The sequence below is a fragment of the Leptodactylus fuscus genome, chromosome 7 (genome assembly GCF_031893055.1).
Source record: "Leptodactylus fuscus isolate aLepFus1 chromosome 7, aLepFus1.hap2, whole genome shotgun sequence".
Lineage (NCBI taxonomy): Eukaryota > Metazoa > Chordata > Amphibia > Anura > Leptodactylidae > Leptodactylus > Leptodactylus fuscus.
Window position 1 is genome coordinate 60,900,160 of NC_134271.1, and position 549,126 is coordinate 61,449,285.

The 549,126-nt window shown below is 41.4% G+C and overlaps 1 protein-coding gene and 1 long non-coding RNA gene across 4 annotated transcripts; both read right to left on the reverse strand.

Moving 5' to 3' along the window:
• Nucleotides 1–9,203: 9,203 nt before the first annotated feature.
• Nucleotides 9,204–93,609, reverse strand: ZFHX3 (zinc finger homeobox 3). Of its 3 annotated transcripts, none has more exons than XM_075281999.1 (10): nucleotides 93,482–93,609; nucleotides 57,275–60,015; nucleotides 55,929–56,422; nucleotides 40,712–40,946; nucleotides 24,842–24,949; nucleotides 24,550–24,674; nucleotides 24,241–24,441; nucleotides 21,603–21,708; nucleotides 14,176–19,617; nucleotides 9,204–12,386 (listed from the first exon to the last, which is right to left on the reverse strand). In XM_075281999.1, exons 2-10 carry the CDS (start codon nucleotides 59,967–59,969, stop codon nucleotides 10,861–10,863), a joined length of 10,932 nt encoding a protein of 3,643 aa, XP_075138100.1. In that variant the 5' UTR covers nucleotides 59,970–60,015; nucleotides 93,482–93,609; the 3' UTR covers nucleotides 9,204–10,860. The 3 variants fall into 3 exon arrangements, with proteins under 3 accessions (XP_075138100.1, XP_075138098.1, XP_075138099.1); XM_075281997.1 differs by having other exon boundaries at nucleotides 9,205–12,386; nucleotides 55,929–56,425; nucleotides 93,482–93,608; XM_075281998.1 differs by lacking the exon at nucleotides 93,482–93,609 and adding an exon at nucleotides 85,231–85,613 and having other exon boundaries at nucleotides 9,205–12,386; nucleotides 55,929–56,425.
• A 100,451-nt stretch (nucleotides 93,610–194,060) lies between these two features.
• Nucleotides 194,061–483,682, reverse strand: LOC142213621 (uncharacterized). Its single transcript, XR_012717238.1, has 4 exons — nucleotides 483,453–483,682; nucleotides 337,562–337,709; nucleotides 195,892–196,068; nucleotides 194,061–194,130 (listed from the first exon to the last, which is right to left on the reverse strand). It is a non-coding gene; the product is annotated as an uncharacterized LOC142213621 (long non-coding RNA).
• Nucleotides 483,683–549,126: the final 65,444 nt, after the last annotated feature.

The following is a 549,126-nucleotide window of genomic DNA, read 5'->3' on the forward strand; positions in this document are numbered from 1 at the left end:
CCTGCCCATTGAAGAGAAAGGAGTTATGAGTAAGTATGAAGCAGAGAAGTTCCAGCACAAACAGACTGAATTGTGTCCCCCGGGTCCCCAAGAAATGCTCTACAGCTCCACACCCCTGTTCATGGAGGATGGAGCTGTAAAGCTCCTCAACATCCAAGGTGGCAAGAACCACTCCAGTTGGTACTTGGATGCCGTCCAGGTGCCTGAGTACATCCATTGTGTCTCAGACATATGACAGGAGAGCAATGACGAAGGGGTGTAAGATCTGATCAAGGTAAATACTCACCCCGTCTATCAGCCTGTCACTGCCCAAGACAATGGCGCGACCCTTCAGGGGTGAATACACTTTGTGCACCTTGGGGAGGCAGTAAAAAGTGAGGACCTGGGGATGTACAGGACACATAAACTGATGTTCCTTGTTGGAGATAAGGCCATCAGTCCTCTCCTGGTCGAGTATCTGGATAAGTTGGTTAGAATTTGGGAGAGTGGGTCAGAGGGAAGGACCTCATAATTCTTTTTATCATTTAGAATGGTGTCACACATGGAGATATAATTTTCTCAATCCATGATGACCACATTCCCTCAGAGGCTTTGATCATCACAGATTCATCCGATTCTAAGGCTCTGAGAGGAGACAATTGGGCAGAGCTATGATTGCTCCTTTTGGGGCCGGCTGTCTTAGGGCTAGTTCACACGTGAACTGCCCGCGCAGGTTTTGACACCGAGAGAGAAGGCGAGTCACGTCTCTCTCTTGTCAAAACCCGCCTGCCGCGACCATCGCGGTCGCGGCTTTCCCCTCCGCTGTCGGCTCAAATGAATGAGCCGACATAGGAGGGTGCTGCCGGGGGCAGAAGCCCGCCGCTAGCGAAAAAAAAAAGCCCGGCGGTCTACATAGACCACCATTGTAAAGGGGCGGATTTTGAAGCGAAATCCGCTGTCAAAATCCGCCCCTTTGCCCACGTGTGAACTAGCCCTTAGACAAGACCTCTAATTTCTCAACCACCACCTTATCAAATATATCAATGCATTTTGTGTCACAAGGTGGTGGGTTGGTACGATTTCTTGGTCTAAGCTGTGTTAGCTGAAGAGCCTCAGTATGGCCCTGCCCTTCAAGAAACAAACTTTCTAAGGTTCTTAAACCTTCTAGCTCTTCTACCTCAACCCCCAACTCTCCCGGTCTATGACCATTCACTGTTCGCATAAATTTAGACCAACTTGTGTGCACGTAAGACAACATCCTTGACCCATTCAAAATGATTACATTTGTCAGAGAGGGTACAATGGACAGTCTTTTCTCCAAAACTGAGCGCTCATCATCCAATAAAGTCTGTTTCGACAGGTTGATTACCTGCAGGGCATCAGAAATGTCCCTCTTCATTACACTGGGGACAGTTCTGTCTGACCCCTGAAAAGGTATTGTGTAATCTGAGGGGGTTGTGCTAAAAAACCACTGTTATTGGTGGATTGACCAGCGGTTTTATCCCTCCTTTGGTCTTGTTCTCCCCGATTCCCTGAGGTGTAATTCCTAACCTTGAAACGAGCTTGATCTCTAGATCTCGTACTTCTGTCAGTATCCTATGTTTCGTAGTCCAAAGACGATGCGTCACTGGCAGTATTAGGCTTACTTAAGTTCCAATATGCTCTATTTTCCTTAAACTCCTCCCTTTGGAATTGTTGGTGTTTACGTTGTTTATGACTCCTAGTTTCTTTTCTATCTGCTATGAGCTATGTGCTCTTTCTTGCAATACACTACTGTATTATCCATGCTGTTGTAACACATTGAATTTCCCCATGGCGGGACTATTAAAGGATTATCTTATCTTATACTCAACTGTTACAATCAGGTAAACATCTGGAAATAAAACAATAGCATTCTTGGTGTCATATGAAAGTTGAGAATTACAGCTCTAAGTTTTATAATGCCCGAGTTATAACTGTTTGACCATACCCTCCCTCTAGCGTCCCAGAATTATACAACAGACCACCCACCCATACAGTAAGTAGCAGTGTACAGATTTCAGAGAGCAAGAAAAAAACAAGCAGAAAGGGAAATTCATCACTGGATTTCACCAAAAGGAGCCAAAATTAATTAATAAAGTGTATTACATTTATAAATGGCACAAATGCTGCCAGAAAATAAAAAAGTGTACAAAATTATAGGTATGCTTTAAATATGCAGGATGTCTGCCTCAATACAATGATACTGAGACCCATCCACTCTAAACACCAGGGAATGGTATTACAAGCAAATAATTGTACAACTCCAGCTCAGAGTTTATGCATTTGCCTAGGGTGGGATGATGCTTCTAGTTAATGTAAATAAATTGTCAGCCAATTTGAGCATCTCAATACATAAATGATGAGGACATGAAAGTCTACTTGAAAAATATTAGTGGAGACATCGCTGGAACTGATCATGGGCAAGCAGCATATATTAACTGGATCCACGGTTGCCTGATCTCTAAGAAGCATGATGACCAGAGCCCTTATTTACTCCAATGAAAGTATAAGTGGTGGGCTTGGACATGGGTTGTTTAGGCTCGTACATACAGGACTTTATGTTTGTGCAAAAAAAAAGGATTTCCAGGCAGAGAGGCTGCATACGGACACCGGCGGTTACCTAAACCCATTTAAATGAATGGGTTTTAAAGCTGACCGCCGGAAAGTCGTCCCCTGTCCAGTTTCAACGGCGTTTAGGGCGGACAGCGGCAGTAGTGTGAACACCCCCTTTAATAGAACAGACTTGTTTTTATTCCCAGAAACAGCACCACTATTGTCCAAGTACCGGGTCTGGTACTGCAGATCAGCTAGCACTGAACAAGAGCAGTGCTAGTGCAATAAACTGATTTTATAATGTGGAGAATATTAGATAGGCTTCTTTACTGGATATATACACATCTCAACATTGAAATTGCAGCATCACAAATCGAGGAAGCTGCTAATATTTGCAGATAATCCATCTCCAAACTGTGGCATATGGGAAGGGCATAGAAGCCAGTCTGAAAGTAAAGTTTTATAGCTAAATGAAACCTCAAAAATAGGATTAAGTGGTTTGGGAAGCCTCCTGTTCATCAGAAGAGGTGCAAAGAGGCGAGTCTCTGCATCGAAGGACTGTCTGATAGGAAGAATGGTGCATAGCAATTTATTCTATACTACAAGTGAAATTGGACATCCCACCCCAAGCCTAGGGGGCAAACAATGTTGACACAAACCTTCAGAAGGTTGCACGACGTTCAATTACAGGTGTTCCATTTACCTCACACCACTGCTCTCAAAGACTATTATGTAGCAAGATAGCAATGGTGGTTGAGGATCAGTGGTACGACCATTTCTCCAAAATGTCCCAGGTGCCGTTTTCCAACAGGCTACACCATGTTGCTTGTGCTACTGTGAGCAGCCTATGAGGCCTGCAGCAAAAGAACACATCTGGGACATCAATGGTCAGCAACTGTAAAGGGAGCTGCGAGCAACCGGTATTAATGATTCGCATGCCCAAGTACATGCGGCATGGCATAACATTTCTCAGAAAACAATTAACCATCTCAATAATAGCATGCCAAGGCACCTATGGGCATGTATTCTGCATGTGGTACTCATGCTCAATACTAAGTAAATCAAGATGTTTTGAATATTTTGTTTCCATTTTTTATCATTTGCATATCATTAACATGTCAATCAAGCCTGTGATTTCCATAATTCCAAGACTTCCTTGTTGGTGTTGAAACATCAGTGTTGAATAAGGTATATATCATTGAATGAAGCATATCCTTTGGCTGTGCGAGCACCATAGAGCTTTATGTGCGTATTATAAAGAAAACCATATACTTGCTTTGTGGAGAAGGAATGCTTCCAATTCTTTGCACATTTTTGAGATTTATTTTATGCTGCAGCAAGACTGATATGAGCCTCTTGGTTCCTTCACTGACCAATACCCATAGCCAAATGTATTGCACAAATAGCGCATAGCTATAGCAGTTGCTACTGAGCCCTGGAACCTGAGGAGACCCAAAAGGTCTACCTGCCACATAAACTAGAGATATATTTTAAATACCATAAGGATGGGCCCCTATTGAAAATTTTGCACTGGGGCCAGGAACTTCAAGTTATGCCTGTGGGTGTCACCTTTGGAGGAATCGGTTGGATCATTTTGAAGGTATTTATGCAATATAGTAATCAAAGTAGATTCAAAGTGTGCTATTGCTGATGCGTTCACCCTTATCTAGAACCTGTCCAGTTCATCATTCTGCAAAATAACGCAGAGCTAAAACTAAAACTGACCTTCCAGGATCGTAGACCTGCACAAACTGCTGATAACACTGGTGACCTGACCTTTAGAAAAGGTGCAACTACAATCAAAATGTGAGAAAGGGGGGACTATAGGGAGCAGATTATGTGATAGGCAGAGGAGGAGCAGCAAGGAATTCTGAAAGAACAAGGCAGAAACAGGAGGTGGGACTTTCATTAATCTGAGGTCACATGATCGCCCTCAATAGTATCTGCAGGTAATGCAAGAGAGACATCCTGTTTGCCCAGAAACCCATGCTAGATAACAATAGGTCACACTGGGATAACTTATTGAACAGTGGGAAAAGCAGGATAAGGATGCGTAGCCAACCATTATTATTGAAGGGATGGTCTTTCGGATAATATATTTATTAACCACTTCAGTACTGGGCCAATTTCTGGTCCAGGACCAGACACATTTTTTTTTTTTTTTTTTTTTTTGGTATATGCAGGTTTGAGGGCTGTAACATTTTTATCATATGTGTTATTCAACTAATTTCTGCATCTTTTTTCGGTGACACATAGGACTTTATTTTTATGTTGTTTTTATTTTTGCATGTGTTTTAATTTTTTTTATATATCGGAAAATATAAACAATAAAGGAAGAACATTGTGTTTGTTTTTCACTTTTCTTTTTTCATTTGATAACACAAACTGCTACTGAAAAACTTTATAAAATAGTTTTTATTTTGTATGGTGTCATCAGGGGTGGGGCTATAACCTTTAATAACGGTGTTTTATTGGTTTATTATTTTATTTATTTTTAAATTACTTTATTTACTTTTTTTTAACTTTTCTATAGTTTTTTTTCACATTGTGTCCCCATAAGGTCATAATAGACCTTTTTGTATTGGAGACTGATTCCCCTGCAATCGAGCCTGGTACATTTAGCTCTAGTTGCAGGAGGAATACAGCCTCTCGCATGCTGCTTTAAGACTAAAAGAGGTGATCTGGGTCCTGTAGGACCAAGCAGCTCTTGTAAGACACTGAACTTGGTGGATCATGTGACCACGGGGTCAGAGGGTGTCCGCATCATGGTGTCGCCCATAGCTGTGTATACATATAGATGGTATTTGAGTTAGAATTTTGGCATTTCAAGAAAAACACCATATTCATGAAGTAATCTATGACAGATTTCTAAATATGTCTAAAACTATGAACAGGAATCATAAGACAAAGTTCGATAGTACTGATAAATGTGCCCTACTATGCGTGTAAAGGCTGCAAGTGAATCTCTGGTGTGAACAGAATTTAAAGGGGTTTTCCCATCTCACTGTTTCAGAAGTTTGCCTGCTGTCTCTTCTTCTCACTTCCTCTATTTCTCCCCATTCCCCCCAGCTTGCTGAAGGACACTATGAAGTATCACAATATTTATGCAGATCAGATAATCTGCAGATGCTTGATGAGAACAGACTCAGTGTTATCTATGTGCTGAGCTGATGTCTGCAGAGCAATTTGCAGGATCTGTTCCATTGTTGGGAACGTATAACATTTTGATCACCTTTTATTCAATTATTTGAAGAGCTAAAACGACTAACAACAATGGCGACTTGGTGGCAAGTTTGATTTTAATCTCATATGGGAGAAATATTTTTATAGCTGAGGCATTTTTGGATGTGAGGGTACCCGACATGTATTTTATTTTTATATTGAATGGGAAATAGGGGCGATTTAAAGTTTTATACACTTGTTTCCTTTTTTTAAATTAACTTTGATTTTAGACTTCTCCTCCTAGGAATTTCATCCCTAAGAGGTCTGATTGATCCATACCATATACTATAATGCTAATGTATTACTTTGTATTGTAAAATCCTTGCTCTTCTACTAAACGATGTCCATTGAGGTGTGAATAGACCGTGATCTTATTAAAGAGAAAAATACAGAAGTAGAATAGTGAAGGTATGGGTGGGCACTCACCAATCAGTAGACGGCAAATCTTTACTTTGTATAAAAAGTATTTCTTTTATTTAGAACATAGTAAAATAAGTCCTCAGGGAGGGAAAGATAACATAATTGGCAAAGAAAAAAAGGCCTTTTTTTCTTTGCCAATTATGTTATCTTTCCCTCCCTGAGGACTTATTTTACTATGTTCTAAATAAAAGAAATACTTTTTATACAAAGTAAAGATTTGCCGTCTACTGATTGGTGAGTGCCCACCCATACCTTCACTATTCTACTTTTGCTACTGTTTTTTCTAAGGGTTGTGAGCACCACTTTTCGTCAGAAGAAATTCCCAACCCAAGAGATTTCACTCTTCATAGTGGATTATTATTTTTGCCGTTATTTTGGAGCGAGCAGTGCCGTCTACTTTTGTTCTTTGTTTCTGGCTAAAAGAGAAAAATACTCCTAGATGTATCAGACTCCACACAGTCTGTTGTCATTAACAGAACCAGTATCCAGAGAGTGGACATGGACTCTTAACCTCATAGAAGTGAAAAGGGGAGAAAGCGAAGGCCAGATAGTAAGTCACTTTATGTCAAACTTTTTAAAGAGTTAGTTTAAGTACTAAGGATCCTAGACCCAGCAGCGGCTTCTTCTCCCTCCATAGACTTTGGTGTGTGAGCATGACATCCTGTATCCACTCTGGGAGCAAATTTCCAAAGTCAGGTGCAAATGTAAATAAAAGTTAAGTAACTTGGTCAATACTTTCCTTCTCTGTACTGATATTATGTATAAGTGTTATCTGTATGCATGTATCTTCAACCGTCAACTATTGCTCCTAATCCTCCCATCTGCAGGCATGGCGGGGAGATGCCCGTGTCAGACTCCTCAGACAGAAGATTAACTTCCTGCGATATCAGGATCAGGCAATTGAAATCCAAGTTGAAGGACCCCATATACATTAGATGTCTGTTTTTCCTGTCAAAATTGGTGGATCCAGCCAAAAACCATCTAATATGTACCATTTAACTCTCCGCTGAGCTTCCATGATAGCCGACTCTCCAGTCCAGGAGGTATGGGAAAAATATACTTAAAGGGAGTCTGGTCAGTTCCAAAATGTCAGCCAAACCAATAACAGTACTGTGTAGGGGCCTTTAATAGGATTAGAAACATACCACTGTGGCCACAAATCTATGGTGCAGCACAGAAAAAAAATCACCTTCTTATGTACAGGTATATGCAAGCCAGCTGTCAAGTACACTGGGGGCAGAGTCTGATTTGTCAGATCTGCCTACAGACTTCAGAGATGCAGACAGATGCTGAAAATGTCATTCATAGCTGAACGGGAGTAGGCTGTGATTCCAGATATTTCCAAACCACTTGTAACTACCTGTAGGTAAATCTGGGCCTAAAGTCAGGCCCGTCTCCAAAGAACTTTAGGCTTATTTGCATATCCATAAAAAGATAATTGTTTTTGCATTGTTTCATAAGTTTGTAGCCACAAAGAAAGATATGTCTCAAATTTCCCTTTCCACTTATTAGGCTGGTTTCACCTCTTATCCTCAGTCAGATTCTTTGTTTACATAGAGATTCATCTCCATATTCATATCACATACACAACTCTATGGAGAGGGTAGGGGAGGAGAAACATGTATCCGACCAAGGAAAACATCTGCAAGGAGTTTGTATGTCCTTTCCGTGTTCACGTGGGTTTCCTCTGGGTACTCTGGTTTGTTCCCACACTTCAAAGACACACTGAAAGGGAATTGGTATTGTGAGCCTTAAATGGGACAATGCCTGTAAAGTGCTGAGGCATATGATGACACTACATAAAAAGAAATAAATAGATGAAAAGTTCCCTGTCTCACAGAGTGGCACAGTCTCACACTCACAGAGTGGCATTAGCAGTCATTTATATGAATTTTCCAGCAGTCTCTCCTCTCCCTCCCTTCTCCATAGATAAATATTTAAAAAGGAATCAGTGAAAGAGCTAGTTCACACGGGACAAAATGGTCAGGATTTTGACGCGAAATCCGTGTGAAAACCCTGCTCAAAAAACCGCCTCCCATTGAAATCAATGGGAGCTGGTCATTTTCTTTTTCCGCAAGCAGTTTGTTCCCACTCGCAGAAAAAAGAAGTGAGCTGCCCTTTCTTCAGGCGGACTCTCAGCCGCAGATGTTCACCTTGCGACAACACCCTTAGAGCTAGGCCCATTCATTTGGGCCTAATCTGGAGCAGAATGCCATGACGGAATGTGTACACGCGGAGCTCCGTGTGAACTAGACCTAATAAGTGGAAAAATAAGCACTTCATGTAGAAAATAATGAATGCTTTTTGTATGCAAAATTTTTTCCAGCCCTCAAAACAGAAAAATTGTTTTGTTATTTATTATTCATGTTGCAGCTTTCAGGTCCAACCAAAACCTTTCAAATTTTTTTTTTTTATTGTACTGTAGTAGGACTGCATGGCTGGGTTCCCCATGGCTTGTGCTCTACTAAATAATAATAATATCAACACAGTCCAGTTTTTTTTTTTTCTTTGCTGTTGCACTATAATTATAGGGTTGTTTTATACACATCAAACCATAAGACATTTTACTCATTACACTAGTAGATTGTCCGGGTGACCAACTCACATGGTCATCTACAGTATATATAATATAGAATCATGGTGTTATGTTGTCTTTCTATATTCAACCGTTTTCAGTGATGATACTGTTAGGAATGCTATGCTAAAGATTCTGCATTGTTATTAGAAGGGAATATAATAGCAATATATGGGGGTACTATATTATGGTGCCTAGTAGTATGAAGTCAGAGGGACTGTGCACCTCAGCCGTATGTGAGCAGTATCCTTTACAAATATTCACAACATCTACAATTTCTAACTTTTTCAGAACTGTTGATAGATTATAAAATCCATACTATTCAGTGGCAGAGTTCATTTAATGCCTGGTTAGCAGCTGCGGTGTATGCAAAATCCATTTTATTACTTAAACCTTGATTTATTTTTTTTTCTTTGAAACAACCAAACCACAGCGAACCAAGGGAAGCATACTGCAGAGCTGTGCTGAAGACCTGTTGATAAGTTATAGAACTACACACTAATTTCATATGCATAAGAAGTAACCAGACCTTTAATAAAGAGTATTGTCAAGTTTTCCATCCATTGTGCCCTTATATTGTCTGAAATATATGGGGTATAGTTTAGTTCTTTGGAATTCCATACCAAACTCATATATGAACCTTGGATATATTTTACATTTGCAAACACTTGAAGACTCAAACAAAGCCTTCCGGGCCAACACACAAGGGAGGCTTCTCTTTGGATTTTATTTAAAGCATCAGTTTTCATTCAAAAAAAGAAATGTGTGTGCACACGTCTGTGTGTGACAATGTATCTATGCATACATATACACACGCATGTATACATACACATACAAATGGTTAACTTTTTTTTTCACTTTTCTTTTTTCTTTAAAACAGAACAGACCTCTGTCTATTGACATGAAACAGAGTAAACAGGTAACACTGGGGTTGGGAAAAGTGTGCAGATTACAAACACCAAACAACAGGGAATATTACACCTTTACCAGCAAACCCTCTTCCCCCAAATTCTGACATCAGGCTGTGTTGCAAGTAAGCTCATCTGGGGTAAGGGCAGCGCCTGTGACACGCTATATACAGCACTGCTAATGCAGGCTATGAAGAGCTGTGTGTCCCACTGGGAGAAAAATTCAAATAAATTTATTTTTAGCAGTGAAAGATCCCTGCTGGTAAGAGCCAAGTGATCTTAAAAACATATTAAAAAATAACAGTAACAATAACAAGGAAAGGGGTAGAGGGGAAAGTTGTCTTTTGGTTAAAGAGCTAACAGGTTGGTTTACAATGTGGTATGTGGGGCATATTCTGTGACCCCCAACGCACGTCAAAATGAGAAACGCATTTGGACACATAAAAAAAATACACATAGGATCTTATCCATGTCTGAAAACTGTCTTGAATTAATGGCCTCATCTACAAGAAATACAGAAAGTCTGTTCATTATTCTTTAAAGTATATATATTTTTTTTTAGAGCTGTGGTTCCCGGATGTGGAAATTATAAAGCATGAATGCCACCCAACAATTCTTGTCCCATGGGAAGGCGTTTTTTTTTTTTCAACCCAGTCCTGAAATTTCTTTTCTGCCCAGTTAAGTTAGCAATTACTTAAAAAAATCAGTTACTGAACCAAAGAAAAAAAAATAAAAAGAAATAAAATAAAATAAATACATATATACACACATATATATCCCTATCCATATATATGTATATATAAAATTCCAAGACCAGAGTCAGAACACGGTGTGAACATTTGACCTGAGAATAACACAATTCCATTGGTTTCTTCTTAACAAAGCCATTCTAGATGAGCAGAAGGGCTGCTGATCTCCACAAAAAGGGACAAAAAAAAGGGAGTTGGGCCCAGGTCCCTGTGTAACGGCCCAATGTGACACTAGGTAGAGGGAAGAAAACAGGGCAGTGGGTCAGGTGCAGGAATGAAAAAATCCATACTGGGGGAGGGAGGGGTTCCTCTTTTTTGGTTAAAAGCTTTGGAATTTGCAGTATTTTGTTTGTGAAACTGGTTTGTTATTTATCTTTTATTATTTAAAATTCATATTTATTATTATTATTATATCATCGTCCAACTCCGAAGTCTACAGTCGTAAAGAACCCACTCCCACAGCAGTTCGAGAGCCGTCCTCGTGACAGCTGGGGTTCTCAGGAGCGCTTACAGGACTTCCTACCCTGTCAGACTTTTGGCTGAGGTCCGAATCAGATTCCTCAGAGAAACCGTCTGTTGGAAAGGAGGTCGCAACCCCTGAGGTGCTGCACGGACTTGAGGTAACTGTTGAGGATGAGGAAAATGTGGGGTGAGGAGGAGGTTTTCTGGGAGTACTGTGAGACCAAGTCTTTGTGGAGGCATGGGGAGAAGCAGAAGGGGAAGGGGGTGAGAGGCTGGCTTTGGAGTCAGCAGCAGACTGAGAGGTAGATGCGGTGTCAGGATTGGGGAAGCAGGCAGAGTGAGGTAATAAACTAGGGTGCTCTTTGGCATTTCTTGCTGTTCTTTTGATTGTTCTGTGTTTGTGCAAGGGTGACTCCAGATGTTGACGCAGAGCATCGCCCCCACACAGAGTGGCCTCACAGCCTAAGCAGCGGTAGGAGCCGCTACTGTCACCAGTGGGGACGCATGTCACAAACTCTTGCAGGTTCACCACAGATTGGCCAAAGTAGCAGAGGGACTTCACATGGCTAATAGCCGCCTCCTCGCTGCTGAAGCTCAGCTCACACTTCCGGCAGACCAACTTGTACTGCACCTTTGGAACTATAAGTGGGTCCAAGAGACAGTCTGCACCTTGATTTTCAATTTCTGGTTGTTCTTGGGGTTTGTTGGAGTGCGATACCTCAAGGGCTGCAGGATTCTGTTCTTCCATCTTTGGGGAGTCTTTGGCAGGGTCTTTGTCAGAGGGAGAAACAATAGAAGGTGTTGGGGTTTGGCTTGCTTTGGGCTGTTGCTGCTGCAGTCTTTGATGATGATGATGATGATGCTGCTGCTGCTGCTGTTTTTGCTGCTGCATTTGAAGTTGGCGCTGCTGCTGCTGTAGGGCTTCTTGTAAACTTTGCTGGTACTGTTGATATTGTTGAAGCAAAGAACTTGGTGAAAGCCCCATCAAAGCTTGGGAGATTGCTGGGTTGTATGGGAAAAGGCCTTCCATTCCATACATTGGTTGCAGGTAACCACCCGGCAAGGTCCCAGGAATCTGAGTGCTATAGTAGGGAGAAAAACCGGGAACAAAGTAAGGAAGAAACTGACTTGTGAGCAGGGCAGATGGATCTGATGTCAAAGCTGCTTGCAAAGCCTGCAACTGGGATGGATCAACCACATACTCCATGCCTGGCATCGAGCTGGAAGTGGATGCTGGAGTGTCCCCTTTCTCTTTTTTTAGTACAGGTGAGGGATCCCCTTTGCCTTTCACCCTTTCCTTCTCTTTCACCTTCTCACCATCTTTTTCTTTCTGCAACTCTTGAGGTTGGGGAGCAGGTACAGGGAGAGTCTGTGAGGGGATGGAGGGGCTTAATGATTTGGGAGGCTGTTTATTTGGTTGCCCAGAAGTGGGGAGTCCAGGTGAAGGAACTGTGGTGTTGGACACACCCATTACATTGGATTTTGGAGAACTTAAAGCTGAAAAAAGTAAGAGAAATAACAATTACTCAACTGAATAGTTTTCAAGAACAATATTATCTATTAAATTTGCAGACTCCTATGTAAAAGGATCTATAATCTAGGCAACATTTCTAATATTTTGCATCATTGATAGCTTGTGGCTAATAAGCAGATGAAATAATCTTAGTCATTTTACTATATTTATTCCCCTTTATAAAAACAATAATTTGGGCACATCTAACAGTGGCTTGCATTAGGCATAACCCAAGGACAATTAAGGATATGAGATGTTTTTAGCACATGAAGAGGATATGAAACAATGCTAGTATTATCAAACAAGGATTATGAAGCTGCCAAATTCAATGCCGTTGATATGTGGTGCAGATGTGATGCATGGTGCACCCTTTGGTTGAATTCTTTATAGGAGTTTTCTAAATGCTGCTTACTGCAATAGCTCTCATAGGCTATAAGTCAGCTAGCTCCATTGTTCTCTGATCTTCCGTTAAAATAACATTAGTGTAGAGCCAAGCATAAATAAAACTAAACTGTATAACTAAAAACATTACAGGGCTGAAGCAGATATTAAATCAGGAAATGACTGACTGATGATTCAGGAACGCTAAATACTGTTCTCAAAGGGCTGTCGAATTAGGTACAATATAACTGGCTATCAGAATTTGGGTGGTGCCACACAGTGTACCGAATTCAATGACAACTGCACTCACTTTTGGGGCCACAGGTGCTTTACCCTATATGTGACACACTGAATAGTTCCAGGCTATTTCTCATCACTGGCCTTGATAGCAGCAAAACTCCTCATTCAGTAATAAGAAATAGCCTGGAGTCAATAGTGTAACTGCATTCGGTACATAGTATGGCACCACCCTAAGGATGCTATCAGACATGGTGTTTTTACTTGCCTTAGCACATGCAGTTCATGAAACCACACTTGTGTTTGGCATTTTATATCGGTAAAAACAACATGTGACATAGCACCCTAAGGGTCCATTCACACGTCGGGGGGGGGGGGGGGAGATGGTGAGGAATTTGGTGTGGAATTTCAGTGCTGAATAAAAAGCTTCCCATTGACTTCAATGGGTTCCTTTCTCTGCTAGCAGAAAAAGGAACCCATTGAAGGCCTTTTTTTTCGGCGCTGAAATTCAACACCAAATTCCTCACCATTTTCCTCCGTATGAATGGAACCTAAGCGTACAAAAGTCTTCGCTCTTGATTGGTCCATTCATTAAGGTCATAATTTTATCAATATTACACCTGACTGGACCAGCCCTTCAACAGCATTTTATGTAATAATAAAAATAAATAAAAACACCACACATAACAGCATTAATTTGTATCAATTTTTATCGATCATGCCACAAAGAACCAATACATTTCTTTACAATAAGTGAAGCCTATTTCCTTAACAGAGCACATATTTACAGAACACTTACAAAATGGCTGCACATGGCTAATGTGTCTAATATATTATATATTCAACATACTACAAAATTAGAGTTTGGTTTTACAAAATATCTTCAAATAATATACTAAAGCTCTCTAGAACTATGACATGAATAGCAGATTTGGTATTCTCCTAGATAACAAACAGATGGTTTGCTATCTAACATATTCTATAAAGCATTTTTATCAATGTAAGTTTGCTAAAATCTAATTTAAAATTCTAGAAGCCCAAAGTAATAACCTCTTTAGACTAACGAAGAAAAAAAAAAACCTTGACTATGGACTTGTGACTAATAACCTGATATCAGAACACTTTCACGACCAATAGCACTTATTGTGTGCCCACCTGTATTAGCAGGAGTAAATCCTGGCAAAGATGGGCTGTTGATACCAGGTAACAGTACTGGAGGGATACCTTGTAGAGCTGAGTATGGTGTTGGAAGATTGAGTGCTTGTAAGGAAGGGTTATCAAACACACCCTGCTGTTGTGGAGTCAAACCCAGAACCTCATTGGCTTTTTTAATTCGATCTAACTCTTGCTGAGCCATAAGTTGGCGAACAGTGGCTGGATCAAAGTATTCTTTCTCCTTGTCCAACTGGCTACCAATAGCTTCCTTAACTTTGGAGATATGCTGCTGGGAGAAGATATGATCACGCACAGACAGGCGTGCGCTATATTTAATACCACACAAGGTGCACTCTGTTTTGGGTCCCTCATAGTTTGCCTGGTTTATTCCAAAGTGCTTGGCCATACTTAGTTTGGACTTCTTTTCTTTTGCCCTGGCATTTTGAAACCACACTTGGACAACTCTCTTTGGCAGTCCAATATCATTGCCCAGGACTTCACACTCCAACATGGTTGGTGTTCTATAATCGTTAAAACAGGATTTGAGCACTTTCAGCTGAAGATTTGTCATTTGTGTTCGAAACCTCTTTTGACCAGGTCGATCTCCACTCTCCCCTGACTTGCCAGCTGAACCACTTGTACCAGGGCTAGGAGAACAAGGATCTGCAAGACTGGAAGTTTCACTGTAATCAATTATACCTTCATTCTCATACTCTTTGCTGTAGTAGCTTGGAGCAGGACTGACTAATCCAGAAGACATCTGGTCCTCATACTCAGACATTGCCAACATGGAAGATTTTGGCAACCCTTCACTAGTTATAGATGAAGATTTGTTGTCAGCTAATATGCCCGTTGTACTGTCGTTGTCAGCATTTCCTTCATCTCCTGTAGTGGTGTCAGTTATAGCAGTATTCACTGAGGAGCAATCATCATTGTCCAACTTAGTCTGATCAAAGCCTAAATTGACAGATGACATGGATGGGCTCTCAAAATCTTCCATGCCTTCAACTTTAATGGATGATGGGCTGAGCAGTGTCCGAGGAGAAAGATCTATGGATTTACTCACTGGGGAAAGAGAAATACATTGTCCATCATTGCTGCTATGTGGCAAGTTATGAAATACATTACTGTCAAAAAGATCTCCTTTCATCTGCATTCCTCCATCACAATCAACCAGCATTGCTGATAAATTCATGTTATAGCCAGCTCGTTTTGCCTCATGCCAGTGTCGGGATCGTATGTGAGCTTCCAGTGCAGTTTTTGCTTTAAATAAAGCTCTGCAAAATGGGCAACGTCTGTGAGCCTGTGCTGGGCCAACAGCTCTAAACTGGCCCTTTCGCTCCCTTGCTCGTGTGTTCTGAAACCAAACTTGAACCACCCTTTTCTTCAGACCTACTTCATGGGCAATGTGATCCAGCATTTTACGTGTTGGGTTAGAATCTAGCAAATATTTCTGGTACAAAATTTCTAGTTGCTCAGGTGTAATTGTGGTTCTTAATCGCTTGTCCCTTTGAGGCTCATCTCCACCTGTACCACTATCATTCTCCCCTGGACTTGCACTAGCTTTTTCTTCTAGCTTTCTTTTAAGTGAATTCATTGTTGAGGATGGTGTTGAAGGAGAAGTTGCTGAGCTAGTTGGCATTTGAGAAAGCCCCCCGGAAAGCAGTTGTCCTGCTAATAGTGGATTGCTAGGGTCAAAAAGCATAAAGGACATATCCATTGGTCGATCTAAAAACTGAGGATGGATAAACTGATTTTGTGCACTCAGAAAATGGAGCTGTTGATGTTCTTGCCAATGCTCAAAGGAAGGGAAAGCCAGCTTGCACTGATCACATTGATATGGAATTAACTGATGTGGCAAATTGGTCAACTGTTGCGGGGTTGATGAATGAAGGGGCTTCATAGGATGATGAGAGATCTGCACTGCATTTGGACTCGACTGAGTCATAGTACAGTGTGAGGCTTGGGGCTGTGTGGATGGAGATGAGATAGGTGGAAGTTTCTGTGGTGTTGCACTAGCTTTTTGTTCTGATTGATCCTGCTGTGGAGGTTGAGACTGTGTGCTCTGAGGCTGCTGTGGCTCTTGCTTTGGTTGCTGTGGCTGTTCTAGAGTTTGGTTTTGCTGTGTCCTAGGAAATTCGAAAGACTTTGGTTTATCATCATGGGTACAGTCTGATTTTAAACTACACATTGAAGGCTCATCTATGTCCATCAGATGTTGAGGGAAAGGTGTGCTAGTTGTGTTTGTGGAAGTTGAAGCTGCAGTGCTAAAAGATTGATAGGGCATAGGAGTACTACATGATGAGCTTGATGGAGTCAGCAAATCAGTGGCATCCATAGAATCCTCATTTTGGCTGTCATCATGCATGTCTTCATCCTCATCTTTATAACATAGCTTTTTCTGATGTTTAATTAGGTCAAAAATCCTCTGAAACACCAAGCTGCATTTTTTACACTGATAGTTTAAGTTGCTTGTACGGATATACCTGTCATTTGTCAGCTCACGCCTTTCTCCTTCCTTGCCATCAACTTGATTTTCATAGTTCTTTCGCGCTTTTTGACGAGCATTCTGAAACCAGACGACAATAACACGTGTAGGGAGGTTAAGTAGATTGGAAAGCTGTTCAAATTCATCATCTTTAGGATATGCATTGGCATCAAAAAAGTCTTGGAGGACACGAAGCTGGTAGTCTGTGAAACGTGTTCTGGAAGACCTCTTATTTCCCCAGTATTCATGTTTTTGAGGCTCTGGAGATGGAGGCCTTGAATCCATCTTCAGTTCTTCCAAACTAGTAATGGGAGGATTGTTAAAATTATAAGGGGAATCTTTGTTGCGTTGACGCTCCTTGAAAAGGGTGTTTCTAAACCAGTGCTTAATCACTTTTTGGGGTAGTCCAGATTTATCAGCCATTTCTTTAATCTGTTCCTCACTAGGGGAGTTGTTAATATCAAAATATTGCCTTAGAACCCTTAGCTGGTCATCAGTGATCCTGGTCCTTGGCCTTTTGTTCTGCTGCTGCAGGAGACTGGGGTTTAACTGATGCTGATATAACTGGGCCAAGTCTGCAGAAAGAGTGTCTACTGACCCCAACTGTGGTGGCAGCTGAGCTGGCATTGACTGTATGGGCATCGTCTGCATCATGAGTGGTGAAAAAATTGGCAGTTCCATTGGCATTGAAAGTTGAGCTAATGATACCGATGACTGTGCTGGTGAAATGCTAGGTGGTGTGAGAGGAGGAGCAGAGACAGGGACAGTTGGTGTGATAGCTGGCTGTGGAGTTGCTGGAGGTGGTGGTGGTGGAGGAGGCGGTGGAGGGGGTGGGGGTGCCTCTGGTGTTTGGGGTCTCAGTGGATACAACTTTTCATAATGGTCTCTGTATTGCTTTGCAAATTGTTCAAGCTGCTTAAAGGGCAAATAGCGTTGGTGAACATGCTCTTGGTGGCTTTTTAGTATAAGTATATTAGAGAAAAGCTTTCCACATGAGCTGCATTCTAATTTCTCTAAACAATCAGTTTGCTCACTCTTCCCATTCTTTTTCTGTGCTTTCTGTTTGTTTTCATTGTACTGAATTACAAGTTCAAACCCAAAATTTTCAAGCAAGGCTTTGGTGGCATTCCCTCGTGCATCTGAAGCAATACGAGGTGGAAGCAAGAGAGACTCAGAAGAGGAACCAGTTGCAAAGTCTTTCTTTTCTTTACACCTCAAAGAATCAGACACAGATTCACTCATTACTGCCATGTCGTCTGCTCTCTCAGAGAACTCTTTTTCTTTCTTTAGTTCCTTTAAATGATCTTTCACAGGTTTGTTCTTTTGTTCTAATGGTTGTAGAAGAGTGGCATGGGACTCAGACATACACATCTGGCTTTGCTGCTGTTGGAGGAGATGTGAATGGTGAGGGTGAGCTTGTGTAAGTTGTAGTGGAGTTTTAATGTCTTCCAGTAAACCGGTGCTACTTCCCGTCAAAGTTAGTGTACCACTAGTCAGGGGCAAACTGACTTCAGGGTTGAACTGGAAATCTGTACTTGGGATGTAAAAAGGAAACAGTAAATGTTGCTGCTGCTGGAGTTGAAGCAATGTCTCAGTCGTCATTGGAAAATGAGGAAGAAGAGTTGGATTCAACAGCTGAGATTGTAGGATGGCAGCTTGCTGTTGTAGTTCTTGCTGTAAATGGGCTTGCACCTGTGCCTGGGCTTGTGCCAGTGTTTGAGCTTGCTGTTGCTGCTGCTGTTGTTGTTGATGCTGCCGTGAAGCTATCATATCTGCTAATTTTTTGCGATTAACATCTTTATGTTCAGGAGGGCAAGAAACGCTGGCTGCAATTAGACTGGATGTGCAAGGATTGACTACTGGTTCAATAGTAGCTTGACTCATGAAACTGGAGCTTGCTGCAGGTGTAACTGTGGTTGTACAGGTTGAAATGGTGGTGACGCTGCTACTGACAGGGTTTGAGGTTGTTGTGGAGGTTACAGACACACAAGTACTGTTGGCACTGACTCCACTATTACTACCACTTGCTGCTTCTAGTTTTGCTGCACGGGCCTTTGTTTGGTGCAATACAGACCTCATATGAATTTCAAGAGTGGAGCTCTGGCTGTATGCAACATTACAGGTATTACATTTAAATGGTTTGTTATCTGGGCTACTGGTGGGCTCAGGCTGCCCAGTTGTGGATTCTTGTAAAGCTCTTTTAAGTTTGTGCAGATGAGACACAGAATTGTAATGGACCAGTAGAATGTTCTTCTGGGTGAAAGACTCTTTGCATACAGTACACTTATAGGGTCGGGACGGATCCAAAAACTTCTCCATTGTAAAATTTGGGCCCTTACGGAAAGGAAGTGCTCGTTTCGGTTCAGAACCAGAGTCTTCTAGCAAAGAACCAGAATCACTACCTGTGGGACTCTGCTTATCTTCCAGGTCACTCTCATCCTCTTTTTCATCATCTACCAGCATGCTCTGATCATCTGCCATTGAAGCATCTCCCACATTTGTAAGGTCTCCATTTACTAAAAGCCCACTGTACAGCTGCTGAATGTCAGACTCGCTCAGCTCCAGATGGCTGGTTTCCAGATGCTTCTTAAGAGCTTGGAATGTGCGGAAGCTTCTCTGGCAAAGACAGCACATGGTGGCAGCACGGATCACGTGATACTGAGAATGCAACTGAAGTTTTTCAATAGTCTTGAAAGCTAAGCTGCACTGGTTGCAACGATATTTGTAAACGTGGCGATCGGAAACTGGCAATTGAGGGCGCTTGTTGTGAACTTCGTTGAAATGCGTTTGGAGAGCAGCAGAGGTTTTAAACACTTGGTTACATCCTTTCTTCCAACATAAGAACCCAGAATCTTCTCTTGCAGAATTACTGTCACTTGCAGGTGCTTTCTGTTCAGTACTCAGCTCAATCCCATCAGGAACAGCTGCACTCTTAGACACTGCTTCAGCAGGTTCTAAAGAAAAAAAAGAGAACAACAAACTATATAACCACATGCGTATATGTTTGACTTATAACCACCCTCTTCAGGATCCTGTTTAAGCCTGTGGCTCCACTTTGTGTGCTTTTTTACTGCAGATTTTCCTGTGGTTTTTTGAGCCAAAGCTAAGAATGGCTACAAAAGGAATAGGAAATATATAGGAAATAGTTCTACTTCTACCTCCTGGTCAATCCACTTCTGGCTTTGGCTCAAAAACTGCAGCAAACTCTGCAACAACAAAAAAAGCTGCGTTTCTACAACATGGGGCCTCAGCCTACGGCTAAAACCACAGGCTGCAAAAATGCAGCTAAAAAAATGCTGCTGTAAAAAAATGCAGAAGAAATGCTGCAAAAAGGCTTACATTTTTCACTACTTTTCTGCACCATTTCTCATTTTTACCTTCCCCACCCTATATAAGTCTATATGTGAATATGTTGTTTTTTCTGCAGCATTTTTTTCCCACAATGTGTGGACACAAAATCTCATTCACTCTGCAGTTAATGTTAACTGCAGCAGTTTTTTCAGGAACAGCCCAAAACGCTGTGTGGCCCTAGCATTTATTACTTGCCCCCACAGGTAAAATTAATATGCTGTATTATGATTTTATTTAATTTCATCAATATTTAGTTTGCTTGGACTGTTGGGATGAAATATTGGTACAGTAACACAGCTTTTTTTGTTGCAGATTTTACTGCGTTTTTGTGAGCCAAAGCCAAGAATGGTTAGAAGAGAAATGGAAAAAATATAGGAAGTGCTTATAAATCTTGCTTCTGTTCAATCCACCCCTGGTTTTGGCTCATAAAAACCAGAACAAAATATGCAACAACAACATTAAAAAAAAGCTGTGTTTTCGCAATGTGAGGCCTCAACCTAAGGGAGCCTTCTCGTAGAGTTTACGCTCCGCTCATTCAGACATGTAAACACGTGTCAAAGTGACTGCTGTAAAACACTATCCCATAGACTTCAATGTGTGCCGGTCTTACGTGCGTTACACATTGAAATCAATGGGAGGCTTTTAAACCCATTGATTTCAATGTGTAGCGCGCGTAAGTCGGCACCCATTGAAATCAATGGGATCTGTTTTGAAGCGCCTCGCTCTTACACGTGTTTACTAGAGATGAGCGAGTACTGTTCGGATCAGCCGATCCGAACAGCACGCTCCATAGAAATGAATGAATGCACCTGGTACTTCCACTTTGACGGCAGTCGGTCGCTTAACCCCCCGCGTGCCGGCTACGTCCATTCATTTCTATGCGAGCGTGCTGTTCGGATCGGCTGATCCGAACAGTACTCACTCATCTCTAGTGTTTACGTGTCTAAATGAGCTGCGCGTTACTCCGTGGGAGCGGAGCCTTAGGGAGCAGCACACGACCAAGTTTCACCCTTGAAACATGGTCCGAGTGTAGCCATATTTACCAGCTTGAACTTTGTGCTGGGAGCGAGACTCCTAGCAGTATAGTTATCTATGATTCTAGGAGTCCCTGCCTCCCAGCAACATACTGTTCACTACCAATTACACATAAAAATGTGATGCTTTTCTGCCACGGTCTCTTACGCAGCGCTTTTTAGCTTCAGTTCGATACGTGGGGCCTTAGCTTTATAGAGTTTTCAGCAAATCATTCTGAAAACTGTATCAGAGCCCTATATTGACCATAAATGCTAAAAAAAATTCCCAGTGTATAAATTAAACATATTCATAGTGCTCCATTCAACCAAAGGGTGTCTTTATGACCTCTGGTGGGGTAGTATGTATCAACATGCCACACTTTCCTATACAGATGGTGACTGCAAAAAAACATCTTTCTTTAAAATGGTTCCCTATGTGCAACATATACCACTGTATACCTATACGGTAATATATGTTGGAATTATGGGTTAGGAAATCTTACAGAAGTATAATGCTTATGAAAGAATCAGACAAAATGTGAACAGAGCCTAAGATAAAGTTGACTTGCCCTTACCTGAAACCTTTTCTGTATTTTCAGATACAGATGCAGCTTTCTCTCTCTCTGGTGAACTGACTGGTAAGAACATGCTGCTCGGCATGAGCATCTCTGGAGAAGTTACCTACAAAAGAGAAAGAAAATATGAAGTAAAAGAAACCATGCAACCATAAAGCCTCACCCCAAAGAATGTCTCTGAGAGTGTCCCCAGCTGCTCGACAACCCCTCATCACTCAGGAGGTGGCCTGCTTTAATTATCAGTACACACTAAAAGAATAATCTTCTAATTAATATTTTTTTCCTTTCTGCAGAATCTTGACTTTGATCACAAAGAGTGTTTTGTCACAGGCTGTGGGGCAGCCAATTACAGAGATGCACGGGATGCCCCCCCCCCATCTACCAAGCACATATTAACACCCCTAATTAATTCAGACTGCTAAAGATAAACGAGTGTGCCATGTTCCTGAGTGAAAGGAGCAGCCTGTTTCTTAAACTGAGAGATACACATGGGGTGGGACACATTGTGAAGATACAAGAGATTTCTGAAGGATCAGTTATCATTAGAATAGCATCAACACAATGGGGTTAATAATAAAACAGGCTCCAAAACCACATGGACAAAACTCTTCAGAAACATCTTCAAATGTGGTGACAGAATAGATGGCAAGCAAACAGGAAAACATGTCACATGTCAGCATTCAATTGAACAAGTGATATTTTCCAGCCTCTGCAACAGAGGAAATTAAGGATACACATTTTAATTAATCTGATTTTATGGTGATTTATTTGCCATCAATTATTATTTACATATGAGACAAAAGGGTCTGTCTGGTGTAATGGGTGCGCTCGTATATATGTCGTGAGATGCATGTATTACTAGTTCTAATTAATATTGCTTACACCACCTTAACCTATGTTTTGTGCAACGGCATTATCAAACAAGGGGAAACAAAACGTTCTTGTCTGATCTTCTTCTCTGTGAGGACATTACAGGAAGAGGCAAACAGGATCACAAGCACGGACACATTCTCATTTAAAGGCAAGGGGAGGAATATGTGTCCGCTAAATCCCCACACCCGGCGAGAGCAAAGCTGTATGCAGAGTCTCAGAGAATTCCAGCTCCACAAGACAGCTCTATAATTGTTTTCATACACTTTAATTAGAAAACCTTGCCTGGCCTTGAATAATAAGAGAAAGACTTCTGTACTTGAAAGGTTGAAGTCAATCAAGTGTGAATGACGGCAGACGAGGAGGTGAGCGGGAGACGTTGTCTGCTCTCTACTTTAATCATCTTTCCTGATTGGAATTCTGGCAGGTTTTGAGAGGTCTAATGTGCCTGCTACCTTTTCTGGGCCTCACGCCTCCAGCGTCACATATCAGCTGATATTACACAACTGGCAAACAATGCATCTTGCAACCTGTAGTCTATTGAAGCATGAATCAGGACTTAGGTAAGACAGTGTGCCCAGAAAGGTGCCTAGTGCACACAGTGCATACCTGTAAGCAGTTTGTCAGTGTCCAGTGTAAATGATGCCCTGTATATCACACAGCATGGCTTCTGCAATACACAGCTGCTTGACCAGATATGTAAATTGCATCATTAAGGAGCACACTGCACTGCTCTGTGTGCCCACTGATCTCTGACTTGCGGGTCAGCGATGCAACGTGTCAGCTGGCTCTCCACTGGCTGCCCATCACACAGGATAATTACATGCTAATTGTGTGAGGAGGCCCAGCTGACAGAACACGGCCACATTTTCAGAGGCTGTTTACACCACGCTGGGGTCTAAGGGGTGTAAGCTGGACTCTTAGGCCTGCCCTGTAACCCAGCTATTTTTCTTTGCATATTGCAATGAAGGAGGAGAGAGAAGAAAGGGGGGGGGAAGGGCAGCGTGTGGAGCATAGATTGAGAAAAGCGGCTGACAGTGAGGGGAGAGCTAAGGACACAGACAAAGAAAAGAGGAAAGAGGTCAGGAAACAAAGAGAAAAAAACCCCTCTGACTGTCAGCGAGGTCCAACATGCAAATCCCACTTGCAGACAGACTGCATATTTCCATTACAAAGAGCGCAAAGGTTGGAGAGAAAAACTCGTTAGCAAGGGGAGGATATTAAGGTCACTTTGCATTTACACCATCTAATTGGCAAACATGAGCAGAGCAGCTTCCACTTAAGGTCCTAGCAATTGTGTGCAAACGACAGCGGAGACAAAACGAAGGTGAGGAGAGGCCGAAAGCCAAGCCAGAGACAGCATGGTTAAATAAGAGAGCAAGAAATCTGCTGGATGATGTGGTCAGCAAAGCTTGTACTATGTATAGCACCGTGCAGGATTGTAGGTAGTATACTGAATATGGTCAGTGAAGTGAGGTGACCATTTGATATGCTCCGAGTGGACTGAGTGCACAAAAACAGTAATGCAGGATATAGAGCAGAATCAAAGCCATGGTTGCTGTGGTAACAGACTTGACACTGGGCAGGTTGCAGAGAGCTGTCTGAGTTATTATTAGGGACATTACGTGAATGCAAGAAGCACATGCGCACAGCGGTGCCGTAACCATTATCAATGACTTCGGATGTCCTCTCGTTCCTTTTAAAACACTACTTATGTACGTGTAGTGTGGGCAACAAAAGCCTCGACTTTCCAAGATTTGCCACTCACCGTGACAATAAGTTTGTCCACACAGTCGGGTGCCACACTATGCAAATGGGTGAGGTGCAGCTGCAGATGGATCTTGTTGTTTAGCATATCCTGGCAGAGAGGACACCGCAGCATAGGCTGTACTGAGTGTTGGGTCATTGCATGGACTCTTAGTCGGTTCACATCTGAATTGCTGTACTTGCAGTATGGGCACTGGTAGAGCTAAGACAAGAGGAGATAGTTAGTACTGATACAAGAAAAAAAAAAAAAAAAAAAAGATGGCTACCATACAAAGAAATGTGCTCAAAAAGCCATAACCGCTGATGCTACCTGCTCACTTCTCTTCTCTTCGGTACACTTTGGTCGCTTGGCCAAAGGAGGGTCAGTGCTAGTTACTGATGAAACCTTGGCTGGTACGGAGTCTGCAGTATCCTTCTCAGAAGGAACAGAAGAAGCTGGAATGGGAATTATGACAATTAAATAATGATCATATCAGTTCTTAACAGGTCTGGCTTTCCTTGAGATCAAAGAAACTACTCAAGAAAAATGTTATTGTGTTGTGAAGAAGGGAAACAATTAATGCAGAATTCATAGACCTCAATGGGTGGGTCATGCTCTTTACCTGCACCCCTGTTGTGGTCTGTGGCTCCTTCAGGCTCTTGGTCTTTTGGGGCCTCTTCTGGGTCAGCTGCAGCTACACAAGAACCTTCTGCATCCTCAGTAAGATCATCTGCAAAAAAAAAAAAAAGGCATTAAAATGAAAACACACTCGCTATATATAATATGACATCATGTGCTGCAAAGAAAACCTTCAGTCTTTCTTTACATGTAAAAAAAGACAAACATGATTCAGAACTCCTCCTTATGCTCTCACTAAACCAACAGCGACGTCCTGTATCTCAATATTTAATACACTGCATGATCTGATGAGGTGTTGCATTTCCATAATGCAGAATACTTTATTGCAAAGCTCAGCCTGGAAACCAATTTTGAGCAGACATTGTTCTTAACAAGCGCCGTCAAGCCAAAAAAGAAGCGCTATTCACTTCTGAAGTAGAAAGGAACGATGGATAGTGATGCTTCTTTTCAGAGGCTTTAGAAGAGAGCACAGCAGCGCTGCAAATTAACAGGAAAGTGCCTGCTTTATTGTAGTGTTCCTGTGACTGCTCAGCCACTCTGCAGACTGTCACAGTGCAGTTCCTCCTATGGGCTAGAGGTGTCATCCTTACCATAGAGAGGCACAGAACTGAGCTAAAACAACATGCCAAGGAACTTGAGACTTGGAAGAGACTAAATGACTTCCTAGGTCATAATGTCTCGTGTAGAGAAAACACAATGTTCATTCTTGTTGCAGAATGAATTTGTGCACAATCGAAATAAGGGACCTATAAAAACCTGACTTTAGAGGGAGAGGGATTGTGTAGAACTGAGTGCAATAAAGAAATAGAAATAATATTGTACAGTAATATGAAGACTTTCACACAGATACACACGCAATGTTTGGCCTTTAGTAACATTTAAAACACTTGTTTTTCCTGGTGTTTTTCAAGCCCTATAGAGACACCTTTGGGAAAATACTATACACAGATGTATGTATGCATTTTCATATTTTGCTATAGAGTATCTAGTATATAAAAGATGCAGCAAAAGAGACAATGAATTGCCATGTATGAATTAGCCTAATGCAGAAAGACTCAGTGCCAACCCCAACACCTGCTCTTTGTAGAAATATTGTAACATTTCACTTCACTACCAGATATATCAGTATTTACATTACAGTAAGGCTACAACAAATAACTGTGTACACTAGGGAAATTTACATACAAGGCCATGCATTTGTTACATATCCATAGCTAATGTTGCTTATTTAAGAGATTTCATCTTCCTTTCATGGAGAGTAGGTCTATCTACCCCTAGACTTTCTGTAGAAAATGGCTCATCGTATGCAGAGGCAAATTTTGTATGGCAGCTCCTAGCAGAGCGTGAAGCTATTATGTCCTGTCATGGTGAGAATGAATCTCTTACTCCCTCAAACGTACCCGTGTTCAAATCACCATGAGAAATGTAATTTCAATGTCAGTGGGACAATGGCAGACATGCAGAAGAGAGGCCCCTCCTGCAGGGGAGAGGGGCAAAGAGAACCACCCGACATCCTTACAAAACCATTCACATAATAACACGTGTACAAGATCAATACATGTATGCCAGCACGTGTCAATAAAGGCTTGAAAAATAGATCAACTTGAGATTGAAGGTTTTCATCAAGGTGCCAGAAAAAGGCTGTACAGGTCAATATTACCTATATAAAATATAATTGCCAATATTTAGATGACAAATATTTCTCTAATTGTATGCTATTTTATATCATTATTTTTACAGTAAATAATACTGTTATTCTGAAACAGGCATTGACTGTATGTCTGAAAAAATTTGCCAGACATACAGTCAATGCCTAGGAGGAAATACCTGGATAGCCTGAGCCCAAGAGTAGAAAGTCTAGGAATATTTGGTTGTCCTCAAGAATTTAGTTTTCAGTGGATCAGATAAGCAAATAAATAGGCACAGAACATTCTGCTTTTCTATCTAGCTAGATATGGGACTTTATACAGTACTTGTTACACCTACTAGAGACCAATGTAAGAACATAAAAGCCTAACAGATCATTGCTGCATTGGTTGCAAAACTGAGGCAGCAACTGTCTTCCTAATTACATCATGGAAGGCAGATTTGCATATTCTTCCCATAGTTCCTTGCAAAGTGGAGTGCTAAAGGCTTAACAAGTCTCCACACACCTATATGGTGGTCTCTCCCTAAGGAGTGACAATATCCCCCGAACCCTGTCTAAGCCTCTCACCTCTACCAGGTTATAGTCCTCTCTACATCGGGCTGAAGAGATCCAACCAGATTGAAACAGCTGTCCTCGATTGAGAGTCTATATCTGGTAATATTCCCAGCGTCATTGCTAAACAAAGGCCTCTTGGAAGGTCGGGCATGAGGCTAAAGGGAGCAGCCATTATTGGGTTATTTCACTGGAATCCTGTCTTAAGACAGGCTTGCACATTCCAGTGAGCGCCCTCTATTGGTTTGCAACACTGAGGCAGCAACTGTCTTCCTAATTACATCATGGAAGGCAGATTTGCATATTCTTCCCATAGTTCCTTGCAAAGTGGAGTGCTAAAGGCTTAACAAGTCTCCACACACCTATATGGTGGTCTCTCCCTAAGGAGTGACAATATCCCCCGAACCCTGCAGGAATAGACATTTACCTGTCATACAGAGAAACAAGATCACAATGCCTGATAGCAATAGCCAGGGCAAAATGTATAATGCATCATGGAATTTCGGTATCAGTAAAACACAGCAACACCAATTAGAAAAGGAACCGGCAGAACCACTACATAGTGGACAGAGCCTTGGATTGGCTCTATTCACCGTGTAGTTCCTGTTGCTGCTGACAACAGTTGGTCAGTGTGGGCACCGGGTGTTGAACCTGTACTGATCTGATATTGATGACCTATTCTAAGGATAGGTCATCAATATCAAAATCCAGGGAAACTCTTTTATCTTAAAGGGGTTGTCCAGTTTAGAAAATTTATCTTCATATAAAGTAGTAGGGAATTGTGAATTTAAAGAGGGAGGACTCTTTGCTCAGGATAGTTCCCACAATGAAGTACACTTATGTCTTCTTCTTTGAAGGATCTGCCCTGTTCTGCATTACATAGCTATGTCAAAAACCTAAGACTCCCCCCCCACACCATAATAAACGCAGAACAAATGGATTAGTTTTTTTACAGCGATATTCATTGCATTTTTGCGGCACTTTTTTCTCAGGGAAAATTGATATGCTACATTCCTGCACATCGTTTTTTTTCCCTGCAGTTTGTAGATGAGATTAACCAAAATCTCATTTACTTGCTGGTACTATAAAATGCAAAGGTTTTCTGCGTTTTTCTTTTTAGGTGCTTCCTTCATATTTTCCATTCCTTTTCAAGCCACTCCTGACTTTGGTTCAAACAAAAAAACCTCAGCAAAATCTGCCACAAAAAACAGTGTTTCTGCAACATGGGGCCTTTAGCCTTAGGCCGGGGCCTCACATGGCGTAAACGCCACGCCTTGCCAGCAGTGGAAACACCACGCCAGCAGCATTTTACAGTCAGAGCAAAGTGGATGGGATTCTAGCAAATCTAGCAAAACCGCGATGAGGACACATGGTGATTTCCAAAACTAGCATGGTTTCCCCATAGGTGTAATTGAAACAGAAAGTCTAAAGCGCTGTGTTCTGTTGCTGTCATTGTTTTTCCTGCAGCAATTTTTTGTGGCGGAACACCATGTACAGCCTTAACCTTAGGCCCTACAGGAAGTCCTGCAGCAAAAAAGCGCTGTGGAAAAAAAAAAACGCGGCAGCAACGCATCGCAGTTCTTCCTGCAGTGCTTTAAATAGAAAGTTCGCAAAGTTTTCCTCCGCAGACTTTCTGTTACAGTTATACTAATGGGGAAACCACCAGCGTTTCCATAAGTATAATTGACGTGCTGTGATTTCCAAAACCGTGTTGGTTTTGGAAATCGTGGAGTGTCCGCACGGAGTTTTTTTTACCGCAAAGTGGGTATGGGATTTCCTAGAATCCCATCCCCTTTGCCCATACTGTAAAACACCATGATTTTTCCCGTGATGTTTCCACCATGGGCAAATTGCAGCGTTTCCATCCCATGGGGCCCCCGCCTTAAAGTGATTTTTCCACTGTCTACATTTATTCCCTATGGTGAACTGCACCTGGACTTGCCATTACTTCAAGTTACAAGTGCAGGTGCACCACAGAAACTTGCATTAAACTGGTTGTGTTACACACAGATACTACTGCATCTGTAATCAGTGCCTATTTAAAGGGTTTGTCTCCCTGTAGGTACCTGTAATATAGGAGGTGGCTTGTGGTTACTCCTGAGGCTTTTATCTAAGTGGTCCACTGCTTTTTCCCCCTTTATCCCCCATACAGGGATCTGAACTTTGTTGCAGGGGACTACCAGGTTGCTACCTAGAGGAGTAATTCCTGAGCAGATGACAGCTGGTCAGACAGGCTGAGAGACAATGGTATGTAACACCGATGCATCACACAGGAGAGTAACCAGGTAGGGGTAGAGGACAGGTCTGGCGGAGTACATTTGTGCAACTGGAAAGGAAGACATTTTGTGATCAGTTTAGTGACAAGGCTTGGAGGAAGCACAAACTTATTCAAAGCTTACCAGAAAGTAACAACACTAGCCATTGTGGAAACTTTATAGGTAACCAAATGTAAATCTATGTGAACTCAACCAGAGAACGGTCTGAACAACATTTATATAGAATAAGGGGACAGGACAAGGATTGCACTATTGTATATCTGTATCTTCAGCATCGGGTGTAAACCTCGTGAATAGAATCAATCCTTTAAAAAGTTTATAAAATTATTCACTGGCAAATCATTCTCATTTGTGAAGAAAAATATTAAACCCACAAACCCATACAGTTCACAAATTACAAACTGCCGCAATCCCTATGTAGAAATCTAATCTCACAGAAGTAGCGCTGTTGCTAGAGGTCTTGAATCCACATAGGTGAGAATCCTGTGCACCTCTCATACCCACACAGCCCTAAATGTCTAGCTTCCTTGAGCTGTCTCAGACTCTCGATCAATCTGCCACACATATGGTGCATTCAGTGCTGTGTATAATCAATATGCAAATTGCCTTCCGCATTGATCCTGTATTAATTTTCAATTAGGAAGCTCACAAGGGGTCTGACCAGGTCAATACGGGAAGGAGCAGACAAGTTGAGAAGTAGCAGATTCCAGGGGACTCTGCTGAGACCTTATTGAATAGCATCCGCCTCACCACAAATCCCAGTCCAGAGCCTCGATACACTCTAACTCCATAAAAGCTCATATATTCCATCATCTTCAACTATCAGCCTGCAGCACTTGGTAACCAGCAGCCACCCACACTGCTCCGCCTGATGGACAGGACACAAAAGCACCTCGACTTAGTCATGACTGCAGGTAAACAACAACTATATTGTGTCCACACCATAAAAACCAGTCTACCCATCATATCTGCAGGTAGCGGGCCAAAATTTAGAGTTGTCCTTTTCTGGGAAGTTGTTCACAATTCTGGATATTTCCTGCTCATGTGTAAAAGTGGATAAGAAGAAATAACTGCTGCACAGGCATATTTACCACTGAAAGGGTCAAAGAAAGCTGGGGGGTAGAGCTTTACTGACAACGGTTTTTGCTGTCACCCAGCTTTCCTAGAAACAGCAAAACTGAAATTTTAACAACTTGACAAAAGATGGCAATGCAAAGCTTTATATTAACTGGTTATTCATTATTTAATCACATGTGCTTTAATTGAAATAACTGGTCATATTCATAAGAAGATAAAAACATCATCCCTTTCACCACAAGGTTATATTATATATCTATATATACAGTTATATTTACTTGATGATTGGAGGAGCCTGCGCGGTGCATGGCCATAGCTTCCTCTTCACAACCTTATGGCTGCCCACACTCTAACAAATGACCCTTTCAAGGACACAGTGCCCTTGTTTTCAATCCACTCGCTGCCCGCCACCGTTTCACTAGTCTACGCTAAACGGTAAGTGCGCACACCAGCATATGAGCCACTAAGCCTAATTGGTCACCGGATAACAGTAATTAGTGCTCTGCTCATTAATGAGTAAAATCTTTATTGGCTCCATTGATCAGTGGACTTGTTAGCCATTCTCCCAACCAATGGCAGGCGTAACGAGCTGGCTTATTGGCATAGCAATTAATTAAATCAATTTCTAGCCAGCAGCTGCCACTTGTTCCAAGCTTGTTAGGAAACTGTGACAGGGCAAACGTCAAATGTGTGAGAGACAAGCAGAACTCCTGACAATGTAACTGCGTGGCCCATGAAGGCCTGTGCCAAGCTATGCCAGTGTAGCTCCATGTAGCTGTAATCCACATGTTGATTTTTCACCATGGATAATATTCTAAGCATTGCACATGAAGAATGAGGTTTCTCCATTTAGGCAAACACCACAAGGGGACTGAAAATACTTAAGTTAATATTTCTAGAAAAGATACAGACAAATATGGAAAAGAATACCTGAGGACAAACAATCTAACACCAAAGTGTGGCACTTTAATGAAGAAGTCAGCGGCTCCTTCAGCCATCTCTATTTATTTAGCTTGGAACCCAAGAATACAAAGCCCTTGAATGAGGCAGTAATTACAGTTTCTCTTCTAAGTTCTAACTGCAGATCAATGGTACATTTTAAGATGCATTGATTTACAATTAGCATGGCTTCCCCACTTAAGGCTTTAGGAGAAAATTCACTTTTCTGTTCCATACTATGTGATCCGGTAAACGTGGCAAAAGATCTAAGGGGTGATGGTCGTGGGTGCCCTTGCCTGGTGCTCTCACAGTCATCTAATTGGCAGCATACATCAAGTCTGGTCTTACGAGGGTGGAGAGGTCACAGAATGATACAGGAAGGCAAAAATGAAAACGTAAGCAGGCACTGTGGATTACGCATCCTTCATCTCTTTCAAGATGTTACACTATACATAATATTGGTGGGTCCAGCAGTTTTTCAACCTATACAAATACAGTACATAAGAATGGGTTAGCGGACAAGCCCTCTGAGGGCTATGGACACTTCTGACATGGAAAAAAAATGACTTTCATATGTTAGTGGTACCATCAGTTAAATACAGTTACTCTGGGACTAGGGCTGCAATCTTCATCCCTACATGGGAATAAAGAGAGCTGTTAGACACTTAAGGTGGAGGTTTATCTCTGAGAACAAAAAGATTGGGCATGTTAATATCCAACAGCCACTCCTTCCTTCCCCCACCAAATATCTGCTATTGAAGGAAAGTCAGGACATCCCCATACACATCAGATATTTAGCCGGTCCTACGGAAATTATTGGGTTCAGTTGATATTAACCTGACATGTATGGCCAGCTTTAAAATGAATTTTCCACTAAAGACACTTGCAAACAGGGTTAATTCAGTATAGTGTACATGCTTGGCCACCACTCTATTTACGTCTATTGGAATTTTAGGACAGGTATTTTTGGCAGCTCCATAGAAATGAATAGAGCTTTGGTCAAGTGGCACTACAGCTCTATGTCCATGGACCTCTTATGAAGTCTTTATTTCAAGGATGCTGGGAGTCCCAACAGTCGGACCTCCAGTGATCACATGGTTATCACCCATCTGTGGATAGGAGAGACATGTCGTGAGTGAGAAAGCTGCCTTAGCAGTGATGGAAGGGAGAAGGGCAACAGGCAGGACTGACAAAGCTTAGAGCAGTGCTGTTGGATCTATGTCAAGTTCAGGAGGCCATTGAACTATGTAAAGGAGTTATGCTGACTAGAGATGAGCGAGTACTATTCGAAACGGCCGTTTCGAATAGCACGCTTCGACCATACACTTTAGATAGCTATTGGCCCACAGGTATTTGGCCTTACTTCTCATATACATAGCTGCTAGAATAGGCTCAGAAGTGCATGTGTACTAAATATGGAGAGAAGAAGGGCTCTGCCATATACCTCTAGTAGCAGCTTATCTCCCTGAGAACAAAATGATGGGACAGGTAAAGTCTAACCGATTGGTGCTCATCTCCCCTAACATCTGTAATTGGGGGAGAGTCAGAATACCCACATACAGATTACATGGTTGTCAAGGTCCAGCAAAGTCTGCAGTTTTAGTTGATATATATCTAAAGTCTATGGGATGCTGAACACATACTATGCAGCAAAGTAGTAGGAGATTTTTAGACTGTTAAGTTGCTTCGTTTTGCATTTGCATTCCAAGGAATGGTATCCACATCCCACACCTGAGGCTTTGACACTGCACACAGATCACTGTTGACTCAACGTTAAAACAATGCAGTAGGGTTACCTGCATGTACAATCAGACAGAACATAATGGGAGTCGTACATAAAGAGGGTCACTGATTGCTTGAGCTACAAACATCTACATTCCCTCTGTAACTACTCTACATAAAAATCACAATTTATTAAGTACCTGTCCAAAAAGAGAAACCCCATATTATCTAAACTCTCAAAGTGTAAAATTACTGAAAAACTGTGACTGAAAGTAAACACAAATATATATATATATATATATATATATATATATATATATATAAAATCCAGTTGGCATATTAATATCGGAACACACACGTCCTTCAAACAAAAGGATGAGGTGAAAATTCCAAGCGAGTGAATGCACTTTGCTCCGTTTCATAGAAGCAAATGGATTTGGTGCTTTTTATACATTAATCAATCAATATTACTGGCCGTACATGAGCGGCACAGCCAAGATAGGAGTGACCTCCCAGGCAGACAGGACACTTTAATGCTTAGAAGACAGCTCAGAGCTTAGCAACTTTGCGAATATGTTTGTGCCTGATTAGCCCTGGAAGGCAGCGGCTGTGAGCAGTGCACTAAATATGACAAGGTTAGTCGTTTTCAATTTGCGCAGGGAGACGAAATGAGTGACTGGGGGTGGGGGAGAGAATGTGAGGGGAAGGAGGGTGAATGAACTGTCCCACTTGTACATGAAGAGAGTCTGCATTCTTCCAGACTTGAGGAGCTTGTAAGACACAGAGACTAAAATTAAAAAATAGCTTTCACGCGCACAAGGAGAAGGCAGCCATTTTGTAGTCTGATGCAACATTCAGTCCATCACTTCCCTGTGAATGCAGACACAAGTACCTAGAAGTAGATGGTGCCCAGGACTGAAAAGCGAAATGACATAGCTCATCTGATCTGGTGATGTCACTCTCGGTACTTGGCTGTTTTGTTTCAAAAGTCCTTTCAGTGTTGATACATAAACTAGCCAAGTGGGTGGTAACACTGGGTTTCCATAGGGGCGGGGTCTCTTTTCTGTCATGCAGTAGCTAATATACTCTAATGTGCCTAAACAAAGGGTCTGTTCGCTCAGCGGAACTTGGCACTGATTTTGAGATGGATTCTGCCCTAAATCTTTCCCTCATTGTTTTCAATGGATGGCAGAAATTGAAGCAGGACAGAAGAATGAACCATGTATTCAGTAGCAGAAACTTCGGTGCAAGTCACTCAACTGATCCGTGAGCCCGGAAGAGGAAGTGATGGAAGAGCAATTTAAGGCAGAAGTCCACCTCAAATTCTTGTTCAATTTTCACTGTGTGAACATATACTGAAAGGGCCTATAGCTTTGGAACGGCTGATAAGATTTGGATGAACAAAACATCCAAATACACAGGGTGACAAGACCTGGTGGTGTATGTCATTGGGCTTTTCAGATCTGCTGACAGGTCCTCTTTAAAGGGGCAACTTGTTTCCACATCTTTACTATCTTTCCACTTAGGATATGTGAAGCTAATAGAGGACAGTCCCTGTTCTGGATGCCATCCCCTTTCTATTAAAGGGGCTTTATGATTGGGAAAAGTCATTTTTAACCAAGCACATCCTTGCACAGTCTTTAGAAAGGCTATTCCACACCTACCTTTTATATGCAAATCGTCTCAGTGGTCCTTGAATGAGCCCGTTTTTATTCATATGCTAATTAGCCTGTTGGTGCACCCCGGAAGTCTCATCGTGCACCCTCTGCCTATTCTTTCCTATGTAGCCTGTGCTGCTGCTGATGACTTCCTGCTTGCACACACAGATAGGAGAGGATAGAAGAGACGAGTGCTGCTGGGAACTTCCTGTGCTGGCAGGAAGCTAATTAGCATATGAATAAAAACAGACTCATTCAAAAACCACAGAGGCCACATCCACTAGTTCACAAATAATCCCAGTCGATATGTAAGCTGAGAAGAGATATATGATAGACAGTCTCTTTAGCTTAACAGAATGGCGGCCCTAACATGCCATCAATGGCTATTACACAGTACATGCATCCCTGCTCGTAGTGATGAAGGCTTTCTACTTACAGTGCAAGACTCCAAAGATACAACAAGATCACACAAGTATATATAGATATATAGATCATACAGTATCTAACAGGTACAGGATTATTTAAAAAAAAAAAAATCCTGCAAGATGCTTCTTATACAATGAGCTAGTAATTTCTGGAAAAAGTATATTTCTGGCATTAGCTTTTATATATGTTCACATTTGGTGAATAGGCAGTGAATATATGTAGTATATTACAGTACCAAGCAAAGACAGCAGAGGGCCTCTGCACAAGAATATGTATAGGCCCCTTGGAAGTGTATGGGCCTTTGCTCTCCAAAGAGCACATACCCCTTATAGTGCTAGCAGTCTAATGCGATCAGTAACTGTGAGCTATGTAATGCACCAGCTATGCCTTTTACATGCAAACTAAAGGATGGTAGGAATCTGACTTTGGTGGGCAGTCAGTCCTTACTCTCCCTGGGACCCTGTACAACTGCAAAGGTTGTACATAAAGTATGGATCTGCCCCGGTGTACCAGCGAAGGGGATGACATTTTATTAAGTTTGATCCACACGCAGCAGTAAAAATCTGTAGAGGAAACTGACCCGTGTTGTGCATTTTACATCTACATCATATCAATTTATAGTTTTACAGCTGCGGATACACTTTCAACTGCATCTGGAAAATCTGCAGCATATCAGCCTCACATGGATATCCCCTTAGGCTAAGGTCACACAAAGAGAAAATGCTGCTGAGTGTCTGCAGGGGAAATCTGCAGCACTTTCCTCTATAAGTTAACTGAGCAAAAATAACCCAAAGTCAGGTAGTCAGGGGCAGGGAGTGAGGGTGCAGAGGTAGCAGTCCCAAAGGTTCCTCTGCCACACAAAATACACCATTATTCTGAAAGGCACAATGTAAGTAGAGGCTTAAAGATTTTGCGTTGGGGTCCAGTTGTTTCTAGATACGCCTCTGCACATGGTTATTACTGTGGCTCACCTTCAGATCTCTACAGCCCCCCTTCCCCCCATAGCTTTCAACCTTGTATTGGTTGAAATGTGTGGATTTGGCCTACAGCAATAACTGGTATAGTGTAGGTTTTCTACACAGCATGTGGATATAATTTGTTTACATACAATTCACTATGCTGCAACTGTAGTGTATGGGATAGACAACAGCAGATTCATGGAGGCTAACCCCTGCATCGGTTTTGCGCAGTGTGTCCCCAGCCCAAGGTCAGAAGTTTTGTTGGAGAAAATCCAAATGTAGCTTGCAGAAATATATGCTTGCAGGAGAAACAAGCCCTTTCAGATATAATAAAGGAGTTGTCTGTTGCTACAGGAAATATAAACATAAGAAATCAGAACTCCTCTATCCCTGGGTTTCTGCTTTCTGTGGCAGAAGCTTCATTGATCTTTATGCAAATCCCCAGCTGATGTCACTGGTGACATCCCGTTTGTGCGAGGGGACCCGCTGTAGCCAATCACAGGCCTCAGAGGTGACCTCTTTGCAAATGATATATGACCATTGTGAAGTGCAGTTTGTGAAGTGGTGGCCACTGAGGCCAGTGATTGGTTGCAGCAGTCACCTGCCACAAACCATTGGGGACCTGTTTACAGACCCTCAGAACTGCCGTCGCTTGAGATAATGACCTGGGACCTGGGAAAGTAGAGAGGTTATATTTATTGCCCCTGTAAAAAGCAATATTAAATAAAAATAAAATATGAACTGGAAAACCCTGTTAAAGGGAACCTGTCAGGTGGTTTTCCTACAATAAACAAGGCCCGTCACATGCAGGGGGTGTAAAAAATACCATTAACCCCCAAAATGCCACAATAATGCTGTGTATGCAGGCTTTTCACTAATTGCTACTGGCTTTCTAGTAACATCTGGCCACATTGTTTTTCACAAAAAAATTGTCATTTAAATCTAAAACGCAGCAAAATAAACAAAAAAACATTGGCAATTACTGAGAGCCATAGAGTATTTCTTAGTCTCACATATGTATGTAAATATTTGTGGAGGTGCTCAGAACTGTAGATTTGTGAGATCACTAACTTCTTACACCCCTCCTTGGTACCACCTCACGGACTGGTACAAGAATGTGATGACCAAATGAGATAATTATAAATCTTGTTTGTGAGAAATAAATCATACAATGTGCATACAGCTCAGTATAACAAATCGCTAAAAAACAAGGTAAAGGTGATAAAGGTAAGACAGTTTACTAGGTTTCCTTATCACTTACCCTCTGAAATGAGAAAAATGTATATAAATGAAAGAATAATAGAAAACTATATCAATAACGCACCTAACCACAGAGTAACGCTAAACAGTAAGCTGGATATTTGTGTCCCACCCCACCTTGCTCGGTTACCTCGCTCACACAGCCAGGGGCAGATTAAATAGAAGCCAGAATTACCCAGCAAACGCTTTAATAAAAACAAAAATTGAGGAGGATGAAGAGTTTCATATCCTCTTCCAAGTCAGTGTGCTTGGAGCAGGGGAGAGCAAACAAGAAACAGGCTACATGGCATTGCTGACATTCCAGAGCCGGCTCTCCTCCTGTCTGCCTGGAAGCATGAATACTGAAGACTCCTGGTAGCCGCAGACTAACAGGGTGCCAGCCAGGAGAAACAAAGGAAGAGAAGCCACGAGTTCTTACACCAGTAAGGCCATGATCACAAGAATGAGTAGGACTACTGTGTTTTCTTGTGAAAGAAAAGAGGAGAAAACAAATGCTGCCAGATGTTACATGGTCATTTATATGTTAACTGCTATTTGGCGCACAATGAGATTTTTAGGACATGCTTTGTGTTATGTCTCAACATGCTTTATAGTACTTGGGTCCTTGGTTGACTAGGGTCACAGAACTTGTATGTTTTGGTATCCTTCAGGTTCTCAAGTCTCTTCCCACACCTCCCAAAACACATTAGGTAGTAGCACTTTTGCCTTGCAATGCTGGGGACCTGAACTCTAATCCAGCCAAGGACCACATCTAAATAGGGATTGAATGTTCTCCCCAGGCTTGTATCGGTTTTCTCCAGGTTCTTAAGTCTCCTACTCTTCAAAGACATACCAAGAATAAGCGGCCCAAAGGGAAAAACCCGCGGTGGCCAGGCATCACGGTTTTTCCCACAGCACTTTTCACAGAAAGTTCTACTTCAATCATAACTATAGGGAAACCTAGTGGCGTAACTAGGAATGGCGGGGCCCCAAGGTGAACATTTGACAGGAGCCAGGATTGGGAAGTAAATGGGGCCCGTTGCCTGCTGGATTTACTCCAGCAGGTAACGGCCTAACAAAAAAACCAAACCCACAATCTGCAGCAGTAGCGGCTGCCGCCGGGCCCCTTGATGTCCCAGGCCCTGTGGCAGCCACTACCGCTGCTACCCAGGTACTTATGCCCCTGGGGAAATCACTGGAGATTCTGTAGAAATAATTGACATGCTATGATTTCACAAACCAAGACGGTTTTGAAAATCGCAGCGTATTTGCTGCATGTATTTTACCGCAGTGTGGGGATGGGATTTGATATAATCCCATCGACTACACAGTGATTGTAAAATGCCCCATTTTTTTCCTGCAGTGTTTCCGCCACATGGGTCCCGGCCTAACAGACATTTTTTGTCAGCCCAACTTTAAACAATGAGTATAAAAAATAGTATATTGGCCCAGGGGTGTTAACCTAGTGAGCCTCATGAGGTACCAGGACGGTAAGGGAATACAAACAGTGGACACCGATGTGGCTGCTGCTGTATAAACAAATTAATAAAATAAAAAACTTTTGTGGTGTGATAACTCTAAACAAGAAAGTATTTTTAGTATTGCACTCATCTAAAATTGTACTTACATTACATAAAACCTGTTATATTTTAGGGGTTGAGTTATCAGCCTTGCGGAAGCAAGGACCATAGGGCAAGCCTTGTAACCAGTTGTTAGCTAGAAGCAGCACCCTGCATTGAAGAGGCATGTATCTGTATTCTTGTGTTACAGCCTAGTCAAACAATAGGGAACATATTGAGTGTGAAGGAGCTGTATGCACACATGACTGACATGAGATGCTTCACAGAGGGGGCTACAGAAAGCGAGGGCTAAAGGCCCAAATGATGGGGTTAATGAGATACAGACTCTCCGCGTGCATACACACACACACTCACACACACACACTCACACAAAGCGTCAGCTCCATGAAGTCCAAACAGGAGAGAGAGGAGGAGCCCGGGCACTGGGAGACAACTGGTGGAATCAGAGTCTGACAGTAACACTCAACCTCTTCCTGTCCAAACAAAAGCTCCCTTCAAGGAGCAGGCTTTGTGCTCAGTATCCCTTATAGACCCCCACCCTCTCCAGCCCCACACACTCTCAACAGAGACCTGTAACAATGAGGGCAATGTGCAAGAGAAGAGATGCCAAGGACTCGGCAGAGATTAACAGAATCTGCTGAAACAATACATCCACTAAGAAGATTCAGTCTCACTGGAGGAATGTTAGAGGCCAGGCCAGCATCTTTTTTGGCCATGCAAAGAAACTGTAGCCTCTCTCTAAGGGAAGCAATGCAATGAGGCTCAAGAACATAACGTAGTCTTAAAGGGAGACCAAAAGTGACAATTTCCCTGTAAGCAGCTACTGCCGGCTGAAAACAGGGAAACTGTTGTGCTGTTTAGTAGGATGTCCAGAATATTCGCTGTCCCCTTGAATACTACTTTATCTCTCCTCAACAGTGTTGAGAACCTCCAAGAACATTTACATATTGTAGATAAGTGGAAGGGCTCTCTTTGCCTCCTTTGGGTCAGTACGGTCCTAAAGCTAAACTCTGTGTAACACCTAGGAGCTTTCCAGGCGCATACACAAATCATGTTCACGTGAACACAGCTTAATACATGTTCGGTGTATTGGAAAATGCTTTTGCTTCTATCTTCTGAAACTGTGGACCAGAGTTGAAGCTTCAGCTTAAAGGTTGTCTCTTCAGCAAGCACAGGGATACACTTTAGAGGAGACCCAAGTGAGAATAGTAGACTCAGTGTGGCATCCCAGGGGCAGTATGGGTAATATTGTCTGTTCCTCCAGATACTTGTGTAGTCTCATTATTGCAGCAATTAGTTGAAAATGCCCCAAGGGGAAAATGGAGGAAAAGGTTAGTGTGGTTGGAAAATCTGCAGTTACATAAAAAGCAGATGTGTCTTCATAAACACAGGTGTGCAAGCACTTTCCAGTGAGTGCCCACAATTCACTAGTCATGGCAATGGAGGACATCACAAATACAGAGTAAGGGTGAAGACACAAGTCAAGGTTTTGTTGCTTTTTTGGTGCAGATTTTGCTGCAGTTTTTGACCTAAAGCTAGGAGAGGGTACAGTAGGAGAGAGAAGTAAATTCTTCCTTTACATTTGCTTTTGCATCCGCTCCAGGTTTGGGGTTTATGTTCACAGTGCCTGCAATTGGCCACCAATGATAACCTGATTATACAGTATGTGATTAATGGAAGCCTGCACCCTTTGTCTCAAAAAACCTAAAAGATATCTGCACCAAAAAAAACAACATAAACTTAGTATGCGTCTACAGCCTTAAGAGCAAGCACTGACCAGACTCCGTAGGAGGTGAAGATGTCCTGATGGTGAAGATCTGGCCTAGGTCTTCTTCTTCTTCTGGAAGTCCTTTCTGAAGCCTTTGGAGTTTGCGCAGACTCTCACTACGTTGGTGTTTCATAGAACGGACATGTTGAATTAAGTTCAGTTTGGCCTTCGTGGAGTAAGAGCACAGCACGCAGTGGTAGTAGGATGATTCTCCCTCAACGCCACTCTCGTGCTGCTGTAAGTGCTGCAGAGAACAGGGAAACAAAAGTAGTGATTAACTGTAAGACTAGAAAAACACTTATATAGTCTATAGCAAAATACTGAAGAGTCTAACATACACAGCGTATTTCTTTGGTTGTGGCATTTCAGGGGTGTTTGTGACTGTTTTTTCAAAGCAACATGTTCTGGGTATGACTTTTTTGCATATAACAAATGTAAAGTGATATAATAAAAAAAAACAACTATAAATACTTGTTAAAAAAAATGCTGTCAATTCATGTTGTTGTTTTGTTTTTTAAAGTAGAAAAATAGTTCTCAATGTAAACTGCATCATATCCACCACCACTTAGTTTCTAGGAAGGCTGGGTTAAATGAAACAAGGCCACCATTGCAAAAACCCAGAAAGTGTCAAACAAAAGTCCTGAACAGATCTTCTCACTATCCATGCAACATTATAGGAGCAGAAAGTGCGTCACTATAATAGGCAGCCTTTAGGCATGTGGGAAAGCTGGGTGATAATCCTTCTAGGGATTCTAAAAGTAGCCATGTTAGTTGTCACTCAGAAATCAATATACATAAAAAAAACTGCTGAGCAAGAGTCTTAAAGGAGCAGCGCAAGAACACCAAAGATAAAATCCCTATATCATTCTCCACACCCCCAGCCCTGAAATAGGCATAACAGGGTGTAAAAGTGGTGTCTGGAGTGTTCCTTTAACAACTTAAAAAAGGGGAAGATTTCAGAAGTACAAAAAGATGACACTAAGGGGAACAGTAGAAGTCTGCACAATGCAAGAGGCAGAAGCTGCTGAGTACTCTGACACTGTCTATTTAAAGGCTTATCGCTCTAAAAGCAGCTGTTAAACCAAAAATATATGCACCCTGAAAGGAAAAGGATCAGTCCCTGCCAGATTTAAAGGCGGCCATCAGCGCATGTGTCAGCGCATCGATTGCTAGAAAGCTTGTGGGGCCTTTTTTCCCAACAATGGGAAACTTCTAACATCTGGTTCTTCACGCATGGAAAGCAAAATATTGATCAGGTTTAGCTGAAGCACCACTTTAAAACAGAACAGACAGAAGTACATTCTGATGGAAGGCAGCGTATACCCGAGGGATTACAGACAGAAACGCACACAGTTTTGCGTATACTGTCATTACCAAAAACAGCAAGCACTATCATCGTGCCAAATGCCTCAGAATGACCAATATTGTTTTAACAAGCATGCCTTCCACTTTTTCCCCATGTCCACATATTCAGACTTTGCTATCTTCAGGCTATTTTTGTGAGAACATTCAGTTGAATTTGTTCAGATGATTTTTGTGAAAATCTTTAATTAAAAAGCTATTCTAATATCTAGATATGGGTGCAAAATGGTCAAAGAACCGTAAGTTTCCCTTCCTGAGGATTCAAAAAGTTGTGAGACACAATCATACCCCATACAACTTGCTTTGCTCATCAAATTAGGGAGAATAAAGGTAGATTTACACTCCATGATGTTTTATAATATTGCCTGACTTCAGATATTAAATATATACACACATGTATATAGAAACTCACACTCACCACCATCACTACCCCCTATCCCCTCCCAAAAGTACAGAGGCCTCTTTCTCAGTTTCTTTCAGATCTCCACAACCTCAGGTCATAAATCACATAGTCTTCAGCTGGAGAATCCATCTCTTTAATGAAAAAGTTATGTGAAAGCAGCTGTCCTCCCAGTCCTGTTCCAAATAGTCCATAAAAGTCTACGGCTGGTTACATCCTCAGCGGTCCACCACCTGCAGACAAGCCTGGAATTTCCTGGTAAAGTGGGGAGGGCTATGGCCCTGCACATCATTCATTTTGCACTCAAGCAAAAGCTCATATTTCCACGTGACACCTCCCTGTCCATCTAAACAGCACACAGTAAAATGGCTGTGTGGGTTGACCGCAAAAAATATCCAGCCATACATATTCATCTTTAGACTGTAAGCTCATTTGTGCAAGATTTTTCAATAATACTGAATCGTCTCTGCTACATGGTATACACAGGAAATTGCCTGTATTCTCATTCTTTATAATGGGCGGTATAGTTTCCAATCTGTAACTCTCCTGGTTCTGCGAAACAACTCCCAGTATGGATTTCAAGGCACCTGGAGAACATGGAGACCACTGACAAGGATAATCTGTGGCCCAGCAGCAGTGGAACCACTACAAATCCCAGCATAACCTATCCACTAACTGATGCTGGTGTGCAACACAAAGGGCCCGGGCAGCACTTACCTAAAGATGGCATTTTAATAGGGTGCATGTTCCGGATGAGACCGACCACTTTCTCAATGTAATTGTACAAGAAGAGATAGAACAGCACAAAGGTTCTGGGTTTATTTCCAAGTTAGAAGCCAAACAGATCTGCTATGGAGTTCTACTTGTTCTTCTTGTACTAAGTGATGCTTTGCTCTTGTACTGCTGCAGATGTATGTGTGCTGGGACAGTCTTATGCAGCCCATACACAGCTGAATCTGGTGATTTCGATGGTACTGGCTGACCATCTTAGGATGCATTCACACGGAGTAACGCGCTACTCATTCTGACACGTAAACACGTGTCAGAGTGAGCGCTATATAACAGAATCCCATTGACTTCAATGGGTGCCGTCTTATGCGCGCTACACATTAAAATCAATGGGAGGCTTTTTAACCCATTGATTTCAATGTGTAGCGCGCGTAAGCCGGCACCCATTGAAGTCAATGGAATTGCGTTTTACAGCGCTCACTCTGACACGTGTTTACATGTCAGAATGAGCGGCGCGTTACTCCATGTGAACGCAGCCTTATACGTATGGGGATCTCCTGTGATGGCAGAGGCTGGGGGAGATAAGGATCAGGCATTTGGATTTTATTTGCTGGATCCTTTTGTTCTTCTAAAGATAAGCTGCTTTTCCCCCTCTCCCTGTTCAGGACACATGTACCACAGCCAAGTGTGTTGCCAAGCCATGTTTATTAGTATGTCGAGCGACAAATCTGCCAGGCAAATGATTGCTTGGCTGACGGCTATGTTATGTGTAGGCCCAACATTAGTTTAACCACATTCTCCTTACAAAAATCCCAATATAACAAAATGCAAAAGTTACTTTTCTTTATCTGCTCTATTAACATTCAGCAAAATATGCGGACATGACTCATGACATTCTGGTGGGAGGAAGGGAAAGAAGAATACGGATAACGTTATTAATCTACAGGTCTGCACGTCTTAACATGAATGAAGTAAAATAAATATTACAACCACTGATAAAAGAACACTGCCATGGTGGCTACATGGTCTGGTAACCTCAACATACATCCCAAAAAGTTCTATGAATTTTAAGTACATTATCATAGTGTCAGTGGTTATTCACACAACATACTTTTATGGCTGCATGCATTAATGGACCTCACAGTAAAAATACCCCCAGAAAATAATTGATCTATTCACAAGACCGGTCCATGTGACTGATCTATTATATAATAGAACATGTCATCTCTCAGGCCATTTTCAGAGATCCCTCAATAGACTCAAGTTTATTAGTGGCTTTCATGGCTAGCACACTGACCATAAAAATGGCCCCATGTGCATGCCTGTCTATTATCACAGGTCCGTGAGCCTGGATAAGTCATACACCTCTCCTTTTTTTGCAGCCCGGGCTCACTGACAAAAATGAATTGGTCCATGGATGCATTGGCAGCACCCGGATATTATCCATGCGCTGTCCATGCCATTCAGTCACAGACCCGGTACATGAACACAGTCATGTCCATGTGGTCAAAGTAGAAGTTTCAAAAACTTTCTACACACTTTAACGTCTGCAACATTTCTGAAAAACCAACAACTACAAAAAAACACGACAAAATGCTTTAGGTGAATCCATTTTGACAAATAAATGAGATTGCATTCATCTCATTCACACAATGCCTAGAAAGACTTGCAGAAAAGCTGTGTTCTCAATGACATTGAGCTGTAGAATTGTGAGAGATTTCTCTATATAGATAATAGGGGAAGAAAACAGGCAGAGAAAAGCCATCAAGAACTCAACAACATAATGCGGTTTTACTGCATTTTTTCTATAGTGTTTAAGTTGCATTTTGCTATGTGGAGCCTTAGCCTTAGGGTAAATTCACACAGAGTTTTTTTGGTCAAGATTTTGAGGCTAATATCCACCTCAAAATTCTGAACAAAAAGACAGCTCCCGCTGAAATCAATGGGAGCCGGTCAGGTCTTTTTTCCGGGAGCCGTTTTTTTTTTCGGCTCCCGGAAAAAGAAGCGACATGTTCATTCTTCAGGCTGTTTCACCTCGTGATTCGGCCTGAAGACACTCCCTCCTCCGGACTAGGCCCATTCATTGCGGAGTGTGCGACTGGTTGCCGATGCAGTGCACCAGTTACCCGTTTTTCAGTCCAGAACCTGAGGCGGCCTCCGCCTCAGGTTGGGGTCCAAAACACCCCGTGTGAACTTACCCTTAAAGGGTTTTCCTTGTTGATGGCCTATTAGCTCTTCAGGACTGCTGCAGAGTTAGTTGCTATAGAGTGTAGGTAGCCTACAGCAGATGCCTCCATACATTGTATAATGGCTCTGACATTACTGCAGCTCAGCTCCCATAGAAATAAATATGAGATAAGCTCTAACAGATCTAACAACATATGAAGCCATCTGACTTCAGGAGCCCTGAACAGCTGACTATTGCAGGGCCTCGGTTTTAGCCCCCAACAATTCAAATATTCATGAAAGACAACAAAAAACCCCCTGGAAAACCTGTTTATATAAATGTAAGCTCCAGTCATACGTGTTTTCTTAAAGAACTGGGTGACAAGCAACATGGCCACCATTCTAGCTTTCAAAGGAATCGTCATTCAGGTTCTCTTTAATCTAAAATAACAAATTTGAGCCTTTGTGCACAAACATTTCCCTTGCCAGTAAGGCCACTGGGCTTTAGATAAGGCGTCATGCTTTGTAGGTACGTTAGATGATTAAAACAATATATGACTGTTGGTAAAGACCAGAACCACATGCTTGCATCCCCTTTACTCAGGAAAATATGGTTTATATTTTCAGAAAATCTTTAACCCAAAGCACACAAGTCACATAAGCCTGCCAGATGTCTAGGTATTCAGACAATGAATTATTAGCATCTTATTGCGTATTTAGTGTTTTAAGTCCATGCCAAGGTCTGTTATGTAGCTAGATGCAATTGTTTGCAATTATTTGTGGTTTTATTATGATCTCGGTAAAACTGGGGGCACTAGTCTACTCTTTACTTACTGACGTGTTTATGTACCGCACCCATGCATGTATAACAAGGGTTAAGAGAGGTGTCACTCTTTCCTAAATTTCACGTTCCCATACAACTCCATACAAGCAAACTTCTTTCTGCTATATCCTGAGTGCCCACCATTGGAAATATCTGTTAACCCAAGACCCATCAACACAGAAAAGTCACTGGCAGTAAGTGCTGTTTCTTATCAATGCCAGGTTAGAAACAAAAAGCAAGGATGCCGCTCGTATTCACAGTGGTGCATAGGCCTGGGCACCACCAGGAGATCTCTAGAACAGCTGGACACAAAGCTATTCTGTAATTGTAAGTACTAGGACTCTGCTGGGTTACTGGTGTTTAAATGGCAGGGTGGATGAAAGAAATGGAGATGCTGAATGCTGCAAACCGAGGAAAACTGATGGGGATGGCTCCATGGTCTATACAGGAGTTTTCTGGATGTACATGAATAGAGACATCGTATAGCTCACTCATGTACCGTCTGTTTCAATTCTGTATCATTTTTAGGATCTGTTTGCTGTTAATGAATAGAATCATTTCAAATCATTTATAGCACAGACTTTGCTACAGAGTATCCAGACCAAGCAGAAGGACTGGACACCAGACACTGAAGCCAACTCTCAGGACAGAGGAGACATACACAGATATACAATGAAACCAATCTACTACTATTAGTCGCTGCTGAGTCATTTCCACACGGTCATTTCCATTACATCTTCTAACCATCATATGGTAGCTAGAAGTATTGGATTATAACAATTATTTGGGGAAGGTTACATTTCTTGCTTTTTGATGTAAAGGGATAAGTTACTTTAAAAACAGTCTAGAACCAGCAGTTCAACAAAGATGGCTAGACATTATGATGAACACTACCTGCAAAGGATCTCAGATAGGCTCAGTAGAAAATATCTAGTGGGTCTCTCAAGTGAAGCTGAAGCCAAAAACGACTTGCAAAATACAGCCAAAAATACAGCCAAATAAATAACCTCTCCGCCGAAACACAGCAAGCAAAGCAGTCATTATTGACAAAAAGGGCTTCTAGGAGATTAAGTAGGTTTCACTGTAATCCCACCGCAGAGGATCTCGAACAAGTAACCACAGGTCAGCCAGGCCACCACCGTGTAATAAAAACAATGCAGAGGAGCACGTCTATTCCTCAGAGTCCAATAAGATTCAGAGCACAAGCCACCTATCAGATCCTACCCTGATTTAGTAAAATTTATCAGCTATTATGTACATGATGTAATAAATGACCTGGCGCTCTACATAACAGAATAAGAATTGCATAGGCTGCTTTAGGGGCATCAAGAATTTTTTGACTGGGAAAAATAGTTGCACTGGATGTTCCTGGCAAACAATTCCATATTACAGGACAAGATTTACTGAGACCTTTCACCACCTCCACCATCTCCAGCTTTTTGCATCCTTTAATAGGCACCACACCACTAATTCCGGCCCCCAATAGTAGTTGTGGTTCCTCAGATGTTATTTAGGATTTCAACTGTCAAGTGTACAGTGTCAGGCAGGAGAAGACAAGGGTGCGTGGTTCTGATTTCTGCCTCTGACTGTATGTGGGATCGCCCTGACAACAAATCAGAATCAGATATATTAGATTTCAACATGCCTAATCCTTTGTTCTTATATAAGATAGGCTAATACAACCCTATCAATTCTTAAAACAAATGCACACTTAGTTCATCAGACAACCATGTAAGGTATATGGTCAACTTTAATCGAAGTCATAACATCTTGATGGTTTAGAACTAAGGTTCTCAATCCGTGGTGAGTGTAGCTCAGGAGCTAAATGCCATGGCCCTTGCGCTGTCCTCATGCTGTGTTCTTACTAGTTGCAACCCAATGTTTGAAAGACTTGGAGGTAGTTTGAATACATGACTTAGAAACACTGAAAAGCACTGATCTACAAGGTAAAGGAAGCAGTGCAGAGCATTTAAGGCAATGATACTGAAGAGGACCACCTTTTAAATGTGCCTGTTTTTGACAAATACATGGCTTCATATTAAACTTTGAGATCAAACCATGATCACCAAACACTGCCTTTACTGCTCACCCGAAGACCCATGGATAAATGGAACTGTCTCCAAAGACAGCCCTTAGATGTTGGACCCCAAATCTTCACTGACAAAAACACTATCTGGATTCCAACCAATTCTGTGCCATCCGTGCCAGAGACCATGAACTTACAAAGTCACATGAATGTCTTTGTCTAGTTACAGATCTTCCAATCAACTTCCAATCCTTCAAAGCTTACAAGGTTCCCTTCACAATGTACCCAGGGATCCATTTTGTTTCAAATACATTGCTATGTACTAAGAAACAGTACTGTGGGTATTGAAGAATTCTGACATCACACTTAAAGATCAGATGATAAGGTTTTGTGATCTGCTTATACATTCAGCTAAGGAATAATCTAAGACACGTTTCAGGCCCGTCTGTCTCTATGCTTGGGACATTTATTCTTCCTAGAGACGAGAGCTTGGCACATATATCAGAACCAGGTCACCCAGTCGCAGCCCTGGGAACCTGCGGTTCACACTGTGACAATGGTCAATGAGATAATTATTTAAATGTAAAGCAAAAGGACAAGTGGTCAATGAGACGCCATCCACCCTTAATTTTTTTAGCCTCATTAAAAGCCAATATATTTTGACTTTCAGATTAAGAGTCTTCCAGCTTGCTGCACGGTAAATCACGCACATCATAGAGGCAGCAAAATCTGTGGCACTTTAACTTTAAATAATGCAATAATTATTGGATTTCCTTTTTATAACTGAAGTGCTGGAATGTAAACAATGGATATGTAATTGCAGGAAGGGGAATCAATACGGCCAATCGTTTTCAGCCATGTTAATTGTAAATACAATTGCTCCAAGATGTCAGCTTGTTCTTCTCGCTCCCAGAATCACCCTAACGGATGACAGAGTCCAACTTTCCCATTACGGCTGCTCGTTCCTTTAAGAGGTTCTCAATCAGGTCTGATCAATCTGTCAAGATAATGCATGGATTAAGTAAGACTCCTTCAAACACAGCTTCCCAATCAATAGCCAGAACTGACTTAATGAGGAGGGGCCGAAACCCACAGGGAACTTGCACCAGTAGCTGCCTGAGCATGTCTTTGGACTCTTAGTACAGGCTGATAAACAGACCATCTCTTAATGAGCTTGCAGTTTATGCATGCTTCACTAAGCATTAAGCCTCTCCCCTCCCGGGACAGAAAACAAAATAGATTAACACAAAACAATACGGTCCCAAATTAGCTCCATCTTGGATTGCCTTCTTCTCACGTTAATTGTGCTTGGAAGTGAGGATAACATTTATCAATGCCGTGCCAGGTTTCATCCCTTGAGTAAGTGTCTCTCTGTTCTCACTGGTGGGTCTTGCACGCTTTGGAAATTAAGCGCACAACTGCCCTTAGAGAGATTTATTGCCTCTGATAAAATAGATGTTGCCTAAAGCAACTATTGTATCATGAGATGGAGCAGGGAATCGCCGTGCAAGCATGCTTTGCCCAAGAAAACACGGTTTCTGCAGGTAAATGCCAACATTTCTAAGCAGTGAGGTGCAGGCTGAGGCCTAGTCAGAGTTGGAACCTCTGCTCACTGTGGGGACTACGAATAGGGATGTAATCGGCACAGACTGCAATTGGGATAAAAGGATGGCTTTCACACAAAAACAATAGGCCTGTGTTGTCTTAGCAAGTGATGAACAGACCCCCCCCCCCCTTTTAATCCAAACATCATCGGACACAGACACACACACACAAAAAAAAACCTAAGTGAGAGCAGGCGAGAAATGAAAGTGCAACCTTATACAGACATCTGCTACCTCTGCCACCGATTCCGGGAGATTAATTTCCAAGAAGCTTGGATGCACAGAAAGCTTGTAGTGTGAGGGGAGGAGGGTACGAGAGGATGAGGCTGGGGTCACAGCCTTCTCCTTGTCTCTATTGTGTTAGCTTTGATGCATGCTGTTTTCAGGCCTCATAATGCTGAGCCAGGGCCTTGTCCTTAGGAAACGGCAAAGAGGCCTGCATGTTTCCTAGCAACCTCCTGACAGCCAGCTGGCAATATCCCAGCTGGGGCGACTAAGAAATAGGTGATGCTTATGGACAGATAAATAAACAGTAGGCCAAGTCACTGGAGGAAAGCACAAAGGCATGGAGAGGAAACTTCAGAATCCTAAAACCGGGAAAAAGTTAAAAAGAAAATACTACACATCCAAGATCTGGTTTGTCCTATACTCGCTACAAGAATGACCCTGCACTGGTTGGACTGCTTGGGATTATACCCATGACTGACAAACTGCAAGCCTGGACAGGTCTGCAACTACAAAAGTGGCTCAAATATATTAGAAAAGGGATAGGCTCCATTTATCGGCCAAATATTAACCCATTACCTGCATACATTCTACCCTCCTAAAGGACATGATCAAGTAAATAATAAACCCCATTTATTGCAGCCTACTAGGGGATTTAGAGCTAGAGGGATAGAGGGGGTCCCCGTTGAGGATGTTTATAGAATACTTCTTACTGTAGAGGTGTCCTGTCCTATACTGCACAGGCAGGCCACTGAATTGAAACTGTCCTGTGTAATACTTCATTTCCCCTGTGAAGGTGCTGCAGGAAAACGGAAGATTTACTACTAGGTTTCCCCACAGATTACAGGTAATCTCTATATGTCTCAGCAGGGAAACCCTTGCATTAAACAGAAGATCTGATCAATCACTGTACCCTTTTCCATTGCTCAAGGCACTTTCTATACTGGCGAGCATGGCATGTGTGGGGTATGGGAGGGGAAAACTGGTGAGGGGAGAAACTTACTTGAACTACTGTAACTTCTGAAAACTCTTCCCGGCTGCTGCAGTAGGGTTTCACTTTTTGGTACATGCTCTTTCTGAGATGCACTACAATGTTAAGCGGCCTCTGCCTGGTATTTGTGCAACTGATGTATAAAACACCATTCTACTACATTGTACTACATCACAACCATACATAAGAAGCACTACCTAATTTATATAGCTGCATAGATAAATACTGTATGTCATTTATAGCCTATATTGTTGGCTCATTGTAAGGCCTTATTCACAAATCTACATTTGACGTAGTATGCCGCCTGCATTTTTTTGTGGATGGCATATATATCCTTTTATTTGTTTTTTTCCCCGCTAAGGCTTCTAGTCCCCATGCAGACTCAAATGCTAGTGTGGATACAGATGATGCCATGAGTTGTGACAAGTAACCTCCTTTTTCTGCACTAGTATATGTTTTGATACATATACTCTTTATTGTCATAAGTGAATAAAATTAGTTGCTCACAAAAATGCTTACTGTAGACTTTTAGACGGTAGTAGCATGGGTGCTTTTTGCAAGTCTTACAGATGCAATACCAAGACCCCTTAGTTCACACGGGGCAAGAATGGTGCAGAATCCTCCTCAAAATCCGCCTCCTCACAATAGAGGTCTATGTAGACTGCTAGCATTCTTTTTTCAGCTCGCGGTTTGTTCCTGCTGATTCAGCCGCGGCATCTGCCTCGCGACAGCACCCTCTGGACTAGGCCCATTCATTTGGTCCTAATCTGGAGTGGAAAGCCGCGGCGGAATCCCCATGTGAACCAGCCCTTACAAGTCATAAGAAACAGTTAGGGTCGATTCACATGGAGTTTTTGGTGAGCATTTTGATGCTGAATCCACCTCAAAATCAGCCTCTAAAAAAAGCCTCCCAATACTCTATTGAGAGGCTTTTTTTTGGAGGCTGATTTTGAGGCAGATTCAGCGTCAAAATCCTCGCCAAAAAACTCAGTGTGCATTCACCCTTAGGGTCCATTCACATAGAGGAAAATGTTAAGGAATTTGGTGTGGAATTTTCCACGCCGAAAAAAAAAGCCTCCCATTGATTTCAATGGGTTCTACTTGCATTTTTTTTCCAATAGCGGAATTTTCCATACTATGTCTATAATACGCAGACATACAACACAATATGCCACCCATATTACTGCTGTGTAAATGTAAATGTGACTATTGTTATGGAAGAAAAAAATAAATCCCAGGAAAACTAGATGAAATAATCATACCAATAATGGTAATAAAATAAAAACATATTAAATTATTAAATGGCCAAAAAGTTAGTCTTTGGTATTAAGTTTGCCCGCCTCAGGCTAGTTGTTTTTTTTTTCTGGCACAGAGCATTTTCTAGCCATTCTGTGAAAAAAAAAAAAAGCACAGTTGTTAATATCCAGCTCGACACATAAGGCTTGCAAATCTGCAAAAATCTGCTCTTGCTCTTTTTTTTCTCCCTGCAAATGAGAGCAGGAGGCATGTACGAGTGGGAACTAATAAAATCACACCCAAGTTTCCCCGTCTAATTTATCATAAACAGACACGAGCAAAGCAGCTTTGTGCAGGATTAGAAGCTTCATTCTGCAGCGCTGGCGAGGGATGATTACATAGAGGCCAAAAATCTGCATTGTCTCTTTAAGAGACCAAGTCGGTGCAGAAAAAAAAAAAAGAGGAGACAGACAGAGAGAGGAAGAATAAGAAAGAATGAGAGAACCATTGCCTGCGCTCTCCCCCACCAAAAACCCTGAGGCCTCTTGTGTGTGTACTAACCACAAGCCTTTGAGTGCCTCATGTATTTACAAACTGAGGCATGTTCAAATCAAAGGGGATACCACATGACATAATTCACATTAAAATGTCAGCAGGCTGACAATTTATAGAGCCAATCTGCGGAAGGTGAGGAGCAGTAAAGCCTGGGTAATTGTTTAATGCCTACTTAAACCAACGGTGGCTTTGCCTTGGGGAAAAGCGTCACGTGCTGCTGTGAACTGTCAGCCAGCATGTGCCAGGGGGACTGGAGTTGTGCCAGTCCAGAGATAACAGCTTTCACTTGTAGCTGAGCTGGCCCCATTATATGGTGAGAGCCGACACTCCACCTTCCCTACTAGACAAACAGAAGCTCCCCATATGGTTGCAAGCTGCCAGTTCGAGCGCCTGCATTTTGTTAGTTTTATGCAGCCTATCTGTCAGAGCAGTCCCCAAAGGCCTGAGCCTTGTCATTCCCCAGTCTATTGGATATGACAAACATGAAAGAACATTGCCAGAAGAAGAAACAGTGAGCAGACGCAGCTCCATGAGCGCAGCGCTGAAGTGGTTAAGGTGCTATAAAAAGTGCCAGCGGAATAGACACTAGTGCGCTTTGTGAAGTCCTGGCTCGGACCACTGAAACCGGTACCAGTAGTAGCCGGATCAATTTGTGGAATGTGGCACGTTGAGACCTGTGAGGTCTGCATACGTTCAGCGACACCTCCCCCTCCCGTCTACCTCATTAACTGAAACACATTAAAACAAGTGTGCTTTGGGACCAGAAAATGAGACTGTTAAACTAGGCTCCTCTAATCCTCATCTACTGTGGGAAATGAGGTTGCATCAATTATGCTGAATCAACAGATCAACAGTTACTTGCCACCGGTTCCACTATGGGAAATGGACGCACACTAGTCTGTCCGTGCTACTGGAATCAAGCCGAAATCCCACCAGGCAGAGACCAAAGACTAACGCTAGCCATACATTAGGGATTCCAGAGGGCCTCTTCTGAACAACCTGTGTCTCATTCATAGTTGGTCTGTCAAGGATGTCAACAGGATGGACAACAATGCCATTAGTTAAATATGACAATTGATCTCTGCTGTGATAATCTGCTCTGGGCTTCCATTGATGGGGCACAGATTTGGTTTGTCATTAACCATCTGGATCTAGGCCTCGATCAGAAAAGCTTAAAAGTACTTTATCAGTATTCTATACAACCTGAACTTCATACAGTCAGTGCTAAACTGCAAACTGCTATATGCGAGTGTAGATCAGGAGGAGGGCATCATGAAGATCAGCAGAAAATGTCCAAACACAACATGTAGGTATTAATACAGGGAAAATGATCAGACTGGCACAGGGAGTAAACACAATGAAAAGCCTGGAAATTAGACTCATTTATACAGAAAAGCACAAGGCCACATAGGGGGTCTCCTGTGTTCAGAAGAGTGCCCACAATAACTCGTAAGCCCTTGTATTTCCATTTCTACTTATTACATGATTGTCACTAAACATGAACTGTGTCCTAGTAAGTCCTTATCATGCTTATGTTCACATACTCTAAACTTCAGCAATTCTTTGTTTGGGAATTCAGCTTTATTTGTTGTAGATTTTGCTTTTTTTTTTTTCTCGACAAAGCCATGAATGGCTACAAAAGGAATGGGCAATAAATAGGAAGTTCTTATACTTCTGCCCTCTGCGCAATCCACTTCAGGCTGCAACAAAAAAGGCCTTAATCTTATACATTGATCGGGTTATTGCCTTTCCTAATGCAGGGGCAAAGCCCTTAAAACTTGTTGAAGGCGTTTTATCCATTTATTACTAAAATGATTTGTTTGTCTGCAGACATCGCCATTTGCATCAATGTTTGCTCGTCCTCCCCAAAATTGCTCTAACTCCATGTCTAACGTTCTATCTTTACGCAAGGGTAGAAGACTAATCTGAACTCTCTGATCCCTGCTTAGGAAACAAGAAAAGTGACCACAATCTCTGCTAAGGATTTTTTTTTCCGTCTTATTAGCTGGTCAGCTCGGAAAAGGCAAATCGTCTAGGCCATTAGAAGGCTGGATGTTGTCAGAAACCATACAGGGATAAAAGCCAAGTTATTCAATATTCACCTTTAACCAAAACCAGATTGCCACTTCTTTTCTAGCTGTAAATTGTCTGGACTTGTGCCCCCACTGGGAGAAAGGCCACTGATCTGCACTGGTGGGTGCGCTCAGCTTTGTTTCTGGCATGTGGAGGGGTTTTCTGTATCTGACAGTGTAGAAGTTAACTCTGCGCTAACCTGATTATAGATGTGCCAGCCTAATGGATTACATTTGCAAGAGGAAACATAACATGCAATCAATCTCAATCCACCTCAGATGTGAACTCTTGGTCTAAGGACCACTCTCATTCATGGTCTCTTCTCCCTCACAGGAGTGTGGTCAGGGAGTCAGGGGGAATAGGCCGAGGCTGCACTATGTCATTCCCATTAAATAGAGTGTAGGAGAAATGAGAGATATGTTAGTTCGCAGACTGTATGCAATGTGCATGGATGGAAGGTAGGTGGAATAAGCCTGACCAGATTTATGGGGAACTGTACCTGACCGTTCATACTAAAGCCATTATAGAATGATTAGAGAGGAGGGTGAGGCTTTAAGTCCAGTGAAAATCAATAGAAACGTCTGGAGGAATTCTATGGGGCGAGCAAAAGGCTATTTACGGGATTTTCACTGCTTCTATTCTTACAGTACAGAGAGTCGGGAAAGGGAGGTGGGATCTTGCACTGGGACATAACAGGACAATGTATTACAACAATAAAATAATTATAATATATACAGCATATGCAGATTAACCCTCTATTCTGCATCACTGTCCATATTGTACAAAACTGTAAACAGAAATTGATGAATGTGCATTACGTCAATGTAAAATATACAAAAACAGAGTGGTTAAGTGTATAAGGTGTATAGCACTCTTCCACCTAAGCTTTCAGATCTGTATACTGAATACTTCTGTCTATGTATTACAACTAAAAATATCAATCAAAGCACTAAAAATATATTAATATTTGTTATGTCTTAAGCTGATCATTGGTCACTATGGTCATTGCAAGTGCAGCTTAGAATTGGCATTTTACCTTGTACAGCTTGAGGCTGGCCTCGTGTCTGGCGTTCACAGTGTGCAGACGGAGTTTGTCCAGGCTGTTGGTGTAATAGTCACAGGCATTGCACTTGAGATGTACTGGGTTCCCAATGGCAACACATTTCAACCTCCACTCGTTGGCTTTGCCCCCTTCTTTGATATGAGCCACAAGCTGGTACTTCTGAATATGTTTGTCAGTTTTGCAGTGCAGCTGAAAGTTGGCCTTCAGCTGAGTGTTATATCGACATAAATTACACTGGTAACAATCTCCCACCACCGACTTCCATTCTTCCTCAGGCAGACTGCGCTCCGCTCCCATATGGAGACCAAGCATGTCCAGGTTATCCGTAGTGAAGCGGTTACATACTGCACACTGGAAAAGTTTAAGGGAAGGGTCGTTGGTTTGCGTAAAACTCTCACCCAGATTCATGAGTTCTTCTGACACCAGCTGTCCACCTCCCAATCGCATGTCCAATGGGATTTCACCACCTACTTCAACAAAACAAAAACAAAACAAAAAATTGACATAAAACTCAATAAATATCCCTTCTTCGCACATACACCAGCCATAACAGGAAGGAGCAAACCAGACAGGCTAGCTTCTGCTCCCCTCACATCAATGAACCTGTAGAGTCCTTCATTGGACCACATTTAGTATATTCCACCTGAGAACAACTAACAAAAATTGACTGTTCACTTGCTGTTTAATATAGCCCACGTTTTACTGGGAGCCATAGTCACTAGATATTCAATGCTATTCATTTTACCAGTAGTTTTAATATTAGGGCTGACGAGTATATAGATCTGTAATATCTAGCACTTGCACTTTTCAGATGCCCTTTTCATCTTCCCCCAACATTGCCCAAAAACAAAATTACTCCCAGTGTCTTCTAAATAAAACTATAGATCCAAAACCATAAGGTTCCCTTCTGAAGTTCATAAGAGAGATGCTACCATCTGCAGCTAATAAGCATCTCAGCAAGGCTCAAGAAGGGAGACAATGATGTAGAAAAGCCCCAGAGCTCAGCTCTCGACTGTGACTACTGTACATTATCATTCCAAGACTATTAATGTGCAATCTTAGTTAAAGCTCAATGGAATCTCAAGAATATGTCTGACGTGTAAAACAAACAGACCAATGTAGATAAAATCAGATTTTCATCATAAAAGTGAACAGTGTTAAGTGGAGTTCAGGACCACTCTCACAGCAATGTACATACATATCTAGGTTGGCCTGTGTTTATCATATGGCCATACAAGGCACATGCTTAGGGCAGCTGGTTTTCAGATTTTCTTTCCTTATTTTCTGCCTAATTACAGTTATTTGGTTTCATTTCTTACCTACTGTAGGAGCCATCCCTGGCATAGGACTGGTAGGGTCGAGCTGAAACCCTCCCATTATATACTGTGACTCATTAGCTGGGTTGTCCATCTTGAGATTCATGTTTTGTGCTAGGTAGAAATGATAGAGATCTGCTTCGGCGGGAGAGGGTAAACTGCTGATCCCCAAGTGCCTGTTATGTTGAATTTGGGTCATGTTTTGCTGAAGCAGCATCATGTTGTGCATGTGCTTCTCACTGGTCATGTGAATGCGCAGGTTCCTAGCGACATTGGTTTCATAATCACACACTTCACAGCGCCAGGTTGGTTTGGTTTTTGGTTTAGTAGGTGAAGGGGCTCCGCAAGAATTACTAATGTTGGAAGCAGCAGCAGCAGCTGCCGTGGCAGCAGCAACTGCAACTCCGGCAGTGTGGCTGAAAACTTGGTCACTCCCTCCGTTCTGTAGATTCTGCATGTTGTTCAGATGCTTGTCAGACTGCATATGAATACTGAGATTGCCTTTGGTAGTGGTGGAGTAGTTACAGACCTCACAACGGAATGGCTTGTAACCACAGGTATAGCTCTCTCCCCGGGCAAGACGGGGATGAGGTTGCCCAGATTTGCAGTAGCCACAAGAACCACCCGGCTCAGGGTGCTTTTCTTTCATGTGTGCTTCCAGCGTTTGCTGGTATTTGTAATGCCAGTTACACTTTGGACACTTAAGAGTCTTACATGAGTTCCGAGAGTGCATCATAGTCATGTGTCCACCAAGTGAGCGTGATGAGCCCAGTACAGTGTCACACTTTGGACACTCCACCCCACTTCCAGAAGGGCATTCCCCTACGCCAAGATCGCAGGGGTTATCAGCATGCTGGTGGTGGGTGGCAAAGCTTCCATCCTCTCCCTCTGCACTTTCATTTGGTTCAGGTGCTGTGGCATTGTCCCTATTGGCACTTTCATCAACAAAGTCCAATTTCTTCCCTCCCTCCACCATACTGGCATCAACGCCATCACTGTTAAAGCTTAAATGGTTCCTCCTGTTTGCACCATCATAGACAACAAAGGAAGAAGAACATGTAGAAGGTGTACCCCTTGCCATAGGCTGGGACACATTAGGCATTAAATTATAATTAGAAATACTTTGGTTAGTGAGAGCCAGGTCCTTGTTGCCGCTGCTCTCGGCAATCGCCCCAGACTCATCCTGAGGCCTATCCACAAAGTCATCCTCAAGCCCACGTGGAAACAGTGCTTTGCAGTCCTCTCCTTCCTCATCACCTTCCTCCTCCATTTCTTCTTCATCCAACTCCTCCTCATCATCTGCCTCCATCCTTTCTGATATTTCCTCTTGTACTCCCAATGAATGCTTTTCAGGCTCTGCAATTTCAGGTTCCTTGCTAGAGGAAGGTTTGGTAGTACAAGAGCCTGAGGAGCTTAAAGAGACAGAGTTTATGGTGGTGCTAAAAGAGGAGTTTGACAACCCTCCAAGATTAAGCAGGGTATTTTGGGACACAACATTGGGCTGTGTCTGGTCTGCCCCACTGGAAGTAGTGTCATTGTCTTTTAGAAGTGCTAGGCTAGCCTGCAAGGCTTCATCGCCCTCCATTCGAATGCCACTAAATTTCCCATAAAAACTATTACCAGGTCCAGTAGTGTTGGCAGGTGGAACTAAGGGATGCTGAAAACTTTTGTTTTTTGGTTCCAGAAAACTAACAAGAGGTTCCTTATCTTTCCCAATCCCTTGAATGATGGCAGAAATGTTCTTGTTACTAAGAATTTTACGCTCATCCTCACTTAGAGTCATTCTATGGTCATGCACAGCATGGGTCACAAAAGACCGCACATAGCCAAAGGAAAGTTTGCACAAAAAACACATTAGAATGGGTTTCCTCTTACCATACAGTACAAAGCCATCATATTTGGACAGATCTACATTGTTGGGTACATCTTTGGATACACATGAGCTTTTGGCAGAACCATCACTGTTTAGGTAATCCTTGTTGCTTTTGTGGCGCACATCAAAAACACGGAAGCTGTGCAGGACAGGGCTTACGCCCGTAAGGGTTGAGGTATCCAGGAAAGATTTGTCAGAATTCTCAAACCACTTCCTGAAAGACGAGGCTATGTGGAAAGTGTTAATAATTTGGGGGTAAGAAGGGCCCACAGAGGATGTCTCCTCAGACTTCCCTGTTGCATTAGGCAAGTTATTTTTGTAGAGGGAAAGAAGAGCCTCGCTTGGAGTACTGTCACAGGCTTCACCACTTTGGATCAGTTGGCTGACACTCTCCACTATATAAGCAGAACCATCAGGTTGATACACTATTTCACCAGCTAAATTCTCAACGTCACTCTCCTCCTCCCCTTCTTCACTAACATCGCTTTCACTTTCCTCCTTGAGAGCAAGAGATGGGCGAGTACCAGGACAGCGGTGCTCCATATAGTCCTGTAGAATAGGAAAGGAGGATGAACATTCGTTGCAACAGACTGCTCTGCTGGGAGACTGCGAGATGGCACCAGATGGGTTAGCGCTTTCAGAGGCGCATTCATTGAATGAGCCACTCAGACTTTCCAGAGACCCACGGCTTTCCATGTTGGGCTGCTCCATGCTGCCAGATTGGTCAAGGTGGAGGGCACTGTTGAGTTCAGTCCATTTTTGGTTTCGAGAAGCGCTGCATCCATTGTCCTTCCCAGGGATAACAGAAGTGTCACAGCCTTCCATGGCGAGCTCTGCACGTTGAGTTCATTGCACCCAATACAGCTGGGATCTGCAAGGAAAGAAAAAAAAGAAATAATTAATCTGGATGAAGTAATATAAACAGATAATTCAATACAGTATTCAATTCAAGGAATATTTCAAACAAAAAATTAGTAAAATGCTTTACTATAATGATACTAGGATAAAAGACACTACTTTTCTATATGAAGTTTGGCACTAACATTTTCATAATTTATCACAGCTACAGGCTTGACCTTGTTTCAAGTGCCAAATTCACATGCAATTTCCCCACAATGTCAGCCATTGGGTCTTGGTTTGAGTGATTGACAGCTCAGTCCAGTAGCACTGGCAAGGCTATAAGGGCGAGAGGGTTAACAGGCTAATTGCAAAATCAATGCCATAAAAGCTTGGTAAGTTCCAGGAAGCTGTGGGAAGGGGAGGCAGCAAGAGGAGAGAAACACTTTGACTGGGCACTAGGGACTTGTGTATCGATGCAAAACCCGTTGTACTCCCTTGGTCAAGGAGAGAAGAAAAATCTAAAATTAAGCCCCTGTTATCAATATATGAATCCAGTGACCCTCCAGAACCATGTCCTCCACATCTACACAACTTATTGGAAAGGGGACAAGGAAAAACTCCATTATCATCCAGTGCATTCCACATTCAGAAACATGTGGCCTAACATAAGAATTTGTAGTTATGTACCATCCATGTCTAGCAACGCTGCAAATAAGACTGTAGAGCCATCTGCCCGTTCTTTTTACTGCTCTGTTTTCCACCTCTCTTAGCTTTCATCTCTTACTCTGATTGTCAGTCAATAGGAGAGAGGCAGCTCTCACTTAAGGAAGCAGAAGTCAAACTCCACTGGTCGATCAGCACTCTGTCTATAAAACATGTTTTCCCGTAAAATCAATGACCTCCAATCAGAGTGCGGACATTGAAGGCAATGTGTTCCTCCGCTGTGTGTTCTGCTTGAAGCCAGCAAGATACCCTCTTCTAGTGGCTGAAAATCTGACACAGCAGAAAAAGACGACCCACATTTCTCTAACTACCAAATACAGACACCGGCTTAAAAATTCAACTAAAGACTTGTAGTCCTACACTGTAAATCTTAAACTGTAAAAATGGTCCACGTTGGCCATGAATTTGGCCATGAATTAAACAGCTAAAACTGCGCTCTCAACAAGTGGGAATCCTGTGCTCTAATCAAAGTAGTGAACGTCAAATAATCATTACATGGTAATAAAGGCACGAGATGACTTCTGATCCATTCTCATTTATATAAATATCCCCGTCTGAACACATGTGTACCACTCGTGGCAGCGTGCCAATGCTGGGCAGGAAACAATTTTACTAAAAAAAAGAAAAAAAAAACAATAGCGCTAAACAAATGCACAAGGAGGGGGTTGGACCGTGCCACCCTGACATCCTCAGGATTAAATCTTAACAGCAGTACTGTGTAATCTGAAATTGTTAATTAGAACAGTGTTAATTAGGCATACAAGATGCAGGTTGGCAACGCACCAAAAAGGGAAAGAAAAAAAAAAGCTAAAAAAGGGCAATAAAGAAAATGTCACAAAAAGGAAAAGAACACCATTGCTGGAGTCTACTTTTGACACAGTGACATTATTAGAAAAAAAATATACCAGTGACTGAAGATTCTAATATATTTAATCGTCATATTTGATAAACAGATTGCACAAATTCTTCCAGAAAATAAACATGTGTACGTGTGAAACGTGCCTGTGCTCCAATTTTTAGAAGGTGGAACATAAAAGGCTAGTTTTAGATATTCAGAATATAGGCACACTCTAATGTCTATATTTACAGGGTTGTCCAGGATCTGAAAACCTATCCACCAGATAGCTCATCAGTATCAGATCAGCCAGGGTCTGACACCTGGACCTGCACTGATGAGCTGAAACGGCTGCTGGAAGCGTTACATAACTGGAGCTGCAGTTACCCAGCGCCATCGCTACAGTGTACAGAGCTCCATACACTGTATATAGCTACTGCAGCCCCGCATCAATTCACCTGAATAGTAGCAGTGCTGCTTCTGGCCATATACCTTTTGTAGGGCTTCCAGCTCAGTGCGGGGTCCAGGTGTTGGACCCCAATCAATCTGATCAAATATGAGGAACGCCCCCCAAGTTCTCATCTATGGAAGAGCACTGTCAGGAGTAGGGGCACCGGCACCGATAGCTCTTCACTGGGGGCACAGAAAGGGAAAGACGGCCTTCTAGTGGCGTATTACACCGCATGTGCCCCAGGAGGTGAAAGGTCCTCTTTAAAGGGAGCCTATCATTAGCAAACTGCAGTGGAATGTGCAGGAATCATGTTATAGAGCAGGAGGAACTCATCAGATTAATGTATAGCTTTCTAGGAAAAAAGATTTAGTATAACTTGTCATTAATTCATTGAAATCTCTGCTCTTTCTTTGCTATAAAGTCAAGTGGGCGGTCATATTGGTGACTGTTAGCTATCTCTTTATGCACAGTCAAAGTCTGTCAGTCACTGATAGGACCGCCTCCTTGACGTTATAACAATGAGAGAGCTGAGATTGTACATAATAATCGATAAAGGTGGAATTAATCACATTAAAGGGTTATATGTATAATATCCAGCACCCTCCGGGTAGTTTGATAAATGTCACACTTATGCAGGTTTGTATCTGTCTGTTCCTGATGTGGACAGGGGTAGGAGTGACTCCAAGAACAATCTAGGGGTCAATCTGCTGGTGGATGCTGATGGCAAGATGTACGAGATTGGCACTAGGAAAGGATAATTGGCTCAAAAGTATTCTAGGAACCAGTTTGCCATTTGTAAGGAGAATTTCATTCCACAAGAGGAAGTTCCAGATGTAATTGTGACTCTTTGTGAGTGTGCCAGGAAATCTTCTATCACAGGTGGTCAAGGTTTCAAAAAATGTAACTGCAGGGGAAAATGTCTTTCAAGAAAATGTAGCTGCAGGAAGCCTGGGTTACTGGTTAATTCGACAGGCCATGACAGTTTACCATGTCGTAAAAAGTAGGAGGTTGGTTGTTTACAAATGGTGAGAATAAGACTGTTTTTTCATTGAATAAAACGGCCATTTTTATTTAACAAGCACTGATGAAAATCATGTGTGTGTGTGCGAATGTGTATATATATATATATATATATATATATATATATATATATAATTACACGCACACACACACATATGCATACATGATTTTGGTACTTTTAGCATACTTGCAACAACTGGTCTGTGGTAATACAGCAGTACTGTGAACAAGCAAGTTGTAGACTCTGCTTCTTCCAGCACCTCTCCTTCAAGTGTGCACATCACACAGTGGCAGCATCTTGGTAAAAGTTACAAGTGTTTCCTACACAATTTTTTTGCCTTCACTGTGTGTTTTCTTCCCAGCAGGAAAAGACATGAGGTGAGAGGCTGCCATCAACAGATGTCTCTCTTCCTGTTGCTCTGGCAAAGGGTGCCGGAATTGGCACCATGACAATACAAACAAGAGTTGCCCTGTGCATGCTCATTAATGGGGCACAGCACACACACACACAGACACTGAGAATGGCAAAGGCCTTCAAATCTTAATAGGCTCATTAGCATAAACAGCTTTTCTAACAGCAGGAAGCTAAAGGAACTACCATACCAAACAAGACTGCTGGCAGCTCGGTTACAGCCTGGGGATCACCAGCAGAAGCCCATGCCAGCCTGTTTCACACAGGCAGAGCAGAACGGGGCACAGCCCTTTCTGCATTGGCAAGCTGTTTTACTCAGTCATGCACCCTGGAGCTTTGCAAGGCTAGAAAGAAAAAGTCTGGGAGACAGGAGGTGTGTTGCCTCTCTGCCAGGTGCTTAGGCGTTCTGATGTGACAGATAAATCCTGCTATTGATTTAGTCCCTGGCCAGATCGCAGCCTTTTCACAATCCTATTGATTCTTCATTTGTAGAGTTTATCTAGGACCTAGGAGGTCTCTCATGCAAATACAAGACTAGGAACGTATGGACCTCCAACAGTCCCTGCACTGGATGACTTGAAAAGAGCGTCTCAGCTTATTAGTCATTGATTTACATGGACAAGTCAATAAGCCTGATAACCGTTGGGACATTTAAAATCACAATATTCCATGAATACCGAGGCATATTTACTTGAGAAGCCTAGGCATAAAAGAAAGTTTTATAATAAAACTCAATGACTCCTTACTCATACAAAGAAAAAGTGACAGTATACAGGATGTGTTAATAACATGAATAATGATGACCTTCATATGAGACTGAAGGAGAAAGAACGCCAGATAACCAGAAGACACTCGGGCCTATAGTTATAGGAAACCTAAATTAAACAGGGTTCTATAGTGACTGCAGCTCGGATCAGCCGAGATAAAAACGTAAAAGAATAACGCCACAAAAAGACCACAAGGTCTGTCTAGTCTGCCCTTATATTATTACCATTTTATCTTAGGATAGATGTGTTTATCCCAGGCATGCTTGCATTCACGGACTGTAGATGTCCCAGTCAAATCTGCTGGAAATGTATTCCAAGTCTCAGCTACTCTTTCAGTGAAATAATATTTTCTGACATTGTATCTGATCCTTCCCCAACTCTCAAACTGCGCCCCTTTGTACTTGAAAAGCACTTAAACCTTATTTATACCTTAAAGATATTTAAGGTTGCAATCATGCCCCAATTTCCCTTTTTCTCTCATGACTATACAGATTAAGTTCTTTAAGCCTCTCCTGATATGTTTTATGCTCCAAACACTGCACTATTTTGGGGTTTGGCCCACGTGTTTTGGGGTTTGGAATATTTATTAGCTGATCAAATATTGCTTGTCAAAAGGTAAAATATTCCAATTTAAAGGGGTTATCCAGTTTCTAATATTGATGGCCTATCTTTAGAATAGGTCAGCAATATTAGATCTTTGAGGGTACAGCGGATTTTGCTACTGCAGTGCTGCCCTGTGGAAGACTATGGGCCAGCGCTGCAATACCATAACTCACCACTGTAAGTTATATGGAGAATTATGTAAGCATTACAAAGAACCCACACTTTCCCCAAACAGCAGATATACAGGGGTCTCAGCTGTTGGACCCTCGCACACCTAATGTTCCTGACCAGTCGCGTGACTAGGAATGGCGGGGCCCCGAGGCAAACTTTTGACATGCCCGGACATGCCTTGACATGCCTTTTCACATCCCGTCACATGACCCGGGACGCAGGCCGGGGTCATGAGACGTCAGACGACTAGGCCGAAGTCTGCACGGATCGTGGAGAGGTAAGTAAGTAAGTTTTTTATGTTTCTTACCTCTCCCAGTCTGCTAATCATTATACTTGGGGGTCCGAAAAGACCCCTGAGTATAATGATAGCAGCGGTAGCAGCTGTCGCTGGGCCCCTAATGTCCCGGGCCCTGTGGCAGCTGCCTCTGCTGCTATGGTGGTAGTTGCGCCACTGTTCCTGGCCTATCCTAAGGATAGGCCATCAAAACTAGAAACTAGAGAATCCCTTTAAGATGCACAGTCATAAGAAAAACAACTGAATTAATTGATTTTACATATAAAGACATATTAAAGAAAAAAATCTGGTATTATGCAGGTCTTAAAATTAGGCAAGTACAACCACAGATTCCACCATTACATTATTTATCCATCAATAATTATAGCAAAATGAATAAACTTGACTTTATCAGTCTCTCATATTGTTCTACTAGAATTTTGTCCCACTCTCCTTTACTATGTTGCTTCAGTTCTTGTGGGCATTCAATTACATACAGCAATTTACGTTAGGTTGGGTTGAGGCCTGGACTTTGGGCCATTGCTTCACCCAGATTCTGCAGATTTCACCCATGTTGTTCCAGATTTGCAGGTGTGCTTGGGATCATTGTCCTGTTGTATGATCCAGTTTTGGCCAAGATTTAGCTGTTACGTAGATGGCCTGACATTTTGACTCTGGAATACTTTGGTATACAGGAGTGCAAGGGGCTGAAGTCCTCTTGTAAAACAAGTCCAAAACGTCAACCCTTCAACACTGTGCTCGACAGTGGGAGTGAGATGTTTAAGCTTATATGCTGTGCATTATGGCTCATCTACATTTCAGTCTTGTCTGTCCAAAGTACACTGTTCTAGAAATTTTGTTGTTTGTTCAGATGAAGCTTTGCCATGCTGCCATTTTTAGAAAGAAGATACTTTCTCTCGGCAAACCTCCAAACAAGTCATTCTTGCTAACTGAGGTATGTAGAGTTTTACATGCAGCTCTTGTTTTTTTTTAAAAAATATCTTTGTGCACTGCATGGTCTGACCATGGGATGAACATGCTATGATGTCACCCGTCTGGAGTATCTTCTATTTGTGAATAAATTGTTTTAATGTAGAATGATGTACTCAAAGATCACTTCTGATGTCTTTCCTCTTCGGCAATGTGTTAACCTATGTCCAAATACTCCAGACCAGCAAACTGCCAAAACGTCTACTTTTATAGATGTAGTCATACTTACTGATGATTAATTAATCAAGGACATTTGATTAACAACACCTGGCTGCCACTTATCCTCTTAATTTCCAACGGAACAGTAAGGGTGTGCTTAATTTTTCACACACTGTTTTTGCATTTTGGTTTAGTCTTTGTTGTCTAAATAATGACATAATGTCATATGTTGCTGTTTATCTGATGTTGTATTTACCTAACTGGAAGACCTTCTGAGCACCTGATGCATTCTTACTATATTCTGATACATAAAACCATATCATTCAAAGAAGGTGCACTTTGTTTTTTCATGACTGTAAGTAAGGGTGCACTGGAGTACAGTTTCCTGTGCACGTGCTGCAAACATCAAGGATTTATTTTCTTTTCATAGACATTTTGTGATGTTAGAAGGATATGCCCTGCATAAGCCTTCAGATAATATAGACAAGAAGAGTTTTCAACCATTTCTACTTTTTTTGGTGTACTGATATAGAAGCGAACATTGCTTTGCTTATAAAGGGATGTTTAAAGGACGACCTGCTTGACAGATTAGATACGCCACTCAACACCAGAGTCTTGGCCTGGTGTTCCTTTAAGAACATGCGAAGCTGCTTAATTGCACAGAACAACGTGCAGCTTTGGAGTCAGACATCAAGTTAGTGCTGGTATTTAGAGCGTTGACTGGGACTTAAAAAAATGATTTCCAGCAGGAAATAAACTGAAAAGGGATACATGCTGAAAGACTAGTCCGTATATGGGATATAAGGACTGGATGAATATATCCTATGCATTCAATCAAATGCTGTATACTAAGACCACTGACAAAAATATCAGCTTCTTCCATGCTAACAAACCTATCTGATTTGTTAATATGGACCACTGTGATGCCTTGGAAAAGCTACATTCCAAGAACTGAATCTATAAAAGCTACCTTACTCATACCAATAGGCAATCGAAAGGCTTATTTCCCATAAATACTGGTTTAGGCACAAATCTGCCTCTCCTTGAGCAGATGACAGGTACACTTTAGGTACAGATAAGAGCACAAGTTGAAGCAAGAATAGGATTCAGCTTCTTTTGTCTGCAGTATTTGTATTTCATAAGGTCTAAAGAATTTAATCCTCATCCCTTCCCCAAAACCTATCAGTGATGTTTCAGCTTCAGCAAAGACTAAAGACCAATTTTGCTGTAAACTGACCAAAACGCACACAAGTAAATGGACGAGCTACCTCAGTGTATAAAATCTCAACATCCAGGCAGTAGGAAGAACATGGGATTTAACTCATTAAGGTCTAGAATAAAGAAGCTGGGTGGACTGGACTGGCTAGGGTTGGAAGGGTTAACTGCATTGATGGCCGCTGATAATTCCAAGCTTGTTCCTTTATTTCATTTTATCCACTCGTGCTGCTGATAAGCAGGTTTTACCGGAACTGACACGCTTGCAGGCAGCAGAATTCTGACCAGGCTGCAATGAGCTAACAAATTCATTTTCATTGATCAGAAATCAGCAGGGCAGTAAGTGATGGGAAATTCCATTAGACTCAAGCACCTGGTTTCCCATCCTCTCTCTCCTATAGGGAGGGTGAGGAGATGTGGGTGAGTATGAGTGGATCCTGTGTGCTCACTCCAGTCTTTTACCAGAAGTACTCCTAAGTTATCGGAGAGGTCTGCAAGCTGGCAGTTCAGCGCAGTATTTTTAAGTCCATTAGGTAGCACTGATGTTCCTGGAGGTGATGGCAGGGCTGAAGAGGACAGTAAGACCTGATACAGCTTGTTCTGTGGTACGCTGAGCATAAAAGCCTATATAAATACTCAAGATAATAGGACAGGCATCACTGTATGCATGTAACTTGTGGTTCTCCAGGGCAGGTCTCAGAATGATAAATAAATGCTGAAACTTGTAGTTCTACCGCCAATCAAGAAGCTAATTTTCGGCTTTTGATATATTAACAACAGTTGAGGATGACATGTTCCCATCAGCTGGTTACAGTAGCCATGGTTCATTGTCAGGTTCTAGTAGACATACAAGGTGTGACATGATGATGTGTGCTGAAGGGGTTAGCTAAACATGGCCCACAGTGGAGCTGTTAAAGGTAATCAATAGCACTGAGATAATATACCAGCCTCAGCCACAATATTGATTGCTGGGAAGATGATAAAACTGTTTATTAGGATAATTGCAGAGACCCTTAAAAAAAAAAAGTAGGGAAAAAAACCCTGTGCCTTGTCCTGGCAGACAGATGGCAGCAGGACTGTGGGGTACTCTCACTGTCTTGGGGCTGCAGTGTAAGCTGAGAACACACCTGCAGGCGGAGGGGAGGGGTGCTGGTGTTTTGACACGGTTTATTTTCCCTGGTAACACCTGTTTGTATCATTGTCACTGTGATTAGGTTTAATTAGGACTTGGCGCAGGCTCTGCTCGCTCAGCTGGGGCACATCACTGCCTGCCCACAATGAAGGAAACGCCAGCGGCTTCGGCTCTACCCCTCTTACCGCTCACTCTCGAAAACTTCAAAGTAAATCATCAAGTTAAATGCAGATTCCTGAGAAAGAGAGAAAAGAGAGGGAGGGAGAAAGACACCCGAGGCAAAATGCAACCAGCACCCAGCTGCAGAATTCTTGTTGCACGCTACCCAAGAGGAAAGGCTCCACCTCAGATACAGACAATGCCGGAGTCCTGTGGTCAACCCCATGGCCTTTGAAGCTTGAAGCCAACACTATAAGAACCAAGCCATGACTTTTTATTGCTCATAGGAAGGGGGAAAAGCAAAAATAAAATATAAAAGGTGTTGGGAGTTTTTTTCGTAGAAGCTTCCAAATGTAAACAACCTGCATCTGCTTTATAACACACAGATCTGGTTTATTAAGCTGTCATGTACTAGGAGGAAATTATCTTCATGTTATTTCTGCAAAAAATGAGAGCCAACAGAAGAATGCCGCATTCAGCATGACCATAAGCATGGTTCTACTGCCACGTGCTAAGTCTTTGGGGTCAACAGCAATGGTCCTTATCAACCTAGTTGTCTATGAATTGATCAATTTCATACTAGGGAAGAAAGCTGCAGACATAATTCCAGCATTACTCTGTGCAATATAGATAATCTTTCCAAGATAAATTGATCATTATAATCCACAATGGAAAAGATGACTGAACAATAACTATAGATAGTTAATATCAAGCACATGTTCACACTGTAAAAATAGGGCGTGACAGTGACTTTCTAACCACCTAGAGCTGAATCTCATTTGAATATGGTGAAGTCAACTCAGCAGGGGCCATGCGAGGAGCCATTGTTGCTGTATGTGGTCATATATAATGTAATATAGGATATCAGTCACAGTAGTTGCAGTAGGCCACTGAAAACCAGCAATACTCTGTCTAGAAGGAAAGCTTATCCTGATGCTGACCTCTTGCTGAGCCATAGGACCTGGCTGCACATGTTCAGCAGTAGGCAGGATTCTGAAGCCAAGTTTTCACAGGAAAGGGTTTTTCACCTGAGGCCCCTTCAAGATGCTATCATGATGGGAAGAAGCTTCTGTATAAAACCCTGGCTATAAAAGATGGTCTGTCTTGCTGCACAGCTGTATAAACACACCAACCAGCCATAACATTAAAACCATTCATGGCAGAAGTGAATACAATTGATTATTTTGTTACAATAGCACCTCTCAAATGGTGCTGCCCTGCACAGAAACCATGTACCACCTACTGAAACCTTGGTCCAGACCAAGCACAAGCATTCCTGGATTCTTACAACAGGATGATGCCCCCTGCCACCCTACAAAGACCATTCAGGAATGGATTTTAGAAGCATGACAAAGAGTTTAAGGGATTTCCAGCACTAAAAACAATGCAGCTGATCTGTACAGAGCCCGGGTGTCGCACACCCACAGATGACTTACTGATGACATAAATCATTAATATCAAAAATCTATTTGGTACTGGAAAAACCCTTTAAGAAGTTTACAAATCTTAATCTGAGCAATGGACAATCCACCTGGCCCACCTGGCCATTTACAGAACAGAAAACATCTGCTTCTAATGTCTTGGTGCCAGGTACGATCGGACACCTTCAGAGGTCTTGCCGAATCCTTATGTGGCAGAGATGTTTAAGCAGCACAAGAAAGACCTACACAATATTAGGTGGGAGGTTTCTATATTATGACTGATAGGTATGTACTCTCTGAAAAGCAGCCAGTGGCTGAAAGGGTTAACATTAAGTACTATTTCATTGTTCTCATCTCCCAGGAGGAAGAACCCAGGATCTGTAGCACTCAGGCTGAAAAATGCATGAAGGCCACTTCTCCCTAGGAAACGACCAGAGCAGTTTCACTAAATCCTTCTTTGTCTGGACAGTAATTAATATTATAATCCGTAGGTAAGATGCCCTAAACCTCAGGGCAGCGCACAGCTGGGAGACCCTCCCCCTGCCCCAGCAATAGGGCCTTGCCAATTCTCTGTCTCCCCCCACCACTCCCTTATAAACGAGATCAGGTTTCAGCACCCCCCCCCCCCCAATGTCTGCCTCATCCACATGGCTCAGGTCAGTCATTACAGAGACTGAGAGCATGTCACAAAATCACAGAAAGGCGCAGTAATTCAACCTGTGGATTTGTGCTGTTATATAAAAAAAGAGAATGTACATGTAAAAATATTTTGTTTCCACTGCTACAATGACAACTTTCTTCTATAATATCTTTTATAGATAACAGCATTGATGTTTGAAGAACTAGAACATAAAATCTGAGCGGAAATGATAAGACACTTTGCAGCAATTGTCATACAGAAAACATACTTTGTGCCTCTTCAAGTAACCCCCCCCCATCCAGAGATACATTTAGGAACATGTCCTATATATCGTCCTGATTTTATATATATATATATATATATATATATATATATATATATATATACACACATACGATACTGACCAACCTTCAATGTAAGACTTCCTCCATCTGGGAATAAATTTCTGATGCAGAACATAATCATGTAAGAATACTGCCGCCAGTACACTTTTATCGTATATGGTAAAACTAAACAGCGCAGCAGTGGACAAAGGTGTGCAGCAATGGATACAGGCGTGCCCAATAACTTAAAGCAACAACTCCGATGCAAACAGCCATGACCCATATACTTGATGATAAACCACATATAAACAGAAGGCCTACTCTTCGCTATGTTTCTCAGCAGATTACTCTCCCAAGAATGATCAGTTTTATTGAAAAGTAGCAGAAAAAATAAAGTGTTAAACATAAGCAGTTACGGCTTCCTATAGTGATCAAACAGGTACACCTTGCAACGCCACTTTTTGCACAAGTAACGGATGTCAGAAGAAAGCAGCTGCAGGTAAGAGAAAGCTTTTAAAACCGCTGAACAGAAGTGGCATGGTGCCTATTTCTCTGCTAGCCCCGGGCTCTCTGCTGCTTGCCAAGTCTGTCTATGATCTGGGCTACGTCAGTGGCAGGCACCAAGCCAAATACATGCTGGATCTAGAATGTTGGACCCTCAATGGGCCTTTTAGTAAACACCAAAGAAGGCCATCTAAGTCCAGCAGGATGGTGGAAGCCTAGGGACACACAGAGGATTGTGGTTAGCAGCGTTGGTTTTTGTGTTCCGGAGTGTGTACTCTTTGCTCACTCCCCTCTACTACCTGCCCAAACCTGTTCTATAAGCCACACTTTACACTTACTGATTCACATCTGCCCGTGTAGTCACTCCCTCTCCTAAAGGACACGAACTTGGCTGTCGAGTCATCACTGTGTCAGGAAGTGAGGCTTTTCTGGAGAGCTCCCAAGTCATTTCCTAGACAGATACTTCAGCGAGCCTGTATGAACAAACATTCTGCACCAACCCACACAACAATATACATACACACACAGTACAACCGAACAGAGCCAAAGGAAGCCGGGAGGATGACTGTACTCTGCAGATTTGCTTGGTAACTGCTCTGAAATGTACTGCAGTCTTTTTTTTTTCTATGTGTCATCCCTCTCTGTGCTTCAGAAGATCAGGGAGGGAAAAAAATATATACAGCAGCATGACAGGTGAGAAAAGGGTTACTGGCTTCTAGCCCCATCTGATAAATAGAGCTGCATTAAGAAGGCTCTCTCACTTTGAGATATGATGTCACTAACCTTTATTGATCCACAATCAGGGAGCTCAGCTTATCTCTCCTTCTGATATACTAGCCTCCTGCACTCAAGTCTTGTTTAATACACTGCTCAGCCACACACATTCCTCAGCTAGCCATCCTTGTACCATACACGCGTGTGCAACCAATATTTCACAACGGATGATTCGGGATGCACCAAAGACAAGGGCCGATGCAAGGTCATCCAGGTACTTTGACAACAGTCATGAGTGTTTTATGGCTTCTAGAATGGTAAAGGTTATGAAGTTAGCATGAAAACTTTTGAGTCTTCCATAAGGCAGCAAAAAAAAAAAAAAAAAATATCCATGGGAGATCCAACTGTGCTCAGTGAACATCCTGGCCCTCTTGTGTAGACGCCAGTGGGACGCAGCCAGGAGCAGGTACTCGGGGAAGGATCAGGCAGAATACATGAAAGGCGCTGTAGGACAAGTGTAGGAATTATACCTCCCATTGATTTTCGCTCTGGGGTATTAGAAAGAACACAGCATTTACCAAGAGATTTTTTTTTTTTACTCCCCTGAAAGCTGACTGCTGACTTTCAATCCTAAAAGAGACTTAAAAGAGGCTTATCAGCCAAATGATCACTTGAGAGCCCATCACTTCATCCCATGTCAGATAACTTATCCTATTGTTCCACTTGGAGCGGCCGTTTCTGTCACCCAAGTTAAAAAAAAAAAAAATACAAAAAATAAATAAATATGATGGACAATAAAAGCCGCTAAAGTGAGGAAAAGCCTAAAACATGTCCCTCGTCACTCATCTCTGTCCTGTTGTGCTCTGTAGCCCCAGGCTAGAGGTAGCCGCAAGCCTGTAATTGGTGAGGGAAGAGATTAGAAATATCGGCAGCTCCTAAGTAAGACTTTAATTTACTGCTCAATCAATAACTCTAGGGTTCTATTGGCAAACTGTCTACATCTCTATTGACTCACACAATTCCTCGTATCAATTTATCAGAAATCATCAGATATGGCTCAAATTTAATAAATAAATGGAGAACCAGCGGCCCTGCCTGTGTGCAAATGGTCCCTAAGAAGGAGCGAGGCAGAGGATGAAATACACTTTCCACATTTGCATTTGAGTTCCATTTTAGGCTTGCAGGTAAGAGCTGTAAAATGAAGCTTTTGGGACCGTATTATGCATTAGGATGAAATAAAGAAATGTATAAGGAAATAAAACGCAACAAAATATGAGGACAAGCTAGTAAATATAGAACAATGGCATTGGATATCGTTGGGTGGAATAGCAATGTCCCACTCATGCAGACAGCTCTCTCTGCCACCCTGGCATCTGAATCCCTACATCATATCTACAGGTCTGGGCTTAATTGCTGTTTTGCATTTCATTGAGACAAGTATCCAGTACTTACACACTGCCAGACAAAAACAATAATGCTCTAATGAGGAGGTGCGTGCTAATTAGCCCCCACATCTCTCGCACCACATTATTTCATGCTAGTGGGCTCTCTACTTACACAGCTTGACAAAAGTAACAATTGGAGCCCATACACCAATTTTCATTTGGAGACTACATAAGAAAGGGAGTTTGGGGGATGGGATGCAATTATGAACATTAGTTAAATGGTGGGTAAGGCTGGGTTTACACCCTGGGCCCACTTCACCTGGGTGTACAAATCGGATATTGGCTGTATTTCCCACATTGAACACGGAGCCAAGACTGGTGGAGTCCCTGCCTCTTTCTAGGACTACTGTCCCGTACTGAAAATATGATTATTTATTATTATTATTATTATTGTTTATTTATATAGCACCATTAACTTCATGGTGCTTTACATTTGGGCGTTACATACAAAATATACAGGTAGATATAAAACTAACAGTGACCGACTGGCACAGTGGGGTAGAGGTCCCTGCCTGCAAGGGCTTACAATCTATGAATATGTAACGGGAGAGCAGCCCCACAGGGACGAGCATCATAGACACCCTCACCTATTTACTGTCTCTATCCCCTTTTCCTCAGATTGCAAGTCCAATGTGGGTCAGGGCCCTCTATCCCACTTTTGGTATTGGACTTGTGTTGTGTATTTTGTGTATTGTACGTAAACCTTGAAATGTACAGGACCATGGAATTAATGGTTCTCTAAAAATAAATAATAAATATAATAGATAACTATGGTGTTGGAGTCATGGTTCCAGTTCTGTGTTTGATCTAGGATACACAGCCAACATCTGGCCCATGTCTCACAACTGGACTATGCCCGTGTGAAGCCGGCCTTTGTGAAGTTATTTGCACAATACTGTTCTGTTAAAGGAACAAAAGCCCCCACAATTATGACAGTTTTTTATGGAATATAACACTGCAGCATGCTAAGGTATTCTGACTGTCAAACTGCAACTGAAGCCTGACGGAAAAGAGTGCAGGTTTGAACAGAGCCTACGAGTCCTTACTGTTGTAAATGTAAAGTTAGGGTTAACGTCAATGTTAAATCAAAGTAATAAATCTTTGTGTCACTAGTTAAAATCTCACCCCAAAAAAATTTAAAATCCAAAACTTTGATGGGAGCAGCACCCTTTCTTCTTTCTGTGACCAGTTTCAGGACTAACACAGTGCTGCCTGTACAGACTGTAGTGTTCACATGCCTACATTTTGTCCACACCCTGCACACAGACTTGTATACAGAGAGAGGAGTCTCCTGAGTCATATGACTGGAGCACACTTGCACATCTACCAGTACACATCACCTTGTTTCTGTGTATACAGTGCACTTCCCCTTCTGATCCCCCTCCTCCTCCTCCAAATTAAATTCCTCCACTAGGAGCTGTACTTCTGCTCAGTCTCCAGAGGTGACATGCAGTATCTACCTGGAAGCTGATAAAGGCAAATCCCCCTGAAACCCACACTGCAGTCTCTGGGGGGAGCACCATTCCACTGGTGTGAGGTCACTAATCCTCCCCCTGGCAGCTTAGAGACCTCCTTCTTAATGTTGTGTAGAGGAAGCGTGGATAAACATTAACCCCACAGGGAATCTGCAATCCCCTTTCACATTCAAACAGATTAATTGATGGAGTTTGATGGCGGGGAGGGAAAGCTGGGCTGTTTACAATTATTTAACACCCTCGTAAACAAATCAAAGCAAATGCCCTGATTAGCACCAAGTGCCCCAGGGAGGGGCATTACACAACAAACATCTCCAGGGGGCAAACAGATAAGTCAGCAGGTGAATCAGCCAGGGACAGGTAATATGACAAGAAGCTAAACCTTAAACAAAAAATGGTAAAAATAAGAACAGCGGCCTGTGTTCACTGTGTCTCCACTGGCAGTCTGAAATTACCAGACCAGCGGGACGTTCATTGTCTGTCCACATCCTAAAATACAGGGGAGAATTCTGCAACAAACAGGAGGCACGTATGGGGAGAGAAGAAAGTGGAGAGATCAGGAAGTTGAAACAAGACTTTACTCTGTGGGGCAGGCAGAAAACAAAAAAAAAAACTTCCCCCCTTCAAACCACAAACTGAGCACCTCAAGAGGATGCCTTCCGGTCACTATGGAGATGAGGGACAACAGTAACTGTGCTGTCTGTCACCCTGTCACTCATGAGGTCACACTCCTAAACCTAAAGATCATCCCAATACAGATCCATAGCCTTGGTCCTTGGGCGATGCACTACAAGCATCAGAAAATAGCTTCTATATGTTAGACATAGGATGGGACTGACCTTACTTTTAGCCATTTATTGCTTACATTACTTTATACAACCTGCAGCCAGACAAAGCCAACTAAGTGAACATGTGATGGGGAATTTACACCACTTAATCTACATTTTCTTGGCTGAATTTATCATTGTAGAACATAGGGAAGAAAAACAGCTGCCCTACTCCTGGATTAAATTTGCATTCTTGCTTTAGTGGGATTAACTCATAAGCATCTCCTCACTTACTGCAGAGAATAGTTATCAAAGTAACTTTATGTCTGCCCCAGCCCCCGAGCAGAAGGGAAAGAAGACCATCTGCTCTTGGGGTATAGGGGGACAGGAGAAAGCAGAAGTGTAAGACACCTACAGGGCGGAAAGGAGCTGATGTCACGTAAAAGCAGAATGTATTCCGACAACCCACTCCCCTATGGCCTCTATGATTGCCCATAATCCTGTTGCTACAAGAAACAGAGTTAAAAGAAGAAAAGTTTTATGTTCATAAAAGGGAAATTAGAAAAGAATGCAGAAGGACAGGTCTGTGAGGCCTACAAGGCAGCTCTGTGAATGCTGCGGACATCTCTAATCATCTCTATGACTATTCAAGGGAGCCGAGGAGAACTCGTACAATACAAGGGATCCCAAGGATCCTACAATGTGGCCACCAGATCAGAAAAACAGAGAAAACAGATTAAATATCACTCATGTACTGACTCTTCCTTAAAAAAAAAAATACTTGTCTCATGTTTCCTGCCTAACGTTGCATAACGTTGCTAGGCTTATATGTGGCAATCGTCTCTCCCCAGTCAGGTGGGTGTTCACATGGCCATTGCTGAATGCAGGGATCGTGTAAAGAGGCACATGGAGTGGCCACTAAACTATAGGGAATCTCTGTGCCCTTGTTTGGTACGTCAGCTAGGACACTGCTAAATAACATCTCTATAATTTAGCATGTAATGGAGAATGCCACAATGAAAAAAAAAGCAGGCACACAGAGGCATAGTATGGGTCCAGAGTATGGATCTGACTGTATGCATGAGGCCTTAGAATAGGAGGAAGAAAAGCCCTATTGGAGTTTTACTCACATACTGGAGTTTCCCCTCATAGGAACCATGTACACGTCACTTTTCTAATGCTCATGACAATAAGATCAGGACAGTTTTTATGCAGAGAGACACTTAATGGATCTGCTGCATTATTTCCACTATCAGTTAAGCTGACCATACACAATACTTAATACTCACTGCTAGCAAGATCATTTGTTCGTGTTAACCAGTAATATGCCAACCCAACAACCTTATAAGAATTGTCTCTGTACTGTTGTTTCCTGCTTAAATCTTGTATCATGTATGGTCAAAGGGAAGTATTAATAGAAATAAATCTCAGCACAAACAGCAGACTACCAAATACACACACATATACACCGGTGCTGCAAGAGACAAAGGGTATGCATGAATCTATGTGAAGGTGGGAGGGGCACAGTGCCAGTAAAGAGAAGAAATATTTAGAGGACACCAAGATCACAGGAGGGTTGGGAGGGGCGAGGGGGTAGCTGGGACTGTGCCATCATCAGATAAGGAAGTGCAGGTCTGGACCATGCAGCTGGCAGGCAGGATGAACAGCAGCCCCACTCTAACAAGCAGTCATCTCAATAGCAACTTGCTGATATCTGAATCTAGATTAATGACAGATCAGCCAGATAAAGTGGGGACGGTGGAGACATTCCAGTGCTGGCATATGACTGAGCTTCACATGTAAAATGCCATATTTCTAATGAGCATATACACATCTCTTAAAGTGACAACACTAAAAGATTCAAGTAAGATATTCTAGACAGTGCAGCTGTCCAGGCATACTGAGAGATGTAGTTCTGTATGTGAGCCACACATGGGAGAACACCGATATGGCCAAAACCTATTCAGCACACAATAATGTGTATTCACAAGTCATACCACTCACTGTATAAAGTACTGGTGTCATTGCTTTTTACTAGAGACTTCCAATGACATCACCTCAATACTCCTTAAAGAGACAGTGCACCACCAATGGTAATATTTCCATATCCTCTGGCCGTGCACCTTTATATGGTCAGATATTTCATCACTGACTTTGATCATGCAATACGCAGTCCGGGGATATATCGCAAAACCGATTACATCATTGGCCATATTAAAAAACACAAAACCTACCAGCTACCATCAATAATAGGCATATTACTCTATACGCCCTGTATGATAATGCCATATTCGCATTGTTCAGTCAATGTTCAGCAATATTCAATAACCATGTATTGAATGTTTTCTAACCACTTCTAGCTGCAAAGAGGAAGGAGAACATTCCCATAATAAAAATGGAAATAAAAATGAATACATTTAAAAATCCAGAGGTGGTTACATAAGAAGACCCTACCCGGTATATAAATCACAGTCATGACTGAATGACAGCTCAGATCAATTACTTTAGCTTTTTTTAATGCAAGATACTAAGACAGTGCCACCTAATGCCGATTCATGTGCAGTTGGGACTGTAGCTATTGGCTATGGCTTCAAAAACATCCACTTCATAGCTTATAGAGATCTGATTCAGCATATTCCAATAAAACATTGTACTATTCATCTACATACATGTCAGATACATAAAGAGGTATATAATGGCAAGCAGCAGTAATACAAATTCATCTGATCGAGGTTCAGCTACCAAACACGTTTCGAAAATTTGTCAGGAAAACAGCAGGCCTTATAGGCCATCTATGGGAAGCTATACACATTTCTTACCTCCTTTTCCTCTTAAAGAACTACCACCCATAAATTCTACTGTACCCCCCATTCACAAGGCAATAACTATGATATACTGTTCCCACTAAGTAGCTATTTAAAGGTTGGAGAGTTTTAACACACTGTTTTCCAATGGGAAGACTAAGAAGAAATCTTATAGAATAACATTTCAAGATGACGTCTACACAAGATAGAGCAGCTAGATAAAACTGGAATTATTTAATAATATCCTATGTATAATATTCTTTTATTAAAACTACTATGTATGAAAAACCCATCATACTGGTATAATTTGATATGGCCTTCTGAAAAGGAAGTAGATTTACCCTTACAAAATGAGCAGACCCGGATAAGGCTAGGTTTACTTGCGTGCTGGAATTGTAGTCTTGCAAGGTTTACGGAAGTGATGCCCATAATCCTGCTACAAAAGTGTAACTGATATAAAAGCATTTTTGTTAAGTCGAATATATGACTGATGTAAGCCCAAGTACAGGGATTTAATTGCTGGTAAAAGTGTATAGAGCAAGTAATGGCACCCTTTTTATGCATAACAATACCCCGAGTCATATATAAATAAATAAATAAATATATATATATATATATATATATATATATATATATATATATATATATATATATCTCTTGATGAATGTCGCTCAGGTTCTGTTGCTGTGGAAACCAACGCTCCGCTTTTCTAACTGGATATTCTGAGATGAAGAAGGCGGGATTGAAGGGAAGGGGAGGCAAAAAAGAAATATCATTCTGAGATTGGTTGAGGGTTTAGTCACCAGGATGCAAGGTACACCCAGCACCAACACCATCAAAATCAACCCCTAAAGTAACCCTCAGGCTCTACAGTAACATACAAGCAAAACATAAATCTACACCTCTGCCTGCTTAAATGACTCTACATAACCATAAATGCATACTGGCAAAAAAAACCAAAAACAAAAAAACAATGTAATTCTTCTTTATGGAAAAAAATTTATATATGTGTATATATATATATATATATATATATATATATATATATATATATATATATGATTATGTTCACAGTGATTATTATATTCATGATTCACAACAGGGGACTGGTACTGAGAAACCAGTCTGGTACCTGTTTCTTCTTAGACATGGAAGACGAAGGGAGAAGAGCTTATTTATAATGAAAAAAAAAAAAAAAGGTGCGTTGAAGACAGCCTATGTTAAAAAAAATACAGCTGGGGACATAACAGGCCAGAGAACAAAAGATAAACAAATATTCCATGCATCGCTGTGCTCTCATGTATTAGATATAGGATATGATGGGGAAAAATTACAGCTCCCTTGGGGAGCCTAAAAAATACTCCCTTCTCAGAGCCTTGTGGCTGCTGCCAGGACAGTGTTCTAGCACCTGGTACTTATATATATTTTTTATTATTTTTTAGAATAGGTCAACATTAGACACTGCAGTGATGTGCTCATCATTCGCCAGTCTGAACCAAAGGAGGAAAAGGCAGAGGATGGTGGAGTAAGAGGGTTTGGGGTATTACACAGACCAACAAAAAATTCCATTAAACCATGCCACTGCATACTATACATGCAAAAATGTAAATAATTAAAGTATACATTAATATTAACAAAAACAACAATAACCCAATATGTATTTATTTCGGTTAAATACCTTCCCTTCACATAAATTAAACTCAGATGGATTTCTAAAACCAGGGAGCACACATACATCTCCTGATTCCCTGCAGTCACACTGAAAAGCACCTTAGCTCAATTCTCTTTGAACAAAAGGCCAGCAGCAGAGGGGCACGAAGAGGTTACCCTAGGGTTTCTCAGCGAGCCAAAGTGTCAACACACAGAAGCACTTTAAGCCATTGCTGGCTACTGGAATCAGAGAGGATGACAAAAAAAAGAAAAAAAATGATAGTCTGGACCCCCAGCTCCTGGATGCTTTAATCTGCTTACAGAAGCATTGTCATATTGTGCGCTTAGGCCACACAATTTGGAACAGATTTATTGTAGACGAGAAACAAAAAATGAAGAAAAAAAAAACAGCTGCTAAATAAAAAAAAAATAATAAAAAACTTACATGCGTGACAAATTAAAGTGGACATACCAGGTTTCAAAAATCGCAAAACAATTTACAGACTCAATATGGTAAAGAGGAGGGGGGCTTCACTTTCGGTTCTCTCAGCATGACACTATCAGAGTCGGGATTTGCAAATGAATTGAACATTCATTACACAATGTTTTCTTCTCTCTCTCGCTCCTCTTCTTTCCGAAATAAAATGAGGAACTAAAGGAAAGTGTGTGTGTGTGTGGGGGGGGGAGGTAGACAAGTGGCCTCTGAAAGGCTAAATAGAAAAAAATACCCTAAAACCTGTCAAAAATAGTAATAACAAAAACCAAAATACTTAACCATAAGCCATGGAAAGTGAACATCCAGACACACCTACCATACGATCCCACTATACCCTCGAATTTAAACACGAATATGATCTTCGAACAGACTGTCATGCAAATAAAAGGGATTGCAAATACAAAAACACAAAAAAAAAACAAATGCCCACATAAATTATAATATATATATATAGATAGATAGATATATTTTTTTTTATTTTTTTGAAAAAAAAGGACATGAGTCAAAAACCTAAGCAATGGCAGGTTTTCATGTTCAGATACTTAATATTTATTGGTGTTTAAAATCTAAAAGCCCTTGCTTTGTGTTTGACTTAATACTGGGCCAGACAGAGCTTCTAATGAGGCAGCATTACAATCAGCCTGTAATACTGAATTTTTAATGCAGCTTTGGATTCTGTTACATAATAATTTGAAAACAGAAGAGGAAGATGGGTGAAGAGAGCCAATGTCGGCCCACTGACATTTAAAAATATTCAAATTATCACCGCGTTCAATATTAGGGACGTCCACATCTTAGGCAACCGTACATCTCAGTGGGAAATAAGGGGCATTAATAAAATATCGCAAGGCCCCAAAATTCCACAAGACAGTAGAGAAAGGTTCCTCGAAAAAAAAAACAACAAAGCAAAACGGAATATAAATGGTGGTCAGACTGCAACAACACTGATACCAGGCCTTAACTGCGTCCACAGATAAATGACGGCAAACCCACTAGCCCATTATATCAAATCACAGCCATGCCATGATTGGGGCATTAAATACCCAAGTGGTTGAGCAACAGGGGATTGGTAGCGGGAACTTATCAAGCACATGCATCTGACACTGTGAAAGACCCCACAACTGAAAATTCATAACCACGACAATGATTTAGCGATTACAAACATGATAACACATTGTGTAACTGCAAAACCACAGTATCATAGCCAACTTCCCTCCAATATACAGAAAGACAAAGCTGATGTTAATACAAGAATATGACAAAAAAAAAAAAGCAAAAATAAGAGAAATTCTTTCTACAATTAATTTCATATTCATTATGGCACATACCTGAAAAGCTATGAAACCAGAGGAAAAAATTATAAAGAAAAAGGGTTGGGCTCATGTTGAATTATCAGGCAGAAAAAGAGCTTAAAATACTTTCCATTTCTTGTACTAACAAATTACGATTTAAATGTCTTTTTTTTTCCTTCCAAGTTGTAGCAACAGGAATAACTGGTCTGGTGCGATGGGCAGTATATTCAAAACTGCTTTGTAATATGATCTGCAGACCTAACCTTATTTGCCTGAATTCAATAGGGTTTTTGCTGGTTTTGTTTTTAGCTAAGCTTTAGAGCAAATACTTCACAGGCAGGTCGCAATCTGTAACACAAGAGACAGGGACACAGTGAAAAATGGAGAAAGAGAAAAGAAAAAAAAACTGGAGGGAGGAAGGGGCCAGAAAGATTAAAAACCAAAACTAAACCAGAGCAGTTGGTATTCTTTTCTCTTTTTGTTAATGTCGCCTCTTAGCATACGAGCTGACCCCGTTTTGTTGGGCAGCTTCTCTCTCATTGCAGGATTCCCTGCACCTTTCTTCACGGTTTCGAACTTGATGTGACCCTAGGAAGCAATCACCGAGCCTTGGCAACCTTTCCATAGAACGAAGGGGCAAAGAAAAATAAAATACAAAAAAAAATAAAAAATGACATTACAATTAAAAGAAGATATTGAATCCTTGCAGGCAGGCTGACAGGCCTAGCTACGGATACAGACTAACCACATTAAATGGAGCTCAGAGCTATCTTTACAGCTTAAATACAATATAAACATATGAAAGCATATCCAAAAAAATCTAAGCATGAAAAAATAAATTCAACTAAATTCAAAATAAATCGACACAATCCAAAACTAAAAATGCTAATGTATTTAAAAAAATTAGATATTCAGAACATCTGGATGTGACAATCAAAGGCACATAGAAAAGTATCGGAACGTACACAGTCAAGCAACGTACAATGTTGTACTGACAGATTGAAACAAGATGGTCCTGATGGTGGGAGGGATTGGGTCTCACTGACCCATCTGAGGGACCTACGATGTTCAGCTACAGTACCTTTCACCTCAAAGACAAAAAAAAAAAAAAAATATCCAGCTGGTCAATGTCCACATCCCACATCCTTTAGACAGGAGCATAGTAACAAACCATTTCTGAGGATGTATTGATGGAAGGGATAGGTCAACCTTTGACACCAGCAGCATGTAAAGGTGACCTCAACACTAAGGGATGCCAAAAAGAAATTACTAATGACACTTTATATAGTCCAAAAGTCCCAATTACCCCGTCTTATGCATTGACAACATAAAAAAAAAATATATACACATAAATATACATATCTATTTGTGCATATGCGGGTATATACGTTATATAGATTACAATTGAAAGACTGTACGAAGAATAAATATGCACATACTTTCTGGGTGGGAGCGCACACTATCATATAATATCCCCCATATTCCAACCACACAGCAATCCATGTTCACAGTCTGACGTCCGTAAAGAGACATGAGCACCATATGAATCCCAACGCCTAAAGAAGGAAGATGACTGCCCAGTCCACACAGCTGAAAAGTACAGGAAATGAAGGAAAAGGATTTCCTACAAACACTTATTGATTATGGAAATCATCTCTACATTGTGTTTTTCCCAACAGCCAGCAATACATTTTACAATGCACCGAGAACAAGGAAATAAAAAGTTATATCCTGAGAAAATAAAATGGGAGAAGAATTCAATATAACACAACTAGATAGGTCCCCTAGAATGACAAAAGGAATGACAACCTACACTATATGCATCACACATAGGCTCCTAGAGTGATCCTGGGGTGGCTGTATGTAACATAGCACATGAAGCCTCTTATCCATCTAACAGTACACAAGGTGACATCCAGTCACTACTGTCAGTGTACAATCCTCAGACATAAAGACATACAAGTCATTTAGATATATTGCTACATTGTGTCGCATCCTAAGAGGGGACACAAGTGGCAAGAGGATAATGTGGCGTTACCTATCAGATACAATACTGACTATAGACTGAGCACACACTACACCACACTCCACATTGTGTTCCCCAACGCACAATTCCAAGAGAAAGGAGGAGAAAGGAGAAAAAAGGGCCAAAAAAAGTTATTCAGAAATACTGCTCCATTGTGTCAATTCCACAATATGATTCAGGGACAGCAGCGACAAAATGTACTGTATAAGGTACTAGTGTGTAAGTGATGTGCCCCTCATCACTATAGCAGATCCTTAAGAATAAAAGTGTACGTATGACATTCACATACTATACCAGATTAGACAGTCATAAGATATGTATAGAAGTGATGTGCATACACTATAGCAATTCAGAGAGAATTGACACAGTACTAGTGCCTGTGTGATGTGCCCATTATATACATCATCTATAGGAGAATACAGGTTAAAATCTAGCATCTTGTCTGTAGGTATGTATATTGTAGATAGTATGTCTGTAGACATGTGTAGAAGAGGGGAGAGTGCATGTATCCATGTGTATATGTATGAGTAGAGAGCAGGGCTGGCAGGCACAATGACAGAGGAGCCAGTGCTGTAGTGTGGAGTGCACAGTGTACACTGTGACAGACATCCAGCCTGCTGCTACTGCTGAGTGCACATGTACATGGACACAGAGAAGTGTACACAGGACAGGGCATTGTGCACGGGGTGCCCCGGACACTGGAGCTCAGGTCAGTGCTGGAGGTGCCCGGGGGTCCCCTGGCAGAAGGAGGGGGGCAGGGGCACAAGTTGTCACTTACTGGAGCTGGAGCAGCGGGCTCTGGTCCTGGCTGCGCACCGGCGGCGCTGCACGGTTCGGCTCGGCTCTTCTTCTTCTTTGGATTAGTCCGATCCGGCTCTTCCCGGGGTCCCATGAAGCCGCTCGGGCTGAGCCCCGGAGCGGTGCAGGGTGCAGGGCTGTGGGCTGGAGCCGGGGGGGAGAAGCTCCGGACACCAGGAGCCGCGCTCACATCTGATGGTCGCCGAGCGAAAAAAAAACTCTTTGGATCTTTATTCTGCTAATTAGTTTCCTGCAAAAAATGGCTGATTAATTCAGTGCGCATGTGCTTCATTACACAGGCACGACGGGAAGGGCTAATTACCAGCGCCTGGATCAATGAGATTCAGAGGGGAGAGGAGAGGAGAGGGGGGAGAGAGAGGGACAGGGGAGGAGAGGAGAGGGGCTGGGGCTGGGGGGAGTGAGGGACAACAGGGGGCTCAGGGGTGAAGGACAAGAGGGGGCAAGGGGAGACACAGGGGGCAAGTCATGACACTGGGGGGAAGAAGACTTCAGGAATGACTTTGGGGGGGGGGGGGAGTAAAGACTTGGGACAGTGATGACAGGGGATAGCGGACTGGGGGCACAGGTGGGTGATGGGCACAGGTAACAGGATAGTGAGCAGGGAGGGGGGCAGAGGATGAGGCTACGGTAATGGGGCAGGGGAACAGAGAAAGAGTCACACTAAGGGGGGCTGGGGAGTTGTAGGATGTTGGGACAGAGGAGCTGGATATGGGCCAGGGGGCACAGGTGACTGAGGGGCACAAGATCATGTGCAGGGGGAGAAGTCGTGTGCAAGAATGAGTTAGCAAAGGGGCAAAATCCTGACTCTAGGAGGGGCAGGAAGTCAGTCCAGTGCCAGGACAGTGGAGAGGGGTGTAGGGGGCACAGGTGACAGGAGGGGGCACATCACACAGCAGTACTGAGGAGTGAAGGAATGGGGAGGGACTGGGGGGGTAAACGGTGTTCGGATAGTGACAGACTGCAGGATACTGGGCAAGGATGGAGGGCACTGCTACTGATGGGGGAGAGGGGAAGTATTGGGAAGAGACCAGGAGAGGTGCTGGGACAGTGACAGTGGCAGCAGAAGACAGGTGACAGGACAGTGACACGGGGGAGACAGCAGTGACAAGAAAAGTTTGTCCCAGACTGAGGCTCAGCTCTTCAGCATTATATGTATGATGGCGGAGGAGGGAGAAGTAGCACCCTACATGTCAGGGCCGGGGCTCGGGGTCTCCTCATAGGTGTAGTAGTAGACAGTGTATGGAGCCGGTGCTGCTACATGTATGAGGAGGAGGAGAAGTGCTGCCGCTCCCGCCGCTGACAGGGGGACACTCAAGTGCACCGAAAAGTTGGGATCAAGTTGTGGCATCAGTGCAGAGATCACGGGGGAGCAGAGGGCATCTGTGAGGGGGTGGTGGGGAGGGACGGGGAGGGGGGGTGTAGTCAGAAAACTGACCCTGAGGTATTTAGTGTGGTCGGGCTGCCCCCCCCTCCTCCCAGGACAGCAGCCAGCCACCTGCAGTCCGCGCAGCACTCGGGGATGGATGGCAGGCAGTGTGCTCGGGCTGTACACAGCAATGTTTACACTCTCCACCATGCTACATGTTACAAATAGAGAGGAAGGGGAGGCCCCTGCTACTGTCACCCACATGGAGGGCAGGAGTCTCCGGGCAGGTAAGAGAGACATACCCCCCACACCTACCTGGCCCCTGCTCACACCTTACTACACCTAAACATATATATGTGTATACATTTATTACTATTACTCAGTATGCTCAGAATGAAACTTCCCTCACTGCTCTTATACCATCATCTGCCCATGTGAGACATCTAACTACAATCTTTATATGTGTGTGTATACATCTAGCGATATAGGGATAGATTTACTGTCAGCCAAACACATATATACATATATATACACTATACTATAAATATATAATCCACTACACAATATTCTGGTGCTTGATGATGATTGTACAGACATGAAAGTGGCATTAGCTATTTCAATTAATCAATAGGTAGTGTGTGTATATATATATATATATATATATATATATATATACATATAATGCTTGACTATAATCTCCTCTATTATTCCCATTTCTGGATGTCCTTCTGTCAATGTCCATAAGTAATTTGTTTGCACATGTAGAACAGGAGGACAGGAGATTGTTCAGTATTTACTATTATTGTTGTGAAGTGTTTCATGTCTTACAATAGTTAGCAGCTTGGATAATAATCATCTTTACATTAATTATATTTACTTAACCTGTATTTTATAGTTATATATATATATATATATATATATATATATATATATATATATATATGAAATGTAGTGCTATAGATGTGTGTGTTTCTGTGTGTATATATACGTGTAGTTATTAGAGAGACATTTAACGCACCTCTCACATAATACATATATGTTTGAATGTGGGTGTGTATTCTATCTATCTATCTATCTATCTATCTATCTATCTATCTAACTTATATTCTGATATTTATGTTTCAAATTGTCTGTAATATATATGTGTGTGTGTATATATATATATATATATATATATATATATATATATATAAACTATATATATAATTTTGTAATGCTTCTTTCTTTACATACCTCTATCTATCTATCTATCTATCTATCTATCTATCTATCTATCTATCTATCTATCTATCCTATCTATCCATCCATGTATCTGTCAGTCTGTCTCTTTCTCTCAGTGACCTGGACAATAGAGTCTTCAGGTATTTTCGTTGCCTTCAGCTCCGGGCCGGTGAAATCCGTTTATATTCGTTAGATGAAGGCTTTACACATCGAAGTCTGGGGGTATTCGTTGCGTTTGGCTTGTATACAGGGGGGCAGCTGTGTGTTCGTTGTGATCCATCTGTGGGGTCAGGTGGATGTGTGTACCCGGGGCTGGCACAGGATCAGGGGAAAGTTCCACTACATAGAGAATAAAAGTGGGGACATCCCGACCTCCTGTCACCCTCCTGGCGCTGAGGAGGCTCTAATTACACAGCAGTAGAGGCTGCAATAACCTATTTCTATTCTGATATATAGAAATATACCTTCACTGGAGACACTATTATACCTGGCTGTGTATACATTTATATATCTACATATGGATAGATATACGCACAGATGATGTGAAGTACTGTGTTGTATATTAGTTATCGGCATACTGATCCCCCCCTCCCCTGTATTATTTGCACACATATATGTGAGGGTCATGGTAATGTCTACAACTTCTTTCTTGTATGGGGCATCAGCCCGAGTGACAGCAGCAATCCCATTCACCTGCATGGACAATGAAATAACCGGGTAAAGGTATAAGTGCCTGGATTAAAGCAGGGTAGGGGGCAGCAGGAATGAGCAGGACGGGGACACATGAAGGCAGAGCAGGGCAGGCAGGGGAGAGGTCAGCACAGGGCAGGAGACAGCTCTGTCTCTCAGGGGGAAGCCCCATTACACAACAGCTGCTCTCACTACAAGAGGGAAGTAACAGCACCCCCAAATATACTGAGCAGTACCAGGCACCTAGCCACTGACCCCCCAAATCTTGTTCTGTACAGACCACCTGCCCTGCATCACTTTTTAAACTGCTTATAACAGTAGAAGAATACACTTTACTGATGTGTCATATATGATGTAGCCAATCCATGTGTATATGGGGCTTATTTACAGCAGAGAAATATTGGAAGTCATACACTAGTGTTACAATGTTCACAGATACAGTATATATATATATATATATATATATATATACTTCATTAATTTAGCTCACAGGTGAGCAATTGGGCTATTGTACATTAAGAAAAGAATTGTTCTAACACACATAGCTGTAAAAATTTGTCTTTATAGGAAAACGTTAGTGCAAACATATATGGTATGTTAACAATAAATATTATATAAATGAAGATAAAATGTATACATAGAAGATAGGTTCAATGAGTAATATATCTATCTGTCAATCTGTTTGTATTTATCCGTCTATCTATCTATCTATCTATCTATCTATCTATCTATCTATCTATCTATCCCACTTCAGGCAACATTAACCATTTTTTGTGTATACATATATCTTTTCTATGAGGTCAGTTCTATACACCCTATGAAAACGGAGAAAATATATATGTTTGAAATATATTATGCAGATTAATAAGCTAACATATATAATCTATCTATATATATATATATATATATATATATATATATATATATATATGTGAATATATATATATATATATATATATATATATATATATATATATATATATATTATGTGTGTGTGTTATTTTTGAAAAATAATAGATAAGAATATTTATCTGGTGAGTTCCATAGTATGGTAGTTTTCAGCCCTGTTATGTGATATAAAGCTGCGCCATTGCGGACAGACAGTCCAGGTGGTGCCTCTAGTATCATTATATCCTGTGTATATAGCATAATAAGATGGCCCTGCTGCACACACTGCTTGACCTCTGCTCTTTAATACAGGCCCAGTCCTATCATGACACATTCAGAGATTGATACAGCAGTGTTGGACTTCTCTACTTACTAAATACCCTGGCAGTATAAAATATTATTATTACTAGTATTAGCAGTGGGACATTTTGTAATGTGCAGCTGATTTTGCCCTTCAGTTGACTTCTTTGCCCTTATTATAGCAGATAATAGAAGTGCACAGATATATTTGAATTTTCTTAAAAAAAACTACCACCTAGTTTTTGTTTTGAAAAAATATTTCCTGTGCGTAGAAGTTAAACAAAGCAAAATATCAATATTAATAAAAAAAATATATTTATATAGCATGAGAGATATGACTTTATATTATCACTATTAGTAAATCGATTGCTACTGCACCAAGGTCTCTCTCCTCAGAAAATTGGCCAAAATCTAGGAATAATTAGGTGGGCCAGGCAAATACTGCTATGCTATTTCCATACCTAAGACTTAACAAGAGTATTTAGTCTGTGGTGCACTATATAGCTTGTACAGTAGCTTCACCATCAGAGGTGTTTGTGGTGGGCTGCTATAGATAGATCAGTTAAAACCAGTCCATTGTGTACAGCACTGAGTATATAAGGTACAGTCCACCCCTTCTATCTGTAGTAAAGGTATGATCTGCTTCACTGAATGAATGGTCACCGTGGTCATTGTTGTTGCATTGCATTGGTGGTTTCATTGACGATGGATCATACCCTATGTCTGCTAATCTTTTATAGCCTTACCCTATACTTCTTGTATGTGTGAATCTGCTGTGGAGAGTTCAATACACCATCTTCCTTTGGCCTTATGTCCAGATGTATGTCACCCAGTACTGTCTATGGTGCCAGCTGTGCTCTCACTTGAAATGAATACTTGGGAGATGCAAGCTATATCTTCTACTGACTTGTGTTCTCACTTGTGAGATCAGTGTATGTATGGCATTACTATATGATTTTATAAATGCAAAATGTATTACATGCAAACATACAAATTAGGAACATCTATCTATCTTTCTTTCTTTCTTTCTTTCTTTCTTTCTTTCTTTCTTTCTTTCTTTCTTTCTTTCTTTCTTTCTTTCTTTCATGGGACCTATATGTGGTGCCACAGTCTCAAATATTCTGGATTACTAGACTGACATAGCAAAACAGATAAATATACTTCTATGGCTAGTGAAGCGCCAGGAAGACAGCCGGACAGAAAAAAAAGCTAACATACTAATCTAATCTGAACTGTCTGTTCTGACTTTTGAAATATTTTAATATATATATATATATATATATATATATATATATATATATATATCTTTTATTTGAAAATATGAACATATTTTAATATTGAATTCTTGGATATGATAATTAATGACAATCTATACTCATCTCTTCATTGTATGTCTTATTGTTGCCGCTATGGCTATGGAAAATAAGATAAGCCAGATATGAACAGCCGGAGGCATCACCAAGGGTATATAGCAAATGCCCCCTAAAATGATCACATTTAAAATGATCACACTGCGTGATTATTGTGGTTGTGGTAGGTGTTTCCAGTGTATTAATGTGTGTCTATCTATCTATTGCTCATATATATCACTTCTGGCTATTAATAAAAAAAAGGAGCAGCATAAATGCTATAGTAAGTATAAATATACCTTTAGATCTATTTATATTGGTGTATACTAAATTTCGTCATATATGTTGGCAGTAAGCTATACAGAGGGTTCAACAGTTTGCACACTCATAAATATGTTACGGAAGTAAGGCCTTTAAAAAAAAAAACCTGCAGCTGTGTCGAAAAAAAAAATGCACTAACCAAACCAGGCCATAAACCTCTTCATTATAAGCACACACCTGTAGGTTATTAAAAATAGCCTGAGCATGTATAGAGAACATCATTACAATACATGTGTACATATATATATATATATATATATATATATATATATATCTAGTAATAAAAATGCTGTAACATTTAATTGCAAAAAAAACCTACAATAAAAAATTTGCAGCAGTAAATGTATCACTGCACACACTCACACACATACACAAAGGCATATACACACTCAAACAAGAATTTTAATGGCACAATTACACTGGTTATTCCTAAAAGCCTCTCACGCCACAGAGTGAAATAAATAGACGGTGATTTAAATTGCCCCGTATTCCAACATGTTCCTTTTTTTGCTGGTGAGATTTCCAGAGCAGCTTTATGCATTATTCAGATTATAGAAAATAAATAGTGTTGGATGTTGGGTTGTGCTTATTGGAATGTAGGAGTTATGTCTGTGATAGCGCTGGTCAAATGACTTTTTTTTTCTTGGTCGTGTTTTCAGAAAATTAGCTTTGCTGTTCTATTGGGTCAGAACACTTGAACACTGGTAAAGGTATTGTGATTAAATGTGCCTGTTGTCACTCACTGTGCTGGCAGCCATTTTCTGGTAGGAGAAAACATATGTGAGTCTGATGCTGCCTCTGAATTCATGGGGGATTTTGTGAAAGCAGGGAAGCACAGCATACCTTATGTCTTAGTGATACCTTCCATTTCTATATAAGATGTTTGTTTTTTAAAGGGGCATAAAACCTATAGCCTATCTGGTCTACGTTTGCAATACAGGGAGTTTCAATGCATTTTTCCCTTCTCTTAGTCATTTCAAGACAAATGTTGACAAAATATTACAGGCCAGACAAGAAAAATGTCACCTATCTCGAGTTCTGAGAACCCAACCATATATATATATATATATATATATACACACATGTGTGAATGCCATTAGTAGGATCAGCAGAAAATAAGGGGGTGGTATACATCTGTCCTGCATGTGATTTTTTTTTATGTACGTATCTAGAATTTTCAGCTAATTTTAACATAGACCTGTTCAAATGAAAATGCGTTAGAATGTTTGCCACATAGGAGATGACTGTATATGAAATGCAGCAGCTATCGCAATATACCACCACCAACCCTCCCCCCACCAAAAAAAGGACAACACATGCAAGTTTTCAGCAATACCATAGTAGGTTTTGTTAAAATATGGCTGAAAAAAAAATTCATTTTGTGAATGAGAATTCCCAATTCCCCAGGGTTTTACATGTAACATCTGGATGCTGTGTTATTTCTGATACAAAGTAACATCAGCCAAATGCCGCATGAACTCCCCATGTGAATTCATCTCTGTTTAGTTCTGCATTTAAAGAAGTACAAAATAAAAATATTAATCATAAATATTTATACAGCTTTATCCTAAGGGATCTTATGATCACGAATCCCATACGTCCTGACAGCAGTACTGTAACCTGGCTCAAGTCACCATTTATAGATACTGGCAGGTGTGGATCTGAGGTGTACGTAGTAGTTACTATATCTAATGTCAAGATTAACAGCGCCAAAGGAAATAATTTTCTGGAGAGCAACCAAGAGTCAGGATTTTCAGGTTTGGCATGATATCCTTAGCATGTACAACTTTTTTTTTTAAATTTCCACCATACCCGGGGAGTGCCCATTCATAAGGCTGAAAGACCTGAAGGCTGTAGAAAATAAAAAATATACCGTAAAATGTGTGTAAAATAGATGCGAAGAATGAAAATATAAAATAAAAAAAATATAAAAAATCAAAACAAGCCCAAAGGAAAAGCAGGCCTCCTGCGAAATAGCATTATCCATCAGCCTGGCCAGTGTAATCTGCATTATGACATATACACATCACACAGCCACATTACTACCTTGTCAAATTGCACACTCTAGTACTCACCAGCGCCCACCACGTAGTAAACAGCGTTTTCGGCTCGCCACCTCTGTTGATTGCGTGCGGTTAACCCTTTGCTTGATGCTGGACAACGACGTAATATTTAGTTGGGCAGCTGGAAAAAAGAATGTAGAAGTGTCTAGGTATATATTAAGAAAAATGTTTAGGTATTAGTGAAATGATTATTATCAAGAAAAAGCATATTCTTTGTAAATAGTATTATGTGATTGTGTAGAAATAATAGAAATAATAGATCAGATCAATCAGGTATTGGCAGTAATACCTATAAAGATGATGATAATAATTATGCAGCAAGTAATAAATACTAAAAATAATGATACAGGCAGTTAAATGACTGCTAATAATAATAACAACACTGCCAGGTATACTAATAATAATAACTATAATACTGACTGATGGAATACTACTAATAAGGGTGATGAAAATAATACTGCCAATAATACATACTAATTATAATACTATTATTACACACAGTAATACTACTACTACTAATAATTAGAATAATAATAAATAATAGCAGAAATACTAATAATATACTAAGAATGCTGTCAGTAATGCTACTACTGATAATACTTGCAGAAATACTAATAATATACTAAGAATGCTGTCAGTAATGCTACTACTGATAATACTTGCAGAAATACTAATAATATAATGAGAATGATGATGATTATGATGATAATATTGCTAATAGTAAACTTCTATTAATACTGCTATTAATACTAATAACATGACAACACCCAATTATAATGCTGCTGATAATTCTGGTAGTAATACATTGACTACTAATACTACCAGCAGTAATACCATACTACTATACTAAGAATAATATTGTAGTAATAACATTATTGATACCGGAAATAGTGATACTTATAGTAATAATATTACCAGTGATGATATTAACACATGATAATACTGACAGAAATAGTATTTAATATTATTCAGTAGTAATGATCATGATAATAATAATTAGTAATAAAGGTTATGATAATTATATAATTGAGCTTACTGTGAAATGTAAAAAAAAAAAAAAAATAGAAATAAAGATGGGATCATGTGTGTGCTGAAATCTAATAGATGGAAATGCTGTCTGAGTACTGCAGAGAATAGATGTGCTTCTGGAGTCTTTGTCTATGTAAGGGTCTTTCTCCTCTAAATGATGCTATGTGAAAGCCTCTGTATCCTCGGCCCACATGCTCAGACACCAGGAATTCCTCCTCGTTTGTTTACCTGCCAAGCAGCACATGACAGCCTGGAGTTCAGGGTGATATGATGCTCATCTTCCATGCCCCCTCCAGGCTCTCACTTTCACAAACTCACAATACCTGTCACCCTCAAGCACCTTGGCTTCCCTGTTCTGTGTGTGTCTGATGGTAAAGTGATGCATGTGCTGGCAGTGGTGACAGAACACACCTAATTTCTCCTTCATCACCAAAAACCAGGCTACACAGGAAAGCCAAATGTACAGATGCTCGCAGGGGTTTTGTGGTTATGCTTTAATCTATACACTGCTTGTGTGTCATGGTGCCCAAAGCGCTGTGTACGGTGCAGTTGGCACAGGAATCAAAATGCATGTTTGCTCTTTGTAGCAATTTATTTTCAGTATATAGTACTGCTATATTCCATTTATATTTATACATTACTTACACAAGTCACATTGGTGCTCACTAGGGCCAGATTCATAGGCAACCAATAAAGCTATCAGTAAGCAATGTAAAAGAAACACTCATAAACACAGGAGAACATACAATGTGTATATGTTGGACCCACATATAGGACCTGAGTGCTGTATACACCCATGGGGACAGCTTTTGATATGAAAATATTGTGCAATATCTAGCTGCGATAAAATAAGTACTACTGTAAATTGTATGAAGTATCTATTGATCCAATATAAATAATTCAGCTAATTTTACTGTAGTTATTTTTTTCTATCTCTCTGTTCATGTTGGTCATGTGATCTCACGGTGTCCCCTTGAGAATGACTTATCTTTCGGTTCTCTCGAGACGCCACTATCATTGACACCAGGCTTCCTTTATCATGCTAGTGCATGGGCTATAGCACACAGACTCCTATTACTAGGTAGTGCTGATGACTAGACAGGCTCTTCTCACACAGTTATAATGACTGTATATGTATTACTAGGGAGGCTTATAGAGAGAAGGATAACCATACTGTTCTGCAGCATTGTCAGATATTCCTGTCTCTAGTTGCTTATGTGATGCTGTGCTGAGGCGTTATCGGATTGATGGCAGAATCTCAATCTGATCAGAAGCAAACAGGATACCCAACTGCAGGCGAATTAGTGTGATATACAGCAAATAAGTGCAGACCTTGGGTGAGAGGTTTCAATGGGCAGTAAAACAAGCAGCAAAACGACAACTACTAATGGTCATGTTTTTTTCAATGGCTGTCATTATTACATTTGTTATTTTTTGTGTTGTCTGCTATGCAAAAAAGGTAAAAAGTAGTAGGCGTTGCATCAAAGGGTTGTCCACAAGTGGCAATAAAACGGCATGGTTATTGTCACCTTAAAGTTGCCTTACAGGGAGAGAAAGCAATCTCAAAAATTCCCATGCTGTTACCATTTTTCAATTTTCATAAGCTGATTTATATCTCATAGGGAAATACTGAGATAGTTTTAACCACTCCTTTCTTTATGTTGCCATAAAGTCCTATCCTTTACCTGTTATTACCTATTATGTTATTACACTGTATATTACTGTATATGTATCTTATATTGAAGGCCACATTGTATGGCCTAATTGTTTTTGGTCTGGCTGTCCATGGGCGGGCCTTTATAAGACCATGGCCAATGTATTAGTCTTTATCACATTGCACGTAGCCAAGTAAAAGCAGTGATTTGCTCTACATTGTTTTTTGTACATTCTGGTTTTTTTTAACTAAAATTCCAAATTGCCTTAGTTATGGTAAAGTAATCTTTTGTTCTACTAGGAAAATACAATAAACTGTGTATTATCTCTATGATTTCTCTGTACTGTCTTTTTATAAAGAATTAATACATTTCATCATGGATCTATATCAAATACCTCATAACACTGGTGTATGATATCAATAATAATATAAACATGAATATCCGCAACTATCCAGCCAAATTTATCAGTTTTCCTCTTGAGGTGAAAAATGACTGCATTTGATAAGGTGGATCAGAATATGAATTATTTATAGTTGTCATCTCCATAGAGTATGTATTGGTTAAGGCTACAGTAAGAGCTTCCATAATAGAGTATGTATTAGTTGCACATTGCATTGTACGATAAATATGTGGGGCAAACAGTGATCCTGGACTCTAAGATGTATTTATTATAGTGCTTGCAAATATATTTGTTCCCAGACTATGTTAAACTCTATGTCAAACTCTCTGTTAAAATACGGTTAAGCAGGAGCAGTAATAGAATATGTTGACAATGACAACTACTGCAACCAATAATCATGTTTTAATTGCCGCCATTATTAAAAGTGCTGTATTTTATAAGAACGAAATCTGAATAATCATTTAATGCACTTTGCATTGTACTATTAATTTGTAATTGGCTGCTATTCTGAGACTCTGCTATTTAGACCTGCTAGTGTTCTGGCTCCTATATGGACACAGCGTTATGTTGCTTGTTCACATTGTCACCTCCCTGTAGATGTAAATGCTGCCCAACAGTTTTCCATAGCCTTATGCTGTAAAGACTTAGGTATTGTAAAGTGATGTGTAGGAAAATGTATGCATTAAACTCAAGGTATTCATATTTTAGGACATCCTATAGCCTCTCAGTATAAAAGTAGATGTGCATTTGCTTACAACATTTGAACCCCCCCCCCCCACCCCCCTCATTTGAGACTTTCTAGCAGAGCACAAGGGGCTACAGTGGCTTTTCTGCAGTCATAACTCCATATGGTTTCAAAGAAGTCATGTTAGTCATGCTCACTTGTTCTCTCTGCTTGGCTGGCATTGGATCAGTTTTGCTAGGGCATCATACCCCAGCCATATTCTCAAATCAAGATGTTTATCCTAACTATCATTCAGGAGATTTTTTTTTTTCAAATCTTTCTTTTTGTAATATTTCTCATTTTTTTCTGCGTACTGTGATCTGTTCCCATTTTTTTCTTTGTTACAAGGATGGAGGACAGTGGAACGGATATGTAGAACACCAGTGGGAATGCAGCTTATCTGCAGCATGTGTCTCAGTCAAGTTTGGGGGTATAAAAGCATGACAACTGCCCTGAGCGCCACTTTATGTTGCTCAGAGCCATTGTCATTTCCTTTTCCCCATACAGCCATAATCTTAAACTACTGCAATGTGTATGGAAATGAAATCCCTAATTATACCAATTAATAGGTGCCCACGAATATTCAGATCTCAGAACTGGCTGAAAATGTAGGAGGATAATTATCACCAATCCCTTCTTACTGATAAATATTCATCCACTTTTTACATGAGCCTTGGGACCTGCCAAATTCTACCTATATACGTGTGTGTTGTCAAAGAACACTGACTGGAGTGACTGCTCAGCACATGGGTTTAGCAGCCTTATCTGGCAATAAATGGGTGACGTACCTAACAGCTAATGGATTCTAATAGGAAAATATTGTGATTCCTTCTATATTAGAAATCACCCTGTATTCAAGATTACGTTAATTCCTTTAATGTGTATTGGCGATGTCTCAAATACGTACATGTTTTTTTCATGACTATTTTGCATTCATGAGGCAGCCATTTCCATGGATCTCTTATAGACTTGACCTAGACACATCCTATTTTCTTTAAAAACTGTTGACACAGGCCATCAAAAAAAAATAGACATGTGAAGAGTCCCATGAACTGCCATTTTCTATGTGAATAAGGCCTTAGGTTTCCTTTACACATACTTTTATGAAGAACCGCAATGCATTCCCGCTGCAGATGTTCCCGCAGCGCTTTAGTGCAGCGTTTGTGGCCCGTGGGGCCTTAGCCTTAGGAAACTTTTTTTATGCATATTACTTTTACATGTGTTTCCAATCCTTATAGAGAAGCGTATAGTAACACCAATAACAAATACACCATGCCTTAGCACCATACGTTTTGAAAAAAAACACCAGTGAATCAAACAATGTACCAAAGGTCAGGTATTACACCAAATAAGCACTGTGCTATTCCAGAGACAATAACACCAGTGTGCGCGACAGTAATAACAACTATTGTTAACAACAAAAATTTGGGATCTCTATATACCTAAGAAGACTGATTTTCAATGAGAGAGGGGCATAAACTGCTGCCCAACACTTCTATCAGCAGCTTATCTTCCATGAGAAAGGATTGGGCATAATGAAATAAAGCATGTCTGATCCTTCTTTGCCCTTACAATTACTATTAGGGGAAGGTTACCCCCATGCACATGTTCTGCTAAAATCAGTGGGGTTGGCTGATGTTCATTTAATATGTTTGGCAACTTTAGCTATGGTTGTACCAAAAGCCATTGATATACCTATATACCTTGGCTTGCAATTGTTATATTTACCCATAGAAATAGAAATTTATAAAACTTTTGAGTTCCAGCTAACAGTGATAGTGCAGGTTGTTATGTTCCATGGGAGCGTTGTCATCTAGTTCTAGCAGAAAAAGAAAAAATGTATTCGTCATCATATCAGTAACCACAAATGTATTTTTTGTCTTTGGTAAGTTGATCTGGCACCAAACAATTTATTATATTGGTCATATTTTTCTAAAACGTATAAACCCTAGTCTCTTGAATATCATTCCACATGAAACCCAAAATTAAGGCAAAAAGTACCCTCAAGCCATGTCCCAAAACAGTTTCCACCGATTCAGACCAGGCAGAGCAACACTGTGGTCTCAGATTATCATCTTTAATGGTTGGTTAGCAATGAACCGAAATACTAAAAATGATATCCCGGGAGATTCCTCTGATTCAAGAAACTTGCTCCAAAAACAAAGTCTATGAAAACAAAATGTCTTGCCAAAATTCATTACTACACTGTGTACAGTAGTGAACTGTGAGGATGTGTTATTTTAGCCTGCATGCAAATATGTCAATTACACATAAGGAGGAGGAATTCTAGTGGTTTCATTCTGCGTATCTGTCTTTTGTCTCCTCTAGAAAATACTGGGATGATGTCCAGCTATCTAACGCTAAAGGAACCAGTGAGCACCAAGATGTCTTTCTCAAGGTGGCTATACATATAGACGTATCTATAGAAAGAGAGTGAGATGTGATATACATTTCCCCCTCAATTATTTGTGGTTAGCAGTAGGGTCCAGGGCATTTGTATGTTCACATGGGTTTGCTCTGGGTTCTATCAATTTCTAACCTAATACAACAACATGTAAAGACCTCACATACATAGCGGAACATCACATGCTCATTGAGTCCCTGTGGCTCCTTCTATAGAGTTGTTGATACTCAGTATGACTCATATTTTCACAGTATATTAGAGATATTCTCCCCTAAACGCAATGCATCTTTAGTAGAATAGCTCTGTCTTACAGTGTCCAATAGAAAATGTCACATTTATTATTTTCATACCTCCATAGTACATAAGAGATATATGGTGGTCCAATAAACCCCATAATATGGCTGCGTACCTGAAACTGAGCCCAGTTTATATATGAGACCCCAGCATGGACAGGGACTGCTATTACTGCATTCCATTATGAGTAGTATAGGATATATATACTTTATAGGTAAGTAATAATATTAATGCTTTTATTTTATTTACATGTTGCTTTGACACTGAATAAATAAATGTTACAAAAAATCCTTGAGGTGTTGTCTGTTTTTATGTTTGCGGTGTTCCCTGGATGTTGTGTGCTTTTTAAATCGTTCCAGCACATGCACAATAAAATATACAAAAAGTGATGATGTCTATGCAAAGACTGATATGCAAACATGCTCTGAAATTGTATCACCAGTGAAATTTCTTTAGCCAGTATGACCACAACGCTGGAATATAGTGATCTTGCACAAATGTGAAGCTGAAGAATGGGCCCAGGGGTGTAATTATAAACTTCAAAGCCCAGTGGCAAAATGTGAGGCCGCAGACCCCAGGTTTGTTATGGATAATGTCAAAATGTGACATTAGATTAGGCAGACATACTTGGATTAAGTTCATTGTGAAAGATGGCAAGTTAAGTAATTCTTGGGATGAGTTGCAGCCTAGCAGAGATGCATATGAGAAGGGAGCAGCAAGAAGTTAGCATTTTAACCCCTGGGGAACTAATTAGTATTTTCAGGGGTTTTTTGTGGTTTTACAAACACAAGATTTAGACAGGAGTTAAAATAATAGCCCCTGCCTGGGTACAAGGATCAGTGCAGAAGGATCCCTATGCAAAAGCTCACTGTGCAATACATAAATTATAGTCTGTCCAGCAATAATTACAATTATATCTCATTCTAGGAGTCTGTGTACTGTGGTCCAGACTGTACTGTAATAATGAGAATATTTATCTACCTGCTTGTCTGTCTGTCTGTCCCCAGTAGACACAATGGTACACCTCTCTGGTACATGGTTGTATTTTACAATAAAACTCCTTCCGTGTATCCAGCTATGTGCTGGAAACAATTCTTAAAGCTTCTGGACTATTGTTATGATGCCGATATCAGACAGTTACTGCTCATTTGCAGAACGCCTGTGTGACTCTCATGACACTTCCCAAAGTTGAAACTGAATGTCTATTCTCAAATATGGCACGTTATTCTGCTAGTATATACTATAATATAGACAACAACAATAGTCGTATAATATAATTTAAAAGGTATGTCTTAAGGTTTTTGCCAAGTGGTAGCCAGGACCTTAGCCTAAGGCCCCATGTTGTAGAAAAGCAATTTTTTTTTGCTGCAAATTTTGCTGCATTTTTTCAACCAAAGCCAAGAATGGCTACAAAAGGAATGGGAAATACATAGGAAGTACTTACACTTCTACCTTCTGCTCTATCTTCTCCTCACATTGACCAAAAAAAAAAAAAAAAAAAAAAAAAAATATATATATATATATATATATATATATATATATATATATATATATAAAGCTGCGTTTCCACAACGTGGGGCCTCAACCTTACACGCATTTGTGAAAGAATATCTTGTTCTAAAGGGGCTCACTGCATACCAGTATGTACTATAATAGAATGTCACCATTGCAACAAGACAATTTTTTAAATGTTTTCACTTCCACAATGAAATGTGACTACAATTATTGAAAAGTGGAAACATTTAGAAACCACTGCAACTCACAAACTGGCGATCACATAAAGTTACAGAGTGAAGTTGCTGAGTATTGAGGTGCATAGTGTATGAAAATTGCCAACACCCTACTGTAGAGTTACAAATCTCTTGGCATTAACATACTGTATTTTTCGGACTATAAGACGCACTGGACTATAAGACGCACCTAGGTTTTAGTCGGAGGAAAATAGGGGAAAAAAATTTTGAAGCAAAAAAATGGTAAAATATTTAATATATGGGAGTTGTAATTTTGCAACAGTTGCATGGCCACATTGACAGGTGACCCTGCAGCTGTACGGAGATCCATAGAGCGTTGTTTTTTGCGGGGCCAGATGTACTTTTTAGTTATACCATTTTGGGGAATGTCTATTGCTTAGATCACCTTTTATTTAAATCAGAGACAAAACAGTGAAAAAAAAAACAAAACACAGCGGTTTGAAAAATATCAGTAGACTGGGCATTTTCGGACACAGGGATTCCTGTGTATGTGTTTCACAGTAATTTTCTACTTTTATATGTATTCTAGGGAAAGGAGGTGATTTAGTTTTATTTTTTTTAAAGCTTTTTTTTTCTTCACAATTTTATTGCCCCTTCCCCCTAGGTGGCTTGAACCTGCAATCATTTGATTGCAAGTCCCATAGACGGCAATAGAAGTGTATTGCCGTCTATGGGAGATTCTCTACATTACTATTACAGCTGGTCATAGACAAACCGCAATAGTAATATAGCAGTGACAGGCCTGGGAGCCTTCAGTTGGCTCCTGGCTGTCACCAGAACAGGTTGGCTCCTGCGACCTCACCGCCCAGGATCCGGGCTGCAACTTTAAAGGTATGGGGGGTTAAGTTTTAATGCCCGCAGTTAGAATGCATTCTAATTGCGGGCATTAGCTTTAGGCCTCTGCGTATAGCGGAGACCCGGTTGCTATGGTGACTGCTCTGCAGCAGAGCAGCTGCCATTATTCTTACAGACCCGGCATCCCGGCAATAGAACGGCGGATGCCGGGAAGGGGGTTTTAGACGCCAGCACAGGTGCCGGGGCCTGCAGCATTGCCACGCTCCTGTTGCTGCAGGCCCTGGCAACTGTGACGGTGTCTAAAACTCCCTTCCCAGCATCCGCCGTTCCATTGCCGGGTCCACATTCGGACTATAAGACGCACCCTCATTTTCCCCCCAGATTTGGGGGAACAATTGCGTCTTATAGTCCAAAGAATACGGTAAGCACAAAAACTGTGTATCGGGAGCTACATGGTATGCAAGCTTGGCATCACCAAGCACAATGCCAAGTGTTAGGTGGTGTGGTGTAAAGCACGCCACCATTGGATTCTGGAGCAGTGGAAGTATGTCCTGTGGAGTGCCAAATCACACGTCTCTATCTAGTAGCCTGATAGAGAACACTACCTACATACCTGCATTGTGCCAACTGTAAAACAGCATGGGAGGGATAATGCTAGGGGTTGTCCTAGGCCCCTTATTTTCAATCTGAATTCCAGCATGCCAAAACACTTTGGACAATTGTATTCTTTCAACTTTGTGGAAATAGTTTGGGGAAGATCCTTTGCTGTTCCTGCATGACTGTGCCCCAGTGCACAAAGCAAGGTCCATAAAGGCATGGTTTGGTGTGGAAGAACTTGCCTCCCTGTCCTCAGTCCCATAAAACATCTTTGGGATGAACTAAAACTGACATTACAAATCAGGCCCTTTCCTTTACCAGAAGTGTCTGACCTTAAAAGTGATCTTCTGGATTAATGGGTAGGTGTTATTTGTAGGTGTCCCAATACTTTTGTCCATATATATATATATATATATATATATATATATATACACACACACACATACCGATCAGCTCTAATATTAACACTACTTACCGTATTAGTGAGGGGAATAATATTGAATGTCAATGACACTTACTATTGCGTAAACAGTCAGTTCTTGAAACTGATGTGTTGGAAACTACCTCAGTTCCTGACTGAATTATATTTGCATTATGGCTGGGTCCTCTTGATATTTCAGGTATACCTTTTGCCAGTCGAGGCCTTCAATAAGACTGGTGTATGAAATAGTCTTAATAAATCTGCCCCATTATGTTATGGCTGTGACTATATCATTGTCCATATATATTTAGTTACATTTATAACTGGGATACCATGGGAGATTCTAAGCGGAAGTGAAAAGGCACCAGACATTTAACCCATAAAAACTACACTCTAAAAACATGTTTTAATACAAAATGATGTGTAGCAGTGCTGGTCTTGTGTTATGACGCTCAATACAGCATGCTATGTTCTTGAGTGTAAGGGGCTACAAATAAAAGTCTTGGTCCTTGTATTCAAGATATATATATATATATATATATATATATATATATATATATATATATATATATATATGTACAAACTCAGAACTCTAGATTGTAGTTACATTTTCTTTTTTATGTTACAGTGAAATGACAACTGCTATCTCTATCTATCTATCTATCTATCTATCTATCTATCTATCTAGTCTATCGTAAATCCTATTGGGCCTCAGGCTAAAACCCACCACCTGCACAGACTATATAACCCATCTGGGATCTTTGTGGTAGAAGCAGTTGAGACCTGCTGCTCCCGGGAAGGATTCATGGTGCTTTTGGGCACTGAGCCAGAATATGCAACAGAGAGGAAATAATTAATTAAGGACACGCAAAGGCTGCAACAGATTCTTTCCCTTGTGATAAGGTTGAGAGGTAGAAGGTTTACAGAAGGCTGAGAATTGGATAGCGGACATGCCAGTAAAGACTGGGAATCCCACCAAGAGCCATCAAGAGGGTTCATAAACCACTGGGGGAAAAATGTCCCATTAGAGAGTCTATTAAGCTGACATTAGGTGTGAGATCATTACCATGGTCTTGGAGGGAGTGGATTCTGCATGTAAGACATTAGCAATGTAATAGCTACATTTACCACTTATTGCAGTGTGATAAAACACCTCTACGTGTTAAAGTGGTTTCAATCAGAGAATGGCCCGGGTATAGGGATCCGGCACAGGAACACTCAGTCAGTAAAACAGAGTGAAAGTGTGGCAGGGACGACCAGGGAGAACATTGTGTGTACCAAGGGAGTGTTAAGAGGCTTCCAGGAACTGGTAATAAGTGTTTTGTCTTCACCCACTATTTATTAGTTGCTGCAGGCTGTGCAGCCCTTACCTGGGTGTAATAAGCACTGAACAGTAAATCTGGGGATTCAGGCCATAAACAGCTTTTAAGCACTCTCTTGAGCCAATGTGCAGATCAAGGGCATAGAGAACCTGTGATATTGTCAAAATAACCTCAAGTTACATCCTAAAACACTATACCAACCCTACCGTACTGCATATAACATAACAGAATATTGCAGCCAGTACTGTACATGAGGTGCAGATATATTCTTCCCTATATTATATGTGATGCACAGATGAGTATTCACCCCAACTAACCCAACATGTGCTGGCTAGGTTAATGTTTTGATATTTGTATTCTAATACACAGGGCAAGTGTATACAACTTCTAATACACAAACCTCTAAGAAGAAGACTTTCTGGCAGATTATTGATCATGGATTAAGAGTTTATTCTCATTTAGCCTTAAGTGAATAAAAGTCAGATGGGCACAGATTGTAACCCAATGGAGGTTGGCATCAAGGACTCGTGCACACCTGAGAAACTCTTCAACCACAAACTCAGCAGACAATTTTTTTGGACCTTGTCTTAGGGACATTGTCATACTTACACAGGAAAAGATGCCAAGCTGTTGCTAGAAAATATTCTTAACTCCAGGATCATATTTAAACTTTTACCTAAATCTATCTGAAATGTTTTATCCAACACATTGCTTTATTTATCTTGCTCTGTTTGTCAGATACAGCTGAATGCGTCTCCTCAGTGTTTACAGCTTGTTGTCTAGGTTTTTAGCCATCTCTGCTAACTAGTAGCAGTGGCTGGGCTGGTGACATCAGCCCCTATTTCTAGCCACCTCTATTCTCTTCGCTGTGATTGTTAGCTAATGGAGCCGTCTGACAGCTCTGTAAAGTGCATTTAGCTGCAGATCCCTGATAAGGACTTGATCAGTGCCTCTGTCATCTCTGTATGTAAATCTCAAGCACACTGCTAGTCTTGGAGTAGCTGCTGGCCAGAATTGTCCATCACATAAACTAAGCCCTTCCATCATCTTGTCCATGGAAACAGGAAGCGAAGGGAAGAGAGGCCCACAGGTGAAACTCTGAGGTGGAAAAACCCTTTTAAATTTGATATATACTGAAGTACTAAAGAGGACCTGTATGTTGGTGCTTCACGCTGTGCGGTTCCTGTCTTTTTATTTCGCTGTGTACTACTTCTGCTGACGCAGCTGGGCCACCCATCCTTTCTTGCAACTTGTAGGATTAACAAAAACACCGGTAAGCCCTGCCCAACCAATCACAAACAATACCTAAACCTACTCAGCCCTCTGCACTGTGCCTAAGCAACATATGTTCTTGAATATAGTTCCTGCTGGCCTGAATTCTTACTCTACTTCTGATACTCTTCCTAATCTGCTACGGCTACTCAGTGTATAACCTTTTGGATTCCCACAACCTTGGGTCTCTGCTGCATGCTCCTGACCTTTGGATCAGACTTGACCCCTCTTCTGTTTTATTTATCCAGAATTGTTCAGCTATTCCAAAAACATAAGCTACTTTTAGTGTTGTTGCAAATTAGGGTATACTAGCCAAGTGACTTAACACACAATGATATATAGCTCACGCCCCTCATGGAAACCACAGAGATTCCTGCCATTTGGCTAGTATACTCTAATTTGCATCAACACTTAAAGGACTTATATGTTTGGAATGGCTGAACGGATTTGGATAAAACACCAGGGTGATCAGATGATGTAGGTCACTGGGCTTTTCAGACCTGGTGACAAGTTCTATTTAATTTTCCCACTGGCAAAGTCACAAAAAGAGTCCCAGGCCAATAATCTTCCTTCATCAAACTTTACAGTTGTCAATAACTTGGGATCTGCCAAAACTGGAAGTTGCCAACAGGCTTCCAGATAATAAATTATGATTATTTGTATATTTCAGTACTACTTTTCTAGAGACATTACTAAGCATGGATGCCACTACAATTAAAGTAGTAGCACTGGGTACTTAGCATGACTTAGTTAAAAGTACTCCATGTGCTGCTATAGAGAGCTCTGTAAGATGCAATATTACAGTAATATTGTCTCCAATAAATACTGAATATGTGAATATATGTTTCCTCTGGGTACCCCAGTTTCCTCCCACACTCCAAAGACATACTGAGAGGGAATGTAGATTGTGAGCCCTATATATGGGACAGTGACTGTCAATGTCTGTAAAGCGCTGCACAATATGATGGCGCTATATAAGTAAACATAATAAATAAATAATAATAAATTACTATTGCATCTGTTAGAATGTGGCAATCCATTATATTTGTACAAAGAAAATCCACCATATGCTGCTATATCAACTTTAAGCTATACAGGCATAAAAAGGTTTCATACACATGTAGATTATAGGAAGCTATAATAAGTTTGCACTTAGAAATACAATCCACACATACATATCTTATCATTATATTAGCCAACATAGTAATCCTATATACTGTGTGATGTATTCTAGCAAATGTGAATGTATTTGGACCATTCCTTCACCTACAGCCTATAGCTGTAAATACCACACAATAAGCTGCTTCCAGGCCATTATCTATGACATCAAAAGTGCAATAGAGAAAGCAGTAGTGTTCCAAATATTAGTGTCTGGATATCTTAGTGCTCTGGCAACACAAGTGGTCACTGGAATGTTTTATGAGCATAATCCTGGTAACTAGACCTAAATCCAATGCTGGAATTATACATGCACAATATACTATTAAATACTAAATTATAGTTAGTTGAGGCTACAATTATAATTGTAGTATGACTGGAGTTACTCCTCTCTGTGAAATGGAATGGAGCATAACTACTCTGAGATACGTAGCCAGCTATGAATGGACCCAAAGACCTGTTTAGTAATGTAGACTTATCAATACTCTTGGATGACATTTAGTATTTAATTAGAAAAAAAATGTCAATAATATGAAGTGCCTCACAACATCAAAATATACAGGAAATATGTCGCAAAAATATATGGCCAATTTTTATGTATGGGGCTCTACTGTAGCCAGATGTTTCCAATTTCATTTTCTGGTGGATTCCACATAAATGATTACAGCCATGCTGCTTTGCATGTCATATGACAGAAAGCAATGGGGAGAAAATAATGTGTAATAGTATCCCATATAGAACAACAGGGATTCTATACACTTACAAGTAAATGTGCGCAAGTCACCCGTAAGTAGGTGGTGTGCCCAGGTACACCTATCTCACTAGGCCTCAGGAGCTACAAGTTATTCCTCCTCTTTGAAATAAATAGAGTAAATTCTACAAATATTTTGGTTTAACCCTATAATTGACTGCCTTAGATATGTGGGTCATTGATGCATCTAACGCGTTATCATGGTTAGAGATAGTTAGAAATTTGGCTCTTGTTTTATGTGTTACATTTCTGGAAGTATATGCAAGGTGATGTTCCTAGAAAACAATCATGTGTCACTTTTCCTTAGGCAGGTTTCCTGAAATGTGACTCACTATCTACATAACAGCAATAGTTAAGTAAAACAACTATTGGGACATACACAACATTGCTCATGTAATGGCAGCCATAGTAACTTTATTGGGACATTCATGGATTCAGCTTAGGCCCTAAAATCACAAATAGCAAAGCTATTAAACTCAGATGCACCATGGAGGAAGAGTATAGAGCAGTAGCCATCAATGGATGTCATGTTGTGGAGCTGTACAACATCTTTTTACAGTATTCATTTCTGGTGTGTATGAGCGTTTAATGACACATCTGCTTTAGTAAGCACTTGTTTTCCCCATAAAATAATTTTAGAGCATCTTTTAAAGCACTGTATTACATTGTTCCTCTGTTATTCCTTCTGAATACTTATTTATATATATAAAATATATATTATAAAAAATGACAGATGTCACAATAAGAGGATGCAAACAAATATTTGGTATTGTGCTGATCGTACTGACCCACAGCATATCAGAAGTGTGTCATTTTACTGCATAGTGAACACCACAGAAAAAAAAACCATAATAAGATGGTACAATTCCTTTTTTTTGTAATAATTACGCCCCAGTCTGACTTTTTCCAGCTTCTTAGTATACATGCATGGAATAACAACTGGCACGAATATGAAATACAATTTGTCCAGCAAAAAATAAGACCTCATATGGTTCTGTGATGGAAAAATAAAAATGATATGGCTTTTTGGAAGGCAGAGAGTAAAAAACAAACGAAAAGGCAGAATCGGCCTCAAAATCCTGACCAAAAAACCGGCTTAGTTCTTTTAAGCGACATGCTTATTCTGTTATGACACTCCCTCCTCCTGACTAGGCCCATTCATATGGGCCTAATCCAGATCGGAGTACCGTGACTGGATGCCAGTGCACTGAACCAGCATCCAGTCGCAGCTATCCGTATTTTGGACCAGAACCTGAGGCAGCCTCCGTGTCAAATTCCGGTTCAAAATACCCCGTCTGAACCCAGGCTTACTGATACAAGCACTACCACAATGATCACCTGGGCATTTTGCGCAGTTCATAGGTTTCCAAAATGGGCCATGGAATTAAAAAATGAAAAACAACTATTGCACCCATGCTGACCTTTAATGACACTAACACCTATTTTATACAAATCTATATATGCAATGAATATATTGTTTTTTAAGTTTTACATCACACTTTTCATATGTAATCCTCTTGCACTATGCAGTGTCCTTAAAATACATATTCTGGTACAGATATGCAATAGCAGATGTTTAATATCTTTAAAAAAAATCCTTTTTTATATACAAAATGAAGTGACAAGGAAGCATATACAGCATAAGAGACATTCCAATCCAATCCCTCCATCTGTCATCTCACCCTCAACTGTGTGGAAATTAAATGAATCCACATAATGGAAGATTTTCTTCATCACAGCTTACAAGATCTAGCCTGGAAACAAATTAAAATATTCTAGCGTAATTACATTTTTCCCTTTGGTCTGGGTGCTTGTGAGTGAGAGCTTCTGACACATCAGGTATATGGTAGATAATTCCGGTATTTCCATGAGGAATGGAAGATATCATTAAAAATGGTTCATAGGTTCTTAAGCTGCATCTATAGTTATACAGACAATGCAGGGAGGACTGGGACATTTAATCTACAGGCAAATAACGAATACTGATGAAAAGGTTTTCACTAGACATATGGAGGTTTCTACAGACATTAGACTAAATACAGGAAAAACGAGTAACTCTAACAAGTTAGTGTGACGGAGGGCACAGGTTATGGGACAGAAATGATTTTAACAGACACTACAAGTGATAACTGCTGTGAAGTCAAATGGTTGTTTTTTTTTTTGGATGGTTGTCTAGGAGGGTTGTCTGTTCTTGTGGTTGCCAGACATTAATAGACGATCTGTCATGCAAACCCTAAATTAAATAACTTTTAATGAGTGGAGGAAAATATTCCAAAACTGAAAATCAAGTACATGTCTTTCCATGGTGAAGCAAATGACAACCAAAAACTAGCAAAGGACAACTTTTTAGAGTAATCATGTAAGATTGTAGCTTCATTACAAATATTGTAAATTAACCTGCTTGGTTAAATCCCTGGATGATACATGTGACAGTCTTCTTGTATACGTAGAGACATAGGGTGACAGATAATGTGCATTGGCTGCACAAAACCTCCAAAGGAAGGACAGTTGTCAAGAACACGGCAGTTTGTCCTCTAATATCTATTATGTTCTCCTTGGACAAATAGTTTTTGCTTACAAAGAAACAAGAACAAGAACATTTGTATTAAATATAGAGTATATTCTGCCATGCCAGTGTGAACTGGGGGCCCACATGACTCCGTGACCCACCAGTCTGGGCACACGGTGTGTTGTTATAATGGTGCCTCATACTGCATCATAGAAGCAATAATTCTAGATACGAATATATTGGTAATATGATGGCTAATGGAACATACCTATTGTTTTTGTTGGATTCACAAGGAATGCCTTCGTGTGAAACTGTGGGGCCGCATAGATTTATATGGGTGCCATATCACAACTTGGATGGAGCCATAAATTAACCATGTGTATGATAAATTGTAAAATCTGATGTTCCGAGTATCAAAACAGCTGAAGCATAATAGGATAATATATTACCATACCATACTTGGAAAAATTAAAGAAGGGTAGTACAACCAATTACTATGGAAAAATGAAAATAGGTAGTGAGTGCATTCATCTGCTTTCTAGCTGCTTATAATATATGTTGGTGGGGAAAGGAGAACAATATTGAGAAATATCCCCTTCATAACACAGCTTGAAATTGAGTGTATAAAAAAAATTCCATTTGTCATAAGGATTTATACTTGGAAATTTACTGATGACCTTGTGTGCTGGAGTAAGTGTAACAATAGTATATACTGAACAGGCCAGGTGTAACTGCAGCGTATTCTTTGTGCAGTCACCTTATGTGTCAGTATGGGTGTCTTCCGTTCCCTGAATTATAAGACACAGAATATGGTAATAGCATGGTGATCAGCTGTGTTATTGAAGGCCTATAGTTTTCCCACGCTTATATTAGTCCAACCTGAAGTGTGAGTGGCAGAAAGCCAATGCTGGCCACTTCATTATCAAGTGACCTTCGTCCTTTTGGCTAGCTGTAATCCTCTGTGGTGGTGTAACCCAAGTGACCAGGCCTCATTAAAGGTTGTGACCTGCAAGGTCTCAATACAGGGCACGCTGTGTCTTGTTCCCAGGAAAACTCCTTCTGGCTGTCCTTCTGTATTAGCCCAGTGGCCTTTGTTGGTGATGCTTCAAAGTATTTAGAAGCAATGTCATGAAAGGCGTCTAGCCCTCTCTATAAATGAGCTTGACTGTGCACATCTAGCACTTACAGCAGGTAGCTCCAGGCTGTGAGCTATATTGATACTTGTACATGGTTGATAAGCATTGGTATTGATAGCATATACTCAGACCACAAACAGTAGGCCATGAGCTCAGGTCCGCTACAGGTACATTGATCGCCAAGTGCTCTGTATTCAACAGAAAGATCAGTTCCTAAAAGGTTAATCACTTTGTAAAATCTATCAAAGGGTTTAGAGAGGAAATGTTTGTATTGACAGGAAGATCCTGAAGCCTGAGGCAACAAGAGAGCCAGACAAGCAGAGGCTTTTACAGTAGAAGCAGAAATCACTATAGCCGGGGTTCCTGAGCGGAACACACAAATCACCTGAGTCTTCATTCACACCCAACTTACGGAATTAGTTGTCATGGAGATGAAGGTGAATATTTACTGAGTGAGAGGACTAGGTGTGTAACAGGAATACAAGGTGCAAGGGCTGGAGTAGATAGGTATCACACACAAAGTGACAATGCTATTCTTTTCTGCACACCTTGTATATTGCAGCCCAGGCTTCTATACCAGTGATGGATTGCTATGTGAAATGAAGAGTGATAAGGAGCTAATCGGTAAAACAAACATTCATATACCTACATATATACATCAATATATCATTAACAGAGAAGTCGGGGACAAATGAAAATGGAGACTTATGCAACCACTAACAGAGAGTTGTGGAAAGATTACATATCTTCTTAGCCAGTGAGGTCACAATAGTACGTGAAAATTTTATTTTTAAGAAGTCTACCCCTCGAAGTTTATGATAATTCTAAGGTCAATAAAATCATCTTGAAGGCTGAGAAAATTCTTCTCTGACCTAAATAATGTATATTTTGTGCTGAGTGTGAACACAAACGCGCAATATCTGGCTATTGTATTAGGTAACTGCACAAATAAAGAAAACCTAAAACAGCCATGACAATATATTAGTAAAAATTTTTTCCAGGTGACAGCACATGTAGCTGTGAACTGTCTTTAAGCCACACATTGCAGAAACTTACTTAAATAACGCCATCTACTTTGCCTGTACTGTAAAACACCTCTATTTTTCCTACGGCATTTACGACCCGTGGGGCCCCAGCCTAATGCGTTTATTTTAAGCCTAGAGTGACTTGAAAAGGAATGTGGAATATAAAGGAAGCTCTAAGGGCCAGTTCACATGGGGCACACATGGAGGAAAATGGTCAGGATTTTAAGGCGGAATCCACCTCAAAATCCGCCTCCTCACAATAGAGTCCTATGGGAAGCTGCTAGCGTTCTCTTTTCCGCTAGCGATTTTTTCCGCTAGCATAAAAACAAAGCGACATGACCTTTCTTCAGGCGGATTCCGCCTGAAGAAACCAATGGGAGTCTATGGGAGACGGAAAAACCTGAAACTAAAAACGCCTCAAAAAACGCTCCAAAAACTGCCTCATGTCAAAAAACGCTTCCTAATTCTGCGGAGTAATAGTAGTTTATTAAAATGGATGCCAAAACGTAAAGATGACACTAGTGTGAATGCAGTCAGAAAATGGTGTAGATGTAATGTATAAAGCATGTTTTCGTTTTCTCCGGTCCACCTCAGTTTCTGCCCTTCACCACCCACTTTCATAAAATAAATTAATCAGTTTGCAGAATTAGAAATGTGGCATGTCTTAGGTGCAAAAAAGGTGTCTTGCTTCAAAGATATGCCATATTAAGGGGCATGCACAGAAAGGTTCACGGTAAAGACCTTGGCCACTACCGCTCTCCTGAATGATGATACAGGAGGACAATGACCTGGTAACCTGGTATCAGCACTTCCATCAATAGTGATATTGGGTGTGGCATTGCCTGGGGAGTATTCTCTATGTTCACCACTCCTAGGGGTCTCCGCCCTTTCTGTGTGTGTCATCGTTGCACCAGTACCAGAGGAGGAGAACGGAGAAAAGGGAGCAGTAAGTACGGAAAATCATACACTCCGCTATGTGTGGGACTGAGGCAATTTAGTGTGGAAATTGGGGGGGATTATACTGTGTGGAACATACTGCTCTCAGAGGGTAATATAGTGTATGATGGGTGTCTCCTATCACAATACGTACCCCCACCACAATCCACACGATATTTTTCCTGAGATACACCCCCCCAGAACCAACCGCCCTCTAGAAAATCCTGTGTACACCTCTGTCTAGGGAGAGATGAACTTCTACCACAATATGCACATCTCTGTGTTCGCTCACTTTTTCCTCTAGAAAAATGGAGTAAATTCACTCCATACTGTGCAGTAATGTTCAAAAAGCTGAAAAGATTATTTTTTTTTTTTAAAGTGTTATCAATTTCTTCTCTTTTCAGGGTGAATTAATATTTTGATTAACCTGGAAAGAATTACTCCTGTGATCACTGTTGCCCCCTGCTGGGTATTGCACTTTCTATGACCTGCCACTATTCTGAACACATTTCTGAACACATAGGTGGACAGTCTCATATAAGCTTATTATACATTTAGAGAAAAATTCTGCAATCCTACTATACTTTGTATTTAATTTCATTAACATTTCTTTCCAACTTTTGGAAGTTGTCTGCTTACTGTCAATAAATGGCTATATGTTTTGTCAGACATTAGTGTCTGAAAGTCCATCTAGACCTAGTTCCCCTAAAGATGTTACAATGTAACAGTAAAGGCATTATATATTAGATAAATACATCCCTATCACAGTTTTTGAAGGTTTATACCACATACTACAACCTCATTATCAGTATAGACAACAGTGGAGATGTTCACCTCCAGATTTGAAAGGGGTTATCTCAAAAATGAAATTCATATAAATAGTTCCAGATGACTATGAACTGCTGTTTGAGGCTACTTTGCATAGTTTTCACCTTCCAAAAAAATTATCTTTTTCATGTTATTTTTTTTTATCTCTGTGTTCCCCTCAGTGCCACTGCTCATCTGTAATGGGCTGGTGGGGCGTGCCACATTATACTGTTTTCTTCCTACAACTCCCCAAATCTCTTGCATGTGACTTTCATCCTCTCCTGCTCCACCAGTTATTCTCATTCTCCTGATGGTAGCTGTAAATAAAATACCCACTAAGTTCCCTAATGGGTCTCCTTTGCCCTCTGGCAGCTGTAAATACAGTCCCCAGTATGTTCTCAGGTAGTCTCCTTTCCCTTCTGGCAGCACTAAATTTAGCCCCAGTATCTTCCCAACCAGTCTCCTTCAGCCTCTGGCAGCAGTAAGTATAGTACCAGTAAGTTCCCAGTCAGTCTCCTTTCCTGTCTGGCAACCCTGAGTATAAGTAGGTAGAGTATACTAATGTATGGAAAGTAATAATGATGGAGCCTGAAGCAATGAAAGTTACTATTACTTGCTTGTTTATAAGTCAGACTTTGGAGGCAGTTCTCTCAGCTTTTCCTGTGTATTACTCTTTATACAAGTGTATTGGAAAGTTACATACATACAATGTTTATTTAACAAAACAAGGGAACATCGGACATCTTTAACATTTTTACTAGAGTCAGCATTTCCCATATATCATTTGGCTACAATTTCAAGGGCTGACATAAGATGGCTACTTTCTTCTGGAAACAGTGCTGCTCTTTTTCTATAAACTAAGTTTAATATTGTAATTCAGCCCTATTCAAGGGAATGGGACTGAGCAGCAATACCGTACCAAGCCAATGCAAAGAAAAAAAATCATCCTTCATAATCTTTTATAACTTCTTTAAACTTCAAACTTCTTTGAACAATGGCTTTATACTAATTATAGAGCCACTGCATTCATGTTAGCTTGACTTTCCTTGCAGGGAGCACTAATTTCTCACCTTACAGTATATTTATAGGCTGCAACTAGAGTCAGATTGGATACAACAATGTCACCCGGATGCTGCTCTGGGCTCATTGATTTCAGGCCTCCCTGATCTTTAGGGTTGTCTGCCGGTCAGTGTCAAGGTCACAGATCAGGCTGAAGCCACTTGCTAATATAGTGTCAACTAACAAGATGTGTGTAGTGCAGTGACAGTGTCCAACTCTAGCAATCGCTGACCTCACCCTGGGGGAGAAGGGTATCAGCATTATTGGAAAGCTGCCACTTTTGCAGCTGATGGAAGTGTCTGATAACAGCTAAAGACTCTTTGATTGTGTCGACAGAGGCAGCACTGAAGGCAGTTCATTGACTCACCCTGTAGAACAAGAACATTGATGCTTTGGATTTTTTTCACTTGATTAATTCTTCCTAGCCCCACCCATCCTAGTAATATTGCACTTGGGAGTATGACAAACCATCCCTACCTTCCCAGATCTTAGGAATGTCTCTATTTTTTTTTTTTTTTTTTACTATTGACTTCAATGAGGTTCATTTATTCTGATAGTTCACTTATCTAATTCCTATTAGTGGTTGGTAATCAGATCTGTATACAGGGTGATCACCAGTTTGTGGTACTCGGATAGGTTTGCTTACACACACACACACACGTGAAGAACAAGCCTCAGGCCAAGATAGAAGACCAACCCTAGCAAGATGTTTAAATTTTGAGCAAAACTAGACACCTTAAAAGATGAAGTTTAAGAAAGCTTGAATCTAATTTGCCATCTGACATCAAAATGATGTAATAATGATCAGGATTATGGTTTATACCTTGAGGAGGAAATATGAGCTTATACACCTTGTTTCTAATCTGAATCCTTGTGAGCTCATTTAGGCTAATGTGTATCCATTTTGTCTGAATACTTGTAGATTGATTTATGACAATCTTATATCTTCCCCACATAGGAAGGAGTAAATACAAGAGCTCAAGAAGACTTGAACTAAGGTACCTTGATGCCAAAGCTTCTTATAACATTAGCTGTCCCTGAAGTCTCAAAGATAAGGAAGGTTACTGGTATTTTCCAAAGATAAATTAATACATAAGTTTGTACTTGTTCCACGGTTTATTTAAAAGTTATTTCTGAGAGCTCTATAGCCTGTTTCACAGAGTTGTGGTGGGGGTGGGAACAAAAGGTTTTGTATATTGGGTGGATTTGTCACCCAGAATGTGGCTCAGCTGAACTCAACTCATTCAGGCCTAATTTAGGCCAGGAATACACAGACCTTTTCATCAGTCTAAAAACAGCCATGTTATTGAGTGCAGCCATGGGTACTGTTAGGGTAAGTTCACACAGGTTTTTTTGGTCAGGATTTTGAGGCCGTATTCGCCTCAAAATCCTGACCAAAAAGACGTTTCCCATTGAAATCAATGGGGGCCGGTCAGGTCTTTTTTTTCCGTGAGCCGTTTGTTCCAGCTCCCAGAAAAAAGAACGGAATGCTCATTCTTCATGCGAATCGGCCTGAAGACACTCCCTCCTCTTGACTAGGCTCAAACTACCCGTTTTTTGGTCTAGAACCTGAGGTGGCCTCCGCCTCAGGTTCCAGACCAAAAAACCCTGTGTGAACCCAGCCTTAGTTACTTTATCTCTCTTGGTTCTTCCCTTGGTCCTACTTTATCTCAAGTTATAGTTAAAACTAAGAAATATACAAAGAAATATTCTGTTTGTGTCCCAAGAGCTCAAGCATGTCCCCATCTTCACTGCACTGTGTCTGGCTGTTTCAGGAGCCCTCCTGATGTGCCCAGTAGGACAAAAAGATTATTTAAGTCATGCCTCTTTTGCTAAACCCTACCCACTTGCTCTCCAGTGGAAAGTGGAACAGAACAACAGGAAACTGAGGCAGGGAACACAACAGTGAAAAACGTCCATGTGTTGGCTGGCTTTGCAACATCTGTAACATGGCCATTTTGAGAACACATTGGTTTTTTTTGACTGACCATTTTTAACAGCTAATGAAAAACTGACATGATCTATATTTGTCCATTTTCACGAACCCATGGACCCAATAGAAATACATGGATCCATTTTTAACACATGGGAAAATGATTTGACACCCACTTTAAATACTATAAAAATTGATCAGTGGGTTGTGTGAAAAAAGAAACACCAATGAAATAGATTTTTTTTAGTTAAAGTTTTTTTCTACCGAAAATGGATGATGGATGGAAAATGGATGGATCAAGAAGGGAAAAATGAAATGGAAGCAAAACAGATGTATGCCGTTAGATCCATCAAAAATGTTACTGTCATGTGAACAAGACCTAAGGCTATATTCATACAACCGAGGTACAACTGTTTTGTGAATATAACTTTAGACTAGACCTCACGTTCTGGAAAAGTAGCTTTTTTTGCTGCAGATCTCGCTGTGGTTTTCTGATCCAAATTCAGGAGTGGCTACAGTAAGAATGGCAAATATTAAAGAAGCTCTTATAGTTCTCCTTTCTGCTCAATTTACTCCTAGCTTTTGCTTTAAAAAACGCAGCAAAATCTGCAAAAAAATAAGCAGTTTTGCTGCAACATGGAACCTGAGGCAAAATTAGTGGCGTTTTACAGTCAATAGTGAATCCAATCCACAGAAAGAGTGGAAATGCTGCGATTTACAAAACCATTGCAACATGTCAATTACACCTATGGAAACACTACGCTATAGGTATAATGGAAGCAGAAAGTCTGCACAGGAAACCTCTGCGTACTTTCTTTGAAAAGCGATGTTGGTAATGTAATGCATTTCCGCCACGGTTTATCCCGCTGTGCTTTTTTGCTGTGGCCCGCTATGTGGGGCCTTAGCCTTACTTCTTTGTCCTTTACACAATTTCCATAACAATGTGGGTCCACTTACACGGAGTAAACGCGTGCTCATTTTGGCAAAATACACGTGTAAAAATAAGACTCCCATTGACTTCAATGACATTTTTTTACATGTGTAAAAAAACACGTCAAAATACACGTCAGGGTCCATTCACACAAGTAAACATGCGCTCATTTTGGCAAAATACACGTGTAAAGAATACACGTGTAAAAATAAGACTCCCATTGACTTCAATGACGTTTTTTTTACACGTGTAAAAAAAACATGTAAAAAACCACATTTTTTGGCACGTTTTTTTTTACACGTATAAAAAATGTAATTGAAGTCAATGGGAGTCTTATTTTTACACGTGTATTCTTTACACGTGTATTTTGCCAAAGTGAGCATGCGTTTACTCCGTGTGAATGGACCCTGTCTCAAGAAAATGCAGAAAATATTAAAAATAAATTTCATTTTCACACAAAATTTAAATACATGTAAATAAAACCCAAAAATCTTTTTTAAGCATTTTACTATAGTTATTGGTGGCATTTTTTTATTTCACTACATATTTGTAACATGCATTTTTTCCAGTGTTTTCCAATTCCTTTTGAAAGGCCAATACACACACACCATACTCAGAGCAGGCTGCATTTTAAAAAAATTGCCGAAAATGTCACCAAAATGTCACCAAATAAAAACACTATCTACATTTATCAATATATTTTTTTAATGATATCTGAAGTAATTTTGACCTTTGCAATAATCTTTTAAAAATGCCTAGAAGAATAGCACTAACCTGTGCCCATCCAGTGTAAACGGACCCTGAAAGCCCTGTTTCATCCTACTCTGAACGACAAGACAGATTTCTTCCTATTTCTCATGCTCCCAAAGGCATGACTTTTATCTTAAACTGCATTACTCAGTACTTCTAAAGCTACATAAAGTTATTAAGTACTTTTGCTATTGTGTGCTGGCACTGGGCTAGTCTGCATACTTAATGGAAATGTTACTCAAATCAGCGCTGTTTGGAAAGATATTTAAATAGAAAGACCTTCAAGTTTCTGGCAATAAGGTCTTAATTTCCTGTCATACATATTTTAAATGAGGCATCTACAAATGGTCTGGTGTGACTGAGAGAAAGGGTGGGGTGCGCTGATGGGAAACAGAGACCGTCTGCCCAATCCCCATAATTCTGCCAGGCTTGTTCAGACCGATGAGAGGTATCAAGATCCTCACCATTTTCCTGCACTGATTTGAATATGTAAATATTCTCATGTGCTCTCAAAAGCTGATAATATATAGTATTTTGTTCCCTACTTTATCCTGGGAGATTATTTTTTAACCCAAATTATTTTGCATTGTTAATATTTAAATCCACATTAAATCCAGATTAGTGCTGGAGAGATATGACAAGATATTTACACGAAACAAAAAACATCAAATTACTGCAGTCAACTCATTCTGAGAAATCCTTTGTGTGGTGACGGCGTACGCTCAGATGGGTTAAGAGAACGGCACACTATAGCAGTGTCCACACCTCACACCATCACCCTCCCCTGTGCTATGCAACATCCATCACCGGAATTAATAACACAGATAAATCCAAAATAAATCAGGATTAGCGTGAACTGCATCTTGGGGTTTAGGAAAATGAAAGGATAAAGAATTCGGCTGCTTAACACTATCACTGCTGGGTGGTGGGGCTAAATGTGTTAATTCCTGCCAGGTGAAGAGTCTAAAATAATACAATAGCTGTGTCTCTGTATATACCCGCTGCTGGGCATGTTTTCCAGATATTATAGGCAAGTGACCAATAGATAAGTTTGGCAAGGTTTTACAGTGAGTATAGGCCATGAAGATGGGATCAATGAGGGTTCCCAATACAACTGTAATCTACAGAATGATGGGACATGATTGTCAGCTGGAGCTTTTTCACATCATTGTCCTATTCGGTTAGTTTACTTAAAGGGTTTATCTGGGACTTCACAATTGAAGTCCTATTCTTAACCCTTAAGTACTATCATGGTGTCTCTCATAATGATATGTGTATAATAGTGGTGTATGATAGACACCATGATAGTACTTAAGGGTTAAGATAGTAGATAGGTATTGAATTGTAGGAGTCTAACTCTCAGCATCTCCGCTGATCAGCTGTTTAAAGGGGCTGTGGCACTCCAGAGAGCACCACATCCACTGTGCTGTTTACCAGGTGCAGCTCTATTCTTTTAGTGGAAGCTTTAATTGGCTGTAATACCTGGCACAGCTTCTACTAAAAGTACAGTGATGTGCCTGGTATCATGGCATTTGCCTGAGTATCACGGTCTCTTTAAAGAACTGATTGGTGGGGGTGCTGAGACACCACCCAATCTAACATTGCTTGCCTAGCCTCAGGATAGTCCTGAGTAACCCCATAAAATGGGCTATGCTACAGTATCAGGCCCAGTGCCATTGAGAAGAGCCAACCATATTTGATTTTCAAAGTCAATCACAGTTTTTGGTAGGTAGTGAAAAGTGGAAAAAGCTCGAACAGCGGAGAGCAGCATCCTAAAATCATGTGACCTTATTCTCCTCTCTATTCAGCCGCAGCATGAGAAGCACAGTGAGAAGAGGAAAACCTGGAGAACATCTGTAGTAGGGAGAACCTCTATGCTATGAGCAGCTCCTTCTGAGTGGGCATAATGACACATAAAGCTGGGCACAAACTCTGTGACAACCTCTCAGATACGAGTGATGATTCTCCAGCATCTCCAAATCTCTAATAACCTTTCAGACAAGTGATTTTCCTCCAAGTATGTAGAAATTTCTCCACAAAGTATGCAATAACTCTTCAAATTGTTTTCCAACTTTGCGATAATCCCTCAGTCACAGGCAATTGTCCAACAATTATGTAATAACCCCTGAGATATGAGCAATTCTCCTTTATGTATGCCATAACCCTACAGCAATCCTCCACCATATGTGCTACGATTCCTGAGACACAACAATTATCCTTCAAATAAGCAATACCTGCTCTGACTTTAGCAATTTTCCTCCAAGTATGCAATCACTCATCAGATACAGCTAGGTCCTGAAATATATAGACAGTGACGCAAGTTTTTGCCATTTTAACTGTTAACCAAAACCTATTTAATATACAGTTATATAATCAATTAGGTTGAAAAAAAAAAGAAATGTTAGGAGCGGCCATATCAACAGTTTGGTACATACTGGTAAAAAGACAGAACACTGGTGACCTCAGGAACTCAAAAAAGTCCTGGATGACCACAGAAGAGAACAGTAGTGGATGATCGCAGAATCCTTTCCATGGTGAAGAAAAACCCCTTCACAACATCTACCCAAGTGAAGAACCAACAAGATCAGTATCTAAGTCTACCATAAAGTGAAGACTTCACCACAAGGTGCAAACTATCAATCAAAATGGCCTCGAAAACAGATAAGCCATAATAGAGTTTGCCACAAAACATCTACAGAAGCCAGCCCAGTTCTGGAACATCATTCTTTGAACAAATGAAACTGAGATCAACCTGTACCAGATTCATGAGAAGAATATAGTAAGGAGAAGGCTTGGAACAGCTACTCTATAAAACATGGTGGAGGTGTGTTATGGCCTGGGAATGTATTGCTTCCAGTGGTGCTGGGTCACTAGTGTTTAATGATGATGTGACAAAACGCAGAAGCAGCCAGGTGAATTCTGAGTGTACAAGGATATACTTTCTGCTCAGGAGTTTTTTTAATACAAAGAAGTGGTATATTCTGCAATGGCCGAGATCAACAGATCTCAACCTTATTGAGCATGACTTACACTTCCTTAAAGAAGACCTTTTATGTCCCCTGATATTGGCAATATTATATACTGCTAGAAAGCTGACAGTATTAGGAATTCTAGGCTATGGAAGAGTATTGTCATTGGGACGTTTCTCACAGCCCATCAATGAAGCTGAGCTGAAAGGCCCGCCCCTTCTTACAGTGGAGAGATATTGGTATTATAGCCTACTTGTAGAAGAAAATATAATCAGATAATTATACTTGGAAGAGAACTGCCTGTGTCAGCTTTGTGTAGCATCATGCCCATGCATGATCATCTACTCATTGTCTCTGGGCTCTTCCTGCTACAGAGATGATCTTCAGGGTTTCTTCTTCTCACTGTACTTCTCCAGCTGCTGTTGAACAGAGAATAGAGTGAGGTCACATGGTATCAGCCTACCCCTCTCATTGGACAGAGCGATAGCAGGGAAAGTTCAAACCTAGCTGATAGTGAAGGGCTACAAGCATCCAGTTGCTGAAAGAAAGAGGAATTGGATGAAAACCATTCCAGGTGACTACCTCGTGAAGTTGATTGAGAGAATGCCAAGAATGAGCACAACTCTTATCAAAGCAAAGGAGGCTACATTGAGGAATCTAACGTATAAAACGTATTCTGGTTTGTTTAACCCCTTCCTGCGACATACATTTTTCAACATTCAATTTTAGTTTTTTACCCCTCTCCTTCCAAAAGCTTAATTTTTGCAGGACAAATTGTACTTTTTAATGGTACTATTTCATATTCTGTATATTCTGTATGTTGTACTATGAAGCGGGAAAAAAATACAGGATTGGGTGGCACTAGAGACAAACTGTGTTGCATGACTTTCATGGACTTTGTTTTTGTGGCGTTCCCTGTGCAGCAAAAATGATATGCATTATATGATTCACTATGATTACAGAGATATCAAATTTATATAGATTTTTTATTTATGTTTTAATCCCTTAAAAAATGCTAATGTTTTGGGGAAAAGAAACTTCTTGGAGTCACCATATTCTGACACCCATAACTTTTTATATTTCCGTGTATGGGACCGCATATGACGTCTTTTTATGTGAGGTCAAATGTCCTTCTTATTTATTATATTTTGGGGAATGTCTGATGTTTTGATATAGTATAGTATATTAATAATGTTTTGCTTGTATTTTTAGAGGGTCTTGAGCCCCATGGGTTATGATCACTAATAAAATTCACTGCAATGCTAATGAATTATAAAATCCCTATACTTCTATTACAGGATACCTAGCGTAGCGTGTTATAGAAGCAATCTAATAACAATCCTGGAAGCATTCAATAGGATCTTGTTCTGGGGAACAATGATCCATTGCAAAATGGGGGAACCTGCCAGGAAAAAGGTGCCTCAGTCAAGGCCTCAGAAGGGTTAATGCCCTAGATCATGTTTAAACATCCGACATCTGCCGTAATAACGTGGCAAATGTCATATTTTGTATATATACTACTCTAGTTCCAAAGTCTTTTATTGACCCAGTTTCAGCAACAAAATTGGTACTCATATGGCACTCACTGGCTCCAAATGAATGGGGCACAGAGAGAGCATATAAAAAACCCACTTGTTTTCTTCATCTTTTTGGGGAATAACACCAAGCCCTCTGTGAATTTAAAATGTACCTTTCATCTTGATAGTTATGTATAATATGACAGCACGGAAGACATTTTTACAGGTCACATTTTGTAGAACATACAAGAGCTCCAGTAGTGGGGCGACAGCATCTGAATGATTATTAACACGAGGCTCTGCAGTAAAACAAGCCGCTCTGTTACTAATGAGGCCACTGCTCAGCAGCCTTTCATTTTTTTTTTGAAGTTTGCACATTATATTCTTACATTCTCCATATGGACGCAGAAAAAAGGAAAGGGACCGCCCTCTGTCACCAGTCCACATATTTAATCCATGTGCTTATGTCAAACTTAATTACAGCGTGTTGGGGGAAAGAAAATAACAAGTAAGTCCTGCGAGGGCAGAAATAAAAGAGTTGCTGTAATAAGTGTAATTCTGTCAAAGCTGTTAGTTGCAAATGTAAGTCCAAAACACAAGAGATGTAACTGAGGTCTACTGTTCTGTAAAACAATTAGTTAAGAAAGTTGGTACAATTTAAAGTTTATATGTAAAACCATCGTGAAAAGCAGCAGATATTTTCTCCAAGAGAAAAGTCAATGTAGTATCAAATTAAAAAAACAAAAAACAAAATCACATATATGGCTACAGACCTGCACCAATGTAACTTTTTGGTCTTTCAAAAAGAGGTGGGAGATGTGTTCAAGCTACAAGACATCTGAATGTTGCACAGGTCCAAGATGTACCATGGTTAGGAATTTGGGAAAATTAAAATCATTTAAAAGACACTTTTTTAAAACAATCTTTTTGCCCATTAGTAAAGGACCCCCTGAATCATACCAAGGACATGACACAAACCATTTATAGGCTGAAGCCACATAGCGCTTTTTGGCGTATCCTCAAAGTGAATGGGATTCTGTCTAATCCCATCCACACACTGCAGAAATAAATCTGCCGGCATTTTTGTAAATCGCATCTTGTCAATTAAACCTGCGGAAATGCTGGCATTTCCCATACAATAAGTCTGCAGATGGAAATTCTGTGTTTTTTTTCCCGCAGCTTTTTTTTGCTATGTGGGACCTTAAGCCAAAAGGCGTTACTCAGTGATGTAAATTTTAATTGGAAAGCTGTAAAGTAACAATAGAATTCATACTTACCTTACCCATCCTTTGTCAGTCCTGCTCCAATACCTTTCTGTTTCCTAACAGTCTCTGTATGCTGGTCTAAAGTAATGATGTTTCGACACAGACATGTGACTGCTGCAGTCCATCACTAAGGCCTCATTCACATCTGCGTTTGGATTCCCTCCGGGGGTGTCCACATGAGGACCCCCCCCCCCCCCCAAAGGAATACCGAACGCAACTGCAAGCGGTGTGCCAGTGAAAGCACATTGGCCCCATAGACTATAATTGGGTCCGTGTGCTTGCCGCCAGATCTCCGCAGGGATCATGCAGACAGGAAAGTAGTTCACAATCTACTTTCCTGTCCGCATGATTCGTGCAAGCAGCGCGTAGCAAGCACACGGACCCCATTATTATAGTCTATGGGGTCCGTGTGCTTTTACTGCACAGCTCTTGCAGTTGCGTTCGGTATTCCGTTTGGGGGTCCCCATGCAGATTCCCCAAATGGAATAACGGGCGCAGATGTGAACGAAGGGTAAGTTGGCAAGAGTAGCAACTCACTTGATGTGTTAACATCACTGAGGTCATGAGTACAATAGTCACATGCCCATGTAGACATGCCGTTACTAGATCAGAAAGAGCAGAGACTGACAGGGGACTAGGAAGCATCAAAATGAAATTGGCGGGAGATTGGTAAGGTGATTTCTTTTATTATTTTAAAACATTAGTAAGTGGTTTTCACGAGTTATCCCGACTAGTCTACCAAGACCACATACTGTAGTTGTGAAGTTACAAACTTTTATGGAAATCACTTCAGTTGAAACAAATGTTGCCGTCCTTGATAGCTTGTAATGTATATACCTAGCTGTATATGCAGAAATGCTCAGTAATGTTTTACTGTCCCGTGTTTCTTCCATTAGGTTAATGAATTCATCTTTGATGTTCACATGCTCAGATCCCTCCCCTATCTTCCGTCTCTCCTCTCTTCCCAGGCTTACTGCATACAAGTATCTTGTTTGACACAAGCAAGTTTCCAGGGAGAATTTTTCCCATGGCTCCGTCCCTCAGTTCAGTTTAGCTGTTCTGTATTTATAGCAACATGAAGTTCTTAATGGGCCAATTTGTTTTAATTTCCAGTGCTTTTGTGTTTAGCTTGCCCTCAGCTGTGGGCAGCCTTTTCATTGCTTTATTGCCTGGGTGTGTTAGGGAGTGCATGAGGAGGGGGTGCAGTACTTACAGGGATACAAGATGCACAGGGCACAGAGCAGGCTCTGCAAATTTACTGTTCTCTAAAGCTGGTTTTCTCATTGAGAGAGAAAAGGTATGCAGTGAGTGCCTGAGACAAAGACACAGAGACAGGCAGTATGCCAAGCAGGGCCTGCTGCCAAAGCACATATAACCAGGACCAGCTCATAGCAGGCAAATCAGAAACACATGTTGGGGAACACGGGCTACTAGCTATTCACTATTGCTGACACGTCTCCAAAGAAACATTTTCCTCTGGCCTGCCAGTGGCCTGGCAAAGACAGAAGTCTTGGACTTAAAAAACAGGTGCTAAACAGGGATAAAGGGGTGGTCAAATGCACAAATCAATGAACCTATGGTGTGATGGGTTAAGGATTGCTTGTCAGATAAGAAAGCGCTATTACACCCAAACTAAAAAGTTTGTAAAGTATTCCAAAGATATCAGAAACACAAGTTAAAGTTTATGGATGTTCTCCAAGAAATATAACATGGGGTGGACTTCTTAATAGTCTCATGGTGGGATGCTACAATCCAGTTTTATAGGTTGTTCAGCACACCACACTCTTCATGGCAATGCGGTCTAACACTGCTGTAGGAATCTAGGCAACACAACCGACACAATAGCCATTTGTGTGACATCATGACATCCTAGAGACTCTAGAGACTATCGGCCTGATCTACCTAATGGTTGCTTGTATTTTCCACACTTCAAGTAGTCTCAAGCAATCAGTGAACTTGGTCTTAAAAAAAAAAAGCTGAAGGACATGGTGACAAATGTGATGGGAATAGTAAAGGAAAATACATGGAATATATTTAGAAAATGTTTAATATCATTTTTAGCTTTCACAATGCTGGGAAACTAAGAAGCTGTGAGCCTTAGCCGCCCCCCCCTCCTCCCTGAATACAGAATTGTGGAATGCTGACTCCATTGCAGAAGAGAGACGGGGAGGGCCAGATTCCTTAGTAAGTCTTGCTGTACTTTCTTAAATATAATTAGATGCGCCTCATTAGCTCGCACTGAAGGTCCTTTGTACTTTTTTGGAGCTGGGCTTGCTATACGCTCTGACGGCCGCAGTGTGTAGCACCCCTGGCCTGCGGAAGCTGTGCCCTTTCATCTCCCAGTTTTATCCTCTTTCCACGCTTTAACAAAACACTTTGTCATTTCCTTTGTTTTTCACAGGCTCTTTCCAGCTGTGTCACTTGTCTTTGAGTACACACAGCAGCTGTTATATGAAGAACACACCTAACTCAACCTCCTGAGATTTGTGTGGTGCAAATTCAGCACCACTCGCAAAACCTGCACCTTCCTTTCACCTTGTACTTCAGATAGAAGCTGAAAATGTTCCTCTCATTATGGGCACTCAATGATACAGCTATGCCCCCTGTACAAGTATGAAGAAAACAGGAACGTCTTCAAATATTCAATGTTCAGAGAGCACCTGAGAAATGCTGACAGACAGACATAAAGATGATAATAAAGATCTATCTATTATCTATCTATCTATCTATCTATCTATCTATCTATCTATCTATCTATCATTACTCTATCTATCTATCTATCTATCTATCTATCTATCTACCATTACATAGATGGATAAACATATTCATTAAGGTGTTTTTGCCAATGGATATGACCATGAATGCAGGAACTTTCCATGGTCTGGCACTTGTCAGAAACCCAAACAAGATTTCCTCATTACAGACAGGTTATCAGGCAGGGACACTGCATTTATGAGAAGATTACCCAGCCACACTATGGAAATCAGTCCCTGTTGGAGAACCTTTTTAAAGGGGTATTCCCATAACCCTTGTTCACTAAACTGCAGGCTCTGTGCTCTGTTCACTTCCTGGTTTTCTCGGCACATTGATGGGCGGGGTTTCACTTGCTCTGCTATCTGCTATGTTTGCAGTCAGTAATGAGGGATTGGTTGTAAATGCATTACTAGAGATGAGTGAGTACTATTTGAAATAGCCGTTTCGAATAGCACGCACCCATAGGAATGTATGGAAGCGGCCGGCATGCAGACTTTGCTGGCGGCTGCCTGCTTAACCCCCTGAGTGCCAGCTGCATCCATTCATTCCTATGGGTGCGTGCTATTCGGAAAGGGAGTTTCAAATAATACTCGCTCATCTCTATGCATTACCACAATATGACGCTGATGTAGCAGAGCTGGATTTGAGTCAGCTTGCATTACATACAGCATACCTCCCAACCGTCCCGATTTCCGCGGGACATTCACGATTCCGGTGACGTGTCCCAGTTGGAGGGAGGTATGTCCCGATTTCAACTCAGATCTGCGTCCAGAGGACACAGATCTGAGTTGAACACATACGTGGCTAAAGCAAGGAGCTGTCACAGCTCAGCTCCTTGCTTCGCCGCTGCACGCCGCCTACTGGCTGTGTAGACGCAATGTGATGACGTTACATCGCGTCTACAACTGTGTGCAAGAGAGAGAGAGAGGCGCGGAGAGAGTGGCGGGGGAGCGAGGAGAAGGTAAGTGTAATGTGTACACTGAGGTGGAACATGAAACTGGGGGCAGATGAAGGAGAGGACGGCATGACACTGGGGGCAGAGATGTGGAGACATGAATCTGGGGGCAGAGATGGAGGGGACATGAATCTGGGGTCAGAGATGGAGGGGACATGAATCTGGGGGCAGAGATGGAGAGGACATGAATCTGGGGGCAGAGATGGAGGGACATGAATCTGGGGGCAGAGATTGAGGGGGGGACATGAATCTGTGGACAGAGATGGGGGATATGAATCTGGGGGCAGAGATGGGGGACATGAATCTGGGGACAGAGATGGAGGGACATGAAACTGGGGGCAGAGATGGGGGACATGAATCTGGGGGCAGAGATGGAGGGGGGGACATGAACCTGGGGGAAGAGATGGGGGACATGAATCTGGGGGCAGAGATGGAGAGGACATGAATCTGGGGGCAGAGATGGAGGGGACATGAATCTGGGGGCAGAGATGGAGGGGACATGAATCTGGGGACAGAGATGGAGGGGACATGAATCTGGGGGCAGAGATGGGGGACATGAATCTGGGGGCAGAGATGGAGGGAACATGAATCTGGGGGCAGAGATGGAGAGGACATGAATCTGGGGGCAGAGATGGAGGGACATGAATCTGGGGGCAGAGATGGAGAGGGGACATGAATCTGTGGGCAGAGATGGAGAGGGGACATGAATCTGTGGGCAGAGATGGGGGGCATGAATCTGGGGGCAGAGATGGGGGACATGAATCTGGGGACAGAGATGGAGGGACATGAAACTGGGGGCAGAGATGGAGGGGGGACATGAATCTGGGGGCAGAGATGGAGGGGACATGAATCTTGGGGCAGAGATGTGGAGACATGAATCTGGGGGCAGAGATGGAGGGGACATGAATCTGGGGGCAGAGATGAAGGGGACATGAATCTGAGGGCAGAGATGGAGAGGACATGAATCTGGGGGCAGAGATGGAGGGACATGAATCTGGGGACAGAGATGGAGGGGGGACATGAATCTGTGGGCAGAGATGGGGGACATGAATCTGGGGGCAGAGATGGGGGACATGAATCTGGGGCAGAGATGGAGGGGACATGAAACTGGGGGCAGAGATGGAGGGGGGACATGAAACTGGGGGCAGATGAAGGGTGTATATGAAACTGGGGGAGAGATAGAGGGGAGACATATAATTTACGGGAGACTGTAGGAGGATTATACTGGGCTAGGGTCAACACAAAAGTGGGCGGGGCTAAATTTGTTGCGGTGCGCTATGCGCGCCGCACGTTTTGTCCCTCTTTCGGTTCTTCAGAAGTTGGGAGGTATGCATACAGAGGTAACGGACTCCTTATCAGCCAAATTAAATTAAACCAGAATCAGAAGTGCCGGAGCTCTCACCTCCCCCCTCCCCTATCTGAGGAGCTCCGTTATTTGTCAGACATTAACAGCTCAGAGCTGCTCCCAGCACTAAGCCCCCATTTCTCCCCCCCTGAGAGCAGACAGCTACTTCACTTGGGAACTGAGCAGATAAGCCCCATGGCTATAGAAACTGAGTGTAAACAATGAAGTGAATAAATTAAGATAGCGGCCAAACAAAGCAGTATTGATAAAGCAATGTATATAGGAAAAGTCTTAAATACACATGAACTAACAGTATAGATAGGATGCTTTTCATGGGACAACCCCTTTAAGGTTAAGGCCCCAATGTAGCAGGCCGCAGCAAAAAAAAGCATTGTGAGAAAAACTGTGGCGGCAAAGTATTGCAGTTTTTCCCACAACACTTTTCACAGAAAGTCTGCAAAGATTTTCTCTGAAGACTTTCTTCTCCCATTATACCTATAGGGATACCACCAGCCTTTCCGTAGGTGTTATTGACATACAACAATCTCCAAAACTGCAACAGTTTTGGAAATTGCAGTGTGTCTGCTGCGTGTATTTTTCCGTATTTTTCTAGCGAATCCCATCCACCTTGCAGTGACTGTAAAATGCAGCATTTTTTCCATGGTGTTTCCACCAAAACGCTGCGTTAATGCTACGTGTGGCCCTGGCCTTAAACTCTGTTCACATCAAAACCAAATGTTACACTTACCTCCAATAGAAGGCTGCAAGATATGAGTAAACATACACTGGAATAAGTCCCTAATAGGCTCCCAGTGTAAAAAATAAAAACGCATAAGGGCAGGTTCACACCTGCGCCCACGCTTTAGGCAATCCAGCTGGGTTTCCATCTTCTGCCCTGAGAAAATGGACAGGGGACGGAAACCTGGCAGTCAGTTTTCAAACCCATTCAAGTGAATGGGTTTGAAAAGTGAGCGCTTGTGAGCATTTCGTACCTGTCCACGGTGAAACAGTTTTTTTTTTTAACCGGACACAAAGTTGGAAATGCAGGACTTAGTATCCAGTTAAAAAAAAAAAAAAAAAACGGTTTCGCCACGGTCAGGTACAAAACGCTCACGGGCACTCACTTTTCAAACCCATTCACTTGAATGGGATTGAAAACTGACCGCCGGGTTTCCATCCCCTGTCCAGTTTCTCTGGGGAAACCCAGTAGGATTGCCTAAAGCGTGCATGGGCGCAGGTGTGAACCCGCCCTAACATTTTGTATACATTGTAAAATTGTTACTGTCGCTGCCATATAAGCACGTATGGTCATAACCAGCAGTCCCACCAGATGACGTCCCACAACGTCAGCAGCAATCGGAGGCTGGGGGGAAAATCTCATGAAGAATGAAGGGTACCCTGTACCAGTTGGACAAGATTTTATAATTCGTTTCTTGAGCTTTACAGGAAATGGGAAATTTATGGTTAGATCTAAAGGGGGAGAACCACACATCTTGCAGGAAAGTGGTGCCCAGCTCCCTTTCCCAACCTTTAACAAAGGTTGGTAGGGGGTTATCTGGTGAATCAGAGAATAGGCTGTAAATGGCGGAGATTGGATGGGATGGCATAGCCGAGGATTTGAAGAGTTTTTCAAATTGCAGAAGTGATCTGGTGGGACTGCTCTTTTTTGCATCCCTTCTGGCGTGATGTTATATGTGTTACCACTTTTTGTAAACTGTTTTGAAAATTAATAAATCTTTGAATGAAAAAAAAAGACCTGAAAATGGAAAATGTATCTGGCCCTGTATGTATTGTTTAAAGCAAATTTTTACAGAGTTTTTAAATTATTTTTGGTGATGTTGTTTTAAATTCTCTGTTATCTATATTTAAACTAATAAAAATCTTGCATTTCTAACACTTGCTATTAAAGCTTAATATAATTTGTGACTATGTTTCCTGCTGACGCTAGGGTCACACTAGGATTCGGCTCTCTGTCATTTGGGTCTGCAAGGGAACCCAAAAGACAGAGAGCCTGTCCGGTGAAAAAGACTATTACAGTATAATGGGATTCGTTGGGTTTCTGCCGGTTTTATACTGAAACTAGTGGAGAGAAAAGTTCTCCTTGCAGGACTTTCCCCTCCACCAATTTTAGGCAGAATACGCAGTGGAGTTCTCTGATGGAGACTCCAATGCAGATATGAACCTAATCTGAGCTCATGGGCCAAAGACACAATGGTCTGGAGCAGACACTTTTGACTTTTATAAGAGTTTTCTAGATATGCTCTGTAACCTTGCTCTGCAACAGATATCATTGCACAGAGAAGGGAGTGCATAGGCAGTGAAATCACCTATTGCTACTAGTGGATTCTGTGTTTTACCTACCGTACTTATACGTGATAGCTGTGACCATCAGCGTACTGAAAAATGAGGTGACTGCTACAAATCTTCTACAGAAAACTGGAAATCTGCACAATTTTTAGGATAATAACATGGAACATTTTTAAAAACTTTACCAATAATGACTTAATATGTTTCCCATAAAACTAAATTAAAAAAAAGGTCATTTTCTGGTGATACATTTTCTCTAATAGGGTGAATAGAAATGGTACACACCCCTTTAAACAAGGTAACTAGATGTCAATTATGAAATATATGAAATATGGGCTTCATGCTTTGAGTAAGGATTTGTTCAAAATGCATAAGCAGACACCTTTACCCTATGTACTGTATTGCGCACTTTTAATCTTGTGGAATTAAATCTGATTTTGAAAGATTAGAAGAGCTCCATTTGCAGGATTTCATGTGGATGTTTTGATATTTATTGCATCACACGCTGCATCTTCCATGCACATAGCACAAGGCCGGAATATGTGTTGGCACTGACTTTCTTCTTTCTTTACTTGACTTCCCTATACATTATAGACTGTCACTAATGATCCCAGCATATTTTATACTCTGGGTGAGCTGGATTTTCAATACATTTTTCCACAGAATACCTATGTATGGGACTGAAGGAATGGTGTGTGCACCTGTACAATATTCTGCCTATGGTTCTCCATGTACACAAGGCCTAATTTAAACATATACCGAAGACTTCAGGTTTTCTGCAGTGCTTTATCATGCAGCAAATCTATGCTAGTGCTTCACATTGCTACCATGTGCTCCTCTTTATACAACCCTGAGTGTTCTTCAGCAATAAGTTACTTATAAATAGTAATAACAAGTTGACTTAATAAGCAGTTCTTTACGATATATTACTATTACTCAGCATGCCAAAAAAGTTTTGTTTTTTTATAGTTAAAACAGTAAGAAAGTTTTGCAATATCCTGCAGGGCCAGTACTCAGGATAAAAACACTTGTCATAGAGTTTCTCATGGCTTTCCTGTTCCATCACTGAATGATACATAGTTACATAATCATTTATCAGAAAGAAATATAGACGTAACACTTTAACTACATCTTTCTGTCAATTTAGCAAAGAACAGTTACACATTATTTCCCAGATAATAATGATCTTTGCTGTCTATCCTGACCTCACAAATAAATATATGTATTTGAATAAAGCAAAATAAAAAGGGTGTTTTGACTGATATGGTGTCATAACCCACCGTCCTTACTGGAATAGGGTCCAGGCCACTTTCAGTGCCATAAGGTCTCTTCCCTACAACCCTTTTCAAATACCCATTAGGGCATGTCATAAAAAGGAATCTTCCACTCTTTGAGCTATAGTAGAGAGCTAGTATCAAACCGCGGCTCTTACGGATGACTATTCATTTGAGTGAATGACATGTAATGCATCTCGCCTTCAGTACTCGCTACGGGGGAGTTAGGCATCTGACTGCAACTTTCCACAGCACACATCTACCTATCTATATATCTATTTTCCTATCTATACATTTCAATATATTCCATTATTTCGATGTATAGAAATATATTTTTGCATCTAAGTCATATTGTCTACTATGCTATTCCATGCTACCACAAAATGGTATACTGGCTTATACCAGCAAGATAGAAACACCCATCAAATCAATGGAGGCCTGTGGATATGTTTAGTGTAAAATGCCAGTAGTTATGACAAGTTATCACTCCTGTTGCCACCTCAGTTGAGAAAGCTACCCAACACAACCACAACAGGATTGGAAAAGGGCAGTGAGGTTCAGTATCATGTAAATAATGTAAATACATATGATCACAGACATGGTAGCCAGAATGATGGATCACCAACTAACCTGCCCCTGCCGCATAGCCCACTGACCCCTTCCACTTACTTGTTTCTTACTGCAAATGTAAGTTGTCTAATGTCAACTGTCTATTAGGAGTTTTCTGTAGGTTACAACCACATGTCTGCATTTTGCATAACGTTGGTCACACAGCCGTCTGCAATGAAGCAGTTAATAATGCATCACAACAATTTTAAAAGTGCTTCTGACAATGTGCAGTTAATGGGGGGAGACTCCAATGGGATAATGCGGGTTGCTAAAGAGAGATCACAGATTCCATGTAATGTGTGCACCACATGCTCAGCCCATGTGTTCCATGTCATGTGTGAATGAATGTAAAGTCCAGACAGAGGCATCCTTCAGCAAGGCTCAGATTATTCAAACCATCTGCTGATTCCTGGCTGTGAAAATATTCCAAGTTACAAGAGCCAGCACAGTGGAAGACTGGCCCCCGTCTGCTTCCCAGCTCCCTCCTCTCTGTCTGCATTTTATCAAGCTGAAGGTAAGAGCTGGGAGAGGCTGCAATGCTAAAGTTGCAGAAGGCACTGATATGTAGCACTGATGCAGCTCCAGAGATGTGCAAAGAAAGCAAAATCATTACTAGTGACCATGACTAGTGTCCATCCGTGATGTCATAAAGCTATAATATAATACAAATGCAAACTGTACAAGTTCCAGGGTCAATGCCAAATTTGAAACATTTGCCCCAGGAAATATTTGTCTTTAGAAGGGCTCCTACATTTCACTGCTAAGCAAATACTAAATAAAATAAGTTTCCTTGTTCAAAAACTCGACTTGATAGGCACGTGGGAGTGATTCAGCATGTAGAAATGCATGTATTATTCATAGATGCATTTTACATGCATTCATGAGAAGAAAAGTACTATGCAAACCCAACCTAAGACCGCCTCTTTATATAATAATTGCACCTTTCAACACTTGCTATTGGTTGGCTTAATGATAATAATAATAATAATATAGGACAATTCACATACACTTGTATGAGAAGCACACCTTTGTATTCAATTATTGTTATATTGCTCCAAGGCAATAAAATAAAAAATAATAAACTATGCAACTAGTATGGACTATGCAACTACTCCTATATAGACTTATGTATCTGCATGGTTACAGACAACAAGCACGGTGTTGTCTGATCCTATGGGCATATTTCCTTCCCTTAGTCCCCCATGTCTTGCTAAAGTATATTGGTAAACAGAATACAATTGACTGCAGGATCGGACTACACCCGAGTCCTGAAATTACTACAATAGCAAAGTCTGGCCAAATTTTTGAGTTATGAGATACAGTAGGAGAAGCTTCTTTGTAAGCTCATTCAAGCACTGTTCCTTGGTCCTGCCTCAAGCTCCAGGGAATTGATAAACTGCATTGTAATGGCTGCACCATTATTGTGGCTACCTCTATTGCAGTTGATAGGACACGACACACAAACTGTACTCGCTAATTCAACTCAGCCTACAAATGCTCAAAATTCAATTTTACCATGTGTCTGGTCATAAGACCAAAGCAGACAGTGTGCGTATGCTGCCTAAATAATAATAATACTCATGAACTTTGAGCTACTTGATCTCCCCTTTTATTTCCCACTGGTCATCTGCTGTGCTGAGCATGAGAACGGGCTTTTCCTGGCCAATGTGACGTGCAGCAAGGGACTCAGAAAGTGCCATCAGTCCCTCAGCGAATCCGTCTGTGGGAGGGAACATATTAGCATCTCGCAGGCCAGGAATGCTGACCGCTCAGATGCTTAAAAAAGGTTGTGGAAAACCATTAAAAACAAACCAAACCAAAATAACTTCAGCCTTTCCCGAGGCCAGTCTGTGAGAATGCATGTGAAAAAAGCCAGGGAAGGACTGTCTGAGGGAAAATGACACAACTTCTACTACATATGCAGAGCCATACCGAGGTCAGGATCTGAGCGCTCTTTAAATATCATTTATGGACACTGTTTCACTTTATGCAGCCTTATATATCTTCCTTGCCATTTAGTTGACGGGGTGATGCCCTGACGACGTGGGTGGAGAGGTGCAGTCATATTAATGGTATCAGGATCACAATAAGCTTAATGATCCCCAGTCACAGACTTTACCTGTTTTCCATGACAGTTGTAATAAATTAATAAAAGGAATTATAAAAATAGATTATGTTTGGCCATAACTCTTTCACCATATGGTCCTCCCATTTATAGCAATTAGAAATTAAGTTTATAAAAAACCATGAAAGTCAGGATTGTAGCACTTTACAGAACTGATAGGGTGGTCCCACAAAAGACGTTTATCACCTATTGACAGATTATGGTCTTGTTGCATACTCCAAATAAACAGATGACTATGACTTCTCCTTATGTCCCATATAAAAATACATTAATTGATATCCTTATTCCTGACTACTACTGTTGTATATAGTGGGTGGTTCAGATGGTGGTAAAGGATTGACTGTGTTCATGACTAAGATTCAGCACAGTACAACCTCACATTACTGTTTCCCCCATATTAGCTATGCAGGGAAATTATAAGTCTTAAATCATAAATCATAGTTGTCCAAAACCTATGTAATACTACATTTTGTTTACAGGTGATTAGAAATTCGCATTATATATTGAGGGTTGGTTCACATCTACTTTTGTATTCCGTCCGAGGAGAGTCCGCATGGAGACCCCCCAAACGGAATACAAACACAATTGCAAGCGCCGTCCATGGGGTCCATGTGCTTGCCGCGCACTGCCTGCATGAGTCATGCATGCGGGCATTGCGCGGCAAGCACACGGACCCCATTATAGTCTATGGGGTCCATGTGCTTTTACAGCACAGCGCTTGCAATTGCGTTTGTATTCCATTCAGGGTGTCTCCATGTGGACTCTCCCCGGATGGAATACAAAAGTAGATGTGAACAGGGCATAAGGCATATATTAGTAATCTCTAGAGTTCATACACCTGCGCCTGGGTTTCTTTGGGAACAGCATTCTTCGGGTCCACTAAAAAAACAGTTACCCGCGGAACCTGCAGATCCCATAGACCAGACCTGGGCAATGTACGGCCCGTGGGCCATATCCGGCCCCCTGACTGATTCAGTCCGGCCCGCATAGCTTGACTAGGGAGGCGTGTCTTAGTGCTGGCAGGACAGTGCAAGAAGAAGGAGACGTGTGGTGTGTGTCCTAAGGTACTGAGAGGGGGGGGGGGGAGGGGGGTTGTGAGATACAGGGTGGAGAGTGTGTGTCTGTGTCTCAGTAACCTAGAGGCAGAGATGGCGGGGGAATGTTTTACTGGGGCAGAGATGGAACGGGAATGTTATACTGGGGCAGAGATGGAGGGGAATGTTATACTGGGGCAGATATGGAGGGGGAATGTTATAGTGGGGGCAGATATGGAGGGGAATGTTATAGTGGGGGCAGATATGGAGGGGGAATGTTATACTGGGGGCAGAGATGGAGGGGGAATGTTATACTGGGGCAAAGATGGAGGGGGGCATGAAACTGGGGGAGAGATGGAGGGGGAACATGAAATGGGGCAGATGAGGGGGGATATGAAACTGGTAGAGAAATGGAGGGGGACATGAAACTGGGGGTAGATGAAGGGGGCACTGAAACTGGGGGGACATTAAACTGGGGACAACTGGAGGGGGCATTAAACCGTGCAGGTAGCTGGAGGGGGACCTGTCTGACTCTAGTTGCCCCCAGTTTAATATCACCCTCCAGCTACCCCTACGGTTTAATTGTTGCTTCCAGCTGCCCGAGTTTAATGTCCCCCTCTAGTTTCCACCAGTTTAAACTGGAGCACCAGGAGAGGGACTTAATACTGTGGGGCAGTTGGAAGGGAACATTATAATGTGGGGGAATATAATGTACGGGTGACTGTAGGAGGATTATACTTTGTGGGGGCACATGAACAGATGATTGAGAATGGGCGACATAGAAGTGGGTGGAGCTAAATTTGCCACAGCGCGCATGGCCATCTATAATAGTTTCAATTTCTTATGCGGCCCCATGGGAAAATTAATTGCCCACCTCTGCCAAAGACTATAATGGGGTCTACCGTGTTTCTTCTTTCCACCCAAAAAATAAATAGAGAAAAATCCTGCTTGCAGGACTTTTACCTCTGCATTTTTAAGCAGATTCAGTGACAGAAACCCTGAATGGAATCCAGGTGTATGTGTGAATCTAGCCTTATGGTAAGTTTACACAGGTTTTTTCGGTCCGGAACCTGAGACGGAGGCCGCCCAGGTTCCGGACCAAAATACAGGTAGCTGCGACTGGATGCCGGTCCACTGCACCGGCATTCAGTCGCGCACTCCGCTCTGGATTTGTCACGACTTGAAAACTTGTATAAAAATTGTGTGTTTTTCTGGTGGGGTTTGGTTGGGGTTTTTATTCAGTGGTCTGGGGTCTTATGGTTGTTTCCTTGCCATTAGGCCATCTGTTTGGGTATTGAGTATCAGGCTTCAGAATTTACTTGAGGTTCTTTGGATCGAACCTCAGGTGTTGGTTGTTACCATTATCCTATGGGACGATTCTGGGGCCTTTCTTAGGAGGAGGGCTGGCTTCACTACTTGCTGGTTTTCATTGTAACCAACTGGAATTCGTGGCTCTGGGAGGAGTATTGTTTTGTGGAATTACAACTGACTAGGAAGTGGAGTGAGTGTTGCCTTGTGTGTGAGTCTGGTTTGTCCCTCCACACTTCTACTCTACCCTGTCCTTCAGTTTTGTTTGCCTGGCACTATCTGGTTATTTGTGAGGTTTGGGTTCCAGTTTGTTTTGCCCCAGTCCTGTGTTAACCCTTTCCTCACATCTCCACTGTCCCTCTCCTCATTCTCTTGTTGCGTATTGTGTTCTGCTGCGTGTCTGTTGTCCAGCACACCCCATCCTGTTTGTTTTGTCTGCAGCTGCACCTTGGTTTCTGTAGCGGTGACCACCTTAGTATCCCCAGTCCCTAACTCTCTTGTAGCCCTCACCCTATCTATCGGTTAGGCCTTCGTGTTAGAGAGCCAGGAGTTGTCGGGTCCAAGGCTAGCTTGGGAACAGCTGACCACCACCCGCAGGCAGGGCCTAGCTAGCCGCCGTAGCGTCAGGGAAAGTCTCCTTCCCCTGTTCCCTTAGCAGTGCAGTCTGCAGTCCAGATTCTGGGTCTGGGCATAGACACGAACCTAACAGGATTAGGCCCAAATGAATGGGCCTAGTCGGGAGGGAGTGTCTTCAGGCGAATGTTGCGAGGCGAATCCGCTTGAAAGAATGAGGATCTCTCAATGGGAGCCGTATTCGCCTCAAAATCCTGACCGAAAAACTCAGTGTGAACTTAACCTTACCCTGCTATCAATTTTGTCACAAATCTGCAGTGAACATCAATTGCACTTCACATTGCATGCGTTAAAAAATAAATAAATCTGCTGCATGTCATAAAATCTTTGCATTTTTTTTCTGTCAGTTACTTTATATTGAAATAAATGAATATTGTGGATTATGTGGAATGAGAGTGCTATTAGAGTGGGTTCACACTACTGTTTAAGGCCCGTTGTTCTCATCCTGTGACAGACAGCAACGGTCCTTAAACAACAGATGCAGACAGAGACCCCTCTTCCACAATCTTTTCTACTTAGAATAAAAAGACCTTTAGACTTTGTCTTTTGTTACAAAAATAAACAAACATGATGGAAGACGGGGTCTTCCCCACAGGCTCTGTCTGTGTCTGTTACTCTGCTACAGTTAGGGCCCTTTCACATGGAGTTTACGCTCCGCTCATTCAGACACATATACACGAGCGCTTCAAAACACATCCCATTCACTTCAATGGGAGTGCATGTAAAGCCGGCTTTACGTGCGCTCCCATTGAAGTGAATGGGATGTGTTTTGAAGCGCTCGTGTATACTTGTCTGAATGAGCTGAGCGTAAACTCCGTGTGAAGGGGCCTGTAATGTCCCTTGCTCTTAACCTATGACAGATGACTGCAACGGTTCCTGAAAATGGCAGTTTCAACCAAATCTCACTTGAATTGAATTAGATACAATAGAAACTATCAGGTAGCCATAGTTGCTCTTCTGACATCACTATCGTAATAATTCAGATTTCTGCAAATGGCAGAAATACTTACAATGAACATTGTAAGTTCATTCCTTTATGCATGGGGCTAAGTGCTAAAGTGCTGTATACAAATACTGTCAATTGAGGGGATCAACTCATGAAAATAGAAAAACCCTAACCTTGCTGAACCTCTTAGCATTATCATTTTAGGCTTTGTCTACTTACCTGACCTGCATTAGTAGAATAAACTTCACTCAACAATAATTCAATTAAATACTAATTTCCAGCTTCACAAAGTTTATGTATAGTTGTGATTGCTTGTGAAATCCTAGTCTAGCGCTTTTTATTAATGCTGACATTCACATGAACTTCTTTTATCAGTCTTCTGTCTGTTTAAACCTGTTTTACTGTACTTCTCCTTTCCTGGTTTTATTGCTATTTTTTGTATCTAAATACATTACCCATACAAATCCTATTTTTGTTGGGTCATGTTTTGAACATTATGTTATACCTAGAGATGAGCGAACACTAAAATGTTCGAGGTTCGAAATTCGATTCGAACAGCCGCTCACTGTTCGAGTGTTCGAATGGGTTTCGAACCCCATTATAGTCTATGGGGAACATAAACTCGTTAAGGGGGAAACCCAAATTCGTGTCTGGAGGGTCACCAAGTCCACTATGACACCCCAGGAAATGATACCAACACCCTGGAATGACACTGGGACAGCAGGGGAAGCATGTCTGGGGGCATAAAAGTCACTTTATTTCATGGAAATCCCTGTCAGTTTGCGATTTTCGCAAGCTAACTTTTCCCCATAGAAATGCATTGGCCAGTGCTGATTGGCCAGAGTACGGAACTCGACCAATCAGCGCTGGCTCTGCTGGAGGAGGCGGAGTCTAAGATCGCTCCACACCAGTCTCCATTCAGGTCCGACCTTAGACTCCGCCTCCTCCGGCAGAGCCAGCGCTGATTGGCCGAAGGCTGGCCAATGCATTCCTATGCGAATGCAGAGACTTAGCAGTGCTGAGTCAGTTTTGCTCAACTACACATCTGATGCACACTCGGCACTGCTACATCAGATGTAACAATCTGATGTAGCAGAGCCGAGGGTGCACTAGAACCCCTGTGCAAACTCAGTTCACGCTAATAGAATGCATTGGCCAGCGCTGATTGGCCAATGCATTCTATTAGCCCGATGAAGTAGAGCTGAATGTGTGTGCTAAGCACACTCATTCAGCACTGCTTCATGACGCCAATACAATGCATTAGCCAGTGCTGATTGGCCAGAGTACGGAATTCGGCCAATCAGCGCTGGCCAATGCATTCTATTAGCCCGATGAAGTAGAGCTGAATGTGTGTGCTAAGCACACACATTCAGCACTGCTTCATCACGCCAATACAATGCATTAGCCAGTGCTGATTGGCCAGAGTACGGAATTCGGCCAATCAGCGCTGGCTCTGCTGGAGGAGGCGGAGTCTAAGATCGCTCCACACCAGTCTCCATTCAGGTCCGACCTTAGACTCCGCCTCCTCCAGCAGAGCCAGCGCTGATTGGCCGAATTCCGTACTCTGGCCAATCAGCACTGGCTAATGCATTGTATTGGCGTGATGAAGCAGTGCTGAATGTGTGTGCTTAGCACACACATTCAGCTCTACTTCATCGGGCTAATAGAATGCATTGGCCAGCGCTGATTGGCCAGAGTACGGAATTCGGCCAATCAGCGCTGGCTCTGCTGGAGGAGGCGGAGTCTAAGATCGCTCCACACCAGTCTCCATTCAGGTCCGACCTTAGACTCCGCCTCCTCCAGCAGAGCCAGCGCTGATTGGCCGAATTCCGTACTCTGGCCAATCAGCACTGGCTAATGCATTGTATTGGCGTGATGAAGCAGTGCTGAATGTGTGTGCTTAGCACACACATTCAGCTCTACTTCATCGGGCTAATAGAATGCATTGGCCAGCGCTGATTGGCCGAATTCCGTACTCTGGCCAATCAGCACTGGCTAATGCATTGTATTGGCGTGATGAAGCAGTGCTGAATGTGTGTGCTTAGCACACACATTCAGCTCTACTTCATCGGGCTAATAGAATGCATTGGCCAATCAGCGCTGGCCAATGCATTCTATTAGCGTGAACTGAGTTTGCACAGGGGTTCTAGTGCACCCTCGGCTCTGCTACATCAGATTGCTACATCTGATGTAGCAGTGCCGAGTGTGCATCAGATGTGTAGTTGAGCAAAACTGACTCAGCACTGCTAAGTCTCTGCATTCGCATAGGAATGCATTGGCCAGCCTTCAGCCAATCAGCGCTGGCTCTGCCGGAGGAGGCGGAGTCTAAGGTCGGACCTGAATGGAGACTGGTGTGGAGCGATCTTAGACTCCGCCTCCTCCAGCAGAGCCAGCGCTGATTGGTCGAGTTCCGTACTCTGGCCAATCAGCGCTGGCCAATGCATTCTATTAGCCCGATGAAGTAGAGCTGAATGTGTGTGCTTAGCACACACATTCAGCTCTACTTCATCAGGCTAATAGAATACATTGGCCAATCAGCGCTGGCCAATGCATTCTATTAGCTTGATGAAGCAGAGTGTGCACAAGGGTTCAAGCGCACCCTCGGCTCTGATGTAGCAGAGCTGAGGGTGCACAAGGGTTCAAGTGCACCCTCGGCTCTCCTACATCAGAGCCGAGGGTGCGCTTGAACCCTTGTGCAGCCTCGGCTCTGCTACATCAGAGCCGAGGGTGCGCTTGAACCCTTGTGCACACTCTGCTTCATCAAGCTAATAGAATGCATTGGCCAGCACTGATTGGCCAGAGTACGGAATTCGGCCAATCAGCGCTGGCCAATGCATCCCTATGGGAAAAAGTTTATCTCACAAAAATCACAATTACACACCTGATAGAGCCCCAAAAAGTTATTTTTAATAACATTCCCCCCTAAATAAAGGTTATCCCTAGCTATCCCTGCCTGTACAGCTATCCCTGTCTCATAGTCACAAAGTTCACATTCTCATATGACCCGGATTTGAAATCCACTATTCGTCTAAAATGGAGGTCACCTGATTTCGGCAGCCAATGACTTTTTCCAATTTTTTTCAATGCCCCCGGTGTCGTAGTTCCTGTCCCACCTCCCCTGCGCTGTTATTGGTGCAAAAAAGGCGCCAGGGAAGGTGGGAGGGGAATCGAATTTTGGCGCACTTTACCACGCGGTGTTCGATTCGATTCGAATATAGCGAACACCCTGATATCCGATCGAACATGTGTTCGATAGAACACTGTTCGCTCATCTCTAGTTATACCTTGTTTTGTTACTCTATAAAAAGTTCCACTGCAATGTTTTTGTGTTTGTGTATAGGATCTGGATTAGGACTATGAGCCACCCTTCCATTTATTTGAGACCTAGGTGATCACTGAAAACTATATTTAAAAGAAGTGCTGCTTAAAACGTTCCCTTCCCATATTCGGTTGATCACAATCTTTTTTGCCAAACATATGCATGCTTGGCCAAGTTTAGATTGAACATGTATGGGGAAGTCAAGAGAGATATTGTAGCTGATGACTGAACGTTCGACTAACAGCTATATGAATTGTATTTCGGCTTACGCTACCCTTACAATACTTAAAACAATTATGGAAACATACCATCAAGGCCCTTGGCTCACTGGTTGTAAGGGTTCACAGATAGACACCAAACCATGTACATTTTAAGGTATGGCTTTTATTTGTACCATCAGATGATACCCATGGGTAATGGATCTCTTCCATTATAAGAGTTATGGCAGTATAGGATATTTATGTAACTGCTCTGTTATGGAATTCTTATGGTGTTAATAGAAGGTGGTTTACTGTTCTTGGTTCTAATCACTTAGCCAGAGTAGAGAGCAGTGCATCTCTCTCACTGTGGATAACCTGTTCTGACCTGCGTTACACAGAGACAATTGATTTGAATGGACACAAGTAATGCTTAAAGGGCTGTTCCACTTCATATTCTTAACCCCTACAGAGCCTTAAAATCATACAGTATATTCACTTCTCCATTTGGTCGGGGATCCAGCAGAGCTCCCCTGTTCAAGTCTCCCTTGAGCTATACAGTCGATCAGTGGCTAAGTGGCAACACTCCATTTGAACTGGGCATCACTGCTTAGCCAGTGATTGAATTTATTGCTCATGTGTGAGCCAAAGGTCAGGAACTCTCAGCCTGATCCCTGGTCGAATGCAGATGTAAGTATACAGTGTTTGTTATTTTAAGAATCTATAGATCAGTGGTCCTCAAACTTTTTAAACAGTGGGCCGGAGGCAAAGCAGGTCGCACAGAAATCGGGAGCGGTGCCTCCAATAGGTAAAGTGAAGTGCGCTCCATGGCCTGGCCCAAGCTCCCCAGGAGCTTCATTATAAATGCACGCCTGCCTGCGTTGTCGGTGAGGCCAGACAGAAGAGCTTGGCGGGCCGCATGTGGCCCTCGGGCTGCAGTTTGAGGACCCCTGCTATAGATGATAAGAATAAAATCTGAGCACATTTAAAGCCATCTACAGTGACACAGAGCTTTTAGTGCCAGGTCACCCCCACAGGTTCCAGCTGATCACTAAGGGTCCCAGCAGGTGAACAATTCATTCATTGTATATTATCTATCAAGTGACCCTTGTAACCCTTAGATGTCCATACATACATGGCAAGATTGTCATAATACTGTAGGGAGATTTCGAAACCCCCGATATTTATTGTACTACTGTTTTCAAAATTGCTTCCTACCTAGATCAAATGAGTCCTGAGACAATCCCTGATGACAATAAGGAACTTCTAGGGATGTTAACTGTAGATATACTCCCCAGCTGTGCTAATGGCATGAAGTATTTTAGAAGAGCATGCTCACACAGTGCTTTCATTGATATACCAAAAAGCAGCCATGGTGTGGCTGAAAACATAGCTGCCGAGGTTTTGGCCAGATCTGAGCCATGTCACAAGAACGTCTTGGTTGCAACATGACTGGATTCTGTTATCATACCTTAATTTTGATACTTTTAACAAAAGATTAAAAGCTATATATTTTCAGTCAGACTAAACACTTCAGATAAAAAAACATTTTAGGAACAAACCGTAGCATATAATCTACATTATATGACGAACTGGGCCACTGTTCTATTGCCTTTATAGCTGAGACAAAAGTTCAGCCACTTAGAAACTGTAATTGCCCCTATAAAATGAACCCTTGGTTTGGTGCACTTTGTAAAGTAAAACAGAAAATGTCCTAAGCCTCTGTGTTGCTGCGTCTGGATCATCCACTTACACACTGGCTTCCTCAAACTAAACATACCCTTGATTTTTTTTTTCCTCTGCCTTTTCTTATCAAAATTCTGACAGCCCCCAAAATGACATTTCTATGTTCTGATCTTGGTAGAGATAGAGGGATTTTTTTGATTCAGATGATGTATTCTGCAGATCAAGCAGCCAAAGACCAAGGACAGCTCTGAGTCCTAATCCCTTGACCCACACGCCCTCCTCTAACTAGCTATTGACATTGAACGTAAGAAGCACCAGTGCTTAGCTGAGATAATGAGAGCTGCAGGCTAGCAGCTGAGGGATCAGGAAGAGCTAGAGAGAAACATACAGACGGGTTGCTGTTAAGAGCATCAGTCTTGGGTTTGAAAGGTGGCTTTTCACCACCAAACTAAATCTGAAGCCTGGGCACAGGGTCAGGAATGACAAAATCAATACTGCTGAATGATTTGCTTTACCAGTCTGAAGAAACCTGTTACCAACATATTTAACAGTCTACTACTTTATATGATAACTTCACCCAAAAGTGAAATTATAGCTCAAAATAACAAAAATCAGTGCAGGCCTGTCTGCAAAGATTAATATCCTTGTGTCCAATATGTAGCAGGCATCCTTATATAGCTTTGCATTGTGGTAATCTGTACCATGTTTATCAAATGCTGTACAACGTTTGATAAATCTAGTGCATCTTTTAAGCTATTATATGTGTGTAAATGAGGTGTAATGCTACTACTGATCATTATATGGCATATATTTGGCTGTTTTGAGAAGGCTTTCCCTTTACATGATATATTTGCAGTTCTCTCTGAGCTGGTGGATGGAGACTGGCTGCCATGCACTGCACACAGTAAGTAAAGAAGGAATCTGCTCTATAGTTGTCTTATTCTCATTTCAGAAACAGCCTTAGGGCTCGTTCACACGCAGCAAGAGGGGGCGGATTTTGGCGCTGAATCCACGTCAGAATCCGCCCCCTCACAATAGAGGTCTATGTAGACTGGTAGCTTACTTTTTTTCCATGAGCGGTATGTTCCTGCTCACAGAAAAAAGAAGTGAACTGCCCTTTCTTCAGGCGGATTCCGCGACTGATTCAGCCCTGGCATCCGCCTCGTGGCAGCACCCTAGGCCAATTCATTTGGGTTTATTCCGGAGAGGGAAGCCACGACTGTCGGAAGCCGACTGTCGTGGCAGGCGCATTTTGGCCCTATTCTGACGTGGATTCCCACGTCACAATCAGGACCAAAATACGCCATACTGTGTGAACTAGCCCTTAGGCACATGCAGGAGATATATAGAGACATATTTACTAATGTACTGATGTGAATACAGTAAGCTGGTTGTGATAGAAAGCGACTATGTAGCTCCAACATCAGACTTAGGCATCATATTATGTCCTCACCCATTTGAACTCCTGCAGCATCCTCTGGCCGCATTGTACAGCGCCGGAGGCGTGTCCGCTCATGATTACCTGTTCCCGGACTCTTTCTGTGTGGGCATGGTTAGGGTTATCTTTTGTGTGCTTGTGATTGACAGCTTATCTACTAATCAAGCCTGGGGAGGGTTCTGGACTTCCCTGAACTGGTCATCAGCCCACACATGGTTGCTGGCTATTGTGTCTCTGACCTTGATAAGCGTTTTTACTTGCTCTCTTATTGTATTCACTGACCTCTGCTTTTTGGCTATATTGACTACTCTTTTGGATTGCGATTTTGTACTGTTTTGTCTCTCTGGTTTGACCCTTGGCTTGCTGACTCTTTTGTGTTGTCTTGTTTTGTTCCGTAAATCACTTATCTAGAGTAGGGTTTGTCATCTAGTTGTCCCTGTCATTAGGACTGTTGTGGCAGATAGGTAGGGACACAGGGTAGGATAGAGTTTTAGGGCTAACTATCTCTGTCTTCCCTTTCCCTAGCAGCGTTTATTGAGAATTACCTTTGGGTAATTCAAACACATCATTCACACAGCCAAGTTTCACTCTTGAAAGGCAGTCCATGTGTGCGTTTGATTAACTGGCTTGAACACATAACAGGAGAGGGACTCTTAGCATTATAGTTATCTATGCTAGGTATCCCTATCTCCCAGCAAAACTGTACTGTAATCACTATGAAACAGTATTTCACTGTGAGATAGGGACTCCCACCAGTTTAATGTCACCCTCCAGTTGCCCAGTTTAATGTTCCCCACCAGCTGGAGGGTGACATTAAACTGGGACAGTTGGTAGGAGACAGTAAACTGTGGGTGCACTAGGAGAGAAACTTTATGCTGCGGGGTCAATTTGAGGAGAACAATATAATGTGGAGGCATATAATATTAGAGTGATTGTAGGAGTATTATACTGTTTGGGGAGCACAAAGAGAAATGGATGGGAAGTGTATTTAGAAGTGGGTGGAGCTAAATTTGTATATGTATTCTGAAAACACCATCTTGCCATTGTTCTAAGATATGCACAAAATTACCTTGCAGGCAGAAAGAGCCATTTAGTAGGATATTTTAAACTATGGTTCCAGAATAATTTTAAATGGACTTTCTTTTATATGTACATATGTGACATTGTCTGTGTACACAAGTGCATATAACCTTTCATGTTGTTTGCAATGATTACCAAAATAAAAAAATTGTTGCATGTAAAAACTTCTCCTATCTCATAATACTTACCACTCTGTCCGCATCTGTCGCCCTCCAATCTCCCAATAGCTATCCACCACCAGGACTTACCACTTTGCTCATGCACTTCCTTTCAATGATAGCCATACTGTCATCAAGGGAGATTTAAACATCCGCATTGACACAAACCATCCAACCCCAAACCCTAATCTCTCACAACCTCTCTCCACTGGCACTCACAAAGTGGGACACACACAGAATCTGATCTTCACACCAGACCACACTTTCTAACCACAATGTATATTCTCATCCATTTTCTGTTCAACAGCCCCACCAATCCTGAAACTAATACACCCCCACAGGAAACTAAGCCAGCTTGACAATAACACAATAACTATCTGATTCTCTTCTACCACTTTCTGTCATATCTTCACTTCAGGACACAGGCATTTGAGAAAGCACTCAAATAAATATCTCTGGCCGACACCAACTCTCTGCTATCCCAAGTTCCATAGGGCCTAGCAACCATAGCCTGCTACTTCTCCTATCACTATCTTAAACTTAATATGGAGAAAACACTATGTCACCGGTGATGTCCCAAGTCCTTTCCTGTGACCAGCGAAGCTAATAAGTGGTGTACGGTGAGGTACTACTGGTACAAACCTCCCGCATTGTGGTCTGTAAATAAACCATTCTCAAATGTAAAGCGCCATGGAATTAATGGTGCTTTAATAATAATACCAAAACACAAAACTCTTTTTTATTTCTTCTCCTCCTCCTTCCCGTTTTGTTGGGATTGGGTTGGGGATACTTGGGAAATGAGGTATGGTAAAAAAAAGCTATCTAAAATAACCAGCAGGGTCCGGGCCCATTGACTCCTTTGTTTGATAATCCCATGTTCTCCCCGGGTTGCTCGGGGTCTAGATTCCTCTGCTGGGGTAAGTCTGATGTTCACCTTCGACAGGTTGTAGGCGACTCCTCCCTTTTGCTCAGCTTTGTCTGATGCAGTCAGCCCTCCGCCTCTCCTGGTTGGAGTATGGTCAGTTGTCATCCTTTCTCAGAAAGTTCTCTCTCTCATCCCGGCTCTCTACACCCTTGTTAGCGCTGGAGTCCGTCACTGTCTCCTCAATTCCTCCCCGACGTGTGTTGTCTCTTTTGTATGATCTTCTCCGTGCCAATGCTACACCGGGGCTTCCCTCGTATGTGGCCTCGTGGAATGCTGAGTTTCCCTCAGGTCTTCAGCCTGCCGACTGGGAGCTTGGAAAGGAGCTTTACGATCCTTACCAGATAGTATAGATGTCCTGACCTCCTCCATAGGATTTTCCCTGCCGTTTCTGACCAGTGTTGGCGCTGTGGTACCGAGAGGGGCACCATGCTTCATATTTGGTGGGAGTGCACTGTGCTCCGACCATTTTGGGATGCGGTTTTCTCTCTATATTCTAGAGTGTGTGAATGCACAGTTGTGGTTTCGCCTCAACTGGCCCTGCTATCGGTCATTCCTGGTAAGTTGTCCGTCATTAAAAAGCATTTGGGGCATTTTCTCACGGCCGCCAGGGCTGTCATTCTGTGGCATTGGCGCAGCCCTACCCCGCCTACCCTTCTTGAGTTCCTCCAGGAATTCCTCCTTATTCGGAGAATGGAGACCCTGGTTGCAGAGGACTCTCCTAACTCCTCTGGGTTTGAGCAGCTCTGGCGGCCCTGGGTGATTTTCCAGGAGTCCTCTGACTTTTCTTCTTCATTTTCCTGAGTGGGGATCTGGTTGTGTCTCTGATCTTCCTTTGCTCTCTTTTTGTCTTTTTCTTTCCCTTTGGCCATCCCTCTTGTTCTCTTGTCCTGTTTCCCCCCATCTCTTTTGTTCGTATTTGTGGTCTAGATTGTTTGTTTGTCTTTCTAGGGCTTTATCCCCTTGTATGTTTTGCCGTTCATATTGTCTGGCTCTCATGGACGGTTTATATCTTCTTTATTTGTCGCTTCAGCATTGAATGTATTCTATTGAGTTTTATCAGTTGAGGGTACCCCCCTTCGTATGTATATGCTGATTGGGGCCTTCGTGTCCTGTTTCTGCATTTCTTTATTTGTTCTTGTTCTTTTATTATAAAAATTTCAATAAAAAATACATAAATACATAAAATAACCATCAGGGAAATTCATGTGTGTATTTACTTAATGTAACAAACTATTTTGGGGCACTGCCACGCTGAACACAGCATAACCTTTCATAAAAAGTGCATAATTCTCTGAAATGTTGTATTAAGATTTGTAATCTCTTGATGTAAAGACCCAACCCCAACTTTGAAAAACTGGTTCTATTCCCCCAAATTGGCACTATGTATTTGGATATGCTGCAGTCCTCTAGCATTTACTTTTACAACAGCCATCCAAAGGTGAAGAATATTTCAGTACTACAGAGAATATCCTTCCCATATTCTAAAAATAAAAGAAGTGTGGTACAGGAGACTTCAGCTATTGCTTGGTAGTTCACTTTACTAATCGTAGATTTGACAAGGCTTTCAATTTATTTCGAAGTGTTGCTACAAAGGACAGGGAATTGCGATGCATAACTTGCTTTGGCTCTAAGGGGTCAGTTTTTAGCTAAGGGTTTGTTTACAATAGTGTTTGGGGGACTCCATCCCCATTCCCTTGAAATAGGTGGAGAGAAATGTCCTGCAAAAAGGACTTTTCTCTCTGCTGATTTTAGTATTAAATAGGTGGAAACCTGGCTGACCCTGTTATGGCCTTTGGGGTCCGCAGGTTTCCACGGGTAAATGCTTTTTAAGCAGACAGGGTTTCCGTTTTTTAGGTGCCCATGCATGAAATAATAGCACTTAAAGTGACAGGAGATGAGATATATGAAAAACTATATTATCAATATGACAGTATCATAGGACAGTACCATTTTGTGCTCCTCCAAACATGGCATTTTGCTAAGATGTCTGTAGCTATATTCATGAATACCTAAAGCAATAGGTACATCTTAATCCACTAATAAGGGTGCTGTCTGCACACTCCTGGACACGTAAAATATGAAGAAATCAGAAACTGTAAATTGTGAGATTGACAGCGACCACAATATACAATGAAGAAGTTACATGTTTTGTTCCTGCCATGGTTTTAGACAAACTATATTCGGCTTAGTTTTTCCCTCCAGCCTTCATTTAGGAAATTATCTATATCTGTTTTCTTTTCCAGAAGAGGTTACAGCTAGTGACCTTCACACAATGTCTGGCATTTAATTAACAACGTCTCCAATATAACATTCCAGCTTCATCTATAGCTGAAGAGAAAGTAACCTCAGTGGTTGGTGCTTGAACTTGTTTCCTATTAGCCATCAACATCCTGAGTTTTGGTTAAGAATAGTTCATCCCTTCATTGATTTACATGGCAAATGAGACATTTATTCATGATGAGTAAATGGATGATTGGTGAAAGAATGTTCAGGTTTTCCTAGAACCTTCAGTCCGGTATTGACTTCTGCTCTGTCTTCTCAGTTAGGCCAATTTCTCTCCTCATTGCCCCTTGTTTCTTTCCAGCTCTTCACTTCCAATTTCCTGTTCTTTTTTCTTCTGATGGTAGATAATTTCACGGAACATACAGTTGAGGCTTCCTTTTGTCTCTGACAAAACGATCTGTGGTCCTTGGGATTTTCCACCCAACGCTCCCTGACTACTTCACTGGTATTCTATTTCATTATGTATCGATCTTCTCCCCCCTTTGCTATATGTCTGTAATTTACACAAGTCCTTGTAGCCTTCAGCAATTCTAAACACTTAAAACCAACCACCTCACCATCCACTTTTTAGTTGATCCCAAATTCAATAAATAATCAAGTAAACCTAAAACACACAAACCAGGAAAAATCTCTCTACAGAGGTAAATAAAAGCATGAGGGGCACGTCAAGGATTTATTATACAGTTCGCTGCAATTTTTTTGATTGTAAAATGCATTTATATTTCTAATAGAGCTCATTACAAAGTGAGGAAGATGGGGATCTAGACAAAATAACCTGTTTATTATAGCCAATGACAGCCACTCTCATTACTTAACCTTAAACAAACATACTTGGCTTTCAATCGGAAAGGTGGAATAAAACTGGCTACACACTAGACATTTTAGATCACAGGTGTCAAACAGGAGACCCGTGGACCACATCTGTTTTGTGGTCAGTAGCCGAGGGCTGCTGTAATGGTGCAGGTGTACAGGGCCTGTCACCCAGTTTATTCTGTCGGCGGCCAGAAGTTCCCCAGCACTCTATAGCTGTGAAGTGCTGTGGACACTGGCTACAGACAGAATAAACAGCAATAGGGGTCACACTGGACACCCTTGTGACCGGACCCCAAAGCCAGGGGGCCTCAAAGGCTCCAACGCCACACTACTGTCTGCATGTCTAGGGAATTTCATACTTCTTCTTGCAAGATGTAGTACTCAACTACTACTACTACTACTAATAATAATAAATTTTATTTATATAGCGGCAACATATTCCGCAACACCGTACAATTTGTAGGGTTCAAATACAGACAGAAAGATACATAACAAAGAAAGTCAATTCACACAATGGGACTGAGGGCCCTGCTCACAAGAGCTTACAATCTATGAGGTAGAGGGGGTGACACAAGAGGTAGCAGTAGCGCCATTGCTTATACAGCGGTCAGACAATGTTGTAATAGAGGTTACTGACATTACACAAACATAAAACTTTATGAGCCATCACTAGTTGTGTCCTTTAACATGTGGATGGAGCTCGGAGATATAAAGTTAGCCTGAAATGGCATCATATCATGTGGGGTAATGTGGGAGCGGGGACAGAGGAGGGTTAAATTTGGGGGATTCTAATTACAGTACGGAAGGGTTTACATTAGAAACTGTGATAGGCCTGTCTGAAAAGATGTGTCATTAGTTTGCGTTTGAAACTGTAGAAATTGGGAGTTAATCTGATTGTCCGGGGTAGAGCATTCCAGAGAAGTGGTGCAACTCGGGAGAAGTCTTGTGTATGAGCGTGGGAGGTTCTGATAATAGAGGATGTAAGTGTTAGGTCATTGAGTGATTGGAGAACACGGGTTGGGCGGTAGACAGAGATGAGGGAGGAAATGTAGGGAGGTGCAGCATTATGGAGAGCCTTGTGGATGAGGGTGATAACTTTATATTTTATTCTATAATGAATAGGCAGCCAATGTAGCGACTGGCACAGACCAGAGGCATTGCTGTAGCCTCTAGACTGATAGATGAGCCTGGCCGCTGCATTCAGAATAGATTGTAGAGGGGAGAGTTTAGTGAGGGGAAGACTGATTAGTAAGGAGTTACAGTAGTCAAGGTGAGAATGAATCAGAGAGACAATAAGTGTCTTTAATGTATCTCTGGTAAGGAAAGGGCATATTCTGGAGATGTTTTTGAGGTGGGGGTGACATGAGCGTGCGAGTGATTCAATATGAGGGGTGAAGGAAAGGTCTGAATTAAACATAACCCCGAGGCAGCGGGCATGCTGCCTAGGAGTTATAGTAAGGCCTGAGACTACAATGGATATATCAGGGACAGATCTATTAGATGGTGGAAACAGTAGTAGTTCAGTCTTGGAGAGATTTAGTTTCAGATAGAGAGAGGACATGATATTAGAGACAGCAGAAAGACAGTCACTGGTGTTCTATATTAGTACAGGGGTGATGTCACAGAAAGATGTGTATAACTGGGTGTCAACAGCATAAAGATGGTACCGGAAGCCAAATCTGGCGATGGTTTGTCCAATGGGGGCTGTGTAGAGAGAAAAGAGCAGGGGGCCTAGGACCGAACCCTGAGGAACCCCAACAGCAAGGGAAAGAAGGGAAGAAACAGAGCCCGCAAATGATACACTGAAAGTGCGGTCTGAGAGATAAGAGGAGAACCAGGAGAGCGCAGTGTCGTTGAGGCCGACTGAGCGGAGCATAGTGAGGGGAAGTTGATGGTTAACAGTGTCAAAAGCTGCAGAGAGGTCCAGAAGAATAAGAAGAGAGAAGTCACCATTGGATTTAGCCATTAGGAGATCATTGGAGACTTTTTTGAGGGCCATTTCAGTAGAGTGCAGAGCGCGGAAACCAAATTATAAGGGGTCAAGCAGAGAGTTAACAGAGAGATAGTGGAATAAATGAGAATAGACCAAGCATTCCAAGAGTTTAGAGATGAAGGGGAGGTTAGAGACGGGTCGAAAGTTAGCAGCAGAGGACGGGTCCAGAGAGGGTTTTTTCAATAGCGGGGTTATAATAGCATGCTTGAAGGAGGATGGGAAGATTCTAGAAGAGAGACAGAGGTTAAATATTTTAGTAAGGTAAGTCGTGGCAGCAGGCGACAGAGCTTGGAGAAGGTGTGAGGGGAAGGGGTCACTACTGCAGGTCGTAGGCCGAGATGAAGAAAGTAGCTGGGAGACTTACTCATCTGTAACAGGTTCAAAAGATGAGAATGGACAGTCTGAAGTGCAGTTGGTGAGGGGGTCCGCACTATGGTAGGTGTAGGAATCAATGCCACCTGGGGCTTGCCCAGTTATTTCCTGATGGATCTTATCAATTTTATCATAGAAATAGGTGGCCAGGTCATCAGCACTAAAGTCTGTGAATGGCATCTGTACCTTGGGTGTGAGTAAGGAGTGAGAAGTTTCAAAAAGCCTTTTAGGGTTGTTTTAAGCATAAATTTGAAGTGGAGGAAATCTGCAGGTGAACGTGAGCGCCGCTGAAGAAATCGTGTCTGTGGCATGTGCCAGGGTTGCTGCCTCCTATGTGGGACTTTACGAGTGGAGGGGGGAGCCACCTCATCCAATGCATTTTCAAGGGTTTCATTATAGTGACTGGTGGCCAGATTGGGACAGGAGATTGAGGAGATGGGGGATAGAGAGGACTGTAGAGTATCTGAGAGGTGCTGGGTGTCGATAGCACGTAAATTCCTATATGTGTGATGGGTAGGGGTATCTTGTGAAGGGGAGAGAGCACTGATGGTGAGAGATAGAAGATTATGATCAGAGAGTGGCAGAGAAGAGTTAGTAAATTTAGAAACTGTGAGGAGTTGATGGAAGACAAGATCAATCGTGTTTCCATCTACATGTGTGGCGGAAGAAGAACATTGTGAAAGACCAAGAGAAGTGGTTATTGAGAGAAACTGTGAGGCAGCTGAGGAGACAGGGGTGTCAATAGGTATGTTAAAGTCACCCATGATGAGGGTAGGAATTTCACTGGATAAAAAGTGTAGAAGCCAAGTGGTCCAAAAATTGGTAGGGTGAGCCAGGTGGATGGTAAATCACGGCTACATGTAAGGAGAGTGAGCGGAAGAAGTCTGATAGCATGGACTTCAAATGAGGAGAATGTGAGTGAGGGTATCGGTGGAATGGTCTGAAAAATACACTGTGGTGACATTTGTACAGTTCTTTCAATGCCAGTCCAACCCTGTTGTCTCTTATTGTATGGTACCGCTTGTGGGAAAATAATAGAAGAGGTGCATAGTCGTGCACACATCAGAAGAAAATCTGGTGCAAGAAGAAGTGGTAAGTATGAAATCTATGAGAAGTATGACACCTGTGGGTGTCACAACTATTAGCTGTAGGGGAGATAATTAAGATACAATGACCTATATTTGTGTGGGGGGGGGGCACTATTTCCGTCCCATTAATAGAAACCCAAACCCGGCAATGGATCAAGGCAGAGACTATGGACTCATTTTAAATGATGCCATTATTATTCAGGGTGACAACCTCAACAGACCAAGTCATTAATTTATAATACTATTTTAGGCTGCTTCTAACACACTTGAGATCCAACATGTCTGGTTCTTCCTTCCTCACCAAGTATTGGGAGGAATGTGGGTGTCTTTTATTTCACTAACTTTTCAGAAAACTTTTTGACAGAGCATGTGATTCTGGTCCAAAATGTAATGTACTATATTTTTTCTACCTGGAAAACATTCCTATAGTTCCTGACACTAGGTGTTTTCTTTCTTGCCAATCTTCTGCTTGCTCCCTGTTAAGCCATGTTCACATCTGCACCTGTTTGTCCAATGTTCTTGTCCTTTGGGGGACCAGAACAATAGACACCAGGACAGCTAATATAGTGGACACCAACGGTGGACCCCATGATTATAATGGGATCTGTCAGGGGTCGATTCTTTTAAATTGAAACTGCCAAATGAAATAGTCGGACTTTCAGTACTTTTTCATTTGATGATTTTCAATGGTCACAGGCAACGGAATTTCCAAATAGTGACTTGGCACAGATGGTGAAACCAGCCTTAGGGACCATTCACATGTAGGAATTTTGATGCTGATTTGGGGGAGGATCCCGTCTTCAAATCAGTGACAGATTCTGCCTAGATTCTACCTCTCATTGTTTTCAAAGGGAGGCAAAGATCACAGCAGGGCAGTGAAAAAATAAGCGGCCTGCTCGATCTTGCCACAGAGCCGCAGCATTCGTGGCTCCAGACTCCCTGCTGATTAGACCTCCCTAGGCCTTGTCAGCAGCAGAAAGCTGTAAGTGACTGCCAGGCTCCTGGAAGAAGGCTTGGTAGCGTGCCGAAATGCGCGTTGGGCAGGCAAACCTGCACAGCGGGATTTCTCTCACCCAGATAACTACACCATGGGTAAGATATGATGATTATCTATCTACCTCCTGTCACTTGATATAGACTTACCTTCTTTGCATCAGAAGGGTGCAAACTGGTATATTTTTAAAGGGGACTTATTTGCTAAACATCACCCTACAGAGACCACCTTGTGTTTTCCCTACATATAAGTATTGCATTGTATTCCTAGGGACCCACTGCGTATATGTTGGAGACTATCTCCTGTTCCCTTTATATGAATGCTTTATTGTGTTTGTAGGGGATTAACATTTTTATATTCACTGTTTGGTCTCTGACTTTTTTGTATAGATATACCACAGTTGGTTGTACTGTATGTCTGCCCTTATACAATAGTCCTTTTCTGTGGTGATACTTTGGTAAAACCTCAGTCTGTGCAGGGCTGCCCTTTATATACAGTATTTAATGTTAGTTCATTGTGTGAGGTTTTTGTACTTTTTGAAAGTCTTTTATATATTATCTTTAATAAAAATTATATATTTTTATAAATTTGTTGTTTTTCTCAACTCTTTATATGTTGAATGTCTGAGCCATCTGGTTTTTCCAGAATTTCGTCTATTTCATTTGTGCATATGGCTAAGACATGCTTGTCATATGAGGGCTGGATTATTGGGGAGTAAGTTATGTGTTTTTTATGTTTTTTGACTCCCATTCTTGTGCTATGTTTGTGTTATATTTTTCCGAATAGCTGCTTGTGTTATTGCTGATGACTATTATTCCTAGACAACAAGTAGCTTTACCTATTGTGCTCAGATTTCTCTTTTTCTGTGTCAGGGATCTTTTTACTGCATCATAACCAGGATTTGGAGTCCAGTGTCCCTTCATCTCCTATATCATGTTCATTTGTACTTTTCTGAGCTATTTGTTTGCTATTTAACAGTTACTCATACTCTTACAGTTATTCCTACTCCTATTTTAGTTACTCCTACCCAAATTACTTGTTAAGGAGCTAGTAGTAGTCATAATGGATGGGGGAGTATTGTACACGCCCTCTGTCTAAAAAATAGAAAGGCAATCTGTGATAAATGATAAGCAAAAAATTATAAGACTCTGTGTATGAAGGCCTATACAGAAAGAGAATAAATTGCACCTGCAAGACCCTGTAGATGTTTGAAGTTTTCATAAAAATTCTTTAAGGACTTAATTCAAAACGCAATATATGTTTATATAGGGATACAGTGATGGGGTATTTATACTTGTAATGGTAATAGTAATCCACCAGAAATTTCCTTAATATGCACTACTATTCTGTGCATTAAAACCAACAAAGTTTAGACAGTCAATGACATTGAGAATTATCAGATTTTTTTTTTCTTTTGCTACTTCTCAATTTTCTGTGTATTGTTTGCTATGCAAACATCTTTGAAAGGTTAATGCAGTTATAAAAGAAAGGACGACTGTCAAGCTGTGTTGTAAAAAAAAAAAAATCAATGTATATCTTGTAGTTTTATAACATAAGTGATTCTAGCCAAAACTATGCCTGAAACTGAAAGGAATACTACAGTCAGTCTGTTCTGCTCTCTTTTCTCTGCTGAGGTCAGACTAACCGGCTGAACCTTAGCTTTGATTTTAAATTAAGACCACTGGAATGGTCAGAATTACAAAGGGTGACTGAGTGTGCCCCATAATCCTTTGTAAATGTCAATTGCTGTCTAATATTGGTTACCTTTCAATACCAGCTCAACTACAATGTTCTGTGCTAATGAAAAAAAACATTTTGGATAGTTTCAGTCCATATTCATAATATTATTGTGCAGAGGCTGGATTAAAGGCTCTTTGCCTCTTGGCTTCACAAAGGCATCGTAAAAGAAGAGAGCCCTCCAGCATCCTCTTTAATTCCATGCTGGCATGTCTCAGGCTGCCCTTTCACTTATTGCTATTGCTGTCCAATTGTCCGCCTTGTTATAGATTGTGAGTCAAGTAAAGAACACTTCTTCAGAGGAACACACTTGAGACACAGAGCAAACAAGTTCTGCCCAAGTGCAGCTTGAGTCTGAGAGGTGTGCAGGTCTAAATGTCCTATAAACGGCTAAATAGCTGGTGGGACAACAAGTCCCATACTGTACATTCAATCTGTCAATTTTTACCAGTTTATTTACACATTTCTTGATTTATCACTTATCTCTTGCTTCTTAGCCTATAAAATCTTTAAAAAGAATCAGAAAACAATTTGCAAACAGTGTCATCTGAACTTCCTAAATTCATCTCACATGGAAGGCCAATTGGGGTACCAGTTGCCTTTCTTATCAGGTATATGAACAAAATGCAGAGTGCATATCCTTATGTTGTTAAAACTACTTCAGAGTCTTTTCCTTTAATGCCATTTGTAATACCAAACTTGAAGATGTCCTTATTGGACTATGGATTTTGTACATGGAATCCCCTGATCACAGATGTAATTTCTGATGAAAGTTATAGAGATGAGCGAACACTAAAATGTTCGAGGTTCGAAATTCGATTCGAACAGCCGCTCACTGTTCGAGTGTTCGAATGGGTTTCGAACCCCATTATAGTCTATGGGGAACATAAACTCGTTAAGGGTGAAACCCAAATTCGTGTCTGGAGGGTCACCAAGTCCACTATGACACCCCAGGAAATGATACCAACACCCTGGAATGACACTGGGACAGCAGGGGAAGCATGTCTGGGGGCATAAAAGTCACTTTATTTCATGGAAATCCCTGTCAGTTTGCGATTTTCGCAAGCTAACTTTTCCCCATAGAAATGCATTGGCCAGTGCTGATTGGCCAGAGTACGGAACTCGACCAATCAGCGCTGGCTCTGCTGGAGGAGGCGGAGTCTAAGATCGCTCCACACCAGTCTCCATTCAGGTCCGACCTTAGACTCCGCCTCCTCCGGCAGAGCCAGCGCTGATTGGCCGAAGGCTGGCCAATGAATTCCTATGCGAATGCAGAGACTTAGCAGTGCTGAGTCAGTTTTGCTCAACTACACATCTGATGCACACTCGGCACTGCTACATCAGATGTAGCAATCTGATGTAGCAGAGCCGAGGGTGCACTAGAACCCCTGTGCAAACTCAGTTCACGCTAATAGAATGCATTGGCCAGCGCTGATTGGCCAATGCATTCTATTAGCCCGATGAAGTAGAGCTGAATTGTGTGTGTTAAGCACACACATTCAGCACTGCTTCATCACGCCAATACAATGCATTAGCCAGTGCTGATTGGCCAGAGTACGGAATTCGGCCAATCAGCGCTGGCTCTGCTGGAGGAGGCGGAGTCTAAGGTCGGACCTGAATGGAGACTGGTGTGGAGCGATCTTAGACTCCGCCTCCTCCAGCAGAGCCAGCGCTGATTGGCCGAATTCCGTACTCTGGCCAATCAGCGCTGGCCAATGCATTCTATTAGCCCGATGAAGTAGAGCTGAATGTGTGTGCTAAGCACACACATTCAGCACTGCTTCATCACGCCAATACAATGCATTAGCCAGTGCTGATTGGCCAGAGTACGGAATTCGGCCAATCAGCGCTGGCTCTGCTGGAGGAGGCAGAGTCTAAGGTCGGACCTAAATGGAGACTGGTGTGGAGCGATCTTAGACTCCGCCTCCTCCAGCAGAGCCAGCGCTGATTGGCCGAATTCCGTACTCTGGCCAATCAGCGCTGGCCAATGCATTCTATTAGCCCAATGAAGTAGAGCTGAATGTGTGTGCTTAGCACACACATTCAGCTCTGCTTCATCGGGCTAATAGAATGCATTGGCCAATCAGCGCTGGCCAATGCATTCTATTAGCTTGATGAAGCAGAGTGTGCACAAGGGTTCAAGCGCACCCTCGGCTCTGATGTAGCAGAGCCGAGGGTGCACAAGGGTTCAAGTGCACCCTCGGCTCTCCTACATCAGAGCCGAGGGTGCGCTTGAACCCTTGTGCAGCCTCAGCTCTGCTACATCAGAGCCGAGGGTGCGCTTGAACCCTTGTGCACACTCTGCTTCATCAAGCTAATAGAATGCATTGGCCAGCACTGATTGGCCAGAGTACGGAATTCGGCCAATCAGCGCTGGCCAATGCATCCCTATGGGAAAAAGTTTATCTCACAAAAATCACAATTACACACCCGATAGAGCCCCAAAAAGTTATTTTTAATAACATTCCCCCCTAAATAAAGGTTATCCCTAGCTATCCCTGCCTGTACAGCTATCCCTGTCTCATAGTCACAAAGTTCACATTCTCATATGACCCGGATTTGAAATCCACTATTCGTCTAAAATGGAGGTCACCTGATTTCGGCAGCCAATGACTTTTTCCAATTTTTTTCAATGCCCCCAGTGTCGTAGTTCCTGTCCCACCTCCCCTGCGCTGTTATTGGTGCAAAAAAGGCGCCAGGGAAGGTGGGAGGGGAATCGAATTTTGGCGCACTTTACCACGCGGTGTTCGATTCGATTCGAACATGGCGAACACCCTGATATCCGATCGAACATGTGTTCGATAGAACACTGTTCGCTCATCTCTAGAAAGTTACAAGAATTAAGAGACAACACAAGAAACTCCAGGTCAGGGCAAACAGAATCTAAGAATAGAGCAGAACCAGTCTGGGTCAAATCTAAACTAGCAAGAACTGTCACAAATAACAAGGCTCTGGTTAAGTTTGTCAGCTCAGAGTTGTTCAGCCACAGGCTAAGCAGTGATCAGCTGACATAGGTCTGACCTTTTAAGAAGTAAAAGAGCTTACACAAACATATTTGGAGAGTTCTGCAGTAGAAGAATTGAGATAAGGAAGGAGATGTCATCCACACAGGTATGCGCAGCAGCTGGTGTCCTGATATAATATGTTGAATATAATATAGCTACATCATAAAACATGATCCTTGGGCTAATGCCCCATGAAGCAAATTGCACCAAAAAAAAAAAAAAAAAAAAGCAGCAGAAAAAAGGCAACAAAAACACACAGTTTTTTTCAGGGCGTTTTTCATTTAGCTTTTGCTGCTTTTCTTTCGCTATTAAAGGGTCTCTATCACTAGGAAAAGTCATTTTTAACTAATCACATCCTTGCATAGCCTTTAGAAAGTCTATTCCACACCTACCTTTAGTATGTAGATTGCCTCAGTAGTTTCTGAATAAGTCAGTTTTTATTCATATGCTAATTAGACTGTTGCACAATACATCATGCACTCCTCTCCTTGTTGTTTCCTATCTGAGGTTGATGATGATGATGATGACTCAGCTTACTGTTTGCCTCACACACATAGGAGATAATAGAAGAGAGGAGGCTGCTGGGAACTTCCTGTGCTGGCTGGAGTCTCATTAGCATATTAATAAAAACTAACTTATTCAGAAACCACTGAGGTAATTTACATACTAAAGGTAGGTGTGAAATAGCCTTTCTAAAGGCTATGCAAGCATGTGATTAGTTAAAAATGACTTTTCCCAATGATAGAGACCCTTTAAATATATAGAGAAAATGCTTCTGATTCCGCAGGTAGAATTAACATGCTGGCTTTCAAAAACGCAGCTTTTTTTTTTGAACAACTTCATTCACTTTGCTGGTTCTGTAAAACCCAGCGTTTTTTCACCGCATTTGAACTGCAGCAAACCCCCCCCCCCCCAAAAAAAAAAACAAAAAAAAAACAAAACTGCACCCCTCCACCAAATATGCAGCAAAATCTGCAACAGAAAAAGAAGTTTTTTTCAGCAACATGTGGCTTCAGCCTCAAGTCACTTTCACACAGTCAGTATTTTTAAGCCAAAAACAGGCCAGGATCCAAACAGAGACAAATTTAGAAAGTACAATTTTTTCCATTAAAGGAGTTGTCCCATCTCAAGAATCCTATCTATACTGGTAGCTTATGTAAATTGAAGACTTTTCCTAAATCCTACTATTATTATAAATGTGAAAGTTTGTGTTTTTGGATGTTTGTGAGTTTTGATGTTTGTTCCTCAATCACGCAAAAATGACTGAACGGATTTATAGGAACTCCGATTAACACATAGGCTACTTTTTATCCTGGTAAATGACGTCACTACACGACCGCAGTGAAGGAATTTAGGTTCACACAACACTAAAGGACCTGTGATGACGTCATCACAGGTCCTTGAGCCATTCTCAGATAGGATCATGCTAGGCAGTGGGCGGAGCTACATGCTGTTTTGTGGGCGGAGCTATATAGGGTGAAAGATGAACAAAATGGAGTCTCATAGAAGATCAGGAGACTACAGAACATGTAGGCTGTGTGTGGGCAAGAGGACTATATCGGGTGTAGAGTTTCAGTGAGTACTACAGGGAATGTGTTGTTCTGCCTCTGATGGGGGAGAACTTTGGCACATTTCTGCAACAGCCGTTCAGCCCTTTGTAACACAGAAGCTGCTCATAAAGTCACATAACCAAACCCCTGTAATCACAATTGCCCGATGTAGCAGAGTTTAGGCAGTGCTGTAGCACACCTCTATAGGCTCTCCATATGCAAACATGTACATATAGCTGGGTATCCTATCCATATTCAGCGATGTAGCAGAGCTGAGAAGCGGGAGCAGGCTGATCGAACTGTGGCAAATTTCTGCAACATCCATTCAGCCGTTTCCACCACAGAAGCTGCTCAAACACTGACATAAGAACACCCCCTCTAATCCAAACGGCCAGATGTAGCAGAGCTTAGGCAGCGCTGTAGCACAGCTGAGTATGCTCTCCATATGCAGAGATGTACGTACAAATGAGTATGCTGCACATATGCAGCAATGTAGCAGAGCCGAGACTCAGGAGCAGGCTGATCATCCACAATAGCAATTTGCTCAGCGCCAACACCAACCCGCAGACGAAGTCGCAGGCAGATGATAGTACTTTATATTGCTTTCGAAATTCTGCTCTGTTTGCCTGCTATTTACACAGCATTGCTATAACCACGGACCTATAGGACAAGTGACATCACTCATTGCTCTTGCCAGCAGGGCAATCGTTCAGCTAATTGCAGTTTACTGATAAAGCAAAGTCTGTTATTCTGTCATTCTGTACAAGCATCTGCATATTATCTGACCTACATAACTGATCTGTGTCCCGTTCAGCTAGAGGGAGGACAGGGGGAAAAAATACAGGAAGTGAGAAGAGGAGACTGCTGGCAAAGCTGCTGAAACAATGAGGTGGCAAAATGCCTTTAATGTTTCTCTATGTAGGTTTCATTTTTGGCTTGACAATACTGATGCAAAATACTGACCATGTGAAAATGACCTTATAATAGCTTCACACTATTCTTTTTATTGCCATTTTTTGTTTAAAATAAAAGCCATAAAACGCCCGTATTGCTTACTGATTTGATGGCATTTCATGGAGTTTATCAGTATTTTTGCCTTTGGCAGGTTTTGTTTGGTTTACTGTTTTTTGATCATGAAAAGTTGAAACATGTTCCGGGTCTTGCTGAAAAGTCTGTTTCATGACTGTATAAAACTGCATGCATGATTCCCTATCAGTTTTTCAGCTATTAATAATTGCATTATGATTGCAGCACATTTTACATTTGTCTCTGAGGGAGGGAGCAATAAAAAGTAAACTGCTCTCTCCCCTATCCATTACTACTACTACTACTACTACTACTACTACTACTACTACTACTACTACTTGTTCTATATGTAATTCTGCCCAGAGTAACTGTAAAATAGGAAAAAAATTGCTGAGAAAAGTCTGAGAACATAATATAGGACATCCAGAAACAGTGGACTGCAAATATGCAGTTATGATGGAACTAAAAAGATTTCTGATCCCAGCTGCTTGCTGTCTGTGAATAATATCCCATCTGTAATCACACAAGCAGCCACAAGTAGATACAAGTACATAGTGAGATGTGCAGAAATTTCAGTTCAGAAAGCAGTCTGCAGACATGTGTGGAGACTGTTAAGGGAGACAACCCTTCACCTCTACATTCACTGTGTGAAGACAGAACTGTCCCTCCTCCTTCCACTCACCGTAAAGCTCTATTAAGCTTTATATTTATCTATGGACGGGACATCCTTAGTATCAGGGATTGAATATCAAATTGACTAAAAGGGAGACACCTAGTGGCAGGAACTTTAGAGAGGTTTTTCAGGCAGAAAAACTTTGTTTTGAAAAAATACTATAGGGGCAAACAATACCATGAAATGAAAAGAGAAACACCAAAGAAAAATATGATGTATGTAAAGTTATTCATAATATCTGAACAGCTAGAAATATCTGGCCATAACAATTTTAACCATATTTTTCACTGTATTATTCACTAAATTCAATGCACTGTCGTTTTTCCCCTTATGTGCCCCAGGGCTGGAGATATAGATATCATTCATTTTGGCACCGATCTCTACACACCGTCAGAATGGCATTCCTGACAGTGTAGCTTCCTCACAGCTCAGTGTCATTCCTGGGTGGTAAGGAACGCCCCCTCTGACAGTACAGGTCTATGGACGAGTACTGTCAGGAGGGGTGTTCCTCATAGCCCAGTTAAGACTGTTAGGAACACCCTTCTGACGATGGGCAGAGATTGGTGCCGAAACTAATGACACCAATATCTCCAGCCCCGGGGCACATAACTGGAAAACTGACAGTGTGCTGTAGTGGCCAGACTAGGTTTTTGAGATCAGCTCTCATTCACTTGAATGGGAGCTAAGATGCTGTGTCTCAGTTCAGCCACCATACAAAGAATAGGGCTGTCTGTTCCTTGCTTTTTTTTTGGTGACCCTAAAAGTCATAAAGTTTTGTCTGTGCTATGTTTGGCGGCTCTCCCTCTGCAAGTTGTGTATGTCTCTGAACAGACTCGAATCCAAGACTGCAAATCAGTTTCACTTGGAACCATACAAAAATTGGAACGAAAATGTAAATATTATGCACACACATGTTTATGACACAGCCAAGAAAAGACAAGCACTGCCTGTACTATGCAGAAAATACAGACATCTGCACCTGTAGACTACAGCAGGATAGGAGATGACATGTACAAATCTGAATTAAAAGATTCAAAAACGGTTACTTTAGCTGCGGTTACAAATGATTTCCACAATTTATAGGCAAATATTAGGGGCTTGTCTCATTGTTAAATAAAAATTCAGAGGCACCAGTGCTTAAAGTTTAACTCCAACTGCATTACTAAATCGTTTTATTTTTCACTTTATCAGTGCTCGGGATCCTCATCTCTTAGCCTCAGTAAACAGCAGTTGCAGAGAACTGTGTACGACCTGTCCTGCATTACACAGACCACCCTCTGACTTGAATGGATTTCATTTTCTCTGTGGTGGGTGGTGTGGGGGTGTAGGGAAATTTACAATAGTAGTACCTTTTATGATTAGCTTATTGTCAAAAGACCCTTCTAACAAGTAGAGATTGCCCAAACCCCTTTTAAGCAGCTTAACATAACAGTATAACACTTTAAGTTCATACGTTTAGTACTAGAGATGAGCGAGTACTATTCGAAACAGCCGTTTCGAATAGCACGCACTCTTAGTAATGAATCGAAGTGCGTCCATTCATTCTTATGGGTGCGTGCTATTCGAAACGGGAGTTTCGATTGGTACTTGCTCATCTCTATTTAGTACTAAAGACAGGACAAAGCATCATCCTATGACATCAGTAAAACCTTTCCCAAAATGTTTAATCTTCCTGATATTACATGATAACGTCCAGTTACATTCACGAGTCTAAATATATGGTTCGTGCATAAAGCCAAGTAATGTTACGTGCCTAGAACCTAAGGCGGGGTTCACACGGGGATTTTTGGTCTGGATTTTGAGGCAGAATGTGCCTCAAAATCCAGTTTAAAAAACTGCCTCCCATTGAATTCAATGGGTTCCTTTTCTAGAAAGGGCAGGTCGCTTATTTTTTCCATAAGCGGGAACAAACCGCTTAAGGAAAAAAGAAGCGACTTGCCTTTTCTGGAGGCTGATTCTGTGGCTGATTCAACCGTGGATGTCTGCAGCGTAACACTCTCTCCCAACTAGGCCCATTCATTTGGGCCTAATCTGGAGTGGATTGCCGTGACTGGATGCTGGTGCACTGTATGCACTGCAGCAGCATCCAGTCACGGCTAGCCATTTTTTGGACCAGATTCTGAGGCGGCCACCGTGTCTAAATCCAGTCCAAAAATCCCTGCCTCATCCCACATGGGGGCCTACCTGTCTCCACTGTTGGGAGCATCATCCGGAAGTGGCAGGCTTATGGAACTACTGTTAGCCTTCCACAGCCTGGACAGCCTTTGAAAGTTTCCTCTCGTGCCGAGGCCAGGCTTGTCTGAAGTGTCAAGGCTAACCCAAGGACAACAAGGAAGGAGCTCCGGGAAGATCTCATGGCAGTGGGGACATTGGTTTCAGTCAATACCATAAGTAACGTACTCCACCGCAATGGTCTCCATTCCAGACGAGCCCGTAAGGTACCTTTACTTTCAAAGCCTCATGTCAAGGCTCGTCTACAGTTTGCTCATGATCACTTGGAGGACTCTGAGACAGACTGGTTCAAGGTTCTCTGGTCTGATGAGACCAAGATCGAGATCTTTGGTGCCAACCACACACGTGACGTTTGGAGACTGGATGGCACTGCATACGACCCCAAGAATACCATCCCTACAGTCAATGGTGGTGGCAGCATCATGCTGTGGGGCTGCTTCTCAGCCAAGAGGCCTGGCCATCTGGTCCGCATCCATGGGAAGATGGATAGCACGGCCTACCTGGAGATTTTGGCCAAGAACCTCCGCTCCACCATCAAGGATCTCAAGATGGGTCGTCATTTCATCTTCCAACAAGACAACGACCCAAAGCACACAGCCAAGAAAACCAAGGCCTGGTTCAAGAGGGAAAAAATCAAGGTGTTGCAGTGGCCTAGTCAGTCTCCTGACCTTAACCCAATTGAAAACTTGTGGAAGGAGCTCAAGATTAAAGTCCACATGAGACACCCAAAGAACCTAGATAACTTGGAGAAGATCTGCATGGAGGAGTGGGCCAAGATAACTCCAGAGACCTATGCCGGCCTGATCAGGTCTTATAAAAGACGATTATTAGCTGTAATTGCAAACAAGGGTTATTCCACAAAATATTAAACCTAGGGGTTGAATAATAATTAACCCACACTTTTATGTTTAAAATTTATTAAAATTTAACTGAGCAACATAACTTTTTGGTTTGTAAGATTTATGCATCTGTTAATAAATCCTGCTCTTGTTTGAAGTTTGAAGGCTCTAACTTATTTGCATCTTATCAAACCTGCTAAATCTGCAGGGGGTTGAATACTACTTGTAGGCACTGTATATACTGCATAACAAAAGCAATTTTCCTTGGAAGCACTGCATCTAGGAGAGAATAACTCCCTAATGTGGTGCATTAGAGAGTTGTTGAAAATTCTTTTATATGCAAAAACTACATTGAAAAATACATGTAAGGCCGGTTTCAGACAACCATGGCCATGTTCAGTGTACTATCCATATATTTCACGGATATCACACTGACCCGATCTTTTCTATGGGCTGTACATACAACCGTGAATTTCACAGTCCTGTGTGTGGGTTGTCAATCGGGGCCGTAAAATATAGTACAGGTCCTATTTTGCGGCCCTATTTCATTCATTTAATGAAAGGAGCCACGGAAGCACTGCCAGTGCACGGGCAGCACATGGGGGACATCCCCGTGTGCCGCCTGTCCTTTTGATTCACAGCCAGCCGAATGCAGCACGTTCGTGTTCAACCGACCTTGTTCAGACTTGGAATGGGTTATCTGTCTGTGTTTTTTATGTCTCTTTTAAATCAGCAACATATTGCATAACAAATATAAAGAATAGATCAGATATGCAAATACATTTTGTTAAAATAGCACCAGTGTCAATGAAGTCATGCGTTTATGTTCCATACCAAACATTAATAAAACAAATAAATAACAATGTAACACTATAATGTACAAATAAATTACAAATAACCCAATATATTTAGCAAATCTTTAATTTGGACATCTGCAAAGCTCTATATTAAAGTATCCAGGTAGAGTCCACATTAATTTTCTTGTAGTTCCAAATATTGCTTCTTATAATAAGGAAACATAATCTCCATGCATTTATACAAAGCAGAAATTATGATTAAGCCGTGATTGACTGCCGTGAACCTTTGCTTCACATGGCAATTCGGCTGACTGTTCTGAATCATACACCCCACATCTAACTGCCCAGTCCTGACTGATGAGTTAAATGACAGATTAAATACAGTGTCTAGGATTGGTGCGCTGAGATGCAGAGGAGGAGGGTCTATTCCTGCAGTTCCCTCCGACATTTATTTCATTCATAGGAAGCTGCCACAAGTATTCTGAGCCCACTGAGATATTCACAGCTGAATTTACTGATATTTTATGGTACAAGAGATTATTTCTATTAACATTTTATGCTGTAATTAGAGAATGATTCGTGGATTCTAAATTTTTGATCGCTCTTGGACTTGCTGGGACACCATTAAAGTTGATTAACGTTAATTGCAGTGTAGGAAGATATTAACCAAAGTCACTTTAACATCATATAATTGGAGTTTTAAGTCAAGCTGCTGAAAAAAAAAATGAAAAGCACCTTTATGCCTATAGCGAAATTACCTGCTGTGCGTGACGCAAACTGGGTGGAATATCACAGCTCTGTGACACAGGTGGAAGTAGTTCTTAGAAACATTACAGCAGGAGATATACACCAGATTACTGCTCATCCTAGCCACAGTATACTGTACCTCCTGCTGAAAGAAAACAGCTTAAAGAAATACATCGCCTACAGTAAATTTACATATTTATTAGCTATTGACTAAGAACCAGGTCTTTATGCTATTATCTATGAGCCTTCAAATCAGAGCTCTATTCGCAATTTTTATTACAGAGACCCTCCAGTCAGGAGATCGAAAATGAGATGCAAGTAAGTACCTAAAGGGGTTAGGGGCATAACTTGAGGTGGTGCAGAGGGTGCAGTCACATTGGGGCCCAGGAGTCTCTAGGGGGGAGCCCATAATCACTGGCATCAGCATTAAGATTGCAGCTTCCACTAACCCAAGGAGATCAACAGATTACCCTAACCACACTAAGGTTGATTAAACTCCTTAGCACCCGTAATCATCACTATAAAGAATTCGCTGTTGGTATGAGATAGTAAGCCCCAGATAATTGCACCGGGCCCACAAGACTTTAGTTACACCACTGCTACTTCCAAAGACTCTCTGCCCACATCCCAGACTTCATATCTGCAGACGAGAAGAGGAAACTCTACATCCTACTGGGAGAAGAAGAGGCCACTGTGGAGATCGCTGCCCAATATGTGTCCAGCTGTCACCAAACAAGAAGAAGATGAGACCCCATGGACTGTTATACCCAAAACCACCCACCCCACCCCACCTCCCCATATAGCGGCCACCAACTAAGAGGAAGATGAGACTCCATGGACTGTTATACCCAAAATCAACCCCCCCCCCTACCCACCACTCCCCCCCCCCCCGACTCCAACTCCCCCCTACACTTTACTAGCTTTGGCAATGCCAAATATCTTTTCGGACCTGCCAATAAAGCCTGTTTGATTTGAGTGCTTACCTACTATTTATTTTTCTCAGATCTTGATCTTTTGTTGCTCTATAGCTCAACTACTTTAGAGCATAGCTGTGACCACAGTGCCTCTTCTTAGGTAGTCTTAGACACCCCTGCTGTCTCATCATAGGTTTAGGCTACAATTTTTCGTCAACTCAAAGAGGTGTTAGACTGTACACCACTTAATTAAAGAGTGTACAAGTAGGGTCCCAAGCAATATAACATAGTAGAAAACAGACATCTCACTCAATTTTGAAGAGTATAATGACCCATTTAGTTGGTACATGTGACAGTAGCCCACGTAAAGCACACAGATGTTAGAGTCTGAGGAAGGTCACTATTTGACCAAAATGTTGACCTAACTCACTAACCTAACTTTACTGTTCTATGAGGGCTACTCTTACGTGTGACAAATAAACAGATGAATTTTGTCTTTGAAATTGAGAGAGAAGTCTGTTTTGTACTGCTCTTCTTCCAGACATAGTGTTGACTATATTTTTGGGCTCCTAACTGGAGGGTAACAGTAATGGTGAAGTAAACATTTAATGTCAAGGCTATTAAAAGTAAATCTAATAATTACTCCCATCATGCCCTGGGGGAAGGGGGGGCATTTCATGTAGACTAAAGGCCATATTACACAGCCAGATTTTGGGCCTACAGGATATCCGATCAACGAGAAACACATTGATGGGCACTTGTTTGCTCGGTCCAATGCAAACTGAATGGGGGATGAACAATTGCAAACTGGTTGGGAAAGGGGGATTTCATTGTGCTTTCTCCAGTGACATATACAATTTGGCAATTTACTTTCAATGGGTGACAACGACATCTTGAAAAGTACTTTTTTATGAAATATGTTTCTTTTTGGGAGAATGCCACTATCCCACATTGGCTGTTATATCATGTAGGATTTTGAGAGAGGCTGTGGAGTGTGAAGTGACACCTCTGCAACTGTGCATACACAGAGGGCAGACACTAATTAATACATCTAATACATAAGAGAGTGGTGACTACACTAGTAGGAATGCTAAGAAATGCAGAAATGTCCTGAGAAATCAATACACAGAGTAGGAGAAGTAGCACAGTGCAGTCACCCATACAATCAGAATGACAGGTATTGGCATGAGCATGTAGCATGCTAAACAAGAGAAGCAGTACTGTGCAGTAAGCCATGCATGAGAAAGAAGACAGAGCCTGAGAACTGCAGTCATTACCATCATATACACAAGTGGTACCGTGCAGCAGATTAATACAAAATAGCAACTGTCAGGTATAATACTGTTCTGAAAAGTATACAAACCGCTACCTGCACTGACAATTACAGTGGTGTAACAAAATTGATCACAGTAGTTGCAAACGTAACTATGCTCCAGCCCCCAGGAGGACCACTGTGTGCTAAATTACTTTAGCTGCTTGGAAGCTGTAGCTCAGAGATGTTTGATAATGTAGCTCTGGGGTGTGGGTGTACTAGAGGTGAAAATAAAAGTGATATATTATGTCTGCATGCGTAGGCTATGACCATTTTGTCAGGGGTGGATGGTTGAAATCTCTGGTCTGAGGTATAATGGCCAGAAAATATAAGTTACAAACAGTGACAAATACCTATTCTATCTATCTATCTATCTATCTATCTATCTATCTATCTATCTATCTGTCTATCTATCCATCCATCTAATGTCTATCTATCTATCTATCTATCTATCTATCTATTGTCTTTCTATCTATCTATCTATCCATCAAATGTCTATCTATCTATCTATCTATCTATCTATCTATCTATCTATCTATCCATCCATCCAATGCAGACCTGGGCAATGTACGGCCCGCGGGCCACATCGGCCCTCTGACTGCTTCTATCCAACCCACATAGCTAGTGGAAGTTTTTTCAAGGACCTGTGATGATGTCATCACAGCCTATCACCAGGATAGGCTATGACTCGTTAGTGGGCGGAGCCACACGGGACTGTGCGCTTGCTGCAAGCTGCCGGCAATGGAGGCTGCTGGATGATAAAGAGAGAAGAGACAGCATGTGTGAGCAAGAGGGAGGACTAGAGGCAGATGTAGGGGGGCAGTTAAACTGAATTCACATGGAGAGGGGACATTAAACTAGTGGGCAGATAGAGGGTGACATTAAACCGGGGCAGCTGGAGGAGGATATTAAACCATGGGGGGTAGCTGCTCCAGTTTAATGTCCCCTCTTGTGTCTGCTAGTTTATACTGGGGCACCAGGAGAGGGACTTAATACTGTGGGACATTTGGAGGAAAACGTTATAATGAAGGGGGGGGGGGGGTGTATAATGTTAGGGTGACTGTAGGAGGATTTTACTTTGTGGGGCACATGGAAAAATGATTGAGAATGGGTGGAGTCAGCAGAGAAGTGGGTGGAGCTAAATTTGCCGCTGTGCACATGGCCCTCTAGAACCGTTATAATTTCTCATGTGGCCCCATGGGAAAATTAATTGCTCACCCCTGATCTAATGTCTATCTATCTATCTATCTATCTATCTATCTATCTATCTATCTATCTATATTTCGTACAGATACATAACTATTAGGCAACAATGCAAATTTGCAAAAGGGTCCTCCATTTAACATCCACAATGTATATTACAATGATCTTCTCCATACGGGTTGCAAGTGCTACCTATGTACTGCCTATACTTACATCCCTATTTATTCTATACTATCTGTCTATTTGTAGTTTTAAACAAATGAGGATTGCATTTGTTTAAAGGGGTTTACCCGTTAAAGAATTGTATGGCATATCTGCATCTGCATTATATGCTATAAATGTTTGATAGATGTGGGTCCCATGTCTGGCACCTGCACCTATCTCTAAAATTAACCCTTCCAGCCTCTGTGTCCTGCTACTTTTTCACTGAGAAGACTTTCAGCTATGATTTTGCTTTAAAGAAGCTTCTATGGGATTTACAGGAACAACATAGCTTACACAGTTTCTCAAAAGTCTGACCATATTTGCCATAAATGTCTTTTATATGAAAAACAGTTTAAGGGCCTTTGACGTGGACCAATGCACTCTTTAAAGGGGTTATACGGTTTCTAACATAACCCCTTTAATACAATCATTTGATTCCCAAATAGTTTGTATGGCGCTGGCAGCACATTCCCTGTGTCCATGGGGGAATGTACTGCAAATAACTATAATTTTTTTGACTGGCCTTTGCCAACTGATTGCAACTGTGTTTACAACAGGCAATATTTGGGAACAAGGGGTACTTAGATGAATATTTAATGTGTATGGGGGTACCCCAACTATCCCTGACTGCAAATGTCAGAGGAAAAAAAGACAAGAAATTGGATTGTTTATTCCTATGGGAGACATGCCACCACAGGTAGTCTGGCATCGACTTATTCCCCTCTTCTTATTGATAAAACATGCATACTCAGCCGGATTGAGTATGAATTTGTATTGAGAGAAATATGATGTATGGCCACATTAGCATGATGCTTGTATGGTAGCTTGCTGAGTGTTCTGCTTTAGTCTCACCTTTCACTTACATTCTCGCATACTGTGCTAATAATTGTGTTCCAGGAGAAAGGGTGGTTCATACTGTAATAGCATGGATTTATTTAGATCTGACCTCTGAGGTTAATATTTACCCCAGGCAAATATTTAAATGATATTTATGGGCTCTCCTTAGCTTGTCACAAACTGGTTCTGCTTAGTAAACTGACACTAGTAAGGAAGAGGCGTGAACAAGAGGCCACCTCCCAACAATCTCTCACAATGTGCTTGGCTTTGATCTCTCCCCATCTTCTATCATTTGTCTAAATGAGAATCTGAGTAATTGGATCCACAAGCTGGGAAAATGCAAACATCTAACATGTAAAGAAACAAAGGCGTTTTTAATCACGGAATGAAAACAACGCAGGAATTATAGTCTTCATGAATGAGCTGCATGACAAGATCAAACTCTGATGTAAAAAGCAAACAAGGAAACTTTTTTAATCCACCTAACCAATTGTATTTGTCTAGGAACAGGAAGTTTTTTCATTTACAACAGAACAGCCTCATATTAAGGGTCATCCACCTAAAGTGAAAAGACGAAATCCCAGCACTCCCAATCTTGGGCAAAAACAGCACCTTTATTGAAAAATCCTCAAATCCATACAACAAACGGCAGACAAGAACACAGAGTGTCCTCCTCCTGATGCCTTTCTGGCTCAATAGTCCTTACTCATAGACAGTAAGTAAAGGCTAGTGACCCAGAAACGGATCAGGAGGAGGACACTCGGTATGTTCTTGTCTGCCATTGTGGCTATGGACTTCAGGATAATAATAAGGGCGCTGTTTTAACCAGAGTTTGGTGGTTCAGAGGTTTTCTTCTTTTCACTGTGGTTTCTGTTTACCCATACATCCAAGTGGTCAGCTGACTTGTTTTTGTACAGTCATTCACACAAACCTAGCAGTACCTGCAGGGAACAGTTTAAGTGAATGGGGGAGAGCTGCAATGCTAATACCAGACATACTGGCTCAGATTTACTATTGTTGTTAGGCTAGACACTTGCACCCACACAATGTGGCACATTGTATCTTTGGCGCACCTAAGCTACATCCAGTACATCTAACTTGAGCTAACACTTATACAAATTTACCACTTTCTAAACATGGGGACATAACTTCTCAAAAAGAAGGAGCCTGATTTATATGCACAAATAATATGCCAAATCTGTGATGGAAAATTATGTCTCAATGTAAGCCAACTAACAGGTGACATAAACTTAGACTACACAATCTAAAGATAAACCAGATTTATCTTCCAGCATCAGGCACTGTGATAAATCTGGTGCAAGTTTACGTACACTGTCTACTTGTTAGTGTATCTGAGTTAAAGATAGGCAAATCCACTAGAGAACCATAGAGAACAGTTTTCAAGAGTGACTCTTACTCATGCATATGACAGTAGTGTTTTTTACTGTCCACAAACACTGAGCTGCAATACACAAAAAAAAACCATATCAGTATGTTATCTGCAAACAAGGTTCTTCAAAAATACTTGTAGAATCCCCTACACTGTGCTGCAAGAGGACATGCTTCATAATTTACAGTCCTTGGATAGGACACGGACACAAAAAAACGCAGACATGTGACTGGGCCCATAGAAATGCATATGTTCATACTTTGATCCTCAATTGTGGATCCACAATTGCGGAACAGAAGTACAGTTGTGTGAAGGAGTTGTGTGGTATATCCATACTTCTTAGGGACAACCAAATGAAAAGTATATAATACTAAATTTCTCCTATAATAAATTTGCAGGGAAGTAAATGGATGCTACTGGATCTCCCCTCAGGTTATATATATATATATATATATATATATATATATATATATATATATATATATATATATTTACCAGGAGTCCTATCAGCTAGATACCCTGTGATCTTTTTTTTTTTATTATTGAGGGCCCTTATAACAGAACTGAGGATTCCTAAATGGGAAACCATTTTGGTTGTCAACAAGTATTTATTGAAGACTTTTGGGGAAACAAACAAAACATAGCCAAACATTTCGGGAGGTCATGAGATAACAATTCTGTTAAGGCTACCAGGTGAACAGAGCTTTTAAGGTCTTATCAAATTTATCCAGTGTGTCAGACAATATGTGGGACAAATGGTTATTCCTCATACTCCATGAGATTTTGGTGATCATCAAAACTACCAAGAGGGCAGTTACTGATTTTAGCCACCAATAAAATACATTGGATTAATCTGCAATTATGTTTTGTTTTCTCTCCTGCACAGTCAGAAGCAGAGCAAGTCTACAGTAGGATGTATGTGTGAAAGGTGAGTGGGGGCCATGTACCATCTCAAGGGTACAAAGAAGTGTTAATGGATAGTTTAGTAAACAGGGATGCCATCTCCCTCTAATATGTTTTTTTGTATTCCAGGTCCCTGACATATAGTTCTTTATCCTGTAAATTGTGATTGTTTTAGCCCTAGATGGAAGGTGGGATTGCAAATTATGGTCATAAGTGGTATATGGATGGATTTATGTCCACATCTGTGAGTAAAGGAGTCTGACAGCTCCTGCATCTGGGAGAGTACAGGAGAAAAGACTGGAGGCCAAACAGAAGAGCTATAGTATATATACATATAATCATTTCCAGGGGAATGCTAAGACAAGGTGCACTCTCCAGAGACACCATTGCGGACAGATGGAAACTATTTTAGACATGGTTTATCAACTTCCTTGGCTAACACCAATTTTGTCTGAAGTGGCTAACGTTTGATAAACTAGATCGCTGAATAGTATGGAAGTACATACATTGTTACAACACACACACACCATCAAAACTCATAATAAATATCTCTTCTGTTTGGTGATGAATGTCAAAGTTCATGGAAACTTTGGTTTGACATTTGACTAAGCAAATATTAAGCAAACAGTGTCTGCATTTTTGCTGAGGGCAACATATATATAGTTAGTTATACAGCATGCTAAAAGTTTCCAAAGTCTTGATAAACAATTTCTGCATGAATTTGGCTCATGTTTCAGGTCACACATGACTTTTCTTTTTTCTACTGTTAAGAATTGCACCAAATTTACAGAGAGTTGCATGATATATGTGAAATGTGGCACAATTGCTGATAGATGGAGGGTGTTACAAAGTGATGTAAAAGCCAGAATGATCGACTGAAGGTAGAATGACTGACATTGACAAGGAAAAGGTTCAAGCGAGGAGGCTTCCTGCAAAACATTCACACTACAGCTGAGAACTACAACTCCCAGCAGGACCAAATTATTAATATGAGCTATTAAGAGTAGATATTACAGGTAGAGTTGAGCGAGTACTGTTCGGATCAGCCGATCCGAACAGCACGCACGCATTGAAATGAATGGAAGCACCTGGTGCTTCCGGTTTGACGGCAGCCGGCCGCTTAACCCGCCGCGTGCCGGCTGCGTGCATTGATTTCAATGCGTGCGTGCTGTTCGGATCGGCTGATCTGAACAGTACTCGCTCAACTCTAATTACAGGGGTGACAATAAGGAAAAAACTACAACTCCTAGCTTAAATTCATGGTACCAGAAGTTCTGGCAGTGCTTCATTTTCTTACTTTTCTTTTTCATAAATTTTTCCCACACGAATCAATAAATTTATCAATAGGCTTCCTCTACTTTCTTCTCTGCCTAGGGCCTGGAGTACTATTGCAACTTTTTACTGAACTCTGAATTCACATGATCAATGCCCGGCAAAATGGAAAAATGCCGGGCTTGGTGCAAATGAGGCCAAAATGGTGCAAAAGATTAATAATGCAACAAATAGCTTCATGTATCACCTCTTAAAATTGGCTAAATATTAGACAAGATTACTAAATTTGCCATACTGTCTTGTTCAGGACTTGTTCTATGGAAAACTACTAGTTTTCCATAGACTTATGTCAAGTTGCAATGCTTTAATTGGTTGCTGCCTTATGACAGATGCTTGTTGGAACAAACCAATGTAATAGTACATCATAAAGATGTTAATGTATTGTCATGATGACGGGGGGCCTGCTAAAGGCCCCCACGTGACCATCATAAGTAAACGTGCAGACTCTCCCCTTACTTGATTTACTTTCAGTTTCAATTCGGTAAACTATAATACAGTATGCAATGTTAAAGCATATATGTTGAAATAAAAAAAGGCATTACAAATTATCAAACAGTCCCATATAATCCAAGATGATGCAAACAAGAGGCAACAGCAGAGCCTGCAACAACAAGCCCCCTTACAGCATTGATGATAGAAAAATAAAAAATCTATGGCTCTCACAATATAGTGACAATTAAATTATTTTTGGCAAAAAGTTATTTTATTATGCAGAAGTACGATATAAAAAAAGATCGATATGTATTTGATGTATGTGTAATTGTTCTGACTGGCTGAATAAAGTAACATGTTATTTATGATGCTCAGTGCATTTAAAATGTAAAAAAATAATGTCAAAACTGACTTTTTTTTTTTGCAATCCTGCTAAGAAAGAATGAATAAAATTTTATCAATAAGCTGAATGTTTCCCAAAATGTTGCAATAGAAAAGTACAACTTGTTGCACAAAAATTAAGCTCTGATATGTCGACAAAAAATTATGGCTTTTATAATGTGATAACAAAAAAGACTGCATCCTTAAAAGGGTTATCCGGTTTCTAAGATTGATATAGGCCATCAATATTAGATTTGCGTGGGTCCAAAATCTGGTTGGACAAGTTAGTTCTTACTGACAATATATTAGGTGATTGCCTGTATACTTAGACCATATACTGTAAGTAGGAACAAAGTGGTGAAAAGGTGATCCATGGACACTTGTCTGCAGATCCATTCACACACTTGTATAATGGCATTATACACAGCCATAGTACAGTATAACACCTATAGTGGTTTTTAAGGTTATACTGCACATCTTTATGCTTTCATAGAAAGACAAGCAGGGGTCTTTTATGTCAAAATAATTAGGAATATATCAAGAAAAAAATTGGCATCCGAGGTTGTTGTAGACAGGTAGACAAGGTACAAGTAGACAGGTACTCTGCTTTGAAGGCATTATATGGAGGCCATAATATAGATGTAATACTGTGGCATACAGTGATAAAGAGAGGTTCTGCGGTATACCGCAGTGCAGAATCCATATTCATAAAAGCATATGTAGGGTATATATTTGTTATGCACTTTTTTGGTGTATTTGCTTTCCTTTGTAATATAAGAATATATAGGGCATTGTAAGAGCTAAAATATCACTTTCAATAATTTTACCGTACACAAAGATGGATTTCTCCTTTGAGGCATTTACTATAATTGTTTTAACCTGTAGTGAATTATTTCCCATATTTGCAGCCACCCATCTGTATTATATAGGGAAAATAACAACGACCAACAAAGCTGCTATTTCAATTATTATATTTCGTAAAAAATTAGAACTATTTTTCAATTTGTTGATAAGGTGAAATAGTTAGAATACACACTTTTTATGTTCCCCTTCATCTAATGTACTAGATAGCCTGAGATCTGAAGTTCCACATCAACTGTAAAGTCATTTATTCCACATCATCAGCTATGGAGCATGGGTAATCATATATTTGTCCATTTAGCACACATTTATAAGAGGTTGCCTAAGGGAAAATCCATTTTAGTCACCTTGATCAATTTCCACACCAGTAAGGTTTGGCCTATGATCTAGACACAAATGGCTGATAGCCAAATTGGATATCCACAGAGTAGGTTATTTTGGAAATTGCATAGGGTTGTGAAAGCTTTCATTTCTTCAGATATATTTATTTTAAAAGCCCACCCGCTCAACACTATATGATGTGTAATACTGGAAGAATCGTCAATCATTTAAAAAAGACAACATAACACAATGAAAAAGTCAGTCCCTTAATTGTTACAGAACTGAGGCCTAACTGGAACAGACCAATCAGCAAAAATAATTAGTCAAAGTCAACTTTAATGTGGTTTTATTTGTTGTCTATGTTAAATTTCTGCAACAATCTTCCGTATATATGACATATACCAGTGGCACATGACAGATACTCTTGACTTCATTTGTCCCAGTCCTATGAAATAAAATCTGTGACTGAGGCTTCAAACTGATGTGAACAATGCATTAAGCTGCCTATAAACATTAGATAGCAAGAGAGATAAGAATGAAACAGTAACAAATCAACTGTGCCATTCATCCTGCAGAAAATACAGGTCTATGAGGGGATAGGGAAGACAGTTGTATTCCGCTAGTTTCACACCTGCATTGGGATATCCGTTCTTCAAGTCCATTGGGGAAATCCAATCTACTTGCAAAGGCGTTACCTGTGGAAACCTGAAGACCCCATAAACTATTATAGGGTCAGCTGGGTTTCCGCCTTAAACAGTTTTTAAGCAGAATGGTGGACAAAATTCCTGAACGGTCATTGAACGCAGATGTGAACCTAGCTTTAAGCGTATGCCAGCATTAGTGTTTCAGTCTCCCACCATTTTCAGGACCTCTGGTTAGAAGACAGCTTTTGATACAGTTTGGTTTTAAGACCTAAACAAGACAGTTTCCATTTGCTGATAACAGGCAAAGTTATAAAAAATTTATGAGAAATTGAGATACAAAGTATATTAGAAATCTCTATATATTTGCTTAATACAATGAATAAGTTTTATTATATAAGTTATAAGCTTTATTAAAACCCTTTAAGGCTAAGGTCTCATGGGAAAAATCGCAGCAGATACGCATTGTTGTTTTTCCCACAGCATATATATATATATATATATATATATATATATATATATATATATATATATATATATGATGTCAGAGAAAAAAAATTAATTTTATTGGTCTGTCCCTTTTACCCCAACCCACTGAACCATTTTTAACAGATGTTAAATGGACATCAATACATTTTACAGATCTATTGATTTCATTTAGTTCCGTTTGACCATCGAAACTGACAAAGATAGAGCACGTCAGGGTTTTTTTTGACACCTATGATACATTCAGTCAAAAAAAATGTGAATAGACACTTTGAAATCAATGTATTCTAAAATGGCAATGTGATGGCCATTCTTGGGAATAAGGCCTTAGGGTAAGTTCACACATTTTTGCAGGCAGATGCCCCCCAACACTCTCATTCATTTCAATGGAAGTCATGCAGATTTCTTCCTTGAGTTGATTTTTCAGCTAGAGGGAAAAAAATGCATTATGATCTATCTTCCAGCAGTTTCCACCTTGCAAAGCCTATTGAAATGAATGGCTAGCTTTTTTTCCGCTTCCCATTCATTTAAATGGGCTTTGCAAGGCGGAATCCACCTGAAGATAAGTCATGATGCTCTTTTCTTCCTTTAGCTGAAAAATCAGCTACAGTAAAAAAGTTGCTACTGACTCTCATTGAAATGAATGGGAGAGTTAGGAAATGGGAGGGACGAAGCTCGCAGCTTTCCACCTTCATACTTCAAAAGCTAGAAAGCCATGGGTAACACCAGCAGCAGAAATTTACATGTTGTGAGTTTAGCTGCAATATGCGGATGAGATTTTATTATGTAAAGCATAAATAAAATTGTTATTGTCCAACATATCACTAATACCAGGTTAAAATACCAGTTCACTGCAAGCTACAGTAAGGCCTCAAATGGTATGTGGGGCCTGTTATTGTACAACAACATAATGTCATGTGTTTGTATTTTAACATGATCTTTGATAAATCAGTGTCAGTAATAGGTTCTTGCTTTTTAGTATTTATTGTGAGCACTTAATATTGTACTAGGACATCAAACAAGGAACATAACAGAGTAGTACACCACTTGAGGAAACATCCCTTTTGACCATGAGTGCTACCATGGACAGCTCCTCAGTTCCATGAAGATCCTGGCCTGCTTTGTGCAATTCTAATAAAGAGGCAAAAAGACCACCCATCAAGTTTCCAAAATAACATGTACAAATCCATTCATTTTAGTGCCATTTTGGGAGACATCTTTTAATGTAGGCTGATGGACGCTACAGTTGAATTAAGTTACAAACACTGAAGAACCCGTATGAGAAACCAAGTTCATCTCTAAAATATCAGGCAATAAAAGTACTGAACAGCATGACATCTATAAATGGCATATTGATACCCTAGATAAATTGGCACAATAATCATGAACTAACAAGGGCACTTGCAAAAGGTTGCCATGTTGGTGGGCATTCAAGGCCAATAAAATTCTGCCGAGCTGGTTCTTCTGGATTAACTTGGAATGCAGCAGATGTTCACTGACCTTTCAGGAACCATAGACTAGATAGTAAGATTTATTAGGAGAATGTGAAATGTAGACAGGTGCTTGTGAGTGCTGGTTGGACATGTGTATATCCTCTTGGTTTGCTCAGTCAGCCAATGGCACTTGAGGCAGAGAAAAAGAAAGACACGCTCTTAGGACAATATAAAGGCAAGCTGTGACACCACCTATCTACTGTTGAAAGAGAAAGCAATTTAAGACAATGGTAGGCAAAATGGCTCAGGTGAAAAGCAGTAAAGCCTAAAGAGAATGGCCATATCAAGCCATATACAGCATACTGTTTTCCTCATAAAAATCTTCCCTCTGCTCTGTGTGTTGTCCTCCCTCCTCTCGCTTGCAGTACTTCCCTTTGCTTTCACTCTGCCTTGATGTAGTTTTCTCAGAACACTATATACACATTGATCGATGTCTGGAGCTTCCACTCTCCTGCGTTTTTTCGACAAATCCTTTCCCCGTTGTGAGTGGTTTCGCTTGGCGAGCACGATGCACATACTTTTCTCATTTTCCTTCATTTTTTTCCCCTTCGGAATTGTGCTGATGAGGCGTCAGAAGTAAATAAGCATATGCATTTATGCAAATTGCAGAGTAGCGTGAGATAATGAAAACAAAGCTGTGCTGGCTTTCTGCCAAGCAGTGGCACTCAGGGAGCCTCAGGCAAATCTGTGCCTCCTGATTTCTCTGTAGAAGCAGCTGAGAAGAAAGCCAGGACGGGCGCCCCTGACATTCCGGTGCCCATCGCTTGGCAGACGCAGAGAGGCACGATATGAACGTCGCTACCTTGGGAAGAATGGCATTCCCAGGAGTCTATGGTCCTGACACATTCGCCTCCCCTTCCTTGCACGGCTCCTTCATGATTCTCTCCTTGGAATTTACAAACATTTCCCTCAGATCAATAGCTGTATTGATTATTCATTGTGAGCGAGTTCTATGTCTCTGGCCATAGAGCTCTGGCACAGTGTGAGCTGCTGCAGAGCAGGAAGTGGGGGGGGGACCAAGCTGCTGTTCAGGGTGAAGCCAAGACAGCAAAAAGGATCGAGCAAAAGCAGAAGTCAGAAAGGAGAAACAGCAAAATGGGAAGAGAGAGAAATGTCACATACAGCAAACTTGTTCCAGGGTACGTGGAGAGTTGTGTTAACCTTCCACCAGTCGCTGCCACCTCTATGTGCTTGGCTAACTGTTCCACACAGAAGACTATGTTCCAGCATGACTGTATGAGGGATTTCTTGGCTTCTTGCACGGAAAACAGGAAACATGGAAGGACGTGATGAGAGGAGCGACGCGCTGTTGTAGTTCAGTGCCCTGGCAGGCGCATCGCCAACAGAAGTTGGCACTAGCAAGCCCTGTAAGCTAAGAGCAATCGGCTGCGTTTCCAGGGAGAAGGAGCGATGCTTTTGGTTCTATTCTGAACATGAACGAGGCTGTAATTTTCTAACGGATAGAAATCAGCGCGCAGCAGATCGCCTGCTTTGAACACATGGAATTAGCTAATTGTCGGGTTAATTAATGGGATCACCCAAACAGGCTGTGCCACATATGATGGGATATGTGTTGGACAGGTGCCAAAGTCAATAAAATAAGGAGAGAAATCTCAGGAAGACAGCGCTGAGCAATGGGAGAAACACAGAGTGGAATATTCCAGATGAATGGTATCAAACAGGAGAGCGTGTGGTCTGGAAGGCATCAGCCAAAGAAGACATTTACTATGACTACAGAATCTGATGTGATTCATTGGTGATTGGCTGCATATTGTGTTATTCACAACCAAAGGTATCTCCGATAGGCAGGACAGGCCAACTGGAAAGTAACTGTACAAGCCTGCACAGAAAAGCCTTGTCCATCACAGACCATCATCTACTGGCTGCTGTGCTGCAGGCAGATGGCTTCTGATACCACAGTCATGTGCTGCTGCTATAATACCCCTAATATATGTGCAGTGTGTTCTGTGAGTCTGTTTCTATACTGTGCGTTACTCCCAAGCACAAGCTTGCCAGGCTTGATGTCTGCAATTGTGCAGGACAAATCACCCTGTGTATTTTTCTGGGAGGCTTTCTGGAATGGTGTATGGTCTCTATAAGAGACTGTTTTCATATAAAAGTCATTACATAGCTATACATATGATCAATATGGTTCATGTAACATTCATCTTTTGTCTGTGTTTTAGTGGTATGTATATTAATGTATAAATAGACAGTATTATACAATTCCCCTGTAGCATATATACTTTTATATGTCATCTAATACAGACAAGTTTCAAGCCTCCTGGGACAATGTGAATGACTATCATATGATGCATATTTTAAGCTGCACCTCTTTCTATTTTATTTTTTGTAAGATTTAATTAATATGAATATACAGTATTGTACATAAATGCTGCTTTTCCCTATGTCTGTATTGTTGTATATGATTACATGTACATGTCTCTAGCAGTATATACATATGAATCAAGTGTATCTCTGCTACCCTTACCAATACAGTATATACTGCACTTTATAGTATCATAAAAGAGCAACCAAAACTCTAGAAGTATTTAATAAAAATGTAATTCCACTATTGGTGTACATTTTCAGTAGCATATATGTGATGTGTTGGTATGTACACAAGTTGTATATCTTTAGGATATATGTAACTAGCAGTGTGTATATCTTTAGAACGAATTGCATTCAAACACAAACATGTACTGTATTTCACCAGTGATAAGAAAGCATGTATAACAATTATGATAAGATTATGATTAGATATTACACGTCTGGTGCTGCATACATCCAGTAATAGGTAGTATCCTTAATATACTGTATGTGTTCATGGAAGTACATATACCGTAGAATAGGCATGTACATATCAGTAGGTATAGAAGGCTTTATCAAAGGTTGTAGAACAAAATACATTTATCTAATATTATGAAGGTTTCTGGCAAAATGTGGATACTAGATCATACATTTATGTATTTTAACACATATACTTATAGTGCATAAGGCTTTATGGCAGCAGATGTTGGTTGTAGCATAAAGCAGCCATCCAGCAGAATGTATGAATCAAATCCAGTGAAACCACTTTGAGATGATCACCTAAAACTGCAGTAAAAAATGGTCTCTAAGGGGGAGGTCTACTCATTGAAGATGGCCAATATGCGTAATATATAGCGGAACTAAAAGCCTCTCACAGGAAATGTGGTCTGGATAAGGGGCGGTTTCTCAAAGAGACAGTCTCTTAGATAACTTTCACTGTAACTAATTCTATAAATATCCCATCTCTACAGGTATCTAGTTGTATGTCCATATATATATATATATATATATATATATATATATATATATATACACACACATATATACTATGTACATTCCCTGGAGCACATATTTCCATGTTTATAGTTCTATGTTTCAACTACAAACATTACAACATGGATTATATCTTCTGTAGCATGCAATACAATAGCATGTTCACCAGTAAGTCAGTATATATGTGTATGCCTCTACTACCATCTGACCTCTTTGCAATATCAAATATGTAACCTCAATGGCACTTGTACCAACAAGAGAAGTAAACAAAGGCCAGGTGGCACCTACTGGAGAAGCAAGTAAAATTTTGATGCCTCTCTGTAAGATTCTGGCAGTAAAGAGCATATATATAATGGCAAGACACAGGATATGTTCTAGTAACATACATGTCTAGTTGGTCCAAAGGTAAGAGAAAATGATTGCCCAATACAGTTGATTTTGACTGTTTTCCTTGGTAATTTGTTATCATTTGTCCATTTTTTCTTAATGAAACTGTGCCACTTGTGGATGCATACGCTCTTGCCCCATTAGTAACTACTTTATAATTCCAGGCCTAAAATATAATTGTACAAGGTAATAATGGTAATTTCTATCAACACTCAAACATGTCAGAGATCTCTACTTACTTAAAGGGGTTGGCCACTTTCAGACCAATATTGACAAACAAATGTACAATAAAAAGATTTTGGCTTGCTGCCATTCATTCTGTTACTTCTAGTGGATAAAAGTCTGACCATGGTCATGTGATTCACGGTCCATGGTCATGTGATGTACAGTCCATGGTCATGTGATGAGTACACAGGTGCCGCTCGTTATAGTCACAGCACAATAATCAGACATCTGCCTGGTAATCAGCTGTGCACCTGTGCTCATCACATGACTATGGACCATAAATCACATGACCATGGTCAGAGTTTTATCCACTAGAAGTAACAGAATGAATGGCAGCAAGCCGAAATCTAGAAAACCGTGAGGAATTGATACAGAAAGTATATTGGAAAATTGTATATCTTTTTATTGTACATTTGTTTGTCAATATTGATCTGAAAGTGGCCAACCCCTTTAAGTATTTATCAAAGCAAGGTATTGCTGACAGCAGATTGTCAGTTATGGAATTGCAGAGAGTCTACCACCTCCTCCAACATTATCAACAGCTACCACTGCATTACAGAACACTTGTTATACCTTTGTTATATATGTCTGATGCAAATAAGGCATTTGGTGCACTGAGGGTGGGCCTTCAGCTTCCTGGAGCACTGCTCTTTCTCAAGTAGGATGGGAGATATAAATGCAGTAGGAGCATCAGTTCTTAGAGCATGAGGTGGGTAGGTAGGAGTCTGAATGGCAAGTGCTCAAGGACCTTAAGACCCACCACCAGTCCACCTGCCATTTTGTATAAGACTTCAAAGTTGTTATTCTCCAAGTCTACAAAGGTATGTTGTTACTCACTGTAATATGCTCTGTAAAATGGTGCTATGGGAAGAATATGCAAATCTGCCTTCCATGATGTAATTAGGAAGACAGTTGTTGCCTCATTGTTGCAAACCAATAGAGGGCGCTCACTGGAATGTGCAAGCCTGTCTTAAGACAGGATTCCAGTGAAATAACCCAATAATGACTGCTCCCTTTAGCCTCATGCCCGACCTTCCAAGAGGCCTTTGTTTAGCAACGACGCTGGGATTAATACCAGGTATAGTCTCTCAATCGAGGACAGCTGTTTCGATCTGGTTGGATCTCATCAGCCCGATGTAGAGAGGACTATAACCTGGTAGAGGTGAGAGGCTTAGACAGGGTTCGGGGGATATTGTCACTCCTTAGGGAGAGACCACCATATAGGTGTGTGGAGACTTGTTAAGCCTTTAGCACTCCACTTTGCAAGGAACTATGGGAAGAATATGCAAATCTGCCTTCCATGATGTAATTAGGAAGACAGTTGTTGCCTCATTGTTGCAAACCAATAGAGGGTTGCAAACCAGGTCGGGCATGAGGCTAAAGGGAGCAGCCATTATTGGGTTATTTCACTGGAATCCTGTCTTAAGACAGGCTTGCACATTCCAGTGAGCGCCCTCTATTGGTTTGCAACAATGAGGCAACAACTGTCTTCCTAATTACATCATGGAAGGCAGATTTGCATATTCTTCCCATAGTTCCTTGCAAAGTGGAGTGCTAAAGGCCTAACAAGTCTCCACACACCTATATGGTGGTCTCTCCCTAAGGAGTGACAATATCCCCCGAACCCTGTAAAATGGTGGTGACAGTGGAATATGCTGAGGGGAGATAGTAGATTACCTTAAGGCTGGGACCCCACGAGGCGTGAACACCACGGTTTGGAGGGGATGAAAACGCAGTGGAAAAAACTGATGCATTTTACAGTCCTCACAAACTGGGTGGGATTCTAGTGAATCCCATCCACACACTGCAGAAAGGTAAGTGCAGCAGAAACGCTGTGATTTCAAAAACTGTCGTGATTTTGGAAATTGCAGCATGTACAGAAACACTGGTGGTTTCCCTATAGGCATAAATGAAGCAGAAAGTCCACAGAGGAAAACTTTGTAGACTTTTTGTGAAAATCACAGCAGGAAAAATTTTGATGCTGTTTCTCTGAAGTTTTCCCCATAATGCTTTTTCACTGCAGCCTGCTATGTGAGGCCTTAGCCTTAAGGAAGTTTATCAGTTAACCAGGTGAGAAATATATGATTGCTACAGGCCCCACTGTTGGGAGTGTCACCAATACTTAGAACTAGGATCCTTTCACGCTGTTGTTATACTGCTGAGATGGAGCAGTGGCGGTAAGTATGTTGCCTCTTTCTATAAAGTCTATAGGGCTGAGATAAACAGACAATCCACTCTAGTGACCATGGAACTTCTATATAAAAAAACAAACACCTCTTTCAAAAAACCTCCCTTAGCCAAACCATATTTACCATGACTGATTTTCTTTTTCACCATATATCATGCACACCAGACCTCTTCTTTGAGAAGACAAGCCCCCAGATGACCACTTTTCAATGCAATTTTAGTTGGTCATCTCGTAGAGGTTTCACTGTAGTCCTTATCAGGTTGTTTTGTACTCATTTTGAATTAATATAAACGTTGATTTGTAAAGCTGAAAATAAGGCTTTAGCCCAGAGTAGAGATGGGCATCTCTCCTCCAAATTTATATTCATAGTACCTGTTCTATATGCTGATCCATAGATCCAAAGAAGATCTTCTTGCAGGTCACTCTTTTGCAGCTTTCTTACATGCTCAGGTCCCAGTAGTGGTTGTCAATACCCATCTGGAAACCTGTAAAGGAAATGACAACCATCCAAAGAATATTACTACCTAAAACATAAAATTATTATATGCTAGTACATCATAGGTTAGAACAATAGCTAAGGTTTGGTAAATGTTTGTTTGTTTCTCATTTTTCTGTTCTGCAGCGGGAATTTTGTAGGAGGAACTTCCATAGATTGTCATCTTTAAATTTTCTTATCTGTAAGTCATCACTTTGTTATTGCTTACAGCATACCTCTAGAGATGAGCGAACACTGTTCGGATCAGCCGTTCCGAACAGCACGCTCCCATAGAAATGAATGGAAGCACCTGGCACGTACACTTTGCTGGCGGCCGGTCGCCGTGCCAGGTGCTTCCATTCATTTCTATGGGAGCGTGCTGTTCGGAACGGCTGATCCAAACAGTGTTCACTCATCTCTACATACCTCCAATATAAAACCATTGTTCATAAATGAATTCTGCATGTGTATATGTGAATCGTTGTTATCTTATTAAGGTTGTTTCCTTTTCCACTTATCTGTATCCCGCTCACACAGTGGAAGCTATGGAAAGGGACGGAGTAAGCTGTTAATTAATTAATTGCCAGTGGTACAATCTTATCTTGAAACACAGCAGTATCAGAAAAGTTCTCTCTCTTACAGAGTAGCAGAGTGTAACACTTCAGCTATTAGTGTGCCCTTACCTCTTCTCCCTCCCCACTCTATAAACTAAAATGTAAAAAGAACACAGCTTGGCAAATGGAGAAGACATAATTCTTGAATAAGATATATTACAAAGTTATGCTTTAATAAGCTGATAATATTATAATTGGTCATCAGCGGCAAAACAGAAAAATCCCAATATTTCTCTTAGTAAAACAAACATCATTGTCAGCTTATAACTATTGTGCTAATCTCTGACTTACTAGTATACTGACATTTTGGGTACAACAAAATTCTGTAGTTGGGGGCTTAAAAAGTAACAGCTACTTTGGATAAGTGGTGTACTATGGTATATATCTATTGTCACTAGAGCTATGTTTCTGTCACACATACTGTGTAGGTGCTTTCTCTCAGGTAAGATGTATTAGTCCTTGATATACACTGGAGATAACATTCATGTGCTCTGGTGATGTATATCTTCCCTAGATACAAGTCTATTACTGTGCATGAGTAGAGGATACGCTGGACTGTTGCAAACTGGTAAGTGGCATTCTATATTTCTCTTTGTTGTATATAAACATTCTATGCCCTAGTGGTAGATTAGCTTTCAGTTTAGTGTCTAACTCTCCGGTGTTCAGTACATTGTTAATGTCCCCTATGGGTCACATGTGGATCTCTTGTGTAGGCTTGGACTCTCATGGGTTGCGAATATCTGTCATCTGTCTTGTATAGATCCCACAGGTAACACTTGTCTGTTATGCACTGTCAATGTCCCTTGTTTCTCATAAATGACATGAGCAGTATTGTAGTACAACATCTCTGATATATCTATAGTATTGTTTATAGGCCACTGTATGATATACATATAGTCAGTGTTTTCTATCGTTATGGTGATATACAATATATGTTTGTTGTTTTCTATAGGTGTCATGATCATCACAACTTAATAATAAGGTCTATTTAGTACCCTATTACCTGCCTGGACAAGCACCAATCTAGCAAGACCAATGGCAACAAGTAGATACTATTATGACTTTTTACTCTCTGGTTCTATAAAATGTAATCTTCATAAGTGAGTGGACAAAATATGAAATGTACAAGAGAGTGGAGTTAGTGGAATGCAAGAAGAGGAGAACAGTAGTGAAGGAAATTTCAGCTCTTTTCAGTGAGCTGGATCATGTGACTCCGCTCCTTAAAAAGTGCCAACTCTTACAGCTTGCAAATGACCCTCTATTTGCAACTCCCATCGTTCATGATTGTGACATCACTAAAAGACAATGCGGAGAATGGGAACTGTAGCCTGCTACCCAAATTGTTGATGCTAAAAAGAAGAGCACACATCAAGGAACAGGGAGACAACAACTGTATTGTCATACACATTAGGTATCCCTGTGTCTGAAAGTGCCCGGTCTACTGAATATAGGGTATCTGCAGTGCTCAGGAGAACAGAGTGCACTCTGTACACCACCCTATAGAGGGCCCTCTGGATGGCCCGATAGGCCGAGACAGCGCTGTCCATAGCTGGGAATCTGTTCCTTTTGGGACAGAAATACTGATTTAGCAATTAAATCCACATTATGATTAAAAGACTTTATAACTGAGTCGTTCATGATGTTAAGGATGCCGCCCTTTATAGGGTGGTGTACAGAGTGCACTCTGTTCTCCTAATTCCATCCAGGAAAATAGATTTGCATATTTTTGTAAGTATGTAAGTATATGTATGTAACTATGTAAGGTACTATGATTACACTCTGTATACATTGTATGTAAGGTACTATGATTATACTCTGTATACATCGTATGTAAGGTACTATGATTATACTCTGTATACATTGTAAGTAAAGTACTATGATTACACTCTGTATACATTGTATGTAAGGTACTATGATTACACTCTGTATACATTGTATGTAAGGTACTATGATTACACTCTGTATACATTGTATATAAGGTACTATGATTACACTCACCATATGTAAGGTACTATGATCACACTCTGTATACATTGTATGTAAGGTACTATGATTACACTCTGTATGCATTGTATGTAAGGTACTATGATTACACTCTGTATACATTGTATGTAAGGTACTATGATTACACTCTGTATACATTACATGTAAGGTACTATGATTACACTCTGTATACATTGTATGTAAGGTACTATGATTACACTCACCATATGTAAGGTACTATGATTACACTCTGTATGCATTGTATGTAAGGGACTATGATCACACTCTGTATACATTGTATGTAAGGTACTATGATTACACTCTGTATACATTGTATGTAAGGTACTATGATTACACTCTGTATGCATTGTATGTAAGGTACTATGATTACACTCTGTATGCATTGTATGTAAGGTACTATGATTACACTCTGTATGCATTGTATGTAAGGTACTATGTTTACACTCTGTATGCATTGTATGTAAGGTACTATTATCACACTCTGTATGCATTGTATGTAAGGTACTATGATCACACTCTGTATGCATTGTATGTAAGGTACTATGATCACACTCTGTATGCATTGTATGTAAGGTACTATGATCACACTCTGTATGCATTGTATGTAAGGTACTATGATCACACTCTGTATGCATTGTATGTAAGGTACTAAGATCACACTCTGTATGCATTGTATGTAAGGTACTATGATCACACTCTGTATGCATTGTATGTAAGGTACTATGATCACACTCTGTATGCATTGTATGTAAGGTACTATGATCACACTCTGTATGCATTGTATGTAAGGTACTATGATCACACTCTGTATGCATTGTATGTAAGGTACTATGATCACACTCTGTATGCATTGTATGTAAGGTACTAAGATCACACTCTGTATGCATTGTATGTAAGGTACTATGATCACACTCTGTATACATTGTATGTAAGGTACTATGATCACACTCTGTATACATTGTATGTAAGGTACTATGATCACACTCTGTATACATTGTATGTAAGGTACTATGATCCCACTCACAATATGCAAAGTACTATGATCACACTCCTATCCTTTATGTAAAGAACTAGGTTCACACATTGGCCCAAATTTATTATTGTGGTTACAATGAGACACTGGCATAAATGGAGCACAATTACTAGCTTGGGCTTACATTTTAGACCAATGTGGTGACTATGCCACCTTTTTAAGAAAAAGCTGGCATTTTTTTAAATACAGAGCAATGCACCAAAACTTTGTAAGACTTCTGGCTGAAGGTAAGCTAACTAAAAGGTGGTATAAATGTAGACTAGACAGTCTATAGATAGTTCAAGTTTATCATCTATCATCCGCCACTGTGATAAATCTGCCATATTTTCAGACTGCCTAGATTTACACTCTCTAGCTATTAGTAAATCTGGGCCACTGTATACAGTGTATATGTACTATGATATCATTTTGTAAGGCCGACTGCCCAATTTTACATACTGCTGATTTTCAGTAAATAACTTGTGTCTTCTTCATGGATTATTTAGTGTTTCTGATCAAAGTGCAGAAATGTCATTGCAGAAGATCGACAACCAATCAGATAGTGGCAATATAACCTCTGCCCTTTTCTTTTCATGTTGACTGCTATTATCTTCAAGGGAGAGAAACCCCACTGGTCTTCTGCTCTGTACTTGCATTTTATGATCTGGGATGCACTTCATAATAACTGGGGCTGCATAAAACACAGCCATTAATGTCACCAAGTCCCCTCAGAGTTCTGTCAACCAGTTTCCTTCAAGAGAGGACAAGGTAATACACAGAGAGTGCACACAAGCCTCTTCTTACATCCATATCGCACACAAAAGCAAGTGTACAGCACAGGTCCCTCTCCCTGAATAATATCCTGGCCACCTTGTTATCAGCACAGAAAGACCTTTCCCCTCCTTTCCATAGTTGTTGGTTCAAAACAAAAGTGTTTGCACAGGAAACACAGGAGTGGAAACAAAAGTATAATCCAAGTCATAGTCATAATCATAGTAGGTTTGTATATGTTTGTATGAATATACACAAAGTGAACAGAGAATCATTAAAGGTAGAATAGAGATGGAAGGGGATCTGAGGTTCTTCTGCCATGTCTGTTCTCCACGTGATATACCAATTCTGCAGCATTTATTATTAGAGTCGTGTGTAGTACTGTTCCTCTGTTATTTCTCCTAGAAATGAATACTTTGACAACTGGGCCTTGCCAACTGGGGTAGGGGGTGTCCCTACAGTCTGTCACTGACCAATCAGTTCTGCCTGTTCCAGACTATGAAGGGACACACAGCTGTGACAAAGAGAATAGCCAGTTATCAATGTATCCATAAATTTCTATGAGGAAAAACAGATAAATGGTTTAATAAGTCATAAGGTAGAATATTCTAGAAATGTTATATCATTTGGGAACTGAAATATTTAAAGGGCATGCACCCTTTTGGTCTTCTTGACGCTTTGCTGGTGTAGTCATTATTTATACTGCCCCATCCATGTCCAGTCCACTTATGAGAAAATGTCAAGGTCGGCCTAAAAACACCACTTGCAACCATCATAAATTATCCTGTCTGATTGTCATTTACATTGTGTCTGTAAGATATATCACTGGACAAAAAGAATAAAAAGATGTGTAAATGAAAAAAGTGAAGTCCTTGTCTGATACTTGTTATAAAGAAGGGGGGAGCAGAAACTCTTTCTGGCATAACCCATGTGTAATAGATGAGAGGTTTTATTCCTCAGACTGACTGCCTTGGCGGGGAAAAATGCTTTGGTGACTGAGGGCCAGAGATAAAAAAAAAAATAATTCGCAATATGGTTGTTGGAAAGTAGATATTATAACCTACTTCGTATCTCAAAAGCAAGTGAGGTTTAAAGCAGTGGGCTTACAAGAGAAATACAGGATAGCGTCACTGCCCATAATGGTTTAGTACAGTCCAGTTCTCATTTTTAGATGGATTTTCACTTTAATCTCACGATTTCTGAAACACGTTTGGATGAAAATCAATTGGTTAACTCATGTCACACAGATGGCATCTATTATTTTAGTCTCCTACCTTGGCATCAATTTAAGAAAAAGTTGTCCTCTTAACAGGCTGTCACCTAGAAAGTGCAAAAAAGACTGGACTATTTTATAGTGTTAAAAGTGGAATGACAAAATAGATAAAAAGTGCCATAAAAGCTGATACCAATAATACCCGAATAACATGTAAGACTAATAAGAAGACTTCAATAGTTTAATATATGCCACAAAATCTTCTTTGAGTATACTTTTTTAAGCTGGTTAAGGCTGAGGTCCCACGTTGCGGAAACACAGCTTTTTAGGTTGCAGATTTTGTTGCGGTTTTTTGAGCCAAAATCAAGAGTGGCTAAAAAAGGAATGGCAAATATGTAGGAAGCTTCTTATACTTATACTTCTGTTCAATCCACTCCTGGTTTTGGCTCAAAAAACTGCGGCAAATTTTGCAACAAAAAAGGCTGCGTTTTCCGCAACATGGGGCCTCAGGGTAAGTTTGCACTGAGTATTTTGGTCAGGATTTTTAGACCGTATCTGCCTCAAAATCCTGACCAAAAAGACGGCTCCCGTTGAAATCAATGGGAGCCACTCAGGTCTTTTTTCTGGAAGCCGGTTTGTTCTGGCTCCCAGAAAAAGAAGCGAGGTGCTCATTCTTCAGGCTGTTTTGCCTCGCGATTCGGCCTGAAGACACTTCCTCCTCTGGACTAGGCCCATTCATTGGGCCTAATTCAAAGCGGAGTGCACAACTGGATGCCGGTGCACTGCACCGGCTTTCAGTCGCGGCTACCCGGTTTTTGGTCCAGAAGGTTCCGGTACCCTTAGCCTCAAGGACTTTTCCACGCAAATGGATTTTTCATACTGATAGGTCATCAGACCACAGGATAGTTCATCAGTATGTGATCTGTGGATAGTCCAACACCCTGACCACACACAGATCAGCCATTCTAGTAGCCACCAGAGATAAGCAGCTGGTGTATGGGCAAGGAGCATGTGCAAGCTGTTCTTACTCAAGTAGTAACTTTACCTGAATAGGAGCAAACTGCTTCCGCTCCCCATCTACTGCAGTAGGTTTTGGCCCCAGGAGACAGCTGGAACAACTAATGTGTGTGGGGTCCCGATGTGAGACTCCCACAGATCACACATTAATGACATATCCATTTGGGGCCAGAAGACCCCTTTAAGGCTCTGGCTTCACATTGCGAAAGCTCAGCATTTTTGGCTGCTGCATTTTACAGTACCAGCATTTTTTTTCTCTGCATTTTGTTTAGAAAACCACCATAGCAGCTTTTATGGCTGTTTTCCATTTATTTTTTTGAGCTAAAGCCAGAAGGAGATGAATGAGAAATATAAAGGAATAACTTATGTTTAGCCTTCTGCTGCTTCCACTTTTGGCCACGGTTCAAAAAAATTCATTAGAAACTGCAGTAGTGGTTTTTTTTTTCCAAAAACTGCTGTATGTGAAGCAACTCTTATAGTTAGTTGCCTTATAATCGTACTAGACGGTGCAGATAACTACATTTTTAATATAAATATACAGTATATATCAATGATAAATGTACAACATTTGATGTTCGGCAAAACATTTTAGACAACCCCACTAAACGTAATACACAGACATGGTATTAACTCAGGCAGACATTTCCGTCCTGTTCTTTTCTGCCATGGATGTACAAAAAGCACTTGTAGTATGAACACAGCCCTAAGCTACTGATTATCCCATAGACTTTTTTTTTAATAGAAAAATTGCACCAATCTCAACATGTAAAGGCACATATTACTAAAATTTTAGATATGATTGTATAAATTGATGTTTTCTGTGGTTTATGCTCGGCTTTTCACTGACCCACCTGTAACAAATATTTTCATCAGCCATTGAGTTAAAATTGAAATGGAAAATATAACACTGTTCTATAGAGGCAAGAATCGTCTGTGCTGATAACGGAGGATTTCCACCCCCCAGGGCTACAAGGAAAAATTCTTGGAAGTGGAATAGGTCACCAATTTGTCCTATGTGAATCCCCTTCCTAGAGATGAAAGAGAAGAGGGGTAGAGAAATGATTAGCTTCCGAAATGTAAATCTGTAGCAGGATGATCAAACACAGCGGAATAAAATGAAGTTATTTTCCCTGAGAAAACCTATTTTGAGAGATGACTAGAGCATCTCGGTTGCCTGATGGTAGGGGTAGCCAGACACCACAGGTCTTCTCACTACAGGATTATATTCCCTGGATATAAACAACACATAATCCCTTCTTTTAGCAACACTGCAAAATATGAGCATTTTCATACTCTATCATCCATCTCATCACAGACAGATGGAGAAGCATCTGCTATTTCCTGCTTAGTGACACAGAGATTGTTAGTGTGCTTTTAATCTTCACTCTGCAGGTATTCATGGTCTATGATACTGCAGCCCCAAACATCACCCACTGTGATAACCTCAAAGAGTTTACATAATACTTCATGTACCTGGAAGTCACTGATATGGGTTGGGGGTGTCCCATGAAGCAAATGATAAGTGGCTATTGTTATATTCTCTGATGCAAAACCGCAAATGGAATTCAGGTTTACAAAGTTACAGTTAATGTGGGAGATAGTGATGATGATTGTTTACAACCCAGCCCAGGATACAGGCCTAAAATTGGGATTCTTAAGAATTATGCACACAGTCTTAGAGGTACCTGCCCATACTGTACTTCCATTGACATACATTTGTTGCTCCAAAGAGCTTATTTGCATATTGACAATAGAAATACTCAAGAAACAAATTCATAAGGGAAAACAGTTTGATTCAAGTGACCCTAACCAGCGCATCTGCGAGACTGGGTTGATATTCTGGGTTTCTGGTGACAGACTGCTGAGGATTATGGGTGTCCTTAATGCAAAATTTACTCCGCAGCAGGACTCCAAACAAACAGCCCCAAATATAGTGCCAATGTCATGAAGAACAATTTTCAGTGTAACGAAGAAGTAGTCCTGGAAGTGATGATATGGCCCCCACAGAGGCCTGATCTCAACACCATTGAGTCTGTCTGGGACTGCATGAGAGACAGAAGGATTTGAGCAAGTATATGTACTGTACACAGAAGATCTGTGGTTAGTTCTCCAAGATCACTGGAACAACCTCCCTGCAGAGTTCCTTCAAAAACTATGTGTAAGGCCCCGTTCCTACGGGGCACAGGATGGTGTATTTTGGTCCTGATTTTGCTGTTGGAAGCCGCATCAGAATAGGATCAAAAAGCGCTTGCCGCGGCTTCCGACAGTCGCGGCTTCACACTCCGGAGTAGGCCCAAATGAATGGGGCTAGTTCGGAGGGTGTTGCCATGAGGCGGACGCCGTGGCTGAATCAGCCGTGGAATCTGCCTGAAGAAAGGGCAGCTCGCTTCTTTTTTCCGTGATCGGCAACATGCTGCTCATGGAAAAAATTAAGCTAGGAGTCTACATAGACCGCTATTGTTAGGGGACAGAGTCTGACGTGGATTCAGTGCCAAAATCCACCCCCTCTTGCCCCGTGTGAAAGAGCCCTAAGTGTACGTAGAAGAACTGATGCTATTTTGATGGTGAAGGGCGGTCACACCAAATATTGATATGATTTACATTTCTCTTTTATTCAGCCACTTAATGTTGTTAATTGAAAAAGAGTAAACTATTAACACTTCTATTTTTGAAAGCATTCTTAGGGCCCCTTCACACGGAGTAAACGCGCACCGTAAAAAAACGCGGCGTACACGCGCCTTAAACGCGCCACAATGCGCGGCGCGTTTACTCCGTGTGAAGGGGCCCTTAGCTTGAAGCATCTTTTTTCACTTTTGAACAGTACTGTATATAAGCAGGTTCTCAGAGTAAACTACTTATTACACCTGCCCTTATTTCTGAGGTGCTGCTGTAAGATTGCTCACAAGCAGAGCACTCTATTGGGCGACTGGCATTGTATCATGGTGTGATGTTTACTGATGGTGACCGGGCAGAGTGCCTCCATCTGTGAGGATATTTTCTATACAAACACAAAGGTCTGGAGGCCTCTTTCCATCAATAGAGCTTGTTTCTTAATTACAATTGGAAAAAGAGAAAATATAGCCCTCTCGGAGGCCTCTTGTAGGATGCAGCCTGTACAATCTAAACACATACTAATCAGCATTTCCTCCAATGTTGTTGGCAGGTTCTCAAGTAGACCACTCATTCTTTGGAGAAAGAAAAGTGCTCTTTTATTAGACGTAGAAGGCCAAGACAAAGATGCCAAGCAAGTCTGAGCCCTTCAAGAGATCTTCGTACCCTGAATCTATTCTTTCCTTTACTCCTAATCCCTTCACTTGGCTTTGACCGGTAACCTCACGGAAACATCTCTTAAGAACTGCCCATTGAGCTCTGCACTCCAATTGCCTCAGAGCCCAGTGGATATTCCTTCAGATGTCTAACAAGCAACTAACGCAACGAAGGTTTAGAGAGACACAGAAATCAATACTGCAGCTTCCACTGGTCACGCTGAGGGATTAGCCATCCTCAGGAAAGGCACAGGCAGCTGAACAAGGGAATCATGACTTAGAATACCCTCAGAGGTTTAAGGAAGTCACAGACAAGTGTACAGCTTTCACCAGATCTTCTCTGTCCCACTGGAAAAATAGATTTTGCAGAAGGATTTCATTACTGCATGGCGTGTATTTATTTATAAGTGATTCTTGAAAATTAAAATAATTTGCAATAAATGCATTCTAAATGGCCCTGTATACAGACACTCATACAAGCAGCACTACCCCATTTTCTCCATTAAACCATCTATATGGCAGCTATAGCACTATTCATCCAGAGCTTCCGGATTCATTAAAGATAAAACCAAGAAACATGCCTATGATATGCCTGAGCGGAATATAAACAACCCAAGAGCATATATCAGAGACATATATATATATATATATATATATATATATATATATATATATATATATAATATAAGTTTGTTATGTAGACAGCTGAATTTATATTAAGACACCAGTCAAAAGTTAATGGGTGTTAGGCCGGGTTCACACGGGGGGTTTGGACCGGATTTTGACATGGAGGCCACCTCAGAATCCGGTCCAAAAAACGGCTAGCCGCGACTGGATGCTGGTACAGTGCATACAGTGCACCCGCATCCAGTTGCGGCATTCCGCTTCGGATTAGGCCCAAATGAATAGGCCTAGTCGTGAGGGAGTGTCGCAACGCAGACTTCGCTTCTTTTTTTCTGCAAGCGGGAACAAACCGCTCACGAAAAAAAGAACCCATTCATTCAATGGGAGGCAATTTTTTGAGCTGGATTTTGACGCGGATTCCGCGTCAAAATCCAGATCAAAAACCCTAGTGTTAATCCGGCCTTATAGTGACCATTAACAGGAATGTTTTGCCAGAAAATGACCTATTTTTATGATCTAGTTTTATATTAAACATATCTATATTTATGTTTGTGTCTATGGCCCATGGTCCCACTATAGGAAACAGGAAGTCACAGAATACTTTAGGCTTAGGCCTGGTTCACATCAGCATTCGGGATTCCATTCAGGGAGTCCACTTGGGAACCCTCAGAACAGAATACTGAACACATTGAAAAACAGTTAGCTAAGAAACCACACAGACCCCATAGACTTTAATGGGGTCCGTATGTTTTCCGTGCAATGTCCGCACACATCATGTGGAGAGATATGTGCTGTTTGCAGTACTTTTAGGTAATTTCAAGAAGGCACATACCCAGGGGTGAACCATTTGTTTCTGCCGCCTGAGGCAGACATCAGAAAGCCGCCCCCTCTTCCCCCCCCCCCGGAGGAGGGGGCGGGGCTGAGCGGAAGGGGACGGGGCGGGCCGCGTGGAGGGGGCGGGGCCGAGCGGAGCGAGCGTCTTTAGCAGGCAGAGAGCAGGAAGGGAGAGGACCTGCTCTCTGCCTGAGTGTGAGGGGTGGCCGCTGGAGCAGCGCTGCTCCAGCGGCCTCCCCAATCCACCACTCAGTGACAGTGACTCTAAGCCAGTCCGGGACAGCTTGTCGCTTCAGGTCGCCTCATGGGAGGTGCGGCGCTGCACATACCCTTTAAACAGCCCTTAAACTTTCTATCAGTGACAGGACAGCACTTGCTAACTGTATGTAAAACTGCAAACAGCTGAGAAGGATAGGTGTTTAACATACTGTAGTTACTTCTTTAAGCTATATTCACACAAATAGGACATGAACTATATTTTTACGGTCCTTTACAATGGAATTCAAAATCAGGGCGATTTTAACACATTTTTTGGCCCTGTGCAAAGATTTCATAATTGAGCCCCCCATCATCACCACTTAGAAATCGCTTACCTGCACAAATTATAATGCCCCCTCAAGGCCCCACATAGTATAACACCCCTTAGTGGCTCTCACACAGTATAAAGCTTCTCTAGTGGCCTCATACAATATAATGCCTCTTATAATGTCCCCTTCCAGGTTGCCTCCCACATTTTCATATCCCCCTTCAGGTTGCTCCCACAGATTCAAGCCCCCTCAGATTGCTTCCCACAGTGTTTTTCCCCCCAGGTTGCCACCACAGTATCATGTTCCCCCACCCCCAGGTTAGCCCCATAGTGTCACGCCCCCCCCCCAGGTTCCTGTCCCACTCAACTTTCCCCCTCAGTGTCAAACAACTCCCCAGTTTCATGTCCTCCACTGTATGCAGCCTAGAGCGTAACAGGGGAAACATCAGCCATGTCGTTCTCCTGGAAATAATGATCAAGAGCAGAGGAGACAGCCTGAGAAGTCGGAACATCGTGGAGTAGTGACTCATTGAGACGCCACTGCCAGGACTGAGGTCTCAATGTGGGGGATGCCAGCACAGCATGGACCATGGCGTGATCAGCGAAAGTAATAGGGTCAATCGCAGAACCACGAAGCAAGGGGACGTCTGCATGTCTAACGAAGAAGTAGTCCAATCTGGAGTAGACATCACGGGGGTGGGAATAAAAGGAGCAATCCCTAGCATCAGGATGGATCGTGCGTCAGACATCAATCAATTGGTGGGAGTGGAAAATCTGCCGGATGCGGTGAAGGATTCGATCCGGAAGGTATGACAAGCCTCTGGAAACATTGACAGAGGGATCCATGGCCAAATTGAAATCCCCTCCCACCAAAAGGGTGCCATCAGCAAAGTCTGCCAACTTATCAAATATGTTCTCTAGAGTGCTAATTTGGTTGGAGTTGGGAAGGTACAAGTTAGCTAGGGTGAACATGGTGCCAGCCAACTCCCCCTTAACAAACAAAACCTGCCTGATCCATCAGACGAGGCCATCTTGAACTTCCAGGCAACAGTGCGTCCTATCAAGATGCTGACCCCAGTGGACTTGGACTCGGAGAAGCAGCTATGGTATGCATCCGAATATCTGGGGGAAGAGAAGGAAGGAGCAGCACCCTCCCGGAAGTGCGTCTCCTGAACAAAGGCCACGTTCGTCCGTTTACTCCAAAGCAAACGAAGTAGGAAGGATCATTTCTCCGGGGTATTGAGACCATTAGCGTTAATAGAGGAGAACACCAGGGTGTCCATCGCCGGGAGCCAGAGACCCCCTAAGGAGGGGAGAAGAAGAGAGAAGAAAGAAAAAAAAAAAAAAAAGAAGGAGAGGGAAAAAAAGGGTGGAGGAAAAAGAAGAGGGGACGAGGAGGAGAGTAGAGGAAAAAGAGAGATAAGCAGATAAGACCAAAAATAAACAGACAATACAAATAACCCCGGTCTAAGCTATTCCCAGAGCGGGTGACACTTAACAGTGGGGGAAACAGCCACTAAAGCAAGTCTCAGGGGCACGCCGCAGCATACACCCAAAGAGCTGCCAAAACCCTAACTAACGGGGAAGGTGGAACTGTGACCCATCGCCACCCTTTCCCCGAGCAGTAACAAAAGATGGCCACAAGGCCCATCGAAACCATGAAAGAAGGGGAAGGCAATAAAAGAGACCGAACCCCAAAAACCATGGCACAGCCTGGGCAGGCCATAACAAACCTGGAAGACCGCACCACGACTCCCTCCCTCCCCAAACATGAAGGAACACTCTCGGAGCAGCAGGCGGCATACCGTCTACCCTAGAACAGAGGGAGAGAGACGCGGCACGCCTCCACAGGGGGAGGGCGGAACACATCGACGGAGGACACCGCAGACCGAGGTCCACGGAGGCACCCGTCGAGGCACAGAACTTAGAACTCACAGATCAAAATCAATAAAACAACACAATGCCACTCAGGTGAGGGCCCGAGCAGGCTAAGGCACATCAGAGTTCAGAGGTCACAGTCGGAGATAACAATACAGTGTTTCATCAGGAGCTTTCCACAGAATGTTGCTGCTGATGAGGACGGCCAGAGAACGGAGGAGGAGGCAACGGGAAAGCCAACCAGTCTGGTAATGACAGATCTGGGAGCTCAAGGAACTAGGCTAGGGAGGGCGCCTGGTAAGGCGAGTGGAGGATGAACGAGGTCCCATTTTGGTGGATCTGGTCCTCCACTGTATGCATCAAAGAAATAAAACAAACTTTAATGCTCCTTTCCCCATTCTCCAGTTCACTCCTCCATCTGGTCCTGGAGTCTTCAGGGAGCAACTGATGTGATGTAAGTGACATCACTACATTGCACCTTCTGCTTCGAGGAGACCAGGAGCAAAGACAGTGGCCGGGTGGTGAAGCAGGCACAGGACGGCTCCCTCTACTTCATCACTGTCTTCAACACATCTGTGTCTGGAGGACAGCAATGTGTTGGGACAGCCCAAACCCACTGCTCTGGACAGTGGGACATCAAATGCAAGACTGTCCCACTGTCTAAAGAGGGTCCTCACTATCATAGGGCCTGGTGCAAGTGTTACCTCAATGGTTGCCAATGTAACTAAGAAATTGCAAATGAATGTGAAACTAGTCCCACTGCTGCATAAAAGAAGCAAAATCAGGAACATGTGGCATGAGTTATGGGTTTTAAGATTTGGAAAGGACAAGTTGATCCAGAGTTTTTTACTGATTGTCAGATTTGGAGTCAGTAAGGAATTTTTTTCCCTAACATGGGGCAATTGGAATAAGCCTCATCATTTTTTTTCCTTTCTCTGGATCAACACTGTAGGGTTATAGGTTGGATTTGATGGACCTGTGTCTTCATCCAACCTACTATGTTACTAAGTATGCATGTATTGAGGCCGCCTTTGTCTGCAGATAGAGTGAATAGAATGGTGAAGCAGGGATACTTCAGCTTCCTGCTCTACCATTCAGGAAGCTGTTAGTCTGTAGCTCAGTGCAGGCCTGCTGATTCAAGCCAGGTAAAAGAGGAGAGCTGCAAAGACATCAGTAGGTAACTCCTGGGAAGAGAATTATATATACTGGGGGGGGGGGGGGGGGAATTAAGGGGCATTATATACACTTTGGGGCCACTTCAGAAAGCATTATACAGTGGGGGCTGTTGGAGAGAGCATAATACTGTTGTTGGGGGAAATGGGAAGACCATTATACTGAGGTACTGAAGAGCACTACGTAGTGAGGACTATGTAGAGCAATATACTGTGGAGGTGCCACTGCAGAGTGCATTATAAAATCTGTGGGGGTGCTACTAGGGCATTATACTGTGTGTGTGGAGGGGGGGTGACTAGGCAGAGAATTTTACTGTGTGGGGAGTCCCTGGGAGAAGCATTATACGGTTTGGCAATTAAAGATATGTTTTGGCTGCTAGAACATGCAAGATCTCGTGAGATTCGTTCTCTGAAAATGCTGTTGAGTTAACCAGTTTTAAAAACATTGAATAGCCTCTATTTTAGAAGTATACAATAGCAATAATGAGAATAATAGTATTCTGGAGCCAACCTCGTCCACAATAACCCTAAAATCCAGTCAGGATGCGACATTTTATGAATTTGCATACTGAATTCTATACCACTGTTACAAGTGATCCTATGTGTCATTCTGATTCTGCTCAATGTTGCGGGAGACACTGGTGCTATAGGAATTGTTATTAATATTAAACATCATCATCTTTCCCCCTTCAAGCTCTTTACAAGAAGCTGCTTATCTGAGCAATTTAGTGGAGAGGGTTCCTGTGTGAGTTCATGGTTTCCTGCAATCAGGATATGCTAGATAGAAGCCAGGCTTAAAAAGCTCCTTCTCTGCCTGTGCTGAGCTGCCTGACCCCTCCGCCAGAAGCACTCATAAATCTGCCTCACCTGATAGGCGATGGGCTTTTTAGGATCTCTCAGGGTGCTCCCAGCTAGCACTTCCCTGAACTCTGTGCCACAATAAATAACACTACCTGCAATATGTCTTTGGGAGTGTGTCAGCAGCGGCTGTTCTGCCATGAATTCTTATTCTTCCTTGCCCTGGAAGATAGATTCCAGATACAGCACACTGGTGATCTCAGTGTCAGTTCTCTTTACCCCCTTGCCCCAATGGAATGACAAGGGCCACAAATAAAATGATATAAAAAAGAAGTGACACATAAAAATAGCTTCTGAGAAAATGAATGGAACTATACATCGAATAAAAAGATTGAAGACAGTAAATAGACTGTGATATGTACATAGATAAGAGATAATTAAATAGATGTACAGGCAGAATACTGATATATATATATATATATATATATATATATATATATATATAGACTAGAGGGAGGACCCGGCTTTGCACGGGTATATTACATTTTATGTTTGTGTAGTGTCCCCATAAGAATTGTCCAATTTTGCACTGATGTATTTTGTATGTGGTTTGTGTGTATGTCCATAAACGTCATGTAATTATGTGTGTCTCATTTTGAATGTCAGTGAAAAACCTGTGATCAGTTGTTATGGATACCTGGAGTAAAGCTGTATCTAATCCTTCCCCGTGTAGTACTGTGTTTAGACGCAAGTATCTAATCCTTGTGGGTGTGGTACTGTGTGCAGATGCACATATCTAATACTCCGGCAAGTGGTACTGTGTGCAGATGTGTGTATCTAATCCTCCCCTGTGTGGAATTGTGTGAAGAGGCACGTATCTAATCCTCCGGTAAGTGAAACTGTGTGCAGACGTGCATATCTAATCTTATGGCATGTGGTACTATGTGCAGACGCGCGTATCTAATCCTCTGGCGTGTGGTACTGTGTGCAGACAGGTGTATCTAATCCTCTGGCGTGAGGTACTGTGTGCAGATGCACATATCTAATCCTCCCCCGTGTGGTACTGTGTGCTGAGACGCGTATCTATTTATCTGGCATGTGGTACTGTGTGCAGAGGAATGTATCTAATCCTCCAAAGTGTGGTACTGAGTTCAGATGCACGTATCTAATCCTCCCCTGTGTGGTATTGTGTGAAGAGGCGCGTATCTAATCCTACGGCATGTGGAACTGTGTGTAGACGCGCGTATCTAATCCTACAGCATGTGGTACTGTATGCAGACGCCTGTATCTAATCCTATGGTGTGTACAACTGTGTGAAGATGTGCGTATCTAATCGTCTGACATGTGGAACTGTAAGCAGACGCGCGTATCTAATCCTACGGCATGTGGTACTGTGTGCAGACATGCTTATCTAATCCTCTGGTGTGTGGAACTGTGTGCAGATGCGCATATCTAATCCTCCCCTGTGTGGTATTGTGTGATGAGGCGCGTATCTAATCCTACGGCGAGTGGAACTGTGTGTAGATGCGCGTATCTAATCCTACTGCATGTGGTACTGTGTGCAGATGCGCGTATCTAATCCTCTTGCGTGTGGTACTGTGTGTTGAGACGCGTATCTAATTCTCTGGCTTGTGGTACTGTGTGCAGAGGCATGTATCTAATCCTCCAAAGTGTGGTACTGTATGCAGACACATGTATCTAATCCTTCCCTGTGTGGTATTGTGTGAAGAGTCACATATCTAATCCTACAGCGTGTGGAACTGTGTGTAGATGCACGTATCTAATCCTTTGGCGTGTGGTACTGTGTGCAGTTGCGCGTATCTAATTCTTCCCTGTGTGGTACTGTGTGCTGAGACGCGTATCTAATTATCTGGCTTGTGGTACTGTGTGCAGAGGCATGTATCTAATCCTCCAAAGTGTGGTACTGTGTGCAGGCACACGTATCTAATCCTCCCCTGTGTGGTACTGTGTGAAGAGGTGCGTATCTAATCCTACGGCGTGTGGAACTGTGTGTAGACGCGCGTATCTAATCCTATGGCATGTAGTACTGTGTGCAGACGTGTGTATCTAATCCTCCGGTGTGTGGTACTGTGTGCAGATGCGCATATCTAATCCTCCCTGTGTGGTACTGTGTGCTGAGACGCGTGTCTAATTCTCTGGCTTGTGGTACTGTGCAGAGGCATGTATCTAATCCTCCAAAGTGTGGTACTGTATGCAGACACACGTATCTAATCCTCCCGTGTGGTATTGTGTGAAGAGGCGCGTATCTAATCCTACGGCATGTGGAACTGTGTGTAGATGCACGTATCTAATCCTACAGCATGTAGTAGTGTGTGCAGATGCGCCTATCTAATCCTATGGCATGTGGTACTGTGTGCAGATGCACATATCTAATCCTCCCCTGTGTGGTACTGTGTGCAGATGCACATATATAATCCTCTGGCATGTGGTACTGTGTGCAGATGCGCGTATCTAATCCTCCCCCATGTGGTACTGTGTGCTGAGACGTGTATGTAATTCTCTGGCTTGTGGTACTGTGTGCAGAGGCATGTATCTAATCCTCCAAAGTGTGGTACTGTGTGCAGACACACGTATCTAATCCTCCCCTGTGTGGTATTGTGTGAAGAGGCGCGTATCTAATCCTACGGCATGTGGAACTGTGTGTAGATGCATGTATCTAATCCTACGGCATGTGGTACTGTGTGCAGATGTGCATATCTTATGCTCTGGTGTGTGGAACTGTGTGCAGACGCATGTATCCAATCCCCCGGCGTGTGGTACTTTGTGCAGATGCGTCTATCTAATCCTTCGGCATGTGGAACTGTGTGCAGAAGCGCGTATTTAATCCTCTGGTTTGTGGGACTGTGTGCAGACGCGTGTATCTAATCCTCTGGTGTGTGAAACTGTGTGCTGATCTGTGTATCTAATCCTCTGGTGCGTGTATCTCAGTTTGGATATCAGTGTTGGGTTGTGTATGTGGAGTGACCGTGTGTATTGCAGTTGGAATATGAGTGAAAGACTTGCAGGTTTGTATTGGCTAAAGGGGGGGGGCATTGTGTTTGGAATGCTGTATCTCAGCAACGGTACGTCCGAGCGAGTTGGAATCTTGTCTTAAACCTTCCCGGATACCTGAAGTATCTCTGTACCAAATTTGGTGAAGATCGGTCCAGTCGTTTGGTTCGCATTAGAGAACAGACAGACAGACAGACAGACGGACAGACGGACAGACAGACAGAAATTCATTTTTATAATATAGGGAGATAGATAGATAGATAGATAGATAGACAGATAGCTAGATAAAATATAGATGATTTAAATATATAGGAGATTTTTTGGGCTAAATTTTGAAAGGATATACCAGTAATCTTGTGTCAATGGGAGCTGCCCATTGGGAAACGACCACATTAACCAAGGGTAAAACCGTGCACCTATGGCAGCAGGGGACTCTTTCAGCCATACTGGACCCAGCAGAACAGGAATGGATGGGGTCAATAGGATCATGGGTGGGGTTATTGTCATGGGTTAACACAAAAAAATTGCAGCAGTGTGCTGGCATGTTCTTTATGTTCCCTGAAAGTGGTACTTCAAGGGTGATAAGTCATCTTTCAGCATCTGGCTGTAGCATTTTATATCATAAATAAAAATAATTAAAAAAAATATGCAAATGTTGCAAAAATGCTGTGCTTTTCAGCCAAAGCTCCGTGCTATTATACTACTTCATGCCATCACCAATATGCAATCTGCAGGCCAAGTTAAAGTGATAGCAGAACTGGTGTGGACACACGCACCTTACTACTGTACCTACAGTACTTTGTCTTCTGGAGGTGGCTTATGCCATAAAGCAGAGTGAAACTGGAGGTGATTTACAAGGTCGCTGACAGATGCGAGTATTGATCGGGTATTAAAGTGTCTTGTGATTAATACAGCCTTCTAAGTAATTAGTGCGGAAGATCTCTTATAACTCACCGGGTTTAAATAATGTATCTGTGAACACAGAAGCACCTTGTCAATCACGCTGGCTGCAGCCAAACATCATATCACCTGATAACTCATTTGGAAACTGGGCTCCATGCCTGCTGAATACCTTTTCACAAACAGCAGCTCTCTCTTCTAATTGCCTTGGGTGACCTAAATTTAGAGCCCAGCAATCAGCAGGGGTGGAATGCCGGAGGGAGAATTAGAGCTCGAGACTTTGATAGAGGCCACGAGAAGAGCGATGACATTCCTGCTACAGGAAGATGCAGGGAGACAATGGTACAAAAACACAAGAAGCATCATCAGGAATCTAAGGTTAACCAACACTAATCAGAGGGCAAGGAATGAATGGACTGAAGTTACCGCCTTTCAGCAATTCAAAGCCTGTTTATTCAAAATGTGTATTAAAAAGGCCTTGAATATGAATACGCCATTAGGATGGAATGAACATGTAATGCTTTTAATAATCATACCTGTCCTTCATCTTTACACCTAAAACCATCCATCAACAGAAGCATGTTTGCTACTAAAAGGAAGCCATAATGTTGATGAACTACATGTTCCAGCATGAATCAGCTAAGAGAAGACAAAGTGATACCTTGCCCTGACAACCTTCACTTTGCCTCATCGTAGATGTAACAAATGAAGACATATGTACAATATATAGACTGTTATCACATAGGAAATGATTCATTGTACCGCTATTATATACATGCTTAGTCAATGACGGGCATGCTGAAAAACATTTCCTCACAATAAAAAACACTAAACAAAAAAACACACCAGTACATAAAATGTTGGTTACTATTACAAGTTATATTGCTTCCCAGCGTTTCCAGATACAAGAATTCTAAACTTGCTCAGTGATGTAGTGAAATATCCAATATTGCAGTCAGAGGCATAACTTATCGCTTCTGGGCACCATTGCAAAATTTGTAATGGGTCCCCTATCTACCTTGTGCGTTTTAATATACTAGCATATTTTTATGTGGCAAAGAGACTGCTCCCTTCTGTACCCCCTATAGCTATGCCCCTCATGGCAGCATAAGTGTACCTGTAAAGATAAAGACACAGCTAACTTGAAGCTCATAGGCCCCTGTGCAAAATCTTCAATATCACACATAATTTAATGTAATGGATTCCTCATATGAGGCAGAAGGACTTTTTAGTCTTCCTTAGGATAAGTTCACACGTGGCATGAATTCTCCACAGCAGATTTCGCCACAAATCTCTGGCCAACTAACAGAAAAAAAATGATACTGTAGACTGTGCCTCAAATCTCACTTCTACTGCATTGAAAGAAAAAATCCAATAGATTGGATATGCTTGGAGATTGCTTATGTACGGGGAAAATGTCCACGGCATGTAGAAAGTGCTTGTAAAATCTAATTCACTTTCCTTGTACTATGATCCAACACCAACTTTACCTGCATAAATAGTCAGCAACCACATCCAATGGCAATGGACGTGGCCACAACTGTTGCACTCCTTAAGGCAACTATATCATATGTTATGCTTTCCACAGTTTTAGGCTGGGGCCCCACGGGACGGAAACGCCACAATTTGCCGTGGAAAAAATCACGGCATTTTACAGTACAGGCACAGTGGATGGGATTCTAGCGAATCCAATGCCCACTTTGAGGTAAAAATCGCCATGTGGACACGCCGCAATTACCAAAACCAGTTTTGCCCATAGGTATAATTGCAACAGAAAGTCAGTGGAGGCAAACTCTGTGAACTTTCTGTTTAAAGCTTTGCGGGAAGAATTGCGATGCGTTCCCGCCACAGTTTTTCCCGCTGCGCTTTATTGCTCTAGGACGACCTGTGGGGCCTTAGGCTTAGGGGCAGTTTTTCATTTAGATTTTTGAGCCAAAGCCAGAAGAAGATTCCAAGGAATGGGAACCATAAAAGGACAAACTTACATTTCTCCTTCTTGCTACATCCACTTCTGATTTTGGCTTTGAAAACTGTAGTAGTATTTTTACAAAAAGAAAAAATACCATGTAGGAAACTTCCCTTGTTACAACATGGAAGAACAGGAAATGAAAACACCTCATACACAAGGGCAACCCCCTGATTTTTATGAAACATGTTTGTGACATGTTCCTTATATTGAGTTATCATTAACCATTATAATTATACAATCTCCAACAGATTTTTTTTTTACCAATGTTTTAGATACAACAGACATACTGATTTTCGATCATCAATTCTAGCCATATTTTGTGTAAAATCCTTACATCTGTGGCCAGCTGAAGACATTTTAAAGACATGATGGTCCTGCATGCTATACGGTCTTATTGATTTCAAGATGGCACAATTAACTCAGACTCTATAAAAGTAACGTGTTAGACCTTGGCTGTCGGTTCAGTTCGTGTCTTTAAGACATGATGCTCAGCACCTTTATTAAAAGAGTCGTTTAAAAATCTACAAAGTGATTACTGGGATCTAAGAGGCCAGAGACATTACAGGCTCCAGCAAATGCCTGCCTGTCTACCTGTTAATGTATTTAGTCACCTACCTCAGGCTCGCACCTCCTCCATCTGCTATCCAGTTGCTATAAGTTTATTTATTGGGTCTATTTCAGCCAGAGATTTCACTTAAATATTCATCATTTAGCTCTCTGGGTAAATCGTATTTAATCAGCACAAGAGAGAAAATAGCATAATTATAGATGCCGGATGCCATTACAGTGAGAGAAATGAAACCTGGTCTGAGACGTCCAGCCGAGCTTTTGATGAGGAGTAGATTGCATTACCAGCGGGGTTACTGTGAGGTTATTGGCCAACGGGCTGACTGCACCTTGTAGTGTCTGTGACCCCAATGAGCCGTAAGAGGATAGAAAGGGCTAAGCAACAAAACCTCCTCCCTTAGCTGCTCATGATGAATCTTTCATTGTACTGTGGACATGATTAATGTCAGCGTAATCAAGCCACATTAATGCGCAGAGATGCAATGATCTATGTAAATAAACATGCTCCAATAAGCCCCGACCCACACGCTAGTCAGACAGAAAAATGGCAACCTAAATAATAGCTGAGGTGGCAAAGGCTAGTCGTCCATTCGGAAAAATATGTCCTGTCTGGATAAGGGAAGTTGTAGGCTCAAAGAATCCCACAAATCTTAGGCTTGTGGACAGGATCTAAAGGCTTGTGCCCAGGGTGGCAGAGTGACATGGGGCAACCTGCTTTTTTCACCCTCTGCTTAGCCTGTTTCATACTATATTATGAGACTGTAAAGCAGTGAATAATTGAAAGGTGCAAATGGGAAGACAGCAGAAGAGGAGGGACTTGAGCGGCACAAAGTAAGTGGTTTATTGGGGGCAAAAAATGTCAACTTGAAAGTGCACACAGTGCAACTACCAAGGAACTCACATAATGAAACAAGCTAATATGCTATAAATATTAATATTCTGAATGTGGCCCCCTGTGACTTTTCCTCCAGGTCCCAGTAGCTGTAGCAGACCATTATCACTAACCACTGTCTGCAAAATGATATTTCTGTATATGTAAGAAATAAGGAAGCAAAAACATTATTCCAGAGAGAGTGGCAGTATTACCTTCCAAAAGTCTAACCAACAATTTTACATAACAATGATCTTTACAGGTATTTTAGCATTTATTACTATCATGTATCAGAATGTGTTACAATTTTAATGGATCCCACTGAAATTTCTCATAAGTTGGCAGAGAGATAGAGACAATTTGTGGGTTTGTTAAACATCTGCAGACCATCACATTATGTTGCATTAACCGATGACAATAATGTGATATAACATGATGCTATATCCTCCGACTTCTGGGACAATTCTAAGGGAGTGATCATACTACTGTTATTAATGTCCGTTGCTGTCTTCAGCCATAGGATGATAGCAACGGACAGTAAACTGTTGCAGAGAATGGTCACAGACTGATTCTATGTCCATTCCCATTGACCCTAATGTAAACAACATGATGAACGCTATCTTCCTTCATGTTTGTTAACTTTTGTAACAGAATATAAAGTTGTACATGCAGCACTTTATTTTGCATTACAAAGGTAAACAAACATGATGGAAGATAGCTTCTGTTATGTTGTTTACATTAGTGTCTGTGACCATTCTCTGCAACAGTTTAATGTCCGCTGCTGTCATCCTATGATGGAAGATGGTAGTATTGAACACCCTCTAAAGATGCTGCACTGATTTACTGTTGAATGTACTTCTAAGATTTCTCACCAGAATGGTGCTGGCCAGCCTCCAAGCTATGCAGGTCACAGATGCCTCTTTCACTTGGATAGGTGCCTACATGGCACATGGCAAGTAAAAAAAAGTAAAGGTGATGTAGTACTAAATCATTACTATGGCCACTTCATTGTTAGAATTGGTAAGGGTCCTCACTGATTATAAAGTGCTAATATATCCTAGTGATAAGGCATCACTTTAAGGCTGAGGTCGCATGTTGCAGAAACGATGCTTTTTTTGTGCAGATTTTGCTGAGTTTTTTTGAGCAAAAGCCAGAAGTGGAAGATAAGAGATAAGATAAGATAAGATAATCCTTTAATAGTCCCACATTGGGGAAATTTCAGGGATGAGCAGAAAGTAGAAGTATAGATCCTTCCTTTATACTTCCCATTCCTTTTGTAACCATTCGTGGTATTGGTTCAAAAAATACACAACAAAATCAGGAAAATAAAGGCTACCAATGAACTGTGCTATTTATTTCACAGTACTAGTTTTGTGCTTTAAGTTTACTTCTGTACAAAACTAATGAGCTATTACTTACAGCACCAATGCAGCAGTCCATTGGGAGGAAGGCCAGGAGTAGTAGTTGCTGTTGTCACAATGAAAAGGATTTCTACTAGATACTCCAGGGCTCCCCTGAGGCTGGTGCAGTGCTAGGGAGTCCATCAGGGTGCCTGATGGTGGTAGTACTGTTCTCCTGGGGCACGTTCTAGTGATAGGCCTTCTTGAGCTTGATTGGAGCTGGAGCACATGTGATGGTTTGTACAGAAATGAGGCTCAAAAGACAGGACTGCAAACAAAGTAACTCATATTTTACTGATGAAGAAAAGGGTATAACCAGCAGCTCCTTCCAGATGCTGGTGGTACAGAATTTAAGAGCATCCTCTAAGGCTGGAACTGAGCGTCAAGAGGGTATGTCCTTGTGGCAGCGCCGCACCTCCCATGAGGCGACCTGAAGCGACCGCTCCAGGCGGAGCTATGCCAGGGCCCCGGGGAGGGCGGCATTTTTGCTTACTTAAGCCAGTCCAGGACAAGCTGTCCTGGACTGGCTTAGCGTCACCGAGCGGTGGATTGGGGAGGCCCTGTGGACGCAGCGCTGCTCCAGCGGCCTCCCCTCACGCAGAGAGCAGGTCCTCTCCCTGCCTGCTCTCTGCCTGCTAACGCTGCTCCGCCGCGCCCCCTTCGCTCTGCCCCGCCCCCTCTCCCGGGGGGGGGGGGGCTTTCTGTCGTCAGCCTCAGGCAGCAAAAAAGGTAGGTTCGCACCTTGTGGCAGCCTGTATGTCCCTTGCTATTGAAATTTTCTTCTTAAACAGTGTTCTGGAACTCTCTAAATCCAAAAGATGGTTGCAATACCCTTGCTACTGAGTGCCAGATACAAATAATATTGCCCTGACCTATGACTATCAAACAGCATCATAGCTATGAGGTCCATATAACATTACCCTTACAATCTTCTCTCGCACACAAAGAAGAGAATAAACTAAGACTGTCTAAGTACTACATAGTATTGTACGAGGCCATTTTCTCGTGGCCTGTGGGTATGCGCAGTCAACTAGAAGGTACAAGCCGCCGCCGGAAGAAGACCTCGCTGCAGAAGAAGATGGAAGTGGCACTGGAGAGTTCTTTGGCAGCATTGGGGCCGCCGTCCAGTGCTGCGAAAGAACTCATTTACATACCGAGAAAAAACAGGATTTTAGGAGAAAGGTGGCGCAGAGAAGAAAACGAAAGGAGGGAGAAGAATAGCCTTTCTTAAGGCTATTCTGACATTTTAGTTAGAAAAAAAAAATGATTGAATGATAGGATCCCTTTAATATAGCATTTCTGTATTAGGGCGGGTTAACACCTGTGCCCGGTCTCCGCTTTCTGGGTTTCCATCTTCTGTCCAAGAAACTGGACAGGAGACGGACAGCCAGCAGTCAGTGTCCACCCGTGAGCATCTTCTGGTCTCCGTTTTTTTTAACCGGACATAAATTCCTGCATGTCCAACTTTGTATCCAGTTAAAAAAACGGTTTCACTGAGGAAAGGCAGAAGACGCTCACGGGTGGAATTCAAGTGAATGCGTTTGAAAACTAACTGCAGGTTTCCGTCTCCTGTCCAGTTTTTCGGGCAGAAGACGGAAACCTGCAAAGCGGAGACCGGGCACAAGTTTGAACCGGCCCTCAAAATGGCATTACATTTCTGTATTAATGTATCTAAGTTATAATTTTGGCAATGTTTTAGATAATGGACATAATTCTTGTGGATAAGGTTTAGTTTATTCCCCTATCGTCTTCCAATTGATCATTTCTATCTCCTGACTTCACAACATCACATAGGCTGTTTTTAAGCTGCTTGAGGTTACTCCTTCCTGGAACTCTAGATCAGTCTTCTCACATTTCTCCTACTTCCTACTCCTAGCACAGGAGGAAGAAAATAACTGTCTCCTCCCCATCCCTAACCAAAGGTTCCTAAAGTCAATGATCATGCCAATTGCTCAGCTGTAAGCTGTGCTTTAATGGTTTGCTCAGTTAAAAGTACCGTATTTTTCGGACTATAAGACGCACCTAGGTTTTAGAGGAGGAAAATAGGGAAAAAAAATTTTGAAGCAAAAACTGGTAAAATATTTAATATATGGGAGTTGTAGTTTTGCAACAGCTGCAAGGCCACATTGACAGGTGACCCTGCAGCTGTACGGGGACGCATAGAGCGTTTTTTTTTGCGGGGCCAGCTGTAATTTTTAGTTATACCATTTTGGGGGATATCTATTGCTTAGATCACCTTGTATTGAAAAAAAAACAGGAGGTGATTTAGAACTTTTATTTATTTCATATTTTTAAAGCTTTTTTTTTTTTTACTATTTTATTCCCACCCGGGGGCTTGAACCTGCGGTCACTTGATCGCAAGTCCCATAGACGGCAATACAACTGTATTGCCGTCTATGGGACATTCTGTGTATTAGTATTACGGCTGGTCATAGAGACCAGCCGCAATACTAATATAGCCGTGACAGGCCGGGGAGCCTCATTAGGCTCCCGGCTGTCACCCGAACAGGTCGGCTCCTGCGATATCACCGCGCAGGAGCCGGCCTGCAACTTTACAGGTACGGGGCCGGTGGGGACCAGCCCCGGGGGAGAAGGGGCCACAGATACTGACCCGGCATCCGCTGTACTAGAGAGGCGGATGCCGGGGAGGGATAGACGCCGGGGCCTGAGACATCGCTACGATCCTCTGCCTGCATAAAGCCAGCGGCGGGGGCACGGAGGAGCGGAATAGCATCACTCCTCCCGCTGCTGGCTTCATGCAGGGCAGAGGATCGTAGCGATGTCTCAGGCCCCGGCACCTGTAATGGCGTCTATCACTTGCCGGCTTCCGTCTCTCTATTACAGCAGATGCCAGGCGCCACCTTCAGACTATAAGACGCACCCTTCTTTTTCCCAAAAATTTTGGGGAAAAAAAGTGCGTCTTATAGTCCGAAAAATTTGCTAAAATTTGAAAGTCAAAAGAGGTACAATGTAAAATAAATGCAGGTTATCCTACTGTTTTAGAAGGATCAATGGTAAGTGCCATGTGTAACATGGTTGGCTTCTACAACAGAAATGTCAGACTAAATGTAGTATTTCTTTGGGGCATTGTGGCTGCCTATATTGTGGGGGCACAGTAGATACCACTACTCAGGTTCAGCCAGAGCCAGAAGAAGAGGAATCATACAAACTGGACTCACATTTGTGTGGCTTTTCCTACAAACGGAAATTAATCTCAGATATTAGCTTTGGCAATGGACATTTTCCTTGTTTTCCTTTGATGGGATTCAAACCAATCTCCTGCATAATATATACTGAGGGACTAGCGACCATGAAAATGAGTTTGTGTGTGGGTGGCTATTTTCTGTCCTGACTATCAATGAACATATGTGATGTGCTCTACATGCTGTTGGATGACTGAATTCTCATGTAATGCCCAGTGACTGTGACTGGTTAAATCCCTCAATTAATGCATCTAATAGGAGACAACAAACCCTTGAGGTCGTAAAAGTGTGATCAGTGGGGTCTCCCACTTATTGAATTCTGAATTATTGAATACTGCGAAGTGATATTAATATGAAAAGATCCATGCTGTATAAAGGGGGTTCTTCAAATTAGAAAAAGAGAATTTAAAATAGCAAGATACCCTATTCAGGATTTTCATCTCTTGGCCCTGTATAGAACGATTACAAAAAGCATCTCTTACGCTAGGTTCACATCTGCGTTTGGGTTTCAATCCAGGGGGCAACTTGGGAAATGGAAACCTAATCTGTGTAAAAAAGTGGTTGCAGGACTTTTCATTTTTAAAGTGGAATAGGGAACAGAATCCCTGAGTGGGGAACATGTGCAGGTATGAACCTAGCCTTAGGCCTAGTTCACATCTGCATTGGTGAACCATTCAGGGACGTCCGCATGGGCCCCCCCCCCCCGAACGGACTACCGAACCATTGGCAAGTGGTGTGCAGTGAAAGCACATGGACCCCATAGACCAGACCTGGGCAATGTATGGCCCGCGGATCACATCTGGCCCTCTGACTGCTTCTGTCCGGCCCGCATAGCTTGTGGAAGTTTTTTTCAAGGACCTGTGATGACGTCATCACAGCCTATAACCAGGATAGGCTATGACTCATTAGTGGGTGGAGCCACACGGGACTGTGTGCTTTCTGCAAGCTGACGGCAATGGAGGCTGCTGGATGATAAAGAGAGAAGAGACAGTATGTGTGAGCAAGAGGGGGGGAACTAGGGGCAGATGTAGGGGGGCAGTTAAACTGAATGCACATGGAGGGGGGGACATTAACTAGGGGGCAGATGGAGGGTGACATTAAACTGAGGCAGCTGGAGGAGGATATTAAACCATGGGGGGTACCTGGAGGGGGACATATTTGCCTCTAGTTGCCCTAAGTTTAATGTCCCCCTCCAACTATGCCCACAGTTTAATGTCCCCCTCCAACTGACACTTTGTGATCAGTTTCCTATAAAGGGACCCTTCCAAGAAAAAAGTATTGTCCGAAATAATTAACCCTTCAGGGTTATAGCAGAAATAATGCATCCATGACATGACAGATACAAGGGATTGCATCATAATGCAACTATTGCAACAGTTAAAGAAGACGGCTAAAATTATGCGCAACCACTGCAAAAGGATAGTTGCGCAAACTGAAATACACGTAAATACCATGTCACAAGATAAAATGTCTCTGTCTAGCCGCCCTACATGTGGTCAGTAATGGATCACATTAGCCATAATTTCTTATGCATGTTGCTGCCACTGACAAATTGTTACGTGTTCGACTTGATACGGTACATTTTTATCTTCTACCTTCTAGAACCAGAAAGATGAAGAGAAAAAAAGAAATATCTGGCGACGGCCTCTGCCTCGTCTCCCCATCTCGCCACTGACAATTAAGAAACCTCAAAGTAATTTTTGAAAATGTCACCATCTCATTTAGCAAGAGGCTAAATAATATATGAGGCATAATCAGCGTCCTGTGTTGCCGCTACAGCTATGCAGTGTCATTAGTAAACCCACACTATAATATCCCAGTGTCACAGTTTAATTATAACATGTAATTAGTTTCCTCACTGGATGGCGCAGTCACCTCCCCTGAGCTAAACAAAAGGTAAAGAAGTCATCGACCCCCAGACATCAATCAACTTACTGAAGGCCAAACAGAGTTAACATCGTATTCTGGCCAACACATATAAAGATCTAGGGTAATGACTTGTCATATCAGTTGCTATAAAACCTCACAACATGTGATACTACTACAGCAGCTGAAGTCTCTTTTAGGGTACATTCACACAGTGCAGCTAAATCTGCATCAAAAGGGCACTGAAAAAAAACTAAATGCAGTTCTGATGCATTTTGTGGTTCAGCAGGATAAGTCCAGGGTCACTTCACTTTAAACAGCTCCAACTCCAGGGACTAGAAGCATGTTTTTGGCTTTAAAAAAGACCAAGATCATGCCTGCAGTCCACATAAATTTAGAGATATCACTGGTTAAAGTGAAGCTGTAAATGCTTGCACTTCACTTTAACCAATATGCAAGAGAACACCTGCTGCTGACAGTGCAGGGAGAGAAGAAAATTATTTCTTTATTTTCCTGGCCCTGTCAGCTCGATAACCCCAGAGGAGGGGATACCAGGGACTTTTGTTAATGATATTACTCCCCATTATCAATCAGAAAGCATACTTGCCATTTTACCCCTTATATACTGCAGTCAATGCTGACTGCAGCACCTAAGTCGTTTTATAGAAATAAAGCAAAAATAGACTTTTCCCCCCTTGCTAATGCAAAAAATATAAAAAACCCCACACAATTGGCATCACCATATCAATAACAACCCCTAAAATAAAATTAATATGTTATTTATTCTACATGATAAATGTCATAAACCCTAAGGGCTAGTTCACACGTAAAAACCTCCTGGCTTATTTTGGTTTTTTGACCTTGAGGCGTTTTTTGGAGCTTTTTCTGGAGCAGTTTTTGGTAAAAACTGCTTTAGAAAACGCCAGGCGGTTTTCCCCTCCCCTAAAGTGAATGGACTGTATAAAAAACGCTAGGCGTTTTTTGCCTCCCATTCACTTCTATTGCTTTCCTCAGGCAGAATCCACCTGAAGAAAGGTCATCTCACTTCTTTTTTCTGCTAGCAGAAAAAACTGCTAGCAGAAAAAAAAGCTAGCAGTCTCCATAGTCCACCATTGTATGGAGGCAGAGTTTGAGGTGAAATCTGCTGTCAAAATCTGCCTCATTGCCTCCGTGTGAACTAGCCCTAAGGCCAGTGGCTCCCCGTGGCGTAAACAGAGTGTTTTACAGCTATTCTAGCAAATCCCATCCACAGATGCAGAAAAATACATTCAGTGGACACTCTGCGAGTTATAAAACCGCTTTGGTTTTGGAAATCGTAGCATGTCAATTTTACTTCCGGAAAGACCAGCGGTTTCCCTATAGGTATAACTGAAGCAGAAAGTCCACAGAAGAAATCTCTGCGAACCATCTATTAAAAGTGTTGTGTTAAAAACTATGAAACATTGCTGCCGTGCTTTTTCTTAGGGCGCTTTTTTGCTACAGCCCACTATATGGGGCCTTAGCGTCAGGGGAACTTTCAGATCACAATCTCCTGATTAAGTCAGGGACCTAGCAGTCGGGTCCCCAGCGATCGGACACTTATCCCTGTCCTGTGGATACGGAATAAGTGTCCATAACAGCACAACCTCTTTAACTGCACCAGTCCACATAGTGTAAAAGTGCCCTGAGGAGTAAGAATCTCCTTTAGGTTAGGGTTGCATATTGCAAATCACAAACAAGTTACACAAATAAAAACATTTATTTTACTTGTCTGTGAGTTCCTGTTGCATGACAATTTTACAACTGCAATCTAGCTCTAAAAAATAGTGATTCATAGACTTTCACATGATTTTCACTGCAGTCTATGATTGCAAAATTGTATGTGCAATCTGAAATCGAAGACTGTTGGAATCTTTACAACATGATGTTTTCAAATGACGTTATTCACATTTCCGTTTTTTTTTTTTTTACAGACTATTTTTCATGACCATCATAAAAAAACTTGACATGCTCTATGTCCATTTTAAATCTAGCCATATGAATAGACCCATAGGCATTAATGGGTTTTAAAGTGGCTGTGTTATATCTGTTCAAAGCTGTTCACAGCTGGGGTTTTTTTTTTTACTGTCAAGTGAGTAAGCCATTAGGTTTGTGAAAATTCACTGCCATGTGAATAAAGTCTAAGACTACTTAGCACTCACCTTAACACTAGGGCCCCTCCAAACTGCTCATCAATGGGGATGCCAACAATTGGTTCACAATTTAATCATATACTACTGGATTACTGTCTGAAAGATTGGATATTGTGACATATCCTGCCACCTTTTGTGCTGCCCACATCCCCTTTGTATGGCCATGCCCTATTGTGAAACATACTGCTCTTAAATGAAAGTTTGGGTGCCAAAACTGTGTCCAATGATGTAGCATCTTGAGGCCATGTACATGCGAGATGGAAGGTTTGCTTAATTATGTCTAGATGTACTAGGGACCCAAGAACTGGGAGGGGACGTGACTTACAGCATCTTCTAGCCCGATGCACTTATTCCCTACAGCAGTAATGGCCATTCTATGGCACACATGGTCAACTTCATAAGCTGGAGACACCCTGGTAGTGTTACAGAACAGTAAAGGCTTCCAACTGCACTCTAGTCACTGATGAATATCATACCTTGTAATGCCCTGTCAAGTGGCTGAATGCATGTCCCTAGAACTGCACTATACTGTAGGTTTTGATAATATTATTGTACAGAAAAAGAACTAGAGGAAGGTCAAGCTGTGGAACATAAAGCTTTATCCTCTCTAGTATCTGATCTCGCAGCAACTCAAGTGCATTATGAAATGCATGCGCCCCTAGTAGCACAACTTTACGTTCTTCCGCTCCTTAAGTCCTGATTCACACACAGTATACTGCAGTATTTTCATTGGCATGTTTAACAGCTGGTTGGTCAAAAACACTGCAACTAGATGTTACTTTAAAGTTTATGGAAAATTAATGAAACAGTTACATACATAGGGGCAGATTTACTAACACTGTCTAACAGTTAGTGTAAAACAAGGCTAGACAGTATTAAAATATACCAGATTTATCAAAATGGTGATGTATCTTTAGACTGTCTCATTCTAAACCACCTATTTGCTAAATTTACTGCAGAATATGTGCCACAATTTTGGTTCATAATTAGAGATGAGCGAACAGTGTTCTATCGAACACATGTTCGATCGGATATCAGGGTGTTCGCCATGTTCGAATCGAATCGAACACCACGTGGTAAAGTGCGCCAAAATTCGATTCCCCTCCCACCTTCCCTGGCGCCTTTTTTGCACCAATAACAGCGCAGGGGAGGTGGGACAGGAACTACGACACCGGGGGCATTGAAAAAAATTGGAAAAAGTCATTGGCTGCCGAAATCAGGTGACCTCCATTTTAGACGAATAGTGGATTTCAAATCCGGGTCATATGAGAATGTGAACTTTGTGACTATGAGACAGGGATAGCTGTACAGGCAGGGATAGCTAGGGATAACCTTTATTTAGGGGGGAATGTTATTAAAAATAACTTTTTGGGGCTCTATCGGGTGTGTAATTGTGATTTTTGTGAGATAAACTTTTTCCCATAGGGATGCATTGGCCAGCGCTGATTGGCCGAATTCCGTACTCTGGCCAATCAGTGCTGGCCAATGCATTCTATTAGCTTGATGAAGCAGAGTGTGCACAAGGGTTCAAGCGCACCCTCGGCTCTGATGTAGCAGAGCCGAGGCTGCACAAGGGTTCAAGCGCACCCTCGGCTCTGATGTAGGAGAGCCGAGGGTGCACTTGAACCCTTGTGCACCCTCAGCTCTGCTACATCAGAGCCGAGGGTGCGCTTGAACCCTTGTGCACACTCTGCTTCATCAAGCTAATAGAATGCATTGGCCAGCGCTGATTGGCCAATGTATTCTATTAGCCTGATGAAGTAGAGCTGAATGTGTGTGCTAAGCACACACATTCAGCTCTACTTCATCGGGCTAATAGAATGCATTGGCCAGCGCTGATTGGCCAGAGTACGGAACTCGACCAATCAGCGCTGGCTCTGCTGGAGGTGGCGGAGTCTAAGATCGCTCCACACCAGTCTCCATTCAGGTCCGACCTTAGACTCCGCCTCCTCCGGCAGAGCCAGCGCTGATTGGCCGAAGGCTGGCCAATGCATTCCTATGCGAATGCAGAGACTTAGCAGTGCTGAGTCAGTTTTGCTCAACTACACATCTGATGCACACTCGGCACTGCTACATCAGATGTAGCAATCTGATGTAGCAGAGCCGAGGGTGCACTAAAACCCCTGTGCAAACTCAGTTCACGCTAATAGAATGCATTGGCCAGCGCTGATTGGCCAATGCATTCTATTAGCCTGATGAAGTAGAGCTGAATGTGTGTGCTAAGCACACACATTCAGCACTGCTTCATCACGCCAATACAATGCATTAGCCAGTGCTGATTGGCCAGAGTACGGAATTCGGCCAATCAGCGCTGGCTCTGCTGGAGGAGGCGGAGTCTAAGGTCGGACCTGAATGGAGACTGGTGTGGAGCGATCTTAGACTCCGCCTCCTCCAGCAGAGCCAGCGCTGATTGGTCGAGTTCCGTACTCTGGCCAATCAGCGCTGGCCAATGCATTCTATTAGCCCGATGAAGTAGAGCTGAATGTGTGTGCTTAGCACACACATTCAGCTCTACTTCATCAGGCTAATAGAATACATTGGCCAATCAGCGCTGGCCAATGCATTCTATTAGCTTGATGAAGCAGAGTGTGCACAAGGGTTCAAGCGCACCCTCGGCTCTGATGTAGCAGAGCTGAGGGTGCACAAGGGTTCAAGTGCACCCTCGGCTCTCCTACATCAGAGCCGAGGGTGCGCTTGAACCCTTGTGCAGCCTCGGCTCTGCTACATCAGAGCCGAGGGTGCGCTTGAACCCTTGTGCACACTCTGCTTCATCAAGCTAATAGAATGCATTGGCCAGCACTGATTGGCCAGAGTACGGAATTCGGCCAATCAGCGCTGGCCAATGCATTCTATTAGCCCGATGAAGTAGAGCTGAATGTGTGTGCTAAGAACACACATTCAGCACTGCTTCATCACGCCAATACAATGCATTAGCCAGTGCTGATTGGCCAGAGTACGGAATTCGGCCAATCAGCGCTGGCTCTGCTGGAGGAGGCGGAGTCTAAGATCGCTCCACACCAGTCTCCATTCAGGTCCGACCTTAGACTCCGCCTCCTCCAGCAGAGCCAGCGCTGATTGGCCGAATTCCGTACTCTGGCCAATCAGCACTGGCTAATGCATTGTATTGGCGTGATGAAGCAGTGCTGAATGTGTGTGCTTAGCACACACATTCAGCTCTACTTCATCGGGCTAATAGAATGCATTGGCCAGCGCTGATTGGCCGAATTCCGTACTCTGGCCAATCAGCACTGGCTAATGCATTGTATTGGCGTGATGAAGCAGTGCTGAATGAGTGTGCTTAGCACACACATTCAGCTCTACTTCATCGGGCTAATAGAATGCATTGGCCAATCAGCGCTGGCCAATGCATTCTATTAGCGTGAACTGAGTTTGCACAGGGGTTCTAGTGCACCCTCGGCTCTGCTACATCAGATTGCTACATCTGATGTAGCAGTGCCGAGTGTGCATCAGATGTGTAGTTGAGCAAAACTGACTCAGCACTGCTAAGTCTGCATTCGCATAGGAATGCATTGGCCAGCCTTCGGCCAATCAGCGCTGGCTCTGCCGGAGGAGGCGGAGTCTAAGGTCGGACCTGAATGGAGACTGGTGTGGAGCGATCTTAGACTCCGCCTCCTCCAGCAGAGCCAGCGCTGATTGGTCGAGTTCCGTACTCTGGCCAATCAGCACTGGCCAATGCATTTCTATGGGGAAAAGTTAGCTTGCGAAAATCGCAAACTGACAGGGATTTCCATGAAATAAAGTGACTTTTATGCCCCCAGACATGCTTCCCCTGCTGTCCCAGTGTCATTCCAGGGTGTTGGTATCATTTCCTGGGGTGTCATAGTGGACTTGGTGACCCTCCAGACACGAATTTGGGTTTCCCCCTTAACGAGTTTATGTTCCCCATAGACTATAATGGGGTTCGAAACCCATTCGAACACTCGAACAGTGAGCGGCTGTTCGAATCGAATTTCGAACCTCGAACATTTTAGTGTTCGCTCATCTCTATTCATAATATTTCATATTAAATAGGAAAAGTGATTTTTAAATAAGCATATACTTGCATAGCCTTTAGAAAGGCTATTCCACACATACCTTTTGTATATAAATCCCCTCAGTTGTTTATGAATGAGCCTGCTTTTATTCATATGCTGATTAACTAGCAAGGAGCAGCGGAAGTCTCAGTGAGCACTGTCTGCTGTGTGTGAGAGCCGGGAGGCTGATGAGTCATCAGCAGGAGCAACAAACAGCCTCCCTGCTCTCACACACAGCAGACAGTGCTCACTGAGATTTCCGCTGCTCCTTGCTAGCTAATCAGCATATGAATAAAAGCAGGCTCATTCATAAACAACTGAGGGGATTTACATACAAAAGGTATGTGTGGAATAGCCTTTCTAAATGCTATGCAAGTATGTGCTTAGTTAAAAATGATTTTTTTTCCCAATGATAGAATCCCTTTAAGCCATGCCTTACCAAAGCCAAATCCTGTTGGTGAAGGAAATGGAGAAGGTGACTAAAACAATTAAAAAATATAGTTCAGGGCAAATATGCCAGCTTTTTGGCAAAAATTACACCAGAATTCTGGATCATTTTCATTACCCCATAGGACACTTGTTTTTGTATTTTGTGGTATTTCGTGCAAAATATAGTATTCTCTGCATATGGTGTTTTTTTCCTGGATTTTTTATAGGCTTCTTTATAGGACTTGAAAAATATAAGAAAATCCTGTTTTAAATGTTACAAAAGAAAAAACACAAGTAAATTACTTGTAGATACATTATGCAAAGGTATGTTTTTTTGTTTAGTTTTTTAAAAAAAATAAACCTGAAAATAGTCAGTGTGAAGTAGTCCGAGTCAAGTGAGAATCCTTGAGGAGATAGGGAGCTACTGTTGTAATACAGAAATTACCATGATACCATCTATACACAAATGACACCATTCACACAAAAGACTATGTTTAGGTCACAGACTGCACTTGTACCACGTGCATACTGTTGTAACACAGAAGTTACCATGGTACCATCTATACACAAATGATACCATTCACACAAAGACCATATATAGGTCACAAGCTGCACTTGTACCATGTGCCTACTGTTTTGAAAGTATTTTGCCTTTGACAAAAACAGTTAACATAAGAAACTAGAAGTAAAATACAGCAGAATACTCAGTGCAAACAATTCAACCGGTACTAAATTTTATATTTTCTGTTATGTTTTTGGTGCATTTTTTTATCACCCTATATGAATCTATGGGGAAAAATGCAGTGTTTTTGCAGTTAATATTAAATTGTGTTTTCTGCAGCAAAAATAACAATTCTTAATTTTTTTGTTTTTGCATCTTTCACTATATGGTGTAAACGACATGTTAACTTCATTTTGTGGGCCAGTACCATTACAGCATTCCCTAATTTCAAAAGTCTTTTTTACTTTTGCAAAGAGAACTTTTTCATTTTTAAATCGATCAAGCTGTATGCATATTTTTTGCAGATCAAGCTGTAGTTTTCTTGTGTACACTCTTGGGGTGCCCTCAACTTTTTATTCCATTTTTCTGTTGGTTGGTTTATTATGTTTGACATAATTAAGTTATGTGTTAGGATAAAATAGGGATATTCTTTGAGGGGTTTTTTTTTCTTTCTTAACATATTTTTTTATGTTTTCTTTTTTTTTTAGTTCCACTAGGGCGGTTGAACCTGTGATCGCTTGTATAATACCCTTCTGTATTATAGGGTGGCTGCAAGCCTAATAGGCTTCCGTACATGGCAGTGCAGGAGGCCATAGCCAGGCCTCTGGCTTCTATGGCAACCCCTCGGCACACCACAATTGCGTTGTGGAGGGCTGAAGGGCTGGAAGAGGGAACCACTTATTTCTGTCTAACTTCTTTGCATGCTGTGGTTGCTATGGATCATGGAATGTAAAGAGTTAAACTGCAGAGGATCTGATTTATCAATCCCCGACAATATGTGTTTCAGCCGAGCTCCTGCCAGTGATCATACAGATTCACAATCACTATGACTATATATTCATCATGGAGCATCAGATGCCCCATGGTCATAACAAATATAAATATATTTGTCATATAGCTCTAAGCGGTTAAAGTTGTACCTGATTTTTAATCTACCAATAGTATTCCAGATCAGATATCAAGGCAGAAACCTAGGTCATCAGGTTCTCCTTTTAAAGGGCCTGCCGAAGATATTGATGGCCTATGCCATGGTGCAGTGTATGGAGCCATATGCTTTCAGCTCTGTACACTGTGCAGATATTAGCTGATCAGTGAGGGTGCTGGACCCCCACTGATCTGATTCTGATAACTTATCCTAAGAATAGGCCATCAAAACCTGGCTTTAGAAAATCCTTTTAGCTTATAATGTTGTCATCTGGAACCATAAGCTCCACAGGCCAACCATGAAACACCTTGCACTTGTGTATGACTAGCTCAAGGTATTGTGATCTACTAATTTTGTTAGTGATCTACCCGTAGATCTCAGTTGCCTACCTAGGTTCTATGTGCTTTCTACAGGATGTGACTGTTCACATCTGGCCACCTGATGCAGATCCATCAGAAATCACCAGATGAAGGGCCGCAAATGCACACCCAATGGACCACCTTATAGTCAATGGGGTTCCTCAGAATTGATTGTGTCTGGTTTTCTGTTCATCTGGAAACGGAGATGTGACTGTAGCATAACAGGGACATCTGAAGACTTTGAAAGATTCTGGAGTAAACTGCAATACATGAGAGCTGTGTTGTAGTGAGTCTATGCATAGCTCCAGCCTCCTTCTAAAATGAAGGGTTACAATGAGTATCTTACAAACCACAATATTTGTGCAGGAAAGAAGCTAGAGCTAGTACTGAAGCTAAGTATCCTGTAAGGTCAGAGGTAGACTGCTAGGTGCCTTCATCACCACTGCACGCTTGGTAAAACTGACCAGTGTGAACTGAAATCTATGCTGTAAGCAGAATTCCATCCTAAAGTGACCTTGGGTACTGCCGACAAAAGCCAGGGATAAGCATGGAGGAAGATCTTAGTAAGAGTCAGATAGGTAGGGAGATACTGTATGGAGAGAGCAGCCGCCACACTCCCCCTGGAAGCACTTCTGTAAATTTAACAAAAGAAAAAACAGGAGCGATAATAAAAAAAAAAAAAAAATGTCTAGATCCCAGACTGGTGTGCTGCAATCTGGCTGTTTCCATGGAGACATGTCGGCCTGTTCACATGGCAACATACCTGCGGTCCACTATTAAAGTGATGAGATGAGCAAGATAGTGGATGCATATGGATGCTTATAACCCCTTGCCTGCCAGATGATCCGCTGCTGCTTATTATGACCATACAAAAGCTCTGGCCAGAGCGGGCAAACTGCTTTGCCAATCCCACGGAGAAAAAAAGGAGGTTGTATTGCAAATAAATATTAATATCCCTTCCCTGCCACTCTCACTATATAACCTCAATGTACTAGCCAAGACTTGGGACAGGTGGCTGCTGCAAGGCAACCGAAGTGACAAAAATATTATTTGCAACTCAGTATGACGAGGACCATGAACTTGTTAGATTGGTAGATGAGAAATCTGCTCGCTCGCTGCTTAATGATGCCCCTGTGAATGAATCTTGGGATGTGTCAGGTTTGCTGCATGAGGAGATGAGGAGCGCTGAGTATTCTGTGCACGCAATCCTACTCTTGTGAGCTTTACACAATTGCACTGGGACTATTGCACACAGCCTTTTATTTGTCACAATTGTCAACGTGCAAAATATTTATTATCATATCATTGTTTTACTTTCCTATTTTTTTACTGTGTTGGCAAGACTGGTTTCTGCTTGTGTAAAATTATCATCATTCACTTTCCCTAAACAAGCAGTTCCTAAAAGGGCAATTTGCATGCTTCAATAAATTGGACTGGAAGATTAATGGGATTCATATTCATATTCCTAGTTTTTTTGAAATGCAAAATCAATGATAAAAGAAAGAATTTAACAGTGACCATAAGCTTAGGGTTACTTACAATATGTGTGTGTGTGTGCTGGATGTCACTATTCATTGGCTAGTTACTAATAGTTCCATTCTTTACGGGGAACCTGTCTGGTCAATTTGGGACACTAGACCAGGGGTAAGTGGGGGAGGGGGGGAGTAGTCTACCAATCGCCCTTTTATTTAAGTTCTTTACTTAAGTTCTGCAGGTACAGGGCATGCACACTAGATGTGAGATGTATTCCTCTGGCTTCAGTGAAGAACTACACCAGTGCCAGGAGTACAGCAGCAGGGTGACTATAAGGGTAAGTTTACACAGAATTTCTTGGTCAGGGTTTTGAGGCTGTATCCACCTTATCTCGTGATTCGGCCTGAAGAAACTCCCTCCTCCAGACTAGGCCCATTCATTGGGCCTAATCTGGAGCAGAGTGTGCGGTTGGATGCCGTTGCAGTGCACCGACTTTCAGTCGTGGCTACCCGGTTTTTGGATCGGAACCTGAGGCGGCCTCCAAACTTTCCTACTTTTACTGCGGGCACTGATAGATTTACAACAGGGAGATTTGGGACACTAAACCCCCTGGTCCATAAAATCCAGTGGGTGGTTTTATTGTTCCAAACCACCCTGACAAATTCCCTTTAACAGCAAACAACAAAAACTATGTACAGTATAAAGGCTGTCTAATGGGAGTCTACCACCCCCTCCATATTCAACCACTATTTTCTAGAGCACATTACACTGATAAACAACATACCTTTGTTATATATGTCAGGTTTGTAGATTTGGAGAAAATAACCTTAAAGTTTTATGTAAATGAGAGAGTTGGTGCACTAGGGGATGGGCCATGAGTTGTCTGGAAAACTGCACTTACCTCTCAGACCTGTATTATCTCCTGCCTGAGCCACCCCGTATAGTGAGAATCCTCCCACTACTATGACGTAACTTATTCTACTTGAGCATCAAGGACAATGCCCCCCCTAGTGCACCAACTGTCTCATCTGCATAAGACTTCTCCAAACCTACAAAAGTGACATACATAAGAAAGGTATGCTATCAGTGTAATGTGCGTTGTAATATGGTGGTCGCAGTTGAAGATGCTTGGAGGAGGTGGTAGACTCCTTTTAAAGCGATTGCACAGTTTCAGCAAATCAATGTTATTGTTGGTATACTGCTATATAATTTTTCAATAGAATTTCTGTATCAATTCTTCATGGTAGATAAAATTAAGTCCTGGTGATGTGTTGGACTATGAAAGGTCACGTGATGGACACACAGGTGAATAACTTGTTACAAGGCAGATTTATGATTACGTTGCTGTGTCCATCACATGACCATGGGCCACTGCACACAGTATTATGTCTATTAGTGTCCCCTGCACACAGTATTATGTCCCTTAGTGGCCCCTGCACACAGTATTATGTCCCTTGCTGGCCACTGCACACAGTATTATCCCCCATAGTGTCCCCTGCACACAGTATTACCCCCCATAGTGGCCCCTGCACACAGTATCATCCCCCATAGTGGCCCCTGCACACAGTATTATGTCCCTTACTGTCCCCTGCACACAGTATTATACCCCATAGTGGACACCCATAAACAATTATTATACTCTGGGGTCTTTTCAGACCCCAGAGTATAATAATCGGAGACCCAAGGGAATAAAAACATAAAAAATTACTGTTTCTTACCTGTCCCCGGCTCCTACGCTGTCTGCTCCGCTTGCGTCCTTATGAAATTACGTCAGACGTCACATGACCCGGGATGCAGGACGGGTTCATGTGACATCAGAGAGGTCAGAAAGGAGGCCTGGCAGGATCATGGAGAGGTAATTAACACTGTTTGTTATGTTCCCTTACCTCTCCCGATCCGCCGATCATTATACTGCAGACCCCCGAGTATAATGATAGTATTTGTGGGGCCCGTGGTGTCACTTGCCAATCCCAGCCCAGCCAGGATCGGCAAGTGAATAGGGCCCGTAACAACCTATTTAAAAAAAAAAAAAAACGCAGCAGTAGCGGCTGTCACCGGGCCCCCTAATGGCCCAGGCTCTGTGGCAGCTGCCTCCGCTGCCTCTATGGTAGTTACACCCCTGCTTTGTACCTAATTTGTTATGTGTTACAGACACTGTCTTGGGCCTGTTTTGTAAAGGGGAGTAACTTAGCTGTAAATAGACTGGCTAAAAGGAGAGCTAGCTTATGTTGCATCAACATTATGGTAAAATCTCATCATAAAATGTTTTTCCAATGATTTTCTGTTGTTTTCTGCGATAAGATTTCACACAGTAGCAGTTTAACCAATTGCAGATGTTCAGATTAACTCTGCTACATCTGTATATGACATAAACTTATCATACCCTGGCTGTGTTGTGAAAAAGAACTGTCTATATATATTGCTGATAGCTCTCTGCTTCAGCAGCCTCCTCTTCCCCCTACCGTCTCCATAGAGTACTTTTGTAAAGATTTGATCAGTCACAGCAAATGAAACAAATTAGTGAAGAAATAGCCACTTTTCTTATACAAAGCATATTACACAGTTTTTCTTATCTTTGCCTGAACTATGAATTTATGGAAAGTACATAAAAGTTTAGTTAAATATATTAAGTTTTCCAAATTGTACATATCAGTTTCTCCACAATAACATTCTGTCCAAGGAGGCATTTTCAATGAAGCCCAATACACACAAGGAACCACAAGCACAGGCATACATAAGGCACTTAGTACTGATGCCTGGAAGTAAGCTGCCCAAGGTGCTACTATAGTATATCTGTGTAGAAGTAGTGCATGGTTTATTTCCTATTTACAACCAGGTCTACATATTGTCTTAATGTACAGTAAATGACATCTGTAAGGCTTGAGGCATTTCACTAGAAACTGGTGACATCACTGAGGAGTGAGGTATTTGATGTCATGGAATCCTTATATACAGATTTACAGTTCCCCTTCAACGTGTTAGTTCAAGTCTAAATAATATCTTCCTCCATACTGGGCATATGACAGGACTGCCAGGATGTAATTGTAGCTAATATCATTATTGTAACAACAGCATAAACACTAATTCCCCATTCACTCCCTTTACATTACAGGTCCAAGTCCAATGTAAGGCAATTTTTTAACATGTATGGATTCAACATAATGAATAGGAGGACTGAGAGATGTACGTGTTGTGATAGAAATATTATAACACAGGATGAAATAAGGATGCAAATATGATATAAGGATAAGCGAAATTATTTGGACTTGTGACTGTGGTATATTTTTATAATCATTATTTCAGAGCTAACAAAGATGGGCTCTAGTCCTACCATGAGGCTCTAGTCCTACCATGCTCCATGTATACACTCTTCCACAACAAACCACTGGGACCAAAACATACTTCCATTTTTTCCATCAGATCTGCCTACTATTCTAATGTACTAGGTAAGTTATCTGTGTTACTTGGCATTGGCCTCTCAGCTGATCTCCAGAGATGTGACTACATCCAAGGAACCTTTACAAGAAAAATGCCATTGATAAGGCCCATGATCCCTCTTACCAGATGTAACTAGAACATCCCCAATAATATCACCTGTAAAACTGTGAACAGAAGTATGTAAGATGGTTGGGTACTCTTCATGGGCTGAATTGCTTAAATGAAAGAATCTAATAGATAAACTAAGGAGGTCAACACCGATTCTCTGTCTGTATCTGTCTATCTATCTATCTATCTATCTATCTATCTATCTATCTATCTAATCTATCGTGGCTAATTCTTATTCCTTGTGAGTCCGGCCTTAGGAAGCTCCCCAAGATTGCACACATTTGCAACCTGGATTTCTAGATTTCCTACTATATACTGTATTAAATGTTCTACATCTTTGAGTTTTGAATTCAAAAATTTTCCTTGAAAAATGGTAAGAAAGCAAAGCTTTCATATCTGTATGATACATAAAGGCAAACTCTGTTAGTAGATACAAGTTCTTTCTATACCTAGTATACCTAGCCCTATTCTAATATAGAGCATGATGTGACATTTCCTCTCTTTTAGCTGTTTGTCCCCAATTGTCCAGCCTCTGGTTTCCTTTTCCTGCTTTCCCTGACACGTTACATGTCTACCTTTCTTTCTTTTTCAGTTGCCCGATTTTTCTCATATAGACTATATTTTCTAGTTTGACTCAATGATGGAGTTGTTTCTTTGCTTCTTGTGCGCTTAGCCATTTAATTAAAGCGATCCATATTGAATTCATGTCCAGATGCCTTGACCAGCGGAGTCAGACCCTCATTGGCATGCCAGCTGCTCAGTGCTTAGCACGGCTCCTGCATACTAATCAAGCAGCGAGCAGTCATTCATCAGCCCATGATACAGCTCCAGCATCTACAAGCACTTATGACATGTAATTGGTGGTGCATAAGGAAGCCAGGCCACATTAAAAACCCTACAGATAGTCAGAGATAAAAATTAATGACTTTTGCTTTGTGTAATCCAGCATGCGTTGGTGGGAAAAGGGAGGGGGGCTGGGATTAATAAGAGCACAAAGGAACAAAGCCTGACTTGCTGTTGTTTACGAACTAAACAATACAAATTTTCGGCACGGGTGAGTTAGGACCCCTTGCAGATTTAGCATATTTATGCTAAAGAAAAAAAACCGTCTTGATGGGGTCCAGCAGGGCAGCCTGGATTTCTATTATTTTCATTAAGTACAACTGAGATTATTATTATTGTGCTGCGAGCATCTAAACAGAGTAGCTATGAAATTCCTTTCCTAAATGTGCAGAATAATGTGAATTTCACATACAGCTGCAAAGATTCATTTATTAATAATGCTATTTATACCTGTGCTAGTTTCCCCAGAATTCATTAGGGAAATGTACAGGACGAACCTGTACACTGCGAGGACTCTATGGAGGAAATATTTTGTGTGTAAATTTAGCCTGTGTAAGAGAGGAGCACTTAAGGGGCCCCCTGACACTCTGGGCCCTTGAACATAGTGTTCACTACAAAAATATATTTTTATCATGTCTGACTTTTCAGTGGCATACATTTACATAAAAAAAGTATTCAGAAACCTCTGAAAGATGCCTACCCAAACGGCAATGCTTTAAGATTCATGTGGCGTCTCAGATTCAGGCCTACAACGTACAGATTCCTGGAGAGCCCACAAACACCTTTGAATTTCACTTTATATAGACATTAAGGGTGCATGCACACTACGTAACGCCGGGCGTGTATGAGAGCCGTACACGCCAGCATTACGGCAGACTGCCGAACACTTCCCATTCACTTCAATGGGAGCGCTCGTAACAGCGGCATTTACGAGCGCTCCCATTGAAGTGAATGGGAAGTGTTCGGCAGCCCTGCTGTAACGCCGGCGTGTACGGCTCTCATACACGCCCGGCGTTACGTAGTGTGCATGCACCCTAAAGAGGATTTTTCACCTTTCCCAACATGGATGTTTTAGTATATACTTGTATTTCCCAAGGACTATTCAGTTCCTCTATTATTCTTCCAGAATATCTATGAAATAAATGACAACTGGGTTGTAGGCTACATGCTCACAACAGTGAAAAAAAAAAACCGGACATTAAAAATGGATGAAACTGTCAATTTTTAATGATCATTTACTTTGTGTGTCATTTTTTCATCAGTTTTCTGGACGTTTTTAATCTCTGTTTTTGAACAGTTTGTCATTTGGATGCACTTCATTGTCAGTGGTTAGCACTGTAGCCTTGTAGCGCTGGAGTCCTGGGTATAAATCCTGCCAAGGACAAACATCTGCAAGGAGTTTGTATGTTCTCCCTGCATTTGTGTGGATTTCCTCCCATACTCCAAAGATATACTGATAGGGAAAAATGTACATTGTGAGCCCTATATGGGGGTCACAAGCTACATAAAAAAAAAGATATCTTTTTCTTGGCCCAGCCCACGCATCTATTTTTAACTGCCGTCTAATGGCTGAAAATGCATTTTGAGGCTAAGACCTCACGTAGCATCCAGCAAAGAAGGGCTATGGGAGAAACTGTGGCAGTAAGGCAATGTAGTATTTCCCGTAGCACTTTTCACAAAAAGTCTGCATAGGTTTCCTCTGTGGACCTTTTGCTTCAATTACACCTATGGGGAAACTGCCAGTGTTTCTGTAGATGTAACTGACCTGCTCCGATTGCCAAAACTGCAATAGAGGTGAAATTCACTAGAATCCCATTCACTTTGCTGTGACTGTAAACCACCCTGGCCTGACAGATATTAAAAAAAAGGACTGATTCACTTGTATTATTACGTCTGCGAAACCCACAAGAACAGGATGAGCTTAAAAAAAATCTTAAGAATTGTTCTTGAAACAAGCTCCAGGAAACAGCCATTATACATCTGTTTTTCAGGCCTTGTAAATGAGTGTCCTTACACAGTCTGGTAGTCAGTAGTAGTTGGACAGTATTAGATTATGTAGGGGACACCCACTAGTAACACCCAGATGTCTATTCAACAATTTCAAGAAGGTATAAATGGGGCAATACACAGTTCCTAGAAAAGATTCTCCAGAATTGTTAATTTATAGGAGATGCAAGCATTTTCTAAAAGAGCAGAAGAAAAGACAGGATCTCTTTAACCAGCAGAAAAAGTTCACTTACTTGGCAAATACAATGGATGAGAAGAATTAAGCATTTGTGCACAAGGCTTAATCTACTGGCATTAGATATGCCATAATTATTAAGAAGCACAGGCCCTCTTAGTAATTGTGGCACATGTCTGTATGCCAGAAACTGAAATCTACTTTTGCAAGGAGCTGGAGTACGGTAACTATAGTCTGGGCAAAATGCGGCCTCTGCGCCTTCTGTAAAGTACTATATAAAAAAGTTGCATACTAAATGACAGTACCAATGTAGTATATTCTGCTTCTCAGGCAGAGAAGATGCTGCAGATTCAGTGATAGCCTTGTGACTAGAGCAGGTATCCTGCTGTATTACCTCTGACACAAGGCTGACTGGAGAGCAGAGAAGCTGCCCATGCGTTTCCATTTCAGTACCTTTAGTAAGATGGATGCAGGATAGGGTGGAAGGTTCACTTAGTAGGTGGCACCATAATAAGCTTAAAAACAAAGTACATTATAGTTATGTGCTTTATTTAAGTAACAAAAATACTCTTTCAGTATTTTAAGGTGAACTGATATATACTGTAAGCCGATATAAGCTCACTGGGATAATCAAGCTGGGGATCTAGGCACAACAGTGGGATTATTGTTCACCCTAAAATATAGGATATTTTTGATTTTTCCATTAAATATCTCGATGTTGAAGATTTTCTGTTGTCTTCGAAGGAAAAATATGCAAAAGATTACAATGGATGACAGACAAGAAATTTTTATTAGTTTCTATCTCTCAGCTGGCAGAGTCTATTGTACTAATATCCATCAACAACACCTTGTGGAACATGAAAGGTCAGAGTATCCCAGAGCTGCAAGGGTAATTTTCACCTCCCTGCAAAAATAAATCTCTTGTTATTGTGAGAACACTTGTTACATATTGGCACCTGGCGACATTATCACTGAGCAATACACCAATGCATTGGTACCGCAGTCCAGGGGCACATGTTCTCTGTAGTACAAGTCCTGAGTTCTCAGTGTCAAGAGCACCAGGACAGTCATCTGTATGAAACTACACACTTACTACTCTATACACCTACAAAGCATTTGTATGTAGGTATATTATATAGGCACCAGCAAAGTATTTAGTATGGCGTATTATACACGATAACTCAGAAGATACCATGAAAACTTTTACTACAACTATTGTGTAAACTCCAACTCTTCATTCATATACTGAATATCTCTTACTGGCCTTATTTACCAGCCATCTGCCTCCTGCACTAAGAGCCTTACTTCATCTAGAATTCCTCACTTATATCTCTTCCACCATGCAGTTTTTCTGGAATAGCTTGTCAGTCTTTCCATTCATTTAGACCTTTTTATCTACTACTCTTCATGTATCTAAAACTTAGATATGTGTAACCTGGGGTTACTCTACGGGGTACTAGCAATGTTCTCAAGCTGTGCTTTTAATAGGTGCAAAAGGGCCACATTTTCCATTAGGCACTGTATGTTCAGTGCCTACAGCAATGCATAGTGGGGGGTGACGTCAAAGCAAAATAAATTCAATCTTTTATTTTTATTTTTATTTCCCCCAGCCCCTACTTCTCGCCAAACGTCTGATCCAATCTGGCAGATTTTCCGGTCATGACATCAATGCACTCACAGCAGACAGCCTATATACTGCACATTGACCATTATTAGACATACCATAACTTTACATGGGGTCAAAACAGGGGTGAACCTACCCCTTTCGCCGCCCGAGGCGAACTACAGAAAGCCGCCCCCCCCCCCGGAGGGGGCGTGGTGAAGTGAAGGGGGCGTGGCGAGTGAAGGGGCGGGACTTAGCGGAGAGCAGGCACAGAGAGGACCTGCTTGAGCGTGAGGGGAGGCTGCTGGAGCAGCGCTGCTCCAGTGGCCTCCCCAAACCACCGCTTGGTGCTAAGCCAGTCCAGGAAAGCTTGTCCTGGACTGGCTTAGGTAAGCAAAAATGCCGCCCTCCCTGGGGCCCTGGCATAGCGCAGCCTGAAGCGGTCGCTTCAGGTCGCTTCATGGGAGGTGTGGCACTGGGTCAAAATTGTTAAGGGGTTTGTAATTTTATATGGGGCAAACTAGAAGGCTAACATTATATGTAGGGTACTTTAGCATGGGCTCATTTTATTGTGGGGATTTAAAGCCTCTACATATGTATATGAATATTTTTGGTTGGGCAGTTAGTCTGGTACTATGCGTATACAGTTGCAACATTTTATATGGGATTCTTTAGGTGTGGATATCTATCTTCATTGTACAATTTTCCAAGGAGAACTTCAAGAGACACACCATTCTAGTGCTTTTACAGTAAGGAATATTGTGGGTATTATGTATATGACACTATCTAGATCGGGCACTATGAGCTAAGGACTATATATTGTCGAGAATTTGGTGAGGGCATTATATACTGTTGGAAACTTTAGAGGGGGCTGGATGAAGACGACAACAAGTGACTCCAATCAGAGATGCCATGTGTATGCCACTGGACTTGATTCTTGTTCATTCTGCCTGGAACTGATATGTACCATATTCACTTATTTAGTATGCTCTGCAGAGATCCTGTTCGGAAGTGGTATCTGACCATTGTTTGGCAGTATTATTCAGTTGCCAAACAGTAGTATTTTTAATTTGCTGTATGATGGTATACTATATAGCTGTATGTTGGTATAGTTTCATTCATTCTCTATATGGTGGTATGATTCACTCACTCTCTGGTGGTACAATTCAGCCTCTATGTGGTGGCATTATTTGGTCACGGTGTGGAGATATTATTTGATCCTTGTATAGTGGTTTGTAAAGAACAGTGCAGTAACTGTATAGAGACAAAACCTTCATTTTATTAATAGGGGCTATATCATGCTTATTGCCTTGAGCAGTATGTACTGTAATATTTTCCTGGGTGAAGTAAAGAGTATGATCATAGCCTTAGCTATAGTTTGATGTAACTTGCTTGTGGGCACATGACATATAGACATCTAGATCTAGAGTAACTAATATTACTCAGTTCATCTTACGCTGACCACCCATTCCTTCTGCACCACTCTTAATATGTAGTGGGGCACTTTTGTTAGTTTTCTTACATCTAGAGCTAATTTAACATTTATAAAAGGACTATCTATACAGTATAGAAACTAAAAGCACCATTCATGGTATAACCTAGGTATTCAATGGTTCCTATGCTTTTTAAAAATAGTACTAACAGTATGGGGACTGTAGTCTCAAACGTAGAAAACAATCTTAAAAGTTCATATAGTGCCATCAGAAAACTATCGGTTGGGAATAAGCACAAAACATATTGGTTGGCTTAAATAAAAAGATCTGCATTGGTCTTTTGGGGAAGAGTGGTTAGAGAGAAAGTTGACTGCTGCAAGAAGTGCTCTTTATAGCTACAGCTGGAAAATGACCTGTAAACCGTACATAAAACACAGTAGCTTCAAACGTACAATAAGTCTGTGAGAAGAAAAGAACAACCACAAGCATTATGGGTAAGTACGCACAAGGTGGGAAAATGACCAACTTAACGGTAATCAGCCAGTAACAGACTGACACAGACAGAAAGAGAATGAGTGGATATATTTAAAGAGAACAAGCCGACTCAAGTAATGTAATTTAAAAGAGATAAAAGTCTTCTGGTAGGACTGTCCTCTAAAAGGACACATGTCTTCGTTCAAGTGTCAACCCCAATCCTAGAGAGGTCACCCCACTCAGGCTGTAGTCTAATATACTCCCAAATTGTCTCAGTAGATTCTCACACAGATACACAGGGCCGGCAGAATTGTCTTTCATGCTGCAGTATAGCTCCCTAATACAATTACCTGGCAATGAGTCAGCTGAGTGAGGTAACGTATACAAGCTGCTGGTAAGACAGACAGAAAAGCTAGATGGAAGTGAAAGGGGTTTTCCAGGAGTTTTATTTATGTTATATATACTGTAAGGGTGTTGCTTTAGGCCCTGGTTATGCTTGTGTTGTGGTTTCCATTATAAAAGGATAACACAATGAAGTGTTGGGTCTGTCACACGATGGACACTGATGGCATCTGATAGACCTCTCTCACTTACAATGGGTCTGTTGTATTCTGCCAAAACATCCATCTTTGTTAGGGAAAAAACTGCAGTGCTTTTTTTGTGTCATAAGCAAGAAGCCTGCAATCGAGGCTTGAAAAAGGGCCTCTGATGTAGATATGAATAAAGATTTTTTTATCTTTTTTAATGCAATAATAACTTTATTTAGGATAAATGCAGGCTGAAATAGGCCAGGACGACATAAAATAACAAAAAAGGGAAAGACTGAAAGCTTTACATTCAGTATCCTATTAAAATTCTTGAATCCTAACCTTGAGGTGGCTCATTGTAAACAGTTCAGTGAAAGGGGAAATTGAATGAAAGATTCACCCACTTATTCCAAATTCTCTAGAATTTGTCTTCCTTATCTCTATGCTTATACAGACATTGTTTTAAGAGGCAATGTAGTATTAACTGATTGTATCCAGTTTTGAAGCCTAGGGAGGTGAGAGGACATCAAAAATCTGGCTACGGTTTTCCTGACACGGATTAGGTTCTCAGCCAAGAGAACCCTGAGTGATGGGTGCAGTTCCGAGTCTATAAAAAAGTCTTCGGATTACCTGGTACCACCACTCCTATTTTGTCATACAGGAACAGCCTCACTCACTCCCAAAAGCCCCAAAAATGGCACAAAACCATAGTTCATGGAAGAAAGACTCCCCATACCTAATTGGAAGCAGCAGACTCTGGTAGTAGACATAGAAGCCTTGAGTACGATATATACTTCCACCATCTAACTTCTTAATACTAGTTGGCATAGAGAGGGGAAGCTTAGTCCAAATCTGAGTCTTCCATTGAGATAAAGCGAGGAGTGGAAGGACATTGAGCATATAGTAATCTGAGACACATCTAGTAACCCTAACCCCAAGGTAGGAGATTTCCAAGAATATCAGCATTGAGTGGTCCAAACCTGTTCAAGGCCATCCATAAATAGTGTATTCAATGATTCCAAGACGAGGTGTTCGCAAGCATCCGACAGAGATTACAAGTGGTAGATTTGCCTAGAATAATGGCATTCTTGTCCGGAGGAATATTATAATATGGTTAACATGATTAGAGAGGACCTTTGCGAGAATTTTAACATCTACTTGCTAGAGCTGGGCAATTTAGCAAAAAATGAAAATCTAAATTTTTTTAAGTTTATAGGTGATTTTTTATTTTATTCTGGCTATTCTTGTTTTTGTTTAAAAATTAGTTTTTTTTAGTGAGCTGGCACTGGAAGGGTTGGATCTATATGATGCAAGTGACCACAGTAAAGAATTGTCTATCATAGGTGGTGGCAGGACGAGTAAGCATAGATACATGGAACGAAATATCACTGACTAAAAGGGTTGTGGGTAACCTCTCTGATGGAGGGTGCATGATTGCGCTTAAAGGTATTGATGGAGACTATCAAAAGTTATATATATATATATATATATATATATATATATATATATATATATATATATATATATTTATATATAATAAACCTAAGTCAGGGGGAAAAAGAGGGAGAAGTAGTACTCCAGTGTGCATGGGTAATGAGAGCTGATGTCTAAGGAGTTGGGGCCAATATGGAAGTCCTGGAATGCTTGCCCTTTGCGTTTTATCCAGCTGGAGGTAATGTGGGCCCAGTCATTAAGGCAGAGAAACTGCGTGTATCTCCTCCAAACACCTCGAGTAAAAGGCCAGGGGGGAAAAAGAGGGTTGTAGTATATCCGTATTAGGGTGCATTCACACTGAGTATATGACTGACTGATTCTGAACGTTAAAACATGTTCAGAATCATCGCGTACAAAGCAGATCCCATTCATTTCAATGGGAGCCGGCATACGTGCGCTCCCCATTGAAATAAATGGGCTGCTTTTTTCCCTATTGGTTTCAATGTGATACGCGCGTGAATACACCCTTAGGGTGCATGCACACTGAGTAACGCCGGGCGTGTATGAGAGCCGTACACGCCGGCATTACGGCAGACTGCCGAACACTTCCCATTCACTTCAATGGGAGCGCTCGTAACAGCGGCGTTTACGAGCGCTCCCATTGAAGTGAATGGGAAGTGTTCGGCAGCCCTGCTGTAACGCCGGCGTGTACGGCTCTCATACACGCCCGGCGTTACGTAGTGTGCATGCACCCTTAGAGGTGAAATGTGGCTTTGTAATCCATTCGGATAATAGACCCTCCACCACAACTGCAACATATACCGTATTTTTCGGACTATAAGACGCACTTTTTTTCCCCAAAATTTGGGGGGAAAAGAAGGGTGCGTCTTATAGTCTGAATGTGGCGCCTGGCATCCGCTGTAATAGAGAGGCGGAAGCCGGCAAGTGATAGACGCCGGGGCCTGAGACATCGCTGCGCTCCTCTGCCCTGCATGAAGCCAGCAGCGGCAGGGGCGATGCTATTCCGCTCCTCCGTCCCCCCGCCGCTGGCTTCATGCAGGGCAGGGCAGCGATGTCTCAGGCCCCGGCGTCTATCCCTCCCCGGCCTCCGCCTCTCTAGTACAGCGGATGCCGGGTCAGTATCCGTGGCCCCTTCTCCCCCGGGGCCGGTCCCCACCGGCCCCGTACCTGTGAAGTTGCAGGCCAGCTCCTGCGCGGCGATATCGCAGGAGCCGACCTGTTCGGGTGACAGCCGGGAGCCTAATGAGGCTCCCCGGTCTGTCACTGCTGTATTAGTATTGCGGCTGGGTCTATGACCAGCCGCCGTAATACTAATATACAGAATGTCCCATAGACGGCAATACACTTGTATTGCCGTCTATGGGACTTGCGATCAAGTGACCGCAGGTTCAAGCCCCCGGGGGGGAATAAAATAGTAAAAAAAGAAAAAAAAAAAAAAAAAGCTTTAAAAATATGAAATAAATAAAAGTTCTAAATCACCTCCTGTTTTTTTTTTTCAATACAAGGTGATCTAAGCAATAGATATCCCCCAAAATGGTATAACTAAAAAGTACAGCTGGCCCCGCAAAAAAAACGCTCTATGCATCCCCGTACAGCTGCAGGGTCACCTGTCAATGTGGCCTTGCAGCTGTTGCAAAACTACTACTCCCATATATTAAATATTTTACCAGTTTTTGCTTCAAAATTTTTTTTCCCTATTTTCCTCCTCTAAAACCTCGTCTTATAGTCCAGTGCGTCTTATAGTCCGACAAATATGGTAATTGATCACTTTATCATCAGTGCGGGCCATGGACCATGCAGCTCAAATAGGGCTTGTAACGGGGGCTAAGGCCACCAGTGCAAATTCCAGAGTTAGGGTGAATTCACACTACGTAAACGGCAGCTTATTCTGAACGTAAAACACGTTCAGAATCAGCGGCGTATAAAGCAGTTCCCACTCATTTCTATGGGAGCCGGCATACGAGCGCTCCCCATAGAAATGAATGGGCTGCTTTTTTCACTACGAGCACTCCCATTGAAGTGAATGGGAAATGCTCGCGTGTACGGCTAGCTCTGCTCCTTCAGAGCCGTACACGCAAGCACTTCCCATTCACTTCAATGGGAGTGCTCGTAGTGAAAAAAGCAGCCCATTCATTTCTAGAGCGCTCGTACGCCGGCTCCCATAGAAATGAATGGGAACTGCTTTATACGTCGCTGATTCTGAACGTGTTTTACGTTCAGAATAAGCTGGCATATACTCAGTGTGAACCAACCCTTAGGGTCAGTTCACACGTGAACTGCCCGCGCGGGTTTTGACACCGAGAGAGACATGGTGAGCCGCGTCTCTCTCTTGTCAAAACCCGCCTGCCGCGACCATCGCGGTCGCGGCTTTCCTCTCCACTGTCGGCTCAAATGAATGAGCCGACATAGGAGGGAGCTGCCGGGGAGCCGCCTGAAGAAAGGGCATGTCCTTTCTTTTCTCCGCTAGCGGCAGCCCGCCGCTAGCGGGAAAAAAAAGCCCGGTGGTCTACATAGACCACCATTGTAAAGGGGCGGATTTTGAAGCGAAATCCGCTGTCAAAATCCGGCCCTTTGCCTATGTGTGAACTAGCCCTTGGCTAGTTCACACGTAAAAACCTCCTGGCTTATTTTGGTCCTGAAAAAACCGCTTCCTAATTAGGAAACTTTTTTTTTACCTTGCCAAGCTTTTTTTGGAGCTTTTTTTTGTAAAAACCGCTTCCAAAAAAAGCCAGGCTGTTTTCCCCTCCCATAAAGTGAATGGGCTGAAAAAAACGCTAGCGTTTTTTTTCCGCACGGTTTTTTTGAAGAAAGGTCATGTCGCTTCTTTTTTTCTGCTAGCTGAAAAATAACTAGCAGAAAAAAAAAAAGCTAGCAGAAAAAAAAAGCTAGTGGAAAAAAAAAGCTAGCTGTTCACATAGGGCTCCATTGTAAGGGTCAGTTCACACGTGAACTGCCCGCGCGGGTTTTGACACCGAGAGAGCCGCGGTGAACCGCGTCTCTCTCTTGTCAAAACCCGCCTGCCGTGACCATTGCGGTCGCGGCTTTCCCCTCCGCTGTCGGCTCAAATGAATGAGCCGACATAGGAGGGAGCTGCCGAGGGCAGAAGCCGCGCGGCTGAGCCCGCGTGGCTTCCACCTGAAGAAAGGGCATGTCGTTTCTTTTCTCCGCTAGCGGCAGCCCGCCGCTAGCGGAAAAAAAAAGCCCAGTGGTCTGCATAGACCACCATTGTAAAGGGGCGGATTTTAAAGCAAAATCCGCTGTCAAAATCCGCCCCTTTGCCTACGTGTGAACTAGCCCTAAAGGGGCTGATTTTGAAGCGAAATCCGCTGTCAAAAAACTCCCCTTTGCCCACGTGTGAACTAGCCCTTAACCAGTGGGGCGGATGTGTTCACTATGAATGGCACTGAGTTGAGACAACTGAGATATAGATATAATATCTATAAAGATGAAGGACTGAAAGTCCTCCTAGCCTTGTGTGGAAGTAAATCACACATCAGTGTATAAGCGGCTTTTTATAGGCCCAAATAAAGTTAAAAATCTCAATTTGTAGGGTAGTTAGGGAAAGCAGAGGACACCAGAGTTGGGAGGATGCAGAAAAAGTAAAGGATGCGGGGCATTGTTACCATTTTAACTGAGGGGATACTTCCTATTCAAGAAAGAGTAGGGTAGTGATGGCGATGCTATGGCACGCGTGCCAGAGAGGGCACGCAGAGCCCCCTCTGCCGGCACGCGTGTGGTCGCCCGGATCTCTCACTAACGGGGAATCTGGTACAGGATTCCCCGTTAGTGAGCGATCGCTGCCTACAGCTGGTTGTGCAAATCCAGCTGAAAGCTGTCACTGTAGGCCACGCATTACTTGAGACCTACACTTACTACAGAGTATGACCTTTGCACTGGCGCGGGCGTGATGACGTAAGTCATCAGCGTGCGTAGTGAACAGAAGAGAGTATGCCCAGCAGCTCTTCAGGTAAGTATATTTGTGTGTGTACTGTCTGGGGAGGGGGTTACTGTGTACCATTTCATGCTGTGTGGGAGGGGGCTACTGTGGACCATTTCATGCTGTGTGGGAGGGGGCTACTGTGGACCATTTCATGTAGTGTGGGAGGGGGCTACTGTGGACCTTTCATACTGTGTGGGAGGGGGCTACTGTGGACCATTTCATGCAATGTGGGAGGGGGCTACTGTAGACCTTTCATGCTGTGTGGGAGAGGGAACTACTGTGGACCTTTCATGCTGTGTGGGAGGGGGACTACTGTGGACCATTTCATGTAGTGTGGGAGGGGGCTACTGTACACCATTTCATGCTGTGTGGGGAGGGGGCTACTGTGGACCATTTCATGCTGTGTGGGCATGGGGCTGCTGTGGACCATTTCATGCTGTGTGGGGAGGGGGCTACTGTGGACCATTTCACGCTGTGTGGGGAGGGGGCTACTGTGGACCATTTCATGCTGTGTGGGCATGGGGCTACTGTGGACCATTTCATGCTGTGTGGGGAGGGGGCTACTGTGGACCATTTCATGCTGTGTGGGGAGGGGGCTACTGTGGACCATTTCATGCTGTGTGGGGAGGGGGACTACTGTGGAGAATACTGGTATAATCTTGTGTAGGGGCCACTACGGGTCAGATTGTACTGTGTGTGTGGGCCACTGACGGTCAGATTGTACTGTGTGTGTGGGACACTGCAGGGCAGATTGTGCTTGTGTAGGGTCCCCTTACTATTTATATAACACAGTATCTGTTTTATAGCAGACAAACAGATCCTGTGCGATGTAAGTAGTGAACATTAATTGTTCAAAAGTACCAAATGCAGGGACCTTTACATTTCAGTACAAGATCTGTAAAGCCCCAGTCACACGACTGTAACTTGTGGGTCCGTAACTGTCCGTAATTGTGGATCCACACAGTTTAAGGTTAAACTGCCGTGTTGGCACTCCGCGATAATTTTTTGGGTTTTAGGTTGCAGTTTGGGCACTCGGTCTCAAAAAGGTTCACCATCACTGGAGTAGGGCAATGCCAGGCAACTACGTCTTTTAGGAGCTTAGGTATTAACATGGAATAATACCATTTAAAATGTGAATCTAAGGAGTTGCAAAGGTTAACACCTAGGAGAAGAAGATGGAATCCTGTCATGCCGAGTCCGGCCGTGAGTGCCGGTGAGCGTTTTTTTTTAACTGGACACAGAGTACTACATGTCCAACTCTGTGTCCGGTTAAAAATAAAATGCTCACCGGCGCGCACAGCCAGAGATTTTTGAAGCCCATTCAAATGTATGGGTTTGAAAGATGCCGGCAGGTTTCCGTCTTCTGCCCCTGTTTTGTGCAGGAAACAGAAACCTGCAGAACGGAGTCCCGGGTGCAGATGTCAACGAGCCTTTACCTGTCTTCATTCTTCTACTTTTCTACCAGAACCAGTGCAATAGAGCTAGAGTGACTTCGGCTGTATTGCCCAATCGCCAACAGACATGAAGAGTAAAAGAAGCTTGTCTCCCATGCATGTGCAATAGAGCAGGCACTCCGGTCTATTGCGCAGACGCTGCATAAGTCCACAGAAGAAGGAGTCGACAGGACAGAAGAAACTGATCTCCAGGACACAGAAGACAGGTAAGTATGATGGTGGGGGTGTGTGGGGGGGGTGAGTTAGATAGGTAGGGCTAGTAGTCTGTGGGCTAGCTAGGGAAGTAGGGAGGGGGTGGGAGAGGGGGAGTGAGAAGGGGTGCACTTATTGGTTCACTTAAAAAAATGTGTTTTTTTGCCTGTAAAACCCCTTTTAGTCTGAGCCTTGATAATCTTGTATACTTGCAAAGTGTATTAATTAAGTTCGGGAGAGAGACTGGGGGGGGTTGGTGATGGCTAATAGTATATTGTCATGAAAAAGATTGGACTTATATTCACAGTCTCTGACCTTCCCATCCCTGAATATCAGAATGTGAATGGATAGCAATTGCCAGGGGCTCAAACTTTGCGATGTACCCTGAGTACCACTTGCGTTATCCTGTGTAAAGAAGGGAGCGGTGAAAACCAGGGAAGGCTGATGACACAAGCAGTACTCAGGGAACAATGTAAAGGCTTGCGGTGCTCCGTGCTGGATAATTAGCATACCAATAAAATGTGATCTAATTCAAAAACGCCGATGCCGATCAATGAATAAAAGGTCTGCCTGGAATAGCATTTCTAAAGGCTACGCAAAGATATGTTTAGTTAAAATAAAAATGGCTATAGCCAATGATAGACTCCCTTTAACATCAATAAACTTGGCTTGTTTCTTTGGGACATCAATAGCAATGGGACAGGTGTATGACTGTATCTATATGTCTGTAATTAAAGAGGACTTTTCCAACTCCAGTTCTTAGCATCTGTAAATAGGCATCACTTTACTGATTCCAGCGTACTTGGAATTTTTTTCTTTAGCTCACACCATTCCTGAGAAATCAATGCAGTTAGTTTTTGAAAATCACAGCATGTCAATTATACCTGCAGAAAGTCCCCAGAGCAAAACTCTGAAAATGCAACAATAAATGCTGTGGAAAAAAATGTAATGCGTTGCTGACAAGTTTTTTTTGCAGCATTTTTTTCATTGCATTTCACTACATGTGAACTAGGTTTTGAAAACACAGCCTTTTCACTTCAGACTTTCTCCTGCAATGTGTGGATGGGATTAGACAGAATCCCATCCACTTTGCAGGTACTGAAAAACGCAGCAATTTTTGCTGCTGTGCTTTCGCAACGTGGGGCCATGGCCTTAAGCAGTTCTAAAGATGTGCTCATCATACAGAAGCATATGCTTCCATAGCATATAATCACGATGCTGAAGTTGAATATTGTATATAGTAATTTTAGAATTTCATTTCCCTGACAGCCCTAATCTGGTTTAGGAATTTTAGAGTTCTAAAGGCATAGCTGTTGTGTGCCAACATAAGTTAAAAATCAAGGTAATTAAGTGGTAAACAAGTTGTTGGGAAGGTGTCCATATGTTTTTTGTTTATTTTAGAGGGAAAATATAATGCATATTGACCTATTAGACATAATACTTAGGAAAAATCCAGATCAGAATGAAAATGGAACCCTCTAAACAGGGAAAAGGAATGACATAAAAAATTAGTGTCATGCAGGTGCCTTAGCCTCCATGCCACCTACAGTGGGTAAGAGGAAGCAGAAGTTGTATGCCTCAGCCTATCCTGGATTGGGTACATGATCAATTTGAACTCTCTCACAAAGCGAATGGAAGCAGAGTCCAGTATGACTGCAGTAGTCATAATATCAGGAAGAATGTTGGGTTGTTGGCAGTTATACATAAACCCTCTAAACAGAGACAGGGGAGATGTATATTCCTATAGAAAATGCTAGTGAAGATGACAGAACAAGCTAGGAATCTAACTGTTTGTATTCAGGCTGCAAAGGTGTTGTTGCAATTGACTTGACGCTCCCTTTGATGTGGGTATTTGGAGGTACAATAATTATGCAATAATTATGTACAATTAAATTCAGTTTCAGATCTACCTAGCGAAACCCTGTGCAATTGTGTATGTGTTTAATTGGCTGCCGGAAGTTAATTTGCAAGTGAGAATGATGTCATAAACAATAAGAGGTATCAGTCCTTTGTAAATGGCTATAACAAAAAATAGATGAACTGATTTAATGTATTAGGCAGAAATAGTTGCTGGACTTTTTAAGTGTTGTTTTAGACATCAAAGCATTCAACAAGATTATGTAAATAATATTTTATTATTGGTACTGTTACATTTAACTCCCTAAGCGTCTCGCAGATTACACTACCACAAATATACTCTTTGGGGTCCAGCCTCTGAATTCAGTTGACTTTTGTGGACAAAATCCTTAACTTGGCAAGTTTTAATAAAAGAAAGTGAACATTCTAAAAGAAAAAATGCAAGTCAAGCAGACTAATGTTAAATCTGGTGACCGTGGGGCCACACGGTGGCTCAGTGGTTAGCACCGCGGCCTTGCAGCGCTGGAGTCCTAGTATTCAAATCCCACCAAGGGCAAATAATCATCTGTAAGGAGTTTGTATGTTCTCCCAGTGTTTGCATGGATTTCCATCCAAAGACATACTGATAGGGAAAAATGTATTTTGTGAGCTCTATGTGGGGTTCACAATCTATATAAAAATAAATAATAAATAAATCTGGTGACCGTGCTGGCCAAAGAAGTGTTACAATCTGGAAGAAACATTGCTGTACAGGTGGGCATTATCCTGCTGAAAAATGCTAGTTGAAAGCTCAGCCATGAAAGGTAACACATGTGGCCACATGATGCCCTACCCTGCACGGAGCTGTTATCGTCATTATATTACTAGGTGTGACCGACTGTTGTATATGAGGTAGCTCCCCAGATCATCACACCAGCAGTTGAGTTGAGTGTGGTAGATAACTTAGAAATATGCACTTCTGGAGTAATCTACACCAAAAAAGGGGGCATGGTTATATATGATAAACTGTTAACCAGATATTGCTCCACAATTTAAGCCACTGTGGCACATTTTTGTGCTATAATTTTGTCGAAAACTAAGCCAAGTATTAAGTGGTGTAATGTTAGACTAGACAGTCTAAGGCCGGGGCCCCACAGGATACAAACGCCGCGATTTGCCCGCAGCGGAGACAGCGTTGTACAGTGCAGGCAAAGTGGATGGGATTCATGCGAATCCCATCCCCACTTTGCGGAAAAGATCGCAGCGCGGACACATTGCGATTTGCAAAGCCGTTGTGGCTTTGCAAATCGCAGCATGTCAATTATATCTACGGAAACACTAGCGGCTTTCCCATAGATATAATGCTAAGAGAAAGTCCACAGAGGAAAACTCTGTGAACTTTCTCTTAAAAGCGATGTGGAAAGAACAACAATGCGATCACGCAGCGGTTCTTCCCATAGCGCTTTATCACTGTGGATACAGCCTGTGGGGCCTTAGCCTAAAAGTGCACCAGATTGTCAGACAGCATTAGACAGCAAATTTGGTACGCTTGAAAAATGTCTAGTCTAGCTTTGCATGTCTGAAAGTTAGACAGTCTTAGTTTATCTGCCCTAGTGTGTTGGTCCACAGCAAAGAAGCACAGGCACCTCACGAGTGTGAAACAGCAGCCATGAAAAATGGATGTTTTTCACAGTCATTTTGCACCACAGCCATGTGAAAAAAGCCTTAGGCTCCATTTACATCAGTTTTTTTACATCCTTTTATAAGATCCGTTTAATGGATGCAAACAAATGTCCAATGCTTAAAAAATAAATAAATCGTGCATATATAAATATACGAGGGGGGACCCAAATTGCCAGAATGAGGCTGCTGTGCGCGCAGTTTTCGTAGTATGGGATTCTGCAGCTAGTTATTTATTCAACCACGCCTTTTCAGTCAGTGTGCCAAGCGGCGCTGATGCGGAAGGTTTCGTCTACCTGCAGTGAATTTTCTTGCAAGAGCTGTTTTGTCCAGCCATCGTTTTTCTTCATGGAGAAGTTTTATGAGCAGCGCGCGGCTGTGAAGTTTTGCTTTCTGCTCGGGAAAAAAGCATTGGAAACCGTTCAAATGTTGAAGACCGCTTACAAGGATGATGCTATGTGTCAAGCTCAAGTTTACTCGTTGTTCACCCGCTTTAAAAATAGTAAAATGTCAATTGATGATCAACCGCGTTCTGGACGTCCGTCCACTTCCTGAACGGATGAAAGTGTCCAAAAAATCAATGAGCTCATGCGTGATCGATGACGAACCATTGAGGAACTTGAAGAGTTGTCTGGAGTGAGTTGGAGCTCGATTCAGCGCATTTTATCGGAGCATTTGGGCATGTCGCGGGTTGCTGCAAAGTTTGTGGCATGGCTCTTGACTGATCAACAGAAGGAGCGTCGCATAGAAACATGCTGTGCCATGAAAGAACATGCCGAAACCAAACCAGAATTATTTTCTAAAATTATTACGGGAGATAAGTCTGGTGCTATGCTTACGACACGGAAACCAAACAACAATCAAGCCACTGGAAGACCCCATCCTCGCCCCGCGCCAAAAAGGCTCCTCAAGTGAATTCCAATGTGAAGACAATGGTCATTTGTTTTTTTGATGCAAAAGGGATTGTGCACTCGGAATTCGTTCCAACAGGTCAGACCATCAACCAGGTTTTCTACTTGGGGGTTCTCAAGAGGTTGCGCAAAAGTGTGCAGCGAAAAAGGCCCGAAATATGGCAGTCTGGTGATTGATTTTTCCACCACAACAATGCCCCAGCCCACACCGCCATTTCGGTGACCACTTTCATGGCAAGAAACGGCATGGCTGTCTTGCCCCATCCACCCTATTCACCCGATATGGCTCCCAGTGACTATTTTTTATTCCCACGAATGAAGAGAAACCTCAAGGGGAAGCGTTTCGCCGACGTGGAGGAGGTGAAGAGGAAAACGATGGAGGCGCTTGCACACATCAAAGTAGATGAGTTTAAAAAATGTTTTGAACAATGGCAGACAAGATTTGACAAGTGTATTGCCGCTAAAGGAGAGTAATTTGAAGGAGATTGAAGGAATTTTGTACAAAAAAATAAATACACGCTTCAAAAACAACTTTTCTGGAAACTTTGGGGTACCCCCTCGTATATTTATATCGGGAAAGAAAGCTCAGTAGCAGCAATGGTTCGGACCCAACCAGTCAGAGATAGGGACACAATGTCTGGTGCAAACAGGTTTATTTGGAAAAACAGCAAAAAATAAATAAACCTTCACGTCAAGCATAGAATAAGCAAAAAAAGAATACAGCCTTAACTTCAGGCAAAATGGCAAACAAGACCATGCTCGTCTGAGCTCTAAGTAAACAGTATAAAACTAACTGTATGTGCAGACAAAACAAAGTAGCACAGTGCGGACTCACCAAACTCTCAGTATCTCAGGACAGACCCAGGTACCTCCTCTCACTCCCTGGATCTACCCTGAAGTGCAGGCTCTACAGCCCTTTATGCCCCAGTAAAGAGCCCAGGACCCAAACCCAAGGCCCACTCCAGACCCGCACTGGACCACACATAAGTCAGAAACCTGGGACTGATATATCGGGACTCCAACACTCTGTCTGCCACCTTCTCACAATATATATAGTATATCATACTCTTCCGTTCAAACAAAAAACGGACAGAAACGGATCCATTTTTTTGTTACATTAATCTCTAGGTGAACAGATATCCATCCGTTTGCTTCCATTTGTGCATGTTTTTTCACATAGATTAAAAAGATGTAGTGTATTTATTATTTTCATGTTTGATCCATGTGCCATCTGTTAGTCATTGAATGGAGGCTTTATTACGTTTCAGCTTCACCTAACAATGAATCTGCAAGAAACGGGGGAAACATATAATGTCCGTTTTTTTCACAGAACATTAGGCCTCATGCACACAAATTAACTTTTTATCTGCAATTGCGGCTCAAAGTACAGACACAAGCATTTCAATGGGCCCAAACACACAGCCATAGTTTTTGCGGCTGTGTGTCTGAGACAAATTGAAGAGCCGCAAATTAATATGGAGCAGATTCTATATGTCAATGTATGCGTCAGTGTAAACCATGGATGATACTGAGTGTCTTTTGGTCCGTGAAAAAAAAGATATGTGAATGGCTCCATTCACTATAATGGGTCCATCTGCTATCTGTTTTTTTTTTCATGGACAGCATTCTGGCTGAAAAATCAGTAGTGTGAAAGGGCACTTAGTCTGCGTTTCTATGTTCTTAATGGCTATAGATTCTCTGTGTCACCTGGCAGCTAATAGGTTAATCATACGGCTCCAAGAGAAAGACCTATTTAACATACCACTAACATGAGGTCAGCTACGGTCCTAGAAAGGATTAGCCAGTTAGGTTAACAGGGAAACACGATTCACAAGCCGCACACAACTGGGTCACTGATCTAGAAGAAGCTCTAGTGTCACTTTAATATACACAAACATAACCAAAGTGTAACGTGACCTGTCCGCATACTCAAGGTTCCTTTTAAATGCCACTTTATATCTGATCAGGGAAATCAACCTTTATATCTGATTTCTGCCATTCTGGAAAGACAAGGCCAGAAGCTAGTCGTATTTCTCGACATGTATACGGCATGCTGTAATTCGTCATGTAGAATATCTCTTGGCATCAGTACTTGGATTCCCTCCTCACGCCTGGTAAATCGGTCTTCATTTAAAACCCTCTCTCTTAGCCCTAAATGGAAATCAATTCTGCAAGTTTAGCAAATAGTTAATTACTCCACAAAGAGGATTGATCGGCCTTTGATCACCAGAAAGCTCTGTAGTGCTATTAGTCTCTTTCATCTGTGATTAAACCACAGAGAGAAAGAAACAAAAACTAAATTAGGCTTCTCCTGTTATCCTACAAATATTTAATGACGGGATAATCTTCTAGAGGTGTGTTCAGGGATGTACGCTCCCGACAGGAACCAGCTGCTTCTCATCCTGGAACCAGCAATGTTGAAGAGGAATAGATTATTAACACTTTCTAAGTCGTCATGCAAATGACACTGTGGCTCATTCACAAAATGTATTTCTATGTAGCATCACCACACTAAACATTCAGGGCATCTACAAAGCGTACAGTATATAAACTACCATCCAGAGCGGCAGGAGCAGGCACTAACATGGAATGTCATCGCATGCTTCTTAGTTGCTGCAAGCTAACGGAGAAAAATATTTGCTATTTTTAACTCGCCTCAACTTTCATCTATTACCACCAAGTAAAAAAACATAACACTTTGTGCAAGAGTGAAATGCTAAAAATAAATCTTAAAGCCCATGCAAGACAAATATGGAACTAAAGGGACTAAAATAATGGCAGTAGAGACTTACTAGAATTTGCAGGGTGACTCAGCGCTGTCACCTTGAAGTTCTGGATCTTTAAGTATGAATTTGATCAAAGCAACATCTGCATGGAGTTTGTATGTGTTCTACATGCCTGCAACAACCTTCCTCTCCCACCCAACCTTTACCTTCTCCTAGAACAAGCAACAAGGCCCAATTTTCTTTTTTTCCCCTTTAATGCTCATTGTGTAGCTATCTGAAGATTTTATGGGGCAAATTCCATAGATTAGGATATACAGTAATCCTCTGCAAGACTGAAGGTGAAAGGGTTAGACCTTACTTCGCTGATTTTGAAGCAGGCTACATAAATTACTTAAATATCATTAATTGGAAGAATCTCATAACAATTTTATGTGTATGGGGGAAGCTCAAGTGTGACGGTTATTATAGAAAACTTTGTTTTCCATCGTTCTATACCTCCGTGAACATAACCTAATAGGGACATCTTTGGCTGACATACTGTTATTGGGTCATGTGTACACAAATCTGCTGTTTGAATAGCAGTGATTCAAACCCTTGGTCCTTCACTGTAGAATCTTCTCACCAATGGGCTTCAAATTGTTTGGCAATGGCCTTATAACCCTTCCCAAATTGATGAACAGCAATAATTGCTTCTCTAAGATTTTTGCTGATGTCTTTCCTCCTTGTCATTGAATTAACACATGTCTGAATACTCCAGACCAGCAAACTACTAAAAACTTCTTTTAGAGAGGTAATAACATTTACTGATGATCAATTAATCGAGGACATTTGATTAGCAGCACCTGGCAGCTAGTTAACCTTTTAATTCTATGGCTGCAGTAAGGTTGTGCTTAAATTTTCACACCCTGCTTTTGTCCTAATTTTTGCTAAGTAATTACTGACATGGTGTAATCAGGCATTATGTCTTTTATCTGAGGTTGTATTTGCTTACTTTTAAGAACTTCTTGTTTTCTAAAAATAGTTCCTGATACATAAAACCATAGATTTTAGTGAAGGTGTGTAAATATATATATATATATATATATATATATATATATATATATATATGCCGGTTGTGTCGGATATGATGCTCAAACAGTGTGGCACGATGCGGCTTATAGCGCTAGTGTCGCCAGTATATCTGTGCAGTCTGATGTAGACAGGTGTCTCATGAACATGTCAGTCTTGAGTTAAGTGGCTTTGAACGTGGGATGATAATCGGTGCAAGACGCATGGGGCATAGCATTTTGGGGATTACCCGGGAATTTGGGTTTCCGAGGTCAACAGTGTCTGGGGCGGACCTGCAATATTGCAGAGACGACGTTGGCAGCCAAGTAAACCGGCACACCGGTCAACCACAAGTGTTCGATGAACAGACGTCACATCACCTTCGCAGAGTCATACAGGGCTCTCGATGGTCTAATGTGGGTCAAATCACCGCCGATTTGAATGTGGGGCGCCAGGACCCCATTTCCACCAGTACTGTACGCCAAGAACTGCACCGCATAGGCTTCAACAGTCGACGCCCTTTGCTGATGCCATAACACAGAGCTCGAAGACTGGCAAGGGCCCGTGACTATCGTCATTGGACCATGGAACAGTGGCAGCATGTGGCATGGTCTGATGAATCACGTTTCCAGTTGTACAAAGCCGATGGGCGTGTGTGAGTGTGGCATATGCCCCATGAAGCCATGGATCCTGCATGCCAACAGGTATGTGCCCAGGCAGGAGGTGGCTCCGTCATGGTTGGTCTAGAATGTGTTCACATGGTCTCAATTGGGCCCCACTGTCCGGGTGCAGGGATCAATGACCCGTGCTCGATACGCACAACTTATGGCAGACCATCTACACCCCTTTCTGATGTTGGAGTTCCCTGATGGGGATGCTTAATGAACACACCAGTGTCCTCACGACCCTCGATTGGCCTGTCCACTCGCCTGACCTCAACCCCATAGAACATATATGGGATGCTGTGGATACCAGTGTCCGCTCCATGGACCCAGCACCAACTACACAGGACCAATTGTGGGCTGTAGTGCAGATTGCATGGATCAATATCCCTCCAGAACTCTTCCAACAACTCATGGAGTCCACGCCTCACTGTCTTGCTGCAGTTATCCGTGACCGCGGAGGGGGGGACCCGGTATTAAAAGCGCATCCGGTTACCTTCCCATGACTTTTGGCCACTGAGTATATATATATATATATATATATATATATATATATATATATATATATATATATATATATATATACAGTCCTATGAAAAAGTTTGGACACCCCTATTAATCTTAATCATTTTTAGTTCTAAATATTTTGGTGTTTGCAACAGCCATTTCAGTTTGATATATCTAATAACTGATGGACACAGTAATATTTCAGGATTGAAATGAGGTTTATTGTACTAACAGAAAATGCGCAATATGCATTAAACCAAAATTTGACCGGTGCAAAAATATGGGCACCTCAACAGAAAAGTGACATTAATATTTAGTACATCCTCCTTTTGCAAAGATAACAGCCTCTAGTCGCTTCCTGTAGCTTTTAATCAGTTCCTGGATCCTGGATGAAGGTATTTTGGACCATTTCTTTCTACAAAACAATTCAAGTTCAGTTAAGTTTGATGGTCGCCGAACATGGACAGCCCGCTCTCAAATGATCTGAAAACAAAGATTGTTCAACATAGTTGTTCAGGGGAAGGATACAAAACGTTGTCTCAGAGATTTAACCTGTCAGTTTCCACTGTGAGGAACATAGTAAGGAAATGGAAGACCACAGGGACAGTTCTTGTTAAGCCCAGAAGTGGCAGGCCAAGAAAAATATCAGAAAGGCAGAGAAGAAGAATGGTGAGAACAGTCAAGGACAATCCACAGACCACCTCCAAAGAGCTGCAGCATCATCTTGCTGCAGATGGTGTCACTGTACATCGGTCAACTATACAGCGCACTTTGCACAAATAGAAGCTGTATGGGAGAGTGATGAGAAAGAAGCCGTTTCTGCACGTACGCCACAAATAGAGTTGCCTGAGGTATGAAAAAGCACATTTGGACAAGGCAGCTTCATTTTGGAAACAAAAATTGAGTTGTTTGGTTATAAAAAAAAAGGCGTTATGCATGGCGTCCAAAAAGAAACAGCATTCCAAGAAAAACACATGCTACCCACTGTAAAATTTGGTGGAGGTTCCATCATGCTTTGGGGCTGTGTGGCCAATGCCGGCATCGGGAATCTTGTTAAAGTTGAGGGTCGCATGGATTCCACTCAGTATCAGCAGATTCTTGAGAATAATGTTCAAGAATCAGTGACGAAGTTGAAGTTACGCCGGGGATGGATATTTCAGCAAGACAATGATCCAAAACACCGCTCCAAATCCTCAGGCATTCATGCAGAGGAACAATTACAATGTTCTGGAATGGCCATCCCAGTCCCCAGACCTGAATATCATTGAACATCTGTGGGATGATTTGAAGCGGGCTGTCCATGCTCGGCGACCATCTAACTTAACTGAACTTGAATTGTTTGTCCAAAATACCTTTATCCAGGATCCAGGAACTGATTAAAAGCTACAGGAAGCGACTAGAGGCTGTTATCTTTGCAAAAGGAGGATCTACTAAATATTAATGTCACTTTTCTGTTGAGGTGCCCATACTTTTGCACCGGTCAAATTTTGGTTTAACCTCTTAAGGACCAGGCCATTTTTTGGTTTCGCATTTTCGTTTTTCCCTCCTCACATTTCAAGAGCCATAACTTTTTCATTTTTCAGTTCACAGAGTCACATGATGGCTTATTGTTTGCGGGACAAATTGTACTTTGTAATGGCACCATTCAATATGCTGTGCAATGTACTGGGAAGCTGGAAAAAAATTCAGAATGAGGTGCAATTGGAGAAAAAATGCATTTGCGCCATTTTCTTATGGGTTTAATTTTTACAGCGTTCACTATTTGGTACAAATGACATGTTACCTGTGTTCTACGTGTCAGTACGAACGCGGTGATACCAAATTTATATAGTATTTGAAATGTTTTGATACTTTTAAAAAAATGATAAACTTTGCAAAATAGAAAAAAAAAATTTGTGTCATCATGTTCTAACACCTGTAACTTTTTCATATTTCCATGTATGGAGCTGGTTGTGGTGTCTTTTTATGCGGGACAAGATGACGTTTCTATTGATACCATTTGGGGAAAGATCTGATGGTTTGATCACTTTTTATTCAATTTTTTATAAGAGGCAAAGTGTTGAAAAAAACGCTTTTTGGCTGTTTTTATTTTTTTTGCCGCTACGTTGTTCGCAGTACGGGATAAATGTTTTAATATTCTAATAGTTCGGGCATTTTGGAGCGCGGGGATACCTAATATGTTTATGTTTAATGTTCTTTAATTACTTTTATAGCTAATCTAGGGAAAGGGGGGTGATTTGAACTTTTATATTTTTTTTATTTTTTTAATACTTTTAAAAACTTTTTTTTTTCTTCTGTTACATTTATGATCAGACCCCTTAGGTACCTTGAAACCTAGGGGGTCTGATCGCCCATACTATTCACTGCAATACTACAGTATTGCAGTGAATAGCAAAATCGCAGCACTTCTATTAGACGATGCCTCTGGCATCGTCTAATAGATCTTGTGCAGAGACAAGCCTGGAAGCCTTCAATAGGCTTCCGGCTGTCATAGCAACCGATCACCGCCCTCATGTGACGTTCAGGAGGGCGGCGATCGGGGAAACATGGCGGCGCCCATGCCGCCTGCGCTGTTTACACGCTGCGGTCGCGTTTGACCGCAGTGTGTAAAGGGTTAACAGCAGCGATCGGCTCGGGCACCGACCGCTGCTGTTATTGGCAGGTCCTGGCTTTATGATACAGCCAGCATCTGCCGTGTATGGAGCGAGCTCAGCGTGTGAGCTCGCTCCATACATCCCCATGCGACCCATGACGTACAGTTACGTCAAGGGTCGCTAAGGGGTTAATGCATATTGCACATTTTCTGTTAGTACAATAAACCTCATTTCAATCCTGAAATATTACTGTGTCCATCAGTTATTAGATATATCAAACTGAAATGGCTGTTGCAAATACCAAAATATTTAGAACTAAAAATGATTAAGATTAATAGGGGTGCCCAAACTTTTTCATAGGACTGTATATATATATATATATATATATATTTTTTTTTTTTAATTTTTCTTCAAAAATAAGACAGGGCTTAATTTCGGAGTAGGTCTTATTTTTCAGGCACCGCAGTGAATCAGAATTTCTCCAGAAGAAACTTGTAAAATGGTTGACCCTAACTTACATTCACAATTGGTGCAGGGTCAGTGCGTTTTAAACAAACTTACTGGCACTCTACAAACTTACTGCGCTTATATCTCCTCTCCATAATGCTCTCCTTTATGCTTAGGGGGAGGTGCTGTAGTGGAGTGAATGCATCTGTGGGAGTGAGCAGGGGTGGCACCTGATGTCTGGTCATGTAGCTAGCCAAGCATACAGCATAGTAGCAGCCAGGAGGCAGCATTTGGAAGGCAGACTCAGGAGGTGGGGTACTTGTCCAAGATAGTTGGGAGTTACTGTATGTCTATTTTCCATCTCCGTGACGTCACGTCACATAACCTAGCGCTGGAGGCGCTGATTGTAACTAGGGCTTATTTTTGGAGTAGGGCTTATATTTCAAGCCTATTCCAAACACCCTGCAAAATCAAGCTAGGGCTTATTTTCAGTGTAGGGCTTGTTTTTGGAGAAACAGGGTATATATTTTATAGATAGATAGATAGATAGATAGATAGATAGATAGATAGATAGTCAAAGAAAAGCCAACGTGATCAAAGGTGTCCTTTATTTTAAGAAATGGGAACTGTGGAGAATTTCAAAGATGGACATCTAAGAGTACGCTGAACAAGTGAACCAAGAAAATGGTTCACTTGGGAAGTATAGCGGCTGAAGCTTTATTGCTATGGGTTTTGAAGGAATACAAGTATGGCAGGGCACAAGTGGCTTTGTGCCTTGCATACATCAAGCCAATAATATCCCTGGTGACAGGTCACACAGCAGTCGCTGACTGCTGTTCTCAAGTGCAGTTGACCAAAGCAGACCACGCAAAAAGGCTTTCATGATGGAGCCAAATCTGCATATGTGATGAGCAGATGTCAGATAATCTTATAAACTGCAGCTCTTTCCTGCCAGCCCCATTGAGTGTTAAATCTAAACTGACGGGGCCCAAACAAAGTAAAGAAACTTGTCAAACCGGAACCCCAAGAAAGGAGGCACCTCAGCATGCCTCTTCTCTCCTGCACAAAAACATCAAAGACTAAAAGGAATACTTCAGCAGAAAAAACGTCAAACGCCTGTCTTGGAAATGTTTAATCCTCATGTTAAAGATGTCCCCAAAGGGGCTGAGATTCTGATTGCACATAATCTCTTTTGTGTCAATCACATAACTATTGGCAGACCCACTCTCAGTTAGCACTTGAGGTTTTCTTTAACAACAGAATCTGAGATCATTCAGTATATGTTATAACTCTCTCATCCGCCCCTCCAATAAAGTCCATAAATCAACACAGACTGGAGAGAACAGAGTGCTATTGGCAAGTGGCTTATCAATAGGCATCTGGACTGCAATACATAGCATAAATTGCTTAACATAATTGTATGTCTTAGAAAGATAAAGAGATGTTGAATATGGGTGTAATAAAATATATATCTGATGGTGCTAGGAAATTTTGCTGCTTCCCAATCGAAATGTTCTACCTGACATTTCTGAAACTCACTACATCTAGCAAATATCTTCACTTATTATGGTTTTCACAGATAGCACTTTGACAAGGCTGCATACAATGAAGACAGCCATTTTAGGAACTAAACAATTATTGATCTTAACATTTAACTAGTGTCTGTAACATCAATGTGAATCAAGTCAGTTGTTCCACTGATTTTCTCACTGGTGTAAGGATGGGCCCTTGGAGACTAAAACTGTCCGCATATTATTTCCATGCAAAAAAAATGTGCACTTCTCAACAAACATTCCTGATGTGAGATGTGCGCACATAGGCCCGTGTCATCACATATACAGTCCTATGAAAAAGTTTGGGCACCCCTATTAATCTTAATCATTTTTAGTTCTAAATATTTTGGTATTTGCAACAGCCATTTCAGTTTGATATATCTGATAACTGATGGACACAGTAATATTTCAGGATTGAAATGAGGTTTATTGTACTAACAGAAAATGTGCAATATGCATTAAACCAAAATTTGACCGGTGCAAAAGTATGGGCACCTCAACAGAAAAGTGACATTAATATTTAGTAGATCCTCCTTTTGCAAAGATAACAGCCTCTAGTCGCTTCCTGTAGCTTTTAATCAGTTCCTGGATCCTGGATAAAGGTATTTTGGACAAACAATTCAAGTTCAGTTAAGTTAGATGGTCGCCGAGCATGGACAGCCCGCTTCAAATCATCCCACAGATGTTCAATGATATTCAGGTCTGGGGACTGGGATGGCCATTCCAGAACATTGTAATTGTTCCTCTGCATGAATGCCTGAGTTGATTTGGAGCAGTGTTTTGGATCATTGTCTTGCTGAAATATCCATCCCCGGCGTAACTTCAACTTTGTCACTGATTCTTGAACATTATTCTCAAGAATCTGCTGATACTGAGTGGAATCCATGCGACCCTCAACTTTAACAAGATTCCCGATGCCGGCATTGGCCACACAGCCCCAAAGCATGATGGAACCTCCACCAAATTTTACAGTGGGTAGCAAGTGTTTTTCTTGGAATGCTGTTTCTTTTTGGACGCCATGCATAACGCCTTTTTTTATAACCAAACAACTCAATCTTTGTTTCCAAAATGAAGTTGGCTTCTCCAAATGTGCTTTTGCATACCTCAGGTGACTCTGTTTGTGGCGTGCTTGCAGAAACGGCTTGTTTCTCATCACTCTCCCATACAGCTTCTCCTTGTGCAAAGTGCGCTGTATTGTTACCGATGCACAGTGACACCATCTGCAGCAAGATGATGCTGCAGCTCTTTGGAGGTGGTCTGTGGATTGTCCTTGACTGTTCTCACCATTCTTCTTCTCTGCCTTTCTGATATTTTTCTTGGCCTGCCACTTCTGGGCTTAACAAGAACTGTCCCTGTGGTCTTCCATTTCCTTACTATGTTCCTCACAGTGGAAACTGACAGGTTAAATCTCTGAGACAACGTTTTGTATCCTTCCCCTGAACAACTATGTTGAACAATCTTTGTTTTCAGATCATTTGAGAGCGGGCTGCCCATGTTCGGCGACCATCAAACTTAACTGAACTTGAATTGTTTTGTAGAAAGAAATGGTCCAAAATACCTTCATCCAGGATCCAGGAACTGATTAAAAGCTACAGGAAGCAACTAGAGGCTGTTATCTTTGCAAAAGGAGGATGTACTAAATATTAATGTCACTTTTCTGTTGAGGTGCCCATATTTTTGCACCGGTCAAATTTTGGTTTAATGCATATTGCGCATTTTCTGTTAGTACAATAAACCTCATTTCAATCCTGAAATATTACTGTGTCCATCAGTTATTAGATATATCAAACTGAAATGGCTGTTGCAAACACCAAAATATTTAGAACTAAAAATGATTAAGATTAATAGGGGTGCCCAAACTTTTTCATAGGACTGTATTCACTTCACATCTTAAAAAAGGAACAGGTTTTGGTACAAGACAAAGGGCAAGTATACCTAACTTTCTCAGGGAATATTTCCACTTTCCCCTGAGCTGCAGTCTGAGCCTCCTTGATTTAAAAAGATATACAAGAAAGCAAATTTCCTGTACATGGCCCTGTAAATGGCCCTTAGGGTATGTCCCACAGTGGAATTTGGTGCTGATTTTGAAGCAGATTCTGCTTTAATGTTAAGTTCCACCCAGAATCTGCCTCATATTGTTTTCAAACAATAACAATATTAATATAATATAATCATAATGTTAATAATAAGGGTTCTACTTCATCTGCCATGGCTGATTCAGACACAGAAACGCAGCACATTCCACTTCGCTAGTTAGGCACATTCACTTGAGCTGAATCAGCGACTAAAAGCTGGGACATAAAGTGAAGTGGAATCTCAGAATTCTGCCTATTTTTTAATGGTTATATTCTCTATAGTATTATTTATGGATTTATCTCGTGTCTTATCATTGAGTTACTGACTTCAATATTAAAGGGGTTGGCCACATTATTACTAATGTAAACCAATATATGTTAGGGCTAGTTCACACGGGGACATGGACGCTGATTTTGACAGCGGATTTCGCGGCCAAATCAGCGTCCATACAATGTATCCCTATGTGAACTGCTCGCTTTTTTTTTTCTGCTAGCTCGCTAGCAGAAAAAGAAGCGACATGACCTATCTTTCGGGCGGAAGCCGCTCGCGATGAGCCGCGGCTTCCGCCCAGCCGCAGTGCCCTCCATGTCGGCTCATTCATTTGATCAGTTAGGAGTCTCCATCGCAGATTGTGTCAAAAATCAATGTGAAATCAAGTAGGACTTTAAAAAAATCTTTATTTAAAAGGCTTTCAACGCAAAATATTAAAATAGTGAACAGCTGACAGTTGTATTGTCCAAAGCAGCACTGGTAATTCCTTCCCATGACATTGGGGGGGGGGGGGGGGGTCCCGGTCATGGGCACAAAAGGGAAGATGGTGAATAGGGAGAGATAGCAACATGGCATATACCTGGGATAGGTTGTGCCTATCTGGACCCTCTACTGTGCAAAGAGTCTGAAATGGTGAAAGGAATCTAGCAAACATAGCTGTGTTTATTAACAAGTGGAGTAACTGGTGAAGTTGCAGGGAGGGAATGACTAGGGGACAGGGATAGCCCAATCCCTGCAGGACAGGGAAATTGATCCAGAAAATTAAATACACAAACCATGTTTGTGGACTAGTAATGGATGAACACTGGGTCCAGGGTTCTTAGGAGGAAAGCTGGGTTGTGCGCAATAGGCAACAGTAAGTACAGGGAGAGAGATGGGTTGTGTTGAATGTATGACAGCAAATGTAGGCAATCTTGTGTGTGAGATGTGGAGATTATAGAATAGGAGCGGCCAAACCAAGTAAAGATAACCAAGGTCCACCTCTCAAGGTCAGTTTTGAGTCCCTAAGTGAAGAGAAGTTAGCTTGAAATAACTGTGAGGCTATGAGGTTAGGTATGTCCCGAGATACATGAGGGTGAGGTTAAGTGCCTCAGATTAATCCCGTAGTTGAATAGGGAGGCGTATTTTGAAAGTTGTGAGAAAATTGGGGATAGATATACTAGCAGTGGATAGGAGAAAACGGAGGTCATTGAATTTGACACAGATATGGCATAAGAGGGGTTGTAAACTGAGTATGAAGATAGACAGGGAGAGCCCTGCTAGAGGAGTTCATAAGAGAATCCATGGTCATGTTGAGGTTCCTCTTCAGGAAATCTTCAATTTCTATTAAATTAGGGAGTTACATCACACTAAGGTAAATGTAGTGTTTGCCATTTTACCCTAACTCTGATTTACTGAGAACTGTTATGTGATGTCAACTCATCTACTGAAAGTTAAGCATATCAATCTTTATAAAAAAATTACTCCTAATTGGTTAAAACTGCTTTGTGAATGCAGCAAGCTACAAGGATATCTCTATTGTTTTAATTTACTTAGTAACTACTGACTAGATACGTGAATATTAGCTAAATAACTTGGTCCAGGAATGCCTCTTTGTGTGTTACAATAAACAGTTCCATTATAACAAGGCTTGAAATGCACATTTGTGGGGCTAGTATGACCTGAGGTCAGCTTTCTTTCCTTTAAGGGAGAGATTCAAAAATGCCACTGGAAACTGCAGCAGTGGATTGTTCCAGTCTTACAACAGATAGGGGATGGAGGAAGAATTTTTCTGGTGACATGTCATGGAGGACTCATGTAGCATGGCAGCATTTGATTCTGTGGGAATATCTCCACATAAAATAATTTCCTCCATGGAATAATGGGGGGGGAGAGAGAAAATATTCATCTTTCACCTATTTCTCCATAGATGAATGTGAAATAATTGTAAGAAAGAAACACATGTTGCCTTGAAAGGGTAATGAGTAGAGATGAGCGAACAGTGTTCTATCGAACACATGTTCGATCGGATATCAGGGTGTTCGCCATGTTCGAATCGAATCGAACACCGCGTGGTAAAGTGCGCCAAAATTCGATTCCCCTCCCACCTTCCCTGGCGCCTTTTTTGCACCAATAACAGCGCAGGGGAGGTGGGACAGGAACTACGACACCGGGGGCATTGAAAAAAATTGGAAAAAGTCATTGGCTGCCGAAATCAGGTGACCTCCATTTTAGACGAATAGTGGATTTCAAATCCGGGTCATATGAGAATGTGAACTTTGTGACTATGAGACAGGGATAGCTGTACAGGCAGGGATAGCTAGGGATAACCTTTATTTAGGGGGGAATGTTATTAAAAATAACTTTTTGGGGCTCTATCGGGTGTGTAATTGTGATTTTTGTGAGATAAACTTTTTCCCATAGGGATGCATTGGCCAGCGCTGATTGGCCGAATTCCGTACTCTGGCCAATCAGTGCTGGCCAATGCATTCTATTAGCTTGATGAAGCAGAGTGTGCACAAGGGTTCAAGCGCACCCTCGGCTCTGATGTAGCAGAGCCGAGGCTGCACAAGGGTTCAAGCGCACCCTCGGCTCTGATGTAGGAGAGCCGAGGGTGCACTTGAACCCTTGTGCACCCTCGGCTCTGCTACATCAGAGCCGAGGGTGCGCTTGAACCCTTGTGCACACTCTGCTTCATCAAGCTAATAGAATGCATTGGCCAGCGCTGATTGGCCAATGCATTCTATTAGCCCGATGAAGTAGAGCTGAATGTGTGTGCTAAGCACACACATTCAGCTCTACTTCATCGGGCTAATAGAATGCATTGGCCAGCGCTGATTGGCCAGAGTACGGAATTCGGCCAATCAGCGCTGGCTCTGCTGGAGGAGGCGGAGTCTAAGATCGCTCCACACCAGTCTCCATTCAGGTCCGACCTTAGACTCCGCCTCCTCCAGCAGAGCCAGCGCTGATTGGCCGAATTCCGTACTCTGGCCAATCAGCACTGGCTAATGCATTGTATTGGCGTGATGAAGCAGTGCTGAATGTGTGTGCTTAGCACACACATTCAGCTCTACTTCATCGGGCTAATAGAATGCATTGGCCAGCGCTGATTGGCCAGAGTACGGAATTCGGCCAATCAGCGCTGGCTCTGCTGGAGGAGGCGGAGTCTAAGATCGCTCCACACCAGTCTCCATTCAGGTCCGACCTTAGACTCCGCCTCCTCCAGCAGAGCCAGCGCTGATTGGCCGAATTCCGTACTCTGGCCAATCAGCACTGGCTAATGCATTGTATTGGCGTGATGAAGCAGTGCTGAATGTGTGTGCTTAGCACACACATTCAGCTCTACTTCATCGGGCTAATAGAATGCATTGGCCAGCGCTGATTGGCCAGAGTACGGAATTCGGCCAATCAGCGCTGGCTCTGCTGGAGGAGGCGGAGTCTAAGATCGCTCCACACCAGTCTCCATTCAGGTCCGACCTTAGACTCCGCCTCCTCCAGCAGAGCCAGCGCTGATTGGCCGAATTCCGTACTCTGGCCAATCAGCACTGGCTAATGCATTGTATTGGCGTGATGAAGCAGTGCTGAATGTGTGTGCTTAGCACACACATTCAGCTCTACTTCATCGGGCTAATAGAATGCATTGGCCAATCAGCGCTGGCCTATGCATTCTATTAGCGTGAACTGAGTTTGCACAGGGGTTCTAGTGCACCCTCGGCTCTGCTACATCAGATTGCTACATCTGATGTAGCAGTGCCGAGTGTGCATCAGATGTGTAGTTGAGCAAAACTGACTCAGCACTGCTAAGTCTCTGCATTCGCATAGGAATGCATTGGCCAGCCTTCGGCCAATCAGCGCTGGCTCTGCCGGAGGAGGCGGAGTCTAAGGTCGGACCTGAATGGAGACTGGTGTGGAGCGATCTTAGACTCCGCCTCCTCCAGCAGAGCCAGCGCTGATTGGTCGAGTTCCGTACTCTGGCCAATCAGCACTGGCCAATGCATTTCTATGGGGAAAAGTTAGCTTGCGAAAATCGCAAACTGACAGGGATTTCCATGAAATAAAGTGACTTTTATGCCCCCAGACATGCTTCCCCTGCTGTCCCAGTGTCATTCCAGGGTGTTGGTATCATTTCCTGGGGTGTGATAGTGGACTTGGTGACCCTCCAGACACGAATTTGGGTTTCCCCCTTAACGAGTTTATGTTCCCCATAGACTATAATGGGGTTCGAAACCCATTCGAACACTCGAACAGTGAGCGGCTGTTCGAATCGAATTTCGAACCTCGAACATTTTAGTGTTCGCTCATCTCTAGTAATGAGCAATGTGAGCCCCTTTAAGACTGAATATCAGAAGGGTAGGAAACCACAGAAACAGAAAAATTGTCAACCAAAACATTTTGGGGAGGGAGGATTCATCAAGGCTGGCGTACAAATGCCACTTGTGACTATTATAGAGTGTCTGAAACACATCAACCAGATGCTTGAGTTGGGATTATATCAGGGATTGACGTGCTGGTTTGCTGCTTGTATTCATTGTTTTGATGGGTGTTGGAAATAAATCTGAATGGTTTTACTAGTTGATGCTGGACTAGACTTTAATGGAGTGTATTGTGACTATTTTAGTCACAAGTAGCCATCTACAATACCATGCTTCCAGATTGTCGATTAATAATATATCTGAAGTGGAAGTCTGCACAGCTAGCATCTTCAGTAAGAGAGGAAGACCTAACCCTCAAACATAACATTGGCATACCTGATATATAAGCCTTACTGTCCCAGATTATGTATTATTGGCTCAGCTGACCATGAAGATGTATAATGTATGTAAAATGACTGCAATATAAGATAGCTGATACAGCTGGCCCTTTACCTTCCATGATCTCTAAAGCAGAACAAGAAAGCAACATATCTGCTGGCTTATGTACCAGAGCTCTGCTATCCTCTAAAATGGTAGGAAAACAGCTAGAAGAGCTCTCCTGTTAGAAGAATAATCATTTGTACAACAGGATAACTTATGGTGGAGGGATTGGAAAGATCTAGTATGGAAATATCATAACTCTTCAGTCCAGAAGTGTATCCAGTGATAATTGTTATCCAGAGCATTGAGGTTTCCATACCACTGGCATTGTACGTTATCACTATTATCCAAAAAATTATGAAAACAATATTTCTCTTGAATTTTTCTAGACGGTCGACTGCAAATGACAGAATAATGTTCAAATCTTCAACCGTTCCTTCCATGGTTCCAAATTATAATGCACGACAGAGTTTCTAATCATTTTATAGGTTGTAAAGAACTAAAAATGGTCATTTGTTGAATTTACAGAATTAGTAGGTCACATTTACTGAAATAAAAAACTATTTCAATCAAAAACATTTTAACAGGTCAAGTTACATGTAACACAGAACCTCTTCTTTGATATCACCTTCATAATTCTTATATCTATTGAATGTGTGGGTTTTTGGATAGTTTTTGCTAGAATTTATTTGCAGGATGTCAGAATAGCCTCCCCGAGCTGCTGTTTTGTGTATACTGCTTCCAACCCTCATAAATCTACTCCAAAGCTTCTCAATAGGGTTGAGGTCAGGGAAGTATGGTGCAGACATTGAGATATCTCATGTATGGCTAAGATTCCGTCCCCAAATCTGCTTACAAAGTGTGGAGAGAAAAGTCCTGCAAGCCTTTTTTTTTTAGCAGAAACCTGGCAGACCCCATTATAGTCTATGGGGTCCAGGGGTTTCCACTAGTAACCACTTTTTTAACCGGATTAGGTTTCCGTTCGTGGGGTCCCTAAGCAGACCCAGACTGTTATTAGAGAAGGAAATTGTTCCTCAAGAAAAACAGATCTCAGACATGGCTTCCACACAATATTGGTTATTCTGAAACCTTCTACCATTCTAGTTAAAGCATTTAAATATGTATTTGGTCTATCCAACAAAGCATATGCATTTTCCAGAACTGTCATCACAGTAATTTCTCAATTTCAGTCAAATTTGAAGACTTACCTGGTTTATATGGTATATGGTAGATATCCACAAATTTCACCCAAATTCAGTATGGTTGTGGATGTTTTAGGAAAACACCCTGCATAGAAATCTCCTAGAATTTAGTGGCAAAATAAGCTCTCCAGTATTCTGTATGCCGCTTTTAGATGGATGAGGAAAAGGTGCCTAAAGTCCAGCAGTGCTTGTGTAGAAGCTTTACAGTTATGTAGGGTCATGGAACTGGGAGGCCAAACTACTGACGCCAACCTTATTCCTTAATCGTGACAGCCATGGTGAGGCAGAAGCAGTAAAGCTCCTCTAATTCATTAAAAGACGGTGATTGAATTCTTATGAAAATAAATATGTGAACTATACAACTAATTAATTATACAATATCAATAATTGTTTAATGTAATTAAAAATAATTAATCTTTTTAGTTTGAAGCCAAACCTGTGTTCCATGAAGCAAGAGTTGCTGGATTTGTCGCTACACTCATGCTCACATGTTCACATCAACATGTTAATTAACCCCTAAGCAACACAAGACATACCTGTACATCATGGTGTCGCTAAAGACATCAACTGAACCCTCTCCATATCCAGCAGGGACCGGCTGTATTATACACAAGGAAACTGCTGCTAACAGCTCTTATCCCTTTAGATCTCTCAGGCAATTGTGACCGAGGCACCAAAATAGCTGCGGTGCATGTGCCCCACCATATTAGAGACCAAAGTGAGTTCACATGTCTGTAATTGATATTGATGAACTATCCTAAGGATATCAATCCTATTAGCTATAAGAAACCCCTATAATCAATGATAATATTTATAATATTTATTAAGATTTTTGAAGGGTGCTGTTGTTTCCTGCTATTCTTTCAAGCTATTCTGCTACATGGTGTACTGATCCAAGTATTTGAGCGCTCTTAATTATTTGTCCATCCGACTATGAGTTTAGTCAGTAAATTTAACTTACACAATTTGATGAAAATGTGTGTGTACAACCTAATTTTATATTTGGTATACAGTAGGCGTACTGTTGAATTTTTTTGTGTTTGCACTTGTATTGCAGCCATGGCAACATGAACCTACTCTTACAGTTCATTCTGTGTGTTAGTTGCAGTAAAGTTAACTTATAAGCGAGGACGGGAGTACTGTCATTGATGCATATTATTGAGCCAAGGATGTCACTCCCAAAGAGTCATACAAAAATGTTTCATGCATCCCATGAAGATGCATCCCTGGACATAAAGTTGAAGAAGTCTGCTCTCTGCATGTCCGGCTTGGTGTCTGGCCGAAAAAAACGCTTTCCCTGCGGAGAGGCCACAGGTGGTCACCGGCAGTCACCTTTAAAAACCCATTCATGTGATTTGGTTTTAAAGCTGACCGCCGGGTTTCCGTCCCCTGTCCAGTTTTGCCAGGGCTGAGGACAGAAACCCGGCGGAATGGCAAACACTGGACAGGGGCGCAAGTGTGAACAAACTCTTATTGGCTATCTGTCCTCTTAGGCTATGTTCACACATGATGGACACTGCCTTCCGTTATGTTTGTTCACTTTTGTCCATGTAGGACATTTTCTTCTCTCAGAAAAGAAAAAACATGATGGAAGAAAGCTTTAGTCATGTTTATCACATTAGGCTGAGTGCAGACAAACACTTTGACAGAGGAAATTCTATCTGCATCTATTATTTAATGTCCATTGCTCTTATCCAGTACTCCAGTACAGTATCACATTTCTAGACTCAAGTGATGGTGGCCGACAGCTTACTGCATTACCCCACTAGCTGTTGCTAAGTGACTGACCTTATCCCTCACACAATAACAATTACAGATTATATATTCCTGCAAACTGCACTTTCTATTTCCCATATCACAACAGGGACTAAACATAATCTGACATTCAAATGCGTCTTCAATTTTTTTCATACTACTTAATGCTTTCCTATGGGATACAAGGTTGCATGGAATGCTGACCCTAGCCCAAGTAAAAAAAATCCATAATAAAAGTCACCTCTCTTATAAATACAGCAAGTAAGGTCATAATTCAGCAATTTATGTACAGAAGCCAATAGATGAATTATCTTACCATCTCCCCATTCAGTTGTAATTACCTGGATTCCTCCTGTTCTAGTTATCCAGAAGATATCGCTTCAAGGTCTAAGTAAGTAAAATCCATAAAAAAAATGTGAAGAAAAAAAGCTATGAAGAAGTAAGACAACACATGGGAATTAAAGTCCAAAAAGAAGGACAGTTGGGAGTGAAACGCTACCCTTCTCTCCACCTCCTGTCATCTAGACCATCCATTTAGAATTGATTGCAATTATACACCCTATAATTTCCATAACATTTAGAACCCTGACTTTCAGATACATCTACACATATACTGTTCTTAAATCCACTGCAAAAATAGACCAGGGCCCAAGAGAAAAGAAATTTATAGGACTGCAGTCAGTGGATTTGACAAGTCTCATGCTGTTGTTCCACTCTGCTCTTACAGACAGAGCTCGGTTCCCCAAAAGGCACGTTTTAAGGGCATATGATAATGCAATTAAGTAATTGTTATGCAGTCACATAAAACTGTGCATAGCCCATGGTGCAAATCGACGTAAAGACCGGCTGCTAATGACTGTGGCACATCCATCTAAATTAGGAATCATCCAGAAATAGGTGGATAGAAGCATTTTACAGCACACACCGATTTTCAATGTCATTTTTAAAAAGTAAAAAAAAAAAAAAAAAAAAAAAGAAACTGCAACACCAAGAGGTACATCTGAATGGTTACCTTTTACACCCCTATGTTTGAGCTGCAAATACTAAGCTATTTTCATCATTGGGAAATCCATGGTCATTACTAGAATCTACTGAGTCCCTAATACACACCGAGCCAAGAATTAATGTAACTGTTTTTTTTTTTTACTACTTAAGGCTAAAGGCCCACAGGACGTCCCACAGCAAAAAAGCGCTGCGGGAGAAACCGAGATGGCAACACAACCCGTTCCCGCAGCACATTAGACAGAAAGGTTGAGGAGTTTTACTCTGCGGACTTTCTGTTACAATTATACCTATGGAGAAACTGCCAACGTTTCTGTAGGTATAATTGACATGCCACAATTTCCAAAACCGTGCGGTTTATACCGAAAAGTGGCCTCAACCTTAGGCCTTCTACACACAAATGGCACCAATGAAGTTTTCACTGACCTATACATTAAAAATGAATTGCCAGGGCCACAGATGCAGAAAGGTATACAACAGATTGGTATAGGACAGATGTAGGCTCCATAATTTGCAGCTGTTCAATTTGGCCTGGACACACAGCCGCAAAAACAACCGCATCTATGTGTAGGGGCTCATTGAAATATAATAGTCCATAATTTTATCCACAATTGCAGATAATAAGTATGGTCACGTGCAGTACAGTATAGTAACTCCATGTGCCTCACATTAATAACAGTTAACCCTATCATGTCCCACACATTAACCCTTGTGTGCCTCATCTAAGGGATACTGATATGTGAAACATATGGTTGGAAATAATTAGATATCTTTATTACTAAGGTCTTTTATTAGTACCCCCATATGTCTCACATATCTGTAACTCTTATATGGGACACACAGGGGTTAATGTGAGGGACATGATGGGGTTAATTGCTATTAATATGAGGCACATGGAGTTAATAAAACTAAATTAGTAACCCCCAATGCCTGACATTATTAGGAACAGTAACTCCAGCATGTACCTGTGTTTTTTACTTTCACTTTCAGACCAATATTGAGAGACAAATGTTATTGTATGTACAATACAAAGATATATATATATATATATATATATGTATGTAAATAATATATATATATATATATATATATATATATATATATATATACATACTAGAGTATAAGATGACCCGACTATAAGCCGATGCCCCTAATTTTACTACAAAAAAACGGGAAAACTTATTGACTCGAGTATAAGCCAAGGGGGGGAAATGCAGCAGCTACTGGAAATTTTCAAAAATTAAAATGGTCGGCGTTTTTGGGTGCAGTAATTGCTGGGAAAGGGGAGGGGGTGTTTTGGTTGTCTGTCTGCCCCTTCCCTGAGCTTGAGGACTGTTTTTTCTTCCCCCACTTGGAATTCAGCCTGGCTAAATATAGGGTATCTGCAGTGCTCCTATTAACCCCTTCCCGACAGAATAGGAGCACTGCAGATACCCTATATTCAGTAGATCGGGCATTTTCAAACACAGGAATACCTAATGTGTATATGTTTCACAGTAATTTTCTACATTTATATGTATTCTAAGGAAATGAGTGATTTAGAACTTTTTTTTATTCTTTATTATATTTTTTTTAAAGCTTCTTTTTTTCACTGTATTATGGGAGATTCTATATATTACTATAGCGGCTGGTCATAGACACCCCCCCCCCCAAAAAATAAAAAATAAAAAAAATAAAAAAAATTCTTGCTTGACTCGAGTATAAGCCGAGGGGGGCTTTTTGAGCACAAAAACTGTGCTGAAAAATTTGGCTTATACTCGAGTATATACGGTAAACTATTTTCTAATATACTTTATGTATCGCACAGCTCATTACCAGGCAGATGTCTAATTATTGTGCTGCAACTATAAGGAGTTGTGCATCTGTGTGTCATCAAATGACCATGGACTGTATATCACATGACCATGGACTGTATATCACATGAACATGGCCAGAATTGTATCCACTAAAAGTAAGTAGAATGAATTACAGCAAGCAGAGATCTAGAAAACTGCACCTAATATTTGTTCCTTATATCCTGCAAGTTAAGATTTTTGTCTACAGATTTTGTCTCCATGTTTTGTGCCAAATATCTGTCTCCATTTTTGCACCAAAAATTTGTTTCATGGTTAGTCAGAATTTTGGAGCTTCTAGAAACACTCCATATTTATGAGGGTCTGTACAACAGATTTATAAATATGTCTAAAACTACAAATGGTAGTGCAAAGATAGATAGCATTGATAAATGTGCCCCATTGATAGGAAAAGGCAATTTCCAGACAGTATTAGTAAATCTGCCCCAAGGTCCCCATAGGTATATATTTACCTGTGAAATCAGGATACACAGAGTGACCTGGGGGGTCCGATCATATAACCTGAGGTCAGCACTAGGTCAGAACTCAAAGGTCCAAGATGAATAATCACCCAGAGGACGTCAGGTAAGTTTAACTCCATAGACAGGCCCTTTAAGGATAGGCCTTCAGTATTAAAAAAGTGAGTAACCCCTTTAAGCATATTAAGATGCCAGATTCTTTGTTCCCCAAGTGGAAGTAAATATTACCAGAGCTTGTCCCTCTTATGCCAATAAACAAGTACACTCTGCTGATAAAAGGGAAGGCAGCTATCTAAGCTATATGGACCTTTCAGAATAATGATCATAATGCAGATATGTGGCTGCCCCATACAATATATTACTGTAGTACCAGAAATATGAACATACCCTGTCATGAAGCTGCACCAAACCTTTCCCAAAGAAGCCTTAGTAGATTGGTATATTATTACCACATGTACCCTATAAACTAGGGTAGAGGGATAATATCATGGCGCACATTTGGCACAAGGCCCTTTCTTGCCACATTGTGTGAATGTAAATAGAGTGACCCACTCAACAGATTTATTACAGCTCACGCCAGTTACTTGTCGTGAGCTATAATGGAAATCTACGCCATTTCTTAACTGGCGTAGATTTCCATTCTGGTGCAGGGATGTCTGATTTACGAAAAGGCCGGATCCACCTCATTCATCTCTCATTCCCCGTGCCTGTCTTAATAAATTTTCCCCATTGTGTTTAGATGCTATCCTGTGTAAAAAATACCTTTTGCCAAAATGTTTACTCTACAAATATTCACCACCATTCAGTAATCTTTTACCAATAGCTGTTTGATCATTAAAAAAACTGTCTAACAAGACCGGCATCTGATCAATACACATTCAGACTGAATCTGTAATAGTGTCTTATCAAATTAGCAGCTACTGAAACAGCTCTATACGAAAATCAATCTCCTTCTGACCTTAAAACACAGACCAATTTCCACATAGACATTAATATACTTGCTGCATGCACACATGTTTTTACACACTCGTGGGAATGTACGCGCGCCAAAATAAACCGCAAACATATGCTGCCACAAACTTATCAACGCAAGCAAAAAGCATAATAAATAAACGCCATGGAATAGCAGATGTCCATATGACACCCAGATCTTATACAAGCTGTCACAACGTCTAATACCGCTGACAAATTGTAGACATGACAAGTCATAGATCTTTCTAGTGCTGCAAACATGTGTATAGCAATGGAACTGCTATCACTTTACAGTAAGAGACACGACAACAAGAGAGAGACTGATACAGAATTAGAAAAACATTCTCCTTCCAGAAGCAGTGCCAAAGCTGTCTACAGGTTGCATCTGGTATTACAGCTCAGCTCATGTGAAGTGTAATAACCCATATAACCTGTCAGCAGGCATAGCAATGTTTTGGGGGCAGACACCTATAACATGTAGGACCAATGGACATAAGAGAGGCAGGAGCCAAAGTGGCAGTGCTAAAGTAGAGGGACATTTAAAAATTGAGCATAGGATATTATTATTATTATTATTATTATTATTATTATTATTATTATTATTATTATTATTTTACACAGTTTCCTACCCTTTGACAATTTTTGAAAAAAACTTTTTTGTTTCCGATTTTTTAAATTGATTTATTTTAAAAGTATGTTAAAATATCTAATTTTTTTATTCAATACTCTGTATTTTAGTCTATATTCTGATTGGGAAGGCCGCCATCTTGCCTGAGTTTCTTCTCTGCTGTGTTAACAAAATTTAGTGATTTGCTTTATAGAGCCATGGCCATAAGCAGGAATAATTTGCAGTCAACTTATTGAAGTCTATGGAGCTTTCTAGGCATGCTCTGTACAGGATATTGATAAGCAATGGCATCATTTTTGTCTGTAGTAGATGCAATGATGGGTCAATCGATTTATCTATAGAGGCGTTATTTCTTATCGCAATCTTGTCTGTGATGTAAATGAGGTGACTGCTGCAATTTTAAAAAGGACAGAAGGTAATTTTCTGGTGACATATTCCCTTTAAGCATTACACAGTGCTTACTCAAATCAATGATTTCCCTGTGTAATGGAGGACAGGAAAGAGAGAGATGAAGACCCTATACAGAAGATCCCCATCTACTAACAAATCCTTTAAGTTCTAACTAACTTTGAAGTGCCTCCATTGCTAATATGCATTGCATAATAAAGATTAGTACAACATTAAGATGTGCTAGTAATTGAATTTTTCACTAAAATGGTCACAGGGGACAGCTAAGTTATGAAAGCTACAGCCAAGTCCAGGTTAATACCGTAAAAGCTGATTGTCTTATAAGTGAACAAATGGCCTCTAATTTCTCAGAATGAAAAGAACAAAGATATCTATCTGATCATCTCTCGATCTATGATTAGGTAACAGAATTTGCTCAGACAGAGAGATGTCCTCAAGCATTGGAGATATTTTTATTGCTGTTAAATATCTGCTACTCCAATTGAATTTGTGACATCTAGAGTAAGTTCTTGACTCCCCCGAGACAGAACTGATCAACCTACAAGAGGCAAGATCTGAATACTGATACTGGGGAAGAAGAAATCGGGGAAGGACATGTTGAAGACATAGAATGGCAAAGACAAACCAGGGACAAGTTGGAAACAACCAGTTAACACAGAGTAAAGTATGCAAAACATGTTATATATGATGTGCCCTCAAAACTTGGCATTTGTGGAATAAATATGGGCAAATGAAAAGAACTTTTGCAAATATTCATGGCATTTACTAACACGATCAAGGAAATGCATATTAACACAAAGAGGATATAGGTTCCCCACTTATCCTTTGTTGATTTACGCAACACAAATGATTGAAAGAAGAATTACATTCACATCTTGGATGTGTAAATGGATAATAGAGAACAATTATCCTAGTCATACATTAATGCTATGAAGGTGAATTCAATTACTGAATATAGAAGATGATCTTGAAAATACAAGACTTCATGGCAGAACAACAAACAATCTGAGATTTAGAAGTATCATTTCAAGAGGAGGACTTTCTCAAAGAAGCAAAAACTATCTGTAGAACAAGACCAATCTCTACATACTGTATACTGTAAAGGGCTAAAGATGTCCATATATATACATAAATGTTGGCTTCTATTCTTTCTCTGTCAAGCACTGGCTAAAATTTTAGTATGCAGACATCTGCCGAGAATAAGGCTGGATTTTTTTTTGTCTTCCTGTTTCATGAGTCGGTACTGTGAAAACTAAAACAGGCCTATCTGTAAAAAGGATGTGTGATTGTCATTGGATGGAAACGCAGGGTAGTAGCTATCGGGGTAGAAATGGACATTAGTAGTAATGGACATTCTTGTACTTTCCATCTCTGACACATTCCAGGCAACAAATTGTTTTCTGAGTCTGACTTTGCGAGCACCATGGAAGTAACATAGCTCCTTGTATATAGATACCTTAATACATGCAGTCCAGATAATTACTAATTATTGTTAAGTACTAATATAAAAGTTATGAAGTGACCTAGTTCATTACAGAAGTTCACTTAATCGCTTTTAATAATACAAAAGGGATACCTAAATTTCAAGCAACAAATAATGTAAGCATGACACATAAGACAATATCCAACAATGTAAAAGAAAGGGCCTACAGCATCCACTTGTAGAATAAAATGTTAACTTATCCATCTTGACATTTGTAAAGCAATACTTGAGAAAGGCAAAACATTATATTGCAAATATCTGGGCACATAAGTGAGTATTCGGTTACTCAAATGGATGCTACAAACCTTGAGTCACTGAAAGGTGTGGAAAACTTACTAACACGTACCATTTATATTAGATATAGATAAACAAAACACTCATAAATATAAAAACATACACAAGATGTCAATAAGCATTGGGGCTAACTATATCTACATGCCAACTATTCAGGTCTTAATGACTTACTATGATGCTCACAAAAAGAAAAAGACATACACCGAGTATAACTATCTACCTAATAGGTCTGTATAGATGGTTCAGTATTGTGCTGGGATAAAGTGACCGGTTGGCCTCTCACCTGATGGTGCTGTGAGTTGGTCACAACAGCAAATATTAGCCTAGGACAGCCACTCAGGTGAGAAAAGCGGCAGACAGGACCAATGTCAATGGATTCCCAGATGTCAAATCAAAGCATAGAGACTGGGTGAGGTCACACAAGGGAAGAAACTGGACCATCCGCGCTCTTGGAAACTATGGTCCTTGGTCACAGCAGAAATGCTGAATCAAGGTTTCTTTATTTATTAAAAGACACCCCTTTTTCAAGGGCAAATAGTTAACAAAAAAAATAAATAAAAGAAACAAAGCAAAAAACATCTAAAAATCTTAAACCCTTAGGGAAAAAAATAGATACAATGTATAAAAAGTGATGTATAAAAAGTCCACAGATGTGGTCCACAATAAGATCCCTGGAGGCCATGGATTCAACATTGGTGTCAGACCCTGAAACACGTTGTACCTTCTAATATATAAAGAAGCCCCTAAAAATACAAAACGGTAAATAGTGCTTTAATAGTCTTCACATGCACAAATACCCAGAGTCAATTGCTCCACAAATCCCATATGAGAGTCACCTAACAACTATACAGCCTCATAGAAAACTACTATGCATCAACTATCAAATATTCCTCAAGTGTGAATAATAAGGCAGCAGGCATAAATAATCTTCGATCCTCCATGTAATATATCTTTGGCCAAGGATCATTATAAATACCAATAAACATCTGTCTCTAAGTGTTTCATCTCTCCTGAATCCAAGAAGGTGGTATATAAGGAGATTTACAATCAATATGCAGTTATATTATTAACAGCAGTTTTGATAACTAATTAAACTAAAAACTGTAGTTTCTGGGCCCTAATGATGGTCACCAGTACTAGCAGAGCCCACAGATTACATGGGAATATTGGAGGTGGTTTACCCCTGCTGTCTATTATCGTATTATACACACTTAATATCTTACATATACTCAGTGCCTATTGCACCTATGTAATAACTTTGTGTTAAAGTTGAGTATATATTCTTATATACCTATATCTAATAAAAGTTATGTTTGAGTAAGTTTTTCACACCTCTCAGTGACTGAATAGTGTCACTGGTATAAAATGAAAGTTGTTAGGCAGTGGTGCATACTTGTGCTGCTTACTTGCATATTTTGTGAAAATTTTCTATCCGTGAACAGAGAATATAGAAAGTAAATATCTTGGTCAGCCACAAAATCTTAAAATACATTCACATTACTAAGGTCAAAATAGGTGTGAAGATGCTGGGGAGCACGTTTTCATGGATCCCTCACACATTCGAGTGTATTGAGGGATCTGTGAAAACAGACAAAAATTAGAAATGTTACATTTTTTTGATGGCCCCTATCCAAAAGTAATGACTATAAAGTGGCCATATTACAAATGGGTCGTGTGACTATAGGGTAAGACTAGGTTCACTCCTGAACTTGATCTACATTTGGTGTTTTCATCCCCGAACCCGCTTAAAAAAATAGTCTCTGTATTTTTCCAACTTTTTCAGGTAGAAATCCGGCAGACCCTATTTTGTTCTATGGGGTACACCGGGTTACCGCTTTTTAAGCGGGTTAAGTGGAACCGAAGAACAGAAACCCAAGCAGAGGTGTGAACCTAGGGTAAGATCTTATTCACATGACATTAGTGAAAAACAGCCATGTGATGGCCATTTTTTTTTACAGTCGTCACATAGCTATATTAAAACAAAAGAGAGTGAAAGCACAAGCAAAATAAATACATAAATGACTGTGCTCAAATGCCCAAATGGTAATTTGCAAAAAAAAAGGATATGCTCTATCTTAGCGTGTTTTGACAGACACATAAACCCAATAGAAATTAATGCTTCTATTGTTATCTAATGTCCATTAAAAAACGGATTTGTTGGTTAAAAACTGATGCAAAACAGATGTCAAAAAGATGTTCCAGAAAGAAGAAAAGTTTTGATGTAGAAAGCCAGCTTTTGGCAAAGTCAATAAATAAGTCAGAGCAATTGTTGAATATTGTATTTTATATGATGTGTGAAATAAGAAAGTCCTACATGGTCCTAGTTGCGATCTGGAAACAAAAGATCAATCTGTGTATTGTATATCACTCCTCAGTAGGTATGTCTAGCCTACCTTTATGGCCCCAGGCTTGTGATGATCTCAGAAGAGTAGCCCAAGACTAGAAATGAGACATCTATACATTTTCGTAGCCTATATGCTCATGTGTCCTACATACTGTGTATCAGGTGGATTTGTAACATTTGTATAATTTAAGCAGCAATAAACAACAATTACCCAATCAGACCAACTTTGCTGGAGCCATTAAGAGTAAGGATATTAGTGATTAGCTTTCTTGCTCAGTACCCTCCTCTACAGAGAAAAAAAGGAAGACTCGATGAGCTCTCATTTCGTGGTAACGAGCTCCAATTTACCATGATCATTATGTCTGACATTAAAGGTTTGTGAACACTGTCACATGCCCAGCAGCTATTTTTTTTACCTTCTAAAGCCTGAAATAATAAGCTGCAGTCCAGAGATTCAATCCTATCTTTAAATCAGTGAATCAAATGTAAAACATACTACTGCATGATACACAACACAACCAGGGGGCTCTCTACCTTCCAGGAGGTTCTGCAAACTGAGATAATTGTAGAATGATCCCATCCAAAGCCAAATTTTACTCATTATTTTCCAATGGTGGATAAAATATGGACTTCCAGCATGTTAGCAAATTTGCTTAGCTAATATTATCTGGAAAGCCATAACACTATGTTTAAAATGTAATTAATTGCCATTTTAGAAATGGGACTGATATTGTCTGGTGGCGAGACCAGCTTTTCACATTCCCAGTGTGAACAGAAACCACAGCTCTCTGTAGCCCTAGGATTTCCAGCTTTGTAGTGGTACTAATTTGTTTTCCCCATACAATGCAGAACCAAATCATATACAAGGATCTGTCTCACTGTAAATAATGGCTGGCCCGGATGCAGTGCCTGGCTTTTTAGCGGAGCTGCTTAGACTGGAGAAGCTGACTCTGTAATGCATTTTCATAAAGGTGCAAATGGGTTGATGAGTTTATTCCGGGTTACTGGAAGGCTGTAATGCGCTGGAGCATTCATTGGGTCTTCTGCCGCGCTTGGATGGTCAGCAATTGCTCTGTGTCTAACAGCAATCGAATGCTCTCTGCCGTGTCCTAATAAAGGGTCTTGAACTTTTTTTTGCCAGAATTATGGAAAGAAAGAATCTTTGCTACATGGAACAGCATCTCTTGCAGAAACAATTATACAAATGGCAAAAGAAAATGCACACAGTTATTACTCATTATAAAACTGTATTCATTCACATGAATGCTTGACACAGAGGAACCCAGAAGTCGCCTACCACAATTATGTGCGCAGAAGCGAACTTCAATGCGAGCCAATTAACCTACCAGTATGTCTTTTAGGAACTTGAGGTTAGTCCACCTTCCAACTGTACTGAATATATAAAATACACAGAGCTCATAACCTCTCTTAAAGTGCATATGTCACCAGAATGACCTTTGTTAGGGCATCTAGAAGATCCCTAAAGCTTTATTCACACTAGCATCCTAGCATGTATTTATGACAAAGCCATGGCAACTATGGCAGATCTGATGAATCGTGCCAGGGTGTACATCAAATAAAGCATGTCCAATTCTAATGAAAGATAAACAAAACTTCACTGAACAGGACTACGCCTATTTACTACCTTGGGTTATACTGGCATATAGATTGCCATCCAGAGTAGTTATGAAACTGCAATTCTAACTACTCTGGCGCCATTTGCCTTTATTATACGGAATCAGAAGTCCCTAAGACTACTAAAATAAAGGGTGCTACTATAATTTCCATTTATTTAACATTTTAGAGATACATTTCGAAAAACAGCAAGTAAATACATAAATGGTTTCCCAATAAGGCAGTAACATGATGTCCTGTCCTATGAAATCTGAGCTAAGTGGGGAAATATTTTCCCTGGATTCTTCATGTATAATTCTGAACATCTAGATGAATGAATACAAGTAGTCTGCTGCCAGTTTTGAGGTATGTTTATAGGAAACACACCACAAGCAATCTCTCCTCATGTAGCAAAAGAGTGGGTTACCCAAATCTGCTCCATCTGAAACCATGCAAGGTGCACGGACATTACTCTGGCCTTATCTACCGTCTATCTTGTTTGCCTTTTTTCTAAGTCCCTCTTCTTGATTTCAGTGTCTTTGTCTCATATTTCTCTCTCTATCCGCCTTCCATTTCTCTATACAGTGATTCTGACTCTTATAAAAGCACCTTACGCCACCTTCCAGAGCTTGCAGTATGACATCCCTCTTTTAATTAAAAGCAGAGGGGCCTGCATAGGAACCCTTATAAAACCGAGTCTTCTTTGTAGACAAAAAGAGAAATAGCTGGATGGTGAAGCGTTTTTAATCTGTGTCTGAATTGAGGGGAGGACGAAGAATGTGCACGGTGATGGAAAGGCTGAAGGAGCGTCTACAGGAAGAGCTCCCAATTTGTTTCTTTCTCTCTAATTGGTTGTTTGTGTAGAAGAAGACTGAAGAGTAAGGCTAACAGAGCAGGCTAAGATTTCCTTGTCTGATGACTGGGAGAGAAATTGTTAGTAACCAGAGATGGTCCCGCAGGGGTTCATTAAGTCACTGGACTTCGGCATTGTCCTATTTTCACCTATCTTAGATACTAGCAGCATCTGTATCACTGAGGGCTCATAAATGTCCGCTACAGTGTATCTTCCAGGAAATATCTGCATTTATATCACCTCCCTTTCTCTATGCTCATTAGTCCTATAATTAAACCCAATTTATCTGACATAATACTCTTAATTGTGACGGCACAATCAAAGGAAATGGTGACCGTACATTAATATTGTATGTTCTGTACTGGTGGATTGAATATTGGAGCACAATGTAATAAAGCTAAATAGATTGAAATACACAAAGCATTATATAACTTAGCTGTTATCTTTTAGTACGAATATATAAAAGGCAATGCCTGTGGCTGCTACAGAGTCTGCGATGCAGAAAGTCAAGATCCCTCCCTTCCAAATGAGTAGTGTAACTCTAGGACTGCACAGCAATTTTGGCCACAACTCCCTTCACTCAACCAAAGAACACTCATGTTAGTGAATGGAGTCGTGCTGCAGGCGTGATGCTGCCATGACCGTGATTTCAAGTTATAAAAAATGTAAAGCAATGTTTGAATTGAACTTGTGGTCGTAGAACCGTCAAGGGCACAATTCACTACACCTCCCACCAAACGCCTCAATATCAGTCGAAATAGACACTATGCAGAGGTTTGACTTGAACAAAATTTAACACATAGTCAGATCTCCTAAAGGGGTTGTCTCATATTAGTTCATCTGAACATCATAGAAGGGGGTCCCCAACTGTGAACTAGAGTAAAGCACAGTGCTATAACAGCGGTTCCTGTTCTGGAAGACTCAGGCTTCCTTTGTTTTACATTAACAGCCATGCAGCTGAATGGCAGCTATATAATACTGTATAAATTCCAAATTGACAACGCATTTCTCCTGCAGAATCAGATGTTTGCTTCGGCTGCTGTACTTTGTCTCTGAGGAAATAACCGCTTTAGGCTGAGGCTGCACGTTTTTGGCTTTTGCAGGAATGCAGTGTAAGGAAATGCTGTATTTTTACAGTCCCTGCACTGCAAATGAGATTTTATTTAATAACATCCGCACATTGAAAAAAAAAAAAAAAGACCTGCTGCAGAAAATGCAGTATTTACAAGAACATGTACATTTTTGTAAAAAGCAGCATAATACTTGGGCCTGTGAAAACAAAGCAATTACCCAATAGACTTATAAGGAAAGGCAGTGGAAACGCAAGTGTTTTCCATGGGTTTCTCTATCGGATATGAAAAATGTCAGAAAAAACATAGGTGCAAAATGACGGTAAATTTAAAATAATCCCTAAGGCCGGGGCCCCATGTAGCATAAATACCACCATTTTGCTGGGAGGAATATGCAAATCTGTCTCCCAAGATGTAAATAGGGAGACAGTGTGTAACATCTCTGCCTGTTCGGGCCTCTGCGCCACCCTCTGCTCGCGTGCTGCGGCGCAGGAGGCGTGTGCAGTTTGATAATCTGCTTAAAGTTTTTAGTTGCACTGTGTGAACACAGCTCTAGTCCTTAATTGGATTTGCACCACACCCGTCTTCTGCCAAGGTTGCCTCTGTTCATTAAGTGTTTGATTTTGTCTTGCCTGTGATTGACAGCTTTCCTTCCTATCAGGTTCAGGGCGGGTTCTTCCTCCCCTATTTAGTCTTGGCTCACAGTCACACTGGTGCCGGTTATTGCCTCTAGCTTTCTGGTTTTGCTTGCTGTTATATTACTTGTATTCTAATCCTTGACCTCTGGCTTCCCTACTGACAATTCTTTTGGACTCCGATTTGGCACTGCATCGCTCTCCTGTTACCGAACCCTGGCTAGCTGACCTCCCTTTGTTGTTGTTCGTCTTGTCTGCATTTTGTGTTTCACGTATTCAGGGAGAGACTGTCTTCGTGGTTGTCGCCTATTACCTAGGATAGGGTCTGGCAATAGGAAGGGAAAGCGGGGGGCTTCAGCTTAGGGCTCACTGTCCCTTGTGCCCCTCCCTCCAGGGTTCACCAGCAGCTCCTGGGAAATTATCGTCTGCTATTCCCTAACAGAATAACCGGCCAAAAACCTACATCCTTGCTTCCCTACAGATAGCATGGATCCTATCCAGTGCCTTGCAGCAAAGTTGGAGGGATTGACAGGCCTGGTAGCTGAGCTAGCTAAACAGGTTCAGTCACTTACGGAGGCTGCTGCATCATCTCCAGCTGTTTTGGCACCTTATAAGGTCAAGATGTTACTCCCGGACCGTTTCTTGGTGTGAGTCCGCTCTTAAGGCTCACGTGATCGTGTTAAGGAGCTCTGGGTTGGTCACCCAGATCCCCCTACTCTTGAGAAGGCTATGACTTTGGCGGTCCGTATTGACTGTAAGATTCGGGAAAATTTAAAAGAGAGAGTAGGGTCTGTTGCCTCCAAGTTTTTTGTCTCTTCCTCTCTCTCCTCTGAAAGACCTACCTTTCCTCCCATCACTTCTGGTGAGGAACCCATGCAACTGGGAGCTGTGGACGCCAGAACACGACGAGAATATCGTCTCAGGAATAACCTGTGCCTGTACTGTGGTTCCTCTGGTCATGTCATCCGAGACTGCTCTATCAGACCCTTGTCACCTGCGAAAAAACTTCAGTGCCTGAGTGGTAATCAGAAGAACCACTCAGGCAACCAGGTATTTGGGGGAAATAACACTAAGATGTTGTTATCTGTGTCTTTGTCCTCTGGGGACAGATCTGTTTCTGGCAAAGCCCTAGTTGACTCTGGGTCTGCAGCAAATTTTATTAAATATTCAGTTGTTGAATCTTTGGGCATTGAGCTTTTGCCACTTGATACACCTATGTCTGTTACTGGAGCGGATTCTACTCCACTGGCCAGGGGTAAAGTCAGTTTTAAAACCCCCTTGATCTCTTTGCAAGTGGGTTCTACACATTCAGAGGTCATGAGCCTTTTTGTTATGGAGAATCTCTCTGCTGATGTTATTTTAGGGTTCCCCTGGCTGAAGCTCCATAACCCTATTTTGGATTGGGGTAAAAAGGAGTTGGTAAAGTGGGGAGATCAGTGCTCATCCAACTGTATTGCTTTACATTCTGTAGATTGTGTCACTGAGGAGAAGGTCTCAGCTACTAAAAGTTGGGAGCGCCCCTCCGGTATTAAAACCTGGTGGTATCAGAAACACCGGATGAATAAAAAATGTTTGCCTGATTCTCAAGCGTCTGTGGTTCAAGCAGAACCAAAATACAAGGCAGGGAAAACTCAGAATCCCTCTAGAACTGGTTTGTCTGGTGAGGGTCCGGTGGCCCCTCATAAAAGGGGGGGTACTGTAACATCTCTGCCTGTTCGGGCCTCTGCGCCACCCTCTGCTCGCGTCCTGCGGCGCAGGAGGCGTGTGCAGTTTGATAATCTGCTTAAAGTTTTTAGTTGCACTGTGTGAACACGGCTCTAGTCCTTAATTGGATTTGCACCACACCCGTCTTCTGCCAAGGTTGCCTCTGTTCATTAAGTGTTTGATTTTGTCTTGCCTGTGATTGACAGCTTTCCTTCCTATCAGGTTCAGGGCGGGTTCTTCCTCCCCTATTTAGTCTTGGCTCACAGTCACACTGGTGCCGGTTATTGCCTCTAGCTTTCTGGTTTTGCTTGCTGTTATATTACTTGTATTCTAATCCTTGACCTCTGGCTTCCCTACTGACAATTCTTTTGGACTCCGATTTGGCACTGCATCGCTCTCCTGTTACCGAACCCTGGCTAGCTGACCTTCCTTTGTTGTTGTTCGTCTTGTCTGCATTTTGTGTTTCACGTATTCAGGGAGGGACTGTCTTCGTGGTTGTCGCCTATTACCTAGGATAGGGTCTGGCAATAGGAAGGGAAAGCGGGGGGCTTCAGCTTAGGGCTCACTGTCCCTTGTGCCCCTCCCTCCAGGGTTCACCAGCAGCTCCTGGGGAATTATCGTCTGCTATTCCCTAACACAGTGCCACTGTTATGTTGCCCTCTATCTGTCTCCCTATTTACATCTTGGGAGACAGATTTGCATATTCCTCCGATGATCCCTTACAGTGGAGCGACTATGGCTGTATACGTCTCCACACACCTAATAGGTGGTCTCTCCTTAAGGAGTGACATTACCCCATAATCTGGTCTCTCAGCCTCTCACTTCTACCAATTCAGTTCTCTCTACGCTGCGCTGACGAAGTCCACCCAGACTGAAATGGCCGTCTGTAGCTGAGAAACTGACTTGGTAAAAATCCCACATTATGCAGTAAAGGCTTCTGGGAAAGTCGGGCATGATGTTCAGGGTGCTTCCTATAGAGGGCAGCATAACAGAGGCACTATCTCCCTGTTTACATCTTGGGAGACAGATTTGCATATTCTTCCCATGATCTCTTACAGTGGAGCGACTATGGCTGTATAAGTCTCCACACCTAATAGGTGGTCTCTCCTTAAGGAGTTACATTATCCCTATAACCATTTTGCTGCAGAGTTTTACAGTACCCACAAAGTGGATGGGACTCTGGCTAATCCCTTTCACAAATTGAAGAAAGATATCCCCAGCAGACATGGTTTGATTTAAAAAACTGCTGCGTTTTTTTGCAAATCACATTATGTCAATCATACCTATTACAACTATGGCGTTTTCCGTATAGGTATACTTGAAGCAGAAAGTCCATAGAGGAAAACTTTGTGAACTTTCTGTGAAAAGTGCTGCAGGAAAAACCCCAATGTGTTTCCAATGTGTTTTTTTCCACAGTGTTTTTTGGCTACAGCTCACTACCAGGGCCTTAGCCTAAAAAAGTATTTTACATATAAAATAAAGGTATTTTGTATGCAGTTTATCACACCTGAAAACAGTATTGTGTGAAGGAGCCTTTAAGATGCTCCAGAGGTCACATGCAACCTTTTTTCCATTATGAACAGAATGCATTGAGTCCTAACCTAGGATTGCTAGGGAACAATACACACAGTGTAAAAGGTAATATCAATGAATCTATACTCTAAAACTAAAATAGACCTTTAAATAAGAGAGAAAAGTCATAGAGTTATAGTTAAAAGAAACGAGTCCCTTAGGGGTCTGTGCTACAGATAAACGCTATCAGGACTTGTATTTACTATGCATTCACGTGCCCTGTGAGGATCGGATACTCAGGCAATAAAGCAATTAGATAACCAGTACTGTTGTAAATTCAACATGGCGTAGCAGTTTATAAGAGACAATAAGCTGTATGATCCTATAAAGAGTGACATAGATATGTTACAAAAGAGCTTTGTTTGGCTCTTGTGTAAAATGTGCCAAATGGTATTCTGAATGAGGGTCGAAGACCCTTGTGTCTGTAACAAGGAATGCCGGCACTATTAAGTGGAACGTATGATGATGTGGTGTAGCTCCTTTAGATGAAGGGTTAAACATATTAGTGTTCACTAGGTCATGTTTGTATTGAAACGAGCTTGCAACTACCAACAACCAGGGACTGCTCTAATGTGCATTGTGTCTAATTACAGCATTTATCCAAAGATTCTCCATAACCTTGTTAATGAGACATATTACTGAAAGAGTTAATAGCTGGCAGCAATGGCAACAAACATAGAAGCATACAATAACATGTTCTATACATTGATATCGCATCCTTATTGTCACCACATTTTCATTATTAGAAGATTTTTAGGACAATGAAAACAGGGAGATCTACCACTTTGTACTGATTCCTAACCATACAATCCATGCCCATTCCTGGAAGAAAAATTGATACCTTGATACCTGTGTTTTAGCTAAGAATTGTATTTCACATGACATAACAATTTAGAGCTTGCTTTCTTAAAACTCTACTTCTAGAAATGTTTGAAAAAATTGAGTATTACCAGTGCTGACATAGACATAGTGCAAAGTGACACACCCCTATGACAAAGACAAAGGTAATGCCCCGTACTCACTTTAATTCTAATGGGATAACTGAGGAACCAAGAAATGCAGAGCTCTACAAAATGCTCCAGATCTATATTTTTTGAGAAATACAAGTATTTACTAAAAACAGACATGTTGGAAGAGCTACTCCCTTCACTTTAAGGTCTGGGCCCCATGTGGTTTAAATGCTGTGGTTTGGCCGCATTTTACAGTCTCATACAAACATTGCAGAAAAAAACCTTCAGTGGAAACGTTTTTGGAAATCGCAACATATGAATTATATCTACGGAAACGCTGTCAGTTACCCTATAGGTATAATTAAAGCAGAAAGTCCACAGAGAAAAACTCTGCAGATTTTTCTGTTAAAATCACTGTGGGAAAAACTACAGTGCATTTCTGCTGCAATTTTTCCTGTAGTGCTTTTTGGCTGCGGGCCACTATGTGAGCCCCTGGCCTAATGGGATTTTCTGTGATTTATGAATTGATGAACTATCCTTAGTATATCTCATCAATTGAAGATATGCAAGGGGCTCAACACCTATTTGAAGCAGCAGCAGTGCTCCATCAGCACCACCTTCTATTCACTGGTCAAGTGATATCACATAAATCAGTCACATGGTCTGCTCGCTGCTCAGTCCCATTCAAGTGAGCGGACTGAGCTGTGATACCAAGCTCAGCTGTTATACAAATGTATGGCATTGTGCTTGTTAAGTAGTGAAGAGGCTGCAGTGATCACACAAACCAAAAACACAGCTGCTCATTGATGGGTCCTAGGTGTCGGAACCCGATGATCTTCAATTGATGACCTATAATTAAAAAAAGCTACTTTTCCGCAACATGGGGCCTTAGCCAAAGGTGTTTTTTTTTCTATCCTTGCACAAGTTACATTGGTATATTTCCAGTAATAGGACTTGCAGCATCTCCAAAAATCAGTTCTAAACTTTAATGTGGCATTGTAAGGAATGAAACAACCATAAAATCAAGGAGATCCCGTTTTCTTAATGCTCTCATAAACAATGATGGTACCAGTAAAAGGGTTTCCCAACTATATACCAATAGGGCATGTTACAAAACGCTTACCAGTGTTCTAAGAATAGGCTGTTTTGTCTACAGCTGCCAGTGAGGAGCAGCAGCAGCAGATGTGCAGTCACTCTCCATGAAAATGATGGAACTTACTGGTTTTCTGTAAGTCACTAGTTTCCTATAAGTCAAAGTCTGACCTGTTAAACAGCCTAGAGATATAAGCTACACCCAGCCGTAGACAGCACTCTTTGTGAGGTTTTACTCATCTCCATTGCAGTAAGATTCAGTAAGATACAGTATGGAAACCTAATAGAGAGAAAGAGCCTGGAAACTTAAAGATCTTCCGTTGACTGTAATGGAAAGTAATGGTGAACATAAGGCCTACTGTCCACTGGCAGTAAGAAGCATAAATGGGCCATTCTTGTACAGGACCAATTTAATTTATGGAAGCTTTTTAGAACTGAGTAAACATTTCAGCAACCAGAGTAATAGACATGAAGTGTCACTGCTTCTATGGAACTATGTTGCCCAAACACAATATGGTGCTCATAAAATCAATGGCTTTTCTGACCTAGCTTTCAAAATACGGAATTCCCTTTAAATCAGGATCAGTAAAAAGCATGTGTAAAGAACTTTACTAGGGCAGCAGTAGGTGTGCAAGACCTTACCATGGGCCACTATGTTGTTGAGACCTTTTGGCAGTTTGTTTTAGCATCTGCCAAGCACTCTGTACACGTTGTAAAAAACAAGGGGAAATAAAACAAGCTGCATGTTAAGCCGTCTTTGATCTTTCTTACACAAGGACATGTTGCAGAGAGACATGGAGACAGGCAATGGCAGAGGGTTATGTAGGCTATGCTAGACCTTCATTTCAAAGACTCAGCCTGGGGAATAGGAGCACTGCCCTTCCTTTGCCCTGTTCATTTCTTTTTACAGAAAAATGCTTGCTTTTATCAGAAGTGTCTCCCCCAACCCTTTAGAAACTCATGCTCAAGGAGAATACATAGCTAGCTGAAAGGCTGCCTTTCCACCTGAATGAAACTGGACATCACTCTGCAGGAAAAGGGGCTAAGGGCTTGTAAAAGCAGCTCTGTAAGTAAATGCAATGACTTTCTTCTGCTTGGGTGGAAGGATTTGGCCTGGGCAAGGAACGTGGATGCTCTTTCTAAGTTCCCGTAGGCAATGAAGTATTATATTGTCTGTTGGAAATTTTCAGATGGTTGTCAACTGAGGTACTTTATACAGCTGCTTCTATATATACATAGAAAAAAAACTAAATTGGGAAAGAAGATGATCCTGTATCTTCAGTGAAGGAGATAAAACATCTATTTGCCTACCATGTTGTGTACATTCACAGTGTATATATAATAAAGGGGTTGCCCAGGCAATAACATATACTTTTAAATGGTGTAAAGAATGGTGTAAAGAAAATAATACTCAACCCACCACCTCTGCTGCATCTATGTCAATGCTTCCCAAGTTCCCTGGAAATAACCACTAAGGCAATGATTCGCCACTTTAAATATATCTAGACAGGTTTCTAAACAGGAATAGGAGGGTAATGGTTAGTTATGATTTTTTTTTTTTTTACACCATTCTAAGTCCCTTCTAAACCCTCGTTCACATCTGCGTTTGGTAATCCGTTTGGGGAGTCCGCGTGGGAAGCGCTGTGCAGTAAAAGCACACAGACCCCATAGACTATAATGGGGTCCGTGTGCTTGCCGCGAGATCTCTGCACAAGTCATGCGGAGAGGAAAATAGATTGTGAAGTACTTTTCTGTCCACATGTTTCCTGCGGAGATCTCACGGCAAGCACACGGACCCCATTATAGTCAATGGGGATCCGTGTGCTTTTATTACACAGCGCTTGCAAATGCGTTTGGTATTCTTTGCGGAGGGGGGCATCCCATGCAGACTCCCCGAACGGATTACTAAACGCAGATGTGAACGAGGGGTAAGTTAGTTTTATCAGCAAGACAACCCCTTTAATACATTAGCTAATCTGGTTAAGCAAATTACCTAAGCTTTAACAGCTGGAAAAATAAAGACAATCCGAATTAAAAAAGAAAAGGGCCGTGCCTTATTTGTAACAAAACATAGTTCAGAACATGTATCAAACATACATAAGGCTCTGTTCTGAGTTGTGGCTTCTGTCTTAAGCCCTTCAAGACCAAGCCAAAAAGTACCTTCATGACTAGGCCTCATTTTTCATAACTGACATGTGTCACTTTATATGGCCATAACTTTAAGACTAACTTTAACTTACACAAGTGATTTTGAGATTTACATGACACATTGTATTTCATGTCAGTGGTAAACACTGATCAATATTTTTGTATATATTAAAAAAAAAAACAACTGGAAATTTAATGCAAATTTGGAAAAAAATCGCAATTTTTAAAATGTGAGATGCTCTGCTTTTCAAATAGATAGTCATATCAAACAAATACATTAATAAATATAAATTACCATATCTCTACTTTATACCGGCATCATATTTTAATCGTCCCTTAATTTATTTTGGACATTAGAAGGCTTACAAGCGTAACAGCGATTTTCCAAATTTACAAGGAAATTTCCAAAACTAATTTTTTTAGGGACCTCATCAGTTCTAAAGGGAATTATAAAGGCCTATACATTAGAAACTCCCCAGAAATCATCCCATTTTCTAAACTACACCCTCAAATATGTCAAAACAGCATTTGGGAAGGTTGCTAACTCTTTAAGCATTTCACGGGAACAATATGGAGGTTAAATTTAGACATTTCACTTCTGAGACATTTCTGAGTTGTGTTTAGTCTATGTCATCAGAGATATACTCTCCTAAAACTATTAAATGGGCTATCCTGAGTATAAAGCAGTTGTAGATGAGAGTGTACACTGCTACTTGGGCACACTGCTGGGCTCAGAAGGGAAGGAGCACTGCGCTTTTTAGCGTACATATTTGGGGGGATTTTCTGGACACCATGTTGTTTTTTGCAGAGCCCTGGAGGTGCCAATAAACTGGAATTCCCCAGGAATTGATCCCATTTTGTAAGGGCAAATTTAGAGTCTCTAGAAATGGGACATGGAGTCCAAAAACCAACACTCTAAATCAGTAGTCCAAAAGCACATAGCGCTACTTCACATCTGCCTCCTCCTGTGTACCCAAGCAGCAGTTTATGCCCCATGTATGACACTGTTGTACTCAGGATAATGTACTTATCAATGCCAATGTGGGAATAAACTGCTGTTTGGGAACAGCCAGGCAAAGAAGGGAAGGAGTGCTATTTTGGGTTTTGGAGCAGTTTGATTTTTGGACGTCATGCAACTTATGCAGAGGGATTCATCAAGCATTTTTAACCCTTGAGCATTGCATTCATTTAATTTCTAGAAATGAATGCGCAGCTGATAATGAAAAGTGAAAATTGCAATTTTTCCAGAGATATGCCATTTCACTGCCGAATATGTTCTACCCATCCTGTGTCAGTAGAGACACACACTCCAAAATCTGTTAATCAGGTGTCCTGGGCACAACAGCTTTTGGAGCATTTGTCTCTAATAAAATCTGGGCACAACATATTACGCACTGAAATGAAGTATTCCTGGAAAGGTTGCCATTTTCACCTTTGTCCATCAGCTGCAGATTCATTACTGGAACATTAATTAATGCAACAATTGGGGGTTAAACATGCTCACTGTACCCCTGAAACAGTTCCTTCAGGGATGTATTTTTCAAAATGGGATCACGTGTCAGGGGATTTAATTTTACTGGCATTTCACAGTTCTACAAAAGTGTAATGGCATCCAAAAACCATCTAAATCTGCACTCCTTTCCTTCTGTGTTCATCTGTGTCCAAACAGCAGTTTATCCCCACATATGACATTATGTACTTTATCAGTGTCATACATGTGGACATAAACTGCAGTCTGGGCGCACAGCAATGAGCAGGGAAAGAGCGCTATGTAGCTTTTGAAGAGTATATTTAGATGTTTGGCATCTGGATGCCATGTCATGTTTGCAGAGCCTCTAAAGCAGGGGTGGGCAATTAATTATCCCATGGGGCCGCATAAGAAATTAAAACTATTCTAGAGGGTCGCGTTGCGGCAAATTTAGCTCCACCCACTTCTACATTGACTCCGCTCATTCTCAATCATTCCTCCATGTTCCCCCACACAGTATAATCCTCCTACAGTCACCCGTACATTATACGTCCCCACATTATAATGTTCCCTTCCAAATGCCCCACAGGATTTAGTCCCTCTCCTGGTACCCCAGTTTAAACTGGTGGAAACTAGTGGGGACATAAAACTGGAGCAGCTGGAGAGTGACATTAAACAGTGGAGGTAGTTGGAGGGGGGCAATAAATTAATGGCAGCTGGAGCTGGACATAAAACTTGGGGCAACTAGAGGGGGACATGAAACTGGAGCAGCTGGAGGGGGACATTAGCAGTAGGGGTAGTTGGAGGGGAACAATAAATTAATGGCAGTTAAAATGGGACATTAAACTGGAGGCAACTAGAGGGGGACATTAAACTCGGGCAACTAGACGCAGACATTAAACCGTAGGGGTAGCTGGAGAGTGACGTTAAACTGGGGGAAACTAGAGGTAGACAGGTCCCCGTCCAGCTACCTCCACGGTTTAATGCCCCCTCCAGCTGTCCCCAGTTAATGTCCCACCAGTTTAAGTGCCCCCTTCATCTACCCCCATTTTCTTGTCCCCCCTCCATTTCTCCCCCAGATTCATATCCCCTTTCATCTGCCCCATTTCATGTCTCCCCTCTTTCTCTCCCCCCAGTTTCATGTCCCCCCTCCATCTCTGCCCCAGTATAACACGCCCCTTCCATCTCTTCCCCTAGGTTACTGAGAGATACACACAGAGACACACACAGAAACACACACAGAGACACACAAACAAACATACACACAGGCACATACACACACAGGCACACACACACACACGCCCCCCACCCCTGCATCTCACATTCCCCCTCCCTCCCCTCTCAGTACCTTAGGGCACACACCACACATGTCTCCATCTTCTTGCACTGTCCTGCCGGCACTAAGACACGCCCCCCTAATCACGTTACGTCTGACGTCACACTCAGGTCCTCTCAGTACAGTAATACAAGCTTTCCCCGGTCACTCCCTGCTGTTATAAGAGCGGGGATGATCGGGAGAAAACACTAAAGGGACATGCAGGGAGCTGTGCTTTTATCCAACAAGCTATGCGGGCCGGACTGAATCAGTCAGAGGGCCAGATATGGCCTGCGGGCTGTACATTGCCCAGGTCTGCTCTAAAGTATCAGTAAAGTGGAATCCCGAAGGGAGTGACCCCATTTTGAAAACTGCACCCCTCAAAGAATTTATCAAGGGGTGTAGTGAGCAATAGTATCCCAGACATGAATGCACAGTGGATGGTGAAGAGTGAATACGTAAGCAGAGCACATTGGACACACCAAAATCCCTACTTTTCCCCAGTAGCTGCTATGACGGTAGGAGTCACTCTGGGTGTCAATCCTGGTGTATTTTCCCTTTTAAGCTCTAAATCTGGGGTGTACCCTAATATACGCTCAGCTTATACATTCCCTTCCTACCGCAGCCCGTTGTGTTTGAATGATTTGGTAATTTTGTGGGGTTTTGTCTTCACATTGTAGAAGCAACATTTTTTTTTTTCTGGTAATGTAGCCACATGAGGCCTGTTTTTTTACAGTATGAGATGTATTTTGCAATGACATCATTTTTGGGTGCTTATAACTTACGCTAGGTTCACACCTGCGTTCAGGGTCTCCGTTCTATGGTTTCCGTCTTCTGGCATGCACCATAACCATAGACCGGGTTCGGCCGTGAGCGGCGGTGAGCGTTTTAGGCTCTCTGCCGCGAAACCGGATTTTTTTATCCAGACACAGAGTACTGCATGTCCGACTCTGTGTCCGGATTATAAAACCCAGTTTCGCGGCGGAGAGCGCAAAACGCTCACTGCCGCTCACGGCTGGACAGCTTTCTCACCCATTCAAATGAATGGGTGAGAGACTCCTGCAGGTTTCCGTCTCCTGCCTCTGTTTTAGGCAGGAAACGGAAACCTCAAGTACGGAGTGCCGGCGCAGATGTGAACGAGCCCTGATTGACTTAATTTTAATAATTCTTTCTTGGTGGATTAAAAAAACCCCATCAATTCTGGTATTGCTTTTTACCTTTTAATTTTTTTTCTACACAGTGTACAGCATAAGTATCATATTACCTTTATTCTGCGGGTTGATACGTTTACTGTGATACCTAATTTATATTGTTTTTTATGCAATACTAATTCTGCAGAACAAGTGTAACGTCTCTGTCTGTTCTGGTCTCAGCACCACCCTTCGCTCTCATGCTGCAGTTTAGGAGGCATATCCAGTTTGACTCTTTGCTTAGTATTTTTCTTTGAGCAGTGTTCACACTGTGCAATCTCTGTAATTGATTTTCCACCACACCGTCTGCCTTCACCTTCCTTTGCCTCTGCTCCTCTAATAGTTAAGTTTAGCCTTGCCCTGTGATTAACAGCCTATCCGCCTATCAACTCCAGGGCGGGTTCTTCCTATCTATTTAATCTTGGCTCTCATTCACATTGGTGCTTGCTATCACCTTGTGTGTACTGGCTTTTCTCTTGTTGTTTTTTTCTTGTATTCTGATTCTTGACCTCTGACTTTCCCTATAGACTACTCTTTTGGACATTGATTTTGACACTGCATTGCTCGACTGTTACTGACCCCTGGCTAGCTGACCACCCTTGTTCTTGTTTGTCTTCTCCGCGTTTTGTGTGTCACGTATTTAGGAAGAGTTTTGTCGTCCAGTTGTCGCCTATTACCTAGGATAGGACCGGCAAGCAGGAAGGGACAGTGGGGGGTTTCAGACCAGGGCTCACTGTCTCTTGTGCTCCTTCCTCCAGGGTTTCCAGCAGCTACTGGGATATTGCTGTCCTAGCAATTTCCTAACAACAAGAACCCATTTGGGATAAGAAATCAATTATTTTTTATCTCCATCTTCGGAGATGTATATAAAAAAAATTTTCAGTTTGACAGAGTTGATTGAGGGCTTATTTCTCGCAGGACGACCTGTGCTTTTTATTAGTACTTTGGTACTGTTTGGGGGTACATATGACTTTTTGATCACTTTTTATAGAATTTTTTAAGGTGAGATGGCGAAAAATCATTATTTCCTTTGTTTATTTAGTTTTTTTTTTTCATACACTTCACTTCACACGTGCATTGCAGTCTATAGAGGAAGTCAGTCTATGCAGACGCATACGCTGCCTTCCTCACTTCTTGGCAGGATCAACCTGGGGACTACAGGCAATCTGGGGTCATTGGCCAGGCCCCTGGGCTGCAGAAAATACATACTGGCTGTTCTGGGTTGCGAGGGGGACATTTCACATGGCGAAACCCCTTGGATGCCATGGTCATGTTTGACCAAAGCATCCAAGGGGTTAATATCCAAGGTTAAAGATCAGGGTGTTAACTGTCAATTGCAGCTAACACCTGCTCCCACTGCGGGCAGCAGCTATTATCAGGGAAAGTTAGTTACTTGAACAAACTTTCCCTGATATGGCCATTACATGATATATATATATATATATATATATATATATATATATATATATATATATATATACACACACACACATACTGTCAGAGAATGAAGGGTGTGGTCTGGGAAGACAGGTACATTCCAGCCAGGCACCTAAAGGGTGTATGGTAAGGATTCACACCAGGGAGGTCAGCTGACTAATCAGGCCCTAACAACAGTCTGAGTGTGAAGACTAGCAGTGTGGCACAACACAGACAGAGTTGAACTGTCCAGACCGGACCTCCAAAGCAGGAACTGTGCCACCCGTGGTTGTTACCAGTCTCCTGTATAGTCAGGGAAAAGTTTCCTTACGTTTAAGTTAGTTTTCTCAGCCGAGAAGGAGTTTGGTTTTTTGTTTATCCTGTGGCTTTGCAAGAGCGGTGTATGCGCTACATGTGAATAAAGCCTGAACTTGTGTGCAATCCAGGGTCTGTGTCCCTGTTTCCTGCACTGCTACAAGGATCTACCTGAGCGATTCCCCATATATAGTGCTTTGGATGCGGGCATAAGTGCAGTAAGACATACACAAGCTGAAATAGAAAGCCACAGCTATGGAAAAGATTGTGAAACAGCTGGTACTGGCTAGTCAGCAGCAGCAGAGACATGAAGAGGCTAACAGGCTGTTGCAGCAGAGACATGTAGAGGCTAATGCAGTGCAACAAGAGGCTAACAGGCTGTTGCAGCAGACATGCAGAAGCTAATGCAGCGCAACAGGAGACCAACCATCTTTTGGCCAAGCAGATGTCCATGTTGCTCGCTTCTCAGCAAAAGGCTGACCCAGCAAAGCTAGAGCGGGATGCCAGAAAAGAGGTCCGTAAAGCTTTGACCAAGATGACGTCAGAGGACGACGTAGAGGCCTATCTGACTGGGTTTGAAAGAGTGGCCACCCGCGAAAGGCTTCCCACCCGCGAGAGGTGTTGGCTCCTTTCTTAGTTGCTGAGGCCCAGCAAGCTTATTTTGACCTGAGAGAACAGGATGCATGTGATTACCAGCACGTGAAGGCAGAGATCCTGGCCCAACTGGGTGTGGACCAGAATGTCCAGGCTCAAAGAGTCCATGAGTGTACCAGGAATAACAGGAGGTGTTACCACCAAGGTCCCAAATGCACCACCTTGTCCAACTGGTCCGTAAGTGGCTCCAGCCGGAGACATTGACCCCAGCGCAGATTGTGGAGCGGATTGTCGTAGACCGGTACCTGAGGTCTTTACCAAGTAAGATCCAGAGGTGGGTGGGGCATGGAGACCCAAGAAACGCCAATGCATTGGTGGGGTTGGTGGAGCTATATTGCGCTACACAGTTCCTTGGGAAAGGGCGCCCCCAAATCCCACAAACTCCCAAGGCTCCCCAGGATAAGGTAGGGACCCAGGGGAAAAGGACTGTCATCTGCTGGCAGTGCCAGGAGCCGGGCCATATTGCAGCTAATTGTCCCCGTGCCACTGAACCCATGGACTGCAACCTGGGCTGGAGGGTGTCCCTCTATGCTGCACCTTTTTACACTGCTGCCACCCCAGACACTGTTGATTAGCACCACCTGTGCCAGGTGACCGTGGCTGGGTGCTTAGTGATGGCACTACTGGATTCTGGCAGTCGGGTGACCCTTGTTAATGGGAACCATGTCACTGGACGCACAGACGGTGTCCTGTGCATACATGGAGATATAAGGGACTACCCAACCATGATTGTCTTCATCCAGACCTCCTGTGGAGAGAGCCGACAGGTGGTAGGGATTGTTAAAAACTTGCCCCATTACCTCATTCTGGGACGGGACTTTCCCCTATTTTGGACTCTGTGGCGGGAAAAGCAAGGGTCAGAGGATTTAACCCCAAGAACACCACAAGTGTTGTCTGGTCAGGTCCTTGAGCCTGAATCTAATGACCAGGACTCTAGGGTTCCTGCTGTAGGGGTGACCATGTTAAAAGAGGATTGATGATGATAACATGATAACTTTGGTACTGCACAACACCAGGATCGCACTCTGCAAAGGGCCTGGGAAAATGTTAGTGTTATCAATGGTGTGTCTCAGCACCCAGGCGCTGATGAGGTGTTCCCCCGCATAAATGTCAACCAGGAGTTGTTATACCGAGTTGATAGGGTGCGAGGCGAGACCTTAGAACAATTACTGGTACCCCAGCCATATCGCCGGACGGTGCTGGAGTTGGCACATAAACATGTGCTAGGGGGTCACCTAGGTGCCACAAAAACGCTGGACCGCATATTGCAGCGTTTTTATTGGCCAGAGGTATATCATGAGGTTAAAGTGTTTTGTGAAACATGTCCAGAGTATCAGTTGCATGCCCCCATGGCACATTTTCGAAGCCCCCTGGTACCTCTACCCATTATTGAGGTGCCCTTTGAAAGGATTGTCATGGACTTGGTAAGTCCTTTAGTTAAGTCTGCTCGAGGGCATCTGCATATTCTGGTAGTCATGGACTATGCTACCTGATATCCTGAAGCCATCCCTCTACGGCACACGTCAGCAAAGTTGATAGCCAAAGAGTTGTTCGCCGTGTTTTGCCGAGTGGGACTACCCAAGGAGATCCTCACAGCTCAGGGTACCCCATTTATGTCTAAATTCACCAGGGAATTATGTAAACTTTTCAATATCAAACACATCTGTTTACCATCCCCAGACAGACGGGTTGGTAGAACGGTTTAACAAAACCTTAAAAAATATGCTGAAAAAGGTGGTAAGCAAGGATGGAAAAGACTGGGATGTTCTGTTACCCTATTTGATGTTTGCCATCCGTGAGGTACCGCAGCCTTCCACTGGGTTTTCTCCTTTTGAGTTGGATTACGGCAGACATCCTAGGGGTCTCTTGGACATCGCCAAAGAGATGTGGGAGCAAGAACCCACCCCCACATAAGTGTTATTGAACATATTGCTGGTATGCAGGACAGGATAATGGCAGTCATGCTCATGGTTACAGAGCATCTGCAGGAGGCCCAAAAGGCTCAAAGCCGTGTTTACAATAGGTCGGCGAGGGTAAGGACCTTTAAACCCAGTGACCGAATACTTGTACTCATTCCCACAGTGGAGAGTAAGTTTCTTGCCAAATGGCAAGGCCCCTATGAGGTAATGGAAAAGATAGGGGAAGTGAACTACAAGGTTCGTCAGCCAGGTAAGAGAAAACCTGAACAGGTTTATCATGTAAACCTGCTAAAGGCATGGAAAGACAAAGAGAGTCTGCTTAGGGGGTGTTCACACTACTGTCAGTGTCTGACAGGTAGTGTCCGCTCCTAGTGTCCGTTCAAAATCTCGCACGGACATTACGAGCGGACACTAGCTGTGTCCGTGACACTTTTCATTCATTTAAATGGTGATCGGGTGCGTTCTTTTGCACTCCGTGCCTGTCCTTAGCTGTCCGTTTGTAAAGATGTCCGACTTTTCAAGCAGACAGCAAAAAACTACATGGCAGGTTTTGCTGTCCGCTTGAAAAGTGGACATGGGTATGCTGGGTATGCTGATGTAACTGTATGCCTATTTGTTTAACTTTCATGTACACTCTTTACTATTTTTATGCACATTTCTTTCTAGGAGGGTCGAATTAGGGACAGATCCCAACATTAGGGTAAGGTTCCGGATGGGGCGCCGGCCGACTAGGGAGGCGACCCCGTGTTAGGTATTAGGGCTAACTAGTCCCTTCCCTGTTGTTACGTAGTAGTCCAGGGACATTTCACTTTTCCTCTATGCACCTTTGCTAGTTTTACAAGAACGTCCTTATACCGACCCCCTGGATTTAATACACGTCTCCTGGCCATCCACATCCAGTGGGTAAGTTATTACTGGTTTCTTTTTCTTACCTGGGACCGCTGAGTCCACTGTTTTTGTGGTGACCTTCTTTATTTTGGAGATGTTTATTAGCTCTTGGCTAAATGCTACACCTTTTAACATATGATATTTTAATGGCTTTATTAAAGGTTATGTTTTAGGTACTTTTGGTTTTTCTGATTGCTCCTTTTGGATTGATTACATCTCTAATCAAGCATGATATTGTTACTGAGCCCCATGTGAAAGTACGGATGAGGCCGTATCGGGTCCCCGAGGCTTGCCGACAAGTCATTTCAGGGGAGGTGCAGAAAATGTTAAAATTAGGAGTCATTGAGGAGTCCAAAAGTGAATGGGCCAGTCCCATTGCTCTAGTACCCAAACCAGATGGGACATTGCATTTCTGCAATGATTACAGGAAACGAAATGAGGTGTCTAAGTTTGATGCCTACCCCATGCCTCTGGTAGACGAATTTATTGAAAGACTGGGAGGGGACTGATACTTCTCTACACTTGATCTCACTAAGGGATATTGGCAGGTACCCCAAATAAAAGACTGCCTTTATCACCCCCTGAGGGACTTTTTCACTATGTCGTGTTACCGTTCGGGCTCCATGGGGCCCCAGCTACATTCCAACGGTTAATGGACATAGTGTTGAAACCTCATGGAAAATACACCTCAGCGTATCTGGATGATATCATCATTTTCAGCAATGACTGGGAGAGTCATTTTTCTAAGGTACAAGCTGTAGTGGATTCTTTGAGAGCAGCCGGTCTGACTGCCAACTCCAAAAAGTGTGCTTTGGGGATGGAGGAGACACACTATTTGGGGTATGTGATTGGCCGTGGTATAATCAAACCCCAGGTCAACAAGGTCGACGCTATCCGGGAATGGCCTCGACCTCTTAGCACCAAACAAGTTAGGCCATTCCTGGGCATTGTTGGGTATTACAGGCGGTTTATACCCAATTTTGCCACAGTATCTGCTCCCCTGACGTACCTTCTAAAGGGTAAAAGGTCCGTTGTGGTGCAGTGGAATGACCAGGCCGAAACTGCTTTTCAGGCGCTAAAGGTGTCCTTGTGTGGATCTCCTGTCCTAATTACTCCCAAATTTAGGAGGGAATTTGTGGTCCAGACGGACGCATCAGATGTAGGGCTGGGAGCTGTACTGTCTCAGGAGGTGAATGGAGAAGAACATCCGGTCACCTACCTGAGCAGGAAACTCTTGCCAGCAGAAAAGAACTACAGTATAGTGAAGAAGGAGTGTCTGGCCATAAAATGGGCATTAGAGGCCCTGAGGTACTACTTGCTAGGGAGGCAGTTCCACCTAGTGACCGACCACTCACCCCTCACTTGGATGAGCAGGACCAAGGACAAGAATGCCAGGGTGACTAGGTGGTTTTTGTCACTTCAGAACTTCAGGTTCACAGTGGAGCACAAAGCCGGGAAACTGCAGGCCAACGCGGATGCCTTGTCCCGAACGTATTATTTGGTGGCTGGAGTTCGCCCCGAGGGGTCAGAACTGAGGGGAGGGGGGGTATGTGAGAGAGTGAAGGGTGTGGTCTGGGAAGACAGGTACATTCCAGCCAAGCACCTAAAGGGTGTATGGTAAGGATTCAGACCAGAGAGGTCACCTGACTAATCAGGCCCTAATAACAGTCTGAGTGTGAAGACTAGCAGTGTGGCACCACACAGACAGAGTTGAACTGTCCAGACCAGACCTCCAAAGCAGGTACTGTGCACACGTGGTTGTTGCCAAGGTGGAAGACTGGTAGCCAGTCTCCTGTATAGTCAGGGAAAAGCTTCCTTACGTTTAAGTTAGTTTTCTCAGCCGAGAAGGAGTTTGGTTTTTTGTTTTTGTTTATCCTGTGGCTTTGCAAGAGCGGTGTATGCGCTACAAGTGAATAAAGCCTGAACTTGTGTGCAGTCCAGTGTCTGTGTCTCTGTTTCCTGCACTGCTACAAGCATCTACCTGAGCGATTCCCCACAATACATACATCTTAATAAATTAGAATATCATCCAAAAGTTATGGACTGTTGCTCAGTGGTCAAAGGTGTTTTCAGTTTAAAGCAAATTTTGCATTTCATTTGGAAATCAAGGTCCCAGAGTCTGGATGAAGAGCGGAGAGGCCGCTGTACACAATCCAAGCTGCTTGAGGTCTAGTGTGAAGTTTCCGCAGTCAGTGATGGTTTTTGGAGTCATGTCATCTTCTGGTGTAGGTTCATTGTGTTTTATCAAGACGAAAGTCAGCACAGCCATCTACCTGGAAATTCTTGAGCACTTCATGTTTCCCTCTGCCGACAAGCTTTTTGGAGATGGGATTTTCATTTTCCAACAGGACTTGGCACCTGTACACATTGCCAAAAGTACCAATACCAATGATTTAACAACCACAGTATCTCTGTGCTTGATGGCCAGCGAACTTGCCAGACCTTAACCCCATAGAGAATCTATGGGGTATTGTCAAGAGGAAGATGAGAGACACCAGACCCAACAATGCAGATGAGCTGAAGGCTGCTATCAAAGCAACCTGGGCTTCCATAACACTTCTGCAGTGCCACAGGCTGATCGCCTCCATGCCACATTGATGCAGTCATTCATGCAAAATGAGCCTCCACCAAGTATTGAGTGCATTTAGTGTACATACTTTTCATTTGGCCAACATTTCTTTGTTAAACAATTTTTTTTTTTTACAGTTGGTCTGATATAATATTCTATTTTTTCTGAGATAAAGACTTTTGGGGTTTCCTTGGCTTCAAGGCATAATCATCAACAGAAATAAACACTTGAAAAATTTCTCTCTGTAATGCTATGATATGTGTTACACTTTTTCAATTGAATTACCTAAAAAAAATTTTTTTCATGATATTCTACTTTATGGAGATGCACTAATATATATATATATATATATATATATATATATATATATATATATATGGATGACATGCCTGTTTCAAAATAATCATTCTAGGAAATAAGGGATACTTACCTGGACTGCAAAAATATCCGTGGCCAGCATAAAACTAATAGCAGAACATTAGAATATCCGGATCTTACAGTAATACTGACATCACTTTGGTATTGTCCTGAGAGAATCCTTTCTCTTGATGTTATGCTTAAGAAAAAAATCAGGCCAGTTGCATTGAATGTATTGTATTTTATTGACGTCTTCTAGTAATTATTGAACAAGCTCATTTGTCTAGATCAGACCCCTATAGACAAACAGTTTAGTTACCACAGGGCTGGTTCATAGTCATGAGCTGGGGTCACGGAGCAGCTGGCTAGTGTTCAGGACACATCAACCCAAGATCTAGTTCAGAGGATAAATTCAGTATGGCTATTAAGCTGTGCCTGCAATCTGGCCACTTCAATTAATCAAATTTCTTTTCCGTCTCTCTGCATATGCATGTGTTGGCAGAGGAGGAGGTGGGGGGGAGGTGAAGTGGGGAACCCTTTGACCTCCCGATGGAAGTGAACTTGCCTTGACAATGGACCGCCTTAGCAAGAGATAGATGCGGAGAAAAGAGAGGAAGGATAAAGAATAGGCAGGGATCAAAGAGAGAGTAAAAACAGAAACTGGTAGAGAAATCAGAGTCAAGAAGATTTGCTCAGAACCAAGAAAGATGGGTAAAGCAGAGTTAGGAAGGCAAAAAGCTGAACTTCTGCACAAACTACCACTGTGGATATTAGAAAGTGACTGTAATTTCTGAATGTACATAGTATTTACACAGATCCAGACAGACATGTAAGTCATAGAGTGCAAAGTATCTGGTGCATTAAATTCCACTATGTAACAATACTTTCCATCATCTTTTTAAGTCTCACTTTTCTATATTATGTTCCCTCATGTGTGAGTATCTGAATAAAATTTTTTGCTACCAATTATTATTATTAGTATACCCATCTAGCGGAAGAAAGATATTTACACACTGCAGACAATCTATTACCTACATTACTGTGAAACTGTGGCAAAAGACCACCTAATCCCCTAGGCCTAGTGTAGTACTTGTTAGCAAATTTCAGGAAAGGAATCCTCTATTAAAAAAAGACTTTGCTATTACATTTCATTTTTGTTATATTTTTATTTTGCTTCTTTTCATTGCTACACTATATCCTACTGCAACTGAACATCATGGCTACAGCAAAGTTGGGTAATGATAAACCGCACCAGGAGTGACTGCTCCATTGCAAAAAGACAGACAATTGGTTTCTTTGCAACAACGACAAGTTTACCTGCAATGTTGTTCCACATATGTTATGGTACGAACCCATAGCAAAGGCACCACTGAAAAATGCACTGACTTGTGACCATCCAAAAGAGATGAAGAACATGGGAATGATACATTTTGGCACTATGGCACTTGGCTTATGTAAAGTATGACTGTGCAATACATATGCTTCTCTTCTACTGATATACTGCCACACAGTGACTTATTATTTATGTTATAGTGTTCAATAAAATTCATTATTTCTATACTTGTTGGAAATGGCCTTATTTTTGTAGGTCTATGTAAGATATGTAAACGTACTGCATTGCATGTGGAAACAAACATCACCATGTAGGACCAAGTATTGTATATTCTCTTTTCATGTTAACCCCATATGGGCAAGAACACAGTTACAGTTTTTTTCTTTCAATATGTCAATGAGTCTAGTCCTTGCATTTCTTCTATTCCGCAGCATTTTATGTGAAATATAAGATGTACAATACATAAGTGTAATGGCACGATGCTCACTGAAGCTTAGCCAATGGTTCACATGAAAGACTACGATGCCATGTGAAGATGTCAGCACACACAGGAAGACAGAGAGGTCATTTGCCCTTCCAATTTATGTGCATATCTGATTTATACATTTATTTTTTTTATACTTGTCAATCATTTTAAAGCTATGCACTGTCCAGTGCTATTTGCCAGTGTACTGTGTATAGGCAGAATACATATCCGGCCCTGGGGTTCTAATGCCAACAGGCATGATAAGAATTTATCAGCAACTGAATAGGAGTCTTAGCGACAAATGATGAAAAATGTGAAAAATGAGAAATATCACTGGAAGGATGTCCTTCACACTTCTTTTTCCAGCATTTGTCATAGAATTTTTACATGTATTTTAGTAAATTTTTATGCAATGTTTTACTATATCATTATAAACCTTCAGTTAATACTTTACTGCAATGTTTTTAGCCACAAAATGCACATAAAAATACTGCTTTTATTTTACAGGTGAAAGCAACCTAATCTTCTGACTATCAATAAGCCCTTGTTTATGCAACAGATTTGTGCAGAAAAAACCTCTGAGCATCTTATAAGAGCCGTCATCTACGCCCAGGATTATTTGTACTGTGGCTTTGAAAATAAAGGAATAAATAGAAAAAACTCAGACAGTTGCTCTGTGACTCTCAGACAGAACGCAGGTATGAGGACGCTGACCTGAGTATTCCTTGTTGTGCTTTATGCCAATTGAAGTGCTGTACACTTGTCCTCAGACGTGAAAGGCACAATGCACAAGGAAAGAGATACGATTCAGGCAGAGTGATGCTCCCGTGTCTAAATGTGCACGCAGGAGCCTCCTGACACTGAACCGCTCAGAAAGCTTCCTTTGATTGTTTGCTAAGTAAAAAGGGAACAAGTGAACACAGAGGGGCCGCACAAGAGTCCACCACAAGTTGATTTGTTCTCAATGCAGCAGATTGGGCCTGTGATTCCATAATGCAGTCACAGCAAGGCAACTCATTGTCTTGTAAGTGCTATAGATGCAGCTTGCTTCCCTGCCCACGACATCCCCCCTCGTCCTGTTTCACTTGACCTAGAGGTCAGGGGCACACATGCTGGCCTTGAACCCTCCGTCTGTCTCCTCATCGTCTTCTTGCCATATTAATTAACATTCTCCTCAGTCAGGGCAAGTGAACAACCTTCACAGCATTAGTGCTAATTAGGGAAAAGCCAGAGACCCATTCCTGCAACATTACCGGCTCCCGAGGACTGAGTGCTAACAAAGCCAGTCCAGACGGGAGGATGTTGTTATGGAAGTGTCAGTTCTCCGAGCACAGTCCATCACTAGTAATCCCAATACAACCAGATCAATCCAAATGATACAATATGATATACCACAAAGAACGGCAGATCTGCTTTAGAGATGGCCCTAATAGTCTCTCTGGTTTAAAGCACTCCCTGAAAACTTGTGAGCTCTATCAATTTGCTGGTCCAGGAGAACATTCCATCCATTACTTACGGACTTGCAGCGAGGTGTATAAATAATTGATCTCCCCTATCTGCAGCTTGTGTATATATTATTGCAGGTGTCTCTTATCAGGAGGTATATACCTGCCTGCACTAAATATATATAGACGAGACAGAACATTGCTGCAGATATGCTCAAATAAATGGATTTCAGCGGTGAAACATTAACGTCTTCCTCCTCTTCTGTACTAATTGACATTAGAGATAAGATGTGTGCTTTTTCACTGCCTTTATTACAGCATATAACGTGAAATTCTTAATGATTTTATGGAAACTGTTAATCATGCTTTAGTAGATCTAACACAAATGTCACAATGTTGACAATTTGTAGCGATTTAGACTAAAATTGTAATAACTGCATTTACGCTTAAGTGTTGCTGCATACACGGGAGACGGCCATTTTGTGAACTATTCCTTATGAGAATATTGCCTAGAAAATCACTAGGAACGTGAAGAGCTATAGATAAAATGGGATCCATATAACAAACTTACGCTATCTATTTCTAGACCAGGGAATACACAAAGATCACCATAGAACATAGTAGAACGTACAACTGTGTTTTCTAAGATTTTCTCTTTGGGTGAGGCCTACAATGTGTTGGTTTGTGTAAAATATGTGTGATGTCATACCGCTGCTTCTATAAAGCGTTGCATCACAGATATATTCTTACCTAGAAGAGATGCAATACAGTCCCATAGGCTACTATTGGTTCTGCAGTCTCCATGCTAAGATCTGATATCGTAGCAAATCTGCTATAATAATCCACAATAAAATCCTCATTCTATATGCATGTGTACTGCAAACTACAATAGAACTGACATATTGTGGTTTAGAAAATCTGCAGCATGCCCTCCATTCCACATGGATTTTGTCTGCTACATTTGGTTAGGTTTTTAAAACCCCATTCACATGCATTATAAAGTAAACTAATGGGAATCCACTGAAAATCCAAAGAAATCTTCCAGAGCATAGATTCAAGCTAAGGTCTTATTCTCACTTCAATGAATTGAGGACAGCTCATACTCCCAATGACTTCAGTGGGTATATTCAGATAAGAGATATGTCCTACTTTGGTCAGTTTTATGGTCCTTGAAGATCATGGACAGCATACAGATGGCATCTATGCACAAGTTATTTTTCACTGATAGCTGTTTTATACATGAGAGCTCTATAATAAATATATCATGCTGATATATAGACATATCATATTAATAAGATAAGATAAGATAATCCTTTAATAGTCCCACATTGGGGAACTTTCAGAATCACATGGATGCCACTGTATGATACTGACTGATACACACAGCCATGTTCTTGGACAGATAACTCTGATCCTTGGCGATTCAACTGTTTAGATTTTGCAGTCATCAGTGACAAGGGGAAGAGGTTCCCTCTGCAAGCCATTTGTCTTCTAACAACACGATCGTGGGGTGCCAGGGGGTTGCTATGTATGAAAGACTATTAGGCCCAGCCAAAGGCACGTATGAGGCCCTGCCATACAGCCCTGCAGTGTATTATATAAGCAATGAAAAATAATGCCAAACTCATGTCCCCAAGTGGGACTAATAAAAAATGTATGAAAAATGTCTAACAAAATGTTTAACAAATGTAGAAATGTGAAAACAATAATTTAAAAAGCACCAATTTTCCCATCACATATTGTTTTATCATGTTGAAGAAATAAAATAAATAGCTGTTATTCTCTAAAATGTAGTACCCTTATCTTTTTTGTCAAAGAAAATAAAAGGTTACCACCCACTTGGAGAATATACATATAATCTTTCATGGGCCATATCTTTTAAATGGGTGGATGGATTTGAAAATAAAAAAAAACAAATCGATCAGGTGCAGGGTGAAAATGAAATGGCATTTAGTATTTTATACTTGCTGACAAGTCCTCCAGAAGATGCTTTGCAAATGCTGGAAAGTGTGGCCAACACAGAGCAATAAATAACATGCTCCATCTTTGAAAACCACAACAGAAGACACTTTGTACTGCACGTTTGTTTCTGCAGTGTGTGGATGGGATTTGTTTAAAGGGATCCTATCATTGAGAATTAATTTTTTTGTCCCCAACACGTCAGAATAGCCTTAAGAAAGGCTATTCATCTCCTACCTTTAGATGTCTTCTCCGTAGAAATATCAGTTTTCGCCGGTATGCAAATGAGTTCTCTCGCAGCACTGGGGGCGGTCCCCAGCACTCAAACAGCACTGGGGGCGTCCCAAATGCTGCTAGAGAACTCACCAGCGCCGCCTCCATCTTTGTCAGGAATGTCATCTTCCTGTTTCTTTTTCCGGCGCAGGCTTTGAAACTTGTTGGCCGCGGGCAACTGTGTAAGTGGCCATTTTTCTTGTGGCCGCGGGCATGCACAGACGGCTCTGCCCAAGGCCCACAAGTTTCAAAGCCTGCGCCGGAAGAAGACACAGGAAGATGACGTTCCTGATGAAGATGGAGGTGGCGCTGGAGAGTTCTCTGGCAGCATTGGGGACACCGCCAGTGCTGTATGAGCACTGGGGCCTGCCCCCAGTGCTGCAAGAGAACTCATTTGCATACCGGTGAAAACCGGTATTTCTACGGAACGGCAGCGCGGAGAAGACATCTAAAGGTAGGAGATGAATAGCCTTTCTTAAGGCTATTCTGACGTGTTAGGGACAAAAAAAATTCATTCTCAATGATAGGATCCCTTTAACTCCGATCCACCACATTGCTACTGTACATTGCAGTGGGTTAGCTGCCAGCAATTTCATAGAGGTTAACCCACCACAAGTACACAAGATGTGGCCTTAGCCTAAGACTAGCGGGCCACAGGACACCTATATTTCCTGTGGCCCGCTAGTCTTAGGCTCTGCGTATTTACTACTTCAATTATACCTATTGGTAAAACCACCAGCGTTTCCATAGGTATAATTGGCATGCTGCAATTTCCAAAACTGCAACTGATTTGGAAATCGCAGCATGTCCTCTGTACATATTATCCCACAATGTGTGGATGGGATTTGCTAGCTTCTCATCCACTTTGAAGGAACTGTAAAACGATGCAGTGGGGGAGCATATGTTGTATATCACTATGCATCTACTGACCAACTGGAAACAATGTCAGACAACAAAAAATATTTTTTACCTCTGTTTCTGGTAGAAAAATGTGACGAAATCAGTGTGAAAACTACAATCATATTGTTCTGTCTCGCTGGTCCCACTTCTGGCTTTGGTTCAGAGACTGCATCAAAAACTGAAGTGGTAGGAAAAAAAATGATGCATGTGAAACCATCCTTGTTGTCAATGTTGAAGTCCATACTCTATTCAGCTTAACATATAGATATTTTGTGGCTAAAAAGCCTAATTTCACAACTAACCAGATATTAAACAGCTAACAAGTAGGAACATAGAACATTTCTAGCTCTGAACTAGGATTGCAATATTCACTTCTCAGTGTTATGTCATGATTCTCAAGAATCCAAATGTTGCCATTTACGATGTCCAGAACAATCTGAGGACAACAGAAGCAGCACAATGCACATTAGTTTATGGACTGTCTTCATAGACTCCATAGACAGTTAAGTGGTTTACAATCAGATGGGAGTTTACAAATCCAACAGACTAACTGCAAACATTGTTCAAGCGGTAGTAAAACAATGGCACCACTGAATGATATATACAAGAGGATACTAGCACTTCCTTCAAAGGTGTATGATGGAGAGAACTGAAAACAACTCCAGTCACAACTAATATCTACATCAATATGACAAGATTACTAAGAACTTAAAAGTAACTTCACTACCCCCAGGGGATCTGAACGCTTATAGAATATACTGCAATACTGTAAACTCCATTCACCTATGGCAGTGTGCAACAGAACTTCAGTGATGGCAGGTTTGGGAGTCTATCAAAATAAACTGATCTCTGCCCTCAGTTGACATATACATGCCTCGAGACATCTAAAGGGTTAACAGCCACTGTCAGTGCAAACACCAATCACGGCTGTTAGTGGCAGGCGCCGTGACATAATAGTACGTTATGTGTCATTAGGGGGTTAATCTTGTCAAGTGGTTCGTAACTTTACAACCATACCAAATATGTCTACGTTACATGCTATGTTCTGTCATTTAATAAAGTTCATTACTAAAATAGGTTAATTGAAAATTACTTTACTATGTTAAAGTTTTAGTAATTTCCAGTATATATATTGGGCACCCTAATAGCTGCGCTACAGCTTTACACCTTCTTCATACGACTGTACGGTCACATTGATTACTATCGGCTCATACACACAGCCCTTGCTTTTGCAGCTGTGTGTCCGGCCCATAGTGAAGAGCCGTAAATATATGGAGCAAGTCCTATACCTGTCTGTATTTGTGGCTCCATAGATTCAATTCAACATATGGGTCAGTGAAAAGCATGGATGACACATACTGTAGATACCAATCCTTGTGAAGTTTTACTGATCTGTACACTGCCTACCTTACTGACACAAAATGCTGAGTTCGAATATTTCACTCTCCAAGGGTATATATGACAACCCAAGACTATGTCTTATGGGGTCAGAGACAGTAGGCTTACTTCTTGAGGAGATCTAATTTGCATGCTTTTCCCAGGGAGCACTGCCCGCAGGATTCCCTTCATCAGTCTGATCTCCACAAGAAATTCTAGTACTGTCTTGTGAAAGAACTGCCTAAACATATGAGTGCTAGGCAATACACTACTCAACTTAAAACTGAAGTCACATACTATGATATGAAAGACTGCCAGACACTTCTGGGGATGCTTATCTCCAAAGGAAAAAGGACTGGACAGATAAAATCCCACCTGCTACATTTAGAATCAAAGCACTTCAAGTACCTCTGAGGTAGCATCATACAACAGATACAAGTGGCGACCGACAGACCCCACTGACTTTTAATACAGTCCATAGGGGTTCTGTCAAGGTTTCTGCTCTATTGATAGTATGCTACACTATACTTGTCTTCAAAAGTAGCAGAAACCCTCCAGAAAAACCACAGCAAAAAGTCTTGTGCCCTTTGTAACCAGAAACTTGATAAAGGTTGATAATACTTAACTCATAATGATCAATTTTCTATATGAGAAATCCAGCAGATAGCAGCCTGTATACTTACCCTTCTACCTTGTAGCTCTTGTTCAGGACCCAGTGTCAGGACTCAAGCATTTTTTGTGCTGATCTGATTAATTTAGGGGCCTGGTTAGCTTTATTATGGGGGTTTTGAATATATTCAGGTTTAGGGACTGATTTTAATATAGGGGTTTGGGATATTAATATAATATTAATATTCATATTAACTCCTTCTGGACATCTAACAAACATTTAAGCCATAATGTCAGATAGGGAAAAAAGAGAGGGCTCAGGAGCTGACCCTTTCCATATTCTGTGAGTCGCAACTGTATTATACAACTGTCTGTAACAGTCACAAATGGTGATGGCAGTATCTAAGCATTGGAACATCAGCACCATCATATTGGAAATGATAGCCACAGATAGAATGTCAAAAGGGGGCCTGCAATCGGTTACCATCACAGTCAGGAGCCTATCACAGGTTCCTAGGTTTATTATCATACATGTCCTAGTACAGCTTGCCACAGGTAGGCTGTAGTAGAAGTGCAGCAATTGGACCATATACTGCAATATCTGCCCCTCTCACTAGGGGGAGTAAAACATTAAAAAAAAAAAAGTGAAAAGTTTTAAAAAGGAAATTAAGAAAATCAAATCACACATAAAAATTAGACAAAACTACGGTAAATTTCTAGATAAATTTTTAGATTTATGAAGATTGGCCAATGTCCCTACCCCCTTCCTGACCTCACCAAACCCCTTTTTGACGAAGTAGGGCAAAGTTTTGGAAATTCACACTTTTTTTTGCACAATACCACATTCTGTTGTATAACACATTCTAGATCAGTGGTTGTTAACCGTGTTTGAGGTACCGAACCCACCAGTTTCATATGCACATTCACCGAATCCTCCTTTAGTGATAAATCAAATATATATTTTTTCCAAATTCAAGACATAGGTATATGTTTTTTTACTGTTACCCAAAATGAACCGTGCATATGGCCTAGGGTTCGATCAAACCCCGGTTATGAACCACTGCTCTAGATGCTAGATAACAGCCATATAAGGTATAATAAATCTGCCTCATTAGCTATTACATCCATCAAATATTACAGTATTTATCCAAAAGGTCTTTACCCACCTCCACACAGCTATTATGGGTTTCAGAATATGGCATAAAAAAATTATTCTGAAAATTTTTTAAATTTTTATTTGTTTTAAACATAACAGAAACGATATAAATTTGATATCACTATGAATAAAGTAAAAACAAAACCCTAAGAAAATAGTGCAACTTTTTCTCGATTTCATCCCATTCATAATTTGTTCCTCACGTCTCAGTATATTGTATGGAGCCATTAGAAAGCACAATGTGTCGGGCAGAAAACACACTTTTGTATGGTTATGTGAACAGAAAAACATAAAAGTTATGGGGTTTGGAAGGCGGGGAGTCCAAAAACGAAAATTGAAAACTGCCTGTGTCGGAAAGGGGTTAATATAGGAGTCTGATATCAATATGGGGTTCTGGTCTAGTGTCTGATATCAATATATGGGTCACTACATTTCTGGTCATGTCCCTCACATAAGACTATTTTCTGCTGCTGAGGTATTATCCTGTCAAGGCTAATCTCTCAGCACATATGTTCTACTGCTATAGGTGCCCATTATGCACATACACATAGAGGAGCACATACACATATACAGAGGGTAGCTCTCCTCAGTACCTGACAGGGCTTCCATATCTCTCCTCACAGATACCAATCCTGCATATCCCATCATCAGCTCACCTACTAAGTTGTAATGCCTCAGCCGTCTATCAGCCAATCACAGGACTGCAACGCTATTAGTGCTCTGCAAGGAGACGAGCGATTGGCTCAGCTAATCATGTGATCCGGGAAAGGCATTTTGGTCACTGTGAAGAGTTTTTTACTTTACATAGGAAAGAGAGAGAAAGGTGGTAGATAATAGATACAGTGTGAGAGAGAGGGGATAGAGCCAGATACATGGGACACATAGGAAAGAGAGAGAAAGGTGGTAGATACTAGATACAGTATGAGAGAGAGGGGGTACAGCTAGATACATGGGACACATAGGAAAGAGAGAAAGGTGGTAGATAATAGATACAGTATGAGAGAGAGGGGATAGAGCCAGATACATGGGACACATAGGAAAGAGAGAGAAAGGTGGTAGATAATAGATACAGTATGAGAGAGAGGGGGTACAGCTAGATACATGGGACACATAGGAAAGAGAGAGAAAGGTGGTAGATAATAGATACAGTATAAGAGAGAGGGGATAGAGCCAGATACATGGGACACATAGGAAAGAGAGAGAAAGGTGGTAGATAATAGATACAGTATAAGAGAGAGGGGATAGAGCCAGATACATGGGACACATAGGAAAGAGAGAAAGGTGGTAGATAATAGATACAGTATGAGAGAGAGGGGATAGAGCCAGATACATGAGACACATAGGAAAGAGAGAAAGGTGGTAGATAATAGATACAGTATGAGAGAGAGGGGATAGAGCCAGATACATGGGACACATAGGAAAGAGAGAGAAAGGTGGTAGATAATAGATACAGTATGAGAGAGAGGGGGTACAGCTAGATACATGGGACACATAGGAAAGAGAGAGAAAGGTGGTAGATAATAGATACAGTATGAGAGAGAGGGGGTACAGCTAGATACATGGGACACATAGGAAAGAGAGAGAAAGGTGGTAGATAATAGATACAGTATGAGAGAGAGGGGGTACAGCTAGATACATGGGACACATAGGAAAGAGAGAGAAAGGTGGTAGATAATAGATACAGTATAAGAGAGAGGGGATAGAGCCAGATACATGGGACACATAGGAAAGAGAGAGAAAGGTGGTAGATAATAGATACAGTATGAGAGAGAGGGGGTACAGCTAGATACATGGGACACATAGGAAAGAGAGAGAAAGGTGGTAGATAATAGATACAGTATAAGAGAGAGGGGATAGAGCCAGATACATGGGACACATAGGAAAGAGAGAAAGGTGGTAGATAATAGATACAGTATGAGAGAGAGGGGATAGAGCCAGATACATGAGACACATAGGAAAGAGAGAGAAAGGTGGTAGATAATAGATACAGTATGAGAGAGAGGGGATAGAGCCAGATACATGGGACACATAGGAAAGAGAGAGAAAGGTGGTAGATAATAGATACAGTATAAGAGAGAGGGGATAGAGCCAGATACATGGGACACATAGGAAAGAGAGAAAGGTGGTAGATAATAGATACAGTATGAGAGAGAGGGGATAGAGCCAGATACATGGGACACATAGGAAAGAGAGAGAAAGGTGGTAGATAATAGATACAGTATAAGAGAGAGGGGATAGAGCCAGATACATGGGACACATAGGAAAGAGAGAAAGGTGGTAGATAATAGATACAGTATAAGAGAGAGGGGATAGAGCCAGATACATGGGACACATAGGAAAGAGAGAAAGGTGGTAGATAATAGATACAGTATGAGAGAGAGGGGGTACAGCTAGATACATGGGACACATAGGAAAGAGAGAGAAAGGTGGTAGATAATAGATACAGTATGAGAGAGAGGGGATAGAGCCAGATACATGGGACACATAGAAAAGAGAGAGAAAGGTGGTAGATAATAGATACAGTATGAGAGAGAGGAGATAGAGCCAGATACATGGGACACATAGGAAAGAGAGAGAAAGGTGGTAGATAATAGATACAGTATAAGAGAGAGGGGATACAGCTAGATACATGGGACACATAGGAAAGAGAGAGAAAGGTGGTAGATAAATAGAAACAGTATGAGAGAGAGGAGATACAGCCAGATACATGGGACACATAGGAAAGAGAGAGAAAGGTGGTAGATAATAGATACAGTATGAGAGAGAGGGGGTACAGCTAGATACATGGGACACATAGGAAAGAGAGAGAAAGGTGGTAGATAAATAGAAACAGTATGAGAGAGAGGAGATACAGCCAGATACATGGGACACATAGGAAAGAGAGAGAAAGGTGGTAGATAATAGATACAGTATAAGAGAGAGGGGATAGAGCCATATACATGGGACACATAGGAAAGAGAGAGAAAGGTGGTAGATAATAGATACAGTATGAGAGAGAGGGGATACAGCCAGATACATGGGACACATAGGAAAGAGAGAGAAAGGTGGTAGATAATAGATACAGTATAAGTATGAGAGAGAGGGGATACAGCCAGATACATGGGACACATAGGAAAGAGAGAGAAAGGTGGTAGATAATAGATACAGTATAAGTATGAGAGAGAGGGGATACAGCCAGATACATGGGACAAATAGAAAAGAGAGAGAAAGGTGGTAGATAATAGATACAGTATGAGAGAGAGGGGGTACAGCTAGATACATGGGGCACATAGGAAAGAGAGAGAAAGGTGGTAGATAATAGATACAGTATGAGAGAAAGGAGATAGAGCCAGATACATGGGACACATAGGAAAGAGAGAAAGGTGGTAGATAATAGATACAGTATGAGAGAGAGGGGATAGAGCCAGATACATGGGACACATAGGAAAGAGATGGCTAGACAGCTAAATTAAGAGATATATAGCTAGACAGATAGAGTGCAAGGCAATGAATAGATAGGTATCAGATAGACAATGAGCTAAATAGATGGATGGATGGATGGATGGATGGATGGAGAGAGAGAGAGATGATAGAGGACAGATATATACATATGAACAGATAGATAGGTAGATAGAAAAAGATAAGGGAAAGATATATGACAGATACAGATGAATAGACATCTATGAGGTAGGTAGATAGATCGTATCTATTTATGTAATAGATAGATAGATCGAACTATATAGGAACAGACAAATGAGTGATAGATAGATAGATAGATAGATAGATAGATAGATGATAGATAGATAGACTGATGGATAGAAAAAGAGATTTACAGATAAGGAACAAATAGATGACACATATAGATATATAGATAGTTATGAGGAAGAAAGAAAAGGATGTATACAGATCGAGAGCAGACAGAGGAGACAATGGATGGATAGATAAATAGAAACACATTTTTAAATGGCAATTGTGTCAAAAATTGTTGCAAGTGGTATTTTATCTTCACCCTCACCTCGTGCTAGAAATGTATGATGCCTAACGTAGATTTCAGTATAGGCACTATGGGGCAGATTTAAAAGAACCAGCATTATCAATGCCAGTTTTCATAATGCCATTGCTGCTGGAGGAAGCGCCTTATATATGACAAGGTACACGCCTCTTCATAAATGATGCCCTCCATCCACCGGGCATTGCACCAGGAGGGGTAATGTACACTAGCTCATAGCTGCTGTACATTTCCCACTTCATTTATCCCATATTTCTGGCATAAATGTTGTTAAATCTGGCAGGGCTGATGGCCCCACCCCCCACCTGCCTTCAACACTCCTCCTTTTCACGGAAGTGCTGAAGGGGGTCCAAAAGTAAAAATGTCGGAATTTGTTGGAGCCAATTGACCAGAAGAGTGACATACGAAGCATAATAAATATGCCCACAGCATCGGATTTATGACAAGGCATGCAGCTCTGCATCATGAATCCTCCAGTGGAACTGGAATTAACAAACTCTTGATAACCTTGCGCTTTATTTTAAGCTTTGCATAAGAAAAGATAGGATGTACTTAACAGTTTTGTTATATACTATATATCAGACAAGAAAATCTTCCTTTTACACATATACTGAACACTGAGCAAATTTAACACATTTATTTCACGTACTATGACTGACAAATTGATTACTAAACCTAAAGCCCCACGTTGCAGAAAAGCAGTGTTTTTTGTTGCAGATTTTGCTGTGATTTTTTTGAGCCAAAGCCAGGGATGGATTGAGAAGGTAGAAGTATAAGAACTTCCTATATATCTCCCATTCCTTTTATAGCCGGTTTTGGCTTTAGCGCAAAGAACCGCAGTAAAATCTGCAACAAAAAAAGCTGTGTTTCCACAACGTGGGGTCTCAGCATACCACAGCTTTTATAGACAACCATCAACTAAACTCACTTGCAGTCATCTGGTTACTATCTAAAATGTAAAGCCGGCTTTGGGCCATATTGGGGCTTTTACTTGTCACAGCTTTTATCTGGGTTTTGTAGCTGAATTCTTTCTAACAACTTGTCAGGGGACTTTCACTGTCAATATTTTCTTTTTATGTGAGCACAGATCTGTCTTAATGTAGATATGACCACCCCTGCAAAAGGAATACTCTGGGGTTGGGGACTTAATATTGCCTCCATGCCATCTGTGTCACTTGGTCCTTTTTGTGCCAAAGATGTGCCAACACCCTCTTTCTACACCCCTCTTGCCACTTTTCATTAAAGTGGACGGAGTAAGACAGAGACCAAGCAGGCCTTGGTGGTGAAGTCTTGACCTAACATATGACTCATACCTGCAATGTATGCCAGTTCCTGAGTGGCATAGATTTCAATTCTGTCACACAAGAGTTATAAATTGCCCCCACTGTTGTTAAAGAAAGGCATCTCATAGTGGTTTTCTTCAAGCCTCCGAATTGCAAGCTTTGGTACAGCTCTGAGTGAGGGATTGCGATGAATTGGAGTTTGGCTCTAAGATGGATTCCAAGGCCTCTCTACTCCTTGTTGCATTCTGGTACTTGTAGAGCCTTAAGTTGCCTAAGCCTGACCCAAAGTCTCCTGTTTTATTACAACGTACAGTTTATTTGTGCACCTTCTTGTGTTTCCAAGGGGGTTTCCTGTGTCCGCATGTGTTTTATGTTTAGCTTGCTCATAGTAGAGTTTTATGAAATAGAATCACCGCAGCACAAAGTCTACAGAATCAGTCTAATAAAAGAAACACTAATTTGTGCCAAGCTTGAATGGCAGTTTAGAATTTGCACTCTGAAGGCACCTAATTCCTTTGATCCTGTGTTTTCTCCAGAATTGTGAGATATTCTCCAGGGAGAATGCTCTTTTACTGAGCTCTGGATGTTCAAAGCTTATTACGGGAAGCCTTCCTCCTGCTTTTAAATCACCTTCTGTACAGCAGACACCACTGTATGGAACCATAGGTTTAACTCACAAAAAAAAAAAAAAAGAAAAGGGGGCCTTGTTCTGGGGTCAGTACATCATGCTTTAACACAACTGCCAAGCTGACATATAGGGAGCCATTGAAACATCTGGAAATAGTTTGCACCTAGTTTGAGTAAGAAATAGCTGCATGAAATCCATAATTTGGGAGTTTATTGAACAGCCAGGATGAACGTCAACTGTTTGATAAGTTGTTTTCTTGCCCAGAACGGTTCACACATATTTGATGACTCTGGTGTTCTTAGGTTACACCTGTTTGATTATGGCTTAATTTCCAAACTTTCAACGCTGAGTGGAATAGATTTACTAGAAGGCAAGTAATATGTGTTTATGGGGTTATGTGAAGATATGGTTATATAGGAGCTTGCAAATATATAACTTATTACATACACATTTCTTTGTTTTTCCGCCACATAAATGTGATTGCCATGCTGCCCAGTAATCCAGATGTCTCCTGCTTTACTTAGATGTCCTCAATACATCTGCTCTGTTTCTGTGGCAATCTAATCATCTCATATGATAACTGTTCAATTTTGTGTTGTAAGAAAATTCTCAATTGCATAAAGCCACGGCTACTGTGTAGCATGGACCATAATGTCATCTATACCTCCAGTTTTGTATATAGTCTCGGTTGAAATAAGTATTGCCTTCCCTGGAAGCATTGCTTATAAGGGAGAACAGTTCCATCATACAGTACCCTAAAGAGCACCATATGTTGCTATAATGTATAATACAATAAGCCATAGGTCTAAAACCTGTGACTCTACCGCTTTTATAAAACGACAACTAACTGCATGCAGTATGGAAAGTCACATTGTGGACCGCAAGTAGTGGCTAATTATTATCATTGCAATTAGTCTTAGGGTGCATGGAACCCATTGAAGTCAATGGGAGTCTTTTTTTGCAACGCTGATTCTTTACTCGAGTTATTGTGGCAAAATCAGTGCCACAAAACTCCGTGTGAATTCACCCTTACATTGCAAATAACTCAAGGACAGAATTCATTAAGCCTTTAATTCAAATCAGAATTAAATTTATTATGCATAGCACTGTATGAGGCATCCTCCATCTTGTGCCTTATTGCACCAGCTGAAGCACCAAGGTCCATGTGTAAAACCTGGACCAATGTCCTCCTGGTGTCCCTTTCATGATGACTCCTACATCACAATGGTTTCCTGTAAGACACCAGAGCTGATGTGCAATCTCCCCATTGCTATACCAGTTCATATGAATTACATGTCCTCTGTCCTTGAAAATGCACATAATATATGTAATTTTAAACACATTAAACATATACAGTATAATATAGTACATTAGTTCCCAGCCTGCAGTTTTCCAGCCATTGTAAAATCCCAAATTCCAGAATGCACTGTTAGTGCCCCTTCACGCGGAGTTTACTCTCCGCTAATTCAGACACATATACACGAGCGCTTCAAAAGACATCCCATTCACTTCAATGGTAGCGCGTGTAAAGCCGGCTTTACGCCCGCTGCCATTGAAGTGAATGGGATGTGTTTTGAAGCGCTCGTGTATAAGTGTCTGAATGAGCGGAGTGTAAACTCCGTGTGAAGGGGCCCTTAGTTTCTAGCTTTCAGGATATCCTAGGATTTATAGGTTCATGACAATCGATGGGACACAGGTTGAAGACAACAAATAAAGAGAAAAGTAGCAAGATAGGCTGGCACCAAGACAACCACAGGCTGCTGTGCCCTGTGTTCTAATATGTATAATCCAGCATCTGAAATCGCATCATATGTCACTGGCAATTAGAGGGACTTTTTAAGGGCTTATCAGTAGTAGTCGTACAAGAGAAAAGCTTGACTGTTACCATGATGGTGTCGCAGCAGCCTCTGCCAACCAACATCTCAAAGTGATTATCAGCACGTCACATCGTGCCAGAGCAGCCTGCAATTATACAATTACATTGATACAAGCTTTCAGCAAGTGTTTATTTTGCCTGCCAGTCATCGAGCTTACCAGAAAACAAAAGATGGAACCGCCCAATCTGAAGACTTTCTCTTTTCTGTCATTCTATATCTTCCTACATGTTCCTCTGCCTTTCTGCTTCATGTAGAGTTATTGTCTGATCATGAAAAAAGTTTCATTTTTATCACATAAAGGATGGGATCTACATATATATCCTAATTTATAACAATACAAGGTATTCCGCAACCATCCAACTGTATCATGCCAGGATATGTAATATCAGTTGGATCCTGACTCATTAGATTTTTATCTAACTGGTGTTTAAAAATTGGGAAATTGCGTATGATGATATTTCCTGTAACTGCTCCAACCACTGAAGCTGAAATGATAGCAATACAGCAATCAAAAATATTGTTATATTGTTATATAGGAGAACATGGCAGAACACAAAACCAGATGTTTTCCAAAGTGATGTCTCACCTTTAGCGCATCTTGGTTATACAGTAATATGTTTAGTGTCATATAATAATTTGTAATGTTTATTTCATGCACTCTGTATCCGTATATTCATGACCAGTGGCTAGGGGCATAACTTGAGAGGGTGCAGAGGGTGCAGTCGCTCAGGAGCCTTAGGCGGCCCACTGGCATCAGTATTGAGATTGCAGCTTCGATCTGGCCCATAAGCCAAGGAGACCCACAGATTACCCTAACCACACTAAGGTTGATTAAACTCCTTAGCACCCTTAACCATCACTATAAAGAATTCACTGTAGGGATGATGTAGGGGGCCCTGGACAAAAGAATGCATCGGGGCCCACAAGACTTTAGTTTTGTCACTGCCAGTGGCTATAGGCATAAAAGATCAGTCAACAGCAACTTGTAGATATTTTCCACGTAGGAAAGGAGTATATTTCTTGCAGGTCATGCATTTGAAAACATACTGGTAGATTAAAGAGGTTTTCCCACAACCTAGCAAATTTGGATGTATCAGATTGGTTGGGGTCAGACACCTTGACCCCGAGCTAATCTGCTGTTTCCCCACTGAAGCCAAAAAATACCAAAATAGGAAATACCAATTTTGATATATCTTCCCCCCTTGTTGTCACTGAAAGTAAGGAGAAGTTAGAAAATCCATAGCATGTTGGCTCAGGTTTAGAACCATTGCCTTGCAGTGTTGGAGTCTTGGGTTCAAATTAGACCAAAGACAAAATCTACATAGTGTTTACATTCTCCTTGTGTTTGCGTGGATTTCCTCAGGATACCGCCCACACTCCAAAGACATACTGTTAGAGAATTTAGATTGTAAGGCCTGGTTCATATCTGTGTTCAGGCCATTCCGTTCCCCTCTCCACAAACAGCACTTTTCTCTTCGCATTTTTTGTGTGGAAATCACACAGACCCCATTATAGTCTATGAGGTCTGCAGGTTTCCTAAGGTACCCGTTTTTTTTATGTGGATTAGGTTTACGTTCAGAGGGTCCCCAAGTTGTCTCCCTGAAACCCATGCACAGATGTGAACCGGGCCTGAGCCCTACTCATGCCAATAAGTGATGATGTCTATAAAGCCTTGGTGCTTCATGAGAAATAAATAACGTGACTGAGTTATACCATCCTTTAATACGTATGTATCAGTGACAAAAACAGGCAATTACTTAACATGCATGTGAAATACACTTCCTTATCCTGACAATATTACGAGATGCTCAGCAGTTTCACTGGACATGGTGAGAGGTTTACTCAAGATCAGTAGAAGCTGGAGACAACCAATTACAAAATTTAGTCACACTTTTACATTTTCTGCAACAGTAATTCACTTTATGTACAATTATTTTGGCTGATTGAACACTCGTGCTGTAATTCACGTGTAATTACTTCATAGTGAACAAATCCCACCATCTCCTTCCTGCTGTGAACTTCAAACCACAGGTCAAAAATGCAGATGAAACAGATACAATCACCAAATATTCTCCCTGAAATATTAATGAGATTTTAATTTAGAGCTTTTTAAAACACATCTTTCATCAGCGCCTCTTTATTGAATCATTATTTTATTTAAACATTTTTAATCACATTAAAAAAAAAATCTAATGAAGTTTTTGGCCGTGTGCATGATATTGAACAGTGAATTGTCTTCTTGTTAAACGAAAAAAAGGTCCCAAGATTTATTCTGCCCTAATTTAGCTTGATTAAAATGCAGCTAATTTCACATCTGCAACATAGATCGGGAACAGCAATTATGTATACATTTATTTGTTTAGCATTGAGAAGGCTGCACGGCACATAACGGAAGGAAAATTAGATTACAAAGGTTAAAATTATACTGAATAAACCAAAGAAAAGGCATTTAATGTTCCATGACAATGATCTGTATGTTACATCTTATCAATTATTCCAAGCCAAGGTTATAAAACATAAAAAGTGAATAAAAAAAGAAATGGATGAAATGGTGGTAATCTGAGAGCAGAATTTTTCAATGATGAAATAAGTAATTTCAAATATATGATTAAAATGTAAGGTTCACATTTATTTATGGCAAATATTATAAAATTCAGGGAGCTACATGTACACTTATTGACAAAAAAAATAACTCACCCATATAGAAATGTTGGATTGCTACAAAACTCGGCGTGTAGTTATGTCTCAAGCAGATATGTAAATGAGTACATGAGGAAATTTGGTGTCATGGCACCATTATATGCCTTGTCATTGACAGCCAGCCACCATCACTTTCATTTTTGTTTATGTCATGAATGAGAAACCTGGACTGCTAGGGAGTCAAGGATCAGCTTGGGATCTGGCAATCATGGGTAAGTATGAAGTCCTCGTGGTGTGAGATTCAATCCTGCCTTAGCACTGTGGAGTGACACTGCCCCAGCTGCTGGTGTGATGACCTGGGGTGCCACTGCATATAGCAGTCACCCCTAGTAATGATATGAGGGCCATCTTGCAGCTATATCTGTTGTCCAGCTGGCATTTTTCAGCAGGATAATGCTCACTCACACAGTGCAAAGGTTTCCCAGGAATGTCCCTTTTTAGACTGACCTGCCTGGTTGCCGGATTTAAAGTCAATTAAGCATTTACGGGACCAGCCGGGGTACCATTTTTATCAACTTATAAGTGTACAGGATCAACATGTGCCTCAAGATACCATACACAATTTATATGTCTTTATGCTCAACCATATTTTATCTTGTACGCAGGCTAGAGGTGGCCCAACAGTGTACCTCCTTTTAAATGCACAGTTTTCCCCAATAAACTTATCTTTCACTCTAATATTGTTATCACAACAAATCCTTCTTGGTGCCTTTTTTTGTCAATGAGTGTATTTGGTACTTATGTAAGTCTTCATACTAGTTCTAACTTGTATCAAACTGTAGAAATTCATCTATAAATCTCAAAAGTCATATGTAGTTCCATCAGATACTGCATTAATGAGGTATGCCATTTGCATAACACCTAAAGGGTCACAATTTTTTTTTTTATCATGGTTATAATATACATGCTTAAGGTATGGTGAAACACTGGAAAAAAAATGTTCATTGCGACTTCCTATGCAGACTTTCCCTCATTATACCGATATGGAAAACACGAGTATTTCCACAGGTATTGAAAACGTAGTTTTTACACTGCTGATCTTTTTCTGCAAAGTGGGGATGGGATTAGCCAGAATCCCATTCACTTTGCAGGTACTGTAAAATGCAGCATAAAGTGGGGCTTTAGCCTAAGGCTGAGGCCCCACGTTGCGGAGACGCAGCTTTTTTTGTTGCAGATTTTGCTGCGTTTTTTTTAGCCAAAGTCAGGAGTGGATTGAAAGGAAGGTAGAGGTATAAGAACTTTCTAGATATCCCCCACTCCTTTTGTAGCCATCCTTGGCTTTGGCTCAAAAAAAACCCAACAAAATCTGCAACAAAAAAACTGTGTTTCCTCAACGTGTGGCCTCGGCCTAAAAGGTTTAAGCATGTATCCTTAACCTCAGTTGAATGTATGTGTGTCATTTGGTGGCTAGAACTCCCATTAACTTCAATGGAAGCAATGGAGGCAGACAAAGTAAGCACTTGGATATCTTCGGTACTTCCACTGAAGTGAATGAAAAAGCAGGTTTTTCTATCCACCAAGGGACACTTCTACATTTTGCCTGGCAGTGATCAGGGTGATTGCGAAAAGGGAACAAAACATCTCCCATTCCCAGGATCAGAGAGGGTCTGACAACTCTATAGAGGATAAATACTTTTTTCATGGCATAACCCCTTTAAATAACAATATATTCCAGTCTATTCCAATATAGCAGTCTATATCTGTTATACAGGATTCCCCCAGTTCACAATACTATCATTTGTCATGACAATGGAAGCCAGAGCAAGTCTGTTTTGATGCATAATTCACAATAAGTGCAGTTCCCATCCCTGTAGTGACCTGTAAGATTTGGAGCACACTAAGTTTGGCATAGATCCTGTATGAGATCATCATTGGTATTAGCTGCTTAGTAGCTCTTGTATTGCTTTTATTGCTTTAACAAGGCCAATAATAAAGCAGAAGCAATATGTCTAGTCAAATGGAAAATCCCACTTGAATATTCACTAAGCCCCCCCCAAAGTATTGACTCATTTTAATATTGTGAAGCTGTTGTCCAACAATATGACATATTTAACATCTCAGTTTCAAAAACAAACAAGACGCCAAGGATCACATCCAACAGGTTCCTCAGAGGACGTCAACTAATCAAGATTAAGAAAGCAATAAGCAAGTAGAAATATCACAAGACAAAGGGTGGGGGAGATACAGCAGCTTCAGCAAGATTCAGAAATGATGAGGATGATAGGTCAATGACTTCTTTATTTCAATCATTTCTGGTCATCTACGGCATAAAGATGCAGTAAGAAATTGCATTATGTACTTCCTACTGTAGAAGGCTTCTTTACATCGTGTTAGACTTTGTCTTAAGCAGCAAATTATGTTAATCCTGCAGCAAGCAATATTGATTTTTATGCCTACCAATCGATCCTTAATTTGGGTTACATCATCGTCCAAGGCAGTTCCAGACATGATAGGTAATGCTGTGAGGGCCGCTCATTACTGAGCCTCCTATGTCCAGTTTTCCATCTGTTAATGATCATTGGAAATGTAAGGAATGTGTTAATCACTTGTTAGGACGTTGTTATCCAGATGGCTGACCCACCTCAAACCTGGACACTAAGAGCTTCACCTGCTGGTGCATTCATTAGGGACATTCACTGATCTGCTCACCATCATTACAAGTGGTCATCTGCCTGGCTGCAGTCAGCCACCTTCAGCACAAAGCTTTGCTACATAGGAGACAGGATGTTTTTGTTTTGCACAGAATTGATAGAAGAAGCATTCACTCATATAACATGTGTGAGCGCATAGGCCATTAATAATGACGCTACATATACCTCTATTTGTGGCCTGTTAGCCCACTGCATGATCATTCCTGACAACCTGGTATGAACATTAGTAGAACCATCACAGAAATGAGTATGATTTGCTAAATAGTATTTATTATTTTGAATGTTAGTCCCAAGAAAGACAAGCTTTGTAAGGTCATTAAAGGTAGGAAAAAGAGGATTGACAACCGCTCGGGGCTTATTACTGGCTCCGAAAAATCATTGTCAACATTTTAGCTGTTATATAAAAACACAAGAAGTAAGACAAGACATGGGCCGCACATCCCATTCTTAGGCTGGTCTTACACGACTGTAGTTTAAGACAGCAAATGGTCCGCAATTGAGAGTTTTCAATTGCGGACCATTTGCGGACACATTATATTCAATGCGGCCTCTTACACCACCAGATATTTTATCCGTGGTGTGCTGGGCCGCAACTGAGGTCCGCACTTTATAGAACATGTCCGTAATGGTCGTAATTCACAGCACTGCACGGACTCGCCCATAGAACTCTATAGGCGAGTGCGGCAGTTTACGGACATCTGCGGAGTCTATGTTGATGATCAGCAACTAGTGTTGCTGATCAGCAACTTGCGGACCGTAAAACAATTACGATCGTGTAAGACCAGCGTTATACATTGATCTTGTGCTTCTCAGCAAATTCTAGAATACTGAACATGAGGTTCTTAGTATACATATTGATCAAGGTGTATAAGCCCAGTATCCACTTCATGGCAACCTCTTTATAGTGGGTATAAGATTGGGATGTGCGGTCCATGTCTTTTTTTTCTTCTTGAATATTTATGCAATGTATTTCTGTTGTTTCCATTTTTTGGTTTTGCCTTAGTACCAGCACTCCTCCCATTTTGACCAGGTGTTTTGTATTATGAACTTTTTTTGTGATCTGTTCACAGGGTGCGATGCTGTATAGCAGGGGTAGGGAACGTATGGCTCTCCAGCTGTTGCAAAACTACAACTCCCAGCATGCATACTGGCTCTGCTGTTCTGGGAACTCCCATGGAAGTGAATGGAGCATGCTGGGAGTTGTAGTTTCACAGCAGCTGGAGAGCCAAAGGTTCCCTACCCCTGCTGTATAGTGTCTGCCATTGCTGTGGTGTAGTGCCTATGGGGCGATGTGGCCAACAGCCTGGGGGCTTAGCCTTGCAGCTGGGGTGTTACTGCACTGCTGGGTTGCTCTCCCTGTGAGCACTATATTGTGGTGCTGGCAGTCGCTGTTCAGTGCCAAACCCAGTGTAAGGACCCACTCTAAACAGGTCACCGAGAAGTGACTAGTGGGCTTATACATCTGGATCAATCAATATTTATACTAAGAACCTCATGTTCAGTACTATAGAATCTGCTGAGAACCACAAGATTAATATATAAGATTGTGATTTGCAGTTCATGTCTTTTTTTCTTCTTGGATATTTATTTTAGCCACAATTCTAAAAAACTTAGGTAAATATGAACTACACCAAGGATACTAATTATAAGGGTATGTTCACACGGCAGAAACCTCTTCCACCGTGTGACTTCTCCGCGCGGCTAGCCGCAACGGGATGCTGATGCACGGCATCCCGCTCCTCATCAGGCCTGAATGAATGGGCCTAAGCAGGATTGTGTCTCAAGTTGCAAAGGCCGCGGCTGACTCAGGAAGATAGGGCATGTCCCTTCTTTTTCCCACTAGCTGAAAAAAATTGCTAGTGGGAAAAAAAAAGCAAGGGACTACCATTGAAATGAATGGGAGGCCTTTTTGTGGGTGGATTTTGAGGCGGATTCCGCATTAAAATTCATCTACAAAAAACTCAGTGTGAACATACCCTTATACTGCCAATCCTGGAAATGAATATTGACCTTAAAGTGGTTTCTAGTAGAGATGAGCGAACACTAAAATGTTCGAGGTTCGAAATTCGATTCGAACAGCCGCTCACTGTTCGAGTGTTCGAATGGGTTTCGAACCCCATTATAGTCTATGGGGAACATAAACTCGTTAAGGGGGAAACCCAAATTCGTGTCTGGAGGGTCACCAAGTCCACTATGACACCCCAGGAAATGATACCAACACCCTGGAATGACACTGGGACAGCAGGGGAAGCATGTCTGGGGGCATAAAAGTCACTTTATTTCATGGAAATCCCTGTCAGTTTGCGATTTTCGCAAGCTAACTTTTCCCCATAGAAATGCATTGGCCAGTGCTGATTGGCCAGAGTACGGAACTCGACCAATCAGCGCTGGCTCTGCTGGAGGAGGCGGAGTCTAAGATCGCTCCACACCAGTCTCCATTCAGGTCCGACCTTAGACTCCGCCTCCTCCGGCAGAGCCAGCGCTGATTGGCCGAAGGCTGGCCAATGCATTCCTATGCGAATGCAGAGACTTAGCAGTGCTGAGTCAGTTTTGCTCAACTACACATCTGATGCACACTCGGCACTGCTACATCAGATGTAGCAATCTGATGTAGCAGAGCCGAGGGTGCACTAGAACCCCTGTGCAAACTCAGTTCACGCTAATAGAATGCATTGGCCAGCGCTGATTGGCCAATGCATTCTATTAGCCCGATGAAGTAGAGCTGAATGTGTGTGCTAAGCACACTCATTCAGCACTGCTTCATCACGCCAATACAATGCATTAGCCAGTGCTGATTGGCCAGAGTACGGAATTCGGCCAATCAGCGCTGGCCAATGCATTCTATTAGCCCGATGAAGTAGAGCTGAATGTGTGTGCTAAGCACACACATTCAGCACTGCTTCATCACGCCAATACAATGCATTAGCCAGTGCTGATTGGCCAGAGTACGGAATTCGGCCAATCAGCGCTGGCCAATGCATTCTATTAGCCCGATGAAGTAGAGCTGAATGTGTGTGCTAAGCACACACATTCAGCACTGCTTCATCACGCCAATACAATGCATTAGCCAGTGCTGATTGGCCAGAGTACGGAATTCGGCCAATCAGCGCTGGCTCTGCTGGAGGAGGCGGAGTCTAAGATCGCTCCACACCAGTCTCCATTCAGGTCCGACCTTAGACTCCGCCTCCTCCAGCAGAGCCAGCGCTGATTGGCCAGAGTACGGAATTCGGCCAATCAGCACTGGCTAATGCATTGTATTGGCGTGATGAAGCAGTGCTGAATGTGTGTGCTTAGCACACACATTCAGCTCTACTTCATCGGGCTAATAGAATGCATTGGCCAGCGCTGATTGGCCGAATTCCGTACTCTGGCCAATCAGCACTGGCTAATGCATTGTATTGGCGTGATGAAGCAGTGCTGAATGAGTGTGCTTAGCACACACATTCAGCTCTACTTCATCGGGCTAATAGAATGCATTGGCCAATCAGCGCTGGCCAATGCATTCTATTAGCGTGAACTGAGTTTGCACAGGGGTTCTAGTGCACCCTCGGCTCTGCTACATCAGATTGCTACATCTGATGTAGCAGTGCCGAGTGTGCATCAGATGTGTAGTTGAGCAAAACTGACTCAGCACTGCTAAGTCTCTGCATTCGCATAGGAATGCATTGGCCAGCCTTCGGCCAATCAGCGCTGGCTCTGCCGGAGGAGGCGGAGTCTAAGGTCGGACCTGAATGGAGACTGGTGTGGAGCGATCTTAGACTCCGCCTCCTCCAGCAGAGCCAGCGCTGATTGGTCGAGTTCCGTACTCTGGCCAATCAGCGCTGGCCAATGCATTCTATTAGCTTGATGAAGCAGAGTGTGCACAAGGGTTCAAGCGCACCCTCGGCTCTGATGTAGCAGAGCTGAGGGTGCACAAGGGTTCAAGTGCACCCTCGGCTCTCCTACATCAGAGCCGAGGGTGCGCTTGAACCCTTGTGCAGCCTCGGCTCTGCTACATCAGAGCCGAGGGTGCGCTTGAACCCTTGTGCACACTCTGCTTCATCAAGCTAATAGAATGCATTGGCCAGCACTGATTGGCCAGAGTACGGAATTCGGCCAATCAGCGCTGGCCAATGCATCCCTATGGGAAAAAGTTTATCTCACAAAAATCACAATTACACACCCGATAGAGCCCCAAAAAGTTATTTTTAATAACATTCCCCCCTAAATAAAGGTTATCCCTAGCTATCCCTGCCTGTACAGCTATCCCTGTCTCATAGTCACAAAGTTCACATTCTCATATGACCCGGATTTGAAATCCACTATTCGTCTAAAATGGAGGTCACCTGATTTCGGCAGCCAATGACTTTTTCCAATTTTTTTCAATGCCCCCGGTGTCGTAGTTCCTGTCCCACCTCCCCTGCGCTGTTATTGGTGCAAAAAAGGCGCCAGGGAAGGTGGGAGGGGAATCGAATTTTGGCGCACTTTACCACGCGGTGTTCGATTCGATTCGAACATAGCGAACACCCTGATATCCGATCGAACATGTGTTCGATAGAACACTGTTCGCTCATCTCTAGTTTCTAGGAGTCCGATATTAAGCTCCAGTTCCTCTTATCAACTGTGCCATCACATCCACTAGTTACATGGCCCTTCTGCAGCTCAGTCCCACTCAACTGAATGGGAATGAGCTGCAATATCAAACATAGCCAGCCACTATACAATGTATGGAATTGTTCTTGGTAAATAATGACAAACCATGTCAGCAGCGATGGCCATGAGATTTCCTGTTATGATATTTAAGGTGGATCCACTGTGGATCATAACTTTGAGAGGATTTTTTTTCTGACAAGAATTACATTTGAAATATGTAGGAACCTTACAAAGCACGATACATGCCAGTACTTCCAGAATCAGCAGTGCCTGCATATGAAGAGGTTAATGTAAACAGGATGTAAATATTGAACATCCATCATGTCTGTAGCTGTACATTTAATGTATTTACATAAATTCATGGTCAGATCGTGATTAAGGCATTAACATAAAAATGAAATGTGTTAACACTTGAGCAGTCATTTCCTTTGTCCCTCCATCATTAAGTGATCAGTAGGTGCTAAAAATAATATTCCTGTACATATGGAATGCTCTTTTCATGAGGCTTCTGAGCACACATCAGGGTGGGATTGTGGAGCGGGGAATGGCTCTGCGAGCAAGGCTGCACCTGTGTGGGTCCATGTACTTTGATGTTTTCAAGGTGCCAAAATGATCTGGAAAATAATATTTGGCACATGTATTTTTATGGCCATTGCAATTCATATGTTAACAATAAGTACAGAAATAATAGCTGGAAGTGTTGGGGGGCGAGGTGATGGAAATTGTGTAATTTTAGGTATAGCTGTATTTTAATGCAGGTTTGATGTATTTATAGACAGTACTGTGAACACTTCCTATTTGCAGATGCTGCTGATACAGAGAATATTGTAATAAATATATAAACCTGGTAGTGAGCTGCATAATGTTTTAACACAGGATGCTATTTCTGAAATTAAGCATATCTGATATAAATCAGTACATCTAGGGACATTAGAGTTATACTGTATCTGCATTACAGTTTCTACAAGCCAAGAGGTTTATAGGATCAATTGCAGGGCTGAAATTATGTTATGGACATCATTGGTGCGTTGACCACCAACTTTTGTCTTGGATGCAAAAGGACCAATAATAAATAATTAAAAACTCCTTTCAAATGTGTTTAAGATCTGTAACCTACGTATCGGAATCAGATCTGCACAGGGACTGTGTGTCTTCACAAAGGCTTTGTGTTTCATGTCTTCACAGATTTGTCTTAAGGACCATCCATGCCCCTATATTAGGACTACAATGCGTCTGACCATATGACAATCTACTCTTCAAACACATTGCTAAAAAGACTTAAACAGAACTGCTAAATCTCAGCAAAAGCAAAGTTTTCCTTCAAATCATGATCCACTGGACTTGTTGAATCTGTCTCTAGAGAATCACACCGATCCATGCAATACACAAATCACCCATTTATATAGAGTGCCTTGTCATCCTTTATAACCTATGATAGGAATCCTTAAAGCCCTTTTTTAAAAATGCTTTTCTCTTTTTTTGATTTTGGTAAATTAGAAAATAAAAATGCCAACACTTACTTGAAAGCTCTCTAAGAAGTAAGGCCGGTTTGGTCATGAAGGGACAACAACATTGTCACCTTATAATGCGGAAGAATACTTCAGGATTACTGGTTCAATTGTTCACAGTCTATTTGCTTTTATGTAAATTCAAGAGTTTCACATATGGCTCAAATCTAGAGACTGTGAATAATGGTCAAATCAGTATGTAGCTAGAGAATGAAGACATGGGATTATACCTACCACTGGGTTTTGGTGTTGTCACATAGGCATAATCATTCAGTAAGAAGCACTTGACATAATGAGAGTTTAACAACAAAGAAGCCGCGTTTCCACTTCCACCAAGAATTTTATGAAGGACCCAGTATTTATCTAGATGTGATAAATGCTATGCTGTTATATTACGCATTCAAGGTCTTGTTACATACTTTCAACAATTATGTCATCAGTCGTGATATGCACCAGATCAATGGATTTGTTATTATTGACATATGTCACATGCACATGATAACATCAATAAGATCTGTGGTTTGGGGCTGCTACTGATTGGCTCTTTTTCTCTAGAGATTGGTGGCAGTCTATAAAAAAAGGGTACAGGTAGAGGAACACTTTGATGACAAACGCTATACTAAGTAATAGATTATAATACATATATGTCTGTTTTAGACCATGAGAGAACATTGAACAAAGAGAAGGTAGGACAATTCTGCAGTCCACGGGTGAGATTAGAATTTTTAAAAGGGGGGGGGGGGGGGTGAATGGTGGGGAGCTTGGAAGAGGGACAGCATATGTTGAAATAGCTACCTTATCACTAAAGTCACTCCGCCCTTTGGAGCCCCTGCACTGCCTACCAGAGTGTCCCCTGTCCCCATATTAATATTCACCTTATATAAATTATGTCCCCTTATATTAGTATTCCCCTCTAACATCCCCTGATGCCCACCTTATATTAATATTCTTCCCAATGTCTTCCGATTCCTAATGCCCTTTGATACCTTCTATATTATTATTCTGCAATGTCCCATGATTCCCTCTCTAGTGTATCCCTATAGTATTAATCCCCCAATGTCCCAGTTGCCCCATATTAATTTTCCCAAATGTCCTCTGATATTGCTTACATATTATTATACCCCAATGTTCACGGATGACCCCATAAATTACTATTCTCCCCTAATGTGTGAAAAAAAAAACCTATAAAAATAATACTCACTTATCACCACTTGCCTTATGCATGCAGCTACAGCCACATTAGGCCTGTGGCCTACAAGGACCTGAGACCATTGTTAGGATATGAGATTCCTGGTTCATTGGCATTAATACTGCATTGTGCCTCTTGTATCAGGACTCTCATGCCCTGACAGTGAGCCTGTGTCCTAGTAGGCCACATACATCTCCTTTGTGTTCTCAACACCTTGCAAGCTTCCGTAAGTCTATGGCTTCCTGCTGTAAACCAGTGTTTTGAACCATTTTGGAGTACCTCTTCTCCCTAGTTCTGCAAACCAGGAGTATTTTTAACAAAATGGTTGGCCGAACCGAGAAAAATCAATTGTATCCCACCCTTGCCCCAGTCAGCGTGCTTTCTATCTGCTAGCGGAAACAAAAATTAAAATGGTAGGTCCCCTCCATTAGAATGTTCCCTTCACTGGGAAATAAATAAGCGTCCTACTTCATCTTCCTTCTGTTCTGCTGAAGAACTTACAGTACAGGCTTTTTCACTGAACAGCCTTATTCATTTGAGCCTTAATGGTCGGAGCACCCAAAAGTGTCTCTTACACAGTGGCACCAGCGGAGCCCATGGAGGAATTGTGCAGGTTGCGGCTAAGGTGAAGACAATGTTGCAGCTTGGCACTCAGTGTCCGCATCTGACTCACACACTACCCCCTCCTTAGGTTCTTTGTGATCTGCTGCCTGAGGCAAGATGCTTATCTCATGGTATAAGTAGTCCTGTCCCCAGTCTACATATCTTGATGTAAATAAATCTTGTCCAATGATACCTAAACTACAATTGATATCAACATGTTATGTTAAATATTAGTAATATGTCCAGCAGCTCATTTGCTGTGGTGTCACTATTAGAACATTTCCTGCACTGCCTGGACTGTGCTCATGTGACTCAGTATGGTCATAGGGATATTGTGTAGGTCCAAATCTCCATCTACATTATAACTATTATCCTAACTATGGTAGGTTAAAATGATGATTTGGGTGTATGCACTGCCCCGTATATACACAGTCTAAGAAGCTCAGGTCATAAAGTGTCGACACAGATTTTATTCTTGCTGTGATTATTCAAATGATTTTTCTTGTTCTAGAATATTCTACGCATTACTATATTTCACAGGATACCCTTGAAACACCAAAAACAGGCACTACAAAAATGCTGTGAGTAATTAGAAGATTTTCCAATTTATTCTAGCACTAGCCTCTGCCCGTGACTTCGTCTGCGGGTTGTTGGCGTCGATGATCCGCCTATATTCAGCAAATTGCTGCCGTCGATGGTTTGCCTGCTCCGGCATTTCGTCAGCTCTCAAGCTGTCCTGCTGTTGAACTCGTTCCTCACACTGTGCCGGTGATTGTTCCGGCATGTCAGCAACTCGTTGGGACACCATATAATGAGCGAGTTGTTGGTGTTGATGATATGCCTGCTCCAGCGTTTCAACAACTGTGAAGTTGGCCTGCCGCTGAACTTGTTCCTCGCACTGTGCCAATGATTGTTCTGGCATCTCAGCAGCTCGCTGGAAAGCCATATAATGAGTGTGTTGTTGGTGCTGATGATCCGCATAATGAGCGTGTTGTTGGTGCTGATGATCCACATGCTCCAGCGTTTCGGAAGCTCTCAAGCTGGCCTGCCGCTGAACTTTTTTCTTGCACTGTGCCTGTGATTGTTCTGGCATCTCAGCACCTCGCTGGAATATCATATAATGGAAGGCAAGAACCAGAGGTTCAAGATGAAGTGGAAAAACTGCGCTCCCTGGTTGTTGATAGATAGTGACACAAAGACCAATTGTCCACGTATGGATTTATTGAGAAACAAAAGCACGACGCGTTTCGGACCTTCAAGGGTCCTTCTTCAAGTGCAAGAACAAAGCTTGACACGTCAGGCTAGATGCAAAGCTGAGACAGCGAGACGCGTCGTGCTTTTGTTTCTCAATAAATCCATACGTGGACAATTGGTCTTTGTGTCACTATCTATCAACAACCAGGGAGCGCAGTTTTTCCACTTCATCTTGAACCTCTGGTTCTTGCCTTCCACTGTCTTCTCTCCGGGATTCCGGTACATCGTGGATTCTGCTGCCACTCTCACCTGGATTGTTTACTAACTTAAATCCACATTGGGGTTGCGATATCCCACAACCCTTCAGGTGAGAGGCCAACTGGTCTGAATTAATATTAATGAATATTGTCTACCACCATTTTAACAGATCTACTACGCTTAGAGCGCTCGGTGTCTTTTTCCTCTCTTCTCGGAATATCATATAATGAGCATGTTGTTGGTGTTGATGATCCGCCTGCTCCGGCGTTTTGGCACCTATTAAGCTGGCATGCCGATGAACTAGTTCCTCGCGCTGTGCCCGTGATTGTTCTGGCATGTCAGCAGCTTGCTGGGATGCCATATAATGAGTGTGTTGTTGGAGTCAATGATCCCCTTCAGCTGCGCTTGAGGAGAACTGTGTGACTTCTGGCTCCTTCATAGCTCTTGTTGTTTGCAACAAATTTAATTTTCTTTTTCCAGGCATGTTTAAAATTGGCAAAATTTGGCTTAAAGGTGTTTGCCCATGTCCTTTTGTGAGCACTGCAATATGCAAATGTGTATACACACTGAGGGTTAGCGTGTGTTTACACAGAGTGATAACAGCCCTGGCTGAGATAAGCCTGCTGCTAAGTGCTGTGTATATGGACTTAAATTCATAATAGTCATGAAGCCATGTAATTTACCGGAATAAAAAGTAGCCTATATTTTAATCGAGGTTACAATCTATCTAAGTGCCGAATTTCATTCAAATCCGTTCAGCCATTTTTGCGTGATTGAGGAACAAACACATAAAACATCCAAACATACAAACACCCAAATACACAAACATACACACTTTCACATTTATAATATTAGTAGGATTAAAAAAAACTAGAAACATAACATAAAAAAACACTGATATATAATTCACATGGTAGAACCTGTATGTGCAGAGCTGTAAATGCTTCCAGAAGAAAATACTTCTGTATGTACAGAGTCCAATGTAGCAGGCCTAGATTATTTTTTGTGTTGGATTTGTATGGAATCTGACAGAGTAATCCTACATATGCCTCCATATGCAATCAGCGACACATGGGGATATAGAAGAGGGTTTATGATTCTCAATGGTAGACCTGTGACAGGTCTTTACAAAATGAAGGTGTAGTACAGCTGTGTGGCATGTAAGTACAATGTCTAAAACAATGGCACTCATGCAAATATCAATAACGGCTACTGGTCACAACTCTTAGCAAGTCGGAAGCATTTTTTCTTTATAGCAGATACTATAGGGTTAAAACATGAGTGCTATTTCTCTTTTTACATCTCATTCAGTTCTGCTTAGTTCAGCCCCTGACTGCCTGCCTGTCCACCACTTAGAATTTCAAATGAAACTCGTGCAATCCACTGAATCCAAATCAGCTGCAATGAGACCAGAAAATAAACAGGTGATTTTCAATCTCTGTCCTAGAGGGGAAGGAATCTGTTGTCCCTTTTCCTCCGAGATACTCACTGATAAAATGTTTGACGCATGGATCAGATGGTACATATCCATTCTGTTGTGTTGTAAAGTGCAGCGTCTTCAGACAGTATAAGTGTCTATAAATGTCTATGCATACTTTGCCAATGGGTGTTACTTTGCCCTTTCTCTGAAAACAAAATCCTTCTCAGGGCTTGTTCACATCTGCGCCCTGGTCTCCGTTATGCAGGTTTCCGTTTCCTGCATAAAACAGAGCAGGAGACGGAAACCTGCAGGATTCTTTCTCACCCATTCATTTGAATGGGTGAGAAAGCTGTCCGGCGGTGAGCGGCGGTGAGTGTTTTATGCTCTCTGCCGCGAAACCGGGTTTTTTAATCCGGACACAGAGTCGGACATGCAGTACTCTGTGTCCGGATTAAAAAAAACGGTTTCGCGGCGGAGAGCATAAAACGCTCACCGCTGCTCACGGCTGGACCCGGTTTGTGGTTTCCGTCTTCTTGCATGCAGAAGACGGAAACCACAGAACAGAGACCAGAATGCAGGTGTGAACCTAGTGTCACTTGTAAATGAAGAGGAAGTTATTTATGTATATAGGGGGATTTCTGATAGTTGCATTTTAATAAAATTTTGACAACCCCTTCCCATACTAGGGCACTTTTTTTTAATGAGTGCTGATCAGTTAGAAAATGAGCTGATAGTTACTCACCTTGTACCAGGTAAAACAATCATTCCCCTGGTACATACGTTTATTGTTTACTGGATATGACACAGATGGATATGCTGCCAATGAACAATGATTTTTTGTTCCACCAAAAGCAACCAATCACCCAATGAACAAGCAACTTTCATTCATCAGATGATTGGCGGCAATGTTAGGCTGATTATTGGGAATGAGTGCTTGTAAGATGTTCATTTCCGATAATTGCCTGTAAAATTGCCCTGTCTAATAGGATCTTTAGACATCATGCGCAAGCAAACAGCCTTTTACTTTGTGTGCTCAAGGAACACCTCCTTATCTGCAAATTTGGACAATTTACATTGTTTGATATATAATTGCAATGTATAGATTTATTTAACCGATACAATATCAATACATATGTACTGTATATGTATATATATGTGTATACAGTTGAGATCGCCTCTTTGGTCACTTAAGTGTAGAAAAGGTTTCCTATATTACCTTCAATGAAAGTCTGCTGATCTTCAGGCCGTACACGAGGTGCTGACGCAAGTTGAAGAAAGTCTCGCTGAGAACATCTATTTGTCTTATTCGCTTATAGACGTCAGTGGACAGATGAATTGTTGGCTGAAGACACAAGGGACAATTCCTGGAAAAGACCAAAAACGATGCTGTTGACCTTTTTGCAAATAATGTATTATGAAAACCTTGAAATTTAACATTACGTGTACACGTTTTCATTAAGTGTTTGTCCGTGTCACTGTTACATAGAGAATAAGATTTTCTGTTCAGGGAACTCATTTGAAATGTTAATTTTTGCATTTATTTTGGTTGCTCCGTGTTCTGTATAATACCTAAGATAATTTTAAGGTTTACACATAGAGTTGACCTACAAAACTAAGTAAAGCCTGGTTCACATCTACGTTCGGGTTTCCGTTCAGGGAGTCCGCTTGGGGACCCCCCTGAACGGAAACCTATACTCATTAAAAAGCAGTTACCTGGGAATCTTGTAGACCGCACAGAACTATAATGGAGTCTGTGTGGTTTCCGCTCGGTTTCCACACGAAACATGCGGAGAGAAAAGTCCTTCAAGCAGCACTTTTCTCTTTGCATGTTTTATGTGGAAACCGAGCGGAAACCACACAGATCTCTTTATAGTCTACGGAGTCGTCGAGTTTCCTTAGATAACCGCTTTTTAATGCATATAGGTTTCCATTCAAGGGGTCCCCAAGCGGACTTTCTGAATGGAAACCCGAACGCAGATGTGAAATGGACCTAAATGTGTAAAATACAGTAGATAGCATTACTTATGTTGTACTGATACTGAGTAACAGTCTTTATTATACCTTTTTGCAGGTCTAGCTGAATTCTTCCAATATTATTTTATGGCTCAACATCTGATACCTTTTGTTCTGAATTTCCTCACATTAAGGGGATTTCAGTTTTTATACCCAGAACTGTTCAGTACTCTAAGGGGCCATACAAATGATTTTTTCAAGTGGGTGTCTTTAAAATAATAAATGTGACAGTGTGGCTGAGCTGCACACTGCACTTCACCCATTTCTCATAGCTCCTATTACAGCAGGCCAAGCTAAGAGTATGCCTGATGTCTCTAAACACCAAAAGCCACATCCACTACTGTACTGTCCATCCTGTACAGTACAGCAGAATGTGTGAGCAGAAGGTGTGGTAGCCTTGTTCAGGCAGAAAGCCGCCACACCCTGTACCCAGCCGAGTATATAGTTACCATATAATACCACCATACAAGGGTCAATAATACCTTTACATCAGGGCCTCACATTACTAACACATGTTCATTAAATAATACCACAATACTATAACAAACTAATATGTCTACACCAAGACCACATATTGACATGAAATAGTGACTGAATAATACCACCATACTGTTACCAATGCCTCCACAATAGGACCACAGTTAGCTCGATATAGTGTAAGAATAATACAGAACACATAATATCTCTACACCAGGGCCACAGACTACTGCAACATTGTGACTGATCAAATCCTACTATGCTAAGACATACTGTATATTACCACCATTCAATGACAATGACTATATAGTATATACAGTAGTAGTCAACAGTTCAACACAGGGGCTTTGCAGATCATATATATAGTAAGTAGGGTTGAGCCGATCTTGAGATTTGAAGATCGATTTTAAAATCCGATTTCCGATCATTTTCCAGCCGATCTCGATCCTGAAATTTACTCGATCGCCGATTGGAATCCAATCCTTTCCGAACCCGATCCTCAACCCTAGTCAATGCTTCTCTATGGGAAAAGTCACTTTTAGGGTTGAGCCGATCTTGAGATAACCTCCGCTGGAAAAGATCGGGTCGGAATTCCGATCGCGATCGTGAAATTTACTCGATCGCCAATCGAAATCCGATCTTTTCCGATCCCGATCGCTCAACCCTAACAGTAAGTGATTACATCCAGGGACTTACTGGTTGGACTTACATTCTTGAGACCATCATGAAGACATCTTCCAGCTGCAACTGTAGAATTTAATACATTTTGACTGCTCAGTTTTCCAGAATCCTTTCACACCTATAACTATCCTGTACATAAAATTCCCACCCTGCTGCTTCTTTAATTTTACTATCCTTTTGCTCTCCCCAATAACATGACTGCACTTGATCTAGATGTGTCAGTATCTATAATGAAACAAAAGCATACAAAACAATATGTGCCCTGTAGAGCCACAGATGACACCACACAATAGCCTGCAATTGCCTATACAATCACTAGAATTCTCTTATATACTCTACACAGTAACAGTGTATCTGTTGTGTCCTTAATACTAAAGTACACGGATAAAGTTGAAAGTGTTGCAGAATACAAGGGGTGCTTTTAATCATTAACTGCTCCCTTGTGTGTGCCCCTTCAGTAACTTGATGTGCAAAGAAATAGCAGTACCACTGCTTAAAGGGCTTGTCCAAGATCTTACCAAGGATTTACCTAATAGCAGATCAGTTGGTATCAGATGCCCACTAAGATGCAGCATATTGGAACTATACAACGCCATACACAGAGCAGCTTGGGAAGGTACAATTCAATAAATGGACTTCCATATGTAATACACTAACAGGCTTTGTTCCCCAGAGTCAGTGGGTATTTGCTCAGGCCCTCTAAGGCCGGGTTCACACAGAGTATTTTGGTTCGTAATGTGGAACGTAGACGCCGCGGGAGCTTGTTTTCAATGGGAGCCGTATACACGGCGCTATTTTGCGGCCGTGATTTTGCGGCAGCCGCAAAATAGCGCCGCGTATACGGTACTGGCTCCCATTGAAAACAATGGGAGCGTATATGGCCCGCAAAAGCTCCCGCGGCGTCTATGTTCCACATTACGAACCAAAATACTCCTTGTGAACCCGGCCTTATATGGTGCTGTATGGCCACCAATTTAGGACACATGGAGTGCCTACAGCTATATGATATAGAACTGCTAATGCTTCATGTGCTGCCATATATCCTCCTCTGCCATGTGCATAGTAGTCTCGCTGTTTACAGCCATGTACAGTGAATGTTGCAATCTAGTATAGAACCAAGTGAATTAGATTTGCCTGAAGGTGTCTCCTAAAATACAGCCCATTAATAACCAGCAGCCTATGTTAATTCTTTAATCAAGAAAAAGAGAAAAAAAAAACAATCCTTCCTCTGCAAAACCCTACAAAGTCAGGTCAAGGTTTTAAGCTGGACAAATGTAATAGTCTTTTAAAGGCCGAACCTTAGAGTTTGTGCTGCTGAAACCCCTTCACTTTCATTCTATCTTTTAAGTACCTCTGCTTAATAAAAGCCATCAAATATCATTGGGAAATATTACTATTTTTTTAACTGCACTAAAGAATTAAACCAGGAGCAAAAGGGAGAGCGAGAGAGTGAGGGAGAGAGAGTCAGGTTAAGCTCAAAGACACAGAGAGAGAGAAATGGACCAGATTATACAAAATTAAAAAGCAAATTCAAGCGGACAATTTGTGCCGAGTGATTGCAAGCAATTACAGGCCAGCTTTTCTGGGAGGAAGGGTGCATTATTTCAGCTTAAAAGGAGACTTTATTCATTCCTGATCAGCTTCTCCTGCCATTCTCTTTTATTCTTGGCTATCAATTTAAAAATAAATAAATAAATCTTTACATTTTCAACCCCGGCTGAATGAAACCCTCCGGCTAGTGAGTAGGATTTAAACTTCTTGTCCGCTCCTTCTCTGGCCCCTGAAAAACCAATTTGCCTCATAAAAAAGCAAAACACACACACACATACACAGTACAGGGCATGTTTCTTTTAGAGATTTTTTTCTGCAATCACACTGTAATTGTCAGGCAGAGGACAGCTTTGATGTGAGGAATTATTGTGATTATGGTTACTAATGTTGGACTATGGATATCACATCTAGGGTATAGGAGAAATACATCAAGGCAGTATTTCGGAAAATGGCACCTTAAATGTATCCCATGTGTCACCCAGGCAGAAATGCAGGTAATTGCACATTATAGAGAGGTCTTCAAGGTCAATTCATATATGAAACATCCCAGTACCAAAGTCATCTGTATTGGTTTTAATTTTATTTTTAATTTGTTCTGACAACAATGTATATTATTAGCTCTTTAATGTTTATTCAGATTGTGATTTATTCTAAAATTATTATTACTAATTCAGATTGTGAATTGTGCCTGAATGACATATCACAAAGCCCTCAGATTTTCATACTATGATGCTGTGTACCCCTGTGTATCTTTGGTATGACACTATGTTACAGAGGTAATCTCTGTAATAAACAAGTTGGATAGAATATGGCAAAATTGTTTTCTTTTGTTTTTTCACCAACTTATATGAAAAAGAACTTGAGACATGAAGGTGCTGCATTATCCAGTGACTTTCTAAGGGTGGTCTATTACAGCTCTACTACAGCGTACATATGAACTTCACATGTGCTGGAATCTGGATTCCCAGTTGTACAGGATTTTAGAAAAGGTGCCTAGCATGGGCGTAACGAGGGGGTGCATAGGGTGCAGTCGCAGCCGGGCCCAGGAGCCTTAGGGGGCCCATAAGCACTGGCATCAGTATTGAGATTGCAGCTTCCATCTGGCCCATAAACCAAGGAGACCCACAGATTACCCTAACCACACTAAGGTGGATTGAACTCCTTAGCTCCTGTAACCATCACTATCAAGAATTCACTGTAGGGATGAGGTAGTGGGCCCCAGACAAAATATTACACCAGGGCCCACAAGACTATAGTTACGCCACTGGTACCTAGAGACATCACTGTCAAGTTAATGTTTGCTACCTCATTACGCTTTAGTTTCTTTGGGCTATCATCATCCTTGTTGTTGACTTCAGGGAAGAACTATCACTACTACTGTGGACTACTGTTTTCAGGGTTCAGGTATTTTTTATGGAAAAAAATAGCACAGTCTTTTGCAATATTCTTGATGTCAAAAATATCATATTGAAAACCTCATGAAACTTATCATAAGCCTTGGTGTCTGTCAGGATTTATCAGGATTCATCTTAGAAAAAAAAATAGTTCTAGCAGAACTGTCATGGCTCTGTGATGAACAGAATCTATAACTAATGTGAACAGGGCCTATGTATATTAGCAAGAATTGATGACCACGAAGTGGGCAGAAGAATGATTCCATGTGAATGCTCTGTACAGCTCAAGGCATGAAGAGAAATTCAGTCCATGTATAATGCATTGGACTGCGGCACCTGGTGATATGGACCATTCACAATGACATTAATGGCAGGCATTTTGATTTATTTAAGGAAGATAATAGCCATACGATAAGTGTATGTGCATCCAGTTGTTAGTAGCAAGTGTCTTGGTAAGTTCATAGGAGCTATTTTCAATGCAGTTGTAATTTTGTTAAGCAATGTGGAGTGTCACTTTAAGAGACCGTAGAAAAAGTATAGAAGTAAAGTAATAGAAAAAAAAAGAAAAACAATAGTAATGATAGCCGGATTGCTTCATCTCACTTGTTATCACTTAAGGAAACAGAATAGACCCAATGAAAGAATGATTGTCTACATGGAGCAATTTTAGACTCGAGGAATTGGCATTTAGATTTGCTGGACTGCTTTTCCTATAACAGCAATAATAACACAATAAAAATAGATTTCCATAAACATATGCTCAATAGAAAAGAGAGAATGGGGATTATTAGAGGAGGGGAGTCTGAGAAATGCATAACAAAGGATGCAATGATGGCTATCCTTCTGATTTATACACAACTCTAACAAGTTACCCCATACACAATAGTATTCATGTATACAGTAGCCCATGGGAGATGTCTGGATTTGTGGCCCTTTGCTTCTGGTCCAATGTAGATAATAATGTAGAGGGGGGAGCAATTTATGTAACAATTAACCATGAAAGATGGGTTGGTTCAAAAAGCATTTACAGGTTACCATGTCATTGGCGGTCACATAAGAGGGCCACATACCAAAGACCCAACTGAGCACCAGTGCTAAGCATTACCACCAAGTACTTTCTCCCTGCTCCATGTTCATTTCATGACCCTTCAGCCAATTTCCTACCTCCTTGGTTGCTGGTAAGTCTATGCAGGTCCTCTGGGGAGGAGTATCCTGCACGTATGTTTGCCATCCACTAGCAAAGTAGATTGAATGGCTTCATTGTAGCCATCTTTATGATATGCTATTCGTCTCTTACCTTTAGATGTGGTCTCCACTGCGCCGTTCCTTAGAAATACCGTTTTTTACCGATATGCAAATTAGTTCTCTCACAGCGATGGGGGCATCTCCACCGATGCCAGAGAAGTGTCTTCAGCGCCACCTCCTTCTTCTTCCGCAGCGTTATCTTCAATGTCTTCTTCCGGTTTAGGCTCGTAACTTCTAGGCCTCGGGCCTTGAGCAGAGCAGACTGCGCAAGCGCACAGGCCATGGGAAAATGGCCGCTAATAATACTGTGCAAGCGGCTATTTTCCTGTGGCCTGTGCGCCTGCTCAATCTGCTTTGCCCAAGGCCTGAGGCCTAGAAGTTACGAGCAAGCGCCAGAAGAAGACATTGAAGATGACGCTGCGGACGAAGAAGGAGGCGGCGCTGGAGACATTTCTCTGGCAGTGGTGGGGACGCCCCCATCGCTGTCTGAGCGCTGGGGCTCGACTCCATCGCTGCGAGAGAACTCATTTGCATACCGGTAAAAATCGGTATTTCTAAGTAACGGCGCAGCGGAGACCACGTCTAAAGTTAAGAGACGAATAGCCTTTCTAAAGGCTATTCCGACGTCTTATCCACAAAAAAAAGGTTTTAATGGTAGAATCCCTTTAAATTCAATCTAGCTGGAGAATTTTCACCCATTAAATATTTTACCCCTATCTTGAGTCATTGGGGACCAGAAGAAGTAAATCTGCCCCATGATTGCCTGTAAATGAAGTTTTTTTTTGTTCCTTAGGTATTAGTACTGGACAGTAGGATACCACACGACCCCTCTACTCTATGGTGGATGAGATGGCTCTGTGTGGGTCGGTGGCTTCACTCTATACTGAACAAACATGCATCCACTTCATCAGCATTATATCAGATGCTTTCTTATATGAGATCCTGGTCCCATCCTTGAAGATCAGACACCGGAACTATACATTAATGTATTTATCTTTTAACCTGATCGCTGCGAGGTAATAGAAATTAATTTCTAAGCTAATGAAAATACATTTTTTCAGATCTATTAATAAACAAGATTCACATTTATGCATGAACCTACAGATTATTACTGTGTACTATAGGTTGAGTATTGAAATATATTTCAGACATGCAAATTACACAAATACAGATGTTGAAAGTCTGAGTGTCATTTTCCATAGTGCGACATTAGATAACTATGTCTTTATTAGACTTATCAAAATATATCACAATAGTCAACGATGCAGTTGTGCGCATCTGAATGACAAATTCAGCTCTGCTATATCTGTTCCCGTAAAGTATATTTTTTATATGAAGTCTATATTATTGATATCCAACAATTCAGAGTTGCCTCTCAAAGCCCTCATCACGAAATGTATTGTTTCATCTTTTTCTCCTCTGATCTTAGCCAACTCTGTACTGCTGCTTAAGGTGATAGAACAGACCATCTTCTAATATCAGAAGGCAGTGTCCTTTCACCCCTGTTTTCATGCAGGCTTGCACAGAATCCAGGCAATTACACTTAACCCCTTCATAGCTTACGGGACCCTCGAAAACATTACAGAGCAATATAAAAATACTTAAGTCTGCATTGTTGGGCGGGCAGCAGCAGCTTCTGGCACTTGGTGCATTGATCCCTCATCTGACTAAGTCAAATTTGTATATTTTTATTGCATGACAAAATGATGGTGGGCCTCTCTTTGTCTTGATCAGACATTCATTTCTTTAGGAGGTCATTGCAGAGATGAGGTCACAGGGCAAGCAGCCCACCTTCACTTGGTGATATGCAAGGCCCCTCTCTCTACCCACTAATTAGAAATGCAATCTCACAAGGAGTGAGCCTGCCTGCCAATGTCCCTCACTCAAAATGATTTATTAGCAATTTGTACAAATGGAGAAAATGAGATTTCAGATTTCTCTGCCATTTCAGCAATGAGGTGATTGAAAGACAACGAGGTCTGGGTGAATATGTAGATTTCCTGTCCCCAGTGCACGCACTTCAAGAAGCGCTTTGCAGAGATGAACATTTCCCTGGTCCCAATTGTGTGACGAGTTCACGAATAAGATGGCGATGTCACAAGCATTAGTATGTCATTTTGAGAATTAAATCCAAAATGAAATTCAAGATTAACAGACATACCTGGCTCTGATCCTAAACATGTACTGTATTTAGTAATTAGCAAGTCCATTAATACTTTAAGCCTTTTCCCCCATTGGTCACTGTCACATAGAGCCATGATGTATGTCAAAGTCTACTCATTGGATCTGTCTGATCTGGTAAATAAATGGCGTAGGAAAACTGCACCAAAAATTACTACGCCAAAATACTACAAAGATTTAAACATGTCTCATCTGTTTCTGTAATGATGTACTATGATTATATGGAAGGTTTCTGCTAGATTTTTGCATTAACATTTGAACTAATACCACAATGCAAACATTGGGGTCAAAGGGAAATGCTTAATGAAACTTAATCCCAAGACATACCAAGCAAAATAATGGTACACTTATATAATCCTGATACCTAAATATTGTACAATAATTTAACATGGATCCCAGTGGATATAGTGCTATAGTACATCAACACTAGAGGAACTAGAACTTGGAACACCTGAAGATGCCATAATAATGAAACACTGACACCAAAGGAAACTGACATATTGGCTCTCAAGAGTCTAGAACAGGTGTCAGTAACTTTCAATACAGTTGTGAAACTACAACTCCCAACATGCACACTCGCATAGAACTCCCATAGAAGTAAATAGACATGTAGTGCCTAAGGTTGCTGACCTCTGACCTAGAACATGAAATAATAGAACTTGAAGATTGTATAGTAAGGGAGCCTTCACACTACCGTCGGTGTCCGACAGGTAGTGTCCGCTGCTAATGTCCATTCAAAATCTTGCACGGACATTAGCAATGGACACTAGCTGTGTCCATGACATTTTTCATTAATTTAAATGTTTTACACTCCGTGCCTGTCCTTAAGTGTCCTTTCCTAAAGATGTCCGACTTTTCAAGCGGACAGAAAAAACCTACATGTCAGGTTTTGCTGTCCGCTTGAAAAGTCGGACATCTTTAGGGACGGACACTTAAGGACAGGCACGGAGTGTAAAACAACGCTCCTGATCTCCATTTAAATTAATGAAAAATGTCACGGACACAGCTAGTGTTCACTGCTAATGTGCGCACAAGATTTGGAATGGACATTAGCAGCGGACACTACCTGTCGGACATCGGTGGTAGTGTGAACGCTCCCTTATTGAACACTGACAATGGAGGACACAAAACAATCTCACATTAAGATTAGGATATTTATAAAATGCACATTGGCGACTGAATACTGAAGGATGCAGAATAATGGCATATTGGCACTAGGAAATATAGAACAAGCAACATTAGCAGCTGGGTATTCTTGGATAACAGAACGCTGCCAACCAGGGATATAAAACAATGGTGATACTAGACATCTAGAACATTCTATAATAAAGGAACTAAACAATAGCACATTACTTCATACAATCTAATGTAAATAGACACTTTATACAGCCACAGAAGAAGTACATAATAATTATTGAAATACCAAAATAGTGGCATCTCTACTTGAATTAGGGAAGAGTGTCAAAGACAAGACAGAGACACTATGAAATAATAACTACAGCTGTGAATTTACTTATTTATGGTACATACCTGTCCACTTTGGAAATGTATTTTTGTTAGGAGGGTCCCTAAATGATAAAGCTGTTTGCCAGGCATTAGCTGTAATTTGTAGAGTAAGGGCTCATGCACCTATCCTTTCCTTACTTTAGGCTGAGGCCCAGAAAAGCAGCTTTTTTGTTGCAGATTTTGCTGTGTTTTTTTGAGTCAAGCCTGGGGTGGATTAAGCAAAAGGTAGAAGTATAAGAACTTCCTATATATTTCTCATTCCTTTTTAGCCACTCTTGGCTTTGACTCAAAAAACATAGCAAAATCTGCAACAAAAAAAGAAGTTTTCTTGTAACATTGGGCCTTATTCTTATGTATCATTGTTTCTTTACAGATGGAACACTGACCCATTCAGGTCTATGGGACAATACATGTATCAGTTTATGTAATGGAACCATGTGTCTGTTCTATTTTTTAACCATTTCAGGACGGGGCTATATTTCCTGGTTCAGGACTGGACACATTTTTGGATTTTTTTGTATGTGTGGTTTTTAGGTCTATAACATTTTTTGTTTTGGGTTATTCAAATAATTTTTCTGTCTTTTTTGGTGACACAAAAGACATTTTATGTTGCTTTGACTTGTGCATGTGTTTCCTTAATATTTGAGAAAATGTAAAGGAGAAAAGAAAGGGAAATATATCTGTTTATACACATTTGTCATGTTTTTTTTTAATAGCACAAAACACTACTAAATATTTTTTATTTGCCATAATGTCATATGCCCCATTATTGTCGTAATAAACCTTTGTGGCTGTATTTACAATATCTTTGTTTTTTGTGCTGATTACCGCTGTAAGGGGAGGGGGGCTGATGCATTAGCCCCAGTTACAGAGCAGCCTCCTAAGCTATACTCTAGAGTTGATCTTCATGCTCTAGAATCCAGTAGTTCCTCTAGGACCCACACAGTTCTTGGCCCTTAGCGGTCATGTGACTATGTGGCCAGAAGTGAAGTTGCATCATGGTAGCTCCCATAACTGCATACAGCATTCATTGAGAGCTGTGTACATAATGATTAGGGAAGGTAGGTATGTTAATAAACCATCTCTACCTTCCCTATGGAAGTCCATATATATGCGTGTTTCTTCTTGCAGGGTTAAATATGGACCAAATCTAGTTACAGCATGCTCTACTGTTCTTCTTCTTTTTTTTTTACTGAAGTTTAATTTAAGATCATAGGAAAAGAAAAACAGAACTATTATTATACATATATAGCATCATTCTGTAGCACTTTACGGACATTGTCTCATATAGGGCTCACAAGCTACATTTCCTATCAGTATGTCTATGGAGCATGGGAAGAAACCCATGTAAACAAGGAGAGAACATACAACCTCCTTGCAGATGTCTTTGGCAGGATTCAAACCCTGGACTCCTGTGCTGCAAGGCTGCCGTGCTAACCACTGAGCCGCACAGATCAGTGAAAAATGGATCAGTGAAAAATGGACAAATGAAACTTAGACAATAAAACAGATACTCAAATCCATCACGAACAAACAACTAGAACAGATGTGTGCATGTGACTTAAAGGGGTTGTCCTATCTCAAGGATCATATCTATACTGGTAGCTTATTTAAATTGAAGCTTTTTTCTAAATATATTGCTTTAGAAATTCTGCTTTGTTCTCCTGTTATGGGACCTTATTCCTTCTATTGTTTACACAGCGTTGCTATAACCACGGACCTGAGAGATAGGACAAGTGATATCACTTACTCACTGCCTGCAAGACAATCCATTCAGATAATTGCATTTTGCTGATGAAGCCAAGTCTGTTATCTCGCTAAGTAAACACACAGATAACACTGAGCCTGTTCTGTACAAGAATCTGCAGATTATCTTTAGATTGATGTATAGATCTATTAGATTGTTTGTCCCGTTCAGCAGGAGGGAGGGGGAGGGAGAGAAATACAGGAAGTGAGAAGAAGACACTGCATACAGCCTGGCTGAAAGGCAGAGATGGGAGAACTCTTTTAAGCAAAGACTAAATGTCCAGTTTCCTTGCAGCACTACAACTGGAGACATTAAGCATTGCATAGCACCTTTTTAAATCAATAGGCCGCCTATGTAGCACATGGACCTGCTGGGTTGCCCAGCGTCAATTACACTTTTTGTAATCTTTGCTCTGTACAAAAGAAGAGAATCCTGAAAAGTCCCCCCCACCCCAAAAAAAAAAAAAAGCTGTTTAAGCAGAGACATGAAGGCGACATTAGGTATAATTTGCATTTCCTACTGTATAAATCTCTCTAGAGATCTAACAGTTTGTCATCACTCTACCTCCCCTGTCACATATAACTAAATGGCTGATTATTTTTACTTAATTTTTTTCAAAAACTTTCACAAAAAAGTATTTTTGCAGTAACTTTCTTATTAAACCATTGTTTTGGTAAATGCAAATGTAGCAAACAGCTCTTTACTGAGAAATGTTTGGCACATAAGTACCAGTATGAATCATGTCATACTATTTATTGATTCCAATAGATCAACATAGAAAGAATGTTTTGTAGGATGAAATGCACAGAAGAGCCATTTATTGCGATACCAAACAATTCATGTAAGTCTGAGGCCTGGTTCACATCTGCGTTTGGTATTCTGTTTGGGGACTCCGCTGGGGAACGCATTAAAAAGCAGTTAGCAGATAAACCACACGGACCCCATATACTATAATGGGGTCCGTGTGTTTTCCGTGCGGTGTCTGCATGAATCATGCGGAGAGAAAAGTCCCCCAGTGGACTCCCCGAACGGAATACCGAATGCAGATGTGAACCAGGCCTTAGCTTTCCCATACCCTAACCTTTGTTTATCTATACCCTATAATACTGTAGTAAATATAAAACAATACATTCCCATACATTGCTGCTTGTCTTTGTAAAAGAGTATACAAGCAATAGTAGCCACAAATATAACTCCAAAATTTTTTCAAAACTCTAAATTTACCAGTGAACTGTGTTTGTCATTGCTGTTAAGTTCTATATAAGTAACAGGAGCTGAGCTGCAATACCGCACACATAGATAGACATAAAACTGTTTTAAAGAAATCAGGATGGTTTTTTTTTTTATAATTTTGGACAACCCCTTTAAGTAGCTGAATTATTTTTAAGGGAATGACCCAATTGTATGAGGAGCCCACAATATTACTTGTCCTTTACAATTTTAGACAGTCATGATGGATATCCATAATGACAGCAGGCTATGGGACAAAACTCAGCATCAGAGAATCTGACCATGTACCCTTGCCAACAGTAAGAAGTGACTAGGCTGAAGTTACACTCCTCAGTTTCATACCGCTATTATATTTTGCATTAATGGCATTAATCAGACTATGATGTCACAGAACTTGTGCTTGTGAAAGCAGATTCTGCTAATTCCAGTAGGGACAGGAAAATAATATCGCAGTTATAACAGAGAGACTGAGTCTAGTGGAAAGCCCCTGTATCTTGCGTCCTCAGCATCATCTCCATGGAAGTGAAGGGTTACTGAAGGTGTAAGCTTACTTCTTGAAGTGACCTATAGAAAATCTTCCCTGTACTTAAAAAGATATGTGCGGTCGATATAAAGGATCACATAACCTGAAACATAATGTTAATAAAAGTCAACTGTAAAAAATCAAAAAAACAAACAAAACTAACATTCACATAGTATATATGTTCCTGGAGGTTCTCATTAACGGTGGTAAAGAGAGGTAAAGTACTGATCACGCGGCAGACATTTTTCTGGCTCTCTTAACAATAACCCAGGGAGGGGTCACTACAGCTACCCCCTTCGTACCCTGAGATGGCTGATAACAATGGACAATAGATTCCCTTTAAGTGAACAGCACACATAGATCATACAGACTTTAGGTTGGGATCTGTTTAAGTTACTGTAATGAATATTCTTTCAGCAGAATGAGTGGGCCATGAATCTGGCCATCTACAGGAAGATATTTATGATGTTTAAGTGTTAGTTACAGAACTCATCATGAAGGGCTGTAAGAGATGTAGCCTTAAGCCTTGTGGCTGTGCAAATTGTACAGAAGGATCCCCATCTACAGAGAGGTAACTTGAAGCTTCTGGGTTCTAGGGTAAGATCTGTAACGGGGCCTTCACTTACCATGTGCTATCTATAGTGCGGGTGTCTTCTTATATTGTACAGAAGCTTTTGAGCTCCCTCAGGATCCAGGGCTCATATTGTTATTTCTGCATCTCCTATAGCTTTACCCATGACCACCTATCATGTGCCATTTATAATATTGGTTTCTCATTCATCAGGTTCCATGTGATACAGCTATCTTCTGCATCCCATATAGCTGTGCCCTTAGACCTTGTTCCAGTAAAGATTACACAATGATCACAATGTTGGTATCCACTGTTCTTCCATGTGTCTTCTTAAAGCTTTTCTATATGTCCAAGACCCATGTCTACAAAGACATGAACCTACAGCTATCATTGCAGCCACTGGTTTTGAGGAACATGTCAGATGATTAAAATTCTTTTTAAGTTACTGGTTTTAGTCTACTACTGAAAAATCCTCTTCCAACTGCTAAAAACTTTTTTAAAAGAGCCAGATATGTAAGATGTCCGTACACATTAGGGTATCGCCCAAACATTTTGATGGGTTCGGCTAACTACCGTATTTTACGGACTATAAGGCGCACTGGACTATAAGCCGCATTGCCCATGAGCGCCTTATAGTCCGTCTCGGTTCATATATAAGGCGCACCGGACTATAAGCCGCAGTCCGGTGCGCATTATATGTTCTTGAAAGCGGCGGCAGGCAGACTTTGCCAGCGGCCGCTTAACCCCCCGCGTGCCAGCCACTTCTATTGGAAGCGCTCAGCAGGCGAGGAGGGGCTCTATCAGCAAAATCATGCTGATAGAGCCCAACCGTAATGTTGTGAAACTTACCGAGCGGTGCAGGGTGGACGGGCATTCAGGCCTCCTCTTCCTCCGATGTTCCGTCCTCCTCCTCCGCCGCTCGCTGATAATGGCCTGGGCGCATGCGCAGTAGTAGAAGCATTATGATATTGCGCATGCGCCCAGGCCATTAGTTCGCGAGCGCCGGAGGAAGTGGTCAGGACATCGGAGGAAGAGGAGGCCTGAATGCCCGCCCGCCCTGCACCGCTCGGTAAGTTTCACGTTCTGTTTCAGCGTGACAGCAGGGCTGCCGGACACTTCCCATTCATTTCTATGGGAGCCGGCATGCGAGCGCTCCCCATAGAAATGAATGGACTGCTTTTTCCCATTCATTTCTATGGGGAGCGCTCGCATGCCGGCTCCCATAGAAATGAATGGGAAGTGTCTGTCCATTCATTTCTATGGGGAGCGCTCACATGCCGGCTCCCATAGAAATGAATAGGAAGTGTCCGGCAGCCCTGCTGTAACGCCGGCGTGTACTGCTGTGATACACGCCGGCGTTCCGTACTGTGAATGCACCCTTACGGTGCCTTTTATGTATGTATGGAAGCGGCACGCAGACTTTGCCGCCGCTTCCATCCATATATAAGGCGCACCGGACTATAAGCCGCACTTACGATTTCTGAGGAAATCGTAGGTTTTTATGTGCGCCTTATAGTCCGGAAAATACGGTAATGTGCATGGGGGCACCCAGTCTCTGCCCAACCATTCTGTTCTCAGGTAACTAAGCCACTGCCGAAAAAGTCAGGTAGAGTTTTTCACGCTCCCCACTTCAGTACATATGCATTGTTCACATGAGCTGGCGAAATATCTGTTGCAAGAGTCTGGCAAGAAAGCTGCCAGTTGACCACTATCTAAAGTGTATAGCTGGCTTACATGACTTGAAATTTCAGAGGAAAATCTAGCTCTAATGTACTTTTCAGACTCCCATTTAAGAGCAACCTGGTTAAGAAGAGCCTTAAAATATATTTTCTTAGACTTTTCCTTACTGTTACTATAGAATAACTAGTAACGACATAATGATCCCCAGAGTCATGAGAACAGAGGTGAAAGGTTTAGAATCCTATTCCTTCCTCAGTAGTTCAACAAAGAGGCTGTACAGACCACACTACTCCTAGCCTACTATCAGCTGCTCCGTCCGTGGTCCGAAGTCTGGGAGGTGAAATTAGAAATAATGGGAGAAGCTAATCACCCCTAATTATCCAGGAAAAAGTTGCAGGCAGCTGTTTGCCATTCCTAGGATGTATAGTATGTTAATGTCCCCCATAGAAACATCACACTTTCTTTTTTTTTCTTTTTTTTGCGGACACTGAGGGTAACCAAATTAGCCGTTGGCAGCCATAGTAATTGGGAGGAACAGCTCCCATTAGGAGTCCAGCAAATTAGGAAGAATAATGGAGCAAGGGCTTTGTTACGAATAATAATAGTGCAACAAAAAAAGAGTGACCTTTTCTTTTGGCTCTGCAGAGCTGTTAACCAAGCTCACCTGCAATGAGTACTCAAGTCACAGTCAAATATGAGGGCTCTGTGAGGAGCGAGGGCTTCCCCTAAATGACCAGAAAACTAAGAATATCAGTAATGGCCATGGCAAAAAGAGCGCTTTACATGGATAGTGCAAAATTAAAGAAATTATGAATTCTTCATTACTTGTCTCTTGTTATAAACCTTCCTTTACTTTCTGGCCAGAGCAACATCTTTATAAGAGAACTGCAATACTACTATAAAAGGCAATAGAAAATTCCAGTTTTATTGTTAAAAGAAAATGACTTAAGCTCATAGCATGTGTCATGCCCTAGAAACCTCACTGTCTTATGACTGGCTACAGATGGTAAAAAAAATCATATGCCCAGAACACAACTCAACATACTGTAAGGTGTAAAAGAAGCCTAAGGTTGCATTCACACGATGTCTTTTGGCTCGTAATTTGGCATGTCTACGCCTTTTGCGGGCCGTATCGTAAACGCTGTGCTATTTTGCGCAAAATCATGGCCGCAAAATAGCGCCGCGTATACGATCCCGGTTCCCATTGAAATCAATGGGAGCGTATACGGCCCGCAAAAGCTCCCGCGGGGTAGACGTGCCAGATTACGAGCCAGAAGACATCGTGTGAATGCACCCTTAGGCACAGTCACATGGCAGAGCTGAGTACACAAAGCCAATAAGATTGGGGACACGTGGTCAATTGCAGCGGATTAGACTTTGCAAAATTGCCAGTGACTAACATGTAGCAATGTAGAGGATTGGATTTAAATTTACCGTACAAAGTGTTCTGCGCTGCAAAGGTTATGAACTGGGACTAGTCACATGGGAAGCCACAGCAAAAACAAATGGCGGGTGGGTCTTCTTTAGGTTGTCCACTGATCTGACACATGGGTTGTGCATAAAACCCTACTAGCTCCATACCATATGGCTCTAACCACTTTATACACCCCTGTATGGTGCCTCTAGAGGGGAAGTTTGCTCTTGTAATATGTTGTCTCATGGATTACTCTTTTCTGTCATATTCATACGAAATTTATCAAAACATTTGTGTGCAATAAAACTACAGTTTGGTCCCAAAGACTTCTTTGACTACTCAGAAGTTATATGGAGCTGTAATATACAGTTGGGTGCACAAGGCCATAGGGGTTTATCCAGTGGCGTAACTAGGAATGGCGGGGCCCCGTGGCGAACTTTTGACATGCCCCCCCCCAACCGACACCGATGTCGAAGACCTCGACCGGCCCCCTCCTCTGCACTCTATTATGTCCCTTAGTGGCCCCTGAACACAGTATTATGTCCCTTAGTGGCCCCTGCACACAGTATTATGTCCCTTACTGGCCCCTGCACACAGTATCATCCCCAATAGTGTCTCCTGCACACAGTATTATACCCCATAGTGGCCCTTACACACAGTATTATGTCCCTTACTGGCCCCTGCACACAGTATCATCCCCAATAGTGTCCCCTGCACACAGTATTATACCCCATAGTGGACACCAATAAACAATTATTATACTCTGGGGTCTTTTCAGACCCCAGAGTATAATAATTGGAGACCTGGGGGAATAAAAACATAAAAAATTACTGTTTCTTACCTGTCCCTGGCTCCTACGCTGTCTTCTCCACTGCCGTCCTTCTGAAATGACGTCAGACATCACATGACCCGGGACGCAGGCCAGGTTCATGTGACATCAGAGACGTCAGAAAGGACGTCTGGAAGGAGGACTGGCAGGATTGTGGAGAGGTAACAGTGTTTGTTACGTTCCCTTACCTCTCCCGGTCCGCCGATCATTATACATCGGGGGTCTGCAAAGGCCCCCTAATGGCCCGGGTCCTGTGGCAGCCGCCTCTGCTGCCTCTACGGTAGTTACGCCCCTGGGTTTATCTGACATATAATTATATAGTGTGACCACATTTACTGTAACCCAAAGATGCAGTTTTCTTTTTTTCTTTTTTCTTTTTAAATCTTGAAAATACAGATATTGAAGCTCTTTTGTCTGTTCTAGTACCATGTACTACATAACCTATAAAAGGATTATGTAATAAAAAATCTGAATATTAGAATATTTATTGCAATCAATATGAAATTATGCTTTCAAGTATATTGGTAAAGCACTTTATATTGCATTTGATAGACTGTACACACAGTATATAGTACTACTTTTATCATAGAGTGTTTTAAGTTGTGAAATTGTCTTCCTCAACCAACATCTAAATAACTATTTTCTGTAGAAGTCTTTCTATTGTGGAATAGAATTGTTGCTGTTGCAGTCAAGATGCAGTAAAGGGCGTATCATTAGTCAACCCTCTGTGGGTGCCTCATTGTGAATTCATTGAGCTGCCTCCATTGTACATCAATAGACAGCGGAAGAAGTGATCAAAAAAGTGGTGTGATGACTGGCACAAGTACAAGTAGAGGTCATTATTAAAGGGGCTCTATCATTGGGAAAAGTCATTTTTAGATAAGCACATCTTTGCATAGCCTTTAGAAAGGCTATTCCACACCTACCTTTTGTATGTAAATTACCTCAGTAGTGTTTGAATAAGTCTGTTTTTATCCATATGCTAATGAGCTTTCACCGTGCACTGGAAGTGTCACTGTGCACTGTCTGCTCTATGTGTATATATAGCAGAGGCTGCTGTGCTGATGACTCAACTCTGCTATACATACACATAGAGCAGACTGTGATCACAGGCACTTCCGGTGCACGGTCGAAGCTCATTAACATATTAATAAAAATTGACTTATTCAAACACTACTGAGGCGATTTACATACAAAAGGTATGTGTGAAATAGCCTTTCTAAAGGCTATCCAAGGATGTGCATATCTAAAAATGACTTTTCCCAATGATAGAGCCCCTTTAATATAGGAATGGCCTCAGTGCCCTATTGATATGGTGATGGGAATTTCCACACCTTTTTGCAGTAATAAACTTTTTGCACACATACCATTTTAATGCATCAAAAATTGCTTCCATACTGCATGTCTGAAAGGAACCTTATTACTTTGGGGAATGTCCTCATCTGAAGGTTTCATGAGAGGTCTAGTGTGCAGTTGCCCTACTGACCCCCCAAATTAGTACTTCCTAAGGCTAAACCCCCACATTGCGATAACACAGCATTTTATGTTGCAGATTTTGTTGCGGTTTTTTGAGCCAAGGCTAACAATGGTCACAAAAGGAATGGGGCATATATAAGAAGTTCTTATACTTCTATCTTCTGCTCAATCCACTTCTGGCTTTGGCTCAAAAACCTGCAGCAAAATCTGCAATAAAAAAGCTGCGTTTCTGCAGAGTGGGGCTTAGCCTTAAGCTGAGGCCCCACCTTGTGGAAATGCATCTTTTTTGTTGCAGATTTTGTTGCGGTTTGTTGAGCCAAAGCCAAGAATGGCTACCAATGGAATTGAAAATATATAGAAAGCTCTTATACTTCTAACTTCTGCTCAATCTAGTCCTGGATTGGGCTCAAAAAACGCAACAAAATCTGCAACACAAAATAGCTGTGTTTTCGCAACGTGGAACCCCAGCCGTAGGCCAAGGCCTCACATTGTGGAAACGCAGCTTTTTTTGTTGCAGTTTTTGTTGCATTTTTTTGAGCCAAAGCCAAGAATGGCTACAAAAGGAATGGGAAATATATAAAAAGTTCTTATATTTCTACCTTCAGCTCAATCCCCTCCTGGCTTTGGTTCAAAAAAAGCAACAAAATCTGCAACAAAAAAAGCTGCGTTTCCGCAGTGTGGGGCCTTAGCCTTAAAGGGGTTATGCACAGAGAAATTAAGTATACCAGTGTTTTCCCTGCACTGAATAAGCTTTATTACTACTCTATAAAGAGGTTACCTGAAGCCCTGACAATTACCTTTGCAGGATGTAGCAGGGAGCTGGAAATCTCTGCCTGATACCTCCTTTGATTGGCCAACAGAGCACAGGGGTATATATATTTTTTTTCACCTCCCATGGCCTCATTTTAAAATAAAATTTTATCCTGGACAATCCCTTTAAATTATTTTATTTCAGGTGGAGTATGCTCCTATGCTTAATCTTTTTAAGGAAAAACTACTGAATAGGTGGAAAGGAAGAAGCAGCCATGATCAACAGATTTTACCCCGATGGACTTTTTCATTTGGGGAGTTATCAAAGGTAAGTTGTATTGAAGAAAACCATACACTGTTGATAACATGATTCAGTTCATAAAAGAAGCATGCGAAGAAATGAATGCCAATAAAGAACTTTGTGCCCATTTGCTTAAGTGTAAAAAACTAGATTAGAGCAATGTGTAAATAGTGAAGGCCGCCAATCTGAGCATATAAGAGATTATACTTAATTGGTTATTCAATAAAGTATTATTTGTGCTGTATACCTATTGTTACTATATTTTATGTATTATGTATACTGATAAATATATTATATTTATGTTTTATTTAAACTGTATACCTACTTATGTATGTCATGGGTATAGTTATAAATGCCCAGAAATCGGTTGTTCTTCTTATTATAAACACCTATTTTCAATACATAGTTAAAGAGGACCTTTCAACAGATTGGGCACAGGCAGTTCCATATACTGCTGGAAAGCCGACAGTGCGCTGAATTCAGCGCACTATCGGCTTTACCGATCTGTGCCCTGGGTAAAGTGCTATCGGTCCTGGTACCGTAGTGCTTTACAGTCAGAAGGGCGTTCCTGACACTCTGTCAGGAACGTCCTTCTGCCCAGCAGCGCCTATCGTGCTGTACAGTGTGAGTAGGGAGGAACGCCCCCTCCCTCTGCTCACAGTGCTCGTCCATAGACGAGTATTATCAGAAGGGGAGGGGGCGTTCCTCCCCACTCAAATTGTGCAGCACGATAGGCGCTGCTGGGCAGAAGGACGTTCCTGACAGAGTGTCAGGAACGCCTTTCTGACTGTAAAGCCCTATGGTACCGGGACCGATAGCGCTTTACCCAGGGCACAGATCGGTAAAGCCGATAGTGCGCTGAATTCAACGCACTGTTGGCTTTCCAGCAGTATATGGAACTGCCTGTGCCCAATCTGATGAAAGGTCCTATTTAATATTTTTATGTGACTACCTGTAAGAAAAAATCTTGAACTATTTTTAGTACAAACAAAAGGCCAACATTTCTTAGTCTCTGTCGTTCACTTTTGAGCTTTGCTGTGTAGAATGGCACATGGCTAGCACAGTAATATCATCATCTTTACAGGGTGGGGTATTGAATGACAAATGGCAGTTCTATTGTAAAGTTGAAAACATAGATAAGGTAGGATAGCAACAGTATAGCACACAGGTAAGTCTTCATATGAAGTTTTCCTGTAAATCTTTGCCCAGTTGGTTGTATGCCACCTATTTATTGGGACAGTATTAGTCTATGGATACTGTCCTGCCTATTGACTCTTTGATCCTCATTTATTACAGCTGCCATAAATCATGCAATGTCTAAAGAAACAATACAGAAAAAGAAGGAATACAGGAAGAAAACACAAAACATTTAGTGTTTGCCCAAATTCAGGTCTGCTTTTTTCAAGAAACAGTGTTACACCTTCCAAGGGCTATGGTGTCTAGTATAGTAGATCAGCTTAGTTCTAATGAATGGGGATTTGCTACAATACTGGTCACAGCCTTCTAGACACGAATGTTGTTGTTTATGTCAAAAAAGATTTTTTTTTTTTTTTTAATAGCCAGAAACCCCTTTGACAAATAAAAGGTATGGATGACACTAGAGTAGAGAAAGCTACAAACACAAACCTATGGACCCTTTCTCTGATTGATTTTTCAGACAGATCAATAGTGCACCATGCTTTGCTATTGATCCACATGAAAAATCAATGAGAGTGCACTATAGACACATTTCTTTACACCAGTGTCACCCAGTGTTAACCAGGTACCAAGTGCCAATGAGAAGATACTAGACAAGACTGTCTAAATTCTAAGTACACTTGCAACTAGATATATTGTAGTAACTTGCACTATAGAACTAAGTTTTCTTTATTACTAAGATATAAAAAACAGTGTATTGGAATTCTCAAATTAGTATGGTATCTATACAAAACTACAACTTCCATCATGTCCTAACAGCGTGCAATGGCATGCTAGGAGTTGTAGTTTGGCAGCAATGGATAACACAAAGGTTAAAGTGCATTGGATAGGTACCATAGTACCATACTAATTTGAGATCTATAATATACTGGTTTTCACTGTCTGTGTAACCCAGTGAAAAAGAAAACTTGGTTCAGTAGTGTAAGTTACTATAGCATGTATAGTTACAAGTATACATCACTGACCTTAGTGGTGTATATGTATATAGGGTTATTTCAGCTAAAATGGGTCTAACTACTAGTATGCCCACTGGTCGGTAATCCGTTCAAACTGAGTGCCATAGACTTTGCAAGAAGCATGCTTGACTGCTACTGCATTCACATTTTTTCCTAGCTGTAGTCATGCATCCTGGCAGAAAACTAGGAGTTCTCTATTCTTGTGGTCAGTGGATTCCCAATAATACTTGATGAATAGGAATAGGGAAAAAAGGACTCAAAAACCTGCTTTAGGCTAAGGCCCCACGGGCTGGAACCGCCACGCTAAAGTGCTGCAAGAACAACCATGGTGTGAATGCATTGCAGTTCTTCCCGCAGCGCTTTGAACAGAAAGTTTACAGAGTTTTCCTCCTCGGACTTTCTGTTGCAATTATATCTATAGCAAAGTCGCCGGCGTTTCCATCAGCTTTTTCAGTTGCTGATTTTGTTGAGTTTTTTTTGAGCCAAAGCCAAGAATGGTTACAGAAGGAATGGTAAATCTTTAGGAAGCTTTTAGGCCCCGTTCACATGGGGCAAGATGGGGCAGATTTTGGCGCTGAATCCACGTCATAATCTGCCCCATCACAATAGAGGTCTATGTAGACTGCTAGCTTACTTTTTTCCATGAGTGGCATGTTGCCGCTCACAGAAAAAAGAAGCGAGCTTCCCTTTCTTCATGCGGATTCCGCGGCTGATTCCCGGAGTGGGAAGCCGTGATTGTCGGAAGCCGTGACAGTCGCGACAGGCGTATTTTGGTCCTATTCTGACCCCGTTACCCGTGTCAAAATCAGGACCAAAATACGCTCCCTTGCCCCGTGTGAACTAAGCCTTATACTTCTCCCTCCTGCTCAATCCACTCCTGGCTGTGGCTCAAAAATCTGTGACAAAAAAAGATGCATTACCGCACTGTGGGGCCTCAGCCTTAGGCTAAGGCCCCACGTTGCGAAAATGCAGTTTATTTTTGCATATTTTGTAGCGTTTCTTTTGAGCCAAAGCCAAGAGTGGCTACATATGGATTCGGAAATATATAGAAAGCGTTTATACTTCTAACTTCTGTTCAATCTAGTCCTTGCTTTGGCTCATAAAAATGCAACAAAACCTGCAACAAAAAAAGCTGTGTTTCTGCAACGTGGGGCCCCAGCCTCTTTATGGAAGATGATGTTTGCACCTACATAAAAATGAACTGCCAGTTTCTCTTATGAAGACAGCTAACCCAGGTTCGTAGCAGAGACTGTCCACAAAATTATGTATGACAGAAGGTGGTGGGAGGCAAAATACATTAGGTACATAAAAATGGCTGCAGAGTAGAAGTCCTGGATTTTAAATAGACCAATCTATAAGGAATGAAAAAAAAATGTTTACTGATTTTCGGTCATGTGAGGAGCCTTTGGTGTAGATTATATAGAAAAAGAGAAACAGTGAGAGGCGAGCAAAACCCTTTCTATTATTTTGGACATTGAAGATGCACACAGAACAGTCAGAAGATTAAATTAAGTATTATATCCGCTGACCCCATTGCCATGGTAACCGGACAGCAGAAAATATTAATCAAGTCAACCTTTTTCAGAGGAAGGTACTGGAAATAAACCAGATAAATATATATATATATATATATATATATATATATATATCTTTCTATATTTTCATGTATATATTTATATTTCTTTATGGATACTGATATCTCCACTGTGATTCCAAGCTGGATAACAATGAACATCTAAATACTAGGTGTTCCAAATTATTCCAAATTTTAAGGTTATAAGGTCAGAGCACCGGTGAATATTATTTACTAGTTTCATTTGAAACATTGACTCTATTATTGCCATTTTACTGGTACTAACCCACATCTTCTTGTTATTCCAAGTCCCTTCTCTATAGCCACAGTCTCCCCCTGTAAGCAGTTGTATCTTAGGTGTCTCCTTATCATAACATAAAGAGACCTAACAATGACCCAAAGAACTGAAGCCTCTGACACAGATCAGGATACTTGGCATGGTGATCTTTAGACTTATCAAAAGGGTTAAAATATAGCTAAAAACAAAGGACATCAATTAAAAGGAGACAAGAATAACAAAGAAACTCCCATGTTCCGAAGGACAAAGAAGAGCTGAAATGAATGTGTTGTCAGAGCAAAGCGCTGACTTATTTTTTACCATTTCTCTTGGCAGAAAGGTAATATAAATAAAGATAAGTCTGCCTAGTTTCAGGGAAATGTGCAGTTAGTTTACAGCATGGTGCATTGCCGTTCTGCTATAATAATACTTCAAGTTAATGATCCAATTATTTAAAAGAAGTTCCAAAAAATAGGACATGTGCTTCTTATTGCCTTGAGTTAGAAATCCAGCTGCATTTTGCCTTTTCCAAAAAAGATACATTTCACAGAGTTTTTGGAAAATCCATAGCCCATGATCCAATAACTTCAGTCGGAAGTATGTGATCAACGAAACAGTATTGGATCCATAAATTTACCGCTTTGGCAGCGAGACACATGATTGTAACTATGATGTTAATAACTCAAGTTCATCTCTCTTGAAATATCTTCATATGTTCTCACTTTCCCTCACCCTCCCTTCTCCAGACTTACCATCATTTCTGGATAGAGAAGTGATTAACAGGCGCAAGCCTTGGCCGGTTCAGGCCAGCTGTGCCATAGAAATTGTCAGCAATGACCAGGAGCACTCAGAGAAACAATTGAATTTCTAGCACATTGCCATCATGGTTGATATATTCTTTCAAGGTCATTACCCAAGGCTGAGAAGGTCACATGATTAACGAGTGACAGACCCAATGAGACCTCATGTGTGTGAGGGTCCTTCTTTTAATTAGAGAGGGATTGTGAAAAGTGAGGGTTGCAAAAATAAAGTGGGGGCCCTGTTTCCCTAACAGTAAATATATAGGAAGACATCTAAATAAGGGCTTTTGGAACAAATTTGATGTCACCTATATTTATGACGCTATACATATGGAAATGATATCCACTATTAACATTTGCACTCAATGTATTATTACGTTTTTATGCATGTTAAGTATAAATTTAGTTATAAAATACAAAATAAAATATAATTGGTAATGAACCAGCTGTTGTGATAGCTGAATATTCAGAATTTGCTTCTAGTTCTCCACTGAGACGCCCATCGCATCGACCAGGGGAAGCTTATTGAATTTGCCCTGAAAATATGCACATTTATGGACTGTGCAGTGATGTGAGATATGTTATAGACACGTTAAGGTGGACAAACCTAAGGGACTGAAATCCAGTAATTCTAATGCCAATACTGATCCATCTTGACAATGTCGAGTTCCTTTAGCGTCAATATTAGCACAGCGAGTAAAAGAAAAATATACTGTCACCTGGGATAAGAATAATTCAGTGGTGAAGCAGTCACAATTACACATATAGAGATATGCAAAAAATGTTTCAATGAAATGTGATTAAAATATAATAAGTTAGTAATATAGAAAATACAGAAATGTAAAAATAAATCCCCACTATAATACACTGCAAAGAATATCACAGTCCCTAATGGACCTGTATAACATACCACTCAATCCCCACTGACCAATGCACAGTAGATCACCCAGTCTCTAGAGCCCAATTATTAAGAAATAATGTACCCTAGTTTTTATACATGTTTTACGTTGTTCATGATTTAGATACAGTATATGAATGAGGATACAAAAATGTAGTATACTATACTTTTGTGTCTGTCCAAAAAAAATGGACAGCAATGGATGTCTATGTAAATGGATGGCCATCCGTTTTCTTCTGTTTGTGTCACGTTTTTGCATCCATTTTTCAGTATCCATTTAATGGATGTCAAAAACCTGATCTGAATAGAGACTTAGATATTTACAGCAATCCAATTTTTTAAGGACGCAATTCATTTCCGGCAAAGACAAAGCTACCGACATTACTGTCTGAGGCACACAGTACATATTTATGGCAAATTGATTGGCTATACCATGAGCATCTGGGGGCAGAATGGAAGTAAATGAGTATGCCCTGTTGTTTCCATCTCCTATTCAATATAACATTGAGAGACTGAGCATGCATTCCTATGTTTTTAGGATCTTTGGGTATCCCAATGCCTGGACAACCAAACAGTATGACATAAATAACTCAAGTATGTGAAATATTCTTATAGTATAACAAGGTAGATAGTGATGCTGTAGTGAACATATTTAGTATACCAGATCAACAAGGGAATAGGCTTGTTAATTGACAACCCCTTTTATAAGCTACATTCCTTAGGCTAGGGTCACACTACCACTGTTGTCCATCCTGGAGTTTCCGTCCTAAAACCCCAGGGAAACTGGACAGGGGACGGCATGCCAGCGGTCAGCCTTAAAACCCAGGGAAACTGGACAGGGGACGGCATGCCAGCGGTCAGCTTTAAAACTCATTCATTTGAATGGGTTTTTATAGGTAACTGCCGGTGTCCGTATGAAGCCTCTCTGCCTGGAAACCATTTTTTTTGCACGGACACAAAGTCGCAGATTAGATATGTGAGTTGTCCCTTTCTCCACTCCTCCTGGCAGCTCATATTAAGGCCTAAAGCACACATCCAAGTGTGCAGACTGATGGTTCTCTTAGGGGGGCTTCTGATGATCTGCTCCTTCCCGATGAATATAGAACAGGTCCTATCCTGTTCCATGTGAACACATTGGAAGCCCTCATAGAGGTAAGTACATTATGGAATGCACTCAGATGACATTTAGCTGTTACCCGAATGTCATCCAAGTGAATTCTGCTGCAAACATAGGCTTACATCAGATGGCACAATCATGTGATGGGCCAATGGGCATCATTTACCAGTGGGCAACAATGAGCATCCAAACTAAATGCAAAAAAAAAAGATTATACATTTCTGGTTTACCAGTTATACCATAGGTTAAAATGAGAAAAATGATACAAATAACACTGCAGGTAGAATGCAGGTAGAGTAACACCTTGCGCTACACTAGTGAACAGATATTTACAACATGTACAATCAATTGAAAAAGCAGATAATGAAATAATTAAGCTAAATAAATGATACAGAATCTTGGAAAGCTTGATTGTACTGAATAAAACAGATCGAGTAGCACAGAGTGTGACCCTAAAAGCATACGTGAGCAAAGAACTCTCAGGGAATTCACAGGCAGCTGTATATCCGATCTCGGAGACACTTGATTCATGCCAGCTACTCCCAGCGCGTCCTTTTATGTTCCTAGTATTGCACAAATCTCTCCCTGGTGCCCACTCTCTGATGATAGATTTCTATCCTTCTCCAGCCTATTCTTCCCCCAATACTTTTGTGATTATAAACATTGCTGCCATTAGCAGAAACTCTGTACAATATGAGGCACAGAAATCCTTGCACATTTTATAGGGTCTTTTTGAAGAAAATGGTTTAATCACATTGGAAAATGAATAACTGAAACATATTTTCTGCTGTTTGAAAATATTCCAATTTTACATGAAGTAAGAATATAGTTTAGACATAAAATAATGACAGTCATTCATATTAAAGAGCAATTACGTCCCATTAACTACATCATGGCCAGGAGCCAAAAACTGGGACATCCTTGCTGGGTGGTATTTTGCAGCTATGTTTTTGCAGTGCTTTAAATAGAAGTGAAGGGCGATGGGATCTCATACAGAGGACCATTAGCCATCAAAGAGATAAGGGGGTTACTTAGCAAAGATTAAAAAGGAGCTCCCTCCTGGTGCTGGTTAACACTAAAATACCCCTAAGTAACTTAAGGGACTTATTTGCCACCATTTCTTTTCTCTTGGGTTTATTCCTCACATCCTTGTTTGTAGGACCTGCGGAGAAGGGATCCTTACAAGGAATTCTCACTTTCAAAACAAGCCCAAACCTGGTCTAGGTCAAACTTCTCAAGGTGCTCCAAAGCAGCTTCTACTCTGGCCTCTATGGTACATTGAGAAGATACACCAAGGCCTGTGATGTCTGAACTGAGCACTTCAGTTTTACCTTGTGTGCACAACTACAACATGGTCCTTGAATTTCAACCATTAAATAAATGTATAATAATGTAAAGGAAATAAAGTATGCACACAATAAAACACTCATAATGTAGGACAACGGGACAATATATTACATATTTGTATCTACAGTCGGTTGAATCAGCTGGCGGATATGATGACCAAGTTACTGAACTGACTGGCTTCCAAGCTTTTAGAACAGTGTCAAATCTAAAAATATAAGAATCTTATATTGTCCTCAGCAGATTATATTGCATAAACAAGCAGTGATAGCATGCTATTATAGATTCCCTATGTAAGGTGGGAGGTCACATAGGTGTTTGCAACAAATGGTGGACTAGTACACTTTTATGCTCATTATACATGATCTAGGCCCAGGAGGTTCACAGAGACTAAAACAACCATAATATTAAAAAATATAATATGCTTCTTATCTATACATGTATTGTTCTATACATCTACAGGATTGACTGAAATCTATCTCTATCTATCTATCTATCTATCTATCTATCTATCTATCTATCTATCTCTTTGTATCTAAATATTTCTATGCTATCTGCCCTCTCTAATATCATTCTACAATTCTGCAGGATTTAAAATCTATGTATTAACTACGTATCTATTGTATATCTATCTGTGCCTGTCTCTCATATTAATCTTATATGTTAATCTATTAGTTTATCTCATATATTTCAATCAATATATTATTAGTTATTCCCCCATATATGTAACACATATCTATACTTCTATCTTTATGTATTTTATCTATCTATCTATCTATCTATCTATCTATCTATCTCCTATCTATCTATCTATCTATCTATCTATCTATCTATCTATCTATCCATATCTATCTATCTATCTATCTATCTATCTATCTATCTATCTCCTATCTATCTATCTATCTATCTATCTATCTCCTATCTATCTATCTATCTATCTATCTATCTATCTATCTATCTATCTATCTATCCATCCATATCTATCTATCTATCTATCTATCTATCTATCTATCCATCTATCTATCTGCCGGGTTGAGTACAGTCTCTCTCTTATATCTATCTAAACATAATTTGCATTTTATCTAACTATAATACTGTTTTATACATATACATAATTGATTATAGATTTTCAAATCTAGTCTAAATGGATAAAATTAGCATTATGATTATTAGTATATTGTATATAATGTTCTAGATTCTAAATTGACAGAGTAATCTATTTGGAATTTTTCACATATCACTTCAGAATATTTTGTATATCTGTACTAAACACACCAATAATAGCATCACTATCACCTTCCATACAGTCCTGATCTGACAGACACAAGTCCATATAAAAATACCATATGTAAATGTGTAGCAATTTTTTTTTATAAATATATTTGTATAATGTCACTTCAGTATTATTCTTAAGTCAATTAAGTCAGATATTCAGCAATAAGGATTTAGTAAATTTTGGTAAATTTTCCTTAAAATTCCGAACCCAGTAATTATTTTCTTAAATAAATCATTCTTTCATTTAAAGTGCTATCCGCTCCTAACCATCTCATTAACTATTAACAGGAAAAACATTAATTTGAAATAGTTTTCCCACTGGGGGGATTGGCCGGTGCTGCACCTTTCTGCACATTGTTGAATTTGCGATTAGTTGAACATCTAATGGGGAGCTACCAGTGGCCTCACACGCTGGCTAAAATTAACAATGGCTTGTTCTGTTTAATGGAGAGCTTTAAAAACCTAAATTATGTCAGTCTGAGCACAGCACTCTCCTTCTCTATTATCTCCCTCCAGGTCAGCATTCTGCCTATCCATCTTTGTGTTATATTTCTGAGATTGCATCGTGGGCTCCTGCCTTTCGCTGTATTGTCAGGGCACAACAGATCTCCCTGGGATCTGCAAGGCCCTAGTGTGCTGTTTTTGAGTCATAGGTAATTAACACAATGAAAGCGTTTGAGGAAAAGAAAGAGGCCGGAGAGTGTGTGCCGCCTGGATGCTGAGAGTCTTAAGTTCAGATATGCCTGTGTGTGCAATTTTTAAGAAGAGTCTACACTAAAGCGGGTGCTCCGGACTTGACCTCATCTGAAGCCCAGATTTTCATTCTCTCATTTCTGTCTATATCAAATCTCATTGCTTCCTTCCTTCCCAAAACTAGCTCCTAGTGAATGAATAGGTAGAGAGCCCCTCCCTCTCACGTTGTCTGACCATTTCCCTGAGCCATCTCCTACCGTGTAAGATAATAGGCACAAGTGAGAACAATGAGAGTCGAAGAGATTGAACACAAAAGAGAAGAGGCCGTTACTGCAATGCCAGTAATTAAAGAGACTGTTTCAAGGTTGCAGGGGTAAAAGCCATATCGTTTAATATACCCCTGATAATTTGGAACCGCGGAAATGGGAGACATTTACTTGGATCACAATTGTATTCAGATGAATTCTCGCCTTGAAAACAAGAAAGAGGAGAGAAAAAAACAACAAAACAACAATGAAACAATGTCTCGTGTTTGATATGTACGCCCATTACTATAAAGAAAACACACAATGTATCTTGTCATGTTGCCTTTATTAATATAATGGTTTGTAATTAAGGAGATGTGGCACGGAGTGTGCTGAATACTGTCTCATAATTCCCTTAACCCTTGTGATACCATAGGGAACGGCCTTTGTAAATATTATAATAGGAGGCTGGGTGGTTAGGACTGTCTTGGGACCATGGCTTCATGGCTTCTACCTGGGGCATCTCTATAATCTCCCTGTCCACACACATACATTTCTCCCACCTGACATTTTGGAACGCCAGTTGGCCTCCTAAGGAAAGGTCTCTTGTCGGACATGTGTGTGATTGACATAAAGAAATTATAGTGCAGTGCTCAGGGTCAGGTTGAGGTTGCATGGAAGAGGGGAATATGTTGACATGGCCTGAACTATCAGTTATATAGATAAATGCAATAAATGGAAATATTCTATCCATACCATGCTCCAGCTAATGCCCGGCTTCCCATATATGCTTACTATATACTGTATATAGATGGAGTGCTGTGTGAGGACAGAGTTCTCAGACCTTATCATTGTGGTCAGTAGGGCCTAACAGAAATTGTGATGCTTATATATAGTTATATAACAGTTTATAGTTTTATGCTATTCAAGACAGATATTCCATCAATGGTTCCATACGAATTATCAAACCAATTATAATATCCCTCACATTGCTAAATTACTGCAATAAGATCCACAAGGTGCCCTCTTGACATTTCATAATCATAGGTTATTTTTCACCTTGGCAACGTTTGCTTCACTTCTGCTGAAGGCTATATATTTTATATTTAGTTATATATCAAACCTTTTCATGTGTGTAGGCTCCTATCCATTTTACGGTGTAAAGTTTCTGAGTAGCCCAATGGGCTCTCTGCCACATAAGAAGACATCAGTATTACAAATGGCACAGTGCATGTGGCCCAAGAACTTCAAGACATGGCTCTGCAGAACAGCATGGATGTACTATGGATGGAATTCATGCAGCAATGTTTTTATGTACACATTGTTGATATTATGGCATTACATTAACCAGATGGGATTAATAAAATATTATTCTATTCTATGAATTCCAGAGGGAGGCCTCAACCTTATTTATCCATGAGCATGGTATACCTATTGTTAAACAAGGGGAAAAAAGTAACAGCAGAGAGGTTTCTGAGAATTTTACACCTGAAAAAATTGTATCATGGCAGGAACCAAATCAGAATGGCATGTAATAGTCACCTGATCTGTCTCTTCTATCTATGTGTGCAGCTGCAGAAGCTTTATTTAATATAGGCCTTGACTACTTAAAGGGAGTCTGTCAGCAGCAATAAATTATAACTTCATCCCAGTACCTTATAGAGGTGATTTTCTAGTTTCCAAATATGATTCTGTCCTTCAGCTTTGGAGCCCCATTTTCATGTAAATTGCTCTTTTATTCACATGCAATGATGGAAAAGGTGCTTATCTGCGAATCTAGAGCTGAGATCAAAGTCCAAGTGAGCTAAGTGGCCGCAAAGCACTTTTCAGTTACATATGGATAAAGAACAATTTACATGCAAACATTGCTTCCAATAATAACAGAGGCATATTTGGAAATGTTAGAATCGCCTCTACAAGGTACTGGATTAGGTAAATAACAAATGTGTTGCTGACAGACTCCCTTTAGGCTAAGGTCCCACGTTGCAGAAATGCAGTTCTTTTTGTTGCAGATTTTTTTGAGCCAAAGCCAAGAATGGCTGCAGGAAGAATGATATATATATACAGTATATACATATAGATAGATAGATAGATAGATAGATAGATAGATAGATAGATAGAGATATAGATATATAACTTAAACTTCTAACTTCTGCTCAATCCTCTCCTGAATTTGGTTAAAAAAAAAAACACAACAAAATCTGCAACAAAAAGAACACTGCGTTTCTGCCTAAAGCCAGGAATAAAATATAAAAGAAACTTTACTTGACTATGTGTATCTATTTTATTCCCTATCTCTTCTAGTGCCATGGCTCTGGACCTCCCCACCAGGCTTTATTTACTTGGCTGTATTCAATGGCCTATACAGAGTACTTTAACATAAAATAGGTGGCTATAATAAATTTTAGCCCTGACACCTGAAATTTACTAGTATCCTCAAGATGTGTGGGTCTTTAGACAAGTTTTTATATGAAACCTTTTTGTATGAAAAACACATACACTGCATTTGTGAAATAAAACATGTACCCCATGTAGTATACGGTTTTTGAATTGTCCCCCCCTGGGTGACCCTGCAGAATGATATCCTCCATTATATCAGCATTAATAACGCTTACAATGCCTATTCATGTTCCAAAAACTTTTTGCAACAGAAAAAATCCCCACTGCTAAAATTAAAATTTTAATTAGCGGATCTGTTTTTTTTCTGTGAAGAAATTAAAATATTATGAAATGAGAATAATACATGTGTGTAACTTTTCTTCTTTGCTGCGCCTGTGTGGTTCCATTTTGGCCGATTATTGACTGACGTTCGTATTAATCTGCGTGGGGGGTATGTGAACAATAGTAGCACCTTACACCAGTCCCTGAAGCACGCAGCAGTCTCAGCAGTGGAAAATGACAATTTTATGAATCCTAATCAATCAAAGGGCTTATTAACTCAATGTGAAACCAGATTAAAATCTTTAATTAGAAATTGCTCCAATAGGAAAAGCAAATGCGCTTATGGGAAACTGAAAATACCGGATATTAAGGCACTTGTCATTAGCTGTGTAGATATTGGTCTCCCCCTTCCTATTCTTCTTGCATTCTCACCTCGCTGTTGAGTCTCTAAAGAGCGGCTCTGCATAGCGACAAGCGTTAGCTCACAGACTTATTAAAGCAGGCCCTTTGGTAAGGTCCAGTGCACGAGGCTGGGGGTGCAGCGTGCTAAGAGAAGCTGTGCTGATTATTAACGGGGCAGTGTCACACTTCTGTTTCTTATTGTTACTTGGTGTTTTTTGGGGTTGTGCTGTAATCAGATGTGATGCATTGTGGCCTAATGAAAGCAGAGTGCCTGACGCTGGAAGTGTGTGTGATTGGCAGGCCTGCAGATTGCAAGCCGCAGGAAGGGGCTTTGCTTTAAGCAATGGTGTGAGAGAAGGCTGTGGGTGATTTTTTTATGTTGGGTAGACATTTGGGAAATGACCACAGAAAATGTAATCACAGTTGGGGGCGGGAGGGGGGATAAGGAAGCCATCAGGGACAACTATTTGCATGTTTTATTTATTTCTTCAATGTCAGGGTCATTCTATTGTTTGGCCAATCTCTCTTGTCTACCAGATCAGACCTTGGCCGTCCACTCATGCCCCCTCTTCCTACTTTTACCACTCTGCCTTTGTTTAGGGACGACAGCCAAGAAAAATCATAGTGCTAAATAAGAACTCCAGAACCTGCTATGCAACCTGTCTCTTACAATACACAATTTTACAATACACAAATCACTATGTAAATGAACCCATACTACACCTGCAAATAATACTTAAACCTAATCTATCTATATCACATCTACTTCTCTTATATCTATCTATCTATCTATCTATCTATCTATCTATCTATCTATCTATCTATCTCTTGATTGATTTATTTCATATCTATTTTATATCCATCTGTCTCATATATCTCATTCTATCTCTATCTATCTATCTATCTATCTATCTATCTATCTATCTATCTATCTAATATATATATATATATATATATATATATATATATATATATATATATATATATATATTAGCACAAGTGCAAAAAAGGGAGGTGGGTGCAATTCCCTAGGTCTAAGCTACTGTTCCCTTGGTAACAGGCCAGAAAAATGGAAAAGTAAGGTGCAGTGCAAGTCTTTAGGTGATGTTTTTTTTAAGCCTTTGGAGTGCTGCACATTTTACTGGACTATCTATTCATCTATCTATATAGGCATCTATATATATATGTCTGTCAATCCATACATTGTAAAGTAAATAATATGTATCTCATACAAAAATAGAATCAGTCTATTGAATCCAAATCCATACACTATGTATTGGCCCCGGCAGAGGCCTTTTTCTTATGTAAAATACATAAGAATATACGTGGAGTGCAAATTTGACTTCAAGAAATGTATTCCATATTTTCATAAGATTCTGGTATAGGACTACTTTTCTCTTGTTTACAGACCCAAAATAGGGGACAATGTGTCTGCTGTGTATCCTAGGAGAGGCCCCCTGTGTTGTTGTTGTCTGTTCTACTTCAGCTAGATAAATAGAAAAAAAATACATTTTAACTTTTTATATTATGCTAAAATTAATAACACAAGACGGAAACGCTAAGAATGAAAATATCAATATATATTAATGCTGCATATATCCACTGGTAATACCAGGACCAATATAGTGGCTACATGTACAATATATATATATATATATATATATATATATATATATATATTTACAATTTCCTGGTCATCCTGATTGTTGATAAAGTAGAGGCTAGAGTATTGTTGTATAATAAATGCCTGTGCTGCCAGAAGAGAAGTCGGCCATTGAGGTTGAAGCTGTGAGTGACCTAACTACATTCATTTGCTATATAAATACACCAATGTACAGGGAAAAAAAAAAAGAAAAGTGCACACGAGGATAAATTCATTTACAGGAGAGGTCACGGTTTCATTATACCTCTACAGGAATGAATATATATATATATATATATATATATATATATATATATAGATGTACCTGCATGGTAAATATATTATTTAAATGATTATTTAAAAATCAAGAATTGCACAACTGAAATAAAACTATTATACAATTCATATAGATGGAAATGGTATTTTTAACAGCCTAGTATTCCTTAAAATACACCATATATATTTATATGAAATAAAAAATATCTGAAAAAAATGAATAATAAAATTAAAAAATCAATAAATTATCTTCTTGGATTGTGACATTGGTGACTAAACATCACATACATTTGAGGGGACGTGTTTTAGTGACTGAGTGATATAAATATGGGCAGAGTCCTCTTGATCTTTGCAGTAGGTCTTTTCCATCATGTTGCCCATGGTGTGAGAGGATCTATGGGCATTTGTAGTGTGTTGTTATTGTCCCATTTATCGTTATTTTCTTCATGGAAGAGGCAAGAAAGGGCTGAGAGGTGACTGCCTTACTTGTTGTCACAGGACATTGATCCGCCCTTCTCTATTTTGGATTCAGAGGTGAGGGCATGCCTCCCGGGAGCATTTTGCAGCTTGGCTGTGTCACCGTAGAGCTGTATTGAGTTGTGATCTGAGCGAGTGCTCATTGAAGAAAACTGTTATTGGCGTCCACATCATCCTCAGACATCGCCAGTAACACTTAAACAAGTACACTCTGTTAATGTCAAGCCACAGGGGACAGTTTGTGCCTCCTCTGCTGACCATTAGACTCTTTGATAGAGTGGACGATAAACTAGAGTCTACAGACTGGGCTTTGGCCTTAGACCTGTCATGTGGACGCTGACAGCCATGCCCGACAAAGACAGGGGCACTTGTGACCTCTGCAGTGTAGCCTAATTCAATCTCACACCAATCTGCATGAAAGGGAAAAAATACACCAGACGAGGCCCTATTTGCTGAAATACTGCAGCCTACGGAGCCAGGCTATGCGATGAAACAGATTGGAGGGGCTGATTCTGTTTACTAGTGCATGTTGGTATTTAACAACAAAGGCCCCTGCATTTTGCATTGCATCTTTCTATTGATCTTGAGGACATTTCTAACTGGAGAATAATGAGGTTTGTTTAGACAGAAAAACTGGAGTTTCCATTGTTTGGTCAAAGTGTTTTGAACAACAAAAGGTGGTGGCTAGTTAAGACTGGCAATGTGACGAAGCACCATACGAGGAGAAGCTATTCACTCTGCAAGTCTGTTTATTTCTCTCTTTTTTTCTGCTTTAAGACATCAGTCTGTAAGAACTCCTCTGCCCTGTGTTTCCGTAGGGGAGATCAAACAGGATTTCTAAGAGCCTGCAGAACTGGAGAATAGATTCAGCACAGTGTCTAATATATATTTTAATGGCAGTTTTCTGAGAGGCGTTTCATTTGTGTCATTTCTCCTCTAAGAACTGAAAAGCTAAAGAAGGTGGGAGGGAGGGTACGAGAGAGACACGTGGGCTTCACTGCTGAGCAGGATCCTCAAAAAGGAAAAAAAAGACAAATATACAGGCAGTAGAAAATGAATGAGGGGGCTTTGTTCCAACTGATTGAGGTTTCGAAACATACAATGTTACTCATCGTTATATCTTCGATTTAAGCAAATTTCTATGTGTATTTGCCGTTAGACAAGCGGTGAGCGGCATCTGTGTTTCCACAATTTATTGTAACCAAAGGTACGTACTGCCTGATGGAGCACATTTTCCCAGTAATGTTGGACTTATGTTGCATTTATTATAAAATGTGGTCCTCCTCTTGAGGATCAATAAATCCCACATAATAAACATATAAAAAAGCAAAACTGCACATCCAAGAGTCAAATATCTTAATGTGCAAAATGCTGGAGCCCCAGTGATGGGGAAGAACGGTCCAAATTAATTCCAGGCCATCTGTAAGTCATAAGAATTGTAATGAGAAAAATGTCAACATATAGAAGCCCAAATACACTTCTGTGCAGAGGTACAAAGATCACTATTAAATGTATTAAGAAGGGGCACAGATGTTAAAACAGCTGTGAAGCCTTTTGATCAGTCGATGCAAAGAATAACCCTTCTTTCACCATACTCTTATTTCCTCATAGAGCAGAACCTCCTTAATACCTATACACGTAATGTTTGATCAGGTCATTTCACAGCTGCTCCCCTAAAATAAAGAAAAAACATTCCTTGGGGGGAACATGAGGCCAATAAAGAGCATGCCCCCTCCCACCTGAATATAAAGGTTAAGATCTGGAAATGGCTTTTTCTATCTCTCTTAGTATTAAACACATTGGCAATAAACAGTTTCCTGCTGGAACATTGTTAATGTAAGGAATATTGCAAAAATCAGGTCCAAGTTTTTCATAATAAAATATGGGCTCCGGTGACGTCACTTTTTCGAGGTGGTTTACAAGATTCTATATAAGGTATTAGCGATAATGAGATATAATGGACACACCCTGAAGGTGCTGTTAGTGGTATTATAAGTGAATTGTACCAGAAATACAGATTGTTATACTTACTGTACTGCTGAGTAAAACCTTCCGCTTACTAAGTAATGATTATATGAAATTAACGGCCTAAAACTAATGGAAATAAATCTGCGGCTTCTATAAATTTAACATGACTGGCTTAAGTTAAAGGCATCAGGTCATTGGAGAAGGGGTGTTTTAGGCTAAGGCCCCACGCTGCGGAACACAATAAAAATTGCTATGAATAAACTGCAGCAGAAACATGTCACATTTTTTTTACACAGCATTTTTATTGTGTTTTTTGCTGGGTTTTTCACTTTGGTTTTTCTTCCCTTATAACATCTAAACACCAGCGTTTCCACAGGTAAAAATGACAGGCTGCATTTTTGAAAATACAGCTTTTCCACAGCTTTTTTTCTCCAGCAATGAGTGGGATTGGCCAGAATCTCGTTCACATTGCTGGTACTGTAAACACTTTTACTGGGTTTACACAGGTAACATTAGGTAAGTGAACCTGAGATAGGTTAAGGCCTCACAAAGTCACGGCGGCAACGCATCATAGTTCTTCCCGCAGTGTTTTGCACATAAAGTTTGCAGAGGTTTCTATAGGGAAACCGCATAGAAAACTGCAGACCCTATTTTCATTTGTCTTAATGCCTTCCTGTGTGTAGGGCCACATCAGGCTATAGGGTAGTATTTTGTGAGCATTTCAGACTCAAGTAAAGTGGGTTATCCAACTTTTTAAAATTGTTATCCTATCCATAGAATAAGGGCTCCAGGTTTGTGTTGGTCCTTGAATGGCAGAGCCTTGGTACTTTGGAGTGCAACTCTTGTGGCGACAGTGTGTTGCTTTAAAAGTTTCCACAGCAAACACTTGAAATTAGGTGGTTTTGCTTCAGTAACCCCTGTTGGAGCCCACACACAAAGTTTAAAGGGATTATCCAGTTTCTAACATTAATGACTAGAGATGAGCGAACAGTGTTCTATCGAACACATGTTCGATCGGATATCAGGGTGTTCGCTATGTTCGAATCGAATCGAACACCGCGTGGTAAAGTGCGCCAAAATTCGATTCCCCTCCCACCTTCCCTGGCGCCTTTTTTGCACCAATAACAGTGCAGGGGAGGTGGGACAGGAACTACGACACCGGGGGCATTGAAAAAAATTGGAAAAAGTCATTGGCTGCCGAAATCAGGTGACCTCCATTTTAGACGAATAGTGGATTTCAAATCCGGGTCATATGAGAATGTGAACTTTGTGACTATGAGACAGGGATAGCTGTACAGGCAGGGATAGCTAGGGATAACCTTTATTTAGGGGGGAATGTTATTAAAAATAACTTTTTGGGGCTCTATCGGGTGTGTAATTGTGATTTTTGTGAGATAAACTTTTTCCCATAGGGATGCATTGGCCAGCGCTGATTGGCCAGAGTACGGAACTCGACCAATCAGCGCTGGCTCTGCTGGAGGAGGCGGAGTCTAAGATCGCTCCACACCAGTCTCCATTCAGGTCCGACCTTAGACTCCGCCTCCTCCAGCAGAGCCAGCGCTGATTGGCCGAATTCCGTACTCTGGCCAATCAGCACTGGCTAATGCATTGTATTGGCGTGATGAAGCAGTGCTGAATGTGTGTGCTTAGCACACACATTCAGCTCTACTTCATCGGGCTAATAGAATGCATTGGCCAATCAGCGCTGGCCAATGCATTCTATTAGCTTGATGAAGCAGAGTGTGCACAAGGGTTCAAGCGCACCCTCGGCTCTGATGTAGCAGAGCCGAGGCTGCACAAGGGTTCAAGCGCACCCTCGGCTCTGATGTAGCAGAGCCGAGGGTGCACTTGAACCCTTGTGCAGCCTCGGCTCTGCTACATCAGAGCCGAGGGTGCGCTTGAACCCTTGTGCACCCTCGGCTCTGCTACATCAGAGCCGAGGGTGCGCTTGAACCCTTGTGCACACTCTGCTTCATCAAGCTAATAGAATGCATTGGCCAGCGCTGATTGGCCAATGCATTCTATTAGCCCGATGAAGTAGAGCTGAATGTGTGTGCTAAGCACACACATTCAGCACTGCTTCATCACGCCAATACAATGCATTAGCCAGTGCTGATTGGCCAGAGTACGGAATTCGGCCAATCAGCGCTGGCTCTGCTGGAGGAGGCGGAGTCTAAGGTCGGACCTGAATGGAGACTGGTGTGGAGCGATCTTAGACTCCGCCTCCTCCAGCAGAGCCAGTGCTGATTGGTCTAGTTCCGTACTCTGGCCAATCAGCGCTGGCCAATGCATTCTATTAGCCCGATGAAGTAGAGCTGAATGTGTGTGCTTAGCACACACATTCAGCTCTACTTCATCGGGCTAATAGAATGCATTGGCCAATCAGCGCTGGCCAATGCATTCTATTAGCGTGAACTGAGTTTGCACAGGGGTTCTAGTGCACCCTCGGCTCTGCTACATCAGATTGCTACATCTGATGTAGCAGTGCCGAGTGTGCATCAGATGTGTAGTTGAGCAAAACTGACTCAGCACTGCTAAGTCTCTGCATTCGCATAGGAATGCATTGGCCAGCCTTCGGCCAATCAGCGCTGGCTCTGCCGGAGGAGGCGGAGTCTAAGGTCGGACCTGAATGGAGACTGGTGTGGAGCGATCTTAGACTCCGCCTCCTCCAGCAGAGCCAGCGCTGATTGGTCGAGTTCCGTACTCTGGCCAATCAGCACTGGCCAATGCATTTCTATGGGGAAAAGTTAGCTTGCGAAAATCGCAAACTGACAGGGATTTCCATGAAATAAAGTGACTTTTATGCCCCCAGACATGCTTCCCCTGCTGTCCCAGTGTCATTCCAGGGTGTTGGTATCATTTCCTGGGGTGTCATAGTGGACTTGGTGACCCTCCAGACACGAATTTGGGTTTCCCCCTTAACGAGTTTATGTTCCCCATAGACTATAATGGGGTTCGAAACCCATTCGAACACTCGAACATTGAGCGGCTGTTCGAATCGAATTTCGAACCTCGAACATTTTAGTGTTCGCTCATCTCTATTAATGACCTATTTTTGGGATAGGTCATCAATATTAGATCTACAGGGGTCCGAAACCTGGGATCCCAGTAGGTCACTGGTACTCAGACAGTGTGGTTTGCAGTATTGTTTACATACCGCGAGTTGGGCTGCTCACTCACAGTACAAACTGTAGCAGCGAGTGTAGGTATTGCAGTGCTATCCCATTGAAATTTATGCGGCAGCACTGCAGTACCAGTACCAGCACTGCAGTATAATGGTAGTGCTGTGATTGTCCCATACACATGAATGGGACAACGCTGCAGTACGAGCTAAGGCCCGGTTCCCTGTACTCCATAGGAGCGTACTGTGCATGCTTGCATATGCGGCCAGCCACCAAAAACATGGCCGCCCGCATGTGAAGTCGACTCTGCTCGCGCCCCGCGGGCAGAGCCGACTTGCGCATGCGTTTCACTTTGACCCAGCCAGAAGAAGACAGTGAAGATGACGTAGCTGACGAAGATGGAGGTGGCGCTGGAGCGAGTTCTCTCACAGCATTGGGGCCGCTCCCAGTGCTGTCTGAGCGCTGGGGCCTGCCCACAGTGCTGCAAAAGTACTCATTTGCATACTGAGAAGAACCGGGATTGTAGGCGAACGGTGGCATGGAGAAGAAAAGGAAAGGCAGGAGACGAATAGCCTTTCTTAAGGCTATTCCGACGTGGTACTTAGAAAATATGTCATCTGAATGATAGGATCCCTTTAAGGACATAAATGGCTGTCAGTGTGAACAGGATTGTCTCAAGTCAGAACTATGCATGTGCCCAGGATTAAGCTAGAAAGGTATGACAACGTGACTTCTGCAAATTGAAGAGAAGGGCAAATTTATAGCAGGTGCAAAGGTAGCACCTTTACATGAAGGGAATCCACAGTCTTTTTTGCTACATAAGGTAACACTAAATATATGAACCCTGGCAAATATGTTCTCATCATAGGGAACCCTTACAATTAACCCACTATACATGGTGACATCTCTTGTTATTGCTGTCTTATATGAATCTGCCACCGGGTTCTAGGAACTCCAGGGTTGTAAAAGGCTGTATTATTAGTTACCGTCTTATTGGAACCTGCCTTTCCTTCTGACCCATAGAAATACAAATACTATCTAAGGATTTTAAATGGCTGGAAATTCTCCTAATTTGGGTGTTTTCATAATGTGTGATGTTGGTTCTGTGGCCACATCAAATCATGTTGGATTACAGAAGTTTTCTTTTCTTATGTACAAGGGTTGAAGTATTTGATATAATTAAATGTGACAGAAAACTCAGAATCTCTTGTTCACAACGAATATTTAACACCACAGAACACCTTACAGTGATAAACAATATACTTTTGTTATGTTTGTCACTTTTATAGCTTTGTGGTGAAATACTATTTTGAGGTCAAAATGCAAATGAGGCTGTTGGCGCCCTGGGGGTGGGCCTTCAACTCCCTGGAGCATTGTGACCCCTACTATTTCCTGCTTGCATCACCTTCTGCAATGGGAGTTGGTCTTTCCTCCGCTATGACATCACCCATCCAACTCGAGCAGCAATAGCAGTGCTCTCAGGACTGAAGACCCACCCCCAGTGCACCAACTGACTTATTTGCATAACACTTCAAAGTTGTTTATTTGCAAATCTTCAAAAGTGACTTACCCAGTACAGGTGAATATGCTTGGGGAAGGTGGTAGACTCACTTTAAGGAAGACCTTCATGTACTTCATTATAACAGGTGGAGAACAGATGCTCTAAGCTCTTCACATTACTGACCAGATGGGTCAATAATTAACATGACTATGGGAAGTGAGCATGTTTTCTTCTGACCATAGCATATTCATAGCAATATCCCTCAGCTATCCAGTCTCTAGATGGACAGATCTGATTTTCATAGTCAAGTCATATTAGGATTTGGTTTGTTTCACAGAGTACAGGAAAGCTTCATTGTAGACTTCAATAAAAACTTCCAATGCAATAACTAAACACCTATCTACAGTATATATCACATAAATATAACTTAAGTATTAAAAATAATATCAAATAAAATACTATGTATTATAGCCTATCAAAGTCAATAAACACTGAAAAATCAAAGTAATACAAATATGTACAGATATTCATTGCTGCATTACACTATTATTGCCTTATTGTTGTGTGATGGCCTAATCCTGGTAGCAATGTGCAGTAATATTTAGGGTGGCGGTATATACTGCTTCTTAGTAAGGGGGAACCCTCGTTCACGTAAGAGGATAATGGGAAAATGTACATAGATTTCCTTCCTCTTTGCTATATGCGCATATATAATTTAGGCACCCTACTTACACCTCTAAACACAAATACATAACAAAAGGCGATGCAGGAAATACGGTTTCAAGTAATTCAGTAGTACAGTAATTTGAAAATCACAAGTTAAACTCCCTGCTGTGTTTCAAAGAAGTTTCAAAACCCAGTAGGAGTGTATTAAACAGTGAACGGGGGAAAAAAATCATTAGTAGTCACTATTTGATGTGGAAATGTACAAGAGAGCCGGCTGGCGGAAATAATTGAAAGTGGCTGATTTGATATTAATACTTCTAAACTTTCTGACCCTCAATGCCGCATCACACTCCGCACTTTATTAACTCTATAAATAGTTGTTTTATTATTATTACTATTATTTTAATTTATTAAAATGCAGAAAGAGAGTGAGATCTTTTGTCAGATGTAAAGCCACTATGTGAAGAGAAAGGTTAAATAAGCTAATATTGAACTTGTATACCGCTATTATCTGTTGTTTCTTTTAGTGAATCATAATAAAACACTTCTACCTTTATGGCAGTGTTTGACTTTATGCTTATTGTACTCTCTTGGGCTGCTGTACACTGCGTTATTTATTGTATGCTTTGAATAGTAAAAAAAAAAAAATACAAAAACAAAATAGATATTTCTGAGCATTCTTTTCATCTCTTGCTAAAGGTGATATAAGAAGATGCTGGAAGCTGCCACTGTGTGTTTCCAAAGCACAAAAACAGATCAGTTTGTGAGGTCACTCTAAAGATGTGACAGTACACAGTAGCATCTATAATCACAATAAGGTCCACAGTAAGAACATATGGAGTTATACATATGGAGTTCGAAAGCCACTGATAACAGTAGCAATAATTTCACTCCATTGCAATGTACATAGTAAGCTAAGTCATGACTTATTGTATTTGCTGTATGTCTTTAAATTATCCTGATTTGGAAATCTTTGTGGTAAAAGCTGAGAAACACGTTTTTAGAGTACCTTCACCTATTGCATATACCATAAGCAGATCATCTGACCAGCCAGCAACATGACAATTGCTTCTGCTGGAGACGCTGTGCTGTGTAGAACTGAACATAGCAATGTCACTAATGCCGTAACAGATTACCACTAACACTACATGACAGATAGTTGTGTATTGCATGAAGTCTTTTCAGTAATTTTCTATAGCACTCTGGTATCCATACTGTACTGTAATGTAACACTCATATGGAAATGCTGAGTGGTGAACCAGTCGCTTACTGGTCCATAGGGGAACAGGTGAATTCCCTAGTAGGCCCCTGAGCCAGAGTAGACCCACATGTCCCTCACATCCTGCACGAGCAGTGAATGACTCACTGTACACTCAGTGTCCTACATACATCATGTCTATTTATCCATATTATTAATTGGGTAGATTATTTAAGAACTTGCCCAGTTTATTATTATAATATAGAAACTGAGCTGACGTCTACACACAGAAGCAGGCAGACCAGTATCTTCCCTCCTGGTCCCATATTGTCAACATTCTTACAGGGCTCCCAAACACCAAGCATGTTGCTGGTGCCTGAGACTTGCTGGTGTGTGAACAACCATTCCTGGCTCACAGAACTATGAGGGCCCTAGTTTGTGTCAAGGACCAGTCATCAGGCTACTGAGAGGGTTTACAAGACCGAGAGAGTCCAAGGCAAACAAAATCAGTTTTGATGCAGTTTTTGCATCAAATTGGTGTCAAAGTAACATTTGCATATACAGTGGGCCATCAGAATGAATTTTACTGGTGGGCCCAAGGCACCCTGATCCAACACTTTGTTGCACCTTTGGCTGACAATCTGAAGCTCTTTGAGGGGTGCAGTTTTTAAAATGGGGTCATTCTCTAAGGGATTCCACTTTACTGGTACTTTAGAGGCTCTGCAAACATGACTTGGCGTCCAGATAGCAAACATCTGAATCTGTGCTCAAAAAGTCACATAGCTCACCTTCGCTACTATGCTCTGCAGTGTGCCCAAACTGCAATTTAAGCCCACATGTATGAGACTGGTGTACCCAGGATAACGTATGTAATGTCATATGTGGGTATAAACGGCTGTTTGGGCACAAAAGAGAAGGAGCGCTATTTTGGTTTTTGGAGAACAGACTTAGATGGTTTGGTTTATATACACCATGACACTTTTGCAGAACCATGAAATGCCAGTAAAGTGGACATGACCCCATTTTGGAAACTACATCCCTGAAGGAATTTATCCAGCAGTACAATGATCATTTTTAACCCCTAAGTGTTGCATTAATTAATTATCAAGAAATGAATACGCAGCTGATTGTGAGAGGTGAAAATAACAATTTTTCCAGGAATACGTCATTTCAGTGCGTAATATGTTGTGCCCGGCTTTTATCAGAGATAAATGCTTCAAAAGCTTTTGTGCCTGGGATACCCTCTTACCAGTTTTTGTAGTGTGTGTCTCGGCTGACTCAAGTTGAGTACAACATATCGGGCACTGAAATAGCATATCTATGGAAAAATTGCAGTTTTCACTTTTCATTATCATCTGCGCATTCCTACTTGGAAATTAAATTAATGCAACACTCAAAGTTTTAAAATGCTCACTATGCCACTTGATGAATCCCTTGAGGGGTGTAGTGTCCAAAATGGGGTTATGTGTCTACAGGTTCTACTTTACTGCCAATTTAGGGGCTCTTCAAAAGTGGCATAATGTCCAGAAACCAAACAGTGCTCCAAAAACCAAAATAGCGCTTCTTCCCTTCTATGCCCGTCTGTGCTCAAACAACCATTTCTACCCACATATGATATTAAGTACATTATCCGGGGTACATCAGTATCATACATGTGGGCATAAACTTTTGCTTGGGCACACAGCAGGGCGCAGATGTGAAGGAGCGTCATATGTTCCGAAACGCGTCAACCTGGACGCTCCTTTTATCCTGTAATTTGTGAGTCAAATATGGCCATATACAATATGGTATTTTTGTAAACTTTTTTTAATGAAGCAAAAATAAAAATTTGGATTTTACATCATCTTTAACCATTGATTGCTGGATACCTTTCTTGAAAGTTTTTTCTATTGCTGAAGTGCTCCTGGCCGAGGAGTAATTATCCGTGCAATCCACCTACATACTGAGGAATGTAAGTTTTTTTTTAATCCTTTTTGATTTAACTTGGATCAGTGGGCTGTGTTTTCCCTTCTCCCCCTTTCCCCTTTATGTGTTATAACTTCTATCTACCCGGGATAGCCCACTTAATAGTTTTAAGAGTGCATGTCTCTGATGACACAAAGTAGATGCAATGTATTGGGCACCGAAATGGCATATTTCTTTAAACATTTAAATTTTCACATTGTGCATTAATTTTTAGGAAGTACTCTTAGACTCAAAAAGATAATACCCCTTGATACATTTCTTAAGGAGTGTAGTTTCTAAAATGGAGTCACTTTTGAGGGGTTTCCATTGTATTGGTTCTTTAGGTGCTCTGCAAATGCGACATGGCACCTCAACACTATTCCAGCAAAATCTGCCCTCCAAAAATAAATAGTTCTCTTTCCATTTCAAGACCCACCATATTCCCATACAGCAGATTATAACCACATATAGGGTATTGCTGCGTTCAGGAGAAACTTTGGGGGGCTTTTCTCCCTCATCCTCTAAAAATAAAAAAAAATTATGGACTAAATTGACGGTTTATTGGAAAAAAAATTTTTTTTTCGTTTTCGCATCCCAATGTTGATAAAATTTGTGGAAAAGCTGTAGGGTCAAACTGCGCATTGCATCCCTTTTTCTCCTTTAACTTCTTGTGAAAAATTTGGTGAAAAAGTGACATTCTATTAATTTTTCATTTTACACATCATGATGTTAATGAAATCTGTAAAAAGGCTGTTGGGTCAAAATGTTCACTATACCTCTTGATAAATTTTGTGAATGATGTAGTTTACAAAACGGGGTCACTTTTGGAGGGTTACCTTTATACTGGTACTTTAGGGGCTCTGCAAATGAGACATGGCAACAAGAACTATTCCAGTAAAATCTGCTTTTTAAACCCTCAGTGTCACTCCTTACCTTCCATGTGCTGCCGTGGGCAGGTCTAAAATGTAAGGTCTACAATGTAAGCTCACAGATGTTTGACAGTAGCAGTAGTCTTACTCTCCAGTCAAAGAGATCTCCATTTCTATCAAGTAAATCTCGGTTTAGGGTTCCTGCTAAAAATCAATATGGCTACTTCTGCTTACACAAGAGATATTGCTTAAGGAGAACCTTTCATGTCCTCAGGCACATGCGGTTTTATATATCACTGGAAAGCCGACAGCTTTCCCGTTATATGCCCCAGGGGAAGAGATATTGGTTCAATCACCATCAGAAGGGCGGTCCTCTTTAATTTTTCAGACTTCTAAAAGGCAAATTTATTAAAGGTGATGATATTCCATTTGGACAACCCCTTTCAAAAATCAAGTCTCTCCAGGATCAGGCCTATCTAACCCCTTAGCAGTCATGTTAATGCCTGGGTAAGCTTTGTGTACCCATTAATTTCCACCGCAAATGTAGTATTACATGATGTCCATTCAAATTTGTTGACAGCCATGTAATACATGGTTAGGTAGAGTCTACCAGAGCACAGTTTTGGAAATTTGGAAGCCAGTTTCTATGCTGGTTGTTAGGTATCACATAAGAGGACAATTCTACAAAATGCATTAAAGGGGTATTCTCATAACCCTTGTTCACGAACCTGCAGACTCTGTGCTCTGTTCACTTCCTGGTTTTCTCAGCACATTGGTGGACGGGGTTTCACTTGCTCTGCTATCTGCTTTGTTTGCAGTCAGTAATGAGGGATTGATTGTATATGCATTACCACAGTATGAAGCTGATGTAGCAGAGCTGGATTTGAGTCAGCTTGCAATACATACAGAGGTAATGGACTCCTTATCTCAGCCCTTATCAGCCAATTTAAATTAAACCAGAATCAGAAATGCCAGAGCTCTCACCTCCCCCCTCCCCTATTTGAGGAGCTCCGTTACTTGTCAGACATAAACAGCTCCGAGCTGCTGATGAGCACTCAGCCCCTCCCTCCCCCCTGAGAGTAGGGAGCTATGTCACTTGGGAACTGAGCAGATAAGCCAAGTGGCCATAGAAACGAGTGTAAACAATGAGGTGAATAAATTAAGATAGTGGCCAAACAATGCAGTTTTGATAAAGCAATGTATTTAGGAAAAGTCTTAAATCCACATAAACTAGCAGTATAGATAGGATGCTTTTCATGGTACAACCCCTTTAATTATTTTAGGTGGAGAGTAGAGATGAGCGAACAGTGTTCTATCGAACACATGTTCGATTGGATATCAGGCTGTTCGATGTGTTCGATTCGAATCGAACATCACGTGGCAAACTCCAAAAAAATTTGATTCCCCTCCCACCTCCCCTGGCGCTTTTTTTGCACCAATAACAGCGCAGGGGAGGTGGGACAGGAACTACGACACCGGAGGCATTGAAAAAAATCGGAAAAAGTCATTGGCTGCCAAAATCAGGTGACCTCCATTTTAGATGAATAGTGGATTTCAAATCCGGGTCATATGAGAATGTGAACTTTGTGACTATGAGACAGGGATAGCTGTACAGGCAGGGATAGCTAGGGATAACCTTTATTTAGGTAGAAATGTTATTAAAAATAACTTTTTGGGGCTCTATCGGGTGTGTAATTGTGATTTTTGTGAGATAAACTTTTTCCAATAGGAATGCATTGGAAAGCGCTGATTGGCCAGAGTACGGAATTCGACCAATCAGCTTGCTCTGCTGGAGGAGGCGGAGTCTAAGATCGCTCCACACCAGTCTCCATTCAGGTCCGACCTTAGACTCCGCCTCCTCCGGCAGAGCCAGCGCTGATTGACCGAAGGCTGGCCAATGCATTCCTATGGGAATGCAGAGGCTTAGCAGTGTTGAGCCAGTTCTGCTCAATTACACCGTGTGCCGGTCAGCCCATCAGATGTAGCAGAGCCGAGTGTGCATAAGGGTTCTAGTGCACCCTCGGCTCTGCTACATCTGATGTAGCAGAGCCGAGTGTGCATAAGGGTTCTAGTGCACCCTCGGCTCTGCTACATCTGATGTAGCAGAGCCGAGTGTGCATAAGGGTTCTAGTGAACCCTCGGCTCTGCTACATCTGATGGGATGACCGGCACACGGTGTAGTTGAGCAGAACTGGCTCAACACTGCTAAGTCTCTGCATTCCCATAGGAATGCATTGGCCGGCCTTCGGCCAATCAGCGCTGGCTCTGCCAGAGGAGGCGGAGTCTAAGGTCGGACCTGAATGGAGACTGGTGTGGAGCGATCTTAGACTCCGCCTCCTCCAGCAGACCCAGCGCTGATTGGTCGAATTCCGTACTCTGGCCAATCAGCGCTGGCCAATGCATTCTATTAGTCCGATGAAGTAGAGCTGAATGTGTGTGCTTAGCTCAACTACGCCGGTGGAGTAGTTGAGCTAAGCACACACATTCAGCTCTGCTTCATCAGGCTAATAGAATACATTGGCCAATCAGCGCTGGTCAATGCATTCTATTAGCGTGAGCTGAGTGTGCACAGGGGTTCCAGTGCACCCTCGGCTCTGCTACATCTGATGTAGCAGAGCCGAGTGTGCATAAGGGTTCCAGTGCACCCTCGACTCTGCTACATCTGATGTAGCAGAGCCGAGAGTGCATAAGGGTTCCAGTGCACCCTCGGCTCTGCTACATCTGATGTAGCAGAGCCGAGTGTGCATAAGGGTTCTAGTGCACCCTCGGCTCTGCTACATCTGATGGGCTGACCGGCACACGGTGTAGTTGAGCAGAACTGGCTCAACACTGCTAAGTCTCTCCATACCCATAGGAATGCATTGGCCAGCCTTCGGCCAATCAGCGCTGGCTCTGCCGGAGGAGGCGGAGTCTAAGGTCGGACCTGAATGGAGACTGGTGTGGAGCGATCTTAGACTCCGCCTCCTCCAGCAGAGCCAGCGCTGATTGGTCGAATTCCATACTCTGGCCAATCAGCGCTGTCCAATGCATTCCTATGGGAAAAGTTAGCTTGCGAGAATCGCAAGCTGACAGGGATTTCCATGAAATAAAGTGACTTTTATGCCCCCAGACATGCTTCCCCTGCTGTCCCAGTGTCATTCCAGGGTGTTGGTATCATTTTCTGGGGTGTCATAGTGGACTTGGTGACCCTCCAGACACGGATTTGGGTTTCCCCCTTAATGAGTATACAGTGGGGCAAAAAAGTATTTAGTCAGTCACCAATAGTGCAAGTTCCACCACTTAAAAAGATGAGAGGCGTCTGTAATTTACATCATAGGTAGACCTCAACTATGAGAGACAAAATGAGAAAACAAATCCAGAAAATCACTTTGCTGATTTTGTAAGAATTTATTTTCAAATTATGGTGGAAAATAAGTATTTGGTCACCTACAAACAATCAAGATTTCTGGCTCTCACAGACCTGTAACTTCTTCTTTAAGAGTCTCCTCTTTCCTCCACTCATTACCTGTAGTAATGGCACCTGTTTAAACTTGTTATCAGTATAAAAAGACACCTGTGCACACCCTCAAACAGTCAGACTCCAAACTCCACTATGGTGAAGACCAAAGAGCTGTCAAAGGACACCAGAAACAAAATTGTAGCCCTGCACCAGGCTGGGAAGACTGAATGAACTGCAGAGAGCTGGGACCAATGTAACAAAGCCTACCATCAGTAACACACTATGCCGCCAGGGACTCAGATCCTGCAGTGTCAGATGTTTCCCACTGCTTAAGCCAGTACATGTCCGGGCCCGTCTGAAGTTTGCTAGAGAGCATTTGGATGATCCAGAAGAGTATTGGGAGAATGTCCTATGGTCTGATGAAACCAAACTGGAACTGTTTGGTAGAAACACAACTTTTCGTGTTTGGAGGAAAAAGAATACTGAGTTGCATCCATCAAACACCATACCTACTGTAAAGCATAGGGGTGGAAACATCATGCTTTGGGGCTGTTTCTCTGCAAAGGGGCCAGGACGACTGATCCGGGTACATGAAAGAATGAATGGGGCCTTGTATCGTGAGATTTTGAGTGCAAACCTCCTTCCATCAGCAAGGGCATTGAAGATGAAACGTGGCTGGGTCTTTCAACATGACAATGATCCAAAGCACACCACCAGGGCAACGAAGGAGTGGCTTTGTAAGAAGCATTTCAAGGTCCTGGAGTGGCCTAGCCAGTCTCCAGATCTCAACCCTATAGAAAACCTTTGGAGGGAGTTGAAAGTCCGTGTTGCCAAGCGACAGCCCCAAAACATCACTGCTCTAGAGGAGATCTGCATGGAGGAATGGGCCAACATACCAACAACAGTGTGTGCCAACCTTGTGAAGACTTACAGAAAACGTTTGACCTCTGTTATTGCCAACAAAGGATATATAACAAAGTATTGAGATGAAATTTTGTTACTGACCAAATACTTATTTTCCACCATAATTTGAAAATAAATTCTTAGAAAATCAGACAATGTGATTTTCTGGATTTGTTTTCTCATTTTGTCTCTCATAGTTGAGGTCTACCTATGATGTAAATTACAGACGCCTCTCATCTTTTTAAGTGGTGGAACTTGCACTATTGGTGACTGACTAAATACTTTTTTGCCCCACTGTATGTTCCCCATAGACTATAATAGGGTTTGAAACCCGTTCGAACACTCGAACAGTGAGCGGCTGTTCGAATCGAATTTCGAACCTCGAACATTTTAGTGTTCGCTCATCTGTAGTGGAGAGGCTTCTTAGTTTTCAGGTAATACACTTTTTCATTGCAACTTTTAATTTACTTGAGAGATATTTTACATCTTTCTCTAGAATGGAGTAATACTATAGTTTACAAAAAGTATTTTTAAGGAAAGTTGTCTAGACAAGTTATTGCAGGCTATAATAAGGTTTTCCCTACCATTACTATAGGCATCCAGAGTTTGAAACCCTCATACATAATAGCATGCAAATCATATGCTAATGCAAATTCTGTTTGCTCAAATTTTCTATCTTCTGGGTGGAATTAAACAAGTTGTTTTCATCACATAAATTATGAAGGTGCAAAACACAGCATCAATATCCCGCAGAGCACATATATAGGAATATATGTTAGATACTTTTAGTTGCTTAACTCTTAAAATTAGTAACATCTCGGACTTTGTATATTTTAAACACTACAACACTTAAAGAGCAATGTTCTATAGCATAAATTCAACCCCACCAGTTAAAGTGACAATAGAAATTTGATGCTTAGATTTCTTGTTGCTTACCTTCTCACTCTCACAAGAAGATAACATAGCAAGAAATGAATTTGGTGCAAATCACATCACAGTGTCAAACTGGGACCAAGTAATGGTGGCAAACCCAATATGTCCATTGGGGAAAAATATTATAATGGATCCATAATGAAATGGACCAAGTAAAATGTCATCATATTTATTATGGATCCTATAACAATGAAATCCATAACGTAAATGTGTAAACAAAACCTTTTACGGAAATGTGTGATACAGTTTTGTTTCATTTGGCAACTGCTTGCCCCTTGGGGGAAGAGTTAAGACATGGAAAATTAACAGTCCAGTGATCTTGGGAAATCTACTCACTTCAAGTAAAGAACTGGCTCAATTCACAAAAGCACATGTTACATCCCCTCCTATCCTGCTGAAACCTTGGCTGACTGTCAGATTTGGCACAGAAAAGGGCTATATAGGTGAAAAACATTCTCCTGTGGCAAATAACCTAAAATAATACAATATAAATGAGATATAAAAACAACAACAACTTACTGGCACTAACAGAACGCTCCCAGAGAGGTAAGTGGGCTTTCTCACAAAAGTAACCATATTGAAATTTGTTGATGATATATATATATATATATATATATATATATATATATATATATATATATGTTTATCACAGTTAAAATATCCATATTTTCTTAGGTAAATCTACATCTACAAAGGTTCCGCCAGGATGGGAATGATTTCAAACAAAGACTTTTGGACCCACTGATATAAATTTCTTGGAATGTTTCCTTATTGTTAATTTAGTTATTCTACTAAGCTCTTACAATGAGCAAAACTAAAAGAAAAATGGAGACTAAGCAATAATAATAATATAATAATTATAAATTTTATTTATATAGCGCCAACATATTCCGCAGCACTGTACAATTTGTAGGGTTCAAGTACAGACAAAAAGATACATTACAAAGAAATAGTCACTTCACATAATGGGACTGAGGGCCCTGTTCGCAAGAGCTTACAATCTATGAGGTAGCGGGGGTGACACAAGAGGTAGTAGGGACAGCATCGCAGGTAGCATTGCTTGTACAGTGGTCAGACAATTTTGTAATAGAGGATACTGTCATTACACAAACATAAAACTGTATGAGCCGTCACTAGTTGTGTCCTTTAATATACATATGGTGCCTGGACATATAAAGTTAGCCTGAAACGGCTTCATATAATGTGGGGTATTGTGGGAGTGGGAACAGAGGAGGTTCATTTTAGGGATTCTAATTACCGTATGGAAGGGTTTACATTAAGAATTGTGATAGGCCTGTCTGAAAAGATGTGTCTAGTTTGCGCTTGAAGCTGTAGAAATTGGGAGGTAATCTGATTGTGCGGGATAGAGCATTCCAGAGAAGTGGTGCAACTCGGGAGAAGTCTTGTATACAAGCGTGGGAGGTTCTGATAATAGAGTATGTAAGTCTTAGGTTATTGAGTGTATGGAGAGCACGGGCAATGATCTTAAACAGTGGTAACAAGGGTCCAGACTCACAAATTTGTTCAGAACATATAAGATAAGGTGCATGAAGACCCAAATGTCTACAGAAATATATAGGCACTATAGCATTCCATTTGCAGGTAGGTTTATTACTCTAATGAGCTTAAATAGGCAAAAATCACAACAAATCTCAAAAGTACAATACAATTGGGATTGCCTAGTAATAATGAAGACTCTCTAGTTGCCCACAGCCCTAACCAGAAGTTAAACTTCAGGGTGGGTCTTTACTTATAGCTTCACCTCATGCTTTTAAAGGGATTCTATCACTAGAATTCCCTTTTTTAAATGAGTACACGTCAGAATAGCCTCAAGAAAGGCTATTCTTCTCTTACCTTTATTATTCTGATCCGCACCACCTTTCCTGAGAAATTTCTTCTTTCTTCCATGTGAAAATGAGTTTTCAGACAGCTCTTGGAGCATTTCCCTGCGCTCAAACAGCACTGGGGTGTCCCGTGTACTGTCTGAAAACTCTCCAGCGACGCCTCTGCCTTCTTCTCCGGACCGCCTTTTCTCCCGTCTCACCTTCGCCTCTTCATCCAAAAGCACTGACTGCACATGCCCTGTGGGAGAGGCCACAGGAAAATGGCCGATGGACATTTTGGATGAAGAGGTGAGGGTGATGTGGGAGAAGAGGTGGAGAAGAAGACAGAGGTAGTCGCTGTTTGAACAAAGGGGATCGCTCCAAGAGCTGTCTAAAAACTCATTTACATATGGAAAAAAGAAGAAATTTCTCAGGAACGGCGGCGCGGATCAGAATAATAAAAATGCCTTTATGCGATCTAGAACCTTAGCACCTTTGATGCCCTCTCTGTCTTCCTCATTTGTTACATCGCCCCCCCCCCCCCATTAACTGCATTTGTAACTAATGCTAACATTTTATAGAAATATAATAGGAAGGAAATATATGAGGTTATGCATGGTCCATTAAGTGCTAACAATTATAAGAAAGTGGCTTGTTAATTAGCAGGGTAGAACAATAACATTCTGTCAATGAACGTCACTGCTGGTTTGCACATGAAATAATATTTCTGTAACATTAACAAGTATTTATGAGCTTACACAAAGCTAAACGCTTAAAATTGCATGTTCTGTTCATAAATGGTAGCAATGGCTGGCAATCCTCCTTTGCGATAGACTTCCTGTCCTGGCTAACAATCCCATGCTGTGTCTTTCAATAGCCGATAGTCAATAGACTTTCAATAAAGCTCAGCATGATACTGTGCTAGAGAATCAGACTGTCAGGAAGGTAAAAGAATGTTGCCTCCCTTCTACTATTTAAAAATAGCTCAGGAGATGTTAAACAAATTCAGTCTTCAGAGTCCTGAGCAGGTCTGGCTTCTAATTTTGACAAAGATTGGACCTCATACCTGGCTTTCCCATTCATAAAAAATATTCACTCTGAGATACACATTGACTAATGGAAACATCAAATAAACTTCCCAGACGTGTTGTAGACTGAGTTACATAGACCTGATGTACAAATAAAAGGCAGCAGACCTTGTCTTGTACTGAAGGGCATTCTCAGAAGTTTCCTTATATCATTTTATTACCTGAATTGCCCCGTAACAGGTTGTCCAGGCTTATTAAATGGGGTCTGCTCTTATCCATGGGCTGTGTATGGTATTTCAACTAAATGAGGCTGAAATCCAATATCAGAAACACTGGATCTGTAATATCTGTATGCATAAGTGGAAAAGCAGAACACTGTTTAATATCACCAAAAAATTCCTCAATAGGCATGATATATGTCATGGGGAAAAGGAGGTGACCAAAATATAGAAAGAGGTGCTGCTGTCATGCTCTGTCTTCTTGGCCTCTGCCCTGGTGGTTATGCACTGTATCAATGTTGCCAGGAATGTAATGGAGTATAACCATTGGGGCATCCTCTAATGTGAAATACAGCAGAGCATTTGGAACCTACACAGTTGATCCAGAAGAAGGTGAAGAAAAATATCATAAAGGAGAGATATATGTAAAAACTAAATACAAAAAAAGAAATCTCTTTCCACCTCCATCTCCCTACTAGAAAATTGGACAGGACTTTGAATTAATAATGGTTCAGAGGATCTCCCTTCAGATGATCCTCCCAGTAAGAGAGAATTTTCTATTCCCTCTTACTGGTGTATCATAAATATACTGTATATTGTAAGCCGATGGCTGGTCAGGTAATGGAAGGGGTGTAAATCTCACCCAGACTACTCAGGTGGGTGAGATGAGAAAACTCCCGAAAGAATGTTTGTTCTCAGCGGACAACTTTCGTCTGCTGAGCATTTTGGTAAATGCTCAGTATTGGGCTGGATTTTTAGGAATGACAGGTAGGTTGGCAGTGGGACCTGTCATTCCACCCCCCTCCAGTCCACACATTGGGGATGTTACAGCAGCGACTCATCTGTTGAGAGTCTGCTCATCAAGGAGGCTTAAGAAGCCAGCTCCAGCAGCAGACTTGGGCAGAGCTTGGCTGATGAGTGAAAGTGAGAGGTCATATTTTTGGAGCTGTGTCCTGAATGACTCAACTGGCTTTTGATTTCTGTGATTCTAGGTGAGGTAACCTATTCTATGTTTAGTTAGAGCCTAGCCGTGCAGGTATTTTTTTTTGTATTTTTATTTTTTGTTGTTGCTGCACCTTTTTGAGTGAAAATAAACTCTACCTTTGTTTTTGGACTAAAGAATCTGGACTTTGTGTCTATGTCACCCCACCTAGTAACCCCAGACCCTGACAATTGGTTGAGGATGCGGGCATACAGCGGTTGCTAGGGGCAACAACATGTCCACTCCTTGCTGGAGAATTTTTTTTTTTTCTATGTCTTAGGTGAAGGCTGCTGCCGCTATACAGACCCAGACTATGGAGGAGATACTGAAGCATCTTGTACAGTGCAATGTGCAGCAACAACAAACAAATCATTTGCTGATGGAGCAAATTGTGTTCCTTAAAGAGACTGTTGTCACTAGCCCGCAAAGACCTGTGGAGCACAGAGATGAGAAGCGGGCTGTGCAAAGAGCTTTGCAAAAGATGACCCCAGATAATCACGTGGAGGCCTTCCTGACTGTGTTTGAGAGAGTGGCCGAACAGTAGAAACTGCCAGCTGCTGACTGGGCAGACGTCATTGCACACTATTTGACTGGTGAACCCCAGAAGGCCTATTATGAACTCTGCCAGCAAGATGTAGAGAACTATGATAAACTAAAGGTGGAAATTCTTGCTCGGCTGGGGGTAACCACTGCTGTCCATGCCCAGCGGGTACATACCTGGAGTTACCATATGGACAAGCCTGCTAGATTCCAGATGTACGACCTGATTCATCTGGTGAAAAAGTGGCTAGAACCAGACACCTGTACCCCTGCAAAGATGGTGGAGAAGGTGATCCTAGACTGGTTCACCAGAGCTCTTCCTCCCGTGTTGCAGCGCTGAGTTGGACATGAGATGGACCCCAAAGATGCCAACCAGCTCGTCAGCTCGTCAGCCTTCTGGAGAGGTACCTGGCGACTGAGGCGGAACTCCGTGATGACCCTACAGTGTGACCATCCCCCAGGAACACCCGGTGGAGGGCACCTCCTGGTAAGACTGTTCCGTTATTTGAGAGCAGAGAGAAAAGAGCTCGAGATGTGTTTTCTAGGCAGTCCACCAGCCCAAGAAGGGACTCTCTGCTGGAGAAACCAGTACTGGTACAGTGTTGGAGATGCCATGAGCAAGGACATATTGCTGTCCAGTGCCCATTCACCTCTGAGCCAATGGACTGTGATGCTGCTGGGCGTCGATCATTATTTGCAAGACCTGTGTGTGCTGTGGCACCGGGACTAGAGACTGAGCCTCAGGTCTGCCAAGTTGTGGTGAATGGCCATTCTGTCCAGGCGTTACTGGACTCTGGTAGCCTGGTCACTCTGGTACATGCCAGCTTGATAGCTGGGGACTTTATCCCGGACAAACGTATGAGTGTTTGTTGCATCCATGGGTATTTCAAGGACTACCCCATGTCCAAGGTCACAATAGAGACTATAGTAGGATCTGTTTATTATGAAGTGGGTGTTGTAAAAAGACTTATGCATAATGTGATTTTGGGATGTGATTTCCCTTTGTTCTGGGATTTGTGGGGAAAAGGTACAATCACACAGCCAAAGGTGGAAACCCCACCTACGCCCAAAGTGCATGAGGAGAGTGACCCCTTTCCATTACAGGTCCTAGTTGGAGAGGAGGATGATCCCTCTTCCCCAGCCCCTGAGCCTAACATACCTGAATTAGAAGTCTCACGGGATAATTTTGGTACTGCACAATTGAGAGATCCCACTCTTGCTAATGCTCGTGATAATGTGACAGTTGTTAATAATGTGCCTCAGGAACCTGATGCTGACCACCAATTCCTACATTTTTCTATGAATAATGACCTCTTGTATTGGGTTGCAAAAAGTAATGGGGAAATTGTGGAGCAGCTTCTTGTACCAAAGCCATACCGCCGTATGGTACTTGATATGGCCCATAATCATGTCCTTGGGGGACACCTAGGGGCAGAGAAAACACAGGAGAGGATTCTCCAAAGATTTTATTGGCCATGCATGTACAGGGAAGTGAAGGACTACTGTGCATCCTTTCCTACGTGTCAGGTACATGCCCCAACCCCACATTTCCGTAGTCCCTTGATTCCACTGCCCATCATTGAAGTGCCTTTTGAAAGGATTGGTATGGACTTGGTTGGCCCAATAGTCAAGTCAGCTAGAGGTCACCAATATATTCTGGTTGTCTTAGATTACGCTACTCGCTATCCTGAGACGGTTGCCTTGCGTAATACGACATCAAAGAGTATTGCCCGTGAGTTGTTCTACATGTTCTCAAGAACTGGCATACCTAAAGAGATACTGACTGACCAAGGCACGCCCTTCATGTCAAAGGTGATGAAAGAGCTATGTAAGCTGTTTAAAATTACTCACATACGGACCTCTGTGTATCACCCCCAGACAGATGGGTTAGTTGAGCGCTTTAATAAGACTCTTAAGCATATGCTTCATATGCTTAAAAAGGTGGTAGAAAAAGATGGTCGTGACTGGGATTGCCTGTTGCCGTACCTGATGTTCTCTATTAGAGAGGTTCCGCAAGCGTCTACAGGTTTTTCCCCTTTTGAATCAGTTTATGGTAGACACCCCAGGGGCTTACTTGATATAGCCAAAGAAACCTGGGAAACGGAGGCTTCCCCATACCGTAGTGTCATAGAGCTTGTAGCTCAAATGCAGGATCGCATTTCAACAGTCATGCCAATTGTAAACGAACATCTGCAAAGAGCACAAGAGGCCCAAAGCAGAATTTACAATCATTCTGACAGAGTCCAAGAGTTTAACCCAGTGGACAGAGTCCTTATTTTGGTGCCTACTGTAGAGAGCAAGTTCTTAGCAAAATGGCAAGGCCCATATGAAATTGTGGAAAAAGTAGGGCCAGTCAACTATAAGGTTCACCAACCAGGGAAAAGGGAACCTTTTCAAATCTACCATATGAACTTGATTAAGTCCTGGAACCAGTTGGCATCCCTGGTATCCTCAAATACAGAGGTGGGTCATTCGTTGCCATCAATCCCTCCAGTCCGTGTGAATGAGACCCTCTCAGTGCCCCAGCAACAGGAGGCAAGAGGGTTCCTGCAGAAAAATAGATGCAAGTTCTCTGATCTACCAGGGCGTACACACCTGATAGAACACCAAGTAGAGACAGAACCTGGGAGGAAAGTAAACCTCGAACCCTACAGAATACCAGAGGCATGTAGGGAGGTAGTGTCAGCTGAGGTTAAACACATGGAGAAGGTCATCAAAGACTTCCAGAACCCTCTGGACTCGCCATTCACCATAAAAGATATACAGGAAAGAATTGCCCTGCTGAAAGGCAAAAACGCCAGTGGCCCTGATGGCATCCTACCAGAGATGATCAAATACAGCCCTCCAGCAATACATGTGGCACTGGCAAAACTATTCACCCTCGTGCTCAATGCTGGACACTTCCCCGAAGACTGGAACAAAGGCCTCATAACCCCCATCTACAAGAATGGGGACCAATATGACCCCAACAACTACAGAGGGATCTGCGTCAGCAGCACGCTGGGGAAACTGTTCAACAGCATCATCAATAACAGAATCACCTTCCTCACACAACACGGGGTCCTCAGCAAGAGCCAAGCAGGGTTCATGCCAAACCACCGCACCACAGACCATATCTACACCCTGCACAGCCTCATCAAGACGCACGTCCACAACACCAGAAGAGGCAAGATATTCGCCTGCTTCGTAGATTTTAAGAAGGCGTTCGACTCAGTATGGCACCCAGGCCTACTCCTAAAACTCCTAGAGAGTGGAATAGGAGGAAGAACGTACGACGTCATCAAGAGCTTCTACACCGGAAACCAGTGCAGTGTGAATCTGAATAGGAAAAGGACAGCATATTTCCAACAGGCCCGAGGGGTCAGACAAGGCTGTAGCCTGAGCTCAACGCTCTTCAACATCTATATTAATGAACTGGTTACAGCCCTGGAGGCCTCACCAACCCCAGGCCTCACCCTGAACAACCAGGAGGTGAAGTTCCTGCTATACGCCGATGACCTCCTACTCCTGGCCCCCACCGAGAAAGACCTCCAAGAAAGCCTGTCAGTGCTGGAAAAATTCAGCACCACATGGGCCCTACCCATCAACCAGAAGAAGACCAAAGTAATGGTATTTCAGAAGAAGGGCCACAATAAAGCCTCCACCACCCCACAATTCACAGTGAACGGCTCCACACTGGAGAAAACCAACAGGTACACCTACCTGGGGCTGGAGCTCAGCCAATCAGGAAGCTTCAAAGCAGTAATAGAAACCCTGAAAGCAAAAGCCTGCAGAACCTTTTACGCCATCAGAAGACAACTGTACCACCTCAAACCACCGGTGAGGGTCTGGCTGAAGATATTTGACGCAGTCATCTCCCCGATCCTTCTCTATGGCAGCGAGGTTTGGGGCCCAGCCACCTACCAAGACCAGTCAAAGTGGGATTCCAGCCTGGAGTTCTGCAAATACCTGCTCCATGTCCATCGCAACACCTCCAACATGGCCTGCAGGGCAGAGCTAGGCAGACTCCCCCTATGGCTCACCATACAGAAGAGGGCGCTAGCTTTCCAGGCACACATCCAGGGGAACAAGCCTGACTCCTACCACCACCAAGCTTGGCTAAGCCACCTGAGCAAACCAGACACTCACCAACCAAACAACAGCCAACCACCAAACCAAAAACACCAACAGATGATAACCAAGGCTGAAATAAAGGTGACCACAGAGGCAAACAGAGAGCGGTACATTGAAGAATGGGGAAACGAAATAAATAACTCCAAGAAACTCACCGTGTACCAATCCCTACAAAGGGACTACACCATGGCCACCAACCTGGAGAGAATATGCCACCCCAAACACAGACAGACCCTGAGCCGGTACAGACCGAGCACCGACAACCTAGAGATAGAGACGGGGCGATACAGGCAGACGTACAAGCCACGGGAGAACAGACTGTGCCAGCACTGTGACCAGGGGGCCCTAGAAGACGAGACCCACTTCCTGCTACACTGCACCAAATACTCAGCTGTGAGGGCCGTCTACTACCAAAGACTCTCTGCCCACATCCCAGACTTCATATCTGCAGACGAGAAGAGGAAACTCTACATCCTACTGGGAGAAGAAGAGACCACTGTGGAGATCGCTGCCCAATACGTGTCCAGCTGTCACCAAACAAGAGGAAGATGAGACTCCACGGACTGTTATATTCATCCCAATACACCCGCCCCACCCCACCCCCACCCCCCCATATAGCGGTCACCAACGAAGAGGAAGATGAGACTCCATGGACTGTTATACCCCAAAAGGGCATTTCTTGGCATTGCTGGCTCTTACCGAAGGTTTGTGCCAAACTTTGCCTCTATTGCAGATCCTCTCACTGACCTGACGAAAGGTGGGAAGTCAGTGATGATCCACTGGACACCAGAGGCAGAGGAGGCGTTCCAGAGGTTAAAGCAAGCTCTATGCCAGCAGCCAGTGCTGATAGCCCCTGACTTTAGGAAGGAGTTTCTGGTGAAGACAGATGCCTGAAATGCAGGTCTAAGAGTGGTGCTGTCCCAGGTTGTAAATGGTGAGAAGCATCCAGTGATGTACCTGAGCAGGAAGCTGTCCCCCGCTGAGAAAAACTATGTCATTGTGGAAAGGGAATGTTTGGCCATTAAGTTGGCGATGGATGCTCTGATGTATTACCTCATGGGCAGAAAGTTTAAATTGATCACCGACCATGCTCCCATTACATGGATGAAAATCAATAAGGACAGAAATGCCAGGGTTACCCGATGGTTCCTGTCTCTGCAAAATTTTGTGTTTGATGTAAAACACAGGCCAGGGAATTTATTGGGAAACACTGATGCCCTGTTAAGGGTGCATTGTATGATGGCCACAAATGCCCAGCCCTCCATTGTGGAGAAGAGGGGGGGAGGGATATGTAAGCTGATGGCTGGTCAGGTAATGGAGAGGGGATACATCTCACCCAGACTACTCAGGTGGGTGAGATGAGAAAACTCCTGAAGGAATGTTTGTTCTCAGCAGACACCTTTCGTCTGCTGAGCATTTTGGTAAATGCTCAGTATTGGGCTGGATTTTTAGGAATGACAGGTAGGTTGGTAGTGGGACCTGTCATTCCACCCCCCTTCATTCCACACTTAGGGGATGTTCCGGCAGCGACTCAGCTGTTGAGAATCTGCTCATCAAAGAGGCTTAAGAAGCCAGCTCCAGCAGCAGACTTAGGCAGAGCTTGGCTGGAGAGTGAAAGAGAGAGGTCATATTTTTGGAGCTGTGTCTTGAATGACTCAACTGGCTTTTGATTTCTGTGATTGTAGGTGAGGTAACCTATTCTATGTTTAGTTAGGTGCCTAGCCGGGCAGGTATCTATTTTTGTATTGTTTCCTTTTGTTACTGCACTACCTTTTTGAGTGAAAATAAACTCTATCTTTGTTTTTGGACTAAAGAATCTGGACTTTTGTGTCTATGCCACCCCACCTAGCAACCCCAGACCCTAACAATATCTATATCTATACCTCTATCTATCTATCTATCTATCTATCTATCTATCTATCTATCTATCTATCTATCTTTCTATCTATCTGTATGTATGTATGTATGTATATAGATACAAAGTAGATGAGGTTGAATAAAGATACATGTCCATCAAATGCAAACTATAAGTCTACAGTGTTTATCCAGAGAAGGCAAGACAAATTTCTATGATACGGATGTCAATTACCCCATTTCAAGGGGAAAAAAAATTCCTGGCTCCAAATCTCTAGTTAATACCATTTTTCGTCCATGAACCTGGTATGAGAAGGCATAGACTTGTGCCCCAATTTGCACTTTTTTCAGTATTTCTGCAGTAAATTTGACTAAAATGACACTTCTTTAGAGGCCATGTACAGTTTTATAGTCACATTGCGCAAATTTGTCACTTCATTATTTCCAGCAGCTTTTAGCACAGTTTACAACTAAAAATCGCTTTTTTTGTTTGAGGTGGAAAGCGTTAACAGTACACCCAACCATCCCAGGTGTTCACAATTGTGGCTGTAACCTGCTTAATAAGACTATTAACTGGTATTCTGTAAAATATCAGGGATGTTTTGGAAATGAGTCCGAGCATATTTTCCTTCCTGTCCTTTAGTCAGTGTTCTGTATTTCCTATTAAATCCTTTGTAGTGTCAAGTCAGATGATCCCTCCTAGAATGCAAATTTTTCTAATCACGAAACTCTAGTGAGTTGTGCAACTGGTTCACTCTGTCCTTCTGCATAACTCGACACTAGGGTATGTGTAGCAGACAACAGGAGGTTAAATAAGATTTTTTTATTTTGTTCATTGCCAATGTGTTTAGTCTCTTCCTGCCAAGACTCATTTTGCTGCGGCTATCTTGTGCAAGACACATATGGTGCTGAGAAATTGCCATCCAAGAATGCATGTCCCAGCCTGTTGAGACATCATCAAATAAGATTAAAGCGAAGCAAAAATAAAAAAGAGAGAGAGAATTTTCCCCGTTTCTTGTACTTAGTGCATCTGATGAAAGTCACTGAGGTACTTGAATGCTTCTAAAGGTTCTGCAGCTATCCGTTTACTTTGCCTGGTTAAGAACAATCTTTTGTCTGCCTTCTTGAAGTTAGAGGAAATCTAGGCTTTGTAATAAACATGATGCATTCAAATAAAACTATATATTGCCCTACAACACTCATCAGGCAGACAGCAATTCAATGTAATATCAAGGAACACTTCAGCAATTGTCCACCCTGTGTCTGTATCCAAACTTTGGTCTACTGTGCTAACTGAGTTTTCCATGTTGGTAAAACATTGATTACTTATATAATCTGATGTAAGGTCAGCGTAAAACCCTCCTGTGATTAAACCTCACATAGGGTGGTGATAGCAGTCACCAAAGGCATAACATGCAAGAATGATGAAATGTTATCAAAGGTAACAAAAATTGTTAAAATAGAGACTATAGAATTAAGTGAATTTATTCATCTATTGATCAGGCCCTAATAAGGAACAATTTGATGTAAATACACTCATTGATAAAAAAAAATAATTAATAACTCCCCCCAGACAGAAATGTTAGATTGCTGAAAAACTCAGCAAGCATACTGGGTCTTGCCACAAGAAGCCATAAAAGTGCTTCCCCCACTGCTTTACAAAAAACCTCTCTGAGGCTACTTTTGGGTAGTGTACTTCTTTGGTAAGAAATTGTTGACCGGAAGACATTTTGCCCAGTTAGCAGACTTCGAGATGGCTACATCATTGGACTGAGAGAAATAGGATGGTTGTTTTGACATATTGCCCACCATGTAAGCTCTAACCTATTCTGACCTAGCTGTGACAAGGTGTTGGGAACAGTGGTTATGTGAGGGCACAAGCTCATAGTGTATAGGTTACGGATGACCCAGACAGACCACCAGTACAGAGGACTCATTGATCTGTTAATAAGCATGAGCTGTTCCTACAGTTTCCTTGTCTACCATCTAGACACAGGTAGCACCTTCACTACACACCCCTGTCTCTTTAGACGATTTCTAGGTGCTTAGAGGAAGGAAATTTGATTTTACAGAACCCATTACATGTTCTGCCATTAACAACCAGCCATCATTAACTTTACTTGTAGTGGTGTCATGAATGAGAAATCTGGACTGCTACAGACTAGAGCCACACTTCCTTTAGAGATGAATCCAGGTTTTGTTTGAGATCCGAATATAGTCAGACACAAGTATAAAGGCCTTGAGGTAAGCAATTTGAGGTGGAGCAACACACTGCCTTAATATAGACACATTTAAAGAAGAATAAGGTTCTATAGAATGAATCTTGGATCACCATTGGGTTCTATTGTAATCTAAGTTTGGTTCAGAACCACAGTGGTTTTGAGTCTAGCAGACGTAGTATCAACTAGCCTGAATTGAAAGTTACACCTACTAAAGATGTTGTTAATGCTAGATGACTGTAGGATTGTATTAAAGACATTGGATGGCAAATAAAAGTATACATGTTATAAATCAGTTTTTGCACAATGATAAATGGAAAGACCATTATAAATGTGCAAATAGAGTAAATTAGAGTTTATTTCAGGTTAGGTATGTACACATTTGATTGTAAAGTATAAATTCCACCTCAACAAACATAAAAGATTTAAATGGTGAAAGTACTTTATGGCAAGTAAACAGTAATATCCATATCTAAAAATGAATAAAGCAGCCAGTTAGAAAGGGGTAAAGAGTCAATAGTCACTGACAAGTTACTTTGGAAAAGATAGTAACTGTTCTTATTAAATGCACAAGCTAAAAAGAAGTAAATGTCAATTGCTATTGGAGTTAGAATCCCGAGGAGCAGATTGTGTGATTGTTTGGAAAATGTTGCAGATAGAAAGTGTACTTAGCCTCCTCGGATCTGGTTTGAGATCTCCAGCCTTAATTGGAGACCATAAAAAGAAACAATGCATTAGTAGAGGAGATTATCACAGGCTTTAATAAGATGTTGCTGGCTTTTAGATGAGCTGTGGCCCAAAATGAATCAGACCAGGCTGCGAGTGCTTCTTCCTCATAGCCTCAAGCCAGGATTAAATGGAGAACCATCTTAGGGCATTAAAAATTGAGAAAGACTTAAAATAAGGGGCATATACAAAAGTGTTTACATATTAACCCTTTTTTCTATCTAGGGTGGTCAAAGTTCTGATTTAAAACACAAATGATCTCCAGTTACTTGAAAGGCTACTGAGCAGTCATTTAACCTCCACCATCTGTTTGATTCTAGAGTATGCAGGACAGCCTGCCTCGGTGACCCGGGCTCGTTTGACTGCCCTAAGCTGACTGACTCATGACAAATGTTATTGTTTGTGGAGTTTGAGAGATCACAGAAACACCGAGTTAAGTTGGGGTGGGTGGAGGACTCAATAGCCTAGTTAATTCTAGCACCTGGCTTTGTAAGGTCTTACTGCTTGGTGTTTTTTTCCCATTGATATGCTATAATACTGGCAAAAAATGTAAAAAGACAAAAAAAAAGAATTATAATGTAGCAATGGCTGCTGACGGGTCTTTAAATATTCTTTGAATCAATTCCCAAGAACCCTTTGGTGCCAAAATGAGAGCCTCACACAATTAAAATATGTTAAACCACAACCTTTGTCTGTAGCAAACATTTCCAGGGAATGATAGGTGAGCTTTTCGGCAGAGAGAAAAGGAGAATTTTAAGGAGAATCTTAATGATTATTTGCCCATGGCATTTTGCAAATTCGGTTCCTCGACTAGGATCAGATATTCATGAAATGACAAATAAAGGGTCATATCTGCGTAGATCTGAACAAATAGTGATTGAGGATGGACAAAGAGTGACAGCATGTCAGCTCAAATACAAACCAAATAAATTGCACAGAGCAGCAGAGACATGGCCGGAAGGTCAGGCTACATGGTATCTTTCAAGTTGGGTTCTGATTATGGAGATAAGATAACTTTATGCTTCTGAAATATTGTTCTATTAGCCATATCCACATTAATAACTAGAAAAATATCTCAGAAGTGACACTTGAAAGGCCTTGGCCTAAGTGCAAATCCTATACCTGGTGCCACCTTCTAATCGAAAATCATGTAATTTGCTACCACAAATGACACCACCACATAGTATTTATTTGTCTTTCGAGATTATTTTTCAACTATTCTGTTTCCGCTATTGTACAACTTGGGTGACATGTCATCACTATCCACGTAACACCCTTCTATCACAATTTTTTTTGGCAAGAGGGATGTTGAGGGCCTTGGGGCCCCTCTAAGCATATAAGCTTGTAGCTACACACTGAAATCCCAGTAGCAATACTATGCATAATATTCTTGGGTGATAGTGACACAATCCCTTTAAAGAGCATTTCCACTTCAGCATATGTTCTTTTAATAATCTACTCAAATGCTCCAGATAATATATTATAGGACGACCTTTAGAAGCTGAAAGCAAACGCGTAGAAATTAGAAATCCATAAAAGCAAATCCAGTGTATAAAGTTGACCACAATGTAATTATTTGTTGGCACAGCCAACCAACTTTGTGGCACCAATTTCATTTGGTAATATAAAAAGATTTAAACTTCCCTGCCATACTGGAAAAGTTTTATTAATGCTTTTTTACTTTAGATCTAGCTAATAATGTGAATTACATGAGCCGGCCCCATGAATATCCCATGTATGGACAGCCTACAGTATATACAAAGTGTTACTTGAATCATCACATGTTATTTATAGTACAGATGACAGAGGGGACATTGTGCCCATTTTCTCTGCCACATGGAAACAATGTCAATAACACCTTCTGGCTCTGTGTGGTTATGGGGTGTAGGGGTACAGCTCAGTTCTGTAATAGTATAGGGTATCAATGTAGCAAGCACAAGAGATGTGCAGATTATGTTCCAACTTCAGCAGGTTATCCCCTCAGATACCATGATTAATATCACGGCATTATGGCTGTTTAAAAGGGGACCTCTCCCTTCACCACCTGAGCCCCTGCAATGAGATTCTGGTGAAAGAAGACAATCATTGGTCTCATAGATGCCATGTACAAATATGTTATAGGCCTTGTTCTAATACTCATAGGTAATAATGTACTTTTCTTATCATACTCTGGCAGCATCAAACAAATGGGTAGTCTTGCCCCCTGCCTATTAGGACAGTGGTAAAACCATGTGAGTGGCTAAGAAATAAACAATTATAAATTCACATATAAAGCCCCCCTGATACAGTAGCCACATGTCTTTTTCTTTTGTTCTACAGGACCTATATATAATCTCCTATAGAAGTCTATGTTTCACGGATTTACCCGCTCTCCTGATGTGTGCCTTATTGAAGGATATATAGTCATCCTGTTTGTATCATTGAGAGTGATCCTCTGTTGAACCTAGGATTACCAGCCACTCCTAGAACTTTGGGTTTATTGCCAGAAATCAGCCCTTACATATCTTTTAGATGACTGGTATGCAGGACACCACTAGGCACGCTCATTCCAGTAAGTTCCTATAACTTCTTCTGCCTTATATTCTTTTGCTAGTTTCTAAGATGTTCATACCCAGTTTCAGCATCCTGTACATACAGGAGACTCCAGGTCCATGACATACCTACATGCCAGCATTCTTACACAGTTCACTCTGCACCTCTGCCAAACAATTACTCCCTCAGACAGTGAATCCACTTTGGAGGGATACTTTAAGTTGCAAAAAATGTTTCCATCTTGTGTACCTCTTATGTATGTCATATATCAGCTCAAAGTTTATTTGCAGAGTTATTCTGCAGTTCCCCCATCTCGCTATATCTCCTGTTATGTCCCTGTACTGGGATTCTGCAGTTATCTCTGCCCTGCTATGTTTCTGCAGAATGTTCCTACATTTACAAACCGTTTTTTGTATTATAGTTGTCTAGCCAGCATGTCCCTGCCAAAGAAGGAGCAGATCTAAGCACCGGGTGTGAACTACTTGTCTCCAGCTACACCTGATGATACATAAACTGATGTCTGAACCTTAGGATTCCTCTGTCTCTTTTGAGGCCAAATTATTCAGCTGGTTCAGAACCCAGTTTTTCCAGGCATTTTCTGAGGTTATTCCGGCTTAGACAGTACTTCTGAATATTTGGAAGACAGCTCTGGTGACAGAAGCATTGGTTGAAGCTCCTGGACTCAATGGAAATTCTGTGATGGGGCCCCTGCCAAAGTTTTGCCATTAAGAACAGTGGTATACATTTTGTGGCAGAAGAGCCTTTGGGGCCCCCACAGGGAAGGGACCAGTGACTGCTACTGTTGCACCTCCTATAGCTATGCTATAATTAAGCTAGTGCTTATTTTTGTGGAAGGACTTATTTTTGGAGAAACAGTTTAGTAATATTTATGGTTCTGTTATAGCTAGTACTTCAATCTTGGCAGTTTATGAAAGCTCATAATCTCAGCTTTCTTGTGATTCCAAAGCCACAAATTCCAGGTGATATAAAAGTGGACATACAGCCAGGGGCCACTGACGCTCTGTTGTCCAAGGGCCAACACAAACCTGGAGCCAATCCTGCAGTAGTAATTACTTTTGTTGTCTCTACAACTGGTTGAGATGTCCACCCAAGACCAACATGGACATCCAGGCCTCTTCATACCTCAGAACTGAGGACTATTAAGTTAGCATTGTGTCACTGTCAGCCCCAGCTTGACAAATCTGTTTTAGTGTAGTCAGACAATATTCCACCAATATAACCTAATAACCAATATAACCTAATAACCTAAACAAACAAGGTGGCACTACAATCCACTTTTGTTATAAGAATGCAGAATAATCTTCCTTTGGGCATAGAAACAATTTATCGATGGGAATGGATGAATGGATGGATGAATGGGTGGATGGGAATCCACATGGAAACCCGTAAGACAGAAACTCTGTCCACTTAAAAAGCAGATACACGTGGAAACCTATGGACCTGCTGGGACTTTTCTCTCTGCTGGTTATAAGCTGAGCCTCCACCACAAATGTGAATCCAGCCTTACCTGTAATTTTCCTTGACTACAAATACAGCATAACTTTCCCTTTCCATTTTGCTTCATACTTACCCATGTGGTTACTGTCTCAGGGGTGCCTTGCCGGTATGTTCAGGTGTAATTGATAATTGTTAATTGTTTTTCTTCTATGTGGGGGCAAGACTAACCCTTGTTCAAATCACCTTGTGGAACAGTAAAAAAAAAGTTAAAATAAAAAGTGGAACAAGATTACAAAAAAAATGTATAATAAATAAAGAATAAAACAAACCTTTCCCATTTCAAAAAATTAAGTAAACTAAAATTAAACAAAGAAACATATTGTGTTTTATTTTGTGTGTATTAGCCCAAACAATCCAAACATTTTATTGATTATCCCGTACATTGAATTGTTTTAAAAAATTAAATACAATTTAATGTTTTTTGGGCACCTCACCTCTCCCAATAAAAAGTGATCAAAAAGTACGTACCAGAAAATGGTACCAATAAAGGGTCCTCATATAATTCCATCCTCAAAAAAAGATGTTATGATTTAAGCAGTGTAAAAAGTATCAATAGGCTGAGACAGTCTCCAGGAACTAAATACAGTATAACCCCTTTTCAGAAACCAGATAACGGTAGGGGAGCTGCATATAGAACCTAGTCTGTCTATGGTGTTGCCTTATTTAATATTGGTGAACTGACTCTGCTGACAATACTCCAGTCTATGCAGTGAAGCTGAAAAGTCAGCAGTAGAAAGAAAGAAATTTAGGTATGTATTCCAGTGATAACTATTCCAGGATGCTTTAATATAGTCACATAAAAACAAAACAAAATGCAAAAAGAACTTACAAAGCAAAAATATGTTGGTATTAAAACACTAAATTCATCATTATTTTATTTACTAAGTTACTTGATAAAAAAAAAATATATATATTTTATCTAACAGCAATTTGCACGATATTACACATACAATATTTTTTTTTCTCTAGCACACTGAATGTTATTTTTACCAATCAAAGTTGTGTGACGGGGATGCGTTCCTTCGGATAATGTTGTGAACTAGCTCTGATTTCATTAACTGATAATAAAAATTACTCTTCTGCAGTTGACATTTTATTTCAATGTTATCTTTAACCACGGTACTGTGTCACAAAAGAGAGGATCTGGATAATCTCCAGGGACTGTCACACGGAAACCTTGATGTAATTCTGGTGTATTACCACTCAAAGAAATTGCATTCTAAATAAACATGCAAATAAACTGGAGAAATTCTAATTATTAGCATGGTGGAAATAAGGAAGATAAGGATGTATTATTTCTATGTCATTATGCCATTACTTCTTTCATTTGGACATGCTATAGAAAATGGCAATTTATATGACATTCATATTACATGGATCATTCAGGTGAAATTTCAGGATATATAAAGCTTATGTATAGTTATATGTTTTATAATTATGTGTTTAATGCTTAGGCCTCACATTGCTGAATAGATGATTTTTTAGTTGCAGAATATATTGCGCTTTTTTTGAGCCAAAGCTAGATGTGAATTGACCAGAATGGAGAAGTGTAAGTGTGTCCTTTATATTTCATATTCCTTTTATAGCCACTCCTGGGCTTGGCTCAAAAAAAAAGCTGCAAAATCAGCAACTAAAAAGCAGCTTTTCCACAACATGTTACCTTAGACCAAGACAAATTTTTTCTTCCCACCATTGAAGAATAAGTTTATATCACTTACAGGTGTTTTCCCACTATATACCTGTATCTCCCATCCATTTGATAAGGAGATAAGTGTCTTATTTCTGGTGATCTGACTACTGGACCCCCATCGTTTAGGAGAATGGGCCTACAGACATGGTCGCCGATAGGCCAGTATTACTGCTACTGGCGTCAGGGGCCCGGTCAAATTGAAAAATGGGGGTCAGGGCGTCAGGGGCCCGGTTTTGGCCCACCACCGTGTGCCGGCCCCCTGGCGCCCACAGCAGTCATTGTGCCCAGTGAGCAGCGCCGAGCTCCAGCTCCTCGCACAGGTGCAGTACTACCCGTATTGAAGCCAGCGAGCGGGTAGTACTGCAGGCTCGCGCCTCGCACAGGTGCAGTACTACCCATATTGAAGCCGGCGATTGGGAGTACTGCACCTGTGAGAGGAGCTGGAGCTCAGCGCTGCTCACTGGGCATACCTCCCAACCATCTTGATTTCCGCGAGACATTCATGATTTCGGTGACGTGTCCCGCAGTCCCGGTTGGTGGGAGGTATGTCCTGATTTCAACTCAGCTGTCACAGTTCAGCTCCTTGCTTTGCCGCGTCCTCTGGCTACTGGCTGTGTAGATGCGATGTGATGATGTCACATCGTGCCTATAACAGTATTATTGAGACTGCGGAGAGAGCGGTGGGGGAGCGAGGAGAAGGTAAGTGTAATGTGTGTACACATTGAGGTGGAACATGAAACTGGGGGCAGATGAAGGAGAGGGCGGCATGACACTGGGGGCAGAGATGGAGGGACATGAATCTGGGGGCAGAGATGGAGGGGACATGAATCTGGGGACAGAGATGGAGGGACATGAATCTGGGGGCAGAGATGGGGGACATGAATCTGGGGGCAGAGATGGAGGGACATAAACCTGGGGCAGAGATGGAGAGGACATGAATCTGGGGGCAGAGATGGAGGGACATGAATCTGAGGGCAGAGATGGAGGGACATGAATCTGGGGCAGAGATGGAGGGGACATGAATCTGGGGGCAGAGATGGAGGGACATGAATCTGGGGGAAGAGATGGAGGGGACATGAATCTGGGGTCAGAGATGTGGGGACATGAATCGACTCATTGCCTAAAGATGTAGAGAAAAATTTAAATTTAATACATAATTGGTATGTCACAAAATAAAGTAGTTTTAAAATGGCGGGGGGGGGGGGGGGCAGACACTTAGGCTGTATGGGGCCCCAAAATTCCTGATGGCGGCCCTGCCTACAGATGTCCAATGTGAATGTAATGCTGGTACGTATGCTTTGCCAGTGCTTTATTCACCTTTATGGAACTTCTAGCAGTCCCAGAGAAGTGAATAGGGTGGTTGGGCTTGTGTATCAGAGATCCATCCAAATCAGAAAGCAAAGGGCACCTATGGGCCCCCATTCTCATGATCGCTCATTAGTAATCAGATAATTGTTCCCTATGCCATGGATAAAGGATAAATGTCATTAGTGGGAAAACTACTTTGAGCCAAGATTATAGCATTTACATGAAAAAAAAATTGTGAGGCAAAACATTGGATTGTGCATGTGGTTCTTAAAGGAGTCCTCTGGGATTGTTCTATACCCAGAAATAGAAGCATTCTTGTCTATGGGCTGTGTTTGATATTGCAGCTCATCCTATGACTTGGAATGATCTACAATATTAGAAACTCTTCGCTTTGTTTCTGGAAAAAGCTGATTACTCTATAATATGCCCATTTTGGTAATACTGACCTAATGGTAATGTCTAGATTTTCAACATTTTAACTTGTCTAACTTTTTGTTGTTACTTTTTCAAAAGCAAAAAAAACCCTAATTAAAAATAAAGTTTAATAAAAAAAAAAAAGAGCTCCCATCAAAGTTTACACTTTCTAACTATTAGTAAATATGAGCCTTTGACTTCTTGATCTCCGCCCTAGTGCCAAAGTTGGCACCTCAGGCATATATAACTGGCACAGGGCTCTCCTTGGAACAACAGTCAGACGGGAACAGACAATAAGGAGGCAATAAGTGTGAGATGTGATACAATTGCAAAAATGTAATATGGTAGCTAAACACACTAAACTAGACGTCCATTTATTTTAACAAGGCTAGACAGATTTGTATATATGTATTCCACAAAAAGACTGGGTTTTGTGAGGGGCATCCTCTTTTCCCTACAAAGCAGACTTACTGTGACCAGCTTGAATCCTGTGTTTCAGCCAAAAGTCGTATCCACCAGAGAGGGATAATTTTCCTCAAAAAAGTCAGGGATAAATATTTCATTGAAATGTAATTCTAATCAATGAATTAATTGGTTGCGGTTATAGTTTGTCTTATATGACTTTATGGTAGCGGTCTACATCCTTATAATTAATACATAGCACACTGACTACTTCATCTTTGATTTTTTTTGGTTGCCGTTCCCTGTTCTTGTACTTTTAGTCAATGGTCTGACTTTTTTTTTTAAAACTCTTCTTCCATATATTTTCCCATAGTAATTGCTCATCCTGCCCTCAGTGTACACAGCATACACTGAAAAGTGAATTTTTAGTGATCAGTGGGAACTCAATTGTTATTCTGTATAGAAATATAAAAATAAGTAAAAAATGTTTATAAAAAAATGTTAAAACTTAATTTAAAAGATATGTAACTTTATGGAGGTTCATTCTTTGCTGAGAGCATTGTATTGAATGGCCATCAAATCAAGACATTTTATCTTGTTTTTCTAGGTCTTCAGCCTTTCGGAGACCATTGTTATACAGCGCTGCTCTCTTCTTTTTGGACTGGGGTTTGGCTTTGTCTAATTTTGTTTTCTGTCAATTCCACTGGAAGTCAGCATTTTTTTTTTCCACTCTCCTAGAAAAGTGCAGCCAACTGAAACCGTCACAGTGACAGACTATGCACCCATATTAATTGATCAAAATTATGTAATCTGTCACTTTGACACTGTAGCTGAGTCGCATTGAAGCTCTTACTGATGAACTGATGCTTATTTACATGTCTTCCCATTTCACAGTACTATGTTAAATCGTTCTCCCCCTCCATATATTTACATGCCACCAGGCTATTTCAATTCTACCTGTGACCCAGATCCTTAGATTTTCATCAGCACATGAAAGGTACAGTATTTCTTATAATACATACTGTAAATATATCATTACTCAATCACAATATCCACACTAGAACATAAATATAGGTGTCAATGTTCAATGTGTCAATGGTTTATTACAATGTAATAAAATTATATATGTATTAGTAATAGTCTGAGTTTGGCAGTGTCAGATATGTTCATATTGTTACCTAGCAACAGACATTGCAGCGAGTCAGTGACCACCCTGGATAACTATGCTGCTATAAGGGTACTTGCACATGATCACGATTTACAATACATGTTGAAAAAAATGTGCACTGAAATTTGAATACCCACATAGATACACACCAACTGGAGCAGATGTAGGTGCAGGTTTTGAAACCATTTCTTTGAGATCCAAAAAAATTCAATAAATTGACATGTTGTGGATTATAAAATCTGGTCAATTTGTTGTATGAAAACAATCAGTAGTTTATGAATGAAGAATTTCTGATTGGCTTTTATGTCAAAGGATTATGGTGATTTTTTACACTGAAATCATAGCAGAAAATCTGCACATAACACTGATTGTGTGCATGTACCCTGAAAAATGTTCACGAGTTTTTTCCAAACTCTGAGACTACTTGCTCATTGCATGACTTGTAGGCTATACTTTTCTCCTTTCCCTTGCTGTGGTTTCATAGGGTTCAGTCAATAGCATAGCCATTGGGGGGAAGGGGCGGTTAAAGGAGACATCTGCCGAGGATAGCCAGCACCTGTGAGATATTTATGTGCTGTACTATTATGGTGGATGTTGGGTATTTAAATATGGCTGTAAACTCTGGAGCCATAGCCATCAGGTCTTTGATGCATTATATAGCAAAAGACCTGACACTAGTGCCCACGATCAGAGCCTGCACAAATCATGGGCATTATGGCCCAGGGTGTCTCAGTCAAAGCTAACTGAGGCACCATTTTCCCAGCGGCGTATAATCGCTGCCATTTTGTGAAGGATCACCAGCACTTGGAACAATATTCATTGCCATGACAGCTGATAGATTACTAAAGGCTCCCAAGCTTGTCTCGGCATTACTTCTGTTACAGGCTGCTCTATACTGTATTTATATACTGTGCTTCTTCCAGCTGTAATGGTCTGCGCCGTTTGTTGTTGTTCTTTCTCCTAACAAAGGTAGCCACTGGCTTGCCTCCAGTTCACACGATTCAGTTTCTGACACTCCCTGCTCCTGTGTATTCCCTTCTGTGTAGCACCTGCTCCTGAGCCAATCCCTGAAAGCCTCCACATATATAATGTATGACCTCGGCCTGTCTGGACTTTTGACCCTGAACTGCACACTTTGACCCTGTGAGTTATTTATTTGCTTGTTCATGGCTGTCGGCCTGGTCTCTGGTCAGCAGCCACATGTATCAGGACCCCTCCCAAAGGTGTTCGCACATCCACTCCCACTGTAATGTGTATAGCAAGGACGTGGAGTGTACAGATGTACAGTAGATTATAATGAATGCAGGTGGGTAGATTTTTTGGCTGAGGGTAAATAATACATTGCACATATTCTGTAGAATACTATTTTGAACCAATAGAGGGCAAGTTGGCAAATATCACTGCCTGCAATGCAAAAATAAAAAAAAGTTCTGGGTAAATGTTATTTGCCCTCTAATACATTTATTTAGAGGTCTTACTGTTTAATCCATAGAAAAGGGGTAGAATATACATGTATTTTGTTAAATTATTTATTGCCACAAGAGACACCCAGCTCCCTATAAAGCAAGTACAGGAATAAAATTGTTTTGGAGTACCATAAATAAAATAGCTAAGTAAAACATGAAAGGGTACGGCTCGGCTCTGGCGCTAGGGACCAGGCCTCAGGCTTTGACCACATACTTTTTATAGTTTATTCATTTTTCAACCTCATTTATGGGTAAGCTAGATATGATTTAAGACTAACTTCTTCAAAATCCCCTTTGCAAAGATTCACTAAAACTTCTCTCAAATAGCATGTGTTGTATTACTTGGCGTAGCTATGATTCACCTCCATAAGCTTTTTAACTTTCCAAAGTGAATTCCTAATGGAAGCATTGGCTACGCAGTCATGTGCTATAGGCTCTGCAGGGATCTGTAAAGTCCGACCACCTCAGGCCCTGATTGACCTGTCAATAGTCATAGTGAGTAGAGATGAGCGAACAGTGTTCTATCGAACACATGTTCGATCGGATATCAGGGTGTTCGCCATGTTCGAATCGAATCGAACACCACGTGGTAAAGTGCGCCAAAATTCGATTCCCCTCCCACCTTCCCTGGCGCCTTTTTTGCACCAATAACAGCGCAGGGGAGGTGGGACAGGAACTACGACACCGGGGGCATTGAAAAAAAATGGAAAAAGTCATTGGCTGCCGAAATCAGGTGACCTCCATTTTAGACGAATAGTGGATTTCAAATCCGGGTCATATGAGAATGTGAACTTTGTGACTATGAGACAGGGATAGCTGTACAGGCAGGGATAGCTAGGGATAACCTTTATTTAGGGGGGAATGTTATTAAAAATAACTTTTTGGGGCTCTATCGGGTGTGTAATTGTGATTTTTGTGAGATAAACTTTTTCCCATAGGGATGCATTGGCCAGCGCTGATTGGCCGAATTCCGTACTCTGGCCAATCAGTGCTGGCCAATGCATTCTATTAGCTTGATGAAGCAGAGTGTGCACAAGGGTTCAAGCGCACCCTCGGCTCTGATGTAGCAGAGCCGAGGCTGCACAAGGGTTCAAGCGCACCCTCGGCTCTGATGTAGGAGAGCCGAGGGTGCACTTGAACCCTTGTGCACCCTCAGCTCTGCTACATCAGAGCCGAGGGTGCGCTTGAACCCTTGTGCACACTCTGCTTCATCAAGCTAATAGAATGCATTGGCCAGCGCTGATTGGCCAATGTATTCTATTAGCCTGATGAAGTAGAGCTGAATGTGTGTGCTAAGCACACACATTCAGCTCTACTTCATCGGGCTAATAGAATGCATTGGCCAGCGCTGATTGGCCAGAGTACGAAACTCGACCAATCAGCGCTGGCTCTGCTGGAGGAGGCGGAGTCTAAGATAGCTCCACACCAGTCTCCATTCAGGTCCGACCTTAGACTCCGCCTCCTCCGGCAGAGCCAGCGCTGATTGGCCGAAGGCTGGCCAATGCATTCCTATGCGAATGCAGACTTAGCAGTGCTGAGTCAGTTTTGCTCAACTACACATCTGATGCACACTCGGCACTGCTACATCAGATGTAGCAATCAGATGTAGCAATCTGATGTAGCAGAGCCGAGGGTGCACTAGAACCCCTGTGCAAACTCAGTTCACGCTAATAGAATGCATTGGCCAGCGCTGATTGGCCAATGCATTCTATTAGCCCGATGAAGTAGAGCTGAATGTGTGTGCTAAGCACACACATTCAGCACTGCTTCATCACGCCAATACAATGCATTAGCCAGTGCTGATTGGCCAGAGTACGGAATTCGGCCAATCAGCGCTGGCTCTGCTGGAGGAGGCGGAGTCTAAGGTCGGACCTGAATGGAGACTGGTGTGGAGCGATCTTAGACTCCGCCTCCTCCAGCAGAGCCAGCGCTGATTGGTCGAGTTCCGTACTCTGGCCAATCAGCGCTGGCCAATGCATTCTATTAGCCCGATGAAGTAGAGCTGAATGTGTGTGCTTAGCACACACATTCAGCTCTACTTCATCAGGCTAATAGAATACATTGGCCAATCAGCGCTGGCCAATGCATTCTATTAGCTTGATGAAGCAGAGTGTGCACAAGGGTTCAAGCGCACCCTCGGCTCTGATGTAGCAGAGCTGAGGGTGCACAAGGGTTCAAGTGCACCCTCGGCTCTCCTACATCAGAGCCGAGGGTGCGCTTGAACCCTTGTGCAGCCTCAGCTCTGCTACATCAGAGCCGAGGGTGCGCTTGAACCCTTGTGCACACTCTGCTTCATCAAGCTAATAGAATGCATTGGCCAGCGCTGATTGGCCAGAGTACGGAATTCGGCCAATCAGCGCTGGCTCTGCTGGAGGAGGCGGAGTCTAAGATCGCTCCACACCAGTCTCCATTCAGGTCCGACCTTAGACTCCGCCTCCTCCAGCAGAGCCAGCGCTGATTGGCCGAATTCCGTACTCTGGCCAATCAGCACTGGCTAATGCATTGTATTGGCGTGATGAAGCAGTGCTGAATGTGTGTGCTTAGCACACACATTCAGCTCTACTTCATCGGGCTAATAGAATGCATTGGCCAATCAGCGCTGGCCAATGCATTCTATTAGCGTGAACTGAGTTTGCACAGGGGTTCTAGTGCACCCTCGGCTCTGCTACATCAGATTGCTACATCTGATTGCTACATCTGATGTAGCAGTGCCAAGTGTGCATCAGATGTGTAGTTGAGCAAAACTGACTCAGCACTGCTAAGTCTGCATTCGCATAGGAATGCATTGGCCAGCCTTCGGCCAATCAGCGCTGGCTCTGCCGGAGGAGGCGGAGTCTAAGGTCGGACCTGAATGGAGACTGGTGTGGAGCTATCTTAGACTCCGCCTCCTCCAGCAGAGCCAGCGCTGATTGGTCGAGTTTCGTACTCTGGCCAATCAGCACTGGCCAATGCATTTCTATGGGGAAAAGTTAGCTTGCGAAAATCGCAAACTGACAGGGATTTCCATGAAATAAAGTGACTTTTATGCCCCCAGACATGCTTCCCCTGCTGTCCCAGTGTCATTCCAGGGTGTTGGTATCATTTCCTGGGGTGTCATAGTGGACTTGGTGACCCTCCAGACACGAATTTGGGTTTCCCCCTTAACGAGTTTATGTTCCCCATAGACTATAATGGGGTTCGAAACCCATTCGAACACTCGAACAGTGAGCGGCTGTTCGAATCGAATTTCGAACCTCGAACATTTTAGTGTTCGCTCATCTCTAATAGTGAGAAATTTGACAATCTTCATAAACTTTCAGAGTTCCTACGATATCAGGAATTAAAGGGATTGTCTAATCTAGAAAACACACTTTCAGATAACCCTTTACTGAGTTAACAGAAGGTGAGTTCCTTATTTGGGACCTACGTCAATTTGCTGGATGAAACAATGTCTACAGTGTTTCTCTCTCTGGGGGACCTAAGACATTACACAAAAAGAATACAGGTTATAGTAGATGCCATGTAATGCTTTATTACTTCTGTAGTGGCATTGGAGGGAAAGTGAACATCTGCCGTCTGGTTCACTGACACATTACAGCTGATCTGCAGGGGTTCTATCAGCGGGACATCCTGTAATTAACTCATTTTCAAGGGACCCTTCTAACTAAAAATGTACAAAGTAGTAAAACCCTTTAAGTACCCTAGGTGAGCAAAGCTCGGAATTGTTTTTTTGGTTACTGTAGTGATTTCTGTTTTGTCAGGCTGTTAAAAATTAGTTTTATCTGATTGTCTTCTAATATCCCAAAAATTACCCCTGCATTCTCAAAATAAGCAGGGCTAGTGATATGTCATCACATTATGAGACAAGAATAATCCTTTAAAGAGATTCTATCATTAGAATCCGGTTTTAAGCTAAACCCACGTAGGAATAGCCTTAATAAAGGCTACTCTTCCCCTACCTTTAGATGTCTTCTCCACGCTGCCGTTTCTTAGATATCCCGTTTTTCGTCCATATGCTAATTAGTTTTCTTGCAGCATTGCGGGCATCCCCAGTGCTGTGAAAAAACTATCCAGTGCCGCCTTTTTCTTGTTCACCTCCTCCGCCTCTTCTTCCTTGTCCCGACACGTCTTCTTCAAATAGCACCAACTGCGCATGTCCGTCACCATTTTCCTGTGGCTGAATGGGAGAGGCCACAGGAAAATGGCCGACGGACATGCGCAGGGGGCGCAGTCAGCCATTTTCCTGTGTCCAAACAGGAAAAAAGAGGCGGAGGTGGCGAACAAGAACGCAATGCTGGATAGTTTTGCACAGCACAGGGGACACCCCCTTTCTTAAGGCTATTCCGACGTGGGTTCAGATTAAAACGGGATTCTAATGATAGAATCCCTTTAAGAAACAATTGTTTCCCACAGACTTGTCTTTACCGGTCACCACATGGGGAAGGGGGGTTTATACTCATTTAAAAAAAAAGTGTATTTCTTGACATTAAATCTTGAATGTTACGTTTTGGCCGTTCCAAACATTTGGCGGTGTGTTATGTCCTCTAACATCAACTGGAAATATTACTCACCCTGCTCCATGTGGCTTCAGACATGTGAAAACACTTTTTACTGTTGTTTGTGGTTTTAGCCTTGTGAACCTATGCAGTTCATAGAAATGGATCAATGTCTTGAAGGTTACAAGTAAAAAGCATTGTGTTACAAACCCCACAACAAGGTGAATTGGTTAAGTGGTGGCCACGATATTAATTCATCCTAATTGCTGTCTGCCTGAGTCTTAGCCACTTGCTTAAATTCAGGAGGACTCTCAGTCAGGAAAAAAAGCAGATGTCCTGTAAATGAGAAGACCGTTTACTCATAAACATTTCATGTTAACAACTGCTTTGTAAAAGCTTCCAAGCTACAGGCCTGGAGAAGGGGAAGACTTACAGACCTGCATCCTCTCCAGAGAGCTGGTTTTTCTAGTAACCAAAGCACTTCTTCATGTCAAAAGCATTTATTGGGGGGGGGGGCTGAAGTATGCAGCCAGCCGCGTATAAAGAACTACTTACATACTTTTCATTTCCATAACAGATGGAGAAGAAGTCAATGAAAAATGTAAAGCTGTGGCCATAGAAGCAACAGCACACAGACCAGAGGATCTAAGGCCTGAGCTTACACAAGTGGAGATTGCTCTATCACGAGTAGGGGGATGAAAAATCCACAGGGCATAACCTCCTTTTGAACAAATACGTGGTAGTAACTGCATGCTGCCTTTAAACACAAAAAACCCTAATAATATCAAAATACCAAAATCAATTTCCACTTCAGGGTTGGGTGCCGGCCCTTGTGTATTATTGATCAGAGCCCACTGCGGAAAGCAGCAATCAGAATTTAATTGTTTAATGTTGTAATATTGCTCCTAGGTGTGTGTAAGATGTAAGATGGGATGCAAGGAATGAGCACTAGCAAGGAATTACAAAAAGCAACAGAAAAAATGGCTGGTAAATATAATCTAAAGACTTGTAAGCAATATTAATTATGGGCCGGGATGTCTTGCGATTTGGGATTCTCAATGTAGAAGGCTTTATGTCATTTGGAGAATTGATCCTGAGAATTATTAAGCCAAATATTACAAATTGCTGGTTCTTCATAAGTTTGTTGACGGTTCTCATTAATAATGTTTAGCAGAGCTCCTCAGAGTGAACATAGGAGGACAAGATGAATGTCTATGTCCGGGTATAATATAATCACCAGACTTAATGATGCACTTTCATCCTTACTGGCTTGTAGACATTTTTGGAAGAACAATGTAATGTAACAATGTGAAACTTTTGTAAGCTTACATGAAGTCTTAGTCATAGAAATAGTGATGTTTGTGAATTTAGTGTATAGTTATGGTTACTATAATTTTACATGTTTCTTTGCTTGTGGTTGTAATAATCATTCTTCTCGGTGTCTTCATTTTTGCTTCTACTCTAAGGCCTGTATACAGCAGATACACGTACAGGAAGCCTTACCACAGGCACTGTATACTGCTGTACCACAGGCACTATATACTGCTTAACCATAGGCACTGTATACTGCTGTACCACAGGCACTATATACTGCTTAACCACAGGCACTGTATACTGCTGTACCACAGGCCCTGTATACTGCTGTACCACAGGCCCTGTATACTGCTGTACCACAGACCCTGTATACTGCTGTACCACAGGCCCTGTATACTGCTGTACCACAGGCCCTGTATACTGCTGTACCACAGACCCTGTATACTGCTGTACCACAGGCACTGTATACTGCTGTACCACAGGCACTATATACTGCTTAACCACAGGCACTGTATACTGCTGTACCACAGGCCCTGTATACTGCTGTACCACAGGCCCTGTATACTGCTGTACCACAGACCCTGTATACTGCTGTACCACAGGCCCTGTATACTGCTGTACCATAGGCACCATATACTGCTGTACCACAGGCCCTGTATACTGCTGTACCACTGGCACTGTATACTGCTGTACCACTGGCACTATATACTGCTTTACCACAGACACTGTATACCGCTGTACCACAGGCACTGTATGCTGTTGTACTACTAGCACTATATACTGCTTTACCACAGGCACTGTATACTGCTGTACCACAGGCTCTGTATACTGCTGTACCACTGGCACCTTATACTGCTGTACCATAGGCCCTGTATACTGCTGTACCACAGGCACTGTATACTGCTGTACCATAGGCATTGTATACTGCTGTACCACAGGCACTGTATACTTCTGTACTATAGGCACTGTATACTGCTGTACCACAGGCACTATATACTACTGTACCACAGGCACTATATACTGTTGTACCACAGCCAGTATATACTGTTGTACCACTGACACTATATACTGCTTTACCACAGGCACTATATACTACTGTACCACAGGCACTGTATACTGCTGTACCACAGGCCCTGTATACTGCTGTACCACAGACCCTGTATACTTCTGTACTGAAAAAGTGCTGGTATAGCACAAAACAGCTGTTGCTCACTTCTCAGGCGTGCCTCCTCCCTACTATGGTTTTTATGAAATTTTTGTAATAAAGGATTGGATTGTACCACAAGCTCACAGATTGAGTGCCCAGTTTTTTTTCAATCTTCTTCTTACTTGGACTGTATTAGGGCTTCTTGTGCTGTGAGCACCACCATGCTATTATCCTTCATTATAGATTGCATATAACTAGTAGTGCCACCCTTCTCTACATATTTAAAGGGGCTCTATCACTGGGAAAAGTCATTTTTATCTAAACACATGTTTGCATAGGCTTTAGAAAGTCTATTCCACACTTACCTTTTGTATGTAGATTGCCTCAGTGGTTTCTGAATAAGTCCGTTTTTATTAATATGCTAATGAGCCTCCAGCCAGCTCAGGAAGTTCCCAGCAGCCTCCTCTCTCCTATTATCTCCTATATGTGTGAGGCAAACATAAAGCTGAGTCATCAGCAGCAGCAGCAGTCTCCCATAGAAAACAATAGGAGAGGTGTGCACGATCTATCGTGCACCAGTCTAATTAGCATATGAAAAACGGACTTATTCAGAAACCACTGAGGCAATCTACATACTAAAGGTAGGTGTGGAATAGACTTTCTAAAGGCTATGCAAAGGTGTGATTAGTTAAAAATGACTTTTCCTAGTGATAGAGCCCCTTTAATTAGACCCACAGAGTTCCCTAACCACACTAAGGCTGATTAAACTCTTTAGCTCCTGTAACCATCACTATCAGGAATTTGTTGTAGGGATGAAGTAGGGAGCCCAAAAGATTGCACTGGGGCCCATAAGAATTTAGTTACACCACTGATGGCTGAGTCATGTCAATATAGCCTAAGGCCTTATTTGCATGGCAGTGTAAAATGGATATGTGTAATGACTATTTTTATAACATTGAACGTTTATAAGTCTATTCACATGTTCATTTTTTTTGACGGACCATTCCCACAGCTTTTCATGGACACACAGACCTGGTAGAAATCAATGGATTCCTTTTTTCCCCCGTCTATATTATGTCTGTTAAAAATGGATAACTCAGCCATCAAAAGTGGAAGAACGAAATGGATATACAAAAGATGCTTAAATGTCTGGTAGATCATTTAAAAATGTCATATGGAGTATGGAGTATGGTATTGCTATAAACAGTCACCCTGCCATACCCAGTAATTGCCACAGAAGGAATACGAAATATCTAGGAATTATTTATATCGTATATACTCGAGTATAAGCCGACTTTTCCAGCACATTTTTCATGCTGAAAAATCTCTCCTCGGCTTATACACTAGTCAGGGTCCACGGAGCACAGAAAACTGGAAGGACCTGGAAGGGGGAGGTCCTTTAGTGCTACTGCTCTGTGATTGGCTTGTCATGAGGTCCACGTGACTGTGATGTCATCAAAGGTCCTGTAGCCACTGGTATGTAACATCTGCAGATAAGGTTGAGTCTAAATCCTAGTAGCTCCGCCCACACCAGAGTCCGATCACATGGTCATGTCGTCACCAGAAGTCCTTTAGCCCACTAGGATTTAGCATCTACCCTGCAGATGAGTGGCCAGGATTCATTGTGTCTTATGGAAGATGTCTGTTGTATGGAGGAGAGGAAGCTGCAGTAAAGTGAAACACACAGGGACCTTCCTTTAGTTACTCTGCCTGTTTATGTCAGGCATTTGGGGTTATTAATCATGTCCCTCATATTAACCCCTGTGTACCCCATATAAGGCTTACTAATATGTGAGACACATGAGGGTACTAACGAAGGATCTTATATGAAGATACCTAATTATTACCTCCATATGTCCCACATATCAGTAACTCTTATGTGAGGCACACAGGGGGGTTAACATGAGGGACATGATGGGGTTAACTGCTATTACTATGAGGCACATGGAGTTACTAAGCTGTAATGCACATGACCAGACTTTTTATCTGCAATGGTGGATTTCCCCCCCTTGGCTTATTCTCGAGTCAATAAGTTTTCCCAGTTTTTTGTGATAAAATTAGGGGTCTCAGCTTATATTCGGGTCGGCTTATACTCGAGTATATACGGTACTTCTCCATTCTGCTCAATCCATTTCAAGCTTTGGCTCAAAACAAATTAGGCGTGGCCATGTGTACCTGAGCACCTATTTTTGCTTATGGTCTCCATCCAGTGCTGCCACCTATCATATAAATTGAATGGTGTTAATGTGCACTGACCACTGGCACAAGCATGTGCTCAGGTAGGCACAGCCACGCCCCAGGTGCACTCAATAGCTAATTTGCATTTGGATTAAAACTTGAAAAATTGCACTTTGACACAAAAAATGCTTGTGCAAAAATTTGAGAAACCTCCACTAAAGCAACATATAAGTGGTTAAAAGTGAGTTTGGAGGTCGTAGACTCCCTTTAAAGGGTTCTATTTCATAGGCAAACCTTGTTCCCATCATGATGCCCTTCAGTTCACATAAGAGTAAATCCTTCCTTCCTTTTACCCATTAAATATTTGGTATGAACCTTTGGAGTGGCATGAACATCACATTACCCCCTCATTTCAGGTTCCAACCAAACATGGCGGTTGATGGACATGATCGTGACTTTGGGGGTGCTCACCATTTGCCTGTATACGGTTTTAATATCCTTATTTCTGATGATGGCTCGATTCTTAACAGAGCAGCAAAAAAACATGCAAATTGTTTTTTGTCATACAAGAACCTTTTTTTCTGTATTCCAGCTTCCCCTAAGTGTTTAAGGATAAATTGTAACATAAACAAGAAGAGACGCAGAAAACAAAGGAATATTCCTGCTGACTGGGGATTACAGAAGAAAAAATCTGCTTAGTGTTCTCAATCACATGCTTATTATTACGTATTTAATAAACTCTGCTGAGTGTGTATGAAGTCGGTACATGCTTTTATTATTTTTTTCTCTTTTAACCATGATCTGAGACATGATTTCATTTTGCCATCTGCTAGAATGAAAGGCAACTTGTTGTGGTAATTAAGCAGCTAATTAATAAATCAAAATACAAGTGAAGGATCAATCGTAAGGGTGAGATGAGAACAAAGCGGGGAGATAATGGGAGGGATAAATAAAGGCACATGCTGCTTTAATAGTGCTGTGCCTTTAAACCAGTCTTTTGCATGTCATTCAGCTGCAAAATTATGAGCTAAAGTTGCTGATCTGGTTTTTAGGAGAGGAGTTAGTGCTATTTTACATGCTAATTGGCAGCCCACATCCCATACTTTTATTTTATAATATATACTGCCCTTCATAAGGTGTTCTATGTGGAATTAAAGGGATACACACATATTTATAATTATATTGAGTCATTTTGTTGCTATTTCGTTGGATGGATCAGTACGCAGGGACACAAGGAGTCTTAGGTAACTACATTATCTATGATAAAGATGGGTCATGTAGCATCCAGTTACCACCAGTAATAGACATTACATGATAGGAAATAAAACATGAATTATGATTGGTTGATATGAGAAATAAGACCAGGTTTACATGGAGAAAGTGAAGAGGAATTAGAGGCTGTCCACCTCAGATACTACTCCACTTTCTTGCCATGGCTTTCAGCTAGTTGGCCTTAGATAAAATGGGGCTAACTAGCCAAATGTCTCGCTCCACGGGTTCTGCTGCTGAAACACCTACAGAAAGTGGGCAAAATCAAGCAGAACACTTCATTTTTTGCAGCTGATTTTGAGGTAAAGCTCTTTTCATTTTCTGGGAAAATTTTGATACAAGATTTACATAGTCATGAAAAACTGACCTCCAATGTTAATGGAAACAGTAACAAGTCCTTCGCTATTATGGAACCATAGGTGTTACACCATTCAGTGGCTCCATACAGTGCTGTATTTCACTGTAGAGACAATGCTTCTCCACAGCCACAATATTTCTTTATGGATTATGTATAAAATTTGTGAGAAATATATGGCATCAAGGCATCCCTATATAAAATCATTGCACACCACGGTACAATATGGACTCATAACTATCGTTGTAATATAGGAATGTTCATGGGTCCTTAGCTATAGTAGTGGATGGCAGAGTCTAGATAATAGTAGGGGTGACACTTCCTTACAGTACACTGATGACTAATGCCCATAGTATCAATGTAGAAAGAAGAGCAATGGAACCAGGAGAGGACCTGCAAAAGCCAAGAACTGCTACCCATAGTAAGGTCACCGGCTGGTCCTGCACATGTAGAACGTAGTAAAATGGGGAGTATGTATTATGAATTGGTATATTAGAGATCAGTAGTCAAATGTTTAGCAGAAGTGTACAAGTCATTCTGAACCCCAAGGACCTAAACTGCTGGGTTGCACTGTGCAACTTCTGTCTTGAACATTTCTTATTCCTGGTACAATACAATATAAATGATCTCATATGATAACTCCAGATCAGATATAAACCTTTTCTGGTATGTTTGAGAAGCTCAATGAGCGCACTTCTGACTGGTCACTGACTAATATTCATAAATACTATTTAGAACATTACAGGCTTTTAGAGTGATGAAGAATAAAACATATTAAAGGGGTTTTCCCACAAAGTAATTATAGCTTTGCAGTGTAGCGAGAGTTAAAATGTATCTGTCATTTCATTTCAAGGATGAGCTGTTGTGTGTGTATTCATGAGGAGTAACTCTATATTTGGACATTATATGACTTAACGTCTGCAGTCTTTCACAGTTTCCCCCTCTGAATCCTATATCTGAAATTTGTTGTTCTCTCTATGCTGGTGGATGGAGACAAGCTGCTAATAGCAGCCACAGTAATATGCAAGAGAGAGAATTAGTGACCTGTACTGATGTAAGTACCATGCTTTGGTTACCACTGTAAGCTTCTATTTGGCTCCAGCATCAGTCTAAGTTTGTCTTTCTTCTCTTATCTCCTGCACTTCCTGCTCATAACTTTGCCTGAAAGGCAGTATAGCAGAGGCAAGGTGCAACCTGATAAGAGCAGAAAGAGGCTGATAAGATATTTTATAGTGTTTGTTATAATTGCCTGGTGTATACTATTTTGTCTTGTTTCTGATATATTGACTCACTAGTGTCCCCTGTGGCTCCTTTGTTTCTTTGACCCATTGCCAATGGTCTTGTCTGGCTTGGTTTTGCTCAGCTGAATTACAGCTCCGTTCTGAGTGTCATGGAAAAAGCAAGTAATCAACTTGGTACATTTTCCTGGTTGTACAGGAAGATTGTAGAACAGTTGGTGTGTGTCGAAAAATACAAAGACCCCCTACCTAAATCCCAAAAATGGGAGCATTTCATGGGGAAAATGAGGACACCTAATTATTTTTTTTTTTTACAGTAAAAAGCATGTAAGTAGATAAGTACACATTTTTGCAGCAACATGGGTGACAAAGGGGTTGCCGAGGAAATTTTTTTATTTTATATATAGTCCAGAGGAGGTGAAAAAAGTTTTTAAAAAATCTTACTACCTTTCCTGGTACTCCGGTGCCTCCCAGCACAGTTCCTGACGATCCATTGTTGTCCTCTTGCAGAAGTCCGCGCAGCATGTGACCACTGAAGTGAATCAGCAACCTCAGCGAAAGACACGAGATGTCACTACCTGTGACAACCCGGAGTCACTTCCTGATGCTGCTGAGGCCACTGATTGGCCAATCAGTCACTTCAGCAGAAGGGATTCAGGAAGTCACAGTTGTGAGGAGTTTCACTTCAAGAAGACAGCGGAACAGCAGGACCGGACTATGCTGGGAGTACACTAGAGCACCAGATATCTGAACCTACACATTTCACATAACGGAACAGGCAACATATAAGTAAGCTCTGCTGGTAAACCCATTTAAGACCAGGAATGCGCGTGGTATAAATGCCCCCGAAAAAAACTGCGTTTTACAGTCCCTGCAAAGGAATCTAGCAAATCCCATTCACACATTGAGAACAAACACGTGCAGTGGAAATGCTGCGATTTCCAAAACTATCATGGTTTTGTAAATCGCAGCATGTTAATTATACCTTAAAGGGGTTGTCCCATCACAAGGATCCTATCTATACTGCTTGTTAATGTGAATGTAAGACTTTTCCTAAATACATTGCTTCAGCAAAACTGCTTTGTTTGTCCACTATCTTACTTTATTCATTTCTTTGTTGACACATCCCTTGACTTATCTGGTCAAAAGTCAAGTGATGTATCAGCCTGCTCTCAGGGGGGAGGGAGGAGGGGCTAATTGCACGGGAGCGAACCTGGAAGGGGGGGGTAGTTTACACTTTGGGGGAAGGGGTCGCCAATACAGACCCGGCATCCGCTGTAATAGAGAGGCGGATGCTGGGGAGGGTAAGACGCCAGCACAGGTGCCTGCGACATCGCTACGCCCCTGCCCTGCATGAAGCCAGCAGCGGCAGGAGCGATGCTGCTATTCCGGAGGGTGGGCGGAGGAGTGGAATAGCAGCATCGCTCCTACCTCTGCTGGCTTCATGCAGGGCAGGGGCGTAGCGATGTCGCACGCTATGTCGCAGGCTACGCAGGCACCTGTGCTGGCGTCTAACCCTCCCCGGATCCGCCTCTCTATTACAGCGGATGCTGGGTCTGTATTGGCATTGTGAAGGCTGGAGAACTGACTGGTCTCACCATCTATGAGCGCGCACGCACGCAGGGCCAGCGGCATAGAAGCGACGTCATCTCGCCGCTGGCTTTGCATATGTAACCCCGCCCACCAATGACGCAACAAAGCAGGAAGAAAGAAGATTTTACAGCAGCGAAAACTGGTGAGTATGCGACGTGGGAATACCCCTTTAAGGAAATAACAGCGGTTTCCCTATAGGTGTAAAGGAAGCAGAAGGTTTGCAGAGGAAACCTCTGCAGACTTTGTGTGAAAAGTGCTGCGGGGAAAACCGTGATGCGTTGCCGCAGCCCCTTATATGAAGCCTTATCCTAAAGAGATTTGCTACTAAACTAAGTCCGTTCATGAAAAATAATTGTTTTAAAAATAGGCCGGGGCATATATATATATATATATATATATATATATATATATATGTATATATATAAAAAAATAATAATCCTCACCTTTCCAGTGCCACCTAATGCGATCCGGTCCTGCCAGTCCATTGTTGTCTTCTGGCAGAAGTCCCTACTGCACGTGACCGCTGAAACTGTTAAACAGCCTCAACGAAGGGATCTGGGATCAGTTTCACTTCACAAAGGGAGCAACAGGACCAGACTGCATTGGAAGGACAACAGAGCATCAGAACAGGTGAGTATGAATTTTTGAAAAAAAAATTCACCTCTCCCGAGGCCTATTTTAAAAATATTTTTTTTTGCCTGGATGAATGGACTTAGCCTAGTGGGAAAACCCCTTTAAATTTCCAGTAATACTTGCTTCTATGTTGCCTGTTCAGATATCTGGAATGTGTAGGTTATAGGTCAGAATCAAGGGACCATTAACCAAGAGAACCTTCACTTTTGTGGTTTCCTAAAAAATAGCAAAGTGTTAATTTCTCAGCTTGTGAGCAAAGCACAGCTGCCACAAATGAGGAAAAAATGACATTGATTCAAGACTCCAGCTCATGTTCTATGATTTTTTCAGCTGTTCTGTAAATGAGAAAAACACTAGGAAAACATAATTTGTTGTGTGTACAGCCATAGTGCCTTGCAGACGCTCTGTCGCATTCTTTTCAGGAAAGGGAGATCATTCAACGCACTTCCAGTGTAGCATTGAAAGCTGCTCTACTGTAACATTTATAGGAAAGTTCAGCTTCATGAGGCTTACAATAATGATCTATAAAGAGGGGAACTCTTTACAAATCATCTCCTTGCTCCGTACATAAGAATAGAAAAAAAAAGTGTAAGGCCAGAGAATGCATGAACTTGGGGACACACGTGTATTCTCAGACTCTGTCACACACTGTAATTGGTGCCAAAGCTTCACAAAGTAAAGACAAAAGAAAACAGTTGTAAAACTCAATTGTGGAAGATTTTTAGACAAATATGCAGTGTGGGTGTTCAATTAAGAGGTTGCAGGGAAGCCCTTGCAATTTATTAGGGGTATAATCCGAAACGTGCTAGCAAGACTCTCATGGAAATAGACGCATGGTAAGTGATACTTCTCACTACATCCCCTGCATTCCACAAAGAGGAGGTGAAAATCCACCCCAAAAATTTCAACTTCGGTGCCAAGCAGTGCTGTGGGAAATAGGGTTTATTACTATGGAACTTAATTCTCAGCACATCTGCAGGCTGGTATTGAAATGTATGAGGCAACAGGGTGCGGTGAAAGAAGCCGAGCTCTCAAACAGAATCTGTGAATATTTAAGACAGTCCAGTAGATCTGCAGCCTTCTTCAGGTCTAGTGCTGTTATACGCTGGCCCCTACTTATTTATGTATTTATTTACTTGCATAAACCCTTTTTACTCATATCGATTGCCTCACCTTTAGATTCTTCCAGTCAATACTGGATATTTTAGAGAATTCGGAATGAGATAAGAGAGAGAGGTCAGATGACCTCATGTTCAGCTATTAGATCCCAACTTGCCTGGAGCAGGAATTGCAGATGAGAATTTGGTATGGGGACTATAGGAAGAGATCATGGTATAGGAAATTCCATGTAACAGTATAAAGCATCCGATCCACACGTGTATGACAGTAAATAAATGGCAGCTTTCATGAACCACCTACATTTCTCATCTGGTTTCTGATTTTGAGTTTTCATGGTCATAATACATAATATTATATTGTACAAAAACATTTATGGGATTTTCCAGCCTAAAATAAAAAAAATGAGTAATACATTATCAATGCTTCCCTGGTTTACCAATAGCCTTTATTTTCATCAACAATTTCATGTTGCTATACCATGTCATCTTTGGAGTCCAGTGAGCAATGACTGGCAGGGAACCAGGGAAGTGACAGGATATTGATACGGTGAGCATTACTTCTTTTGTTATTATATAACATTTTCCGCAGCCTATAACAAAAATGCCTTTAGCTGATCCTGTGTGTTGTGGTTATGTTAGATGGTTTTGGCCAACTTTGTCAGTATTGTTACCTGTAGGTATAAACCCAAACTTAATGCATTATTTTGAGCCATAGAACAGTTATTCAATGTATGTAACTCTAGGCTGTCACTAGCATGTTGCCATTGCTTGCATTATCAAGGCCAGGATATTCTGTACAGTCATAGCATTATGACTAGAGATGAGCGAACACTGTTTGGATCAGCCGATCCGAACAGCACGCTCCCATAGAAATGAATGGAAGCACCTGGCATGCAGACTTTGCCGGTGGCCGGCCGCTTAACCCCCGCGTGCCGGCCGCTTCCATTCATTTCTATGGGAGTGTGCTGTTCGGAATGGCTGTTCCAAACAGTGTTCACTCATCTCTAATTATGACTAATGTACCAATGATCCTGCATGATTTATATGTAGTGTTAGAACAATAAGATTTTGGCAGTATGCAGACACCAATAGGAGGTGTCTAGATGCCTACTGCATACTATTTATAAATTGATTTCAGTATACAGTAAACTTGTAAGCTCCCTCTAGTGGCAGCCACAGGCACACAATATTTTATCATTTTAGTTCTATCTCTGTTCAAGGATTTGGAGCTCCGAATCTATACAGATAGAAAATAAAATAAAGCTACATGGTGATAGATTGTTAACTTTAAGACTGGATAATACTCATTGACTTGTCCTGACTCTCCTGAACACTGACATTTATGACCAGATCCTGTCTTGATCAACTGTGCCATCCATGTAAAAGCATTGTAAGACAATGTAACCAGCATCCTGAAAGCAGGACCTACCAAGACCTACCACTGTGCACATATGTGCTTGTGTGTATATATGTGTGTGTGTTCACAGTGGGGAGTACTGAGGTCTTTTTGGAGACTATATTTAAAAGCTTATCTAGTTAGTGTGTCCTCCATTAAACAATAGAACATATTTCATTGTTGTACACTTCAGCCCCCCATGTGTTTCATTCTTTGAGTGTATCATTTTCTTTAGTGCATATTATTTACTCTTAATGCATCAATTTGGTATGTAACAGAGAAGGAGCTAATGTGAGCAAATGTGTTGAAATTCCACGACAACATCTGTGACTTCTCTCACATTCCTAGAAATATTTCACAATCTTATTTTATTGTCCCAGCCATAGGAATATTCAAAGCAACTCACTACTGACCTACAGCTATCATTGCAATTTGAGATTTTTTATGTTTTTATTCAATAAACATTGACTCAGAATATTGAAACAATGTATATACCCAGCATGGAAGACCCTTCAACCAAATCATAAGTCTATCCAGCTGCCAAGAACACAGATCTCAAAAAAATTAGCATTCCAAAATAAAGCAAGCATTGCTTTTAATCTTATTAAAACAGTGGCTTGTTTCCCCCCTTTCTTTTATTTCTCCCCTCTTAGTTCTCGGAAAGGAGTTACTGATGCTTTCATTATCATAAATGCTGAAATCAGCTTTTGCTTTGAAGCAAGTTGTTAATATTTGGAAATGGTTGGATTTCCAGAGTCTTCTCTGATTGCAATTCCCTGCAACCCCTTCCCGTTCCAAGGTCACAGGGAGATTCACCTGCCTACTGAGCTGAATGAATTCACTTGGTCAGGGTGCATGTATAATTCAGCATCCTCTTCTTCAGGCCCTTCAATGAAGGTCTCAAAAAGGAAAAAAAAACATATTTTATTACAATAACAAATTGGTTTCAAAGCCATGAATTATGGATGCTGAAATTAGACTTGTCAATGAAATGCGTAGATAAACATACGGTAAATACAGGGGCCAGCTGCTGGCACACTTCATCCTAAAACTTTGTTTTCTGTCAAATTATTTGATTGTCTCAATTTAGTGTTTGAAGGAATAAGCTTCTTTCGGATGAAGCTGCTAATGTTGTGTAGCTTTGTCCAATGTTCCTTGTACAAGGACGTCTATGAAAAGCAGCAGAGTCTGTATGCTTACAAACACTTTGCAGCTCTAGTAACCAGAAAATGATCAACTACAATCCAAGGAATATTTATTTATTGTGTTCATTATTCCTGCAACATTGATTTTTCTTTTTTCCCCCCAGTTAGACTGCTGTAAATATGATTTTATCGTCCTTCCTTTTGTCCTTTCAAAAAGTAATGTGTCATTATTTGCGATTATTAAAACATAGTAATACAAATAAAATTACGTTATACATTAAATTAAATAGAATATTTAATTTAATGTATTTTATTTTAAATTATACGCTTTAAATTGTATCAGAATTTTTTTTTATTTTTATAAATCTAACCAGTGCCACCTGTTTATGTAAATGAATGCAACAAATTAATAGAAAGAATTGTGAAATGTGGAATATGCTATTTCTCAGGTACATGATGCCTTAAATGTAGAAGGATGCTGGATATTATATTAATATTTGAAATTATTTTCTATATTTTTTTTAATATGTTTCATTGTATTATATTATTTTATAATATCTATCATTTGTGTTCAACCCACCTATTCCAAGCTATTTAATATAAAAGCGCTGTGTATTTCTACTGTATTCAAACCTATTTTTTCATCCATATTTTACAAATTTTGTAATATTGTTTTGTATATTTAAATAAAAAGCAGAGAACAAAGATATATTTGTAGTCAATTGCGTGAAAAGCAGATTTTCATAAACATATTTGGAGGCTGCACTGTGGCACAACTGTACAATCTACAATATTTATTAGTGACCCCTGTGTGAGTCTTGTGTGGGTGGTTTGCAAGCTGAGTGTAATAAGAAAGATGTTCTTGTGACTGCAGAAGAGCACCCAGCACAGTCCCGCAGGAGATAGCACAATAGAATTACAGGCAAAGCTGCAGCGAACCCTTTTAAAATGTATTTTTCATACATGTATTTTCATGTGTCTTGCAAAGAGTTAAAACGCTCCTAGAATTGCATTTCCTTCTTTTCTGACCTCACCTATCCAGATAATGCATTTTTCTAATAGATGCCTGATTCGGATTTGCAAAATTCGTTTTGAGTAAAATATACATGTATAATGCTTTCTTTCCGCAGACCTTTTCTCATGTAAAATAAGCATCTTTCTTGGTCAAATGACAATATGTGAAAATGAACTTGAGTGGGATTTTTATGAATAATTAAGATTAAAATGTTTTTTCCTCCTTTTTTCCTGTGCCGTCCATTTTCATGTTTATATTAAAACATTTATATCATGTCAAAAAAGAATTACTTCTGGCAAAGACAAGCTTCTATTAAAAGGAAGAAAAAGAACTTCTGAATTCCCTTCTATTTAAATCATCGAGCAGACCTGTTATGTTTACTGACACACTGTGATGTAAAGTGAAATATTTTATGAACTGGGATGGAATATAAGCTCATTTTTCTTGAGGTTTTGCTTCCATGTAAATATTTTAAAAAGCCACAAGCTTTAACATAAAAATACATTTTTTTAAATAAAAACTATAGATATATATAATGTTTGTGCTCAAATAAATTGTAATTTCAAAATTCAATATTAAAACTTACAAGTTAAAATAAAAAAAATATGGACCAATTAATAAAATATGGAAATGTAGTAATTTATTCAGAATTATCTAAATCTTTATCAGTATTATTTTATTTAATTTAGAATGAATATATATATATATATATATATATATATATATATATATATATATATATATTCTATATGTAAAACAGCACTTGTATAGATTGGTAAAGGTACTTCAGAAAGCAGGTCCCTGGCTATAGATCTCTGTTCACACAGTGAGTGGTCGCTCTATATAAAGGAAACAATTGCCCTTTCTTGAATTAGATGAAAAGCCGGATTCTCGTGTGCTTCAGGCTGATTCATTCCAAATACTAACAAATTGATTTGGAAATAAAACAAAAAGATTAATGGTGTGACCTACTGTACGTACAAGAAGGTAAGGTCAAGAGAATATACAAAACTTCTTTAAATGCCTCAAAATCAGGCGGCTTCTTCTATTTTTATAAGATATTATTGTTCACCTCACACCAACTGCAGATTTTATTTTGTCCTATGATAGAGGGGAAAAAAAAAACCTCTTGGACGAAGTTCGTTTGTCACCAAGTGATGTGTCACGGCTCGAGATATTGAAGAGAAATGCCACTGTGAGCAGACAGACAAGTGCAGGCTGTATTAAATTATAGGATGAGCTAAAGGAAACAAAAGAAACACATATATGTACGAAAGCTCAGGCTAATAACCGATTCCTCTATTATTGTTGTAATTATTACCAATGACTGGACTCCATATCAAATAATGGAATACTGATAAATAGAAATATTTTATTAGATTATAATCAATAGAGATGAGCACATTTTTTTCTGTTGCTTTGTGTTTCACCGGTTCTCCAGATGTTTCAGTATTTGATAGCCATTATGATTCATTAGGTAAATCAATTTGCCATGATCAATGATTTTAGCAAAATAATGGAAACATTTCTCCCATCATATTTTATGGATGGTGAATTGAAAACAGCATGGCACCTCTGTGGAATGTAAATGGGGTATAAATTCTGCCCCTGACAATTATTTTTTGTTTGTTTTTTGCTTTCTGGGTTTTTTCTTTTCTTTGTAACATCTGCCTGTGACCTGGTGAGTGCAGCTGTCATGTATGTCAGTCTGAGAAGTCAGTCGTCACCTTTCCCTATTTAATACAATTGAGCTTGGCAGGGCAACAAGTCTTGTATGTAGTATTGTTACAGTAGAATCACAATGTTGTATTTCTCTATGCAAAGTACAGGTATTATATATATATATATATATATATATATATATATATATATATATATATATATTCACATTTGCATTGTAGAAAGAAAATGAATAAAATGCATGTTAACCCTCTTATTAGCAATTTTGGGGTCTGGTATATTACACTTTATATTTCTTACTCCCCTCAACCTTTTTTTTTCATGATATCCTTTATACTAAGGTTAATATCAAACAAATGTAATACAGCCACAAATAATGACTTGACGGCTGGTCTACTGACCCAAACTAACCGCATCATAGATCCTTATGATGATGTCAGCATGGAGCCTGTACAGAAGCATACAGTGCCATAGGCACTCCATGTGGCACTGTATGGTGCTATCATAAGGCATGTATTATGAGGATATAGAAGCATTATTTTTATTGAAGACATCTCTGTAATATTACATTTATTGGAGCATGGTATGATATTTTCATACAGAATCCCCTTCCCAAAACCCCTCTGTATGATTTTGTATAAATTTGGAGGCATGCTGAAATATAGTAGGACTCCAAAGACTGCCATGTGTACCATATACTGAATATGCGGGCTATGACTAAGGATATCTGTCCTTCTGCCTGTGCTAGTGGATGACATCTTTTTAATGAATGTACAATAAACATGATGGCGTTTTGTTGAAAAGTCAGTCGAGTGCCAGAAATTTATTTTGTATTCCAGTTTGATACAAGTCGCAGTCCTCACACTTGTTACTTTTTCAGTGACTTCTTCCTTACCTGGACTTTCCTACAGTATGGATGTAATATATTTTATATAAGTTTAGCCTTTTGTAATAGATTATGGATATTCTAACATAAGTCCTGCTATTATAATGGTCCCCAAACACAGGACTATATAACTTTCAAATGACCCTTCCTACTTTTTTTTTTAGTATGTCAGATTCTCCCCGTTATATTATTCTCAAGACTAAACTCAATTCACAGTAATATTATGCCTGCATCAGAATTAATATCTGTACATGCCCACGTATTAATCTACGTGGGCATAAGCAGGACAAAGTTATAAGCCGACTGTATTTTTCCTTGAAATATCTGGAATTTTGCAATAAATCAGATTCACCTTCTTGTGGAGCATAAATTGTGAATATTTTATTAGAATAGGATGTGATTACTCAGAATAATACTCAGTTACTTATAAGGGAGTAAGTTACCTTATATTATATATTTTGAAACAATGTTAATAGGCCATTGAGGTTTAGAATGGAGCTGACAGTAAATGAGGCGTATATTGTGTATATTGTTAGCTGTATTTGTGCAATGGCAGACCTACCGAGAAGCTATATTGTAACTCAGTGGCTGTCACTATCTAGACTTGCATTTAATATTGACAAATGTGGTAGCAAGCTGAGTATTGGAGTGGTCAGTACCAAAACTGATTAAGATATTTGGAGAGCCCCCTTGTGAAGAGGTATAACTTGAAAGAAGTCTACATGGGTTTTAGTATTACCTAACCTTTCAATGAATTGGCGAGGATATTTAATTACTATCTAAATTTACTGCAGGGCTCGTACAAGCGTCCCCTCATTGTATTCACAGGGAAGAAAGCTATTTCTGAAGCCGCTTCCAGCTCCTCAGCTATTATGAGAGACTTGAGCACAGCTGTTCCATGGCCACTATTGAAGGAGATAAGATTTAAGAATTAAGGCTCATGAGATGACCATATCTGCATCCTCAGACTATTTTCTACAAGGGTGGAATTTTAATGAAAATTCATAGGCCACCAAACAAATGCATTTTGCGGACAGCAAGCAAAATAAGTAAATAAATAAACAAATAAAATAAAAATGTAAAAAATATATTAAACATGTTTTTAAAATAATAAATCTTCCTTTCAATAGCCGAAAAGTCAAAGTAAAATCTATTTAAAGTCATTTGGTTTGGATTATTGGCCTCATTGATTGTAATGGCTACAACTGGTATTGTTTTGTCTAACTGCATGTGGTTAATATGGAGGATTCAGATTTTGATTCCTTTACCATCCCAAGCACATGAGCATTGAGAAGGTAACAGCAGTCAGTGGCCATATAACAGTGTTTTTCAATTTGTGTATATGTCCCTGTAAACCCTGTTATTTAGCTTAGTGAGCTGTAAAGGTTTATGGGAAGATACTTGTAAAGCACTTTAACTGCCAAATAACAGGCATGTAACGTAGACATTTGAAGAATGTGATTGTTAGTGTTTGATTGTCACACGTCTGTGAATACGGCTCATTGTGAAAAGTATATGTATGTGTGTAACCATAGAGGCGGGCTGAAAGTCCATTTCAGTGATTGCTGACCCTTGTGCCCTGTGTGAATGGTATTAGAGAATGCTAGGATTTCTGCTCTGATTCTACTTCAATATAGGTGGATAAATAACCAAAATATGCAGGTGATAAATGAGGTTGTGAATAACCATTAGCGCACCGCCATCTGTCACAGGTCAGATGTCCAGGAAAACCAATATGAGTATTGAGGTCTTATTGTTTTCTGTGGGTGACATCGCTGTATTTACAGTATTTGCAATATTTTCTATGAATAATTTAATGGTTATGGGCAACATTATTTTTCTTAATTGTATGACCTTCAGAGCTGCGTGCGCACAGAGTCCCTGTAGATCCATACTATGGAGCCATAGTAACTTCAATGTCTTTGGCCACAATGCATGGTATTTAGTAGGGCAAGCCATCATGTATTCTTTACAATAGTGGTCTCCACATATGACTTTTAGAGGCCTTGTGTGTCCTCAGTTTCAGCACCTCCTATAGTTAAAGAGGACCGTTCATGTCCTCGGGCACATGCGGTGTTATATACCGCTAGAAAGCAAACAGTGTACTGAATTCAGTGCACTACTGGCTTTCCCGTTATGTGCTTCGGTGCTGGTAGAGCTATCAGTGCTGATACTGTATCTCTTCACCTTCAGAAGGGCGTTTCTGACAATCTGTGAGTCCATAGCGCTGTACTGTGGTCATGGCTGGGCGATAAGGAACACCCCCTCTGAAAGTACTGCACTATGGACTCTACTGTCAGGAGCGGCGTTCCTCACAGACTGTCAGAAATGCCCTTCTAATAGTGAAGAGCTACAATAACAGCATCGATAGCTCTTCACCAGGGGCACATAATGGGAAAGCCAATAGTGGGCTGAATTTAGCACACTGTCAGCTTTCTAGCGGTATATAATACCGCATGTGCCTGAGGATATGAAAGGTCCCCTTAAAACCTTCTGGCCATAGTCTCTCCATGTATTACAGAGCCACCCTGGCACTTTATTAAATAAATATTCTCCCTTATAAACACATTATCTGGAGCAGAATATATACATAATAGCATATGATGGAACAAGTGATGCCATATGAATGCTACGAAACTATACAAAATCAGATGCACACATATCTACACTACAGCTCCATAGATTTCTATAGGTGCCATATTTCAGCTCTAGGCAGCTTGTTTTTACTTATGATAATACTATTTTCTAGGTATGACTCCTTTTTCCCACCATATTATCTTTTATTATTGTGCTCAGTTTACATAGTAAACAGTGCCATAAAATCACAAAACCCATTTACATTCACATCAGTCTTTGCTAATGTAGATTTTACAAGTATGATGCTCATGAGGGGGACTTTCACTATTTTCATCCACTTATAATATTTTTTTTTTAAGGGATAAATTGGCCAGGGCTTAGCGAGAGGGGAAGGGGTCAATCATGGTCTGACAAATTTATGCTGGAAACTGGCAGAAATTATAGCACAAATCTACACTAGCTAATAGTGGTGTAGATTTGACTTTCTGGCACATGGACTGCCAGAAGATTGTCCAAATTCAGACCTTCTTACTCAAACATACATTTGAGTAAGCCCCCTTGCAGACGACTGTGTGTTAGGTCAATGTGCTATCTGGTATTTTCCCGGATACTAGACTGACCCATTTATTTATATGGGCCCATATACATGACTAAATTACACAGTCATGTGTGCAGGCCGACAGTCTGGGCCACAAAATATAGAACAGGTTCTATTCCTGTCTGATTTTGTGGCTCTGCCTCCGTGGCTCCTATCCATTTCATGAAAGGGGCCTATTCATTGACGGCAGCTGGATAGCACATGGTTGTGTGCAACTGGCTTAAAGCTGGCCTTACACCCTAGATTTTAGACTGCTGAAGTGGTAGATTTTGGATTGTCTGCTGTTGGTCAATCATATATAAACCTATGATGGTCCATCCATACAGCCAACCATCAACAGTAGGTCAAAATTTGTTGTGTTAGATTATTTATTTACCCTTTCTGACATAATATTTTGTGTATGGGATAGACTGACAGACCTGTGGATATTTTTTGTATTGTGGGCATGTGTTTGTAATACCCCCGCCCCTTCACAAAGTGTCCGTCACTTCCAGCTTTTCATGTCTTGGCGTTTTATTGGCACTGAACAACTTTCATCTGTCAATTTTCCAAGTGTGGTGTTGCACGCTAGTCTGAAAAGTAAGAAAATTCAATGGTACCGCATACTCTGGTGATATGTGGTGCTAACAAAATAGGATCCTTCGACCCATGTAAACCATTTGCAAATAAATTTTGTTGCACACACCAATTTAAGGTGAAAAGGATAGGTGATTTATTTTACAATACATTCAACGCCATTGGCACAAACCAAAATATATATATTGGACAATAGGGTAGGCTAGATCAATTGAGTTTTGACATTTCGGTCTTTAGACCTTCATCAGAAGTGATCTAGTGTGGACATGGGATTGGTTAGGTGTCAAGGCGTCTGAAGGCCGTACGTACGACCGACCAACCACTTTAATTTAGGGAGGAGTGATAGTCTAAAATCTAATGTGCATGATCAGCTTAGGACTAAAGTATCAAACACTAAATCTGCCACGTATAGTTTAGAGAGCAGGTAGCGTCATATTAAGTGCTGTCATTATGCAATACTGGAGAAGGGGACTATGGTAACATCTGCATAAAGCTTGTAGTGTCTCTGTCTTTTTGTCAGAATTCCTATGTGCACCAACCAGTTATAATGTCACTTGAACAATACAGCCCTGTTGGGTCTCTGTGTGCTCACATTTAGTGTCTCTGTGAGGCCCTATATTATCCTGTAGGTTCAAAGATTTTAGGAAACAATAGTTTTGCAATATAAAATACAATGGAACATGCCACTTTTTTGTGGATACTCACAAAACCTGAAAAGTGTCATCTGCGTAATCCCTAACTGTGAAGTGTCCTGGCCTCCTTGGAGTAAACAATTCGATGTTCCTCATATCTGCTCTTTCTTCATGGCTTTAGTGTACCCCTAGTTTGATGGTAGAAACAGTGCTCAATTGAGTCTCAACAGAGACTAGAAGTTCAGGACAACCCAGGATACATCAATATTAAACAGTACAAAGAGGACACTTTGCAATGTGGTGCGAGAAAAATAAAATTCTCTTATCCTGGCTTATGTAACTAGTATTACTATAGACATAGGTATGTGTTGACTGGTTTAGACATCACCAGTGCAGCCCATCAGCAGTTTTGACCACTTTAAAAAGGCACATGTAGTATGGGCACAAAGCATGCTATGGATTTCTATTATGGATCTGTGTAATGGAACTACAAAAAACAGCTTAGTAAAGTTTCCTTACTGCCAGTTCCCTATGGCTGCGACTGCATGGCAGTAATGCAGGTGAATAGCTGGAATGCAGACACTTTTTGTTTCCTTATTATGGCTGCAAAGACCAGAACTCCTGTAACTTAACACAATCACATTTAGATGATTATAGAATCCTTGACTCTAAAGGGTTTAATGTAAAATAATAGAATTTCTACTCGTAGCCCCCCACCCCTTCCCAGCGCTCACTGGTCTCCTTCGTTGTTTTACGTACCTTTATTTGTAGCTGTGCCTGATATTGCAGCTCAGTCCTATTCAAGTGAAAGTGGATGAGTTGCAGTAGCGGGTACAGTCCCTTTGCCTTTGACCCTAAATTACCATGCATCACATATAGCAGAAGCTGATGTCAATGAGCACTGTACAATGATGCAATTCCTTGCTGTTAGTTGATTAACATTGAGAAACAGTCAGTCGTTTTAGCTCAAAGAATCCCTTTAAGTCCCACTGGCAGCTAGATCAACTTACTTTAATTGATATATAAAACTGGCTCAGTAAAGCTAATTGATAGCAACACTTCTCCGTAGCAGAAGTCAGATTAGGCTGAGATCAGAGTCTAGGCCGGAGGTGATTCACTTTTACTTCTATTGCCCTTTCTCTCAGACACCTGAGCTGCTATCTAGATTGTTATAGTAATGCTTGTCATGTAATTTGGGTTTGTGCCCCTTCCTGATAATATAACTTACTACAGTAGTGACTTGAGGAGTTCTATTGAACAATTGGTTACATATTTCTATTATATAATTGTATTGCCTACGTATATCTCATTAGACATTGGTCTGCATTAGAGATGAGCGAACACTAAAATGTTCGAGGTTCGAAATTCGATTCGAACAGCCGCTCAATGTTCGTGTGTTCGAACGGGTTTCGAACCCCATTATAGTCTATGGGGAACAGATACTCGTTAAGGGGGAAACCCAAATCCGTGTCTGGAGGGTCACCAAGTCCACTATGACACCCCAGGAAATGATGCCAACACCTCTGGAATGACACTGGGACAGCAGGGGAAGCATGCCTGGGGGCATCTAACACACCAAAGACCCTCTATTACCCCAACATCACTGCCTAACAACTACACACTTTCCACATTCAAAAAAACCTCTATCAAAGTGGGAAAATACCTGGAAACCTTCTTTACTCCCCAAATGGATGGACACAAACCCCAATTTAAGCTCAACAAACAGTAACAACCACCCCTTTAAATCACGTTCCCCATGACAACCACAAATGGAATAGGCAATGGGAATTCCAAAAGCCCTCACCCTTAACTGTCATTTTGAGTGTGTGTGTGTGTGTGTGTGTGTGTGTGTGTGTGTGATGTGGTAAGACCTTCCAAAATTCACTTTTCTAGCCCTTAACATGAGCCCTTCCAAACAAAGTTACATGACCTTAAGCTGAGCTACCAGCAGAGATTGAGGCCCTTGGCATGAGTAGAGCCTTGCACCAGCAGTGTTTTTGGCACTTAGGGTGAGTTGAGCCTTGTACCAGCGTGTGTCCCTTAACATCAGGCGGGCCCTAAGTTCTGCGCTTTGCACAAAAGTTCCACATTAACTAGGCTGAATGGTACAAAGATTAGTAGGCCCGAGAACCAGGAACAGGTCTTGCAATGGCTGTCGGATAACGCTTAAAGCACATTGTCCACCAGCCAGTCAGCCTCTACCTCCTCTTACCCAACAGTCTTGTCCTCCTTCCACCCAAAATTCCCAATCTTCTCAGAACAATAACCCCAACTGTCCCTGCTCCCCAGAGCTGTTCTCCCTTCCTTTGACTGTACCGCAACCTGCCCCTCCATTTCGCGATTCCACGGACCTAACAGACGAGTATCTGTGTCCAGATGCTCAAACACTAGAGTCTCCTCCATTCCATCTCCGGTCGATTTGGTGGCGGATGACCAGCAACCCACCCTCATCGACGACGATGAGACGCAGTTGCTGTCAGGGCAGCCAGTTGACATGCGCATTGTGCAGGAGGAGGAGGCGAGACAGGAGTTGGAAGAGGAGGTGGTGGACGACGAGGACACCGACCCCACCTGGACAAGGCAGATGTCAAGCTGGGAAAGTAGTGTGGATGTTGAGGCAGGTGCAGCACCAAAAAGGGTAGCTAGAGGCAGAGACATGTCCAGAGGCAGAGGTCAGCTGCTTTGCCGAAGCCAGGCCAGACCCGGAATGTCCGAAGATGTTCCCTTTTGTACCCAGCCCAGAAAAACTCCCCCATCGAGGGCACGTTTCTTGAAGGTGTAGAGTTTTTTCAAGGAATGCGCCGAGGACAGATATAGTGTCGTCTACACAATTTGCCTCTCGAAATCGAGTAGGGGCCCTGAGAAGAGCAACCTGTCCACCACTTCAATGCACCGTCATTTGGAATCCAAGCAATGGAATCAGTGGCAGGCAGCAACGGCAGGACAAACGTCGCCCGCCGTTCATGCCACTGCCTCTGCTCACAGTGCTGGCGATGCACTCCAGAGGACGAGCCAGGACATCACTTCATCTGCCTCCGCCACTTTGTTGACTTCTCCCTCATCCTCCCCTGTTTCTGTCTTATCTCCTTCTCCTGCACCATCAAAGGCACCATCAGGCGCTTCTTTACAACAACCCACCATCTCTCAGACATTGGAGCGCCGGCAGAAATACACCGCTAACCACCCACCCACGCAAGCCTAGAACGCCAACATCGCTAAACTGCTGGCCCAGGAGAGGTTGGCGTTCCGGCTTGTTGAAACTCCCGCCTTCCCGGACCTGATGGCAACTGTGGCACCTCACTATGCCGTCCCTAGCCGTCTCAACTTCTCCCGGTGTGGCGTCCCCGCCTTGCACCAGCACGTGTCACTCAACATCAGGTGGGCCCTTAGTTCCGCGCTTTGCTGCAAGGTCCACTTGACCACCGACACTTGGACAAGCGCCTGTGGTCAGGGATGCTGCAGTGCTTATCTTTAATGACAGGCAGGGTGAATGTGGTGGAGTCTGTTCCCCGGGTGCAAACTGGGGTGGCCTATCTCCTCTCCCAGGCCAAAATTCATGGCAGGAGTAGACTGAAACCCTACGACGCTGCAACCTCCACCACAGCTACTAGCGGCAAACGCTAAAACACTGGTGTGGGGAGACGTCAGCAGGCGGTGCTGAAGCTCATCAGCTTGGGGGACAGACAGCACAGTGCCTCCGAGGTCAGGGATGCCATCCTGGCTGAGATGGCATTTTTTTTTCCCTGCTACACCTGGGGCCTGGCATTTTTACGCCTGTGATAATGGCTGGAACCTGGTAGCGGCTCTGGAGCTTGCCAGCCTCCAACACGTTCCATGTTTGGCCCACGTCTAACCTAGTGGTACAAAGTTTTTTAAAAACATACCCAAATGTACCGAAGCTACTGTTGAAAATGCGGCGCTTGTGCGCCCACTTTTGCAAGTGCACAGGAGTCGCTGCTAGCCTAAAAACACTCTAGCAAGGCCTACATCTGTCCAAACACAGGCTGTTGTCCGTCATTCACACACGCTGAAACCCTACAATACCATATCTTGAGCAGGGTGTGTGAGCTGCACAGACCTTTGATGGAGTTCCATCTACAAAACCCAAGGGTTCCTCAAAGTCAGCAACCAAAGTTTCTGCACCATGAGTTTCCAGGGGTGGCAGAGTTATGGCTAGGGGAAGAGGCATGGATAGGGATGATGTCTAGGGGCAAAAGCAGTGTGGATGTGGAGGCAAGCTAAGCAGGAAAAACTGGGGGTACAAGCTAAGGCATGGACTGGGGTGATGTCTAGGGGCAAAAGCAGTGTGGATGTGGAGGCAAGCTAAGCAGGAAAAACTGGGGATACAAGCTAAGGCATGGACTGGGGTGATGTCTAGGGGCAAAAGCAGTGTGGATGTGGAGGCAAGCTAAGCAGGAAAAACTGGGGGTACAAGCTAAGGCATGGACTGGGGTGATGTCTAGGGGCAAAAGCAGTGTGGATGTGGAGGCAAGCTAAGCAGGAAAAACTGGGGGTACAAGCTAAGGCATGGACTGGGGTGATGTCTAGGGGCAAAAGCAGTGTGGATGTGGAGGCAAGCTAAGCAGGAAAAACTGGGGGTACAAGCTAAGGCATGGACTGGGGTGATGTCTAGGGGCAAAAGCAGTGTGGATGTGGAGGCAAGCAAAGCAGGGAAAATGGTGGCTAGAGGCAAAGGGATGTCCATAGGCAGCAAGGGCAAAGATGCAAAACTCTCCCGTTTCAAGAATTTTCCTGACTTGTTTCCCCACAAAACATTCCTGGGAGGAGGGCTGAAACACCACCCTCCTCCTCCTCCGCTGTTAGATTTACCCCAGCTACGAGCTGAAAACGCTGCAACACTGGTGTGGGGAGACGTCAGCAGGCTGGGCTGAAGCTCATCAGCTTGGGAGACGGACAGCACACTGCCTCTGAGGTCAGGGATGCCATCCTGGATGAGATGGCAATTTGTTTATCCCCGCTGCCCCTGGGGCCAGGTTTTTTAGCTTGTTGGAGGGCTCTGGAGCTTGCCAGCCTCCAACACGTTCCATGCCTGGCCCACATGTTCAATGTAGTGGTGCAATGATTTTTAAAAACATACCCCAAATTAGCTGAGCTAAGGGTGAAAGTGCGGCACTTGGACACCCACTTTCCCAAGTCTACAGTACCTGGAGCTAGCCGCAATACACTCCAGCAAGGCCTACATCTGCCTGAAGCACCTACTGTTGTGCGAGGTCACCACACGCTCTAACCCTAGATACCGTATGTTCAGCAGGGTGTGTGAGCAGCAGAGACCTTTGATGGAGTACCAGCTACAAAACCCAAGGGTTCCTCAGAGTCAGCTCCCTCACTTTCTGCACCATGAGTTTCCATGGGTGGCAGACTTATGGCTAGAGGCACAGGCATGGATAGGGGTGATGTGTAGGGGCAAAAGCAGTGTGGATGTGGAGGCAAGCTAAGCAGCAAAAACTGGGGGTACAAGCAGCCGGTGACATCATCACTGACAAGCACAGCTGTCTGTCAGCTGACAGGCTGACTTTCACCAAAATGAACAGACAATGGATAGACTCATCATATACATGTCAGTTACATGACAAATTTAGTGCAATTTGCAAGTCCAAGATGGTTTGGAGATCTGCGGAGAGGAATCTCACCACCTCTTGCGGGTGCCATCATTTGGAAGGCAAGCCCTGGGCTCAGTGGGTGAGAGCAAGCGCAGGATAATCGTCGTTTGGCCTGGCGGCCACTGCCTCTTCCACTGTTGACAGGGCTGGCGCTGCAGTCCAGACCAGGAGCCAGGACACCTCCACATCTGCCTCTGACACTTTGGGGAGTTCACCCTTATCCTCACCTTTTCCTGCCATTTCTCCTTTTGCCCGCGCCATCATGCGCCTCTTCCCAGCAACTCCCCATCTCCCAAGCCTTTCATTTCATGCTAAAGTACAGCGCAACCCACCCACATGCCCAAGGCTTCAACGGCCTCATCTCAAGAAATCTGGCCCAGGAGATGTTGGAATCCCGGCTGGGGGACACTCTGCCCTTTTTGGGCAGAGTGTCTACTGCGCCACCGCACTGTGCCGTCCACACCAGCACTTTCCCCCAAACATGAGGCGGTCCCTAAATTCAGCGCTTAGCCCTAAAGTTCCATGTGACCAGTTACGAATGGACAAGTGCATGCGGACAGGGACGCTACCTTTCAATTTGGGCACAGTGGTTGAATGTAGTTGAGGCGTGGACCGGGTCACAAAATGTGGTGGCCTGACTTGTCTCCCCACACAACATTCCTGGGAGGAGGGCTGAAACACCACCCTCCTCCGCTGTTAAATTGACCCCAGCTACGAGCTGGAAACGCTGCAACACTGGTGTGGGGAGACGTCAGCGGGCCGTGCTGAAGCTCATCAGCTTGGGGGCCAGACAGCACACTGCCTACAAAGTGAGTCATGCCATCCTCGATGAGACGGCAATGTGGTTTTTGCCACTGCACCTGGGCCCAGGCATGTTGTCATGTGTGATAATGGCCGTAACCTGGGATTGGCTCTGTAGCTTGGCAGCCTGCAACATATTCCATGCCTGGGCCACGTTTTTAACTCATTGCTGCTAATCTTTTGAAAAAGGTACCCCAATGTTCCTGAGCTACTGGTGAAAGTGTGGCGCTTGTGCGGATAGTTTTTAAAGTGTATAGTTGCCGCTGCTAGCCTCTATGCACTCCTACAACGCCTGTACCTGCTGGAACAACGGCTGTTGTGCGACGTCTCCACACTGCTGGCACTAAACATATCATGTGTTGAGCAGAGTGTGTGAGCAGCACAGACCTTTGATGTAGTTCCAACTCCAAAACCCTCGGGTTCGTCAAAGTCAACTCCCTCAGTTGCTCAACCATGAGTGGCCATGGGTGGCAGACTTATGTGAAATCCCATCCCATCCATTGCACTGGACACGAAACATTAGCATGCGCTCAGCACAACTTCGGATATGGCAGATGCGTTAAGCAGGGTGCAGGGTACAACACAGACCAGGCCCGAGCACCAGGAACAGGTGTTAGAAATACTGCAGCATCTGCCATTTCCTTCCAATTTTGGGGTTTTGGACCCGCCACCGACTTGTCTGGACCTAAGTGGGGATCATGAGACACAGTTGCCATCAAGGCAAGCTGTGGTCATGTGCGGTTTGCAGTAAGGGGGCAGTGCGCAATTGGAAGAGGAGTTGGTGGATGACGAGGCCACCGACCCCACATGGACAGGGGTGATGTCTAGGGGCTAAAGCAGTGTAGATGTAGAGGGAAGCTAAATCAACAAAAAACCTGGGTAGAAGCAAAGGCATAAACTGGGGTGATGTTTAGGGGTGAAAGCAGAGTAGATGTGGAGGGAAGCTAAGCAGCAAAAACAGTGGGTAGAAGCAAAGGCATGCAAAACTCTACCCTGTTGGAAGACTTATTCCTAGGTCTGGAACACGTTAATGGCCCCCCTGGACAAATTACTGCCACTCAGGGGCCTAGTGTCACCAGGAGGGACAAGTATAGGCGCATGTTGTGGGAATACCTGGCCGACACCAGCTCTGTCCTCTCCGATCCCTCTGTGCTCTACAGCCTAAACTTATTTTCTCATCTTTTTTTCTGAACTGCACATCTCTTGCCTGCTTCCTTTGGGATCTTAGAAATGGTGGTCCACTTCCACAGATGGTAACTTCAATAGACAGTGTAACGGGAGTAGCTGAGGGATCGCTGTCTTAACCACTTTTTGGCACAAAATTAACTTCCAAAGCCAAATATGGTGCAAGTATATGATGCAAGGACACCTACACACCTATCTCTGACACATTGGGGAGTTCACCCTCATGCGCCCTTTTGGCCTGCACCATCATGCGCCTCTTCCCAGCCACTCCACATTTCCCAAGCTTTTCATTGCAGGCAGAAGTACAATACAACCCACCCCCATGCCCAAGCCTGTAACAGCCTCATCGATAAACTGCTGGCCCTGGAGATGTTGGTGTTTGTTTATGCTTCTGGAGACCCAGGCCTTCCGTCAGCAGATGGCAGCTGGGGCACCTCCCTATGCTGGGCCTAGCCGTTACTACTTCTCTTGGTGTGCTGTCTCTGCCTTGCGCCTGCATGTGTCCCATAACATCAGTCGGGCCCAGAGCTCTGCGCTTTGCTGCAAGGTCCACTTGACCACCGACACATGGACAAGCGCCTGTGGTCAGGGATGCTGCAGTGCTTATCTTTAATGACAGGCAGGGTGAATGTGGTGGAGTCTGTTCCCCGGGTGCAAACTGGGGTGGCCTATCTCCTCTCCCAGGCCAAAATTCATGGCAGGAGTAGACTGAAACCCTACGAAGCTGCAACCTCCACCCCAGCTACTAGCGGAAAACACTGTAACACTGGCATGGGGAGATGTCAGTAGGCCGTGCTGAAACTGATCAGCTTGGGGGACAGACAGCACAGTGCCTCCGAGGTCAGGGATGCCATCCTGGCTGAGATGGCATTTTTTTTTCCCTGCTACACCTGGGGCCTGGCATTTTTGCGCCTGTGATAATGGCTGGAACCTGGTAGCAGATCTGGAGCTTGCCAGACTCAAACACGGTCCACGCATGGCCCACGTTTTCCAACTTGTTGGTGCCATGTTTCTTTGAAACCTACACCATTGTGCCTGATATACAGGTCAAAGTGGGGCCATTTTCGTAAGTGAGAACTAGCCTCTGCTAGGCAGAAAACATTCAGAGCACACTCCTCTCATCTTCGCACCGTTGGCTGGCGGAGGAAGACGAGGGGGTTGGAGTGGCATCTGATGTCCCTATCCCACACGAGGCTAGAGGGTGCACTTCAGTGCATCCCATTGCTTCACCACAAATGGTGTGAAGGGGAGTGGAAAATGGAGGAAATGGAGAGTGACCCTTACAGTTGGGGCCAGCAAAGGCATGCCAAGTAACACACTGGCACACATGGCTGACTTCATCTTGGGTTGCTTTTCAACACATATTTCACATCATGAAGAACAAATAATACTGGATTTTTTCAAGCCTCGAACCCCGGTCTAGGTCTAATGTCTGTTCCTTTCTTATATTAGGGGAGAGGGAAAAAAAATTACTTCAGTGATACGTTTAGCGTACATAGACTGACTATTAATGTGTATCCCACTTAGTGTTGTTAGGGTTACACACCGTCACAACCTGGCTAAAGCTTCTATAGCTGTTAATAAAGTCAACATAACTTTACGGTATCCAAAAAGACAGCTGGTACCGACAGAGAGCAAGACAAATGTCACCCAAAGCTGTGAGCTCTGAACACCCACAGTGACTTTGGCGTCATCATCATTATAAGGGAGCGGGTGGTAATAAATAACTTGGCAGTGCCTAAAACCCAAAAAGCTTATACAACTATATTTACATTAAGATACACAAATGAAACTTTTCAGTAGCATGTCATGAGACAAGCTGATAAGCTCTTCCTTTGTGCAGTGCTATTTGAAAGTTAAACGCTGCCTTTATTTTAATTCTGGAGAAGGTGCAGACATTAGATTTAGAACATGTTGTCTTCATTGTCCAAATCCTCTATATAGGTAACGTGTTTTTCGGGCCGAGCTGTCTGGGAACGAGCTGGTGCAGCACTGACAACCTGGGTGAATATGGCAAGAGCCTGAGATGTAGGGTGAATGAATCCCCAAATTATTTGTGGAATTCCCAGTGAGACAATGGCACTGTATACCAGTATTAAAAATTGTGGGTGCACATAACCCCCATATATTCTTTGAATTCCCAGTCAGACAATGGCACTGTATACCAGTATTAAAAATTGTGGGTGCACATAACCCCCATATATTCTTTGAATTCCCAGTGAGACAAAGGAACTGTATAGCAGTATTAAAAATTGTGGGTGCACATAACCCCAATATATTCTTTGAATTCCCAGTCAGACAATGGCACTGTATACCAGTATTAAAAATTGTGGGTGCACATAACCCCCATATATTCTTTGAATTCCCAGTGAGACAAAGGAACTGTATAGCAGTATTAAAAATTGTGGGTGCACGTAACCCCCATATATTCTTTGAATTCCCAGTCAGACAATGGCACTGTATACCAGTAGTAAAAATTGTGGGTGCACATAACCCCAATATATTCTTTGAATTCCCAGTCAGACAATGGCACTGTATACCAGTAGTAAAAATTGTGGGTGCACATAACCCCCATATATTCTTTGAATTCCCAGTGAGACAAAGGAACTGTATAGCAGTATTAAAAATTGTGGGTGCACGTAACCCCCATATATTCTTTGAATTCCCAGTCAGACAATGGCACTGTATACCAGTAGTAAAAATTGTGGGTGCACATAACCCCAATATATTCTTTGAATTCCCAGTCAGACAATGGCACTGTATACCAGTAGTAAAAATTGTGGGTGCACATAACCCCCATATATTCTTTGAATTCCCAGTGAGACAAAGGAACTGTATAGCAGTATTAAAAATTGTGGGTGCACGTAACCCCCATATATTCTTTGAATTCCCAGTCAGACAATGGCACTGTATACCAGTAGTAAAAATTGTGGGTGCACATAACCCCAATATATTCTTTGAATTCCCAGTCAGACAATGGCACTGTATACCAGTATTAAAAATTGTGGGTGCACATAACCCCCATATATTCTTTGAATTCCCAGTCAGACAATGGCACTATATACCAGTAGTAAAAATTGTGGGTGCACATAACCCCAATATATTCTTTGAATTTCCAGTCAGACAATGGCACTGTATACCAGTATTAAAAATTGTGGGTGCACATAACCCCCATATATTCTTTGAATTCCCAGTCAGACAATGGCACTGTATACCAGTATTAAAAATTGTGGGTGCACATAACCCCCATATATTCTTTGAATTCCCAGTCAGACAATGGCACTGTATACCAGTATTAAAAATTGTGGGTGCACATAACCCCCATATATTCTTTGAATTCCCAGTGAGACAAAGGAACTGTATAGCAGTATTAAAAATTGTGGGTGCACGTAACCCCCATATATTCTTTGAATTCCCAGTCAGACAATGGCACTGTATACCAGTAGTAAAAATTGTGGGTGCACATAACCCCCATATATTCTTTGAATTCCCAGTCAGACAATGGCACTATATACCAGTAGTAAAAATTGTGGGTGCACATAACCCCAATATATTCTTTGAATTCCCAGTCAGACAATGGCACTGTATACCAGTAGTAAAAATTGTGGGTGCACATAACCCCCATATATTCTTTGAATTCCCAGTGAGACAAAGGAACTGTATAGCAGTATTAAAAATTGTGGGTGCACGTAACCCCCATATATTCTTTGAATTCCCAGTCAGACAATGGCACTGTATACCAGTATTAAAAATTGTGGGTGCACATAACCCCCATATATTCTTTGAATTCCCAGTCAGACAATGGCACTATATACCAGTAGTAAAAATTGTGGGTGCACATAACCCCAATATATTCTTTGAATTCCCAGTCAGACAATGGCACTGTATACCAGTATTAAAAATTGTGGGTGCACATAACCCCCATATATTCTTTGAATTCCCAGTCAGACAATGGCACTATATACCAGTAGTAAAAATTGTGGGTGCACATAACCCCAATATATTCTTTGAATTCCCAGTCAGACAATGGCACTGTATACCAGTATTAAAAATTGTGGGTGCACATAACCCCCATATATTCTTTGAATTCCCAGTCAGACAATGGCACTGTATACCAGTATTAAAAATTGTGGGTGCACATAACCCCCATATATTCTTTGAATTCCCAGTCAGACAATGGCACTGTATACCAGTATTAAAAATTGTGGGTGCACATAACCCCCATATATTCTTTGAATTCCCAGTGAGACAAAGGAACTGTATAGCAGTATTAAAAATTGTGGGTGCACGTAACCCCCATATATTCTTTGAATTCCCAGTCAGACAATGGCACTGTATACCAGTATTAAAAATTGTGGGTGCACATAACCCCCATATATTCTTTGAATTCCCAGTGAGACAAAGGAACTGTATAGCAGTATTAAAAATTGTGGGTGCACGTAACCCCCATATATTCTTTGAATTCCCAGTCAGACAATGGCACTGTATACCAGTATTAAAAATTGTGGGTGCACGTCACCCCAATATATTCTTTGAATTCCCAGTCAGACAATGGCACTGTATACCAGTATTAAAAATTGTGGGTGCACATAACCCCAATATATTCTTTGAATTCCCAGTCAGACAATGGCACTATATACCAGTATTAAAAATTGTGGGTGCACGTAACCCCCATATATTCTTTGAATTCCCAGTCAGACAATGGCACTGTATACCAGTATTAAAAATTGTGGGTGCACGTCACCCCAATATATTCTTTGAATTCCCAGTCAGACAATGGCACTGTATACCAGTATTAAAAATTGTGGGTGCACATAACCCCCATATATTCTTTGAATTCCCAGTCAGACAATGGCACTGTATACCAGTATTAAAAATTGTGGGTGCACATAACCCCCATATATTCTTTGAATTCCCAGTCAGACAATGGCACTGTATACCAGTATTAAAAATTGTGGGTGCACATAACCCCCATATATTCTTTGAATTCCCAGTCAGACAATGGCACTGTATACCAGTATTAAAAATTGTGGGTGCACATAACCCCCATATATTCTTTGAATTCCCAGTGAGACAAAGGAACTGTATAGCAGTATTAAAAATTGTGGGTGCACGTAACCCCCATATATTCTTTGAATTCCCAGTCAGACAATGGCACTGTATAGCAGTATTAAAAATTGTGGGTGCACGTAACCCCCATATATTCTTTGAATTCCCAGTCAGACAATGGCACTGTATACCAGTATTAAAAATTGTGGGTGCACATAACCCCCATATATTCTTTGAATTCCCAGTGAGACAATGGCACTGTATAGCAGTAGCAAAAATTGTGGGTGCACGTCACCCCAATATATTCTTTGAATTCCCAGTCAGACAATGGCACTATATACCAGTAGCAAAAATTGTGGGTGTATATAGCCCCAATTCTATTGCTAGGGGACTTGCAGGGTATTTCTGAGGTGAAGGTGGGGGGGCACACCGTTGGAACGGGGATTTGGGGTGTATATATGGGGTATACGGGAATACACTGTCAGTGTGTTCCATTCAGGATCCTGGGAAAGCTGGGTTGCGGCGATTGAGCCCGTCAGTGCCACGTTACACTGACAAGCTTCTCCCTGGAATTGAAGTTATATGTAAGCCCAATATATTCTTTGAATTCCCAGTGAGACAATGGCACTATATGGCAGTAGCAAAAATAGTGGGTGTATATAGCCCCAATCCTATTGCTAGGGGACTTGCAGGGTATTTCTGGGGTGAAGGTGGGGGGGCACACCGTTGGAACGGGTATCGGGGGTATATATCGGGTATACGGGAATACACTGACAGTGTATTCCATTCAGGATCCTGGGAAAGCTGGGTTGCGGCGATTGAGCCCGTCAGTGCCACGTTATACTGACAAGCTTCTCCCTGGAATTTAGCTCTTATAAGAGCTGTTGGTTGTCTTCTCCTTCCTATCCTAGCCTGTCCCTGCCTACCCAGAATCTAAGCCCTAGCTAACTGGACGGAAACCTCCGTCCTCGGTGAATTGCAAGCTCAGAATGACGCGAAGCTGGGCGGCGCTGTTCTTTTAAATTAGAGGTCACATGTTTTCGGCAGCCAATGGGTTTTGCCTACTTTTTTCAACGTCACCGGTGTCGTAGTTCCTGTCCCACCTACCCTGTGCTGTTATTGGAGCAAAAAAGGCGCCAGGGAAGGTGGGAGGGGAATCGAGTAATGGCGCACTTTACCACGCGGTGTTCGATTCGATTCGAACATGCCGAACAGCCTAATATCCGATCGAACATGAGTTCGATAGAACACTGTTCGCTCATCTCTAGTCTGCATCCTAGTGTTATTAAGGACCAAAGAAAATATTATTTTTCCTTCCAATCAATGGACCAAATGCCTGTTTGCTGATATTTCCAATTTAATTTAGTTGAAAACCAATCACATTTCCATGGCAGTGGCTTTGGTACATATAATTTAATCAGATAAAGAAAATAGAAGGGGCCCAGATCAATCCACCTCCATCAGGTTGTAAAACAATATTTTCATTTGAGCAAATTCAGAGCAATGAGATCAAGCACTAATGAATGCAGGGTCACTCTGGGTTCCAATCCAGGAAACCAAAGAATGAGTTCAAATATTTACTTCTCAATATATAACCAGACCAACAAGGATTCTGTGTCTCTAGACGACTGCAGAGAAAGACTAGAGCTGTGAAGAACACGGCGTTCTTTAATAGTGAGACATTGTCACAATCACTAAATGCTACAGACATTAGGAGCTGGTTAGACCACTTGAGCAGCAATATGAACTTTCATAGACTTCTGTAAAAAGCAATCTGGAAAGTTCGGTGTCATACAGTGTAAACATAGCTGTTTTATCTGAACATATTCAAGCAATGACCATGAAGATAGCATTCCGGGTATGCAATGTCTAATGATAAATATATATATATATATATATATATATATATATATATATATATATATATATACTGTATCCTGGAAAACATAATAAATTTGTATAAAATGCTAAATCTGTAATGGTGCCCCTACCTACCTTTGTCTTTTAGAATAACAGTGTATTTTATATAACAGAAAGATCTTTGAGGTCCCCTATAGATTCCCCCCAATAGCTATGTCCCTGACGCTATGCACAATGACATTTTATAAGAATAAAGATTAATACCAGACACAGACATAAATGTAACTATGATATAAAAAAATATTGCTGCAAAAAAGATAGGTATCAGGGACATATTTCTAGACTTATGGCCTACCTGGTTCTAAGGCCTGATTCACATCTGCGTTCGGTATTCCATTCAGGGAGTCCGCTTGGGGACCCCCCGAATGGAATACAGAACGCATTGAAAAGCAGTGAGCTTATGAAAGCACACAGACCCCATAGATTTATAAAGGATTCAGTGTGTTTTCCGTGTGCTGTCCGCATGAGTCGTGCAGAAAGAAAAGTAGTTCAAGAAATACTTTCTTCTCCACATGAATTGTGTGGAGACTGCACGAGAAACACACGGACCCATTATAGCCTATGGGGTCCATGTGCTTTCAGTGCTCACCACTTGTCAATGCATTCGGTATTCCATTCGGGGGTCCCCAAGCGGAATCCTCAAACGGAATAACAAACGCAGATATGAATCAGGCCTAAGGGACCAAAGATGACTGCTATGTTTAAAAGTATGAGTAAGTAGCTACCAATAGCCACTACAGTACACTACACCTTATGGCGTATTATATCATGACAAAATATTATGCAAGCTACTACTATTAAATAAATGTCAAAACTTTTGCAACAATTCGAATGCCCTAATGTATTTCGAATAAAAGGAAAGCGATTTTGCAAGTAATTCTGAAAAAAAACCTAATTTCACACACACACACACACACACACACACACACACACACACACACACTATATATATCACTGTGGTAACATGCTACTAACCAACACTATGTGTGGTCAGATCCTGTAGTCATATGACCCCCTCTTCTCCTCTTTTTACTAAGTGACAGATTCTTTAGCACACTATATAAATGGCTACTAAGGTGGACACTTCCACTAATGTTCGATTATCAGTTTTATATCAGTTCTCCATTTTGGTCTATAGGGGGCAGGATTATAGTTATCCCTAAAAGGATTTATATTTGAAAGGCAAATGGATGAATAGGTTTAAATAGTGAAAAGAAAATGGATCCCCACTAATATCCCCACTAAACACCCCCTTTTTCAAGTGATACACGATAAAGCACACAGTCGGACCCTAAACAAAGAACATATACTGTATAAGGGTCCAATTACTTAAAAAATTCATACAACTACATATAATAATATCAAGAACATGATGTTTACAAAACCTAATATAAGAAAGAAATCTCAAAAAGACCATCCTGAACATCCTGAAAAGCTATCTATATATGAGAGTCATTATTCAGGATGGTCTTTTGAGATTTCTTTCTTATATTGGGTTTTGTAAACATCATGTTCTTAATGTTATTTTATGTAGTTTTGGGATTTTTTTAGTGATTGGAACCTTATATGTGTTCTTTGTTTAGGGTCCGACTGTGTGCTTTATCGTGTATCACTTGAAAAAGGGGGTGCACCCCGAAACGCTGACAAAAAGCATCATGTGTGTTGAAATACGTGTATCCAATAAAGGATCGCAATAGAAATATACAAGTCAAGCGCAGTCTGCTTTTTTGGGTCCACTTTTACATTTGGAGGAGTCCCTATTTGGTCCTAGCACCTTTGGTGGACCAAGTGGGTGTAAATGCTACTCCAGTACTGCTACCATTCACTTCAATGGGAGTAGTGCTGCAGTACTATTTACAACCACAACCCAATGTATGGAGCTATGCAGTACCAATGCCTGTTCCAGAGCCCCCATCCCATTTAAACAGCTATACTAGGTGTTGGCTCCGATCAAATACTGACAACCTATCCTAAGGATAGGTCATCATTATTAATGTTCTGGAAAAATCCCTTCCAGGTGTGTTGGAAATACTTTGCAATAGCTGTAAATATATAATATTACTCCAAAATTGTATTCACAATGTTTCAAAATTCTGAGCTGAAATCTACTAACAACCTACGGTATGCACAAAACTTGTCCCAATCATTTGCATTCTGGAAAATGCCAGTACAGTAAGAAGCATAAGTTTGTGACTATCTAATAGAAACCATGAGAACTGTAAATAAATACAAGCTCACTCTTAAAATACTGATCGCAAAAAGAAGGCTAAACAGTCCGAAATAGTCTTCAGTTCACTGAGTTCTGTAGAAATGACCTATAGTGGCGGTTTATACCCCAAATCTAATTATTTTGGGAATATGTTGATATTACAATGAATCTATGTTAATGACATCAATCAACAAAAAATCATTAGAGTGCAAAAATCAATGTAGGCTCTTTATCTATAGATTCACATAAATGCTGCCTCACTTTGGAAAGCCCTTTTTGGAATTGCATTAACACGTAATTCTCTACAAAATTTCTCTGTGTCATTTGATGGTTATTCATTGCACCAACCATATAGTTTTCGAAGTCAATGGTAATGCTGGCAGAATTTTTGGCATAGATAGTTGAAATTGGAGGCCCTATATTTAGACCAGTTGTCAGCATTGTGATCTATTCCATCAATCCAGATTTACTATGGGCTTGAAAATTTGCAAATTAGTGAGTCATAACATTTTGGTCAGCCTTCCCCCCCCCCCCCCCCCCCCGCCTGTCCCACAACAAAATTCATCTATCAAGAAGAGTGACTGTAAGGGGTCATTCACTCTACATTGCATGATACTGGTCTGGGTTAATTTTTGATCAGTACTGTACCTCTCTGCCAATATAATACGTATAATAATACAAGGACATCCACCATTACATACTTGATTCAAACTCAAGGGAAGATAATGAAACGTACAAACCTTCAAGTTGATTTTTATCTGTGTTTTTCGTCTATTTATGTGACAAGCAGATCACATTTTGAGGGTTCTTGTTGTTTTTATTACTAATGTTCTCATCTTCCCGAAAGGAGGACATGTCCTTTAAGATACACCTTATCGGGTAACAGCATTAAGACTCAGATGGATTGGAGACTGTATCTTTTACATGAAATGGACTATGGAGATCAACGAGGTCAATGGTGGAGGCCTTTGTGTGATAGTATCCATCTCATATATATGTATTTTTTCAGAACATAATGATCAGGGTGCAAAGGTACAAGAATATTCGATTGTACAGAAAATGTTAAAAAGTTGTTTTGTATCATATATCCAATAAATGATATATTATTAATGAGTATCCTGAATGTAAAGCTCTAAGATGATGTCTTGATCCTTGTAATCTATGTTCAAGATATAAGAAACCACTTAACATGGTGACATTCATGGTAAACTAGTACAAATGCCCTTGAACAGAAGACATAACTTGATATTATGTAAAAAAATTACTAAACTTTGGTTTGGAAACACAAATTAAATTACTGCAAGAATGGATGAGGATGCCTTCAGGATGTTGTCGTATAGGTGACCTCGTGAAATGTATGCACTAGTCAATGGAGTCTGTGCACAAAGATAGTAATTCTGTGAGTATTACGGATCAGGAGTGAAATATATCTACTATCTAAATACAGCTCTATATTTAGACCCTACAATTTATGCTACTACAGCATGCACTAAGTATATGGTAAGGTGTTGTGTAGAATTTAGATTTTTCTACTTTACTATTATTATATATATTTTATAGTTTCTCCTATTATTATAAAATAGTTTCTGACATTTTATGTTTATAAATCTTTCTCACTGCATACTATCTTTATGAAATAAATATATAGATATTAATCAGCTCTAACTGAATGGTTTGATATCATAAACTCAGACCCGTACATTGCCCTTTTATACATATTAAGATAGAAGACAGTCCAGCTGATGAACGCTCAGCTGTTACCACTGCCGAAAGTGCAGACAGTTCTAGAATTCCTCTGTAGTGCCCACTGTAGGGGAAATATAATATTAATACACACTAGCTGAACATTTACAACATTATTGTGGCAAAACCAGTTGACCATCTTATGTAAATGGTCTTCTCCCCAATGGCTTTTCAACATACAAAAAAAAAACTACTGTGAGTAATACATCTCTAAAATACATGACCCCCTTCACATGCCAGTCAATCAAATGAATGGGTCACCATGTAACCATGGGCTTGGTCCACTAGAGCCACTGCTGGTAGATGGCCCTCACTCTGGACATCCTCTGAATCCCTTGCTTCGGACTCTTAACTGTGATGTCCATGTGAACCATACTGGGATCTACATATTAACTCTCCTCTCTGACCATACAATTTTTCCTTTGCTTTCAAAAATTATCAGCCCGGGCACTTATTTCTAAGCTAAAATTGACAACATCAATCATGAAATTATCTCATGGTTCTCAAGTAGCACAGATTTCCTTCCCTCTGGCACCTCCCTCTTGTTCACTCTCAGCATCTGGCCTAATAATAGAGGAATAGGTTTCTGGATTGAATTCATCGTCCTACCTTGCTACCTGCATTAGTGATGTTATTCCTTCACAGTTAGTCCAGTATCTCTCCTGCCGTCAATACTCACCTACCTTAAACTTTTAACCTCTGTCATCTCCTGAGACACTTATTCTACTCTTAATAATCTACTACCTCTCTTGTAACTCTCTTCTTGACTGTAATAATATGGTCTCTACATTCAACATTCTTCAGAAACTGCCCTGAAGTCTCAACTGATCTTGTGATGGCTAAATCTAATGGTAATTATTTTTTACTGATTCTACTGGATTCCTGCAGCGTTTGACATTATAGACCGCCGACTACTACTCAGTATGCTGTACTATACTGGTTGTGAACTACTGCTCTCTCCTGGTTTTCATCCTACTTTTCTGACCACTTGTTCAGTGTATCATTTGCAGGCTATACTTTTTATATTCTACACCTTGCTGTTGGGATTTCTCAGGGTTCAGTACTAGGTTGTCTCTTTTTACCGATTTACACAACACTTATTGGACAAACCGTCAGCTGATTTCATTTGTAGCACCCTCTGTACAATGATGACACCCAATGATGTGCATTTTCCAATGATATCACCCTTGCAGTACTACAAAAACACCAGTCAGTCTCTAACATCCTAACATCTAATGTCCTGTCTCAATCTGAAACTGAATCTTTAGAAACAACTTCCAGTGTTTCTGCCATCTACTAACATACCTGAACATAATATTTCCATTTCAGTCAAAGAGTTATTTTCAACTCAGACATTTCTTTTGCTCCATATATTCACTTGCATGCTCTACCTTAAAGACATCTTCAAAATCTGCCCTGCCCTTATTGTAGAATCATCAAAAACTCTTATTATTGACCTAATGTATTATTCATTGACTACTGCAACATACAAGTAATCCGACTTCCCTCAATTATATCAGCTTCTCCATTCTACCCTGAAAGTAGAAGCCAGGGTCATCTTCTGTCCAACCCCTACAACGACGCCTCTACCCATTCTCCATAATCTGAATCTCCAACTCTAGTTTCTAAGACTTTTCTTGTGCTGCACTAGTCCTCTGGAATGTGCTATTAGTTTAACTATTGGTTGATGTAAAGTGTCCAGGCTGGTTGCATGTCTGGCACAGGTGAGACCTGTTTGTGCTACCTCTACAGCTATGGGCAAGGTCCACTCCTCACTGCTTCTGTTCAATTTTGATAATATTCTTAGCAAGTAATCAGAACAAGTCCAATATATTTATAACTAGAGATGAGCGAGTAGTGTTCAATCGAGTAGGTGCTCGATCGAATACTACGGTATTCGAAATACTCGTACTCGATCGAACACTACTAGCTGTTCGAAGTCTAAGATTCGATGCAGAACCAGCGTTGATTGGCAGAATGCTATACATTCTGCCAATCAACGCTGGTTCTTCTCTTACTTTTCCTAAGTCTTCTCCACGCTGCGTCCCCGCGTCTTCTTCCGGGTGGAATTCACTCTGCCTTAGGCATCCGGCCTAGGCAGAGCCGACTGCGCATGCACGGCCATGCGCGCGCATACACGCGCATGCGCAGTCGGCTCTGCCTAGGCCGGATGCCTAGGCAGAGTAAATTCCATCCGGAAGAGAACGCGGGGACCCTGCGCCGGGAGAAGACTTCAAGCAGAATCCAGCCCGACCGTCACTCATGGACTTGGTAAATATGATTTTATCGAATGTTGCCTACCCCTGAAATGAGCATTTCCCCCCATAGACTATAATGGGGTTTGAAATCCGTTCGAACAGTCGAACAGTGTGCGGCTGTTCGAATCGGATTTCGAATCTCGGACATTTTATTGTTCGCTCATCTCTATTTATAACTATTTCCTGAATCATGGGGACAGAGGGTATGTTTGTGAATAGTTCAGGGGGTTGTCTCATGGAGATTCATCTTACCTATTGCACCAAATGTAAAAGGTGGAGACAATAACTATCTCTCCAAGTGCCATCTTTGGCAGGACTACTGGGTCCTAATGCCAACCAGCTACAACACTATTCCAGCAGGAAGTTTCCTCTCCTTGCAAGCTGGTGACGTGCTCTGGGGTCCTCATTATAATTTTTTTTATTATTGTTTATTTATATAGCACCATTAATTACATGGTGCTTTACATTTGGGGGTTTACATACAATACACAAAATATACAGGTAGATATAATACTAACAGTGACCGACTGGCACAGTGGGGTAGAGGGCCCTGCCCGCAAGGGCTTACAATCTATGAGGGAAGGGGGGGGTAGAGATAGAAGGAGAGGGGAGACTGTACAGATGGCAGTGCGGTGATATTGGAGGTTGTAGGCCTTCCTGAATAGGTGAGTCTTCAGGGCCTTCTTGAAGCCTGTGATTGTGGGGGTCAGTCTTATGTGTCTTGGTAAGGAGTTCCAGAGTATGGGGTATGCACGGCAGAAATCTTGGAGGCGGTGGTGTGAGCTCTTGCAAGCAGCATCATAACCCCTCTCCTTTGAATTGTGACTTGTTAGCATGTAAAGTCTGACTTTGTTTATACTATTAGGGGTCATTCACATGGAGTAACGCCGGGCGTGTATTACAGCCGTACACGCCGGCGTTACGGCAGACTGCCGAAGACTTCCCATTCACTTCAATAGGAGCGCTCATAAACGCCGCTGTTGCGAGCGCTCCCAATGAAGTGAATGGGAAGTGTTTGGCAGTCTGCTGTAACGCCGGCGTGTACGGCTGTGATAAACACCCGGCGTTACTCCGTGTGAATGCCCCCTTACATATATACTATTTACATATTCGTTTATATGTAACCTGTGAATTGAAAATTGCTGTGGAAAATGTTTCAGCTATATGAATATAGATCATTATCAAATATTTTTATTTTTGGTTGCTGAAACTCTTGTAAAAATCCTTTCCAAAAATTATGTGGCAAAAAAATTATAAAATATATTTTTGAAACTTCTTGTATGTTCCCGGATATAAGTGGAGCTCAGGAGAAGATGCCGGAGTGTATGGAACAAATGAGCAGGACCTCAGGCACACACACACATATGTAAATGCATTTCATGAATGTCAGTCATCAAATGGTACGAGTAAAGATGCACTCCATTAAACATAATGATACAAAGGAGATATATATATATATATATATATATATATATATATATATATATATATATATATATCTTTATTTGTTGTTTTTTGTGTTCTGCTACACATGGGGGCATGTTACAGCTACACATCCAAAGTAAATCATAAATACATATACCAGTCTGGGTAAGAATACAAGGTCAAGAATCGCTCTTGAATTTCATATGAAAAAACTGTAAAGAATTACGAAAATCCCAGACATGAGAGACAAAAAATACAGCAAAGTGCACATTAACTCAACGCAAGAACTTAATGTGTGGCCACGGGCATAGGTCTGACTGAACAGATGGACAGAATAAACCTTCCTGTCCTAGCTATAAGCCTCCAATTTATATGGAATGACGGCACTGATAATATGCAATTATTATAGACAAAAAGAAATATAAGATTAATCAATGAAGTTTGGAGAAGATTATTTCTGATTTCTATTTTTTTGACAAATGTGCAAATCTGATTACCACACAATATCTATCTATCTATCTATCTATCTATCTATCTATCTATCTATCTATCTATCAATCATCTATCTATCTATCTATCTATCTATCTATCTATCTCCTATCTATCTATCTATCTATCTATCTATCTTATCTATCTCAGCCAATACTAATACAAATCTAACCGTACCCACTCAAGGCTGCTAAAATCTGTCACATTCTTTAAAAAAATCCTAATTTCTGTCAAGAACGAAAGACTAATTCGAGACTAGAACATACCATTTGCTATTTATTCTGATTCAGGCCATATATCCAATAATCAATGAAGCAGTTAATAATGCATGAAGTCAATTAACTATTAATTAGTAATTCTTAGCAATCAAGATGTATCATATTACAAAAGACGCCGCTTTATAAGGCATTACATTGATTTTCTGTGATTTGCCTGTTATGCATATTTGTCAACATTTGTTCTTGTATTGCCAAAGTCAATCAATCATGTCTAAAAAACAGATAAAATGTAATAAGCCACAAATTAGCATCTAATTGACATAAAGGACGGCCTTATATTTTGTAAGGTACATTTCCCACATGGTCCTGTCAAGGCTTTCACTGCATTGCCATTGCTTGTGAGAAGTAAGTACAACGTAAAAGAAAAATCTCACGTCTTCTTCCTATGCTAATAAACATAGAGTAACTATAACAATGCAAATTACTTTTACAACACAATCTTATGTTAGTAACAAGAATATTTGTATGACAAAAAACGTACTTTTCACCATTATTCCTAAAAAAGATCTAACAAATATGTCTGCACTTTTTCCCAATACAATGCCACTCTTGTCTATAGACATTAACTGATATCGTAACTTAGTCACGTGCAAGTGATTAAGAAAAGCTTCAATATTTGACACTGTCAAGAAACATCTGAAATGAAGAAATCCAGCTTTTTTGGGGTCAGAATTTATTTTTAATATCTATTGATCGATAAGTGATTTATCATCAGACAAATGTTTTTAAATTATGGCACCTGTGGTTGGTGCGAAAACCCCTCAACTAATCCATCCTTATACTCACAACATCCTTATAGGAAGAGCACTGCGGATGTGTCATTGCTGATTCCTAATCTCGGAAGTTCCCTGCGTCACTGCGGATGTGACATTGCTGATTCCTAATCTCAGACGTTTCCTTTTATGGATTGGGAGGGTACTAGGACTATATTCACCAGGCACTGGATTTCTGCTTCGCTTCTATTAATAAAGGTGAATTGCCAAACAAATATCTTTAGGCTAAGGCCCCATATAGCGGGCCGCAACCAAAAAGCACTGCGGGATAAAATGCGTTGGAAATGCATTGCTGTTTTCACACAAAGTCCGCAGAGTTTTCCTCTGTGGACTTTCTGCTGCAATTATACCTTTACGGAAAATGCCTGCGTTTCTGTAGGTATAATTGACATATTCCATTTTACAAAAACGCAACATTGTTTCAAATTGCAGCAGATCCACTGCAGATATTTTTCTGCAATGTGTGGATTGGTTTGTCCACAATCGTCTTCGCTTTGCAAGTACTGTAAAACACTGTGGTTATTAGTGCAGCAAAGTCATGGCATTTACATTACATGGGGCCCTGGCCTACTGGGAAAAAAAGAGCAATAATAAACAATGAATTTTACAGTACCAGCAGAGTGAATGAGACTCTAGTTAATATCATCCACACATTGAAGAAAAGAGAGCCTCAAAAAAACCTGCTTTTTTAAAAAATGTAGATTGTGAACCCCATGTAGGGCTCACAATGTACATTTTTCCCTAGCAGTATGTCTTTGGAGTATTGGAAGAAATCCACGCAAACACAGGGAGAACATACAAACTCCTTGCAGATGTTGTCCTTGGCAGGATTCAAACCCAGGACTCCAGTGCTGCAACATTGAGCCATCGTGTTGCCCCCAAAAAACTGCTTTTTCAGAAATACATGTGTTTTTGGAAAAATGCAGCATGCCAAATTTAGCTGGAGAATCGCAAGCATTTTCAATATATATTGAATAAGGTAAGAAATAAAACAGAGAATAATGCAATAAAAAAAATGCTGCAGAAAGAAATACAGTAGACCATCCATGGCCGGTGCAATAAATCTCACCTAATCTATTATTTTACCTGAATATCTTTATAAGAAACCTTCTGGCCTTTTGGACAAACCATTTTACAGACATAATTTTGAGGCACTCTAATGTAACTAGAACATGACTCTTTACCCTCTAGCCCCCTATATACAGACATGAGATGCATCTATCTGAGTAGAGACATTATTGTAAAGTGGCAGGGCAAGTCTGTGGCAAATGGAAACGGCGTGAAAACCACTGCGGTAAAAACCTTGCTGCGGACACACAGAAATTTCCAAAACCAATACAATTTTGGAAATCACAGCATGTCAATTATAACTACGGAATTGCCAGTGGTTTCCCCATAGGTATCATTGAAACAGAAAGTCCACAGAGGAAACCAAAGCAAGCTTACTATCTAAAGCACTGCAGGAAGATTCACAATGCGTTGCCATCATGCTTTTTTGCTGTGGGATGCCATGTTGGGCCTTAGCCGCAGATTAAAGCCCCACGTGGAAATGCAGCTTTTTTTTTGTTGCAGATTTTGTTGCAAGTATTTGAGCCAAAGTCAGGAGTGTATTGAGCAAACGGTAGAAATATAAGGATTTCCTATATATTCCCTATTCCTTTTATAGCCATGCAAGAAAATCTGCAACGAAAAATGCTGTGTTTCTACAACATGGGGCCTCAGCCTTATACAAACAAGAATATCTCTAGTGGTGTTTTAGACCATATTCCCAATTCCACATTTCATTTTTTTTTTGTGGACACCATACATATTCATTCATTTCAATGTGTTTATACACATGCCTATGGTCCACAAAAAACAACAGAAGCACTTTTTTTTTTTTCACTGATGGGGGGTTTCCCTATAGGTATAATGGAAGCATAAAGTCTGCAGAGGAAACCTGAGGAGTTGTGTTACTTGAAGGTTTCTTTCACAATCAAAAAGTTAAAGACTTTTCTCTCTTGATAGGTTTCCATTAGATGAATGCAAGAACTTTATATGGTCTGACACTTGACAGAAACTCAGCCGTGATTCATTCGTGCGGGCAGTGCGCGGCAAGCACACGGAGCCCATTATAGACTATGGGCTCCATGTGCTTAGCAAGCAGATCGCTTGCAATTGCGATGATATTCCGTCCGGGGGGGTCTCCATGCGGACTCCTTGCGAATGGAATACAAGCGCTAGTGTGAACCAACCCTTACTCTGGCTGAACTATCTTCTCAGGAACAGAGAAACAGCTAAGGGCTCGTTCACATCTGCGCCCAGGTGTCCGTTCTGCAGGTTTCCGTTTCCTGCATAAAACAGAGCAGGAGACGGAAACCTGCAGGAGTCTCTCACCCATTCATTTGAATGGGTGAGAAAGCTGTCCGGCCGTAAGCGGCGGTGAGCGTTTTGCGCTCTCCGCCGCGAAACCGGGTTTTTTAATCCGGACACAGAGTCGGACATGCAGTACTCTGTGTCCGGATTAAAAAATCCGGTTTCGCGGCGGAGAGCATAAAACGCTCACCGCCGCTCACGGCCGGACCCGGTCTGTGCTTTCCGTTTTCTGGCATGCAGAAGACGGAAACCATAGAACGGAGACCCTGAACGCAGGTGTGAACCTAGCGTAAGAAGAGTACATGCATGAGGAGATAACCCAGGCCCAATAAGGAAATCATGGCTGGGTTTCTGAAAAAGTGCCAAAACCCAGAAATGACCTGCATTCATGATAGTATCCATTGGCTACACTGAAATTTTTAAAAAAAGATCCTTGAAACTGCAAAATTTGTAATTATGTTAAGTTTTAATTGTCTACTAATTTAACCCTTTAAGAGCCCAGATCCCCTTATGGAAATGAATGATACTATATTGGGGTGCATATTACTTTTTGATTGCTTCTATCACATTTATTGGGCGGCAAGGTGAGTAACAAACCCAATTTTGGTATTGTTTTTTCAAAAAACTTATGGAATCTGCATTATAGTTAAATAATGTGACAACTGAATAGACTGGGTTGCTATGGACTGCAATACCAAATATGTATGTTTTGGACACCAAACAGTTTTTGATGAAAAAGTTTTTTGCTTCCTTTAAAAAAACTGTATATTAAAAATGGTATAACATTTTTAAACTCCTCCTAGGATACTTTACCACCAAGGGGCTCAATCACTAATAGTGTACACCACGGTATACTAGATCACAGTAACTCAGATTGCTAAGCAATCTATTGGGTCCTATCTCTAGCAAGGCCTAAGAGGATAACTAAGATGGCAGGCATGGAGGCCTTTGTTATGCCCCTAGTTCAGATAACAACCTTTTGGCCCCTGCAATCACATTTCAGGGAGACAGATGGTTTGGAAGATGCAGATATACACTGCAGACAGTGCTTGCTGTTGCTGAGCCCAGCTGTCAGTTACAGTTGTTTTCTCACTGTCATTGTTCTGGCACAGCTGCATGTACATATGCATCACTTACCCTCACAGATTAGATATATGCACATCATTCTGCTTTAAGGGGTTAATTAAATAGGTTGTCCAAGCTAAAAATTTTAATTAGAAAGCGGGATGTTTACCCTCCTCCCAAAAAAACATACTCACCTGTCCCTGATGCCTCCCAACACAGTCTGGTCCTATTTTCCCCAAAATTCTCACCTGCTGTGACATCCCGTGTCCCAACCCAATCCCAATCAGTGACATCAGCAGCCTAAGGAAGGGATGTGGGGACGTCATGTCTTTCGCTGAGGTCGCTCATTAACCTTAATAGTCATGTGCGGTGGGGACACCCAAGCATAATTAATTTTTTTTCCTTTAGTCTAGACAACCATTCCCGCAGGTGACATTTTTCAGTTTGCATTTTTAACTCCAAACCGCCTACTAAACCAGATAACTTTTTTATTTTTCATAGATCACAGAGCCTATGAGAGCATATGAGAGCTTATTGTTTGTGGGTTAAATTGTTTTTCATAATAGTACCATTTATTATTCTGTACAATGTACTGGGAAGCTAGAAAATTCAGAATGGGGTGGAATAGGAGAAAAAGTGCGTTTGTGTGACTTTCTTACGGGCTTCATTTTAACGGCACATATAAGTATGCATATGGCATCTTTTTTTGTAATGCAATGCATTACAATGTGCATGCATTGCAAAATATTGGCATTTGTATGATAGGCTGCATAGAGCAGTCTGTATTACAAATTGGAGCCTTCAATATGCCCCCAGCTGTCATTGCAACGGATCCTGTTCTGAGCGCAGGTGATCCTACCCAAAATAGCTGCCCATGTCCATGCGCTGCTGGGAAAATAGTGCCTTGGTCAGCTTTGATCAAGGTGCCAGGGACTTTAATGCCCACAATCAGTGAGGGCACTGATCTAGGGCATTAGCGCCAGGTCTCTGCAGTATTATACAGCAGAGACCCAGCGGCTATGTCAGCTCCCATATTTAAATGCCCAACATCCAGCATGTCATTATTTAAAATGTTAGGAAAGGGTTAAGTATGGTTGTGTCCGCCCCATGTTGTTTTCGGCTGCTGCAGAAATGCAGTGGAAAAACAGCATGTAAATTTTTGTATTTTCACTGCTTTTTTTCCACAGCATTTTTTAGCTGTGATTCGCAACATGGGCCTTAGCCTAAAGGCAATACATATCCACATATAAACTCTAGACTAAAGCAACAAGAACCAGATAAATCCAAACCTCACCTCTATTCCAAAGATGATAAGACCAAAATGTGCTTGGCTGTGAAATTAGACAAAAACCAACGAAAGTATTGTCATACCTTCATTCTGTATTATTCAAGACAACCTGCCTTCATTCTGTATTATTATAGAGACCCTTTCTCTATTCTGTGTTATTCTAGAGAAACCATCTTCATTCTGCATTATTCTAGAGAACCCACCTTTATTCTGTATTAATCTAGAACAGGGGACCTCAACCGCCTTTCCGCGGACCAGTACCGGGCCGTGTGGCATGTTGCACCGGTCCGCATACCGGCGGCGAGGAGTCAGCAGCTGCTGTGGTTGACGCTTGGTTGTTGCTCATTGGGATAAGGTGAGCAAAGTGCGGGGTTGAGCCGATACCCGCTGTATGTCCGGGATTCTAGTACTATGCAGGACATGCAGCGGGTCTTGGCTCCACCCCAAACTCGCCTACCAAACTTTAGTCAACTACATTACACGTCACTTGTCCCTGTGTCTTGTACTGTAGCTGTAGTGAGGCTGTAGTGAAGTTAATATAAGCATTAGGAGTGATATCCGTCATCAGTATCCACCTTCATAACAGTGTCTGTCATCAGTAGCCATCTTCATAACCTGCAGTGTCCGTCAGTTTGCACTTTCTCTTGTGTTTTCATATGTACATGATTCTAATCTACACCCCCATGCTTAACCTCCTCCCCAACCACACCCCTTCCCCACCCTCATCCACACCCCTTCCCGCCCCTACCGGGCCATAGAAAAGTTGTCTTGCTGAAACTGGTACCTGGTGGAAAAAAGGTTGGGGACCACTGTTCTAGAAAGCTCACACTCATTCTGTATTATTCTAGAGATCCTTTCTTTATTCTGTGTTATTCCAGAGAACCCACCTTTATTCTATATTATTCTAGAGAACCCATCTTCATTCTGTATTAATGTAGAGAGCATCCACATGTAGGTTTAAACAAATATGTTGTGAATACAGAATTCTAGAGCTCCTTTATCATGCAGAGTTGGCTTGGAACACCATGAGTGACTAGAAATATTTCCAGCTGTCGCTTTGTAGCAGTATGGCCAGTGGACCCAAACAAGGAAAGCTCAGCCATCAACAGCACATTTTCACGTCATCCATGCAGAACATTTCACATCTTGCCATCAATTTTGCATGGATGTCAGACACCTATATGTGTTTAAAGGGAAGCTGTCACATGAAAAATGCAGTACAATCTGTAAGCAGCATGTTACAGAGCAGAAGGAACTGAGCAGGTTGATTTATAGGTTTGCAGTCTAGAGATGAGCGAACAGTGTTCTATCGAACTCATGTTCGATCGGATATTAGGCTGTTCGGCATGTTCGAATCGAATCGAACACCGCGTGGTAAAGTGCGCCATTACTCGATTCCCCTCCCACCTTCCCTGGCGCCTTTTTTGCTCCAATAACAGCGCAGGGTAGGTGGGACAGGAACTACGACACCGGTGACGTTGAAAAAAGTAGGCAAAACCCATTGGCTGCCGAAAACATGTGACCTCTAATTTAAAAGAACAGCGACGCCCAGCTTCACGTCATTCTGAGCTTGCAATTCACCGGGGACGGAGGTTTCCGTCCAGTTAGCTAGGGGTTAGATTCTGGGTAGGCAGGGACAGGCTAGGATAGGAAGGAGAAGACAACCAACAGCTCTTATAAGAGCTAAATTCCAGGGAGAAGCTTGTCAGTGTAACGTGGCACTGACGGGCTCAATCGCCGCAACCCAGCTTTCCCAGGATCCTGAATGGAATACACTGTCAGTGTATTCCCGTATACCCGATATATACCCCCGATACCCGTTCCAACGGTGTGCCCCCCCACCTTCACCCCAGAAATACCCTGCAAGTCCCCTAGCAATAGAATTGGGGCTATATACACCCACTATTTTTGCTACTGCCATATAGTGCCATTGTCTGACTGGGAATTCAAAGAATATATTGGGCTTACATATAACTTCAATTCCAGGGAGAAGCTTGTCAGTGTAACGTGGCACTGATGGGCTCAATCGCCGCAACCCAGCTTTCCCAGGATCCTGAATGGAATACACTGACAGTGTATTCCCGTATACCAGATATATACCCCCGATACCCGTTCCAACGGTGTGCCCCCCCACCTTCACCCCAGAAATACACTGCAAGTCCCCTAGCAATAGAATTGGGGCTATATACACCCACTATTTTTGCTACTGCCATATAGTGCCATTGTCTGACTGGGAATTCAAAGAATATATTGGGGTTATAAATACCCTCATTTCTTGCTACTGGTATATAGTGCCATTGTCTGACTGGGAATTCAAAGAATATATTGGGGTTACAAATACCCTCATTTCTTGCTACTGCCATATAGTGCCAGTTTCTGACTGGTAATTCAAAGAATATATTGGGGTTATAAATACCCTCATTTCTTGCTACTGGTATATAGTGCCATTGTCTGACTGGGAATTCAAAGAATATATTGGGGTTATAAATACCCTCATTTCTTGCTACTGGTATATAGTGCCATTGTCTGACTGGGAATTCAAAGAATATATTGGGGTTACAAATACCCTCATTTCTTGCTACTGCCATATAGTGCCAGTTTCTGACTGGTAATTCAAAGAATATATTGGGGTTACGTGCACCCACAATTTTTGCTACTGGTATATAGTGCCATTGTCTGACTGGGAATTCAAAGAATATATTGGGGTTACAAATACCCTCATTTCTTGCTACTGGTATATAGTGCCATTGTCTGACTGGGAATTCAAAGAATATATTGGGGTTACAAATACCCTCATTTCTTGCTACTGCCATATAGTGCCAGTTTCTGACTGGTAATTCAAAGAATATATTGGGGTTATAAATACCCTCATTTCTTGCTACTGGTATATAGTGCCATTGTCTGACTGGGAATTCAAAGAATATATTGGGGTTATAAATACCCTCATTTCTTGCTACTGGTATATAGTGCCATTGTCTGATTGGGAATTCAAAGAATATATTGGGGTTACGTGCACCCACAATTTTTGCTACTGGTATATAGTGCCATTGTCTGACTGGGAATTCAAAGAATATATTGGGGTTACAAATACCCTCATTTCTTGCTACTGGTATATAGTGCCATTGTCTGACTGGGAATTCAAAGAATATATTGGGGTTACAAATACCCTCATTTCTTGCTACTGCCATATAGTGCCAGTTTCTGACTGGTAATTCAAAGAATATATTGGGGTTACGTGCACCCACAATTTTTGCTACTGGTATATAGTGCCATTGTCTGACTGGGAATTCAAAGAATATATTGGGGTTACAAATACCCTCATTTCTTGCTACTGGTATATAGTGCCATTGTCTGACTGGGAATTCAAGAATATATTGGGGTTACAAATACCCTCATTTCTTGCTACTGCCATATAGTGCCAGTTTCTGACTGGTAATTCAAAGAATATATTGGGGTTATAAATACCCTCATTTCTTGCTACTGGTATATAGTGCCATTGTCTGACTGGGAATTCAAAGAATATATTGGGGTTATAAATACCCTCATTTCTTGCTACTGGTATATAGTGCCATTGTCTGATTGGGAATTCAAAGAATATATTGGGGTTACAAATACCCTCATTTCTTGCTACTGCCATATAGTGCCAGTTTCTGACTGGTAATTCAAAGAATATATTGGGGTTACGTGCACCCACAATTTTTGCTACTGGTATATAGTGCCATTGTCTGACTGGGAATTCAAAGAATATATTGGGGTTACAAATACCCTCAGTTCTTGCTACTGGTATATAGTGCCATTGTCTGACTGGGAATTCAAAGAATATATTGGGGTTACAAATACCCTCATTTCTTGCTACTGGTATATAGTGCCATTGTCTGACTGGGAATTCAAAGAATATATTGGGGTTATAAATACCCTCATTTCTTGCTACTGCCATATAGTGCCAGTTTCTGACTGGTAATTCAAAGAATATATTGGGGTTATAAATACCCTCATTTCTTGCTACTGGTATATAGTGCCATTGTCTGACTGGGAATTCAAAGAATATATTGGGGTTACAAATACCCTCATTTCTTGCTACTGCCATATAGTGCCAGTTTCTGACTGGTAATTCAAAGAATATATTGGGGTTACGTGCACCCACAATTTTTGCTACTGGTATATAGTGCCATTGTCTGACTGGGAATTCAAAGAATATATTGGGGTTACAAATACCCTCATTTCTTGCTACTGGTATATAGTGCCATTGTCTGACTGGGAATTCAAAGAATATATTGGGGTTACAAATACCCTCATTTCTTGCTACTGCCATATAGTGCCAGTTTCTGACTGGTAATTCAAAGAATATATTGGGGTTATAAATACCCTCATTTCTTGCTACTGGTATATAGTGCCATTGTCTGACTGGGAATTCAAAGAATATATTGGGGTTATAAGTACCCTCATTTCTTGCTACTGCCATATAGTGCCAGTTTCTGACTGGTAATTCAAAGAATATATTGGGGTTATAAATACCCTCATTTCTTGCTAATGGTATATAGTGCCATTGTCTGACTGGGAATTCAAAGAATATATTGGGGTTACGTGCACCCACAATTTTTGCTACTGGTATATAGTGCCAATTTCTAACTGGGAATTCAAAATGCGCAAGGCTCCCGGAAAGGGACGTGGACGAGGCCGTGGGCGAGGTCGGGGGAATGGTTCTGGGGAGCAAGGTAGCAGTGAAGCCACAGGGCGTCCCGTGCCTACTCCTGTGGGGCAGCAAGCATTGCGCCACTCCATAGTGCCAGGGTTGCTTGCCACATTAACTAAACTGCAGGGTACAAACCTTAGTAGGCCCGAGAACCAGGAACAGGTCTTGCAATGGCTATCAGAGAACGCTTACAGCACATTGTCCAGCAGCCAGTCAGACTCTGCCTCCTCTCCTCCTATTACCCAACAGTCTTGTCCTCCTTCCTCCCAAAATTCCCAAGCTTCACAGAACAATAACCCCAACTGTCCCTGCTCCCCAGAGCTGTTCTCCGCTCCTTTCATTGTCCCTCAACCTGCCTCTCCACGTCACGATTCCACGAACCTAACAGAGGAGCATCTGTGTCCAGATGCTCAAACACTAGAGTCTCCTCCATCTCCGTTCGATTTGGTTGTGGATGACCAGCAACCCACCCTCATCGACGATGATGTGACGCAGTTGCCGTCAGGGCATCCAGTTGACCGGCGCATTGTGCGGGAGGAGGAGATGAGACAGGAGTTGGAAGAGGAAGTGGTGGATGATGAGGACACTGACCCGACCTGGACAGGGGGGATGTCAAGCGGGGAAAGTAGTGTGGATGTTGAGGCAGGTGCAGCACCAAAAAGGGTAGCTAGAGGCAGAGGTCAGCAGCTTAGGCGAAGCCAGGCCACACCCGGAATCTCCCAAGATGTTCCAGTTCGTACCCAGCCCCGAAAAACTCCCACCTCGAGGGCACGTTTCTCGAAGGTGTGGAGTTTTTTCAAGGAATGCGCCGAGGACAGATATAGTGTTGTCTGCACAATTTGCCTCTCGAAATTGATTAGGGGCTCTGAGAAGAGCAACCTGTCCACCACTTCAATGCGCCGTCATTTGGAATCCAAGCACTGGAATCAGTGGCAGGCAGCAACGGCAGGACAAAGGCCGCCTGCCGTTCACGCCACTGCCACTGCCTCTGCCACTGCCTCTGCCTCTGCCACTGCCACTGCTGACTGTGCTGGCGATGCACTCCAGAGGATGAGCCAGGACACCACTTCATCTGCCTCCGCCACTTTGTTGACTTCTCCCTCATCCTCCCCTGTTCCTGTCTTATCTCCTTCTCCTGCACCATCAAAGGCACCATCAGGCGCTTCTTTACAACAACCCACCATCTCTCAGACATTGGAGCGGCGGCAGAAATACACTGCTAACCACCCACACGCGCAAGCCTTGAACGCCAACATCGCTAAACTGCTGGCCCAGGAGATGTTGGCGTTCCGGCTTGTTGAAACTCCCGCCTTCCTGGACCTGATGGCAACTGCGGCACCTCGCTATGCCGTCCCTAGCCGTCACTACTTCTCCCGGTGTGCCGTCCCCGCCTTGCACCAGCACGTGTTACTCAACATCAGGCGGGCCCTTAGTTCCGCGCTTTGCACAAAGGTCCACTTGACCACCGACGCGTGGACAAGTGCATGCGGACAGGGACGCTACATTTCACTGACGGCACACTGGGTGAATGTAGTTGAGGCTGGGACTGCTTCCCAAACTGGCCCGGTGTACCTCGTCTCCCCGCCTAACATTCCTGGCAGGGACACGAGAAGAACACCCCCCTCCTCCTCCTCCTCTACCGCCTACTCCTCCGCCACCGCCTCCTCCTCCGCCACCGCCTCCTCCTCCGCTGTTAGATTGACCCCAGCTACGAGTTGGAAACGTTGCAGCACTGGCGTTGGTAGACGTCAGCAGGCTGTGCTGAAGCTGATCAGCTTGGGGGACAGACAGCACACTGCCTCCGAGGTGAGGGGTGCCCTCCTCGATGAGACGGCAATATGGTTTGAGCCGCTGCACCTGGGCCCAGGCATGGTCGTTTGTGATAACGGCCGGAACCTGGTAGCAGCTCTGGAGCTTGCCGGACTCCAACATGTTCCATGCCTGGCCCACGTCTTCAACCTAGTGGTGCAACGTTTCCTAAAGAGCTACCCCAATGTTCCAGAGCTACTGGTGAAAGTGCGGCGCATGTGCGCCCACTTTCGCAAGTCGACAGTAGCCGCTGCTAGCTTAAAATCTCTCCAGCAACGCCTGCATGTGCCACAACACCGGCTTTTGTGCGACGTCCCCACACGCTGGAACTCAACGTTTCAGATGTTGAATAGAGTGGTTGAGCAGCAGAGACCTTTGATGGAATACCAGCTACAAAACCCTAGGGTGCCACAAAGTCAGCTGCCTCAGTTTCACATCCATGAGTGGCCATGGATGAGAGACCTTTGTGACATCCTACGGGTCTTTGAGGAGTCCACAAGGAGGGTGAGCTCTGAGGATGCGATGGTGAGCCTTACAATCCCGCTCTTGTGTGTTCTGAGAGAATCCCTGATTGACATCAGGGATAACTCAGATCACACAGAGGAGTTAGGGATAGCATCCGATCCGTCACAGCTGGAGAGTAGGTCCACACATCTGTCCGCTTCACTGCGTTTAATGGAGGAGGAGGAGGAGGAGGAAGAAGAGTTGTCCGATGATGTGATGGTGATACAGGAGGCTTCCGGGCAACTTCGAATCGTCCCATTGTTGCAGCGCGGATGGGTAGACATGGAGGATGAGGAGGAAATGGAGATTGAACTTTCCGGTGGGGCCAGAGGAGTCATGCCAACTAACACTGTGGCAGACATGGCTGAGTTCATGTTGGGGTGCTTTACAACCGACAAGCGTATTGTCAAAATCATGGAGGACAACCAGTACTGGATCTTTGCTATCCTTGACCCCCGGTATAAAAACAACATTTCGTCTTTTATTCCGGTAGAGGGGAGGGCCAATCGCATCAATGCTTGCCACAGGCAATTGGTGCAGAATATGATGGAGATGTTTCCAGCATGTGACGTTGGCGGCAGGGAGGGCAATTCCTCCAGTAGGCAACCAAGTTCTCACCGGTCCACACAAACGAGGGGCACACTGTCTAAGGTCTGGGACACCTTGATGGCACCCCCTCGCCAAAGTGCCGCCACGGAGGGTCCTAGTGTCACCAGGCGTGAGAAGTATAGGCGCATGTTGCGGGAATACCTTTCCGACCACAGCCCTGTCCTCTCCGACCCCTCTGCGCCCTACACGTATTGGGTGTCGAAGTTGGACCTGTGGCTTGAACTTGCCCTATATGCCTTGGAGGTGCTGTCCTGTCCTGCCGCCAGCGTCCTATCTGAGAGGGTGTTCAGTGCAGCCGGTGGCATCATCACTGACAAGCGCACCCGTCTGTCAGCTGAGAGTGCCGACCGTCTCACTTTGATAAAAATGAACCACCACTGGATAGAGCCTTCATTTTTGTGCCCACCTGTGTAAAGCACCCCAACATGAAACTCCATGTCTGTACTCAACCTCTCCAATTCCTCCGCATCCTCATACTCATCCACCATAAGCGTTGCACAATTCTGCTAATACTAGGCTCCCTCCACCCTGATTTCCCCCAACTCTGCTGGTTAGAGGCTCCCTCCACCCTGATTTCCACCAACTCTGCTGGTTAGAGGCTCCCTCCACCCTGCTTTCCCACAACTCTGCTGGTTAGAGGCTCCCTCCACCCTGCTTTCCCACAACTCTGCTGGTTAGAGGCTCCCTCCACCCTGCTTTCCCACAACTCTGCTGGTTAGAGGCTCCCTCCACCCTGATTTCCACCAACTCTGCTGGTTAGAGGCTCCCTCCACCCTGCTTTCCCACAACTCTGCTGGTTAGAGGCTCCCTCCACCCTGATTTCCACCAACTCTGCTGGTTAGAGGCTCCCTCCACCATGAATTGGTCCAAACTGGGCTGTTTAGAGGCTCTCTCCACCATGAATTGGTCCAAACTGGGGTTTTTAGAGGCTCCCTCCACCATGAATTGGTCCAAACTGGGCTGGTTAGAGGCTCCCTCCACCATGAATTTGCCCAAACTGGGCTGTTTAGAGGCTCCCTCCACCATGAATTTGCCCAAACTGGCCTGTTTAGAGCTCCCTCCACCATGAATTGGTCCAAACTGGGGTTTTTAGAGGCTCTCTCCACCATGAATTGGTCCAAACTGGGCTGTTTAGAGGCTCCCTCCATCACGAATTGGTCCAGACTGGGGTTTTTAGAGGCTCCCTCCACCATGAATTGGTCCAAACTGGGCTGTTTAGAGGCTCCCTCCACCATGAATTGGTCCAAACTGGGGTTTTTAGAGACTCCCTCCACCATGAATTGGTCCAAACTGGGGTTTTTAGAGGCTCCCTCCACCATGAATTTGCCCAAACTGAGCTGTTTAGAGGCTCCCTCCACCATGAATTGGTCCAAACTGGGGTTTTTAGAGGCTCCCTCCACCATGAATTGGTCCAAACTGGGGTTTTTTAGAGGTTCCCTCCACCATGAATTTGCCCAAACTGGGCTGTTTAGAGGCTCCCTCCATCATGAATTGGTCCAAACTGGGGTTTTTAGAGGCTCCCTCCACCATGAATTGGTCCAAACTGGGGTTTTTAGAGGCTCCCTCCACCATGAATTGGTCCAAACTGGGGTTTTTAGAGGCTCCCTCCACCATGAATTGGTCCAAACTGGGGTTTTTAGAGGCTCCCTCCACCATGAATTTGCCCAAACTGGGCTGTTTAGAGGCTCCATCCACCATGAATTTGCCCAAACTGGGCTGTTTAGAGGCTCCCTCCACCATGAATTGGTCCAAACTGGGGTTTTTAGAGGCTCCCTCCACCATGAATTGGTCCAAACTGGGGGTTTTTAGAGGCTCCCTCCACCATGAATTTGCTCAAACTGGGCTGTTTAGAGGCTCCCTCCACCATGAATTGGTCCAAACTGGGGTTTTTAGAGGCTCCCTCCACCATGAATTTGCCCAAACTGGGCTGTTTAGAGGCTCCCTCCACCATGAATTTGCCCAAACTGAGCTGTTTAGAGGCTCCCTCCACCATGAATTGGTCCAAACTGGGGTTTTTAGAGGCTCCCTCCACCATGAATTGGTCCAAACTGGGGGTTTTTAGAGGCTCCCTCCACCATGAATTTGCCCAAACTGGGCTGTTTAGAGGCTCCCTCCACCATGAATTTGCCCAAACTGGCCTGTTTAGAGCTCCCTCCACCATGAATTGGTCCAAACTGGGGTTTTTAGAGGCTCTCTCCACCATGAATTGGTCCAAACTGGGCTGTTTAGAGGCTCCCTCCATCACGAATTGGTCCAGACTGGGGTTTTTAGAGGCTCCCTCCACCATGAATTGGTCCAAACTGGGCTGTTTAGAGGCTCCCTCCACCATGAATTGGTCCAAACTGGGGTTTTTAGAGACTCCCTCCACCATGAATTGGTCCAAACTGGGGTTTTTAGAGGCTCCCTCCACCATGAATTTGCCCAAACTGAGCTGTTTAGAGGCTCCCTCCACCATGAATTGGTCCAAACTGGGGTTTTTAGAGGCTCCCTCCACCATGAATTGGTCCAAACTGGGGGGTTTTAGAGGCTCCCTCCACCATGAATTTGCCCAAACTGGGCTGTTTAGAGGCTCCCTCCATCATGAATTGGTCCAAACTGGGGTTTTTAGAGGCTCCCTCCACCATGAATTGGTCCAAACTGGGGTTTTTAGAGGCTCCCTCCACCATGAATTGGTCCAAACTGGGGTTTTTAGAGGCTCCCTCCACCATGAATTGGTCCAAACTGGGGTTTTTAGAGGCTCCCTCCACCATGAATTTGCCCAAACTGGGCTGTTTAGAGGCTCCATCCACCATGAATTTGCCCAAACTGGGCTGTTTAGAGGCTCCCTCCACCATGAATTGGTCCAAACTGGGGTTTTTAGAGGCTCCCTCCACCATGAATTGGTCCAAACTGGGGGTTTTTAGAGGCTCCCTCCACCATGAATTTGCTCAAACTGGGCTGTTTAGAGGCTCCCTCCACCATGACTTGGTCCAAACTGGGGTTTTTAGAGGCTCCCTCCACCATGAATTGGTCCAAACTGGGGGTTTTTAGAGGCTCCCTCCACCATGAATTTGCCCAAACTGGGCTGTTTAGAGGCTCCCTCCACCATGAATTGGTCCAAACTGGGGTTTTTAGAGGCTCCCTCCACCATGAATTGGTCCAAACTGGGGGTTTTTAGAGGCTCCCTCCACCATGAATTTGCCCAAACTGGGCTGTTTAGAGGCTCCCTCCATCATGAATTGGTCCAAACTGGGGTTTTTAGAGGCTCCCTCCACCATGAATTGGTCCAAACTGGGGTTTTTAGAGGCTCCCTCCACCATGAATTGGTCCAAACTGGGGTTTTTAGAGGCTCCCTCCACCATGAATTTGCCCAAACTGGGCTGTTTAGAGGCTCCCTCCACCATGAATTTGCCCAAACTGGGCTGTTTAGAGGCTCCCTCCACCATGAATTGGTCCAAACTGGGGTTTTTAGAGGCTCCCTCCACCATGAATTGGTCCAAACTGGGGTTTTTTAGAGGCTCCCTCCACCATGAATTTGCCCAAACTGGGCTGTTTAGAGGCTCCCTCCACCATGAATTGGTCCAAACTGGGGTTTTTGGAGGCTCCCTCCACCATGAATTGGTCCAAACTGGGGGTTTTTAGAGGCTCCCTCCACCATGAATTTGCCCAAACTGGGCTGTTTAGAGGCTCCCTCCATCATGAATTGGTCCAAACTGGGGTTTTTAGAGGCTCCCTCCACCATGAATTGGTCCAAACTGGGGTTTTTAGAGGCTCCCTCCACCATGAATTGGTCCAAACTGGGGTTTTTAGAGGCTCCCTCCACCATGAATTGGTCCAAACTGGGGTTTTTAGAGGCTCCCTCCACCATGAATTTGCCCAAACTGGGCTGTTTAGAGGCTCCCTCCATCATGAATTGGTCCAAACTGGGGTTTTTAGAGGCTCCCTCCACCATGAATTGGTCCAAACTGGGTTTTTTAGAGGCTCCCTCCACCATGAATTGGTCCAAACTGGGGTTTTTAGAGGCTCCCTCCACCATGAATTGGTCCAAACTGGGGTGTTTAGAGGCTCCCTCCACCATGAATTTGCCCAAACTCTGCTGGTTAGAGGCTCAATCCACCCTGATTTTCAAAACAAATGTTGGTGCCAACCTCAACTTACTACAAGGGCCAAATTCACTGCTGGTGACAAGCTCTCCCCACTGCAAGTGCCAAATACACATGTTTCAAGGTGTTTTCCTACTGTCAGAGATGTGGTATTGAGTGTGTAAAGTGTGTAGTTGTTAGGCTGTGATGTTGGGGTAATAGAGGGTCTTTGGTGTGTTAGATGCCCCCAGACATGCTTCCCCTGCTGTCCCAGTGTCATTCCAGAGGTGTTGGCATCATTTCCTGGGTTGTCATAGTGGACTTGGTGACCCTCCAGACACGGATTTGGGTTTCCCCCTTAACGAGTATCTGTTCCCCATAGACTATAATGGGGTTCGAAACCCGTTCGAACACACAAACATTGAGCGGCTGTTCGAATCGAATTTCGAACCTCGAACATTTTAGTGTTCGCTCATCTCTATTGCAGTCCTATCAGTGACTGACAGCTTTCCTTCTATCACTGTGCATACACAGATAGCAGTCAATCACATCCTTGACTTAATATGGAAAGTGCTGAGATTTCAATGGATAAATGACAAGTTATACTGATTTTTTGTCCCCACAGAATAATATATCAGTCTGCTCTGCTCCTTCTGCTCTACAACATGCTGCCTGGAGATGACATATAATTTTCCATGTGATAGGCTACCTTACACCGGAGTTATTTTTCCATTTATAATGTTGTTATTTCATCTGATTTCATCTGATTTTGCTGTGTTATGGCTCATTTGCAATGAATAGAGGTGTACTGTCCTGGATTGTCCTGGATCCGGAGCCACTAGACATGAATCCTAGACTCATCTCTGTCACATTAAAAAACTATTAAATTGTTCAAGGACACAATTGGAAAAATGAGACTCAGATTTGGGACCCTAAACTACAGAAAGACCAGTGGATTATGGGCCCAAAACTTTACATAGGAATACAGTGAAGAAACCTAATTCACAGGTCCTCTGCCTGAAGGGGAGGTATATAAAAGTGTTCTCTTTGGTGTCCTTTGAATTTTTGAGTCAGGTACTGCCTCCTCAATCTTACTACTAAGTGCAAAATTGTGGGGATTTATTAAGACAGGCATTCTGTAAGCCAGTCTTAAAGGGGTTGTCCAGCCTAAAACTGGTGTAGATGGGTTAGTAAATACCCAGTGTATCAGTTTTTCCAAAAGTTCGCCTTTAAGAGACTAAAGGCCATGTTTTACGTTTTCATTTATTCATCAGAGGTGATTAAATTAGTGTAAATACATTAATAATTGACACATATATTCCCTGTGAGAGAGATTACTTCGGCTCCAGGGAACTTCTTGAGCTTCTTGGGGAATTAAAATTGAAATTAACAAACAAAGTAGGAGAATGTAATGAAAACTGTTTCTGCAGAGGACAAGAATATGGTACCATTCCCATTATCTTACTTACTGAAGTCACTAAGAGATATTATATACCAAAAGTTTATGGAGTATGTTCAATGTGGTCTAGGTATTATTATAGTGCATTATACCATAGCCTTTATCTTGTTAAAATCTGCAATATTAATTAAAAGGAAAATGAAAACTTTAATTTAATATTTATATAAAATGTATATAAAATGTTTCAATTTATTTACCACTTTAATTAAATGAATATAACTAGATAAAGAAAGTGAACCATTCAATTAAATGGCAGATATAGTACTAATGTGTTTTCTATGTGCAGTTAATTTATCTATCTATCTATCTATCTATCTATCTATCTCTATATATCATCTAATCTATCTATCATCTATCTATCTATCTATCTATCTATCTATCTATCTATCTCCTATCTATCTATCTATCTATCTATCATATCTCTATCTATCTATCTATCTATCTATCTATCTATCTATCATATATGTCTGTCTATCTATCTAACTATCTATCTAATTGATTATAAGCACCACTAGGAATTACTATTACACATATGGCCAATTTATGAATAATAATAATAATAATAATAATAATAATGATGATGATAGGTAAATTACAATATAGTGAAACTAAACAACCAGTATATATGGTTTTATATGCAATTAGTAGTTGAAGAAATTCTGAATATTCATATTAATTAATTAATTAATTAAGTAAGTAATTAATTAATCTATTTAAAAATAATAATACCTTTTTTCATATATCCTTATCCTGCTAATATGATTAATCACTATACATTTCTGTATATTAATACAGCTATCACTAGAACATTATTATCAATATTACATATTTTTGTTATTGAATATATTTTAGCTATATCACATGAACACGTCTCATTATATACATTATATTATTTAAGATAAATTAATGCTTGAGCTTGTCTCCCTGAAATGGTTAACTTAACATTAAAGCAAAGGAATAAAATCCATAATAAAGGTGTTATATTTTAAATCAAACATTAAACGCTGATTTATCAAGCTTTTGCTTGTAAGGGATATTATTTGTAAATTTTCTTTATGGGGTACAAAGGGCTGGAAGGGGAGCAGAAACTGCCGATGGCTGAATGGTCACTATGATCATGTAGGGTAAATGATGACTTTACTCCAGATTAACCACAGCAGTATCTCTTTACTCTATGTACTTTGTACTGGGCATTGCAAAGCTGTTCCTATGTATTCCCATTATATGAAACAATTATTATAAACAACATTTTTATAACTTTAAAATGCAGTAGATTTATTTCTAGTCAGTGTCAATGTAAATGTCACAGCCTTTTAATGAAGGAAATTCATGCCAGTAAATTCAACAGGTTCAATGTATAATTATTGACAACTTATGATATTTACTTCTGATATATTTTAAAATATAACAGATTAACACGTATATATTGTTACTTCATAAAAATAAATCAAAATTTAATTTAGAAAAATATTTTAAAATAAAGCAAAAAATAATGAAAAAATTAAAATGTATATTTATATAATTAAAAATACTTAAATTCATATGAAAGATTAAATGATGTGATCAGATTATATTTGACATATAATTAAAAATCATTATACACTAAAAGTATTGTAATTGATTACGCATTTTAATTTAATAATAAAAGTATATATATATATATATATATATATATATATATATATATATATATATATATAGATCACCCTTCCACATGCGCATACAAATGAGTGGTCACTCACCCTTCAGTTGCACCTTCCTAAAATCCTCTTCCTCCTCCCCTTCAGTTTAATAAGGGATATCTGATGGCCTTGCAGCGTTCAGGTGTCACTGTGCTACCTCAAGCAGACACTCCATTGCTCTTGCAGTGGGTCAGCTCAATTCTATAGTATCATTTCTATATGATACACTCATAGCCGTCCACAGTGAAATAGCTGAATCAAGGCTTGGACTGTCAGGCTGACAGCTGGGACAGTTCCTGCTGCGGCTTACTTGTTAATCAATGTATTACACGGATATTTTACAAACATGGAGACTAACCGGCTCAGACCATGGAGAGTAAGATTACGACAATCAGACATTCAAATTAAAAGATTTTTCTAGGTAGGGGGAATCAGCTCAATATTTTTAGCATTTTCTCCCATTACAATACATTTAATTTTTAATTTCCTATCAAAAGGAATTAAGAGATTCATTTTAATCTGCTTAGTCCCATGTACAAGTAATAAAAATGTTTTTCTTTTTTTACAGTTTTTGCCGCATTCAGCTATACAATAAAAAAAAAAAAAATAATACAAGAGAAGATAAAATATTTTTTTTTACTTGGAGTGTATACTTATATATACAGCGTGATAGACAATAGTTATTATTAGAAATATAAAAAAGACACAAAAGCCTGAAAAATCACTGTCATTTTAATGAGTCAATTAATTAATGCTTTGCAGAGAATATCTGCGCATGAAATTTGAAGAGGCGCAATTAAATAGAGACAAATACAAATATTTACATAGCACTCATCAATCTTCTTTAATAGAAGAGATTTTCTGCTCCGGCACATTACTGCAAAAGTGTCACACAGAATTCTTCCTGTCACCGCTAAATGCAGCTCCAGGCAGAATCTTTAAAAAATACTAACATGTACAAAATGCATTTGTGAGGAAGAAGGGCTATGTCATTCAATCTTTACACACGTTACCACCCTATATTATCTGAGCAGGGAGCCGGAAAATATCACTGAAGCATCACTTATTGGGAACACCTCTGGTATGTAAAAGGTTAACTCAATAAAGGCAGAAATATCTAAGAAACATTGTATAAGTAGTCATTTACTTTGAGTTACAAAACTTACCTATCTATATACATATATGTCAATGCATGTATCATATGCCATGTAGATATACTGTACAAGATTATACTGTATTATGATTAATTATTATTGCTATATTTAATGCATTTGTATATTTATCCATACTTATATTCCGTAATTATCCATGTTCATTACACAATTTTAAATAAATTGATCATTACATAAATTTGGTTGCCATTGTATAATTCCCTCTCTAGATTCTAAAACATTATATTTTAACATTATATTTTTTGCTTATTTTTTGGGGAGAGTCACAGACTATACTCCTATTGGGCTAAAACATTTTACTTATTGTAAACTCATTGATTAAGGTACTGAAAACTCAGTATTTGGAAAGACGCTGAATAGGCCTCCATAGAATTTGTGATAGCTCTTAACTCCAAGTTATTCCTGAATATTATATATTGTAATGGTAGCTTTGGCGATGCCGGAGGTCATCTTTCTAATGACGCTGATTTATTAACATTGCCTATGTTTCTACACTTGGATGGACTTTGTTGTCTTCATAAAGTCCACCATTCCACCACCGTCCCAATCTATAATTGGAAACATTTGACTTTATCTACATGGAGGTAGAGCTCTTGGATAAGGGAATGACAGATCCCAACCAGCACTGAAGCTGTTAACGTTCATGTACACTGTCAGGAACCGAGTTATTGCTTGCCATTTAAACAGGTAGTGTGCTCGCTTCCTGGAGAGATTTTGATATTTCTGAGGTACATCATATAATCACTAACAAGGTAAGGAGCTACATACATCAAGGTCTCCTGTGCTGGCATATCATGTTAATTTTGTTCCCTCTCTCGCTCTCAACTCAACACGTGACTGAAAGAGAAAGGTCACATCTTCTGTCGCTTCTGCCTGACGAATTCTCAGAGACGCCGGGCACAGAACTGCAGATAGTTAAAGGCAGCTGAGCAAAGCAATCAGCCATTTTCTGTACGAATCGTAAAAAAAAAAAAAACACCCTCCATCTTGGGCTAAGGCAAGAGATTAGATGTCTAGCAGACTCCCCACACCCAAACCATTTATTACACATTTCTTAGCCTTTTATCCTCATACTGCTATTTTCTTTCTTGCACTAAGGGATATTTTAGCAAAATTAGGAACCAGAGGTCTATGAACGCTGCATAAAGCATAAAGAATTGTTACCGGCTTACAAAGTCCTAACTAGCCAGGCACATTTAGGAAGGAGCAATTGTCAGGACCAAGAAAAAAAACTTGAGATTTATGATTCTACTTATTATTTCACTACACTCTATTTTACATCCTGTTGATACCATATTTAATATAAAAAGAAAGGTTCCTAGGAAACCATTGTAAATTGTATGGCTTAAATCATGTGCTACCAGTCCATATAGGTAATAGCAAATAATCCAGGAAAAAACACTTCATTCATTGGTAGTAAGAAGGTATATATGAATCATATACAGTATATGAAGGGTCAGACTGTCCATACCAAAGTACTAGAGCCCTGTGGTCTCAGTCTCTGACACAATAAGGTGTCCCAAAGGTCAAGCAAAAGCCAACCCCATTGGCAGGTGACTTTAAAGCCAATCATGGGCTATTGGGGTCTATTATTTTAACAATATGTCTTGTGAGTCCAATGATAACTACAAAGATAAAAGGGATCCTATCATTATTATGAAGAAAATGGCTTACACAGTATTTCTTGTGGCCGTCGGGCATGCGCAGTTGGCTTTGCCCTAGGCCTGTGGCCTAGAAGTTTGAACCCTGGACCGGAAGAAGACACATGAAGAGGACGTTCCTGAAGAAGATGGAAGTGGCGCTGGAGAGTTGTCTCGCAGCATTGGGGACGCCCCCAGTGCTACGAGAGAACTCATTTGCATACTGACGAAAACCGGGATTTATACTGAACTGTGGCGCAGAGAAGACATCTAAAGGTAGGAGAAGAATAGCCTTTCTTAAGGCTATTCTGACATGTTAGTGAGAAAAAAATTGAGTTTTAATGATAGCATCCCTTTAATGGCACATGTGTACTTATTGTGCATAGATGAAGGGTGAGACCTTAGTGGTCTCAAGGACAGAAGCATAACTTGAAGTTCCTGGATCCTAAAGAATAATACAGTATCTAATTTGACCCTCTTTCTATGTGCTGTCTATAATACTGGTGCCTTCCTATGTTGCAGAGAGGCCTTTGGGCCCCCTGAGGCTACAGGGCCCTGTAACAATTGATAATTCTGTACCCCTTGCCGTGTAGGCATCTACACATTTTTTAGTTAAAACATTCATGTTTATGGAGGATATTTTGTAAGGCTGTTTTCTGAAACAGGAGAGATTATTAACATATACTCTATCCTATTACATGATAAAAATGAAAAAATTGAGCAATTGTACAGGGATTTAGGGAAATTATCACAGTTTTCTTTGTGATATAACAGTGACATCTTTTTGCACAAACCTGTTTTTGTTAAAAAAATGTCTACTTTTTTGTTGTTCTGCACCAAGCACAGGGTACCTACAAACCACAAACCAATGCCAGATTGATGCCACAAACCAATTATATTTACTATGATTTATATCTTAAATTATAGTACAAAGCTATAGGAGCTTGTAGTTGGCAAAAATGTCCTGTTCTGGTGCATAAACTGATAGACGATTCACCAAATTTATTAACAGGAATGTCTGCTAATATATTTGCCACTGCTTACTTCAGGGCTTCTTAGTTGACTGCAGTCCCAAAATTGTCTGGATGGTACCAACTTTTCCCGAAATGAACACGTTAACCTAAATTTCTGTGCTATGATTGGTTGCTATGGTAACAAAGACAGTTTTTCTTTTTGACAGTTTTCTAAATCTGCTGATCTTACTTGTTAATCAACAGGATCGGCTCTGACTTCCAAAATGAACAACCTAAATCAAGATTCAAGGGGTCTCCACATACTACACATACTGCACCAAAGTCCCTGTCTCAGTAACATCAACACTTAAAGGGGTTGCCCCATTATGGACACCTACTCCCTAACCACAAGACAGGGGATAAGTTTCTGATCATTGAGGGCCTTATTGCTGGGCCCCCCAGTGATCAGGAGGATATAGGACAGAAAGTTCCCTTAAGGCCTCCTTGTGAATGGAGCCCAGTGAACTTAAGTTACCTGCGCCTAATTCACTTCTATGGGGATGCTGAGAATGTAATCTCTGGTAGCTCCTGCAGCCCCATAGTGAATGGACTACCAGTCACGCAAGTGCATTGGGCTGGTGATTGGGCCCCCAGTGATTGGACACTTATCCCCTGTCCTGTGGACAATCCCTTTAAAGTGGTGTACATAGTACAAAGATATATCAGCATAAACAGTGCAATATACAAAACAATACATTATAACAAATAGAAAATTCCAGCGCAATAAACAAATGCACATAACGGTACACGAGAGTACATCAAGCCTATACGAAGTAGACTTTTACATCAAACATCCATCTAAATATGCAGGAGGTGTACACCGCACACACTTTAAAACACAGAACAACGTTTATATTATAATGATATCATTTTTGTGAGCAATAACTGGACTTCATGGCCAGTAGTTTCACCATTGCTTGGTCGGTACCTTGTACATACAGTAGCTTTACCATGGTTGTACTGGGAAAATGATCTGACTATGCCTATCAATTATCACTGCAAATACATATTTACTCTGAAATAAGGAATGCAAAGGATAAATTTATCTATACAATTAACAATATCTAGGTCTAGCAATGGTAATGTTTTCTGATACAGGTGATTTCATATGTATTTAAATAGTTTACCCATTTCTCTACAATGAGCACAAGTGACAGCGTCACCCAGTATAAAAGAACACAGGAAAATATCTTTAGAAATGTGGTCAACCATGGAAGCTTAGGCAAAGCCATGTCTCTGCCTAAGCTCCTCTGTCTGGACGCTCTCTCAACTGGCATCTAAAAATGGAGAAAAACATCCAAAAAGAGTCAAGTGAAAGCTCCCCCTCCTCCTGTAGCTTGTAACGCCCTATATATATAAGGGCCCAAGGCAGCTGCTGTAAGTGTCACTCAGATGTGTGGATGCAGAAAAATACGGACCAGTCCCCTCACAGGATTCAGCCAAAAGAGAAACAGCGCTCACCCGATTATGATGATAAACACTCCTTTATTGACACACAACGCGTTTCTGGCTAAAAAGCCTTTTCTCAAGTGTATATATTTCTTCAATAAAACACATAAAGCATCTCAGTCAAAAAGACAAGCAATGAATTGCGTCATAAAGCAAATCAAAAAACAAATCAAAAACAAAAAGTCAAATGGCATACACAAACCATGTACAATGGCAGTACTCAGAGGGAGCTGTAAACAGATATTGACTATCCCTGTAAAAAATACATATTCATTACTGGGGTTTTTGTCTATTGGCTGTCCATTATATGCATGTGGACATATATCCCCAGTGATGTTTGTTAGGGGTGCATAGGGGATGGTAGGGTAGACTTATAATTCTACAAAGACACTAGGGTGAAAACTGAAAGGATTCATGTCAGTCATAGACCAGGCTATGTGCATAACATAAATTACAAGCCCTGCCAGTTACGTGTTGAAAACAGAAAATAGCAACAATAATATTAATAATATTACTTCGGGGATCGTGCGGCCCGGCGTGTCGGAGCAGTGTTTTCCAACTGCGCATGCGCAGTGGTCTCTTCCCGACATGGCTCTCGGGCCGCACGTGTGAGCCGGAAGCCGGTCTCGGCGCGCAGCTCACACTTCCTCCCATTGAGGCACCAATAGGTATTTCAGTGAGATACCGTCCACGGTGGAGCCATGCTGGTCTTTATTTTTCTACATTATAAATCTGGACATACAATGACTATCCAACACAGACACTATGCTTTCTCTGACTCAAGCTCAGGGAGAGGTCATGGCCATTCATAGGTTCCTACCTCACCAGGTCCATTGCTGCACCATAGACCCATGGCTCGCTAGTTCATTCTCACTCCTTCACTGCTGGTACACATCGGTCTTGGACCTCAGTAGAAAATGTGGTATGGTTTGCTCGCTCTATGACCCATATTTGGTGGCAACAGCTCTGGATGGCAGTCCTCAAGGTTATGATTCTTCCATTTTTGCTGCTATGGTGCGATTCTATTTCTTGTTACTTGGTTAATAAGTGAAAGCGTACCATGTACCATGCAAGTACCACATCTCTATTGAGGGCCTCATGACTCTTTTTCTACTCCACAGTGTGCTTTCCCTTACTTACTGACTCCCGTGTCATTGCATTATCTCTAGCACAACCATCTCTTAGTTTTGTTATGTTGGGTGTTAGCCCCCTTTAGTCTTACTTCTTTAGACATTTGTGTAATGTTTTCAAAAATTAATAAAAATCTTGAATAAGTATGCTGGGGGAAATTTGCTGGTAACATCTAACAGTGTAAACTTACATCCAGTGGTCTAAAGATGCCCCAAATGTATTGGTATCTCATGATATTTTCTTTGAGAACAAAGGGTTGACATGTTGGGTAACTCGTATGTAATGCGTATGGCCACTTTTAGATTACCATAGAGGTCCTGGTCTTGGATCTATAATATGGACAGTATAATGTAAATCTAGTGGTAGCCCAAATGGTAGTTAGCAACATCTTATTTTTTTGAAATACCATTGCCATTTACATCAGGAATGCTTGTCATCAACGAACTAAAATATATTTTGTCTATTGCTTATTTGTCAACACATACACATGTTCATAGTAATAAAATAAAGCCAACAAATCCTTACCGCCTATGTCCAACTTTGAGTGGGTTCCAATGCTAGCAGATATTTGCGCTTCCTCTTTACATCACTCTAAGTGGTTCACTTACTGCCTAGAAATAAATAATAAAACGTAAAAACATGGCAGACTGACAAGCAGAAACATATTTCTTCCTGTCGGTAAGTGTAAGTTATAAACTTGTGATTCCTGTCTGGTTTCACTAGTGACAGACAAGATTCCCAAAGGGTTAGCCCCCACCTCGGATAGAAAGAAAGTATTGATGTTGTAGTGACATATTGGCAGACAACTACATTTGTCAGAAATAATTTAAGGTAATTTCTTTAAAAATGTAGATAATTGGTACAGAGGGAATACATCTCCAGGGTTTAGACAATGTGTGTAGGTGAAGAAACCATAAAGCACATGAGACATAAGGAAAAGAGCCTGAATTCCGATGAGACACCTGTCTGTCCTTTGACCCATTGTGGGTTGCCAAGATCGTATAGAACTAACTGGTTGTTCACAAACATAGGAGGACAAGGAACATCCTTTTTTTGTAAGAAAAGTCTTCACTGTTGTGATATATGGCACAGCTCTTCTAAGTTCTTTAGCCTCTGCTCCCGACTGCCTAGCTAGTCTCAGGGATTTCTATTAGCCGTCTATTAACAATCATGGTAACGTTAGCTAGATAATGGAGAATACAAATTTATATAAAGATGTTTATAACTGTGCCAGAAAGCTAAGCATATTGAATTATACCATGTGCTATACTATTATTACTATATGCTCATGTTCTTTATGGATTTTTTCATCTTCTGAAATGAAAGTTTGATGTCTAAACTCATCCTAATTATGTAACCAAGTTCTAAGTTGGAGATCTGATGTTTGTGCTACAAGATTCATAGTACAAATCGATGAATAATAAAGTCAAAGAAGAAAGGCAATAAAAAGGGGTAAGTAAAGTAAACTTGTCAGTGGGCCATAGCGCAGCTTATCCATAAATAGGGTGATAAATAGGATAATATATAGGGTGATAAATAAGAAAATCTGAATGTGGTAACACCAGCAAGTCCAACAAGTGCTGATATATTTATTAAAAAACTAAAATAAAAATGATGTTTCAATTGTTTTCTACTCTTTGCCGTTTTCTCGTGAGCATATAAAGCAGAGGTCCACAACCCTTCTATGCTTGTATATATGAAGGGAAAAAGTCTTTCAATAATATGGTCAAGTCATAGGGTTCTACCCTGGTCTTCACTGCCAAATATTTAGCTTTGACCCTAGTGCCAATGTTAGTAATGCTATGACATCCCTATTGCTCCCCATACTGACTGCCACCAGCTTAGGAACCAATTGTGTCTCATCGGCCACCGGTTATGGAAAACTGAACAATTGTATGAATAATTTTTTTTTTTTATAAAACCAAAGGGTCTGTCCAACATGCTTTATTATATACTAATATCTGGATGGACCCATGTTTTCATTGCTGTAAGACCTCCGTGTGTCAATTTGTCTTTGATCTGGTGCCTTCAAACAATAATGCTACACATATAAAAATAACTCAAAAACATTTTTCAATATTTCTTCCTCCTTTTTTATTTCGCCAGTGTCATTTTTTTCATTCCAGTGACATAAAATTTTCTTCCCAGCATTTTGTACCATCATTCCATACATGAATGGCTCTCCCCATGCAACTTTCAAACTATCTGACATGCCATAATGTATTTATCTGAGTTGCTGTATATTTTATGCAAATGAAATGATGCAAAATTGTATATGATTTATTCTTTTGATGCAAGACATAAGCTGCTTACGTTTAGATGTCATACTTGTTTAGTCAATTGTCTTGTACACTTCAATGGCAATGGAGGTGTTTTATCCTACATGTAATAATTATTCATTATTTGTACGGATGAAGGTTATTTTTTATTAAAAAAAAAAAAAAACTTCAAATGAAAAATATAAAAAAAATAAAGCTACATTATCTGTGAAAAAAAATCTATATATGTATCTCTAAATCTATAGATGCAGCCTAAAAAGAGAATAATAAAAAACTAAAAGATAAGCTACCTCCACAGCTGACAATACATTGCTTTACTAAGCTAAATGGAAAATGGAAAACTAAATTTGTATAGCCGCCATCAAATAGACTCAGAAATTTACTAAACAATAACCAGCCAGACTTCTCTTTGTTCTCATTCCCACCCCCACTGCAGCAAAAAAATAAATAGCCAACTGCCTTCACGTGTCATCAAAGGCGCACATCTATCACTGCGGTATGGGAAGAGCATGATCCAATTTAGGAGTGGGTCGCAGTATGAAGTCTCTGGTCAGAATGACATCTCTCTGTCTGCACAGGCTGACTCAGGCAGGGAGGGTTAGCTTAAATAGAACCACGTTGTAGTTGTACTATAATTTGCAGGTCGATACAATAGACACAAGGAATAAAAACATCTCTTGCCACTCTCTTTGCTTTTTCACACCATCAAGTATCATTCGGGAAATGCTGTGTGAGAAAACAACAATTAAAAACCATGTGAACACATAAGATTCTGGGCTGAGAGTGAGATTTTAATACTGAAACAATAAGTGCACAACGCAACAATTGACATGTAATACACACTGGTATACGCATACATGTCTTAAGGGCTTGTACCACCCAGAAAAAATAGACAATAAACTTCCAGATCAATTGCCTTTTGAATAATTGAATCTACTGTATTTTTGCCTTAATTTATAAGAAATCTATATTTTACATGTAGACAATGGGATATTTTTTAACCCCGTGAGAAAAGTATATTACTAAGATTGCATTTTAATATACTCCTGCATTCCTGTGACCCTTTAAACCATGTTTCCTGGACTCTAGAAAAATGTTCTTTAAAGTAAAAAAAAATTCTAATAAGCTGGAAGGATTAACTGTTAGTGATGTTACTAGTAATGGGTGTTGGTAAAATCCTTTGGGTTCCTATTAAAAGTATTCTTCCCTTGCCCCCTGCTGGGTGGTTGGGCCACTATGTTGTGTAGGATAGACGTGTAATAGGATTAACAGTAGTTAACAATAAGGAATCTAGTCGAAATAGCAGGATTCAAATATGGAATAGTGTACAGTGTAAGCCCAAGTCACATTTTTAGGAATAGAAATATCATAGATCAAAGCGATGGATGGGACAATTCATCAGAATAGGTGAACTGGAAGAATGGGACTTGTAAGTGATAGTAGGGTTATAAGGGCAAATTATGAGAGAAGAGTTCCTTTAGTTGACAATAGAATGATATTGGAGAAAAGCGAAGTAACCACTTATATTACTGTATTATAGGAGATATTTAAAGAGGTGGTCCCACAAATATTCATTTATTGTGTTAGGTAATAACTTAACTTTTTTTTTTCAGTTGGAATCATTATTACAAAATACCACTTTTTTTAAATATTGCTGTTACATGCAAATGATGTCCTCTAGTGTTATATGGATTTCTTCTTAGAATGTCCAAGTAACGTGTCCATTGCTAGTGGTCACACATGCTCAGTAGCTTGGTCCCACTGCTTGGACGCTCTTGTACATATGCAGTGGAGTGATTTATAATATTGTGAACATCAATGAGATTTATCAGAACACTCAAATAAGCTTCTTCTGACCAGCACAGAACACATCATAACATCATAAAAGGATATGGGTGTCATAAAAGGTAAGCAACATCAATATCTAGGCACAGGACCATTTGGTGCCCATTTAGGTTCAAGTAGGCCTAAGGTTGTGAATGCTGATTTCATAATATATCTTTCTTTATTGTAATTTGTATTGGAATTTTCCAATAAAAGTAAAGAGGAGCAACAAGCTAGACATGTCAACATCAAACTACAGAGCACAACCGATAGGGGATCTACAAAAAAAAATCACAAAATTCTTCATTATGTTTAACAGAGATGACATGGTTGTCAGTCACCCATCTGGCTGCTATAGGCAAATGTAAGAGCAGCCTGGGGGGCATGTTAAGGTGGAGACTTTTCTGGGACCTACAAGACATATGTAATCAGTTTTAATGGTAGTTTAAACAAATGTTCTAGGAATTGTATCAATCCCATATTAAATATGGTAGTGAACCATACAGTTTAGACAGACTGCCACACCCATTTAGATTTTTTTTTTCAGCATCCCAGTGTTGTGCAGAATATGCCCCACAAAATATAAGCCTTTATATAAGAGCTTAAAAGTTTGTGGCTTTTGGATGGTGGGGGAATGGAAAATCACAATGTTCTCAAGGGGATAATAGATACTGCTATATTGATTCAGACACAATTGGTATTTTTCCTCTATCCCCCACCATTTTTGAGCAATCAGTGCTGTTAATTTTGGTGTCTGATATGCTAATTGGACTCTGTACTGCCAAGTGTTTGGTCTCAAGGAGGAACAGACAAAGGGGTGTGCTACTGAACTCTAAAACTGCCCATGTCTGATTGGAGCTCTGAATCACCCCCTGGACTGGTCCTAGCTGAGACACACCTGACCATGGAGACAATAATTAGCATGCACTGATTGCTCAGGAATGGTGGGGGCTAGATGAAAAATGCCAACTGTGCCAGAATCAATGGAACGGTGCCTATTAAAGGATTCACACACACAAACACATACACACACACACACACACACACACACATACACACACGCACACAAAAAAAGTGTATCCTTTGCATTGGTAAGTCTCCAAAAGCGATGCATTTCAGGGCACATTTAATGCAATGCAACAGTTCTTTGTATACATTACTGTGACATACTAACCCTATAAGGCATTTTTCTACCTTTTTATTAAAGGATGCAAAAGGAGCTGAAGTTGGTGGAGGTAGTGAAACATCCTCTTTATACAAAAAGGTGTACCACCGGTTTTGACGTCACAATTGTTATGTAGTCATATCCTGCCAATACCTGAAGTAAACACACTTCTAGATAGGGATGTAGTGCATATCCTATCAAATCGAAAGAAAAGTGGAATGAAAATTAACTGTATTCAGATGTTTAATCTGAAGTTAACTGTAATGTGTGGTAGTGGGGACATCATATTTAGACTGTAGAGCTCCAGAAGGTAACATTTTTTGGGTCAAGACATCTACAATATCAGCGAATCTAAGCAGTGACAGCCGTAACTAAAGTGGGGAAATTGCATTGAAGAATCTTTCTAGAATGAAGGGGTGGATATGAAAGACAAAAGAGAAGGATTAGGTGAGATTAGAGATTGCTTAGTGTCATTCAATTCCCCTAGTGATGCCCAATGCCCCTACAAAAACTTAATGCCAAAACGTCATACCTATAGGGAAACCACTGGTGTTTACGTAGGTATAATTGACATGCTGTGATCTCCAAAAACGCGTCACACGTGTGTGGCCTCACACATAACATAGTTATTGACAGATATTTCTCCTGATGCCACCATACAAATGCACACTAGGTTCAACCAGGCTCTGCATGAGTCCTGAACAAGGAAAGAGAAGACAGCCACTCCCAGATTTTGGTTGAAATTCAATAGTAGATGTTGAGGAAGAGTCAAGAGGGCCCGGTACACATTGGATGGTTGGCCACTTCTGCACAAATCCTTGGGTTGACTTGAAGCACCAGCCTCTACTTCTCTTCAAGAATAGCATCCAACACTCCATTTAGCCACATTCATGTGGGACATTCATTATTGATATTTATATACCAGATGAATTTGAGGCTGTTACAGTAAGTCTCACATACAGTAAGTAACTAGTCAGTGCACTTGGGTCCAAGCAAAGTCACCTGAACATAGATGTTTTTTGCAGATTGTGGATCAGTATTTGTGGACAGTAAAAATCACTATGGTTGTGTACATAAGTCGTGTTCCTAAGGGGAGTGTAGTCCATCCATATTATGATCTGATTAAAATCAGCCTTGGGCAGACAAGTCAAGGCACCTGTCTTCATATATCCCACAAAGCCATAGGAAAAAGACCTGTGCACCACTATTTTTCTGTATTAAAAAGGAGATGTTATCCGCAAGCACAAAACACCAAGCTAAGACCACGATCCGGAGCCAACTAAAGCTGTGACAGTGAATAATGCGGCCGCTTGCAGCTCAGTCATATTGTTCTAATTTAGAGATGGACAAGCCAGCAATAATATCTTTTTGAGGAATAGTTTTTTGGAACACAAATGGAATAGCCTTGTAGGAGAAGTGGAAAGACTAATATGGAGAGAGACCTGAATTTAAATAAGGCTGTGGATTATAGAATTATAGTTTTAGTGTGCCAATTTATCTTGCAGTTACAAGGTTACTGTATTCCTTTTACACAGTTGAGTCTCAAGATATCTGCAAAATGGTCACACGGAAGGCCTGAAAAGGAAATTTGTACAGGCAGTAAAAGATATACACACAGGAAGAAAGTATACCTGCTCCATTGCAAGTTAGTCTATCTATCTATCTATCTATCTATCTATCTATCTATCTATCGTCTATCTAATCAGGACCAATCATATTTTTTCCACACGATTGTTATAATTTTTTTTAATTTTAATATCTGAGAAAATGTAAATAAAAAAGCGGTGACACCTGTCTGTTTTTCACATTTTAAATTTTTCATAATTTTTTCAAAGTGCTAATATTTTAAACAAAGGCCTCACATAGCGGTCTTCAGCAAAAAAGCACTGCAGACTTTCTTCTTCAATTATACCTATAGGGAAACCCTCAGCAATTCTGTAGGTATAATTGACATGAGGCGATTTCCAAAACTGCAATGTTTTTTGAAATCGCAGCATTTCAGCAGTGTGTATATTTCTGCGGTCTATGGATGTGATTCACTAGAATCCCACCCACTTTGCTGTGATTGTAAAATGCTGCGTCGTTTACGCCATGTGGGGCTCTGGCTTAGAGTTTACGCGAGTGCATTTTAGAATAATACACGTGTATAGAATACACGTGTTAAAATAACACTCCCATTGAGTTCAATGAAATCTTTTACACGTGTAAAAAAAAGTGTCAAAAAACGCAATGCGTTTTTCTACACATTTTTTCCACGTGTAAAAAATTTCATAGAAGTCAATGGGAGTGTTATTTTAACACGTGTATTCTATACACGTGTATTATGCTAAAATGCAGTCGCGTAAACTCCGTGTGCACGGCGCCTTAAACAGTTTTTCCTCTCCCTTATGGTTATTTTTATGTAGGTGACACATTATGCAGGTGACATTATTGTGTCGCTAAGGGTGGGTCTGGACCTGTGACATGCGTGTGGTAGTCTCAGTTTTTTTTCCTTCTTAATTTTTTGGCACATTGTACCTCACCACCTATTTTTTTGGGTGATTTCTCCTGTAACTGGGGCTGATACATACTATGTTGTACTCCAGAACTCTTTTGTGGCAGAGGGACCTTGGTGCAACTGCGTCTTCAGCACTCGATATAACTACCCCATACAATCTCTACTACCACCATAGCAATGTCATTAAAAATCTACCCCTTTGGAAACTCAAAGGTTTTGATGTGCTCATTTGGAGGGTCTCTGGTAAGGTATCACTGCACACTTGCTATAGTCAGTTAACTAAACAGAGGCCTGCGCAGACATTTCTGGGTCCGCAGAGACTTCCGGCTGCTTCCATGAATGAAATCCTACCCTCGTCTATTTTCAGCTTAAAACAACAAAATCTGATGACATTAAATGGGAACGGAAGGTAAAACAAACAGGATTTATAAGGACAATTAACGTACAGTATTAAGAGGCCATTGGGCTTTTATGAGACGGAGTGAATCCCTTTCACTAATTTTCCTGTTTTTCGAGCACATAACTTGAATTTGTCTCATATACACACATTTACAGCAGAACAAGGGCATTCAGAGAAGCAGAGAAATCATGAAAATCACGTAAAGATGTTTTACAATCAATACTAACAACATTTTCCAGAAGAGTAAGATTAGTGAGACATATCCACGTTTGTTGGCTGCAAACCACAATAATAGGCAGAATACAAATATAGTAATATGTTTATTTTTCCCTGGCGGTTTAGTACAATATACATATTTTAACACTTTCATGTTCTTGCAGCTTTAAAAAACAGGTATGCTGCTAAAAATGTATCTAATCTAGGACATAGCTGATTTGGCCTGTAAGGATTCACTTCTAACGGGTGCAGTACTCTATATTCTGTCTCTAAGGCTAAATTATAGATATAATTGAGGGGTCTTATGGTCAAGTATCATCAAATGCACAGCACTGTATTCTGTATCCTCGCACGTCATAAAGCTGACATTGGTACTGACATGGTTTACAGTATTCTAACCTGTCAAGGTACTATGCTGCGTTATATAAAAGCTACAGGTCCAGGTCCAAACTGCTGGTAGTCAAAAGAGCATAAAAGAAAAGTGCTATTCAACTGCAAGCAATGCTCAAACAACACATTGACCTCATAGCTTGATGGTCATATTCATGAACAGAGCACTAAACCAGTACAACAGATACAATAAAAGTGTAAAGACACAAGGCTCTAGCACCGCCAGTTTATAAAGAAGGATGCGCTTTATTCATATAGAATGTCCAGGAATAACACGTTTCAGCAATATGTATGAAACTATCTAAAGGATATACTGTATTTGTTGCCGTCACCTATAGCAACCAATCACAGCACAGCTTTCATTTCTTATTGTGCTCTTGAAAAATGAAAGCTGTCCTGTGATTGGTTGAATGGGCAAAAATGAGAATTTTTCTTTCAGGCTAAGGCCCCATGTAGCATCCTGCAGCAAAAAAGTACTGTGGGAAATACCACAGCGCAACCCATCATGGTTTTTCTCGCAGTACTTTTCACACAAAGTCCACAGAGGTTTCCTCTGTGGACTTTCTGCTTCCATGATACCTGTAGGGAAACTGATGCTGTTTCCGTACGTATAATTGACAGGTTACGGTTTCTAAAGCCTTGACAGTTTTGGAAATCGTAGTGAGTGCACTGCTCTTATTTTTCCACAATGTGGGGATGGGATTCACAAAAATCCCAACCACATTGCAGTGACTGTAAAACGCCGCGATTATTTCTGGACATTGTATATGATTCTGATTCATACAATTCGGCAGGGCTAGTATCTGGTGTTTTATCACTATTATACTATACACTATTATAGCAAGCGACTCTTGGTAACGCCTGTGGCTTCTTTGACGTTGAATGTATACATGCTATTATACTTTTTGTGCTATTAGACATAAAAACACCTCTTTGCTACTTGCTTGTAGGGTTACCCTACAGTACTATGCTTTCTCCTCGCCTGCATACAGTATAGGGAACATTTTCAATGGCTCATCTGCTATCCATGATTCCTCCTGAGATCTAGTTATTTTCCATCCCTTCCTCTATTTCTTCCTCTTTGCTTATGGTTCTTTTATTATTTTTGTAAATCCCCACTCCTCTTTTTCTCTCTCTCTATTGCTCTCTGCCTCTCTCATCTTCCTGTATGGAAAAAGCACAAGAGCTGTGTTTTTCTTATACAGCAAACAGGCATGAAATAAGTGGCTGACATATGCCACCGCGGGTCATTCAAGTAAGGCAGGATGTCAGAATTCAAACTGGGCCATCCATCACCAACAGACCAGGAATCAGCCTGAGCAAGACAGCGAGAGCCCAATCTAATGGCTGACCTTCCAAGTAGTGGGATTGCTGACAGGAGGAGAAAGTGATTGGAAAAATATTTCATGCATTGCACTCGGGCTACAATGGAGCTGTGAAAGATTTGCAGATAAATTTATTTTCTTAAAAAAGCCCAGAACCCATGTGTGACCCGGTTTAGCCTTTTGGGTCAGATAACAAGTGGCGTAACGCAGCTCGAGCTGGCTGAGTGAGGAATTTCGGAATTGTAGAATGCTGTCTGCAGCGAGACTACAGCCAACAGCTTTTTCTAATAGACTGGAGGGCGCAGGAATCCAAAGAGGGTTTATATTACACACACAAGTGAGGAAAAGAAATGTTTCTGGCTTGGTGAAAGTAAACATGAAAATACATTGCTGTCAGCAACACCCCAACAACAGATGATTAAACCCTCCGCTCGCAGACAAGCACCATATTTTACTATATTAATCAATGTAATAATGTGATTTTAATTGTCAGCAGCACATGAGCAAGATGACTGACTCTTATAATGGAAGACAAATACTGAATGTGTTCTGTCATACAACTGGAAAATATGCACAAATCAGATTCCTGTCTCCAGGCCCAATGATCACTAGTGCTATATGTTCTTTTACACTCAGCCAGGCATCCCATAGATGTTGTTCAAGAGCAATTACAATCATCGTGTATGCATACAGACCTATTAATCTGAAACATTCATTGTAATTATTCAATAAATGTAAATTATGCCCTAGAATAGACTACAAAGCAAGGGGTCTGGTATGATGCCAGAGCAAGACTACCGCCATCTGCTGTGTACTAGTGGTAGTATAACAACAAGATAAGATAAGATAAGATAAGATATTCCTTTAATAGTCCCACAATGGGGAAATTTCAGTGATACAGTTTCATAGATGTACAGTAGTATATAACAAGAGAGAAAACACATAGAAGCTCATGGCAGATAGAGAAATCCTAGGAATCATAGCAACTAAAACGAAAGAAACACAGACACACTGCAGGATCATTTACTTCTCTGTGTGGAGTGATGTTAATAATACAGCCGAATGTGGTTGGAGGACACGAGGAGGAAGGCACAGCATGTAGATATAACAGGCAGAAAAACATTTTTGCAGAGGTGGGGGACATATGCAGCTATCATGATAACATGTGGCAGTTCCTTTGGTAGATAGTGAGATCTCCTGCTCACAGCTGATAGTTCGGTATCTTGCATCAGCACTATTGTCCATTAACCACAAGAAAATGCCCCAAATGTCCTTCATCACAAGCCCTCCTCCTTCTTCCTCCTTACCACAGTGTTCTACTGCCCCAAGGAAGTCAGAGACCATCCAGGTATACGTGGTGCTGCTCTCTTGCCAAGCTTCCATAACTCCTGGGGTAGGTGGGTGATGGTAGGTTTCAAGGCTGTAACAGAGTCCCACGTGTCCACAGTAATAGAAAGAAATACCAGTCAGCTGTAGCATCTTCACACATCAGCAATAGACTCCAAAAATCATCTCCTTGAACGAAGAAGTCCACACTTCCATGTAGGTTTTCTTCCATGCCGCATGGTGTCCTGGGGGGATGGTAACAGGCACATGTGCTCCATGTGCTCCAGGTCTTCAGTCATTGTCCATGCTTTAACAATAGATACAAAAGGAACAAAAAACTCCACACGGTCTTCCATTCGATTTATAGTTGCTAATTCATAGTGCTAGATTCTTGGTTACAGGATTTTTGAAGATACAGAGAAAAAGAGTGAGAAAGGAAAGATAAGGTTGCTCCAAGCTTGGAGCCCTGTATCGAGGCAGCCACTAAGGGTGCCAGGAAGAGGAACATTGCAAATAAGGAAGGATTTAAAGGGAGTTGTAACAACATAGGAATTGAGCTAATGGGAAAAACCTCTATAAGTTTCTAAGAATTTCATTAAAGTTATTCATACTGATCAACATTTATTGATTTGTATACGTTTTACTTAAGTGTCTAAAATTATAACTTTACATGTTTAATAAAATACTATCATCTGGTATGAATATCCCCAAATATATATTGCATTTAGTTTGCTCTACTGTAACATCTCATATCTGGTTAAACATATATTTACAGCTGATTTAACCTAAGCAGCAATACAACATAAGCTTCCTTTGACTATATGCTGGCTTTAATAATAAGGGCGAGTTCACACCAGCGCTCAATCTCCGCTTTGTGGGTTTCCATCTTCTGCCTGAGAAACTGGACAGGAGACGGAAACCCAGCAGTCAGTGTCCGCCCGTGAGCGTCTTGTGCCTCTCCGCGGTGAAACCGTTTTTTTTTTAACTGGACACAAAGTCTTGCATGTCCAACTTCGTGTCCGGTTAAAAAAACTGGTTTAGCTGTGGACAGGCATAAAACACTCACAGGCTTTTCATGGGTTTGAAAATTGAGTCTCAGTTTCCGTCTCCTGTCCAGTTTCTCGTGCAAAAGACGGAAACCTGCAAAGCAGAGAGCGGGTGCAGGTGTGAACCCACCCTTAGATGTAGACTACAGTCTACTACAAATATTCTGACTATCCATTAAACGCTATTTTGCCCAGTTATTGTCACATGTCCCATATTCACTTTCTAAAGGAATACTGGAATATTATACAATAATTTTACATTTCAGGTGGAATTTTCCTTAAATTATTCCTCCTAAGACTAGATTCACACTTGCCTCAGGCTCTACATCACATTTGAGTTGTCCAGGGAACTTAAATGACAGAGAGCTATCTTCTAAAACAGGGGTTACAGCCGGGTGTTTACAACAGAACAGCCGGGTGTCTGCCATTTTTATACTGAAGCCAAAGGAGAGAAAAGTCCAAATGCAAGGTTTTACCCATAGTGTCTCTGGTTCTGACTGGAAAATCTGCTCCGTTATTCAGTGTTATATTAATTGGTCCACTATCGCCATGTAAGTATTAGGGTCAGTGTAAATGACCGTTTCCTGTGGGCTCATGTACACATTATTTATTGTAAAAGATCGGTTTATCCTCTCTATTTTCTTACATTTCCTTTTCAAGTCAGTGAGACTATGGATCAGTGAAACATAAAATAATGCAAAGCACACAGATGTCTTCCAAGTGCTGGGTGTTCTTCACTGATCTGTTGGCAAGAGGCACAATTGAAAAAAAGGAAAAAGAAAGAAAAATGGATGGAAATATGGACATTAAAAGAGGACACACATCAGAAACAGAGGTAAAACGGAAGTAAAAACAGATACATGGATCACATCTGAAATTAAACAATCATGCTCATGAGCCATAATATTGGTGTCTTCTTATGATCTAGTGAGGCTTTTGGGCTCCCTCAGGCTCCAGGGCATGACAGTTATTCTGTCCCTTTAAAGCTACACCCCTGTAATAAGCAAATGACAAAGTGCCTTCCCAATGTCCCCCAATGATCACCTACTGGCAGTAAATGCTCAATTTCTCTGCAGCGCCACCACAATGGAAATGAAGCATTACACAGTCCTCAATTTAACCAATGGGTTGTGGGCTGAGTTGGATTCCCCTATAATGCTGGCTACATTACAGTTCATCCCTCTAGAAATGGCAACCTGTCAACAACAGCACAGCCTGCATATGCTATGTAGTCATGTCCCTCTACACCAGAGGTGCTCACACTTTTTCAGCGAGTGAGCTACTTTATTAGCTGACCAAGGCAAAAGATCTACTAGGGCGGGGCCGGGGTGGGCCTGTGAGCGGGACCGGGCAGACATGTGGGTGTGTATGTGGGTGGGGTCAGGCATGTGGGCGGGGCTGGTCGGATCGTGAAAGCAGGAGACAGCGGCGTACTGTGGCCACCCAGGGATCCCCGGTGTCTGTTTGTTCACAGCGCAGGCTGAGAGTTATCTCTGGACACTGACAGGCTGGGGCTGTGGCAGCCCCACCTGCCAGTGTCCGGAGATGACTCTCAGCCTGCACTGTGAACAAGCAGACACCGGGGATCCCTGCATCCTGCGATCGACCCATACGTCCTTTGCGATCTACCAGTACAGTCATGGCCAAAAGTTTTGAGAATGACACAAATATTATATTTTCACATGATCTGCTGCCCTCTGGTTTTTATGTGTGTTTGTCAGATGTTTTTATCACATACATAAATATAATTGCAATCATATTGTGAGTAACCAAAGCTTATATTGACAGTTAGAATGAGTTAATGCAGCAAGTCAATATTTGCAGTGTTGACCCTTCTTCTTCAGGACCTCTGCAATTCTCCCTGGCATGCTCTCAATCAACTTCTGGACCAAATCCTGACTGATAGCAGTCCATTCTTGCACAATCAATGCTTGCATTTTGTCAGAATTTGTAGGTTTTTGTTTGTCCACCCATCTCTTGATGATTGACCACAAGTTCTCAATGGGATTAAGATCTGGGGAGTTTCCAGGCCATGGACCCAAAATCTCTATGTTTTGTTCCCTGAGCCATTTAGTTATCACCTTTGTTTTATGGCAAGGTGCTCCATCGTGCTGGAAAAGGCATTGTTGATCGCCAAACTGCTCTTGGACGGTTGGGAGAAGTTGATCTTGGAGGACATTCTGGCACCATTCTTTATTCATGGCTGTGTTTTTAGGCAAGACTGTGAGAGAGCCGATTCCCTTGGCTGAGAAACAACCCCACACATGAATGGTTTCAGGATGCTTTACAGTTGGCATGAGACAAGACTGGTGGTAGCGCTCACCTCGTCTTCTCCGAATAAGCTGTTTTCCAGATGTCCCAAACAATCGAAAAGGGGATTCATCAGAGAAAATGACTTTACCCCAGTCCTCAGCAGTCCACTCCCTGTACCTTTTGCAGAATATCAGTCTGTCCCTGATGTTTTTTCTGGAGAGAAGTGGCTTCTTCGCTGCCCTCCTTGAGACCAGGCCTTGCTCCAAGAGTCTCCGCCTCACAGTGTGTGCAGATGCACTCACACCTGCCTGCTGCCATTCCTGAGCAAGCTCTGCACTGCTGGCAGCCCGATCCCGCAGCTGAAACACTTTTAAGAGACGGTCCTGGTGCTTGTTGGTCTTTCTTGGGCGCCTTGGAGCCTTTTTGCCAACAATGGAACCTCTCTCCTTGAAGTTCTTGATGATGCGATAGATTGTTGACTGAGGTGCAATCTTTCTAGCTGCGATACTCTTCCTTGTTAGGCCATTTTTATGCAGTGCAATGATGACTGCATGTGTTTCTTTAGAGATAACCATGGTTAACAGAAGAGAAACAATGATGCCAAGCACCAGCCTTCTTTTAAAGTGTGCAGTGGTGTCATTCTTACTTAATCATGACAGATTGATCTCTAGCCCTGTCCTCATCAACACCCACACCTGTGTTAATGGAGCAATCACTGAAACAATGTTAGCTGGTCCTTTTAAGGCAAGGCTGCAATGATGTTGAAATGTGTTTTGGGGGATAAAGTTCATTTTCTAGGCAAATATTGACTTTGCAAGTAATTGCTGTTAAGCTGATCACTCTTTATAGCATTCTGGAGTATATGCAAATTGCCATTAGGAAAACTGAAACAGTAGACTTTGTAAAAATTAATATTTGTATCATTCTCAAAACTTTTGGCCATGACTGTAGATCACGATCGACGTATTGGGCACCCCTGCTCTACACCATGTGGACCTACAATGATATTCCCCATAGTTGATGTAAGTCCTTGGGTACCTTTATTTGGCCTCATTCCGGCTGCCTTCTTTGGAACGGCCCTATTGAGCATAGTTTATTTCTCAGTGTTTTAGATTATATGGAACATTACTGTAGTGCTCTTTGACACTTCCTTACGACAAATTACACTGGCAGTTGAGACTATTGTGGGGATAAACTGGTGGACTTGCTCACTGGGAGTCTGGTGGCTGGCATACCGCGTTAGATCCTGAAATACTTTTATGTGATGTTCTAATGGTTTCAATGGTTGGATTTCAAATGAAAGCTGTGACCAACACCCTTCCAAGAAAGAATTCATGATGCAGTGTGTTATTTATAATATAGGAGCCGAAGGGCAATAATTTGTGGGTCTGTGGTTATTGAAGTATTATTGAATACTTTACAGCCAATTCATTTCTTATAAAGTACTGCAAAGTCCAATATAATTTTGCCTATACTGATCTATAACTGATTCACCATCTTTTCCCAATAGTTGTTTGAAAGACAAACATGGAAAAGAGAGATAAATAAATAAAATAATAAAGATATTGACAGCTGGAAATATGCAATCCTATTTGCATTGAAGATGTAACTGGTTCTCCAACTGGTTTTCTATAATTTGAGGTACATCAGTGTGACACGCTCGCTACATATCACACATTAATCAGACATAATTAGCACTCTGGGTGACAATGATTTGATTTCTACCCTAGCAATAAAAGCTTTGGATGTCGGCATATAGATTCGGCATGTAAATTGATCATTTACCTATTGTTACAGTGTATCCCCAAGAGGAAGGATTTAGGACAAACTATGGCTGCAAAAAGCAGGGGGGTAGAAAAACAGGCAAAAAAAACCTTTTGTGAGTTTCTCGGATAAAATAGAGAAATAAATTAATTCAATAAAAGCTTTTAAGGGCTGTAATGAAATGTGCTATTAGAAGAAGAGATGATACTGATGTTTTGTGTTTCCCTTTGTCTACTGTCAAATGGGTTGCAACTGAGAAATACTGAAAAAAGAGAGAATTTTAAAGGGGTCACACTCATAATACCATAATATTGCATTGAGTGTCACACAATCGGTACATCTCAGTAGGACACAAGCTCTAACACTATATATATATATATATATATATATTAATGTGTAAAACAATTTATATATATATTAATGTGTAAAACAATTCAAGTAGTAGTCCTTTCCAAAATAGAAGTTTCATTTTCCATTTAAAGCATACCTCCATTTTCATAATAGAATAGTGCATTTAAATATACGAACCTTCAATATACAGTATATCTTACTAAGGAGATCTGTTTCCTTCACCACTTATTAAAGGGGTTTCCCATCACAAGGATCCTATCTATACTGCTTGTTAATGTGGATTTAAGACTTTTCCTAAATACACTGCTTCAGCAAAACTGCTTTGTTTGTCCACTATCTTACTTTATTCAATTCATTGTTGACACAGCCCTTGACTTATCTGCTCAAAAGTCAAGTGATGTAGCTGCCTGCTCTCAGGGGGGAGGGAGGAGGGGCTAAGTGCAGGGGAGCGAGCCTGTGTTTCTAGCTATTCCTGTGTCTACACCACGTGACCTAGCTCCCTGCTCTCAGATAGGGGCGAGGAGCTGCTTTCATTTCTGAACGTCTTCTGTTCTCCCAGTTATCAGGCTAGCTAATTCAATTGTGTTCATTATGGCAGAGACCAGCAGTCTCTGTATGTAACACAGAATAGAGTTGCTCCTGCCTGTACTTCATAGTCCAATATTGTGCATATAGTGTTGTTTGAGGACCTTTGATGACAGGACCTTTGATGACATCACAGGCCCTTCAGCCACCTCATAGGATCATGCCATGTGGTGGGCGGATCTACTCACTAATTTGGGGGTGGAGCTAAACGGCAGGTTGCACGTGAAACCCCGCCCACCAAATGATAAAAGAAACCAGGAAGAAAGAAGATTTTACAGCAGTGAAGACTGGTGAGTATGCGACGTGGGAATACCCCTTTAAGCTGTTCTCCTGCTCCATATCTTCAATCTAACTGCTTGTTTACGTTATATAAGTCTCCATCTTCAACCTCACACATACAACTCTATGGACTCTATGAAGTAGGGAAGGGATGAGTAGGATTCTCCTGTCAGCTGTTTAATTGATTTGTTTTCTCATTCTGTGTACTAGCAGCCTCTTATCTACAATCTAGCAGAGTTAAAAAGCAAGGAATAGCAAAATATGACAGCAACAATTATTTGGGTGTTTTTATATCCCCCTCCTCTATTCATAGACTAAAATGAAGTAAGGAAGAATATATATTTGTACTGTATTAGCCAGTGGATATGTCATCATTTTTGTTAACCATTAAAAAGGTATCAACTACTGAAGACTCAATCTTTATATTTAAAATGAAGTAAGTAACCACCTGATATAAGTGGAGAAGAAAACATATTTCTTTACTATGATTAAAGAGGTAAGAGATAAGTCTCTTATTTGGATGTATGCATTAACATTTTAAATCTATATCATATCAATATTTGGTGTGACCATCCTTGCCTTCAATTCAGCATCACTTCATTTAGGTGCACTAGTACACAGTTTTTGAAGAAACTCAGCTGAAAGGTTATTCCAAATATCCTGGAGAACTTCTGTGAATGTAGTCTTGTTCAAATCCTTCTGTTTTTTTATGTAATCTCAGACATACTTGATAATGTTGATATCAGGGCTCTGTGGGGACCATATCATCACTTCCAGGACTTCTCCTCCAAAGGGCGTCCATACCAAATATTGATTTGATTTAGATTTTTTCTTTTGTTTGTTCAGTTCAAAAATAACACTTTAACACTATTAAGACTTTTATTTTTGAAAGCATTTATTACTTTGCAGCATTTTTCTACACTTGTCTAAAAAGCTTGCACAGTATATATTTCTATGTGCTAAATAATTTAACCTATATAAATGAACACAAACAAAGTTAGGGTGCGTTCACACGGAGTAACATGCTGTGTGATGTGGCACGTATACGACGTGTGAGACTTTGAACGCCGTATACGCTCCCATTGATTTCAATGGGAGCCTGGATCATATACGCAGCGTTATTTTGCGGCTGTGATTTTGTGGTCGCAAACACACAAACACATCCAAACACACAAACTCACAAACTTTCACATTTATAATATTAATAGGATATAATAATATACTATATATATTTAAAGAAGACCTTTTAAGTCCTCAAAGATTGGCGGTATTATATAATGTATATAATCAAGGTGACATAAAAACTAAGCCTTAGTGAGGTACACAATGTGATATTACAAATAGCTTTCACTTTACCAAGCTACGGTGACATGAAAAACAGGTTTCAATGTGGTCACATCTCTTCAGAACATCACCACGCCCCCTTCATATATCACCATATCTCCTTTGTACACTAAATGTGCTGCCTATAGCCCCTTTTCAGATGTACTGCTACATAAAGTGCCCAAATTACCTATAAAGTGACTGCTGCCTCAACAGCTCCATAGATTTGCCTGTTATTCTGGGAGTTCAAGAGGTCACCCCTTCTTTTGGAAGATTCCCATAGATTCTGGCGGAGTTGGCAAGTATATTGTCAAAGCTGACCAAGGCACCATTTTTCTGGCGGGGCGTGGGCACGACTATTTTTCCAGATTCCGCAAGCTCCGGATCTGGGATCCGGGTGCCATGACAGTAGGGAGTCTTGTGAAGGCTCCCTGGCCTGTCATTCACTGGATTCTATTGCAGGCTACTCTATGTAACCTGCAATAGAAGAGCCATTTTTTTGCAATGCATTCACTCTTTCAGCTAAGTTACTATGACATCACAGGTAAGTTCCATTCAGATACACTACTGTGAAATTACTAGGGAGTTTCAGTTTGGTAAGGGTGCATTCACATGGAGGAAAATGGCACTGAATTTGGTGGGGAATCTGCGTCAGATTCACACTGAAAAAAACCCCATCCCATTGACCTCAATGGGTTCCTTTTTCTGCTAGCGCTGAAAAAGGTATAATACCTTTCCTTTGGTCGCCCTCTGTATTCTTTCTTTTTTTTTTTTTTTTTTTTTTTTATGTAGATTGTGAGCCCCACATAGAGCTCACAATGTACATTTTTTCCTATCAGTATGTCTTTTTTGGAATATGGGATGGAAATCCATGCAAACACGGGGAGAACATACAAACTCCTTGCAGATGGTTTTATGCCCTTGGCAGGATTTGAACACCAGGACTCCAGCGCTGCAAGGCTGCAGTGCTAACCACTGAGCCACCGTGTGGCCCCTTGTATTCTTTCTATTGCAGCCTCTCACTAAGCATTCTGTTGCTAAAAGTCAAGTTATATGATTTTAAAGTCTACCTTAACAAGTTTACCTTAACTAGATAGCTTCATCTAGTCATCTAGTCATGTAGTTGCAACTCTAAATCAAACCCTGTAGACAACAGCAGTTAGGTAGGGTATCAGGCTGATGACTGACGGTGAGGGACATGTCAATCACACCACAGGTGTGATTTACAGCAAAGGCTACTTTTCAGCAAAAGAAATCTTAGTGAGCGGCATCATGATAACAAAGGTCATAAGAGGGGGAGCACCAGATCACTATCAGCCAGAGACTGGATGAGGCCTGAAGAGGATGCATGGGGGGAGCCACATACCCAGGAGAAGTCAGCATAACAGTATATTGTTTTTAATTACCACTCCTGGTGCTGAACAAGATTGTACGCTACTTGTAGCAGCCACTACTCTGCTTGTCTGACCTCTGCTTCTGCCATCAGGACGCTGATGCTGAAGAACACTGCAGCGCCCTCTGGAGGAAGGAGCAGTTGGACTGGACAGGAGTGGGGATTGGTGAGTAAAATATTGTCTGCAACCTGTTGGAATAATACAATAGGTAGCAGCCGATTAAAAAAAATACTGCCCCTCCGTTATGCCAGGAGGCGCCGCCTGAGACTGTTTCCTCAGCTCACCTCATGGCAGGTGCACTCCTAGGAGGCTATCTTGCCCGATCTTCTCCTCTACTCTGTGAACAGCATTTAGTGATATGCTTCTTAAGCAGCAATAGTCTTAAGTCACCTCACTGAGGTCTATGGGAGAGTTTCCTAGGTTTTACTCAGATAAGCTACTGTAAAATCACAAGTGAATTCTAGTCTGGTAAGCTGCTGTGACACAAGTTGGATTCTCTCACTCACAATAGGGTTTCACTCAGGTCAACTACTGTGACATCATAGACAAGATTGAGTCTAGTGAAGAAAATTCTACTCTGGTAAAGTAGTGTGACATTACAAGTAGGTTTCACTTAGGAAAATTTACTTCAGCTACTGGGTCATCACACATGGGATTTACTGAAGTGAACAACTGTAATATCACAAGTAGGCTTCAAACAGTCTGTGACATCACAAATGGGTTGAGAACAGTTAAATGGGTTATCTGGTTTCTAACATTGATGGCCTATCCTTAGATCTGGGGGAGTCTGACACCCGACACAGCACGGGTCGTGTTATTATTTACATACCGCGAGCTGTGGCGGTGAGTGTAGGTGCAGTGCTGTCGCATTGAAATCTATGCACACGTCATATATAAGTGACAGCTAGTTCAATATAGATCACACCTTTACTGAGGAGCCTTCTAGATGTCCCAGGAGAGTTGACAAGTGTGACCAAGGAAAGCATCTGTTACATCACAAGTAGCTCTCACTCTAGTAAGTTTCTTGAAGGGAATGTATTGCATATATTTGTATAACTGGATGGTGAAACATATAAGCTACACAAGACCCCAGAGTATAAAATATTTTGGCAAATTCATAACAATCCCAGCTCATTATAAGCCAGTTCACTCATCCCTAGTAGCGATTCTTACCAATAAAATCTCTGATAGACCATTTGGATCATATGACTCTCCATCAGCAGCAGTATGTGAAGCAAACCGCACAGCTTTGCAACAGGCAATGGAGAGGGTGGATTGACTCACATCTGCAGCAGTGTCAGACAAATGGGTAGGCAGGCAGATGAATGGGCAGGAAAGAGCACAGTGCTGGACAGATGGGCAGGCAGACACATGACAGATAGATGAATGGGCAGGGGAAACAAAATATTGGATGGATGGCGAATAGCAGAATAAAAGGCAGAATACAGTGGTGAAGGCAGAATAAGAGCCAGAGTACTGTTCTAAAAAGCAACTTAAGAAGCAATTTGCGGATCCGCAACACAAATTTCACTCTAAAAATTCATTCCGCAGACATCCGTGCCCAACTGCAAAGTGCATCCACAACGTTTCGTGTGTATCAGTATTATGCGGATCTGCAAAAAATAAAACACACCACAAAACACACATGTTGACATCCGCAATTGTGGATGTAAACTGATGTATGTTCAGTGTATATCCACATAACTGCACGCACCCATAAACTTGTATGGGACAGTCCATGCCGTAAAAACACGGCCATTACGGACATGCAGTTCACTGTCCGGAACACAGTTATGGCACGCCACACCATGGACAAAATCTACGGTGGTGTAAGAGGCCGCATAGAAAACAGTGGGTCCGCAAATGGTCTCAATTTAAAACCCGCAATTGCGGACCATTTGCGGTTTTAAACTACGGTCGTGTAAGACCAGCCTTAGATGAGACAGAACTGATACCGTCAGTAGTACTCTATGAATACTGCTCTAACTACTACAGGAAAAGGACAATAAAGTAGATGCTCTTAGGATTTACTAGCTTAGGAATCGTCTAACTACCCCCTCTTAAAGTGCACCTGCCTAATACGCTAGAAATATTTAAGATTATCAATTCATTACAGTCATTATAAATTCATAAAGGACTGAGAGGGATTCAGAAAAGGAGCAGAAAAAGAATATTTTACAAAAGATTCTGTCCATTAAATATGAAGTACACAGTGAAACTTCAAGACAACACTGCTATCAATTATTTATTAAAGGTCCATCTTACATGGGAGAGATTGTAAAAGCAATGCCCCAAATGCACCTTTACAATTTTTTCAGCATTCCCCCTCCATAATATTAAATCAGAGCTCCAAAGTGACAAGTCCACAAAGCACATACTACGAGTAAACGTATGATCTCACCATCCAGACATGCTTTATAACAGCTGAAACACGCGTCCATATTTATCCCTTGTCTGAGCTCTGATCCAGTCATACTGTGCAGAGCCGGAACATAAACAGAGATCAGACATGACTAAAATGTCAGCATATTTAAGGCTGAAGTTATGTGAAATCTCATTTTCAGAATTGCACTGTAGAATTGGTAAGGAAAAACTGAAGTCAACTGTTAGGAGTGTAAAAGACCTTTAATGTTCTCTATCACAGTATATGTTATACACCATTTGGAAGCTCTTCCCACAGTGCACATTTTGTTGTTTATAGCTACCAATATTACTATACTATCAGAGGAACAGCCTTTACACCCCAGCATCAAGACTAGGTGGTGGAGACCACCCCCTTCACACTACAAGTATATTGTCAGATGGGCATTCCCCTGACAGCGCAGTAATATCCATAGCCAAAACAGCATTAATATCTCTACAATGGGAGAATCTACAAACAGAAGGAACGGTGCAGGGATTTCAGTCTTCTAATGGCATATAACATGGGGTTAGAGGACATAAAGGATCACCAATCCCAATGGGCTGCACATTGACTTTAACAGACTGACCATCACAGTAAAATCACAAAGTAACAGTCAAAATTCTTGAGATCTTTTTTGCAATGTGCATGTATACTTGCAATAGGATTTCTGCTGCTTTTGAAAATAAACCCTCTGTAAAAAAAAAAAAAAAATGATCTGTTTAAAGCTATGAATGCAATGGTTTGTCAGACGTTCATAGTATACAAAATCTAGAACAACCTCCAAAAAGGTTCAACAGATAGAAGTAGAATTGTATTTGATTGTGATCTGGGTAACCATGGTCTATAGATGTCTAAACTCTGGTGTGTAAGTGGCCACAGACCCTTGGAGATGGTTCTTCTGACCAAATGGGCACTGATCTTACTTTATTTTTTAGTTCTTCAGTTTTCATTGCATATCATTTTATTATATTTTTTGTAATTCCCCAAATTTTACCATTTTTCCCATTGACTACTTGTAACATCTCTGCCTGTTCGGGTCAATGCGCTACCCTTGGCTCGCATGCTGCGATGCAGGAGGCGTGTGCAGTTTGATTCCTTGCTTAGAGTTTTTGGTTGCACTGTGTGAACACGGCTCTTGATTTGTAATGGAATTTCCACCACACCCGTCTTCTGTTATTGTTTGACTCTGTTCATGAAGTGGTTAATTCTAATCTTGCCATGTGATTGAGAACCTATCCACCTATCAACTCCAGGGCGGGTTCTTCCTCCCTATTTATTCTTGGCTCACATTCACATTGGTGCTTGCTATTGCCTTGTGCATGCTGGCTTTTCTCTTGCTGTTCATTCTTGTATTCTGATTCTTGACCTCTGGCTTTCCCTATAGACTACTCTTTTGGATATTGATTTTGACACTGCATTGCTCTACTGTTACTGACCCCTGATTAGCTGACCTCCCCTGTTGTTTGTCTTGTCCACGTTTTGTGTGTCACGTATTTAGGAAGGGTTTTGTCATCCAGTTGTTGCCTATTACATAGGATAGGACCAGCAAGCAGGTAGGGACAGTGGGGGGTTTCAGCTTAGGGCTTGCTGTCTCTTGTGCCCCTTCCTCCAGGGTTCATCAGCAGCTACTGGGGAATTGTTGTCCTAGCAATTCCCTAACGCTACTGCTTTATCCTATGTTATGTAACTGTACATATACCTTATCGAATTGAATTCTTCTAACTTACATCTATGTTATGGTCATTAATACTTTATTGTAATATTTTTGTTTTTATGTTCTGTGCCCCTAATTTTTTTCTTGATACTGCAATTTCCCTGTTTCTTTTTTATACATTACAATATATTCCATATATTCCTTTGCTTTCTTTCACCCTCCAACTCTGCTATAACCTCAACTCATTGATCGTACTATTGTAGGGATACCATGTAAACACTTCATCTCTAATAAATACACTGTTTGTGTTGCATATTTACACATTGATCAATACAGCTGCCGATACAGCAATGAGGCCACAGATATTGCCCTGTCGCTAAGTGTTTTCTCAAGTCTAGATAATGCACACATCCTGGTAATGATTTTCCATAGCATTGTAGCATATCCTATCAGTCATTACAAATGGCCAAATGGACTATTTAGGTCAATAGTGTATATGCCTTGTATATGTAGATATAGTATATTGTACATATACTTGTATATGTAGAGAGGCAAAGAAACTTTGAAACTGAGGAAGGCTTGGGTATATGTTGATTACCTGAATTTATCATTTATGAGCTTCAAGTGTTGTAGTGATTTCTCAAGTTTTGCAGGCCTGTCTAGCAAATGTTGCTATGAGATAGATAGATAGATAGATAGATAGATAGATAGATAGATAGATAGATAGATATTCGATAGAGTAATGTAGAGGTTAATGGGCAAATCAATTGTATTTTGCAAGTAGGGAATGTTGATGTTTTTACATCCACCTTCCAAAAATACAACTACGTCTAATTTTTTATATAAAACACATGTAAAAACGATGATCGAGAATGTACCTTTTTTCTTCCACTGTCCCTAAGGATGATTTTGGGACCTTGTGTCAAAACCCCTCACTTTCCAACAATAAATTAATAACGTCTAAAATCTTCCCGGAGCTGACCAACTGTAGCATAAGTAATTCAAGAGGCTGAGAGATGCCAGATAAATTTGATTACTATAAAAGATGGGAATATGTTTGTTTCCTTTGAGATTTCACAAAAAGGGGTCAAAAACAAAACAGCTCGGGAAAAAAAGCGAACAATTTCATTTCACTGCAATTGAAGGCGAAAATTCAAAAGCAATTTCACAGGAACATTTTATCACAATTTTATACACTCATTTCCTGCACATGGGCGTAATCACTAATTTCTGGAGGGGGTGAAAAAATGGTATGGAATAAAATAAATGGGATATGTCAGAAGGAGAGCAAGAAGGAAGACAAAAAATGTAATATAATGGAGGTCAGATATAAACAAAGACAATAATAAAGGAACGTTGGAGGGAAGGCAGGTGAGGAAGGAAGAAAAAAAACAGACATTTTAAGGGAGGCCAGCAGTGGGGAGCTGTTGACAATCCTTTCCTTCATACATAAATACATATATTTTTAAGGCAGAGGGGTTTTATATTTTTTTTCATGCTAAACCTACTGCTGAGACTATGATTTGCTAAAAGCTGCAGCAGACATACTCCAAAGCCCAGCAGGATCCTCCATTTTTCATTTTAACTCCTTTTTTCCTCCCCCCCTGACAGTCCAGATTTCACCCCCTTTAATCACCCATCCTGCATCACAAAAAAGCCAGTCTGATTAGAGTCTCATCAGAGAATATTTTCCTTGCATTCAGGATGGTGGATAGCGGAAGCATCCTCCCCGTCAGGCAGAAAACAACAATTCCAGCCATAGACTGGATATTAGATTGCTGCTACCTGGCCAATGCAAACATTTTGCAGCTTGTGACAAGGGGATTCGTGGTTCTGTCACTTTTATATATTACAGGGGTTTCACACATTGTCAACTTTTCTCCTCATGCGACCACAAGTGCAGATGTACATAATGTGTGTTCGGGTGATTTGTTAGATATAAATGAAGAAAAATGTAACTCAATTTTCAAATCGTCAACCCTTCATTAGGTGACATTTGAAGTATATGGGTAATATAGCCAGAGCTAAGGGCTTTATTATCACTTTAACACCATATAAAGTAAAGAAAACAAAAAACAAAAACAAATATATATATATATATATATATATATATATATATATATATATATATATATAACCTATCACATTAATAGGCCTGTTGATTATATAACAATAATAAAAAAAATCATCATAATAATGCCACACTGCAGCCATAATTAATATACAATGTGTATGCAGGTATGTATTGCTATGCCTGGCAGGACACTGTAAATACATAAACCCGTCATGAGGTGCTCCACTGTTATAAAATATATATCCCATCATGCCACCAGTCAGATTAATTGTAAAGCATGAACAGATAATAATACCAGATATAGTAAAAAAGACAGGTTTTTTTTAATATTTGGGATAGTCCTTGTGATAACAAATGAATTTAATAAAGGAAATATGTTATTCTTTTTCTTTTTTTTTAAACTCCATGTCACAAATTATATTTAAAGACAACGTGTTGTCAGAAAATTACATATTTGTAATCAATTTTATGCTAAACTTTTGGTGAGATTTTAAAGCATTTTCCATATAATATTCTATATTTTTTGAAATTCTAAAAATTCTGCAGTTCTGACTCTGGCCACTGACTTAAATAATATGTTGACACTTCCTGTTTCCTGAAGGAGAATTCTTTGCAGCAGCCACCGCATAGCTATCATGTATTTATAGGTAAGACACAGACTCCTCCTCTGCCCAGGTCACAGAGCATGCCCATTTGAAAACTCTCCCATAGAAATCAATAGGATCTGCTTCAGAACATTGTGTCTATGGGCCATGGTTTATCTCCAGGAGGCTATCTTAGGCTATATAATTAAAAACAACATCACCTTTAACTACAGAAAAAGGAATTACATAATCTTGCTCTTGATGGGTCTAGTTTATAGTGGAAAAACTGCCTTTATAGAGGACTTTTCAAGTCCTCAAGGCACATGCAGTGTAATACACCACTAGAAAGCCAACAGTGTGCTGAATTCAGTGCACTATTGGCTTTCCCATTCTGTGCCCCCAGTGAAGAGCTATCGGTGGCATTACCGTAGCTCTTCAGTGTCAGATGGGCGTTTCTGACAGTCTGTCAAGAACGCCCTTCTTCACAGTAGTATCTATTGCGCTGTACAGTGAGAGGGGACGTTCCTTACCACCCAGCCATGACACTGAGCAGTGAGGAACGCCCCCCTGTACTCGTCTATGGACAAGTACTATCAGGAGGGGAGAGGGGTATTCCTCACCGTTCAGCATTATCACTTGGCAGTAAGGAACGCCCCCTCTCACAGTACAGCGCAATAGATGGCTTTCTAGCGGTGTATTACACTGCATGTGCCCTGAGGACGTGAAAGGTCCTCTTTAAAGATAACTCCCACATTGACCCATCACTGAATCTACTACAGACAATAGATTATGTCACAGTTTATTAACTCCACCTCTCTACGTAGAACGTATTTGTGCCTATGGCCATGAGAGTGCTGTAAAGCATATTACTAAATGCCGCTAACAGAGCAAAGGAGAAGCGCAGGCAAGATGGCAGACCCCATAATCATGCACAGAGAATACAATAAAACATCTGCAATCAGAGAATGAAAACAGACTAAAAGAATGGGACATATTTCCCGATCTGGCTTTCGCAAGTAAATACAAAAACTGGTGCTACATTCTCCTTATGTTGGGTTTGCAGATGTAATATGTGGCTATCAGTGAGCTTAGAGCCATGATAAAGTAGAAACCACAGCGGCAAAACAAATTCTATGTTCAAGAAATCTCCAACTGCTGAATGCTACGTTTCATTTTCTGGGCTACTACCACCAGTATGATACTGGATTTCTCCTTTAAGGTCCACATAGGCTCGCTGCATTATAACTTGGTATATTGTATATATTTGATTCTACTATGTTTAGATGTAGAAACAAACAAAACAAAAAAACAACATACTGTTAAATCGGTGTTTTGCAACACTTTAGTTAAGATTTTTCAGTGTCAACGTGACTGCACGGACTCTAGGGAGGCGGCCATTTTGTCCTCTTGGATAATTAATATTGCAGTAGTTCATATTCTCTTATTAAAGGCAGGGCTGGAAATAGTCCATAGTCCCTTACTTTCCTCTGATCATTAAAAAGGCTATCTCTCTCCATCTCACACATAATGATGTTATGAATATCAAAGTGTTCCCTTTCCATTGGTTTATCATTGGAGATCCCACGACTTATCAATGTGCACCTACCATAATGACCTTCCCACCATCGTTAATTGTTAATCTGACTAATAGATAACCTTTTAAATTATTCCTCCAAATTGGTCCTGTGAGTATTTCTCTTCCAGCTGACATCACACTAATCTGTGAATATAACCTGAGCGTCACACATTCATTATAGTGAGACCACAGATAACTAGTGGAATATCCGGAGGAACATTAGGACAGGTTGCACATCATAGCTCATCTAGTGCGCTGCTTGCTCGGTAGGATTAGACAAACACTGCGTTAGTTTTCTCCAAAGGACAAATTACAGATATACAGAATTATCTCCTCCTGCATTAAAGTAGAATGCTGCCTTACATTTAAAGTCATCTCAGTATATCTTCTAAAAAGGGCATTTACTCTTCTTTACAACCCATCCTGGTAAAAACACAGGACTGTATCAGGATTCTACTGCGATAAGTGGCCTTTGGCGATCTAACTGTGGGCATGCTCCTCACTTGTCATATTAATAAATGACAACCCCAGCAATACTGTGAAATATGAAATGTACAGAATGGCATCATTTGTTCTGTACACTTGATAAAGTTCCCTCTTTATTCTGTAAGTGGCCTGATAATATGGAAACTTAGCCCATTCAGGGTGGTTATCTTGGAGAATATTTAGCAGTCATTTTACGAATTAAAGTGAAATGTTGAGGTATGTCTCTGCACAGACCTAAGTACGAAATAGGCATATAATAATTCCCACCTCAATTCAAGTGCTTCAAATACTTGCTACAATTATGGTGAACATGGAAAAATGTAAGAATTTATAGTAATGACTATAAAAGTGTCAGAAACAGGACTGTATTATACAGTTAAAGAGGACCTTTCAGCACCTCCACCAAGTCCAGCTCTTTGCATCATTTAATAAGCGCTGCTGCACTGATTCCTGCACAGTTGGAATATTTTCTCTAGCTCTCACCGTTCCAGTAGTAAGTCATGTTAGCTTTGTTGCCTGATATGCACAGCACAGTTTACAAATATGCATTTCTTATAAAGGACCACTGCTACATTCTTGTAAAAATATTTCTTTTATCCCCATGCAAATAAGCAGAAAAGGACTATATGGGCTTCACTATCTGCTGCTGCTAACTGCAGTTCAGCTCCTTCCACGAACTGTACTGCACATGATTGATAACGACACACTGCACCGGAAATGAAGGAAGCTGGCTTCAGATGGGGACAATGTGTCATAATCAGACATACTTAGGGTGGAGCTGAGCAGGGGTACTGTGATAAGTTTAGAAGTCACTTTTGTGCTGACCGACTTCTTTTAAGTACCATCCATATGCTGAAACCAACTGCACTGACTTTTTAGAAATGGTGGGAGCTAGAGTAAAAATTCCAAATGTTCTGGAATCAGTGGAGGCACCCCTATCTATAGCTCTTTTTGTTTGTACTTGAACCCTACAAATTGTACAGTGCTGCGGAATATGTTGGCGCTATATAAATAAAATGTATTACTTTTATTACTATTATTTTTATTATTTTTAAGCACTGGAATGGCAACCATAGGGGTTTAGTAAGGTATATAGAGCTTGTTATACTTTACCCATTCTGCCCTTTTCTACACTATTTCATCCTACTTGAAGCCTCTTTAACACTAAGATGTGACAAGTGATTACGACTTCATTGCTATACACTTTGATTAGTAGTTATTCCGTAAACAGTCTTCATCTGGACATGACCAGACTTGTACAATAGCCCATTACCCAAATATTCCAATGCATTCTATACTAAAATAATTGCTTACACTTCTTCAATAAATATGGTTTTATGACTTGTATATGCTTACTTAGAGTGATCCTTATAGATAGGGCAATGCCTTCACCCTTCATGGTTCGCGAGACATATCAATGGAGGCTATTTCTTAAGAAAAAGCAGAATCAGGAGAGCGCACGAACGTTGCATCTTGCCTTTGGCCAGACACTTAAAATGTTAGGTGTAATATGTACAGTATATAAGACAATGACAGGTGAAGGTCAGAATTTGCGCTTCGGTGTATTTTTTTTCTTTTAATAATGTCAACACAAATTAGTTGAGTTTCACTGTGAGATGCGACATGAAGACTGAGCAGATTTGCAATAAACAACACTAGGATGAAGCCTACGTATTAATCTTGCAAGTGGTAAAAACATACAGCTTGCTTTTCTTTGTAACAGCATGTCCAGAAAATCAGCACGCTCACATCAGAAGACGTACCTGGGGAATGCATCTTATTGTTGAGATGACATTTAAAACAATGCACCTGACCTATTTGAGTGTTAACATAAGTAATAGGAAAGTCTTTGTGTTTATTATTTATAGAAGATTCTCTTTAGATTACAACCATGGCCAATTCTTCCATATTGGACTTATTTTGGCAAGTTAGAGCACAGGATCAGAAAGAACAGGGATAAAATCTGGTTCTTAAGGGAATAGGCTTTCCCCGAAATTTCTATTGGACCCTTCTTATGACAAGACAGGCTGCAGAGAGCTAATTCAATTAATGAAACAATTGTCATGTAATTTAGTCATAGGAGTAAGGAGTCTCTTTCTCTATTGTGACATGGAATCCTTGTAAGTTGTAGGAACTCCTCCAGATGACCTGAGGACTGCTGCCACCTGTTGGCCTGGTGATGCTCCAGTGCAATGTCTGTGCCCAACCAACATGATGCTGTGGAGGTCTTACCCCAGAAATCATAAATTGTAGGGTGCTACACAGGAATTAGTCCTCACTGCACCAGAGCACCATGTTTTCATAAGGACCCGGCGGTAGGGGCTATATAAAGGACCCTCCTAAAGAATGTAGGACATGTGCTGACAAGCTGGTTAGTGCCCTGTGATTATTGCTAGAAAGTCTGGAATGTTGATACTGCAACACAGAGCAAGAGGAAGCTGGAACGAAGTTCAGGCAACCTGTTGCTACTCAGTCTGGAAGTTGCTACGTAGAGCCCAACACCAATTTATAGGCCGGGTCCTTGCTATGTCTGCAGCCTCCAATAACTCAGATGTAGAAATGGGCTAGCAACATCTATATACAGTACAGTACAGTATATATAGTATTTATACTAATGCACCAAAGGATAAACCACCACTGCCAGGTTGCTTGGACTGTAGTATTTACCAGCACAGATTTTTATTTATTTTTTTAATTCAAACTTTATTAATTTTTTCAAAGTACAGATTTTTAATTAGGCATTCCTTAAAGGAATTCTGTCACCAGAACTGAGCATATCAATCCAGCCCAGCGGACAGAGTAGGACGCCTCCACTGCTAAGACATTGGCGCTTTCGTCAATATGCAAATAAGTGTTGTCAATATTCCTCATCATTCTTCATGCCCTCATTGCTCCAAAGAGTTGATTTGTATATTGACAAAATAAAACCTACCGTTCTGCATATGCTAGGTTATCACTCCGTTTAACCCCTTAAGCCACATCAATTTTCTGATTTTGTGCTTTGTTTTTTCCCTCTCCACTTTCCAAAAGCTGCACAATCATATGATTGTGAGTCATATGAGGGATTATTTTTTGTGGGACATATTGTACTTCATAGTGATACCCTTTAATTCTCCATTTAGAATGGAGCAGAATTGGAAAAAAAACTACAATTGCACATTTTATTACAGACTTCATTTTTGCGGTGTTTTAACAACTAGAGATGAGCGAACATTGTTGTTCGATCGGATATCAGGCTGTTCGAGATGTTCGATTCCACTCAAACACCAGGTGGCAAACTCACTAAAAATTTGTATCCCCTCCCACCTTCCCTGACGCGTTTTTTGCACCAATAACTGTGCAGGGGAGGTGGGACAGGAACTATGACAACGGAGACATCGAAAAAAAGTCGGAAAAACTAATTGGCTGGCTAATTCAGGTGACCTCCAATTTATACAAATAGTGGATTTAATATCTGGTTCATATGAGACTGTGAACTATGTGACTGTGAGACAGGAATAGATGTACAGGCAGGGTTAGCTAGGAATTACCTTTATTTAGCTGGGAATGTCACTCACACAGCACTTTGGGGCTCTATCTGGTCAGGATCCCTGTCAGCTTGTGATATGCGATATGCCTAATTAAAAATCTCATCTCGCCATACAGAGTACAGCATTTGGCCAATCAACGCTGGTTCTGCCGGAGGAGGCGAAGTCTAAGATCGGTCCACAGCAGTCTCCATTCTGGTCCGAACTTAGACTCCGCCTCCTCACAGACAAGCCTTCAGCAGAACCAACGTTGATTGGCCGGATGCTGTACTCTGTATGGCATTCAGCCAATCAACGCTGGTCAATGCATTCCTATGGGAAAAAGTCAACTCCCGCATATCGCAAGCTAAAAGGGATACCAACGTAATACAGTGACTTGGGCATGTTAGATGCCCCCAGACATGCTTCCCCTGCTGTCCCAGTTGCATTCTAGGGTGTTGGCATCATTTCCTGGGGTGTCATAGTGGACTTGGTGACTCTCCTGAGTCGAATAGTGGTTTCCCCCTTAACGAGTATTTTTTCCCCATAGACTATAATGGGTTTGATATTCGATCGAACGGTCGAGTATTGAGCGGCTACTCGAATCGAATTTCGAACTTCGAACATTTCACTGTTTTGTCGCTCATCTCTATTAACAACTTTACAGAAATTCACAACATTGAAAAATTTTAAACTTTCTTTCCATCGCCACATTGTAATTTTTTTTAATATTTCCATGTACTTTGCAGTATTAAGGCTCTTATTTAGCGAGTCGAGTTGTAGTTTTCATTGATAACATTTTGCAAATTGTATGGTGCTTTGATCACTGTTTGTTCAATTTTTTATGGGAGAGGAAATAACCAGTTTGCAAATCAGTTTGCGTGTTATGATTTTTTTCCCGCTATATTGTTCCTTATGTGGGATAAATATCATTATATTTTTATAGTTCATGTATTTCCAGATGTGTGGATACCTAATTTATTTATGCTAATTATTGTTTATTTTTATGCGTAATCTAGGAAAAGGGGGGGTGGATTTAAACTTTTATATTTTTGTTATACTTTTTAAAACTTTTATTTATTTTTTATCTTTTATTTTTAGACTAGGTACTTGAACTGTAGGGGGTCTGATCATTCATATAATATACGACAATACAACTGCATTGTAGGATATTGTGAAATCCATTCAATTCTATTACACACTGCATACAGCAGCTTGTATTAGAATCTCAGCAATGGTACGCCCCCTGGACGGTTATGATTACTGATCGCCATGCCCCGATGCTATTTAGGTGCCTCAGTCGCAATTGATTGAATCGTCTAAAGGGTTAGTAGTTGCGATTGGTGCAGGCACTGACTATAGCTGTTAGTGGTGGTAACCGCTGCATATGCTGAGCCCTCTCCATACTTCCTTAGTGACACTATGATTTACAGGGGTAAACTATAGCAAAAAATTATTTTCAGTGCCTTAGCCAAGCATCTAAGCACCTGGCCATGACAGTGTGGCATAATTAATTATTACAAATGTGATTATTATTATTATTATTAGCAATAATAGAGATGGGCAAATCTCCCAAGATTCGTGTTGTTTTGGGTGGCTTGGGTCCCTGAACCGTTTTGGGTAGAACAAATTTGGTACGAAGCAGAAGTTAAATTATTATTAGCATAATAGGTGGAGGCCCGGGTGAAGTGTAAAAAATAAAAAGCATTTATACACACGTTACTTCACCTCTTTTGGGCCTCCTCATGGCGTCTGGTGTTTTCTCTTGGTCTCCTAGGTGACATGGACCTGGTGTCACCACTGAGGCCCAATCACAGGCCTCACGATGTAATGCCACTCCTCATGTCCATGTGAATGTTGTGGCCCAATCAAATGCCTCAGTGGTGACCCTGGGTGCATGACGTCACTGAGGAGCGTGTCGGACGCCATGAGACGGCCCAAAAGAGGTGAGTATAAATGTCTGTTTTGGGGTTTTTTCACCTCCCCTGGGCCTCCACCTATTATATTCTGGGGTCTGAAGAGACCTCAGAATATGATAATTTACAGCAATGCATGTCACAATGGCCATTTTAGTTAATCCGAGATGAATCCCAAATTGTTCATTTTTGTTAACCGAACAATTTGGGATATTCAGGTCGAACACAGACCTTACTGAAGCAGTTCGCCCATCTGTTATCAGCAATCATTAATTTACGGCTAGATCAGCTTGTGTCCCTCATCTCTCTATGTCTCATGGAGTAATCACTGTAGTGATTGCTTCATCCTACAGCGACTTTATGAAGGAATGCAGGGACAAAAGCCATAGGAAAACATATTCCATTCCATTCTTTATATCACCTGCCTGGCATCAGCATGTATCTCACACAATGGAGATAAGAGCAGTGATTACTCTTGCATCCTCTATGCATCACAGCATGTAAACTCTTTTGATGACAGTAAAAGAGGAGATTTTATGGGTAGAATGGATTCATGTGGATAGGGCGGTGGGATAAGTGGGAGACACCTTCAGAAAGGAAAACACATTATGGGATAGGAAGAAAGTGGTTATACTAACATACTAGACCAAATCCTTGGGGAAAAAGCTAAAAAACAGAACTGGAAACTATAAGTTAGATCCAAAGTCCCATGGTTCCATACTGCTATAAAAAATAGTCATAAGATTTTTTTGCATTTCATTGTTAACTATACAGTACATGAGAGACATAAAAGAGGGAGAGAAAGTCAGACCGGGAAAAATATGGATAGGAATGTTTTATAGGGGAGTAACTACGGTAGGGAACTAAAATTATATTAAACCCAATAAGAATAATTTGATTATTTATTGTTCATTCTGTGGTTATTGTATTTTAGATTACTTTGCTCAGGTTGAAGGTCCATTGACATATAATAAATTGACAACTTTGGTATTTATTTAATAGGTATTTATTAGTGTAGAGTTTCATGGTGAAGTATAAATAGCAATACAACAAGTAAATCCACTGTGAAAATTGTAACTAAATAGTTTAGAAAACTCCTTTTAAAAAACTCTATTAGGAAGTTGTGAATTAAAGAGGACCTATCACCCCTTCTATCAACTCCAACTCTTTGCATCCCTTAGTAGGCATCGCTCTAATGATTCCAACGCCGTTGGAATTTTTTGTCTGCTCCCACCATTCCTAATCAGTCAATGCTGTTAGTTTCAGCACCCAATATGCTAAGTAGACTCTCTACTATAAGGTAGGGGGTCCTGGGCCCATTTAGATTATTGGATGAAACAAATTACAGTAAATCATTAGGGTCTTTATTCAGTTTATTGTGAGTGGTCCCCTTTAAGACAAATGTATTGTCCAAACAGGGGAAAGACTGTAGAAGCATTCACAAGGAGGAATTTGCAACTGATATTTAGGTGGATTCTGCTTCAAATTCAGCTTCAAATTCCATCCAGAATCTACCTTCCATTACTTTCAATGGGAGACAATGACATACTTTATTTTTTCAGGATACTGACAATAAGGGCCTAGCTAGATCTTCATGTGGATTCAACATCCATGGTGCAAGGCTCAGGCCTATTAGCCCCATTGCATGCAGGCTTCCACAGAAGAAAGCTAGAATAGGGCCAAGATTTGGAGAGGAATCTGTGAAGGTAAACCGCCTTACATTCTTCTCCACATTTGTTCTGTGAACAAATCACTAAACTGCCATTTGTATATAACTCTTTATCAGTAACAAAAAAGTGCAGAAAAAAATGTCCAACAAGTTTCCTTTTGTATGCCATAGAAAATTATATCTAGAAATCATTATTTATATAGTTATCTATGTATTTATGTACAGATGTGACAAATAACAAGATTATGACACAGACATGAATACTGAATGTAAACTATGGTGCATCTGGTATTGTGGTATTGGGAACCCTAGAAACCAGAGAAGAAAGTTACTAAGACTGAAAGGCTTTGGCTCCGGAACGTATGTGGCCATACTTCTCTGGTTACTGTCTAATACCTCATTTCCCATTCAAGAATACTTCTTTTGGCTGTAGTAAGTTACTCCTATATTTATAGCTGATCACCAGGGGTTTCAGCCACCAGACAGCACCCCTTTAAGTCTTCAACTTAATGACAAATCAGACATGATATTTCCAGACAGATTATGACCTTAAATGAAGATTTATTTTACCACTCAGTTTTCTAAAACAACAGGGCTTCGGAAAAAAAATTCATATACAAAAGCTTCTCTGCTGCCACCATCCCCCATTTTGCACCACTGAACCTTCTGTGAGGGTAGAAAGTGGCTGCAAGGTAATGCAATCCATTTTTCTTATTATTTCATTAAGCTGTATCTCACTAAACTTCTTCCCAGATCTCTCGGCCGAACCACATTTGTCTCTCCCTGTGTAAATCATAAATCACTGGCCTAAATTACAATGTAATTATAAATGCCTTTCCTTCTAATGCTGCATGGGACCTTTTACCCTCCTACATAATTCTAAAAAATTGCCCGTCATAATTTTGTTCCCTAGAATAAATAAGGAGAAATATCAGCCTGAATACTACTTATATATAGGATCCAATTAGTATTCACAATACAGCCATGATAGTGATTTAGGGGAGGATAGATAGATAGATAGATAGATAGATAGATAGATAGATAGATAGATAGATATGAGAGAGTAAGGAAAAAATAAGATATAACATAGATTTAATGCATGTGTTTAATATAAATATTATGTTTTTCCCATTATAACAGGAACAAACCAGGCATATAAATATGAGATTGATAAACAGATGATAGATAGATAGATAGATAGATAGATAGATAGATAGATAGATAACCGAAGAGGCAGATAAGATGAAGAAAGTAAATGGTCAAACTCAGGCATAACTTGAAGCTCCTGGCCCCAAGGCAAAATATGGGCCCTCACCTACCATGTGCTATCTATTATGCTGGTGTCTTCTTATGTTACAGAGTCCTCTGCAATTTTAGATGAAATGAACCAATACAAATTCATTGCGGAACCACCTTTAAATACAAGATACACAAAGTAACCAGATATACATTATAATTATAATAAAAGTATCAACCACAATAATAAAAAAACCTAACTGCACTGAAAGAAATCCAACAAGATCTAGATATTAACAAGTGGGGAACTTCTTTAGCAATACAAAAATGATTGATTCCTAAAAAAAAACAAAATTTAAAAAAATATTGGGGTACTGGATACTGGATACTGGTAATGGATATTGGAGTCTTAATGGTCCAGTTAGATATTTACTAGACGGAGTACTACAGGTTGGTTACTAGAGGATACAACAGATTTGCCTTGGTGTATTATGCGAGTATGCCACCCTCAGTCTCTTACCATAGACTCCATTCATGCATATTGGCACAAGTTCAGGTTAAATAGACAGCTGATGTGTTCTTTGTTGTGACAAAGTGAAATGTCTGCTAAAATCAATTTAGGGCTCGTTAATTTCATTGAAATCGCAGCTAACTGCGGTAATTAATCCTGAGTAATTGATCCCAGTTAAAGATCTGTGATGTTTGGTTAATGGGTCTTATCCTTACCGAAAGCAGATGAGAAAAGGGTTTCTCTCCAAATGTCAGGCAGACTCCTCTCTTGGGTATCTGAGACATATTTCTGCCATGAAACATGCAGTCATGGTAATGGGGGTGAAAAAACACAATATTTGTGCAGTACACAAGGTGGATAGAACAGGAAGAGCACATCTATGAAATATATTACTAGGATATGTCATATAGTCCTAGAAAAAATATGTTTTATTATTAGTGTTATTATGCTTGTCATTTTGGTGCAACTCTATATACTTATGTTGTTATATGTTGTGTACATCTCCTTTATTCCTTAATATTCTTCAAGATGCGAATTTCCACTGACTTGAGCATGAAAATTATAATTACTTAAAGGTATAGTAATTTAATGAAAAACCTGGTGGGATATAGGAATAAGCTACAAGAAACATTTTGGATGCCACGTGTATTAAGGCTGCATTCTACCAACCCCCATAAATCCCACCAAAATCTGTGGGACTATAGTATATACCCTTGTATGCTTCCAATATACGGATGTTCCATGAGATGCTGCATTATAAAGTAGCATCATATGGGGGCACATGGCAGACGCATAACTTGAAGTCCCCGGATCCCAATGCTAAATCTGTATCTGGGCCCATATCCAGAGTTTAATGGACAGCAAATGTTTTTTTCTGCTATACATAGTCTGGCAAGTTAAAAACCCTGCTTGTGATTTTTGTTTCACGTGACGTGCATTCACTCTGTCCAGGTCAGGCACTCAGGCAGGGATTCCTTAATAGCTTGGCCTTGAGGTCTGGAAGCTCCTGATGTCCCAGAGTTTTCTTTAACCCCAAAGGGAAGTTATGTTTCATACTCCTCTTCATGTAAGTTTTGTGTGGGATTCATCAGAAATGTTATTGCAGGGGATAACATAATGGATTCGGCACTGCCATGTCCAGCTAAATGATACCATAACCTAATATGTTTGGGAACTACATAAATGTCAGTATATTATCACAATCAGTCCCTTTGGCGCTGTTTACACTGTGCTTATGCTACAACATTCAAAGTACAAACAGTGGGGAAATGTTTGTGGTGTAAAATGGTTGCAAAGCTCAGGACTACAACTTTTTAAATGACACTTATAGGACAAATTGATGCAAATGGCAATTTTTCCCATTATCCTCACCACTTATCAAAAAGTGTGGTGAGGGTATACTGTGGGCAAGACCTTGGGGTCATCATTTATGCCACAACGGCAGAGAGGAACGCTCCTTACTCAATGAAGCAAACAATTACATTCCTACAAGATGTAACAGGTGAGAATTGTGGGTTTTACATGTTGCTGCTGCCAAGGCCAGAGTCCCCCTTTTTATGGCCCACACACATTTTATGAGTCCCTTTTTATATGCCCCCGCCACCCCCCAGAGTATATGTTAGGCAACTTTCTATTGTATCATTGCAATAGGTAGCGGACAATAATTTGCTCACCTGTGCACGCTCCTGTCCAGGCCTCCCTCCACTATCACCTCAAGGGCTCGCTGTGGCCAACCCTGAAGAATGCCAAAATGCTACGACCAGTGTCCTGGCGTGCTTCAGTGTCATGACGTAAGGGCAGCCTGGACAGGAGTGTGGAAAGGTGAGTAAGTTATCGTCTGCTACTTATTGCAATAATACAATATGTAGCATCTGATTGAAAAAATAGAGTCGGCCCAAGTTAATCCATGAAGCACCGCCTGAGGCCATCACATCACCTATGATACACCCCTATGCCTATGGGCCACTTTGCTACACAACACTGGTATTATATACTCTGTATTAGGGCTGCGATGGTCATGTTAGAATGCAATATCTCCAGGCAACAGAAGAAGAGATTTGCTTTAAAAGAAATGGCCATTCTTTAAAGTCTATAAGAATGATGATGATGTTCATTGGTATACAGGCAGCTCAGCATCCGACATTAAAAGGCATTTTTTTTGTTAGGAATCACTTCATACAGGCTCAGACAACTTATTACCGGTCACTCTGGTCTTTCCTGCCCACTTTAAATGGCAGAGGTGAGTGAGGAACTCTCTAAAGTCAGGCTGATCAATAAGGACAGTCACTTGTATTTCTCAATTGTTCTGCAATGAGATAGAGATGGAGTGAAGAGATCATTCCCTGGAGGGAAGCCTCTGATCAGCCTCTTCCATGTAGAGAAGCCAGATTAGTTATTCTTAATGCATGGTATAATTGCCCTTACACCTGGGACTTCTATTAAAGGATGCATAACTTAAGCAGGCCTGCAGATGGTTAGCTAAGGAATCACTAGTCTTGTTCGTGCATTTACTGAGGTTTCTTTTATTTTCTTTACAGATACAGAAGAGCGAAGTGCAGCGTGTGCCTAGTACAACACAGGTGACAAGTAATAGTTTTATTACAACCTTTCATACAATGTGACTGAAATGACAAATAAGGATACCGCATCCAGGACAGTGCAAAACAATGGGGAGTCATCAGCCAATGTCGCTGCAGAGTGACGGGCACTAGGTCTAGCAAAGTCACATGCGTCCACTTTTCTCCTGCTTTACTTCCAATAATATTCTATAAAAACGTAGCATGATTTTGTTGCAATGAAGGTCAGACTGGTCATTTATATATACAATGAAAATCATATTCGATATCCATCAATGTCTGGAGGTAATCTATTGTAATAAATCTGTATAGTAAATGACTGGGGAATATTTTAATATTTAACAGTCTGTATGCCAATAACAGGAACCATATCTGAAATGTATGTGCCTGGTACATGTGTCTACCAGGGGAAAAACATGGCAGAAATTTCCATTAGTAGGGGTGTGGGCTTTGTGATGTTGGAGAAAGATGGAAGGTGGTGCCGCATCATTTTCATGGGTTTACTTGGATCTATATGTACCTTGAAGGCTGAAGCCCCACATTGTAGAAACAAAGCGTTTTTGTTGTAGATTTTGCTGCATTTTTTTGAGCCAAAATCAGGAGTGGATTTAACATCTAACTGCTCCTATATATTTCCCATTTCATTTCAAGCCACCCCTGACTTTGGATTAAAAAACTGAGCAAAATCTGCAACAAAATATGCTGGGTTCACACTGTGGGGCCTCAGCCTAAACAGAATATCAACCAATATTATTTAACCCCTTCCTGCCGACGGCATTTTTTGATTTTGGTTTTTCGTTTTTGACTCCCCTCCTTCCAAACCCCATAACTTTTTTATTTTTCTGCTCTCAGAACCATATGAGGTGTTAATGTTTGTGGGACAAATTTTTCTTCATGATGTTACCATTAGTTATTCTATATAATGTACTGGGAAGATGGAAACAATTCAGAATGGGGCGGATTTGAAGAAAATGTGCATTTGTGCAACTTTCTTTCGGGCTTCATTTTTACGGCGTTCACTTTGCAGCCAAAATGACATGTCGTCTGTATTCTATGTTTCAGTACAATTCCGAGGATACCAAATTTATATGGTTTTATTTACATTTTAACCCCTTAACAAAAATCCAAAACTGTGTTTAATTTTTTTTTCTTCTAAAAGTCACCATATTCTGGCACCCATAACTTTTTTATACTTCCATGTATGGGCAAGAATAGGGTGTCTTTTTTGCGCCGTCAGATGTACTTTTTAATTATACCATTTTGGAGTATTGTTATTGCTTTGATCACTTTTTATTCCAATTTTTATCAGAGGCAAAACAGTGAAAAAAACATCGGTTTAGCACTTTTTACTTTTTTTTCCCGCTACGCCATTTACTGTACTGGAAAAATATTTTTAAAGATTTGTAGAGTGGGCGATTCCAGACACAGGGATACCTAGCATGTATGTGTTTCACAGTATTTAAGTACTTCTATATGTGTTCTAAGGAAAGGGGGGTGATTTGAACTTTCAATATTTAAAAAAAATATTTACATTTTTTTTTTACTTTTTACATTTTTATTTATTTATTTATTTTGCATTTGTTAGCCCCCCTTGGTGGTCTTGAACCCCAGGATGTCTGATCACTGATACAATGCATTACAATGCTAATGCATTGCAAAATACCAGGGTTTCTATTGCAGGCTAAATAGAGTAGCCTACAATAGAACAAATAGAATGATAGACCATGGAGTCCTCACAAGGCTCCTGGCTGTCATAGCAATGTGACACAGGTCCCGGAGCTTACTCTGGGTGCCTGCGATCACAGGGAAAATGGCGGTGCTCATACGCGGCCTGGGAAAATGGCCAGAAGGGGTAATGTGGTGCGGGCACCAATCGTAGGAAGTAGCACTGGGTGTCTACTGTATAAAACAGTAGACACCCGGTGGCTATGGTGACCGTCTGGCTCCCGAGCGACTGCCATAGTTAAACACCTCGCATCCACCGTAATAGTACAGCGGATGTCGGGAAGGGGTTAAAAATTCATTAAATATATTAATTTGAAGGGTCATGTGGTTTCTCTACCATAAACTGGCCCCATCATGTGCAGGATGAAGTATTTCCCTTTCCTTTGGTGCCCTCTTTAATCTTTGCAGCAAACTGAAGTTATAAATATGTGAAAGCCTAAAAAGTCCTATGTAAATTATCCTTAGTAGTCACAGCGGGTGGTGAACAGCTTCAGCCTAGTCATACTGTCCGCTTGCTGATCACACCTATATGACCGACATCTCTCACAGTCCCAATACTATCAGATATCACAAGGGAGATGTCAGCTATTCTAAGAAGGTATGTTCAGCAAGAAGTCAATGTGACTAGGCTGAAGCTGCCCCCCCACCCCCACCATGACTACTTAGGATAGTTTACATAGGACTTTTTATGCTTCCAAACATTTATAGCATCACTTTACTACAACAGAAAGATTACATAATATACTTCATCCTGCATATGATGGGGCCAGTCTGTGGTGGAAAAATAACTTGCTTGGTTCCCTTTTAAGACACATAGAAGGGCTTTGTTTGTATCAGAACAATTTTTTTTAAACCAGCAAGGAAAATCTAACCTGTTTTCATGTTTATATAAAGAACATGTCTAATTCTCATACACATAACAAAAGAATTCAATATGATCCTTCAAGAAATTTCTCATGACTATGGCAACCTTTACTCTGAAATCCTGAAGCCATTGAATCTTACAACGTATTCGTAAAAAGCAAAGCTTTGCATAAAATGCATCCCCAGATCATCAGATTTTTCTACAACAAGTATAACCACCTCTATACAAATGACATTTTTGGAAGTGATGCCTCTACCATTGGCTGTCTATGTGCATGCGCTGACAAGAAGCCACCTGGCTGACTTAGTCATACAAGCTCCACGATACCAAAAAGAATTATCCACCAGCCGCCTGATGCTCTTCTTTGTTTAGGTTACGGAAAAGAAAAGAAGGAGGGTGCAGCAAAAAAAAAAAAAAAAAATCCTCAGTCATTTAGTACAAGTCATTTTACATGCTGGGATAATGAAGTATAAAAATGCCTTCAAAGAACTGATTTCTTAGATTTAACTCACTACCAGCCAAGCTTTTTGTGAGGCCCCAAGGAACACGCATTCCCTGCTCCAGCCAAACAAAAGGGCTGCAAATTCATCAAACTATTTAATTATGCCTCTTTATTTTTCTCCATTAGCAGGTCCTGCCAGTACAAAGTAAATAAAGCCACCATGGTCTTTCCCCAGCAGACACATTGACTGGTTTTATTCTTTATTCAGTTTACAATATAAAGGGTTCTAGTCCCCCCTCCTTCTTCCTCGTTCCCATCTTGGCTAGTTTCCTAGTACAAGCATCACAAATTGGAGTGCCCAAATGCACAGGCATGGTCCTGGTAAATAGCTGCCACTAAGGCTTTCTGCATTGCAAGCACATAGTCCGTCCAGGCAGCAATGTTCAGAGAGGCAGCCAGCGGCAGCCAAGCAGCACTTTACAGCCTCATGGAAAAGAGGAGCTTTTTATCCTCTAGTAAATTTGCTTTTTACATCTATTTCTTTTCAGAGGGGTTTGTTATTGAGCTCACTGTCCACAAATTCCATTGATCTCAGGCTGTGACTCAATCCATATGCTTATGCTTTGACACCAGCTCAGCAAGCCAGCCATACAAATCCTGTTCAGTCTGCAAAACGTATTGATTTTATAGATTTCCCCCAAAGTTGTGATAATGATATATCATTGTTAAATTTGGTAGAACAAACTGCTTTCCCAATCTGTCAATGCAAGCATGAAAACCAATTCACAGCCCTGTTTAGAAGGCTTTCTAGTTGCTGAAGAGTAAGCGTTACTTAAACCGCACAACTTCCTTACTGAGCCGAAGGCAAATGCTTGACGGTCAATCACTTTCTCTCCCCGGCCCTGACAGACGGGACACGTTGTACATAGTCAGCCTCCACTTTTTGCACTGGTTATTTTTCTAACATTTCCTATTTTTAATTACCGCCTGAACTTTCAGAACATGCGTCTCATATCAATTAGTTTTCACATCAAGCTTACGGAATTTTCTAGATGGGAGTTTTAGGTGCAATTAAAAGATATTTCCAGACCCCCCCAAAAAAAGAAAAAGCGATTAGTGGCTGCAACAAATTGTTCTTTTTCTTTTAATCAGAATTCTTCCAGTTAATTAAACCTTGGGTACAATGCTTTCTTTTTTTTTTTCTTTTTTTTTTACAGATAATTGTAAGGTTTTTTTTGGTGGCCGCGACGCACACTGCCTTTCGGTCTTAATGCTGCCTTAATGGAGGGAGCTGACAGTTGTCATAAACAATTACATAGAAATCACTTCTCCTTTCATTAAGCAATCATCTCTTTTCAACCATTCTCAAATACCCTAGAAACTTTTGTTCAGTCTTCCATGCTTAGAAAAGTGAGGAGTTTATTCTCAGTCTTTGGTTCATTTAAAAGAAAAAAAATGGCTACAGTACGTGGCATTTTATTCTGCGGTGTTGTGCTAAAATCAAGCTGTTTCCTAATTGCAATGGTCCAGATTTTTCAGGGCCAGTCATCTTTCTCTTCAGCATTTGTTCAGCTCCTCTGGGAGGAGCAATTTACAGAAAGCATTATCGATTTTCACTATAATAAGGCCTGAAATGTCCTACAGACTATTCACAATTGGCACATTGCATCTTGACTCATATAACAGTACATATGCAATCCAACTGCACATAGGTCATTACAAGCTTCTCGTCTTCACATTTATCTCATGTCTATTTGATAACCTGATATATATATATATATATATATATATTTATATATATATAGTGTAGCCTATCTATCTATCTATCTATCTATCTGTATTATATCTGGGTTTGATATACATATATAACACTTTCTTTGTTCCCTGAGTGAAGGGACCAATGCTAAGTCTATGCAGCATGGAGAGGCATTCTCTTGTACAGATCACACAGCTTCCTGTGACCATTGCAATACAAGTACCAAAGACAATTCTGCCTAAAATTGCAATTGACTTAATAATTGTCACAACTAGCATGATAATCAGTTTTTGGACACCATATATGATATCACTTTCATTCCCCTACATTAGGGTGCATAGTGAAAGAAGACCATGACAGACTACATGACAGTATGAGCAAGAGGATGTATGAATTTGTAGTATTAATAAACTAATTTTCTGGCATGAGTTATAGAAAATTTATGAGTCCAAGGCATCCACCTTGGTCTCCACCCATTTTTATAAAAAGGGGTGAGTGGAGCGCAGAAGGGACAATGTGCACACCTTTGGAGCAAGAAAGGGCCGTGCACCAAAATGCGCCACATTTACGCCCATCTACGCGAAAAAACTATCCGAGGTGGATTAGTAAATTCTCCCCTGTGTCTTTCTTGTGTCATATTTACGCTAGGTTCACACCTGCGTTCGGCACTCCGTTCTGTGGTTTCCGTCTTCTGCATGCAAGAAGACGTAAACCACAGACCGGGTCCGGCTGTGAGCGGCGGTGAGCGTTTTATGCTCTCCACCGTGAAACCGTTTTTTTTAATCCAGACACAGAGTACTGCATGTCTGACTCTGTGTCCGGATTAAAAAACCCGGTCTGTGGTTTACGTCTTCTTGCATGCAGAAGACGGAAACCACAGAATGGAGTGCCGAACGCAGGTGTGAACCTAGCGTAAATATGACACAAGAAAGACACAAGAGAGAATTTACTAATCCACCTCGGATAGTTTTTTAGCGTGGATGAATGGGTGAGAAAGAGTCCTGCAGGTTTCCGTCTCCTGCCTCTGTTTTGTGCAGGAAACGGAAACCTGCAGAACGGAGACCGGGCGCAGATATGAACGAGCCCTTATTTCTTATTATTTCTCTAGAATAGACAGAGCTGTAATTTTGTGATAGAGGGCTCCAAACAAACCACAGACTTAAAAAAGAGTTGACTTACAAACAATAGTTATCACCAATCCACAGGTGATTCATGTATGATCACTGGGGGTCCTATCGGTTCCTTCACGAGAACGTGTATGGCTTGTCTCCCACTTGAATGGACAGTTGTGCATGCGCATTGTCTCTCCAGCCAAAAGCTACAGGACTGACTGGTATATATACCATAAAGCAAACCTAATCTGGTTTTCTTAACGATTAATTTTTAAACAATTAATAGGAAACATTAGATAATGATCTTCTAAACATCCCGTAGTGGTGGATTGAGGCAACCACAATGTTAATATTAAACAAACCCTTCAGGTGATTTCTGCTTTCCTATCTGAGAGCAGGATATAATATAGACTGACATCTGTCACAATTAGACACTTAAATCTTTAATATATAGGCTCCTTACAGGACTCAAAGGAGAGATAGTGAGATTCCCGATTACCCCACCCACACCCAGTTCTCCATGTATGAAGGTATAAACACAGAAGGCTATCAGTCTCTATGTGTAGGGTAAGCAGGACTCTTACTGTCTCTCCTAGGAGTCCTGTCAGGATTTACTGTGCTTATTACTCAAAAATCCTGCTCCAAATCATATAAAAGCATATATATATATATATATATATATATATATATATATATATATATATAAATATATCACAGATCTCGGCTTGCTCAACGATGTGCCAAAAATGCTCTACAATTGTGTTGTAAAATTCTGGTAGCTTAAAGTAAAGCAAATAAAAGGTGGTATAAGTATAGACTAGGTAATCTACAGATATGCCCGAGTTATCACCCATCATCAGCCAATATAATAAATGTTTTTTACATGACTGTATGTCTAAGTTTATCCTGTATAACTAGTAAATCTGGGTCAGAATGTATCAGAAACACTTAGTTCTGGCAATAGATATGAATGGTGATTCAAAAAGGATAGGGCAGAAGCAAAGGCCTGTAGATAAAGGGGTTATGCCACCAAGAATACGTATGCTCTATAAATGTAGTTGCGGCAATTGAGGACAGACAAATCCACACAGCCGTTCTCTTCAATGGTAGCGCCGGACATAGCTGAAGTATAATACTCGGCCATCTACAACCTTCTCATTGAATAGAATGGGAAGATCATCCACATTCAGTTTCGCTATGGTCAGGCTGCACAACACATAGATCATATGTATCCTTGGTGGCATAACCTGTTTAACCACAGACCTTTGCTTTTACCCTATCCTTTTTGAATCATTGGGGAAAGAACACTCTGTTCTCTGGATAGAGGTTAAACATTCTTTGTGGCATTCTACCTGCAGCCAATTTTTTATTTTTGTTTTTTACTTTCCATAATTTTTTTTTATTTTTTTATTCACAGAATTGTATGAGGGCTTAATTTTTGCAGGATAAATTGTACTTCATTATGGTACCATCTTATCCAGTACCATCCAGTACTATGTACTAGAAAAAAAATCAAAATGGAGTAGAAAACTGCGTTTGCATGACTTTCTTAGGGGCTTTGTTTTTACATTGTTCACGGTACAGCGAAAATGGAGTTGCCATACACTCAAAACTTTTTTTCTGTGTGTGTGGGGGTTCCATAAGATTCCTCTTTTTGTAGACCAGATGTAATTTATACCATTTTGGGTAAATCTGCTGTTTTGATAGCTTTTTATTTAAGGTGACTATTAAAAAATGGCATTCACTGTATGGGAAAAACATTTTATAAGTTTGTGGTTCAACCATTTTTAGATGCAAGGATATGTATGTATTTTACTTTATTTTTTATATCTGATATAGGGAAAGTGGGGTGATTTTAACTTTTAATAACTTTGTATTTTTTTTTTAAACTCTTACTGAAAGAGGACAAATTTGGTGACAGGCTGGTTTTCTGTGATAAGACCAGCTCTCACCTCAGTGGGAAGGTAAGTCGAGGCTCATGAGAGACATGTTCTGTGCAATGAGCAGTCTGCACGCCCTTATTTTTGGCCAAGGATACTGCCATTGGCCATTTCTACTGGACATGTCAAAGGAATGGCTTATGCCAGAGACAGAGAAAGATCTTCCAAACGTAGTCTAGGATCAGGATGGTGCTCCTTAACATTTGGATGTTCAGTGATACCTCAAATCTACCAGACCATTGGATTGGCCATACTGGAAACAATGGTTCACCAATTGTACACTGGCCTATATGACTTCCAGACCTAACACCCTGCAACTTCTTTCTGTAGGACTACATGAAGGTTGTTCATATCCTGGCACCCCCCTTCCCAACTACTAGATCTGAGCAATGCATCTCTCAAACAGTGGGGTCCATATCCAAGAAGCATGTATCTGGACAGAACTGGAATACTGCCAAGACATCTGCTGTGTAAACAAAGGGAATCACAATGAACATTTTTCATGTGTAGATAGTGAGTCTTTTCACATTAATACATTTGTGTTATATTCTATCACTTAAGAATGCTGAGGTTATAATTTTGAACTATTCTTTTTAAATCATCCCATATACGAAGCATAGAATATTTGATCTATTAGGATTGTATTCAGAAGAGCACATTCATATTATGTTGTCCTTTTAGTTTATTGCATGGTCAGTTATTATCTCATTTATGTATGACCAAAGCCCATTGTACCAGAGTCTATCCCATATTAGCTCACTATCCCTAAAGACTGGAATGAGAGATGTAACATCTCTGTCCTGTAATACGTTGTCATATCATAGAAGGAATATGACTGTTTGCTGCCACTAATTAACCCATTACCTTCCATTAATGGAAGGCAGCATATTAATGCTGATTTAGCTGTCAATAGCATTGGATTATCTATCACTAATTAGAGTGTGTCATTAGCATTCACTTACAAGAAGGACAATTAGACTACAGCAGCCCTAGAGAGTTACTGTAAGGAGATGCTGTTTTCCTAATGGAATGCTATTGCTCCAATAAAACTGACATACAATATTGTTTCACTGATGAATACTATATATACACACTCGTATGAGTAAATGTGCAGTAATGTATCCTTGTTAAGGTTGCATATACACTGGGCTCTATTTCCATACTGGCAAATCAGCATACGGTATGAGTTTGACAGAGCTAAAATAGTGATTGTCCATAGCTGAGGGTCAGTTCACATCTGCGTATGTATTCTGTTCGGTTAGAGTCCACATGGAGACCCCCCGGACGGAATACAATCGCAATTGCAAGCGTTGTGCTGTAATAGTGCACGGACCCCATAGACTATAATGTAGTCCGTGTGCTTGCCGTGCACTGCCCGCACGAATGATAGAGTCTGTGGGGTCTCCATGTGGACTCTAACCGGACAGAACACATACGCAGATGTGAACTGACCCTGACATGCTACCCTTTAAGGTACACTCACAAATGTTACAGAGATTATTTCATGGTATCAACATTGAGATTCTCATTTGGCTAAACCTGGCCATACACATTGGATTTTAGGCTGCCATTGCTTGTCTGAAAAGAACTGGTTGGTTGGTTGGTTGATTGTTTGTGCAACCAAATATCCCAAACACACGAACAACCACCAACCTTCAGACAAATGTTTTGACTACCCCAGAAACTTGGAAAATTAACCTGTGAAAGTCGTTTGATAAAGAAAATGATCTGCAACAAAAAAAGCAGCTTTTCTGCAAAGTGGGGCCTATTAGACTGAAGCTCCACATTACAGAAACACAGATTTTTTTTGTTTTTGCAGATTTTGTTGCGTTTTTTGGCACCAAAGCCAGGAGTGGATTATGCAAAGAGTAGAATTATAAGAACTTCCTATATATTTTCCATTCCTTTTGTATCCATTCCTGGCAATGGTTCAAAAAACCGCAACAAAATCTGCAACAAGAAAAGCTGCGTTTCCGCAACGTGGGGCCTTAGCCTAAGGGGGCATTCACACTACGTAACGCCAGCGTGTATCACAGCCGTACACGCCGGCGTTACAGCAGGGCTGCCGAACACTTCCCATTCATTTCTATGGGAGCCGGCATGCGAGCGCTCCCCATAGAAATGAATGGGCTGCTTCTTTAACTGCGAGCAGTCCCATTGAAGTGAATGGGAAGTGCCGGTGTATACGGCAAGCACTGCTCATGCCGAGCCGTACACGCCGGCACTTCCCATTCACTTCAATGGGACTGCTCGCAGTGAAAGAAGCAGCCCATTCATTTCTATGGGGAGCGCTCGCATGCCGGCTCCCATAGAAATGAATGGAGCTGCTTTATACGCCGCTTATTCTGAACGTGTTTTACATTCAGAATAAGCTTCAGTATATGTAGTGTGAATGCCCCCTTAGGCTGCTTTCACACGATGTAAACACGAACTGATTTTGTCAAAATACACGTGTAAAAATCAGACTCCCATTGACTTCAATGCCATTTTTTACACGTGTATTTTTTACACGTGTATTTTGACAAAATCAGCTCGCGTTTACATCGTTTGAAGGCAGCCTTAGAGGTTCTCAGGAACTTTAGAAGTGGCCAAATCAACTTTATGGTACATTCTTAAAAAAGAAAAAAAAAATCACTAGGAACCTCAGTAAGGCTGAGTTCACACAAGGTATTTTGGTCAAGATTTTGAGACTGAATCCACCTCAAAATCCTGACCAAAAAAACGGTTCCCATTGAAATCAATGGGAGCCGGTCAGTTCTTTTTTTCAGGAGCCGTTTGGCTCCTGGAAAAAAAGAAGCGACATGCTCATTTGCCTTGCGAATCCGCCTAAATGCACTCCCTCCTCCCGACTAGGCCTATTCATTTGTGCCTAATCCTGATCGGAGTGCCGCGACTAGATGCCGATGCACTGCGCTACCCGTATTTTGGACTGGAACCTGAGGTGGCCTCTGCGTCAAAAGACCTGGAAGAGCAAGGAAAACATTACAGATGGTAGCTGCAAAATTATTTCTTCAGTAAATAAAAACCCCTTTACAACATTTAACCAAGTCAAGAACACTCTCAAGGAGGTGGAAATATCTCTGCTAAAGTATAATGTGAAGAGATACAAAGGTAATGGTAACCAAGTAATTGTATGTTCAAATCATCTTATTGGGACTAAACATAAGTAAAAAGAAAGTTTAATAAAGTGTTAAAAAAAAAATTGAATGCTGTAAAATAAAATTCAAAGGTATCAATACAGCAGGATACTACATCAGTACGTATTCAGAACATAAATGAGAAGGTGATATTGAAGTGACGTTCAATAGCACCAGTGCAACTATAGCTTCTCCTGCAAAAATTAGCTCTCAGACTGCTCTATTGATGGAAAAGTAAAAAAAAAACAAAACACATTTTTCAGAATATGGTGAAACAAATATAGATTTTTAAAAAGTGTTTTTATTGTGCAAAAGTAGTAAAATATGCAAAAAACTATAAAATAAAAGTATATAAAAGTTAAGCATTAGTGCAGTCATATTGACTCACAGAATCAGGCCTTATTCACGTTAGTGTTTTGCATCAGTGATTGTAAACCAAGACCAGGAAAGGGTCAAAAACAGAGAACAGGTGCAAATCTTTCAATACGTTTGTGTGGGGTTGAGTCACAATCACTGATGCAATGCACGGCCCAAAACAGACATGTGAACATAAAAGTCACATGGTGTTGGTAAGGGTCTGAGTGGCCTGGGCTGTGCTCCAGGAGCTGTGTTCACCCCAGTGCACCAGCTCTCTCATTTGTATAACAGATTTCTCCAAACCTACAGAATTGACATGAATAGCGGGTAACATGGTGGCTCAGTGGTTAGCACTATAGCCTTGCAGCGCTGGAGTCCTGGGTTTGAATCCTGCCAAGGATAAAATCTCTGAGGACTTTGTACGTTCTCCCTGTGTTTGTGTCACTTTCCTACCATACTCCAAAGACATACTGACAGGGGAAAATTATACATTGTGAGCCCTAAATGGGTCTCACAGTCCACATTAATAAATAATAAAAATTGACATGAATAGCAAAAGTTGTAATGTTGTTTATCACTGTAATGCCCGCTGTAAGATGGCGATGGTTGAGGAAATTCGGTATTTCATATTGATGAGTTTATTTCCAGTCCATGGTGATAGAGTACAGAGCGTTACTGAAAGAATACTCTAGGACCCCCCTATACATTGCTTTGTCATAACTGGCTGCATTTTCATTAATATTGTTTCACCTCACAAAATGGCTGCTGCTGTCAGCAACACAATCTCAAGATATGCAGCCTGAAGAAAAGAAATATTAAAAGGACTTTGTGGTAATAATATTTTTAGTATTCTCTGCTCCTTCCTTGACTTTCTATAGCTGGATTGGAACGAGACTGCCATGCATGAAAACCCTTCCATAAAGGTGCTCGCTTGCTGGACGTGCGCTGTACCTAGTAACAATTCCATCTGTTTGAGTGTAGAATATGCTTCAGTGGAACACGAGAGTTTTATGACAGCAACTGGGATTCTGTGGCCATTTCACTAGGTGAAATATGATTAAAAGAGAATAGCAGCTGTGTATAAATCCCCGACTGCTACAAAATTTATGTGCAGCGTTGCAAAGGAGAGGATGTTTTAATTGAGGTGATTTTATAGAATTCTGGTTAACATTTCATGAGGTCCGTATGCCTGAAAGGTCCTTTTTTCAATTTATCGCTCTTGGTCGGAATATCTTGCTAAGCTTGCAGAGTTCTTTTGATCCCTTGCCTCTGGTTGCACGATCCAGGTGTCTTCACTGGGGGTGATAATTCTAATTCCAGTCTTTATTTATTTCCTCCTTACTACTTGTAAGTTTTAGGAATACGGGGTTATAAAAATAAAAATGGTAAATGGCTAGACTCATCTGACCTAACAGGAACAAAGATGGTATAGTGTTAATAGAGTTCTGGATGGAAACATTTACAGTACCTATCAACGTTGGGTTAGAAGATAACTATAAAATAAGCTAAATTTGTACTATATAATAAAGAGCACCTACATTTTTAGATATCTTTAGATATAAGTTAGGAATCCACTTTAGTTCATATCGCTGAGTTTTCTGGGGTCCATTGAGTAGCTGGCCATGCAAATCAGGTTGACCATCTAATGTGTATAGGAGTCTACTGACCCAAATAATATAGGAGTCAACTGTCGGGCCCTTTTGATCTCATCAAGATAAGATACTGCCAGAGAAATGTGAAAGTAACTTCTTCCCTTCATCTAATTTAGTATAAATGCACTGCTGAGCACAGTGTCAGACTGAGGTTCTTTGGGTCCACCAGATAAAATGATTCTGGGGACCCCCCCTCCAACAACCCCTTATAAGTAGACCATAGTATCTCTCAAATTTGAGTGTCCACGGGGCCATTATTGTGTTAGGGTCTAGGTCCAACAGAGGATCCTCTGGTACTCTGGTGGGTCAATCTGCTACTGACTGGGTGTACACAAGGAAGTTTATTGATAAAGCTGTCAGAAAAACAAGTATTTGGTTTACTTTCTTGGGCTTCTTATCTTATGCTTATACAGTCCTATGAAAAAGTTTGGGCACCCCTATTAATCTTAATCATTTTTAGTTCTAAATATTTTGGTATTTGCAACAGCCATTTCAGTTTGATATATCTAATAACTGATGGACACAGTAATATTTCAGGATTGAAATGAGGTTTATTGTACTAACAGAAAATGCGCAATATGCATTAAACCAAAATTTGACCGGTGCAAAAGTATGGGCACCTCAACAGAAAAGTGACATTAATATTTAGTAGATCCTCCTTTTGCAAAGATAACAGCCTCTAGTCGCTTCCTGTAGCTTTTAATCAGTTCCTGGATCCTGGATAAAGGTATTTTGGACAAACAATTCAAGTTCAGTTAAGTTAGATGGTCGCCGAGCATGGACAGCCCGCTTCAAATCATCCCACAGATGTTCAATGATATTCAGGTCTGGGGACTGGGATGGCCATTCCAGAACATTGTAATTGTTCCTCTGCATGAATGCCTGAGGATTTGGAGCGGTGTTTTGGATCATTGTCTTGCTGAAATATCCATCCCCGGCGTAACTTCAACTTCGTCACTGATTCTTGAACATTATTCTCAAGAATCTGCTGATACTGAGTGGAATCCATGCGACCCTCAACTTTAACAAGATTCCCAATGCCGGCATTGGCCACACAGCCCCAAAGCATGATGGAACCTCCACCAAATTTTACAGTGGGTAGCATGTGTTTTTCTTGGAATGCTGTTTCTTTTTGGACGCCATGCATAACGCCTTTTTTTATAACCAAACAACTCAATTTTTGTTTCCAAAATGAAGCTGCCTTGTCCAAATGTGCTTTTTCATACCTCAGGCAACTCTATTTGTGGCGTACGTGCAGAAACGGCTTCTTTCTCATCACTCTCCCATACAGCTTCTATTTGTGCAAAGTGCGCTGTATAGTTGACCGATGCACAGTGACACCATCTGCAGCAAGATGATGCTGCAGCTCTTTGGAGGTGGTCTGTGGATTGTCCTTGACTGTTCTCACCATTCTTCTTCTCTGCCTTTCTGATATTTTTCTTGGCCTGCCACTTCTGGGCTTAACAAGAACTGTCCCTGTGGTCTTCCATTTCCTTACTATGTTCCTCACAGTGGAAACTGACAGGTTAAATCTCTGAGACAACGTTTTGTATCCTTCCCCTGAACAACTATGTTGAACAATCTTTGTTTTCAGATCATTTGAGAGCGGGCTGTCCATGTTCGGCGACCATCAAACTTAACTGAACTTGAATTGTTTTGTAGAAAGAAATGGTCCAAAATACCTTCATCCAGGATCCAGGAACTGATTAAAAGCTACAGGAAGTGACTAGAGGCTGTTATCTTTGCAAAAGGAGGATGTACTAAATATTAATGTCACTTTTCTGTTGAGGTGCCCATATTTTTGCACCGGTCAAATTTTGGTTTAATGCATAGTGCGCATTTTCTGTTAGTACAATAAATCTCATTTTAATCCTGAAATATTACTGTGTCCATCAGTTATTAGATATATCAAACTGAAATGGCTGTTGCAAACACCAAAATATTTAGAACTAAAAATGATTAAGATTAATAGGGGTGCCCAAACTTTTTCATAGGACTGTATTATGGATCCAACAGTGCTTGGTACTGTAATAGAAGAACGGATGCAAATTTTCTATTGTAGTATTATTGTTGGTATTGTAAAGAAAAATATCAGCAATATAGTGGCAGTCATTTTCTGTGGATGGTAAGGGGCATAGGCCAGGAGCTCAAAATAATTTCAGTGGTCTACGAGCCTAAGGGTGCATTCACATGGAGTTTTGTGGCACTGATTTTGCCACAATAACTCAAGTAAAGAATCAGCGCTGAAAAAAAGACCCCCATTGACTTCAATGGGTTCCATTTTACATGTGTAAAATGGAACCCATTGAAGTCAATGGGAGTCTTTTTTTCAGCACTGATTCTTTACTTGAGTTAATGTGGCAAAATCAGTGCCACAAAACTCCATGTGAATGCACCCTAATGGTTACACTGACCAGAGCCACTGGCAAAAAAAGTGACAATATTGGTCTTGAAACTAGGAAAGTAGACTAAGCACCAATCCAAATCCACTAATCCAAACTCAAAACTTTGCAGGGTCAAAAGTAAAGATACATATTGCAGGAGTTGGACAAAAGGAAAGGAGACATTCCTTGACGATAGCCATATTCCAAGTGGTGAAAGAATCAGACAATCTCAATTTAGAATATAATGTAGAATTTCAGTTTGATAATAACCAAAATGGCTAAATCTACAGATCAATTAAACATCAGAATTTTACTGTAGGCATTTTATTACATATACTGTTTGAATACAAATTTAATTGAAAATGATATACTAACTATCCTTCCTGAAATAGGGCGTTTATAGGAGTAGTTACTTCTAATATCTGATTTTCTATCAGATTAAATTTACTGGCAATACATAACGTGAATGCAACAAAAAGCCAAAGTGGAAGCGCAATAAAGCAAGATGTTTTGTAACAGTATACACAAAACAGGATACAACATGTGCCTTACACGGCCGTACAATTACAACCAAAGTGGAATCTTGCCGTTCTCAGAAATACTTTATTTTATTTCCACTTACATCTTTGTACCAAAAGGTTATTTTTTTTTTTTTAGTTTTTTTTCTTTCTTTTTTTTGCAAACCACTCTTTCCAGTTTTTCGCTAATGTCCCCATGTCTACAGCTGGTAACCAGATTTTGCAAAACACAAACCTTTACTGTATGGAAAAAAAAAGGAGTGAAATTGAAATGCTGCTGTTTTATGGCAGAATCAAAAGGAAATTTATAAAACATCAAAGAAAATATTTAAAATATATCAAACACAATTTGTAAAATAATATAGCGGAATAGAAAGAACATTCTGGTGGGAAGTGCCTTGCACATGTGGAGAATTAATTTATTAACCATGTTGCATAGACTCCAGATACTCTCAGGAAGCAGATTTAAGGGGCTTTTTTCCATTCTGTGCAGCAGCCTAGACTAGGAGAGGGATGGAGAATACCATGGCTGAAATATACGGATAATATGTTACAAGACTTGATTACAGACGATGACCTGTGCAGACCTCTTCAAGTGACAAGCTAAGGCAGCCATTTCAAATGCTGTTGCTTTCATCTAATTCCTCTCTTTCTGATGATAGTCACGCAGCAGATTTCAGGATATAGGCGTACAGAATCTTGGTGTAGAACAAGTAACGTGTGTTTGCTGTCTGTAGGCCTCAGAAAACCAAAACAAATGACGACTTGACGTCTTTATCATTTAGCTGAGAATTCTGAGCACCAGCCAGTGCTGTATAGGTCTTGATTTATCAAAGGTACAAAGGCTTAGCACTTATCTTCAGTTCATGTAAACGTAAGTGCTCAAAATAATGGCCTTCTGATAAATCTAAATCTTACATTTCCACTTTTCTTGCTGTCACTTTGCTTTAAAGAATCAGTTTCATCTTCCATTAGTAATAAGGAATGTAGCTTCTCCTGTATGTTATCTAGCTAAATTTGTTATCAAGAAATCTTTGCAGCTTCTTTAGATTGCAACAACAAAGCTCAACACGTTAGACTGCCTAAAATGATCATTATTCAGGAGGAATGGCTAGCGCTGAAGATGCCATTATGGTCTTTTGATGAAAATAAACTATAAATACTGTATAATTTTTAAACTGTTCAGACCATTAAAGGATATTATATACAATTATTTGCCTCTGGTAGACTATAGGAACAAAGAAAAGCACCCCAACTTTAACAAGTCTAAGTGTAAGGGGAATGCTGATAACTCGCAAAACCCGTTACTGATGTTAAAGAGACCATCAAGTTCTCCTATAGATCACCTTTATGCTGGATCATAGACCTGTCTATTAAGCAGTAGTATGGGGTCTGAGTATTACCTTTCCATTTTGAATAGAAATCAGATTGAGGTTAGGGTTACATGGCTATACTAGGCTCTGTTCACATTGTGGTATTCACCCCACTCAATAGCACTGAGCTGATATGCATTGGCATACTAGATGTACAGTGGGCAACTGCAAAGAAAAAAATATTGTATGCACAGTATAGATGCAATATTGCAGCCAATGGATGTCATATGGCTCTGTATAGTTATATGTTGATGCAAAGCAATATCATATCCCTACATAATCCTATTGTTAAGGTATGCATGAACCTTGTGCACCCATTCATACTTCTATATATTGTAATCTGTTTATGCTTTGAGTAATGAAAACGTATACGTATTGTGCCTTCCCAGACATTATGTGTCTTGTTCTGTGGAATCTCTCCGAGTGAAATACTGATAAGTTTTTTTACTATGATTTCCATCTCCCATTTCTAATTATCGAAACCAGAGAAGTGCCTTGATACACAAGCTCATAGACTTGTGTGTTACCTTCTCCCCTGTATACTGTAGAACTAATACTAATGTGGATGAACTAAGAATAATGTTTGAATCTCACAAGCAAATGAGAAATAAGATTATGTCCTAACACTATCTATAATTGGGTGACATCATAAGGCTTAAAGTTATAAGGCTACTGTTACTGTATATTACATGTTTAATGCATGTTTACCATGGATGTTTAATAGAGATGAGCGAACAGTGTTCTATCGAACTCATGTTCGATCGGATATTAGGCTGTTCGGCATGTTCGAATCGAATCGAACACCGCGTGGTAAAGTGCGCCATTACTCGATTCCCCTCCCACCTTCCCTGGCGCCTTTTTTGCTCCAATAACAGCGCTGGGTAGGTGGGACAGGAACTACGACACCGGTGACGTTGAAAAAAGTAGGCAAAACCCATTGGCTGCCGAAAACATGTGACCTCTAATTTAAAAGAACAGCGACGCCCAGCTTCGCGTCATTCTGAGCTTGCAATTCACCGAGGACGGAGGTTTCCGTCCAGCTAGCTAGGGCTTAGATTCTGGGTAGGCAGGGACAGGCTAGGATAGGAAGGAGAAGACAACCAACAGCTCTTGTAAGAGCTAAATTCCAGGGAGAAGCTTGTCAGTGTAACGTGGCACTGACGGGCTCAATCGCCGCAACCCAGCTTTCCCAGGATCCTGAATGGAATACACTGTCAGTGTATTCCCGTATACCCGATATATACCCCGATACCCGTTCCAACGGTGTGCCCCCCCACCTTCACCCCAGAAATACCCTGCAAGTCCCCTAGCAATAGAATTGGGGCTATATACACCCACAATTTTTACTACTGGTATACAGTGCCATTGTCTGACTGGGAATTCAAAGAATATATTGGGAATACAAATACCCTCATTTCTTGCTACTGCCATATAGTGCCAGTTTCTGACTGGTAATTCA

What these genes read in the sequence shown, in the direction of transcription:
- ZFHX3 (XM_075281997.1), bottom strand. Translation starts at nt 59,969, where the DNA reads ATGGAAGGCTGTGACACTTCTGTTATCCCTGGGAAGGACAATGGATGC. An exon ending in CCAGCCTCAAGCTGTACAAG is followed by an intron (nt 40,947 to 55,928) that starts GTAAAATGCCAA and finishes TGTTCTCTGCAG; the next exon opens with CACTTACAGCAGCACGAGAG. An exon ending in AAATACAGAAAAGGTTTCAG is followed by an intron (nt 19,618 to 21,602) that starts GTAAGGGCAAGT and finishes TTTTTTCTTTAG; the next exon opens with AACCTGCTGAAGCAGTGTCT.